This window comes from Chrysoperla carnea, chromosome 3 (assembly GCF_905475395.1).
Source record: "Chrysoperla carnea chromosome 3, inChrCarn1.1, whole genome shotgun sequence".
In the NCBI taxonomy this organism is placed as follows: domain Eukaryota; kingdom Metazoa; phylum Arthropoda; class Insecta; order Neuroptera; family Chrysopidae; genus Chrysoperla; species Chrysoperla carnea.
The window spans coordinates 24,541,593-25,086,660 of record NC_058339.1 but is presented as its reverse complement, the minus strand read 5'-3'; the positions used below and the strand labels follow the sequence as shown (position 1 = coordinate 25,086,660).

The window sequence follows — 545,068 nt, the reverse complement described above, 5'->3', positions numbered from 1 at the left end:
TTCTAAATAAATTATTGAAAAAGTTAACTATTTTTGGAAGCTTTTTTGAAGGTTTTATTTTTTTAGAATTTTATATAGCAGCTAATTGAATCACATAGAGAGTGTGATACTGAAAGACTAAAATAACATGAAATTTGCCAGGTATATTTAGAAACACTCAAATTCATTTAATATTTATTAATTTTGAAGTGTTATTACTTCAAGTTTGGTTACCATTAAACCAAGAATCAGAACTAGACACAAAGATATTAAGAAGTCAGTGTACATAAATAATAAAATATTACAACTTATTTCTTGGCTGAACGTGGTCACACTAATAGAAATTTTTATATTTTAAAAGCACAAAATATATTTTTACTATACCATTTTTAATAAGAACTAACAAAAGAAAAAACTATTTTAATTTGTATATTTAGAAAAATATTAAACCCTATTTTGAAAAAATTTGGTGATAAGTAAACGGATCTGGTCGAAATTTTTTTACCAATATAATTTTCAAAATTATATTAATTTAAAACTTTTTATAAAAGTGAAATATTTAATAAAATTAAATATTTTCAAAATAGGAATATTTATGTAATGGGTGAGTCAGTAAAAAAAAGTACTAAATGCACACACTACATTTAAAAAAAAAAGGCAACGAATCAATACAATTAAATTGGCTCATCGGATTCATATTTTCTTAACTACTTACTTATATTTTAAGTTATTTATATGAATTATATTTGATTTTAAAAAATCATTAAAATTAGAAATAATTTAATTATAATATAAATATTAATTATGTTAATTAATATTTTGTTTATTTTATTATGCAGGTCTATTGTTAGAAAATTTAAAAGTTTTACATATCGTTTTAAAGTCAGATTAAGGATTCTTTTAAATATACTTAAATTCCCTCTTTTATTCGATGTTTAAAAGATAAATATCCATCGAAAATGTTCTTTTTAATGTCGATAATCGATATTAATCATGTTCTTTGTGTGGAAACTATTTGTCTATGTATTGAAAAATACCCATCGCATAAACTTTTGCGACAAGTTAACGATTTTTGCATATTTGACGTTACATATCGCAAGTGGTGACTATTTTCTAGTTCTCAAATTCGTTCTGTTTTTAGATCCCGGCGGAGAAGTTGAGGGCTTTCTGCGTGGTGGCCACGACAGAATCCTATATCTTCATATGAATAAAATAGCATATTACTCGGGCACACCTCGCTTTTTTCACAGGTTCTTCTCAAGGAGGACACAGAGAACTCCTTGGTCTAGGTGCTAAGGATCCATTTGCGGTATCCGTCCTATACATTATTAGATTAGATTTCATTACAAAAGTTATTTTTGTTCAATAACTAAATTAGTACGAACTTTGGAATTGGATGAAATTGCCCAAGAAGAATCTATATCATCTAAAAATAATTCACCGATGAAATTTTCCAGTATTATATGGGAGTTGGACAAACATTTTTTCCGTCAGAAAATTAAAAAAGGCCAGTTTGTTGACTATTTTTATATAAAAAAATGCGCTAAAGACGATGGTGACAAAAAAAAATTGTAAAACCATATCTAAAAGAAACCATTAATGGATAAGCTTAAACTGTTTCGATTTAAAACGATGTAAATAGATAACTAACAATTGACCTAATAAAATTTTATTTAAAAGAAAACTAATATAATATGGAAATTATGTTTTTATTTAACGGTCTATTAGTTACAAATAATTATATTTTAAATGAGCCATAATAAAAGTATATAAAACAATTTTAACATGAATTTATATAAAAAAAAAAAACCAATATATATTATATTATAATCGTTAATCGATATATTTTATTATAATCAATGTTTTACAATATTATTTTGTTATTAAATCATTTTTTGAATAATTTTTTCTATTTTATTTATGCGTATTTTTTTCTATTTTATTATTCAATTTATGCATAGTGAAGGATAACAGGTAGGTATTATTCGGTAAGGAATATTGTTAAACCTGTTTTGAAAAAATTTCAAGGTTTTGTTTTATAGTAATAATAATTCATCAAAATTAAGAATTAATTACCCCGACGAGGGTTATGTCTTTGATCGGTATGTATGTATGTTCATCTGTTCCCTCGTAGCTTCTAAACTATTTTCAACTTATCATAAATTTGTTTAGTGGGGTATCTTTGAAACCGTCTTGATCGTCCGCTGGTTACATGTATGTGACGTCACATTAAATTGAATATAGTGCCCTCTAGAGGGCATAAAGCCATGAACTAAAACAAATGTTAATGAAATGATACCGTGTTACTTACAAGAACAATTTCAGATGAAAATATTTTCTTGTTTTCATATTTTTGGAGCGTGATTTTGTAGTCGCATGGATTTTTAGTTTAGAAATATTGAAAGTTTATATTTTAAAGGTTTTTTTATTTTACCCTATGTTCTTGTTTTTTCCAAACAATAGATACGTACGTATAGGATCCTGTAGCCACAGGAGTTCAACCATATGGAGTGCTAAATTATGATTATAGTTTTCAAGATGTAATTTTTTTTCTGTAATGCAATGCCAAATATTTTCACAGGGGTCAAGGGGGTCAATACAAATAAACACGATTCTGATGTGAAAGTTGAGGAAATTCAAAATAGCGGATCCAATGACAGTATTTTTTAGGAAAAATCGCTTATCTAAACGGAAATAAATAACAATAGTGAACTATAACTATTATATTCGGGAGATATCAAGTTTCCCTAATACTATTCATATATGCAAATTCAAAATCGTGAATCCTTCGAATGGCAATTTAGGTCTGTTTTCGTTTTTTTATTAAAAAATAGTAATTTTTTTTAACCTTTAACAGGCTATATTGATAAAAGCGCATTGATGATTTTTCATAAAATTGAAAGATTAATTGTGATTCTCTTGCTCCCTCTCCTTCCAGCAGCAACGCCTATGTGCATTTTACAAATGTCAATTAAATTTAAAATATTCAATAATACAAATATTTATTTATTTTTATCATACACATAATTAAACATGCAACAATTTACTAATAAACAAATTTATTATGCTTTTGTTATCGCGATATTTATTTAATCACAGACTTATATGTTAATATTTAGTATGTAAACATGTTTTTTTGTTATAAATAAATAAAAATCGTTATATATTTTAGATTTTGTTATATTTTTTAAATTTTCAATCCTACTTTTTCTTTTAGAACAAAATTATCAATTAATTAATTATTTAGAAAAGGTAAGTATTAAATTAATTATTGGATTAGTAATAATTCGGGTGGCTATGTGAGTATAGCACTTGCCTGCGAAACAAAGGTACTCTGGTTCGCACCCTGGTGAGGCTAACATATTTACTTTTAAAGTAAATGAATTTTTTATGATGTTAAAAATTTCCCACTCTTTTTATAGTTTCAATTATCTATATAACCCGCCCTCTTGCTATAAATAACGCCCGTTATACATATGTCATAAATCACTATTCTGTCAGGGGGGTGGGAATTTAAATAATCATAAATACATCTCACTCTTTAAAATCATGTTCTCCTGTTACAAAATATTAAAAATATGTACAAAAATGGCTTGGTTATTATGCTAAAATTTGAAACTTTTTAATAGGAGATCATGTCATATAGTTTATCTCACTCATATTCTCCTATTACAAAATATTAAAATTAGTATAATTATAAATTTTAATCGCTCGTTAAGACTAAAATTTGAAATTTTGTAACAGGAGAACATGTTATATCTATTTTATCCCACTTATTTATAACATATTCGCCTATTACAAAATATTTAAAAAATACTTATTTTGCTTGCTTTTTTGTTGTAGATGCTAAAATTTATTTTTGTTAAATGAAATTTTATAAGATTTTGTAATAGGAGAACATGTTATTTCACCAACAAACAAAAAAAATTTATATTAGTCCCACTTTCCTACTTATGTCATAAATCAATCTTCTGTCGGGGGGTGGGAATTAAAATAGCATAAAATATACCTTGCCTTCTTACTTATTTGTCGACATTATCTCGGTATAAAAACTTTGTTTAAATAAAATTAATCGGGACATGGCTAGGTACGAACCGAGGTACTCTGAAACCGGAGGCAACTGGTCTAACCACTACTCCACCTTTGACTTATCATATTTATCAATAATGTGATATACATACCTTGTACTCACGTCTTTTCAGTAAACTTGTTTTCTTTAACTTAGTATTTATTTGGTAGGTATAATATTGGATAATAATAATTAAACAAAAAAAATTGATAAAAACGATATTTTATTATAATATATATTTGTACATATTTCACCTAAAATAAATATGAATAAATAATGGTTATTTTATACAGTACAAAATCATTTTTCGGAATAACGTTTTCATTTTTTCAACAATTTTATCATTAAATTTTTTTATCAAGTTCTGCTTTTGTTATCACAATATTTATTTAATCACAGACTTATATAATAATGTTTAGTATGTAAACAATGACACCTACTTTTTCCATGTATTATTATTAACTGACAATAACCACGAACAATCACGAAATATAACAAAAAAATCTGTCAAAATGACTGTCAATAAATAATAATAAGTATGTTATGTGTATAAATAATAAATTAATAAATAAGAATATATAAAAATTTTACAAATATATATTAAGTGTCATAAATAATTAATAAAACTTTTTGTCTGTACATAAATGAATAATCATTAGTTAGGTTATGTTAATTGTATAATGTCAATAATAAATAAACGAAGTAAATTAAATAATAGTGATAACAATGTTAGTGATCATAAGATGACAAATAATCGTAGTAATAATAGTATTGTTGTGTATCATGAAAAACAGATTAAAGAATTATGTGCATTACATGCATTAAATAATTTATTTCAACGTGCAAATGCATTTACAAAACAACAATTGGATGAAATATGCCATCAATTATCACCGAATGTATGGATCAATCCACATAAATCATTGTTAGGTTTAGGTAATTATGATATAAATGTTATTATGAAAGCATTGCAACTATATCATAATTATGAGACTATATGGTTCGATAAGCGAAAGTAAGCATATTGGTTTTTTTTTTTAATATTTTAATGTGAATTCAGACGACTTCAGGATTGAATCAGCGACCGACGCTTTACGTACAAAAGCTTGTACGTGCTAAAGAGAAGAAAGGAAGAAAAAATACAACTTAAGAATAGCCTTACCGAATTAATTTTAAAATGCCAGTATACAATTTTAATTACGCTTTACTACCTTGTAATGAAGGTCCCTCTTTTCTGTTGAATGTGTTAGCCAATTATTTGTTGCACTGTTAGCAACAATTACGCAGTTCGAAAATTAGAGGCGTTTGGTTTGAAAACGCTAACTAATTAGAAGCCATGTTAGTTGGCGTCTATGGGGTAACAGTAAGCAAATGCTGGCTTCTGTTTTTATATCGCGAGCTAACACTCGTCAGTAGAGTCTAGCCTTATGGACACAATAATTAAGCAATATCTTGTTCGGAGTCTAGCCTTATGGGTACAATAATTACGCATAGACCAAGTTAAGCAATATCTTGCCCGTTAATTTTAGCCTGAAAAAAAATTTAATTGCATAATTATGTGTCGTCTTTCACTATTTAAAGCCCTACAATAACATGGAAAACTGATTTTTATGAAACAGAATTGAAAAAAACGAATTAAAAAATGTAAAATTTCTGAAATCGCCCATATTTGGTGAATTCATGAAATAAATAGTCTATTTTCTCTTAATGATACTTAATTTCAGTAAAAATTAATATGAAATTTCATGGTTAAAAGTTTTTTAAAGTGTATGCCTTCCTACAATATTCTAAAAAAAAATTGGATTATATAAAACTTTTATGTAAAATTATATCACGAATTCACTAAAAAAAATAATTGATAGTTTTAAAATAATTCAATAATAATGTATGCCTACTGTATTTTACTTTACAGAGATCCGAATTGTTTAAATTTAAATAATATATTTGGTTTTATATTAAATGTACCAACAGATTATCGTTTTGGATTTGTATTGTTACCATTAAAACGTCGACACTGGATTGCAATTAAACAAATAAATGGTTATTATTACAATTTAGATTCGAAATTAGATACGCCAATGTTTATTGGACAGGTGTGTATACACAATATAAAGGGTAGACATAAGGAGAACCATCTTAAATGGGGACTTAAAGTAAAAAGGATCCATTTGAAAACAAAAAATAACAGTTCTAAAATTGACCAGAAAAAGCGCTTGTGTAGCAAAAGATGTTTTATGTGAAGTTCCTTATTCTTCTCTATCACTTTGAGCACTTCTTTTAAAATTTACACTTTTGCTACAGCAGCATCATCCTTATTAGCTATTTTACGATGGACACTTTTTATATATAGAGATGGTTCTCCTTATCTCTACTCTCCATAACACATTGGAAATTTTTATCGTTAATAAAGAATATTGATTACTAACTTCATCCATTAAAATTACTTGTATGGATTGCCTACTTCTATCTGTATACCGATTTGGTATATCACACCCCTCTGCGCTTTTAGATAGAGCGTTTTGTAGACCTACCCGTAGAGTAAACCTAGCAATACGTTTTAGATTAACGCTAGTTACAGTGTACATGTACTTTCAAGATATATTTCATATAAATATTATCGAAGATAATAAATGAGAACTCGAATTAAGGATATTTCGAATTAAATTTCGATTTTTGCTCCAATTTTCTAGATCAGTTTTTTGTATTTTATAAATACGTATTTCGACTACCAAGTAGTCATCAGTAAGAATTAGCTAATCGTGATTACTCTTATTATGAATGTTACTCTTTGCTAATTTGGTGGGGGACTGCACACTGATACTTTCGTGTTCTAACAATTTTGAATTTATACTGTTAACAGTTTGTTTAACGCTACCAGTTAAAATTATAAATACTTATTTGTTGACTATTGTCCTTATTTACATTTATTAACTATTAACGAACGTGTTTATTTATAGAATGCAGAATTGATAACATATTTAAAAGAACAATTGGAATGTCGTGATAAAGAATTGTTTATAGTTGTGACACATGATGTGGAACAATTACAAAATTGGCAATATCAATCAACAAATTCAACAACAGCACAAACACAAGCACATATTGTTAAATTATCAGATACAGAACAATATGATGTTGATGATGAAATGAAATTAAATGATGATAGTGATTATAAAGAATGTGATAATGAGAATGATGAAGAACGATCTTTATGTTGTGTTACAATGAATCCATTGTGTAATGATAATAATTCTATAAATACCAATTCCAATTCCAATACCAGTACCACCAATGATAGTAATAATGATCAACAAAGAACTTTTAAACCATTATGATTAACGTTTTAATTTATAATAATAATTGTAGGTACTAAATAATTATAATTTTTATTCACTGGTTATTTATTTTTTAATCAATTTTATTGTACATTTTTTATTTATTTTTGTTTTTATTCAATACAAATCATATACAGAATATATATTTGTTTAAATTATTTTTTTATTAATAAAATATTTTTTTCATTTAAAATAGTTTCTTAATAAATAAATTAGCAGTTACCCACCCGCTTCGCTCTGCCCCTTTTGTTCACAATTTCGTGGGTTTTTTTTGAAACTTAATTTATTGAAAATAAAATACTATCCGCGTTACTCGCTGATAATTTAGCTTTTACCATAACAACGGTTATCATGAAACAGTTAAACCATAATGGATACCAAAATGAGGGTTTTTCATACAAACTTACATCTCCCTTCTTTCATATCTTTAAAAAATATTCCCCGTTCCCGTGTGAACTTCAGGATAAAAAGTATGTATACAAACTTTTGGTTAAAAATTATTAGAAGAGCATTATTGTGTTGTGTGGCATTGGGGGGACAATTTGAATAAAAACTTTAAAGCTCTTCGAATGTCTTTATGAAAATGTAATAGTTGTGGGTGTAATTTTCAAAATGGCTCAACTTGACGACCCACATTTTTTAAAAAGTCTTATAGATTATACTATTCGTCTAAGGAATCCAAGGGTACATCCACAATCCTGTACCGAACATAATGAATTTCTGCATTCTAAAAATTCCACACATTGTATCGTTTCGCTGCAATATTCACCTAGATCTGTAACAATTTTTGAATGAATTATTTATTCCAGTCCGTAAATGGCATTTAGTATCATAGTAAATATCATTTGAGCTTTTGATCACAGAACGATCTGAATAACATTTTGGAGGCAATTTGAAAGTTTCTCGAAAAGACATTTTCCTATTTAATCTTTTCCTCTTTAGACCTTTCTCCGGGGCTCTTAGAGACAGTTGTCCTATACTCCTAATGGATAATCCGTTACTGATAACAAAAAAATAATTTCTAATAAATAACTCTCATAGCTTTAGCTTTAGCCGAAATTCTCAACTACATAGTAACTTAACGAGGAAGTTAAGAAACTTAAATCGAAAAGTCGATAATCACACGTTGGCTTTGGCCGGAGGTAGTTTGGTAGGAGTTAAAATAGGTCGACCCAAAAAAGTCAATTTAAGTCGAATTCGACTTTACTATTCCTATGTGTTGGTGGATAATTTAAATTTTATTCGGATTTCTTTAAAAAATGTCATTTCAAAGCCGAAATGGTCAATTATTTTTTATCAGATACGTAAAAATAGGTTCACATTTACATTTTTATTAAATCTTAAGTGAAAAAGAAATAACCCAATTAGCTTTAGTTATAAGTAAAATAATTACTCACTAGCAAACGTTTCTGCAACACAAAAATAACAATGAAGAAGAATTAATATGTAAAGGAAATATACTTTAAAATAAACCATTTCTAGAGTCGAGTTAAATGTATAATAAGTTGAAATAGTTAAAAATCAACGATCGACATAAAATATTTTTTAAGTTCGTGCTTTTATTGTAAATATCAGTGTTTAATTTAAAAACACGTCATTATCATTTTTAATTTTGTGGGTAAAGTACTGTAGTTCAGAAAAACACTGAAGAAAGTTACTTTTTACTCATTGTACCACTTATTTGCTGATTTATCAGGCGTCCGGAAAAAGAGCACCATGTATGTATTGAAAAACAAAATACTGAAGTACGGCATATTCGAAGTGATAGCCAAGCTCATCGGTGCAGTATTTTTATCGGACAAAATATTTTATTTTTTAATAATTATTCACATTATCAAGTGGTCATAGTGTACGACAAATTCCCCGCAGCGTTTTTTCAGACCGATAACATAAGTTTGGTAGACTAACCAAAAGGAAGCCACTCACAAAGTTTTAAGTACCTATGGATTTATCATTTAACAAAGCACCCTTTCTGTCAACGATCTATTATCATTTTATCAGCACAATAAAGAACCAGCTTTCTCAATCGACACTAAAGATCCATGGATCCAGTTCAAACAGGTTAAGCTTAAGGATAAACTGTTATAGTTTTGTCCTATGCACCTAAAATCTTAAGTTTTCTATTTTATTGATTATTAGGTTATCTTTCGATTTAATTGTTTTTGTTTGATCACTTAGCTTCTTTGAAATACACTCGAGTGGACAACGCTTATCTCCAAAAATTTTTTTGTTTTCAAAATATTAATTTTCAGATTTTCCGGCCGCTGTAAAAATTTAAGTAAACTATCAGGTATTTAATAATTAAAAAACGTATTTATAACTATTTAAAAAAAAATTTATTGATTGTAATAATTTACACAAAAGAAATACTTGATTTTATAAATCCGGTTGTACGAATTGTAAAAACCTGAAAACTAATAGGAATTTAAATAATAACAGAATAAACAAATTGTGTGGTGATCCTTCATTATTAATTATTATTTGATTCCCATCATCGATTCGATTTATCCCTAATTTTAATGTCTTACATATACTTACCCACTTTTGGAAATATGTTTTCCCTGAAATAAAACCCATCAACGGTCCTCTCCCAACCATATTTTTAAGATTTTAAATAGAGATGTTAATTGATATAGATTTTTATATTTTAAGAAAATTAAAATAAGTAAAAAAAAATACCGCAGCTGTAGATTAATTAATATAACACCTCACCATTAACAAGCGCACCTCAGCATAACGCATAATTTCAAAATAGGGGAACAAATAGAGACAGAACAACTGGACAGTAAATAAACAGCTAACAGGTAAGTGAGGTGAATAATCGCGAACAATCCGTCCATACACAACTGCAACTGTCTGTCAGCTGGCTCAGGGGGCTCTCGTGGCTGTCACCAGCACCCATATTACACCACACTGCCTGTCTGACTCAGCCTCTCTCAGCTCCCCGCCCCGCCTGCCACAGGGAACATAGTTAGCATCGTCAGGGCAACAATTTATATATAAATTTTAATATATACTGACATCTCATTTAAATGTATTCAATTGAAATTTAAATATATAAAACTCCAAACTATTCAAAACTATTTTAAATTAAAGAAAGCAATTAATAATTAGTTCAAAATTGTTTTGAAAAGATGTCGTGTTATATGTGATAATGTCAGCATATAAGTTAGCCCTATTATTATAAATTAATACAGCCTTATTTACAACTAAATATTAAGTAAGCAATAAAAATCCCACAAATCCCATAAAATGGTAAAAGCTTGTTATTATAAATATGGCTGTTATGATAAATATATAAAAAAATTATTGGATATTATGAATAGTACAGTAAAATCATCGAAAAAAAGAGACCAACTTCGCGTTAAACGGAAATCGGAGAAATCTTTAATGATAGCTAAGGGATACCTTCACACAAGTTTACCCCTGCGGATTTCAAAAAGAGTGACCTCTATCTAATATTTTAGAAAGTGATCATTAATCACGGTAAATACAGCTTTGAAAATTATTAAAATTGTTGAGAACCATATTACAACTTTTATTTAAAACTTTTTCCCTTGACTGAATATTTATCAAGTTGCAAAAATGACAACTTTTGGAAAAAAGTTGTTAGAAATATTGTTCTCAACAATTTTTGTATTAATCACCCAAAAAAATAATATTTAATAATTGACTCCTAAAATTAAAAATGGTAATTACCCTTTTTAGAATCCGAGAAGGGAGAAACTTAAGCAAACTATTCTAGGGATATTCCCTTAACTACGATTTAAAATTTCTCCGAACTTCGATTTAACACAAACCTTGATGTATAATTTTACTATACTAGAAAGAAATTGGTAGGAATTTTTATTAAAATTTATGCTCTTGTGTTTTAAAAAAATTAAAAAAAAGTGTGTATCAAGATCAAAATTTTGTTTGTAACCAAAAAAAAAAAAAAAAGAGCAAATTTTATTATTTCATTAAAATATATTAGCGATACTTATTTTAATGTTGCAAAGTACATTTAATAATAAGTAAAATTCCATATTAAATAATACAATTATTACATTTCAGCCATCACAAAATTGTAATAACAACTGACACATAAAAAAGATTTACATGGCAACATTAAAAAATTACACCGTTATACAAACTATCAAATAAATTACGTAAACGATATTAATTTGTTTACCAAGTTCTAAATTTAATACCTAAATTAATTAATTAATGAATAAATGATTAGTTTAAAGTCTAAAAAAAAAAACTGTATAATCAATATTTATAATTGTAAAAGAGCGAATTCAATACGAAATCTTCAAAACGGACATTGTATGCGTGAATCGAACCAAGGACTTTCTTTGTTAATTATTTCCAAGTGATTGCACAAATATTTTGAAATTGTATGACAATATTTTAGGTATGCATTTTCAAATAAAAAATAATTGCTTTCCGTTGTCTGCGATAAAGTCCGCGATGCGTAATAACGTACATATTAACTTTGTATGTAATCGGCTAAAATCAATGTCTTCAATGAAAAATTAATACATTTAAATTTTCAATCGAAATATTATGGCAAATTAAAGAGAAAACTACTTTTAACGTGCATCGAGGACAAAATAATAATCTAACCCGTTGACAAAAGAGTACATTGAAGTGAATTAAAACTCACTTTTAGGAGGAATAAGTAGGTTTAATGTTTAATTTTTCGCGCGCAATTGAAAAGTACCCCCCTAATCAATAACATTGACGTCGATGATGGTAATTTTATCATAATTTTTAAGCAGTGGTGTACGTGACCAGATTGTTTTTCACGAGCAAACACGTTTTTTCTATTAGTCGAAATATAAACATGATGAATTTCTAAATTCATTTTTAAATTTTTTAAATTATACAAAAGAGAGAAAAACATGTCTCATTTGTAATTTCAATAATCCAAGAAATTTTTAGGTAACTCTAGACCTAGTTAGGAGAACAAGACGCTTTTACAAACGTTTAGCGTGAATTTTGTTGAAAATTCATTAAACAAAGAGCTAAAATATCGTATCAGAGTAGTTCCAGGAATCTAAGTTGAATTGTTAAATATAAATTTCTCGACAATTCATCTACTATTTACTTAAACCGCACAGTCAAGGAATAACGTCAAGTTCTTAATCGATTGTAGCTACATGTCTAATTAATTTGTAATCTTGTCCAAATCTTCCTATGCTCCGAAAATTCCGAGAAATTGTAATGTAAGTTAAATAATAATGATAGATAACGGTTGCCAAACCCACTGAACAGCAATTCATGGTATATTCGACAACACATCCTCTAAAATAATGTCATTTAATTTCAAAACAAGTAAATATCAAGTTATGAATAAGAAAAGGATAAAATTCAATTCGATACATTTTTTTTTTCTACAAAAATTGTACTAGATGTTTGTGCAAATGAAAAGAATTTTTGGTGGATCATATCAATAAGAGAAAACCATACATAATACTTGTATGTTTTCTGGAGGGAAAACGTTCTTAAACTATCGTTGTACGGAAATTTATTATAAATAATAAACAGAAAATAATGAAATGATGAGCTGATTCTAAAATGTTGTAAAGTAAATATTTTAATGATAACCGAGAATTTGCAACATACAGTTTTGTCGATAGAGCACTTAAATTTGTGAAAAATTTAAAATTATCTAAGAGGATGATACAAAAATTAAAAAAAAAAAATTACAACAAACTAAATTAAAAAATGTTTGTTAAATAATAAGTGACTAATTTTATAATTAATATAATTAATTACTTAATTTGAGAGAACATATACATTTTGTTTTGGTTTTTTAAAAAGTTGTTTTTTTGTTACTATGATTTTTATATTTTTAAATGTTTTGAGAAGTGCTCTAGTATTTAAATTTTTTGAAATGTGGTGAGTTAAGGGAGAGAGATGGCGGTACCTTTAGCCAACAGCCTACTGCTACACAACAAGTTATCTGCGCGCGCAGGTCGGTCAGGCTACACATTGCACCAAACTGAGACTGAAACCAACCACAAGTATACGGCTCTGGTCTAACTGCTATCTCTAGATGTATTATTATCATTGACCGCCAACTCTCCACCAGAACTAACCCCCAATGACTCTACACCAAAAACACCTCATCAATAGTCTGCTTGATTGTGACAATTGTAGTATGATTTACTGCTTGCAATGTCTTCTTTTGTCACCACATTACACTCTATTGTTGAATTAGAAACTATATTACATCTGAAACACAGAATACATATTATAAATTTTAATGTGTTGTTTTAAAATATATTCATATAAAATGAAAAACGAAATATTTGTCTTTTTGGAGTTTGTCGGGGAAAGTGCGAGACTTCAATGTCATAAGGCGTTCTTCAATTTTATAAGAAACTGCAGTTTGGATATCTTATGAGAGTGGTGGATGCAAATAGCACCTATAATAGACAATTGAGGTAGGCATGGGGGGTCTCGATTTGATTCTTTCAAAATCGATCCAATAAGTTTAAAATATTGATCTTTAGTATCGATTTTATATTAATCGATCCTTCATGCTAAGAATCGATTAGTGACGCCTCTTTATATGAATTAGTGAATCTGCGGTTGCGCGATGTCAAATTCGTTGACGCTCATGAAAGAATGACAGTTTGGAAAATGAAATATTAAACGTTTGATGATTTATAATTTTTACGATTTTTAAGATCGATTCATTGCATTTGATTTTTTTAATTAAATTGATTCTCGATAAGCCGCTTCAAGATCGATCCATGAATAAATTATTTTGAAATAATTGCCTATCCTTTAATTCAGGAACGATATGTAATATTGAAACCCCTCCCCCCTTTTCATTGAAACGAAAACGAACAAGTTTTTTAGATTTCTCTAACATGTGTCAATATAAATGAATTAAATAGGTCAATTTAAACTTGTTTTATTATTTATGAACATTTTTAATAAAGTATGAAATAAGTAAGAACAATTAGCAATTATATTCAAAGATTTAATTTAATAAACTTTCTTAACTTTTTAAAAACAATAAAATAATGCAGGTGCCACGAGCAATGCTTTTTTTCTAAAGTTCTATATTTTTAACCTAATAACTTCAAATTTGTGCAAAAAATGAAATTGAGTTTTTATTGTATTTTAAAAACTTTTTGAAAGTATAGCTTTTAAAAATATTCTTACCTATTTAGATTTGGAACGGGATCTTGATTTGCTTGCTGAACGTGATCGAGACCGTCCACGAGAACTTTTGCTGTCGGAACGAGATCGGCTTCGGCTACGTGAATAACTGCGGCGGCGTGATCGTGAACGAGAGCGACGACGAGAACGTGAACGGCTACGAGATCGAGATTTGTTGTATGATCTGGAAATATTAACAAGATAATTAGTTTGTTTTTTAAAATATTATCTAAAAGACATTTTTTATTTATGAAATAAGCTTTTTGTCATTTCGAAGAATGTTGTTAGCAAGATTTAAAAAAATATTATTTTTCAAGGATTTTATTATCAGTTCTTTATCTGAAAGCAAATTAATTATGCCTTTTAGTAAAATAATATAAATTTTTTAAAAATTGCTCAATAGTTGATAAGTAATTAGATGACTAGAAGTGCAAAATATCACGAGTAGTGATCTAAGATCCGGTATACAGTAATATTTGGGCAGAAAATCTCAATTATTCAGTCATTGAAAAGCTGAAAACGTTTTTTCCCATTCGATTTGTATTGAATGTATTAGTTTTCGAATCCGTCGAATCCGATCCGGCTAAATTATTGGAGTTTTATTTTCCTCTTATAACCAATCTCTACCCCCCCCCCCACTTTCATCTAAAAGTAGTGCAAGTACATTATCTTGCCCATGAAACGAAAAGATATGTTGAACATTTCGATTTGGTTAATGAAATCAATAGCATCCGATAGGGGACATAAATAAATTTTATTTTTCTTAGAAACTGGCTTTCTCAATTGCTCATCCAATAAAATACGTTTTATATTTATTAACTAAGTTGAGTGAATTAGTTTTCCTTTGTTAAGATCTTATTTGTATTTTGTAAATATGATTTATGGTAAATGGTGCATATATATTAAAAAATAACAGATCTTGTGAATTTATAAATAATGTAATTCAATTTAATCTTTTTTAGATTAAAATAAATGACCTACATATTATTCAAGACATACCACTTTCACTTTCTTTAGCGTTCTTAAAATAAAATTTTAAAAAAGCTGGTTTTTGTCGCATTTTTTTTGTAAAGATGAAAGTTAATTTACGAATTTAAGCAAGTATTACACTTAACTTTAGAGGAAGATAGGGAATATGGTTGCTGAAAAAAGTATTCATATGCCAAATTTAAAAAAAAAAAATATATTTTTAGAAAAATTCAGTAAGGTAGAGAATGAAGGTATATGTAATTAACCTCCTAGTTGGAGAAATAAGGCATTTGGCTCTGAAATCGATTCCCCACTATTTGATTTTAATGGGAGCCGGTGGAAAACGTTTGTCATAATGTACTAAACAAAATCATATTCATCGGAACTTGAAGTAAAATACTTCCGGATTCCACATTATCTTTGTTTAACATTTAAAAAAAAAACTATTGGATTTTATATTTTGGGCAATTCTAAGCATTTATTTATCCTTGAAATTTTTTATCTAGCCTTACCGTTTTCGAGACATAAGCATTTAATAAAAAAGACAAAGTTAATTTTCGTCAAAAACTCGTTATTAACGAAAATAAAAATTTTATAGTTACTGCCAAAAATTTAATTTGAAAGCCATTAGATATTATATTTTTTGGAGGATTAAAAGGTTTTATTGACTTCTTGCAATTTTTACTAAACATCACCCTTTTCTTTTTAAGTTTAAGAGCATTAATTTGTGGAAGTTATTAACATTAATTAAACACATTTTAGTTGCTTAAAATTCACTTTATTTAAGATACTTGTCTATCAAAATATTTTGTTTATGCACATTCCGACTTGTTAGTCATCTTCAGAACAATAGTAGATGACTAACAAGTCGGAATGTGCATAAACAAAATATTTTGATAGACAAAAATCTTAAATAAAGTGGATTTTAAGCAACTAAAATGTGTTTAATTAATCACCCTTTTCGATTTATATGCGTTAAAAAAGTACGGGTTTTTGTCAAAAATTCGTTACTGAGCAAAATAAATATTATTTGTTGGTTCTCGTCAAAAATTTGTTTTGAGAACCATATGATATTATATTTTATATTATCCTAAACACTTTTTTACTCTTCAACATTCTTGTATATGTGTTAAAAGTTTGAATTTCCAAAAATGTACTTAGCATTTTAGAAATAACAAGAAATTTAGCAATTAATCTATAATTGGTATAGAAAAATGTAATTTACATTTTATAAAAATAAATTTTTGTAGTTATAAAAAGAGGTAACTTAAAATTATTATCTTCACGATTAAAAATATATTTATGTACAAAAAGGTACTTACCGGCGACGATTTGAGCGTCCGTGTCTACGATGTGGAGATGATGGTCGTCCATACCGAGCCATTTGAACTCTCAACTCCCTTCCATCTAAAATACGTCCATCCATTGCATCTAATGCATCTTCAGCGTCACGTTTATCATAAAATCTAAATATAAAACAAAAATTACGCATCAGAAAAATAACACAAAATAGACGCTGCCGCCATTTTAAAAAAACATTCAATGATCCAAGAAAAAAAATTACCTGACAAATGCAAAGCCACGGCTTTCCCGTGAAAATCGATCACGTGGAATATAAATATCTCCAACTTCTCCACATCGTTCAAAAACACGTCGAAGGTCTTCTGGAGTCGTCCGATAGGTCAAATTATCAACCTTTAGGGATACCATACCATCGATTCGAGGCGGCGGTCTACCGTAACTCATTTTGTTCTTTTTATAATCAATGGTGAAAAATGATTATTAATCGTTTAAATAAAAAAAAAATTAACAATAAATTGTTAATTTAAGACTAAACCGTATTCTTTGATAAATTTACTTCACTCTTAAATGGCGGCTGATACAATATAAGATACAAAGCCGGAAGAAGTAAATAACAATTCAATTACGGAAATTTATTTTGCGCATGACAGTATATTTTAGACATTATGGCGGGATTTTTAAAATACATAAGTTAGTAAATACTGTTTTATTTCAACAAAAAAATACAAATTTTATTTAATAATAGAAAACATTTCCACCTTGTCCATTTCGAATATAACCAGCATTAGTTTGAGGTGAGTGAGGTCCAGAGTTCATCAACTGAATATTATTAGGATTTCTTTTCTCTTTTATTCCACCGATTAGTAATGGATGTCCCTGAAATAATGATTTTAAATAGTATAAATTCGTATTTAATAGTTTTAGGATTAACATGTAATGAAAAAATACCATAGGTATTGGTCGTTTTGGTTCGATATAAATGGTGTTTCTTAACCGACGCCATGTTGGTAATCCCAATGTTTCAGGTTGAATATAAGGATCCATTTTGTCTGGAAAACTTTCCACATTTGGATTATAACTTGATTCTAATACAAAATCTAAAGAATCCACTGGGGCTCTAAAAATTTTTACAAAGTTTTATTAAGTAAATCCAAAATCAAAATTACATTTAACAAAAATAATTTCTTTAATTACTTAGTACAAATAAATCTTGAAAATCGACGAGCCGAAGCTAATGTATGATGAGCGCCTAATCTTTGGAAAACGTCTAGTTTACGATGCCAATTGTCTCTATCATGACAAACATCTGGTACTGGAATAGATTTTATAAAAAATCCTTCGTTAGAAATATCAGGGACACAACCACGAAATCTTATAGCTTTTACCTCCATTTTAACTTTTTTAAGATATAAAAAATGTACATTTTTTAAATTGTTTATTTTGTTGCTAGTAGAAACAATATCAATTTCCTTTCAATATTGAAATGCTATTGATTTCGAAAATTTAATACATACCTACAACCACCTACAACATATAATAGATACTATCTATTATTATATACCCTCTAAGGTAGATACCAATACATGATTAATCCTATGTAATAAACATATAATATTCAACAAAATAAGGTTGTGCGAACACGTTTTACGCATAGACAAATGGATGATAATCATGTAGCAAAAAAACTAAAATCAAAAGTGTTTGTAAATAGAGCACGAGGTCGCTCAAGAAAACCGTGGATAGATTGCGTCGAGGAAGACTTGACCGAGTTGAAAATGGTCAACTACAAACTCAAGCCGACTACAACGTTTGTTTCGAAGTCAAATTATTCAGTTACTAAGTCCAAGGATTACGGTAGCCCTTAAACATGAATAATCGATTTAGGTTAGGTTAGGTTAGAGTGGCTGTCCGGGGGTGGGACACACTCAGACCATAGAGTCCGTTGTGATACCGTAAATGAGTTGGCCCATCCCCGGCCACTACTCCATAAACCATTTGGAGCTGTTTTACTGGGAGGACTTTCCTCATGATAAGTCCATCTCCTCATGACAAGAGCTGGGCAGTGACAGAGAAGATGAGACATTGTCTCCTCCTCGTCACCACTGTGACAGCTCCTGCAGTAGTCGTGATACACTGCCAGGCCTAAGCGTTCAGCATGCTTGCCGGCCAGCCAGTGTCCTGTGATAGCCGCAATAACTTTGCGAACAGAGACCCTTGGAAGTGATATGAGAACTTCGGAACGCCTGCGATTGTACTCAGACCATATCTGTCTTGTAGTACCACAAGTACGTTCTTCCCTCCATCTAAGATTGGCCTTTTTCAGAATATCCTCTTTCAGGAGTAACTTGCAGTTCACAAATGGAACTCCCGGCTATTATAACTTTGATGCTTGTGTCCGGCAGCATTGTGCCATTTCTGGCAAGCTCGGAATAATCGATTTGCTTATGATAAATATTATGCATTTTATTTGTCAACCGATAATCGAAAATTCTACTTTTAGAACATTCTAGATTTTTATGAAAATTATAATTCGTAAAAGACGCATAATAGTAAGAAATCGCTCCTAAAGTATGTACATTAGGCACCCGTGACTTAATTAGTAAAAGCACCGCCTGAGATAAGCAAAAATTGATAGTTTTATCACTGTTGTAATTTTGATATAATTTTATAAATAAAAAATCTTGTTTATTTAAATAATATTTTATTGAATTTTATACAAATATAATAATAAAAAACAGTTAACGTCGTTTCCTTCCCAACGTTCGTTTATTGGGGTTTCTTTTCCCTTTTCCTGCTGCAGGTTTTCCTGCTCCTTTTCCTTTTTTATTACTCTTTTTATTGCCTTTATTTTTAAATTTCTTTCCTTGATTACTTTCAGAGTTCCTAAAAGATGAAAAAAATAATATAGAATTTAACAATGATAAAACAATAGATAGAATTTAACAATGGGAAAATTTTGTAAAATTTCACATACTCAGTCTGTTCTTGAAATATTTGTTTATTTACAGCCTTTTCAATATCAATAGTTGGACGTTTGTTCAATAATGCAGTCACAGTAGCTAAATTCTTTTCTTTTTCTGCTGATGGAGAAAGATGTTGGGCTTTGCGTTTTTTTCCAACGCCAGGAGTTATTTCAGCAATACCTTTGCCACGAACTTCTTTTTCTTTAGGTAATTTGGGCTGGAATTTACCTAGAGACGCTGTAGATGCTTTTGCAATTGTACTTGCTGTTAATAACTGATAAAATAAACATTCGTAAATAAAGAGCTTAGAATAAATAAAAGATTCGATTGCAGTTTCTGAGACGATAAAGTTCGATGATGTATTATTTGAGAATTTTGGAAGATAAAATTAAAATTTATGTAATGAAAAATATAATTATGTATTAAGTATTTTGAGATTTCAAGATGTCTTCAATAATAATACATCGTCAAACTTTGTTGTTTCATAAAACGCAACCTAAGTAAAGGATTTATATTAACCTGATTCGAACTAAGTTTATCACTGCTAGTAATTCCCATACGTGGAACTTTCACACCTTTATGTTTTGCAATATTTCTTAATCGTTGTAGTTCATTTTTGGCAACACGTTCTGTTTTTGCAGTAGTTTTTGTTGAAAACATATCAGTGTTGGGGTCGACATTTTGTGGTACTTCAATAACCCAATCCTTTTCTTTTTCTGCAGCCGCTCGCTTATATCCATAATTTGGAACCCATTTTTGTAATTGTTCATCCCACGACAAATTGGCTTTTTTCTTTTTCTGTATTCCTTTTTCTTTAGCGAATTTTTCCCATTTAGTAGGTGCCCTAGGTTTCGGAATACACTTTGATCTAGGTAATCTGGTTGTTGGTTTAGGTAATTTTGCAACTATTGTTTCTTCAACACGTTCTGTGGGCAATTCCCATATTGCGTTTAATAATATCTGTGTATTATCACGAGTCAAATTTTGTAAATATTTCTGAGGCTTGGTCCTAAAATAAGTTATTCGATAAGTGTAAGTACATTGAAAGAACAAAAAATTTAAGTTCTTACCTCAATTCTTTTTCATTCAAATCATTTATATCAACAGCTAATAATGTACCTAAATCTAATTCTAGATCTAAATGTTTTTCAACTGTAATTGATTTATTTTTTTCTGCTGTTTCTCGCGATGTTTTTTCCAATACTTCCTCAACTATGTTATTCATGTTTCAGGCTTTTAATTTTTCATAACCTTAATAATAAATATTTCAACCACGTGCACGGTTGACAAGTATTTTCTTGGCATTGGTTGAGTTCACCAGTGTTGTCACTTTGTCAGATTAAAAAGGGTACGTTCTGGGAAAATAATGATATAAATTAACAGACGCATTATAGGCTGGTTGCGTTTAATTCTATCATCTAATAGGGAATATTCATGAAATTTAAATTTGATTCAAATATTTTTCTTCCGTAACTTTAATGATTGGACATTTCAACTAAACCATTATTTTTGTAATTAATATCTTTTTAATTACTTAAAATTAATTAATAAAAGTATAAATTCAGTGAGGGCATTTAAAATTTCTAAAACGAAATTCAAATTTTTATATGGACGTGACATCAAAGTACGGACTTGTCAAATTTGTTGACATACTGTATGATATTAATTACTCACATTTTATATGATATTTCATTAAATTATACTATTCTACGGCTTTTTATTAGAAAACCTAATAATAACGAGTGTAAATTCTGTGTTGTAAATTCATTTTTTTAAGTGTAAATTATACAATTGTCACCAATTGACAGATCACGTACTTATACGTCATCAACAGAGAGCGCCAAAAAACTGCGTTTAAATATCTCAAAATTATAATGCATTTTAAATTTTTTTTACACTTAAATACAGCATTTTTAAGCAGTATTTAAATTTTTTACTTTGTTATAACGGTGTAAACAATGTAAAATAAATGGTTGCACCTCTCACTGAGCCGCAACTACTTTTCTGTCTGGGAACAGATATGTTATTGTTAATTATTCACTCACCGCGATTAGAATATTCAATTTTCGAATAGAGTGTAGATAGGTTTAAGATCACTGAAAATTTGCTTAGAGAATTATTGAACTACTGTCTAAATGAACTATAATCTAATAAAAATAAACAATATAATTTAATAAAACGAGTTAAGTAATAAATCATTTATTTTAAAACAAAAAAACTTTATATTATCTGTACAATAAACTGTTTCCTTAGAAATTTTAACACATCTCTATATAAAAATATAAAAAAATAGACTTTTTCACCGATTGAATCTTATTTTGATCAGTTATCAAAACTTATTCAAGTGAAAATTAAATACCTGTGATCATTGTTTTATTAATATTTTATTTTTTCGTTATGATTTTTGTACATGATGTGCACTAGCGTACGATAAAATTGTAACACTTTGATTGTTCATCAGATATCGGAAATTCGCTCAAAATTTGAAATCTATCTATCAAAAGTTGAATCACACAATACTTCAGATTCTATAAGTAGTTCTTGAGGATATTCTTCGGGTACCACATCAGTTACTGTGCATACTAGATAACTAACCAAACTTTCGACTTTAAATATGGCAATGGTATTAAAAAGCCATTCAGTGACAATCGATAAAATACCATATCTTTCGAAGTAATCTGAAAAATAACACAATATATTTAAGTATCTATAGACTAAGAAAATTAATGAAATACAATACCAGCTTTGCACTAAAAGGATTAACAAAAACAAAACTCAGACTCAAATAATAACTTTTCGCTTTTTGATGCCTGGCGTGTTTTGCGACAGTTGAAAAACCCATATTTGTTTATTAACATTATTATCCAACTGTCGCAAACACTCCAGTCTTCATTTCATTTATTTTAAATTAGATATAGTACCTTGAAAAGTAATTGCATCTTGAGTTTCAGGTGTATCGGTTATTATTAAACGGATTTTTCCGTCTTGACACGCTGATGCTAAGTCTTCTACAGTATCATAAATTTTTCCACCATTTTGTAAAATACAATTCTTAAAAAAAATTGTCTAATTAAGTACTCATACATTTTATAGTAGCAGTTATATTGATTAGATTATTACTTACAATTAATTTGTCTTTTGGAAAAGTCGCTGGAGAAGATACAACACATACAGCGAACTTTTCTAGTAGTATTGAAGACCTCTCGCGCAACCTTGACATTCTAGGGCCTAGATTTCCAGTTGTATCTAGTACTTCAAATGGTTCCTAAAAAAATGTAATATAATATATTAGTGTCAAAAGAGTGCCTCATATACTAGTATAGGGATGATGAACCAATTGCATGCGACACAATATTTTGGGAACGCCACCGATCACAAAGTTCCCTATGAAGTATTATATTACGAGACAAGACCGTGCTATACATTTCGAAAAATATTAAAATTTAATTTTTACCTCTGGTAGAATTTTATTACTATCGAGACTATCTTCAATCCATTTGAATGACAATACCCATATTCCACGAGCTACAGCACATACATATTTCAAGGTATAATCTTCAACAAAATTATTCTCATCAACTCGTGTTATTAAATGTGTTGTCGTATCTGTATTATCTGTTGTATATTTTATATTAAATTGTTTACAAAAATCCATAAGTAAATTAATTTGTGATATGGATAATCGTGTCCAAAATATTTCCATACTACGTTGTGTTCTAAACCGATTCAATGCAACAGATTTAATTCCAGGACGTGCTGGAGTTGATGATGCCATTGGTCGCGCAAAAGATTGAGTTGTTGGTGTATCAAATTGACTTTTAAACGAATCGTTCATTCCATCGCTTTTCCTTTGTGACGATGACATATTAACTGGTAACGATGGCGGATTCATTCGTATAGATGTGGATAATTTTTTACCAGTACTTTGTGATTTTATAGAAACTTGTGATTCTGATAGTTTTCTCTGTCTATCTTGACTTGCATTTACTTGTGATTCTGATAACTTTCTTTGTCGTTCTTGACTTCCATTTACGTATGATAAAATACTTAGCTGTTTGGAGCTTGATGGACCGTTATACAATCTTCTTGGAGTATTATCTTTAACTACTTCTAAAGGATTTTCTTCTGGTTCACTATCACTAGTTGATACTTTCCTGGAAATTTGTTTAAAAGCTTTTGTGTTCGATAAATTAATTCTAGATTTAGGGGGATAACATGATAATGGTGTTTGTTCTATAACAGATTCAATAGAAGTAACTGGTCCATTTTCTGGAATTTCTGTTAAAATTGGACCATCTTTTAGTCGTTGAATATTAATATCCGCGACTGGTGTCTTCATATTTTTTAAAATTGTTGCTTCTGGCAAAGCAGAAAAGTTGTTTAAATTATTTCGCTTAGATTTATCTTGATTATCTTCTTCTTCGGTATCCATAAATTCCGTAGGTGGTGGTAAATCCACAAGTACTGGTATAGAATTTGGAGTTTGTGTTTCTATTGGTTCAATTAATGTGACGTCAAGTTTATTTTCTTCGTTATGATCGCTTAACGACCGTTTTTTAAGTTTTAATTGTTTTGTAACTTTTTGTGTATATTCTGTTCCAAGAATAATACTTGGATGTTCAGATACTTCCGATTCTAATTCTATTGTTCTTTTTTGAGATCGTAACTGTTGACTAAAAACTTTTAAAGGTGATAGTGCATCTTTTAAGGATTTAACACGTGATGCTGATTTATTACTTTTGGGTGTACTTTCAATGATGTCTTCATCATCGTTACTTAAAATAATTGGTGAATTTTCTGTAGCTTCTTTATCTTTTAATTTTGTATCAACAGTGATTTCCTTGGAAGGAAGAGTTTGTGTGAATTCCATTTCATCCATATCATAAATTATATCTTGCATAAATTTTGAAATATTTGATGTATTTTTGGGTGTATAAAATTTTAGTGACGCTTCAGAATTTGAATCATTTGCAGCTGCTTTATCAGGATTTTCATTTTCAGTTTCAATAAAAATATCACCACTCATTTGTCGTTTTAATGATGATTGATTACTTTCATGGTTTAATTTATTTTTATTGATTCGTTGCGTACTTTGTGAAGCAATTGTATACGATTGATGGTTTAATTTAGCTTTATTGCTTTGTTGTGTACTTTGTAAAGCATCATTGGTAGGAATTATTTTTTGAGTTAAATCTATCAATTCATTTAAGTTTGCTATATGACATTTTGAACAAATATTCTCGTAAGTTTCAGTATTTATTCCGATTTCTTTTTTGAATAACTTTGGTTGATTAGTTGTTTCAATCTCTGTTAAATCAGAAATTTCACGTAATTTTTTTGAAATATTTACGCATTCTTTAAATATAAAAAAACTACTGAATTGAATATTTTCATTTAAAATATGTGTTGTTAATTGATCAATAAGACCAACAACCGATTTTGAAGTTTTCATAAATGAATTACTCAAGTTTTCAGAAGTGGATAAAAATTTCTTTTTATTTATTTCTGTACTAATTTGTTCATTATGTTTGAATCCTTCGAATTTTTCTAAAACCACTTGTGGATTCATTTTGAATTTATTATCGTTACTTACATCGTCGATACAAATAATATCTGATTGTTTCGATGGTTTTTTGTTTCCACCAGATTTACGATTCGAAGGTTTAACGGTTGAAAGGTCCAATTTTTTAAATTTTGGTGTACGAAATTCTTTTTTCACTCGTGTCCAATTATCTTTAATACTGTTTGATTTTGGGACTGCTAACTGTAAAAGATCATTTAAAACTTCGGATTCTAAATTTCTAGCAATTTCCGTTGTTGATTTTGTACCGATTTCATTTAAAGATTTGTTTTTAGGACGTCCGTTTTTGGATTTTTTAATGGGTGTTAAAGATTTCGACCTTTTTAAAGTATCTGATGGTAAATCTTCCAACCATTGTTCAACTTTTTGCACGCTATCTAGTGCGTCTTCACTATCTATAACGGATGCCGTTAAATTATTAATTGGTTTATATTTTCGTTCATAAGTTCTAATATTTTTCGTATTCATATCTTCAAAAGGATGAATACTTGACGGAGAGTTACTATCTGTATTTTTGTTTGCTTTTTCAAAGTTCCCAGTTTGATTACTTTTTGATATTTCCGATGATTCAACATCACATTCTGTACGACTTGCCTTAGTAGAAACTTTCTTTTTTTTCAATGATGATTCTTCGGAGTCTACATTATTAACTAAATTTTTCTTAGTATCTGATGATAAATCTTTATTTTCAACATTTTCTATTTCACCCTTCTTCCTTTTTGTTATTGAATTCTTTTCTGAGCCTGAAAGAGTTCGTTTACGATTGGCCGATTTAGTTGGTTTTGTGGGTTTTTCATTATGTATTTTTGGATTGCTTAATTGTTTCACATTTTTAGTGGATTTCTTAGTTTTTAAATTGTTTTCTGTCAAAGGTACATCTGTTCTGCAAACATCCGTTACTTAAAAAAAAATTATTATTTTTTTTTTTAAATAGAAATAAATTTTTAATAATTAAGACGGTTCTTCACTCATTTTTCAAGGGCGTAAAATTATTATTTGATTGGCGTGAAACTTTATAATTTTTTTAAGACTCTTCTTAATTATTCATTGGTGTTTTATAGGTACTCATATTCTATCTGCCCTGGTTACTTTTATTTTTCGAAAATCCTGTTAATTTTCACAATTTTCCCTGTTCACTTTTAGGTACTTTTTCGTATTCCACTATTTCTAAATTTGAACAGTGAAAATTGTGAAAATTAACAGGATTTTCGAAAAATAAAAGTGGTAGAAATAGTGGAATACGAAAAAGTACCTACCAATAAATATTTAAGAGGAGTCTTAAAAAAATTTTCACGCCAATCAAATAATGATTTCACGCCCTTGAAAATGAGTGAAGAACCGCCTTAAGTAATACGAATATAATTTAAATTAAAACTATACTCACAAACATCATCGTCGGTTTCTGTATCTAATAACTTATCATTTTTTGCAATTGAAAGTCTTCGTTTACGATTTCCAACTTTAATATTGCGTTTTACGGTTGCTTTACTTTCGATATGATTAAGTGTTTCTGAATTTTTTGATTGTTTAAAATTATTATTTGATTTTTTCGTTTTTTGATTGTTTATTGAATCGATATTTTCATCTTGTTCTTTAATATATCGTTGATGATCGTATTTTGTCAAAGGTATATCTTTAGCGCAAACGTCAGTTACTTAAAACAATTTTTTTTAAATAAATATAAAGCATTAACTTCTAGTTTTTAATTTTAATATAATTTAAAATTTTATTATACTCACGGTCAACACCGGTTTCAGCTTCTAATAACGTAATAAGATCTTGAAACAATTGTCCTTCGATATCCGGCGCAGAATAAGCTGATCGCCTGGTAACAGCTTTTGAACAATTTGGGCAATTGACCAATTTGTTGTTTTTAACGGGACTGCTACACAAATAGTTTTTTAAACAAATGGCACAAAAACTATGATTACACGGCAGGATTTCAGGATTTTTAATACTTTCTTGGCTAAAATGAAAATGACGTAATATATGTAATATATTAAAGAATTTGCTTTGAATATTGTTAACATTTAGAATTTACCAAATTGAACAAATAAATAATGCTGATTTAGCAGTTTCAACAATTTGCCTTATAATAAGCATTCTTAATAGTTAATGTTTACAAATGCTCATGTCAAAATATCGAAATTTAAGATAGAAAGCCCGCGAAAGGCAAAACAGATTTTTTTTGGTATGGGTCCGTTCTTAAATCAAAATAGTGTATTTTCAAAGGGTCCGTTCATTAGTTCTAACCACAAACATTGGAAACATAAAAATAAATTGACAAAGCTGTTATTAAATGACTACAGGACTTTATCATTTAGCAATTTGAACCAATCATATTATGTCTTACGTCCTACGCTTTGACAGTCAAGGAGATAATAATTTATTATAACCTCTAATTGGTTAATTTGCTTATGCCTTCCGCTTACATCTTACATTTTTTTATGTTTGATGAACATACATATTATTAGTATCGGGTATCGGACTTATTTAACGTTTATTATTTATATTATGTAGAAATATAAAATTATTATTTTTTTAAATAGACCGAGCTTCTTATAGCGAATGGCTGAATGCATACTTTACGATAGTCTCCTACAGTAAATGCGACTAAAGGTGCCATTTTTTTTCTACTGTCAAATTTGATCACATGGTACAATTTCGATCAGAATGCCATCTAGATAAAAAGCAACGATAAAGCTGAAATTATTTCATGTAATTTTTCTGTAAATTTTTACCGGTGTAACTTCCATTTACCCAGTGAACAACGTAAATATGACGTCAAAATCAAATTTAATGTCAGTATGACATAATAGTGAGGTCATTCAATATGATATCATATTAAAATCATAAATTGAGTCACCATTATGTCATGTTTACGTAAAATATGACGTATGACCTATGTGTGAGGTCATATTAAGGTCATGTGTTCACTGGGTAACATTAAATCCCTTATGATATTCCTTAACAACTTTTATTCAATTTATTATTTTTGAAAATATAATTTTCTGCTTGATGCGATAAAATGATCTGAATTTCGCGACGTTCCCGCAAAATTTGGGACGGCTGGCAACCCTAGCTACATAATTCTATTTTATTGACAGAGGTAATTAGCGATTACTTACCATCACCTTGATTAAAATAGCTTGTTGAATAGAAAGAAAGAATCTCTGCTATTCCTTTGTTATTTCGTCTACTCCACGAAGACGTAACTTAAGTGTTTCTAAATAAAAGTCTGCACTTCAGGTTATAGTTCAAACATAAGGCAATAATGTACGTATTTGGATCGTAGGCAATAATCAGTGAAACGTCAGTGGAATAATTTTATTTAATTTTTAATTTTAAAGATTCCACAATTTCCGCATGCTGGAATGGACAGTGATAAAGCTACATATCCCTCATTGTTATTCCTACTCAAATTTCTATCAATAAAATTGTTGGATGAAAATTTTTATTTATCTGCACTCTGTTGAGGTTTCTCGTTTGATGGCGCTTTTAAAGCTATTATCAAAATATTCTAATTATTTTTCTTCTCTGGCATTGACTTAACTTTTGAGGACTTAAAACTTGTGACGAATTTTACTCAGAAGAACTCATACTATCTTTTTCTGAAGTTTTGAACAATTTGGTCGTAACTCCTTTGTATTTGACTTACCTACACTTTTATTAGCAACTTTCGAAGAAAAAAAGAATGTATCAGTAGGAACTTTACAAGTTTACATATTGATAATAGAAACAAATTTATGGCATTTAAATAAATTATTTTATTAATATTATAAAAATTTTTATACAAAATACCTATTAAAATAAGTTTACTAAATTTATAAAATTGATATTACATACACTAGCTAGTTCTAGGAATTAATCGTAACCAAATTCCACCACGTGCACGAATTGTTATTCTCCAAGATAATGTTAAATTTTCTTTTCCAGGTGATAAAGTTATCCTATAATGTCTTAATATTGTTGATATAACTGTTTTCATTTCCATTATGGAAAACTTGTAACCTGCAAAGGAAAAGAACCAATAATAAATGAAATGGTCAATGTAAAATTTAACTCAACAAATTAATAAATAGACAACTTGTATGACGTACATGTCATGCAAGTTGCTATTATACGCATATAATAGTTTTTTGATTATTTGATAAATACTCACATATACGATATACAAGTTGCCTATTTATTAATTTTTTAAGTCAAATAGATTTTTAACAAAAAGTTAGCGGTTTATTTCATTTTTCCTTAATCTGTTACATCTTTGACTGTACTATTAATATTAATTACTTAAGAATTTGTTGAACAAACTCAAATTTAATTTTTTTACATCTTATCATCTCTTAAACTGTTTATGACTCGAAAATGATTAATTTTACCAAAAACAGCAAGATTTTTGTTGATAAAATTTTATAATTACCTATACAATTTCGTGGACCTGCACTAAATGGAATAAATGAATATGGATGTCTTTTTAAAATTTCTTCACGGCTAAATCTACTTGGAATAAAGTTGTCTGGGTCTGGATAAATGTCTGGTAAACGTTGTGTGAAATATGGAGAAATAAATACTGTACAATTTTTTGGTATCGTGTATTTGTCTGAAATCAAATTAGGGAGTATGTTAATAATTATTTTGCAAGCCAAGATTTACCAAATACCCAAATATAAAATGTGTTAGGTAATGCTTTTCCGTCATAGCCAGATCTTTGCGTGAATAAACCAACCACACGGAATTGCTTTTTCATTGCAATTCCCCGGAAAATCGGAAAACATCCTTCCCCAATTTCCCAATTTTTCTGTTCTATACATGCTAGAAAGATGGGATTTTCGAGAAGATGGGAAAAAAGAGTTAGATAATACACTAAGATTATTAATATATTAGAAAAAATATTTACCATTTAATTTAATATCTTCGGATATTTTTCTAGCAACTAAAGGTACACTAGGATATAAGCGTAATGTTTCCTTAATACATTGTTCTAAATAACACATTTCATCTAAATCACGTGCATTTGGTGATCGACTTGAATCCTTAAAAATTGTATCTAATTCTTTGATGACGATATCCTTTAAGAAAAATTTAAATTTTAATAAAAAGTTTGTCTTATTAAACTGTTTGTGGACCACGAAGAGCAAAAAAGGTAAACATGCTACAAAGTTGTGATCGCCTAAAAGCGGCTTTGATCGATATTTATTTGATATTGTCCGGAAAAAGATTAAAAGCTGTTTTTTTCTAAATTTATGCTCTTTAAAATTTATTAAATTAATCTCGAGCTGCCTGCAGACGACCATATCATGTAGTTAAGCATAAATTTACCTTTTTTTGAGCTGAGTCTTGATCTATTATTGAAACTTACTTGATGCTCTTGATGTTTCGCTAATGAGTATAAACAGAAAGCTAATGCTGATCCAACTGAATCTTGACCCTAGAAAACAAAGTTTACAATTTATTTTTGAAGGCGATATTGATAAAAAAATGATAAGCAGTCATGAGGACTGCCAACAGAAGCACTTTTAGGAAAATAATTTTAAAAGTTTGATAGAGAAAATTTAAACTATCAACTTGGCCCGAATTTATTACGTTTTCCCAGTTAAAATAATAAAGTTGGTTATTTTATGAAGAATTGCTAAGGTCATCTTGTACAAAACGTTTCGCTGAAGAAATATTCAGCATTTGAGGCAAGAAAAAACTTAGTTCATTGTACTTTAATTTTTATAAACTTACCGCTAACATAAAAGTGCAAATTTCTTGCACAATATCATGTTCAGTAAAATTTGGATGTCTTTCAGCAATTTCTTGAAACATTGCTAATAACGACTTTCGTCCGGAACATTTCGTTTTATCTATATTTTTATTATATTCAATCATCTGAAATGAACAAATATATTTTATTTTATTCTAGAGAATTTACAAAACAGAAATAGGCCGCAGCCAAGACTCCCTACCCTTTATAAGGAGATATATTTTTTAATATAACTCCCATTAAATTAGATGAAATTTGCTGAAGTTTTCATATATGCAGAAAAAAAGGGTGATTTCGGAAAAATCAACGATTTTCCCCTTTTTTTTTCAATTTACTCGAAAATTATGCATTTTAGAAAAAAAATAAATCAGTCCAAAGTTACCGGGCGTAAAATTTTCGATTGATTTTTATATGTAAAATTTTTCATATTTTCTGAAAAATATAGATATGTTAATGTAAAATTTTCCATGTTTTTGGTGGTTTATATAATTTGTCTTAAAAATCTGTGCATTTTAGGGAAAAAATCACTTGAATAAAAGTTGTTGAGGATAAAATTTCCTACCGATATGTATATTTTGATTGTTCCTAATCTTTCTCATTTTCGGAAAAATCGATATTAGGTAAACAGCTAAAAATTGGCATTGCTGCTGTACCCTAAACTTCAGTAAATTATATGAAATTTCATCTAATTTGATGAGAGTAGGTATATTCCATATCCTTAAATAAATATTATAGTTTCGGATGGTATAAAATTCTTTGGCTAGACATTTTTCGGATAGATTTTAAAAAATACATACTTTTTTGGTAAAATTATTTAAATTTTGTTTTTGTTCCAATTCACGTCTTGCAACTTCAGTTAATTCGTAGATCCAATTGAATAGTAGCCATGGACGAACTAATCTATACGGTGCAACAATTTCACCTCTAAAAAACAATAAAAATTAAAATTCATTATCAAAGTTGAAAATAAGATAAAAATAATTTAAACCCTAAATCTACCCTGCTCTCAACCCTTTATATGGATGGCATTGCTTATACGTTTACTTTTTAATTATTTTATTTTAAATTTGATTAGTAAAATCGTCATTACAGTCGGGGAACCTCTTTTCTGTACCGTGGAAAATTTTTTATTCTTAGAGGGCTCCCGACTGTAATGACTTTCTTATCATAACAATTTCAGATGAAAATATTTTCTTCTTTTCATGCGTTAAATAATTGTACCACCTAGTGCCCCAATGAAGTAACATGGTAATGGGCAAGTTAAGCTACATTGGGTTATTTTGAGTTGTACTATATCTGCGTAAGAGATATAGTATAGAACGTTTTAGAGATATTCTCTATTCGCACCGTGCGTGAGTTTTATTGGAGGCATTTCCATGATAACGATATACACTACTTTAATTATAGAATTTTATGGATGCATACATAATTGTATAGATTGCATTTATGACTTAATTAATAACTTAACTAATTATGATAATTTACATTTGAAAAATAATATTTGTGCAATTTGATTTCTTATTTTCACAATTTTTAATGCATTCAGTTTTAATTTGACATTTTTTTTAACATTAATATCTAAAGAAATGAAAATTAATCATAACAGCCTCCTTTATCGCCAAAATTTTTCACTGGAAGCGCTGGCATCGATTTTATTGTCCCAACTGATTTTATTGACTACGCACACAACGATGATCATTATATAAATATTTAATGACTGTGGCGAGAAGTCTAAGTGGATTGTTTAGGAAAAGGGTTTCTGAAATGCCACTTATGTTTTACACAATTTGGAAATTTTCTTTTTTATAAACAATTCGTACACAATTATATTCAAAGACTTTAATATTCCAAACATGATCAATACTTTCTTAAAACTACATAAAACATATTTTCAAGGATAATTTTGACATGGAATAAATAAAAAAAAAATTTATCAATTACGTGGTAACTTTTTAAAAGTAAGAAATAAAGTATTGTTATTAATACATATGAAAAAAATTACCAAATATGAGTCTTACTTTCGAAATGGTGATTCACCAATATCTTCAGCACAATTATTATTGATTGGAACTCCTAATACGGCTTCTAAATTATCAAAATAACATTTTATAGTGCATTCGACTATTCTTAGAAATTAAAACTTACCATTTAAAATGTCTAAGACACAATTATTAATATACGATGTAATATTGATATCTTGACCAGAATGTGCTGATAATTTTGTTAATAAACTTTGAGCACTATCTGAAAATGTATCAATGAAACTTTCCAGAATATTATTTGTAAATATTGGTTGAATTAGTTTTCTATGCTGTTTCCATTTTGCTCCTAAAAATTTAAATAATTTAGTCAAATTTTTGACTGCCCCGAATTGGCTTTCCATTATATTTACCTGTATTCGTAATTAATCCTTCACCTAAAAAATTATGTAATAATCGGTAAATGAACGCTTTTCCTGTATGTTTTGGTGATGCTAAAACTGCTTGAATATTTTCAGGATCAGCTAAAACTATACAAGGTATAATAGTAATCCATCCACGAATAATTCTTCCATATTGTTCGACTGCAGTTCGGCCTATTGTATTTATACCTAAAATATTAAAATAAAAATTAAAAATTTGTTAAATGTGTGTCAAATTTAAATTGGAAAGGCATGGAACTGGAAGCAATTACTTGTACGAAAGCTGAGTGCTTGATGCGAAAGAAAGCTGCTTTTAGGATAGAATTAATTGGAAAACTCGGTCGATAGTTGATTGTGCCGAAAATTAAAGGTAATTTTGATTGATATTGCTTTAATGAGACAGGGCAATATTATTACTTTTTGTTTTTGTTTACTTTTAATCATGTATACGATATTTATATACATCATGGTCTCGCGATTATAATTGATGTTTTTAATATGATACATACATACAGCGTAAACTAGGGCAATATGACTTTTCAATACAACGAAAGCATTGATATATTACATTGAATTAATGTTTTCAGTTTTTTATGAAAAAGAAGAAAACTATTGAATCTTTTTATGATCCAAATTTCGTTCATTGATTAGCAAAAAAATACAAAATATACCGCTAGTAATTCATTACGAAAATTATAAAAATGTTTAACTTACAATTTGAATCAATTGCAATTAAAGCATTGCCAATAATTGGTAATGCTGGTGGTCCTTTTAATCTTAATGCCAAACAAACAGCTCTAAACCAATGGTATAATAACTTAAAAGTATAAATGCATATCCCAATCAAGAAACTTCCTAATAATATTGTGTCCCATGCTAACTGAAACAAAAAAAAAGTAATTAGAACCAATTAAATAGTGCTTAATTATTTAATATTTTCAATAAAAATCGGAGAAAGTTCAAATTTTACTGGCAAAATTAGTGTTCTGTAATAAAAATAAGTATAAGGATGAATTTTTATTGACTTCGAATTGAGACATAGTTATGGAAATAAGTAGTTAAGTACCTGAAAAAAATGTAGTTACATTTCAAAAATGGGATATTATTTAGCCAGATATTTAAATTAAAATACATAATAAAGAATAAGCTAAAAAATGCCTGAAATAAAACTCTTGCACGGTGTCTGAAGAAATCTTCTATTCTCATTATAGTCACTTTGATTAATAAAATTTGAAGTAAAATATTTCCAATATTCGATTTCATAGTTTTTAACGTATGATACCAAGTTCCAAGAAATATCAAAAATACCCTCCAGCAGTATATATTTGTCATAAAATATTTTTTTTTGGGAAATTTTCCTTGTTTATTACAGAAGCTATAAAAATGATTATACAGAAGTCGATAAACAATAAATATAAATCTAAAAATAATAAATATTGCAAAGGATTTCACACAAACTTCTAATTTTTTTGCGTTAAAATTTCGGACTAAAATTCTTACTAAAACTTTTTGGTCCGACTTCGGTTTTCGACTAAAATGTATACTTATGTATGTATACTAAATGTAAAAACAACTCAAGCAACTTCTCGAATAAAAACATTGTATTTTTCATAGTTTCGGCGACTATGATCAATAAATTACGCAACTTCTGGAAATTAAATTATGCAGTTTATTACCCTGAAGCTTCCATAGCTTTTCTCCCAAACTATACGAGAAAGAAAGTTCCCGTTTCGTGTGTATACTAAATGTATACTAAATGTAAAAACAACTCAAGCAACTTCTCGAATAGAAACATTCTATTTTTCATAGTTTCGGCGACTATGATCAATAAATTACGCAACTTCTGGAAATTAAATTATGCAGTTTATTACCCTGAAGCTTCCATAGCTTTTCTCCCAAACTATACGAGAAAGAAAGTTCCCGTTTCGTGGAGAAGCTCCCGTTTTTGGTTTATTGAGCTTAATTTTACATCAACATGATTTGATAACATTAAATGAGTAAAATGGGTGTAAGGTTTTTGAGAAATCAAATTTTACCACTTAATGAATACAAAACTACAGATCAAAAACTGAAAACATCAAACGAATTTTCAACTTTCTATTTCTGATAGTTTCGGAGAAAGGTTCTGAAACTTTTTTGGGTTTTGGAGGACAAAATTTCTTTCCTGCATTCGTAATCTATGTATTTTGAAACGTAAAAACTCAAAATTCGTAAAACGGTTAAACATATTTGTTCCTGCCCCGATTACGATACCTTCTATTTATTTTTTTTTTCAGAATCGGGAACAGAAGTTAAAAATGAGTACTAATCAAATATATTATGTTAGAAATTAATCAAATAAAAAATATGAGTAAAAGCTCAAGGTATTTTTCAAGATGAGTATAAAATTTGACTGACAATGAGTCATTATAATTTCCTACTTATTATCATCTTTTCATGATAATTTTTAAATTAAAATAATTTACTCATTTAATTAATTTTGGATGTTTACAGATAAAATAAACTATTAGACCGTGTGCCAATAATAAAGCATTATCTGCCATTTCAAGGGTTGATAAAGATATAAAACTTGGTAATAAAGAAAAACTTTTTTGAACTGTGGGTCGAGTTTAGAATATATAGAAATCGTTGCGAGCAAATTAAATTAAGCGCAGCAGACAACTTTTTACGATTTTTTAAAGGTAAAAACTCTAAGAATAAAAATATTATTACTTTGAGAAGATGTTTCCATAAATAAATCACATTTACATTTCCCCTAAAAATAATTCGATACTTGATTTCATTTTTTTATTTCCTATCCCGTTTTCGAAAAGAAAGAAAACTTTTTAAAATCACGATGTATAAGATTGTTTAGGGTTTGAGAATTTAAGTGAAGAAGGATCCCGCAATATTAGATAGGGAATGGCTTTCTGTGAAAGTGTTTCTAATGCACCCAAAAATGTTCTTTGGATCATTTTGATCAAAAGATCTCACGGCCACACAAAAAAATTAACAAATTTTAGTATATGACTAGGAAAATGGCTTTCTGCGAAACTTTTTCAAACCACCCCCAAAATGTTCTTCAAATCGTTCTGATCAAAAGCTATCGCGCCCACAAAATTTTTTAACAAGTAGTTTTCGAGCTTCGAGCTATAAAACTATAATGTATGTGTAGATTTGATTGCCCATAACTCGAAAACTACCCGTTAAAAATTTTGTGTACGTGAGAGTTTTTGATCAGAACAATTCGAAGAACATTTTTGGAGAAGTTTGACTTATTTTCACAGAAAGCCGTTTTTCTAGTCGTATAGGTACTATAAAGACAAAATATGAGTAGCTTTGATCGCACGTAGTTCGAAAACTACTCGTTAAAAAGTTTTGTGGCCGTGAAAGGTTTGATTCAGAACAATCTGAAGAACATTTCGGGGGTGGGTTAGAAAAAGTTTGACAAATAGCCATTTTCCTATCTAATATTTCGGGTTCTTTTGCTTTGTTTTAACATTTAACCCGTTTTTATTTTTGCAACTCCATTTTTGATTGTATTTTAATCATAAACAGTGTATAATTTGAAAATGGTCAAATTTACGAAAAAATAATTCAAACGGGAAAATTCTACTATTTAAATATAATATTTTCAACTCGTCTAAAATGCGTGTGGCATAAATGCATATATTTTTAAGTGTGTCTTATGTATATTTTTATTCGCTTTATCTAACTAAAAATTGAATAAATAACAATAATAAAAAAAAATATATAAATAATTAATTCATTGTAAGTGATTCGAATATTAAATAGAAGATGATTTCTTTATTATTTCGTATGTCCAATGTATACGAATACAAACATACATCGCACATGCATATAGTAAGTAACTTACCATACCTACGTTATTATTTTACTCGCATAATAAAGTTACAAATAGTGTATCTAGGTACCTAAATATAAGGTTTATTACCTCATTGTTTTTAAAATTCCATCACGGTCTTCAATATTTATCAATATGAAAAACAAAAATATATTAAACACAACACCTCATGTACAGAGTACTTCTAGCTCAGGGCTGGCGTTTTTTTTTTTTTCTAAAGAAATGCTTAATGAGACCATAGACGTGCACATCAAATAATTTTGACTTCGTGATTATTGTGACTTCCTTATAATGATGTTTCCTACGCAATATCGAGCAAAAACAGTTAAATGTGCCGATTTAGTGAAGTTAGCTTGCTTTCGTCGAGACATAGAGCACAAGAGAAGAATTTAAAAAAAAAATTATTTAGTTTAACGGCTGCATTTTTAACAACTGAGGTCATATGTACAGCCGGTTATATACATATTTACATATTATAAATGATAAGAGCAGAGTTAATGTCAATTTCTTGTTGATTTGTTACTTTTTCGGCCACATTTAAGATTGTTTCTTTTATTGTGTTTCTAGATAGAGGAGTATCTTTAATGCGTTCAATTATCTTATCTTTACTATCGCAATCATCAAAAAGTGTGGATGTGCATGCTAACCAGACTTCCTTCAAAAACTTTCCCTCTTGAAAGGGATTACTATGCCAATGACATTCGCAGCGATTGATTTAGCTGTCATCTCCACCTACTATGCTTCTGCTAATATAAAATTGTAGGATCAAAGAGCTTTAACAAGCATTGCCAGTTAAGGGTGTTAACGTAGGAACGTATATATCGATTTAAATTTGATTTTTGGAAGTGATTTTCAAATCAATTGAACATCACATTCTATTTAATATGAAGTTTAATTAATTGCCTTTAGCTATTAAAGAAAAAACCAAATAATTAAAAATATGTAAAATTGCAATTTATTTATGTAAATTTATTACAATTTATTGCAATTTATTTATACAAATTACTAATTTATTACGAAAATAGAATTAACATTGTCATAAAGTGTCATCATTTTTTACAGTTACTTTTGATTTAATAAAATATTGAATATGACCATGAACCCCTTAAACGTGCTTTTTAGGAACGCTTTTTTAGATTATAGCAAGTCTTAAATGATCTAAGTAATTTTTAATTACAATACGTTTATTCCAACATTTCTATTCCTATAACGCATGTTATGTGATTTTAATGTTTTGTGATGTCTGTGCGTCTGTGGCATCGTATTGCCTAAACGGATGAACCGATTTTAATTTAACGGAGAGTGTTCTTAGCTATGTTTCAAGTGGAAGATTAAGGTTCCCTACCCGAAAAAAACTAAAAAATTGGCGATGATCGTCAAAATCGACTCAGTTTGGACAAGGCATGACATATAATTTTAACATATAAATAATTATTATCTATGGAAATGTATGGTCAAATAAACCTGATTCAAATTCATTTCGAAAATTGAAATGGTAAAATAATTAGGTAATTCAAAACAATAATAATTTAAAAAAACAAACATACTGAAATATTTCAATTTCAATTAAAATATTTCCAAAAATTTGTCCCAAAAATGATAGCTCTCTAAGTATTCTTTTCATCTCATCTGATGTCCTTGACCATCACTTTGATATTGATTTACGAAGAAGTGTGATAAGTTTAAAGCGTTTATCTGTGCGTCTGTGTGTTTCTCAGTGGCATCGTAGCCCTTAAACGGTCGAACCGACTTGATTGAGAACATTTTATTTCTAAGTTTCCAAAAATCGATTTACAAGGAATAAATCGCATTTGTTGGGGGTTTTTTAAATTTTGTAAATTTCACTTGTATTAGGTTTACGATAATATAGTTTTTACACAGAGGTCGTGCGGCGTTCACGTCTGAATTTTAACATGAGATCTACAAAAGTATATAATAATACTGTTAGAAAGTGAAACATTTGACCATGTCTGACATACGATTATTTTAATATTTAAGTCTCGTTTTTTGATATTGATACTTTGTTTTGTATTAATAATATGTCAAGTGATATAATTATTATTGTCTTTATATGATATTGATTTGGAAATTCTGAATTTTACTTTCATTTAAGCAAAATATGCGATTTTGTTCACTACTAAACTTATAAGTAAATCATTTGAAATTTTATCTAATTTGATGAGAATAATAAATATAAAATATAATTATGAATGAATAAAAAAAGCTCTTTACTACAATACACGTTTTATGAGATGATTCAAAATAATTAATTACTTAATCTACAACTAGCTGGCCCGGCGAACTTCGTACCGTCTAGCAGTCGACTCGTTTTTTTTGTTATAAGTCACAAACTCACAAACCTTTTTTTAATTTTATAGAAATTTGTAGCTTTTAGATTTAGTAATATTATAATATCTATATATAGATGCACAGCAAAGAGCCCCTCTACTAACGCTCAGTGCCGGATTAAGCCCATCGGGGGCCCTAGGCCAATAAAATTATGGGGCCCCCTTTTTTGAATAATTGTAAAATTAATCGTTATTTGTGTATTCATAGCATTCGTACAGCCTATTCATATCATTCCAAGGTTATAAACGAAATAAAATGAATGATGAATTAAGAATTTTCGAAATTTGAAAAAAAAAAAACTTGAAATTGAAAATTTTTGTTCAAAAATAATCATATCAGATTTTCGTGGGGGCCCCTGCCCGTCGGGGGCCCTAGGCCATGGCCTAGTCCGGCCTAATGGGTAATCCAGCACTGCTGAACGCTTGAACTTTATGGTAAGGCATTAAAGTTCAAATTGACTTTTAAGTATTATTACAAATCTTCTGTATGGGAATATAGAAAAGTGTTTTTTTACACTTTTTCAGGCAATTTTTAAAATTTTTCTCTCCGTAAGAACCATCCTCGTACTTCAAGGAATATTATAAAAAAGAATTAGCGAAATCGGTTCAGCTTCTCTCGAGATTTGCGCTTAGCAACACATTCAGCGATTCATTTTTATATTATAGATTACCTATATACAATTACTTATATTTTCCTCAAGCTATGCTTTTTTTTTTAAATAAATAATAAATTAGAATATAAACATTATCTATAATTGTATCTAAACATTTAATTTTCAATCATTTAAATGTACATATGCCAATTATAAATTATAATTTATGAAATATATTTATGAATAAAAATATTTTTATGTTATTTATTTTATATTATTCAACTTAACATAACATTATTTATTGAATATTTGAAGGTTTTCAAGGATGTTCAGCATTTGCTCTGATCGAAAACCCTCATGATAACAAAACTTTTTAACGAGTAGGTAATTTTCAAGTTACACATACATTTATAGTACCTACATGACTAGCAAAATGTTCATCGGGTCGTTCTGATCAAAAGCTCTCAAGGCCACAAAACTTTTAAACAGGTAGTTTTCGAGCTACGGCCTAATTAACTATAATGTATGTGTAGCTTTGATCGCCCATAGCTCGAAAACTACCCGTTAAAAAGTTGTGTGGCCTTGAGAGCTTTTGACTGATTAAGAAAAATAATAATGGCGTTTCTATTTATCTTAGACTATTAGAATATAGGTACTTAGTTAAAATTGTAAATTATTCAAAAGCTAACGTGGCTAAATTAAGTTATTAAGTTAATGTATACGATACAGCTAACAAATTTGTAATTAAAACGGTAATTAAAGTTTTTTCCTGAGATAATCTTACATATTATTACACTTACATATTGAAATCTATCTATAAATGGTATATCCATTAAAATATCCTTGATTGTAATTAAAAAAAAGGTTTTTTTTTTACTTCTAATAATTAAAACCTTCAATTATAATAGATATGAGACTATGTAACAAATAAAACTATTTCTAATAATTTATATTTTCTTTGATGCAAATTGTAAACAATATATGTATATGCAATTACGCAAAATATAGCACGATTAATTTGTAAGATGTATAAATAAACATATAGGTACAAGTGATAGATTAATAATTAGTTCTTTACCAACATTTCTTTCTACATATTTTATTTTCATTATTATAAATCGATTATTACTTGCCAATAAATTATCGAAAACGTGAAATAAAATCTATTAACAAAAAAATTTCCGAAAAATACTTGATAAATTTCGAAATTTTCGATAGTGTTTCCTAGAATATTTGTTTGTTTTTCTAGAATGTTTCACATAACCACTAGTAAGAGTTAATCTGAAAATTTTTCACACACTTTTTTTTATAGTTTTGGAGAAAATGGACACCAAAGTTCTTACCTAAGTTGCGTCTTCACGGGTAAACAGTGATGTGTACGAAAGAATTATTAAATAAAGTTGTTAATTTTTATATAAGGAATAACTTTTATATTTAAACTTTTATTCTATCTCTAACGGTTTACAAGATTGATACTTTTTTATTTGATTGAATGAGCAAAAAAATATTTTTTTTAAATTTGCATATCTCGGTCAATTTTGAAGCTAGAAAGTCGAAAAAAAGAAAAGAAAAGTCGAAAGAAAATGTGCACAAATACTTCAGCTACAATTTTTTGTAATCTGTAAAAAATTGATTAAAACCCCCAACTATCTTCCAAAAATTGGAGTATGTATGTATGGCCCTGAGAGATCAACTTTTTTACGAAGTTTTTACTACTTAATAAAAAAATGTGGAAAATTTCAAAGATGCATTCATTTTTCCCTTTTAGATATTTAGTTTAATTGTACTATATAGGTGTAGGTAAGTAATAACAAAAATCAATAATGTTATTACATATGATTTAATTAAATAAAGTATAAACATTTAATTTTAGTAAAAAAGTTAATTATAATAATAAATTATTTTACTATTATATTAATAGTAATAAGGTATATCGTTGGAAAATGTTTTTTGCTAACATTTTATTTAATTATCCAAGGTCAATAATATTAAATCTTAATATTCAGTTTTCTATGATAAATGTTCATTAATTAACCGTTGGGTATTTGACCACTTATAAAAGTAAGAGTGGGATTGAGGTAACGTTTTTCTCACAGATGTGTGTTTTATCAAGCTTTTTGTTCTGGACAATTTTTAAGTTTCAAAGTCAAATCTTTTGGCTTAAAAATAACTACACAAATTTGTTTTCGATAAAGAAGTAGTATTTTCAGAACTTTTACTATAATTTTACTTGAAGTTTTGTCATATTTCTTACCAGATGATAATGTTGCCACTTTTTTAAATTGACAAATTTTTTTAACAGTGTTTCAATAAATATTATAGTGGAGTAAATGTAAGTAAACGAAAGCTAACATTTAAAAAATGGGCCAATTTGACGTAAAAAAATTCATTTTTAGCACGTTTTTATTAGCTTGGTATGTGTATCTATGTAGCGCAATATTTGAACTTGATTTTCACTTCAAAATATCGGATTGAATTGGAACTTCGCGCACTTATCAAGAACCGATGGCAATACAATAATTTAATAAGTTTCTCCGATTATCTTGATAAGAATCTACATTAACGATTAACTAAAATCTCTTTAATGGTGGAAGCGCAGATAATATTTCATAATATTAATAAATACGAGCTTAAAAAACTAAAAAACACCATTTTGTAGTTAACTGAAGTAAAAAGTAAAAATAAACCACGCTTTTGTAACTAGCTTAACTAAAAAGTAGAAAAAAATAATAATGATAATAGTAAATAAGTTAAAAAAATAGAGTGATTAAGAAAAATCATTTAATCGTAAGAAAGCGTGGGGTGCTTTTTAAATGATATTTCCCAAGGACTTTTACCAATATCTATGTCAATAAAATATTTACAATAATTGAAATCTACGACCCCACGTTTCACATCACACACTTTTCTGTTTTAGTTTATTAAACTATTATTTTTAACAGAAAAGAGTGATAAAGAGTTTTTTAAGAGAAAAGAGTGATACAGATTACTTGAATAAATTATTAATTATTTTTAAATTTATCCGCAAATCTTAGAAAAAAATTTAGTTTTAAAACCTGGGTTTACTGCACTATTGTATTTTTCAGACAATAAACAATAATTTCATTAACATAATAATAAAAATAATAATAAAAGTTATATTGCTATCAATAAATAAATCTTTTAATCAAGGCTGTGTAATGGTAATTAATAAACGAAAATCATTAAAATCACTTATCATAGCAACAATTTTCGATTTTTCTTTCCTCTTGTAAAAATAGTAGTTATTGAAATGAAGTTGCTGTTACAAGAATGAAAAGTAGTTCAAAATCGTAGGAAATTTTTAAATCAGATGACAAAACAATATTATGATACACAAATTAACAGAAGGTGGAAGGATTGTAAAAGCAATTATTTTTCTTGAAATCGTTCCCAAAATATTTTGATATAAATACCCTTTTTATTCTTAATACGGTAGTTGCCTGATATCGAATTTACCATATTACGCATAAAAATGTAAAACTAGATTTGATACCATGATAAAATTTGAAAGTGAAATTAAAATTGATTAAAAAGTGAAGATGTTATAATCAATCAAAGATCGTTGCCCATCTTCTTTCAGCAAAACAAAGTTTTATATGGATCTCTATGGTGCTATCGGAAACTGACGTCACTAACCTATACTTTCCTCTCTTAATTAGGAATTATCAGAGACCATATTTTGCGTTCTTCTAAAGATTTTAAAAAACCAACTTCACTTTTCTGCCCGTGCACTAAGAATTCTTCACCTGAAGTGAAAATTTAGTCAACATGGCTTTTTTGAATGGTGAGAACTTAAGAAACATTTTTAAATTGTTGAGAAATTATACAAAATATGTTGAGAAAATTTATTATTTTTACTTTAATTTAAATATTTACAAAAATAATAATTATTAAATTATGATTATTTAAAAAACAATGTTCGTTTTTACACATAAAAAAATCAACTTCTCATGAACTAATACGTTAGACTTTCTCGGGAAAAATAGCACTTGGATTATTATGGCATTAAAAAAATTATGAAAAACTTTGTTTTTTTTTTCATGCCTACATGCCAAAATCTTTATTTTTAGAAAAATGCTACTTGGATTACCATGGTTCTACCCTCGTCTATTGTTTTAACAAATTTTAATTCCCAAACAGAGATTTCAGGAGAGCTCTATCCACAAATTTCTTATTTATGAGGATAAAACTTGGGCATAGACCCATCAAATATAATATTGGTAATTGGAAATCGATTCGCGTCGGTACTATATGATTGATGTTAACTTTTAATATTTAATTGATTTATTTATTTTCAAGTCATTCAATTTCATACTGTAGGTGCTAATTAAACCTACAAAGACAGGAAAAAACTGTTGAAAAATAAAAAAAAAGCAATCAACGAAAATATTAATAAGTAGCGTATTTAGATACAAAGCCGCCCCAGGGCTATTTTGAATTGACCGCCCTATTGGCCTTGGTTATCGAAATTATACTTATGAATATATTAGAGCAGGTGCTAGATAGAGATGAAGGTTCCAAAATAGAGGACCGCATTTAAAAAAAGTAAAACTATGTTCTTTGTGATTTTTTCCCTAAAATTCACCGCTTTTGAGTTATTAACAGGTTAATATTTGGAAAAACTACTCCAACACTCGAATTCAGTGTATAGATACTACTTTTTCTAGTTTTCTTGAAACGAAATTAAGAGGCTCAATTTTTGAACCTCTTTTCTCGATTGTAAGTTAGTTAAAGACATTACAATTTGTGTTTATTACGGCAGTATAAGTTTTTCACTAGAATTTTTAGTCCCTGTATGGTAGCCATTAACATTTGTAGTTTTAAATAATTATTATACTTTGTTTAAGTCCCACATTTATAAATACTTATCCAATGATTTTCTTTTATTCAGAAAATTATTACCCTCAACTTTATCATGTAATATTAAATAACATGTTTTTTTTTACCTTGTTCACTTTGTAAAGCATGTAATTTTTCTAATTTCAAAGTTATGTAAAATAATTGCAATAAAATAAAATTGGTTATTGTTTTTCAATATTAATTAATACTCGCTGCTACGCATTTAATGATATTCCTTTTGTGTTTTTCTGGGGATCCATCATCAAAGATGAAAAAAGGAATCCTTATAATTTCAAATTTTAAAAATCTTAAAGCCCTTGTAACTTTGCCATTTGAACTTCAATTTTTTATTTTTAGTACATCGATTAATCTATCAAAGAAGATTAAAAAAGTCTTAGCTGATTTTCTTCACAGTTGAACTCAACGCCAAATTCAAAAATGAAATAAATATGTGTTCTGTCTCGGCTAAAATAAACTTTTAACTGTAGCTCGAGTGTCGAATTAATAGATACCAACTTTTACGATTTTTGTCTGCCGTTTATGTTAAAAGTTATTGACAAAATAATACGAAGAAACAAGCAAAATAATCAACTTAGTTAAATAACTTTCTAGCCAAATTCTGGAATAAATCCGTAATAAAACTTGCTCTATCATTAAAAACTGATACGGTCATTTTCAATCTATCAACATCTAAATTATACGAATCCTTGTATTTTGCAATAACCTCCCGAACCTGCTTATAACACATAAAAAAAATTTTATTTGTAAATAATAAAATAAGTATTATCATTTTCCTCAATAAACTCAATGGTATGTTGCCAATAAAGTTTTATATATTTATTTGTAAAAAAAATTTAATAACTAGTTAAATGTTAAAAATGATTTGCTTGACGGAACAACTGTACATCGAATTATGATGTTGATATATGCATATACAGTGCGCCCATCGGGCAGGCAGTGGAGCTCGCTGCGCTTGCATATAGCTCTAAAAAGTACCTATTCACAATACCTGAACTATTAAAAATACATAGTACATAGTAAGTTGTAATAATAATGTAATATATGATTTATATGCGCTCCCACCATTTAATAAAATTTAATTTTTTTGGTATGGAATCCTCAAAAAAAAATTGTAGTGGTCCGAATGATAAATCTAAACCATCATCGGATCCACTTGAACACACACAAAAAATTTCATCAACACACTTGAAATATATATTTTAGATTTTTGCATATTTTCAAAATTCACGGCAGGCTGAATCGCTTGAACAAGTTTTCTGTGTCTACTAGATGACCTAGGTAAAAATGGTCGGTTTTGGTGGCGTTTTTTTTTTTGTTAAAACTTTTTTTTGATTAACCTCCCAACCAGCAAATAAATCAGAACGATTTTTGGTGATTTTCATGACACTGTGTATCCTGATAAAGTGTTTTTTGTTTTGTTTTTCTTTCTTCGAGTAAAAAAGATATTTATAAAAAACAACTTTTTATTTCAACTTTTGAAGAAAATTGCAATTTTCTTTTAAGTTTATCAATTGACACACGGTATATGTGTTCTTGAACTTGTATGCAAACATTTTAATGACTAGATTTTCATACAAGTTCTCTTATTGGTGTATATACTATACCTACTTAAACAATGGAAATACATACCCGGAAAAAAGTTGTTTTTCAAAAGAAAAAATGTAATAATTACTAATTAATAGAAAATGAAATTTGTACTTTGAATCTCTATAACGGGTATAGAAAAGTCTTGGAATAGCACTCGTAAAATAACAGTTGTAAATAAAAAAAATTTCCATACGAAAGTTTTAGGGCTTCATGAGTTGTATAAGATATGGCTTTGAGGGAGAATTGAACTTTCAAGGTCACTGAAAAGTGAACTTTAATTTTTGTAAGAGATAAATATGATTTGAAATTCCATTTATTAGGGTATGAAAATTAGTTTTCGCATGGAAGAAGAACTTGATGGACAAAATTTTTAAATTACAAAGTTTGTCTGTATACACACACTTTGTTTTGAAATTGCGACAATTCCCTGCGAAATACCAATTTTTTTTTACAAATTCAGATTCTCCAGTCGAGACCAATCGCATCCTAAGCTAGAATTCGATTGATTGGCATCGTCGGAAAATAGTAATCATGCAAATTATGGATAGAAAAAATTAGTTTTTATTTTTTGTGAATTTTTTGAATTCGGTTCTATTTTTTCGAAAATAATAATTTACATGAATATGTGTTCATCTCAAATTTCATTATATTTGAATACCTACTTATTTTTGGCGATATTGCTTCCGTATGTTTGTAGCCGCAAAACTTCTCTAATCGTTGTTCTTTTACCCTAAATTGTTTATATATACACTTTGTCCCTTGAAATTTATACGAGAATAGAAAATATTTAAAAACAACTAACTGGAAAAAGGGATAAAAGTCTTCATGGCAACCGTTTTCATGGTAAAAGCTACATTATCAGCGGGTAACACGAGAGGGTAACGTGCCAAATTTCCTTACAATTTAATAATTAAAGGTGGTTCATTCCTACCAACTCCGTTTGCTATTCGCGTACATAGAGTAACAGTAGAAAACTTTTTTGAAATTTTTTAAAAGTTTGTGTAATTGTTAACTGGTAAAAGTTTTTAAGTATAGTTTTCGATATTAATTTTGAGAAATCTAAACCATCATCGGATCCACTTGAACACACACAAAAAATTTGATCAACACACTCAAAATATATATATATAACAGAAAATCGAAAACTTTTTTGAAATTCTGTTAAAAGTTTGAATAATTATTATTAGCTGGTAAGAGTTTCAAGTGTAGTTTTCGTTATTAATTTTGAGAAATATCGATGTATATTTTCCATTTAGTCTTATGTTTAACCTTTGCTATTTGTCACTTTTTAAACTTAAAATTCATCGAAATTAATTCAATAATAGTATAGTTTTCTTTCTTAAATCATTCAAAATGAATTAAACTCTTTATATTATCATAATTTTTTTTATTTGTCTATTAACAAGTCTCATATATGTGCGTATTCAAGTGCTCCAATATTATTGAGGTCTAAGGGGCCTAAATTTATAAACACAAAAATGTTTAATATTTATTATATTATTTAAAAAAAAATACTTTTCTTGTTTTAGAATAATATGCACTACTTAATGTAATATTCATAGCAAGTGTCTAAATTAAATGAAAGTTTAATTGATATTCAATCAAAGTAATCCTAAAATGATTTTTTATTGATTTCCATTTTATTAAATTTTTTTACATCATATCGGCTACTACGAATAAATAAGTATATTTAAACAATTTAAGATTAATAATTTAGACATTTTTGTTTATTTTAAGATTTTCAGTAAAAATTTGTATCGAATAATTCATATTAAAATTGAATGTTAAAAATTTTTTCTAAAGTAGTAAGGCAATTTCAGATTTAGGGTTGAAATTATTTGTACCTTATGTTAAACTTTAAAGATGATTTTCGTTATAACTTCATGAATGTAGACGAAAAATAAGAATACAATTTTTTGATATCTGCCTTGGTTTTCGAAATATTGTAAGCTAAATAATTAAACAAAATTTTCAATTTTCGATATTGAAAATTTTGAAAATTACTCCATATATCGAAAAATTTTATTCTTACTTTTCATCTTATATTTTCAAGTTAACACATAATTCACCATCAAAATTGAAAAATATGTTTTTTAAAATTTGTTTCCCTGCTACCGTGCTCATACATCCTTAATTACTCGGGCACAACGAGCTTATTTTGTTTTCAATATAATTTATTAATGTTTTAATTTAAACACTTTTTTTTTCATTTCCACCGACTAGTTTTGGAGAAATCTATGAAAACATATATATCATCCATCAACCGTTTTGCCATAAAATCAATATTAAATATGCCTATTTTTGAAGTAATTTATTAATTTAAATAATCGGGCAAGCCCCCCCCCTCCCTAAAATTTTCAGATTTGATTAAAACTTAGCCCAACTTTATGTAAAAAAAAATCAAGCTTTTTATTTAAAATTGCTTTGTTGTTCGTACACCCTTTAACCTCGGCATTTATTTTAAATTTTAAACAAATTTATTCCTTAAAAATTTTATTGTAAAATAATAAGCAAAAATATTTCACTTTCGAAATAATTCTTCGTTATTTTCTTCGTTAGTCAGCATATTTTGAGCAAAGATTGATTGAGGTAATTTAACGAGAAATGTTGATTTGAATTTCGTTAAAATTTTTACAAATTTTTGCTCTATTGCTGGCATTTATTAAATTATGAATTCCCTCAAAATATAAGTACCCATAAAATTAATCCATTTATTTTATAAAGAATTATAAACTTTTGCATTCCACTTTTTAATTTGTAGATAATCCAAAATATTTTTTGAGCACGTAAAAAACTGTTTTTAAGAAAAAATATTGAAGTTTTCCAAATAAATTAAAAAAAAAAAATATCACTAATAATATAAAAATTATTTATTATTTTTACTCACTGCATTTGTATATTTTGTTAAAAGCACTACCATTATTATAAAAATAAAAATTTCAAAATTAAATTTTATATAAAAAAGTTTGTTTGCACGTGATATACGCGATATTTTATTGTAAAAAATGCACAAGTTATTATTATAGAATCTTCATGAGAGTATTAATTATTATTATATTCAAAGTCATTGCTGTTCGTACAATTTTTAATGCAGACAAGTAGTATTAAATCCTCTTCAATGCACAATAAAAATATAAATGTTTACGATATGTAAATTTTCAATTAATTTATATAACCACTACCTACTCCTACACGAGATAGATACTTTTAACATATCCTACGTTGTGAGTGTGTTTATTAACCTTATCTAAGTATTAAGGATTCAAGTAGCTTTTTATTTTCTTCTTTTTTCTAATTTGTATAGTTATTTTAGAAGGATAATAAGAAAAGGTGCAAATTTTACTCGGTTTATAAATCATTGTATTTATATATTATTTTTTAAAGTTTCTATACACTGTTTATATGAAATATAAATCAAAGTATAATAATATTAGTCCCAAGTTTGTAACGCTTAGAAATATTGACGATACGAACAAAATTTTGGTATTCGTTGTGTGCGTAGTCATGGCAGGGACAATAAAATCGAGGCGATAAAGGAGGCTGTTATGACTATTTTGCAATTTTTTACATGTTAATGTTATAGAAAATGTCAAATTAAAATTATTGAAAAACACTATTTAATTAAACTTAATGCATTAAAAATTGTAAAAATAAGAAATCAAATTGCACAAATATTATTTTTCAAATGTAAATTATCATAATTATTTATTTAAATTTGTGAGACAATAATATTAAATTTTCAATGCAACTCATAATCGCAATCCATACAATTATATATGCATCCATACAATTATATATTTATAATAAAATAAACAACTGTTGCTTAAAACATTTTTCATAAATATCATTGTTTTCCCGTGAGAACGCAAATTTTGGGAAGAATTTGGTGTCGCATTTTTCTAAAACTTAACAGATAGAGAGTTTAAAATTTGTAAGTAACATCACCTAGTAAATCTTTTGATCGATTTTTAAAATATGAAAATATGAGTTTTCTAGGAAATACTTAAATATTTTCAAATTTTTGGTCAACTACAATAAATTCGGCTGGAAGGTCGAATGAAATTTTTCGAACTTTTCTGTTAATCTGACTTTATTTTGAGTCGAATGGTGAAAATCGCATCTCCAAGCATGTAGCTCGCAGAAAATCGTTATTTTTGGGTATGATTTTTTGCGCGCTCTCTTAACAATTAACTATCAAGCACTTTAAATGCAGCTAGGATAAAAATTTCCGCGGGATGTTGTTGAGTAAGCTTTACACTAAATATAAAAATTTTATAGATATTAAAATCTGATTTTTTCAACAGATACAGTTTTTCTTTTTACGAATTTTTAACTCGAAAACTGGAGGGCTAAGAGAAAAATACCTTACAAACATTTCTTGTTAAGTTTGATCCCAATTATATGATAAAATTTTTCCGAAGAGAGTTTAAACAGTATCGTATCGGGATACTCACCGATAATGTGCACCTATACTTTCAGAAGAACTTTTTAAACGGGATCCTGCAAAACTTTTCCATGAGGAAATTATTCATGCTCAATGACGGATTTACCGGGACTAAATAATAAAACTAATATTGATAATATAACATAATAAAATGTATAAACAACAATTTTAGCAATAATATTTACTTAAATTAATAATAGGTTCCGCACGTTAGGAATAAACGTAAATATTTGAAGCTGAATGATTTCATTATTCTAGAATAATACATAAAACTACATAGTTTTAGCTCGTTAGTGCAAAAATAGTAAAGTTTATCCTTTTATCTACTGAACTGATTATATTCTTAAAACTACAGAATAGTGTTTGATAAAATTTTCAAGAAAATCTCAGAATGTACCCTCTAACGTAAGCCCTAGCTTAATAAAAATGTTGAACGGGTAATCCAGGAAGAAAGCACATTGGAATAATTATTAGTTAATAGTTACTTTGATAAAATTAACAAAACCTAATTAAAGAGAAATTCTCTTTAAAATTATTAGACAAGATATTTGTGATTATTTAGTTTACGCTGTATGTATCATATTAAAAACATCAATGATAATCGAGAGACCATGATGTAAATAAATATCATATGCATGATTAAAAGTAAACAAAAACAAAAAGTAATGTTAACAAAACTTAATTGAAGTTGTATAAATTCTACGTAATTGGAAAGGATTATTTACTTTGGATCATAATTACGATTTAAATAATCGCGATCGATTCGACTTTACCGTACGTAGTTAATGAAAAAGTTTACAGATAATGTACGTTTCTTTTCATTTTCTCAAGCATAAATTTAAGAAATGTGTGAACTTAAGTATTTTAATTTAGAAATTATCGAATTTTCCAACGTTTCGATTAATTTGTGGTTCAAGGTATATATAATGTAATTCACAGTCACATATCCGGGTCCAGCGGATTTAGAAAAAAAATTTACTGAAATTAATATATTTCACAATATTTGCAATCAACATTAATTCATCATTTGGTTTGCGGGTTATTTGGAAAATTAATTATTAATAAGTTGCATTAATGGATTAAAATAGGTTTGGAAATAATCTATTTATACCTCAATAATTTTAGAATAATACGACTATCATAGTTTAGAGCCTTGTTTGCAAAAACGGAAATCTGGAAATTTTAAACTTAATTCTTTCGTAAATTAAGTTAGTCCCGTTAGGTCCGGTTTGATCCTTGAGGTTCAAACTTCTTTTTTCTCCCATCCGGGTGGAAAGTGTCAACTTTCATCCCGCTGTACTAAACGAAGTTGCCTCTTCTGCCTCTGTCGAGCATAAAAATTGTATATACGCAAAGGGAGCAAGTAATAAAAGTCCCAGATGTCATGTTCATTGTCACTTGAGGCAAAGCCTAGGGTGACAAACGTTCCTTACTGTTGCTCCTTAGATGTGTAGTATTCGTTATGTGCGTAGTCATGGTAGTGACAATAAAATGGATACCAGCGCTTCCAGTGAAAAATTTTGGTGATAGAGGAGGCTGTTATGACTAATTTGGAATTCTTTACATGTTAATGTTATAGTAAATGTCAAATTTAAATTATTTAAAAACACTAATTAATTAAACTTAATGCATTAAAAATTATGAAAATTAGAAATAAAATTGCATAAATGTAAATTATCATAATTATTTATTTAAATTTATGAGAAAATAATATTGAATTTTCAATGTAAGTCATAAATGCAATCCATACAATTATATATGAATCCATACAATTCTATAATTAAAGTAGTTTATTGTTATCATGGAAATGCCTCCAATAAAACTCAAGCACGCTGCGAATACTATATATTCTTCTTATTTTTTATTTTCACGCAACGGAATAGTGTGAGAGTATCGTTCGGCAGATCTTTATAAATTCAAGATAGTATCTAGTAACTTTGTTTTTCAAGCAATGGTTTCACAAGACACTCGTAAAAAAATTATACCTATTCTGTATGGCTTATAAGAAAGAAGGTTTATAAGAAATTCACGATCAAAATCAGCGTTTTTACTAAACCGTACAGAAAATCGATATGAATGTAAATGTAATTTATTTCTCTAATTTTTGCTAATATTACCGAGGTAGTATTATAAGTAATGAATTAAAATTGCTAGATAAATCCAAATTAATAGTTTTGTACGGGGTTCTCCCTAGTTTATACGCATTTTCATTAAAACACAAAAAAATAACAATAAATAAAAAAGTATAATGAATTATCTCAAAAAAAAAAGAATAGTATGTTAAACAAACCATAAACAATTATTAAACAATTATTACATATTTATTATGATTATGCTTTATGTAAAAATGATTGATACCTTGAATTTGTTTCATGATAATTAGAAGATATAATAAATTAATAAAAAAATATTTGAAAAAAAAAACTCTTTTTTAAATTTATGAATTAATTAAAATCGAAAAAACCATAATAATATTATTAATAAAAGTTTGTTGTAATAACATTCATAAAAATACAACAAAATTGTAATCATTTTATATTTCTTTGAATTCTAAGAAAATAAACTTTGTTGTATTCATAGAAAAGTATATACATAGAGAACGCTATGGCCAAAAACTTGCGATATGATTAATGAGAGAGAAGATTACCAGTGAGTTCCCCTGTGTCCTTGTCTAATCTATATGTCATTGGCTACATATTAACTCTGTACAAAACAAATATAATAGCAGGTACAAAATCTCTATGCATCATATGATTATGACATATGACTATGATAAGGACATAAGGGACCACGCCGACAGTCTTCTCTCTCATTCATCATATCGCAACCACTTACAGGCAAGCAGATCCTCGGGATTTCTATGTATAATATTCTATGGTTGTATTAGGTACTATTGCGATATCATTATTGGGACTAATTACAAAATTTGGAAATAATAGAAAGAATAATTCAAGTTTGTTTAAAACTAAAAAATCCTGTACCAGTTCGATTTTAGCCAATCTAGCCTATTTTATTCAAAAATAACTATGGCGAATGTTTTCTTCGAAGCAAGTAGATAGTCGATCTATTTTTTGAACACATTTTTCTTGCACGTTTTCCTTGGCATAACGACAGATTACTGCCTGGAATAATATGAAAGATACCTTTTATATAGTAAATATACCTTTTAAACAAAAAAGAATGAAGTTTTTTTATTTTACGGAAATTAAATGAGAAATTTCTTATTTTGCGTTTTCTCGTAAAATTGCAAATAAAGCCGTAGCCAACAGTTTTCTGTAATCGATAATAACGCGATAAATTATAAATTAAATTAAGCGTAACTATTTTTTCAGAGTAGGTATACTGCAATGTTAAAGCATTATCCATTTATAAATTGTAGGAAACTGACAATAAGGAAAATAATAATTTTATTTTCTATAAAAAGACAATATTTATCTACTACAATTAATTTTTTATATTATTTTAATTAATAATATGACTACTGATTTAAATATATGGCGTTGTAAAGGTGAACAAATCGAAGCCGTAGTTCCTAATACCTAAATTGAAAAATTCTGTAATGCAGGAGATTCGCAAAACTAGCGAATTACCTTTTCATAAGATCGAATCACTACATATTATAAAATAAAGTCGCTTTTTTTGTCCTTATGTCCCTATGTACGCTTAAATCTTTGAAACTACGCAACGGATTTTGATGCGGTTTTTTTTAATAGATAGAGTGATTCAAGAGGAAGGTTTTTATGTATAATACATCCATATTATAGTAGAGCAAGGGGTTGAAATAGGGGTTGAAAGGGATATGCTTAAAAAAATAAAAAAGTTGTGCATCGATTAAGCTAAAATATTGACACGATATACAACCAGCTTTAAAGATCTATTGTTTTTATCTACTTTTAACCTTCGGAGGGTAGAAAGGTGTAGCGAGAAAGTGGGAAAGAATTATCGAATATTTACAAATATACCTAAGTGGGGTATCAAATAAAAGAGCATGACGTGTACATTACAAAACTGTTATCCCACGCAAGGAAATGTGGAGGGAGGGGTGCAAGTGGGGATGTTGCCCAGCAAAGCGGGTAGTTCACAGCTAGTATTAAATAAATCACATTTCGTAATAAAAAAATATTTATCTCGAAATCTTGTTATCATACTTTATACAGGGTGGATCATATTAATCTATTATAACAAATAGCTCGCTTCGCAACAAAAAATAACTTAAACAAACGTTGTAGAATTTGATGGGGGGTATTATGTACAGGCAACATATCAGATTGGGTTAAGTTCTCCGGGTTACTTTAATAGTCAATTTAGATCCAAAAAGTTTATAGATAGAATATCATTTTAATCTATATATCATTTTTTTATCATGACCCCGTGTTTAAAATTAATATCTTATGGCGTTTTTTTATCACAACTGAAAAATGTATTATCTCTCTTTTTTAACCCTCGAACCAAAAGAACGGGGTGTTATAAGTTTGACCGCTATATGGGTGTGTCTGTCTGTGGCATCGTAGCACCTAAACTGATAAATCGTTTTTAATTTTTTTACTTTCGTTTGGAAGGTAATTTGATGGAGAGTGTTTTAAGATATATTTCAAATGCGAGTTTGGAGTTCCGTACCCGAAAAATTTGCCGGAGGTTTTTAAATTTTGTAAATTTTTGGAAGAAACAACTTTCTTATTTGAAGTTTTCTTCTATTTCCTAGCTGTAACTGATTTACCTTAAAAGAAAGACCTTCTTAATGTGTTGTTAAGGACTTATAGGATATTTATACTTTCTTGACTTCCTAGCGCTTCCACCATTTAATTAAAAAAACCTCAAATTCAAGATATGACTATTGACAAATACAATAATTTTATTATCAAATTAGTTTTGAATAAGAATACCGATAATCTTAGCAATACTTTGAACTATTGTGATTGCTTTTGGCACATTTTTAGCTTTAAGTAAATAACCTTCATTACTCTTATATGAATGCTGAAGGTTAAAAGGCTATTTATAATATCTATACGTTATACGTATCATAAAATTAGCAATGGCTATTTTTTTTTTTTGTGTTTCAATCTTATTTTTATAGTATAAAAACTACATTTAAACGCAGCATCCATCTACCTTGGAATGCTGTCCTTCTGTCCTTCAAGTGCATTGCACGGTGTACGATTCAAAAGATGCCTATAGATTATTTACTGCATAGTAGAGTAATTTGGGGCAACTGTACGCACTTTTCCCTTTCAAATTATACCATTTTTTAAATATTAAAGCAAAAGAAATCAGAACATACTCTTTAGAAAGATCATTTATTTATCTATAAATGAAAACAGAAAATTTATTAAAATAAAAGTATTTCTCGAGAGAAATTCGGGATAAGTAAAACGCATTCCTTTGTAATTTCAGAAACAATTTAATTACAAAACATATTTATTTAATTTTATACACCAAATTTCTTTGTAAAGTTCATACTGTTAATTATTACAAATGAAATTTCATCTCAGAGTTTCATCGTCTATATCGCTTTTTTCTTAAGATAAAAAATTAAGATACTAATAAAAGTCACCATATATGAAAATTTAGCTTTCGAATGAGCTCCGAACCATAGACCTACTTACGAGTCATACTCGCTTAACACCAAGTTACGACACCTTTTGTATGACAATACAATATCAACAGACGTTATCGGTGATCAAACTGTACTAACCTAATGAAAAACTTTGAGTGGCTAACACCCGCGGGTTTGTAATACAAACTCAAATTAATTATATTATTTAGAATAAATTAACAAATGATAAGTAGAGATAAAATAAAAATTTTACTCGGTCGGGTTTCGAACTCGAGACCTTTGTAATACGAGACGGACTCGCTATACACTGTGCCACTTCGCTTCATAAACTACCACTATCGGTGGTAACATTAGAATAACCTAATGAATAAAAAAGTTTAAGTGGTCCCAATAATAAATTCGTATTCAAATAAATTTAATTGATTTTTGCATAAATCATATTAACAAATAAATAGACAAAATTTATTGTTTATACTTAACTGGGATTTGAGTGGGATTCCTTCCAACTACTATTCGAAATCGATACACATTAAGCCATTCGGATACAGGGTACTATTAACTATTTATAGACCTTATTCATTATGAATTTTTGGCTTCTATTATAAAATGTTCTATTACAAATATCAGGTTTTTCCTTGGTTTTATTACATTTTTGTTGTAGTTAATCTCTTATATGAAAAGTTTTCTTACAAATTTCACATAGTTAATATTTTTTTCCACTGTAAATGATTTCTAAAATGATTAGCATTACATGTGATCAGTGTTTTTGTGACTTAGAATGTTCTTATTGTTGCGATTTTAACGAAATCGAGTAGGTATATGTTAATATTATATACACAACAAAACTTTTATAATATTATATTAGGTTATAATATTCAATATTGTTTGTAAGTCGCTTATGACCACGCTGTTTTTGCGACTATAAAAAAACTAAAATAAAAAATAATGAAACAAAATTCTTATTTATAATCATTTATTCGTATATGCAAATTATAAAAAGTAACAAATATACATACAATGTTTTTACTTAAAAATAATAAACAATATATTGTTAACAGATTAAAATAAATGTTTGGTCAATTAAAATTAGACGTTTTACAAAGTTTATCATTTTTTTTAACTTAGTTTTATTATTTAAACAATAAAAATTTATTATTTTAACCCGTCAGCACTCGCGTTATGAGGACTTTGCTCACGCTCGATTTAGAACATTAATAAATTTAGCATATGCTGTTGAAAACTTTTTCTATATTCATATAATTTTATCTATTCTCGAATTATAAATTTTTGAGTTTTTTTTATCGTATCTACAGTTTTAAAAAATATATTTTTTTACCCTTAAAAAATTGTGAGAATTTCTCTCATCACAAGAGTAAAGAAGTAAGCAAAAAAATTTAGCTTCGGAAATTTTCGGGCTTGTTCGTGTACTTTTGTTAGTTTTATATAAGTCGTACTCAGTAAATAAAAAAAACTTATGATAGAGAAATTAGTTAAAATGAATTTAATTATTTAGATATTTCTCTGCTCTAATCAAACTATTTTTAATTATAGCTAGTGCATTAAAAACTTATATAAAAATATGTAGAGATTATGATTTCCGAAGTAAAAGAATATTTAACGCTGTCTCATCACGCGCCTTAAGATCACCGAAAAATGACACGTGTGCTGACGGATTAATGATATTAATTTTAATGATCTATTTATTATTATTAAATATTTTCAAAAGAAACGTAGGTTTGATCTACCAATCAACTCCTTTTTAATTTTTGATTCGTCATTTTTGACAATTTCCAGAGGGCCGCTAAGATTAAATCCGGCCCTAAATATACCCTTATGTATATACTTCATATACGCGGGAATAAAATGCGTGTTAAAAATTAATATACCCTTTTGTATACTTTCTATACGCGGGTATAAAATTATTCCGCAGATTTACAAATCGCTTTATATATGAGAATTCTTCATTTTACTTATATTGAAATTTAAATGATCTATTTTCCTGAAATTTAACTTGGATAATGCTGTTTTATTTAGAAAACAGTTTTTCAATAAAATACGGAATTTTATTTTTCGGGCGTGAGAATTATAACTCGGAATTACACAAATAGGTTGATTAATGAAGGTTTGCAGGGTAGGTAAAAGAAGTGTCACAATTAGTCTAAGATATGGTATAATGTCGTTCTTTACCCATCTGATAACCAAGATGAGACATATTTTTTATGAAATTTTATTGATTTGTAAACACACCTATCAAAGTTTTTCTATCGAAAAGTTTTCAAGACTATTTTTACTTAAATTTATTTGAATAAATCATTTTCCATGAATGGTTTTTTGCAGGTCAGCCTGTGCCATTATTTTCGTAATTAAATTATCTTTCTTCTGGTATCAATTTCGATTGGATAAAAGATCGGTGTAGTTACCTATATTGACCTCTCTGAGCGTATGATACGAACAGATCTACACTGATCAGAAGAAAGATAATTTAATTACGAAAATAATGGTATGGGCATGCCCACAAAAAACCGTTATAAAAAAAATTTATTAAAATTAATTCAGTTAACAATAGCCATGAACGCTTTTCGATAGAAAACTATGATAGACGTATTTATAAATCAATAAAATTTCATAAAAAATATGTCTCATCTGGTTATCAGATGGGTGAAGACCTTATACCGTTTCCTGTACTAAATCTAATTACTTCTTTGGAGAAAAAAGTCCATTTAAAGTTTGCGATTACTGTAAAAAAATTAAAATACGGCTTCTTTAAAAGATCCTACTTTGAACTTTTTTTTTTATTAAAGTCTCTTACTTGCTAAGTATTTTGGCTTTTCTGTCATAATTTTATAAAAATATCTAATTAAATAGATATTACACAGTAAATATTGCACATATTATAAATAAAAATTTCAACAAAAACAAAAAATTATTCTTTCAATTTAGCAACCAAATTTTCAGCAAATGGAATTTCTTTTATGTATTCAGTAGCTGAGTCAAAAAGCATTCGTGTAGATTCAAAATAATTAATTAAAAACCAAATGATTGATCCATAGAAGAATAACGCCACTGAACGATCCAATAGATATAAACTGAAAAAAATTATATATTAGTAATTTTAAACGTAAAAGAGAAAATATAAAGTTTTCACTAAAATTTATGGCAGAGTATAATAAATTTAGAGTATTACTCTCATAGGGTTTTTTAAAGTAATTTTCAACTTTTTTGGAATATATTTAGCAATTTAAAAGCACTATAACTTTTCAAAATATAAGAGTGGAAACTTTTTAAAAAATCACCTGCAGTTTAAGAATGTATTATGGGTTGATATGTATTATTATGTTGTACCTTGATAGATTTTAATATTTCAAAAACCAAGGAAGATATCGAAAATGAAGCTTTAACAAAACTATCACCAAAGTTAAAAAGAGGATAAAAATAATTTAAACCCTAAGTCTACCCTGCTCGTATATCCCTTATATGGACGGTGAAACTTGGTTTTTTTCTTTCCTATGTCATTGCTAATATGTTTACTTTCTATTTAAAAGTTTTTTTTTATGTTCTGCTTTTTTATTCCAAGTGAAAATTATCAAAAACTTTCAAAATATATCGTTTTTTGAGACTTCTTCATAAAAGCAATGCATTAAAACTCAAACTTTAACATTGAATAATTAATTAAAGATCCCGATGATTTACATGTATTTCAACTATATATTTAAAAAAAAAAAATCAAGCCTTAAGGTAGTACTATCGGTAATAAACTTTGCATTCAGAATTTAATGAAACTTGGTATAGTTGTCCATGATTATATCATAATTAACCAGTTAAATTTTTATTGGGCTTCAGAGAACTGAAAATCTGAACGTCCAGTTTTGTGAAATAAAATGAAATCTGTGATTTTCCATAAGGATCAATGTTAAAATATCTTTTTTTTAGATCTCTGAAGGCCCCTAAAAATTTAACTGGTTAATTATGATATAATCATGGACAACTATGCCAAGTTTCATTAAATTCTGAATGCTATTACCGATAGTACTACCTTAATCTATAAGTTGCTGCCCTGTTCCTACATCCTTAAATGAAAAATAAATTATTAATAAAATGACTGAAACTGTTTTGTAACACTAAAAAAGACAAGTTAAAAAGAAAAGAAAAAAGAAATGTATGTATTTCTTTATGATTAAAGTGAAATCAAAATCAATTGAAAACTGTATTAATTATACAATCAAAATATTAAAAAGTTTTTTTTTAATTTATTTTCTATTAATAAATTAAATATTCAAGACATGATTCAATGATTTAATCTGCTTAAAAAAATTTTTTGTTTTACATTTATGCGTTTACACATATTTTACGCTATTATGAATGAATTATGAAATTAATGAGACATAAATGTTCACATATAGTTAACAAATGGTAGAACAAATTTTTTATAAGGATAAAAAGTAGGTTCAAAAACATTTCGACCACGACCTTAAAGTTTTTGAATACGTGTCTATAGATACGGCTTAAAAATAAAAGTATTTTTGAATGCCTACTATGGAAAAGCATTTAAAGCTAACCACGTCTTTACTTGAAATTTGGTCTGTGATCTGCTCCGTCTGGCGTAAATTGAAAATGTTTTCTGAGTCAAAAAAAAGAAGTTATTTTGAGCTCTTGAGGGTAGACTATTAGAAAAGGTTTTTTCGTTGATATTGTCAACAAGTCATCATCTTTCATTTCCGCGGTGATTGAAATGTTAAGAGAAACAGCAAAATGAGAGAATCGAAATTTCTATAGAGAAATTTTCCTCTTTGAAGAGAAGATGAAGATTGTTAAAGAAAGTATTCAGGCTATCCGCAATATTTTACCAAAACATTACTGTTAGCTTGCGCCCTATAACAAACCTAAAAGAGGCTAGAATTTTTGATTTGTTTCTAATTTCCAAGATAAAAATAATAAAAAAATAATTATTATAACAAACCACCCACTTTTTCATGTAAAATGATATCATTCGTTAAGAAATGGTTTTGTAGAAAAGTTAATATGACTTTTTAAAAGTAAATGTGTAAAAAAATTATAGCTCTAATTATATGGTGATAATTATCTAATTATTAATTAAGTTGACAAGAGGAACAAATTTATTATTTTATTTTAATATTAATTACTGCTTGTCAAATTTATGAGATTATTATCATTTAAGAAACAAACCACAGGCGGCAACAATGCGTTAAAAAAAACGAGAAAAATGGTCTGCCCTATACTGTTATTTCTTTGTGAAAAGCCTTAAAAAAGAACTTCAATAGCTCATTTGGAAAATTGTACTTTCTAGCTTTGGAATCTATTACTCAAAAATTTTATCACACCATGTCACTTTGTATATAGGGTTGGAAGGTGGAGAAATATTATTCCTAAATTTTATATAAAGCTTGGAAGCGTACACAAATTTTAAAAATTATTTTATAACAAGTATTCTAAAACCAGTCTAAAGTTTATTTATTTTTCTTGAAAATGAGCTTAACGAAGTTCCTGTACGATCTTTTTGGATCAAGATATTTGATTTCCATGCAAAATAGACACTTCTGAATTTAAAATGCTGTATGTTCTGAAATAATCATAGCACTAAAAATGATCTCATATCGTTCGACTACTTAAATTGCCTTCTTCAAGCTTTGCATATTATTCAGTAGAAAAATTAAATACTCTCCCACTTTCAGTTTTTAAAACATGCCAAAAAACCTTTCGTAGATGTGATTTGTCGCATATTTTTACTCTTAATGCTTTCCTGAAGGCTTAAAAAGCTGCAATTTTTTTTCCCAGGTAAATGTTTCAACTTATAATTATTTTAATACTTACAAGAAATGTTGCACTCGACATTTTCCAATGGTTTTTGGATCCTCTTTCATACAATACTGCCGCGCACCAAGAACAATTCTCTTTAAATACTCATCAGTATTAAGCTGGCTGAAATCAGATGGAAATCGTCGACGATCTTCTGCGTTTACTGTTTTCCAGAGACTTAAGTAATTTTTATCATTAAACTTCCACTGTCTAGTTGTGAAGAATTGTAATAAATCTAATCCCATGGCCACTTTTTTATAAATTCGAACCATGCTATTGACAAAGAAAGGATAAATTAATTAGTATTTTCCTTTCAACTTGTAAATAATCGGGAACTGAAAGGATTCATATTAAACAATACCCAAAAGTCATATTTCTAGTTCCTTTTTCATTGGATCTGATATATTTTTTATCTGAAAGTTGAGATTGATTCAGCACTTGTTGAGCTACAATGAGTGGTTTTTAGAAGGCTATCATTGTATTTTTATGTATGAGTTTTACTCTTGAGTTAATTTAATAGAGAGCAAATTGTACGTTCATTTTATAATTAATTAATTAATTATAATTATAATATAATAATTCACTATGACAGACGTTTCAGATGGCCAATTTAAATAATTAAGTGTTCTTTCAATAAAACGGCTTCCTGTTCGTTATCATAGTTCATTATCGTTTTGTTAAGTATAGTCAACTATTTTTTAGAAAACGTTACGCCGGGCGTTAGTACCTAAATTTTCTTTTCGATAGACAAGAAGAGAGACTTATCATTAAAATTTCAAATATGTCTCTAAACATTTTGATTTTTCTTCGGGATGGAAAATTTCATAATAAATTGTAATAAATTAACAAAGAATGTTGTGCCATTTTTAAGCAAAGATATACGAACACTAGCACAGGCACAGGTTTTTTCTTAACTTAAAAGGGTTATTTCTTAATTACTCTTCTGAACTTTATAAAATATGTTCATAGATTATTTTAGAATTTTGATAAGGTCAAAAATTTAATTTTTATCCTCGTTTTTCTTCTTTGAAAATGAGTTTTTTCAAATATTAAACTGTTAATATCTCGAAAACGGTGAATTTTACGAAAAAAATCAGTAGGTACGGGCGCTTTTTTACATGAACTAGCCCAAAAAGCCTTGAATAGCTTTACAAAAAAATCATATTTACTGTTTCTGTGGAAGGGAAGGGAATACACAAAAATTGGGGCAATGGGGTCTGTCAATTTGCGGAATATGAATCTATAAGCTTTTCGAAACAAAACCAAAGTCAGGATTCTCAGAATTGTAACAATTTTCATTAAAAACTAAATGAAGAGTTTTTTATTCCATATAAACTGGCCAATTAAATTATTTTAAAATTTGTATTAAAATGCTCTGTGATTGGATAAATTTATTGATTTTTTATTAATTTTTTTGTTAAATTAAGTACGCATCAGATTGAAATTAGATAAAAAGCTTTTTTCATTCGTCTTAATAAACTTAATTCATTAGTGTAATGATTATGTATTTTAAAACTTACAAACGTTTTTGTAGAAATATTATCATCAGAAAATCGATAAAGTAAGCTGGCAGAAAATGAAAGAAGAATGCAAAGAAATTGTGCACTGCTCTAGAATTTCGCATATTTCCATCTGGATACCATAAACACATTTCAAATGGATATTTTCTACCAACAACACGACCTTTTACTAGTACTTCACCCCATGTTATTGGTAATGTTGAATGATTTGTTAAATTGTACACTGGTATTTCTCGGGGTCTAAAACAGAAACACAAATGTTAATAAAAAAAACCAGCCATAAAAATTCAAATATTTATTTATAAAAATTGTTGATAGTAATTTTTAGCACCAATTTATAAAAATCAAGTTTTCTTATAATACATTTAAAAAAAATTGGTTTAGCCACGGACATCCATCGGCTACGAGATTTGCAGTTTAGCTCCTAGACGCGGAATATCTCGAAAACGGAACGTTAGTGAGATTTGTGCCCATTGAGACATTCGTTAAGAATGACAAGATGAATATTTTTTCAAATAATGGAGACCCTTGACCCAAAGCCATTCTCCATATAAAGTGGTCCGGAGTCCTTTGCCATTTCGAGAAATTTTTCGGCTGATTATGAGCCATGATCCCCTTACTCATATTCTATCAAAATTGGCGCAAGCTCGAAAACAAAGTAGCTTTGACAATATGGCTGCAATATGTAAACAATTTTAAATTGATGATTTAAACATACTTAGGTGATGCTGTAGCCGTGCGCCATGCTATTGTTATTAAACCATTAATCGCAAAATCAACTGGAATAATATGTGCATTATAATCAGAACGACAATGCATTGAACGGATAACACCTTTCCCAGCTCCAACAAGGATTCCAACGGGACCATTTAAACTATCCACCCATCCTGGAATAGGCTCTTCCCAAGATGGAGTTACTAGAAAGAAATTTTTATTTATTTGTGAATTCGTTTATGGATATTGAAAAATGATTATGTACCTATTGAAGGGCGTACAATTGAAATAGGCAAATCTGGAAAATGCTCGGCAACTAAAACTTCAGCAAGTCTTTTTGAATATGTGTATGTGTTTGGATGTGGTGCAATTAACTTTGGTGTCGCTACTTCTAAAGCATCCATACGCAGCCATTGTGATACTTGAATTACATCTTGTGGGTTATCAGACGTTGCGTACACCTAAAACATGGTTTTAGTAAAAATAATCATAATTTAACAATAATGAAAACTCAAGGGGACACTCCAGTAGCTCTTATGAAAATCATCCCAATTTTCAAAGTTATTTGAAAAATACAGTTAGTACTCCATTCGCCTTATATTCTAATAAAAAATCACTTACTTTAACTCAAAAAGCAAGATACTGTGGTTTAAATTTATGACGAATGTATAAATTCGGCGATATCGATAAAGAACTCGAGGACTCCCAATTTCCAGATCGTTCGTCATCTAAACAGTACCTCTAAGGCCCAAAAGACTTCTACCGTTGAGAATTTTTTTATTTTATTACAATAATTATGACATTAATTGCCCGTTTAAACCGAAAGTGTTTGTTTATAGGTAACCAAAGGGTTTTTGATGGTATTATTAGGTTTGGATAAGTATTTTTTGAGTCTGTGAAAAATGGACCAAAACTTTCGACAGGCGCAATTATCTTTCACGCTAATACGGACAAACATTGAAAAAGTAAATTGCGATTAACATACTATAAATTTTTTAATATATGCTATTGTACAAATATTTATGTATATCCGATTGCCTAAAAATGAATTAAAAAATACCTTCTCTTGCAAATCATGCACATCACAACAACAAAATGCTGTGGACAAGTGTACAAATGCTTCTAATTGTTTCATTTCTTTACATAAATTTAAAACACGCAATGTACCACCAGTATTTTGATCAATTGAATCTTTTAAATTTGCTTCTAGTTTTAATGTTGCTGCACAATGAAATACAACTGATACTTCGGCATGTAAACGAGCTTTCGACGTTACTGTTAAACCTAAATTATCCGAAACAATATCACCATATAATGGTACAATCTTTTTTATTGAATCTGGATACGTTTTACGTAAACGTTGAAACATCTAAAATAGAAATAAATTAATTATTTAATCATAAATATAGGATCGATTATATAGGAATATGAATAAAATACTTTTACTCCACTATAGCTGCAAAAGTACGAAAGATCACGGTATTATAATTGCAACTTACTCATGAGAAATTTGCCACTTTGCCTCAACAACAATACCTTACACGAAAAGTTTCAGCATTGCAAAAATTTCTTTATTACAAGAGAGTTAATTTATTTATTTATAGGCAACTTGTATTTCGTATTTGTAATATTATTACATATGTGTATAAAATACATTCAGAATCAAATGGTCATAAAGATATTTTGTCTGTATGCTAGCTGTTCTAGAAGTTATCCGTCGGTTTCGCTATAGTATTTAAATTTTATAATCAATAATCATCAAATAATTTTCCCTTTTTTGGTTTGAATACTCTTCTTTAAGCTCCTCTGACCTGACCACCTCTTGAACCTCCTTTTACAGTTCCTCCCTTAAGTTTCCTTCACCTCGAACTTCCCTTTGACCCACTCCTTTTAAGCCCCTTTAACTTTACAACTTCTTATGCCCCCTTTACTCGATTTTTCTTGTAATCCGCTTGGTCTGAGACCAACAACACAAATAATAATTCGAATCATAAAAATATCGAATTTTCCAAACAAGTTTCCATAATTTTCTTTCTCTAAAAACCTTATTCGTTCTTATTACTTTCTAAAAAATCTTTTTGTTCAAAAATTTGTTTAACATGTGTAAGTAAAAGTATTTTTTCTTAGGAATTTTTCTTTGCGATTATTCAAATAATGTATATTACAAAATTATACTCACAGGTAATTTCCACATTTCTTCAATGCGCGCTTCAGGTGTTTTACCTTTTTTCGACCTCATTAAAACGTAAATTCGAGCCACCCCAGGACATGCATATAGTAATTTTTCTATAAGTACTTTTCCCATGAATCCTGTTCCACCAGTTATAAATATGGTTCGTCCATCGTACCACGTTGCAACTTCACCAATTTCAGCTACGCTAGTCAGTGACTTCGGAGGCGCTTTATTGTTATTAGTCATCATAATTATCTGAAATTATTATAAAGAATGCTATTTAAAATTTTTCTATAACATTTAATTTATCATTTTCGAAATGAAATTATGGGTAGGAATTGAGACTGTGGCAGATATTGATTGGGTTGGGTCACAATTGAGCAAAAATGATCAAGCGAGATTAATGAAACTTTAAATATTCAGTAACTCGAAAAAATTCGAAAGTCTTCTCAAGAAAGCATGGCTATGTAGATATTATACTATAACATCGCGACAACCGAAAAGAGTTGAAAAAATGATAAAATTATGCTCTCCTGCAGCTATGATATCGATAATCGGAAGAAATACACCCTAGAAAAAATAGACCGAAAATTTTATAGACCCGGAATATTGTAATTTCGAGTTGGTTGGGTTTAGTTTGTCGACTATAGAGGAGTTGGTTGAGTTCTGAGGTTTGGAACGGTTTTCACACTGTTTAGCAATCAGCTTTCAGTTAATTAAAAAGCCTGATGCATTTTTACAGACGTATTTGGACTATCTATTATGACCTTTCTGCATTCTGCAATGTTTGTATTTTAAATAATCAAAGTATTAGTCCAACCTTTATTTATTTACATAAATTCTCACAATTATTAAAATGAAATTATAAAATTTGTGAATATTAATGAAAACAATTTGTTAATTAAATAATTATAAATAAGTAATAATTATTTTTATAATTTGTTATTAGATTTATATTGCATTAAACATAAAATGTATGCCATTCTTATGTTATTTATGATTTATATTTTAATACTTTATAATTATTAAATTTATTACAATATTTTTAGGTCACATTTTAAACACTTATTAGAACTTAGAATAAAAATCGACAATTCGCTTTTAATATTACACCATAATGTCTAAGCCTAAATAAATTTTATAGGCGTTGCTTCTTATTTTAATTGAATTCCAAAATATTGGAGCAACGAATGCTAATGAGCAAAAAATTCTATTGCCTTGCGATATCGATAAAATTCATTATATAAGTTAATTTTGACCCAAAAAATCTAAAAATAAGGTTTATTTAATGATTGGATGCGTGGTTTTTGAGATATTATACAAAATTGGACGCAAAGAGCGATTTTCTCAGAAACTCTGCATCCAATCGATACATAAAGAGCAAAAAATCAAGGCCCAGTTGACCTATGTTGAACTCAACCTAGGTCTTTACGTCTTAAGCACGCTATGAAAATTTCAGCTGTATATCTTTTTTCGTTTTTGAGTTATCGTGTTATCGAGAGACAGACAAACGTTGCAAACTTGTGACTAAACATAGTATACCTTAAAATATTTCATATATAACAATGTATATTATATTAAACTTATTCAAGATTAGTTCAAATATTTTAAATTGTTGTGTACCAGTTATTATAAATATTTTTATTAACATGAATGTCAAAACATTTGAATTTATTATATTATGTATGAGTTGACCATTATCATAGATGTACTTGTTGTTTTGTAAACTTACTTTCTATAAAGAGAAGAAATTTCTTGAAAACATTTCTCTATCAAAAATGAAAATATTATCTTATATGTTCAATTAATATATAAGGTAGGTAGGTATAGGTAATGTTATACATTTATTTTTATTGACTTAATACACGCATTCATAAATAAATAAAAATAAATAAATCCCTTTAAATAATTCTACAAAACCTTTCCCATTCTTATTTTTCATATTTTAAAATAAACCTACCATTTAAGGGTAGCTTATAATTTTAATATGATTTAGTTTAGTTTTATGATTTATTTTAGTTTTATAATAACAGTATAATTTTAATTTGCCAGACGGAAATTTGGACTCTTTACTAACCCGCACGAAGCCAGTCTTAGACGAAATATTTTATACCTAGGTTCCAATGGGGAAAAAATAAGCGAAATTTGACCATCTTACAATAAACTTTTCAAAACGTTATTCGTACAGTGAGTATAAATTCTAAAACTAATAAAAAGTTTCCTCAAAACTTAATCGATACCTTTAAATTTTTGATTTGTGGGCAAAAATGAACATTTCCTTAATTTTATACATTTGCAACTTTCTAAGCAGTTGGCTATTTTTTGCATTCGGAATTGTAAATAAAATAGTAGACATTATCACAAAAATTTGCCACTATGGTGTTCGCCAGGCAGGAATTTTTCAAACTCCTCTCAAATGTATACTTTGAAACTCAAATGCAAACTGTGATAGGGTGTTAAGTTTTTCCTCTGGCTTGATTACAACAGCTTCATTTTCACATTTTTTTCTATAGAAATGTGAATGTGAAGCTAATAAATATTTTATACCTAAAACATATAATTAATTATACCCGCATATTTAAAAAACTCATATCTTATATATGTTATTTTTTTAGCCTGCTTTTCTTGGGTACGCGATATCTTCCTTATTATTTTGTCAAATTTCATGATTTATCCCTCACTTTAAGGCTTTTCGTGGTGGCTAATGACGAAAAATAGGCTTACGAACTGAAAATTAGACACTTATAAAAAACTAAGCTAGAGAAATTATATTTAGATTTAATTTTGTTCATTATGTAATTTGCATATCAAATCTGTGATAAAATTCCCTATAAATAAAAAGAAAATAAATTTTTCTTCTCCTTTCTTCTTCATTCAGAATAAATTGGAAGTAACGCTACCACTTACCAAATTGATAATACTTCAAGTAGAAATAAAAAAAAAAATAAATAAAAAAACATTAAATTAGTTAAAATTTAAAAAAAAAAGTTTAAGGGCAACTAAACTGGAACTGCGAGCACCAATGCCAACAAAAGCTTTGAATTTTTCAAAAGAAACTTTAAATAAAGGAAGTCTAATGGTTCGTTTATCTTACAAAATTATTAGCTTTTTTTTATATGCATATATTTTTATAAACTTAATATAAATTTGCCGCAATTAATCTAATCAAAAATTTTCTTAAGCTTGTGACCATATACGTTCTGCAACATACCTAGGAATTCATCTACTAATTCATCTTTTAAATAGAAAGTGGTGAAACAATTTATTAATTAAAATAATTAGTTAAAATTATTACAAAACATTTAAATAATTAAAATTTCATAATTATTTGAAGAGTTTCCTCTAATAAGGTGAAGAGCATTAATAATTACGTTCCGTTGTTTATTTCATTAAATTTTTCCTAAAGCATTCAATTCAGAAGTACCTTCACACATATATTTACATTTTACACACCTTGAAAACGGAAAATCAACTTCATTAAATAAAAGCCGACCGGCCCGTCCGTCAGTCCGTAAAAACAATTATTCAAAAACGAAAAGAACAAGTTTAAAAAAAAAATAATAATAAAACTGCGATAAACTTAATAGTTTACGGGATATTTTAGAAAAAACTATTTACGAGATATTTTCAGAAAAGCCTATTATACCATACCCAAATAGGCTTTTCATAGGTCATTTCTTACATACAAATAAAGAAAATTCCGGTGAAAAACGTTCTAAACGGAGTTAAAATTATTGTTATTTTTGGAGTCGGTGTCAGCCAAGGAAATAACTCTAACAACAGAACAGTTTGCTACATTATCTTGGCTGACACCGACTCCAAAAATAACAATAATTTTAACTCCATTATATTATCATTATTTGTTTACTTTTTAGTGCATTTTAATTTGTTTTGGAAAAATTTTTTTTTTGAAGTCGGTTTTCTTTTTGTTAAAAGTTTTTTTTTTTACAATTGCTTCTTATAAACAAGCTATGGTGGTTATGACTCTTAAACGTCAGTCCGTAAATTTCTGATTAATAATTTTAATATAGCTGTGCATACAAATAAAAAATTGATATATATTAATAAAAAATAAACGCAAAACTTAAACCACTCTAAGTTTTATTGCTATAACATAAAATAAATAATGATAACAAAACTTCCCCCAGAAACTTCGGTCCCATTCATTGAATTTTCCATGAGTATGTCTTTAGTAATTTGGCAGATATACAATTTTTAATTTCAACTGTTAGGATAAAAACAATAACTTTCTTTCAAATAGTTACTAATATCATTTAATTATAAATTATGCATACACACAGGCCTGGATTTACATATTGGGCGACATGATCGAAAGATCAAAATTATTTTGCGTACATGTGAATTTAATCTTAAACATAACGAAAAATGATGAAAAAATTTTATACTTTTGAATTTCACAAACATATTATCAACCAAAAGTATAATTATACCATGTATATATGAAATATATCAAGGTATGCTAAGTTTTTAGTCCCAAGCTTGTAACGCTTAAAAATATTAATGCTACGAACCAAATTTTGGTATAGGTGTTCATAATCGCCTTATTAGACTATTTTCGGATGTCTGTCTGTCGACACGCTAATTCAAAAACGAAAAAAGATATCAAGGTGAAATTTTTATAGAGTACAAAAAGTGAGGTCGAATTCGTAAATGAGCGACGTAAGTCAACTGGGTGTTGGGTCCGTAGGACATCTTGTGAACCGTTAGAAATAGAACAAAAGTTTAAATATAAAAAATGTTCCTTTAAATAAATAAATATTGTATTAAAAAATAAATATGTATAAATCAGTATTGTATGGGAATATCAGTTCTGCGTGGCTTTTTTCTTTACTTACAGAACGTTAAAAACAAACGATTGCATAATCAACACTGTCTATACATGGTATCTCAACAATTAACTCAGTTCATTGTTTGTTTTCACTTGTTTTTAAATACTGATTCATACACTTTCTGAAGTAATGACGAATTCTTAAGCATAGAGCATCGATAAAATGATTTGCGTGGAGTTTTTCTCTTCAGTTCAAATTGTATATCTATATTTTATTGTATCAGAACTAGCTGAAGAAACAACTTAAGACTGCATTTTTTGCTGCATCCCAAGAATGGCACTGATCCGACCCTGATAGGATTTTTTATCAATAAATTCGAAGGTTGTAATTGATTGATGAGACTATTAGACATTGTTCGAATAATTATTGTCTTTAGTATAGGTACTACGTACTTGGTACTTGCATTTATATTAATAGTTGATACACTCTTATATATATGCTATATTACTAATGGTCAAGGCGAAGCCGCTTATAATCCCAAAGATATTCGCAAGAGAGATTACAAAGGTCTTCGTCATTTTAATATAACCAAATCTTTTTGGTGAAAATATAATGAATTGTTTTTTTTTTAAATAATTATTATTATGCCAATTATTTTATATAACATTAACTAGTTATTTAAACAAAAAAAATCTATTAATAGGTGTATCTATATCTATCTGTGTCTGTTTAGGACCTTGAGCTCATAATGAAGCGAAATAGTCATGGTTCTCTTTATGCTTTTTTGAGGATCGATAAAGGGAAGTTTGGAAAAAAAAAGAAATTAGAAATTTTAATATTGTGTCAAATAACAAATCAAAACAAATCTATGGAAATCATGTCACTGATTTTGTCTAGCGTCAGAGATGGTTAGAGATATCGAAAAAAACTATTAGAAAAAGTTGCTTAGAATTTTTTTGATACCCAAATATCGATTTTCATGTCAAATTCCTATTTATAATTTGGTCTACTTACAAAATTATAACAAGTTTATTGAAATATTTTAATGTAAAAAACACCATTAAATTATCAATTTGTCCAGTTGTTACATTTCATAACATACTATGTAGTTATAAAATTTGAGTAAAAACCAAAATAATGAAAAGGTAAGGATGTATATGGGTATAAAAATATTCTAAGCAACTTTTTCTCATAATTTAAAGTTTATAAGTTTAAAGTTCAGATTTCGGTTAAGTATCTTAAAAAATGGGACCCATCACCCTATAGAACCTGTTTCTAATCGATATTCCTATAAATAACGAAAACATGAGAGTGTCTTCATCTTAAATTCGACACACACAAAATCAACATGTCGCTTATTCCGACCATTCCTCTGGCCGATAGATACAAAAAATAGCCTATTTGAAATAGCCGACTAAAAAAAAACAAAGAAATTTCGCTTGATTATGGGCTCACGATCTATAAGCATTACGTATAAAAATAATCAACAAATATTATTATAATTCGTAAACTTTCTCCCAAAAAGTAAAAGTTGTTTTAGTTGATAATTTAAAAGATATATTCATATTTTTACGCATATAATGTGTGTATGATTCCATATCCTACTTCAAAAGGTTATGATGACGGTATGGAATCTATCTATCTATAGGTTAAATATTTCATTCATAAAAAATGACCAATTATGTATTAATTTTTAAAAAAAAAGTATGATTTATGGAATTCCAAACACGCATAAATAAAAAAATTAATCTATAAATATATAGGAGACTTTCTATAGATATAGATAGATAGATAGATAGTCACTCATCACGATATCTCTGGAACTATAAGACCTAGAGACTTGAAACTTGGGAGGAATATTCCTTTTGCCAAGTAGAGGTCAGCTAAGAACGGATTTTACGAAATTCCACCCACAAGGGGGGTTGCGGGGGTGTTCATGAATAAAAAATTCATATTTTTCAATTATGGCTTTTAATAGTTCAAAACTTGGTCAGAATGTTTTAAATTACATTTAGAAATTTTTTTAACCTTCGGAGGGTAGAAAGGTGTAGCGAGAAAGTGGGAAGGAAATATCGAATATTTACAAATATACCTAAGTGGGGTATCAAATAAAAGAGCATGACGTGTACATTACAAAACTGTTATCCAACGCAAGGAAATGTGGAGGGAGGGGTGCAAGTGAGGATGTTGCCCAGCAAAGCGGGCGGGTAACAGCTAGTATTATATATTAGAAAAATAAATATTGATATTTTAATTAAATGATAAAGATTATTATAGACAAAAATTATCGTGTAGGTACATCTCTTGAAGTTTTTTCTTTCCATGAAATAAATCGATTTATATTATCTCAATTTCTAGATAAAAATACATGTAAAAAAGCTTTTGTCTATCCCGTGAGATGAGAACTACTTTTCTTGTACATTTACCACACTCATTTTTTCATTAACAAAAACAAGTTACTTTATTAAATTAAATTACTTTATTTAACTTAAATTACTATGATACCATTTTTAATGTTCTATTTTTCTCAATAGCTCTCACGGCCAGAAAACTTTTTAACGAGTTATTTTCGAGCCACTGGCGATCAACGCCACACATACATTATAGTTCTATAATTCGTAGCTCGAAAACCACTCGTTTAAAAATTTTTGTGGCTTCACAGAAAGCCATTTTCCTAGTCATATACTTGCTATACCTAAATATATGTGTAGGTTTGATCTCCTATAGCTCGAAAACTACTCGTTAAAAAGTTTTGTGGCCCAGAGAGTTTTATGATCGATCGATTTGAACGATCTGTAGAACATTTACATGTATCAGAAAGCCAGTTTTCTTTGGATACGAAATTAAATGATTTGAGTAATCAATCAATCAATTAACCTGAAATTAGTTTGTAACAGACATTTGGTTTTTGTTTTTTCAAAAATTGTTTGAACCAAAAGTTGTTTTTGATACCAATTAATTTCTATTGTGGTATGCTATATAAACTATACGACCCATCAATAATATTGACATAAAAATACTTTATTATACTATTGTTTTAACATTTATTTGTTAAGGTAGTACCAGCGCCAAGGTACCACAGTTAGACTTGTGGTTGAAATTATTTGTACCTTTTTTTGAAACTTTGATGATGAATTTTGCTATAACTTCATGAATTTAGACGAAAAATAAGGATAAAATTTTCAATTTTCGATATTTTAAAAATTATTCTAGATATCGAAAATTTTATTCTTACTTTTCGTCTTATATTATCAAGTTATAACATAATTCACCATCAAAATTGAAAAAATATATTTCTTTAAATTTGTGTCTCCACTACCGTGCTCATACATCCTTAATTATTCGGGCTCAACGTATTTTTTTTTGTTTTCAATAATTTATTAAGGTTTTAACTTTAATTTAAATAGTTTTTTTTTTTAATTTCCACCGACTCGTTTTGGAGAAATCTATGAAAACATATCATCCATCGACCGTTTTCCCATAAGACCAATGTTAAATATACCTACTTTTGAAGTTTCATTTATTTATTTAAATAATCGGACAACCTCTCCCCCCCCCTAAAATTTTCAGAATTGATTTAGACTAAGTCAAACTTCATATAAAAAAAATCAACCCTTTTATCGAAAAATGCCCTGGCGCTCGTACATCCTTAAATTTTTATGTTCAATTATAATACTTAAATAATAATTTTAAGTTACACAATGACAAAGATTAATAATTATATGTGTATGCAGGCATATAAACAGATTTTTTGTAAATCTTATATATAATTTTATTTTTATTTATAGGTAAGTACATTTATCAAGGTTTTATACGTATTTAATGCATTATTTTATTTCATCAAAGAAATTTTATTTAAAAAAATATAATGCTAATCTGTTACTATACCACCTCTGTGTACAAGTGCACATTGGAAATAATAGAATGTTATCGAATATCGAAAGTGAAATTTACAAAATTAAAAAAACTCTCGACAAAAATGCGATTTATTCCTTTTATACCGGTTTTTGGAAACTTAGCTATATAAAATGTTCTCATTCAAGTCGGTTCGACCGTTTAGGGGCTACAATGCCACTGAGAAACACTTTAAACTTATAAAATTCCTTCTTAAATCAATATCAAAGTGATGGTCAAGGACATTAAATGAGATGAAAAGGATACTTAGAGAGCTATCATTTTTGGGACAAATTTTTGAAAATATTGTAATATTGAAATTGAAATATTTGAGTTGATTTTGTTCTTTTGAATTATTGTTTTGAATTACCTAATTATTTTACCATTTCACTTTTCGAAATGAATTGAACCAGGTTTATTTGACCATTCATTTCCATAGTAATTAATTTTTACTACCTATGTTGTACCTGATATGGTCAAAGATGTTTTTTCAAAATTTATAGCTACCTCGAATTTTTCCGAAGAGAAACTCTCCTTTTATCCCTCTAATAGATAATAACTAAGAATTATTTAAATATTACGATAACATTTAATTTTCTCGCAGTTGATTTTGTTACAAATTAATTTAATCCAATTTACGCGGGTAGACTTGAGTCACTCAACCCATAATAGAAGTTTTTACTTCGAAACACTTAAATTTTATACTCAGCCTGAAATTTATGAATTTTGGCTTTCGATCGTTTTATTTTTTGTTGGATTTTTTCTCAGATATATTCTTTGCGCAATTCTTTTTATGGGTTTCCCAGAATCTACTACATGGTATACTGTATATAGAGGTTATATGTGATAAAAATTTCACGATACACATATTTTCACATCTTATAGCATTAACAAGTTTTTGTAATAAAAGTTTCTTTTTCTCTTTTTAAGTCATCATGTTTAATGTCGTTTAATGACCCAAAAATATGATGTCGCATAATTAATTTATCGAAATGCCTGTCGTACACAGTAAAAAATGCATGGCGGTAAAATAACAACATAATGTATTGAAAGTAACGCCATATTTCCATACCAGTATTGTAATAAACGCCATGCATTTCTTACCAAATATAGGGGCTTACGGCTCTGACTGAGGTTTAATTACGAGGAACCAATTAAATACTAATTGGGGATTTTTGTATTAAACAGTTCAATAAAGCTATTTGGTCTATGGTACTATGAATCTATCTGGTATCTGAGCCCTGTATCTTGAGCTTCTACCTTTGGAAAACACGATTAAGACATTCATAAGGTTGCCATTTCTAAATTCCGAAAGATAAACCGGTAAATCGAAAGATAAACCAGAGATTCATATTTTTTCAAAATATTCCGGAATATCTTTTGGCAACCCGGAATATATTTTTTGAATGGAAGCTTATCACAACAAAGAATTTAATTTATTTATATTCTAACCTTGAACGTTGATTAATTCCTATTAGCTTGCGTGCAAAATTGAACATGGTATGTTCATTTTAAAATCTATCGAAACATTGTTAATAATTAATAAGTATTTTTAAGTTTTCGTTTAACAGATTTTTAGAAGACAAGTCAAGTTTTCAATAAGTCAATCACTCTAAAAATGTTCATCCCACATTAATACTTCACCCGGAAACAAAACGACTATCCATATAGGAAATAACATCCGGGACAATATTAGCTCAAATTTGAGATAATTAGTTATATCTATTCTATACATTTATCCGGGAATAATTGTAATCGTATAAACAAAACAATCATTGGCAAGGAGTTAATGTACAAAGTAGTTAAACAAATTTTTAACAGATCGAATTTATTAAATTCCTATCTAATCTATCGACAACATGTTTCCAATAAAAAGTATTGGCTCCTTGTACAAGGATTTTAGAAACAATTTTCGTATCAAAAAAAGAGTTATTTGCTTGTCTTTGCTTCATCTTTTTGTTCTACCCGGTATGTATCGCCAATAAAATAAATTGTCTATCTTGTTACAAAATGTTTAAGTGCGAATTAATGTGCAATTATTGCTGCACATGATGATACGATTGCACTGCAATAGTAAAAAACCTATATTTTATGCAGTAATTACTTTTATATATACATGAAATTGCACTAAGTACCATGTTTTGCTGCTTTTTTAAATATTTTTATACCGTGTATATATTAAATATATCAAGATATACTAACTTTAGTCCCAAGTTTGTAACGCTTAAGAATATTTATACTATGAACAAAATTTTGTTGTAGGTGTTCATAAAATCACTTCTTTAGACCATTTTCAGTCTGTCTGTCTGTCTGTCTGTCTACCTAAATAAGCAACATAGGTCAATTAGGTCATTGGTCCGTAAGACCCATCTTGTAAACCGTTAGATATAGAACAAAAGTTTGAATATAAAAAATGTTCCTTATAAAAGACTAAACAACCTTTGTAAACATCACTCTTTAAGGTGCAGATTAGGTTAGAAACATTATATAGTACAGGAAATGTATATATTTAGAAATACGTTAAATACAGGGTGAGTTATTTTAATCTATAATGGCTAATAGCTCGTTTTGTAGTTAACAAATCAAACAATAGCTTATACAAAAGTTGCGGAGTTTGATGCAGGACATCAGATTAGAGCTAGTACTTCGGTTTTCTTTAATAACCAATTTAGATCTTTAACGATATCCACTATATCCACTGAGGAAGTGAGAAGTAAGATACTCTTATTGCTTTGTGTATAAGAGTGGCTCTTGTTTTACTTACATGATCTAAAAAAAACAAACGAAAGCGTAATCAATACTGTCTATACATGGTATTTCAACAGTTAACTCAGTAATTTGTTTGTTCGTTTGTTTTCACTTGTTACTTTTATGTCAAAATAATAATTTTTTTATAGATATTTTAATATTTTATAAATTACTTGGTTGATTCCTTTAAACATATATTCATTGGTGCTTAAATAAAAAATATAATAATAATAAAAGATAAATTGATTACCAAAATTATTTGACATCATTTCATAATATAAGAATTAAATTTCACCAAAAATATAAATATAAATACTTTATAATAAATATTATACGCAATTATGCAAAATTTGTAACACTGAATTATATTACATTTCCGGATATCATGTAAAATTTGAATTAAGTAGGTACACTTTATCACACAATATTAAAATTTTAAAATTATATAAATTTAAGTTGTATATAGTATACCAAAATATGGTGGAAGCGATGAAGCCCAATAAAGCTGGTCAAAATTGGTTTTGATTAACTGATTTTTGCTTACATTTACTTCAATTATTTTAACTTCAATTAAAGTTATAAATCATTAAAAAAAACCTATAACACGTATTGTCGTTTTTCGTTATTTACTGTTAATTATTTGAGTCCTTTTAACTTTTTTAAGTAACTTTATTGTATCAGTTATAATACTAATCACAGGTAATACGAAAAATTCAAAATTTGTCGCTGTTATTTTAACTTATTGAAAATAACATGGCACCTTCTAAGCATTAGACAATTATAAAAAAAAATTTCAAGTTTTAAGTTAAAGTGTATAATCCTTGTATTATAGTACATTAGATTTTAATCTTTGAGATATATTAACCTATGAATTTATTATTCATTATTATTATACCTTATTATACCTAGAGAATTTATGTGTAGAAATCATATAATAAATTATGCTTCATGTGATGCATAATTCTGAATAAATCAGAATATATGTTTAAATTATAATTAGGTTTTTTTTTTGTCGAATTGATTTATTTTTCATAGATCATTTCAAATTAAATATTTATACGTATATTTATTAAAAATAAATATATAATATGGAATTCTATATTTTAATGTACTAACTCATATTTATTGAACCATAAAATTATTACACTTTGTAACTATTTTCTTTCTAATTAAAAATGCATTTGCAGTGAAAGTGTGGTTGAAATGGAATTAAAAGAATAATTTACAAGAAGCAAGCTCTCAAGGAATCCAAACAGCTAAACTTTTATAGCTCTTCTGATTTATCATGGAATATTATGACATTTAAAAATAATATTAATATAATTGAAGGGTTGTAAAAGTAAAATTGTGTTTTTCTGAAACTCGGTGGATGGGGTAATTTTGATCCAAATTTATAAAAATCAGGTTAATTTAATGATTGGATGCAGAGTTTCTGAGATATCGCAATATTTTGATCGATTTTAGTTCGTATCTCAAAAACTATCCGACCAGTCAACAATTGCACCCGTTTTTTGTACTTTTTGGGTCAAAATTACCTTATAAACTGAGTTTTATCGATATTGGAGATAGAAAAATTGTTTCGATATTTGCAATTTTTTTAAGGGTACCCCTTTGAAAAAATCGAGAAAAACGTAAAAAAAATTTTGTTTTGGAATTTGATGAAACTCGTTGGATGGGGTTATTTTGATCCAAAAAGTATAAAAATCAGGTTCATCAATTAACCGAAAAAATTTTAGAACTTAAATTTTACATAAAAATTAAAATTACTCAATTATTTTATAGACTTTGTTTCCTGTTGATTGAACAAAAAATTATGTTAAATGGTATACAAAAGGAAAAATAGTAAAAGCAATATAATAAGGAAATAAGAAGCGAAAATAAAGAAAATAAAATTTTAAAGAAACTTTGAAAGAATGAATATCGATATCTCGTGTAACCGCCCAAGAAAAATCCTAAATACGCCACTGACTGAAAGAAAGTTTTTCATTTAATAAAAATAATGAAAAGTAACTGATTTTGTATTTTGTTTCTAAATTGTATATATAAACATTTAAAAAACCAGTTTTTTGTCAAAGACATAATAATTTCTTGACCATATATAATATTTTACTTATTTAATCAAACATAAATTCTTATTCCTAATTAATTATAATTCGCATAATATTAATTTCTCTAAAGATACAAGTGTCTTATTGAAGATACTTAATTAAGACATTTGTATAGGCATGCCTTTATTTTTTGCAAGATGGAAGAACGTCTGTCTGGCTATTTAACTATTTAGTATTCATCTATTTGTCTGTCATGTCAGCACAAACTTGAGTGTAAAAATAAAAAAAACAGTTTCAAGATAAATTCTACTTAAATCACTGCTTTAGTGCCATATTTTAGTTTGAAACATAGTAGTCCCATTTAGTTAGGTGAAATTTCATATGATTTACTGAAGTTTTGAGTACACCTATGCACATTTTTAGCTGGTTACCTGTAGAATAAAAATTTTCATATGCACAAAAAAAAGAAGGTGAGAGGTTATCTACGATTTTCCAGGTATTTCCACAATTTTTCGAAAGTTACTCGGAAACTATGCATTTAAGCGAAAAAATCAATCCAAAGTTATTGGGTGTAAAATTTTTACTAATAGTGAAATGAGATCCAACTTAATTTTTTTACTTTAGTGAAAAATATGACACTTTTGTATGAAACTTTTTTTCATGGGCTCGATTTAATCAAATTAAACTTTTTAGTTATTCAAATTTTTACTGAAATTTAAAAAATCAATAACATAAAATTCAAATTTCTTACACGCTTAGCTTCATACGAATGTAACGAAAACTTTGAACATTATTTTGATCCCTTTCAAAATATATACATTTATTTGCGCTCCCACCATATTTATACTGAATTTTTGATAAATAAAGAATAGTTTTAAAAACTAAAAAACACGCTTTTGTAACTATCTGAATTAAAAAGTCGAAAATAATTTGTTTAAATTCATCTAAAAAAACGTGGGGTGCTTTTTAAGATATTTTATAATGATTTTACTTTTACCAATATATCTGTCTATAAAATATGTACAATAATTGAAAATTGTATCCCACGTTCTTACGATAAAATGATTTTTTTGAATTTATAGAAATAATTTTCAATTTTTTAATTCAGCTAGTTTACAAAAGCTTATTTTTTAGTTCTTTGAAACTATTATTTATTTAATTTATAGAGAAAATTTACAAAGAATTAAATTTAAACCCTCATTTGACCATGAAAGCGTCCACTAATAAAAACTCTGATATCGAAACTTGAATTTAGGTCTCCAAAAAACAAAACTTTAGTCCGAAACGTTTTTTTTATGCACATCTAAGAAGAAAAATTCCCGACTAAATTAAAATAAATCAATTTGTATATTATACGACCTAGCAAAATTTCATTTTGAGTGCAGGAATCCATTTGATATTAAAGTTCATTGACATTGTTATAAACAAATATCAATTTATGTTAGAATAAAAATATTTATGATAAATACTTTTGTAAAAAATATTAAATTTTACATTAAATTACTCTAAATTTCTAATAAATATAGTTTAACTCATCAAAATTAAGTTAAAAAATGTTTTTTTAATGCATCATCGATGTGTAACATCACCTAACTAAAAATGGAAAGTTGCCAAATTATTATAAGTTTACATGGTTATTAAACATAAAAATAAATGTTTTTTACTAAAAAAACTGAAATATTTATAATTTAGAACTTTCATAAACATATTAAATAGGTACTTATTACTTAAGAATATAATTGTTAATGTTATGTTTATAGCTTATATCTTATTTGTCGATAACAATTCTGACAAACATGTCAATGCGAATTCATAATTCATAATTTTTGGAGTAATGCGGCAGAAAAGTAATCTAAATCATTGAAAAATAAAGCAGTGGTAAGATAATTCCAGCATGGTATTTGCAGTTTATATTCTAAAGCTATTGTAGAATTTTCGTTCGACAGAATTTAACGAGAAATTAAATTTAAGAACTTAGTAAGGTTTACTATTAAATACCAAAATTTCAAAAAGTTTAACCGTTTAAAACACGAGGTAATTATGCCTACGTTCCCAATTTACGTCATAATATCTCAAAAACAAAAATTAATATCTAAATTTTTTTTAAAATTTTATTATAAAAACATCCCTTCAAATCTCCTATTTTTTTCAATTCTGTCGAGAAAATCTTTTTAATATAGTAAAAAATAGCTCGGAGGATAGTGAATTTTACATACTTTGAATAGGGAAATCGCGAACTTAGCAACTGATTATCTAGCGATCTAGTCGACCAAAAATTATGCAGCTTCGAAATCTCACAGCTTATATTATTCTGAGCCTGTGAACAAAAAACAGGCCAGATCTGCCGACAAGTATGTACATTCATCTTGAAAATACCTTTAGTATATATATGGCTATCAATCAGAGGTATAGCTTTCTAAGCTTTTATTATCACATCTCGTTTAGTGTGGGGTTTATTGATAATATCATTAGTAGGAAGGTAGGTTGAAGGGTTGGTTCGACAATTCTACCAGGACGCATGTAGCCCACTGTATTATCCCATGTGATTTACCACCTTTTTTGATAATTATTTATTTTCTCCCTTCAATTATTTTGAGAAGCTGAGTATACCTCCTTCTTGCATATACCTTACATTACACCAACTCATCATAAATAACCATTAATTTAATTAATTTATCTTGTGATGGCGCCATACTGAGTACAAAATTGGTTACGCTTTAACTAACTGAACTACTAAGATTGGCAGAAATTATCTAAAACATTAAATTAAATATTTCAAGCAACTTCTCTTCAAATAAATATTCTCAGAGACTTAAGCGGGTTTTACACTGTTTTACTATTTGATGTATATACAACCAAGTAAATCATAGTTAATTCATCCAGAATTAATTATCTTTGTTCTTTTATGAACTACTTACTATAAGATTAACCTTTTCTATTTACAATCAGTGTCATTAAAGTGTACAAAAATTTACAAAAAGAACTATTTTCCACTTACTTCAATTGAAAACCAGTTCTATAAGTAACATGCATGTACCTACTGAACTTTTTAATCCTTGACATTTATATAATTTTGATTGACGAGATTGCTATCTAATGGTTTACATTTTTGTCATAAATATTATTTTATAATTAGTACAAGTAATAAAGTATCTTACCTTACCCAGAGTTTAAAAATTTTTCGAATTTGATGAAAATGTAAGTATACATAATTGATAAAATTTTAAAAAGTGTACTAGTAATAAATGAAGCTTTTTAACGAACATTGGGGCATTGAGTGTAGAATTTTTACACTGAAATCGGAAATTCATTCAACATTTAGGGAGAAGTGCTCTACAACGATCCTTCAGGGTAAAATGATTCCTCGGTGTTTTAAGTGAACCATTAAAGCTATCTAGTATATTTATCGATTGATAGCATCCACGTGATCAAATTAATCGTTCAACAAAGACTTATGGCGATGTATAAGCAAGTTTGTGTTTCATAGTAAAAGTATTAATTTTACTACTTATGATCTATGGTAAAACAAATTTCAACGTAAAATTTCTAATTTTTTCATTAGTTTTCACCGGCTGGCTGTTTTATTCTTGGCTTCTGTTGACTTTTAATAATATTATAACACATTTTGATAAGCGTATAATAAATTTTAAGATCAGTTTTTATGACGATATTCAAATATGTCATTACGGGTAAAATAATCCGCTTTATATACGTTAAAATTAATCCCCCATCATGTGGCCAGTCTTGAATTTGTTGATTTAGATCGTTTTACCAGTGATTTTTGTTCTCATACTAATCGTTGATGCAATCAATGTAAAAGAACATTTAATATTTTATGTGAACTACGATGGAATCATATTACCCACCTATTCTTAAACGGTTAGTAAAACGATCCCTTTAAAGAAATATTGAATACTTTTATTAAGTCACTATTCCTGTTAATATTTTGTATAAATTATTGACAAACTACAGGAAAGGGGTGTAAAAATGTTTCAATTTTACTCAAAATCACTGTATGGGGCTAATGTCTGGTAAGCTTACAAAATTCAAAGTTGCACATATAGTTAGTTATCTTTGTAAGTACATTTACAAAGATATATTTAAGACTTAAATTAGAGATGTATAAAAATAAACAAAGACATATATGACTTAAATTATAAATGTAATAACTGGGAAGTCAACGGATACGCTCACATTAACGGCTGATTAATTTTGAATTAAGTTAATTTGCAAGTAGGTATTTGGAATTAAAGATGTCTATCATATTACCATCGAATTAAAACATCTAAAAAGGAATGAAAAACTTGGATTTATATAAAAAAATATCCCTATTTTGATGGAACTATTTTCAATAACAAAATTTGTTGCTCTGTAGAGAAATATAAACAATCTTTAACCGTCGATTAGATTTTATAATGCATATTTAATCGAATAAAATCGAACAATCGGAAATCATTAAAACTACATATTTTCCTTTTACGCAATAATGATAAATATGACTAAAATACATATAAATATAATTGACCAAATAAGATAATTACTTTTAAAAGATATCCTACCACTATGTTTATGTAATTATGCATTAATAATTAGCAAGTTTATGTCAATCTATTACCTTACGTAGCTGTAATTAACGCATTGCATGTTAACACATTGTAAAACAACAATAAATAAATTGTGTTAAATACCATTATGTCCAGGATAGTGTGCGTATATTATTGTTGTTGTTCTAAAATTTCTGTTTGATTGTTTTTTTTTCACCTCGAAAACCGAAAATATTATACTACGTTAAATTTTTTAATTTTTTAGGATGTTTTTAATGATTTTTACACCTTTAAAATCAAAGTAATCTAGCTCTAAAAATGTACGTGTGTCTAAAGGTTCCTTTTCTATCTATGGTCTTATTTTTATCGCGTGATTTAAGTCGTAATGGTTAGAAAAATAAGGGGATAATAAAATGTAAATATCTAATTATTGCTAGTAAAGTTACAGAAATATTTGGACCTAGCACTTTCCTTTTAAGGAATGGCTTTCAATCAAACCTTGGTCAAGTATAAGTACATGAAGTCATTCTACTTATCAAGAACCATCCAATGCTAGGTTTCAAAAACACAATCCAAATTCAGGACTCTTACAGAATTTATCACTATATCAGTTAATGTATAAATGGAATATTTTTATAGATAAATGTATGCCTTCAATTTCTCACAAATAAAAGTGGCTAGTGTATTATATTTTTTTTTGAGAATTTACCATTTCATTATAGATTCTGCAAATCTATTATTTCTAAGATATTTAGGATATCAATGGTCTTGAAACATCAAACACCAAATAATGAATTTCTCTGTTTCGTTATCATATTTATAAACCATTTTAAATTTTCTGGTGATTTTTATTTTAAAAAGCTTTCACCATGTTTACCTTTTTAAGTTTTAAATTAAAATTTTTTGAAAGAGAAGCTTTTATTTTACTAATAAATAGAAAATAATTATAGAGTTACTCATGTATGACTAATTATAAAAGCTTGAGGCGTTTCGAATCATCCTGGATTTTTAAAATAGAGTGTGCCCAACTTTTACAAATCGTGTATGAGTGACCCATAAGACAAATTTATTTTCTAGCTTTTAGTAGGTACAGTAAAAACTTTTTTTTATTAAAATTTTTTTATAATTTACTTTTTGCCTTTTTAAAAGTTTTATGCCATTTTATAATTTACTTTAGTTACTTTTCATAAGTGGCAAATAAAAAAAATATTAGAAAACAAATTTTACCTACGGGGCAGTTATTTTTTAACCCTTCCCACCCCATTCAACATGCTTTGGTAAATTTTCTGCTACTTTCCTGCAAATATACCGTCATCATTTCTAGATCAAACAAGCTAAGACAAAAATTAAAATGAAATAGACAACAAAATCCACGAATCACTTTTCCTTGAAGCGTGATGTATTTTATGAATATACTTCAATAAATGCATCAATAATTTATGTATTCAAGCAAGTAATTGAGCTGGTCTCTAAAGGACATAATCAGCACAGTTTATTGTTTTTGTTGTTGTGTAATTAAAAACATATAGAACAAGAAGGAAATAGAGAAAGTACTAATACCGGTACTTAATTCAATTTAAATAAAATCAAGTTAAGTTTTATGTTTATTATTATTAATATTAAAGGTACCTGCCAAGAAAACTTACTATCTTTAGGTAAAAAAAAATTAAATAAAACAAGTGAAAATAATCAGTTAACTGAGTTAATTGTTTAAATACTCTGTATAGAATACAGACAATTTTTTGTTATTAAAATCTACATGCTTTGAAACGAATTAAAAAAAAATTTATTATATTAAATTTTAAAATTAATTGACTCATTATTTAATTGAAGCTACCTACAAATTTTCAACTCCCCAGCGTTTATAGTTTCGAGAGAAAACTTCAGTTGTACCTAAATTTGGACCCTCTGAGAAAAATCAAGATATTTACGAAAAAACATTTCAAACAAAAGTTGCTTCGTTCATTCTCTTAAAATTTAAAAGATGATTCCTATGTTTCCTCATTTACGACTTTAAGTATCGAAAATAAAAATTTCAGCTCGATATCTCTTTTCGATTAAATATTAGGATATTGTACTAAATATAAAATGGACTAATAATTATGTGATTTTATGAACACCTACACCAAAATGTTTCTTTGTAACATTAATATTATTTCTAAGCGTTACAAACTTGGTACTAAACATAATATACTCTGATATATTTCGTATATAGAGTATAATAAAAATTTTTATAAATGCGTTAAAAATAAATATATAATAAAATTATTCAACTAGAAATTTTTAAAATACAAATAAATATACTTCATATTAATAAATTAATACTGACTCATATATAGAATTGCTTGATTATAACGCCTTTAACTATATTATGATTATGATTCTGTTCTGAATTAATTATTTATACAGAGAGTTAAGGTAGTATAAAATTCATAAACGTAGTATTCAAATCTTTTTGAAATTTCTAACTAAATTACATCGATGATTAGTTTTAAATAATACGTGTTTTTTTTTCTTGAATTCGTTAAGGGGACTTGCTTTTGGTTAATTTTCAAAAAAAGTACTTTTTTTTAAAATTATTTTCCAAAAAAACTGTAATTATATTTTTTTTAATATTCAATGTGATTTTTTTTGTAAGTTAAAAATACGCCAGATGTAAATCTACATTATAATCGCAAAACACGATGTAAATCTACATTTTTGGTATGTTATTTGGGCCGCTTAGGAGATGTGAAACCACGTTTTGCAAGCTGCTGTTAAATGCAAAAACTATGAGCTTTTGACATTAGTTGCTAGTATTATTTTGAAAGGATATTAAATTTGAAACAATTGAACAACCCACAGTTCCGCATGTCATAATAATTTTCGAGATATGAGGCTTCAAAACCTTACATGGTTTCAAAAGCTTCAAAAGTTTACAAAAGTAGTTTGTTTCAGTAAAAGGAACATTTTATACATTTAAACTTTTGTTCTATCTCTAACGGTTTAACATAAAAAAAAAATTTTAACATTTCTGAAAACATTTAAGCATCATTTCTGAAAGCATCATATCTCAAAGGCATTAGACATACGGAACTGTGGGTTGCCTTCAATGATAGTAGCAACTAATGCTTCCAAAATGATCGTAGCAACTAATGACAAAAGCTCATAGTTTTAAACTGAACAGAAAAACCTAAAAAGTCCGAAAATTTTTCTGTTTTTCACATATAGCGCAGCTTTAGCACAACTATTTTTTGCTTGCAAAACGTAGTTTTACACTCCTCTAAGAGGTCCCAATAACATACAAACAAAGATAAATAATTTTAATGATTGACTGATCATAAATCATTCGTTATGAGAAAATCAACTTTTAGCAACTAAAATTATGCCTGTTACAAGTTCATTTTACTTCAACAATAGTCATGATTGTCTAATAATAAGAATTTTTGGGCAAATATTTTATGAACAATGAACTTTGCAAATATAAAAGGTACCTAATTTTTTCACAGATAAAATATTAAATTTATTGAAAAAATGTAATTAACATTTTAAAATTATTTAACATTTAATTTTAATTAAAAAGATTCAATTTTTAGTACTCATGTGCTCACTATTAAATAAATATAATGAGATTTGTCTAGGAAATTATATAAAATTAAATAATTAAAATTACTTAAATTTATTGATGAAATTTGCATGGACGTAAGCAAAGAGTTTCTTAAGGGAACATTAAGACAAATTTTTCAGGATATAAACATTATTATCTTATACTTAGTTACCAAATATATATAATTAGCATCTTTAGACCCTAAGGCCTAAGGCATAAAATAGTATTTGCATAGAAATAGATTATGTGAACATCTATACCCAAATTATGTTAGTAGCATCAACATTTTCAGTAGGGTTACAAACTTGGGACTAAACTTAGTATACCTTGATATTTTTCATATATACATAGAATAAAATCGCGGTCGAGTTTCAAACATGACAATAAATAATTTAAACACAAGTGAAAACAAACTAATGACTGAGTTAATTGTTGAAATACTTTGTATAGACAGTGTTGATTACACTGTCACATTACACATACATACATGTCACACATTCATAAGTGATATGAATTGTATATAATACATACTATACAATTTGCGCCTAACTTGCGCCCTAACAGGTAAACAGTGATGTTTGCGAAAAAATGTTTCTAACAAAAGTTGTTAATTTTTTTATCATGAACATTTTTTACATTTAAACTTTTGTTCTATCTCTAACGGTTTACAAGATGGGTCCTACGGATCCAAGACCTTAAACTTCCTCATTTACGAACTCGATCTCACTTTTTATGTCCTTAGCACGTTTTTGGGCTTTTTACCTCTTTCCGTTTTTGAGTTATCGTGATGTCAGACAATGTCGGACAGACGGACAGACAATGTGATTTTATGACCACCTATACCAAAATTTTGTTCGTAGCATCAATATTTTTAAGCGTTACAAACTCTGGACTAAACCTAGTATACCTTAATATATATTACATATTCATGATTCATATACATGGTATAAAAATATCTGATTTCATCAATAATTTTCTTTCGAATAATTATGTATTTAGGTTCGTCGGCGCAAATCCTTGCTCAGTGCTTTTGGTCTACACAAGGACCATGGCCACAAAGTTTTTTAGATTCATTATTTTCTATGAATAGTATAGTAAATATGTATAGTATAAACTAAATACATATAACGACTTATATTCACACTTGAAAGATTTGAATAAAAAAAGTTATATAAAAATGGATTCACCTCTTTAAAAAAAAAAATCTTTTTTTAAATAATTAAAATGCAACCATCAAACCATACAATAAATACACAATTAAATTTTGAATCAGCGGTAAAGTGGTATATATTTAACCACATGGTGTTCTGATTTAAAGTTGGAATATTTTTTTTGAACTAGTTCTACATTTTTGCAATTTAGAATGGTTTTAGTCATCTTTATTAATAATAATTGAGATATTTTATAAAAAATTCCGTCCCAAAACCGTTACGCCAATATATATGCTGCATGATGCATTTGTAACAGAAAGATTTTATGGTTCGATAAAATTTATTATGAACACATTTTGGTATTACTCCCAAATTCGTAGAGGAATTAATATAAGAGACAAATTCAGTTTCTTTGAAAAAATCCTACCATAACGATCATGATTAATATCAACCTATCAAAAATCTACTTCTCTTCTTTTTAAGTCCAAGCAGAAAAGTGCGCTCTTAAAAGTATTTTAATAAAACAAGAAAATATTTTAATCTGTAATTGTTATGATAAGTAATCATCATTACAGTTGGGGGGCCTCTTTTTGGTCCTGTGGAAAACTGTTTAATCTTAGAGGTCCCCCGACTGTAATGACGATTTTTCTTAAACCATAACAATTTCAGATTAAAATATTTTCTTGTTTTCAAACTTTTAAGAGCGCGATTCTATAATTTTCGGGGTTTATAGTTTTCGAATTTTAATTTATTTAATCCATTTTGGGGTTATAGCTTTATGTCCTCTAGAGTGTGCCATATTCAATTTAATGTGCAGACACATAGTTTATAACCAGCGGACGATCAAGAGGATTTAAACTATACCTCATTTGTCAAATTATGATTAGTAGTTTAGAAGCTAGGTCCGAACAGATGAATATAAAAAATAGTATTAAATTTTCATAAATTTCAATAATCAATAAATTATCCGATATTTATTATAAATATCGAATTTTGTCTCTATTGACCACCTGACCATCTTTGAGCCCAACTAATTTTTTTTAACAAATAAATAAAATTGACCGAATCTTAGTATCAATAGACCTTTTCATCGATTTACTTTTGTTTCGGACAGTTGTCAAAATACTATTCAACCTAAGAAAGTTAAATATATTTTATCTTTTTCAAGCAGCGCTTTTTGACAAGGATAGAAAATATAAGATATGTCGTTACTTGATTGAAAACAGTCCGAAACAAAAAAGAATCATTTTGTAAATGAAAAGCCCTGTTAATGAAAATTTTCCAAAAAAAAAAAAAATCAAAAAAGCCATTTGAGTAAACATACACCAAAAACAATATAATTAATATACCTAAAATAAAGAAATTACATACCAAGGAAGGAAAAACACTGTTTTAATATTAAAATAACATAAATCGTGTATCTTAAACCATATAAAAACTTTTTATAACATAAAAACGCGCACAATTTTATTTACAATTGTTGACCATTCACTTGATTCTTGCAACAAACAAATAAGATGAACTAACTCAGTCAGCGGTGAGTGAATTCAAGAAAGTAAATCTGCAGAATATTATTTTTCAAAATATAAAAGTACAAACAGTAGTACTGGTTATAGATAGATATAATATAGGTAATTTATTCATATTTATTTGTTTTAAGGGTAAGACGTAGTACCTAAACATAAATTTGCCTATCTCTGTGTCATAAAAAACTCACATTTTAGTATATTTTTTGTACCTTCACTCCTATTTTTATACCATGTATATATGTAATATATATGAAGGTATACTAAGTTTATTACCAAGTTTATAACTTAAAAAATGGATGCTACAAACAAAATTTTGGTATGGGTGTTCATAAAATCGCCTAATTAGTCCATTTTCAGTTGTCCGCCCGTCCGTCCGTCCGTCTCTGAACACGATAACTCAAAAACGAAAAAAGATATCAAGCTGAAATTTGTACAGCGTACTCGGGACGTAAAAAGTGAGGTCGACTTTGTAAATGAGCAACATAGGTCAATTGGGTCTTGGGTCCGTAGTAAAAAATGTTCCTTATAAAAAAATAAACAACTTTTGGAAACATTTTTTTCGTAAACATCACTCTAAACCCGAGACAGCGCAAATTATTCGCAAATTTTATAGCATGTATTAAATGGGAATATCAGTTCTGTATGTGTGACATGTATGTATGTGTAATGTAACTGTCTATACATGGTATTTCAACAATTAACTCAGTCAATTGTTTGTTTTCACTTGTTATACTTAAAATTCAATATTGAGAAGTTTTAAATTCGCAAAGTGATGGACCTTGAATCTGACAACATAATGTAACTTTGCCATGGTAATATTTTACTATTATATTCTTGTTTTTATGCGTTTCTTAGTAAAAGTAATCGACAATCCGAGAGGATGATCTTAGGTACATTAAGGTATGAACCATAGTACAGTACGATGCTTATGAACCATGGTTATAAACAAAGGCAATTTCTTGATTCTTAGGTACTACATCTTCTCCCCTTATTAATACTGCTATTCTAAATTACTATATCACATCACATTTGAATGTAGTAAAAAATATATAATTATAGTAAAATGTGTAGTAAAAATTCAAACTAAATTCATTCAATCAAAATTGCATTTAAATCCGATTAATATGTTATAACCTCATTTGAAACGGATTTATATTCAATTTTAACAAGCTTGACGTGTTTCGTCAAAATCAAATCAAACTCTGATATGAATCGCCAAGCAAGCCTTAGTTTGAAAATTTTTATCCAAATCATGACTTATCTGAAATGACCAAAACCCCTAACATTACAAAAAAGAATCCCGATGACATTCAACGAGCGGCCTGAACGATATTCAGTGATTTAATAATAGGCTTGGATCAATATCATTTAACTATTTGCCTAGCCTTGTCATTAAAATTTATTTTCACTTTCTGCTACCTGGCGGTGAAATCCACACACTGTCAATATGACGTCGGAAAGCAATAATATTCTTGGTGTTTCTCACAGTTTGCTTGCGTTGGCACGAAAAAGTGGTTTTCACCTCCAGAGTAGACGAAAATGTTTTACAGTAATAATAAATCTGTCCGCTATGTTTGAAACGTCCAAAAACCGATTACTCACCGCTTTAAAAAAAAAAATTCATCCCTTTACTAATCATTACTTATGCAACATTCTAATTTGATAGTAAAATCAGAATAAAGCTGGGAAAATGAGAAGAAACCAAAGAACTTGGAAGATAACTATAGAGTTCCCTGATCAAATTTTTGGCAAGTCTTCATTGACAATAAAAATGAATAGTTCCATTTTCACACCTGAACTACCACGTAGTTTGTACATGGAGTTTAAAATAGTTGTGAAATGTTTTAATCATGATTATCCATATGCGTGTTTCATCAATATTATACTTTATTCATATGATTAATCAAAATTTAATTGAACGTAATTATTAAATCACATACTGTTTTAATAATCACCTTTTTTTGTTCCTTATATTTACATTCAAAGATTATTTTTCGATTGTTCTGGAAATACATATTTCATGTAAAAAGAATATTATAGTATTTTGAAATGGAATCAATATATATTTTCAGAAAATATGAAAGATAAAAAAAAATTTATATATATATACAAATCGATCGAAAATTTTACGCCCAATAACTTTAGACTATTTTTACTCGTTAATGCATAGTTTTCGAGTAAATTGCGAAAAATTGTGTAAAAACATGAAAAATTTTGATTTTTCGAAATCATACTTTATAGGTTTTAATATCGCACACAGTGGGTTGTGTAAAAATAAAAATTTGTATCACTCAGTTTAAACATTTAACTGGTTACTACGTTAGTATCTACGTACTACGAAATAGTAATTTTATGCGAATGTGACACGATGATCTTGACCTATTTTCTAGTTATTCTTATAAAAACATCAGTGAAATAGATCTTTAACTGAGTGTGTGTTGTTAAACACTAGTAAATTGAAAATTACTGCATGGCAGACAACAGACATCTCGTTTTGTCGAATGATGAAAAAAATTAAAAGGCAGCACTTTCAAAAAATGAAATAAATGCAAAGAACCACGGAAACCGACGGATTGCAAACGATTTTCTAACTAGTTTGAACCTGAATGGCAATCGTGTGTGTAGGGCGTAATATAAACTAGAGACTGTAATCATGTTTTTAGGCATAAACATTTCTTTTAATAGGCAACTTGTATATCGTCGCTGTATTTTTAATAATAACAGCATTGTTAATCATATATTCATTGTTATACATTGTTATACATAATATCTACATTCTTCAACTAGCCTGCTCCAAGTGTATTCGATAGAGAAGTAGGTGGCGTATAAAGGCACGAATGCCAGCTAGTATTTGTGTCCGAGTACTAAAGTACATATACTATTGTATTAATTACATAAAATTTTTTATATTTCTTTGGTATTGAATGGAATAAACTTTATAAATTTCAATTTTTTGTTATCAATTAGTTTTGACACATTCCTACTTTCAAATTTAAATTTAATTTAATGAGTTATCCCGCACTTTTAAAATTTTTATGACTGGATACAATAGACCTTTTCATTTTAAAAAGTGATTACCTTTTCTTTCGGACAGTTTGTCCAAAAAAGAATGTGATAAAATGAATAACAAATATCTTGTATCTTTGTCCAACTTATTACTGTCTGTCTGATACAATAATGAATCGTAATTGAAATGAAAAGATCTATCATTAGAGGCGTTGTATAAGTAAACCAGGTATAAAATAATATACGAGCTTACTTATACCTGGCTATCATTATTGTAGCAAGATAAATTAAAGTCATGCTCTATTCTGATGCTAGAATATCAGTTTCATCAAAATCCGACCTGTAGTTTTTGCGTGAAAACGTAACAAACATTCATAAATCTTAATAAACTTTCACGATAATAATAGTAGTAGGATAGGATTGTATATATAAACATAATATTACGTTGCATTACGTAATTACGTAATATTATGTTGACAAATATTATGCAATATATTATAGACGATAAAATTTATCGTTTAAAGCCCGCTTTATGATAATGATTGACTTATACACACTCTTGTGTCAAAATTCTGAACTACAAAAATATAAATACGTCACTACGTCATTTTAATTGCATCGTATTGCAAATAAACTGAAAAAACGTGGTTTCAAAAATGTAGTTATTGACCATTATACTAATTTAATGAATTTGTGAATTAAAATCGATTTCGTCCTATATATTTAATAAATTATAATAAACAAATTTGCTAATTTAATTAATTTATACCTTTAAATTTTGAAAAAAATTATACAAATACATAATATTATAATTATAACCTAAAATATAATTTAAAAATATGTCTGTGATATCGGGCAATTTAACAATGTCGTCGATTTTGAAATCGAATAAAACGACCATTAACGAAAGAATGACAAAAACTCCATCGAAAGTGCGTTTTCAATTACCACATACACAAAATATATTTTCAATTTTGGAAAATTATAGTAATCGTTCGAATGTGAAAGCTTATTTTGATTTAGTGAATGTTATTAATGATTCTGATTTATCTGTAAGTACCTATCCTGTCATTTAAAATGAAATTATTTATTTAATAATTATGGTCCTTTGCGTTTGTTTGAATGAAAATAAAGTGTATGCTTTATAGATTTTAACATCAATTACATAGACTCAAGTTAGTCTGTCTGATTATCAGAAAATATCTTTCCCTACTCCTTTATTACAAAATTATAAAATCCTTATACAATGTATGATTCAATGAATGGGCTAGGTTTCAGACTAATATTGCATTCCATCTTTTTGTGCTTTAATTTTGTAAGATTAACGCTTACCCATTCATTATTCGTAAAGGTTCCTAGAAAGTTTTATTTCCAATGCCAGAGGTGACTGATGTTTACTCTGACATTAAAGTAATGTCTTACAAATTTTTACAATATTAGCATAATAATTAATTAATTAATTAATATAATAAACATTTTTGACGTGCAATTATTAAAATAAACTTGTGTAAAATAATGAGGATTTTTTAAATTTTATTATCCGGAATTCGGAAGGTTATTAGATTACTATCCGCCGAAAAACAGGCTGGATACCGGATAGTTACCGCATATCCGTTTCATCTTTAATATAAGCCATAAATTTTCAGTTTAACTTCCCAGGGAGTAGTCCCGAACCGAAAGCTATTTGAATAAGCGATGATTATTCTTCGTTCAATACTAATAAAGGGTTGAAATTAACAGATTTGGTCAAAGATTTTTATTATACAAAGCCAAATTGATTTCTAATTTAATTCGCATTCCTTAAAATTAATTATTTTTATTTTCTACAATATTGATGATCTTTTTTAACTAGTGAATTTAGAGTAAATTTTTTTATATTGATAATGTGAGATGCCTTAAAAAGGCCAAATCGTGTTAACTCAATCCGTTTTATCTCAATTTAACTAAGACGTAGTGGCCTATTTTGTATGGCAATTCGCATTAGAAGCGTATACTCTTTAAACTAAATTGTATACTCTTTAAACTATTGAAAGAAGAGTGACCAACGGCTAATTCGAAAAATATATTTGCTATTATATCTTTTTACTACATAGTGATATAAATATACTTTTTTGGCTATTCATTTCTAATTATATAATGAATTAATCTATTTCTTAATTTGTGTCTAGGATGAAGAATTGCGATCATTACTGTCAGAAACATCACATTGTATATTATTATTAACAGAAGACTTAAAACATTTCGTTGAAGCTATTTTAAAAATAAAATGGGCTCATAGAAGTAAAATGACAGTACGAGCTTATCAAACATTTTTGTTTGAATTATTATCCGCCCATAATTATTATGTTAATGTAGCAATTCGAAATCTTGTAGGAAATTTTTTACCAGGTAAATACACTCATATACTTACATGATGAATGAAATATTTAATTTGAAATTGTCTTTTTCTTTAGATCCCAGTCAAGAAGTATGGGAAAATGGTATTCCCTCCGATGAAGAGTATAAGAAATATGTTAATGTTCATTATGTTATTAATATTTTGTTGAAAATTATTCCAATGTAAGTAAATTTTATATTTATTTTCAAACAATTTTTAAGAAAAAACAATACTATCAACCATTTCAAGTTTCATGTTTTAAAGTTACGAATTAATATACATCTAAATCATTAATCAATATCTTTCAAATAGTTAAAATCTTGAAAAGGATACACGATTCAACCGACATAAATTTTCTCCTTATAGTTGACGATCTATAAATATACAAGCATCTACAAAGGTAAATACTTCACCCATATAGCCTTGTACTCGTAGCTGATCGCGGAATTTTGAAGCAACTATATCCATTTCGTTTTCAGAATTTACCCTTCCACCACCACCACCAAGTAGAGCATATAATAAGGATGGTCCGGATACTCAACCAATTTATTAAATAAAAATATTTAAAACACAAAAATTCGCAATTGCTTATTTTTTTATGTAAAATTTAAAATCTTAAAATCCAAAAAATTTTTAAGTCTTTTGTTTGAAATATTCCTATAAGGGAAATTCTAGAGTGTATTGTGTTTACTTAGTAATTTCTTACCCTTTCAACAACCCTTGCAAAGTGATCTGTTTAAAATTTTGATATTTTGTGTTAAAAATTTCTTTTTATACTTTGGTTGTATATTCATAAATGAAAAGTTTAAAATATTTTAATTTTTTTTTTCAGGAGCGCAGAATTTGTCGTAAAATCATTGATTATAAATTATCCTTATTATAAAAAACCTGCTCATCAACATGAAGTCTATTTACATAATTTATTATGGGTTTTGGATTATCGACCAGAATTTAAAATGGAAATTTTGTCATTAATAATTAAAAAGTAAGAAAGCAATTAAAAAGATATTAATTACTAAAATAATGGTTTAGTTGAAATGTCCAATCATTAAAGTTACGGAAGAAAAATATTGAAACCAAATTTAAATTTCATGAATATTCCCTATTGTTAGTCGATTTCTCCAAAATAGCGATGATTTTGTATTTTTCATTATTTATAAGCATATTTAATTGATTTTTAGGTTAATATTATTAGACACAAATGCACCACGTGACACAATTGAAAACGATGAAGACGAAGAAATGGATGACGATAATGGTGGTGTATTTTCAATGGACACGGATACGATTAATCAAAAAACAATGCAAAATCCAATTGCAAATACACTAGATATATGCTTAGATCGGATGTTCATATATTTAACTACAGAATGTCACGATCCCGATACAGGACAAATAAATTGGGAGAAAACAAGAACCATGTACAATGATATATCAAGCTTATTTGAGGGTATTATTATGGCTACATATGATTCACATCATGTACAATTTATTATGTTCTATTTATGTAGTTTTAAAGTTCAGTTGGCTGAAGGATTTATCAGTTTATTATGGAAAAAAATTTCTAATTTATCATTGGCTGTGGTACATAGACAATCCGCTGTAGCATATTTAGCAAGTTTTCTAGCGCGTGCAGCGTATATTTCTTTAGGGTAAATGTTATAAATTTTATGAATATTTCTTTATATTGATAATCGACGAAATATAACCGAAAGAAAAAGCAGCCTGACCCAAGAATCGACTCCTCGCCAGTAGTTTCATGTCAATTTCGTTGAGTACACTCAAACATTTTTCATTGGCTCCCATAAAAGTTTACTGGCAAGGAGTCGAATCCTGTAAAAAGTTGTATTTTTTCGACTATAACTTCGTAGGTTGGAAGTAAATACCGCACTTTTACATTTACCTTTTACATAAAAATATAATTATATCTACGAATTTTTATTTTTTCAGAACTTTGCAAACTTCAATTAAATTAATTTCGGATTGGTTGCATTCGTATATTGGCAATCAAGACGGCTTAGAAAGTATGCATGCTGATGCTCGAGTCCATACAGTATTTTATAGTGTTTGCCAAGCGTTATTCTATGTAGTAGCTTTTCGTCATAAGGATCTTATTCAATCTAGAAAAAGTAAGTATTTCAAATAATCAGATATGAATAAACAACAAATCATTCAAAAGCTTTCTCATTTTCGAATCAAAAGCTTGCAATTTTTGTCATTACTTATCTTTTTGAGTCAATAGATGTAATAAATTAAAAATATTTTTTTTCAGGTTTAACATTTTTACAAAGTTTAAATTTATCAAAAATAGTAACATGCCGACTGAATCCATTACGTTTTTGTGTACAACCAGTTGTCCAGAATTTTGCAGCTATTACAAGAACATACCAATTAGTTTATTGTTATGCAATAATTGAACATAATGCTAGAAATTCACAAAAAATTATGTACAGAGATCGAAATGGTCAATTGACGAAGATGAATGTTTGTTTACAATCATTTTTCCCGTTCGATCCATATTTATTAGTTAGGTGAGTAACAAGACTTCAAGATTTACATCTTATTTCTTAATAATCTCCACTTTTCGACCATAAACAAAGCTTACTTCTTAGAAACAAATTTTATTTATTTTTAAACAATACGAGTCCATTGTATACACCATTTTTCTCTACAATCTCAAGAGTGAGACGCTTCTTCTAAAATGTAAATCTTAATATTCCATAATTTTGACTTATTTTGCCAATTTCTTCTCGAATTTGACTTTCAATGACAATAAATGCTAAGAATAAAAAAAAAAATGCTGTTTATTATAAAAATTTCGATTCAAAATTATTCGATTAATATGTCTCTATTTCGAGACACCATGTATTCTTAGTTTGTTATTTAAAGCCAATGTTTTAGAAATTTGATTTGATTAATATTTTTTATTTTAAAGGTCGAAACAGAAAATAGAGCCACTTTATGTTGAATATCAAGAATTACCAGATGGCCAATTAAATGTTACTAATGCAGAAAATCATACAAGTTCGAAGGTAATCGATGAAGATGATGATTTCTTAGTAGAAGGAAAAAACGCCAAAACTAATGTTAAGTCTACGAATATTTATGACTTTTCATACAGCACTTCGCCGGGTTTCAAATCACCCATGATGCTATAATAAGTTAATTTTTAATGTTATTGAATGTTACAAAGATATTATTACCTACCTATTTATATTTAATTTTAAAATCCTTATAAATAATAAATTTTCGATATTTAAACGATTAATTATTGCAATTTTTATTTTTTAAACAACCTTTTTAATATCCCTGGGGATTCGAGCTTCTTTTGTACCTTTTTTTGCTCCTTTTCAATTTAATTACATTTCGCCTTGTAATTTTTGAAAAATAATACATCGCATTCGTATGTAAGCACTTTTAGAGGAAAAAAAAACTCAATCAATTGTCCTCCATATATGTTCTTATCTCCGATTTTCTATACATATTCAATTAATTAAAAGATTACTTCATAATTAACATTTGGCCCCGAAGCTTTTTTTAGTGTTAAATGTTTGTTTCGCAATAAATTAAATCATTCAATATTTATTATTTTTGATAAATTGAAGTGTCAAAATTTTTTGTGCACTCTGAAGATGCCTTTATAATTAAAGAATTTTAAAAAAAATTTAGCAACAAATTTGAATATTAATCAATTAATATTATTTGTTTTTCGCAATAAGATATAATTTATCAAAATTCATACACTAATCATTCATTCCTTGAGCATCTAAAACATACGAAATATATTTCTGCGTAAAAGAGTAGGAAAACAGTGTTATAAAGTTAATATCCCCAAAAGGCAGTTTCATTTACACTAATTGAATCTACATACAATTTTTCAACCCGCTAAACAGCCTTATATGAAACAATTTTAATAACATGAAGATTATTTTGTTCCAAACTTGAAAATATCATATAGGAACTGTCTTTTTGTCAACGGAAATGAATCCATCACAATTTTACGTTAAAATATGTATAAGTGTCTAAGGGTAAATTACGTTGAAAGTTCATGAAAATCGACTTCCAAGACATTGAAAAGTTGATTTCAAGAAATCGACTTGAAAAGAGTTTGCATTTGCACTAACTGATAATTTTGAAAAATATCTTGTCAATTTCCACTTATGAAGTCATCTTCCAAAAACACCCAAAAACTTTATAAGTCGTGTTCCAGGGGCTATAAAACAGATTTATAACAGACGTACACCTCTCTCGATTAACTCTCTAGTGCATAAGTCTATATCATCGTAGAAATTATGACTAATTAATTCGATTCGTTCTCATGATTGTCCGTAGTATAACAATTAATTAACAAAAATAAATATTTACTGTAGGTAATAAGTCACTTCCTACAATTTCCCCTGGATAAGTACAATTATAATAATTAAATGAATATTACTAGGTATACACACGTTATTTATTCTTTGTTAATGTAAGTTTGATTTTAATTTATTAAGGTATTGATCGTTTTTAAACAATTTGATAATAATAGCATATAATTACCATAAACATGGAAAGGGTTCAAAATTATAGTTCTGAAAATACATATATCGTGTTGTAACTTACTAAGCAATACGAATTTTTAAAATAATATAAAAGTTCCAATACGTTCTGAAATATGTGAAGAAAGGTCAATACCCTACTTCCATTAAAAAGGATAAAATTTAAAAAAAATTTAGTCGTACGGCCTGACAAACTTGCAAATCTATTATTCAAATTAGGTTTTATTTAAGTAGTTAGACTTCGATTAAATTGTATTCAAGTATAAGTACGTATTTTTGGGAAGTTTTGCATGACGTGCATGATCATTAGTCCAACATTTATATAAATTAAATTAAATCGTGGTGAATATGGCCTTTAGACAGACTTATAAAGTTATAGCACCCTGACTTTGTAAATTGTACTCTTTTGATTATGAAGCGAAAAGGTAAAGGAGAATAATCTCTTATGGCTGTTTGACTCAAAAAGAGTCCAAAAATAGCTGTAAATAAATATAGCAAAAGGTGTTTGATTTGTTCTTCTCTAGCTCTCTCTAACAACTTGCTTATTTTCTCCTTTCTTTGACACTTTTTATATACAGAGATAGTCCTCCTTATCTCTTCTCTCCATTAATGTCAAAGTTTTGTAAGCATCATCAGGTGATAAATTAGAGTAAAATTTATTTTCTATAAGTTTTCATATGTTGAGCTTATAGGTTCAGTCAAATAAATAATAAACAATGCAATGGAACCTATTTTTCTTTTACTTTTTTTAAGAATAGGTATATTAAAACCATAGAGATAATACCATAGAGATAATACCTGTCTCATACGCCTGCAATTTCTGCCTCTTTCTACCTCTCTGACTGCTGTCAAAAATTATATTGTTTATACAACTCTATGGAATTATCTCTATGATTAAAACGTAAAGGATGTTTATATTTGAATTTCAGAGTTAAAATAATGATTTTCTATCAGAAAACTAAATATAAATTTTTTAAGCTGATAACACCCATAATAATAATAAATATGACAATTAAACTAACTTTAATCACGAAATAGCTTGACCTTGACATCAAAGTATAGAAGAATAATCATTATAATTCTAGTTTTATTATTGAAGTAAATACAATTGAATCAAGATGTGTTAAGTGAATAATACAAATTTAATTATTTTATTTGGAAAGTTCATTGGTTGTGAAATTATAATGCAAAAAAAATAAATTATCGATTGCAATGTTTATTATTTATTACATATTATAAAACTATTTTTATATAACAATGGAATGAGTCTGAATAGTTTTCATAACGTTGATAACAATGTAATAGAAAGAAAAGCAGGTTTTAAACAATATAGTATATGGTATAATGCTTTATTAACTATTGAGACGAATAGCTGAATGAACATAAAATAGTTGCGGTTTTATAGGTAAATTTTTATGCATAGGTAAAAGCAGAGCGCAGCGGATTGAATAATTACAGTATGGTGTTTAAAAATGTCAGCGAGCTGAGTTTATCTATTTTAAATGTAAACAAACCATTGATTTAGTTAATTGTTATAATACCATGTATAGATAGTGTTGATTACACAATCGTTTGTTTTTTACGTCATATAAGTAAAGAAAGATAGCCATTCTTACACACAAAGTAATTAAGATTATTTTTCCTCTCACTTTCTCAGTGGATATAGTATATGCTATAAACAAACAAATACATACATAATATATGTAATGTATAAATTTAAAATATATACAATACGTGTTCAAATGGTATATAATATTTCTAACCTAATTTGCGCCTTCATGGGTAAATAGTTTACGAAGATGTTTACGAAGACATGTTTCAAACAAAAGTTGTTAATTTTTTAATAAGAAACATTTTTTACATTTAATCTTTTGTTCTATCTCAAAAGGTTTACAAGATAGGCCCTACGGACCTAAAATATTGTTGGTCATTTACGAACTCGACTACTCTTTATATGTTCTAAGCACTCTTTAAAAATTTTAGCTTGAGTTCTCTTTTCGTTTTTGAGTTGTCATGTTGACAGATAGATGAACACCTATACCAAAATTTTGTCCTATCATCAATATCTTACTTGCTGACAATATAGCATTCTATAGGTGGAAGAATTTTTAAAATCGGTTGAGTAATGTATTCAAAAATGATGAATTTGCATACAATCATTCATCCCCTATTTCATTCTCTTAGGGGTAGAATTTCTAAAAATGTTTTTTTAACGAATGCCTACGTCATACAAAGAACACATCGTCCAAGTTTCAGGATCAACGGTTTAGGCTGTACGTTGATCCCTCAGTCAGTCATTCAGGACAAAGCATCTTATATGTATATATTATTATGGTTATAGCCCGTATAAGAGAGACGAAGACAGTCTTATCTAGCCTCCCTTTCTATTGCGATCAACCGTTTGGACGTCGACTTTGCAGCTTTATGGTATTATCCGTCCATTTTTTACAACTCACCATAAATATGAATGAATTATCACAACTGGTCAGTTTTTGTAGACCACCTGTTTGGTAGTAGCTTTCACAAAAGAAGTTATACACAATAACATTATTATAACATGTGTACGTATTGCCTTTAGATGGCGTATATTTTATGAATTGTAGATCATTGTACCATCAGTTGAATATTTACCTTTAGAGAAGACGTGGTTTAGTTTCAGTTATAACACCTGTGAATGAGAAACAAAAATACATTTTTTTTTTAAATAAAAATTTCATTTCTTTAGTCTTAAGTTGTTTTGGTTATTTGTTTTTATCATAAATTCTATTTTATCAGTAAATGTGTAATATAAAATATTGATTAAAAAGTGTAATAATCTTCTTTTTTTTTTAAATCAAATGTGATTAATGAAATATACAATATGATTTTAAATCAATAAATCTTTTAAATAAATAATTGTATGTTATTATTAAAAAGGAAATTATATTTGTTAAAATAATTGAACGTAAGTAACTATTTTATATATTTTATAATCTACTGAAAATTTGTAATTGGCGGCATTTTTAACAATGGCTACCTATTATTTTTAAAGAGTATACATCAGTTATAATTTTTAATGTAAGTGTTTAACTTTCAACAAAATAAAAAGAGGGGTAAAAGTTGTTAAAAAAGATGCAATTATCTTATATGTATTTTTGTATCTGGCACACATTAATTCCCAAACATATTGAGCGATTTTAAGGCAGTTTTTTTTTTTAAAACTGATTTAGTTGTTTATTAGTAATTATTGATGAAAGTCTGTTAAAATGAACTCTTGTCTAATAAGGGGTAATTAGGGAATCTTTATATGGATGGAAGCGCAGGCCACTATATTAAATATATCTATTTGTAACAAAATTAACTGTTTCAAGCGCCTTCCACCATAAATTATAGTTCATTAATTTCATTTAATCTGAAATTGAATCTGAAAGTCGAAAATGTTTTAAATTTTATTAATTTTACATGAATATTTACAACAATCTAATTAAATAAGAAATTTAATTTGAGTTGAAGAAGATACGAATTTATTTATTTAAAAATACTTTCCTTTCGAATTTGAAATTACAAGTAGTTTGAGAGAAGACAGTCGTCTCCCCCCATGTCTGTGTATTGACCCTTGCACTCTGTGTTTAAACCTTTTGTACTCCAAAATATACAATAAGCGAAAAATTATGTAATTTATAATATGAAACATGCTTTTTCATTTATGTTCATTTTATGTTCTCCATTTTTATACCATGTATATATGAAATATATCAAGGTATACTAAATTTAATCCCAACTTTGTAACGCTTAAAAATATTGATGCTACAAACGGTATTCATAAAATCAACTAATTAATCCATTTTCGGTTTTTCGTCCGCCTGTTTGTAAACACGATAACTCAAAAACAAAAAGAGACATCAAACTGAAATTTTTAAAGCGTTCTCAGGACGTAAAAAGTGAGATTGAGTTCGTAAATGAGCAACATAGGTCAAGTGGATTTTGGGTCCGTAGAACCCAAAGAAAAAGTTTAAATGTAATAAATGTTTCTTATGAAAAAATAAACAACTTTTGTTTAAAATATTTTTTCGTAAACATCACTGTTTACCTGTGAGGGCGCAAATTAGGTTATAACATTATATAGTATGTATTATGTGGGAATATCAGCTGTGTATGTGTGACACCACAGTCGTGTTATATATACACGACTGTGGCTATCTAAGTGTGACTATCTTGCTTTACTTACATGACATAAAAAACAAACAATTGCGTAATCAACACTTTCTATACATGGTATTTCAACAGTTAACTCAGTCAATTGTTTGTTTTCACTTGTTATTGTTGAAGATAAAGATGGAGGTAATTTTTTATTTCAAGATGACACGATGGAATAACTAATATTCTTTAGAAAATACTAACAACAGGGCTGGATTTACACAAATCGCCGCCCTTGGGCAATGGCAAAAAATGCCTCCCTAAGTTTCTTCAACTAGTTTTGATACAATAAAACACATATACTTACAATTTGAACTGAAGAGAAAAATTTCACGCAAATCGATAAAAAATGTTATATTCTTAAGAATTCGCCATTATTTCAGAAAGCGTATGAATCAGGATTTAAAAATTATACAATTGGTTGAGAATATGTTTGTGACATTCCAAAGTATAAAATTTTTTCAATATCTTAAATAGTTTTCGTCATTTTATACGATCAAATTCACATGTGCGCAAAAATATTTTGAACTTTCGATCAATTTGCCACCGCCAAAAATTTACTGCCTAGGGACATGGTCCATGTGACCCAAAATGTAAATCCAGGCCTGACTGAGAATAATATTATTTTATAATAAGATTTCTCAACATCTATTTTTTTTAACGAATGATCGTTATTTATTATGTTAGGTCGTTATTACATTGACCTTTACTGATCAATCAATGTGTGCATATCGGATGAACTTATAAAGAATAATAGATACATGACATTCAGCACAGGTATTATAAATTCGGCATTTAATATACAGGGTGAATCAATTTAATCACCTATGACAAATTGCTTGTTTTATAGTTAATCAATCAAAAAATAACTTAAACAATTTGCAGAGTTTGGTGAGGGACATCATGTTGTGACATCAGATTGAACCTACTTGCCCGGGTGGCTTTAATAGTTAATTTAGATCCTAAAAGGTAAAAGGTAGAATAACACTTGAAATTAGAAAGATCTTCATAAAAAACTATCATTTTGAGTTTAAAACTTTTTTTCGAAAATCGTTTGTAAATATGATGACATATAAAGTTAAAAAATTCGATTTTTTGATAACACCGGCAAATTTGATCCGATCTTATTGGAATTTCTTTTGAAACCCACTAATTTTGGGTCGTTCTTTTTAGCTGTGATGTCAATTTTACACTAGCTATAACTTATCTGCTTAATTCCGAGACCAGGACTCCATGTTCAGGAAACCTATTAGAGCTAGGTCAATTTAGATCACAAATTTGAAAAGTATGACCCAAATTTAGTAGAATTACATACTTGGTTTAACAAAATTGGATAAAATTTGGATGTGATAGAGCAAAATTAAATTTTTTGGATTCTCATGACGTCACAAAGTTAAAAAATTCGATTTTTTGATAACACAGGCAAATTTGATCAGATCTTATAGGAATTTTTTTTGAAACCCACGAATTTTGGGTCATTCTTGTCAGCTGTGATGGCAATTTTACACTAGCTATAACTTATCTGCTTAATTCCGGGACCAGGACTCCACGTTCATGAAACCTATTAGAGCTAAGTCAATTTAAATCACAAATTTGAAAAGTATGACCCAAATTTAGTAGAATTACATACTTGGTTTATCAAAATTGGATAAAATTTGGATGTGATAGAGGAAAAATAAATTTTAATCTTTAAAGAACTTTGAAATATCAAAGACTCCGTTTGCAAAATTAAAGGTTAATTGTATGCAAATTAATAAATAGTTAATGCTACTGCAATTCAATATGTAAATCAATGGAAAAGTGAATGATTAATGATTTGATTTGTTAAGCTTATATTTTTTAATTTAAGATTAATAATTATAGAGTACGTATTGGTTATTTAATAGTTCCCATTTGATTTTAATGAAGAAAAAAATTGTCTGTCATCTATGGAGCCTAAGGTGAAGCCACGTAATACCCAAACAAACCACACCAACTTATAAAATGATTGGTGTAATTAGTGCTATTAGGAAACACTTTGAGATCGATTTTTTTTCGGACAAGAAAAAAATTTAAGTCTGATGGTTTCCCTGAACTGTACGAGCTGTTGAAATTTTTCTCAAAATTGAGGCTATGTATCGGGCTAAAATTTATCACTCTGTTTTTATGATTATAAGTTACAGAATTTCAACTCAATTCCGTCATTTTGCGAAAAGTAATCAGAGAAGTTCAAAATATGAAGTTACAGCGGTATTTTATATTTGGAGGCTATTTTACTATGTTCAGGGTTCGAAAGCAGGCAAAGTCGATGCAGAAATTTTCATAAAAATAAAACAATTCTTTTTTCGCGCAGATCGTTCCGGAACCGGAAAACTCTGTATTTTTTTACAAATTTTTGTAAAACATCGCTTTGAAGTAATAATTTTATAATTATATGTGTATATATTTATACAGAGGCTTTTGTATTTCAACATTACTACTTCACGACACTTCTGTCTAAATAACGTTTGTAATCTTTAAATTCTTCTTTTTTTGTTCATTTTAATTATATTATATTTAATTATGCATAGCTTTTAAAAATGTTTTCTTGGCAAAGTTCAATATTATATTCAATAAAAAAAATATTTATTATTCAAGAAACTAATTGTTTTGTAAAAAACGCAATGCTACCTACACTTACACCTACAACAACCCTACAATAACAATTTAATAAAATAAATGAACTACATAGTTAAGGTAGTACTCTCGGTAATAGACTTTGCATTCAGAATTTAATGAAACTTGGCATAGTTGTCCATTATTATATCATAATTAACCAGTTTTTTAGGGGCCTTCAGAGAAATGAAAATCTGAACGTCCAGTTTTGTGAAATAAAATAAAATCTGTGATTTCGTATAAGGATCAATGTTAAAATATCTTTAAAATATGTTTTTTCCAGTTCTCTGAAGGCCCCTAAAATTTAATTGGTTAATTATGATATAATAATGGACAGCTATGCCAAATTTTATTAAATTCTGAATGCAAAGTCTATTACCGATAATACTACCTTAAGTTAAACAGTCAAGTAGGTAATAAATATTTTCTATTTTTCAAATATGAACAATAGTTTAAAAAGCGTATATCCTTATTACATACACATTACAAGTATTATATGAAAATGCTAAAAAAGTTTGTAAAAAAATACGTAATAATATATAGTTTTCTAAATTGTGAAGAAATGAATCATTGCTTACCGTAATCTGTTATAATATAAAAATATAAAATGAAACTCGTTAAAGAATCTTTTGTATATTTTGACCATCACTGGTGGGTCAGTCTTATTTGATTGGGATGTATATAGGTTGGACCATTTTAATCTATAATGACTAATAGTTCGTTTTGTAGTTAACCAATCAAAAAATAAGCAGAGTTTGATGAGGGACATCATGTTCTGTCATCGGACCTAGTTCTGCAATTCGATCTTTGGAACGGGAGTTATACATTGATCAATCAATAACTGGCATTTGGGTATATTTTCCTATCATTAAAATATCCTCGGACTTCGATTTAATGAAAACCCCGTTGTAAAATTTTCCTTTTTTTTAATCTATTTTAAAACGTTGTGCATCGAATATTTTAGAAATTTATACAATATGGACATGATGATTTATTAATAGCATATTTCCCATATTTATAAAATAAGATTATTGCGAAGGCGTGTATAATAATACCTTTAATATTCCAACTCTATTTTTTATGATAAAAATTTTTATTGACAGTTCGACTATATTTAGATTTAGTTATTTTTATCGAAAATACTAAAATAAAAATAACTTGCAAAATATTTTTAACCTTCAGAAATTATTGTTTCAATACGAAAAACGAATTCAAAAGTTTTATGAAATTTTTTTACGTTTTGTGATGCTTACAATATTAACCTGAGCTTATAACGTGAGACCAAAAAGCGTCTATATTTGTATTTATTTTACCTAACTTTTGAAGAATTTTAACCACAGTCCGAGTTAGATTTTCGTGTTTTTCGTTGATTCTTTGATGGTGGAGTTCTATGTGGAGTCAATCCGATAAAAATTAGACTGTCGCACAGGGGAGTTTTGACTTTTTGAGAGATGGCCAAAAAATTTTACGCTAATTATTTAAACATTTCGTTTTTTCAAACTGTGTTATACCGAAAGTAAATAGATTATTTATTGTTATACCATGTATATATGAAATATACATAGTATATTAAGTTTAGTCCCAAGTTTGTAACGCTTAAAAATAATGATGCTAGGAAAAAATTTTGTCATAGGTGTTCACTAAATCACCTAATTAGTCCATTTCCGGTTGTCCGTCCGTCCGTCCGTCTGTGGACACGTTAACTCAAAAACGAAAAAAGATATCGAGCTGAAATTTTTACAGCGTACTCAGGACGTAAAAAGCGAGGTCAAGTTCGTAAATGAGCATCATAGGTCAATTGGGTCTTGGGTCCGTAGGACCCATCTTGTAAACCGTTAGAGATAGAACAAAAGTTTAAATGTAAAAAATGTTCCTTATCAAAAATTAAACAACTTTTGTTTGAAACATTTTTTCGTAAACATCACTGTCTACCCGTGAGGGCGCCAATTGGGAGGAAATTTTATAATATGTACTATACTTAATTATCAGTTATGTATGTGTCACATGTTTGTATATGTAATGTGATAAAGAAATCAACACTGACTATGCATGGTATTTCAACAATTAACTCAGTCAATTGTTTGTTTTCACTTGTTTTTTCTTTATTTTTCTGGTTTGATATCGAAAAATTATCTAGGGGGCTCATTAATTATTTTCAACATAATAAGTTTAGTAAAAGTATTGATCTTGCGTAAAGAAGTTTTGGTCTTGGCCTTCATCTTAATTCGTATAGATAGGATCTTGGTATTGGTTTTGCCGAAGTGGTACAATATTGATCTAGATGTTGGTCTTGAAAATTTTTCATTGCCAAGACCAAGATTGCTGAAGACTGAGATTAATTTTGCTCATCACTAAATCATGTCCAGATTTAGTAGACAATAATACGCGTATTCGACACACTGTTTAGTTTTTTCGATTGACCTACTTTTCTGTAATATATATGTTAAGTGTACATGGGATATAACCTATATAATAATAAGTAGATAAGGTAGAACATATAGGGTTTGTTGTTTAATAGGTCAATATCAAATACGTTACCTATATTTTCCCAGACTAATGGTCATACTTTCCCCGAAAATATAGACTTATGAAAACTAGATAGTAGTGAAGCTCACCGTGGTGGAGTGATTGGGGTGTATTATAATTCCGTTTCATGGCCGACCGAACACAATTAATGAGTTTTTGACGATGTGTGTTATATAATTTTTACCCGCTACTTTTGGGCATCCCCCCACCGTTTTCCTTTTGTTGATATGAACTAAAATTCGATATAGAGAGATTGTTTACTGAGTGGATTAATGTTATAAAAGGAGGGGGAGCTAATTTCATCAATTTGGGGTGATTCCCAGGGGAAATTCCAGTTTTTATGGCTTTGAACATCTGTCCTGCCTTTCTATTGAGTTAGTTTCAACTTTCCAGGTCCCATTACTGGCTTTTTATGTAAATATAGCTTTTTATTGAAATGGAATTTCAATAAGAAGCATCTTTTAAGAAGAAGTTTATAATGAGGAAAAAATATGACTTAAGTGATGGAATGATGCTGCTCATTAGTTTTTTTTAATGTCGTAATTCTGAGGCTGTGTTACAGTAGAATGTAATCAATATTAGAACGTTAATATTCATGGAGGTGGTACAGTATAATGTTATTCTATACAGATACTTTACGATAAACGAGATAAATTAAGTTACTATTCAGATAGGCAATAATAGCAACAAAGAATGTACGTGTTGAAAATTTTAATTTCGAAGAAATGTCGTTTATTGTATAGTGCGAAAAGTTTATTAACTTTCTGATAAAAGTAATTATTTCACCTCGAAAACGTAAGAAACAATTGTATAAATAATTACGATAACAGGCTTAAAGAAGGATTCACCATGAGTTGAATATGTATATTAAAATAATGTTCAAATGTATGAATGAACCGTTTAATAATAAATTCTACAAATAGTTTTTTTTTATGATTTAAGCCTGCATATGACTGATGATGTTATTAGTAATTTTCCCAATACAAAAGTACCGACTTCCACTTAATATTAAATTTGTAAAATCGAAATATATTATTATATTAAATTTATTTAAAACTGTTCTAGGATTAACCATTAAATCGTTTTTGTAAGTTATCATTTACCGCAATATTCCTTTTTGCAAAGACACATCGATGCAAAGACACAAGTTTGGGAATTTTCCCAGCTATTATCAGTAAAATCGACGATAGTAAAATCGTAGATTTTACTAATTTATCAATGAAAACAATAATTTTCTGTTTCAGAAAGGTATTGGTCTATCTTTAGAAAGCCATACCCCTCGCGACTTCTTAAATATTTTTCTTAAAAAAGTCGTAAAGTTGAATACATTTACTTTATTTACATATTTAATTGTATTTATCCTTTTACATTCGTCTTTTCAATGTTACTAGCTAGGGTGAATTTTAAAGTTATGTTTTTTGTCGGAGATGACTAGCGTTTATTTGAAGAATTGTATCATTCCAACTACCAGAAATGTATTTAGGGCAATTCATATTTTGGCTCGCATTTTGAACTACCGGTTATTGCGTCACTCAGAGTTCTATAGTCGTCTTTAAAGTGACAAAAATTCAGTATTTTATTTCCCGTTGAACAGATTGAATCGGAAAATTAGTCCAATCATCTTGGGATTTCACCTCTAACACAATAAGCTGAATACTTGTACAAACCTTTATTTGGATAGTGCAAATGTTGTCTCAAATGGCACATATGACCACGTGTCAGCGTTCCTAGATGGTCAAAGTCAAAGATTCCGAAAATCAGTTTTTTGAGAATATCTCGTTTTCTTTGTCTTCAATCGTATTTATATTTATTATAAAACTTGTAGAGGCTAAAATTCTCTACAAAGTTTGGCTGAAACCTGTTTTTGTTCGTTATCCTTAAGGTTTTTGAAATACAGGATGCAAACGATGGAGAACGCTCAATTATGCGTATCTTAGTACAGAATCAATCTTGAATTTCAGTTTATTATACTTGTCTGAAGGAAAATAATAAGAAGAATATATGGGGCTATCCGAGAGAACGAAGATGACTGGCGTATCCGAACCAACAGAGAAATCCTTGAAATCCTACAGGGAGAAGACATTGTGAAGTTCATTAAATCACAAAGACTCAGGTGGTTTGGACACGTTCAGAGAATGGAAAACACACGAATGCCAAAGAAAATACTTGAAGCAAAGATATATGCCACTAGAAGAAGAGGAAGACCTCGACTCAGATGGTTGGACCAGGTGCTGGGTGACTTGAAGGTGATGAGAGTCACTGGATGGGGATCTGCAGTCAAGGACCGCTTTGCTTGGAGGCGTATTGTAGAGGAGGCCAAGGCCCACCCCGGGCTGTAGCGCCATTTGCTATGCTATGCTATACTTGTCTGACGTTTTGGGCTTGGTATTTTGTACCAAACCGCGTGGTATTTTGCTCCAGCAGCAATCAAGTCATGCACGTAAGATACCCTATCAAGTAATCCCAAAATATCGTTTTGTTCTTCTGATTTTTGCGACCTTTGACCTTGAATATCTAAGGACGCTAACTCGTGACGACGTGTGACTTTTGATACAATATTTGTACTATGAAAATAAAGGTTTGAAATGTTCAATGTTTACCCTTCATCAATCAAAAAAATTTTAGGCAAATTTTAATGAACCTCTAGTTTTCATCGCATCGTATTCTTGGGTGATTACTTTTGCGCTACATTGTAGAACTATTAAATTGATTGATATTGATTAATGGATCTGTCATTCATTAATGAATCATCTGACACATATTTAATTAATTAATATGTAATTAAAAAAATAAGTTCAAATATTCCGTGACATTCTTCACTAAATATAAACAAAATATTTTGTTATTGATAATTAAAAAAATTAAAATTTTTAATAGAATTGCAAATTTTTAGAACAGCGAATGTATTACCTATTTTTTTTTGTTTTTTTTTACATAATGAGAATCCAGTTTTTTAAAATTTAAATTAAATAGCAAAAAATTCCAACGTTGTAGTATAAGAGTGTGTCGTGTGTACTTAGAGAAATGACTTGAATGTTAGTATGAGTCATATATTATTAGAGAAAGTTTCAAGTAAATTTTTTTTTATATATTTTAATTGAAATTTTATACCTATCTCTAAATACACTAATATGTGTAAATCACAGTCGCGTTTCTTCTAGTGGGAAGAAAGCAGATTTATCTGTTTTTAGTGTTGTTCATTTAAGGAGATATGCATGGGTTGAATAATACTAGGGATTTCAATAAAACTGTATAAATACATTTTTTGATTAACAAAGTTTCCAAAAATCATAAAAAATTCCTAGGTCACTGGGTTTGTATTATTAATTTATTGTTCTAAGTTGGCTGAAAAATGAATCATATAGGTTATCCTTTTCAATTGGGAATATTAATGTATTTTTTTTATATTTTTAATTCATTGTTTACACCGTTATAACAAAGTAAAAAATATAAATACTGCTTAAAAATGCTGTATTTAAGTGTAAAAAAATATTTAAAATACATTATAATTTTGAGATATTTAAACGCAGTTTTTTGGCGCTCTCAGTTGATGACGTATAAGTACGTGATCTGTTAATTGGTGACAGTTCAATGTATAATTTATATTTAAAAAAAATGAATTTATATCACAGAATTTACACTCGTTATTATTAAGTTTTCTAATAAAAAGCCGTAGAATAGTATAATTTAATGAAATACCATATAAAATGTAAGTAATTAATGTCATACAGTATATCAACAAATTTGACAAGCCAGTACTATGATGTCACGTCCGTATAAAAATTTGAATTTCCGTTTTAGAAATTTTTAAATGCCCTCACTGAATTTTTACTTTTATTAATTAATTTTAAGTAATTAAAAAGATATTAATTACTAAAATAATGGTTTAGTTGAAATGTCCAGTCAATAAAGTTACGGAAAAAAAATATTTGAACCAAATTTAAATTTCATGAATATTCCCTATTGCTGTTAAAACCATCAAATGTAGTCTATGAAAAAATTACTCAATAATATTTACTATTGACGCCTCTGTGTAAATGAAATGTATTTTAATATTAATAATTCCATTTATTTATTGAAAATAAACTTTTTGGTTTATTATTATTGAAATCATTTGATGCAATAATATATAAATTCAAGGCTTTTAGGTATTTTGTACACAATTTATTATTTATTAATAATGTAATAATAATAATATTTTCAATTGATATTTGATATAATTATTTCCATATGTGTCTATATGTAGGCTACTACGTTCATATGAATTTTATAAATATAATTTTTTTTTTTTTTTTTATATAAAAAGTGAAATTTTTAATATGATGATCGATTGAACACTTTTACTTTTTATGTAGCCGAAAAAAACCCACATATCAATGACTAAATATAGGATGTGTGGCTTAGAATTACGAATATCCGTGATATTTTTAAATTTCTTGATTTTGGATTCGATACCCCTTCCTTTATGTCCCCTTTACTGAACCACCTCATAAGCCTGCTTTAACTGACTTCTCCCTTAAATTCTTTTGACCAGATTGACCTATAGATCGAATTTTGACTAGTCTTATTGAGTTCAAATAAAGATCTTTTAGTTTTTATCGAATTTTCCAATTTCCCGGGCATTTTTTCTGATTTTTCCCCGCAATTTTTTGCCGATATCACTCTGTAAGATGGTTTCGATGGACCGACTCTGACTGGGTGATTATCACTCTAACTGGGTGATTATCCACAATACTTCTGGTGAATAGTACTATTTAACACAGTAATGTCACTGATGCCATTCATAGCATAACCAGCAATATTTATTAAAATGACAAAATAGGTTAAGAATAATAGAGTGACGAGCAGAGTGACTACAAACATAGCGTTTACACCTATACTGAATAGGATCATAGTTCAATAACGCTTATTGATAAAAGCGCCAAAAATTATAGCGGAAAAAACAAATAGCAATGCGACATCTGCAATGTGGTTTAGGACTTGGTCCAAAAACCTCGCACGGAAATTTTGTATACGTCATTTTGAAGAAAAATAAACAATCTTTCGAGTGGCCTTGACAAATTTCGGTACGCTTCTAAACTTCATATAATATTTGGAGATAACATTTCTCATACTTTCAATTCTCCGTGCAAAGCGGAAAGGGGTCATTAAATTTTTGCGCAATAGATTCCAAAATTAATAAATACAAGTTTTCAATGGAGCTATTGCGTTTCGAAATTCGATGATTTTTCGCAGAGATATATGTATAGTTTAGTTGATTTCAAAAGCAAAATCACTGGCAATAAAACTAAAGTTTGCTAGGTAAAAGTTTCTGGTTTGATGAATGATAATCCTAGAGTAGTAAATTAAAATAAAACCACACGCTATGGGATCTATTGTTTAAGCAGTAAGCATTCTTCAAATATATGATCATATTATATTAATTGTTTGTAGTAAGTTCATTTTAAAAAATATGAGAGTACCAAAAAATTTAATAAGTAATAATTACCAACCACGAAAACAAAATTTTTAAAAGTTATTGAAGGCTGAAGGACATACAAAAATTTGATATAATGATAGATTTTGATACTATTTAACTTGTCATCCGGATGTTAAAATAATATGATATTTTAATTGCATGTAGGTAAATGTTACCTTGATAGCAATCAAGATCAGGCGATAAGAATTATTACAATATAAAATTCAATAAAAGTATTATCAACGTAATACAATGAGCCTAACCAGTTCAATTAGAAACTAGCTTGATACCCGTATGCTTCGCTGAAAGGAATCCAAAGCTTGTAATTCGAAGATTCTACTACAACGGTACGGCCCTGGTTTTTAATCTTGATATTAGTGGATAAGAAAATAATATAAATTCATCATAATTTTATCAATTTGTTATATGTTTGCCTTGATTGTTGATACTTGTATTATTTTTATATTGATTGATTATTATTTTGTACTTAATTTTTCTTTCTAACCAAAAGTTAATGAATTTTTTATATTGATAGATCCATTAATCTTAATTTCTTTCTTTAATAAAAACACTGTAGAAAAATCTCGTTCAATAATGCTTAGAGAAAAGGATGTTTTTCTTCCGAAAAGAATAAGAATTTGTTACAAAAAGTATCTATATAGTTCCATTTAAAAAATAGATTTCACTTATCCCGTATAAAAAACGCCCGTGAAAATGGGCGAATATGTGTTTTAGAGTTTTTTTTATTTTCCATTCAGTTTTCGGAATACTGGTGGTCCGTGCTTCACAGGGAGGACAATGCATTAACACTTTTTTGGCGTTAATTTTTCGTTCAAGATTTCTCGTTAATGAAACGTAATAAAGATCTTGGATTTTCGTCAATCGTTACGTAATAGCATTAAGACGTGTTGTACTGGAAATTTTATCATTAGTAAAGTTGATAGAAAAACAATAAAACAATAAATTATCTTCTAATCATTTTTTTTCTGGAAAATTAATTATTTATTGATATTGAATCTTATGAATTTATAAAATTTAAAAAGTCCCGGATGTTGATATTAAGACTTTTTGCATACAATCACTGACCTGTATAAAACACTTAATAGTAAGTTGAGTTTGTAAATCATCAACATATGTCAATTGAGTATTCAAGTCTAAATCAATTCTGAAAATTTTAATAGGGGCGGGGGCGAAGTTTTCCGATTATTTAAATAAATAAATGACTTCAAAAGTAGGCATATTTAACATTGGTCTTATGGGAAAACGATCGATGGATGATAAGTTTTCATAGATTTCTCCAAAACTAGTCGGTGGAAATTAGAAAAAACTATTTAAATTTAAGTTAAAACCTTAATATATTATTAACAAAAAAAAAAAAACCCGTTGTGTCTGACTAATTAGGAATGTATCAGCACAGCAGTGGGTAAAATTTTTCGATATCTGGAGTAATAATATCGAAAATTCTTTTTAATTATTTAGCTTTCAATATTTGGAAAAGCAAGGCGGATATCGAAAAATTTTATTCTTATTTTTCATCTACATTCATAAAGTTATAACAAAATTCATCATCAAAGTTGAAAATAAAGTACAAATAATTTCAACCATAAGTCTTAAGTTGCCTTAGCGCTGGTACTACTTTAAGCCTCTAAGCTAAGCTATACATCGTTGTTAAAATAAAATAGGTAGTTAATGTTACAGCAGTGTTCAAGGTAAGTATGGAAGCTTATTTTCTATCATCTGTGAAGTTGATGATGGGGATCATAAGGGTCGAACTCACATGAACAGCTAATTATACCATGTACATGAAATATACATAGTATATTAAGTTTAGTCCCAAGTTTGTAAAACTTAAAAATATTGATGTTACGAACAAAATTTTGATATAGGTGTTTATAAAATCATCTAATTAGTTCATTTTCGGTTATCTGTCCGTCTGTCTGTCAACACGATAACTCAAAAACGAAAAATAATCTCAAGCTGAAATTTTTATAGCGTGCTCAGGACATAAAAAGTGAGGTCGACTTCGTAAATGGTCAATTGGGTCTTGGGTCCGTAGGACCTATCTTGTAAACCGTTAGAGATAAAACGTTTTAATGTAAAAAATGTTCCTTATCAAAAAATAAACAACTTTCGCTTGAAACATTTTTTCGTAAACATCACTGTTTATCCGTGAGGGCGCAAATTATACAGTATGTATTATATGGGAATATCAATTATGTATGTGTGACATGTTGTATATGTGTAATGCGACAGTTTAATCAACACAGTCTATACATGGTATTTCAACAATTAACTCAATCAATTATTTGTTTTCACTTTTTTTTTATTATGGTTGTTAAAACGATTTTTCTTGATGAATATTTAAATAAATAACTAGGTTGTTAGGTCGGCTATATTATAAATCAATACGAACGATTATGTACATACATGTTACTTTATATTTACACATATTCATAAGTGTAAAAATAAAATCAGACACGCTAATTGTTTAAACATTATAAACAATAATTATTAACTATCATAATATAGTTATAACTTTTTAAATCACAGTCCAAGGATACACAAACAACAACAACAACAACACACATATAATACAGGTTGCTAAAAAATAAGATACACAGACGTCATCATTTTATTTCTTCAAAAAAAATCAGGAGGCAGAGAGTTTAAATGAATTGATAATCTTATCTTATATAATCTAGTATATTCGCACCGTAGGTGAGTTTTATTGTAGGCGTTTCCATGATAAGAACATTACTTTAATTATAGAAATGTATGGATGCATATATAATTGTATGGATTGCATTTATGACTTACACTGAAAATTTAATATTATTGTCTCACAAATTTAAATAAATAATTATGATAATTGACATTTGAAAAATAATATTTGTGCAATTTAATTTCTTATTTTCATAATTTTTAATGCATTAAGTTTAATTAATTAGTGTTTTTCAATAATTTTAATTTGACATTTTCTATAACATTAACATGTAACGAATTGCAAATTAGCCATAACAGCCTCCTTTATCGTCAAAATTTTTCACTGGAAGCGCTGGCATCGATTTTATTGTCCCTACCATGACTACGCACACAACGAATATATAAAATGCTAATGTTACTACGTGAAGACAGGGTTTTCTGTATGACCACCAACTCCAATCAACTTCCCGTTGGGGTGGTAAAAACCCCTTGGTCTTCTGGTGAAAGTAAGGGAGTTTGGTTACGATGGGTAGAAGTGGGTGGTAAAAATGTGAAAAATATATATCTGCTTTTTCTTACTCATGTGAACTTTTGGAAATTTTCAGAACTAATTTCTGGGATGATCTAGGAAGTTAGAAAATGTGTGTAACCGTCAAAATCGAATCGAAATTTTACTAGAAAGTTCTAGAAATGATCTAGAAAGTTTGTTTAAACCGACAACTATAATCAGGATCAACTTAAAATTGACCGCCGAGAGCTGTTAACGCCATCTCTCGACGACCAGTAGAACTATCAAGCCAGAACCGGACACAAACTTTCTGGACGTTCTTTCGAAATTTAAATCTTTTAATTTCAACCAAATTTAGTGTTTTTTCAAGGGTTTTATTGTTAAAGTAACTTATTTATATTAAAATATTCTTGGATATAAATTTAACGATTTTCTAACAAGAAAAAGGACAATAGAAGCTTATAGAATAGAATAAAACCCTTCTCTCGAACATTGTTTTAACCAGAAGCCTCAAGACCAACCTCAGGGTATAAAAGGATAATTATTTTAATTCTTTAATTAGTTAATTAATTTGATATACTCTATATACACCGTATATTTAATTAATCGAATAGGTTTCTCAATATCTAAGATAGAAATCTATAATATTTACGTTAAAAAATCGATCCTTTAATATTATTTATACGATTAAACATGCGATATATTTTAACCCGAGCAACGCCAGGTTGGGCTGGTAGTTTTTATAATATTAATAATATTTTAGATTATAATTAAACGCATTTTTATGAGTATACGTATTGTCATTTCTTTAAACTGTGATAAAAATTTAGACCATCTTGTACACATTTTTATTGTACGATACATGTTTTTTAACGATATTTTTATGCGGGAATTTATAAATATTCTTCTTTTAATAAAAAATAATCTTATAATTGACATGTATAATTCATTTATTATATGTATACTAAACAATGGATTTAAGAAAAGTATTTAAACTATCTGAAAAGTTAATTAATTAATTATTTATTTAAAAAGCGAAAAAACTTAAAAGTGGTAACTACGTTATTGTAAAATTGAAAGTTTAATGAATCTATATTTTGACATCATTTTTATACCATGTATTATACATGTATGATATATTAAGGTATACTTAGTTTAGTCCCAAGTTTGTAACAATCAATAATATTGATGCTACCAACAAAATTTTGGTATAGGTGTTCATAAAATCACCTAAAGAGTCCATTTCCGGTTGTATGTCTGTCTGCCCGTTTGTCAACTTTCATTGCTTGCTGCTTTTTTTTTTACTTCTGCATTAAGCTATCTTAATCTATCCTTATCTTGGTCTTAAAATGAAAGGCGCACGTTCGCGCAAAATTTTTTTAATAAAGATAGGATAGAATACTTAAACTTTACCTTGGTACAAAAAATGTAGCCTGACAAAACCTGACACATAAACAATAAGCTTTGACTATGATAAATTTAATGAAAAACTACTAGTAAATAAAGCACAAACCTTCGTCTTCAATATCCAATATTGAAATCTTTACTTAATTGTACTTACAAACCCAGTAAACATAAATTGAATGACACGGTAAATCAAGAGCAGCAGCAATAATAACATGCATCCTTAAGAGCAGGTAGATTGAGGCTTACAAAACAGGTGGGGACGAGGTTGATGTAGCTCAAGTGGCCTGTTTGTGACGGAGTGGTTATCTAACTAAATCAAAAAATAATTTTCAGTAGAAAACAATATAGTAGAGTTTTCTGACTTTTGACCAAAGATTTGAAATAAATACTCCACTGTGCAATTCTAAATTAATAAACGCATTGGAAAAATTATTACATATCCAATAAAAATAATGGACTAGTAATTAATTACAAAAAATGATTTGATTTGATTTAATTAACTAATATTTCCTTGTTATCTAATAACTATTATTAAATTATAATTATATCCGTGAGATGTCGTTGAATACGTTCATTAAACACCCTGTCTGCTTAACTAATTAGTTATGATTGGTAATTAATTTAAATTTATTAAATTATATATCTTTATGAAAAGTAATTTGCATTTTTTTTGAACTTTTAATTATTAATGTATGGAAAAACTGAAACAAAATTCATTAATAATATAATTAACCATATATGAAATAAGAAAATGCGTCATTATAATTTTATTTAAAAAAAAAAACTTTATTAGAAATAATAAATAAGTATATGAAGGTAGATTTTTAATTGATAAACGTTATTTTCCTTCAATTAAGTACTTCTTTAATTTAATTACGGAGTATATTGTTCTTTTGTGTCATTATTTGTAAAGGTTTTCTTTTTTTTGTATATTTTCTATTGCAATGAACAATTTCTTAATGATTATATATCTACACATCTTCTTATAAAGTTCTAATAAGAAAACTCCATTCGTAAATACATAAAAATTCGTAGGGCAGGAGCTGCGTTAGCTAAGCAAATTCCCTCAAAAATTGAAAAAATAACACATTTTTCTTAAAACCGACTGTTGCATTTTTAATTTTTCTCAAGAATTTTTATTTCGAAAACTAAGCCCCTAGAAAAAAATTATTGATTTTTAATAATTACAAAGGTTTTTTAATCCTTAATCCGCTTCATCAAGCAGATATTCAAAAAAAAAAAAATTATTAAAACAAATTAATTTTTAATGTATATACGCATGCATGCAGTTCTGCAAATTATACTCCTAGACATGAGTATACTTCTTAAAAGACGTCATACTTAATAAAAAACTCTATCGCATTCGCGTGTTTCTAAACTATTGTCCAAGTCTGTTAGATAAGTTGAACATTCCACATTCCAATGGCAAAATTTTCCTGTATCTTTTACATTAAAATTTACAAAATTTAATAAATCCCCGACAAATGAGGTTTTTTGCTTGTACATCTCTCCCGAACCGATTTTGAAGATAACAGATTTTGAAGCCCACTAAGTTTGGGTCATTATTTTCAACTGTGATGCCAGTTTTTCAAGTGCTATCAATGAGATAAATTATGGGAGCAGGATTCCACATTCTGGAAACCTCTTAGAGCTAGGTTAATTTTGATCACCAATTTGAAAATTATGACCCAACTTTAGTAGGATTACACACTTGGTTTATCAAAATTGGATACAATTTGGATGTGATAGAGCAAAATTAAATTTTTTGGATTCTGATGACGTCATGAAGTTAATAAATTCGATTTTTTTGATAATACAGGCAAATTTGATCTGATCTTATTGTAATTTTTTTTTAAACTCACTAATTTTGGTCATTCTTTTCAGCTGTGATACCAGTTTTTCGCTAGCTATCACTTATGTGCTTAATTCCGTGACCAGGACTCCACTTTCTTGAAAGGTATTAGAGCTTGAATAATTTTGATCACAAATTTGAAAAGTATGACCCAAATTTAGTAGGGTTACATACTCTGTTTATCAAAATTGAATAAAATTTGGATGTGATAGAGCATTTACTTTATTTATTATGAACAAAATTTGGTCTTGTAGATTAATCAGTTCCTTGTGCGAAATACTCCAGTATCATTTAAGAGAGTAATGAGCTACTTATAAATGTTTTGCTCGGAAACGTTGAGAGAAATCAATACTTTAATTTGATACTTTATCATTTGAATAAATTTAAAAAGTTTATCAATTAAATATACAGACTTTTTAACACAAAATGACACGATAATGGTGACTCTTCCCCATTTTGCCTTTAGTATCAGTATACGAATTTTCAACAAAATATCGTTAGAGGCAATTCCGATATATATAAGGCGCAACCTAAATACTTGCACCGGCGGTATGTACCTTCGTTACGGCACTGGTCCTGATAATACTCTGAGAGTTAATGCGCAAAAAAATTCGAAGGTGATATTTTTGTCATATAAACGCAAAGTCTTCTGTATCATAATAAGTTAATAATAAACATAAAAATTTTGGTTATTTTTTTGGTGGATACATTATACAACATAATTATTTAAGTACAAAACAAAAATAATCTAAACATATAATTTCAATTACATTTTTTATAGTTTTATAAAAGTTTTTGTAATTGGTTTCCTTGAAAATCTAATGTTTAAATTATATACTTTTTTTATTCAATATACCTACTGTTATAAATATGTTATAAGAAAACTGATGACAAGTCACACTTCATCTCTTGTGAAGGGCGTTGTTACTTTATTAGATGCAAGAAAAAGTGTGAAAACACGTTTTATAATCTGTAGTTGGAATTTTACCAATTCATTAACTTCTCTTATGGAAATTTTACAAAAACATATCAAAACTGTTTATAGGCTAGAATAACTATCCATTCTAATTTCTATCAAAAGTGGTTGCTTTTAGCTGAGGAGAACTCTCAGTTACTCTACTGAGCGGTTTTTCAATTTTGTGACGTCATAAATATCCAATTATTTTGATTATGCTCTACCACAGGCAAATTTTATCCAATTTGAATCAATCAAGTATGCACTTCCATTTAATTTTGAGTCATTCTTTTCAAAAATTTAGTAAAATTTAGAGAATCTTCAATAAATTTCCAAAATGCAATATCGTGGTTTCCACATTTGGCATAATAGCTAATATAAACGAATAGGTTTAAAAAAAATTCATTCAAATACGATAAAATTTGGCCAATATATCCAAAAAATTGATTTTTTTGAACTTTATGACGTCATAAAAATCAAAAGCATGTTATGTCACACGCAAATTTTATCCAATTTCGATCAATTAAGTTTGTAATCCTACTAATTTTGGATCATTTACTTCAAATATTTGGTCAAATTTAATTTATTTTCAATAAATTTCGAAAATGCATGATTAATATTATTGTAGTTTCTGCATTTGGTATAAGATATTACGCTGCACCCTAATATGGATTATCCGATATAAGGGTACAAAGAAATCACTTTGTGTAGCTAAATAATTTCAAATATAATATTTTCATTACAACTCCCCGGAAAATTGAAAAAACACCCCAAAATTATGTTTTCCAGTTCTTTACACCCTAGAAAGGTATGATTTTCACCAACACCAAAAACGTAAAATTTTGTTTGGCAATTAATGAGTATTTAATACGCCTTATAAATTTCAAGTCGATAATTTTGAAGATCATCGCCTATTTTTTATTCGTCCCGGTTACAGAACCCTAAATTCGCACTTGAAAAATATCCCAGACCACTTTCCATTAAATTTCCTTTCCAACTAAACTTAAAAGATCAATTTCAGTTCATCCGTTTAGGCATTACAATGCCACAAAAGACAGGCAGACAGACAGACATATTACTGACACACACACATAGCGATTAAACTTATAACAACCCTTTTTTTGGGTTCGAGGGCTAAAAACAGCCCTTTTTACATGATGGTATATGAAGAAGTCGTAATAAATGTTGGTTTTTTAGTCAAGTGCTTTAAAATATGTTACCATTTACATCAAAAGCTTTTATCAATATTCTTCTTTAGTTTCATAAGCTTTAAAACCATACCAAAATTAAGAACTGTGCATAAAAATGAAAAAATTATTTTGGTTAAAACACTGACTTTAATAGTAAATAATTTCTCCTAAACCATAAAGAGAATCGATCGGAATTTTGCGCAAAAGAAGTATAAATTAAAAGAATTATTAAGTGTTAAATAAAATTTCAAATTTTTGGTATCAGTCTCATTTTTACTTTATCGAAATACCTTAAAGAAATAAAATTTTACTATTTTTAGAGTGGAATATTACACCATTTAACATTTTGTGTGTTATTAAATGAATACCTAATAAGTATATTTGGTATTTGAAAGACCACAAAAAAATATAAAATATTAAAATGACGTCTTTCGAAGAATTTTTTTTTTCTTAAAGTAATAATTATTATTGATGTTTATTGTACACTATTTAAAAAAATGCGACAATCCAAATTATTAACCAAAATAAATAAAAAAATAAATAAAAATGGGAAACCCATCATTTTTAAACAATGTGTCAGTGGCTGTCAAAAATGAAGCATTTTATATAAATAAATTTTATGCCTTAAAAATCTAACTAAATGAACTAACTCATTAATAATTGTAATGGTAAGTTTTATGACGGTCATGTTTTTTTCCACAAAAGTTTATATTTGTGACGAAATAAAAAAAATCCAAAACTAATTTTAGATTTATATTGGAGAGCCCAAGACATTAACATAATTATAAGGAATTGATGGAATATTTTCAGATTATTGACTTTACCCCAAGTAGGTATAGTTTGTCGGTACTTTGTGATTAAATGTTCTATGTTCAGTTCAAAACTTTGGCCCAAATGTTGTGATTAAAACCATCATAGGGTTGTTGTAAGGATAGACTATAAAAAAAAACTTTTAACAAAAAGAAAACCGACTTCAACTTTTCCAAAACTAATATGCACTAACAAGTAAAAAAATAACGATAATATAATGTAGATAAAATTATTGTTATTTTTGGAGTCGATGTCAGCCAAGGAAACAACTCGCGCAGAAAAGATTACTACATGTGCTTGGCTGACACCGACTCCAAAAATAACAATAATTTTAACTACATTATATTATCGTTATTTTTTTTACTTTTTAGTATATATTAATTTGTTTTGGAAAAGTTATTCTTATTTTGAAGTCGGTTTTCTTTTTGTTAAAAGTTGTTTTTTTTTTATTTTGTGATTTTTAGTGAATCTGAAGTACACTAACTAATTTGTCACTAAAAAACAATCATCGAAATCGGTTGGCGTGATATTGAGTTATTCGTCCTCTTGTCGTGCATACTAAATGCAAATTTGAGACTTTTATGGTTTTCTCATGGATGCTGTTGTCAGAACTGGACCAAAATGTAATAGGACCCCACGAGAAGCACCAGCTTACAAATAGATAAAGAATTAAATCAAAATCGGTTCACCCAGTCGAAAGTTCTAAGGTAACACACAAAAATACAGTCGAATTGATAACCCCCCCCCCGTTTTTTGATTTTATAATAATGGTCCGGTATATTAATAATAAAGTAGTATGTCGTTACCAATGAAACGCCTGAAATAAAATTCATGCACGATGCGAATATGTCCTCTATCATTGACAGAATGTAAAAGATTGGTTATTGGTGCCAACTTAATTAGACACACTGTATAACAGCTAAAATCTGCTTATTGCTATCAAAATGTTTAAAGATAAATAAATGGTACCTATTTTAATTATTAAATACACTTAAATATTTTTATTTTTTGGAACATAAAATTAATTAATATTAAAGGTACATATTTGTGATGTGGTCCATGACAAATACATGGTATCAAGGCCTTTACCTTTACCTTTTGTATATTTACAACTTTTTTTTTTTAAATTTAATTACCAAGTAATTTTTTTAGCTTTTGTATTTTATTAATGTAGGTTTTTTACTATTTATACAAATGTTTGAAATGTAGTCATTGCAATATTAATTTAATAAAAAAAAAATTAAAATAAATATTAAAAACATAGAAATTAAAAAAAAAAAAAAGTATTAATAATAATTTATTATTGTTTTTCCTATCTCACAATTCATTTAAGTATCTGTGTGAAGTTGATACCCGGATAATCTGAATTTTCCGTTAAGTTTCATTGCTTTTCTTTGTCAAAGTTTTGTAATGTTAATTTTCTTCGTAAACTTGTTTAACATACAGTGATTTCTGCTCAATCTTAATGGGTTTTAGTACGTAGTATCCATTCTTTATCAATCAGCCCAGAGACTGATAATGAGCCATTTGCAAGCCATTTGCAAATTTTCGACTTGGAAGGTATATTTGGGAGAATAAAATCAGAGTGAATGGTGAAAGAGTGTGTGTGCTGTGTCATGGCATCGAATCGGGGCATCATTTATTAATGGATTGCCAGGGCACAGATGAGAACATGAGGGTAAGCATATTTGATTCTGGGTTGAAGAATCCGGATCAAATACTAAATGTGAGGACACAGGAGGATGTGATAATGGTAGGACGATATATCAATGACATATTAAAAAGAAGAAAAGACCGACTGGTATAAGTGTTTGATATTTTTTTCTATTTATCTTATTACGAATTTTTTTTTCCTCTTTTTTCTTTACCTTTCTGGTTATTATTTAATATTATGTTTATTATTGTTTAGAGTGCTATTTCTTTATTTTGTACATTGTTTTTTTTTGGTTTTCTTTTTATTTTTATTATTATTATTATTATTTTTTTTTTATGTTTAGTTTAGTTATTGTTACACACTGTAATGTAATTTGATTAGCTCTACGAGCATGTCAATAAAGATTCTCATATATATATGAGCCATTTGCGTCAAAGTTGAGTAAATATTTATCATGAGATATTTGATACGTTCTGCTGATTTTGATAAGGGAGATAAAAAATCATACAGAAGAAGTTTAATCTCAGTAACAACATTCTTAGAATAAGGAAGCTAAAATTATGATTTTTGTTTTCATAAATAGGCCGTCAGACGCTTAACGAAAGTGAATTCAAGATTTCACTACTTAACATTCTTTGTATAAAGATGAATTTTTGTTGACTTCGAAATGAGTTTAAATTGATTTTTCATGTAATTTTACAATGAAAAATGGTTTTTCTAAACTATAAATTCAAACGGTAGTGACGACAACACCTCGCTTTCGTAACGCCATCGCACGGAGAAATGATAAAATAACATGAATAATGATAAATAGTTTGTTTCTCAGCTGCTTTTCACTATATTATAACGCAAATTTCCATAGAAACTGATTGGCTTATAGCCTCAACGGAGGTTAATACGTCACTACCGTTTTATTTATTCAAAAATATAACAATTTTTTTAAATAATTAATACAAAAATGGAATTAATAAATTAAAAAAAATTACTTAAATATACTTAGAATGAATTATTCTTTCATTTGGATATGAATTTGTAGTAAAAAAAAATTTACTTGTCAAAAATTAAAAAATAATTTTTGTTGTCAATTTTATTGTTTTTAATATTTTATCAATGTGATAATACTGGGTGGGAGCTAACTTCACAAATTTATTTAAGCTAGGTACATCTTTAAGAAACATTTATTATAATGATGACGCACATTTCTAAGATGTAAATAATAATTTATTACCTTCGTTGATACGGAACTTCAAGACCTGTGTAAATTACTCGGAAATTACATGCAAAAAATAGAAGGCAGTTTTAGTTATCGGCTATTAACGAAAGTTTGTGATTAAATACAAAAACCGTGAATTTGATGCAGTAAAGCCTGTTGTGGATGCGAACTATTTAAGACTACTACTAACTATTAATGGATTTTTTGGTTTGAATTAACGTAAGATCGGGGACTTGCTTACTTTGCATATAAAATATTTCATTGATTACTCTCTTTCTTTCCTGTTTAAGTATCTTCATCCAAGTCTCATACTATTCCAGTTAGATTTCTTACTTAAGTGAATAACTATTTTAACATGTTTTTATGCCTAGTTACCAAATACACTAACCAATTTATGCCTTAGAGCAGGCATGAGCGAGTTATATTAAATCAAAGCCACCATTGTTATAACTTTATTGAGTTCCATAAACTTTATTGTATGTCGTGGCTTAGAGAAGACACTCATACTTCTATATCTAAAATACGAGTAAGACAGTGGCAACCTAACCTGTGACAACCAAAAATACGAGTAAGATAGAGAGACAACATTTTTTTTGTACCTATCTCGTTACTATAAGAGAAACTGAGATAGGTAGACGAGTCGTATACTCGTCTCGCTTCCCCCTCTATGAGCAATGCGCTCTTGGATAAAGGGACATACAATAAAGTTTTTGGCACTCAATAAAGTTATAACAATAGTGGCTTTGACTTTGAAATAACTCGCCCATTTAAAATATTAGAGAACAGAAATTAAACCTTTAAAGGTTATTAGAAAACAATTGTATACTTTTTAATAATTTATCAAACTTATTTCTATTAGTGGAATTTTGATGTATCATCTAATTAATTATTTTGACAAAATAATCAAATAAATTTCCTATTATTCCAAAATAATATGCTTATTATGTGAATTAGGCTGACTATGTAAGACTGTAACTAGTATTTTACATATTTATGAATGGCTAAAATTTAACAATTTATAGCACACGATCGAAGTCATTTATGTGCCAAATCTTTAATTACAAATTTACATTTGTGATTTCATTGACCACGCTAAAAATAATTCTGAAAAAAATTTGAAAAGTGTTTTTTTTGTTTTTTAAATGTAAATTATATTTATTGTGTTTTAAAAATGGTTATCTTTAAAGCATTTCAAGCGAATAATAATTTTAAAATTCTGTATAAACGGAGGAAGTATGACGAATATTGGTACGGAAATATTTAATAAAAATTCATTTATACTATTTGATTATAAATATATATTTACAATTTGTCAAGGGTTAACAAAATTTTTATACCGAGATTCGAAAGGTTATGTTTTACGAATGCTTTGAGCGGCTATGGCGCTTACAATAATATAGCAAATGTAATGTTATTACAATAATCCTAGCCGAATTGCTATATAGTAAATCGCATTTTTGAGGGGAAGCCCGATTTTTTGGTTACGATTACGATGGTCAAAGATAAATCTAAATTTGAAAAGGCGTTATCCTACCTCTTCTTTAAAGGCCACCATATTGGTTTGAAGAGGTGTCGAGTTGGTATTTCTGGTCTCTTATTGGATTAAATTAAATCTCTTGAGAATGAACGAACGTTCGAAAAATTTTGAGATGGTATAATAAAACTTGTAGTCATACACCAATAATAAAATTATTTTTTAATTATTTATTGTATTATAGTATGTGCTACCAAAAACCAAATATAAATTCAATTAATATATATATGTTGCTGTTATGGAATTATTGCAATGTGAGTATCGTAAAATATAAAATTTCAAAATTATTTATTTCAAATTTTGCACTAGCTTTCCAATAGATTGTTTAATATCTGACTTGCGCAAAAAATGCATAGGATCTTTTTTTTAGAGAATTGTATTCTCTATATACCTTAAGGAGGGTGGGGGGAAATGACTGAGTGATAGAATTCTGTTGCTCACGAGTTTTATTATATTATTTAATAAGACATGTAATAATTTTTAAAATAATAAATTTTTATTTATTTACAGAACCGTATTGATGCAATATTTAACGGAAAACAGGTGATACAAACTGACAACAATGCCAGCCTTGCGACTTTTTGGACGCAAATGGTTAGCTGCATCCGATGACCTCGTCTTTCCAGGGTTATTTGAATTTGCCTTTAGGCTTATTTGGTACGTAATGTAATATCTATTTTTTATCAATCATGTATGTAGTAATATAATACTCATAACGATATTTATTATACTCAAGGGAGATTCATTAATTACATAAGCATAATTTTGACGACTTGATTTTGGGACCTGGAACGTCCATACCTAAAAGACATTTTAGAACTTTATGAACCCCATTTCTCGTACTAATGTTTGTCATAACCACTGAGTTTCATCAAATTCTAAAACAACAATTTTTTTCCGATTTTCCCGATTTTTTCAAAGTGGTACCCCTTAAAAAAATTTCAAAAAATCGAAAAATTTTTTTTATCTCCAATTTCGATAAAACTCAGTATATAAGGTAATTTTGACCCAAAAAGTACAAAAATCGGATGCATTTGTTGACTGGTCGAATAGTTTTTGAGATACGAACTAAAATCGATCCAAATATTACGATATCTCAGAAACTCTACATCCAATCATTAAATTAACTGATAAATTTGTATTGTATTTATGCGTAAAGCGCAGAATACTTGACCTCCGCACCAGCAGGATAAACTAATTTCTTCTCGCATCAATGGTGAATAATCTAATAAAAATACTTAGATTTGAATTACATTTCCTTATTTTTCAATAGCTAATCATTCACAGACCTTTACAATTGATATGTATATTTAAGTTTAGTAGTGGATACTACTAAATGAATATATAATTATCATAAATAAAATGTTTTTACTGTAAAAACGTGAGTCGAGTTGTTACCTTGATTATTATAAGATTTTTATTATCTAATTAAACAATTTTTTAAATAGTTTTAATTGTTTTAAAAAAAAATTATTTTTATTTCTCACATCTTTGCAATTTTTCTTATAGCATTTTACACATCCAAAGAATATATACTCCTGATTTAAAACAAAGTTTAATAAATGCCTAAAAAACAATATTTTTCCAAAATTTTTAAGCTATATTATTATTTAATTTAACAATCTTTCAAACAAACAAAATTTAATTAGATCAATTCATTAAATAACAGATTTAAACAAAAAATTTCTTAAAGAATATTTCAACCGACAGTGAAACAGATTTTGTTTCAAAAGAGGTAAAGATGAAGTTAAAATTGTTTAACACCATAGATGAGTTTAAAATTTCTAAATCATAAACAGGTTATTATCGAGTGTCCTACCGATAAATAAGCTTTGTAGACAAGAAATAAGTAAAAGTTGAGTCAAGTAACAAGCTTGGGCAAGGACTGGCGAATCTATCCTTGATTTATTAATCGTGATCTGTGCTTGTGTAATTTATTCATCGTGACAAATCATGTTTATTTGCCTTGGTTTGTTTGAGCTAGGGCTGGCAATTCATGAATCCAACGCTGGAAAAACAACATTAATTTTATAAATATTATCAAAGATCAATATGAACTCCAAGTATCTAACAAATTGTGGCCAATCAGCTTCGGCCAGGTGACTAGTGATTGCCCAATGGGCGTAATCCTTATATAGGCCAATCTACGATCAAAATTTTTTCTGGAATAAGGAAGATAAGGGTAGGACAGAAAAAGACTTGCTAGAGTAAGTAATAAATAGTTATGGAAACATTTAATATACACTTGAATTTGATTATGTTGTGCGGTAAAAATTGTGTAATTATATATTCATAAATGGTATATTTCATGTACAATATTACATGCTATAAGTAGAAATTTTTCTTTTGCCCTAAGGCTTATCACTCGATTTTAATTATTACTATAATTTTTTTACAAGTGAAATCCGGTGAAGTGTAATAAGATTCGCATAATACATGATCTGTATCAAGGTGAGATTTAATTATCAGGTATACTCTTTGGTCTATGCTATAGATAAGATCTTTTTAACAGTCTGCTGTGTGCGCTACACTTTTTTCAATTAGCCTTTTTCCTCTGAAGATTAAAAAGGCTAATTAAAGCATTATATTTTTTAAATAATACTAATAAAAATTTCTAACTAACTACATAAGACAAATTATAAACATTATCATATTATCATTAAATCCGGACATAATTAATAATTCCAGACCTTTTTCCTCTGAAGATTAAAAAAAGATCCGCTAGATGCAACACTAGGGGGGTACAAATATATCCTGCCATCTAGAGGATCTTTTTTTAATCTTCAAAGGAAAAAGGCTAATTAAATTTAACTGGAAGATTCTTAATTAAAAAGATATTTTTAAAATAGTTATTCTTGATCTAAAATATTATATTCACCTTGCTGTTCGATTACTTTTCCTAAAATTATGAAATTCTGTTGTGAAATAAAATTTTTTTAATACAATGTTTAAAAAAATTTTGTTTATAATATTATAGTGATCAATTTATCTAAGCTTTAGCTCGTTGGAGTAAAAATGAATATTGAAAATGCAACAGGATGTCCCAAGGATAACGGATAAAACTCTAAGAGGAAAAGTCGTCTTCCATTTTTTGATCCGATGCACTTACACTCCCCTTTCTACCCATTTACATACTTGCACACGTATGCATACGTACACGCCAGCGTAGTCACAACGTTGAAGCCCTCGTGTCTCACTCACACAGTTTCTTAGTATTTCGCCTCCCCCACTGTCTTGCCGCTGTAACGCGCTTCTTATTGGCAGCCTATTTTAATTGATAGCTTATTATCCGTGCATCGGATCAAAAAATGAAAGAGGACTTTTCATCTTAGAATTTTATTTTCTATCTGATGTATCAAGAGCGTCCGTTACCCTTGGGACAGCCTGTATACTGAATTGTGTCCTACAGGTGTTCACTAAATAAGTGGTACACATACTCATATCACAAACATGAGCAAAAAATGGATCCAAAACAGGGCCAGTTTTAGGGGTAGCGACCGCCGAAGGCCTTACGCTAAGAAAAGCCTCCATCTTGCATAAAAATTTAATAAAATCCATCCATTAATATGATATGTATTTATTTGTAATTATTAGTGTTCCAATGCCCGTATGAATACATCAACGTTCCTTTTAATAAATTTGAGTGTTAAATTTAAGAAAGACAGTTGTTTCAAGGAAGACAACACTTTCCTTCTTCAACCACGAGAATGCTTTCTTCTTTAACCCCGTAGGCCTCTTATTTGTGCTACAATTTCTCCCTCAGTATTCTCAATACATTGTTTTGATGCAAAACGTAGATCTTGTTCTCAGTGCATCTGCTTTTAAATAAACATAATTTTTAAAGTTTTGGTAATTTATTTATTTGAAAATAAAAAACTTATCTTGATAACAGTATTATTAATTTCTTTGTAGCGGTATACGTGTATATTTAAATGCTCAGTTTTAAATATTCATTTGATTTCGTAATGATTAAGAACATTGACTTTTATAATGCAGACGTAATTTTTGTATTTTTTTTATATTCAAATTTTTTGAATGCATTATAGGTAGGTACTTTTATCGTCAAACGCAATACACCATTTCATTTTATTGGATACGAAAGAATAACCTTGAATGTTAATTTTTTTTTTATTAAAAAACAACAATACAAGGTTTTTATAAATATTTTTCATGTACCTTCACAAAATTATATGGTATACAAGAAATAAGCCCGTTATTTTAGAATCTGTATGTTATATGAAGATTTAATTGAATCAAACTTTTATGAATCAAAATATATAATTAACAAGAACAAGTTAATTTTTATAAAAAGGTAGAAAATAGAAATTTGTTTACCGGCTCTATAAGTTCCAGGACCGAAACTGCAATTAGCACACCTAGCGCACCCCCTATAATGATAAAAAAATCAGTCTAGCCTTAGCGCATCTACTTGCTTTTAGTCTCACAAGAACTGAAAAACTTTGAGAGAACCAGTTATAATGACAAAAATGAATGATCCCGGTGGAATCCCTATATAAACACATACATGAATGTATCGGCTATAACGGCATCGGTTATAATGACATATCGTCTATAGCGACCAATGTTTATAGGAATTATAACGACCAACGTATGTAAAAACACACTTTTTTTTACATGTAACTAATTTTTAGTTGAGCAAAACTCCATTGTAATACTATTTTTAACCTTATAACCATCATTTTGGGTCATATCCACTTTGTTTTAGACCCTATTCACGACATATGTATATCGGTTACAGCGACCAATCGTCATTGCAATTAGTTAGCAATAACGACCGACATCTGTACCTACATTTCTCAGTATACCCATACTTTCATTTTAATATAAAAATGTTCATGTCGTTTATAACAACTAAGTATCGGTTATAACGACGAAATTTGTTGGTTACACCATTGGAGATTAATTATTGTTGGCCACAATTAGTCCCCATTTCTAATAGCATCAAAGATAAATTCAAGGTAGGGGGCGAGTCTTAATCCAAGGGGGGTCAAGATTCGAATATCTTGATTTTGTTCATATGCATACACAGTTTTGCAAAAGGCTGGATATTTACTGATGTATTAGCTACAATCACCATTATTATAGGCTATTGAATATGCCATATAGAAAGGAACTAAGGCGTTCACGGGTTTTAATTGCAGGAATTGTTCAATGGGGGTAGAAAAAAAAACAAAAGCACTTTAAAATATTGTAGTAGAGATTGCATTCTGTAAGTAATACTTTTCTTTTCTCTTTTCAGGTTAATCCTAATGGGAATAGTATGTTATGAATATTACACGAACACATGGGCATGTTCACGTGGTGGAGAATATGTTCGTAGTTATTTAATTGGAATGATTGTATTATTAAGTATTATACTAATATTATGCATTGCACTTGTAAATCGAAGCGCACAAGGCAGTATTACAGATGTGCATGCCAGACGACATGTAGCACCATTACTTAAATTGAAAATATTTCTAATTATACCAGAATTTGTATTGAATGTTATTGGTACAATATGGGCATTTAGTGACTTAATTGAGTGTAACAAAGCTTCTGGCAATTTTACTGTAACTGTTATTGAATGTAAGTATTATTAGTTAAATTTAATTACAAATTTTATTGAGGTTTTCTTGTAACAGTCAAATAGAGACTAAAATACTTAAATAAGTTTACACGACCAACTTTTGCTTTGGAGTTATCATATGAAGGGACTTTATGAATCTAGCACACTCATCTTTCTATCAAAGAGAGTGCGACTTGTTTGGAATATATTAAAGTTACTTATGAGAGAGGGAAACGTAGCAGAAATACACGATAATCGAAAAAAAAAGACTGAAAAAGTTCTCTGTGCAGTTTCATCGATCCTGCAATGCCTATGGGCAATAACGGATTAACCATTAAATTATGGGGGTCCGTAGCAGCTTGGGGCCTTGGGGAAGGGGAAGGTCAAAAGAAAAAAAGACAAATATGTGCGAGATGGGCGGCGCAAATTTTTTATGAGAAGGATCGCGCACAAGGAGGTGCCACGCCACGTTAATTTACGAAGACTTAAAAAAGAGAGAAAGGCAAATTTTTACGAGAAGGGTGAGTTATGAAGACTAAAAAAACAGGGCGCCCTCTGATTGTCTAGGGGCCCCAACATTAGTTAATCCGGCGCTGCCTATGGGTATTAGTCTCCTAATCTTGCTTAGCGATAATGGTGGATAATCGGATAATAAATTCCCATAGGCCAGACCATCGTTGCTTTAATTTTGACTGCTTAAACATACGCATTTCAATTCAGCTTACTGTTCAAGCGACATTTTAGCCATCGATTCTTGGCGATAGAGTAATTTTTTCACTTTCCTATTAGTTCTACCTACACACCTTTTTTTTTAACTGACTAACTAAATTCAATAATTGTTTAATAAATTTTCAGATCTTGTTGTATTCGATTGGATATTATTCTTATTAATTATATTTGGATTCATAATGGTATTCGATCCAGTTGGTTCGAAACGATACATTGATTTACAAGAAACACCTGGCGAAAATATACGACATCAGAAAGTAATAAGTGTATGGCAACGTAGATTTCGTTGGATATTTTGTTGGATACGTAGCGATGAACATCGCCGTGAAGCATTTAGCGCTGTGGCTGGTATTTTAAGTTCATTATTTCGTGGTACAGATCTTGTGCCTACAGACATAATGGCTGGTTCAATATTATTGCGTGTTGAACAAAAAAAGAAAACACGTGATATGCGTCGAATACAGTCGTTATATGATACACCATCGAAATATACAACAGGTAACAAAAATGTTTTCTCACCTCCGTGCATAAAGTGTCAACTTTCTGTCTACTATGCAAAACGAACTTGTCGCTTTCCGCCTCCTCCGGGGAGAAAAATAGTATGCACACCACGGGAGCAAGTAAAGAATGTCTAAGATTTCATGTTTGTGAATTTGCAATGAATATCTGAGACATTCTAGATTAGTAATATACTATTGTTCGTTTATTGTTCTAGATTATCCAAATTTCTCTTGAAATAAATTTTTTTTTATAGATATTCATAAACTATTTGCTACCTCACCGAAATGGATGAATTTAGAATATGCATATCATTTTTTAAAACTATCAATGGCTTCATATGGTTGGCCATTTTTGATATATCAACATTGTACCACGGGCTGTTGTAGATTATTACCAAAGTTAAGATGTTGCTCATGTTTCCGTCGAAAAACTGTTGAAGTAACGGACGATAATTGTTGTATGTGTAATTTGGCTGCGTTTAAATATATGTCCAAAGCAAAAGATGATAATATACTTTTTGCATCATTTCGTAATCATATTTTTGAGGTAACTATATTATTTTCGATTATTCTTCTATATATCTTAATTTAATACCTAACGTAACGTAAACATTATTTTATAGTTACCATTTTGTGTAATAGCCGATCACCAAACATCTAGTATCGTAATAGCTATACGTGGATCAATATCACTACGAGATATTTTTACTGATTTTACTGCAGCGTCTGATCCATTTGAAGTAGAAGGTATGCCACCAGATACATCTGCTCATCGAGGAATGATAGCTGGTGCAAATTACGTGGAAAAACGTTTAGAAGAATCAGATGTATTAGCAAAAGCATTTGAACGCTATCCAAAATATTCACTCATAATAACTGGTCATAGTTTGGGAGCCGGTGTCGCTGTATTACTGGGTATTAAATTACGTCCACAGTATGGAAATTTAAAAGTATATGCATTTTCTGTGCCGGGTTAGTATGATTGTGGCACATTAGTGATATTTTATGTTTAGATACCTGGTATCGGAAATTCAGCTACCGATTCAATCTTATACAAAACTCATCCCAAGTAATCCCAACTCAAAACCTTCACTTACCGGGCTTTGCCGTTTTGAGCTACCTTTCCCTATTCACGCGATATTTTATATGCATTTATTTGTATACAGGCATCTAGATATCGAAAAATATAAATATACATTACTGCAGAAAATCAATATTAATTATATCTTTAACAATATTTTTTAGCTGGATTAATAAGCAGAGATGCGGCAAGATTAACTGAAAGTTTTGTATTTACTGTTGGCGTTGGTGACGATCTTGTAATGCGATTAGGTGTTGATAGTATAGAAAATCTTCGAACAAATTTGTTACAAGTACTTAGAGCTAGTAAATTACCAAAGGTATTATTGACTAAACTTACAAATATTAATGGTAAACAATTAATTTATTATCGACTTACAGTATCGAATTTTATTAAATGGCTGTGGGTATGCATTATTTGGAGTACCAAGTGGTGATTTAGAAAGTATATGGAAAGATGAAACAGGTTCATCAGGACAATCACCTTTATTAAATACTCGTCCTGTACAAACTGTGGCTGCGTCTTGTGTAAGATTTGAGGTTTTTAATTTTTTATCGCCTTTAATTAAATAAATATCTTATTGGTTTTATAATTTCAGGAGGCTGCAATGCTATCCAGAGATATTTCTGTAAGAAGGTACTCGAAAACTAGACTATTTACAGCAGGGCGGATATTGCATATTGCGCATAGAAAAAAATCAAAGACTGAAAGGTAATTTAAATTAACAAGTATGTATACTTAAAAATTGCATGTTTCCATATTCCTTTTTCAAGATTGCTAAAATCAAGGACGATCCCAAATTTCATTCCAACCTTAAATTGTATTTTGTACCTTTTTGTAGTCAAAAGAGTTTTGTATCCGATTGCCAATATTTACTAAGGATTTAGATAAACATTCATTGCTATATATTAGAATCAAAAAATGATTAACAAGTGATTTTTTATTGTAATGCATTCAAAAAAATGTATTTTATTACAGAAAAAATGGTACTGGTGGTCCTAGTTTCGAAATGCGTTGGGCAACAGCTGAAGATTTTATTGAATTGCGTGTAATGCCCAGAATGTTATTAGATCATTTACCGGAAAATGTTTGTAAGACATTAGAAACAGTTCTTGAAGAAACTGGTGAACATCATGAAAGATTTACAACGATTGTTGTGTGATATTTTTATTATTATTAATTATTAAATGTTAATAAGTAGCTAATTACGCAGATTGAAAGTGATATATTTTATAATTTTGTACCTGACCTTAAGTGAATTTTTCAATTTAAGACTATTTTTTTAAAATAATTAAAATATATAATTAGAAAAAGAAGACTATGATTCTTGCCGAAAAGTTTCTATTTTCAAATATCGAAAAAAAAAAAAGAAATGTATATTTAAAAACAAAACATTCCTATCAGAACTTATATTTTTAAACCTCGTACGATAAATTTTTAGTCTAATCTATAACAACACGAATGACGTAAGGTGAAATACGTAAGTTATTTAAAGGAGGCGTCCAAATGATCCACTGAAATTCGAAAATATAAGTATCTTTACGTATTATAAAACAAAACGCCCCTCTATCTTTCAAGAAGCTAGCTTTGTGGGAGAAGGTCGCAGGGATACGTGAGAGATCAACAGATCGATAAGGATGTTCAGTTGAGAGAACAGGAAAGGGGTTAAAGTGTTAAATTGAGGATTCTGAAATAGATAAAACGAGTAGTAATACACGAACGGTCCCGATAAATTAATATAATTTTACTCTTGAATGAATCAGACAATTTAAATGGCTGCATTTTCTTCCGTATCGTAAACTATGTAAAATGGAAAGCATGAGATATGATTGCAAGCGCGACCGACTTCGTGTTTCGTCAGACGTGATATTGTAGATAACTCTCTTACTTAATTAAAGTCTTGCCTATTGCTACACATCTAATTTTGATAAATTATTTTAACTTTATTACAATTTATATTTATAAACTATATATATTCAAAGTTTTGAAATTGTTAATTAAATAGTCTACAATTAGATTTTGGGTTGTGTATTTTTATAAAAAATTATAACTACCACATTTTACAACAATGTTTACAATTCAAGTGTGGATCTAGGTGAGGGTAATCGAAATATTTGCCTCCTCTGAAATGTAAAGAAGCCAGCTTTTTAAATAATTAGCAATTAATAACTCGGAAATTGACAAACATGACAAATCAAATTGTAAGAGAATGAAACGTTTAAAATTATTAATTACTAAGAAATCCCTAAACAAAATTTTCTGGATCCACGCTTAATTTTCTAAATTTTGATATAAAAACAGTTCAAAAAGTTTGATATGCATTTTTATTTTTTACTTTTTAATGTATTGCGGGTTGTAAAAATCGTTTTCACTCCTGTATTGTTACATACTGTAAATAAGTTTTTTATATAAAAGAATGATTGCGATTTATTAATTAAATTATTAAAATAAGTTGAGGATGATACTTAACTTTAGCCAATGTTAAATTATTTCCAATTTAGTTAGTTATTATCCTATAAATTCACTAAAACCAAGCCTTTAATGCCAACAAATTTAGGGTGACGGTAACATTCGAAATATGGTATTAGAAAAGTAATTATACGTAGAAGAGTCTATTTTTATGAACCATGAGAATTTGCAATTTACAAAAAGTTTAAAATTTTAAAAAATCACTCATATTAAACAATCCATTAATTGTACATACCTAGAAAAAACCTCTGAATCAGTAACTCCTCCCGAATTTGAATATACAAAAACATGTGGTACAAAAATATTGCTTGTTGAAACAAAAATCAATTTTGCGATTAATCGAATTTAATTTTTTTTTCAATTATATTGTTTTTTAGGTGCTTATGGGGTAAAACAAATGACATAATGAATCGACAACTAATTTTAGCTGTCGATTTTGTCTTATTCGGAGAATCTGATGCCTTTTGTTAATTGTTATTTTTAATAACAATTAAAATGTCGTATGTCTGTCTGCCTTTAAAAGGCATTTGTCGGGGGTTTTTAAAATTTTGTAAATTTAACTTGTTTATAAGAGAAGACAAGTGTCTAAACAAACACTTGTACTTGAATTGAAACATTTATTTTAGAGAAAGACTCATGCCCGTAGAGTAGAGTTTATTGACTTTGAAAATAGTAAAATTTGAAACATTGTATGTAAAATGAATTGTAAATACAAGTGTTGTTACATGTAGGTATATTTACAAAAATAACTATGAAATTTTACATAGTATATTCTTAAAATAGGTTTTAGTCAAATAAAATTAAAACCAATAAGTTTATTTTTATATCATCGTCTTTGTCAATTTTCTGTTCATACTTTATATAAAATTCATGTAAATTTTTGCCGAATATACTTAATTTTGTGTTAATATTTATATATTTTACAGTATTTTACAATATTTTATAATTTGTGAGGTTTATTTTGTAATAAAGATAATAAATTAATTTTTATATTGATTGTTTTATTTTTCAAATCCCAAAAATTATCCAAAACTTAATCCTTAATCCGTATACCTTAGAGCTATTATATGATTAAAATTTTTTATATCAGTGCTGTTAGGTAAATTTCAGTATATAAAATTCGAGACCCGCAATTTTTCTTTACCAAGTGTATAAAAAAAATCCATGTAAGGTGTCGAATTTACCAAATAAAAAAACGGCTTTTTAAATTCACAATGTAAATGTTCATTCATCAATTTTCAGAAAAATATTTCGAATAAAATTATTATTTTAATATTTTAATTTGGGGACCGGGTGTATTTTATCTTTACATTAAAGGATCTCTTTATGATTAATGCATATTATTTACATTGATGTAATTCATATTGCCTATACTATTTAAACCTTTTGGAGGTACAGTTTCGGGTTTACAGGTGGGCAAAAATATTATATTTGGAAATTTTTTAAATAATTATGGGTTTTCCAGAATTCGTTACATTTTCTTCTGACTTTTCAAACCCAACAAAAAATAATATCTGGACTATTATAAAAGCATCACAAAGAAAATGAAAAAAATCACATCTCGATATTTTCAGTAGTTATTTTGGGCGATGCGCAAACGATATCACAATCACGAAATGTGTTACGATTTTATTTATATTTTATAAAGATAAGTTGCCATAAACTTCTTAATTTTCGAGATATCTAAAATAGAAGTAAGAAAGGCATTTGTTTCTTTTGCAATTCATCCAAGAACAGACTTATATTATATCTTATTTTTACAAATTTTTCAATAGCTATAATAATTAGCTATTAGTTTCGTAATAATTGAAAACAATTGTAGTTTATAATTATATTACCTCCTGTGTTTTCAATTTAATTAAAGTTTATTTATTGAAGAATAGCATAGTGTTAATAACTAACCAAGTGTTAATTATTATTATTAATAAATATTCAAAAATAGATATGTATACTTAAAATATAAAATATCTGAGGGGGTCGTTTACATATTCAGAATATCTTAAGTTTGAAAAAATTCAGTTAATGTTGTTAATAATTTTTATTATTATCAGCGTTTTCAATCCAGTTAAGATTTGATAAAGCATTTTATCAATTCCTTATTATTTATTAAGAAAAGATTTCAAGAATTAAGAATTTAAAAATTGAATAGATAAATTTCATTTGAAAAATACTATCTGCATTATCTTTTAGAATAACATAAATTATCCAATATTGTAGGGTTTTGAGAAGAAAATTTATATTGCAGAATTATTTTCGAATAAATATTCGATATATTCAACTTGTGTGAAATAGTCTACATGCGCATATTTTCTGTTAAAGTGTACCAGTGTCGTGTATCATAGGACAATTTTGGTGTAATCAAGTGTAATATTATAATATTATAATATGTAATAACATGGGGGGTATAATTTTTATGAAGTGTTTTAAAGTTTGATTGATTTTGAGAAAAATATTGATAATTATTTAAATCAAATACACATTTCGTTAAATAATATTATGTTGAAGTGCATAAACGTTTAATTTAAGAAATTGTGTGTTTTATATTATCAAAAAATGTTGATTGACAATTGTTAACCTATAGCTGTCAAAATTTATTCGGTGCCCAAAAAATACGTCTGGTTCTAAATAAAAAATTAAACGAAATTATGCAAAATTATTGAAAATGGTTGTTATTCGTACTAATCGACGTAATGTAAGAATTTTATTAGTTGGCGATCGAGGTGTCGGCAAAACCTCGTTAATTTTAACATTGGTTAGCGAAGAATTTCCCGAAGATGTACCACCAAAAGCTGAAGAGATTACAATACCGGCTGATGTTACACCAGAACAAGTGCCCACAAATATTGTGGATTATTCATCTGCTGAACAAAGTGAAGATAATTTAGTTGAAGAAATACAACGAGCTAGTGTAATTTGTGTGGTATATGCTGTGGATGATGATGATAGTATGGATCGTGTTGCCACATATTGGTTGCCATTAATTCGGGAATATTCTCCAGATTCACGTTCACCGGTTGTTTTGGTTGGAAATAAAATGGATTTAATTGATTATTCGACTACTGATGTAAGAATCATTTCGTTATTTTTTTGCCGCCACGATTTCGGTTTACGGGATACTAATATATGACAATAAAATGTTGTCTAAATAGATACAGCGAAAATGTATAATATTTGTTCAATATTTCGATGGTATACGGTATTATATGCTTCATTTGTCGTTATTTCTAATTTGTTACCGTGGGAACCATTACAATATCATGAATATGTACCCACAATTAGGGTAGAGTTTGAGTTGGTTATATCGTACCGCTATTAATATTTATATTGACTAAATAACGCTCAAATTGTGCCTTCAGGTGTTCAATGACATGAATGATTAGAGGCCTTGGGGCCGAAACGACCTCAACCTATTCTCAAACTTTAAATGGGTGAGATCTCTAGCTTGCTTAAAAACATTATTTATTTTATAATAATGTTAAGCTATGAGAATATAAAATTTGTATATATGGATCAGAGTGCCAAGTGGGCCACTTTTGGTAAGCAGAACTCTTGCTGTGGGATTAACCAAACGTGGAGTTAAAGCGCCAAAATTGACGCTTATGGGATACCATGAAAGGTGTTGATTGCTTAAGACAGCAGGACGGTGGCCATGGAAGTCGGAATCCGCTAAGGAGTGTGTAAAAACTCACCTGCCAAAGCAACTAGCCCTGAAAATGGATGGCGCTGAAGCGTCATGCTTATATTCTACCGTTACTTGGTATTTTCGATTAAAAAAATTTTTCGTTTCTTTTATCATGAAACCCTAACGAGTAGGAGGGTCGCGATGGTGTGCGCGGAAGGAAGGAAGTTAACACTGTCGATAAAATAAATTATTTACTTACTTTGTTAAAAATCTAAAATGGTACGATATGGCCAATAGTCCAACGCCCAAATATGATTGAGTAAAAAATATACATTAGTAAAGTTAAAAGTAAAGTACGAGGAAAGAAAATTGCTCGAACTTAATAAAGAACAAAAACTACTTTACTCCCCAAGTCTATACCTTGGAAAATAAAAAAGCTACATTCAGACCAGCTCAATCAAAAATTCATACTGAAACTGCGTTACGTTTTCTACAAATGCATTCATAATTTGAACAAATGAACAAATTTTCACTTTTTAGACTTCAAATTCTTGAAAAAAAAAGTGAAAGCCCAAAAAGTTTTATTCTTAAATTTCGCTTTTATTGATCTGTTTGATAAAATCTCTTCATGAATACAATGCACTCTAAAAATGTGAAAAATATCTTTATCAATATTTAGAAAGTATCTGTTACATTTGTTAATAAATAGGAATAAATTTCTCTATAATTAATTAAAATATAAACAATTAATATATTAATTGATACATAAACAATTAAGTTTTTTTCTCTTAAATGTTTGAATTAGAGAGAATAGTTTAAAAAAAATTTATTTTATTGTAATGAATTATATAAGAATCCACAATAAAATCGTAGTATTGTGGAAATCAAATTCTTCCCTGCTTTGTTTCGTAAAACGTTGATTTCAGTCTATCTTGTTTTTCTTGTTTACTAGGCTGGTTTAAGTTTAATGGAACAATTTCCTGAAATTGAAAGTGTTATTGAATGCTCAGCTAAAACATTAAAAAATATATCAGAGCTATTTTATTATGCTCAAAAGGCAGTTCTTCATCCCACTGGACCGTTATTTGTGATTGATACGGAAGAGGTAACATTTAATTTTGAATTTTCAATATATCTATATATGAAACAGAAGTTCATGAATTCATATGGCAAAAATGTGAAGCCTAGCTTGATTATCATTAAATTCGAAAATTGTTTTTTCCAATTTAAAATTAAAGTTTAAAGTTGCAATTCTGGTCTCTTCAAATTCTGCATGTTTTTAGCTAACAACAGCCTGTAGGAATGCGCTAAGAAGGATATTTAAAATATGTGATATGGATAATGATGGTTTATTGAACGATTTTGAGTTAAATAATTTCCAATGCCGTTGCTTTAATACTCCATTACAACCACAAGTAATTGAAGATGTGAAAGCTGTACTTAGAAAAAATATCGATGATGGTATATCCAGAGATTGTATTACTTTAAAAGGATTTCTATTTTTGCATCGATTATTTGTGCAAAGAGGTCGAAATGAAACTACTTGGGGTGTTTTACGAAAATTTGGTTATAATGATAGCCTTACTTTATCCAAAGAATATTTATATCCAACGTAAGTTTTGAATTTAAAAATTTGTTTGTAAATTAAATTGACCATATTTTTGGGTACTATTTCAGGATAAAAGTTCCAAACGGTGCTACAACCGAGTTATCACATAAAGGACAACAATTTTTAACATTCTTATTTGAACGGCATGATAAAGATAAGGATGGCGCATTATCACCGGCAGAAGAGGAGGATATGTTTAGTGCATGTCCGTGTCCACCATGGGATGCAGATTCTTATTATACAGTTCCTACAAATGAACACGGTTGGGTTACGTTACAAGGGTTCTTATGTTTATGGTCATTGATGACTCTTTACGATTTGCCACGAACTTTAGAATATTTAGCATATCTTGGTTATAATTTTGTTGAAAATGAGCCACAATCTTCAGCAATTCATGGTAAGAATAAGTATTATATTTTTACATTTCAAAATATTTAATTATTTAGTCTTTATCGAATTATGAATCATTAAAAAAATGTAAAATGATGATTAAAAAAAACGGCCGTTGTCTTGACCGTTGCGTATGTTTTGCGCTTTTTTCGGTGTGGATAGTTTTCATATAACTAATTCAACAATGTTTTTTAGTTACAAGAGAAAAGAAAATTGATTTAGCCAAAAAGCAATCAAGCCGCAATGTGTACCAATGTCATGTTATTGGTCCTAGAGGATCTGGTAAGTCGCAGTTGTGCCGTGCACTTCTTGGCAAGAATACAGAAGTAAGTACCTTCTTTTTTAAATAATAATTTTCATTTCTTATCATTTGATTCAACTAACTATGGAATTTTTCGATAGATTCTTGTTAAAGAAATGGAAGGTAATCCACAATGCACAATTAATACTGTTCAAGTATACGGTCAAGAAAAATATTTAATAATGCGAGATATTGATGTGCGAAATGTGACTGATCCATTACTGCCAAATGAAGTTGTTTGTGATGTTGCGTGTCTAGTCTTCGATCAAAATAATCCTAAATCATTTGAATATGTTGCTAGAATTTTTGTTGTACGTATAAATATAATTTTTTCCTAGATATAAATAAGTTGGAGGTAAAATTATTATCCCTCTAAATAGTATTCGTGCTGTTTTTTCGGTTTATTAGTTGTCTCATTCCGATGCAAATATAACATGGCAAGTTTGTGTGAAGTACGACCAGATTTTAAATAAGAATTTTTTTGTTTTATTTTGAATTTAGAAATACTTTGCCGAAAGTAAAATACCTGTTCTAATGGTTCAAAATAAAAGTGATTTGGAGGAAATAAAGCAAGATTATTTATTACAACCATCAGTATTTTGTTCCAAATATAAAATAATGCCACCACATCCGTTTAGTACCAAAGATTCTGGTCGAAAAGATGTTTATATTAAATTAGCAACAATGGCTGCTTTTCCGTAAGTATTCAAAATTTATTTTCTATTTATTTGATAAACATAAATTATCATCCAAAAAGAAAAACAAAAAGTTTTTGATGAAATGTCGTAATTGGCTAAAATTTGCAATTGTAAAATATAACAAAAACTTGTTCTATAGTCGGTTTCAAGCGGCTTGGATATTATTTTACAAGAACAGGTTCGTACAACTTTATAATCGACAGAAAATGTAAGTTTCTTTATATAAAAAAAAAGAAAGAGACGTAAAAATTGAATTTGTATTGATTTTATTCAATTTTGAAAAAGTAGTTTTTTTGTTATTTATTTTAATTCTCTATTTGAAAACCTGAAATTTAAAAATTAAATTCTGAACTCTTATCCTTATTATGTCAATAATGGCAATATCTAGTCCCAAAATCACAACTAACTAAGCAATAAAAAATTCTGTTATCGTTTTGCATGGTAATAAATGGAGAATCAGTAATATTGATCGAAAAAATAACATACTTTTTAAGCCTAAACGAGTACAAGAGAATTTTTAAATAATTGGTAGATAACTTTAATTCATACTGGTCCGTTAAAATTCGTTCACGTTTGGTTTGAGAAATTTTTTTTGCAGACTAATTTTATGTATGATGTCCATCAACATAGCGAAGGCAATAAATTTTTCCTAAACAAGGGGAATCGTTTTACTGTAAAATACGGAAAACTTCGAACGTTCATTCAATTGGGTATTTTACTTTATATGAGAAAAAATCTAAAAATATATTATCGAGACAGCTTAGATTAAATTAAAAGCATTCGGAAAATGTTAGTTTTAGTTCATAACATAACAAAATAAATTTTAACATTCAATTCAAAGTTTTCAGTTTTTAAAAACCATGAAATAGTAACCGCTTTGTTATTATGACGTACGACCTTTGAAAATACACTACTGGAATTGTTAACAGATTGAGAACCACGTCTCAAAGTAGATTGACAAGGATAATAAATGCCGAAGTATGGTCATAATACGCATGTCTTAATATACAACATAATATCTTGGCGCGGTAATGTGATAGAGTAATCAACACTGCCTATGCATGGTGTTTCAACAATTAACTCAGTCAATTGTTTGTTTTCACTTGTTATACCGGATTTTAATCACATTATTAATACTTTTTTCAAAATTGAATATAAATCAATATAGAAACAAAACCCTTTACTTGTCTTTTATTTTCTATTACATCATATATCAATTAAAAATCATTAATTGATGGATCGTTGATTGTCTTTAGAGCACATACATATATTTTTTTGATGTTGGTTGACTTATTACTATTATTATAAATCATTATACATTAAATTTTGATGTCATAACATTTTGTTTGTTTCTGCTTTATTATTATGACTTATAATCTCTGTTGTTGGTGTATTACCTGCCTATCATGTGGTATTTTATTTTCAGTCCAATGCGCCGATTGGTGCACATGTTGTTATTGCGTCCACAACAATCTCAATGGTTCATTTCTTTCTGCAGGTTTATATTATTATAAAATAGTTACTACTTTTACTTTGGAATGTTTTTTTATTTAATTGTTGAATATTTTTGCTCAAAAATATTCTATTAACAAATATTTTGTTATGATTTTGTTGCATGCTTTGATTTAATTTTTCACTTTAATCAGCCATTTTGCTTATATATTTAAAAAGTACTAACTAGGCAAACGAAATATTATTAATATCCAAAGTACAGAATTATTGCAGCACTGTCTAAATTTATTAGCCTGTTGCAGTCCAATAGAAATATGTAGTAATAAAATAAAACGCACTTCAGAGTGATCACTTTATTTATTGATTTAATGTGTTAATAATAAACACCGATTACTTACAAAAATAAGTTTTCGGTTTCGTATAATGCAAGATTTTAGTAATAATCAGATGATATTTCCATTTTAATGCTTTATGGTACACTATAGATATTGTTTCATATCTGGCGTATAAATTTGTGAGTCCGTTGTCCAAGTCCGAACAGGAAATTTTCTTTTAGGCTAATCGTGCTGTATACCTTCGGAATGATCATTAACATCGCTGCGAGTGTTTTGAATTTTTGTTAGCTTTGGGTTACAATACGTATTTTCTTGGGTCAAATAAGTATAATTAAATAATTCAAAAGTATTACTATTTAGTATAACTTGATATATAAACCGTTGTATGGTGGTCTTACCATTGGCTAATACGATGTATCCGCTATCAGATACTCTGGTGTTATCAAATAGTATCACATAGCAAAGAAATTGTTAAAAATGCAATAAAAGGTTGTACTTTACTTTTTAAGTTAATATTTCCCGAGATATCATCTCCTAAACTATTTGATTGGAATTGTAAAATTAAAAATTTGTTAATTTAAATTTTTAAAAAGCCTGAAAAAACTGAATGAATTGCATAACTTCGACCTAAATAACCAATGATCTAAATGATTTATGCAAACATAAAAATAAAAATGTTTTCTAACTCTTGAAAACTTAAGTACAGGACTTTATCTATTTGTGATGTCTATTATAACCGTGATAATAAATAGAAATGCTTACGATTTAATAAAAAAATAGTATTTGCACGCTCCTAGAGTTTATCAAACAAGTAATGCTTAAAACAAAAGAAATGAATTAATTTTATCAATTTTAATTAATTATAAAAACACCTTATTTATGTATTTTTAATTAAGAGATAATTTATATCACTAAAGCCGACAGGAATTTTTAAAATGGCTGATTAAAATGTTTGAAGTACCTGTCGGATTGTTTATTTAGATAATTGTGCTTCTACTCACAAAAATAAATAATAATTTTTTTTAACAATAATATAATATGATTGATGGTAATACCTAATAACTGAAAATTTTAACACAGCATGCTTTTAATATGTTCATGTCTTATGTCTGCTTTATATTCTGTCTGTACCTGGTTAGATTTCATGATGAAATGGACTTTGTAGCAAAGTAGGACGATTACTATATTATTGTTTATGGGGATACAAAAAGTTCTGTAATCTTTCCTAGACAATCCGTGTAGGACAAAGTGATTTATGCATTTATCATTTAAACTATCTTCTTATTGTGTTCTTATTCACCCCTTAATAGGAATTTATCTATTTTAAGCTTGTCGTATAATTAAAACTATTCTGGACCTCTAACACAGAAGCTCTATGCTATAAGAATTTTAATCAAATTGTGAAATTTTATTCAAATCATTAGTTACGTTTGGGTAATACCAGCGCTTGGTAAATAAATTTGTACTAAGACATCTAGCACCTCCTATACCAAAAATTATTTTCGGTCAAAACGGTCACGGTTCAGAGGATAGTCGGTTTACAACCTAGTCGCTCGCAAGTCGCGGGTCAGAGAGCCGTGTTTTTGTGTAAAAAATAATGACAATGCTGTTATTGTTCATCAAAGCTCACTTACACCGTAATCATAACAAAAAGACAGTAACGTGTATGGATTTTTTTGACCGATTGGATAATGATTCCCGTAAAATCAAATATAAGCAGTGCCAAATGATATTCATTTTATTGAAAAATACATACAAACTAAGAAGTCGGATAGTCAGCACGCTATGCTGAATAGTAATCGACTACGAAAGTGGCCGGATAGTCAGCTTTGACAACTTGTCGGAACATCACTTATAAATACATAAAGTTGAAAATTTCTTGATATTTGATCGATCAAATTTGAAATTTCAGTAATATGTAATCAGTTGTTTTAATTGCATAATTATTTACTTAGAATTTCATGCCATTTTGATCCACATCACTAAAATACACGTAGAATTATATTGACTGATTTTTATTTATTGTTTTTTGTACGTACCGTCATGTGAAGCATGATTTGAATTTTCATCCAACATATTTAACAACAAAAACTAATGCAAATGTATGTTTAAATTTATAGGCATATTCGACAATTTGGTCTAATCCCAGGTGATTCAAATGCTTGGTGGAAAGCTGGTTTAGGTTTAGCAGCTGCAACAGCTGTTGGTTTCATTGTTGTAAAAGTGTTACATACGGATAAAATTAGATAATTTTGTACAAGGTCCTCCTCCCGTATCAATGATGAATATTGATATCATTGTTTAAAAAAAATCATTTCTTTAAAGTTGAATTGATTTGTTCATTGTATTTGTTTTGTATTTAGTGAGTCAATAATTTGTAACGGACCAAGTCGTTAAAAGTAGTAATCAAAACTACCTACCATAAAAACATACTAGGAGAACAAATATTACTCTTAAGAACCAGATTATTTAATTTTAGTACCGTATTACACTTGACTGTACTGAAAAGAAAATGAAATTATACATTTTGTAAATACTACCCTGTTCATAAATAATATATGTTTCAAGTCATGAAATTTATTTTTTCTACAATAAAAATTTAATTCGTCGCTTAGTATCATTCGAGCAAACAAATTTTTAGTGTAGATTTAAAAAATAAACTATTTTTTCATTTTGCCTTTTTTATTATATATTTATAAAATACTATTTTGTTGTATTTATAATATGTAAGTTTTAATATTTTTGTTTTCAATTAAAAAAAATGTAAAAGTTACAAAAAAAAAGAGAAAGAATTCAATAAAAATTATTTAATTTAAACGACATAATAGTTAAAACGACGTCGTGCAATCATCAATAAATTATTGATAATTAGTATTTTTGTGTATTATTATAGTTAAAACTTTTTTTAGGGAAGTGATATCTATTTTTTCCATTGAGTCATATGACTATTGGTAAAAGCTTAAGGTGCTCCGAATCATTTTTGATATTTTAAATTGATGAGCGTCTGAAGCTTTAACAAATAGTCATGTATGTGGGTGAGTATTAAAAAGTCTCGTTAAAGTATTTTTTAACCGAAATAAATTTATACAAGTTTTAAAATTTCTATATTTAAAATAATACAAAAAAATTTTTAATAATAAATAATTTACACTTCTAAAAAATAATCTAATTTTAACGAATCAAATGTTATATACAATTTTTTATCACTCATCGCATTTAGATCATCTGTAATTTCAGCAAACGTTGGACGATTATCTGGGTTTTCAGCCCAACACCTCAACATCAAATTATAAATGTCATCACTTAAACTATTCGGTTTTTCTAGACGGTTACCATCACTTAAATATTTAAGTATTTGCATGTAATTGTCCAAAGATGAATATGGAAAATCACCTGCAAAATAAATATATATTTAACTTTATCTTTATTTCAGAAGCAACTTTTCAAAACGCAGTTTATACAAATTTAAAAATTCCGTCAATAAAAACGTGGAAATCGGCTACACTAAATAAAAGATATGTGAGTTTGTTAAGCAGTTAGGCACTTCAAATTTGTAACCATTCGCCATACACTTTAGTTAAAGCTTAAAACTCTGCTTAAAGCTTTTCTGGTGTTCTAGTAATACATATTTGTTTTGGAAATTTTTTATTGTAGATTAACTGCGTATTGAAATTCCGCCTTATTCAAACTATTTCAATTTAATTTACCAAGAGTTCCAATTTCCCAAAGAACAATGCCAAATGACCAAACATCACTCTTATTTGTAAATATTTGATCTTTTAGTGCTTCAATGCTGAGCCATCGATAAGGTAATTTACTTTTTGTACATATGTAAGTACCACTTCGTGATAAACCAAAATCACTTATTTTTAGATTTTTGTTGTCATCGATTAAAATATTACGTGCCGCTAAATCTCTACAATGTTAAATTATGGTATTTACTCTCAATAGGGTACAATAAATTTGAATTGATAAGGTCGACAATCGTGTGTCCATCGTCCCTCAATTTGCCAAAGTTTGAGTTATCCGAGTCAAATTAATAAAGAAGATCACGCTGGAGACACGTTTCAGTACGATTATGTGAAGCATATTTCGAACATGGTATTCACCTTACCTATGAGTAATATTTTTTTCTTCTAAATACGCCATTCCTAGGGCTATTTGCGATGCAAATTTTTGGAGTTCTATTGAATTAACAATATTTTCAATTATGATTGGACTTTCAGTGGCTGAATTTGGAGTTGTCAATAGACTGCCATCACTGCTTAGTAAAATATACTCAGCTTAAAAAAATAAATAAATTGTATTTAATAAATTGGAAAATTAAATAAACTTATTAATCGTATTCGTAACTGCGTGCAGACTTGCAATTCATTCGAAAGCTTGTAGAATTCTTGCAAAATACTTTTTGCGTCTAAATTATAAGATAGTTTTTCTGATGCTTCCTACCCTAGACAAAAAGCGATGGCAGTTGATAAAAAATTTTCAGCTTCGTATTCAAATACCAAAAAGTACAATCTTTCGAATGAATCGTAAATAATTCCGATTAGACCATTTTATCCAGAGTTTGATTTTTTGAGATTTCGCAAATATTTGAATTTTTTTAAAGGTGCAATTTTTTTAATGTTAATTAAAACGTAATATAGTAGGGACAAGTATTTCTGTTTCTATACTTACTTTCAGTTGCTGATGGGCGCCCACTTCGGCTTGTTGCCATACTTGTCGTAATAGTCGAATCAAATGTGAATGTTGAAGAGATAGATCTAGAAAATTAGAAAATATTTATCTTTTGAAAATTAAAACTGCAATTTATTTTTGATGGTTTTGATTCTTTAAAAAAAAAAACGAAATTATACTAAATTTACTTCTTACCCAGTCGAATATTTAGCAATTTTATCAATATCAGTATTGCTAAAATTAAAATGATTGATTTTATTTGTCTGAAATCGTAAAGGAAATTTATTTTGTGCATTACGCCAATTTTCTTTTAATTTTCTTAAATACGTTGCTAAATCTCCATTTGCTAAATATTCCATAATCATACATAATGGTTGTTGCGTTGTACAATATCCGATTAATTTCACAATATTTGGATGATATCCTAAATATTTAAACATTGTTATTTCTTTAATGAAATCATTCATTTCATCTGGAGTTGCATGCTCTGAAAAAATAAAATATATTTCAAACATATGAACCATAAATCGCTTCTTGATAACTTTAGTAGTTTTCTAGTGATGAACGCATTTTGCAAAAACAGGCTTTTATTATTAACAATAATAAAAAGAAAAAAAATATAGGATATAACAATATAACCTTTTAAAGTTTTAACTGCCACAGTTAATCTTTCCTTATTTGATTCGGAGCTATTAAGATACGCACGATGAACTAATCCAAATTCACCTCGTCCAATCTGATTTTGAAACGTAAGTCTGGTAAATGCTATTTCACAACAGTCTTCATTCTTAATGGAAAAAATAAATGTGATTTTAAACAATATTCAATCAATTTTTAACTCGTATTCTCGTTAAATTTACCTTGTGATCAACGTATACCTCACTCTTTTTCAAAGGTATTGTTGAACTATTTAACTTTGTTAGTCGAAAATATCTAGAAAAAGTTAATAAAATTGAGAATTGATTGGAGTTTTCCACTTTCTACTTTAGCATAAATAAGCTAATAAGACTGGTTTAGTATATTCATCAAATGAAATTGAAATTCAAGTGGCGCTACTGTTATAAAATTTAACAATAGTTCTATTTCCCATTCAAAAATAGCGCTCATGTACTAAAATTTAACGATAGTTCTATTTTGAATTCACAGATGGCAATTTATTGCCATTTTACATAATCAATCATAAATATTTATAATTTAAATATAAAGCGGCAGAAGTTTCACTTCTGCCCTAGGTACTACGGCCCATATATTCTTTTTAAAATGTGTATGTATTGCTTACCCTTCATTGGATGTATTAAAATCAGTGGACGATCTTTTATTATTATGAGATTTCTCTATGCAGACATATTTAAGCCATGTTTTAACTTTTTGACGAATTAAAATAATTGTACAGAATATAATTACACTTACAATGAAAATTATTGAAACAGCATAAAACAATGACTAAAGCCAAGAAAAAACGAATTATTAAAATTATCTATTTTCCTCGTGTGATATTTTGCTTTATCATCCCAAGGAATTTAACATATTTCAAAATTTTGAGACAGTTATTTGGTTTATTATAAAATTTTAGCCCTTATGACTATTTCCGGAAAATTCAAAATAGGGACTGTACATGATTCATTGAGATGATATCAGACAAAAATATTTTAAAATTTTGATTATTAAGAAAAAACTTACCGAATGAAGAAAATAGTCATTATTTAAAACTGTAAATATAAAACTAATTAAATACTTTTTTAAATTTTATTCATAGTTGGCAAATTAAATAAATTTTATATACCTAAAATATGTGTGGATGCATTTGATGTCGTACATCCATCATTGTCTCGTAAATGTAAAAATATAGTATAATCCTTTGATTTGGGAACATTTGGTGAAAGTATTGAATAATGTTCGGCATTTATGTCTTTTAATTTTAACGTAACAATTTCATTATGTACGTATTTTTGTTTATGATTTTGGTATAAACTAAAATTTAATATAAAAATACATCAGTTTACGATAGATATATGAGCTATATAATTGTCGTACAGTTTCATTCAAATCCCTTCGGTAGTTTTTGCGTGAAAGCGTAACAAACAAACAAACAAACATTCTTACTTTCATATTTATAATATATAGGGATATCTTACCTCATATATACATGTATTGTATGATACCGTGAATCATTTTTTTCTAGAATTTTGTATGGTGTTGACCAAGAGACATTTACTTTTCCGTTGTGAGTAAAAACAGCTTGAATTTTTGGTTTTGGTAAATTATTCATATGCCCACAATAACATCGGTTGTCGACACAATCTGATTAAAAAAATATATCATTTTAAAAGAAGTATTAAAAATTATTAAGATTATGTTTACTGCCCTGCGCCAACACCATCAACATACATTATTCATTTGAAATAATGCATGTGTTTAGAAGTTTTAAGACGTTAATTAGGACGTGAAGAAAATAGGCTTCTTTATTAGCCTCTACCGTTTTAACTTTCACTTACCAGGTACGTTGTAAATAAATGTAATTGAATTATTTTCTTTTGAACTATTTGGTAAACTTGTTAATACAATATGTATTGTAGAATTTAAAGAAATAAAATCTTTCTCTTCTGATGTGGGTATTGTTATTGATTTTATGTCCTAAAATTAATAAAACTTATAAACTCCTTAACATATAGATAATAGTGCCAGCCAGGTTCGAAATATTTACTTTATGTAATAAATCGGCTTCACTATTGTATCCAGATTTACAGGGTCTTGGATCACAGAAATATGTTAAATTATATCCGTATGATTTCAACATGTCTAAAAATTTCAATTAAGTTATTAGCATTTTGTTTTAATTTAAAAAAGGCGCAAAAATAATTGTAGACGTAATGGTAGGGGAATCATATCGACGCCAGCGCATCCAGTGGATAATTTTAGATATAAAGCAGGCTGTTAAGATTATTTTTCAATTGTTTACATGTATTAAATGGATTAGCAAATGGAAAATTAAAATTATTGAAAAATAACAATTAATTGAAGTAGTACGAGCACAAGTCAATATTAGAATTGGGGTTGAAATTATTGGTACCTTAATTTCAAAATTTAATGATGAATTTTGTTATAACATCGAAATGTAGAAGAAAAATAAGAATAAAAATTTTCGATATCTAAAGCTAAATAAATTGCTTTTCGAAATATCAAAAGCTAAATAATTAAACAAAATTTGCAATTTTCGATATTTTTTTGGATTTCAAATATGTTCTCTCTAAATTTGTTTATTTAAGAAACTTTTATATGCAAATTGTGCTAACGATTTGCGTAAAATTTAAAAATTTTACGAGCAATGTAATTACTTTTGCGCCATTTACTACTTTAGTTATAATAATTACTTTCAGGTGGCAGCCAAGTTAATTTTAACCGAAAAATATTTAAACTATCATCCCAAAAAACGAAGCCTGTTAAGTTTCGAGGTGGACCAATATTTCTTTTAATACGTCTTATTGTAGGATTCTTGGTTTTAACGATTTGATTTAGTAAAATATTTAAATCTGTATGATCTGATAAATTACTGGAGTTTTGAATTTGTGAATTTAATAACTAGAACAGAATAATATTTAATTTATTTAAATAAATTTGAAAAGAAATAGATTTTAAATAAATTTTATAAAGTTTTAAAAATCAACTTACAATTGCTGTGTTATTTGATGCCACAGAATACTTTAAATTAATGGACACTATGCTAAGAAACATAAAATATATCGACTTCCACTGTCCTTTCCATGTTACTTGCATTGTCCTGAAAAAAAGATACTATTTGTAAAATTATTTGTAAGGATAACCGTTGCTGTGTGCACGACCGTAACGAGAGTACATAGGGTCGATGGCAAGTATTTAGGTTGTGCTTTATATATATCGGGATTGGCTCTAACGATTTTGATGAAAATTCTTATACTGATAGTATTAAGTATAAGAATAAAGGATAAATGAAGGAGAGTCGCCATAGTCGTGCCATTTTGCGATTTGCCTTTGGATCAAATTTGAATGTATTATCAAAAAATCGAATTTATTCACTTCATGACGACATCAGAATCCAAATAATTTAATTTTGCTCTATCACATCCAAATTTTATCCAATTTTGATAAACCAAGTTTGTAATCCTACTAAATTTATGTCATACATTTCATATTTGTGATCGAAATTATTCAAGGACTAATAGTTTTCAAGAAAGTGGTGACCTGGTTTTGGAATTAAGCACATAATTAACAGCTAGCGAAAAACTGACAACGCAGCTGAAAAAAATGACCCAAAATTAGTGGGTTTCAAAAAAAATTCCAATAAGATCGGATCAAATTTGCCTGTATTATCAAAAAAAATCGAATTTTTTAACTTCATGACGTCATCAGAATCCAACAAATTTAATTTTGCTCTATCTCATACAAATTTTATCCAATTTTGATAAACCAAGTATGTAATCCTACTAAATTTGGGTCATAATTTTCAAATTTATGCTCAAAATTAACCTAGCTCTAATAAGTTTCCAGAATGTGGAATCCTGGTCCCGGAATTATGCTCATAAGTGATGGCTAGCGAGAAACTGGCATCACAGCTGAAAAGAATGACCCAAAATTAGTGGGTTTCAAAAAAAATTCCAATAAAATCTGTTTAAATTTGTCTGTATTATCAAAAAAATCGAATTTTTTAACTTCATGACGTCATCAGAATCCAAAAAATTGCATTTTGCTCGATCACATCCAAATTTTATCCAATTTTGATAAACCAAGTATGCAATCCTACTAAATTTGGGCCATACTTTTCAAATTTATTATCAAAATTAACCTAGCTCTAATAGATTTCCAAAATGTGGAGACCTGCCCTTGGAATTAAGCACATAAGTGATAGCTAGCAAAAAATTAGTGGGCTTACAATACATGAAATTATCAGTCAAAAATATTATAGTATTTTCCGAACCTAAAGTTAAGATCATTGACTCATAATGTACTGATTTTCAATAGAAATTCCATTGTCTAGTAGTTCACCACTCAATTTTAATCACTCAATATCTGTCTACTTTTTTAATATAAAAAAAACTTTGTATTTTAATTACCTAATAATTATTAATAAGTATATTCAAAAACTCATTAAATATTTTGTGCAATTATTCACGTACCTATGAGACATAAAAACCATTTGTTTAATGGAAAATAAATATTGTATTTATAATAATTATTTATTATTATTTTTACTAAATTTTTGAGTCAAGGGCATGATCATACATGTTATATACGAAGACATATTTGTCATATTTAAAAAGAATCATTCGTTTATTTAATTTAAACGAAACTGAAAACAAGAAGTCGTTAAAAATGTTTTTTGAGATACGGCCACGGGAAAGAATTTTTTGAGATACGAACTAAAACCGATCCAAATATTGCGATATCTCAGGAACTCTGCATCCAATCATTAAACTAACCTGATTGTTATACTTTTTGGATCAAAATTACATCATCCACCAAGTTTCATCAAATTCCAAATTAAAATTTCTTTTTCGTTTTTCTCGAATTTTTCAAAGGGGTACCCCTTAAAAAAATTTCAAAAAATCGAAAAATTTTTTTTATCTCCAATTTCGATAAAACTCAGTATATAAGGTAATTTTGACCCAAAAAGTACAAAAATCGGGTGCATTTGTTGACTGGTCAAATACTTTTAGAGATCCGGACGAAAATCGATCCAAATTTTGCGATATCTCAGAAACTTTGCATCCAATCATTAAATTAACCCGATTTTTATACTTTTTGGATCAAAATTACCCCCTCCACTGAGTTTCATCAAATTCCAAAACAAAAATTTTTTTTCTGATTTTCCCGATTTTTACAAAGGGGTACCCTTTAAAAAAATTGACAAAAAATCGAAAAAAATTTTTATCACCAATTTCGATAAAACTCAGTGTATAAGATAATTTTGACCCAAACAGTAGAAAAATCGGGTGCATTCGTTGACTGGTCGAATAGTTTTTGAGATACGGACTAAAATCGTTCCAAATATTGCGATATCTCAGAAACTCTGCCTCCAATCATTAAATTAACCTGATTTTAATACTTTTTGGATCAAAATTACCCCAATTTCGATAAAACTCAGTATATGAGGAAATTTTGACCCAAAAAGAACAAAAATCGGGTACATTTGTTGACTGGTCGAATAGTTTTTGAGATTCGGACTAAAATCGATCCAAATATTACGATATCTCAGAAATTCTGCATTGTAACTTATTATAGGTGAAATAATTTTTAAAATCGGTTAAGTAGTTAATTCAAAATTCACGAATTTTCATACAATCTATCATCCCTTTTCCACCACCAAAATTACACCCTCAATATTTACTAGTTCTCCTGAAGCACCCTGTGATATACGCTCATATTATAATTTCTCTGGACACAAACCACAATGAACAATACATTACTGTACTAAAAACAATTCTCATTTTTTAATTATAATAATAAACATTTCATGACATTCTTCTTTTGATAAATCAACTCTTAAATCAGCGAGAGCTATTTATTTGAGTTTATTTGGTCTGTATTACTCTTTATTTAATCATTAATTAATGGCTTTGTGATAATTAATCAAAATAAATAAATAACTGTTCGAACTTGAAACAAGATATAACGAAATGTATGAAAATCAATTAAAATTTGTTTGAAAAATTTTCCCTTTTTGTTATATAGAAGATATCCATTAAGTATCATCTCATTTTAGAATTTAGTATAATAGAGCTTGGTTCCCTCGGGAAATAAAATTAGACTTTTATCATTCACCCTGAAAATAAGAAGATCCGTATTTTACCGTTTTTTGATGTTCCAGCCCGTTTTTGTAGAATTATTTGAAAACTTCAACAAAAAAATTACATAAATAAAATATTAAATATTAACTGAGTAAATAAATATCAAGCTCCAATAAAAAATGAATGCTGGAAAGCATATAAAGCCATATAACGATTGTTCCCATTATATCCTCACCATATATTTATTTGCACTTCCACCATATTTATTACACCGATTTGTTCGAGATACGAAAAATGTCCTAAATGTTATATCTATATTCCTGATATTTTTTCAAATTATCAAAATATGTCAGTAATCTGCAGTTTTTCCCTAACCTTTGACCTCAAACAATTCCCGTGTATTTCGTACGCATTTAATTAGCGTATAAAAAGAAAATTGGGATTTCTGTTTAATGCTGCGACCACGCATGAAGGCGAAGACCAAACAATAACGAAAACAGGCTGGTATCAAACAAGAAGAACATACGCAATGTTATACAGGTTGGGCCATTGTAATATATGTATTATGACTAATAGCTCGTTTTGTAGCTAACCAATCAAAAAATTATTTTAAAAAGTTGCATAGTTTGATTAGGGACATCATGTTCTGGAAGTGGGTTCAATCTGATGTCAGATTGAACCTTTTTTGTTTGTCTTCGAGTCTGGTGACAACATGGGTAATACTAAATTGCTCGTACATCCTTAATTGAATCAATATTTGATTTATTGTATGTTTTTATTCAATTTAGAAAAATCGTGGGTGTTTTATTAGAATGTGTAAATAAAATAAAAATTAATTATAATTTTTTCTAATTTTTATTTGATCACATAATAAACATTTTCCTATATAAATGAGTATACAGGATGACCAGTTTTTCATGCTCCACCTTCTTTTTTTCTAAGGATTAGAAATTTTGATCAAATATAGTTTATTTTAACGTAAAAAATTTGCCTAGAATGTGGAGTTCTGGTCCCGGAATTAAGCACATAAGTGATAGCTAGGGAAAAATTGACATCACAGCTGAAAAGAATCACCCAAAATTAGTGGGTTTCAAAAAAAATTTCAGTAAGATCGAATCAAATTTGCCTTTACTATGAAAAAAATCGAATTTTTTAACTTTATGACGTCATCAAAATCCAAAAAATTTATTTTTGCTCTATCACATCCAAATATTTACCAATTTTGATAAACCGAGTATGAAACCCCACTAAATTTGGGACTTACTTTTCAAATTTGTGATCAAAATTAACCTAGCTCTAATAAATTTCAAGAATGTGGAGTCCTGGTCTCGGAATTAAGCACATAAGTGATAGCTATCGAAAAATTGACAACACAGCTGAAAAGAATGACCCAAAATTAGTGGGTTTCAGAAAAAATTCCAATAAGATCGGATCAAATTTGCCTATATTATCAAAAAAATCGAACTTATTAACTTTAGGACGTCATCAAAATCCAAAAAATTTAATTTTGCTCTATCACATCCAAATTTTATCCAATTTTAATAAACCAAGTATGTAATCCTACTAAATTTGGGTCATACTTTTCAAATTTATGCTCAAAATTAACCTAGCACGAATAGGTACCGGTAGGAGGAATTCTGGTCCCGGAATTAAACATATAAGTGATAGCTAGCGAAAAACCGACATCGCAGCTGAAAAGAATGACCCAAAATTAGTGGGTTTCAAAAAAATTCCAATAAAATCGGATCGGATAATAAGTGAAGTAAAAAAAATATTAATGAATATAATTTGAACAAATGAAATTTAAATAAATTTTACATTTTGGAGTGTTTACCTACTTCAAACAGCTTCCCTTCAGATATATTTTTCAAAAATCCATTTGACAGGCTCTCAATTGTGTATGGTCCATGATGTATTTACAAATGTTTTCATCAATGTATCAAAATTTTTACAAGTAGATAAATATTTGTTTAGTTGTAAAAAACATCCCAGCCTAAATAATCGTAACTCCTATGATTTTTATGTATAATCAAGGTAACTTTTAATTAAACACTTAACTAATGATAAGATAAATGATTTTAATTTTTAATTTAATGAATTTTTGTCACATAATTATTGTGTACAACACACAGTACGGCTTAATACGTTTTGTAATGTGGTCTATAAAAATTTCCATTATAACCAAAATGCATATCGCTCTTGAGACTGACCAATAACTTTCTGGCTCTGTAAATTCTATTTATAGGATAAAGTGAAATTTATTTGCTAAATCTCTGCGTGTTACGTATATAAGTTATTTAAGAGACAACGTAAGGTTTTGTGTACCAAATAATAGGGGAATCATCTTTCTTCCCCTTATATATTACCCATTTTCGGTCTTGCTATGGCGCCTATGGTATGTTTTAAATACAGAGTGTTCCGTGACTCGATGTACATTGCGCAAGAACGTATTACTTGGGCAATTTAAAGTCGAAAGTGCCTTGTATACTTTTGTCCTAAACCCAATAGTTAAGGAGTTATGTCATGCACTATTATACCCCCAAAGATAATATTCAAGAGTAAACTTACTTCCTGATCGAAGATTTCCTAAAAAAAGTGTTCTTAAATGTGCATCGTCATTTGGCAGGAAAAGGTACCTAATTTTTCTTAAGGTATTTCCAGCATGGTATTTGCAGTTTCTATGTTAAAGCAATGGTACAATTTTTTTTTCGACAGAATTTAACGAAAAATTAAATTTAAGAATTTAATAATGCTTACTATTAATTCCCAAAGTTTCAGAAATTTTGACCGTTTAAAATGGGAAATAATTATGCCAACGTCCCAATTTCGATCAATTTACGTCAAAATTAATATCTCGAAAGTGAAAATTAATTTCTAAATTTTTTTTTTAGAATTTTATTGTATAAACATTTTTTTCTACTTTTTCTTCAATATATAATAATATCATAAAAAATAGTTGGAGAGACCGGACATTTTACATGCTTTAAATGGGACATGAACCTCAAAATCGCGAACTTTGTCTTTAAATATCTCGCGATCTAAACGGTCAAAAATTATGAAATTTTAGGAATTCATAAATAAAGCTATTATAAACCCGAGAAAAAAAATTCGGCCAAATCTGTCGAAAAGTGATTTCATGCTGGTACTACCTTAAGCTAACGCAGAACGTCTCGTTCAGCAACTTTCCAACTTTCACCTCTAACTTTGAAGCCTCTAAGAAAAATGTATCGGTAGGGAAGAACTCGATAAGAATTTTCAACGAAAATTATTTTGAACATTATACTTTAATTAGAAAAATAAATTTTAAACCAGTTAATTTGAAATCTAAAAAATGTGTCGATACTATCGATATATTTCCCTATCACAATTTTATCCATTTAACGTACGAACAGAAATAATGCAAAAGTATGCTTGTCAACGTCTGTAATCAGACTTGGCGCTTCATCATTATCATCAATGAAACATTCAGACAAAAGTCTGGTCTTATTCAGGAAATGGATCTTCTTCAGGAAATATAATTTGACGCTTTTTTATGAATCATTTTGTATAAAATAATCACAATTAATTATTATTGAACCCATTAAAAAAATACTTATATATCATGTATTGATAAATAAACAAAGGTATATTCTATATTATGTACTATATATACATGATAATTCTAAATTCAATTAGGAACGGAGGTACATTTTTAATATTTTTAATCATAATAATATTTATTTTAAGAATCCATTAACGAAATAATAAACAAAGCAATTAAATTAAAGAATACGAAGAATTGCGTTCAAATACAGGATGACAGTAATGCTTTACCAGGAAGAGTAGGGGAAAGTGTTGAAAAAATCTGACAGGGTAAAATGATCCACAAAAACGACGGCAAACTAAGTGTTTATGAAAAATGATATGATTATCGCCAAAAATACCTCCTAGAACAAAGTTTGGACGACAAATACTTAGTTTGCTGTTTTTGTGTCAAAAAAATGAAATTCTTGGCCAAAAATGGTACGATTTTCGGAATACGAGACATAATTCGTTAATCTGACATCAGGTTCGTACTCTACGACTAAAAATACCCCCCAGATAACAGTTTGGACGATAAATACTTAGTTTTCCGTTTTTATGCCAAAAGTGGAATTTCGTGTAAAAAATGGCACGATTTTTGGAAAACGTGACAGAATTCATCAGATTCCTATTCAGCGACCAAAAATACGTACTAGCTACTAGATGACAATTTTGTTCGTACATAATAGAATAAGTTTAGTGTTTACAGTTAGTGGATTTTAGGGATTCTAATATCTAGGAAAAAGAGTTTTTACCTACACAATCCCATTCATTCACAGAAACTTCGCCCGGAAGAAGTCGAATTACAAGTAAAATTATGCTTCTTTAATTTCCTTTCGAGTGTATAATGGGATTAGTTTTTGAATTTAATTTCTTTTACTTAAAAAATTTCCAATTTTTTAAGTAAAATATAAATTTTTAAGTGACAAGAAGATTCATAAAAATCGATATATAATTTAAAAAAATTTGATAATAACAGGAAACTTGAACCATATAATAATTGGTTGAAATAATTTATTGACCAATACGTAAAAATTAATCACGAAAACTAAAAATAAAAAAAAATTATTTACGTAATACAAAAAAAAAAAATTATCAATATTAATTGCCCAAAACATTTTTCATAGAGGAATCAAGGGCAAAATTATGTATGGGAAAGTGGTCTATAATGACACCTCAGGGTAAAATGATCGTTGTTTTAAGTCAACCGTTAAAGACTTCTAGTATATTCATAGATAGATGGTTTCCGCGCGATCAAATTCATCGTTCAACAAAGACTTATGGTGAGCTATTAGCTAATTCATGTTTCGTAGCAAAAATATTAATTTTACTGCTTATGATTTATGGTAAGACAAATTTCAACATAAAATTTCTTTTTTGTATTAGTTTTTACCGGCTGGCTGTTTTTACTCTTGGCTTTTGTTGACTTTTAATAATATCATAACACATTTTCATAGACGTATAATAAATTTTAAGGTAAGTTTTTATGACGAAATACAAATATGTCGTTACGGATAAAATGATCCCCTTTATATAGGCTAAAATGATCCCTATTTTGTGTGTAAACTTATAATAGATATAATGATCTCCCAACATGCAACAAGTCTTGAATGTGTTGATTTAGATGAATTTACCAGTGATTGTTGTTTTCATACTAATCGTTGATGAAATGTAAAAGGAGTTAATATTTTATGTGAACTGTTTGACAAAAAATGCAATGGGATTATTTTACCCACCATCCTTACAAGGTCGGTCAAAACGATCCCTTTTGAGAAATATTGAATAGTTCTAAAAATTTGAACAGATTAGAAGAAATTTCATACCAATGTTGTAACATTTAAATAAAGAATTCGAAAATATTTCGACATTATTGTACATATGTCGAATAGTTTGACTATAAATTACATTTTTTCTTAGAGGGATCATTTTAGACCACCTTCCCCTATATTCTTAAAACGTCTTAAAAATCGAAAACTATGCCCTTACGAACAAAAATAATTTTAAAAAATAACAGAAAGGAAAAAGCCATTATTAAATTAATACGATTTGATTCAGGTAGCATGATTATATGTGATTCCCTTGATTATCAAATTTATTTTTAAAAAAATATTAAAACAATTGAATTTTTAATAATAACACAATATAAATATTTTATAAAAAATATTTACCTTATAATTTAATAAATATTATCATTTAATAATATTTTGCATCACTTATAACCATTTGAACTAATATTTAATTACCAATAATAAACAATAAAATATTAGTTTTACTATTTTCTATATTTATTTTCATTGAGAAAATAACACGTTTTTATTTAACATTGTATGCCGTCACTAAAACATAATTTTCACACAAATACAGCTCGTAATTAAACTTATACGTATTCATGAATGTACGTTTTAGAAAAAAAAATTTAATTAAAATTTTTACACACAAAATTAAAATTTTATTAAAAAAAGAAGATTAATTCATCGAGTAACAATATCTCATTAATAAAAATAAAATTTGTTCACATATGCCGAAATAATTTTTTTTTATCAAAATCACTTATTTTTTATGATCATTAATTATTGATAGCACTTTTTTTTTTAATATAAATATTATTATTAAAAATTAGAAAAATTTAATGAACAAAACATGTCACCGCATAATGTGATCAATCTATTCTGATAACTATTGATAGCTTTATTTCCCTCCTTAACAATATATTTAATCAAATATTAAGTCATGATTATTAGAAGAGGAGGAGTTTGTTTATTTAAATAGAATATTTCTAAAGTTTGTGTTTTTGAATATATTCTTTAACTTTGACGAGAACTTCAAAGTAAGTTGTGAATATTTCTGGTAAATTTTTTTTTTCTAGAATGTCTTATTAATATATAAAAAAAAAATATTCTTCAATGTAAGCTAAATCATTTCAGTTTTTATAAAATAAGTGGGATGTAAGTATTTGTTTTATAAATTATTGTAGATGAATTCTACAGGTTGATTCTTGAAACATAGATACCTGAACGCAGTTGAAAACTTATTTTTTTAAATCATCTATAGCCCAATAAATATTGACCGAAACGCTCCGAAAAAAATTATATCATATAATAGGGGTCAAAATTAATAAAAATAAGTGAAAACAAACAATTTAATGAGTTAATTGTTGAAATACCATGTATAGACAGTCTTGATTACTCTGTCATATTACACATTTATACATGTCACACATACATAACTGATATACCCATATAATACATACTATACAATTTGCGCTCTCACGGGTAAACAGTAATGTTTGGAAAAAATGTTTCAAACATTTTTTACATTTAAACTTTTGTTCTATCTCTAACGGTTTATAAGATGGGTCCTACGGACCCAAGACCCATTTGACCTATGTTGCTAATTTACGAACTCGACCTCAATTTTTACGTCATCAGCACGCTATAAAAATTTCAGCTTGATATCTCTTTTCGTTTTTGAGTAATCGTGATGACAGACGGGCAAACAGACGACAGACAGACAGACAGACAGACAACCGGAAATGGGCTAATTAGGGGATTCTATGAACACCTATTTCAAAATTTTTTTCGTAGCATCAATATTTTTAAGCATTACAAACTTGGGACTAAAAATATTTCATCTGGTTACCAGATGTATGAATATCGATATTAAACCAACTACTGTACTAAATTTCAGTTTCCCTTAAATGAAATAAATAAAAACAATATGAACGAAACCCTGACTCGTCAGATCTAAAAATATCGAAGGACTATTCCTTTTAGAATTCCATTCTTAATCCACCTTTTTACTGCTATTTTTTGACACCTTGTATAATAGTTGAATCAGAGTCTACCTCGTATATTTCAAGAATGATTCGAGGTAGAAACGTTTTTTATTCGCTTTATTCGCAATATCGTCGAGTCATTGATAATAATGAAAAATACTATCATAGCTAATGGTATGTACATCGGTTCAAAAAGACTAAGAACTTTTCTGTCCAAAAATTTTATTTTCTATATCACAATATTTTCAGTTTCCAATGTGTTATGTAAATCTATAACCGGCAAATAGAAAAAAATTCACGTTTTGGGAAAACATTATAAGATAATTATACCTTTATCAATTGTCTAGTGTATTTTAATTACAATACGAAATATTAAAATATCATTAATATTTCATATTTAATATTAAATAACTGATGATACAATTTAAATGGAAAAATGCTACCCAGGAGATTTTCGAAAAGCTGAATGACTATTGAAAAATGTACTTGATCCTAAAAAAGTGATCATTTATATAAAAATTAAATTAAATTTTCAAATTAATTTGGAAATTACCCCCCTCACCCTTCCGAAGTAGTCGATTTTTCGTTACGAAGTTGTACAACCTACCAAACAATTGTGTCAAACAAAGACACAAATCTTTTTCCCATTTAAACCCACGGCCAAACTATATATTTTTGGAACCAAGGATCGTAAAATCTAAAGCCAGCTGAAAGCTCAACATCGAACTTTCGGGTTGAAAATAAATGCAGGTAAAAAGCATACCCTTGTCTGCTCTGATTTTTAACACCCGACGCAAAAAGAGGGATATTAAAAGTTTGACCGCTATGTGTGCGTGTCTGTTTGTTTGCGTGTTGCATCGTAGCTCCTAAACGGGAGAACCATGTTCATTTTTGTTTGAAAGTTTATTTAATGGAGAGTGTTTTTAGCTATGTTTCAAGAAAATCGGTTCAGTTTGGAGAGAGCTACAAGGAGACAGATTTTTTAAATTTTGTAAATTTTAATTGATCAAAATAAGTTTAGTGATTTTGACGAAAAGACAATAACTAATTTATAAATCACCTCACATAAAATATAAAGTCTGAAAAATGTCTTTCATCATTGAATGTGTATACAAACTAATTTCCCTGTCAATATTCAAATGTTTAGAAAATCTTCGGGCTATACTTTATACGACGTAATATAGTTTGATGTATCTTTTTTTTCAAAATATTTTGCAACGATTTTCTGAAAGCATGACTAAACAACACGTACACAAAATTCTAACAATTTGTCTTGTAAAATTTTGTTTGAAATGAAAAATAACATTAGCAAAGAAACTTTTATAACTAAAAATAAATTGTTTATAATAAGGTATCTTAATAACATGTCAATTAATAGCATGATGTTTATTTTAATCAAAAAATTTATTATAAAATTTAAAATCTTTTTTTTTTTTATACAAAATTCTATGAAAACTTATTGAGACACATAATTTTTTTTATATTTTAAAGCCTTGTTTACAATTAGGATAATGGTCAGAAAATCACTAGTAATTCGTTATGTGTAGAACCGAATTTAACGCCACGTACCAAAATATCTAAAAGTTCTAGACATTTTCATTATATTATTAAGACAAATTTTCACACAATGATTTCATAGTTTATGTTATAATATTGCCTATATTTTCTTTTTAATAATATATAAAAAAAGTTAAGAACTTTTAACTGCCCGCGTGGCGTTAAATTCAGTTCTGCACGTAATTAATAGAGTAAATATGTTTTGATATGAAACTTTTTCCATGGTGGCCACATTACAAAATAAAATTCCCGGACATGTCCAGTTGCATAGTTCAAAAATCCACTGCCAAAATTGTTACTTTTAAATTGCTTTGAAAGAAAGTAGAATGAAAGTTTTACAAATAACGAACAGGGAAAATCGTAATATTATAAATTTTTTTAGAACTTTCTTACGAAACTAATAAAATTCCCTGACTTCTCTCTTACTTTCAGGTATCGCCTGACTTTTCCAATAGAATTTGAATTCACTGACATTTCCAGACTTCCACTTATGTGACCACCATGTTTCCTCTTCATAAATATTTTTTAAGGTACGGTAAACTCATTTCAAAATAAATTCACTCTACATACTTTAATGAAAGTAAATTGAATATTGTAAACGAAGCTTTATACATACAGGTTGATACCAACATCAACAAAGAACTTTAATCTCTTATAGAGAAAATGTAACAAAATACCACGAAATGTAAAATTTTTTTTGTTAAATATATTTTTTATGTATTGTTATGATTTACTAAAATTATCAGTTACTTCATTTACAAAACAATTAATATCACTAAATTTTTAGTGCAAGAATGGGAGAGAGATTTAGGATTCGTCTACTTTTGTCCTCGGCCAATACAATCGTTTCCCTCCGCTCGGTTAATTCATGTTTACCAACTTCGTTTTCAATTTTCTCTTCTGATATCAATTTCGATTGATTAACATATCGGTGTCGTTACTTATATCGACTTACCTGTTCATACAGTATGAACGGATCTATATCGATCTATTAACCAATCGAAATTGGTATTGGAAGAAAGCTTATTACGAAAATAATGATATTTGCTTTTACCTGCAAAAAACCGTTCATGGAAAAAATTGATTGAAATTAATTTTATTAAAAATGACCATGAAAACTTTTCGATAGACAATATATCAAAGGCGTGTTTATCAATCATAATCATTAAAATTTCATAAAAAATATGTCTCATCTGGTTATCAGATAGGTGAAGGCCAATCTTATACCGTCTCCTGTAATTTATTGTAAATAATAAATTAAATTGTAAATAATATTGTCAAAATAACTAAAAACTGTCTGCACTTGATTTAATATAATATATAACGCGACGGACAACGAGGGAAAACGAACTGTAATAAATACCAATGAGTGATGGATACATGAATTCAAAATTAATTCTGCTGGATTTCTTCTGGCAAGTATTAACCACTTTTCCCTTATTTCCTTTTTCTAGTTTTTTCCGGTGCTTTGTAATAAAAAAACTTTTATAATATTCAGATGATATGTGAGTATAAATCACAAACCTCAAGGTAAAATCTGTATCATTTTAAAAATTTGTTACAAATTAGTTACATTTTAAAAGATATTTTTTTACACTTTCTCTAAATCAAATGAATTAATAATTCATGCTACTTAACTTTAGTAATTACTATAATTTTCATTATATTGTTCGTATTGATTATTTCCAAAACTGTTTGGTGGTGGAGGTGGCCCTCTTGGTGGGAAAGGTGTCCGGAATTGAGGTCCACCAGGTGGAGGACCAGGCGGTGGTCTCCATGAAGGTGGTGGGCGTGCTCCGGGTGGCGGTGGTGGGGGGAAATTTCCTTGACCGAACCCACTGGGAGGAGGTGGTCCAGGAGGTGGTGGGGGTCCACCCCAAGGTGGAGGAGGAGGCATCATACGTGGAGGAGGCGGAGGGGCTTGTGGTGACTGTGAAGTAGGTGGTAATGGTGGTGCAGACCCTGGAGGAGGTATACCAGGTGGTAAAGGTGGGTGATTCATTGGAGGTAAAGGTGGTGGTGGAATTGAAGATGGGAACGATGCTGGTGGCGGTACTGGTGGTGGGGGAGGAGGGTGCATTCCACCTGATGTGGGAGGTGGCGGTGGTACCATTCCCATCATAGCCATTGGTGGTGGAGGTGGTGCCAAATGACCAAGCATACCAGCAGGAATCATACCACCCATTGGAGGCGCATCAGCGAACAATTGATGAGGACGATCTGCCTGAGATAATGGATTTTGTGCGGCTAATAACCTTTCAGCGGCGGATCCATGTCGTTCACCTTTTGCATCCTTTTTAAAGGCATACGATACAGAAATGGGTCGGTTACAAAGATACTGACCGTTCATAGCGTCAATAGAAGCATCGGATGCATCAAAACTTGCAAAGTTAATAAATGCAAAACCTTTCGAATTTCCTGTTTCAGGATCTCGCATTATCTATAAATTGTAGTCATTAATTATATTATATAAAAACACAAGTTATTATAAATGTTTACCTTCGGAGTTTGCAAAATGACACCAAAAGCTGAGAATGTATCATACAACAGTTTTTCATCAACTTCCGGATCTAAATTACCAATGAAAATATTCGCGCCAACATCTAAATTCTTTTGATGTGCCGAAGCCTTATTCACTCGTATAGGTTTCCCATATAGTTTTATCATATTCATTATTTTTATGGCATAATCCGCATCTTCTTCCCCCATAAATTCCACAAAACCATAGCCTTGATGCATCATTGTAACACGGTCTTTCGGCATATGTACATTAACTAAAATTTAAAAAAAATTTGAAAGTTTTAAGGGAGTTCAGCCGTTATGGACAAGTCCATAAAAACATGATCTTATATTTGTGCAGGATTTGTGACAACAGTGCACGAATAAACTACTTAATACATTAATTTTTGTGGAATCTAGAGTTAATTGCAACATATCTTTTCATTAAAAAAAATCATCACCAACTCCAAAAATAACAATAATTTTAACTACATTATATTATCATTATTTTTGTATTTTTAGTGCATATTAATTTGTTTTGGAAAAGTTTTTTCTTTTGAAGTCGGTTTTCTTTTTGTTTAAAGTTTTTTTTTATTACGAAATTTTATTGATTTTCCATAGAAAAAGTTGGTGTAAAGTCTACCATTCTCCGATAGCGTATATTTCAGTTTTTGCTCTTTACATTTAACTTCAAACTTAGCATTTTTAAAATTATGCAAACAACTTTTGTTAGAAACACATTTTTATTAAATCTGAATTTTATCTAAATAAAAATTATCTCATATTTATGATATAAAGAATGAAAGCATAAAGTAAATGTAAAACGCGCTAACAGAGCTCATGCCAGACTGAAATTAATAACTATTTATTTAGAATTTATAGTAGTTCAGAAAATGAGCTATGGAAAAACCAGGATCATAAAGTTTCTAGAAATAGGACTTGGAATTTCCATTTATTGATAACGAGTTAAATAAACACATAAAAAAATTATATTTACCAACTGGACCAGCTTGTACAAATAATTCCCACATCAACGATTCTGAAACTTTTTCATCCAATCCTCCAACGTATATCGTAGCATCTTAAAAGATTTAAAAAGAACGTAAGTAAAATATCAAATCAAATTGTTTAATAATATTATAAAGTTAAAATTTTAATATTTATGCCGGGATTTGAGGTTAGGCGATACAACGATATAAGAAATTTTAAAGAATGTACTAATAAATACCTTGATTACGTTCGGCAATTGGACCATTAGCCATTTTATTATAATTTTCTTAACTTCTTAATTCAAATAAATTAATTTTCATTAAATTTACATATTTTGTGGTTAGTTTATAAGTTTTCAACCGGGTTATATGTTGTATGTACTTCGTAAACGTTCGTTGACTTTAGTACCTGTATTCCGAAATATCAAAGTTCAAATGATATTAGAAATCAAAGAAAAAGTGTAATAAAAAAACTTAGAACTAAGTCAAATTCTATAATAAAAATATATATATTTAAAAAATATTAATAATACAATTTCATCATTATTCAAAGTGTATTTTAAATAGTTTATTAAATTTCTAATAATTGATTTTATTGGAAGTAATAGTTAATAGGTCAAAGAATAGATGGCATTCAATTGACTGTATCAGTAAACAGATGAATATCTTAAATGCGCAAGTTTTAGGCGATTTTTATTTCAAACTGACGATGGTAGATGGTGTAACAAGCTAGTAAATTATAAATAAAAGCAAAAAAATTTTAGTTGGTTCATAGGAATATTTCTTTTCTAGATATCAATTTTTAACAATTTTCGTTCTTTTTACTATGTTTACGTTTCGTTTTCAATTATTTTCATTTTATTTTAATCTATATGATTGAAGTTTTTTACGTGGTTTTCTTCTAACTACGAATAATCATTATTTCTTTTCTTTATGTTTCTTGTAATTTAAATATTTTTTATTCACTCTAGAAACAATCTTCAATCAAAATTTTAATTAATGTTGGTTGGTTTCTACGATTTTTTCTTCGACCGCGAAGTATATTCCATAATACGGAAATAAACTATTTAAAAAGAGTCTCTTTCTTGCAATTTATTCTTTTCAGGTTCACCACAAAATAAATTTGAGCAGAGACTGCAAAGACTATATAATTTGAGTTATTTAAAATTGAACACACAAAATAAAAGATAAAAATTTAATATTTATAAAATATATATGAGCTTGTATGAAAATGGTATTCATCCTATTTGCATGACATTAGAAAACTTATAATATTTAATATTATAAGTTTTCTAATTTTAATGCATATAGGATAAATACCATTTTTATGCAAGACAATAAGCTTACTATTCAAGATAAGAATCTTATTATATAAGATAATAATGAGATCTATTTTGACGATTATACTAATTTAGTTTGCGCTGACTCTCAGAGATGGCATTAAATGGCCGGCAATAAAAATTAACATTGACTTTCGCTTCTGTTTTACCGATATATTCTCTGACTATATTGAAAAAAATATCAACTATGTCGGATCTTGCCACTTCTGTCGTTTACGATGATCATTGGGTGTTGTAAATGTCATAAAAGATCATAAAAATTTTTTATTTATAAATTCTTTATTGAAGTGATTTTGTAATTTATGAAGAACTATACCGGTAAGTGTTTTTTTAAAAATATGTGCTCTTTAAGAAATTCTATAGTCTCATAATTAGATCAATATTTTGTACTTCACTGTATTCAGTGCCAATTTATGTAGTAATACAATCATCATATTTTTAACACGTCTCAAATTGTTAAACTATATGAGTAACATTATCAATTTTAAATGGGCGTATTTATTTTGATAATTTTTGAATGAGAATACCATCCTATATTTGATTTAACATCACTTTCAAGTCTGTGTAGTGTTTAGATATTTCGAGGCATTATGCATTTTTTATACAATTTATAATAATAATTTTTTTCTCATTTAACTTTGTTTTAGGTGTGTGATCTTTGATTGGAAAGTTTTTCCAACATGATTGGAGGCTTGTTTGTCTACAATCATAAAGGAGAGGTGTTAATTTCTCGAGTGTATCGAGATGATATTGGAAGAAATGCAGTGGATGCGTTTCGGGTAAATGTAATTCATGCCCGGCAGCAAGTCAGATCGCCGGTTACAAATATTGCTCGAACATCTTTCTTCCACATTAAGGTAAGATTTAAATTATAGTATATAAGGACATTACGATATTCGTGACACAGTTCTCAACTTTATTATTGATTCGGATTAGTATAAAATTTCAATATTTACTACAATCAAAAATAGGTTTCGTCTGATCGAATTACGAAAAGATTTATTCATTTGAGTATTTTTAACACTTGAATCTTGGCGAAATCAACAAAATCAATTCTTGAAAAACAAAGCATAGTCTAGTCAAGTGGTCAATAGTGGCCCACTCACTTTCTTCTCATGGGCTATTACTCAGCTCGATATTAAGTAAGGAAATTGTCATTTGGGATGTAGATAGTGTGATTAATATACTTTAATGATGTTTGGTGATTTTCAAGTAAATGAAGCGGCAACATAAATAAGCCATCACCTTCTACATCATATATCGTAATAGTAAATGCATCAGTAAAAATAATTCTTAACTTTCAACATAAGCACGATTAAAGGCTGCGGCTTATGCAAGATTGCACGGCAAGGGTTTCCACAAACTTAGGCTTACGTGACGCTTCTTAAAATTTATCAATTAATTATTCCTACCTTTCTTAGACTTAACTAATTTTTTTAATTGAATGAAAAGACAAAAGATGCCTACTGCATTTTAAATTTTGATGTGCTGTCCCATATTTGCTCCTCTAGTTGTTTATAATTGGGATAGTTTTTCTAACTTTTTATATAAACTTTGAACTTTTTTTGAAGAACGGCACATTACAACGATACTTAAACGAAATATAGCGACTTAAAATACAAACAATTATTTTAATGTTTTATATAATTCACTAACAAAATTTTTTTTGTCCAAAATTGTGACATTATTCTATCTTAAATATGTTTGGTTTGCAATATACAATATTGTTAACAACATTTCCGTTAAATATTATATATCTATGAGAGCTAACACATAGTTATTTTTTCTATCACTAGAAAAAGACTCTATTCTTAGCATTCAAATCCCATACTGATATTCAAAGTGATTCTAAATCACTGGGTACCTTCTTAATTTGAGCCACTGTGGTTAGCGTAGCCATTTTGAACAACAGAGGAAACACGACAAAAAATAACATCTACTTTACATCTTCCACAAAATTGAAATTTAAATAATTGTGGGAATTGTGAATTAGGATTGCTAACCCTCACCGCTCAAAAAGAGGGATGTTATAATTATGGCTGCTATGTGTGTTTGTCTGTGGCACCGTAGCTCTTAAACGAGTAAATCGATTTGAATGTGGCTTTTTTATTTGAAAGGTAATTTGATAGAGTGTTCTTAGCTATGTTTCAAGAAAATCAAAGGGGGTGGGTGGGTCGGTATACACAGATGGTTTGTTCAAGTAGCTTATTCGATTTATTCAAGTAGTTCGTTCGTAGATTCTGTCAAAAACTAATAATTTTTATGATTTCGTGCCTATTAATAGGTACTTTAATATTTTAAAATATTTATTTAGAGAGCTAATATTTGGCTTGCTGCTGTAACTAAACAAAATGTCAACGCTGCCATGGTCTTTGAATTCCTTCTTAAAATTATTGAAGTGATGCAGTCTTACTTTGGAAAAATATCAGAAGAAAACATCAAAAATAATTTTGTTTTAATCTACGAATTACTTGATGGTAAGCTGAATTATCAAATATATTCCATAATTTTAGTATATTGACAAAATTTCCTTAATTTTTTAAGTTTAATTAATAATTGCATGTCCAATCTTTTAGAAATAAAAGAAAAAAATTTACGAAACATATAATATATAATGTTTAAGGTTTTACTGGATTATTCTAATGGAATATTTTCTTTTTGCTATTTTTCCTGACCTTTAAACACCATGATCCTAATAAAGAAATCCTTGACTTTGGTTATCCACAAAATAGTGATGTAGGAGTCTTGAAAACATTCATTACGCAACAAGGAGTTAAAAGTGCTGGTGGTACTAAAGAAGAACAAGCTCAAATAACATCGCAAGTGACTGGACAAATTGGATGGCGTCGAGAAGGTATTAAGTATCGGCGTAATGAATTATTCTTGGATGTTTTAGAATATGTTAATTTGTTAATGTCACCTCAAGGTAATTATATATTTTATTAATCATGGGATTATATTGATAATTAGCTGACCCTATGAATTTCGTATCGCCTACCGGTCAATGAATGAAATGTTTGCTGGGAAATTCACTTCCCTTGCTCCCACTTGCTCACAATTTCATGGGTTTTAATGTTTTTTGCGGAACCTTAATTTAGAATAGTAAAATCAGTTGATTTTCTAATCAAATTCTTCAAAATTTTTCGGTTTTATTACTTCGATTATATAGATAAATATTTGGGAAGAAGCAAATATTCATATTTATACTACTTTCAAAATTTTAAACTCGAATGCCTTCCCGACTAATCATAGGCTTTACTGGCTACCAAGATTATTTTAATTTTTAATACGTTTCTAATCTCCATGCGTTAAATTGATTTAAAAATGTTTTTTTTCTTGTACATTTAAGGTCAAGTTTTATCGGCACACGTTGCTGGTAAAGTTGTTATGAAATCGTATCTATCGGGTATGCCAGAATGTAAATTTGGAATCAATGACAAAATTGTCATGGAAGCCAAAGGTAAAAGTGTCGGAGGAGGATTAGGAGAAGTTGGTAATAGTTCTTCAGATGCTTCAAGATCAGGAAAACCAGTTGTGGTCATTGATGATTGTCAATTTCATCAATGTGTTAAACTTAGCAAATTTGAAACTGAACATTCAATCAGTTTTATTCCTCCAGATGGTGAATTTGAGTTAATGAGGTACTCAAAACTCTTTTTTTCTATTCACTGAAATATTAAATAATTAAATGTTTAAAAATATTTTTATTTTCTTTAGATATCGTACAACAAAGGATATTTCTTTGCCTTTCCGTGTTATTCCATTGGTTAGAGAAGTAGGCCGAACGAAAATGGAGGTGAAAGTTGTTTTGAAGAGTAATTTTAAATCATCTTTACTAGGACAAAAAATCGAAGTAAAAATTCCTACACCATTAAACACATCCGGCGTTCAACTGATTTGTTTAAAAGGCAAAGCAAAATATAAAGCTTCTGAAAATGCGATTGTATGGAAGTACGTATTTTAAATGTTCTTGATTTTTTTTAAAGTAAAAAATTGTAACTTTCTTTTTATTTATTTATTAGAATTAAGAGAATGGCTGGAATGAAGGAAACTCAATTATCTGCTGAAATTGAATTACTAGAAACGGATACGAAGAAAAAATGGACACGACCTCCAATATCAATGAACTTTGAAGTACCTTTTGCCCCGTCTGGTTTCAAGGTGCGTTATCTAAAGGTGTTCGAACCAAAATTGAACTATTCAGATCATGATGTTATAAAATGGGTGCGTTATATTGGTCGTAGTGGTCTTTACGAAACCAGGTGTTAAAAAAATATCTAATTAACTCTCTGTTGTTAGATATTATTTAAAACAAATAAAAACAAACCTCGAGATAATATTCAGCTCTGCTAAATAAACTTTCAAATTTAGACAAACAAAAATATTTTCATTATATCACATTTTTCTTAATTTACTAATCAGAAATTCTTCATTTTTCTGTTGTTTTTTTTTATGTTTTATTTTACCCGTGTTATATTTTTCTATCGTAAATAAAGTATTATAATATATAGCAAGCGATTCAAGTTAAGAATTTTGCGCCACCAATAATACTTGTTATTTATGTTTGTACAGAAGTGTAAGTCACATCTCATTCATCATCTTAACGACAAATTTGTAATATATCCTTTGAAATTTGTCTGTAAATAGTGAAATGATTCTTCTACTTTATAAATATGATAATATTTGAAAAGTTTTAGGATTACCATAAATATTAATCAATAATTAGATCTATTATTTTGAATGTTATCGTATTGATTAAAATAAAGAAACATTTCTCACTGTTTAAAGACGAATTTCTCTTCAATCAATTAGGGGAAATAGCTTAATCTGCATCACTGTCATCTGTATAAGTATCCATGGTATGACGTCATGAACATTTACGCGCGAACTTAGTTTGAATCGTGAAATATTATTTCTTCAATAATTTATTAATTTATTCTATGCTTTGTTTAGTGATCTTTAGTATGGGTTTTCTTATATCTAATGAAAAATCCTAAACAAAACTTGTTATTTACGATCAAAAATAAATAAATTTTGATTATCGTTAATATGTATATCAAAGGTAACGGACACGCGCGTTAAATTTGTAAAATGAATTTAAAAAAAAAAAGATCAAATTATATATTAAAAAAAATATCACCGATCAAAATTTAAATAATGTAGATTTATTACATTTTAAAAATTAGTTTATTAAGTTTATAAGTAATTTGTTTACGTAAAAAGAAAATTTATCCAAATATAATATTTCAACTAAGTTCGATCAGTATTAATCAATTGTGTATAAAACGATTTGTAGAAAATTTTATTATTAATACCAATATTTCTATTTTGATTGATGCATTCCACCGGAGTGATCTTGAGAAAATGTAAGTTTTTACAATACCATTATTTTATGTGTAGAAATCAATTTTCGATTTGTGTCTTAGGTTTGTAATGTGACTCGAAATTATGTGTAACAATTTATCAATTCAACTATTCATCATAAATTGAACTTATATATTTATAAAATTAAAAGTGTTTTAATTGGATTACCAAAAAAAAAAAAAAAACGGAATATTCGTTTTTGGATGCGTACATTGAATATGAAACGGATATTGTAAATCGGAATAAATGAGCTATTTTTAAAATTTTATTTTCTGCGTGTACATATTTTCGGCCCTCGTTTGATGGGCTGAATGCTCATATTTCCATTTTACAATTTCGTTATGTGTAATAGCGATTTTACACGGATGGTTTGGTTCATGAATTGCATACATGTATCATGTTTACAGAACTAGCACAGGATAATTTTTATCGTATACTTTGCAATTTTTGAACACTTTTAGCGCCATGTAATTTTTTTTTATAGTACCCATACACGGATGTTTGATTTAATTCATGTTGTATTATAAATTAGGCCATCGGAATCGATTTTTTCAAATATTGTGGCAGATAATTTATAAAATTTCGATCAGAGAATTCTGAAATTTTGAAGAACAAAAAGTTATTGTATTTTCGTGTGGGTATGGAATAGTTTTAAAGCCACTGCATGCGTCTCACAATTAAGCCTCACCGTACGAATGGTTATGTCAAATACAATTACGTCATATTGCATGAATCAACATGGCATCAATCAAATACGCATTTTTACAGGTTTCAAATCTCAAAAAAGAGAATTTTTTCAAACTTAAAGAAAGGCTTTCTTTTCAGAGACAATTTTTAGGATCACTTCTAAGAGTATTTCTATTTGCCGTAGTTGGAGAGTTTTAAGGGAAACTTAATTTCACAACACCATTTTAATATATTGTCAATGTTGCAAATGTATTGTTAATTATCAAAACACTGCCTGATTCGAATCAACATACTTAACCTGTAGCGCCACAAGTAGCCTTGTCTAGTTTAATGGCCTATATTAATTTGTTAATTCCAAATCAGACATATTCAACTTAAAACGTAAGTACAGAAAGTGTAGGCATCCCATTCGAATATATCCCTTAATCATTAGATATATGAGTAGTTGTCAATTTGCACGGCTTGCATTTTCAGTAAAACCGACATCTGGGTAAGTAACTAATCAACGACAATGATTTAGCCCAAAATTGGAGCTAAATTAAGAATTATTTTGTATACTAGGATTCATCAGTATTGGTTATTATTGATCGTACTAAATTTTCATGTATAAAAAAATCACCAATGTACCAAAAAAGAAAAAAAAATTAAAAAAAAAAAAAAATTAATGTAAAAAAGTTTTATGTAATTTCTTGAATAAAGCTAGGTTGACATGGGCAGTATTTTACGAACATGTGCTCCACTATTATTGAGTAAACTAGTGAGTCATGGTTTACGGCTCATGATTCTAGAATAAATCTACTGAGGAGATTATGTAACGTATTTGATTTTCACAATAAGTGCACCGTTTTTTTTAATACGTTGTAGATTCATAAAACGCACATTCTAAAATAGCAATCGCGACCGTTTTCTGTAAATTTGGCACTCCCAAACATTAGCTATTTCTTTCAACAGGAAAAAATATGTAATGGGTACTAAGTTAACTTCGCGTGGTTTTTTTTTCTGCTGAACAGACCCACTGAGTAAAGTGACCGTTCACAAATTCCCGACCCATGTCAATCTATCATTTTAAATAACAAAAGAATCTCCTGCTCGTTCACGAATATATATATATATATAATGTATATGTGTACCAATTCTAAAAAAAAATATGCTATAATGGAAAATTTGAAGTGAAGCTTCATTTATTTATAATGGGTAGAGTTTTATGTCTTTTAAAGAATATATTTGTTTGTATATTAAATCGAAAGCTAGTATAAATTTTTGCAGCCACGACAATAAAACAAAACTGGCCATCATTCTAAAAATCAAACATCTTATATAAATTTAAGTACAAACAAATTCGTAGATACATAAAAATTTTGTTTTTTTCGTTAAAAGTTTTTTAGCTCTAACTTAAATATAGGGATATTCCAAAAGAAAAAAAAAGATTAATATAGATATTTAATAATGGAATCATAAAATAAAATATGTTATTTTAATTTTCAAAATGTTTGATTTTTTTTCTTAAATTATGTGATTGTTATCATAATCGTTGTAAAATCGACGTTGAAGTGAACAATTTTGATTCAAGAATTTATTTGATTCAAGAATAGTGCTCATAACTTATAAATTTGCAATTATTTTGAAGTTGAAAATTATTTATTAATATCGTCAGTTTACAATGTTAAACGTCTTCGAATCTATAGTGCCTAGCCTAAGCTTTACCTATAATACATCATCTTATTAAATAAATACATCGAAATATATAATCATTTTTACATCATTTCTTAAATGGAAAAATCTTATATAAAAAACCATTTATATCTAGCAATAATGTTTGTGTCAAGAACATATATAAGAACGTGAAAGTCTAGTGAACAGAGTAGAAAAAAAAAAGACGCCTATCTCGTTGCGTACTTTTTACTGCGCACCAGGCTGTCTTTTTTCTCTCGTTTGAGAGAAAGACAGCATAATGCTCAGTACAAAGCACTCAACGCCAGATAGGCGCCCTAAATTCAGTCAGGGGCGCTTATAGCTTGGCATAGGAGGTTTCATGTCCTTATTATATATGTTCTTGGTTTGTGTATTGATTATATGTATATGTCACCGTAATGTAATTTCCTTCAGATTGTAAACTAACAAATAAAATTGGGCTAACTTGACCCAGATCAATTAAACAACATCCAATGAGTTGATTTTCGTTAAAAGGTGTTGAGTTAGCCCTAGTTGGAGTGTTTTTTTTTTTACGGAAATTACAAAATTATGTTGATATATTAATACAATATCTAAGAATTGTACGCTGCTGTCACAAATAGTACACGAATATAGCAGGATGATTTTATGAATTTGACTATAACAATTGTACTATCTTAAAACTTAAATCTACGAATCTTTACTCTACAAAAAGATCGATTCGGCTACTTTATGTCATAAACTTGTGACATAGCCATAAATATTATATTTTTAATGCACTTTTTATATTGGTAAATACCCCATTCTTCAAAATGTGCCTTTCGTTTATTTTTGTTCGATTTATTTCGTATTAACCATTTTTTTTTGTCCGATATTCAAACAATTTTATATGAAGAGTGAATAAAATTAAGTTTTAATATTAAATAATTTTAACACCTAGATTAGTACAAAAATATGACCAATTTTCTAATGTTTCTTGAGTTAAAATTGTTCAGTTTAACGCTATTGTGAATATCCACCCCAAAAGAATTTTTATTGAGAAAATAAATAGTCTCTATCAAGTCCGAAAATTAATTCTTTGAAAAAATGCATATCTGTGCCTATATTCCAGTTAAGAGATGTATTCTTTTGGGGGAAATCAAAAATATGTTGCAACTTTATTTTATTTTTTTTACTTTAGTCTTTTTTCCATTCCGATAATTGTAGAAATCTAGAATATACCTTAAAAATATTATGTGAGATGAAATTTATGTTCCAAATACTCGATTCATATATGCTTAATATATTATTGTAATTATTATATAAATTTTGAAAAATTTTATTTGCTGATGGAAATAAATTATGTATCTCACAAATTTATTTTGAATTTTGTTTTATTTTTAATATATTTTTGCAAGCTGAAACAAAAAAAAAAGTTGAAAATATATCGGCATATATGATGTTTAATGAAAAATTAGAAAAATAAATTATGAAAAATAAAAAAATGTATTGTGTTCATTTATTTTCTTTGATGCTTTTCGTTTTTCTTTCAGTTTTAAGGTAAGTATGTATTCTTTTTAAAGTTTGGGTATTTAGTAAATGATAAAATATATTATTTGATGTTTTTTGTTGGCTAAATTAGTTTTTTGACATGTCTGAAATTAAAACAATCATAATTGCAATTCAATTTTCAAGGAAGGGGGAGGTATACAGCTATGAATGGTTTTGTTAGTAACTATCCCAGTATTTATCTTGGTGCAAACCTAATAGAAAACCATAGATAGGATATTAATGGCCGGCACCTGATATTAATGATCAAATGCCTCCTGAGTATCACAAAGTGATTCTGTTTAGGATGTGGAATACATATGTCAATCTAAATAATTTTCCAAAGAGTTAAGTTGGTTTTGAAAATCTTCAAAGGTACGAAAAATATGAACGTTTAAAATTCCTAATTAAACGAAGAGGAAGATATACTATAGTGACGTCATTGCCCGATATCACCATAGAGATACATATAAAACTTTGTTTTGCTAAAAAAATGAGCAACAATCTTTGAATGCTTATAACTTCTTCGTTTTTTAGTCAATTTTAATTTCACTTTCAAATTTTGTCTTGGTATCAAATCTAGTCTTACATGTTTATGGGTAATATGGCCAATTTGATATCAAACAAATATCGTATTAAAATTTCAATCTACTATTCATTATCAATTCAACTGAGAAGTCAAATATATAAGGAAAAAATCTTGAATAATGATAAAAATGAAGCATTTTCAATTTTCAATTACTTCTAAATATCGAAACTTCTAATATCGAGGTATCATTCCCATCCCTAGTTGTGAATAAAACATTGTAATCTCTCAAGCATTTTTGGTCTGCACTACAAATCAATATAATGTGAACGCACCTTTAAAAACTTCAGTCAAAACTACTTTTTTATATCGATGATTTGTAATGGATGAAGCAATAAAATGACAACATGAATAGAATTCAAAAATTCAAAATCAACATAGGTATTCTTTATTACAGATGCAAAAGTATATCTGTTTGTCTGCCTGCTTTTCTTTCAAGAATTTCGTAAGGCAAAAAAAAAAAATTAAAAAATAATGAGAAATTAATAAACCGAAAGGAAATTTGAAGATAGCTAAACTGGAAATTTCGGCAACAATGCTAACATCAAGTATGAAAGTCTATTCAAAAGATAACACAATAAAGTACAAAATTTACAAGAAAAACACTTACAAATATCAACTAGGCAGAAGAGCAGTCTTTTTATAATGAAAGGATTAGGATCAGCTATCAAAAGCACGCTTTAAACACAATAATACAAAACGAACCTCGCACAAATTATATGTAATCTGCATTTCGGTCAAACTTTTTCAAATTTTGGGGAATGATAGTTAAAGTCATTCCGAATAAAATTTCCCATGGTCACAGGTCATGAAAATGACAGGATTTCAAGTTATCGCTAAATTAACGTTGGAAAATGTACTCATTTAAAAAAAAATTATTGTAATTTAACTGTCAAAAATCATGTACGTATATATGAAACTGAAAATATTGATCTTTACAATTCATATTATGGATCCACTGAACATTTAACACTGCTTCTTCTTTGAAGTTTGTAACATATTTTTCAAAAAAACAAGAATTTAAAAACAACACCCTTACATTAAAAAACACATGTATGCATGTAGTTATACATATCTGTATATGTATTTGCCTATACACACATAGATATATAGGCATATATTATACAAATAAGTACATTTTCCAATTTTAATTTAGTTATAACATGAAATCCTGTCATTTTCATGACTTGTGATCCTCGAAACTTTTCTTTAGAATGATTTAAACTATCATTTGCCAAAATTTGAAAAAGTTTGATCGAAATGCAGATTACATATTAGCTGGATGATCTGATAAAAGGCGCATTTTTTTTACTACCATTCTTACTAGTAATTTTTTATATTTGATAATTCATGTTTTTGGAGAAATTTGGAATGTCCAGCGTGGCGGGCAGATAACGGCTAGTACGTAATAAATATGTATGGATTAAATAATGTCTATCAGTTATTGAGTCGGTCTGTCGCCCGTCCACGATTGAATTAAAATTTATACTAAAAAGTACACATACATACATACAGCATTTTATAAAATATAGTTGATAGATTATTTGAAAACATACCGTGTACTACATTCTACATACCAAAATATATTCAATGTGCAGCTTTCACCAAGAAGGCAACAATCAACCGGGTCATTCCACATAATATTGTTTAATATTGATATTCATTTGATTTTAATTCATCAGATAGTTTAAACATAATGAGTATAGTTCATCTTGTTCGTATTAATTCGGAAAAATGGTTCTAAATAATTCACCTTGAACCTTCAGGGACTATTTATCAAATTTTGAAAATTCAAGAACTATTTAGACAGTTCCAAAACTTTTTAGAACATTCTGTGATTTTTATAATTGAGAAGTTGAAATAATCAGCGGAAAAGTTGTTAGTTAAAACACATATAGAGTAACACATTGGGCTTGCGTAACCTGTCAACCTACCCTACGCAGATGTTAAACAAAACAGTCGTCAATAAGAACTTGCAGTTCATGGTACACAATCTTAATGTACCATGGATGGATACTAATGTACTAATGTATCTTGAAGATGCTCTTTTTCAACTTATAGTTCTAGTTTACTCTCGAGAACAGCATCAACATATATTGAAATATTGAAAATTGTACAATTTTCCCTTACAGGCATTTTTCTGACATTTTTATTGACTGAGATTCAATGAATTTATTTCTATTTGTACTAACTAACCTGAACATAGTATCCAATAACAAAAAAGAAAATTTATGTAAAATTTAGAGCGAACATATCATATATGAGTATTGATATTCCTGAGAAAAAATTACGTTTCTTCAGGGCTTTTGTCCATTGCAACCGACTAAAGCCCCGAGGAAACGTAGTTTTTTCTCAGGAATATCAATACTTATACATGAATTGTAGCGAAAATAGTAAAATAGTGAGGTCTTTCATAAAGGTGTAATTATTTCATGAGTTCAGTCATAAGATTTGAAATACATTGGTTAGTGTAAAGAAAATGGAAATACATATTTGTCACAAGTCATCACAATTTGTATAGGATAATGCAATAACGAATACACTAATTTACTTTATCAGAAGTTATTAGCAAGTTGCGGGTGTTGTTTTAAGGGTTCATAACTGAAGGTAGTACGAGAACCGAGGCAAATTTAGACTTGTGAGAGAAAAGTTTGTAAAAGTTAATATGCTAAGTTTATTTTTCCTTTAGATCGATAGAAATAGGTATTAAAATTCAGTGGTTAAGTTGAGCTGGCGTGCGCGGCTCCCTGTAGAACCTTGCTTCACGGTAGACCACCCTTAAAGTCGATACCTGTACTCTTTTATTCGTCTAAACTGGTCCCCACTTTTCCATCTGATACTCTTTTATCCATCTTTTTTTGGCGCTGAATGTTGACAAAATTTAGTCAACATGCCTATTGCACGGGCAGAAAAATGAAGTTGGTTTTTGAAAATCTTTAGAAGTATACCATAGAGATACATATAAAACTTTGTTTTGCTAAAAGAAGATGGGCAACAATCTTTGAATGCTTATAACTTGTTTGTTTTTTAATCAATTTTAATTTCACTTTTAAATTTTGACACGGTATCAAGTCTAGTTTTACATTTTTAAGTATATACTGTATTGTTTTAATCAACTTTAAAGTTTAACCAACTTTTTCTTAATTGTTTTAGAGATTGGTGGGAGCGCACGTCAGTGTGTGCAGTATATATCATATCATATTATATATATTAAAGCCTATATATTGATTTTAATCTTGTTCTTCTAATTTTTTGTAAACAGTTTTTTTAGCGCAACTGAGGCATTTAACATTATAACTTACGAAAATGAACCTAATTAAAGTATTATCAAATAAAAAGAACAAGACTTGTAATTAATTAAAATAAATTGAGGTCATAAAATGTTTATCTTAAAATACAGAACAGAATTATAGGTAGGTACTATAAATATTTTACATAAAACACAGGTATTTCGATGAATATCAATTCAAATGAACAGAAACGGTACCAGTTTCTCAAGTAGAGTATGGAATAAAATATAATAACCAGCAGGTTAGTTGTTCTTCAGGCATGTTCCGCTGGTTTAGTTGATTCTTATTAACCAGTGTGTGTAATAACAACCAACTGACAACCTGTATTAATACAAAATTTTAATAATTTTATTTAAATAAAAATATAAAAATAATATAATATTTTTGTGATTCTTGATTCTTCTTCTTCCAAAACCAACCACAACAACTTCTTCATTCTTTATATTTTAATATCATCATCACCAGCGTAATCTTCTGCATATCATTGTATTCGTATGTTATCTGGTGCTGTCATGTCGTTTCAAATAACAACACGTGTTTAAATTGTTCCTTCTTAAAACTTGTATATTAATTTTTTTTGTACCTTTACCGCACAGAGCACTAGACACACAGTTTTAATAAAATATTCACCTGAAACTTTAAAATTGACATTTATATTTTCTCACCTGTGTATATGTTCATTCACAGCAGTCTTTGGTGATATTGTGTCTTCGTATATTGTTGCTTTATTTGTAATTGTTGCGAATATTTTAATTATTATGTTACGTAGTGTGTGTTTTTATTTATAATTTTTGTGTTGTTTTTGTTTAAATTATTGTTTTTTTAAGATGATTGTTGTGAAATTTTAATTTATTTATTTTGTAACCATATATATATCATTGTTAAAAAGTGTGTATGTGGTTTTTTTATTTTTTTTGTTTATATAAACAGTTTTTAAAACTATTGTTTTGATTTTTGTTTAATTGGATTTGCATTTTTTTTCTTTCCAAATAGGGTAATTATTTTGTTTTTTTATTTTTTCTAGTTTTAATTTAAATTTATTTTGTTTTTATTTCGAATATATTTCAATTTTTTAGTATATTTTGTTTCTTAAATGCGAATTTTTCGAAAGTTAATTGAGTTTGTTTTCCCAACCATAGCTTACAAATTACTTATTTTTAACTAACTATTAAGTATGTTTAAGTTTTTTTGAATTCGTAACGAGAACTTTATTTTGGTGGGAGCGCATGTCAGTGTATTTATCATATACACTAGTAACGAAACTAAAGCTTCTTTGCGCCTCCACCAAAATTATACTATATTACAATTAATAATTTTTTTTTAAAGAAAAGGAAATAATTTATTATTTTTTGATGGCACCTTCAAAAGGAACAGAACGGTTTTTAATAAGTTATTTGTTTATATTAACATTTGCGATCACTTTTTGTAAATTGGAAGTTAAGCAATTATTGATAATATTCAAAAATTTTAATATATTTTGAACCGAGTTTTTAATTTAAAAACTGGCTTAACAAGTTTGTCTTCAATTTTCACCAAGATTTGTTTTAACCAAGAATTAACATTTCCAAGAAGTGTATTCATAAATGCAGAACGAAAAATACATATTTTCTACCGAGATTAATATCACGATCCCGATTCTTCGAAATTACCGATTCCGATTGATCAGAGAGACCGTTTTTTTTTAACTACCAATACATTTATATTCAAAAAGTAAATATTTACCAATCATTTAAGATATTAAATATGAACTATTTAGACATATACTTTCCCTGGGCCTCCACCAGTCAAGAGTCTCCACCAATTCAGAAAAAATTAGAATTTTTTTTTGTCGATTCACTTTTTAATCTGACAGAAACAAAATTTTTTAAATGAAAGATTCCATGGCTTGGTCTTTGTCATTGGATTATTAAGTCATCTTGCCAATTTTGCGAAACAGTACGACGGAAAGAAGGATGAATCAAACGACAATTTTCTGTATCGATTAATTTTGCAAAATAATGTCCAATCTACTTTCTGCAATGCAGAAATTTCACTACGCTCCCACTCTCTCACTATTAGTGAGAGATTTTTATCGAAACTGAAGATTTAAAAAAAATAAATTGTGAACATCAATTAATCAAAAACTCTTCTCAAATCTGATACTTCTTAGTTTGAAAAGCGACACACTTCGTGGTATGAATTTTAATAATATTATCAGGACTTTTGCATACAGGAAATTGCGCATAGAATGGCAAAATCGATTGTAAATGATCAAAACGCTTAACCAACACTAAATGAGCAATTATCGAATAAAACATTCAAAAAGTATCATGCATGTTACCCAGCTTGAGCTTATTTATACCTAAAAAGTTTCGGGGCCTGTTTCAAAACAGGGCATCAGAATCCTAAATCTGGCTCTGGTCGGGGCAATGTAGATAAAGCACAAATTTTGAAATACATTAGTTTGTTTTGGCATAACAATTAGTTAAGTGATGGTTATTTGTCTTAGAAATTGATTATAAAAAACTAAGAAATTTACGACGAAAACTCTGATATTTTTAAACGAGCAATTCTTGTATATCAACAACCTCGGAAATGGCTCCAACGATTTTCATGAAATTGAGTATACAGTGGTTTTTTGGGGCGAATAGTTGATCTAGCGAGGTAGTTTTATTTTAAAAAAAAAAGTCGTTTTATCCATGTTTTCAGGAAAAACTGAACCATAAACTGCAAAATATGACTCTTTCTGACATCTATTGGTGTATATCGTAGTTAACGAAATGAAGTACATTACCGGAACATTCATATTGATATTTGTGTGGAGACATTTTAAACGGGTTCTTATTAACGATTTTCATTTTAAACGGTGATAAAATTTGTGTCTTTTTAACTGAAAAATTACTGAGCAAAGCTCGGTCAATATTTGCTTTTTTGCACAAATTATTATTCTCAATAAGTAGCAGTCAGTAGTGAATATAGTCGGTACTGAGTTGATTAATCATTAATTATAATTTGTATAATTGGTCAGTAACTTTTTCCGTCCACATCTCCATGTACATTTTATCTACGTTGTTGATGAATTTCTTTTTAAAATTTCTTAGAAAGAAAATATCTATATTCATGTTAAAGAATATTAATTACTTAAATAGTACCCTAATTATGTACATATCTCACGTGATGATCAATCAATAACTAACTAACTCTACTTATGTAGTGTAGATATGTACCTAATAATAATTTTATCCGATACGCATACAATTTTCAAAAAGAATTATAATTTTTTAAAAACTTTCTAAAATATGTTTGTTACACTTTAACAATAATAAATAAATGTTCAATAGTTTTTAGTGTTATTTTATTTATTTCATTTTTACTTCCTTGTGTATATAAAGTAAAGGAATTATTTCCAATGTAAATATTCATTTCCCGCTGTACTAAACCAAGTTGCCGCTTTCTGCCTTTCTGCCAAGTAAAGAATGTTTCAGATCTCATGTTCATTGTCGTCCGAGTCGAAGCGAGAGTGACAAACATGTAATTCTTTAAATTGCTTCCTAGATGTGTATTTTAATTAGTTTTTGCGTTCCGTATGTACGTTTGTACTTAAAATGTGGTAGATTTAGGTGTTTTGATTTTCTAGGCAGATGAAGACCTTACCGCTCCAGAAACACAAATATGTGCAAAAAAGATTTCTAGATTGTATAAAGTTTTGATTTTTATAGAAAATAAGCAAATTTTTCAAAGTCAGATTTTAAATTATCCATTTTTGGTATTTTTAATTTATTTTTTTAAATTTTTTCTTGTCTTTCTTTTGCTCGTATTATGTAATCAGCACTTACTGCTTTTTTTCTAACAGTAGTAACAAATTAAAACATTTAAACGAAATAAAAAATTTAAACAAAAATAAAAAATTAAAACATTTAAACGAAATCGTACCAGCTTTTCAAATTTATAAAACTATCCCTTATCTTCTTTATTATATACAGGGTGTCTCAGAAGTAACGACCACCCTCCTTGTATCATTAAACACCTATGCTTATCTACTTCCTTGTGCATAATGCTATCGTAAATTTTCAAATTTCAATAGAAATATCTATGTAGACTATTCCAGAATTTATTCTTATTAGTTTATAAGCGTACAAGGTAGTCATGTGGGATCCAGTTTAGATTTTTATTACAATAAAATAAAATTAATAACTCGCCGAAATCGGTTTTTATACAGTACTGTAATAAAAAAACTGTTGGTTTTATTAAATGTTTAAACAATTAAGTATTATAAAAATCACTTTTTTATTTTATTTATGTTTTGTAAATATTTAAGTGTAAATTCAGTAAATAATATTGTAATTTTATTGCCAAACTTATGTGGCCAAAAAGATACATTGACCAATTAAATGAGAGTGCCGCCAATGTATGAAAAATATTGTATTTGTCTTGTTTGCTTAATGCTAATACATAAAGGTAATTTTTCTCACCTTTTTTTTTTGTTAATTTGTTAATTTTTCAATTCTTGCAGCAAAGCACGAAAAACTATTTTTAGGCTAGAGGAAAATACTTACGTTTTGAAAATTTTCTCTTATGATTTGATTTTTTAACTTTACTCTTCAATAAGAGTATAAATACAGGTAATATAGAAGCTCGTTACTTTTGTCCATAAGGCATTAAATTGAGTTATTTTTTTATTAAAATACGTTTAGTATCACGTACTGAATGTAAACGCACAAAATTTTTACAAAAAAAAGTAGGCGGAAGTGCCTCCATTTTAAGAAAAACCGTTTTGGTCTATGTCTCCGTAACCATGCACTTTAAACCAAAAATGGTAATAATCTTTGTTGTAGATAGTTAATTCTTTTTTGAAAGAATTTTTTTTTTGTATCACTAATCGTTTATGACGATTATGTCGATGTACTTATTGACTATTTGACCGATATATTTCTATTATTTGATAATAATGGGGTTTTAACCTCCGTTTCTCTGACATATACGCCTATAACAGAGGCCACCCACATCATTATTTATTAATCTTTATTTATTTGATTACAAACATATTTACAATTACATTTTGATGTGGGTGGAGTCGGTTACTTCGTTCTTATCCAAGCGACGACAATGTGATCAATTATGCACTCCCATTAATTATAAATTGTTCACACTTCCGCTGCCTGGATTCGAACCCGCAACCTAAGTCTAAATGGACAAACAGTCTTTTCTATTATTTGTTATAAAAATCAACTAATTTCCTACAACTTTTACTTTAAACTTTTTTTTCTAAAATTAATGAAGTTATAACGCGTTTAGTGCTGATATCACCGGTTGAAAGATTAATAAAAAAAAAGTATGCATAGTGTAATGATGAAAATTCAATAAATATATTTAAAATTAGCAATTAAAATTTGCCTTCTTGGCTGCGAAAGCAGCGTCTAACGGTGGAAATTTTTATTACGATAAAAAATTTGACAAAAAGATAGGTTTAATTGTCTACAATAAAGGTTATTACTATTTTTGACCTGAAGTTCATGATGATAAGGGCCGAAATAGTTTTTCTCAAAATGGTGGCACTTTCGTCCTCTTTTTTTAGAAGGATTTTGTGCATTTACATTTAGTACGCGATACTGAATCTATTAAAAAAAACTTGTATTTTATAATGCAGGAAAATTTGTCTGTATAGTCTGAATTATATCTTGTATTAGTAAAATCTTAATTTAATTTTTTTTTTCTTAAAGCACTATTAGAGCTATCATAATTGTTTGGCTATTTTGACACATGCTTTTAAAACTATTTAGTTGATTTTAATTAAAAAATTCATGACGATTGCATTTTTTTTCATGCTTATATCATTAATAAAATGAGTTTTTCCTCCGAAACAATTTTCATTGATAAAAACTTTTAACTGAATTTTTATCTGAAAAATTTCGTTTGTACAAGGTATTAAATACATCTCGATAATGAACTAAAACTACAAATAATGACAGTGAATAAAAAATTAAATAAATGAAAATATTTTGTCATTAAATATGAACTTTAATCAAATTAAATCCACTTACAGTTAATGAATAGTTAATTTAATAGCCTTAAAATATAGTTAATGGTTTATAGTTGACATAATTTTACATAATGTATCTGAAATTACGTTGTGCAGATAAAAAATGCTCCAATAAATATTATATACCAAAATGTATTCGAGTAAAACCCTGCAGGTAGGTAATATTTAAAATTATATTCAATTTTTTTTTTAATACGAATACAAAATTTTTATTTCTATAAATTTACAATACAGGATTTTGAGTGAATTCTTACTATTATCAGACAAATTATTTAATTGGTACTACTATATTATTTTAATTAATAATTACAAGCCTCTAGTAAGTTTTTAATTAGCACCATTTTCCTTGAGAAAATGGGGCAGTTAAATTAGAAATAGTACCTATAATTGAAATAGATTTTTTCTTTTTTTTTTAAATATTTTAGGGGTAGGTAATCGCGAACATTGCAGTTTTCACTCGAATCAATAAGGGATAATCACGAACACAAATATTCACTATTTTCATAGAAGTTTTATTATTACTTCGATATTTTGGATATATTATAAAGATAGATAGCTAAATGTAATAAAAATTATCGAATAAAATTGTTCAGCGTTACTGCCTGATAAAAGTCTGTCTGGGTCATTACTCCCATCAAATTTGTGGATTTACCCCGCGTCTGCAAATTTTCGATTTCAAGAGTTATCTAATCATAATTTGATTTCTAATAGCATAAGCATAAGTACAATTTCTAATTTTCCTTAAATGATTGAAAATGCTCCATTCTTCCTTACTTATTAAGTAGCGTTTATGTAACGGAGGTAGCTTTCATTTTAATATACTTGTAAAGCCTGACATCAATATGAAGAAATATTTACATCTGACCAGGAATCGAATTCATATTCGGCCAGAATTTTACTGTTGAGCCATCAAATCTGTGCCAAAAAAATAAGGTGACATTGTATTTATTTTGAAAATTCTTTATTTATTCTTCTAAATCAATTTCACCCCATTCAAAGTAATCCCTTCCCTCACGTATGCCAATGGATTTTCCAATCTCCGAAATACTGGTTGTAGTCACTTTCCGGAATTGCCTTCAGCCCGGGGCGGTCTTTTAAGCTTGCTGAACAGCCAGAAGTCGCACGGCGCCAAATCAGGTGAATACGGTGGTTGCGGAACGATATTGGTTTAGTTTTTGACGAAATGATCACGAATTATGAGTGCAGTATGGGATGGTGCATTATCGTGGTTTAAAAACCATGAATTGCCTATCCAAAATTTCGGCCTTTTAACGTTTCAATAATATTCCTTGTTGACTTACAATCCACGCCGGAAATTAAGTGTCGTCCAGTGTAATAGGTTTGATAAATCACTCGGTACACACTAATACATACTCCATATACATAAAGCAATTGTTCTAAATTCAAATAATTACCGTAACTAATATATTTCATTCTCTCATAATATATTATGAAAAAAATATGGTGCATGTGTATTTACTTTAAATTCTTCTTTTTTTTTTCATTCATTTCATATATTTTTAATTCTATTTAATGTTTGAGAACAATAAGAAAACAAAATTTTAATTATATAGGTTGATTTATTGTTATATATATTTTTTAATAAATATAATAATAATAATTACATAAGGTCATTACTTAATTAATCTAAACAAAAATCGTTCAAGAAAATGTTAATCAAATGTTTAAAATAGTAGAAAAATTCTATAATATGATGAAAAAGTTGCCTAAGTAAGCTTGCTGCATTTTTTTTTTAGTCTTTCTATTATGTACTTATTACGATATTTATTTATATTTTTAACCGACTTCAAACAAAAACGGAGGAGGTTATCAATTCGACTGTATTTTTTTTTTAATGTTTGTTACCTCAGAACTTTCGACTGGGTGAACCGATTTTGATGATTTTTTATCTACTTGAAAGCTCGTGCTTCCCGTGTGGTCCCATTTCATTTTGGTCTAGTTCTGAAAACGGCATCCATGAGAAAACCATAAAAATCTTAAATTTGCATTAAGTATGCACTACCAGAAGACGAATAACTCAATATCACGCCAACCGATTTCGATGATTCTTTTTTTAGTGACAAATTAGTGTACTTCAGATTCACTAAAAATCACTAAATAAAAAAAACTTTTAACAAAAAGAAAACCGACTTCAAAGGAAAAACTTTACCAAAATAAATTAATATGCACTAAAAAGTAAAAAAATAATTTATAATATAATGTAGTTAAAATTATTGTTATTTTAACTACATTATACTATAAATTATTTTTTTACTTTTTAGTGCATATTAATTTATTTTGGAAAAGTTTTTCTTTTGAAGTCGGTTTTCTTTTTGTTAAAAGTTTTTTATACCTATATTTTTCTTACTGGTAATGAACTCTTTTCATGTCATTATACATTTTCGAAAGTCATCGTAATATAAATCTTGTGTAATCAATACAGGTATACAAAAAGTGTACATTTTTTTGACTTGTAACAAACCAAAAATTTGTCTAGGCATAGTCCTTGGATGATCCAAAGACATTGAGCAAGGACGATATTGAGAGGGCTGTCCTATTTTCAATCTATAGTCGGCAATTTATTTCCCCCCGCCAGCTTAAAATTAATGAATACCTACTTACTTTTTGTCGATATTATATTTATATAAAAAAGCCATAATTTTGTGTAGCTATGTCATGCTTTTCAACTGATGATTAATGGCCATATTTTATGAGTACATGTTAAACATATGATGCGAACTAAATAAAATTTTCTGCAAATTTTTCTATAATCCAACAATCTGTTTCATGAAATGCTTTTACTATAAAGACACCTCCTCAGTATATAGAAAATAGAAAGATATACCTAACTTACGTATGGTTCTTGATCAGGTAATTCCAGTTTTATGCATTATTGCCTATTTTATTAATTTATATTGAAATATCATGTATTTATTAATCAGTTACATGTGGAGAACAGGAACTTAATATAATATTACATTAAACATTATTGATTTATATTAATATCGAATTTGATTGCAATTTGTTTAACTGCATAACTGTTTAAATAGTGGCGATAGTTGTATATAATATCCGCACTTTATTAGGGATTATACAAGCACTCTATAGGTATTATAGGAAATTTTGAGTATTTTCGTTGTGCGAGTTGCCATGCGCGCCGGAAGGTGGGTGAAAGGGGGTGCACAGGCACCTTCCTGTCTTGCAGAAAAATACACAGAAAAAGATTAAAAATCCATTGTTCTCCTCTACTCTTTTCCACCATAGAGATTTTTGAAAAACAAATTCTAACCACCGAACCAAAAAAGTTTGACTATCTGTCGGTCTGTGGCATCATAGCGCCTTAACGGATGAACCGATTTTGGATTTTTTTTTGCTTTGTTTGAAAGAAAATTTAATATAGAGTGTTCTTAGTGTTACTAAGAACGTCTTAGTAATACTAGTGAATGTTACACATCTTAGTGAATGTTACAAGTGCGAGTTTACCCGGAACAACTAAAAACTAGGCGATGATCCTCAAAGTCGTTTCAGTTTTAAGAAGGCTCTAAGGAAAAAGGTAATTTAATGGAGAATGTTCTTAGATATGTTTCGAGGTGCGAGTCTGAAACCAAAAAAAAAAAAAAAAATCGGAGTTTCTTTATTGTGGGCTCACTATCTAAAAACAGTGAATGAAAATAATATAGTGGTACAAGTTGGCACGGTGTGTTAGTAGATTTGCGTGCATTTTATAGTTTTGTTTCACTTGTAATTTGTAAAAGTTTACAGATTATTCTTAAATTGATAAACAAACTTGCAAATAATCCTAAACGAATAATAATTATTAATGTGAAATTATTATAAACATTTAGACCAATTTATTACTGTCGGTTTTGCCTTTTTGAAGTAGAACACTAACTGCGGTTGACTACACTAACTGAAGTTGAACATAATCTATATAATGAAGCCGGGTACAGGACAAAACATCGCAATTTGAAAATAGAATATTATTTTTTATGGGACCTAGCTAACAATATTTTTAAATTAAGCACATTATGTTGCAAAAATATGGAGGAATAGAAGTAATGAAAAATGGAACTAGAATTAACGATACGAAATAGAAATTTGAATGGCGGAAGTGATGGGAAAATATACTATGTACATGTGGTTAGCATGAACGGTGGTTTTTAGTCTTAAATTTAAAATATATAGGTTAAATAGATTAAAATATAGGTTAAAGAACTAAGAAAAAACGCCTTATTATTAGCATACGAACTAATAAGTAAATGCTAACAATAATAATAATTTCTTACTTTTTAGTATTCATGCTACTAATAGGCTATTTTCTTCTTTTTTTTTTTAAATGTTTTGTCTATAATTGAGGGAGTTGAGGGTTAAAATGGTTTAAAATAATGGTAGTAGTCGGAAAAACGTACTTTTCTAAACCTACTTTTCTAGATTTCCAGATTATCACTCAATAATCTTAAAACAAAGAACTGAAATAAAATATTTTAATTTTTCAATCGATTTTAATAATCTTGTTTTCACATTTCATAATATTATTTTATTCTGTATTACAAATTATACCAATAAATAATTTTTGGGAACATGCAAGTCTCCCACTTATTCGTTATGTCAATCATTTTACTTTTTGCATTTACCTTGTAAATTAAAAAAAAAATTTCGTAATCTATTTCTTGCACGATCGCAATATTTCCTTTTCATATAAATATAATATTTTTTAGTAGATATAGTGTGTTCAAAAATTCATTCAGTTTTTATATCTAGAATAATCATGTATTAGTAGTCCGGCCGTCATAAGTTCAAAACTGTGCTCATTGTGTCCAAGGGACTTGGAAGTTTTTTTTAAAGGTTCACAACTTTAAATTAAAATAAAGCAAACAAAATTAGAGGTAAACTTTGTATAATAAAATTTATTGAGAAATTGAAAAGACAATACTTTGCGACATTTCAACTCATGAACGGCTTAAATAACCAACTCTATTATATAATTTAAAGCTGTTGACACAGTAGTTTGTATTTTTTATTAATTTTTTTCACATAATTTTGAGACATCTTGTAAATATATAGGAAAGTAAAATTTATTATATAGATATATAATACAATGCTTTGATTTGACTTCTGTGTATGCAGACTACAGCTGAGTAGGTATGTCGAAGTATTTGTTCTACTATAAATTGACAATGTTGATAATGCACGCGTTATAATAAATCATAAAGTACGCATATTTTCCCGAAATCACTACCCTCCCGGCCCGTTAAACGATTATAGATTTTTAAACTTTTAAGCTGATTCAATTATAAAGGTATCCGATATTTGAAAATAAAAAAATTAAAAACAGTGGTTATTCTGGTTTTAAGGCGTTTTTTATGTTGATAAATAACATAGGGAATTTTGTTGTTAGGTATGTTTGAATTTTTGATAATTTATTGCATATAGCGAATCTGGTTATCTGAATATGATGTGATATGGTTTAGTAAGCCCATGAAGTAGGTTTTATCTACTTATTTGAGTGACCGTAAATATTGGAATTTCCAGATAAGAGATACTCTATGTAGCGTTTTTAATAAGAACCCACATCGTCACCCAATAACCTGTTTTTTTATTAACATTTTTTATCAGCTTGGCATGTATCTATGTAACAGAATCTTTGAACGTGATTTTCAGGCGCTTCTAAATGTCGGATTGAATTGAACTTTACACTTATCAAAGTCGATGATAATATATATAATTCTGGTGGAAGTGACTAAAAAAAGTCAATATTAAATTATAAAAGTCAATATAGTGACTACAAAAAGACAGATATTCGTCCCATAATTATGTAAAAAGTTCAACCGATTAAATTTTTTAAAATTGTTTCATAATTTGACTGAAACTAAAAATACAAATCTACTAAATATTTTTACACAAATTAAAAGTTTCTCATTCATGGTCTTTACCCTGTATATAGAGTATTTGTGGCGTTAACATCACAAAATTTATAATTTTATTTATAATAAAAGTCACAAACTTTATTAATTATTATTTGTTAATAAAAAAAATCAAAGTGGATATCACCGTTTTAATAGCAACAAATTAAATTCATTGAACTGAAGAAATTGCAAAATTAACCGTAATAAATTTATTCTTTTAAAGAAATAATAATGTCTTGCATAGTTTCTACACATACATATACATATATATATATAATAACAAAAAAAATGGTGTAATTATGTAAAAAATTCACCATGCCTAATAATTAATTGTAAATAAATACTTGCCGACAATTTATATAATTTTTTTCTCTTTAATAAAAATAATGCAATGCTTAATGAGTAACTATAAATGCGTAGTACAGTAGTAAATTGACCATAGTTTTTTTTTATACTTTCTGTATACCGGAAGGCTCATAAATATGAAAAATTCTAATATCAGCCTAAATAAGGTTCATTTAATTTAGCAATAGTAATTAAATATTATGAGTTTGGAACAAAACAATAAAAGGGATTATCTCGTTAAATCAAAATTATAATGATCTGCGCTCCCACAAATTGACCGGGGGTTAAAAATGAAACAATTTACTTGCAATAAATATCAAGATCAGTTTGTATATTTTTCATAAATCAATAAAATCATTTAAGATTGCTTAGAATTAATAAACAAATAGTGTTTTCCAATGTTCAATATCTCTTTTTTACGGAGGCAGATTAGTCATAGGTTTCATGACCTCACGAGTTTGTGAAAAAATTTACACCTGTTCAACGTATTCGTTGTGTACGTAGTTATGGTAGGGACAATAAAATCGATGGCAGCGCTTCCGGAGAAAAATTTTGGCGACAAAGGACGCTGTTATGACTAATTTAAAATTATTGAAAAACACTTATTAATTAATTAAACTTAATGCATTAAAAAATGTGAAAATAAGAAATCAAATTGCACAAATATTATTTTTCAAATGTAAATTATCATAATTATTTATTTAAATTTGTGAGACTTGCTGTTATTGGATATTGAAGCAGTAATATAAGTAATTTAAAGATATTGGTGATTTCCTATATATATATATATATATATGATTTGTTAATCAAAAACTGATCAATTTCAATCATTTGTGACATTTGTAAGTTATGGTGAACGAACGCGCTATTATAACTTTAGATGTTTATGTGCATAAAACCCACGGATTAAAAAAAAACTAAAAAAAGAATTTTTTTAATGAAATTTTAAACAAAAGTTAACGCCTGTGTGATAAGATACACAGGCGTACCTATGTGGGCTTATTTTTTTAAAATTTGTATATGTTAAAATTAACTTCCTTGTTTCAAATGTTTATATCGACTATAAATTTTTTCAGTAACATATAAGTGTATGTAATGTTAATTTTGTTACTTTATTTATATATATCTGTTAACTTTGAAGGCTAAAACAGCCTACACCCTAATTGTTTGCGAAATTGGAAGAAATTAAGTAGCCTATCTATAGTGAATTATAATAATCATAGGGCTCTTGTGTGCAGCCAAAGGTGTATATGGTATTTTTTTTATAAACAACTAGCTGACCCGGCGAACTTTGTTCCGCCTTAATGGCAATAAATAAGTAGTTTTTTTTTTTTTTTTTTTAAATTGGAAAAAATACAAAAAAAAATTAAATACCTACATTAATCATTCATAATTATTTCTGTATTTTAGTACATAGGTTGCTCTTCAATTAAGTACCTTGTGATACACGACATTTTTTGTTTTATTATCAGGCGCCAAAACAAACAACGCAGATGGTCTTCCGACCCGTGAACATGCCACGTATAATTGACCATGGGAAAAACATTAATGTTCTAAAAAAAAAAAGTATCCTATGTCCTTCTCCTGGCTCTAAACTACCTCCCTGCCAATTGTCAGCTAAATCGGTTCAGCCGTTCTTCAGTTATAAGTGGAGTAACTAACACGACTTTCTTTTATATATATAGATTATTACAGCACATACAAAAGGCAGCAAAACTAGTTTTTATGATTATCAATTTTTTATTATTAATTCCGTGCTATATTGAATGGTCAATAAATATACAAAAATTACGTCCTACCTCTAATTGCCAATATGGTGGTAGATAGTCTTTAACCTCGTATCAATAAGAGATATACCTCGTATCAATAAGAGCGGTACCTATTCACGAGTAATGGTAGTTGTGAAATTGGAAATTTTCCTTTCACATTATGGTGGAAGCGATAGGAAGTGGTGTAATAAAAGCGTTCCAGGTAAAACTGCGAAAAAAAGACTAAAAAATTTCTGCTCGTAATAAGGAATATTCATCTATTTTTTTAATATTTTTAATTCATTGTTTACACCTGAATAAATACTGTTTAAAAATGCTGTAATTAAGTGTAAAAAAATATTTAAAATAGAGAATAACTTTGAGATGTTTAAACGCAGTCGTTTTGGCACTCTCTGTTGATGACGTATTAATATGTGACCTGTCAGTTGTTGACAGTTCAATATACTGCTTACTACAAGTGTAATACTCACGTATATAGTAACTATAGTATATATCCATGGTAATACCATGTAATATAAGTAATTAATTCCATACAGTATGTCCATAAGTCTGACAAGCTACATACTATGACGTGACGCTCGTTTTAAAATTTGGATTTTCGTTTTAGAAATTTGAATTTCTCTCACTAAATTTGTACTTTTATCAATTAATTTTAAGTAATTAAAAAGATATTAATTACTAAAATAATGGTTTAGTTCAAATGCTCAGCCAATAAAGTTACGGAAAAAAATATTTGAACCAAATTTAAATTTCATGAATATTCCCTATTTTCGGTTTATATGGTACTTACTATTGGAACAAAGAAGAAAATCAATTCTATGTACTATTGAGATTTTTATCTCTTGATATAAATGCAGCTGCTTTTTATAAAAAAAATATTAAATATTATTATTAACACGATAAATATTATAATTTCGCGATGTGTTGTGGTATTATTTTATCTTACAAGCAGCTAATAGAGGTATCTTCTCTTTTAGTACTTATATAGTATTCACGGACCCACGTTATTACTGTGATGTGTGTTGGAGGCGAGGCAAGTGTACGCTGACCATGCAGGGTCATTGAATTTGTCGCCGTTTATAGTACGTAAACTCATATAAGCATGACCATAAAACTTGTATTCATTTGTTAATACCAACTTTTAAAAAAATTTTGGTTTTTTTCTTGCTTGTTTGTTTTTGTTGAGAAAGAAATTCACTTATGTGGGTATCGTAACATTGTTACGAATTAATAAGATGATAAAACATATAAGAACGCAGCCACCATATTTGGATTAAGATATTATATTATTTACAATGTTACAAAACATGGATTAATGTAACTTCTGTTCTCCAAAAGTAATTGACATTAAAGATATAAATTACGCTATAACCAAAGATACCGTGTTTTCCATACATACACTCTGTGTCACAAAAAAATGCACGTGTTGTACCATTCTAAGTGTAATAACAATAACATTATATGTGAATCACATGTAATGTTATAGTAATTTAGAATGGTTTAAGTTTGACGTATTTTGACTTAACATGAAATATTTTAAACAGCGTCGAATTGATAATTTCTACATTGTATAAAACAAAGTTGCTGTCCGCTGCCTGTCGCTATGTATGCTTAGATCTTTAAAACTACGCAACGGATTTCGATGCGGTTTTTTCTATATAGATAGAGTGATTCAAGAGGAAGGTTTAAATGTATAATACATGCATAATATCGTAGAGAAAATATTTTTGTATATTAAGACAAACTTAGTATCAGCATTGTACTCGTGCGAAGCCAAGGTGGGTCGCTAGTATGAGATAAAAGAAAGGATTAGAAAAAATGCTCTTTATTTGAAAAGCAGTAGTTATAAATATTGCAAGTGTTTTATCTACGAAATTAAGCAGACTTTTAAAGGGAGATAAAATTTGTTAGTTAAAAATGTTTTTCATCAGATTTTCTGGTTTTGCACAAGTAGAAAACTATCACGGTATCTTTAGATCTTTTTATACTACTTGCACAGAGAGGAACGACAAGTTCTTTAAGGTAATGTGACCAATGATGACCTGATCTTACTCATCTGAGCATGAGTAAAAACTATCACATATAGAAAAGTAACCCCACTTATACACAAATACGCCACCGTTTAACGCTGGGTTTAAGGTTTTGCTTTATAACTTCAAAGTGATTTTATACGTTTGGTTGAGAATATAGAAAAATATTTTGACCTTTCGATCAATTAGCCGCCTAAGGTCATGGCCCATATCGCCCAATATATAAATCCAGGCCTGGTTCAAAACAATAGTTATTTAAACATGCAATTATAACTTTACGGTATGCATCTAAAAAAGTTTGTAATTCACATACAGTAGCAAAACATAATTAAACCATGAGGTTACTAATATAAGGTTTTACTAAATGTTTTTTTTTCAAACATAATTTAACTATTATTTTAGACGACCAGACAAATAAAAGTTTACCTCAAGGCGTCCAATAAAATCTTATTTATCTACCTATAATGATAATAAGTGTGTTTTTACTGTTTAGTACTACTTTGGCGAGTATTAATGAAGATGTATACCAAGTATAATAGATTCTTACATGATAATTTTGGCAATCATATACTTAATCGGCAAAAATTATAGAAATTAGAAAATCAAAACTGCGTTATGCGTGCTACTTTGGTTAGTGATTCACTATTAGTGAATGTATTGTATTAAATTTTGTTTTTGATGAAAGTTCAGTATTTTCGAAATTTTAGTGGTCAATCCTGTCTTTTAAAATGGGAATATTCAATCTTGACCTTTGACGGTAATTCAACTTTAACCTACAAGATCTTTAAATAATGTTATAATAAATAACTGCTAACCGACGTTAACAGAATAAAATTTTATAAAAAAGAATAAGGAAGTTACATGTTTTAATTATTATTATTATTTATAAATTACGAGCAGATACCTACCCGCTTTGCTGGGCAATTTCTCCTTTTTAAAACAAAGACTATCACGTTATAGTCCTATAATTTTTTGGGGCGGATAACATGAACGCTGACAGAGGTTGATAAAGAAAGATTAAGAAGTTTCAAAAGAAAGGTCATCAGAAAGATATATGGAGGCGTCAAAGTAGGGGACGAATGAAGAATCCAATACATCTCAAAAATTGACGACATTACAAAAACAAGACATTGTTTGTTTCATCAAGTCACAAAGATTACAGTGGTTTGGACACATTCAACGCATGGACGACTCCCGGATGCCAAAAAAAAGTATTCAATGCTAAAATGTACAACACGAGACGAGTAGGGAGATCCAAACTCAGATGGATGGACGATGTCACGGATGATCACAAAATCATGAATGTCGTAGGATGGGGTTTAAGTCAAAAGATAGGACGCAATGGAGATCGATTGTTGAGGAGGCCAAGGCCCACACAGGGCTGTAGCGCCGTTTGATCAATATTATCTACTAGTATGCAGAGTAAATAAAAACGAATAAAAACTTTGAAGTACTTTATATCCAATAATTTTAGAATTAAAAAAAAAGCAAATGAAACAGAACTAGTAATAACTCATTTATTAAAATTTTTAAGAAAGTTAAATATTGATATACCTAATATATTAAAAACTGTAATTACTGTTGACCTTATAACTTTCAATCATTTATTAAAAAAACAAATTGATTTTTTTTAAATAAAATTTATATGAATCATTTAAATACCAAAAAAAAAAAATTATTTAGTTAAAATTTAATATGCAAATTAAAAAAAATTTTTTCTCAAAAGATAATAAGACGCAATTGAATGGTTTAAATGTTGAAGTAAAGAAATTTTAATCAGACTTTTATTAAAAATCAGATGATATTAATTTTAAGGCGTGCACGGTTGTTTAAAGGTCTAAAAAGTTACGACCTTTGTTAAATTTAATTAAAATTTTTGGATTTTCCTTATTAAAGTAGAAAGTTATTAAAATAATTTTAATCATTTATATCAAATGGAAATTTTATTTAAAAGAAATTAATTGGGGCTTAATTTTAATTTACAATGTCAATGGTAACAAATCAAAATTTAAAATAAGACAGACATGCAATGGCGATTCGAAAGTTTTCTATTAAATATAATGATTTAAAAAAAATACTAATATAAGAAAATAAAATTAAAAAACTATAAATTTTTTTGTAGTCATCGGAAGGAGTGGCAAAATATTTTATTATTTACTTTATTTCCTCTTCTGATGTTTGTTTAAAAGAAACACCAAAATTGAATTGGATTTGCGCAATCAAAATATCTACAAATATCACTACAAATTAAGCTAAACAAGTGAAAACAAACAATTGACTGGGTAAATTTTTCAAATACCTTGTATAGAAAGTGTTGAAAATCAGTGCTTGCATTACTTTTTTTATAAATTAGAAGATTTTAAAAAACCAATACAATTATGGCGGTCTTTCATCTAACTTTTTGCGAGAATGTTTCACACGACCATTAGTTGCAGCTACCTGCAAATTTTCAACTCTCTATCATTTATAGTTTTGGAGAAAATGGACACCAAAGTTTTGTCCATAATTTGCTTTCTCACAGATAAACAGTGACGTTAACGAAAAAATGCTTCAAACAAAAGTTGTTTAATTTTTTTAAGGAACATTTGTTACATTTAAGCTTTCTTTCTATCTCTAAAGGTTTACAAGGAGGATCTTACAGACCCAAGACCCATTTGGCCTATGTTGCTAATTTACGAACTCGATCTTGATTTTTATTTTTGATATCTTTTTTCATTTTTGAGTTATCGCGTTGTCAGCAGTGGCGGATTAAGTATTTTGCCGCCCTAGGCCCTGTCTGATTAGCCGCCCTTTTTAAAAGATGAAATTTTATTTTTTTGAATCCGTTTATATTATTTATCCGTTTATAATACTTATATCAATTCATATATGAAACACCAGAATCATTGAAAATAAAATAAGAAAACATTGTGCAATTCTAGAAGCGGCTTACATGTAAGATTAATTTTACTAAAGATACAAAAAATCAACAGAGCTTTGAAAATTCTTCAAAAAAAGCTTATCAATATTCAATTATTTCTGTTATAAAACATTTTTTATCAGTATTGCACTCACAAATAAAAAAGTTAATCAGAAAATAAATTCCATTCTATTTCATAGAAATTTATTTGTAAATTTATATAAAAAAAATTCGAATAGATCCTTAAAATGTATTGTCGTTACATTATATCAGATTTAAAATTTTGACATTCTGAAAAATTTGCCGCCCCCCCCAAATTGAGCCGCCCTAGGCCCGGGCCTCACGGGTCTAGGCGGTAATCCATCACTGGTTGTCAGACAGACGTACAGACGGATAGACGGACAACCGGGAATTGACTAATTCGGTGATTTTAGGTACACCTATACCAAACTTTTGTTCGTGGCATCAATATTTTTAGGCGTTACAAACTTTTTTGCCTAAGCAAAAATTAATTTTTTATTAACAAATAGAAACATTTGTACCACTAACTCATGCCTTACTTATGATATTCGACACCTAAGAAACGCATTCCATGAGGTTTTCAGCAGAATGCAAGCGATTTCTTTCATTTTCCTTAGTAGCAAATTTTTGAAACATCTTTTACTGTACTATTAGTAGAATACCGGCATAAAAATCTAACTAATCTAACTAAACTATTGCAGAGATATAAAGTCAATAAAGTGTTAAAACAAACTTTAAAGACAAACAATAATTATGAAATCGTAACAACAAAGTAATTATAAAATTCTTTTAAAAAAAAATCACAAATATTTCAACTAATGTGTTGTGTACCGTTGCTATTAAAACACCATCGCATTGTGTTGTTTGTATTTAAAATAATCAAAAGTGATCGCGTCAATTTCTAGTATACCTAACAGAAGAAAACCTTGTTCGCCCAAGCAGAACACCCACTGAACCACGGGGATGCCGCCAGCTATTTATAATAAACACTATGGTTGCTTATTATAAACTACAGGTTGACATAAAATTGTGAAACTTGAATATCGTAAGGAACCGAAAAGTATATTATGAAGTCGAATCGAAAATCGAAAAACATAAATACAGTAATAGCCCGATTTACGCTGCGTTTAAATGATTTTTTTTGGAACTATGTTCCTTATCGCACGTTATTCTTCTGATTTGTTTGGTTGGGAGGTAAAACCAAAAACCGACTATTTTCATCTAGGCTGCCTAGGAAACTAAAACTTTTTCAATCGATTCCGCATGAAATGAACTTTCAGAAAATTCAAAAATATAAAAGAAAAATGCAAGATTATAACTTTTTCAATCGATTCCGCTTGAAATGAACTTTGAGAAAAAGCAAAAATATAAAAGAAAAATGCAAGAATATATAGAAAATAAAAAATTAGTTGTGATAGTTATCAGAAGTTAAAGATAACAAAGATAATTTAAAGTAAGTACAATGAAATTTTTATGTTATGTCATAATAAAAACCCCAAAACAATCGTAATGTACGCACATATTGGGTTGACTTCTAAATCAGAAGTATGTCTTTTCTAAACTAATATTACAATTAATTGATGCAGTAAAAACTAAAAGTAGCTATAAAATTCAATTATTAAAATCAAACAAGTATTTACCTTTTAAAAATAACTCTATTACAAACGATAAATTTTAAGCAGTTATTTTTTTGTTGCCCGAGATATTCGGAGGCTTTTAAACTTACAATTAATGTTCACTCCGTATATATTGACGACAATAATAAGATATAGGTAGAAACAACAAAATGTGGCGAACCAGTTTTATGTTTTGAAATAAATGCTCTTATTTATGGTTGATTGTGTTACTATAAATATATAATCATACGCTAAGGTTGTTTTTAATGAACATAGATACTCTAAACTGATTTTTTACTCGACTACCAAGGAAGGGTTATGTTTTTCGCGCATATCTTATATGTACACTCATATATAAATGCAAATTTGTTTGTAAATTTCTTCGTTATCTCGTATCTTCCAAAAGGCTGGATGGAAAGTGTTCTTCTTAGATTGGTGGTCAAAACAAGATTTTGGGCGAGAAATGGTAATACGTGAATAAAAAAAATTAACCAAACCATCAAAATAAACTGAGTTAATTGTTGAAATACCATGCATTAACAGTGTTCAGTGTTGATTACTCTATCACAAAATTCTGGGGTCGCGAGAGGTAAAAATACAATTTAACAGAAAATGTTTTTTAACTTGTAAAATTATTGTTATAAAGATAAAATAACAATTATCGTAGATAAATATATCATAAAATCTTCTAGTTCGGAAAGATTGTTTGTACCTGCATTTCTATTAAGGGTATTATAATAACTTGAATAACATTTACTATGAATTATGAAATGTTATTGGAATTAATAAAAAATATAAATTTATTTTTGTCAATCTCTAAAAGCCGAAATAATCCCGAGAAATAATTATCAACAAAATTTCGTTGAAGAGGTCTTACGTCCAGCAGTTTCAAACATTCCACCAAGATTTGATTTGTTATGCAATAAAAAACAGGCACATCCATCTCATTAAATTTTTAACTTATACTTTAATTTAATACTTACCACGCAACTACTTGAATATATTCGAGAGAATTAAGACGGTCAGAATCCACTTTTATTTTTGAAACTATAATAAATACAATTTTATAATTTTTTGTGCAATTTTTATTTTAGATTTTTGTATGTTTCAAAACGAATTCTAAACTTATATATTTTCATATGTATATTGTTACCTAATAAATAAATCATCAAAAAATATTAATTTATTTTTCTTTTATATTTGTATGGGGTCGTCAAGAAACTCGCAATCATAAATGGGGTCGTGAATTACAAAAGTTTAAGAAGCCCTGCTCTATCACATTAAACATACATTGATCCAATTGACCTATGTTGCTCATTTACGAACTTGACCTCACTTTTTATGTCCTGAGTACGCTGTAAAAATTTCAGCTTGATATATTTTTTCGTTTTTGAGTTATCGAGTTGACAGGACAGACAACCGAAAATGGATTAATTAGGTGATTTTATAAACACCTATACCAAAATTTTGTACGTAGCATCAATACTTTTAAGCGTTACAAACTTGGGACTAAACTTAGTATACCGTGCATATTATATATATGCACGGCATAAAAACAAGTCCAGTAGTTTACAGTCGGAACCCATTAAAATCTAGACCGACGCAAATAGTTTGTAAATTTCTTCGTTATCTCGTATCTTCCAAAAGGCTGGATGGAAAGTGTTCTTCTTAGATTGGTGGTCAAAACAAGATTTTGGGCGAGAAATGGTAATACGTGAATAAAAAAAATTAACCAAACCATCAAAATAAACTGAGTTAATTGTTGAAATACCATGCATTAACAGTGTTCAGTGTTGATTACTCTATCACATTAAACATACATTGATCCAATTGACCTATGTTGCTCATTTACGAACTTGACCTCACTTTTTATGTCCTGAGTACGCTGTAAAAATTTCAGCTTGATATATTTTTTCGTTTTTGAGTTATCGAGTTCACAGACGGAAGGACAGACAACCGAAAATGGATTAATTAGGTGATTTTATGAACACCTATACCAAAATTTTGTGCGTAGCATCAATATTTTTAAGCGTTACAAACTTGGGACTAAACTTAGTATACCGTGCATATTACATATATGCACGGTATAAAAACAAGCCCAATAGTTTACAGTCGGGACCCATTAAAATCTAGACCGACTCAAATAGTCCAAATAATGAGCCCCGCTTGTTAAAGTCGCTATGTAAACTACTATACTTGTTTTTTTTCTTTTCAGTTTTTATTTAACGCAGTCGGGTTGTTTTATTTTTTTAAATATTTTTTTTGTGATGTCTTTTTTTGTACCAAAGATAAATAAATAAATAAAATAAATTCTTTATTGTTTTTGTTGCTTCAGATTTTACTATTGAATGCATAAGAACTTATAGAATTTATTATATTTTTACTGTTTTAAAATGTGAATGACCAATGTCGTTTTTTTTACTTATAATTTGTTTAAATTATAACCTTATTAGGATAATAGTCATTTCTTCATGCTTTCAACACAAAAATCGTTTCAGATTGGCTTCTTTGTCTAACTTAAGGTTATCCTACCAAAACTGACAATTAAATTAAAGTTTGTCTTAGTTCTTAGTTAATTATATTTGTATACAAATTTGTATATAAATTCTCAAATTTTCTTTTTTCCTCGTGAAAGATTAAGTAAAAATGCGAAATTTCTTATGAAGTGAAGACATTTGTATATGTAAACTCTGTAATTTTGGTGGTGAAAAGGGGATGATAGTTTGTATGAAAATTCGTCATTTTTGAATTAACTACCGATTTTAAAACTTATTTCAACTATAATAATGTTTGGATCGATTTTAGTCCGTATCTCAAAAACTATTCGACAAGTCAATAAATGCACGAGATTTTTGTATTTTTTCGGTCAAAATTACCTTATATACTGAGTTTTATCGAAATTGAAGATATAAAAAAAATTTCGATTTTTTGTAATTTTTTTAAGGGCCCTTTGAAAAATCGAGAAAATCGGAAAAAAAAATTTGCTTTGGAATTAGCTGAAACTCGGTGGATGGGGTAATTTTGATCCAAAAAGTATACAAATCAGATTAATTTAATGATTGGATGCAGAGTTTCTGAGATATCGCAATATTTGAATCGATTTTAGTTGAATCCGTAGCTGAAAAACTTTTCGACCAGTCTACAAATGCACCCGATTTTTGTACTTTTTGGGTCAAAATTACCTTATATACTGAGTTTTATCGAAATTGGAAATAAAAAGGTTTAACACCCCTTTGAAAAAATTGAGAAAATCGGAAAAAAAAATTTGGTTAATTTTCAATTCATTTTGGATCGATGGTCTGTTAACAAGATGGTTTATTTTCGAAAAATTAACAATTGACTCAGATCTGAAGGCTTTGAAAAACATCTGGGATATTTTTTGTGTACGAAGCCACAGGCAACAAACATTTAAAATTTAAAAAAAAATAATTTTTTACAATTATAATTTATTTAATTATTATTAATAAATTCGTATACAAATTATCATTACAATAATTACATATTTATATTTATGATGCATAATTAATTATTATATTTTAAAAATATTTTATTGAATAAACATAAATTTTTAAAATGTGTATTACACAGTTAGACTACAATAACAAAACCGTTGTAATGTGTAGAAAGTATTTCCAACTTTCTTTTTGACTGTAAAACCGGCTTTAAATCGTTATTATTTATTTATTTTTTTTTTTTTTTTAGTTTAGTATGATTGTAAAAGACGTATGTTGGTTCTTATTTAATTTCCGCATATTAGCGCTTTGTACAGGGTGTTTATTGATCACTTAAGTTGGTTAAGTGACTTTTAGTGTTCTTATATGAATGCGAAAATGAAAATGCGATATTTAGACGTAACACGACGGAAATTATTTCAGAGGTGATTTTTTTCCGAATTTGAAGAATATTATTTATTTAAGACCACCATTAGTGGAAAAAAAATCTATAATGAAAAGCGGTTTTCCAGATGGTTAGGTTAGGTTAGGTTAGAGTGGCTGTCCTTGGGCGGGACACACTTAGATCATAGAGTCCGTTGTGATACCGGAAAGACTTGGCCCATCCCCGGCCACTACTCCTTGCTGTTTAAGAACAGCAGGAGAGCTTTGACGTCGATGGACTCCAGGTCGGAGAGGTCCTCAAAGAGACGCTGGCTCAAGTAAGTCCATCTCCTCATGACAAGAGCTGGGCAAGTTTTCCAGATAAGAATGATTAAATTTATAATTGAAGTTCAAGCACTGCAATTATACCCTTTACTCTATCGATTTGAAAGGATGTGTTATAGATATTCATATTCTACCAGCCCAGGGTAATTTTATTTTTCAAACATCCTGATAATTTTCCTAATTTACATTTTTCACACCCAGGTACATTGGAATAAGAAAAATTTCTATAGTCCTCCCATTAAAATGGTGAAAGAATTGCAAAATTTTCTTTAATTCTAACTTTTAAATACTGATGACGACTACATGATAGTCGAAGTACGTATTTATATAATACAAAATTGATATAGTAAATTGGGGGTAAAAGTTTGGTTATCCTCTTTAGTAGCATTAAAACCTTAAAATTGCAGCATACAATCCAATTTTTAGGGTTTAATGAATTTTTATAAAACTAACTCAATATTATTGTTACTGTGTCCTAAAGGGGATATATTTTAACAAAATACATATCACAGAAATGCTTATATTAACTCAATAATCACTTATCTTGTGTTGTGGTGACAATCTGTACTTTGTATAAAATTATTAGCAATAAAATTTTCCCACAATTTTTTTATTGCTATAAATCAATATCTTTGATATTATTGTTATAAAATGTTCTATTAATAAATAATTCATTTTTTGTTGTTTTTACTTTTTCCAGAGTGATGACGGATTACGAACGAATAAAACGCACCTGTGTGAAAAGAGGGGAACTGTGGGAAGATCCCGAGTTCCCCGCAACTCAAGCCTCGGTTTTCTATCATCAAACACCACCATTCCAATTTGTATGGAAACGACCAAAAGTAAGTAATTTTTTTCGCAAAATGTAACTTAACATAAAGCGGCTGTCTATTTTAAAATCGGCTATCAAACAAAGAGTTTTGCCAACTCAAATGTGTGAACCCCTAAAAAAAGATTTTATAATTTAAGCCCAAAACGGCTTGCATATCATTGCATGAAGATTGTCAGTCTTTCTTTAGATTTATACCATTGGCTTTAATGTTTTTTAAATTGTTTTAAACATATTATTATTATTCAAATATAATTCATAAAAAAAGAATATGTTCTTATAAATAAATAATTTATAATAAATTTATGTACGTACTATAACTTGACATTAAAATTATACCAAATATTATTACGGTTGGTTTGTCTTTATTTTATTTTACAACAAGGTTTACATACATAAATGAATACTTTTTGCATGGATTTGTGGAGTGTTTTCCATCAAGAGTAGTATAACTCGATACTTAAATTATAGATACAACTTATTTGTCTATGGGATATCATAAATAGTATATTACACATTTAGGAAGTAAACGTAAAAAATGTCTCAGATGTCATAAACATTGTCGCCCGAGACGAAGTTGAGATCTGCTTTACTTATTCCCATGGTGAGTATACTGTCTTTCTTCTTGACGGAGGTGAAAAGCGGCAATAAGCGACAACAACAGCGGGACAAAAGTTGAAACTTTCTGCTCGGAGAAGAGAAATAATATATACCACACCTAAGGAGCTTATCCACGGACGACAATGAACGTGATATCTGAGACATTCTTTACTTGCTGCCGTGGTGTGTATACTATTTTTCTCTCTGACAGAGGCGAAAAGCGACAACTTCGGAGGTGAGAAAATATTATTTTCATTTGTAAGCGTACTTTAGGGTAATTTATGTGATTTATTATTTACCAGCCAAATGTTATCCGCAGCTTCGTTAGGAATGGCGATTGAATTCATATTGGGGAAATCACTATGGTCTAAGAGACGGTATAAAGTCGATCTTCACTCATCTGAAAAACCAGATGAGATATACTTTTCATGAAATTTTGTTGATTTTTAAACCCTCCTTTCATAGTTTTTCTATCGAAAAGTGTTTATGGCTATTTTTAATTAAATTAATTTGAATCAATTTTTCCATGAACGGTTTTTTCTGGGGCAAACCTTTACCATTATTTACGTAATTAAATTATCTTTTCGTATAGTTATTAGTTACCCATATTGACTTACCGTTTCATATGGCATCCACCGATTTGTTAACCAGTCGAAATTTATATCAGAAGAAAGATAATTTAATTACGAAAATAATGATTTAGACTTTCCTGAAAAAAAACTTTCATGGAAAAATTGATTAAAACTATTTAAATTATAAATAGCCATGAATGGTTTTTGATAGAAAAACTAGGCGTGTTTATGAAATTAAAACTAGGCGTGTTTAAAAATCAATCAAATTTCATAAAAATTATCATCTCGTAATCAGATGAGTAAAGATCGAACTTATACCATCTATTGTATGGGTGGGCCATCTGTTAGTTATTCTTTTTAGGGGAAATAAAACACATTTCATATGAATAAAATTCGTAGATCTTTATTGAAAATCAAAGTCGTGTCTATGGCAATTAAGTATGAAAAACAATATCGTCCAAGTGACCACCACGACTCCTTTTACAGGTCTTATTACGAAAAAGCCGGTCTATAAAAGTTACATTTAAAAACTAAAAAGTTACATTATATGGCAACAATTGGCCGGCAAGATCATGTGATTTGACACCGCTTGATTATTTTCTTTGGGGTTATTTGAAAGGAAAAGTGTATGCCAATATCCCACGGACGATTCAAGACCTCAAACGCAACATTCGACATGAAGTTCAAGTTATTGATCCACTTTTATTGCAAAAAGTCATTGAAAATTTTGATGTGCGGATACAGACCTGTAAAGGAAGTCGTGGTGGTCACTTGGACGATATTGTTTTTCATACTTAATTGCCATAGACACGACTTTGATTTTCAATAAAGATCTACGAATTTTATTCATATGAAATGTGTTTTATTTCCCCCTAAAAAGAATAACTAACAGATGGCCCACCCTATACTACCATGTATCATTACAAACAATAACGATAGACGCAGGCAAATTATTCCACTGTTTTACCTAAATGCCGATTTTAAATTTTGACTCGGAAAATCATACATAAATTTTTAATTTTATAATTATTCCATTCTTGATGAAAGACCCTTTATTTATATTAATTGTATTTGTATCTTATTCTTATTACTTCTTTAGTACTAGATATTTTAAAGTAGTTGAATGTGTTCTACTTAATCATATCATACAAATAATTATTTAAATAATGATCTACTTGTGTAATAAACATTCTCTTAAATTATAACAATGTTACAAAATTGATACCATTTTTATATTATTCTATTTTTTGTTTGTTTGTTTAGTATTTTATCTAGAAGTTTAGAGGGTAGTAGTGCATAACCTAGGAAAACAGCTGAGATTAATATCTTGTGAAGACCACCTAATAGTCCCAGTAAAATAAAATAAAATATCTATAAGGAACAAAGTGTTGCCTCTTTGAAATTTGGCACGGTTGTTTCTAAGGTATTACCCTTTTTGGTTGTTTAAAAGAACGGTTTTTTGCAAATAACAAAAAACTATCAAAAAAATAAAAAAGTTGTAGCTGATGTAATCAAATCAAATCAAATCAGCTGAAGTTATTGTGTACATTCGACTTTCTAGCTTCAAAATTGATCAAAATGTACCAATTTTGAGCTCTAGCATTTTTTTTGTTCATTCATTCATATATTATTAATTTTTCGGCTATGGAACCCTAAACTCAAATTTGAAACATATCTAAGATCATTCTCTATTACATTACCTTTTTCCTTAATACTCTGTCCATACTGAGCCGATTTGGAAGACCATCGTCAATTTTTAGTTTTTTTCGAATACGGAAGCCTAAATTTGCAATTGAAACATAGCTAAGAACACCTTTCAAACAAAGCCAAATCAAAATCGGTTCATCCTTTTAGGCGCTACGATACCACAGATAGCCAGACACACGCACATAGCGGTCAAACTTATAACACCCCCTTTTTTTAGTTCGGGAGTAAAAAATTAGTATAACTTTTTCATTTTTTAACGAATTGATATCATTTGAAATTTTATATGTGCTGAAAATTACTTCTGGCACATTGTTATAAACATCATTCCGAATCCAACGAGCTATCACACGCCTTTTTAAGACCACTTATTTCTATATTTCATCAATTTGAACTTTGTTGACTAGACTATTTAAAATAAATTAAGAATTTTAATTAAAGTTGTATGTACGTGTGTATAAGTATATAGGTACAATGTCATTAAAACTGACTAAATTTGATTTCAGTTTCAAAATAATTCTAATAAATCATTATTTTAATTAGAATTTTAATGATTTTCAATTTTTATATGTTTTATATTCATAATAATAGTAATGAGAAAAAAAATTATTGATTTATTTGAAATGTTTATGTTTAAAAAAATTTAAGTAAATTAAAATTCTTATTTCATGTATTAACATTTAAAAAAAAGGAGAAAATGAATTTCTCTGAACAAGTAAAAGTTTATTAATAGGTGAATTACGGGAATTTATTTCAGTAATTTTATGGGCATTGTGCTCTTCACGGCGCTTCTACCATAATTTCATAACGTTTTAATTCCTGTATGAATGCAGTGCTGTTGAGGATATGCGTATGCAAGACCTGTAACCTGTGCTTGTTTTGAAAACTTACAGAAATATATATAATTACATCGGATAATTACTAATTGGAACTGGATAGTTCGAACTAGAAGTTCGTAGAAAATGTAAAAACCTGTGAATGTGTGAAAAATCAAACTTCTTATTTTATTAGAACAAGAATATCATATTTGTCTTGTTGGGTAACCGTTACTAGATTTTACATTTTCATAATTACAATTAACATTGATTAAATATTGAATATTCCATCCCCGGTTAATTGCGTGATATCTGCCGTCTCTGCGGGTATTCTAAAATAGCAAAGTTTTTCGATGATTATTAATGTTATTCTAATGTGGTAAAATAAAAATTAGCTGACTTGAAATAATTGCTCATAATGGCTTGTTTTTGCCAATATATTATAAACATCAATCAGAATCGAAAGATTTTGATGTTTAAATGCGTATACAAAATATAGTAAAAAAAAAAATTAATTTCTTGAATCATTTAATTTTTTTTTGATATGCCCTCAACTGCTTAAACATACTTATGACAGTTTCTTATGATTGTTGCATGTTAAAAACTCGAGCGGATGAATTTTAAATTAGTAAATTATAATTTTTATAAATTTATAAAACGGTACTTAAATTACCCACATTTTTCAATCAAAAATATGTAAAAATACGGCAAAAACGATTCGATTGAATTTTATCTAAAGTGACCTGTTTACATCTTATTATTATAATCTTTTTCTTTATCCATACAATGATAAGTTCTCTCTTTTTGAACTGTTTTTGTGTCACAAAAAAAGATAATTGCCAATTGAGTGTAACAAAAAAAACACGGAAATTTTTATTTAATACAATGGCAAATATCTGGTTGCCATTGTACCGATAACCGTAGAAAAAGATATTACTAATCTCGAATTCATAAAAGAATAGCTTGTGACCCTCCTGCAAATTATGTCTTATAAACTTCTACAAAGCACGAAGGGATAAAGTCGAATGAAATCCACTCCCGTATGCAATTCAACAAATATTAATTTCGACAAACTAGTAATTCATTAATCATCGTCTCAATTTTTTTTCTCAAATCTACTAATTTTTTTCCTTTATGTTTCTTAATTTTTTAATAGAATTTCTAGAGATGTATAAATAAAAATTTGGAATTACATAAATATTAAGTAGAACTCCATAATTTGTGTAGACCTGCACGTTAATAAAAGTTTTCCCATCGCCTGCACTATATGAGTACTCATAAGTACAGTTATATATATTTTGTATATGTATCTTTGTAATCATTTATTTCAGTAGGTACTGTTGAAACTACACTGAATTTTTAATTAAATTTGCATATATAATTTTAGGGAATTATAATTCTTGAATTTAATTAATTTACAAATTTAGTTGGCTATTATTTATTATTATTGCGATTTCTTATTTTTATTTTATTTCCATTATTTAGGAGTAATTTTGATGCATAGATACCGTACCAAAATTTAAGATAATAAGTTTGAGTGACTTTTTTTAGCATCTTAATATACAAATAAATATTAATTAAAATAAAATAAATGATATATTTTTATTGTTCCAGAAAAACAATATATTGTTTTCAATATCGTAAAATTAGCGGAAAATTTTTTTAAACCTTCATATGAACTTCCTCCTTTCTGTAGTCAGTAACAGTAAATATTACTATGTCCTCAATGACAAATATTTTTTGTTAAAAGTTAAGTGAGTATTTTCTTTCAAGGTTTTCTCCAAGTTTATTATTTCAAACAAAACAAACAACTGTAATCTAAATTCCAGATCAATTACGACTTTTTCTATTTTTTAAGATAATTAAAACCAGCTTTCAGTTCAATTAAAGCTTTTCTGATATTTAAGTTAATTTAAAACCACCCTCATACTCGTCTGAGAATTTCTTTCTTATCTTTATTTATAAGTTAATATTTTATAGACTGACATGGTAAACTACCAATTAGTATTCGCTTAATTAGTAGAGAGTACCTATAATGGTTTAAACAAAGCCTTTGCAGTTTAATGATTTTTTTGGTTTTAAACTGTCTTCAGTTAAAAACTATTAACTTCTCTAAGATGTAAGTAATTCTTTCGTGAGTTTTTTAGGGTTCCGTATCTACAGAAACAACATCAAAACTTAATATATTTGTTACAAAAGTTTGACTTAATACTGGAAATACAGCAATGTCTGAATAAAACAAAACTTCTACCACTTATGCCCAAAATTGTATTTGTATTATGTAGAAATTCTTGATTCAGCTAATTTCGAGGCAATGAGTTAAGGTGGAAAGAAAAAAACGGGAAACTTGGCAATATTGATCTCCACCAATACTAAATATGTATTAAAGATGGGGATTTTTGTGACAAAAGTTTTCTTCACATATTTCTTAAGTCGTTTTTAGCTAGAAATAACTTTTAGAGTCATGGAAAACATAAAAAAAGGGAATATTCTTATTCCTAGAATAGCTACCCTTTTTAAGGCAGGTAATTTTCTAATATTTTTTAGGGATTTTTTATGTAAATGGATCTTTAAATTAAGATTCGATTTTCGGTTACCAATCAGTAAAGAAAATGGACGTCAAAAATAAATCTTTTTTTGTTGCTGAAATTATTTCATATAATTGAATATTTATTTGTTATTACTTAAACCTTAAACGAACTATATTTTTTTTTGACGGAACGCATAAAGAAAAATTCAATCCATTTTTGCATTTATGTTAATAAGTAATTTTTATTTTGTGGCGCATTCAAATTAAATTGAATAGATATAACATTAACATTTTTTATAGAAGTGAATTTTATACTTCTGCATAAGATTATACTTCTGCACAAAAAATAAACAATTTCTTTGCTCCTTTGTGCTAAAATGTTGTTTTTGTTTGTTTATATGTTAAAAAATCAAGTAGCCTCCATATACAGACAAAAAGTTTGAGAAATACTTTATAGAGATTTGTAAAACATAAAGTAACAAAAATTTGTTGATATTTGGTCAAAATTTTCTTTTAAATTATGTTTTAAGTTTTCGAATCTTGCCACACTCGTATTGGCAGGGATCATAGTAGGTGGAGGGGACAGCTAAATCGATTGCAGCGCTGTTATCTTATAAAATTTGCAACAAATCATGCGTTTTATTTAAAATATGACTAACTTTTAATTGTCAAGCGAAGTGGGCGGGTAACCGCTAGTAAGTCAATATTACCAAACATTTTGGTATTTCCAAAACAGTTACATATCGAAATATTGCACTTTTATCTAATTTCATTGAGTTCTATCAAAATTCATGATCAAAACAAGTGAAAACAAACAATTGACTGAGTTAATTGTTAAAATACCATGTATAGACATTGTTGATTACTCTATCACATTACATATAACTGATATACCTTTATAATACATACTATTCAATTTGCGCATAATTTGCGCTCTCACGGGCAAACAGTGATGCTTTTCGAAAAAATGTTTCAAACAAAAGTTGTTTATTTTTTTATAAGGAGGAACTTTTTTTTACATTTAAACATTTGTTCTATCTCTAACGGTAATCGTGATGACAGACAGACAGACAGACAGACAACCGGAAATGGACTAATTAGGTGATTTTATGAACACCTATACCAAAATTTTGTTCATAGTATTAATATTTTAAAGCGTTACAAACTTGGGACTAAACTTAATATACTATGTATATTTCATATGCATGGTATAATAAGTCGCCTAGAAAAGCGTAACTGTGCCCTTCTTATCTGGTGACGCAAAACCTAGGTAATTTGTATGTTCTATCTATTTCTGAGCTCGAAATATGAGGCTTACAAATGCGATTTGTCAGTTTATCGTTTTAAGACAGACAGGGACTGTTTCCTGACAATGTAACTTCCCAAATCCAAACATGTAAGTTTTTTCATTTACCTTAGCCCGCATATTTAACTGACTACTTGCTAGTTTGTATATAGAAGTCTGAATACAACTTCACAATTGAAAAGTGTACAACTAAGAGGAATACCTAAGAAGTATTATTATCATCAATTCAATTTGAAAAGCGACCACACGATCATTGTTGATCACGATCCACACAAGCCACAACAAACCGGTCATGAAGAAGATGACTGAGCGAATATATACGATATGCATAAATTTAGTATTATTATTTTTGTTTTGTTACATTGTAAGATTGTAACAAAAGTAGAGATGTTGTTTTGTTAAATCTACCAGAACCTATAAATATAATGACCGGTGTGAGATGTTTTTAACTACATTTTAACTACAGGTTGATCAATTTTATTGTATAGTATTTTATTGAAAATCACATTAACGTTATTGGCGTCAGGGCCGTAACGAGGGTACAAAGCGCCGGTGGCAAGTATTTAGGTTGCGCCTTATATATTTCGGGACCGGCTCTAACGATTTTGTTAAATACTAACAGTAAACGAAAATTTGTATACTTATAGTATTTAACATAAGAGTAAAGGCAAAATTGGGGAGTCACCATAATCGTGTCATTTTACCTTAAAGAGTACATTTAATTGATAAACTTTTTTAATTTATTCAAATCATAGAGTATTGAATTCTCGGAATTAAGCACAAAAGTGATAGCTAGCGAAAAATTGAAAAATCACCGCTGAAAAGAATGACCCGAACTTAGTGGGTTTCAAAAAAAAAATTCCAATAAGATCGGATCAAATTTGCCTGTGTTATCAAGAAAATCGAATTTTTTAACTTTATGACGTCATCAGAATCCAAAATAATTAATTTTGCTCTATCACATCTAAATTTTATCCAATTTTGATAAACCAAGTATGTAATCCTACTTAATTTGAGTCGAACTTTTCAAATTTGTGATCAAAATTAATCTAGCACTAATAGGTTTCAAAAATGTGGAGCCCTGGTCCCGGAATGAAGCACAAAAGTGATAGCTAGGGAAAAATTAACATCACAGCTGAAAAGAATGACCCAAAATTAGTTGATTCCAAAAAAAATTCCAATAAGATCGGATCAAATTTGCTTGTGTTAGAAAAAAAATCGAATTTTTTAACTCTATGACGTCATCAGAATCCAAAAAATTTAGTTTGGCTCTATCCGAAAAAATGCAATCGTTTAAAATAGGTTAAAACTAGCCCGTAAAAAATTATCTTTAATTTTTTAAACTATAATTTTATTTTCAACCACATTAACATAAAAGTTATCTCACCTTGTAGTGAATGATAATAATAATAATAATAATATTTTAATAATAATAAATTGAAAATAATAACTTTGTTATTATTATTTTTATGTTATCTTTAATCAAAAATATCCAGTTGTTAAAATATTTAATTCACTTTGCTAACAATAAATATATTACTTTTTGCTTTTTGTTCTATTTATACCTATCATTTATCTACTACTTTAGTACATCAGTCAATGTTTTATTTTATTTTTTTTGAAATATCAATTTGTAAACTAAATTTTGTGGTTTTATAAATAAAAAAAAGAAAGAATTTACTAAATAATAGTTATTGTTCATTTTTGAATATATTATTTATATTGGATACGCATCTTTATAACTATTTTGGTAATTTTAGAATTGATAAAAAATTTGATTAATCTTTTAGTATTTGTTGCGTAGTCATGGTAGGGACAATAAAATCGATACCAACGCTTCCATTGAAAATTTTTTTCGATAAAGGTGGCTGTTATGACTAATTTGTAATTCTTTACATGTTAATGTTATAGAAAATGTCAAATTAAAATTATAGAAAAACACTCATTAATTAAACTTAATGCATTAAAAATTGTGAAAATAAGAAATCAAATTGCACAAATATTATTTTTCAAATGTAAATTATCATAATTATTTATTTAAATTTGTGAGACAATAATATTAAATTTTCAATGTAAGTCATAAATGCTATCCATACAATTATATATGAATTCTATAATTAAAGTAGTGTATCGTTACGAAAAATTCTATACTTAAAGTAGTGTATGTATAATTCCTTAAAAATTTCGAGAAAATTTAAACACATTATATAGTTTTATTTACATTATTTTTAAAGAATTTATTATGAGTTTTAGATATTTCAGATATTTTAATCGGTATTGATTTATACTATCGGAAATAAATCGGGACACGTTTCAAATTCATTAAAAATAATTAAATAATTGTTATCTATAGGTGGGTGAGCCATTATCGCACATGGTGCAGCTGATATCGGAAGAGGTTTCTTGTTAAAGAGATATAAATTATTTTTGTAAAAGTTGCTAATAAAATCTTACGGTTAAAATAATCTAAACTAACTGAAAACTACAAAATAAATTTTTTTTAAATAGAAAAACAAGTTTTTAAGATAGATTTATGCATTTATAAAGTAAATAATATAATCTGTAATTCTTAACGTTCCCATACTTACTCCTCCATATTATTATATAAAAAGATTTTCTAAATTCTTAGTTTAATGATGTTGATTAAATAAAGTTCAGATTTTTGTGAGAATTACGTTTTATTATATAATCCTTTAGCCAGATTAGAATTTTATAGCGGAAGTGATAAAGATGATGATTGTTTACTTGTGAAAATTCAATCGATGGTTATTCTGATATATCAGAATAACACATGAGATATAATTTATGAAAACATTATAAAAAAAAATTTAAAAATTAATTAAATTTGAAATTATCATAAATTATAGATTTCTGTAAAAATAGTCAATATACAATATTTCACGGCCATTTTTTCTGATATACTCAATGAATAATTACGACTATTATACATTTAAAAAAATAGAAAACTATACATATATTTAAACTGTGTAAAACAATCCTCACCATTATTTCGAGTTTTATGGAAAGGGAATAAGCGAGAGCAATCTTTATCAATCTTTACTTTTAAACTCAGCGAAGCGGGTGGATATTTCTCTAGTATAAGATAAATTTATTTCGAATTCGCCGCTAGTGTTAGATTTTATAAATGAATATATGACAAATTTGAAATCTTTTCTTTAAAATAATTTATTCGATGTCGACAATTTGACATCGTATAAGAATATAAGTTCATTTCTAGACTAGTATTTATGCACCATATAATATATTGAAATACAAATATTTATTTGACCTCATAAACTTTCGTTTCATTCTGAAATTAAGTTTTGTATATTTTTTTTTATTACAAAATCATAACATTATTGAACGAGCGACCATTTTGACGTTTGTATTTTACATAATATGCATAGTGGTACAGAATGACACTGCGTTATCTGTAGGTATATTTTTTTAATGTGAATAACTTCGACCCACTTTGCCGTTCCTATCACGAAGGCCATTGATTTTTCACTTAGAATTTTGTAAAACATGCTATGTGTATATTCATAATTCACCTACCTCCCTAATTAAACAGACGTTATGTATTGATTGCATCTCTTGTAAGGTACGTTTTACCTACAATCTGCGCTTTTTGATATATCATTGCAAAAAAAGTTTTTAACGAATTGCGTGCATGAACATAGTTCAATTTTTTTACTCATCTAATTTTAAATTTCCTTAAAGCAACCCACAGACATTCAACTTGGTTGACAACTCTGTTATCAACAATAATTTTTATAAAGATGTTTTAGAGATCAATATATTTCAATTTATAATCAAAAAGAAGTCTGGTCATATTTCTCCGAATTAATCAAAGAAAATGTGTGTTATGGTGTAAGAGACGGTATAAGATCCATCTCCACCCGTCTGATAACCAAATATGACATATTTTTTATGAAATTTTATTAATTTTTAAATACTACTATTATAGTTTTTCTTTCGAAAATTGTTCATGTATATTCACGCTACAATTATACCTACTTCATACCCAATGCTTTCAGATTCCTCGAACTTGTGCACAATGATGAGAATTGTTCGTTCACTAGGGCGATTCATTTGGCCATAATCTTCCAGTAAAAGTCTATTCGCACTGTGCGTGAGTTTTATTGGAGGCGTTTCCATGGTAACGATACACAACTTTAATTATAGAATTAAATGGATGCATATACAATTGTATGGATTGCATTTATGACTTACATTAAAAATTTAATATTATTGTCTCACAAATTTAAATAAATAATTATGATAATTTACATTTGAAAACTAATATTTGTGCAATTTGATTTTTTATTTTCACAATTTTTAATGCATTAAGTTTAATTAATTATTGTTTTTCAATAATTTTAATTTGACATTTTCTATAACATTAACATGTAAAGAATTACAAATTAGTCCTAACAGCCTTCTTTATCGCCAAAATTTTTCACTGGAAGTGCTGGCATCGATTTTATTGTCCCTACTATGACTATGTACACAACGAATGCACAGATGTATCAAAATTGACTTTTCTGTAGAACAAGTGAAGAATTTAATCGTTGAACGTTGATAGGCGTTAGTAGAACGATTCATACCGTATACGGGATATTTCCAACTAACATTTGACGTTTGAAACAAGCTAAAGTATTCACAACATTCTAATTTACAGAGTTGCAAACATAGGAAACTGAAATTGAATCACCTTTATTACAAATTCACATCTATATATTTCAAAATTTTTAGCTTGTTTTGCTAATAACTGTACTATTATCTTTTATTGTACAAGTGTTCTGTTTTAAAATAACGTATCTTTATCAATAAATATGTGTACATGTATGTGATTTGAGCTAGTTTTTTAAACGATTAATATGCAAATTTTACTTTCATAATATGTATTATTATATATAATTAATTAATAGAATTAAAAATAATTCACGGAAATGATGTATAATATTATATAATAGTGGACAGTATCGTATTAAGAAGAGTTTAATTAGCCTTCTCGTTGTATTTACTCTATTTTTATACCATGTATATTTGAATATATATCAAGGTATACTAAGTTTAATCCCAAGTATATAACGCTTAAAAATATTGATGTTACGAACAAGATTTTGGCATAGGTGTTCATAAAATCACCTAATTCATCCATTTTCCTCTGTCCGTTTGTTCGTCTGTCTAACAAAAACATAAGTAGATATCAAGCTGAAATTTGTATAGCTGGCTTAGGACGTAAAAAATGAGGTCAAGTTAGTAAATGAGCAACATAGGTCAATTGGGTCTTTGGTTTGCAGTACCCATCTTGTAAACCGTTAAAGATAGAACAAAAAATTAGGGTAAAAAATGTTCTTTATAAAAAAATATACTTTTACCCGTGAAGGTTTAAATTAGACAAGGACAAATATAGTATATACCTATACATATATATTGTATTGTATCAAATATACATGTTTTGTATACATATATGAATGTGTTTGTTTATTACTGTGTACACTGAGGAAGTGAAAAGAAAGACACTCTTAATACTTTGTGTGGAGGAGTGATTATCTTTCTATACTAACGTGACGTAAAAAAACAAACAATTTCATAATCAACACAGTCTATACTTAGTATTTCAACAATAAACTCAATCAATTATTTGTTTTCACTTGTTTGAGTTTATTTTCCTAGTCTATGTGGCCACAAAAGTGTAATGACTGAATAATACCTTCAACTATTTAAAGGATAGTATTATTTTATTATGTGTGTAATATGTAATTTAACAGTTATACGAAATTTAAATTGAATATAATAATAATTCATTAAATTAAAATATAAATAATATATTATCACACGTACATAGTTCTATAAAACAACAAATACAGTTAAGACACTGACTTCATGACTTGAGTTGACTTCACAGTTCATAGTCAGATCTATTATAAAGTTGGTCGGTCATAATAATGTCGTGAAAATTACATATATTATTATTATATTTATTAAACAAATATATATAATACATACATGCATATATCTACCTACACATTGGGTGTTGTATGACGACTATGTAAGTTCATGTTCAGAATAATTGAATGTAGTGTCACCTACAAGTTGAATTCTTTTGTAATTAGATTGTATTCAAAGAAAATATTCAAATTTAAAACTTTTATTTAAAATTTTTGCTTTGGTTCGAGAAGCGGTTGAAAAACTTTCACAATTTCTGATTTCATTACACCCAAAGCTCGATGTTATGTCTAATAAAAAATAACTTATTATACACTAGGTGTACTCTTATTGAAATTATTCTTATCAAGAACAATGAAAAAGCTCTTTACCAAATTTCGATTTGAGGCCTAATTCGGGAGATGTTGATATGGAAAAAATAGAAGGAATTATGCATTCACAGACTAAACAAAATATTACATATTTATCAAATTATTTCACCAATACAGAGACACTTAGATGTGGGAGGTATCAAACTATATATACAGATGGGATTAAATTGTGTACTAATATTAGTACAATACACTGCAGATAAGTATCCCAAATGTCTTAGGATAACACAACAACTTTAGTAGAGCATTGTGTTATCGTAAGACATTTGTGATACTTACATGAAGCTTAATTTACTGGTATAATTTTCTGCTGTCAATAAGAGAAAACCCTTTATAAATAAATATTACTCTTAAAATATGTCTCAGCCACATCGTTTTTCCATAACACACATTTAAAGTTACCCGTGAGGGAAAATTTATCCAAAACTATAAAAGATAGGGAGTTGAAAATTTGCAAGCAGCTTGAACTGGCGGTCTTGTGATATATTTTTGCTAAATAAAAAAATTCTAGAAAATACTTTCGAAATTTCCGAAAACAAAATAAATGGCGACTGAAAGGCTGCCTTAATTGTGTTGGTTTTTTAAACTTTCCTCATTTATAAGAAATGATGCAAACACTGATATTCAACACTTCGTATATACAGGGTATTTCAAGAATTAACTCAGTCAATTGTTTGTTTTCACTTGTTTAATATGAAAAAGTATTTTCAGAGAATATTAATGGTCTTATAAACTGTTAATTACATCGCAGATAGGTTGAATCTTATTGTAATGTTTGTGTACTTACCATAACCTACACAAAATATCTTTCCATGTTTCTGATAAATAGAATAATAATATATTACGTATGTTTGTATATATATACCATGTGTGTTTGTACCATCTAGGCATATACATATCTGTAGTATGACGGAATACATCCGTTTAGTAATGCATCTAAGCAAGAGGTATTATATACATGTATTGAACATTAGTTGGAAGACGTTTGGAGTGGGAGTTTTATTTGTTAATATTTGTATGCACAAAACTCCCACTCTCTGCATGCATACAACAGAAGATCTGACGTATCTTATCTGTAGTCTTACAATACATGTTGTATAATACCTCTCGCTTAGATGCATTTCTAAACGGATGTATTCTGTCATACTACAGATATGTATATGCCTAGATGGTACAAACACACATGGTATATATATACTGTAAAACTGAGATGGGATTAAATTAAAGGTCACACATACATACTTAATTATTTATTTATGTTACATACCTACATACATACATACATACATACTTCTTACATTACATATGAATGAATTTTGTTTTAGATCAAGCAACCAGAGCAGGTTACACTGTCTTATCTTTGTATTAAATTATAAAATAATATGTCTGTCTGTCTGTCTGTCTATCTCTCCACTTAAAACTTGAGTTTTATGAAATAAATTTGAATATGATTCAGCTTCCTGCTTATAGTATTTATAAAGATTTCAAGCATAATGTTTTCTAGCTTATAGAACAGAAAAATATGATCCGGTATCAGGGATCCATAAAACATGGAATATTGAGAAAATTCCGGCAATTTTTTTTTTTGATTACTTTTTGTATATTAGTACAATGAAAATTTGTTAATTATGAACGTCCCTTGAAATAAAAAAAACTTTTAACAAAAAGAAAACCGACTTCAAAAGAAAATCTTTTCCAAAACAAATTAATATGCACTTAAAAGTAAAAAATAACGATAATATAATGCAGTTAAAATTATTGTTATTTTTGGAGTCGGTGTCAGCCAAGGAAACAGCTCTGACAGAATAGTTTGCTACATTAGCTTGACTGACACCGACTCCAAAAATAACAATAATTTTAACTGCATTATATTATCGTTATTTTTTACTTTTAAGTGCATATTAATTTGTTTTGGAAAAGATTTTCTTTTGAAGTCGGTTTGTTTTTGTTAAATTTTTTATTTATTTCGTGATTTTTAGTGAATCTGAAGTACACCAACTAATTTTCACTAAAAAAGGATCATCGAAATCGGTTGACGTGATATTGAGTTATTCGTCCTCTTGTTGTGCATAATGAATGCAAATTTAAGACTTTTATGGTTTTCTCATGGATGGCGCTGTCAGAACTAGACCAAAATGAAATAGGATCACACGAGAAGCACCAGCTTTTAAACAGATAAAGAATCATCGAAATCGGTTCACCCAGTCAAAAGTTCTGAGGTAACAAACATTAAAAAAATACAGTCGAATTGAGAACCTCCTTTTTTTGGTTTGAAGTCGGTTAAAAATATACATATTGTTTGCACTGCTTAACGCTATCCAAAGAAATCTGTTTGAAAAGGTTTTGCCTAAAAACAGTCATTTCAGTTTTAAATGTTTAATAAAAATGGTGGGAGCGCAAATAAATATATCTTTTTGGTAATGAATACATAGCAGAGATGAGAACTTGAACTTCCAAATCCAAAATAACAATTTAACGGTTTTTTTTTTTTTGGATTCGTAAATTGAATCTTAAACTGAAATAAATTGATAAATGGCGTCTAGATTTTAAAATAATGCAGGCTATTAAACAAAAGTCTTATCTAACACCGTTTTACAAGGCTAGAAGGAATGGTTTTTTTGGAGGAATTCCAACACTTTATGTGAGATTGATAATTAGAAACTCTGTTATTATACCCAACCGTTGTAAAAATACGGTGCAAAACGATATTCGTTGGGAGGTTTTAGTAATTTTTATACCATGTATATGAAATATATCATGGTATACTAAGTTTAATCCCAAGTTTGCAACGCTTAATAATATTGATGCTATGAACAAAATTTTGGTATAGGCGTTTATAAAATCACCTAATTAGTCCATTTCCGGTTGCCTGTCTGTTTGTTGTCTGCCCGTTTCTCATCACAATAACTCCAAAACGAAAAGAGATATCAACCTGAAATTTTTATATCGTGCTTAGGACGTAAAATGTGAGGTCGAGTTCGTAAATGAGCAATGTAGGCCAATTGAATTGGCCATCTTGTAAACCGTCAGAGATAGAACAAAAGTTTAAATGTAAGAAATGTTTCTTATAAAAAAATAAACGACTTTTGTTTGAAACATTTTTTCGAAAATATCACTGTTTACCCGTGAGAACGCAAATTATGCGCAAATTGTATAGTAATGTGATAGAGTAATCAACACTGTCTATACATAGTATTTCCACAATTAACTCAGTCAATTGTTTGTTTTCACTTGTTTTATTTATATTCGTTTGCTTTAAAATGTACTCAAATTGGTACATTAACAATCTAAAAACCTTCTAGCGTAATAAGAAGATCTTGACACTACTTTACATCTATGTAAATGTTAGATGTGTAATCATAGATTTATGCATTATAAATAATACATATTGTCTATGTATGTACCTATAAATATAATTTGTCTGTGTATAATAAAGTAGTACATACGAACCGATGCGTTACTTCCAACAACTTCTAACTAACCATGTATTTATTGTATGTAGGTACTGTGGAATACCTGCATAATATGATATGCTTATATAAAATTATAAAATTATGATTATTGTATGCATAAAGTCATAGTAATTAGTCCATATATACATACATATATAGGGGAGAGTGTAGTATCAGAACGTGAAAATTTACATTAATGTGTTTTACATTCATTTACAATAAATTGTGATCCACGGTTCAAACAAGAATCCCCTACCGAGTACCTGACGGTCTTCACCAATTAATCTTAGCGTATAGACCAAGGGGTCTTCTATGCTGTCTTTGACAATAGCTTGTCATTCAAAAGCCAGACTTCTGCGTGTGAAAGATACTATATTTTAAGCAGATGAAACTATAGGATTCTTTCGAAGGCAGGCACTGCAGCTCACTGATTGTCCGCCAAACTTACACCCAGGATTAATCGTTGCAGAACGTTGTTTGATCCAAGGTACATGGGGGTGCGTCAAACTCTATACCAACAAAATTTTACGTTATAATTAAAATTGAAATATGATTTAATTAAATACTCACCAATTAGCGGTGATTTATATTACAAATCAAATATTTCACTTTATAATTCACTTTGTTTTCTTGCAAGTTAATACATTTGTTTTAACATAGCTCTTGACATAGAAAGGTCCAAACGCTCTGGGGTACAATACATTACCCTTTATGTATAAATATTTTATAGTAATTCGTATTTATTTAAAAATACACTTCGTTTACTATATCTTTAATTCAGCTTTCTGTAAAATGGAATTATATGCTTACATTTTGATTGCGGAACGTTGGCACCCTTCGATGTAACGGTGAACATTTGTTCCACGACTATTTCAACTAAAACAGAAATATATAAAAATGTTATTATTTAAGGTCGTTTCAAATCCAATATCTATTGGTGAAGGAAACAGTGAGGTAAGCGATAAAATGGGATGAAAAGGATTTTTTTTCATTCAGTATCTTTCGCCAAAAAATCTTAAACTGTAGAAACGAGATTGAACAAGTACTTCACATGTCGAAACAATACAAGAAACTAGCAGGACTAGATTAACCAATAGGAAGAGTAAGTACCTTGAGATCTCGCGGGGAAATGTCAAAAGAGAAAAAAACAAATTTGCAAGAGTAGCGCTTCACGTTAATGGAACAAAAACTAAAAAAATTGGGAGGGAAGACAAATTTTTATGAAAAGTATTCCTCAGAAAAGGCAAGGCCCCAAGTTGAATAACGAAGACTAAATAAAAGGACCAGAACGTAAAAATGCTCCAAATTGATTAACGAATTCGAAGCCATCGGTTCGGGCTTGTGACAATCATAAATTCCACCCTCAATTTTCAATGAACTAGACTTTTATATGTAGGTATTGATGTTAAAACTTAACAGTAAATATTTATAAATTAAATTAATTATTACCTATTATTTATGTATTTAGCACATAGGTTAGCTGTTATTCTAGACACATAATAGCCATATAATATTAACAGGTAAACACCGTATGAACTTAATATTAATTAAATAAGAATTGTTATGCAAAATAATATAATTATATTGACTTGTATATAATTCAAGATATATTAAATTAAATTTGTTGGCTTTGTTTTCCATTCATAAGTAACGTATACATAACTATAAAGGTATTCACAATGGTTTATATAATAAAAAAATACTCGTGAGTAGCAGAGCTCTGTCTCTAGGGTCATATTTACTCCCCCCCTCCAACACGCGCTTCTATTAGATTCCTTCTATTGATAAAGGATTTTTGTCTTCCCTGATTCTTAACCCCCGAATTAAAAAAAGGGGAGTTATAAGTTTGACCGCTATGTGTGTGTGTCTGTGGCATTGTAGCGCCTGAACGGATGAACCGATTTTAATTTTTTTGGTTTCATTTGAAAGGTAATGTAACGGAGAATGTTCTTAGCTATGTGAACCTGATTTTCGTTCTCGAAAAAACAAAAAAATTGGCGATGTTCTTCAAAATCGATTCAGTTTCGAAAAAGCATGACGTATAATTTTAACATATAAATAATTACTATGGAAATGAATGGTCAAAGAAATCTGGCTCAATTCATTTTGAAAAATGAAATTGTAAAATAATTAGGTAATTCAAAACAATAATTCAAAAGAACAAAGTCATCTCAAATATTTCAATTTCAATTAAAATATTTCCAAAAAATTGTAGCTCTCTAAATATCCTTTTCATCTCATCTGATGTCCTTGACCATCACTTTGATAATGATTTAAGAAGAATTGTTGTTAAAATGTTTATCTGTGCGTCTTTATGTTTCTTAGTGACATCTTTGCCCCTAAACGGTTGAACCGCCTAGATTGCGAACATTTTATAGCTAAGTTTCCAAAAATCGGTTAGCAAGGAATAGATCTCATTTTTCGGGAGTTTTTTAAATTTTGTAAATTTCACAAATGAAATATTTACTCAAGGGCGTGAAGAGATTTTGGAGCATCGATACTAACAAAAGGCACATCCTTAACATTAATGCTCAGAAAAAAAAAGGAAGAGGCTGTAAAGTTAACAAGGCACATGAAAGTTGACTGAAAAGTGCACATCTTGTACTCTAACTTATCCTACATTCTGATTTTGGGAAACTGAAATCATGTTTCTAAGGTTATAAAACGAATTTATTACACACTTCCTTCCCTCTTCGTTTTCCTTCTTTTCGGGGGAAATATGTCTAATTACATTCATTGAGAACTAAAAATTACACACTCAACTAATTTAATTGTTTTTACTGAATATACTGCTTGTATGAATTTTATGCGATGTTTAATTCTAATTCACCCATTCACTAGGAACTTTAGAATATATCTGCGTTATATTCCACAGCGCTTACTAAGTTTCAGCAGTCAGATTTTTAAGGCCGCCATTAAATCTCATAGGTACATGCTATGAAAATGACGCTTTTAGTGAGGACTAGCCACTATTTTTTATTAAAAAATTAGATTCACAGATTCAGCTAAGAAACGCAGCTAAGAACATTCTCAATTTTTAAAAAACAATCAAAATCGGTTCATACGTTTAGGTGCTACGATCCCACAGAGAGATACACACATACACAAACACGATAAAACAATGAATTTACCTTTAAAATTTGATGAATGATTTATGTGAATATCGTTTACTAAAAGGCCATATTTTTGTTTCAGGAATTGTGTAACAGACCAATTTTTGTACAAGATGTTCCTTCACAATTCGATATTTCATCTGGGAAAATGGGTAAATATTTATTTTTTTATTTGTAGTTTTTCTAACGAATTTTCTGAAAAAAAGCAAGTTATACAAGGCAGCTTTCTGCGTTTTACAATTATTTTAAAAATGTTCTGCCAATCGAAAGTATAAAAGTGGGTACAAGGAGTCTCACAAAGCCTACTGGCATGCTGTGCATGAATGTCTAAGTAAGATTAAAAGAAGAATGAAAAACGCAAAAACGAATTTTCGATATGATATCCATACAGTTCACTTACAAATTTTAATTAAATTTCTTTTATCTGCTCTCCAAACTTTCGATACTGATACTGTCTAATGATTCTTAAGTAAATTAAGGTTAGTTGAAATTAATTACTAAATAATTTACTAAAACCAGACAATTTTTAAACTTTTTAAACCAAGTTTATTCACCCTTACGGCTTCAAATTTAATACACAAAAAATGCTTATACAATTAAGTCTAGTTAAAAAAATTAAATATTTATTTACATTAAAGTATCCATAAATAAATATTTATTAAATGAAAATAAAATGATATATAAAGTTAATTATTTTATAATAATTATAAAATATTTTAAGTGGTAGACAATATTTTTGTAAATTATTAATTACGTGGTTGTGATGTATAAGAAAGTGAGTTAATTAAATTATTTTAAAGTGTAAGTGTAAAATATAAACAAATAATAACGTTTATACGTGGGGGAAAGTCGTCAAGGTTGGCCCGTTGCCTAGGTTTTGTAGCATTATAAATAATTTATGTGGTTATAAACTTCCAAAATGAAGCCAATTTTGAAAACCTCCAGTTTCACAAATTTCCGCTGTTTTAAGCCCGCAATATCCGAATCAAACCTTTTCAATGTGATGTCTGAGTGTGTATGTGAGTGTGTGTGTACGTATGTGCGCATATTTGTATGTGCGTATGTTCGTATGTTCGTTCGGATTCTTTCGCCTCGATTATCTCGCGAACCAGTTATGGCATTAACACGTGACTGGGCTTATTCGACGCATAATCACGAATTTAAGAACTGAAAGGTTTTCAGCAGAATTAGTTGAGCCGTGTTTTAATGGTAATAGAAAAAAATAGAAAAAACTGAATATACAAAATCTGAAAAGTGGATAAAACACATCATTTATCTATGGAGATAATGATCCTTCCAGCATAAGCTGCAGTACATGTTCGAAGAATAATCTATGGAGACTAACAAGACCTTTTTTGTAATGTTTTTTCCCCCTCTGGGAAGTCAGTCGTGTGGACCACAGCGGTCTCACTCACACGACTTCAGTATTACGCCGACTATGTACTGCCAATTTATTTAGTTTTCCTAGTGACAACAAAGGTTAATCTGGACAGAATTTTTGAATTTTTTAAATGCCTGTTATTCTGTATTCTATTATATTCTATTAAGCGAAACATTGCTTTCCCTTAAACTTTTGCAGCAATATCTGCTTGAATTGTTTCTTAAAACGAAAGCTGTATGGGTACAGATGTCAAATGTATAATCAACCTTGGCGACCTTCCCATATATATATTATATTATGTTATTATTTTTTAAATAATATCTTAAAATAATTATTAAAGTTATTATAAATAACTGTTGTGTGTTTATGTAAATAAAAGAAAGTTATCACAAAAAAATGTTGAAAAATTATGAATAATTTTATATGTATTAAATAAAAATTATTGTGTGTAGAAAAGATGGACTATTTGACGCATTTATTATAGATGTGACTTTCACGTAATCATCAAAATATTTTTGTGGATTTAAAAAATAATTATCTACTTTCTTTACATTTTTTTTTTATTTATTTATTTAATTTTATGAAACAAATGGTAGGCATATAATATGTAGGAAACATAGACCTTGAGGCAAATAATTAATCAGCGGATCAGATGTTCCAATGCAAATATTAATTTGAATTACAGGCAAATTTGATCCGATCTTATTGGAATTTTTTTTTGAAACCCACTAATTTTGGGTCATTCTTTTCAGCCGTGATGTCAATTTTTCGCTAGTTATCACTTACGTGCTTAATTCCGGGACTAAGACTCCAAATTTTTGAAACTTATTGAAGCTAGCATAATTTTGATCTCAAATTTGAAAAGTATGACCCAAATTTAGTAGAATTACATACTTGGTTTATCAAAATTGGATAAAATTTGTATGTGATAAAGCAAAATTAAATTTTTGGAGACACAGGTTTTGGAGAGCTGAGTTGTAAATATTTTCATATTTATTATTAATGAAAAAAATTTTTGAAAACTGTTCTAAAATTAATAAATTGAAACGCGTAATCTCCATTGTTAAAGGTATATTCTTGTAAACGTTGGAACTACTGACAAATAGCCAAAAGCATTACTTTTTTTTGATTTTCCATTGATTTTCAAAATACATATAAAAAATTTATAATATTTGAACATTTTTATAAAGATATTTACTTGCAAAAATAAACATTAAAATAATTTACATATTTCAGAAAACCTTAAATAAATTATTTAAATAAAATATTTACAATGGGTGTCATATACTTGAAAAAATAGTAAAGAAAAGAAAAAAAATACTTATTGGAATGTCGTCATGAAGTTGTTTTCTTCATATGTGAAACTTCTGGAATTTATTTATCTAGCAGCTATTTGAATACTAATCAAGTATAGTTTAAATTTGTGCGCTGCGTTGTCTTATTAACCCATTGAAAAAAAATTCTTTTAGTTTTATACAACATTTTTTTCTCCAATAAAAATATTATAAATAAACTATTGTAATTGAGTTTAGATATTTCGATACCAAAAATAATTAAAATGATCCAAAAAGTTTGAAATTTTATTTATCAATTAATCATTTTTTTATATGTCTTTTGTGAAAAATTCATATAGATTCTCTAAACGGCTTAGGAGAAATTCAAAGTTTTTTTGGTACCATAAACAGGACACATTTCTCATAAATCGTCCAGAGAATCGATATGAATTTTTCACAAAAGACATATAAAAAAATGATTAATTGATAAATACTTTAAACTTATAACACTTCTTCTTAAATCAATATCAAAGTGATGATCAAAGTCATCAGATGAGATGAAAAGGATACTATCATTTTTTGGGACAAATTTTTGGAAATATTTTAATTAAAATTGAATTATTTGAGTTGAGTTTGTTCTTTTGAATTACCTAATTATTTCACCATTTCACTTTTTGAAATGAATTGAGCCAGGTTTATTTGACCATCGGTAGATCATCGCCAATTTTTTAGTTATTTCGGGTACGGAAGATAAAGCATAGCTAAGAACACTCTCCGTTAAATTACCTTTCAAATGAAATCAAAAAAATTAAAATCGGTTCATCACACATAACGGTCAAACTTATAACACCCCTTTTTAATATGATAAATAAACTTTTGTGGAATGATATTTAGCAGTTTTTTCTATTTAAAATATTTGTAACAATTTCTTGAAGGTTGTATAATTTATGAGATTTTCAATATATTTTATTGCGTACAATATTTAATTTTTTTTTTTAAATAAATTTTTAATTAGTACCTACTTATTTTCATTTGACCTACTCTTTGAATATTTGTAGTGATTTACTATTAAATTTTTTTCACGCAAAGGATATAATATTAAATATTATAATTACCTATAGGTATATTATTTTTCTTTCTATAATTGCTGGGTTTGACTTGTTCATGTAAGCAAATCAAAATATTTTAAATTAAATTATAGTGCATGTATAATGTGTTTTTAAATTGTCATTAATTTATTATATACAATCTGGCCCCTCAAAAATAATACACATCTTTTTACATAAAAATATATTCCTAAACTACTGAACCAATTTTAAATTTGATTTGCACACCGTGTGCAATTTGATCCAACTTGAAAGGTAGGATAGCTTACATCTCAATTTATAGTCGCAATATTATTTTATTTCAAATTATTTTTTTATTATTTGACAGTCACAATTAGTTGTTAGCTCCAAACGATTCTAACAGATGGGGATATCTATTGACTGGGTTGAGTAAGTATTCAATAGATGGCGCTATGTTAAAAATACAAACGTTTCATATAAGCTACAATTTAATAGCATATCCACCACGTGCTGCTGAAGCTAAGGTATAACCTAAATTTATTTTGTAAAAAACGAAATACAGTGAAATTCGATTGTTCTTACGTTTTCAATTTTTGGTGTTGGCATAGCAGCCCACGTGTTACTTAGACTGAAGTATAAATTAATCTATTAATATCTTCATGATTGATGTTCTCTTACTGTTCCCTATGAATGCTACAATGTAATTTAACAAGAACCTGAGCCACAGCAACGCGTGGGCGGGTCTGCTAGTTTTAATATAAAATATTTTTCAAAAACTTTTTGGAGTAGTTAAATGGAGCCACAACACACTTTTTTCAAGGCTTTTGAGAAAAACTGTCCTCTATTTCTTGGTTCGAACGTTCATTATATGAGTAATACACAGTAATCCATACTGGGGAGAAATATAGTCTTTTTTTTTTAAATCAACCATTTAGTTAGTGAACGATCGACGGAAGTGGTTAGGAGGTTTGCGACGCTATTATGGTGATTAAATTAGAAAATAAAATTTCGTTGACTATGTTTTGTTAACTCAAGCACTCGTATTTCCTAGTCAAAAGATACATAATATCATAAATAATATGGACACTTCTTAAAAAATAAAAGTGTTATTTACTTGTTAAACATATGTTATTCATTTGTTTAATGATTGATTTGATTTGATTGTAAATTCTTGAATATTATTGTTACAACTTTTATTATATAGGGGAGAATGTAATACCAAAGATCAAAATTTAATTGTAATCACCGCCAGTAATTGTACTTGAAAGTGAACTATACTATAATTAATTTTAAAAAAAACTCAGTTATTTCAAAGTTTTAGGTTTTCACTTCCGTCGACAATCCCCATGACTGACTACCTTTTTTTTTGCTGAATATGAGTCAAAATTGGAATTCTGCAGGTCCCAATATTTAAAAAAAACCTTGACAGACCATTGAACTTTAATCAGCCACGGGAACTCCTCTAGTGCCCGCTGTATAGGTTACATTAGGTACGGCACTGGTACTACACATAACCTTATATGGCAATAATAAGTCGTCAATATTATTAACATGATGACTTGTTATATTGTATTTCAATTGGATACATTAGTTATTATAATTAACATAATAGCTGTTACTTTCTTTGAAATATTAATGATATTTTGCAAATGCAATTATTTTTAAAATCTCATTACATACAAGAAAATGTTTATTTAACTATTATTCTCTATATTGCGTTTGTATAGCGTTAAAAAAAGGTTATGTTAAATTTTCATTATTGCTTATTAACTTTTGACCTGGAGAGAAATTATTCGGCGCTAATTTGATGACACCTAACAATGATTACAATTCACTTATTCGACGACTATTTATATTGTAGTCGAAATATATACAGGTTGGGATCATAAAAAACAGGTATTTTTTTTATCGAAAGTACACGGATATTTTATAACAAAGAAGTGTACGATTTGTTGGAATACATTTCTTTACTTAAAGTATTTCTTTTCTAGTTGTCATCAACATGGTTGCTAGAATCACTCATAAGATTGTTTCAGTACATCTCGAATCGAAAAGATTATGTAACGCGGTCGAAACAAAGTCTTACGTCGAGTTAATACTCTTTGAAAGAAAGGCTCAATAATAAAAGGAGGGATTTTTATTCATTGCTAGAGTCAAGTATATTCATCGTACGGTTGATTGTGGCTCAGGCGTGAATCAGATCATTTCGATCTTTTCTTTCAACAAAGCAAACGACTGCTGGCCAATACGCTTAGCCTTTACACCGATTATGCGAATGTGTTTTACCGCGAAATTCAAATTCATATTTTGTGTTAACTCACTCACCGTGTGTGAGTTTTTTTGGAGGCGTTTCCATGGTAACGATACACTACTGCATATATAATTGAATGGATTGCATTTTTGACTTACATTGAAAATTTAATATTATTGTCTCACAAATTTAAATAAATAGTTATGATTATTTACATTTGAAAAATAATATTTGTGCAATTTGATTTTTTATTTTCACAATTATTAATGCATTAAGTTTAATTAATTAGTGCTTTTCAATAATTTTAATTTGACATTTTCAATAACATTAACATGTAAAGAATTGTAAATTAGTCATAACAGCCTCCTTTAACGCAAAAATTTTTTCACTGAAAGCGCTGGCATCGATTTAATTGTCTCTACCATGACTACGCACACAACGAATAGTTAATAATTACTTCTGGGCTTTCGAAAATGAGTAGTTTTTCTGGTAGTTAAAAAGTTATGATTTTAATATATTCCTTTTTTTAATAAGATGGAATAAGTAAATTAAATCTGTATGTTCTGCAGTTAGATTAGTTTCGTAAATTATACGCATTAATAAAATATTCATTATTACTCAAGCAAATGCGATAAAACATATGATTTTATAAATATTTTATATTTTATATTATTTAACTTTGAAGGATTTTAATAAAATTTTCTAATATTAATTATGAGGGAAAATTTTCATATATAAAACTTTTAAATAATTAATTTAATCGACTGATGTTTTATAATAATAAAGTCATGTTATATCGTATTTATGTAAGTATCTAAAATATTATACATAAACTTACACTATACGCTAACGAATTTACAAACTTTGGAAAGAGTTGATAAATCTTTTCGGGAATCGAAACATTGCCATACATTTTTCAACCTCTTGGACATTTTTAAACTTGCTGTTATTTATTTCTGAGAGGTCAGTCAACGATGCGACTGTCTTTATATGAAAACGGTCAACATATATAGTCGAAATACGATTAAAAAGAAACAAAAATATTTTCTACTGGCAGCAAAAACAATAATAATATTTTCACTTTGTTATGGGCTTACGGTCAAATATGTATAGAAATAGTTTGTAAAGTTTTTCGATGTAGGTCATAAGCCAGCATATTGAAGTTTTAATCACTTTATTTTTTTTATACTTATCTGATGGCATAATTAATCGAAGGTTGTTTTAGGCTATGTTTTATGAAAATCTAATATCAGGTCTATATCCTTTGTCCTCGTTTTTTTAGGTAGATCAGAATAATGATAAAAATGTTGAAGCGCTGGAATCCGCAGCCAAAATATATATTATTCAGTTGTGTTTGGTAAATTTTTGTGAAATAAAGCTAAGTTAGGTAAGGCTGAGTTGAGCTATTTTTAGGGATTTAACGAGGTTGATATAATTTGTGGAAATAATTTTTTGGAAAATTTATTGAATTTCCCCAATGCTTCTATAATTACTGTTTCCTATACAGAACAATTCTGTAGATATTATCATCGACTTTATTGAAATTTCGATTGCATTAGAGCAGATAAATCTACCTAGTAGGTATGTTAAATATGAGTTTTTAAGAATATAAAGTTTCTTGATTATAGATTCAATTTCTTTCGACGCTTCAAAGTAACTTGACTCCATAAACTTATAAAATGTTGAAAAATATGTTCATTGTAAATAGGAGACATATAATCTCAATCAATATTTGTTGTATGTAAATTACGTGACTAAATTAATAATTATTATATAATAGAAAACATCCGGTTGAAGCCTTAAATTTATATTTTCTAAATTGATCTGTCTATCTAAGGATGTACAGTTTCCGTTTAAGATATTTTTAATTTAATAATTTTGTGATAACAATTTGACAATTTTAGTATTTTTATTTATTAAAACTATCAATTTTAGAATTCAAAATTTTTTAAACTGAATTTTCCATCTCCAAGCGCAATATCATTAATTAAACAAGAGTAAAAAATAATGTTTCAAAACTTTATGGAATAGCTAATCAACAATAAATAAAGAAATCGCTAATTATAATGTTTAAATATTTTTATAAAGGTATTTTTACACAAATTGATGCCGCTGATTTTTTTGTTTTGTTTAACAAACACATGACATGTGTGCATAATAATTAGTATAGAATACACCTCTAACAGCACATATCCTTATTTGAATGTATTTATTTTATTTATACAAATAAAGTTAGTGTATCCACCTCGAAAATTGAAAGAATACCAAAAGTATGGGATATTTTTGATTTACTTTTCTTACCTTTAAGATGATCTAAAATGTATGCCAGCTTATGTTAGTCAATCCATTAAAAAAAATTCATTTCATCCAAATCTGTCCAGTAGTTTTTTGTTATGTTCGAATCAACACACAGACAGGAGTTACAATATTACTAAAAGAGTTATAATTTATAAGAGGAGTTATAATTTATCAATAAATGTAGTAAGAACATAATGGTTTATTTACCAGTAAATTCAGTCCTGTAAAATCTAAAATGGGAATTCTAAGGGTATTGTCTTGCTACAATAATAGTCAAAAAGTTTTGGATTATTTGCACGTTAAGATTTTATAAGCTTGTAGTGAAATAAGGTACAATTTTTATCTATTATGTACCACTCAACTATTTCTCATACAATATACAATGTACGATGAATTGTTTAAAATTATACTACTATAGTTATATCTCTTCAACCAAAATACTCTTACATATTCTAGAATTAAAAACTTGTTAAAATCCTACGCTATCCATGATTGGAGCTCTAAATTTATCTCGAGCTTGAGACGGTCAATCGACTCTTGATAGCAATTGTACTAAATATTTAATAAGTATAAAGAAATTTTGAATTTTCTAGTATGGCCACAGCTATAAGGCAAAGATGATACAGTTTTTTAAAGAAGTTTAAATTTCTCGCCGAAATTTTATTTTCCATCAAATCACCTTCAGCCTTGCAATGAGTTCTAGTCAAAACTCTTAGCAGTCTTAGCAGCCATCACATTTAAAGTTTAAATAAAGTAATTTATACTGAAATGTGAAAACCTTTAAAAGAGTTTACGCTATTTATCAAATAAAAACGTACTCGCCATATATCTCCATATGTCCTCAATTAAAGCACTGAGTAAATTATTGGTTTAGTCTTTACAAATCAAATCCAACACGTCTTGTTTATATTTTATATTGGATACAACTAAAAATATTTTTTAATACAACTATTTTTAAAATATGCAAAACGCGTTTTCTTTTTACAACTATTTGACCACAAACAGAAATAACTAAATATATGATTATGAATACAATAAAATATATCGACAAGTTTAATGTTATTGTAGGTAAAATAATATACCTAACTTATTATTTTAATTTTATATCACACAAAATTTCTGCTATTTATCCGGAAACGCGTGCTCTGAATTATATAATTTTATTGTTTTAACACTTGTGTGGTTTTTTTTTGCGGGCAAGAATATTTCTACGAAATTATACTATAGTTGTTTACTTCAGAACTGTATCTCACGTTTTAATGACTAGACGAAAAAACTTTAGGGAAAATAACTTGTTTAACCATGTCTTTCATTGCTTAAAATCAGAATTGTCAGATTTGACGTAAGCTCTGATGTATAAAGTTACGCTGATAAAATTTGCAAGGCTTTATCTCGGAAAGTATTGGAGTCCATTTTAGTCTCATTTTGTAGTAAATTTAGTCTACTTTAAAAGCATCCTGAAAAGGTTCTATCAAAAAACTAATCCTTTTTGACAAAAAGTTGTTTTCGGCGCTTGAAGTCACAAACTTGAATTATTCATTAGACCAACATCATAAACAAGTCGAAAAATCAAAACTACCGAATTTGATGCAGACTACCCCGTACTTCCAGACGCAAAAGTTACTGAATTTCCTTATAATGAATTTCTAATAAGAAAGTTTAATTCATTGATAAAATAGACGTTAACGTCATATTTTTCTTTTCTAGGTGATAAATGGCTAATATCGTGTTTGGGTGTATTATATTTAACAAAAGGATTATTTTATCGTGTTGTGCCTGCTGATCAAGGATTTAGTGGTGAACAATATTGTGGTGTATTTCGATTTCGATTATGGTGGTGTGGTGAATGGGTTGAAGTATTGGTTGATGATCGTTTACCAACAGTCAATGGACGATTAGCATTTTTACAATCACAACATTCTGACCAATTTTGGCCAGGTTTATTAGAAAAGGCATATGCAAAGTAAGTATATTTTATCAAAAACTCAACTAATTAAGCAGCTTCTTTGTACTTTTGTTGTTCATTTTTCAATTTATCTGAAAACTTAATCGAGATTCTCGCAGAAAAAATCGGTAGAAAAGAGTGATGAGATTAAAGTTATGTTATGTTGGAATAAAAATAAGACAGTGTAAGAGGTCAATTTTATTTTTTTTTAATTTTAGACATTGGTTTATAATTTTAGACATTCATTGATTTTAAAAGTTAGCTGTTGTCAGAGTCGGCGTTAGCCAACGTGAGGCCATGGGCTGTGCACTTTTAGCGATACTTTTTTAGACATATAAATTAACATTGCGATCTTTTTTGATCAATTTTAATTTTGTGAACGATCTTTCAACACTTGTTTTTGCGGTATTTTTAATACTCTAGATCATTTAATTTACTTAACGGCGGTGGCCCAGGTTTACCGCACCTAAAACTAGCACTGGGTGTGATATTTGGCATGGAAGTGTAAATGAACATGGATATATTAAAATGGAATGTATAAATCAAATTTGATTTATACACTCTTCTTTTGTATATGGATTCAGATCAGAGTCTATAATCATTTGGTTACTCTTCCAAAGAAAAGTTTAACATCTTGTATCGTGGAATTATTTCTCGTATCTATCTAATATAGATAATAACGTTCTCGAAAGTAGCTACCTAACAAAATCAGTCATGAGTAGAATCTAGAACATAGAACTAATCATTATGTCTTAAAACTTTACAAAGAAGACAGACAGTCCCACAAAATTTTTAGACAGTCCTACTAGGCAGGCGGACAATCTGAACGGGCAGGCAGACTTTTTTATTCGTTATTAGATTATTGACTTAACTCTAATAGCTTTCTCCTATAATAACAAAATTAGCTAGATTGTTTGAATTTTATAGCTATAGGTATTTCTTAATTCAATTGTTTATTAAATTATGTAGGTAATACCTGCGAGCTAACGTTTTGTTGTAATCGTATCATTTTTTGTGTGTATTTAGTTATTGACAGATTGATTGGAATTAAAATTCATTAAAGTAAATTTAACAGTTACAAAATCTAAATGTTTATTTAATCTAAATGTTTCCATAAATTATTAGGTGGTCAAATTGTAAATATTTATAATTTTTCGCATTAGGTCAATTGTGTGTAATAAATACACAAAAACAATCATTTGTTAAGTGTGCAGATATCAGACCTAGGTATTTTGATAAATCATGTGATTGAATTATTCTATGATAAAGTTTCCTCCTTTCTTACCGTTCTGTTTTTGGAACTTGGAGGTTGTAGTTTCAAATCCTGGCAGCGGCAATTCCTTCACGAAGTCCATGCATATATGGATAGAGTTCCTTTAGAAGGGTCGATTGCAGACGTACTACTCACCATATCCGAATCTTCACCCATTCTCGTGATGAAAATGATTTCAAACTTGTTACACGGGAGTTTTTGGGGTCGCTGAACACGAATATCGTGATGAAATTGGTCTCAGAGGTATTCACTACACCAGCCCATCACAAATATGACTAAATTAATTTTGGTTGTGATGGCGAGAAGCGAACCCGCTACCCTAGACATACCGCGGAAGGAATTTTTAATTAAAATATGAAAAAAGTGCGTGTACAAACAATCCAGAATAGTTTTTTTAGTTTCTATGTTAAATTTAGAACTGTACTTTAATATTCTATATAGCGATATACTTTAAAAGGGCCCTTGATTATGAGCTACAAATCCCAATAAAATAAAGCTAAACGAATATATGGGTATAATTTTTTATGCAAATTTATAATGTACCGTTATATCTGTTGTGAAAGATTTAAGCAATTAATAAATTATTGAAATTAAAATGTCTACATCTGTTTAATATTTCGAGAAAATTCTGAAAAATAATAATGGTCTATTTATAGTGTTAGTCGCATCAATGAATGAATGTTTTTACTCGGGATTTACATCAATAAAAGTTTTTAGCATTCTTTAGATGAAATAATTTTTAAAATCGGTTAAGTAGTGAACTGAATTTCACTCGGTTCTCATTTTTAATGGTTTCACCTGCAGTATGCAATCGACGATTTCTGTGCAGCGAAATATCCGTCGCAACATTGCCTATTATTTCCCCCCTCTGAAATGTTTCTGATTTTAAATAATATACAAAAATAATCATTTTAAGAAAAAAATGTCTATTTTATGTATTCCTTTATGCGACCATATCCGCCGTTTTAGTTGTCTCTCTTCCAGTATGAAATGAAAATAAAAGTCATTAAACCCGAACGCAAATTGAGACACAGCTTGGGAAGGACGTACTTAACAAATGATATTTTTTTAAACAATATCTGTTTTTTTGCGTGTTATTTAATAAGTTCTTATTAATAAATTATAAAATTTTATAAAAGAAATTACATAAAACAATATATTTATTATAAACAACTTTAAAATACGCACGATATTTTTTAAATAACATATTTAAAAACGCTTTCTTTTTTAATAAAAATTTATAATTCGTATCAGACAAAATATATTCTGCTTTTTTCAATTTTATATTTTATGCATACGGTATTTAATTAATAGTTAATAATTCTGTTTAAAAATTTCACTTTATTAGTTTAATATTAATAATTATAATAATTAAATACTGCTTATTAAAAAATTTTGTTTATTTATTTGGCACGAAAATGAAATCAATCAAATATCTTTGTACATGATCATTGTCCATGATCAATTATTAAAAAATGCAAAAATCAAATTATCTGAAAACCGCAAAAAATTTAGTACAATTACTCTTTGATTATACGGCTACATTAGTCAGTGGGATTGGAATGTAATAACTTTTTATTTTAATATCTTCAAATTGAGTAAATAAGGAAATAAAATAACAACCTCACTGTATTTAATCGGGTGTAAAATTTCGCTGGAAGCGCTTCAAAGATTGATATACATGCAGAGTACCTGTTGGCCGCAACGATGTTATCTTAAATAATTTGTAATAAATAATGTGTTTTATTTAATTTATGACTAATTTTCAATTGTTTACATGTAAATGGAATAATAAATGTCAAATTAAAATTATTGAAAAATAACAATTAATGAACCTTGTATACGAAATTTAGTAAACAAACTCATATGGTAATTTTTGTTACAGATTGCATGGTTCGTACGAAGCTTTGAAATATGGCACATTACTAGATGGACTAGCGGATTTAACTGGTGGTATTACCGAAAGTATTAGTATACGACAAGATCCTACAACATGCGGGCGAATGTTAGGCAAACTTTTAGAAATGACGTCAATTATTACATGTACAGTTCAACCCCCAACACAACAGGTTAGATAATTAAAATAATATACTACTTTCCGCCCTAAAAAACAGCGTCCTTAAATAATACAAATTTTTCTGAATAATGAAATTTTCTAGTTTACGAATTAGAAGCTCCATAATTTTTATCTTGCTCGTTTTTTTTTTTGGGTTAACAAAAATTATATATAGCTAGTTCTATTAACTTCGAAAGTGTCCACATGAAATTTTGGATCTCTCCAATATTATTAAATTCCAGTGATTCAGAGCTTTTTTATACTTTTAAAACTTTTACACGGGAATGAAGCTTTTTGGATTTTTAAAATATATCACCTTTTCAACCCCCTCAGAAGTTTGAAAAATTTGAATTGCTACATTTCTTGGAACATTTTGTTACATGACTCCCATGGTATAAGAGGAGAAAGGATGTTATTGAGTGGGTTGTGCAATAGATACATGAAATGTCTAAAAAAATAATTCAATATAAATAATGCCAATTACCTTTTCAGATTCGTAATCAAAATGAAAAACTAGCAAATGGTATTCAAATTGGAATCAATTACCGACTTTACGCCGTTGAACGTGTAGAAACATTTGGTGGCGAACCAGTACAATTAGTACGACTGCGTAATCCCTTAGCACCGGCTGGAGGTAGTGATTATGTAGGAGCATGGTCTCCAGATGCCTCAGAATGGGAAGAAGTACCATCAGTAGAACGTGATCGATTATCACGTGGTATGACTGATGGAGAATTTTGGTTAGTATCTCAAGTAAAACTATGTAGTCGAAAGATGAATTTCAAATTATCATTTTTTTATTTTTAGGATATCATATTCTGATTTTGTAAAAACATTTACCCATTTAGAAGTTGTACATTTAGATAGTGATACAAGTCGAGATGAACCATCATTACATAGTAAATCAACGTGGCAAATGAGATTATATCAGGGAATGTGGCAAAAAGGTGTATCTGCAGGAGGATGTCGAAATAATCCCGGTATGTATAGTATAATCAAAAGTAACTTTCTTTTTATAATTTTCGAAGCACAAAAAAACGTACAGCACCCTCAAGAAAAGTTTCAAGATTCCTTGAATTGGTGACTTGCGTTTAAATTATTTGACATTTAAGCACACGCCTGAGAAATTTTAACATTTCGACCAAAAAGTCACCAAGAATCACCAAAAAGTGATTGACTGGTCACATCTCCTATCAAAAAAATTGGAATTTCTGAAATTTTATCACGTACTGTAACTCTTTCCGTGGAAACTTGTCTTTAATAGTACCATAGGCTATGGTACTATTAATTAAAGTACTAGGTATGATCCATACCTAGTTCCAACTTTGTCACTACACTGTTCCATTGTATTTTTTTACGTAAACGCAATCAAATTGTGAGATACACCGATATTTCAGTGACAGGTAGTAGATAATGGAACTAAATTTAAATGATTAGGCTAGGCAAGTAGTTAAACTTTATGGATTCATGTCATTTGTCTAGCTGTTTGACCGAAAAGCTGAATATTGTTTAGTCCTATAGTTGAACGACGCCACGGCCGTTTAGTAAAATCGTCTAAGCAGTTAATTAAACGACCAATTAAGCTAGTTAGCCGCGACATATACACCAATTGTTATTTTTAGGTATTGAAGCCTATTGTTTTCCTTCCTAGATTCTATAAAGGGATGCATTTATTATCTTAAAATAGAGATATTTCTGATTTCAACGAATTTTCATAAGAAGATATTTTAAATTAATAGTTTGTTTTTGTTTTTAGAAACATTTCACATAAATCCACAACTACATTTAATATTAAGTGAAATGGAAGAAGTAATTGTATCATTAAATCAACATAGTGTAATGGAACCAAAAGTAATAGGTTTTACAATATATTCATTACCAAAAAACAGTTCAGAAACAATTGGACGAGCATTTTTCAAAAAGAATAAGTCATTAATCAATTCATCATATACAAATACACGACAAGTGAGCCATCGTTGTCAATTAGAGCAAGGCGGTTTTTTAATATTACCAACAACATTTGAACCACGACAAGAATCTAGTTTTACATTACGTGTATTTAGTAGTAAACAATTAAAATTAAAATTATTAGATACGATACCATCACAATTAAAATCAGCAATTATAAAAGCACCACCATTATTAGATGTGAAAAGTTTTAGTCAATATGAAGCTGTTTTCTTACAATTAGCGGATGAACATCGTACAGTGAATGCATTTGAATTACAAGAGTTACTAGACGCATGTTTACCAAATGATTATATTAAAAGTTGTGCCTGCATGGAAGTTTGTCGACAAATTGTTTTTACCTTAGATGTAAGTATTTTAATATTTATATAAACTTGTACTTTTATTTTATTGTTAATTAGTTAGTACCTACTCGTTAAATAGTGCCATTTGTGCGGCGCAAAATACCTCAGTATTAAAAAAAATTTACCTGTCCGATTAATGAAAAATTGATAAATTTAATCTGTTTCAGAGCTCTGGTAGTGGCCGACTGAAATTTTCTGATTTCAAAGATTTAATGTGTAGTTTAAAATATTGGCAAACAGCATTTAAAAATCACACAAAAGAAAAAAGTGGTATATTAAAAGCTGAACGATTACGGGACGCAATACTTGAAGTTGGTTTCCAATTAAGCTCAGATGTTCTGTCATTATTAATATTACGTTACATGAGAAAAGATGGTACACTACGTTTTGGTGATTTCGTATCTTCAATTTTACATCTTAGTGTTGCATTTAGTAAGTAAAACTTTTTTGAATCTTTTCCAGCCTGCTTAACATTAACAAACATTAAAAGACTTTATTAATATACTGGGCGATCTATGCTGCATACCGTGCTGTACTACAACAGTGCAAAATTAATGTTAACACAAAATGGCGCAGAATCACGGTCAATCTAAGTAATCTAGATTTTTTACTGAATTTGACTTATTAAACGATTTTCTCTATAACGTCCTTGGTACTAATTGATTTGAAATTTAAAAATAAATCTAGCAAGCCTGTTCTAACGGGGGAAGGGGGGAGGGTAAATCAGCCTTTCCATTGAGAATCTCTCGACATAAATTTGAACTAATAATAAAGTTCCGTAAATGCAAACATTTATCAAACGCAATCGTTAGCGAAATGAAATCTGCTGTAAATACGGCATGGAATTGCGGAAGCCTAGGCTCACCTCAAAACAAACACAAAGCTCCAAGTCATCAAAATATTTTATCTAATTTTGCTTGTATCTTTCCCAACAAAATAAAATTTTCATAAACTCTTCAATTTGGTAATTCTTTACTTCATCTGGGTCGACAAAGTTACACTTTGGTGAAAATGTATTGTCTGACAGGACGTCAAAAATTCACTCGTAATTTGCAATGAAGATAATGAAGAATGGACGTTTCTTTTCAACTTTGCGTCGTCTCAAAACATACCTTAGATCGATAATGTCTGAAGATTGGCTAAGCGATTTAGCCTCGCTCAATTTACATGGCAGTATACAGAAAAATGATGACATAATAAAATGCTTTTTAACTCGAAAAAAGAGTTATTAGTTTTTGTTAACTTTATGAACTAACATGATGATCACAAGTTTGACGTGGGGTGGGGTTTAAATCATAAAGGAGGGAGGGCCTTTTATGATTCCTGGCATGGGCATGGCGAATTATGAAAGTCTTTTACCATCCCAGTCTACTAATGAAAGTCTTTGATGAAAAGACGACAATTGATCTATCCTAAGAATTTCGAGCCGATAAAAAATATGTTTTGATTCACTATAAGTAATCTAATTTCAACTTTTACTAAATGATTTTTGTCCTTTACGTTTATCTTGCGCTATCCGTAATTTTTGAAACTAGGATATTTTAAAATTTCAAAATGGTATATTTTTTGTTATCTAGGTATTTTTGAAAGTAAAGATCCTCTACAAAATGGTGTTATAAAAATGAGTCTAGCTGAGGTAAGAGACCTACTTGAATTAAAGAATAATTAATATAAATGTAAATAATACCTTGACATTATTTTTTCAGTGGTTAAAATCATCATTAACCTGTTGACAATTGTAATGAAGCTAAGAAAATGAATTTATATATATAAATGATTGGTTTGTACATAATTAATAGTTTGTATTTAAAATTAAATATATTTTATGTAATGTAATTTACGTCATATTATATTTCTGTAAATATTTATAGAATGTGTATACAAAAATGTAATTTTATTTTATAAAAAAAATCTTTGTTAATGATATAACATCTTGGTCTTTTTATTTAAATCTATTTCTAACGAGAAAATTCTTATCTTAATAAATGTTAATTAATTCATAGCAACCAAAACTTTATTTTACAGGAAATAATAAAATATAAAGATTCAGCGCAAAATGCGATATGAAGAGTTTTTCAATATTATGTTCCGTCCTCTAAATTTATTGTTCTTACTTTAAGCCTCTAAGCCTTTAAAAGCCAGCCAAAAGACTAGTCCATATTCTTTAGAATTTCACGAGAAAATTCTCATAAGATTCTGTTAAAAAACATTTACTTTATCTTTAGGATCCGATATTTTTTCCTTTCTAATCTTACAGTTTTACACGGCGAAAAAATCGATGACCTCATTAAAGTCACTTTCAAAGACAGTTTTATATTTTGAACTAGTCGCAGAAACGAAGCATTGAAGATCGAAAATTTGAACAGTACGAGGGAAATCAATACGTAAGACGTCAGTAAATTTTGTGACCTAGATTGATTGTAGCTTTTAATACTTACAACTTTCAGTTGAAATTTTAGCCAAATCCGGCAAATAGTTCGACTAAAAATTCAAATTTAGTGAATTTTTTAAATAGCTGTCATTTCATGGCATGTTATTCTACGGGGTTAATTTTTTTAACTGTAGCATTTTTTATTACCTTTCGATTTTGTACTGGGTGGCATTGACCCGTAAAATGACTCTTTGACCCATGTTTTTGAGGAAAATTTATCATTTTTTGGAAATAATTGTTTGCTGGGTGTATTGACTGGCAGTTTTTTGCTTTGGCTTCAGAAAATTATTCTTAAAAAAGGTCTATATGGTTTAAGACAGAACTTTTTAGTTTGAACCTCCGTGCTTTTGGGGGGAAGGGGTTGTAAGAAATAAATGTCTTTTAAAAGACTTTAAAAAGGTCAAAATAGTATAAAATGCTAAAGTAACCCAAAACTTAAGGTATTTTTATTAATATACTGCTTTTTTGCACCATCCATCCCTTCCCACTGTTTTGGGGGTATGGAATATAAACTTGAATAATAAATGGTAATAATTAAACGTAAGTATGCCTCTGGGAAAGGTGTTGGTCGAAGAATACTGTTACAAACTAAATTTATTACTTATCCCAAAACATAAATCGATACAGAAATTGAAAAAAGAAGTTTCTCCATCCTCTTTAAAATTTACATTAATATAATCACACCAATTATAACTTATTTATAAAAAAAATTAAAGATAAAGCTTATCTATATTTGATGAGGTTCTAAAACACTTTCAATACATTTGCATTGAATTTTTAAAAGGTTATATTTAATTAAAAATTTAAACATGGGAGAATATTCAGCTGTTTTTAATTTAAAAATACTTTTCTGTAAAAAAAATAGTATATAATGAAAAACAAAATAAATAAAATCCATACAAAAATGAAATAAAAACGACATTTATTCAAATTAATTTTTTTTTCCATTACAATCGCAATTTTTTTTTTTTTTTTTTTGTTATATAATAATAATACATATTGGATTCACTTACTTTTAAACACATTATTGTTTTTTTTTTTTATTAATTAATTAATTAATTATTATAGTAATAATTATATAATTAAACATAAAAACTAATTATTAATTATTATTATGATAAACAACGACTGACACTCTAAATATTTGTCAATTTTTTTCTATATTTTATGTTAAAAAATTCGATGAAATATAAAAACATATTTTTTATTGTTTTATTTATTTTATTTTATTTTATTTTATTTTATTCATTTTTTTTTGTTACAATACATGTATATAGTTTTATTAATATGTACCAACAATTACTTTTTAATTAGTTTTTATTATTATTTTTGTTCAAAACTTCTATGAATATGTAATTTAATGATATATTTCTATATACAGGGTGTTCTGTTATTGATCGCAGATCGTTGGCCTACAGAATAAGCTCATAAAAATGAAGGAAAAAGTTATTTACCAATTTTCGATCTGAAGCCTACTTTCCGAGATAATTAACAAAATAAATTAATATAATATTAATAAAAAGTAAATAACTTTATCGAATCACATGGTATTGTATTAAAATATAAACTAAGAAATGATAATAATAATAAGAGAAGGAGAATAAGTAGGATGTGTTACCATTCTCACTACTATATTATATCAATATGCGTACAATAAACTAAACTGGTAGTGACTCAGTCAACTAATTCAGACATGCTTTGTTGATTATTTTATTTTATTTATGTATTTAAACACACATATACAATATTAGGTATTTTTTGTGTGTTTTTAGTTTATGTATGTTAATAGAATGTAGGATAATCACCTACCATCCTTCAATATTTTATCCAACTGTGATTCGATAAAGTTATTTACTTTTTATTAATATTATTTTAATTTATTTTGTTAATTATCTCACAAAGTAGGCCTCAGATCGAAAATTAGTAAATAACTTTTTCCTTCGTCTTTATGAGCTTATACTGTAGGCTAACGATCTGCAGTCAATAACAGAACTCCCTGTATTTATTTTAATGTAAAACACAAATAAATAAATATTCAAAGAGCTTCAGGTATTGTTTTCATTGAAAAAAAAATTCTACAAGCAATTTTATTCCATCGCAACAAATTGGATAAATCAGATGTTTCTTTTCTTTTAGACAAAAATATTGGTGTAAACTTTCTTATTTATTTGCGTTTCAATATTAGTCACACTCTTTAAAACAATGTACCGAATTTTATTTCAGGAACATTATTGCTCATAGATCCTAGGGTCGTTTTCTCGGCATTTTCCGCAAATCAAATTAATTTGTCATATTTGGGTCTTGAAAACTGATATTTTTGGTATCTACTTACCTTTGCGTAATTATATTATAAAACGATTTACGTAAAAATGCCTCCACTATGATCATAGGTTTTATGTGCAATACTGGTTATATATCTTCTCCTGGTGGGGTAGAAATGAATAAGGCCGATACATTTATTGTTAGCATGTGACGGACTATATGATTTCAAAGTTTTATTTTGTTTTTAAGTAATTATATTTGAAATCACCATAATTCCTAAAATTTACTTGCAGTATTTTTTCCCTTTTAGTTAATGAGTCTCTTGAATAATGATACTACTTTTAAAAGAAAAATTTTATCTTATATAAAAAATCATATTTTGGCACAAAAAATTGATATTTTGTTTTAAAATTTACTGACAGAAAATAAAATTAATGTAATTTTAAAATTCGAATTAAATTTACAATGTTTTAACTAAAAAACTAATAAAAAAAAAGGTTATCTGTCAAAATAAATCATGAGGAGGTTATGTTAAGTAAATTTTGAAAGACAGGTTATGAAAAGACAGGTTAAAATTTATAAATAAATAATGATAAATTTTTTTTACTTTTCTGTCAGTAAATTTTATTTCTAAACTATGGGTACAATTATTTTGGAATTTAACAAGATTAAATTTAGATTAAATTGGTAAGAAAATTTTCTATTTCTGATGAATTTTTTACGGTTTGTTTTTGTTTGTTTAAGATTACTATGATACATCCAAATGTTTTATTCTTTAAAAGGACAGTTATTAATATGAAATACTAAACATATTTATCATTATTGATTAAAACACGAGGGCTCATGAAGCTTATAAAACTTCCGCTCATATTTGTTGATTCATATCATAATTATACATATTATGGTCTATTACGACGTCCCCCTGTGAACAAATTAAAAAAAATTATTAGTTATGATTATTTAGACAATGTTGTTTAGCGAGTATAGTTACTAGATAGTCAATTTTTAGATCAATTTAATAAAAGTAGATTAATAGATAAGAATCAGATAGATAACTATTAAATATTTTAAATTCAATTTTGTTATTTTGTAACACAGTCTCACTCGTTAGGATTAACACTTACAAAATCTGTTTGGTGTTTCTAGAAATTAGATTGTTGTACATACTCTCACACGAAAGCGGAAATAAATGATGGGAAATGAAGTGAAGTTTATAACGAAATAGTCTTTATATTTAAAATTGGAATTTCCCAGCGATGCGGGTGGGTAGAGTTTCTGAGATATCGCAATGTTTGGATCGATTTAAGCCCATATCTCAAAAACTATTCGACCAGTCATCAAATGCACCTGATTTTTGTACTTTTTGGGTCAAAATTACCTTATATACTAAATTTTATCGAAATTGGAGATGAAAAAAATTTTTCGATTTTTTGCAATTTTTTTAAGGGGTACGACGTACCCCTTTGAAAAAATCGAGAAAATCGCAAAAAAAAATTTTGTTTTGAAATTTGATGAAACTTGGTAGATGGGGTAATTTTGATCCAAAAAGTATAAAAATCCGGTTAATTTAATGATTGGATGCAGAGTGTCTGAGATATAGCAATATTTGGATCGATTTTAGTCCGTATCTCAAGAACTATTCACAGCTTTAGGAACTAACATTGAATGCCTAGCTGTAAAGGCTTAATACAATCTTTCAACAATGTGAATACTTTCTTATATAAGATCTTCGATGGAATATTTCTGATTCTTCTGCACATACCGTTTTGCCTTAAAGTATGTGTTTTTATGCAAAGCTGACGTAGCCGATTAAAGACCCTTAATTTTTTGTTACAAAATTTAATACAAAATTAAATAAACTCGAATGGGTATTATTTTAAATTCTTCTACCTAATATATTATGTACATAATAATAAAATAATATAAACAAGTGAAAACAAACAATTGACTGACTTAATTGTTGAAATCCCATGCACAGACAGTGTTGATTACTCTATCACATTACACATACATACATGTCACACATACATAATTGATAATCCCATATTAATACATAATATACAATTTACGCCTAATTTGCACCCTCACGGGAAAACAGTTTAGTTGTTTATGAAAAAATGTTTCAAACAAAAGTTGTTCATTTTTTGATAAGGATTACATTCATACTTTTGTTCTATCTCTAACAGTTTACAAAATGGGTCACCCAATTGTCTTGTTGCTCATTTACGAACTCGCCTCACTTTTTACGTGCTAAGGACGCTGTAAAAATTTCAGCTTGATATCTTTTTTCGTTTTTGGAGTTATCGTGTTGACACACAGACGGACAGACAACCGGAAAGGGCTAATTAGGTAATTCTATGAACACCTATACCAAAATTTTGTGCTTAGCATCAATATTTTTAACCGTTACAAACTTAGGACTAAACTTGGTATACCTTGCATATTACATATATGCATAGTATAATAATACTCTATATTATATAAATAAAATATTTAGTATAAATACAAAAAAATTTTAATTTCCTTTTGAATGTAAACACAGGATGTAGAAAAGAAATTGTATACGCGCCCCGTCCAATAACAACAACAAACAACAGCATACCAACTTAGTACCCATTATTTTCTAGTTGTTATTAAATTATATCTAACGTACACCGATATGAAGGAAATATAAAACTTGCTTATATTTTTTTACTACGAATATAATAATGCAAAACACGTCTGTTAAATTACTTTGCACTCAAGGAACGTATTAGGCACTTCTTTTTATAAGATCAATCAATCATAGTGTTTTTATACCATGTATGTAATATATATCAAGGTATATTAAGTTTAGTCCCAAGTTTGTAACGCCTAAAAATAGTAATGCTACGAACAAAGTTTGTAACATTTGTACGCCAAGTTTGTAACGCCTAAAAATAGTGATGCCAAAGTTTTGGTATAAGTGTTCATAAAATCACCTAATTAGTCCATTTCCGGTTGTCTGTCTGTCTGTCGTCCGTCTGTCATCAGGATAACTCAAAAACGAAAAGAAATATCAAGCTGAAATTTTTATAGCGTGCTTAGGACGTAAAGAGTGAAGCTCGAGTTCGTAAATGAGCAACATAGGTCAATGAGGTCTGTAGGACCCACCTTCTAAATCGTTAGAGAAGTTTAAATGTAAAAAATGTTTCTTATAAAAAAATAAACAACTTTTGTTTGAAACATTTTTTTATAAACATAACGTGTTAATATGGGAATATCACTTATGTAGGTGTGACATGTATGTATGTGTAATGTGATAAGAGTGATTAACACTGTCTATACATGGTATTTCAACAATGAACTCAGTCAATTGTTTGTTTTCACTTATTTATTTATTTTGTGTTTGTTTAATCTGATATGTTGGATTGATTGTCATTTAGTTGTTAGGATATCAGCGTCAACTTCAGTACGTTTTCTTTTTAACGTGCATATTTTAAATGAACGTGCCAGTCTTAACTAACTTAAAGGGTAAACTTCACGCCTGCCTGTTTAAAATGCTAATTAATTAAGAGGTTACACTAGTCAGAGTACATATTATCATATAGAATAAGGTTGAGAACATACGATAAGAATTTCTAATACGAATAGAAGAAAATGTTACACACCATCAGTCTTACAAGCAATTCTGATGATGACTATCTAAGCATGTCCCCAAATTGATAGAAGCTTGCAAAGTACAATTAGACAAGGACTGTTCGTGACACGGACGCGTTTTAATACAGTTCGCGCATCTCACCAGCCTACGTCATTTTGGAAAAATCTAACCAATAAATTTGTTGACTAAATTTTCACTTCAGGTGGAGAATTATCACTGCAAGGGCAGAAAATTGAAGTTGGTTTTTGAAAATCTTTAGAAGTACCCAAAATATGAACGTTTAAAATTCCTAATAAAACAAAGAGGAAGATATAGATTAGTGACTTCATTGTCCGATATCACCATAAAGATAAATATAAAACTTTGTTTTGCTAAAAAGAGACGGGCAATCAGTCTTTGAATGCTTAAAACTTCTTCGTTTTTTAATCAACTTTAATTTTACTTTCAAAATTTGTCATGGTATTAAGTCTTGTTTTACATTTTTATGCATAATATGGCAAATTCATCATCAGGAAACTAACAACTTTAACCGATATGGCGAAGGTTGGCATAAAGAATCTACGCAATAACATAACCTTGTCTAATTGTTTCATGGGAGGGAATTATTTTTTAGTAAAATCAAAGCTTGCTCCTTAAAAAGTATTTAAAATAAAATTTTTTTTTTGTGTATCAAAAAATTAAATTTTTATTTATAAGGGAATTAATTTTTGTTCTTATAAAAATACGGCAAAGATATCACAAACTAATAAATATGAAAATAATTGTGAGTAAGTGAGACTATGTTGTTACGTCAATATAAAGTTTACTTATATAATAAAATTTTAATTAAAATAAATTTATAAATATAATTTATTAAATTGATAAAATAAATGAACAATTCATAGTGATTTGATTAGCTTCTAAAATAAGGTGTGGGTAGGTGATTTGCGTAATAAAATTTATTATATTTTTGTATAAACTTCAAACTTAAAATTAGTTTCAAATTAGAAATTATTCGCAACAAAATATTATATAAACTTTAGATTTATTTTTAAAATACAGTACTTAATTTTGGCAGTAATCATTGTGTATTTTAAATCAATAAAAATTAGTATGTGGGTCATATCATAATTTGTTCTACGGTCATAAGAGTCGGTTTTCGAAATATTGCTAAGGAATTACTTGTTGACCTATGATATACCTTAATAATTTAAAAATATACTAAGAAGGTCTTGATGTTAAAATATGACTTCTTCTCAAAGTTATTGTATATTAATACCAGGGAGGTTATCTATAATTAAGTGAAATTCCAAACTTTTTATGAGAGAAATCAATGGTCTCATTAAAGGTTGTTGAAATCAATTCAAAAAAATTGAAAGTTTAGGAATTTGTTTTCTAAAATTTAGGAATATTTTGACGTATGTTTGAAAATTATATTTATACCTAATCTTAATCACTACAAAGGTAAATAAATTATAAGGATACCTTACTTGCTGTAGATAGACATTGGCGCAATCACCATAGAAGAAATAAAAGAAAAAAGTACAAAAAACATTATACATTTAAATATTTGTTTTTGTTTAATGCATTTAATAAATATTCTGTATATGAAATATAGTTTCTTGAGCTCGGGTGAATTTTGACAACTCATTTCTCTACATTTAATAGGGATAAAATTTGAGAAGCTATTTATAAGGTCGCGTCTAAAACTTTCTATACAAATTTGCATAGCTGCTAAACTTTTCTTTCAGGGAAATTGGAAAATTTTGAATTACTTTTTACAAAATTGATAAATATCCAATTAGGACGATATTCAGAAGATACTTAAATAACAAATGTACGAAAGAACGGAATGCCGTTGTCAATATTTGTATTATAAAAATACGTATTTCGACTATCAAGTAGTCATCCTGGACAGACCGCCACCAAATTAGCAACGAATAACATACACAATAATAGTAATTTCGATTAGCTAATTAATACTGATGATGAGTAGGTATTTGGTAGTCGAAGTACGTATTTATATAATCGAAATATTTAGAAATATCCTAGACATGCCATTCATAATTTTAACGATTTTTGCGAGACTTAAACAATTGCCTTACAAATTTTCATTCTTAAGAATAAATTGGCAGTACATTGTCAGTGTGGTACTGAAGTGTGAGTGCGACCCCTGTAGTCCACATGAATTAATTCCCAGGGGGGGGGGGAAACATTAAAAAAAAGGTCTTGTTCATAGATTATAATTCAGATTCTTCGAACATGTACTGCAGCTTATGCTGGAACGATCATTATCTTCATAGATAAATGATGTGTTTTATCTACTTTTCAGATTCTGTTTATTCAATTTCCAGTTTATTTATTACCATTAAAAAACGGCTGAACTAATTCTGCTGAAACACTTTCAGTTCTTAAATACGCGATTACGCGTCGAATAAGCTCAGCCACGTGTTAATGTCATAACTGGTCCGCGAGATAATCGAGACGAAAAATCCGAACGAACATACGAACATACGCACATACGTACACACCTACACACAGACATAGCATTGAAAAGGTTTGATTCGGATATTGCAGCCTTGAAACCGCGGAATTATGTAAAACTGGAGTTTTCAAAATCGGCCCCAGTACATTAAATGTTTCTGGGAAGTAAAAAATGAATTGTCAAAATGTAACCTGGCTCAAGATCTAAAAAACAATGTGAATGTAATGAAATTTAAGCAATCTATTGCGATGCTCTGATTTAATGATTTATTATTTGATATGATGATTGTGCAAATGATGAGAATGTTTAAAGTAAAATGCAAACACAATGCAAATAATAAAAAAATTTGATTTTAATAAATGCAAAGTTTGTTTTGTTTTGTTTTGTTAATATATCGTAATCAAATATGCACATTAGATATCGTTGATGAAATGGAAAATAATGAAAAATAAAAAATAATTTAAAAACAAACGTATGGTAATGATTTGCCGTCTATGTTATTAATATTGTTATGTTATGTTATGATACTTCACTAAAATCAATTCAAACCGAAACGAATTTATTTGTATTTTGTTGAATTCGTTGTATCGTTTTTATGATATTGGTTTTATTATATATTAGCGACTCGGTCCAGATTCGAACGGGTACATAAAAGATCCATTCGCATTCTTAAGTAAGCACCATCAAGTATGCACTCGATTTATTTGGTATAGATAAGTTTTTATTTCTAAAAGTATATATAATTCTAGAATTTGTTATTTAAAAAATCTAAGAAATTATAATTAAGATGTACTATACATAAAAACTTTCTGGGAAGAATTATTTACATGATGGTGAACATCATTTCAAAACCCGTTCCGTAGTTTAGAAGGAGTTAACAGATAAACAGTCAGGCAGACAAGGCTAGCGACTTTCTTTTATACTATATTTAGATGACGAAGCACTGGTTTGAAAACAATAGCTCCCTTAATCTTGAAAGGTAAAATAAATTTAAGTTAAAGTATAGAATAATATTGTATTAAAAAGTAAAAGGGACATGTTATTAAATTTAATAACATTTTTTATTTTTTGCCTAAGTTGGTAATCCTGACCCAAGTTACTTTGCCTTAAACGATGCAACCTGTGAATTTTTTCCCAGTTGCGAAAACGAAGCACTGAAGCTCAAATATTTGTTCAGCAGGACGAATTTGAACGCGTTTTTCTACACTCGATTTGTTAGAGCGTCGAGAAATTTTATGCTCTTAATTGATTTTCGTAAATATACTAAATTCAAATTTTGCCATGGTATCAAGTCTAGTTTTACATTTTTATGGGTAATATGGCCAATTCGACATCAGGGTTATCCCCTATTGTACCAACGTATTTATGAAAAAACTAATCGAAACGAATGTTTATAAGTATAATTTGTACGTTTCTTTCCAAAAAAAGAGCTGGAAGATATAAAAAATGGAAAACGGAAAATCTATGGGTTGAATTGATTTTAGTGAAAATATTTGGAAGGTCATTTTAAAACGTTATGAAAATGAATCGATTTTTTCCAATATTTACGACTTTATTATGACCTTCTTATTTGATTAAATTTCTGAAATTATAATATTTGAATTAGAAGTATAACAATATACCTTTATTTGCCGATTTCGGCGGCTTTCCTCCTTTTTTGGTCTTACATTTTTTGGTGATTTGCCTACTTTGTTCGCAAGATGAATCACTGTTTGGTTTCAGCTTATCAATTCGTGTAATTTCACTTTGACCATTGCATTCACTCCAAGAACCACGCTCATATCGGCAAGCTGCGGGCAAAGATGTAGATCTGCTTGTTGATTGCGTCACTCCAGCATTTGCATTCGTAACATTACTCGCATTCCCAAATTTATTGCTAATTGGTTTCGATTTCTTATCATGCTTTGACCCTACATTCCCATATTACATAATGCAAATATGGCAAACAAACAAAAAGAAAAACAAAATGGAAGCATTCAAAATGAATTATGAAATATGATTAAAAAAATAACAAATTTAATGCAATCAACTATATAATTAATGATTATGATTTTTTGAATGAAAAATGAAGCGGATACTTTAAATTAGGTAGTTTATTTTTTATATTCATAATATTTCACTTATATTGAGTTGTTTTATGTAGGTTCAGTTTTCTTTTTAAGCCCTATATTTCTTGTAAAAAATAAAGCTTTTAGTCTGGGAAATTGAATGTCTTACAAGCGATGAACAAAAGTTTCCACCTAAGTAAAGTAGTTTTACTGAAATTGCACTCATTAATCGCTAAAATGTAAGAATTCATTAGAATTAAAATTTCTGTATCGTGTGACTTGAACCCGTAGAATTGAATTAGTATGAATATAAAAAATAAATTTTAATCAAATAAGCCCTTTAGCATAATCCAGTATACTTGAGGTTTAGGCTACATTTATTTGAAGGAATTAATTATAAGTTTTGACAACTGATTCTGGTTTTTTAAAATCTTTTTTTCACAATCAATTTCTTTCATACAATATTTGAGTAATTTTATAAAAACATCAATTTTGGTAGACGATATTCTCTTGTATTTCAGACCAATTTTGTTTATTTTCGTAATTCTTCGATAAATGTAACCAAACATTAAGTTGGATGAATGTATTTTTTTGGATTAAGCAGGCAGAAATGTACTTAATATACGTTTATTGATAATTTTTTTATTGTAAATTTGTTTGATCTGTACATTGCGTCTAAAACCAGCGTACACTTTTTGGAATTATTTGCAATAAATAAAAAAATTACGTAAATTTGATGAATAAAGGAGATGTTTAGAATATAAAGCAGAATGCACGTTTTTACCATATTTTAAGAGAATAGTAGAGTTACAAAATAAAAACGGATAGTCATCAACAAAAAAATCGTGGCAAATTATAAATACATCGGACCCCGTACTTAAAATGAGCACTTTTCTCAAAAGTGTTCATTACGTTTACACGACTTTGTGTTGATTTCTTACAAATAGTTCCAAAAATATCACAAACAATAATATCACAAAAAATAATGGTAAGTACTTTTTAAGAAACATTGGAAAGGTAAATCATAAAATCTATCTTAATATATATATTTCTTGTGTGTGTGTGTATGTGACTGAACTCCTCCTAGACGGCTGGACCGATTTTGATGAATGATGAAATTTTTTGTGTGAGTTCAAGGGGATTCGAGGATGTTTTAGATTTACAATTTGGTCCAGTACAACTGTTTTTGAGGGCTCCGTACCAAAAAAATGAAATTTCATTAAATGGTGGGAGCGCATATAAATCATATCACATTATGTATACTATGTGTACTATGTATTTTTAATAGTATTCAGGTATTGTCAATAGGCATTTATTAGAGCCATATGCGAGCGCAGCGAGCTCTACTATCAAAGGTCAGGCCAAAGGTCGAAGGTCAGGCCACTCCAATAAATAGGAGTTAAATTGGGGTTTAGCGGACAGGCTAAACGTAGTATAGGTATTCATGAATTGGAGTTACGTTTTTACGGGACAACGTCCGCCGGGGCCGCTAGTTTAGATATAAAAACGCATAAAAGCAGTAAAATCAGTCAATCAAAACGTTTAAAAGATAAACCAGAAAATAGGTGTAATATGATGAAAACAAGATGAAAATAATTAATTAACAATTAAATTCTACTGTAAATTTGTTATCCAATTTTACAGTAGAACTTTTTGATTCAATTATTTTTGTTTGTACAACGAATATATATATATATTCAATAAACATTGAAAATTACTTGAAAAGTAAGTTTTTGACTAAACTTGTAAGTTTATAAAAACATCAAGTATTTAGTTCTGCAATTAGATATTATTTCTCTACTTTTGAAAATTTTAATCAATAGTAACCAATTACCTAAGTTACATATCAATTCTAAGAAAATATCTTTTCATTATAAATGATGATTTATTATTTAATTGAACAATTTTTATTGATAGTTTCTGAATAGTTACGATCAAGTTTCTTCAATATTTTTTAAGTATAATATACCAGCGTACGATTTGTACCCTTTGTTGGTTTTCATTAAAAAGAAGTAGTTATTGCTGCCGGGGAAAGTTTTTAGAAAGGCTCAATAAACGGTTTCCCAAGATGGCTCACCAAAATTGGAAAAAAGGCTCGAAAACATATACTTACATACCAATCAGCAAAATATAACATATTTAAATAAACAGAGATGAATGTAGATAGAATCATTGTGCTATAAATTAATCATAGTTGAAAGAGAAACGATAATATTTTTTAAAGTTGCTTCGTAACTTGACACGTTTTTAGCGAATTTCTGAAGGAAATGGAGATATTGCTTTTGTACTGATGATGAAATTTTGTGTCTATAAACTCGCTAGCAGTCGCAAGAAAGGTTTTGGTATTTGCAAAGTCAAATTCGTTAATGAGAAAAATCGACAGATAAATAAGTAGTTGGAAGGGGGATGCGCAAAGTACAAAATTTGGAAAATTTGCAAAATAAAAAATATTTTTGTATTTTTTGATCAGTTTTAAGAAAGTACTTTTTTAATTTTTTTCTGTAGGCGATATGAAAATTCTTAAAAAATTTAAAATGCAATCAATATTCGATTTTAAGAAAAATATCTTTGAACGAATTCACTTTGCTAACGCAGTTTCTGCGGTACGAATTTATGTGTTGTTAAGGACAGCTTATTTATATGTACACGTAAGGTGAGTAAACGAGTTTATGGAAGCATGAATATATCGATTCATAAGATAACATATTATGAATTTGATTTAACAGTTACTAAGCAACAATACCATTTTCCTTATGTAACATAATTATAATGTCTTTTCATTGGCTGCATTAAGACTACCTCAAAGATGAAAAAGCTAACAAAGCGTTTATTAATTATTAATTAATTAGTTCTGTCATAAAACCAAATACCATGTACTGCGGTATTTTTTGCATACTATTAAATATTTAAACATCATTTGGAGTCATGTTGTCGTCCATTCTGGCAGTTTAAGGGCTTGTTTCAGTTGACCATTGTGTTTTAGTTTAAAATAGAACTGTTCACAGCATTAGACATCGGTTTAACATCCTTTATTTCTTTCTTATTAGCAGGAAAATAGCGCTCTCTTACTTCAGACTACAGAGAATTTTTTTTGCATTAAATTACAGGAGTTATTTTTGTATTGAAAAAAGGGATTGTTACAAAATCCTTAAAAAAATAGGCGGAGGAAGTGCCTCCATTTTAAGGAAAACCGTTTTAGGCAATATCTCCATAACCTTGCACTTCAGACCAAAAATGGTAATGGCCTTTATTGTAGATAATTAAATTACCTACCTTTTTTGTAAACTAATTTTTATTTTATCACTAACCGTTTATAGCTTATACGACTATGATGATTTACTTATTGACTATTTGATCGACATGTCTTTAAATACTTGTTTCAAGAAGAAAATGATAATAACTTTTAAATCTACAAATTTCCTAAAACATTTACTTTAAACTTTTTTTTCTAAAATTAATATTTATGAAGTTATAACGCGTTTAATATTGCATAAAGGTAGGTAAAACAAACTGAGCGATCTTTTGGCAAAAAGAAGCTATTGCATAGAAAATTACTTATTAAAATAAAAGCAACAACGCATTGGTATAGTGGTATAATATGAAACAAAATTAAGATATAATCTTTTTTAAATAATATTCACTTTTAAAGATATTAGAGAGTAGCTTTATATAACGAGGAACAAGATAAGAAATTTGTTCTAAACATAGATTGGTATGAGTATAAAGTTTACGGAAACCATATAACGTTTCGATGTTAATTATAAATATTTAAATACCTATATATAATTTTTTTATACTCATTTGTGTATGAATATAAATCAAAATGTAAAAACAAAGTTTACAAAAGTGGTTTTTTCATAAAGTTTGATATTACATTTGTACATAAAAACAAATTTTACCACTCAATCGATACATAATACATGTATTATAAAAGTGGTTGAGAAACTTCGATGGTAATAATCACTATGTTTGAGAAACTTCGAAGGTAATAATAATTGATATGTATAGACAGTGTTGATTACGCAATCGTTTGCTTTTTTACGTCAAGCCCTCACGCGTAAACAGTGATGTTTTCGAAAAAATGTTTAGACCAAAAGTTGTTTAGAAATTAAGGAACATTTTTTATATTAAAATTTTTGTTCTACCTCTAACGGTTTACTAGACCCAATTGACCTATTTTGCTCATTTACGAACTCGATCTCATTTTTTACGTCCTAAGCACGATATCTCTTTCTTTCAGCTTGATATCTCTTTTTGCGTTTGAGTTATCGTGATCACAGACGGGCAGACAGACGGACAACCGGAAATGGACTAAGTAGGTGATTTTATGAACACCTATACAATATATTTGTAAGCGTTACAAACTTGGGACTAAACTTAGTATATCTTTTGATATATATTTCACATATTTTTCATTCATATATTTTATATATACCTCTGGTATATATTTCATATATACATGGTTTAAAAAGAACTTTATATATTTATTTCTAAAACTTTTCTGTTGCCATATTGATATTTACAAAATTTCTTACGTATTTCGTTAACTTTTGTTTCGATGTAGATTGGTTTTGTTGGATTTCGTTTACTCGATATACTTCACACGCTTATGACTTTTCGGAAAAACAATACAAAAAGACCATTTTTGACGAATATTTAGTCTAATCTAGAAGTGAATTGTACAAGTGGCAACGTTGTTCAATTTACCTGCTTGCTATACTGTGTACATAACAAAACTACAATTTAGAGAACTATATTTTTTCCATTTCTAAGATATCCCGTTCACTATCTTATGGCATTAGAAATATCAGAAGTAAAATTAGACAATTTTTTTCTTATAAATTAATTTTTGATTAGTCAAAAGTTGTAAAATATACATCAATATTTTAAAAACTCCCAGTAAAAAAAAGTAAAAGGAAACAAGATCGAATCATAACATAAAGTAATAGACGTGAATACCGGATATCAGACTAAAGAATTGGAAAACTGTCTTGTAGTTTAAACACACAACATTCATGTGGTGTGGTGAAAATACTTCACTTCTCTTTCAAAAAGTTATATATTCTTACAATCAGTATACATGATTCGTGATCAAGAATTTCTATAAGCTCCAATGTTGTGTTTTATTTTTTCTTTCTAAAGAACTTCGAATATACTAACTATAACATTTACCTATGGATGGATATACCAATACCAGGTACATACCTACCTAACAGACAGTCTATAAAAACATTTTCTTCTTTAAAAACTAAGGTATAACAAATATTGGCAAATAGTAAGTTTGAATATAGAATAGATACATGAATAGAACATATTCGAAAATGATATAGAAATTCTTACTGAAGAGAAAAACTATTATCAAGTTTTCCATTTTATGTTTTTTGTTTGGTTATAAAATTTAATATTGTTTGACATGATGAAAATATTTGAAAGGTATTTTTTGATAATAATGAATAGCTTATTTTTAACTTCCCAGAGGAAGTTCATGTAATCGGGCCGCTTTTGAAAATCTTCAGTTTTACATATTTCCGCGGTTTCAAGGCCGCAATATCCTTTACAATGTGATGTCTGTGTGTGTGTGGGTGTGAACGTATTAGCGTATGTTCGTTCGGATTCTTTCGCCTCGATTATCTCGCGAACCAGCAATGACATTAACACGTGACTGGGATTATTCTACGCGTAATCGCGTATTTAAGAGCTGAAATAAAATTCAGCAGAATAAGTTGAGCTGTTTTTTAATGGTAATAAAAAAAACTGGAAAAAACTGAATGAACAGAATCTGATAAAACACATAATTTATCTATTGAGATAATGATCGTTCCAGCATAAGCTGCAGTACATGTTCGAAGAATAACCTATAAAGGCTTTTTTTAAATGTTTTTCTCCCTCTGGGAAGTAAGCCTTGTGGACTACAGGGGTCGCACTCACATGACTTCAGTACCACACTGAATATGTATTGCCATTTTATTTTATTTATAAGTTCGCCCATTTTTGAACATCTAATCGTGCCCGACTCTCAAAGAAAGAGCATGATTCCATATTTCTTTCATTCTGTCTAATCCTATAGCAAGCGCAGATTTGAGGAAGCATTTGTATGTGAAAATTATTTATATTAATGTATTTTAATTTATCAAAATTAAACGACATATTTCTCCATTAGATTTCAATAAGTATTTGTAATTGAAAGATCTAAACTATGATAATGTTCAGATTATACAGTTAACATAGAATCATAGAAAAAAACCAGAATCTATAGTCTCTATAACTGTAATAATATTCTTATTGAATGTATTTTAAACACACTTACAAGAATTTCTTTCTAAAATACGATAAAATAAGTACTTCATTTTCGAACAATACACATATATTTACGTTTTCGGTGATAGCAATTGACCTATATTATATTATATTACTATATACTTTTTTCTAGTTACTATTTTAGATGGTTTTAACTTGCCCGATGTTACAAAGTCCATCTAAATCGGTAGGTCGTTCGATAGAATTGTTGTTACTCCATTGTTATTATTATTATATTGGTTAAAGTGAAGTTAGAAGAGACGAATGAATAACATGTTAGATATACTCAATTCATTTCAAAAACTCTTTTACACTTCATTGACTAAAAATGGTCGATTTGGTTTTATGTCAGTTGTACGAGATGTAAACGTTTTATTTACTCACTGATGAAATGAGTTATTTTACTTTGAAGAAGAATCAGTCTATTATTTTTTTTTTTGTTTTAACTAAAAGGTTGGTAGCATTGATAGAAATATCTGTAAGTGTGTGTCTACATTCATTCAAAACACCATTATATGTTCGTACGTACATCAATGATGATGTTGTAAATAAGTGATTGGGAAATGTTCTGTCTGATCAAAGAAATGAACAGCTTTTTCTTTTTTGTGCAAATGTAAACCGAAAAGTATTATTTACTTTCTTTTTAAATTGAAATATGATGATTATATGTCTGTGAAATCAATTTATACACTCTAAGTTATATTAAACCGAACTGGTAATAAGTAACTAAGAATGCTGTTTTTATAAAATAATTTGAGATTTTATTGGCTAAAGTTTTTATCAAGAATAGATTTTGAGGAGTAAACCACATATAGAATAGTACTTGGAATTCATATCGATTAACTTTGATATTTTGTTAATGTTTGGAAAGTTATTATTATTTATCATAATGAGTGGAATTCTCATCTGATTCGGTTTTAACTATTTTCAACGTATCCAAATACTGAACACTACAATAATTATAAGGTTCACTCGGACATTATTGCTAGATTCCGCACTATAGCCCTGTAATGAAGCAATTCTTGTCCCAACATCATCTTGGAACTTATAATTAAATGACATAAAAAAGATAACTTCTGTTAATTGATTTACAAAAGTTGTGAATGATATAAAATGGTTATATGTTTATGATTTTTGTTTATTTATCTATATATCACTAGCTGTAAACTATCCGCTTCGCTGGGCAACTTCAATTTTAAAGATTATAGTGTTATAACCTTCACTTCAGATGCCGTCACTCACTTCATTACTTATCCTCCTTTTGTTCATAATTTATTCGGTTTTACTATTTTGAAAACAGTCCATGTTACTTACTCGCTGATAAAGCTTTCTACACGTGAAATAATTTTTAAAATTTGTTAAGTACGTAGTACCTACACCTATATCTTGAAGCCTGCGGCCTAGTTCATATAATATATTGTTTCACCTTTCTAAATGAACAATTTTTCGTTATTGCGTTAATTTCAGTTTCAAATTTTGTTATGACTTCGTAATTCTCTGTACTATTGAAGTCCTAGTCAGTATTTACGTTACTAGTTTTTGTCGTCACTGAGGTATAGGAAAACGTATCTTATCGATAGCGATATGGTTCTGCTTATCGATTTTTCAAGTATTTTTAAGTAAACAAAATATAGATGATAACGAAAAATATTTTATAGACATTTTAATGTTTTGTTTGAGGTAAGTTCATTTTATATTGATCTAGAATGTATTATCAGAATGGAATGGGAAACGGAAATATATATGTATAGTCATTTTTAAGTAATTTTACACCTTTTTTGTTATTAGAAAATCTGTTTTATATCAATTCGTAAAAGATTCGTTTTATGTTCTTTGTTTAAGCTTTTTACAGTTTTGAAAAATCCGATGTGTTACAATTATCATACGACGCAATCAATGCATTTTTGTACATTTCTTTTTTCAAAGTGTTCGTTATCATTTTAAATCCAAATAAATATTTGTCAGCATTTTATACAAAAAAAAAAAAAAAAAAATTTATTTATAGTGATTCGATTAAGGTTTTTGGTGGATGAAAATCAATTTTGACGTATATTCTAACGTTTTTGAAGAACGCCATATTTTATAGCTTTCGCGAACTTCTTTTATCGCTCGTCGATAACCTTGTTTCGTAATTTTTAGTGATATTGAAAAATTTGTATGTTAACATACATTAGAAGGAAAAATACCTTCTAAACCATAATGCTTTAGCGAAAGGAATAAAAAGCAGTCAATATTTATTTTCAGAATTAAAGGTATAAAAATTTTTGTCATATCCGTATCTCCCAAATTAGGCCTCAGATTCAAATTTGGAAAAGAGATTTTTTGTTGCTCTTAATAAGCTTATTTTGGTAAGCTCGATTTCTACAGTCAATAACAGAACACCATGTATAGACAGGAATGTATCCATACATAGGTTAGTTATTAAATTTATTGTTTTTGACCATTTGAAATTATGAATAAAACAATATGTGATATTATGTTCAATAATCAAATTTTGAAACTAATGTATATACATTTAACAATTGTATCAAACAAAATGAAATCCAATTAAATCAGTAAAATATTTCCTGTGTACAGACAAACAAAAACGACATTGATTTCAAATGTAACCAATGCTTAAAACTAACTATAAGTCTGATTGGTCTGTGCAATGACATAAACACATACATATCTCATCAAATCAAATTGAATAGCGTATTTAATTTAAAATTATCATCTATTATATATGTATACAATCGTTTACTGTTCAACGAATGAAATTGTCTAAATAATTAAAATTGCATGATTAAATATTATTTGGAACTTTAAGGAGTTTCGAGACCAAACTTAAAGCTTTATAAAAGTATGTTAAAAACAAAAAGAAAACCGACTAAAAAAGAAAAACTTTTCCAAAACAAATTAATATGCTCTAAAAAGTTAAAAAATAACGATAATATAATGAAGTTAAAATTATTGTTATTTTTGGAGTCGGAGTCAGCCAAGGAAACAACTCTGACAGAACAGTTTGCTTCTCTAGTTTGGCTGACACTCCAAAAATAAAAATAATTTTAACTACATTATATTATCGTTATTTTTAACTTTTTTGTGAATATTAATTTGTTTTAGGAAAGTTTTTCTTTTGAAGTCGGTTTTATTTTTGTTAAAAGTTTTTTTTATTTTGTTATTTTTAGTGAATCTGAAGTACACTAACTAATTTGTCAATAAAAAAAGAATTATCGAAATTGGTTGGCGTGATATTGCGTTATTCGTCCTCTTATCGTGCATAATTAATGCAAATTTAAGACTTTTATAGTTTTCTAATAAATGCCGTTTTCAAAACTGGACCAAAATAAAATGAGACCACACGGAAAGCACCAGCTTTCAAATAGATCAAATAGAAGAATCATTAAAATCGGTTATATCTATGGTTCGGATAGTACGGAACCCTTTGTGGGCGAATACAATTCACACTTGACCAAATTATTTAATTTAGTATTTTAATATTTAAAAGTTAAAAGCCTGTCTAACATACAAACTTTCTCTGATCCCCTAGATAGATAAATAGCCTCGAAATGTCTTAGTGAATCGAAGATCGAATAAAAGGCATATCTTATTTTAACATCCTTCATCATTTCAGTTTTCAATCACTTCCATGTATACCAGGAACTATATAGAGATGCTTTTTAACGATGAAAATATGATTTCCCTTAACGTAACACTCAAAATACAATCTTCAATTTTCTTTATTAACAAATTGAAATTTATTAAATTAATCTTTTAAAAGAGAAATCAAAATAAATATAAAATTTTCCTTGGTTATGAACTCTTTAACATATTAACTTTGGGTTATTAGTCGTTGGGTATCTTGTGTTTTAATAAATAATCAATCGTTACACATCAACTACGATTTATTTAAACGAGATTAAAATAATAATACAGTTATTAATTTTAATGAAACATGACATAATAATAATATTTGAGCTAAAAGTGTTATTATTTTAAGCAAAGTTGTTTTAAAACAGATATAACCAACTGCTAACATACATTTACATTTTAGTTTAATGTTTAGAATCACATACAAAATAAATATTAATACAATCTTGGATAATGGGTTAAGAGTACAGAAATTATATAATAAAAATTAGCAAATTCTACAGATTTGAGAGGGCTCGCGAGGTTTCTTTATACTACCTAGCAATAATTCGCAATTTTAAAGTTGTTTTCTTAATTAATTAAACTCCACGTATAGTTAATTACTCGTTATTTATTTATGCTTGACCAAAAAATGACAAGCGATTTTGTATGTAAACATTGTATCGATATTAGCTCTGTAGTTTTCTAACAAATGGCGTAAGTTATAACAGTCAAGATTGAATATTATACATAGAGAACGCCATAGCCCAAAATTTGCGATATGATGAATAAGAGAAAAGACTGCAAGTTAGTTCCTATATGTCCTTGGCTAATCTATATGTCATTGACTAGATATTGTTTGTATTACATAAAATCTCTATGCATCATATGATTATGACATATGACTATGACAAGGACAAATAGGAACTATCTGGCAGTTTTCTCTCTCATTCATCATATTACATCACCTTACAGGCTAGTGTATCCCTCGCGTTATCTATGTATAATATTCTATGCAGTCTAGTTGACAAAGCATTACACATACCTTATTTTTTCTACACTTTATTCGACAAAGCCAGGAACTAGGTCGTTTTCTTAGGACATTCGTCTGTGTCCATGACTGTGATATACAATTATCGATAAACTTTAAGCATATTTTTTTCCGATTGAATGCAATAATAACATATTTTTAAATCGCATTTCTTCCGAAAGTCATTAAATAAACCGGAAGAACTAGGTCGAATCTGATGTCAGAACATGATGTCCCCCATAAAACTCTGCAACATTTAAGTTACTTTTTGATTGATTAACTACAAAACGAAATATTTAGGCGTATAGACTAAAATGACCCACTTTATATATCCCATGTATGCCATCACGGTTGTATCCTATATATTTGTCTACTGGATATATCAATTGGTTTTTTATCGGTTCGGACTGTATTCTAAGGAACTATAACAGCATAATATGAACTGTAATAAATTTTTTAATAGCATAATGAAATTCAAAAAATTAATAATATTCATTTCTTACATGTAATTTAAGTTAAATTATTTAAATAGAACCACCGGATGTGTTTTTTAAGTGTTTGGTTTACTTATGCTGAAGTTATTTATTTTAAACTAACATAAATTATATTGTTTACATCATATTTAAAATTTAAAATAAATATTTTTTAATAAAACTTTTTATTTATTTTAAATTTTAGAAATATTTAAGAGTAGTTCATGCAAAATAAAATATTCATAATAAAGTTCCGAAGAGTAAAGTTGCAGACCAATTATACTATCTAAATATTTTAGACAGAAAAGTTATTTCTTTAGATAAGTAATTATCCCAGTAAAATACTCTTTACAACTTAATTAATCAAAAAAACTTGTCTTTTTGGAATTTATCGGTGAATGTTTGCACATTCACAGTTTTTTTAGTTTCTCGAGAAATTGATCAAAATCTCCAGCTTTTAAAATTACATATTTTTGTACGAATTTCATCCTAATATGGCAGATTCTATCTTATCATTCTTCTAGCCTGTTTTTCCTGCCCACGAGAGATCTTACTTATTCCTTTATCAAATTGATTTACCCTTTATTTTCAAGCTGGTCGTGCTGGCTTACGACGAAAAATAGACTCACGGTCTAAAAATGTACCACTGAGAAAAAAATAAGTAAGACCAATAATATTCAGATTTAATTTTGTTCAGTATGCATATCTATAATGCAACTGTCTATGTACAATAAAACGAAAGTATTTTGTTGCACTTATACATTATTTTTTTTAACCTACTTTTAGCCACAGGTACCGCAGTACAGAATTCCATACGGGTAGAGGTAGTCCTTTCAAAAGAAATAAAAAGCTTTCGGCGTCGTTTTTGCAAACGTAAATATTGCAATAGTTAGATATACGATCTCAAACTCAAGGCACTAGCACTGGTACTGAAAGACACTTATAATATACTCAAAAATTACATATTTACTACCGAATAAAAAGAATATTTAAAAAAATACGTGAATTTTCATACGAATCTTAATTCATATTTATGTAAAATTTATGTATTTGTTATACATAACATAAGCAAATTTATGTCAAATAATTACACAAAAACATTTTAATTTTAATTGTTTACATAGTTAATTTTATGTTATTACCACCCCTGTATGTAAGTGTATATAGAACACATATACATATAAATACATAAAGATTCCTTAATATTACTTACCCCCTATTTACTCACATAACACCATATTTATCACGACATGTACAAATAAAATGTAATGGGTGTCCTGGAAAATCTACCTGATGATGTTAATGCTTGCAATATACAGAGCTAGATGTTAACGGCCTCAGTATCCGAAATTATGAATACTAGGTGGATCAGAAAAGTATCCGATTTTGAAAAAACAATTGTTAAATGAAATCCTATCAATATTTTCAAATAATACGAGGGCTACCACTATTAGGTACTATTTGGTCTATTTATTGTCGTGATAGTCGAAGTATATCGTGATTTCTGGATTCAATTATAATATTTCTTTCGGTAGTATTACATTTTCTTTTATTTGAAGTTGGACTAAGTCTAAATTAATTCTGAAAATATGAAGGGGAGATGAATGTGATAGATCTAGTTCTAATTGGATTCCGATGACGTTATAAAGTTGAGAAAATTCGATTTTTTTGATAACACAATCAAATTTGATCCGACCTTATTGGAATTTTTTTCGAAACCCACTTTTTTTGGGTCATTTTTTTCAGCGGTAATTTCAGTTTTTCGCTAGCTATCACTTATGTGCTTAATTCCGGGACCCAGACTCTACATTCTTGTAACCAATTAGAGCTAGGTTAATTTTGTTCACAAATTTGAAAAGAATGACCCAAAAGTACAATTACATACTTGGTTTATCAAAATTGGAGACAATTTGGCTGTGATAGTGAAAAATTATATTTTTTGGGTTCCGATGACGTCACAAAGTTGAAAAATTCGATTTTTTTGATAACACAATCAAATTTGATCCAACCTTATTGGAATTTTTTTCGAAACCCACTATTTTTGGGTCATTCTTTTCAGCTGTAATTTCAGTTTTTCGCTAGCTATCACTTATATGCTTAATTCCGGGATCAAGACTCCACATTCTTGAAACCCATTAGAGCTAGGTTAGTTTTGATCACAAATTTGAAAAGAATGACTCAAATTTAGTACAATTACATACTTGGTTTATCAAAATTGGAGACAATTTGGCTGTGATTCTGATGATTTGATTTCACAATCAAATTTGATCCGATCTTATTGGATCCGATCTTGCTCTTATGTTAAATTTTTTTTATACTTTAGTATACGAATTTTCATCAAAATCATTACAGCCCATCTCGATATATATAAGGCATTACCAAAATACTTGCCACTATGTACCCTCGTTACTGCCCTGAATAAAAAAGTGGTAGAAATCATCTTTCTGGACACCTCGTATAGACAGACGTAAATATTAGTGGTAGTTCCTTATTAGGTATTGTAAGACTGTGTAGACATAACACAATCTTCTTAATATTTATGAAAATTTATTGTTGTATTTAAAATAATATCATGTAGCTTGTGAATGTATGTATGTATATATACAAGAACAAAAACAAACCCCACTAGAAACAATATTTAAGATGTTGTTTTGTGTCTGTTAAAGATGTGTTGATTGTTTACACACTTATATAATAACTATATTTTTAAGAGTAAAATTATAATTACATACATGATATTAAGTTCAAACGTTCCAAGCTTTAAATTTCTCGTTTATAACATTACACACATATGGAATTCGGAGCGAGAATTTATTGTTTGAAATTGATTTACAGCGATTTAGCACCGTATCAAGTTTTTCTCATAGAAATTGCTAACAGAAAATGAGCTAATATAGTTTATTAATTAGCAAATACACATATTGTTTTAAATAAATGGCTTATTAGTCCTAATAAATTGAAGAACAGTTATAAAACTGTTAAAACAAATGAACCAGAAAAGCTCGTAAAAAGAACTTTGCTGGTTACTATTTTCGTCAAAGTAAATCAGTAATTTGACCTGAAACTTCTTTATTCAATAACGTAATCTTACAACTCAGTTGTCACTCACTTTTCATTTCGTATCAGTTTTCATTTCACGCGCAACCATAGTTTTTCTATTAAATGCCTTCTGTATGATTTGACAGGATAATTTAAAGAGAAAAACGTAGCGTTCATTATTACATTTTGCTGCCAGTTAGAATGTTTTAGTATTATATTATCGAACATTCTGTATATTTAAAGTGCAGAAGTCTACACTGTGGGCTATACAGTGTGTACCACAAGTCTTTGCCCATCTTTTATTCGGTCTTTCTTCCAATGTTAGCCAGTTATAGAAAAACATTTTTATAATCAGTAAAATTCATTGATAATCACAATTATTATCACTAAAATTATTATATAATTAAGGATGTACGAGCACTATGGCAATATAGCAAGTTTGGTTTTTTTTATATGAAGTTGGACTAAGTCTAAACCAATTCAGAAAATTTTAGGTGTTTTAAAGTTTAGGTTGCCCGATTATTTAAATAAATAAATTACTTCAAAAGTAGGCATATTTAACATTTATATATCCCAATATCCATAAACTAACGAAAGTACACGAACAAGCCTGGAGAGAAATTCTCATAATATCTGAAGGGCTTGATAAATTATATACCACATGTCTAGAGAGCAAAAGTAAAGAATGTCTTAGATCTCATGTTCATTGTCACTCGGGGCGAAGCCGAGTGTGTGGACATGAGATCTGAGACATTCTTTACTTGCTCTCGTGGTGTGAATACTATTTTTATGCTCGGCGTAGGTGGCAATCGGCAACTCCGTTTAGAATAGTGGGACGAAAGTTGGAACTTTCCGCCCGAAGGGAAGAAAAATATATTAAAAAAAAAAAAAAACTGTAGATAGGATTAAAAAATCTGAATAATTTATAATTCGAAAGTAGGTAAAATTGTATTCAGATAGAAAATGTTTCAATACCATATACCATTTGAAAATTAAAAGTTATTAAATGCTCATAACGGGAGTGTTAACAGGTTAAAAGGTGGCCAAGGACTAACGTAACATACTGTAGATCATACATAAATAAGAATGAAAGAAATAATATATCTTATGCAATAAAATTATCAGACAAATTTGTGAGATTCGTTGTTTTAAAACTGAAAAAAGGTTGTGTGAAGACAAACTACTTACTCAGTTTACGACACATAACAACTGTCTTAAATGGTAATTTATATGACATCTAGCACAAAAAAAATGTGGCAATCATAAAAAGAGAATCACGAGCTACCATAATGACAATAAAGTAGGATATAAATGCTACCAGCGCTACCATACGATACGCTCACACGCTCACGCTGGTGTATATAATATGTGTATATATGTATGTCACTTGTTGGAGAAATGTAAACATTTATTTTCCATTTTACATTGTTTAAATTTAATTTATTCTGGAACAATCTGTGTATATATGTGTATATGTTTCTAAGTATTTCTATCTACGTATGTATGTATGTGTGTTTGTATGGTTTTGGATCAGTATATACTGAATGTAATTCATTATTTTATGTTATGTAACCTTCAAAACTGTTATCCTTTGCAGCTCAGTTGGCTAAAGCGTTACCAATTCTGTACTCGGTATGATTGTTATGGGCTGATGTAATGCATAGTATTTGCATGAAAGAAACGTACTCAGTCTCTCAAAATAATTGGGGAGCTGGTAAATGAAATTATCAGAAAAAAAGTGGTAAATTATATATTTGATATCAGCCATATAACCTTACCTAACCTTACCTAATCTTCAACATTAAGTTCACGTATTATTACTGAATTTTATTTAAAATTATTTCGTTTCAATGTCGATAAAGCGTGCTTTATTTTTTCCTCTTTCTTATTACTCTTTGTACATCAACTATCTTTTGTTCTTTCCCTGGGGCCCCGCTTAACAAGTTCATACCCTCGCCATTCAAAAAACAATTTCGTATCTAATAGAAAGTTGTCATATTTGATGGATGAAATCATTCTATTGTGTAGTCATTGACAATTAATAAGTCAGCATAATTTCAGACCATGATAATCCACAAGCCATCGTCGAAGTATCAGTGTAGACCATCGGTAAGGACCGATGAAATCGTTCGTTCATATGTCTTAAAAAATGATTATGGCTACAGTGAACGGTGAACGGTATAGAGGCATGATTAAATTTTTCGTGCCTTAGTTAGAAGGTGTTAGAGGTAGCTCTTACATTTGAATACTGAAATGTGGAGAAGAAATAAGAACAACTTGATTGACGTCTTGAAATCCACTTTGATCAGGCATACGATCAATAAGAAATAAGAATCACCAGATCGCGATCGTTACAAAGGCATTAATGATGCAGACATTTTAACAGGAAGGCGCTATACAACATGCAATACATTTATTTTACTGAAAAAAATAAATTACGAACTTTCTTTCTTAAAATGAATGTCAATTGACCACCTCGTTTGGGAGATAGGACGTCATTAGATTATTTGCTCTGGGGATGTAAAATCACATGTAAACGTCGATAACGTCGGAAAATAATAAACAATTTGAGCACTTGGAAGCCGCAACAGTTGACGTGTTATTACCCAAATTCAACCTGATTTACAGCTAAGATTGTGAGAAAATTTGATGTGCAGGGCATGTACACGCCAGCTGCGGTGGTTTCATGGAAATAAAAAATATTCTTCTGGGTCTATTTCATGTTAAAGTTCTAAAAACCAGCCTTCAGTTCAGTGTGCGACGAAAATTTCAAGTATCTGACTATTTGTATACAAAAAATGTGTTTTTCTAGGATTTTAGGTGACACAATTCATATGTAACATATTTGCTAAACACATAGTTTGTATGCATCATGTATATACAATTTCACACATACAAAATCCAGTAAATTACAGTAGGTATGTGAAAGAAACAATATCATATATGTATTATTCGATCAATAAATTATGTCCCAAGTTAAATCTGGCCTAACGACACAATACTTTATTGTTAACATAGAGAATTTGTTATTACACACATATGGTGTTACTACTACTTTACGATATATATACATATAGATTGTACCAAAGTCAACAGTCTTATGTAATATTGTGGCCATAGCTTAAGTTTATATTAGCAAACAAGAAGTGTTTTTTCTTTAATTTAAGAAAAATGATTTCTTCGTCATTACTCCAATAAACGAGGAGTTAAAAAGAAGAAATTTCAAAATTTTTCATCAAAAGTTATATGGTGGATAACCACCACTCCTTCTAAGGGGTTGAAAATTATATGTCGAAAATGGCAACGGTAATCGATAGAGCCATGATATTCAATCAAATTTAAGTATATTTCGAAAAGTCAATACTTTCTGAGTTATTGGCGAAATTCGGTGTATTTAACGTTAAATAACTGAAAAATTGATTTTTTGCAAAAAGTATTTTACTGATACACTTTTTAAAGTAACAACTTTTCATCTAGAGGTGAACAAAGTTTAAGCGCAAATTTTCCTCGAAATCGGTGCTATATGCAAGGATTTAGAGGTTTTAGCGTCGTTTACTGGAGTACATATACGAGTCTTTAATCAGACAAGAATGCTGGAGAGTATCCAAAAATTTGCTTGTCATTTGATTGAATGTCCTTGATATGTGAGTACCATACAACGTAGAGTTGGCTATATATATCGTAGAGCTACTTAAATGGCAGCACTATTCAGATTTTCCATTAAATAATCTACTTTGCTACATAAATAGTATTAAAAACTGCTCCAATATGATCTTGGTAATTGTCACAACAGTATTTACACCTGAATAAATGTGTCGCAAAATTAGTTTTAAAATAAAATATTGCTCTCAATGAATATTCTTCAATTTAAAGCTTATTTCACAATTAAAAAATTGTCAATCCCCTAAAGGCTTAAAATTATATCTTTGGAATGCCAGTAATATAAAATATAAACTATATCAGTCAATACATCTTTATATGGGGTGATTAAATTGAGATTATACGTTTTTAATTTGAAATAACTAAATAAAACTTTTTGTATGAGATATCAATACGATTTTTACATTTTAGATATTGGATAATTGCATTTTTATTTAAAAATGATTTCATGTAAATGAATGCTATTTTTTTGGTTCAATAAATATTATCCATTTACACTCCCAAACCACACGAAAATGTATATTTTGGAGATGTTGCTCTTACATATGAATGCTGTAGAGAGGAAATGAAAACAGCTTGAATGATGTCTTCATATTTAAACAAACAAATTAACAAAGATTATGGATTTTTATTAAAATATAAATCTGAATTGTATAATATTAATAATATTACATGAGTTCATAAAATTGAATTGAATTGTTAGACATTATTTCTATTAAAGTAACCTAGGTTTTGTTTAATGTTTGTTTGAATAAATTTATTGTGTAAATGATGCCTAGATTTAAATAAATACCATTACATTACCCCGTAATAAATAGCATTAAATTTGATAATATAGATATCGCTCATAATTAAATTAAAATTTTGTTTTTATATCATCGATAACCTTATATTTTTATGGTATTATTATAAACTACAAGATTTTCTAAATAGTTTAGATAGTTTTTTATCACACTCTCTAGATTTTTTGATATAGAAATATCCAACTGAAAAGGATAGCCTATATGACTCATCATTTTTTCAACCAACTTTGAACGATAAAATAATAATAAAAATCATGATGAACTACGAATTTTTTGTGCTTTTTAGAAATTTTGTTTATCAAAAAATGTATTTATAAAGTTTTATTGAAATCCCTAGTATCAAGAGTTAAAAGAATGCATGTTGTTATCTTATACCGTTTTGTTTTTATTCCAATTTATGTTTAACTCCAAAATGTATAACTATTATATGATCACTTTTTATACAGTGTGATCATGTCAAAAGTATCCACTCTTAAAAAATCTTCCCCTGATGTGATTATTGTTTCACCACTTCACCCCTAGCCACCCCTACTTCGAAATTTTAAATAGCAACCCTACCTTGTTATACATCATTTAATAGGGCATAAAATTTTCTATTCACCATCCTAAAGAAAGGAATCCATCGATTGGTTCTCAAAATAAACTACACAGAAGGTATCCACTATTGACCTGATGTAATAATTGTTTTGAATAGAGAATGCCTTCTCAAATGATGAATAACAAGGTAGAGGTCCCATTTGAAATTTCAAAGTTGGGGTGGCTAGGGACGAAGGAGTGAAATTTAAAATTTCCTAGGTAAAATTTTTTAACTTTTTCCTCGATATCTAAATTGAAATGTTTGCACTCTGAACAATAATCACATCAGATCAAGAGTTATTAAGGGTGAATACTTTTGAAATAATCACACTGTACATGCATTAAAAACTTATTTGCACCCATTTCGTCTGTCTTATACCAGTTACCACATAAACTGTTCAAACTTTTTATCATATTGTGTCTGTCCTCACTTCTGGTCCTAGGTAGTTGTAGTTCACATTCTGAAATATATCAAGCCTATACGGTTCATTTAATTTGTTGTGTTGTGTTATTCAATGTATCCAAACCAAAATGTGTTTGTCATCTGTATCAAGCATGAGGCATGAGGCATGAGGCATGAGGCATGAGGCATGAGGTATGATGATATACAAGAAGAGTTAGTTGCATATGTGGTAGAATTTGGAAACTAATGCATATAGCACATCAGCATTAGTAGATTTTAAGTGTACGAGAGGGATTTATAGTCAAAATTGTTTATAGTGACAAGATCAACCATTACGTCTAACTCTAAAGTAACTAGTTTTTAACACTGCACTGGATCCTTTGAATCGTTAGATGCAATTAGAAACTCTAGATGATAGCTTATTTATTATTAAACATAGTAACTGAAAGCCAATTCTACGTTTTCATTTTAATTTCTACAATTAATCAAGCTACCATAAATTTTTACCTCGAAATTATTTCCAAGAAATTCTTTGGTTTTTTTTAATTTTGGGCAAAAATATTTGTAATGGGAGCATTTTATTTCCGATCGAATAACAATTTTGATTTGTATTAATTTTCAATTATCAATTCACAAATTTTTGATAGGTTCGTTATGTTTTTCGTACAGATTTGGGCTATATTTTAGGATATTTGTAATGGACTTGAAATTCAAAGACTTTTGTTTAATAGTCAGTCTCGTTCTAAAATACGTCAAAATCCTGAGGCCATTTAATAAATTTGTTGTTTCAGTGTTTTGTATCTTTTATTAAAAGCTTTTATTTAACTTGCATTCTTGTACTCAAAAATCGAAAATTATTTTTTCTATGAGTCGCTCATACACGACTATTTGTAATAGCTTTGTTCTTGATATTTTAAATTGAGTGTTTCCAGCTTTTACAAATAGTCATGTATGAGAGCGACTCGTGAGTGACTAATTAGTGGAGAGCCGTAAGATTTATACCTGAGAATCCAAGAACAGTCAATAAATCTTTATAAAAACTGTGCGACTGCATTGTTTAAAGCTTACTTAAAGAAATGAGCTTGCCCAGGGGATGGGACACACCCCTTTTTTGAGGTGAAAAAATTTATGCCGAAAATGATAACGGGAATCGATATAGGAATGAATTCTAAGAAAAAAGTGTCATTGAAACATATTTCGAAAAGTCAATACTTCAAAAAATATTATCCAAAACTGCTTGAACTTCATGAGCCTGTTACCGGTACCTAAATAAAGTGAGTTAGAAAGCGGCAAGCATTAATTTCAGTTCTCGTAGTAAAAAAGGTCCGACAAACTTTGTTTTCATCATAACTCAATTTTTCTATTATTTTAAACTGGCTTCCTTAAATTTCTGACGGAAATGAATAATTTTGACTTTAATATGACTAGGCTAATTTAGTCTTGGAACAAAATTTAATGTGAGTGGATAGCCTATTACCATGATCGCTATGTATAATTTTGACTATATTCATAGTAGATATATGTATACATTACGTATAAAGATTTGAAGTGTAGTAGATAGACAGATATATTATATAAGTGGATGCATATGTGTAACAAGAGTTGGAACCACATATATTCAAATGAAATTTTCATGCATAAATGCAATTTACTAGGAAACAATACAATATCTATCTTTATATACATGTATTTGTGATACTATATGTATATAGTAAGTATACTATTATACATACTACTCTAAATTGAAGACTGAATATGACACCTGGTTGTTGAAGGATACTGTCGCATTCTCTTTGGTTAGCTTCAATTATATACACAATGCATCAGAATAATATAATTTTTAAATATATTTAATAAAACTTTTAGTGAAGTGAAATTTACAAAAAAGTTTCTAACCCATCAGCACTAGCTTTATTAGCATGTCGCTCACGCTCGATTTAAAACATAAATAATTTCTATTTTTCAAATGTTATATAGGGTATCTTACTTATTTAAGGTAGTACTATCGGTAATAGACTTTGCATTCAGAATTTAATGAAACTTGGCATAGTTGTTCATTATTATATCATAATTAACCAGTTAAATTTTTAGGGGCCTTCAGAGAACTAAAAAAAAGATATTTTAAAGATATTTTAACATTGATCCTTATGAGAAATCACAGATTTAATTTTATTTCACAATATTGGATGTTCAAAGGCCTATAAAAAATTAACTGGTTAATTATGATATAATAATGGACAAATTTGTCAAGTTTCATTAAATTCTGAATGCAAAGTCTATTACCGATAGTACTACTTTGAAACTCGAAAAATAAACTTTATCGACAAAAAAGCTACAAGCCAAAAATGTCGGATGTATAGACACACATCCTCCACGGACATTAAACTTGACCTAGACTAGCAGGCTTAATGAAAAGCTCACTCTACTTCATAAGTGATAATAGATAGATGAACACTTTAAATTAGAAAAATGTCTTTCAATAACAAGTGAAAACAAACAATTGACTGAGTTAACTGTTGAAATATCATGCTTAGATAATGTTGATTACTCTACCACATTACACATACGTACATGTCACACATACTTAACTGATATCCCCATATAATAATACATACTATACAATTTACGCCTAATTAGCGCCCTCACGGGTAAACAGTGATGTTTACGAAAAAATTTTTTAAGCAAAAGTTGTTTATTTTTTGATAAGGAAGATTTTTTACATTTAAACTTTTGTTCTATCTGTAACGGTTTACAAGATGGATCCTACGGACCCATAGGTCAAGAACCAATTGACTTATGTTGCTCATTTACGAACTTGACCTCAATTTTTACGTCCTGAGTACGCTGTAAAAATTTCAGCTTGATATCTTTTTTCGTTTTTGAGTTGTCGTGCCCACAGACGGACGGATGGACAATCGGAAATGGACTAATTAGGTAATTTTATGAACACCTAAACCAAAATTTTTAAGCGTTACAAACTTGGGACTAAACTTAGTATACCTTGCATATTACATATATTCATGGTATAAAAAGTTGCGCACTCTCGCCAAATAATGTTAACGTGAAAATAGAATATTCCAACTTAAATAATCTTACAGAGGAAGATTAACTACGCTATCTGATTCAGAAAACCGGGCTGGATAGTCAAGAGTTGGGTTCGTCTCATGGTCGAACAAGCCACTCCCCCTCTCTATTGAAGAACCCACACATTATTATTGGAAATTCCGCCCATTGATAAAATGATTCCGCCTTTAGCGCTGATCATAAGTTTCTAATCCATTTTAAAAAAAATATGCATCGTCCGGGAATCGAACCCGGGCAGCCCGCGTGGCAGGCGAGCATTCTACCACTGAACCAACAATGCTCTTATTTGTTGAAATGCAAATGTATCTTGATACCTTTTTTCGTTTTTGAATTATCGTGTTGGCAGACAGACGGACAGACAACCGAAAATGGACTAATTAGGTGATTTTATAAACACCTATACCAAAATTTGGTTCCTAAAATTAATATTTTTAAGCGTTACAAACTTGGGACTAAACTTAGTATACCTTGCATATTACATGCATGGTATAAAAAGGTAAAATTCTTTTCGTAAACTTTTTCCACGACATATCATTTTAACATATAGATAATTACTATGGAAATAAATGGTCAAATAAACCTGGCTCAATTCATTTCGAAAAGTGAAATGGTAAAGTAATTAAGTAATTCAAAACAATAATTCAAAAGAACAAAGACAACTTTAATATTTTAATTTCAATTAAAATATTTCCAATTTCTCCCAAAAAATAATAGCTCTCTAAGTATCTTTTTAATCTCATCTGATGTCCTTGACCATCACTTTGATATTGATTTATTTTGATAAGGAGTGTTATAAGTTTAAAGTATTTATCTGTACATCTCTGTGTTTCTCAGTGACCCTAAAACCTACGGTCTACGGTTAAACCCTAAAACGGTCGAATCGAATTGAGTGACAACATTTTATAGCTAAGTTTCCAAAAATCGTTTTACAAGGAATAAATCGCATTTATAGGGTGTTTTTTTAAATTTTGTAAATTTCACTTGTTTAATTAAAACAACTAATTTTTAGTTAATTATGCAATAAAAGCATGTTGTTTTAATTTGTTTTAAATTAAAGTGTTTATCCTAAAACATTCTGTATGAATTTATTGTTTTAGATGGAAATAATATAAGTATATGTAGTATACATAACATGTTCTTTTCACGTTATTTTGTAAACACAAATTGTTATTGTTTGAATATGTATAATTTTAATTTTAATTAATTAAAATGGCTTATATGATAATATGACTGTTTGCTATTCCTTTAAATTAATTTTGTAAGAAATAATAATAACAACAACGACAATCATAAACATTTTAATAAATTCGAAATTAAAATTCAGCTTAAGGATAATGGGCATGACAACAATGTTTGATTTAAAGGCTCAAAATTTGTTTGTAGGTAGTCTTTTACTCAAAGAATATGGGGTTAAAATTTCAGCTTAGGTAACCGTGCAAATTTTTAAGAAAAAAGTCATTCAAAATCGATATAAAATACATTGGCTCTTATGGAGGAATCTCAAAAAACGACATATTTTGGAAGTTTTTGATAATTTTCATTTGGAATGAATGAAAACAAATTAAAAAAAAACTTTTTAATAGAAAGTAAACATATTAGCAATGAATTAGAAAAGAAAAATACTAAGTGTCACCGTCCATATAAGGGATGTAAGAGCAGGGTAGATTAAGGGTTGAAATTATTTTTATCTTATTTTCAACTTTGATGATGAATTTTGTTATAACTTCATGAATGTAAACGAAAAATAAGAATAAAATTTTTCGATATGTGTCTTGGTTTTCGAAATATTGAAAGCTAAATAATTAAACAAAATTTTCAATTTTCAATATTTTGAAAATTAAGCCAGATATCGAAAAATTTTATTCTTACTTTTCGTCTTATATCGTCAAGTAATAATATAAATTTATCATCAAAATTGAAAATATCTATTTTTAAATTTGTGCCCTCACTACCATGCTCATACATCCTTAAAGAGAAAAACGAGCCAAGTGCGTGTAGAAAAATAAAAATTTGAGGAGAAAAGAAATGTTTGTAAAGATAGCAACGAACACAATTTGTCATTTTAGAACGAGTTTTATTGTTTTTATGAAATCATTTAGATCACTTTAAAAGTAAAAACAGTGGGATACAAAGTTGAATGGTCACATGTGTGTAACCAATTTTACATGAATATATTGATCACATGTGCACAATAGTGTTCAAACGATAACAGAATGTCAGTCTAAATGTATTTTAAAGACCTACAATGTTCAATTGATTCATTTAATTTGAATGTAATAGCCATGGGTCCAATTTACTCATAACAATTGTAAAATTATTAAAAAGGGGTAAAATCGACTACAACGAAATGTTTTGGTAGAAAATACCTATTTTTGGAAAAAAAAAATGTAAGTCAAATATTTGTAATCAATGATTTACTAGCTCAGATCTCTCCAAAATTAAATTTCTTAGATCCAAGACGCCTTAAACAATTGTTTTACACCCAAGCACTGAATATCCTTATCATAGCTTCAGATTTTTTAACTGTTTCTGATCAAATATAAAACTTGCAGTTTTTAAGAAGGGACATTTTGCTATCAGCATCGCCTGCAAACGTAGTTTGTTTATTTTTTTTATCAGCCGGTTAGTCCCCAATATAATCTGGTGATAGACTCGGAGCACCCGGAGCGCTGGAGCACGCCACTTAAATAGGAAAAAAATATCTCCCAAGTTTGATATTTTGTGTGAAGAAGTATGAATGTTTTCGGTATTGGTAATTACTATAGATTTGGTATAATCTACTGCTTATAATATTAAATTTAGTAAAAAATTATATTTTTTCAAAGAATTTAACCAATATTGATAATACAGTCATACTATGTAACTTCGTTGATTGGTTTCTCTAGTTAAAAGTAGGTAATATTAGAATTATGTATTTAAGATATTTTCTAAAGTATCTTAATTTCAAAAAATTAAAAGTATCTCAATGTAAAAAAATTAATCCGTTACTTTTTGATAAAGTATAGTAAAATCTTTTTTGCAACTTTTCATTTGATGAATATATTTCTGTTATACTAATATAGAAGATATAAATATGATTTATTTATAAAATATGAATTATTTTTAAATTTTTAACTCAATCAATTTAAACTTCTTTTCCAAAATTCGCAAATACTTACTACTACATTTTAGAAACCTCAAAACGATATCATAAATTTCTGTTTCGATTTTTGCATTAAAAGTATTTTATCATATCAAAATTATTACCTGGTTTTCATCTGCTGTCCTTTCCTGCTCATACTGAGCGAATAATTTAATGAGTTTAACCAATATACTGGGAATAATTTACTGTTCAATTTCTACGCATGCCCAAATAAATATAAAACTAATATTACCATTTCTCACATATACACAAACTTTTGGTTACTTTAACTTTTTTAATAAAAAAAAAAATATAAATTTCAGTTAAACCAATCGAATTGAATAATAAAAAAGAAACGTAATAAGATCTTGGCCATAAAGGATAAATTTAAACAATATAATATTTTACTCAATAAAGTTTTGTATTCATCCGTTGTAGGTATTCTCCTCTAGGTATATTTTATTGGATATGCAAAATATCTTCTATACTCTGCCTATACATATATTTAACACGCAAAAACATAAATATAGATACCGGATAATATTTTATAGTGTAAGACATTAAAAACTTTTTCGTTTCCTACAATTTTATAAATATATCATTTTAAATAATCCCTTTTTAATCAAGAATATTCAATAAAATAGTAAAAAGATATGATAATGTCACCGAAAATATTGACGCAACATGTTTGTTTGAAAAATTATATTTCGCTAATAACTAGAATATTTGTTATTTTATTATGCAAATTTTTTAGTGTCTAAATGTTTACGATTCTTATTGGAAATAATTGTTACCAATTCTCAAATTATGAATTCTATCATCCCTTGATGAGTTGTTAAAAAGTCTTTACAAACACGAAATACTTAAAAATTCGAGTTTTTCAGATATTGGGGATAAAATTCTAACATAAGCAACCAAAATAAATCCTCACAAAATAAAAATGCTTGTTGAAAGCAATAATAGCTCGAAAAATACCCGGCAAAAAATTTTGTGGCCGTAAGAATTTAGGATCAAAACGATCTGGATAACATTTTGGGGGCGATTTGAAAACGTTTTACAGAAAGCCATTTTCCTAGTCATATACTTAAAATATAATATATTCGTAGCTTTGATTGTCCGTAGAAAACTACTGGTTAAAAATTTTTATGGCTGTGAGATATGTTCCTTTTAGATTTTGATTGAAAACAATGTTTCCAACTTAGATATAATTTGATACATTTATTTATCAAGTAGTCTGGATAAATAAATAATAGGTTGGCTGATAAGTCCCCGGTCTGACACATAAATGGCGTCGCTAGTATTAAATGCATATTATTTTTATATAGTACCAACCTTCAAATGATTCGTGTCAAAATTTGACGTCTGTAAGTCAATTAGTTTGTGAGATAGAGCGTCTTTTGTGAAGCAACTTTTGTTATTGTGAAAAAATGGAAAAAAAGGAATTTCGTGTTTTGATAAAATACTGTTTTCTGAAGGGAAAAAATACAGTGGAAGCAAAAACTTGGCTTGATAATGAGTTTCCGGACTCTGTACTTTTTGCCTTCAGAAAACAGTATTTCATCAAAACACGAAATTCCATTTTTTCCATTTTTTTCACAATAACAAAAGTTGCTTCACAAAAGACGCTCTATCTCACAAACTAATTGACTTACAGACGTCAAATTTTGACACGAATCATTTGAAGGTTGGTACTATATAAAAATAATATGCATTTAATACTAGCGACGCCATCTATGTGTCAGACCGGGGACTTATCATGTTATATGAGAAAAAGGTTTCCTGAAGATCATATTTTTACACTCCCAATGGGGTTAGTTTCACGTGCCAATTTTATAAAATGCATATATCCAATAGCCATAACAAGCTAAGATAATATACTTTGATTTAGACTAAGAGTACGTGGAATTACGATATCTTAAGTGACGGTGGGTGTCTGGATCAAACACATTTAGACCACACGCGGTTTCACTATTTAATGGATATTAACTTTTGGTGCGCAACCCTGATTTTTTTGAAATTAAAATACAGTCTATACCCCACTTAGATTATTTCCCCTTATGGAAGGTTTTCGATTTTCAATAATATACAAAAAGAAACATTTAAAAAAAGGCATCAAAATCGGAGCTGTCCTTGAAGACTTCCAAGTAAAAACATTCATTGATACGACTATTAATGTTTCATTTAAAGAACAAACATAACTAGACAAATACGCAATATATCTACACTCACCAATAAGTTCAATAACGTTTTATTTAACTAGAACTATAGCTCGGAATACCTATACCAATCTAATACATGAATAGTTTGCATAATATATCTTTCAGAATGTTGTCACATATATAAAGTCGTTTAGTTTACGATCAGATGTGTTGTTGTATTATGTGAATAAATGTGTAAACTTTGAACAGAACGTATTACATGAGAATATATACTAATACATTTATAAACAGGATGGTTTACCAACAAAAAAGAACTAAATGGATTATTTAATTGCTTTTGTAATATCCATTTAAACCATTATAAATGCTATAACCATAGTAATGGACTATTTGATAACTCAAGATAAGCATCATAGAAAATTTCTCGGATGAACGTTGCCCGACTGTCAAGAAAGAGTTCTGTTTTTCACGTGTATCTTGTATCTTGTCTTTGTATATATTTCAAATCCATCAAAAGTGGTAGAGGAATTGGTCTCAGGTACGCACATCAATTAAAACATCTCGATTTTCGTATTTTTCATACTAAATTCTCTCAAGAACACAATCTAATATACGTAACTAAGGGAAAAATGTATTTTTTACTATTAAAGTTACATAAAAGTTCAAAGCCCTTTCTTTGGATGTTCATGTCAAGGAAATTATGAAAAAAGATTATCTACCATTTGAATTGAAAATGATATTAATGTTGTACTAAGTTAGACAGGCTTAACAAAGGCTATAAAATAGTTCGATTTTAGTGGAACATCCTGTTTATCAGGAATATAAGCTAATTTACTTCAAGGTATTAGCAGAAATATATTACCTTTGAAATGAAGTGATCTTCTATTTACCTATTTGTATTTGAATCGTCTACCTACTTGTAAATATAATTATAAGAATCTACCACTATAGTGAGAAAAATTGAGGAACAGGAAAAAGTTCTTTTGGGAAGACCAAAACTTAAACAGAAAGGACTTGATGTTACGATCCTTTGTTTATAGATCATAAATACTCTACTACTCTCAGCACCATACTAGGGAAAACTTGGTAATCTTCAAGCGGCTGGTAAACAAATAGGCAAAGATTTTAAATTTATAAATAAAACATAAATAGACTTCCCTCAAATCCATCCATGAATGTAGATATTAAAAATCGAAAGACAATAACCATTGTTTGAAATAATGGTACATTACAAGTTACAAAATATGTTAGTAGTAATAATTGCAGGTAGTCCATTTATCTTCTGGGGAATTAACTAGATAATCAAGAATGACATCATTAATGACTTACGGTACAATCATTTTATTCAAATAACCTTAGAATGTCAGAATAATACGAAATGAACTGTGGTGTGTTTAAAAAAATGTAGATATATATTATATATGATGCGAGCAAGATAACTGTATTAGAAAGAGGTATTGCAGTGGCGTTCGGATAACTGTATTAGAAAGTTGCGTTCGGAGCCGAATTTAGAATCACACACGGATTTAATATAAGTTCTATGTCTTTTCATTATAGCATCAATATAATTTCACACTATAATGTCATCATTTATGCAATAGTATTGCCTATACTTTCAAATATGTAAATAATATTAAATACAAATTTTAAATATTCGTGTATTCAAAATACTGAGCTGACCTCTACTAAAAGTGAACTTCTACTAATAGATTTACGAACTACAGTTATGAATGATAAAATGGATTAAATAAATATCTGTTCTCTTTAACCGCCATTAAAGTCTACAGCTTTTATGTTACTGAAGAAACAAAACCTCTTTACTCTCAGTTGAAAAATTCTAGATTGGGTTCAGTGCCAACTATAGCAAATTTTAATCGCAAATAATATAATGAAAATATAAAGAACTTATTTCCTCGCTCAGGACTAGAATCGGTTCTACACGCAATGAATAGAAAATGATGTAAAATAAAGTTTTGTTTTAGAAATGGGTTAGTCAAGTTGATAACAAAAAACAAGGTACATCATACATAAAATAATAGTAGAACTTTGAAAACCATAATATTTCTTCTTCTGGTAAATATCCTTATTAGATATATTTATTCTTCTAAAACACATAAGTTTTCTATTATTAAATGTGGTTTTACATAAGATACAAAAGGCATAGATAATTATGAGCACAAAAAAACTATAATGTAAGATGATTTAAAAGAGTTTAAACAAAATTAGTTTTAGAGATTGTGTATCTATTATATTGCCATTTAATAAATTTAAGGGTTGACAGCATTATTCAAGTAAATTTGACAAATATAGCCATAATAATTTTAAAAACAATATAAAAATAAATCAGCAAAATTGATGAAGAAAAACGTTTAAAGTTTTGACGAAGAATTCAATTAAGAGAATCCTAAATTATGTCCTTCAGGTCGATATAACATATTTGCTTTGTAAGAGTCACAGTTATACAAAAACATAATTTCATTTAATATTAGTGAGTATAATCACAAAATTGATATTATACTGGATACGTTACACAATGCTGAAAATAATTTTAGCTTTAAATAGAAAAAAATTCCTATCCATCAAGATTTAGCTAATTGTTTTTAAATAACCAGAGTTCAGAGCTTAAAGAAAAACATTCTCTGTACAGTTTACCGTACAACGAGAATCTGTTTTTCGAAAATACTAATCGAATTTGTTAACGAAAGTAGTTCAATTGGGTCGTCAGAAAATTGATCTACTATTCATCTAGTTGTTTAGAAAATATCGAATGTAAGTGATTCAGATTATGCCGACGAAATTGTTATTTTATCTTGTGAATATTTTATCTTAATACTATGACATAATCTTAATTTAAATCAAGATTTCACAACTTTAATATCTCGAGACATGTACACTTTATAAGTCAGCAAGAGTTTATTCAGTCGACAATAACAAACTATGATGTTTGAAGGAAATCATAGACCTACCCATTTCATATGAGCACATTTCATAGACCGATTTCATACTATCAACCAGTGACTCATGATGTCCATAATGTCTTTTTTGTTTTTGTTTTGTTTCAATTGTAGGAACACACTGCAATGGTCTTACCCTTTTGTAAGAAATTTCAAAAGGGTATTTATGCACAGATTAATTTTATGGCTTTAAGTAATTGTTTATTATTGATTATATGAAACAAATGCGCAGTCTACGTGATGTACAAAAAGGTTATAAATGAAAGTTGTAACAACAATATTATTTTAAAAGTAATATTACAAATAGTGATTAGTTTGACATAACATCACAAAAAGGCTAAAATGTATTAAATTTCATTTGACAGTATGTGTATGGTTGACATTCGTCATTACAAGTGACTGAAAACATACATATATATATAGGACTTACATAATAATAATTTATTTCAATATTACATATATTAAATAAAACGGCTGAAATATGTAGACAGACAAACACAGAGCCAGACAAACATAAATATGTGCTCACATTAAAATATTATAAAAGAGATACTTGAGTTCAAAAAAAATTAAATCAATTTAAGTTCATAATAGGGTATTTGACTGGTATTTGGAATCTCAGTTTATTAGATGGTATTTATAGAAACCATAAAAAGTGTTTACTTTTAATTATTTTACCTATTTACTTCAAAGAAAAGCGAATAAAAACACTATGTTTTATATTATATTACAACTCTAGTATGTTATAATATAATGTAAAATATGATTTATATGCGCTCCCACCATTTAATGAAATTTAATTTTTTTGCTACGGAACCGTCAAAAACAGTTGCAGTGGACCAAATGGTAAATCTAGGCCATCAACAGATCCACTTGAACACACACACAAATTTCATCAAAATCGGTGCTTTTGTTTAGGAGGAGTACAGTGACTAACATCTACACACTCTAAATATATAATAGACTTACTATCGAAATCTATTAGTTGATATATTCAATTGTTTATTTCACTACAAACTGAATGAACTTGCCAAAAACTGCTTAAATAATTTTTGTTCAAATTTTAATCTGATACTGGACAATATTAAGCCGAGGTATGTTTTCGAAAGCTAAGCAATTTTACAAGCTTTTATTTAGTTTCACCTGTCCCGTTGCCTGTCTGTAATCAAATATTGTAAGTCAAATTTGATCCACTTCCTGGTTTTCGATTGAGCAAAAATTTTGCATGCACATTTAGTTTAGATGACAATGCATGGTAACGTTGTGGCGTCCTCATTTTCTCATCGAATCCACCATATTTAAAAATTTTAATAAATATATTTTTTATGGGATTATTGTACTAAAAAGTAGAAAATAATAATTTATGAGTCACTCATATCCAACTATTTGTAAAAGTTTGAGGCGTTCAACTTAAAATATCAAAAATGAATCGGAACGCCTCATGTACTCCATATGCCTAATTATTTTTACGATTTTTCATTCTTGAAATTAAGGGCCTCAAGCTTTTACAAATAGTCGGGTATGAGTGACTCATAGATAAAATTATTTTCTACTTTTTAGTACAATAAAGCTTGTCCCTTAAAAAGTATTTGTTTATTAAAATTCTTTATCCAAAGCATTAAATATCAGTTCATTTTTTCCTTAGCAAGTCAATACATAATATTATACGAACCAATATAATATATTATTACATATAAATGTCAATCTTTTGTGTCAATCAAAATATCAATTGTTTAAAAAAAAAAACAACATATAGAAGCGTCGCGTCGTCGTATACATTAGTTTTGAGGGTAGTCAGTCGCACGTACGTGTATGTATGTGGCTTAACTTTTGTTTATACATTGAACATTTTAATGTTGTGTTTGTGTGTGCTCTTTAGTATATTACCCATAATAGTAAAATGCCACTGATATTTGATTTTAAATGACAGATGAGATATGAAAGCTTTTATTATTATTTTCGATACAAAAACAAAACTCGTTGAAAATTATTGATATCCATTCACACAGAACTTTACAACAGAAGAAGTAATACTATCTTAATTGCGTAATTTTCAGAATTATTTGTTCATATATCCTGATTAAAATTACCAATCGACACGACGATCCAAACGTTTTTGGGTTATGAGAGTTGAGGTATCAACAATCTCTCTTGTGATGAAGTGTAAGCTTTATAATTTTTTAACCCCCGAACTAAAAAAAGGGGTTAAGTTTGACCGCTATGTTGTGTGTCTGTGTGTTTGTCTGTCTGTGGCATCGTAGCGCCTGATCTTTTGAAAGATAATTTAACGGAAAGTGTTCTTAACTATGTTTCAAGTGCGAGTTTAGGTTTCTGAATCCGAAAAAACTAAAAACTAGGCGATGATCTTCAAAATCAATTCAGTTTGGAAAAGGCATGATATATAATTTTAATATATAAATAATTACTAAGGAAATGAATGGTCAAATAAACCTGGCTAAATTCATTTCGAAAAGTGAAATGGTAAAATAATTAGGTAATTCAAAACAGTAATTCAAACAAACAAAGTCCACTCAAATATTTCAATTTTAATTAAAATATTTCCAAAAATTGGTCCCAAAAAATGATAGCTCTCTAAGTATCCTTTTCATCTCATCTGATATCCTTGACCATCACTTTGATATTGATTTGAGAAGGAGTGTTTTAAGTTTAAAGTGTTTATATGTGCGTCTATGCGTTTCTCAGTGGCATCGGAGCCCCTAAACGGTCGAACCGACTTGATTGGGGACATTTTATAGCTGAGTTTCAAAAGATCGGTTTACAAGAATTAAATCGCATTTGTCGGGGGGTTTTTTAAATTTTGTAAATTTCGCTTGTTAGCTTTTACAATCATCTTGGAGACATGGTTTTCACTCTGTTGCCATTGCCAGTGGGTATATTTTTTAAGGCCATCCCATAGAACATTTCAGAAAATTATGTTTAACATAGCACGAATAGACATATATATATATATATATATATATATATATATATATATATATATACATATGTACACGTAAGTGTATATTCTATAAATGGTTCATTTATAAACAGGATACGTAACGCCAACTATGTGTCGAAATGTCAAATAGATGGTGTGTGATGGTACTAAAATTTAATAATCGTATTTTTAGGATAGTGATAGATATTTTACATTGAAATGATATTATCAGTGATTTACCAGAAAAAAAACCTTATATTTTAACTTCTCGTTTTTATGTCTGTGAAAAAATCAATCAATCAATGAAAGAGTTATATCTAACTGTAACTGTAACTTACGTTTTCAATACTAGTGTTCTTGCAGAACTGAAACTACAATAGGGCAACCGGGGCAATGCCCATAGATGTCCGGGTTCGGGTGACTCCCTGAGCGAAGGACAAAAACAGAAAAACTTAACGAAAAACTTCTGAACCCTAGCGAGCTCATGGTGACTTATAATGACTACCCGAATATCTCACCCTTCTTTATATAATTCATAAATATCTGGATGAAAAAGACAAATTTTATCACTAAAATAAGAACCGTTTAAAACTCCACATAACTACCAATTTGAATCCCTTGGTACACCAATAGATGTCAGGAACAGTCCTATTTTACATTGTATGTTTCAGTTTTTCATGAAAAGGCGGATAAAACGACATTTCTGATAAATGAAACCTTGTTAGATCGACTTATCGCCCCAAAAAACCCCTACATACTCATTTTCATGAAAATCGTTGGAGCCATTTCCAAGATCGTAAATATATATATACAAGAATTGCTCGTTTAAATATATAAGATTTGGTAATGTAAGGGATGAAACTGCCGTATAATATTATAGCTAAGAATCTACTTTACATGATTGATGATGTTATAATGACTGTTGTTTTAACTTTCAAATTAATATGTAATACAACGTGAAAAATTTGTAAGACAATTCAAATAAATCATTCATAGAAATTTCTATAAATCATTTATAGAAATAAAAATGCCTTGTTTCTTTTTTTTATTGGGAAAGAGATGAGAAACTCAATAGAGAAATAGGACCTGAAACTTAGTTTTGCTCGGTACGCCTTTAACTCTAGTTCCGGTTCTGCTTTCTTGAGACTAATATAATGCAAAACACTAAAAGAAATTCAATAAAAATTTTAAACGTCAACCTGACAAATGAGGTATAAATAATGTTACTTCTCATTTGAATAAAAAAATTCGTTAGCACAACGCGGTTTCAGCTTGGCAAATTTTTCAGATTAAGTGATTTAATAAATAATTAATCTTATTCTAGTGTATCCTCATAATATTTATTGTATAAGTTGTTTTAGAAATTCTACATTTACTATTAAAATCTAGTTTTTCTCATTTATATTTGTCACAGTAAAAATAGTGAAGATTAAAAAGTTTTTCAACGAAGATTAACAACTTAAAACTCTTTTTAACCCATTCTGCTTCACATCTGTTTTGACAATTAAACTAAAAAAATCTACCAATTTATCTTTTATTAGGAATAACTGATGAAGTACAGGCTAATTTTTTTGTAATATTGTAAATACAATATGTAACAAAGCCAAATTTACACTAAATAATAAAAGTTTTATGAAAATGAAATTTCTAAACAAGACAAATAACTTTGGAATATCAATGTCGCCACAAATCCCTTAATATCCTGACATGATCTATTCGTTGTTCGAAGTGTCTATGTACGGGTATTACATTATGTTATTCACTTATGAGATGTTTCTGCTTACGTCGAGGCTATACATAACATCACATGTTTATATAATACACTGGATCATTGATAACAATCTGCATAGCCTATAGGCAGAGTTGCCAGATTCTTTCCTTCTAAATTCGGTAGCTGTGACATTTTTATAGAGAAAATTGCTCCCATGTACGTAGTAACTTTTAATTTAATAACTCTAAATCATATTGAAATATTGAACTAAAAAAAATTTTTTTTATGCATATACCAATGATGCCGTAACTAATTATATCCAAGAGAAAAAGGCAACCAAGATTGAATTAAAATAAATATCAAAAGATAGAGTTTGTTGGAAATTTTTTGTTTACTAAGTGGCGTCACTGGCTTTATTCAGGTGCTTAGATTAATGTATATTCGATTTCATTAAAATCGCACTACTTAAAACATTCTAAGTCTACTCAGCCCAAATTATAAACCAATTCTTAAATCTATTGACATGATAATTTCGCCGAATGATTAATTTTATTTCAATTGGTATTATCGTAAGTATGAATATGAATATATTATTATATACCAGTTTGATTTGAATACGAAAGGTTCAACAAACGAACATACATACATTACATGTTAGTCCAAGAGTCGACCGTAAATTTAGGTCGAGTAGCATGCACGATCTAAGATGGCCTCATAACTGCATCCTTTTTCGGCCTGATTACGACAAGGCAAGGTAGTAAATCTATCAAGTACATTAAAAATTCTATCCAACGCACATATCCAAGTCCGGGTCGCGTATAACTGAAATAGTGTCTCTTTTAACCACACTTCAACGATTTTTCTCGTATTTACGGCCGAGTTTCTGCAAGGCAAGTCAATGGATTTGGTTATTTTTTATATATATTTGCAAGCGGGTCGGTTATACTCACTTAAATTTACGGTCGGCTTTCAATCTATATGAGAAATGTTCATTTTATACACTTGTGTGTACAGAAGTATTAGCAGAAAATGACAGTCTTATAAAACAGAAATAGCGCTTTAGCTTTCTACTTACACTCAATGTTTTACACCAATGCAAAAAGAACAAACATATGATGATGAAGCAAACAACAAGACATAAATGCAATTATTGGTACATATAAATTTATTGTATTCATGTTAAGATGACAGAACTAAGCTACAATAATACAGTACTGAGTACTGTTTTATTTACAGTACATGTTCATTGTACACACGTACCTAACTAATTCTAATAATATGTTGTTTGTTAAATACAATATGATGCTCATTCACTTCTGTTCTATTCTATTCTATTCTATTCTATTCTGTGTGTGAAACAGATATCTTTTGTATTGTTCACCAAAAATTTAGTGATTATTAATGAACGAGTTGAAAGCTCGTTAATAAATTAACAGTAGATAAATGATAAGTATACATATAAACTCGTTGCGCCAGGAAGAGGGTCCCTTGACTCCCATGGCTGGCTTTGGCTTTGGCTTCGTGTCACAGAAAAACCATTACATAAAAAAAACCGCATCTTTCTTGCTTGTAACGAAGCAAAGAGGTAATTTTAGGGGTGTTATTCCCATTGTCAGGGGGTTGTGAAGTGGAGAATGAAGTGTTCAATTAATGTAACTTTATTTTCTAGCATGTCCAAAAATCCATAAGAATACATTAATCAGCCAGTCAGCTTTATCTGGGTCTGTTAAGTATAATATGTAGATAAACACAGAACAGAAAGTTACAGGAATAACACCCTAAATCAGTGAAACGTATGAAAACTATGCGTTAAGGTAGTTCCTCCGCGACCGTCCAGTCAAAAAGTTTTGGACTAATACTATCATTCAGTGCATTAACTGTGCTATGACTATTATACATATACCATATATTATTTTCAAAAGACTGTAGTTCCTCACTACTGTTTCTAGTATACATATAAGCACACACACTATGACATATGCCTTTAACATTAGTCTTCATATCTTTTCCACAAAAATCATCGCTAAAACGAGTTATTTATTTAAGTTTTTTATCGAAACTATATGGTAAATAATTTTTATTTTTATTTATATATTTTCTAAATATAGTATTCTACATTATATTAGTTTTTCATAGAGATGGTGGACGTCATTCATTGGTAAATAAATATAATATTTGTAAATTTGTGTATTTTTATACACTTCTCCCATGTACACGTACAAATTGCGTCACTTTTAATTGCTAATATCTCATGTATGGCATGGTAAATCATCTTCTAATTTTAACAGCAAGTGTATTATGAATTAAATATTTTATATTCTGAGTTTTGAGAAATTCTTGGAATATCACTTTCGTGTAGGTACTACCTTAAATGAGAAAAGTTTCATAATTAAGCTTAGTACATTTTAACATAATATACGAATTACACTTTAGCATACAAGTTTTATAAATAAGTGAAAAAGTGAAGCACTCGAAGTGAAGCACGCAACACCACACTCTAGTCTAACTTTGCAAGTATTTCATTGCTATGGCTGACATTGAAGTGGCAACAGCTGAACAAATTGTATACGAGCCACAAGTAATCACGAGAATATGGAAACAATACCCGCCTGAGACTCGGGTATTAAAAAACCGCGCTTGTTTAGCGAAGACCGACAAGACAAGACGAGGACATCCGAGGCACCACACATATAGCTTCCACATTCTCGTTCTTCATCCTATTTTGTGGGAGTGTGCAGGAGGCTTATGTTACGTTGAATGTTCAGGTAAATGATGTAAGATATGATATATGGTATTTTGTACGTTATCATTTGTTTGTGTCCTATTGACTCCGTGCGTAGTCATGGTAGGGAGAATCACATCGATGTCAGCGCTTCCGGTGGATAATTTTGACCATAAAGAAGGCTGGTTTAACTAACTTTTAATTGATTACTTCCAAATGGTATATCAAATATCAAATTGATTGAAAAATAATAATTAATTAATTAAAATTAGAAATTATGAAAATAAGAGACAAAATTACATAAATCATATTTTTAAAATGTAAATTCTTTTATTTTCAATGTAAGCGTTATGCATATACAATTCATAAATGTATGTGCCCATTCATATAATTATATAAATAAAGTAGTGGTGTGTCGATTCTATGGTAAATGCATGAACAAAACTCATGCACGGAGCGAATAAGAATGTTATTATTATTCTGCATATAATACAAGTACTTGTAGTACACAGAAGATTTGTATTTTGTTTTGTATAACGTTGATGATTATAATTATGTATTTTAATGACAGTATTCATAATTTAATATGTATTGATTACATACATACATACCAACCTACACCATTAAAATTAAGCAGCGTGTTTGCTCAAAAATAGTTTATATATGACATTTCTTTTTTGATTATAGTCGCATCAATGAATGTTTTTACTCGGGTGTCCTCAATAACAGCTCCGATTTCGATGATTTATTTTACAAAATGTTTTCTTTTTGTATATTATTTAAAATCAGAAACATTTCATATGTGGGAAATAATCTGGAGGGGGAATATGCAATGTCGCAGCTGATTTATCGACGCTCAGCCTGAATCGCTAATGATAGAAGTTTGAACTTTAGAGAAGATATTGTTTTTATACTGTAGATGTAACATGAGAAAATATTTTTCGAAATTCATCCCCTTAAAGGGTGAAATAGGGGATGAAAGTTTGTATGAAAATATATTTAAAGCTAAAATTTTGTCATTAAAAATTGATGATTATCGTATGATTGTGATCAACTATTTGATTTCAAAACGATTGAAATTTTGGACTAAGAACTTTTTGTATTTTATAGATTTTCAACTTACCTAACCAATTCCTCGCTTTTTTCGATATTTCAGCACTTTATGCTTTTTTCCAACACTTATATATTGAAAATGATGAGGTAAGGTGAAAAATGACAAGACACAAAAAGTCATATGAACATTTTAAACCAAGTTCCATAAAAATTCATACTGTTCCATAGAATTGCAACCTTAATTGCTTCATTTCCTACAGTAATATAATATACATTATTGCACAAACCTGACATCAGCCAGTGATGCTTTACATAAAAAATATTATGTAATGTATTTTAATCAAGAGAAAAATATTTTAATGTCATTTATGCACAGCTCAATTACAGATATGTAGCTGTAACACATACTTACACGTATACGTGTGTATGGATATTGTATTATTAATAAACCACAAATTCACTCGTTTATCAATGTCACAATCATTATGTACACATTATGTGATCGTTTGAACGCAATGCAAAGTCCTATGATTATCATTTATTCCATTCACCCCCTTACTCTAAATATTGACACTTGTATCGAGGAGTTTGAATCCATCATATGGTTATTAATTACAAGCTGGTGTTAATATTTTTTTAGATATCACTAATGAATGTACGATAGCTTAGCCAGAAATATGAATTATTCATGAGCAAACTATCAAAGATAGTATTTAATAGTATAGCATGTTTGAGCCATGCATTTTTAAAAACTCGGGTAAAAAACAAATATGTTTGTGTTCTATTTCAGGAATGGAAAATAAAACTGTTCAATAATTTTTCAATTTCCTGGTGTATGATTTTTAATTTGTTGATAAAGAATGGCTAGGTATGATTTCTTCATAAAATATAATATAATTTGCTTTATGTACAAGCCATAAAACCTTCCTTGAAATGGTACATAAAAGTATACGACTGGAATATATATAAATGAAATAATGTTTGTGTTTCAGTCAATATACAGATGAAAAAACCGTTAAAATATTAAAGCTCACATTTCTCTGAAATATATCCAATTCTCACCTACAATGAAGAAATGGAACTGACAATGAGTGTGTATCCAGCCGACGACTCTTTACATTTCTGACATATGCTCGAGTTTTGAGACACCAAGAGATGAGGAAATTAACTCATCCGTCAATATTTTGTCGTAGGTCAAAATATTGACGGATCCGTCAATATTTTGACGTAGGTATGATTTGTATTTTTATAAATTTTCACTTATTGAAATTAGAAATTGTGGGGAAAAATCAAGGTATCTTATCCCTATATATTATAAATGGGAAAGTAAGGATGTTTGTTTGTTTGTTTGTCTGTTTTTTACGCTTTCACACATTCGTCAATACTCTAATTGTAGTCGTCTCTGTTCATGAAATGATGGATCTTTGATGAACTCATAATTAAATTAAAATTTTGTTAAAATAAACTATAAGATTGTCTAATTATTTTAGATAGTTTTTTATTACACTTTCTAGATTTTTTGATATAGAAATATCCAATTGAAAAGGATAATCTTTATGATTCATCATTTTTTCAGCCAAGTTTCAGCGACATAATAATAATAATAAGCCCAATGATCTAGGAATTTTTGGTGATGTTTAGAAACTTTGTTAATCAAAAAATATATTTATAAAGTTTTTTTGAAATCCCTAGTATTATTCAATCCTTGCATATCTCCTTAACATATCTTAACATCTCTAATTTTAAAAAACATGCTTTTCTCTTAAAATTTAACTCTTGCAAAACTTAAATTTAGGTTTCAAGTCATATAAGGACGTTGTAAATCGGACAAACAAGTGATTTATATATTTGATATACTGGCTAAATGACTGAAATATATTCCTGCATCACATAATATAACAAATACAAAGTATAATATTTAACAAGGAAATTGATGTCTTCCCTATTAACAGGGTGTAAAATATATATTCACTATACAAATCTTGTTCACAAACTTAACATTATAGTCTAAATATTAATTCTGTATTATACAAATTGGTTGAAATTAATGTACCGTTAAAACAAAAAGGTTCTCACTTTCATATCTATAAACATGAAACATTGTAGTCTTTGACGAACATTTCTTGATAATTTTTTAATTAAGGATGTACGAGCGCCAGGACGAGTTTCACATAAAATACCAAGAAATTGACCGCCCTCTCTTGTTATCCCCGTAACATAAGCGTTAACCTTATGTTCATATTTTAAGAGGGTTCGATGGTCATGTTCTTATTTCAAGGTTCGTGGGTTCTATACTCTATGCAACTTTTTTTATGAAGGAAGGTCCATAAAAAAATTATAATATCTCTCACATTATTAAATGTTTAAACTTCTTCAGGACTTTTATACCATCTCTTAAAAGATGAGCAACATATATTATCAATATTGGACTATTGACCTGTACCGCGAAAAGCTGACGCCATGGTACTTAAACTTACTTTTACTTAAACTAAAATATAGGAGCATTTTTTTCAACATTACTCCAGGTGAGTCATTTCACCCGAAAAATTTAAGCATGGGCTTGTAGTCTATAATACTGGTGAATAAAATATTGAAGAAAATAAAACGATCGTTTTACAGCTCACGGACAATATTATTGAATCAATATCGATGTTGATAAATTTATTGATCACCTGAGAAATATAGTGAAACAAGAATATTGATATATAATAATACTGCAAACTTGTTTTAGACTTTATATCAAGTCAATTTAGCGCTTTAAGCTTAGCCTGACTATAATCAAAGAGAATATGTATTTTCTTTTGTGTTGTTCCACTGAAATATTTCGGTTGCACATTTATTGGATGCATACACTTAAGCTTGGATTATCGATGCGTATTTACCAAGTAAAACATAGATGTCCGTTCTCGATCGCTTAGGGTAAATTCCACAAGCTACTCCGATTTTGTTTCTGTATCAGTCCGTGTAGCCAAAACTAAAAATTATACTTAACAAATTTACAAAATATTGTTTTTGAGCTTTGACAATTTAGATAAAATATCCTGTAGGTACCTTGTATGAGTAGAATAGGATGATATGCAGAAATTTTTTGACAAATAGGAATAAATTGTTTTTCTGTTGACGAAGAATGGCACAATTTTCTTTGTTTAGTTAGAAATAAATTCGTACACATGCCAACTAGTAGGTAGTGTTGTTGTTGTTGTTGTTAACATTTCCCATTATAATGTTTGCTTGATAGATTTCATTACATTGTTTGTTAAAATTTTGTTATATGTTGAAAGAACATTTTTGTTGACTGTTTTATTGTTGAAGGTATGTTTTAAATAAATATCAAACTTATTGTTTTGAAATATGTATTTCGGACGTGGTAGAAGATAGATACTAAAATAGAATTTCACAAAGCTAAAATCTCTGTGTCAACTTTCTATCTTTTTCATATCAGTTCAAATAAAAGGATCCTGCACAATTGGGCATATTATAAGAATTTGTATATCATGTAAATATGAAATATATCAAGGTATGCTAAGTTTAGCCCTATACTAAGTATACTAAGTTTGCAACGATTAAAAATATTGATGCTACGAAGCAAATTTTGGTATAGGAATTTTTAAAATCAACTATTTAAAAACTCAAATTCGGTCAGCAAAGTTTATTGCTAAAAAGCTAAAGTAGACCTGGACAGGACACATTTTACGATCAAAAACCGATTGATGGGCAAACCGAATTATATTCTGGACACCAAGAATGAACAGTAGAAATTGTGGGGGACAACGTAAGAGATGGTCGGATGAGTTTAGAAACTACCGTGGAGAAACGCTTTTGACATTCTGCCCTTATTGTGATTATATTCACATTTGTGAAAGGACAGGCCGCTGCCCATTTATTGGCATGAAGGATTATTATTAGTAATTAGTCCATTTCTGGTCGCCTGTCCGTGTACACGATAACTCAATCGTGCCACTACCCTGAGCATACCGCCGACGGAATTGGTTACGCCTTAGCTAATAGGGCGAAATATGGTGTTAGCTATAAAATAATAACAAATCCGATTTCTATTTTCTTCAGGAGAATAAAAAAAAATAAATAAAACAAGTAAATTGGAATATTTTTATCTTTTTTTGACATTTTCTTTATTTTTTTCACTTAACAATTTTTGTGTGTATTATTTTTCATAGAAAAATATGAAAATAAATATATATTTATTTTCATATTCCTTTTTATTTAATAAAATATGTTTAAAAAATAACAACCGAAAATAAAAAGGCTATATCTAATTTAACATAAAAAATATATTTTTGTGCGTCGACATAAAAATATGAACTTTTATACATATATGTGTTGTGTGTGGGTAGGGGGTGAGAAAAGAAACGAAATTTGTAAGCAGAAAAAAAAAACGAAATGAAAGATAAAAATATTTTTATGTCTATTAAATAAACATAAAATGGAAAAAAATTTTCTTTTTGGAAATTTTTAACCTCTACGTTCGAAATAATAGAGAGATTTCCGTATGAAAAATCGATTTTCTACAGTTTAATCATTGTTTTCCCGGCTTGAAATTGTATCAGCATAATAGTCTGAAGTTATTTATCATTTAATCGGTAAAAGTAAAGTTATTATAAAATATCTTAAAAAGTTCTCAACGATTTTTTACGATAAAATAATTTTTTTTTAAATTTATAGATATTATTTTCTACTTTTTAGTTCAGTTAGTTACAAAAGCGATTTATAATTTTTTTGAATATATTATTTATTTAGTTTTTTAGACTATTATTTATTTATCAAAAATACAGTATAAATATGGTGGGAGCGCAAATAAATGTACCTACATATTTTCAAACTTGAAAGTAGTTATTCCTGAAAATGGTGGCCAGGAAAATCAAATAAACTTTTAAAATTATTGTATAGTTATTTGTCTCTGGTACAAAATTTTTCTATAATACACAAGCCTAATTTTAAACATTTCACCAATTCATGTTTTCGATGTATTTCTTTGAAATCACAATTGTGAAAAAGCTTTTATTACATGAGAGAATTCTATTTCAGCATGTTAATTTAAAAAAAAAAGTTTTATCTAGTTAATTTTCTTTTAATTAAGTGTCCGCTCCTAGAAGATAGAGGTTGTGTGATGTTCATATGGCAATTTTATATTTTCAACACATCATTTCTTGTGTAAACATTCTCACTGTGGATGTTTATCAAATTTTCTGAATGTATACGCTAGTTATAAAAAATTTTCAGTAACTATGAGAACGATGGATATGTTATTGTACAAATGCGATGAATATATTTCAATATAATTTAATAACACACACATTTGTTTAATAGGAAGTTCATTCAAATGTAAATCTTTAATTTTAGAAGCGATAATGTATAAATTTGATTTTTCTTCTCAATATATGTATGTAAGTATACGTGGGGGAAAAACAAGTTATAATAAGGTATTTAGTTATTTAAGAATGTATGAGCACGGTAGTGGGGGCACAAAAAAATATTTTCAATTTGGACGGTGAATAATGTTATAAAAATATAAGACGAAAAGTAACAAGTGAAAACAAACAATTGATTGAGTTAATTGTTGAAATACCATGCATAGTCAGTGTTGATTTCTTGATCACATTACACATACAAACATGTGACACATACATAACTGATAATCAAGTATAGTACATATTATAAAATTTCCACCTAATTGGCGCCCTCACGGGTAAACAGTGATGTTTACGAAAAAATGTTTCAAACAAAAGTTGTTTAATAATTGATAAGAAACATTTCTTACATTTAAACTTTTGTTCTATCTCTAACGGTTTACAAGATAGGTCCTACGGACTCAAGACCCAATTGACCTATGATGCTCATTTACGAACTTGACCTTACTTTTTACGTCCTGAGTACGCTGTAAAAATTTCAGCTTGATATCTTTTTTCGTTTTTGAGCTATCGTGTCCACTAACTGGACTAATTAGGTGATTTTATGAACACCTATGACAAAATTTTTTTCCTAGTATCATTATTTTTAAGCGTTACAAACTTGGGACTAAACTTAATATACTATGTATATTTCATATGCATGGTATAAAAATTGTGTTTAATTATTAATCTTTCGATAGTTCGAAAACCGAGGCAGGCATCGAAAAACAATTTTGAGCCTTTAAATCAAATATTGTTGTCATACTCATGTATTATTCAGCTTTGCACAAAGCTAAAAATTACAATAGGTGAAAATGTCTCATAAATGAATAACGTAAACGTATAATACTGACAAGGAAATACAATTTTCTGTTCTTTAAAAATAGAGAATAAAAATTTTTCCATTTCGATTGCTACTTTCAGCAAGATTGAAAATTTTAATATGAGACAAAATCTTAGAAAATCAAAGTGACTATAATATAAAGTAATTATTGTTTTAAGAAGTTTGAAATAGGTTTTAATCAAGTATTTTCATCAAAAACCATAAATCACTTTTTTAACAGTATAGGTAATTGAAGTGTAATGAGTAAAATTAGCTTATACGTTATTATTCAACATGAATAACAACCCCTAAAAAATAATTAGGTACCTATCAATGTTTTTATGCATGAGCTCGTTACTTGTTTAAGGGCTAAGCACATTTTGTTAATTGATGATATTAATAAAGTTATTTTATAATAATTATATTGTAAGGGGTGACCAAATTATCGATTTCCTATATTTTCAACTCTGTAGAATACAGTGAATACTTTTGTTTGCTTCAAACATTAAATGTTAGTTTTAATCATTCCATTTACGATATGAACTATGCAACTAACACTCAATGCTCAAATTATACACTTGTAAGGAGAATAATTTGAGCGTTGACTGTTACTTCTACAGGAATAAAAATTATGTAAAAACCACTCTTACAGGAAGATTATGATCAACGTGATCGTCCTAGTAAGCGAACAAGTATCAGAACACGTTTGAGCATAAACCTGCAACGATGGAGCACTCAAAAAATAACATTGGTTAGAGCCGAAATAACGCCCCAAAATTTGCGAAAATTCATAGAATATTGCTTCCAATAAACTTCCGCAAAGGGTCCAGATTCGTCCATTTGGCTGACATTATTTTTCATTCTAAATAGAGTATACTTAATATTCGATTAATAAAAATATAAATAAGATAATATTAACTTTTGTGTTTTTTAAAGTAAGAAAACTCAATTTGGATCACGTCTACTTCGCTGGACGATTCCAACCTTCTTCAAACATAATTAATTATTAAATTATGGTTAAAAATATATAATCATTTTTAATGTAGTATATAGAATTTAGATACATGGAATATACTGATTCTGTGTACATTTCACAGTAACGTCTATTCCTTTACTGTTTTCCTCCTCGCAAACACGCTTTCATCTTATTATTCTCCTTATTCTTAAAAAGGCCTTTGCTCTTATAGCTAGCTCACTCTCTTATGGGCAATTTCAATTTAAATTTCAAGAAATTTATTGAGAGTAAATTTTGTTACATCTTACAAATTCGCTCATATGTTGACAACAAAAAATCGTACGGCCGTGAACTACCCAAATTGGAGATGAAAAATTGGAACTGTTGATAGAGTTCTTGCGTCTAAACAAATACTGAACTTTTCTCCCTCCTAAAAATTTAATTTCCGTTTACTAAGAAAATACTTCGAGATAAAGAGTATATTAGAGTAACGCATTTTCAAATTCACTCCTTCATCGTTAAAATGATTCATCAAAAAAAAGGTCCGCGTTTTTTTTTTGTTTAGTGTATTTACAAATGCATCCATCTCAATAAACCAGTTCAAAAAGCAAATAATATAAACTAAAGTGTAGACATATAAAATTATTTATTATTTTATAGATAAAATATCGGAAGATAATATTTCGTAATTCAATTACGATAAAAAAAATACCTTATTATATAAAATGTTATAGGTATGAAAATTAAAATGATATTATTATAGACTAGAGCTTTTACAGTTCGAATAATAACTTAAACATAATAAAGTTCATTGAGTTGAAACAATCATAATGTTTTATCATTAAAATGTTATATTATTTAAACGATAACTAATATTTACAATTCATTATAACCAACCTAACTGTCATTAGCAGTCATCAGATTTTATCTATTGATTAATTTATATTATTTTATCTAATGTGAGCATTCTAGTGTTCAAAAATTATATCTTCGGTGAATTAATATTAAATTTTATTCTACAGAATGGCGCCTAATTGGTTACAGATATGGTTATAAAAAATATTGATACCTACTATGAGCTTTCATGATCATTGGACTCATAAATCATCATTTATAAACAATTTTCTAATTTGGTTTGAGAAATTATTATGATTGATTGGTGTAAGTGTCTTTGGAAAATACCAACACCAAAAATACATTCCTAGCTGTACCCCGCGAATTTTACAAAAGATAAACCCCGATAAAAAAGTTCAGGACTTTTAAATGACTGAACTGATTTTAATGTAACTGTTTTTTAATATGCACATCATGCCCTTTCATTTGGCACCAAACTTGGGTATATTTGAAAATATTCGATCATTCATCCCTATTTTCATCCCTCCCCACCATCCTCTTGCGTCGGAATAAGAGGTTTGTAATGGATATACACACCATGCTCTTTTATTTGAACCCCCCCCCCCCATTTAACGAATTGATAGAACCAGAGAACATTATAAATCAACGAATTATAATAAATATCATAATATTTTCATAACTGTATACCCACTCATGCCCCATTCTGTATTGATTTAATTTTATTCAAATTCAATCATTATTATTTTGCGATGACATCGCATTTATTCCATTTACTTAGGTGCTAATAAATATTAGGTACAGGTGTTTTATTGGTATATTTTACAATTTAGTCAAAGTTTCAGAATCAGCGACCTGAAAAATCTCTTACAGCATTTTTTTCTTTTGTATTTTTTATAACATTTATATAATTTTGAACAGTTATGAGTAACAGATATAAAATCAGCTTTATTGAACTAATTTTATATAATTACAGTTTCTGGTTACCACTGTAAGCGGCAAATTATTAATCTATTTTTTGACAGCCACAATTATCTATCTGTTACCTCCAAACGATTCTAACAGATGGCGATATCTGTTGACCGGATTAAGTAAGTGTTCAATAGATGGCGCTATGTTAAAAATACAAACGTTTCATATAAGATAACCACCACGTTTTGCTGAGGCTAAGGTATAACAAACATATTTTTTAACAGAACAAAATACAGTGAAATTCAATTTTTCTTACTTTTTCGATTTTTTTAGACTGAAGTATATGGATTATAGATTTTTACAAATGGCATTTATGTAAAAAAGAATGGTGTTTTTCATGACTGATGTCCTCCTACTGTTCCCCTTGAATAGTTTACTACAATGTAACATATAACAAGAACCTAAGCCACATCAACACGTGGCCGGGTCTACTAGTAGTATACTAAAACTAAAAGCGTTTAAGTATTGATCTCATAAACTAAAAAATATCTTATAAAAACATTTTGATTGGCTGATTTTTTTGTGGTTGATTTTTAAAATAAATGAAATAGTAAAATAAATGACATTTTTATTATAAAAAAAAAAAGAAATTCTCGTAAAACAAACTTCTTAAACCATTATTTTCTGTAATATTTAAGTAAATAATATTGTGTGTGGTTGTGAAAAACGAACGGAATGTATTTTTATGACATAATAATGAAGAAGCTAAATTTTACAGCTATTTATATTTATCGAAGTACCTTAAACTTAACGTAACATAAAAGCATACTAAAGTAAACAAAATATTATTATTATTTTTCCTCTTTTTGGATAAAAAGAAAAAAAAAAACCTTTAACAATTTTTTTTATGAAACAACTCACGTAGGCATTTGCTCCCGTGTTTACATAGTTTTATGTGAAAAGTTTCAATCTTTGGGCTCATAAAGCACCACACAGAAAACACAGTTGTGAAATGAATAAAAACAAAAAAGGAAACTTTTCCAATAGATTGTTTTTGAACACGAAAACATAATTTTAGATTTTCATAAATTTTTATAATTCCTGAAAATGTTGTTATTTGAAAAAAAAAATTGTTATAAGTTTCACTTACTTTATATAATTTAGATGCATATGGCTTCTAAAAAGCTTTATAAAAAACAATAAATACGAAAAAGCTGACATGACGAAAAATATAGTTAAGCGTATAAATATAAATATAAATATAAATGTAAGGGACAGGACATAAGGGTTTATAAACATATTTAAAATAATTTAAAAAATAATAAAAATTTAATACGAACATTTTTTACCTTTTTTGCATTTCTTTTGTATTGTTTTTGACTTATCACATAATTGTGGGTCACCTTTTTTTAATGTTAATGTCCGTGATCGCATATTTGTACTGAGATCACATTCAGACCATGCTCCTTTTGTATATTTACAGGCCTCTGTAACATAATAAAAAAAAACAAATGATTTTAATTATGTGAATAAGTAAAAAATATTTAATAATAAAAATTATTTTTAAATTCTTAAAATTTTATCAAGGAGTTGAATGGATTTTTGAAATTCCTTTTTTTTTTTAGATAGTACCTTTCGAAATTCCTTTCAATTTACTGTTCTATTGGGGTTTTTACTTAAGATTTCATCGATATTCGCTCCGCATGATTTTTATTTCAAGAAGTTATCAAAATAAAAAAGACACACTACTTTATTATATATATAGTTATATGGACGAACATATAAGTCTATGGGTTGTATCATATGGTTTAAATTGAGAATTTAATACTATATTCTACCCCTTATCCCTTAAAAAATTACAAAAAATCGAAAAAATTTTTCTACCTATAAATTTTGATCAAACTCGGTATATAAGGTAATTTTGACCCCAAAAGTACAAAAATCGGGTGCATTTGTTGACTGGTCGAATAGTTTCTGAGATACGGACCAAAGTCGATCCAAATATTGCTATATCTCAGAAACTCTGAATCCAACCATGAAATTAACCTGATTTTTATACTTTTTGGATCAAAATTACCCCATGAACCAAGTTTAATCAAATTCCAAAACACAATTTTTTTTCCTGATTTTCTCGATTTTTACAAAGGGGTCCCTTAAAAAAAATTTCAAAAAAAAGAAAAAATTTTTCTACCTCCAATTTTGATCAAACTCGGTATATAAGGTAATTTTTACCCAAAAAGTCCAAAAATCAGGTGCATTTGTTGACTGGTAGAATAGTTTTTGAGATACGGACTAAAATCGATCCAAAAATTGCGATATCTCAGAAACTCTGCATCCAATCTTTAAATTAACTTGATTTTTATACTTTTTAGATCAAAATTACCCTGAGTTACACACATTAAGTTTTTTTCAATTTAGCCACACAGCTAATGACGTATATTAATGTGTTTGCGAACAGCATACTGTTTAGCGGCGATGTGGGTTCTTATTAAAAGTGGTAGATAAGGTATCGATAACCAAATAAAGATATGACATTATGATTTTCAACTTTTTGTTTGAGAGGTACAATGCCACTTATCACTTACAACAACTATTTTTGTAAAGGTTTACAAATATAAAAGATTTTTTAAACCATCTTTTATCAAGAGCTTTTATCAAACCAACCCCAAAGACCTATGACTAAACATGCAATATCATTTCTTCAAATAACCGCTGTGTACGGAATTCTAGAATTTATAAAATCGATATAGAAAGCATTGTATCTTGTTATACCATGTATATATGAAATATATCGAAGTATATTAAGTTTAGTCCCTTAAAGATATTGATACTACCAACAAAATTCTGGTATGGGTGTTCATAAAATCACGTAATTAGTCCATTTTTGGTTGTCTGTCCGCCTGTCTGTCTGTCAACACGATAACTCAAAAACGAAAAGAGATATCAAGCTGAAATTTTTATAGCGTGCTTAGGACGTAAAAAGTTAAGTCGAGTTCGTAAATGAGCACCATAGTTCAATTGGGTCTTTGATCCGTAGGACCCATCTTGTAAACCGTTAGAGATATAAGAAAAGTCTAAATGCAAAAAATGTTCCTTATAAAAACCAACTTTTGTTTCAAACATTTTTTCATAAATATCACTGTTTACTCTTGAAGACGCAAATTAGGTACAAATTTTATAATTTGTATTATATGGGACTATCAGGTCTGTGTGGCTATCTACTGTCTATACATAGTATTTCAACAAATAACTCAGTCAATTGTTTGTTTTCACTTGTTTGATTTTATTTTTGATTCATTCTCTCAACAAAACACAAAACATGTTTGAGTGAAATTTAAGACACATTTCATTTACCCTCATCTCATTCTTCTGCAGTCTGTTGTTTCATGTACATAATAACAATAATATACACTTATCTATCTATATAGGCATACCTTCTATCGAATGATGAATACTTTCTATCGAATGACTCTCTGACGAAGAATGAATGGTAATAGTAAATATTCAGACAATGGATGAGTGTAATCGACAGACATGATTGAATCAAGAAACTTTACATCACCTTTCTGTTATATTAAATTGCAATACGTTTCTGATAACGATCCACGCATGACATGATTCGCCGATACCTATTTGATTAGTTCATCGTTATAATTCGAAACAGTGAAAGCCATATATAATGGCATGGTGTTGAATCACTAAATTGTACTGTGGTCGAACGCTTGCCTAGTTAATCTATGAACTTTTTCGCATTTATATTTTTTTGTACTTTTGCTTGAGGTAGTACTACCGGTAATAGACTTTTCATTCAGAATTTCATGAAACTTGGCATAGTTGTCCATTATTATATCATACCAGTTAAATTTTTAGGGGCCTTCAGAGAACTAAAAAAAAAGATGGGAAATCAAAAATTTTATTTTATTTCACAAAACTGGACGTTCAGATTTTCAGTTCTCTGAAAGCCCCTAAAAATTAAAACTGGTTATTATGATATAATAATGGACAACTATGCCAAGTTTCATTAAATTCTGAATGCAAAATCTATTACCGATAGTAATATCTTAAGTTTGTTCTAAAAATCATAAATTTTGCTTAATCACCGAGTCGATATGTTTGAAACAAAAACTAGCGTGTAACAAAAATGGCCGCTAAAAGCAAGTGTTGATTATTGGTAGCAAGTAAATTTTTGGTCCGCAATTGGCAACCGTATTTTTCGTATAATATTCAATTTTTTTTTTTTCATTTCCATTCAGAATTGAGGACGCTGCGAAAATTTGAAAAGTTTGCTAAAGAGCTAAGTTCTTAGGATTTATTTAACAATTAATCATGTACACTGCATATCATTTATGAATCTAACAACTTCTCCAGAAGTCTGTCTATCATTTTGAGTGTTAATGGCTGAATATTACTCGTTTTTAAATGAGATACCTTGTATTTGTTACATTAAAATAACCAAACTTCCTCCCGATTCTCAATTAGTGTACTGAGTCGTACAAATTTAGAATCGACAAGGAGCTGTTAATTAAATGTTAAATGTCATCATATTCGGTTATTACTGTACATTTTATCTTATAATGAACACTAACTATATAACACCAGCAGCATCGTCAGATAATCCCCATACTCCAACAATCCTTAACTATATTGTCGATAAATGAAACTCTTATGTGTGCTATAATGACTCCCTATATCTACTATACCTATATACAGTTCTACACCACATTTTTCTAAATTTATCCACATAATCATGCCTTACAAATTGTCTATTACTCCTATCCTGGGGTTGAGTTCGTTGTTCCAAGGCATACAGGTTGTATTCTACGTTCTTAGGCATCAGTATGGTATTAGTATTACTTATAAGTGTAGTTGAAAAATGTTGTAGGGTAACTGTGGTACAGAAAACATTTTTAACAAAAGCATGTTGGTCTGAGTAGGCGACAATTGTATACAGCTTGAATTTGACTTTGATCTTGAGGATCATCTAAAAATTAACTCAAAGCCGTAACTAATAGGATATTATGCAAGAATTTTCCCTTATTGAATGAGTTAATTGTTGAAATACCTTATATAGACAGTGTTGAATACCAGTGTTTGAATTATATCTATAAAAAATTATAGTTTAAAAAACAAAAAGAATCATGTAGAAGAAAATAGCGGCGTTATTGTCATTATACAGGATAAATGCCCACGATTACGCTACACATACTGTAAAAGTAAAGATAATTCGTATGTCTGATTCTATAAACTCACGTTTATAGAGAATTATCATTACTTTTTGATGATTATAACTCACTGAAAATAACGATTCGTTTTTAGAATCAGAATAATAGTTGTTTCAAAACTTAAAAATTATTCGGAATAAATTTTCTATGGTAACTTTTGGATTCTAATGAAAAGATTTTAATAATATTAAATTAAAAATTTAAAGAGACCCCCGACAAAAAAAAGGTTCCATCGATTCACTCTTTTAAACTTAAATCGATTGACTATTTTAAACACTTATTTTAAAAGAAAATCTGCTTAGCCGTGTGAAGACCATCATTCAATCAATGGCAATCAAGATGAGAATTTTTTCATAATGGATTGAGGTAAAAATGGAAACTTTGATGAGGAGGACCTTAAAGATTAATATTAATATCTCATATTTGGAGATAATTTTTTAGAGGTGCATAGCATCCATTTTTCTGTATTGAAATTAAAAGAAAATAGTCGATTGTTTTGCTGATTCATCCCTCTAAATGTAGTCCTTGTGGCGCCCATGATATCCAGCCATTTAAATTTTACTTATAAGGAGCTTTAGAAATTTTAATACCAGAACATAGTACCAAATAATTCAGGGGAGTCTTTTTTGATATGATTGCCCCACGAAATTTTTTACATAAAACCCAATATCGTCCGCCCATTTTTGATCGGTGGATATTATATTGGATATCGGTTGGATCGGTGGATAAGGTGGATATTACATACTTTTTCCTCCGATGAATTATTTTATTATTTTGATTTTGGGGGTTTTATATTTACATATTGATGGAGATTATGATTATCTTTGACTAGTATTAAAATCACGTCGTAGCTATCTCATACGAACTTTTCCCATACAACTCCCGGACCAATAACATTGTATAACGTTTATTTTCCATGTATTTGTGTGATACCTTAACAGGTACGAAGTATATTGAGTTGTGGTTCATCAAAACAGTAAGTGGAGTAATTAGATTAGTTAATTCATATAGCTACCATGATAGGGATAGATAAAATGAATATTTATAGAATATGTATTGCATAACATACTGTATGCGAGTAGACTACGTCCCTACCCACTTATTCACTGTCGTATATACAGAGTCGGAGCAAGAAATCTACTGCTTCACTTTAACAGAGACCCATAAGGTATAAATATCAAAAAATTTCGGAATCCAGGGCCAGTCAATGAATCTTTATAAAAACTGTTTGACTACATTGTTTAAAGCTTACTTATAGAAGGTAAAAACAAAACTTTGTGCGATCTTGTCCAGGGGGTGAGAGCAACCATTTCTCGAGGGTGGAAAAATTTATGTTGAAAATGATAACAGGAATCGATGAAGGATGAATTCTAAGAAAGTCATTCAAGCATATTTCATATTTCAATACTTTCCGAGTTATTAGCGATTGAAATTCGGAGTATTTAACGTCAAATAACTGATAAATTTGTAGTTTTTTGAAGAAAGTATATCATACACTTTTTAAACTACTTCAAAAAAACCATGAAAATGAAAAAAAATTTCAAGTCATTTGCTCTAAAATTAACGGACCTTTCTTTTTATGTTTTATTCAGTACAAAAACCGATAAATCTACCATGGAAACTAAAATTAATGCTTGCCACTTTCCAATTTACTTTATTGTGGTACTGGCAACATGCTAAAAAAGTTCTGGCAGTTACGGATATCGAAGTAATTACAGAAAATATGCAGTTTGGATAAACCTCCAAAAGTGGAAAATCACAGCGATTACTCAAGGTGCCATAACAAACTGAAGGAGACAATTCAGCATCTCCTGGGCCGTTGTGCAACACCAAGAAAAAGTAGCAGAGATATAGGTTAAAAAGATTAGGCCTTTGTCTACTTCTAATTTTACATGATGCTGTATATGAAGCGAAAGGAATAGAGACAAAGTCTGTAAGCGTAAAAACATTCACTTAATTTTATACTTGCCTAAATTAAGATAAATGATCTTTCTTTCAGCGTACAACGCTGTATAGTGTACGTATCAACTACATTTTAACATTTAACTTTGACATAATGTCATTAGGTATAAATGTATATACAATATATTATAATATATACACATCATTTTATATAGAGTGCAGTGCAGTTAAGTCTGTGAATAAATAATGTTCCAACTAAAATGATTTTATATTCCTAATGGAATATGTTTTGTTTTTATTATTTTATTTTTGAAAGATTCATTTTGTATAATTTGATAATTTTTTTTATTATTACTACAGATACTGACGCTTTTGTGATTTGCATTCTTTTTTAAAGCATCAGACATTCATGTTTTTTTTTAATTACATAATATAATAAGTATGTAAAAGTTTTCAGACCGAAATGTAAATATTTGAATTATTTCACTTTAATAACCACTCATGGTTCTTCGGCCTGTCTGAGTATATTTAAAATGACTTTCTATTTTGGAATAAAAATAAAATAAACAAGTGAAAACAAACAATTGACTGAGTTAATTGTTGAAATATCATGTATAGACCAGTGTTGATTACTCTGCCACATTACACATACATACATGTCACATACTTATAACTGATACACCCATATAATACTACAATTTGCGCATAATATGCGCTCTCACGGGTAAACAGTGATGTTGACGAAAAAATGTTTCAAACAAAAGTTGTTTATTTTTTTGTAAATAACAAAACTTTTGTTATATCTTTAACAGTTTACAATATGTGTCCTACGTACCCAAGACCCAATTGATCTATGTCACTCATTTACGAACTCGAACTCACTTTTTACGTCCTCAGCACGCTTTAAAAAAAGACTAGATATCTCTTTTCGTTTTTGAGTAATCGTGATGACAGACAGACGACAGACGAAAGACAGACAACCAAAATGGACTAATTAGATGATTTTATGAACACATATACCAAAATTTTGTTCATAGCATCAATATTTTTAAGCGTTACAAACTTGAGACTAAATTTAGTATACCTTGGTATATTTCATATATACATGGTATAATAATCTTACTAACGTTATCACGAAATTTAATTTTAATTTATTTCCATTTAACCAGCTTATATTTAAAAAATTTGATCGATTTTTTTTTCATTTCCAGGAGTTGTGATGGTGTGAACTAAAAGAGCCATATGAAAGACTTATAATTTAAAAAAATTAAAATAAAAAGATAATATTGCTAATTTAAAACGTGAGCTTTTTTCTAACCGTAATATATGATCGTGTATATTTGCCGGGGCCTGCTACCACTCTCGTTATATCACCTCTCATTAAGATTATATTCTGATTCTGGACAACCACTCACAGTACAAATTTCCAGAAAATGAATATCTGAGTTACCAACCAATAAAACAATTTTGGTTAAAATAAATTCCATTAATTTATTTTAATAATCAAGTCATGACAGGCAAATTCACATGGGAATAAGACGGTAAAGAACACAGATCATTGTATAAATTTGATTTTTTAGTTATTAAAATTTCAGTTAAATAATTCAATATTTTTTCCCAACGTAACATCAAATTAAATTATATGTATATGTATATATTATAGGACTTACGAATAATTCAATTTTCATATCGGAAAAGGAAAAGGGAGATTATATACATATAATAACTCTCCTGATGTACACCGAAAATGATATTTAATATTAGTATTTAATTTAATTGCAGAAAGAAATTTGTCATGTATATTTTATGTTCTACAGCATGTATTAAGGAGTTGTCATCGTATCGTTTCATAAAATATCAAAAATGTTATTCTATTTAATTGAATGGAATGGTATAAAAGCAGACAAAGTCACGAAAAAATTCATTTTATGAAGAAATTAATTTCGGTTGGATTTGAATATTTCTTTTCTTATTAAAATTAAGGACGTTCATGCGTCAACCTGTTTTGCTATGTGCGTTCATAGGGAAACAGTATGTAAATTTTAAAGAATTTTAAATTAATAGAAAATAGAAAATTTTTTTGAAATTCTATTAAAAGTTTAAATAATTATTAACTGGTAAAAGTTTCAAGTATGGTTATCGATATAATTTTTGAAAAATATCGATTTATATTTTTCATTTAGTCCCATGTTAAAACTTACTTTTAGTCATTTTTTAAACTTTAAAAAAATTTAAATTAATTCGATAACAGGTTATTTTTCCTGTCTTAAATCATAGAAAATCATTTAAATTATCGCATTATCATATTGTTTTTTATTTCTCTACTAATATTGTTGATGCATGAACGTCCTTAAGTACCGTAGAAGTAAGTATATCTGGCCAGATATACATACTTCTGTGCCAGATATATATGTGAAAAAATTTACTATAATGTATTAACCTTAAGTAATCCTTATATATTATAAATGTAAAAGAAAGGATGTTTGTTTGTTTGTCACGCTTTCACGCAAAAACTAATGCATCAGCTAATACATCAGTATCACACATGAGCTATAATTCATAAACAAAAATTAATTAATTAAAAAATTAAATTTAATTTGACATTACCATAAATAACAGATTTCTGTAAAAATAGTCAATATAAAACATTTCATGGCCATCTTTTCTGATATACTCAATGAATTTTGATTATTTTATATTTAAAAAAAATAGAAAACCGTACATATATTTTACCAGTGTAAAACAATCCCTACCATTATTTCGAGTGTTATAGAAAGGAGGTAAGTGAGAGCAAGAGAGGTGGGGGCTATAACACGGTGGTCTTTATCAATCCTTAATTTTAAACCCAGTGACGCGGGTGGGTATCACGCTAGTATATTATAAACTAAATGTAGTAAACATAGTAAGTTTTCCGTTATGAATTTTTCTCTTTTATGCTGTGAGTGTAAACAACTTCTTTAATTCTCCAACACAGGTAGGTATGTAATTAAGGTTTGTCCATTTTAAATAAAACAGTAGCAGATATAAATGAACTTTGTCATCTTGTACATATAAAATTTACATTTGAAAGGTTTAATTATTTCCTGAAAATTATGTAAAATATATCCATTTTATATATTTGTTGTAATATTTGGTTGAACGGGTATACAACTTTAAATCAAAAACGTTAGAGTAATAAGGCGTGTACATGCCATTAAGAAATTTTATGTATATTCAAGGTAAAATATACATAATTTCTAAAAATATGTAGGTGTTTTATCTTTTAATACATAAATGACTTATATATATATATATATCAATTCCTCGTTCATTTTTATACCATGTATATATGAAATATACATAGTATATTAAGTTTAGTCCCAAGTTTGTAACGCTTAAAAATATTGATGCTACGAAAAAAATTTTGATATAGGTGTTCATAGAATCATCTAATTAGTCCATTTTCGGTTGTCCGTCCGCCCGTCCGTTAAGGAATGTGTTAAAATAATAAATAATTTTAGTGTGTTTAATGTTTGGCCTACATTCGATTCATAGAACGTCTTATTTATTAACCTTGCATCTTCACAGGTGTTCTATATGGCCTGTATGTTGTATAGTTCAAATTTTCTTTGTATAAATATGCTGGCAGATTGAGAGCTCAATATGTTGTTGTATTCTGTATTACTAAATTTAATTATTGGTTAGGTTAGGTTAGGTTAGGTTATTTTGGCTGTCGGCAAAGGACACACTTAGGCTATAGAGCCCATTGTGATACCATATATGTGTGTTACCACCTTTTCTGCTGATAATTTCATTTATAAGCTCCCCAATTTCAGAGGCTGAGTTAAATTAGTTTTTGTTGTGACAGCGGGAATCTAACCCGCTAAACTGGGCATACCGCGGACGGAATTGGTTAAGGCTTAACCAACTAAGCTAACAGGTAGACACCTTAAATGTTTTTAAAACCATCTGTCTACAATTTCACATAATTGAAAATGTATATATTTCGTGTATGTGGTAATTATCATATTCACGAAAATAAAGTACTTTAAATTTTTTAGTACCTACCAAACAGATTTTATTAAATTGTTTTATTGGAATAAACACCTACTTGTATAACTGTGCACATAAGTATAATTTATTTTAATCAAATCATGAAAAATAAAATGTTTTTGTAATTTAAGAACCACGGATCATTCGTTTTATCTCTAATTTCGATAATACTCAGTATATAAGGTAATTAAGACCCAAAAAGTACAAAAATCGGGTGCAATTGTTAACTGGTAGAATAATTTTTGAGATTAAGACTAAAATCGATCCAAACATTGCGATATCTCAGAAACTCTACCCACCTGCTTCGCTGGGCAATTGCAATTTTAAATATACCAACTCAAGTATAAAAGATATTTTATAGGAGATTTGAGAATAATTTCATTTATTCAATATTATATTCGCTAGACAGATATACTTTCTATATAGATTCTTTAACTTATTGGAAGAATATATGTTGAAAACATAAAAACATTTGACAGTTTTAATTAAATTTAAACAATTTTATGCTAATACCAATTATGATTTTGTTCACCAATAACTTTAGACATTAGACAAAATGACATCAAGTTATAATCAAATTTAATTTTATTCGCATCAAATATTTATATTTATCTAGAATACAACAAAAATTGTACCAGATGTTGTCATGATTATCTTCATTGTTATTTAATATCATTTAAAACCATTATTCAAATTTTACACCTACAGAGTGTAATATCGAGACTGGAAACTTACCATTCTTTTGCTTGCTTTATAGTAAATGTTTTTCTTAATCGCTCTATTTTTTGTTGTTGAACTTATACAAATTATTTTCTAATTTTTGTTCATATTATTTTCTATTTTTAGTTCATATTATCTGCGCTTCCACCATCAAGGATTTTTTAGTTAATTGTTAGCCCTGAAGAATCTGATCAGCATTATCGGACAAACTTATTAAGTTATTGTTTTGTCATTGGTATTTGATAAGTGGGCTAATCTTCAATTCAATTCGACGTTTTGAAGGGGATGAAAAACACGTTCCAAGATTGCGTTACATAGATACATAGATAGATACTAAGCTAACAAGCCGTGAGTTTAAAAAAAATATAAAAAACCTCGACCGATTCGATCGAATGTTAGGAAATTATTCTCGGATCAAATTGCTGTTAATACGCTTTGATCACATCGGGAATAAAATGACCACGAACGTACGTACGTACACACACACACACACACACACACACACACACACACACACACACACACACACACACACACACTTTTTCTCCAAATTGGTGTTATTGCCTTGTACTGACCATGAAACGTAAAGATATGTTAAGCGTGTTAAAAAGAAATAAAACATTGCCCATTCCTTCTATATTTATTCGGTTTTCGTCACAAAAGAAACTTCTTCACATTAAAACTAGAAAAATAGAAGTATCTTAACGTTTTTTTCAAAATTTGCCGTTTTGTGATTTTTATATTTAAAAATATTTAAAAAAACCTAGGAAGATTGGAAAATCTAGCACCGAGTCTCGAATATTTATCGCTTGTCTCTCTATTATATATCGAGAGAGTCAAACAAATATTGTAATGGTCTCGAAATATAACATCGGGATCCACCAAGACGAGAAGTTGTTTGCCTTTTGCAAAAGAATGGGCAAACAAAATTAAAGGTTTCATATTAAATTTAATTTTCTTTTTTTAATTTGATGTCTCGCGATGACTACTTTTAAGTCATTTTCCAAGAAAGTTTGTCGATTTTGAGATGTTAGAAGATTCCACCGTTTTCGAAAACCATTAATATCCAAATTATGTTTATTACCTTCATAATAACCGCTTTAAAAGCCGAAACACTCCATATTCTTTTAAAACATTAATCGTATCATTCAATACGACACAATAATACCAGTCAAGTATGCGTAACATAAAATTATATATAAATTTCATCATGATATCTTTTTAACAAAAAAACATCCATTTATCTACGCTAAATTGTAAAAGCTCACCTAATTTAATTTAGTCAGTTTGAACAATATGTTTGTTAAAAAAAAGAAAGTATACAAAACGATCCCATTATATTATTTTAGGGAATGATGGACAGACATGAATTTCCAGAAAATATTATTAAATGTGTAAGATATGGTTTGATAGTGATTCGTATAAATTCAATTTAAAGATGAACAAGATGAATATTTCTTCTTTACATCATGGTTCCTTTCAAAATATATTCATTAATATTATTTGTATTTATAAATACAATTTATATTTGCACTAGCTTGATACTCGCCCGCTTCCCTTATACCCGTTCGCTCTTGCTCTCTCTCGTTTTACACAAGTTAAATATATGTACATAATTCAATTTTTTTTAAATGTTATATTACTGGAGTAAATCTAAGCAAAAAAAGGCTGTTATATGGATTAAAAGTTCGAGCAGTGAAACTTTGGGGTTTTTCTTTTCACATCAAAATAAGTATTTTTTGAAATTTTTTACTTTCCCGGAGTGGTGCAACATGTTTAAAAAACAAAATGGCGTCAAAAATGAAATTTTTTTCAGAAATTTTATCATTTTTATTTTATATTCGCAAAAGGAGACATCGGTGCATATCCAAATTTGGTAGGTTTGTAGTCCATGTTAAGAACTACTCCTCATAATTTTTTGGTGGGGTTTCGTCCCTTCTCCTCCCAGTTATATATATATGTATACATACATATGGTAAAACAGTTCATTTGACTATAACTTGAAAAAATATTCGATTGATTTTAATGAAACTAATATCAATAGTAGGTTTTATTACTTACAACTTTCGGTTAAAATTTTAGCGAAATCCGTTAAATAGTTCGGCCAAAATTTCCAATTTAGGGAATTGTTTAAAATGGCTGCCATTTTATGCCGTTTTGTCCTACGAGGTTAAATTTTTTTTTAAATTGTAGCATTTTTTATTATCTTTCGATTTTATAATAAGTGGCTTACCCGTAAAATGACTCCTTGATCCATATTTTTGCGAAAAACGGAAAATTTAACACTTTCTGGAAATAATTGTTTGGGGGGTGTATGGACTGGCTTTGGGGGGTGTTTTTTGCTTTGGCATGAGAAAACTATTTTTAAAAGAGGTCTATATGGTTTAAAGCAAAATTTTTAAGTTTTAACCCCCGCGCTGTAAGGGGGAAGGGGTGTATGAAATAAATGTATCTTAAAAGATTTTAAAAAGAGGTCAAAATAGTTTAAAATGCTAAAGTAACCCAAAATTTTAGATGCTTATATTAATATAGCACTTTTTACAACATCCACCCCTTCCCCTCCCGCTTTCATAATTTTGGAAAATTCAAAATTTTTATGACGTATAAAGGGGTTTTTGGGGTCGCTGATCTCGAATCGTCGTCTGATTTATGAGCTATAGTATTGTTCAGATTTTTTTTTAATTCAAATCCATTCGCTAGTTTTTGCGTGAAAACAAAACAAAGAAGCAAACAAACAAACATACTTTCTTTCAGATTTATAATATATAGGGATTTAGATTCTAAACACTAGGTACGAAATGGTTTTTTACCAAAATTGGGTGAACTTACAGCGAGAAGAAATTGTTTGAGGAAGGAAAATGTAAAATAATCATCAAAGGACGTCAGAATTGACCAATTTGTTATTTAAAACTTTCCAGAATTTTTTGATCTTCCTGTACAATAAATTCTTAATGTTTTATTTTCAAGCATGTAGATACAATGTAAAATTTTTCTCTTGTCTAAAGAAGTTGGTTGCTCCTCAGACCGACCTCCTTCATATATAAATATAATAATAATCATTTATTTTAATTTTTATGTCATTATGGTTAAAATACTAAATGCAATTAAAATATATATAACAAAAGAATAATGATACCGTAACTACAGAATGTTAATACTAAAGTATGGTGGAGAATTACTTATATCATTTCCTTTTTCTACATCCGATTTTGTTTTGTTATTATATTTTATCACATATATTATGTATATTATGATTATTATCATTATATCAAAATAAAAGACAAAATAATTATATAAAGGATGAATTCAGCGGTTTCGTAGAGAGCAGTTAAGAGAGAAAATCAGTTTAAAAAAAAAAAATCGAACTTAGGATTTTACAATAACTTTAGAAAAAATATTTTATGAATAATTTGAACAATTATTAAAACAAGCATCCAGGGGAAAGCCATCAAGGTAAACCAACTGCCTGGGGTGGCTCAATACTTTTTTTTATGTGTTCTTTTAGTTTCTGTGCAACAAGTTTATCCTTCCTAGTAGTAATACACTGTTTTCGTACCATTAAAAGTTTGGAAAATTCGAGCAATATAAGTAGTATTTTGCTAAAATAAAGGAACAAATATCTAAATTCGTGAATTAAACCATTATTAATTCAAATTCAACCTCTTATAGTCAAATTTCATAACGTGTTTAGTTCTAGTAGGAAAGCAATGTGGTTTTTTGTGGAACACCAATATGGAGAAAATACGCTAGAAACTAGGCGAATTTTCATGTTTCTCATTTTAGCTGTACATTTAGAATCAAACTTCGACAGATAAAATCAATAGAAGTATAAACAAAACTCATTTGGATTCTTAAGGTACGGTGAAAGCAGTGTGAAGATCGTTCAATCTTATTGAACTTTGCGGTAATATTAGATGAAGGTTTCGATGAAATATTAGGTATATGGGGATAGTTGTTTACACCTTATCCAATTGAACTTTTGAATCGTGGGAAAGAAAATTTCAACAAATATGGCTTATTTATTACTCATAAAATTTTCAAATATTCTAGGATTTTTTTAGACCATATCCAGCAAAGGGAATGTGAGATGCCATCTTGATAGCTCCTTGTAACACAATTAAAGTGATTAAGTGAAGTTCAAACCTAGCAGCTTATTCCATTCCTAATCGGAAGGTTTAATCTTGAAAATAAAGTAGGAACTTATCATTGGAAAATATTTAAGGCATTTTTATTTTAAATAAATTTTAATAACTTAATTAGCAGATGTCGCATTCTATAATGGAAAGTATTGCCAATTTTGACGACCTTTAAAGCTGAGTTCCTTTTCTGTATGAACAATACAAATAGTATAAACAGAAATTAGTTTCATTAAATTTAATTTATCCTCAAGTCTAAATGTTCCTTGCTAAGAGTTAGTTAGAAAAGACTTCTATGTACCTTTAAAATAGCTTCTAGCACTTATTATTTAATAGATTTATGTGATACTGAAACAATATTGAATATTAATTATATTTGGGTGGTTTACCTTTGTTGATGTTTATATATTAACAAACCGACCGAAAGTACGGTGCCATCATTGATTACTATATTAAGCTAACAATCTTATTGCATGGTTAAAATTATCATAAGTATCTTTTACATTATCATAAATTTTTTCAGGTAGAACTAGCACCGCACTCCTTCCCCTTAAAAGTTTCAGACTAAGTTCAATTTTATAAAAAAAAAAAATCAAGACCTTTATCTAAAATTTTTCTGGCGCTCGTACACCCTTAATGAAGTTCTAATCGCAAAAATAATAAAGGCCTCAATTTGATATTTTCAAAATTTGATTTACCAGGTGTATCAGAATAAATGATTAGTAATCTAAGTAGGTACCGATAAAGTACTCAAATGGAGCATTTCCGCATAAGGAACGTGTGTCCAGAAACGCTTTCTTTCAGAGTTACAGTACTTAAAAATTATGTACGCCTTGTTGAATTTCTACCAAATCCATTTTGGAAAAATTGTTTCAAACTAAAGTTGTAAGTGTTTTCTATGAAAATAATTTCTATGATATTTAAGTTTTTATTAAAAGTGCATTCCACTCTCAAACCGTAGTATTTTCCCCGATATTCTTATATTTTTTTCAAAAGCACCTTAAAAACTAAACCTCTATTTGAATTTGCTTTTTATAACCTATAGACAAAAAAATTATAATTAGATACCATCTTTTTGCTGTTGCTGTGGTCTACCCTAGCTATTTATAAATCATTCTGTTTAAAAAATAATTTTTTTTATCTACAATACTGCGTCATTTTAATTTTAGATATCCACAAAACGAAACATAGCATAAATATATGCATGAAATTTAAAACAAATGTTTTTTATGCAAATTTTTATACTAAATGTATACATATATATTTGTAAATGCATTTAAAACACAACGAAGCTGATTATATTATTGAGGAATTAATAATATAAAAAAATGTACTGAAAATTTCTCGATTTCTCGACCAGCATTACAAGGGTAAATTAATTTATCTTACACCGAAATGAAAAAAATGAATTTTACTTCAATTTATTATCCGACAAATATTAGGGTTGGACGGTAGTAGTAAAAATAAGTTATGCCAAATAAATACTTCGCTTACAGAATGTCGTTGAACAAATAGCTGTTTCACGTTAGTAATTATCATTTACAAACTATAATATTTCAATTATTCATACTACAATTAATTAAAAAAATTTTAAAACAAGTGAAAACAAACAATTGACTGAGTTAATTGTTGAAATACTATGTATAGACAGTGTTGATGAAGCAATCGTTTGTTTTTTGACGTCACGTTAATAAAAAAAGATATCCACTTTTAAATAGCTACACCCACTGATATTCCCATATTAATGTATACTATAAAATTTGCACCTAATAAGCGCCCTAGTGGGTAAACAATGATGTTTACAAAAAAATGTTTTAAACAAAAGTTGTTAATTTTTTTATAAAGAACATTTTTTACATTTAAACTTTTGTTCTATCTCTAACGGTTTACAAGATGGGTCCTACGGACCCAAGACCCAATTGACCCATATTGCTCATTTACGAACTTGACCTCAGTTTTTAGGTCCTGAGTACGCTATAAAAATTTCATCTTGATATCTCTTTTCGTTTTTGAGTTATCGTGTCCACAGACGGACGGACGGACGGACGGACGGACAGCCGGAAATGGACTAATTAGGTGATTCTATGAACACCTATACCAAAATTTTTTTCGTAGCATGAATATTTTTAGGCGTTACAAACTTTGAACTAAACTTAATATACTATGTATATTTCATATATTCATGGTATAAAAACTGTACGTTTTCACTTCTGTCGGCAGCCAAATGCAAGATTAGGGTTCCGTACCCGAAAAATTTGTAAATTTCACTTCTATGCTATGTTCGAAATGCATCTTCTAAGAAAATTTACTAATAGCAGGCGGTTTCTGTACGTCGTATTTCTATCCCTTAAAGTAGAATTTTTTTAAGAAATTCATAATTTTTTAGGAACATAGAACATTAAATATAGCACCTTATTAATTGTACTTAATTAATTGTACTTCACTGCAATTGATTATATTAAACTCCGACAAGATTGTACCCTATATAATTAAATGAATTTTACGATATTGAATTGAATGAAAGCTATCATTTGTTTCACGATATATACACACAAACTTGATAAATAATTAATTATGTGTTCAACCTAAATACCTGTATCAACAATAATAATATCATCCAGTACATAAATGTACACATATATATACACATATCGTGGTTAAACAATAAACGCAGATTGGTATCATGGATGCGTGTGGTGGGACCACAATGGCAGACCAGGGTAATTCCCAATAGTACTGTATTTCTGGAATAACATTCATACTATATGTATATTAGATATATATACCACTTTCCTAGCTACTTACCTTCATAGGTAACTACGTAGAGTGTTTTAATATATACATAACCCCAGTAGGTCACCAATAATTTTCAAGTATCTACCTACATGTAAGGAACCTAGTATATAGGGAGCAAATGTACATAGTGTCTTAAAATAAACGTTTCCTACTTTTAATTAGCACCGAGAATTAAAATTTAAACTTTTACGTTGTTAATTGAAAAAAAGAAAAATGTAAATTTCAATTTTAAATATTTATAGTACAATAAACAAACCAAGAATTTTTTGATTCTTTTGAGGGGTGTATCATCGACTTGATTTTTTGTATTGGCTATCGAAAATTATCATAAAAAAGGCTATATGGTTTAAAGCGGAACTTTTTAGTTTTAAACCTCGCGCCATTGGAGTGAAATGTTTTTAAAGCGTAAAGAAAATCAGATAAAATAACTTTTAAAAGATTTTAAAAAAGGTCAAGTAGCCCAAAATTTCAGATTTATGTCCGTCTTTTTTAGTCCATATTACAAGCGTCTTGAATTGAAAATTACCATTTGTTTTCGCTATTTAATCCTCTATTTTGCTAATTTTTAAAAAGGTTTTTTTGTGTCTTTGATAACAAATTTAGGGACAATACATTTATTTTTAAAAACACCCTTGCATGCCTTAAAAACGCTTAAATTTTCATAGCAATGTTATTTTTTATTTCGGGATCTACTTATGTAAGAGTTTAAAAACCCTCTTACATGCCTTAAAACAACTTAAATTTTCCAAAAAATTGATATTTTTTATTTCGGGAACTACTTATGTGGACTAAAAGAAAGAAAGGTGTACCAAATTAAACATTTGGACTGAAAATTTGAGATCAGCGACTGATACATGCAGTATGTGTATTGTATTACAGTTAGTGGTATAAGTTTATACCTACTTTGGTGTACACTACTGGGGTAATGCATTATATGTTATGATAAAAGTGTGTTTGAAAACCATTAAAAAAAAGTCCAGGTGGATATGACCATTGAATTTCTGACCAGCCATATGTTGTTTAATATGAAAATCTAAAATATAACAAAACGATACTATAAAGATCAAATAATTACTTAAAATCGAAATAAAGAATGTTGGTTGGCTTCCTGACACCGATATTTGTTAATCGATTTTTTATGTTGTAGATATTTTTATACCACGGCATGAAAATTTATAACATTTTATCTACGAATTTATTATAATTTTGCCGAGAATTATAAAATCCACTAGATTTATTTAAGATCCTTTCTTCGTTAACTTTTCTAAATACAAGTAGAAAATATATTTATTTTAAAATTTGTATTAACTTTATATGTTTGTGAAATTGATACACAGAAAATGTATACAGTACGTTAATTTATCGATTTCCTTCCTTCTTGTCCATTTTATTAACATATACAGTGCGTTGATTCCAAAGTATCCACCCTTAATAACTCTTTATCATATGTAATTATTGTTTTGAGCGAAAACACGTCGATTTAGATATCGAGAGGGGAAGTTTAAAAATGGAATCAAGAGAATTTTAAGTTTCATTCCTTCGCATCTAGCCACCTCAACTTTGAAATTTCAAATGGCATCCCCTACGTTGTTATACCTTATTTGAAAGGGAACAAAATTTTTTATTCAACCATGATACAAAAAAGTGAAATAGATTGATTGGTTCTCAAGGTAGACTGTACAGAAGATGACAGTTATTCACCCTTCAAGACTCTTGACCTGATAAGATTATTGTTTTGAGTAAAACACGTAGATTTCCATATCGACGGGCAAGTTCAAAAATGGTTCATAGAGAATTTTAGGTTTCCTCCCTTCAACTCCACCCACTCTGACATTGATATTTCAAATGACACCTCCTACTTTGTGATACCTCATTTGAAACGGGATACAATTTTCTCTTCAACCATGATAAGAAATCGATTGATTGATTCTTAGGATAATATAAACAGAAGATGGAAGGTATGAATTCTGTGCAGTCTATCTTAAGAACCAATCAATCGATTTCATTTTTTTTTTCATGGTTGAAGAGACAGTTGCATACCTTTTCAAATAAGGTATTACAAGGTAGGGAGTGCAGATTGAAATTTCAAAGTTGAAGTGAGTGGGAGGTGAAGGCTTGAAACCTAGAATTTTCTATTTACCATTTTTGAACTTCTCTGTCGATATCTATATCGACGTATTTTCGCTCAAAACAATAATCAGAGTTATTAAGGGTGGATACTTTTGAAATGAACACACTGTATAAGGTAGAAACTACATAAATAATTATAATGACAACCGTGAACATAGAATTTAATGGAAACAGATGGTTTCACATCATAGAAAATCCATTACTTAAATTTTAATATAGAAAATATAATGTGACAAAGGTTTCTATATGCCTTACTTTATATATGTTACATATGTTATATATGTATGTAATTGTTTATAATTTAAGTTTCAAATGTCACCGTCGTCATTTGATATTATTTTGTTTAAATGAAATACATATCAACAATGATCCAACTATACAATCCCCTTTTCGAGTGATTTTATAGAAATCTCTCGAAAATTTAATTAAATACTTTTAAAAAACATTTTTAAATAAACTGCTTTCTTAGATTTTTAAGGAAATTAAAATCATCTATAAAATTCATTGATTTGCCTTACGAGTTATCAAATCTATCTATATGCGAGGGATCTGGAGAAAAATTTTGAATTTTGTTGAAGGATTAAATGGATTTGTTTTTCAGAGGGCTTTTGTTTTTGAACGGTAATACTAACCGGTACTAAAGGGTTAGTATTACCGTTTCCAAAACAAAACTCCATAGAAGACAACTCCATTTAATCCTTAAACAAAATTCAAAAAATTTCAATCGCTTATAGCAAACGTAACGTGCACATTCCGTTATGCATACTCGAACACATATCACTACACAAAATTTTCATTCGTTTTTTTTATCGATTTCAACAAACCAATTTAAAAAATATGTTTTCAGCATTCTTTTTAAAAATGAATTGTTAATTTTGGTAAGGTTTAATCAATGCCAATTTGAAATATTCCCATGATAATTAATTTTAATTTTTTTTAATCGATAAAATCTTAATGAAAAACAAATTTGAAAAAAAAAAAGAAATATTTTAAACATTACTATTTTTGTTATATCAACATATATATTCTTTAGCCAGGGTGTTCTAAAACTATGGATACAATAAAGACATTTGACTAGATAAAAAAGATTCTTAAACTAGAACAAATTCACAATTTTCGAATATATAATAATGTGGGTTTTTTTTTCGCTAAAGGCTCGCTTTCGACTGATCAACTAATAGCGGGCCAGAAAAATGATAAAATTTGATACTTACAATCGTGCTAGCTTCGTTTCTTTTGCATAAAATGTATTTTTATGTGCATACTATTAAAATATAGACTCATACCTTTAAAATGAATACTTTAAAGTACAAATATATTATTTATTGGCCAATCTACGGACATTTAAAAATCAAGCGCTGCGCGCACACCTTATTCAATTTTTGCTTTTATAATTTTAACCATATCTCCGGTTCTATTGGTTGTTTCAAGACAAATAAAAAAAAATTTGTTTTTCATGCAGAATAACTTTCATGGTACAAATTTTCAATAGTTTCACAAATTTTCAATAGGATCCGTATAAACAATTAATTTGTTTATAACAAATCCCCCTCTCCACTCTGAGCGATGAGCAAGTTAAAAATTCTGATTCAGCGGGTCAAAATACGTCGAAATACACTCTTGTTCGGTGGGACCTGTAAATGCATACAAAATCCACTCAGCGCCTACACTAGTGTGAAAATTGAAAACTTTTTATTTCAAATATCGCTACTTTTGACTTTTGAGAAACTCTGTATGTTGTTAGCCTGTGCAAATAAAATCAAATGATAAATCATCAAATGGATATTATTCTAGGAAGTTAGGGTTGCGTTAAATTGTATAAGCCCACTCTAATAACCCCCGGAACGTAAGTAATACATATTTTGGTTGTCGTTTCATTTTGTGAAACGTCATCAAACAATTCACAAACCACCTACAGAGAATTTAGATGACATCAGCTCTTACATAACAATTTAACAGGGGAAACAAAATAAAATGTCCATCTACTACAATTCTACACTATATATGTTGTTGTTAGTAATACTTACTATTGCTATATCTACTCAATGTATAAACGTTAAATGTGACATTAATCTATCATAAAATATAAACAAAATGAAACAGCCGTAAAAAATAATATACCATGAGCCCATAATGAAGCGAAATTTCAATGGCTATATTTTTCTGGTATTTGGAGGCTTGCCCCACTATTTAAATAAATAAATGACTTTCAAAGTAGGCATATTTAACATTCATCTTATAGGAAAACGGTAGATGGATGATGATATGTTTTCATGGATTTCTCTAAAACTAGTCGATGGAAATTAAAAAAAAAAAGAAGCTATTTAAATTAAAGTAAAAATCTTAATAAATTACTGAAAACAAAAAAAAACCTGCTGTGCCCGACTAATTAGGGATGATTGAAAACGGTAGTGGGGACAAAAATTAAAAAAATATATATTTTCAATTTTGCTGATGAGTTATGTTATAACTTGACAATATCAGACGAAAAATTTTTCGATATTTGGAGTAATTTTTAAAATATCGAAAATTGAAAATTGTGTTTTATTGCGACAGACACAAAAGATATCGTAAAAATCGGTTTCCATAAATGCAACAACCGAGCCACGGTTAACTTTATTTTGTCTATAACAGAACTTATAGCATTCAATATGGAAAGAAAAAATAAACATAAAATCACTCCACTATGAGCTTACGATCTATAATGTGAGGTTGATCCTTTTTTATTCTTTTTATGGATTCTGAATACTGGATAATGTATTGCATGTGGATATGTATAGTATCGAAAAAGTTATATTTAATGTTTCTAAAATAATACAGTTTAGAAAAACAAAATATTTATTTAGGAAAAATTAGTACATGATAATTGAGACATAACAAAATTAGCTCGTGAGCATACGATTTGGATATATTAGGTTACGTTATATTGGCTGTCCACGAAGGACACATTATAGAGCCCATTGTGATATATGTGTTTTACCACCTTACCGCTGATAATTTGGATATATTAGTGGAAACAAATTCTTGGTTATATATGCCTATATCGAATGTATTATAATATATGCCTATCTCAACAAGAGTAACCCTGTTTCATTCTACGATGTTACAACTTTGTGTACTACATTCGCGGAGTAATTTTTATGAAATTTAGGGTATATAATCATGTTTTTTAAAACAATGTAATTTCTTTCAATTAACTTTGGTTCCATGCAAATTACACGTACCTAATTCCATTAAAATCTTTTTTTTTTTTTTAAATGGATATCATTTAGTTCTATCAAACATTTGGATTTCTTGCGGAAAGAAACTGATTCTTAAATCATGAATAGTTTTCAAACCTACATGGCATTCGATGTAATCGTAAAGAGCGATTGTCTGTATCCAAACGCATGAAGTATTTGAATCAAGCGATTTATACTTGGTATGAAGAACTTTTTTTACTGTGTATAGTTAGCAGGACACTTTATTTATTGATAATGTTTGCTACTATTAATACGATGCACATAATAACATTGTATATAAATAGTTATTGCTCTTTGATTGGATGGATATGTTATATATTAATTGAAATCATCTATCGATTGATCATTAAATAGATATAAATTCAGTGATGTACACCTAAATTTCAATTAAAGTTAGTAACACTATCGAATGATATAAATTTTATATGATATTACATTATGATTTTATGTATACTAGTATTTATAGGTATAAAGGTGACGTACATTTTTTGAACTTATTTGCACCAGGTCAAAAATTTGTGTGAACATGGGTAGTCTAACCACACTCAACAAGATTCTGAAACAGTTAATTTGATATGGTGGTATAGAAATTAGTTTTTGAGGCTGTGGAATTAGGAAAATTTAATTCGTACTCTGAAATAGCAAGTAGCAGTGTTTTTTAAAATGTCTTGTCAAATTTAACCAAAGGTTAATCAAATAATTGATAATCAGAATCGACCAAAAGAAGACACAACACCATTTAAACTGACTTTTATCAATAATATGAATTGTCTCTGAAACGAAAAATTTATATGGACCTTGAGAAAGGATTTCATAACTGCTTTTTTTGTAAAATGTAAGTGGCGCCAAAGTTTTTGTATCATACAGTATTGTAAATAACGCCATTGTTATGGATCTTATCAGTATTATCAGACATTTTGAGTATCTGTTGAGCATTGTAATAAACTCCATGCATTTCTTACCATGTCCATTGTTGTTAAATTATCTAAAGACTACGTCCTTTGAAATTGCAAAAGTATTAACATCAGGTTAATTTAATGATTGGATGCAGAGTTTCTGAGATATCGCAATATTTGGATCGATTTTAGTCCGTATCTCAAAAACTATTCGATCAATCATCAAATGCCCGTTTTATGTACATTTTGGGTCAAAATTACCTTATATACCGAGTTTTATCGAAATTGTTTGTTTCTTTCATCCCTTAGACAATTTTTCAATTATTGTTAATAAGTTTGAAAATATATGCTGGCTACATATCTATAAGTAATATATATGATCATATGCCATCATCCATTCCTGTGTTCATGTCACTAAACACTACTTTTAGTATCATAAAATAATAATTTCATGGAATTGATAAATGAAACGTCTCCAATAGTAATTATTATTTATAGTAATTATGTGAAAATCTAATGTTATCATAAAATTTTATGAATTGGAAAATTTTAACTAAAACTAACTATTACTCAAATGAGGGAGTACTTTTAGCTTAGTAAATGATTTTATGCGTTTCGTCACCTAAAACGCACACCAAATTAAGCTAACCGAACCATGTTAAATTAAAAGTTTTATAAAATCATATAGAATAAAAGAAGTATAATAATCATTTTTTAACGTTTTGAAAAAATCGACAAATACGCAAACAAAATTTTGTTTTGGAATTTGATGAAACTCAGTGGATGGGGTAATTTTGATCCAAAAAGTATTCATAAATACAAAATTTAAAAATCACGTTTCAGTAAAAGCTGATGAAAATTTTAATAAGGCTCATATTGATTAAAATAAAAAATATGTAGAAATTTTGTTGAAAACAATTATACTTACAAATCGCAAATTTTCGAAATCATTAAACTAATTTCAAAATTTTTGGAAATGATAAACTCACCTGAAACAAAAAAATAACAGTTAATTTTTTAAAAACCTATATTTTTCAATTAAAAAAAGTATTGGTGAGTATATTCAAAAAACTCATTCAAGCAATTATGCGAACAATTCAAGTCAATGATTGTCGATATATGAACGGCTAGCTGGTACTCAGCACGCTGATGCCGCAGAAGATATAAATGTTTCAAACCAATCAACTCGCCATATAGGCAATCCTAAATTTAAGAAAAAATCCACTTCAAGCTACTCATCAACCTACTTTTCCCCTCTTAGCCCGCCCCTAAACATCAAATTTATTTTCATTCCTTAGAAAATCAGTTCACATTTCGCCCTTCTTTGGCTTTCAGCTCTCTTCAGCCTTCCGCAAAGAAGGTCTTTGCGCTCGTAATTTAGTATGCATTTTATTTTACAATGTCTAAGTATAATGATTTAATAATATTAACGTTTTGTAAGAAAATTTGGTTTTGTTGGTTTATCTCCGGCAAAAATTGTCGCAGCAAGATAAATTATAGCTTATATTTCTTTCTGATATACCCGCTATTATACTTTGTCTCTTTGGAGAATTATAGTTATGAGGAAAATTATGCATGAGATTTTAATGAGCTATACAATTTCTACCACGCGAAGGTGAATTCTATTTTCATAAACAATAATATGAGCGCTGAAGTAAGGAACTCACATATGCAGTCGCCTTAATATAATTAACAGTTTTTTAAAGAAATCGACTAATTTTTCCCCTCCGAATGTGAATTTTCCAACTGTATATGTATCGATTGATTTTATTTTCGTAATACAACAAATAAACCATCAAAAAGAAAAAAGGAAATTTCGTTATTAACAAAAAAACATGCTGTATAATAAAATAATAAAAAACAGGCACTTAAATTCATAAGATTTACTCAATTTTAGTGCCTGGTAGTACACAAAAAACAAAAACGCACATTTATATGTGACTATCAGGAATATATTATTTATTATGAGGATAAAAGTACGAATGATGGTCATCACATTATACTATTATACAATGACACACACTTGTCTGTAGAGTAGTATGCTGGATTTTACGTGTGTGTATGAACTATGCCGTCCCTGTCATGTTATACGTCATCATACATAGATATAGACAGTCAGTAGGATGGTGAATAATACAGGATGGTATCACAATTTATTTTATCGATCAAAAAGTTTATTTAATTGAGCAGCAAAGAAAACCTCACATCAATAATTTTGGAAGCAGGGTGCAGTGTCTTTACAGAAGCCATGGTAAGATTGCATAGAAAAAGGCCTATAGTCAAGTTGAGCGTAATCCATTTATGCCAAAACTTCGACGCGTCGTATTAACTTTTGAATGTTTATATTAGCCTCAATTATAAAGGGGTTTTCTTAAACAAAAAATTCCTTCCAACCTTCCTTTTCTAGAATAAAATAAAGTTCAAAAACTAAAACCCCGACGACAACAAAATCCCGCCCTAAAAAGCACGAAATAAGAAATTATTATCATCTGATAATGTTATTATAAGTAATATCAATAATACATCCGAGGGATCTTGATTGAGGTTAAAATCCAATTTATTCTAACCCCAATGAGTTATATGTTCGTTGAATTGGTGAAGCGACGATATTCGATGTGTTTCTATGGGCGACGACATTCGATCAATTGGATGGGGTTTAATTCCCATCTGCGTCGCCTATTTATTATAACCTGAATGAGTTGTATTCGATGAGTTGATGAGGTGACGATAAGCGATCAATTCGATGGGGCGTTTTCCCATTCATGTCATTCCTAAGATTAAAAAAAAGTTTTCCAGAGAACGGTACCCTGATTGGGGTACGATCAACGATCAAGAAGTTTCCAACGATATGTCATTTGTCAAATTATGATAAGTAGTTTAGAAAGGTAGTAAGACGCGCTATCTTCTTTTAAAAACGTCTTTGATTTTTCATCTGTATTTGAATATATGAATGATCGACTACAATTACCAGTTTATTACTAATTGAGAATAGTTTGAGAGTCCATATTAGCTATACGTAATCAAAGCTGTATCTACTGACTATCAGTTCAGAAAATTCGATCTAAGTATAAACATCGTTATAATGGATTAATCGAGGCATATCGAACATCTAATTTTTGGTAAATTGATAACATGTACAAATTTTGTCAAGTATGCATATTTGCAAAACAATGGATATTAATACAACACTAAACATTGTACACTCTGTACAGAGAAAATGATTTTTAAGAGTATGAGTGAAATATTATATTAGTATGTATGAGAGGTTTTCCCAAATGGACTTAACTTTCCACTCAGTCAAATAAACTCAAAATGGAGCTATTTATATTGTTCACTGAACATTATTATATGTTCCGAATCGTCGAAATTGTGTTATATGTATAACTACTGGCATTTGGTAGACTGACATCACTCTGACTATATCATTTTTAGTTAGTAACTGCAGGATATAAACAAAATCCATATATTTATACATATTCCTCTGGTAGTAAAGTTTTATTCGAGATATGAGTAGTGTCTATTCTAGATGTTGTATATGTATTAATTTTCAATCTATGGAAATAAGTCCTCATTTTTATAACTGTAATAAAAATTTGTTAGTATTACATTTGAAATAGATTTAGAAGATTCATTCTAAATCAATTTCTGTCCGTTTTAGAAAATCGATTTTAAAAATTATTTCACTTATAGAAAGAAAGTTACATTATCAGCAAAAACAAAGACGGGTATATTTTGTTAGGATTAAAAGTATTTTGTAAGAAAAAAATTAATATCGCAAAAAAAAAAAATTAAAACCAACGACATTGGGTATGAAAGCGGAATAATTGATGGCAAATGAAGTGAAGTTTATAACGAAATAGTCTTTATATTTAAAATTACAATAGCTCAGCGAAGCGGGTGGGTAGAGTTTCTGAGATATCGCTTTGTTTGGATCGATTTTAGTCCGTATCTCAAAAATTATTCGACCAGTTATCAAATGCTCCCGATTTTTGTACTTTTTGGGTCAAAATTACCTTATATACCGAGTTTTATCGAAATTGGGGATATACAAAAATTTCGATTTTTTGCAATTTTTTTAACCCTTTGAAAAAATCGCGAAAAACGCAAAAAAATTTTGTTTTGGAGTTTGATGAAACTCAGTGGATGGGGTTATTATGATCCAAAAAGTATAAAAATCGGGTTAATTTAATGATTGGAGGCAGTGTTTTTGAGATATCGCAATATTTGGATCGATTTTAGTCCGTATCTCAAAAACTATTCGACCAGTCAAGAAATGCACCCGATTTTTGTACTTTTTGGGTCAAAATTACCTTATATACTGAGTTTTATCGAAATTGGAGATAAAAAAAATTTTTCGATTTTTTGCCAATTTTTTTAAGGGAAAATAAAGGGGTACCCCTTTGAAAAATCGAGAAAAACGCAAAAAAAAAAATTTGTTTTGGAATTTTATGAAACTCGGTGGATGGGATAATTTTGATCCAAAAAGTATTAACATCAGGTTAATTTAATGATTGGATGCAGAGTTTCTGAGATATCGCAATATTTGGATCGATTTTAGTCCGTATCTCAAAAACTATTCGACCAGTCAACAATTACACCCAAATTTTGTATTTTTAGGGTCAAAATTACCTTATATACTGAATTTTATCGAAATTGGAGATAACAAAAGTTTTTCGAGTTTTTGCAATTTTTTATAATAAATATCGAGCAAAGCTCGGTCCTATCTCATAACAAAGTTTTAATGTAAATTAATTTTTTATTTTGCGTATTATCATTTATTTGTGAAAATAACAAAATAATTCAGTTTTTACGAATAAAAAAAAATTTTTACAAAAATAAAATATAATAAAATCGCGTTTGACAAAAAGTTTTGTTCATCTATATAAGTGTCCTATGATACCAGAAATCACGATTTAGAATATTATTAAATTTTTTTTTTTAAATAACAATATTTATGAATGATATTCAATAAATAAAGGTAATTAACAAAAAAAAAAAAAGTTGTATTATGTGGATTTAACATAAAATGTAAAATCTGATTTATAACACATGGAATGTTATTTTAAATTTTATACAACAAATATAGCAGTATAGTATAACAAACAAAAAACAATAATTTATCTAATTAAAAACAGCTGGGTTAGTTGTAATTTAGCATGTATTTTAGTAGCAAGTTTTGAAATTGTACATGTTTTTTAGTTTATTTAATATATAAATGCATGTTTTTATTTTTAATAATGTTAATTGTTTTTTCTATTTTAAAAATACAATTTTAAAAACAACAAAAAACAAAATGCAGTTTTTAATTAGTCTTATTTATTTATTTACATATGCAGTTACTGAGATATAGAAATTCTTACAATTCATTTATTTTAACACGCTTTACATCCACGAATCGATTTTCAAACTTTGTTATATTTTCCATTAATTTTTTAGTATGAAATCTAAAAATTAAGACAACATAGTATTGAAATGTGAAATAAAAATGAAGAAAATCCTACAGAATACTTCAAAATATTCAGCTTTCAAAATTAAAACTCAAATCGGACACTAGACCTTGTGTAATATATTACAAGTGAAATTTACAAAATTTTAAAAACCCCAAACTAATGCGATTCCTTGTAAACTGATTTTTGGAAACTTAGCTATAAAATCAAACCGATTCGACCGCTTAGGGACTACGATGCCACTGAGAAACACACAGACGCACGGATAAACCCTTTAAACTTATAACACTCCTTCTTAAATCAATATCAAAGTGATGGTCAAAGACATCAGATGCGATGAAAAGAATACTTAGAGAGGTATTTTTTGGGAAAAATTTGTGGAAATATTTTAATTGAAATTGAAATACTTGAGTTGACTTTGTTCTTTTGAATTATTGTTTTCAATTACCTTAATATTTTACCATTTCACTTTTCGACATGAATTGAGCCAGGTTGATTTGACCATTCCTTTCCATAGTAATTATTTATGTCTTTTCATTCGACCGAAATCCAAGACAAAAAAATTAGAGAAAATAAAGGAACATTAATCCATAATATAAAATTATTTTCGAAAATAAAATTTCAAAAATTTACGCATATACGTACTGAAAACATTTGATACTGTACATTCATATTCAGTGTAACAAAACTTCATGTAAAGAAAAAAAAACTCAAAAAAGGTTATAAATTTAAGAATAATTAAATTAAAATTATTCACTAAAGAAAACATCTAGAAGAAAAAAAAATTGAAAAGACTGTACGAAACAGAAGAGTATTAAAATACTGTAATAATTTAGCATCAATATGAGCTGATGATTATGATGATGTCGTGTTTGGGGGTATAAAGCTCGAGTTACATACATACAAGATTTTGACTATAAAATCTTGATGGTAAAAATGATTATATTCGCCCTGAAAATAGTTATTTACGATACTGTGGGATAACATCTGTTTAATTAATAATGCTAGCATGTGCTGAGAAAAAGTTTCAACTATATATACCATTTGAACCATAGGTTATGTTAGGTAAGAGGGCTACCCTGGGGTGGGAAACACTCAGACCATAGGGTATGTTGAGATACCGAAAAAGGGTTGGTCCATCCTCAACCACTATTCAATGAACCATTTGAAGCTGATTAAGAAGTGCTTTTACGTCGACGTACTTTAGGTCGGAGAGGTCTTCAAAGAGAGGCTCTGGCTCAGGTAAGTCCATCTTCTCATGACAAAAGCTGGTCAGTGACAGAGAAGATGAGACATTGTCTCCTCCTCCTCACCACTGTGGCAGATCCTGCAGTAGTCGTGATACACTGCCAGACCCAGGCGTTCAGCATGTCTGCCACCCAACCAGTGTCTTGTGATAGTCGCAAGAACTTTGGTAATAGAAACTTTTGGAAGTGATATTAGATCTTCGGAACGCCTACTATTGTATTCAGACCATATATGTTTTGTAGTACCACAAGTACGTTCCTTCCTTCATCTGAGATTGGCTTTTATAAGCTATCCTGTTTGAGAAGCAACTTGCAGTTCGCAAAAGGAACTCCCGGATATTTATTGATGCTTGTGTCCGGCAGCATTGTGCCATTTATAGCAAGCTCGTCAGCTTCACAATTTCCTGGAATGTCTCTGTTTCCCAGTACCCATACCAGGTTTACATTCGTTTGTTTCACCAGCTCATTTAAGGACGCACGGCAGTTCTATGCTATTTGAACCATATATTACCTTAATAAAAATTGTTTACGTTTTAAATCGACCGCTGGTGGGTTAAACTATATTCACTTTTTCAGATTGTAGCAGATCTGGTACCTTAAGGTCATATCTACGATTGGTATATTATATAATGTGTATCTCTAGGGTTTGTCTTTTATAAAATACTATATTATTATACTGTGAATAACAAGTTGCGAAAAAGAAATGATATGTATTTATATGTATCTTTAGAGAATTTTAAAAAGCCTCTGTGTGATGCTGCTGTTTGCTGCCGTTCTTCGGTTCGTTCCTCTTTTACTTCATCTTCTGCACATCTTTTCATTGCTCTACTGACGCTGGTGCTATGCTGTACTGTATTCTGATACATCAAAGTGAATAGAGAAAAGAATACATCTTTATGAGAATGTCAAGTCTTTATACATTTTATAATGTTTTCGTGCATATATTTAAAGCAGACTATGTTGGTACGATGTTAGACAATAAAATTAAACCATATAAAAAGAGTTTATCATTATTTATGAAACGTAACTTTAATAAATATTTAGCAATTTAGTTGGAATTATACTCATGAAGTTTATATGTAGCTAACGATTTATTGTTTTCTAGAAAGTTTTTATAAAATGCATTGTCTTAATATTCATGTTAATGAAAAAGTTTATAGTGATTAAATTTGTAAGAAAAATTATAACTGACCTATATTTATGGCATGGCTTGAATCTAGTAATTTACAGTACCTTGAAAACCGAATTTTGCTCCGTATTTTTTCACACGGGCTTCACAATATACAATACATACGAAATAAACCACGTACAATGTATATACTCGCTAGTAGACGTCAGAAAGAGTCATATTTTGCAGTTTGATTTTCAGTTTTTCCTGAAAACACGGATAAAATGACATTTTCTAATTCAGATCCATTTTTCGCCCTCAAAACCGCTCGTTTAAATAAGTAAGATATCTTTAAATGAATACGTTCCTGTAATAAGCTTCTGCCATCATTACTGAACATTCACTTTTCTTTTTCTAAGTGATACATTCTATTTTGAATAAATTCAAAATTTTGTACTTTATGGACACTCCCCCCCCTTGATTATCGGTCGATTTTTCTCAAGCCCCTCTTAATAAGATTTAATCAATTAATGTTTTGTAAATAGTAGTCGTTAAACTTAAAATAAATAATCAATCAATCAATCAAATATATTAAAATATATTTCTATATTATCATATTAGAAATAATTTATTTGATCAAGAGTGTACTTAGCATACATACAGCATTCATATTCTGTTGGATCTCTCTTATAGTAGTAAGCATAACTCGAATTGAAATTCTTATCATTATTATCTATACCATAAATATGTTCTACCACCTAAAATTATTTAAAGATATTTCTATGAAATTTTTGTATCCTTATATAATGGTGAGACCTATGTTGTATTAAAACGTTCTAAAAATTTAATCTAATATTATAAATATGAGACCAAATTCCCTGAGAGCTGCATGAATATTATTGGAAAAGAAATCTCTACAACAAACGGACCATGTTCTTCTCAAGCCCCCCACGCTCCCCGTGAGAATTTTAGACACAAACCTTTTTTGTATTGGTATGCAAATTACAACATATGCCGAAAAAAATACCAAAATTTATGTTCCGGAAAATGCTGTAATTTAAAAAGGACAAACAATTGAATTCTTAATCTGATAGGTAATACCAACAAAAATTATAAGTCATAAATTCCCACGGGGGGAAGGGTTTCATATTGATGCCGCGTGATCAAAGAGAAGATTAATTTTAACCATTAACTCGTATCGAGTCTATAGCTCGCCTCTTATGTTTAACAAATTTGTAGACATTCCAAGCATAGTTCTAAACAAATAATTTTGACAGCATCATTATCGAAACGGGCCTTTTGAAAGCACATATTTTATGCCGGCCTAGTTATATCCTATAATACTACTTACATCTGAAAAATTAAACATGTTAAGTATAAAAAGTAATTAAGTCAGTCTATATTATTTTATAAACTGACAGTAAAAGTAAGAAAAATTAAATAGTTGTAGAGTCTCAAATATAAGGACAATAATATCATAACATTTCATTTGAAATCATTTATTTGCTAATATGTAATAAAAGATGTATAAAATTTCACTTTAAAATTGAAATAATATATTTTTATTTGTTGAAATAAACGTATTATTTGTATAAATAATATTAAAAAAATGTAGTTAGTGAAACATTGTAAAATGAGGTTGATCCATTTTTTACTGTTTATTGACATCATATCTACTATACATTGACGACTGCTCAAATACTTTGTAAAATGTTTTTTTTTTTTCGGTACTTTTTTTCAAATAAAGAGAACATATAAAAGTTTATTGCCTTTTAGTATGATATGTTAAAAGTTATTAATATAAAAAACGTATTTGAATATCATTTACCATAATTTGTTTTTAATTAATTTTCTGTTGACGTCAGTACATCAACAGTTGAAACGATAATAAAAGAAAATGTAATTACATATGTACACTGTAAAAAATAGTAAAATAATTGCAAAAATCAATAAGGAAATCAAGAGAAGATAATCTGTCTTTTGTCCCTTTTTTAACTTAAAATTCAGGGAAATTAATTCCGTAGCAATATATTTTAAATCATTCAAAATCAATTAAACTTTTATATTATCATAATCTTTTGATTTGTCTTTTAACAATTTATTTGTCTCATGAATGTATTCCCATATTCCTTTTTTTCGGTACCGAAAAAATGAAAATGATTCATATCGATTCTCAAAACGGTTTATGAGAAATTAATTATCAAATTCAGTTTTTTTACCAGAAAAAAGGCATATTTCTCATAAACCGTGTAGAGCATCTGTATTGATCTTTCAGAAAAGTTCTACAGAAAGGTGATTAATTGATAAATAAAATTTAAAATTTTTGATGTCTTTTTCATTTCAACTCTTTCAGGTATTTCAATACCGTAAATTGAAAATGATACCAAAGGTTTGAAATTCTATTTATCATAATATCATCTTTTTATACGTCTTTTGGGAAAAATTCATATCGTTCTCTTGAACGGTTTAGGAGAAATTGTCTATCAAAGTCAGTGTTTTTCTAAACAAAGTTTTTCATTTGTATGCACAGTTCTTTAATTGTGGTATGATTTGAAAGTTTAAAACTTGAGGAATATTACTAAAGGTTTTATATGGATAGTTCCATTTTTAAAAACACTTATTGACTAACAAACCAACATTTATTACGACTACTTTATATACCACCATGTAAACAGGAATGTTTGTGATTAATTTATCGTAAACGGTATAGAGAATCGATTTGAAATTCGTACAGAAGTCGTATTAAACACGCATTCATTGATTCACAAACTTCAGTTTTTTGGTAACACTTGCTTTTTGGTATCGAAACGCCTTAAGCGAACAGCATCTATTTTTCTTTCCTTCTCAACATGAAACTTAATTTTCTGCCAGGAAATTAAGAATTGTAAGTACTTCTACAAATTATACCTTCTACATTTTTGCATCATTGACATAAAAGTAACTACTTGATAATGAAGGGGAGCATTAATTGAATATCAAAATCTACTGTATTTCAAAGTTTTTACTTTATTACTAATAAATTATTAATTATTATCAATTTAATATTATACATAATAAGTTTTCATAAATTTAATACTAAAATTGATGAATAGTTTAACCACATAGCAGATATTCTATTAAATCTTATGACAATGTTTATTAATGGTTCAGTAAGCAAAGTAAAATAATAGTAGGTATATGATACAAGAGCTTCTTTAGTTCACTTCACAAAATAATCTTTCCTTTTATTATTTAAAGGAATAAGTAAAGAGTGGATCCATTGAAAAATGTCATTAAATTTTACAGGGAACGAAAAAAATATACCTGAAGATTCTTATGTATTTCGGAAATAGATTTGAGTTAAGAGTAAGCCTTAGAAGATATTTGCATCGTGATTATTTTGATAATAAGATATAATAATAATTGGGTTTAACCTCCGTACCTTGGACATACCTGCCTGGATTCGAACCCGTAACCTCCCAGTCTAAGTAATTAAACGGTTAAAGACGATTGCGCCTTTAATCTCCCTCGGTCGCATAGCCGACTAATTTTGATCGATTGTACCTCTTTTGCTTTAAAAGTGCTCTAGAAATCCTACACGTTTATAAAATTTATGATACTTGGGGGTGAAACTTCATATATTTCACTTGAAAGAAGATCTGCCCTTCTCAAATGATGGTGTCGTTTGAGAGAGATCCTTTTGCATTCGCACTGAAAGCGAAACCACAGCAGTTGACCTCGTGTACCGAAATTAATATATATTTCAGAAATAAATACAATGTAAATCCAATAATGTTTCCTACAAAATAAGGTCACCTTTTCTTTAGGATTTTAATAAATAGGGTAAAACAAAAATTACATAAATAATAAAAAGAAAACCGTATTTTATATTTAATTATTGAAGATCATCAAAGAAAATATATAATGAAAAACATTATTTTGTGATTTAGTTTTTATTTCGATATTGAGCACCAGTAGGTAATCGTGTTATCATCAACTAAAGCCATTATAGGCCGGAGCATTACAATATTATAACCTAGAGGGAATTATAGAATTCTCTTTGATCTTGGATAATATCACATGGTCAAGGGCTACACCGAATGTGTACAATACAAGTAGTAAATGTGTTTGTCGGAATAAATGAATCTATTGAAAATAACTAAGGTTACCGTTAAAGACAGTTTTTTAGCGTACAGTTCTAAAAAAATTGTCTAGTTCTACTTCTGATTTATGCAATTCTAAATTATTTATTGTTCTGCTCTAAAAATTCCTTGGCAAATATTTTACAACACTGTAATTGTAATAGTGAATATTGCTGTTACTCTCCGGTAAGTGGTAGAAAAAGATATTCTTATAACACTATAATAGAACTATCCTGTTCTACTTGTAAAACTATTTAAATTTTGTATCTTATTTATACACTCGTTCTGCCAGTGAGAGATGAAAAACAAATAATACTTGCTAATACAAATAAGTCGGTCCAATTCACCTTACTTTTACTTTAAATGGCATGAAACTTCCACAAAACGAAGTTAAATATCTGGGTATGCACCTGGATAAACGTTTAACTTGGTGAAAACGTATATGGGCCAAAATAAACCAAATAAACATTCAATTCAATAAATATTTCTGGTTGCTAAATCGTCACTCCAAATTATCTTACGAAAATAAGTTATTAGTGTATTAAAGCATTTTGAAATCTATATGGACATACGGTATTCAATGTGGGGTATTGCAAGTGCTAGAAAGATTGAGATTTTTCAGTTACCATACTAAATGACCTTAAGAGTAAAACTTTTATTTGAATTTCTTGAATAACCGATCATGGTAGGACAGAAAACGATGATATTCAAGTAATTACTTTTCTGTAAGAAAATTCGACTGATTATAATTCAAATTTGAAATTAAAAATTTGATTCTAAGGACTCCTTATTATAGACAGAGTATTTAAAATAGTTCTTAAGAGGTTTTTGTCTAAAATATATAATTTTATTTTTGGTATTACATATAAGAGAATTATACATACAACTTAAAAATAAAAAAATATTATTTATAAATAAAAAATTACGATTTTAACTTAAAAAATGTCTACAAAATCCCCTACGAAGTTTACAAAATAATTTATCATCGTCTAATGTTTTAAAAAAAAATTAGCTTCTTTATTATTTATATATATATATATATATATACCATTAGATTCTGAAATGGTTATTACAAGTTTAAATCGTCATTACAGTCGGGAAACCTCTAAGATTAAAAAGTTTTCTAGGTAATAGTCCCCCGGTCAGTAATATACATGGCAAAAAAGCCAACCTCGAAAAAATTTTTAATCGACTTTTTTTTTCTCTGTTTATAATCGATTTGCATAAAGTGTAAAAATTTTGCTTTCTACCATATCTTCAAATCAATGAATATGGATTTACAGACACTCTGACCTTGAAAATATTCACAAACATAATATGTAGATTAAACTTATTTAAAATTCTCTCTATTTCCACCATTTTTATAGTAAGGAAAGCAAAGATTTTTGTTTTCGATATGTGAAAGAAAAACTGCTTGTTAAATGCTAGTTTTTAATAAGTGTATCATTATTGTAACATTAAAGTGATTTATTCAAAGACAACAAGTCCAGGACACTAAGAAAATTACATTATGTAATCATACAAAGTTCAAAGGCAATTCGAAGACGACTATGTAGTTATAGTACCACCATTCATATAATAATAAAGTATGTAAACTTTATATACAATAAACATTCATCTATATTATACATGTATGCATTATATTAAATACATAAAATAAAAGGGTTTTTCCTACAAAATGATAGAACTTTTAACTTGTATTAAACAACTTTTGTATTGATATAAGAACTTGTTGATTTCAAGAAGGATGAATTTTGAATATTTCTTTTGCTATTGAAATTAGGTAGAGATAGAGTATGTTTGGTACCTGAGAGCGTTTACTATTGCGTATTACCGAAAAAAAGATGGGAAAGTTGCTGAAAATTTAACCAGGCAGTTTTACCGTTTAGCCAGCTGGGAGATTATTTTTATAAATTACAAGTGGAAACAAACAATTGACTGAGTTAATTGTTGAAGTACCATGTATAGACAGTGTTGATTACCCTGTCACCTTACACATACATACATGTCACACACATATAACTGATATTCGCATATAATACATACTATACAATTTGCGCATAATTTGTGCTCTCACGGGTAAACTCTGTGTAAAGTGCTTATAGGACCCCAAGGAATATTCAGCCAACTTAACCTAGTCATAAAAGGGTACGGGGCCCCAATTAGGGGTATATGTAGACCAAATTTTTTTCAAATACTTTTTTTGGTTTAAAATGCGTATGCATTCTGTCACGTATTCCAAAAATCGTGCCATTTTTGACCCGAAATTCCACATTTTGGCACAGAAACGGAAAATTAAGTATTTATTAGCCAAATTGTTATCTAAGAAGTAGTTCTGGTCGCTGATTACGAATTTGATGTCTGCATAACGGATTCTGTCACGTAAAGCGAAAATCGTGCTATTTTGTGCCAAGAATTTGGCAAAATCGGTGCTATTTACCCCCTTTTCCACTTTCTACACTTTTTTGTGGCTTCATTGTATAATAAGTCTGCAGGCTTCATTCATTGTATTATAAATTAGGCTGTAATTTTAATGATTTCATTTCAAAATTAATAAAATATAATTTTGATTTGGCAAGTAGAAATTAGGTTGCTTTACATGGGTTCATCCCGCGTTAGTGAACAAAATCTCCCCAGTGGCAAAGCGAACTTCTTAAACTTTGTGTTATTGCCTTGTTCTGACTATGAAACCCAAAGATGTGTTGAAAATTTCGATTTCGAAAATAGAACCCATTACAATAACTGCCTACACTGAGAAGTTAAAACTAAAACTTCATAATATCTATCTTTTATACACAGATTATCTAATTTAAGTATAAAGTTCAATCATTTTACATGAAAAACCCCAACCTTTTTGCATAAGTATGTATGTATACATAATTTGAATGGCCAGTTAAACGTATTGCACACAAAATGATTTTCTCATTGAAAACAACTGTACACAAGAAGAGTTAAGTTAGGTATAGAGTACTACAACGTTACTTCCGAGTCCTTCCTTCTTGTTCGTTCTTTGCCAAGCAAAAACCAGCAACAGTTTACTTTATTCACTAGTTTATATACGATATTATGTTTTGTTGCTATATTGTTTGTACTGCTTGCTTTCTATGTGTATTTATTGGGTTGTTTGTAAAAGAAGTTTAGAATCTTTTGAAGAACTTTACTTCGTTCTTATGAATTCTATAATAATAATTTATATTAAAAGTTGTTTTTCAATTGAACAATGATATCTAAACATTGACGTGATTGCGTACTATTGGTAAGTTTTTGTTTATGTTTGTAAGTAGATTACAAAGTGGGTAGACTGAATGGTCTGGATGACATCCTTAGTAAAACCGAACTAATGTGGTTTAAAAAAGTACAAGATACCTAAAATAAAGATGAGAATATGACAAAGGCGAGGATTTCAAACTAATGTTGAGTAACATAGTTCTTGTATTACCATTGCAATATTAAAATCTAATACTATCACATACTACCGTTTTTTTGATAGTTGAGAAAATAATACTCTACTACCTACTCCCGTAGGTACCGTAACCCGTAAGACTTGAGGCGATGTATAAGCTATTTTGTGTTTCGTGGCAAAAATATTAATAATTTTACTACTTTTGATCTACGTTAGTATAAATTTCAACGTAACTTGTCTTTTTTTGTGTTAGTTTGCATCAGTGTGTTTTTAACTCTTGGTTTCTGTTGACTATCAATAATATTATAACACGTTTGGGTAGGCACATAATAAATTTTAAGGTCAGTTTTAACATTCAAATAAGTCGTAACGGGTAGCAGGATCCCGTTTATATAGGTTATAATGATCCCTCATTATGTGACGGGTCTCGAATGTGTTGATTTAGATAATTTAACCAATGATTTTTGTGTTCATACTGATCGTTGATGCAATGTAAAAGAACAATTAACTTTTTGTGTGAAGTGTTTGACAAAAGGCGCAATGCGATTACTTTACCTACTCTCCTGACAAAGTCATTTTAACTAAAGAACGAAGGTGCAATTTAATACATTGGATTAAAGGCACTGATTTCTATATAACTGGATAGAGGATCCCACGTATTGAAATTGATCTGAATTTCTGAATTTGAGATATATACTAGCGCCACCAAATAAGTGGCTAGAACTATAAAAATATTTATGTAACATACATATATGTATATAAATATCACACATACGTTGAATGGTTTAATTTGGTTCCCTCTCATTCTGAGGCGCTGGGAATGCTTCAATACAACTATATTTTATTTAAAGCCAGTTGAAAAGTTGCAAAGTTTATGTCAGGTTCCCACCCACAATTATTTGAAAAGAACATGAAGCGGCGAGACTCGTAAGGTTAGCAGTGGGGAAATGGCCATGTTCAAAATTTTAATTAAATTACTAAACAACACAACAGGACATAAAATCGTAAAAAAGGAAGGCATTTGATCGAATTGAAATAAATTGGTCGTAGTTCGAAACGCAAGACCGAAGAACGGCAGAATGAAAGAAGATAACTGAGTCTACATATCCAGAGGAAAAACTGCAGATAGACCACTTGCTGCATCGATGGTTAGAATGACGGTGGGAATTTGCAATGCCAAAGTAATGATGTTTGGTAAATGCTTTAAAATGAAGGTTTAAGAAAGGTTTATGAGTTTGAAACAAGATTTTGACGAAGATCTTCAAATTACCATTTTGTAAATTTCAAAATATAAATTTACCAAGAAAATACATTTATAACCTACTGAAATAACATTTGAACTTTAAAGGGTTAAATTCCATCTTACATAGTTACAATTAAAAAATTTTTTCAGAACTCTCTGTGAGTCGAGAATAAATTTATATACATACAAAAGTCTATAGTTTGTGAGTTTATTAAACAAAATACAAACAGAAACTATTCAACTTCAACGCCAACAACGAACGTTCGTTTTACGATTATACTTATTATATATACTGCTATGCACATTATATTACAGTAGTGAGTAGTGTATAGCGAGCACAATCAAAGAACATTAATATTACAACTATTTTATTTTGTAATTTATGTTAAACAAATGTAAATTTTACTATTTAAATTACTATAAAACTTTTTATTTGTATTGTGTACATGAAGTGTTAGAAACACTTCCGTTACTTGTTAAAAAATTATTTTTATGAAAAATTATTTGTATTTGATGAGATTTTTATTTAATAATAATAATAATAATGGGATTTAACCTCCGTTTCTCTGACATATACGCCTATAACAGAGGCCACCTACATGATTATTTGTTAATCTTTATTTATTAAACTAGAATCATATATACAATTACATTTTTTGATGTGGGTGGACGATTATTGCGTTCTTATCCAAGCGACGACAATGCGATCAATTCTACCGCCCCATTAATTATAATTGCTCACAGTGGCGCTGCCTGGGTTCAAAGCCGCAACCTTAGTCTAAGTAAATCAATCAAGCCATGTGGCACAATGTATAGCATGTCCGACTGATATTACAAAGGTCTTGGGTCCGAAACCCGGCTGAGATTTTATTGAAATGGTAATTATTTACTTTAAAAATTATCCAAGGTGACTTGAAGTGCTTACTTTTCATATTATTCAAATTTAATACTAGGGTTAATATTAGTATCTCATTTGACAGATGTTATCTGCTATAAATAACGTATCTTTCATAAAACTCCAATTTTAATATTTTATTTCAGTTAATCATTTAGAAAAGTTGTGCTTCCTTAGATTTACCTGTAAGAACGTTTTTAAATTTTGTTTGTTAACATTTCTTTTATATTCTACTTTTTATTGCCCAATTTTTATATCCTGTTTGTAATGCCAATATAAACTCAATATGTGCATCTCATCAATGTATAGAATGTAAACTATCTGTATTATGTAACATATCACTCAAATATGTAACCATAGAAATTACATTACCAAGAGTAATGTACCACATAAACTCAAGATACAAATTATATGCATACCATTGTTATATGTTGTGTTCTAATCATACTGCTGTCATCAATAAACTTCACGAGAAAGGAAAACAAGTAAATTTTTGAAAGTTAATTTTAACTCTAAAAACTATCAGGAATTGATTAAAAAATTTATCTTAAGAGTTAACTTTTGTACCGCTACTTTCTTAAGATTTTTATAATATATTTATTTCACAATGTTTCGTTGTCGAATTTTAACTACGCCAAGCTATCCATTTAAAAGATTATTAGGTATATTAATAATTCAATTATCCCTATCCCTATACTTTATAAATGTGAAAGCAAGGATATTTGTTTCTTTGTTTGTTTGTTACGCTTTCACGCAAGAACTGATGCGTGGATTTGAATGAAACTGAACAATAATGTAGCTTATACATCAGAATAACACATGAGGATACAATAAATTAAGGATTTCTGTAAAAATTTAACCTTGTAAATGTCAAACAATTCATGGCCATCTTTTCTGATATACTCAATTATTCTGACTATTTTACACTTTAAAAAATTAAAAACTGTATATATTTTAGCTGTGTTTAACAATCACTTCGAGTGTTATAGAAGGGGGATTAGTGAGATCAAGAGTAAGAGTTAGTAAGCTAAGTAATTAATAAACACATCAATTTTATTTTATTTGTCATCGAACGAAAATCAACAAAAATATTAAATAAATTGACATAAACAAATAATATAAAGCAAATATATATACAAAATGATTTAAAACTTTTATTTTGTCAATTTTATTATGATAAATTTTTGACATTGAATTTTACAATGTTTATGTATGTATGATACCTAAAGTTGAATATAGCTTCCTCTAGATTTTCAAACTGAATCTGTTATGGTGCATGTGTTTGTCTTAGAAGTTGAGTTTATTATAAAAACAAGTGAAAATAAACAATTGACTGAGTTAATTGTTGAAATACCATGCATAGTCAGTGTTGATTTCTTTATCACATTACACATACAAACATGTGACACATACAAAACTGATAATCAAGTATAGTACATATTATAAAATTTCCGCCTAATTGGCGCCCTCACGGGTAAACAGTAATGTTTACGAAAAAATGTTTCAAACAAAAGTTGTTTAATTTTTGATAAGGAACATTTTTTACATTCAAACTTTTGTTCTATCTCTAACGGTTTACAAGATGGGTCCTACGGATCCAAGACCCAATTGACCTATAATGCTCATTTACGAACTTGACCTCACTTTTTACGTCTTGAGTACGCTGTAAAAATTTCAGCTCGATATCTTTTTTCGTTTTTGAGTTATCGTGTCCACAGACGGACGGACAACCGGAAATGGACTAATTAGGTGATTTAATGAACACCTATGACAAAATTTTTTTTCATATAATAATAAATTATTTTTAAGCGTTACAAACTTGGGACTAAACTTAATATACTATGTATATTTCATATATACATGGTATAATTAACCACATTCATACTGCATTCATAAGTAAGGACCCCGTTCAATAAACTCATCAATAATTCCATCAGATATATACAAATTATGTAAATTTACACGTACATAATAATATGATATGACATTTAATCACCATTCAACAAAATATACACATATGCTGGTTGGTTATATTACATTGAATTGTATTGTTTATATTCTATAAATCTAAATTTAATGGTAATATATAACATACTCAAAACCAATAATAATTACTAACAAACACCTTTTACAAACAACAATAATCATAAATAGAACTTTCTTAAATATCCAATGAAAACACACTACTTAGTACCAGTACCAATTCATACAGTTTTACCAACTTTCAATTGTAAAGCCTACTAAATAGACGATAGAAAATTACTAATAAACTACTAGACAGCAGTGTTACTAGAATATTTTTGTATTTTGATCACAAATCATTCAATAATTAGATAAATGAGATTAACATATTGAATTATTTGTTCACATATTAAATTTTTTGGTAGGCACAACAAAAAGAAGAGTAAAACCAATGAGTTGGCAACACTGTATTCATAACGTCAGAACGGGATCACTGACATTAGTGTTTTTGCATTAGGTAACAAAAGTCTTCTTATTTCCAAGGAGAAAATTAATTGATAAATGAAAATACTTAAATATGAGAATGAAGTGTTGAAATATCGTTTTATTATTTATTAACTTTCATATTTAGTCGCCAGAAACGAAGCACTGAAGTTCGAAAATTTGAACATACGAATTTGAATGTTTCATTTCCGCGACTTATTTATTTATATGAATTTTTATTGACTATTTTATGACGAAATTTGAATGAAAATCAGATAATATAAATTTACTATTATTTCATCATATCAAAGATATCTATTGTCCAACAGGTTTTCTATCTAGTGATAATAATATTGTTTAGAAATTGAAATAGTGTCAGTTTATGGTTATACAGAATGTCTATCAGTTATTTGGTTTGCACATTACTTAGATGACAGATGTTGCGAGCTTTAGACATCCATTATCATATAGTAACTAGCGGCCCCGACGGACGTTGTCCCGTAAAAACGTAACTCCAATTCATGAATACCTATACTACGTTTAGCCTGTCCGCTAAACCCATCCCGCTAAACCCCAATTTAACTCCTATTTATTGGAGTGGCCTGACCTTCGACCTTTGGCCTGACCTTTGATAGTAGAGCTCGCTGCGCTCGCATATGGCTCTAATAAATGCCTATTGACAATACCTGAATACTATTAAAAATACATAGTACACATAGTATACATAATGTGATATGATTTAAATGCGCTCCCACCATTTAATGAAATTTCATTTTTTTGGTACGGAGCCCTCAAAAACAGTTGTACTGTACCAAATTGTAAATCTAAACCATTCTCGAATCTCCACGAACACAGACAAAAAATTTCATCAAAATCGGTCCAGCCGTCTAGGAGGAGTTCAATTACATACACACGCACACAAGAAATATATATATTAAGATTAGGCCTGGTTACTCATGAAAGTTGTTTTAAACGGTTGACAAGCAAAACTATATTTGGATCATATTTCATCTAGTTTGCTGTCACGTGACAGCAAACACCAATCAGATGTACTTTGAATGTACTACATCACGCCATATAAAAGGCTATGTAAAATTACAAATATAAAAACATGTAAACTTGCAAATACTTGTAAACTTGCATATACAAATTTGTATGTAACGGATTGATGTCATTTAAGACGCCATGACACTCTACACTGTTTTAGAAGTAAATTTAAATTGATTTTTTTTAAATGCAAAATATATAAGGTAAATATAATTTTTTTTAAATAATAATACTTTCTTGGTGTAAATCAGATATTTATGTAACATATAAACCACCTTTTGAAATTTAGTACAAAAGGTTATTATGCCAGCCTCACTCTAACCATCTTCAGAAAGAGAGAAACCCTGTGCAGGTAAGTTCATAATGTATTTTAAGTTTTGGTATAATGTTTACAGTATGAAATTACCTACATATGTTTGTTCAAATAATATTGGTTAGGTATTATTACTATAATAATAATTTAAACTTAGAATAAACTCGATGGTTGCTGTATGAGATTGAGTTACTAATCAATAATACAGTGAAACCTGATAAGGTGAGACATAAGGGATCTGCAAATTTACAAAAAAAACCTTCCCAACTTGAGTGAAGAATAATTGAAATTCTTTTTTGTAAATATTATAAACCACACGAATTGAGAAAACCTTAGTACCTAACATTGACATTAAAGCAAACATTGGTTCGTATTTGTCCCTAAAATTATTTACATGAGGCTTTCGTATACAAACTATCATTACCTTTTTCATCACCATAGAGTGGGGGCAGGTAATGAAAAATAATTTACCACCTATTCTCATACCTACCGAATGTACAAAAAAAAATGTCATTAAAAGTAGTCAAGTCGTTTCGGAGAATTTAAACAAAAACATCGTGACACGAGATTTTGATATATTAGATTATTGATTTGTGATTGTAACTAGAATGATACATTTAGTCTTGGCTTTGATCTTGGTCTTGCAGCAAGACTCTTGCAATATAGTCTCGAATTTTACTAATTGTAAATCATAAATATTGCCATATGTCCTTACTTTACAGCTACTGTTGCTTTCTATTTCGTTTTTCCATTTGCTTCTACATATTTTAGTAAAATGGAATCAATTCTGAGTAAAGTAGTGGATAATCAATTTTTAATCCACAATTACATTTTGTTATGTCATCAACAACAAGGCATTATGCATGATTTTTGGTGAGATAAATTAATTCCTGATAAATTACATAAAATAAAGAATCTCCTTAGTATTAAGCGGATCAAATGAACGATTTTTGAACATTATTTATTCAAAATTTTATTTCTTTTTTCGCTATAAAAACAGTAACTTTGTATATCAGAAAAGTAATAAACTTTACCTTTTAAAATAGAATAGGAAAGTATATTATACATCTAATTTTATTTGAAAACAATATTTTTTTATAAAGATTAGTTTTTACGTTTTTTAATCAAGTTCTTTATTTGAAATATTGATGATTTAATGCACCATATTTTACTACTTTGGAAATTTATATATTTTATAGAATAATTGATGAATTTAAAAGAAAATGGAGTGTGAAAAATATAAAAAACTTAACTACTTTTTAAATAAAACGTTAAATAATGTAATGCGTTTTTCATTAACGGTGTCTGAAATTTAATCTTAAATTAAACAACTTGTGTATGAGATATTTTTACAAAAAGGTAGCATTTCATGTCATTTGGTTTTACTTACAATACCCCAAATGGTAACCGCGGTTTCTATAAGAAAACCTCTAAAAAGACCTGGTTTTTGTTTAGGAAAACTTCGATCACGAAAACGCTGGTAATTTTAAACATAAATTCTAGAATTTAAATTGTGTTTCTTTCAAATATTATGTATGTACATTATAAATTATTCACGGCGCATTATGCTTTGATATATATAAAATAATCAAAGCTTCCACCACAAAATCTTCATATTGGTTCAATATATTATACAATTCCAATTACTTTTACATAGAAGTGTTCCCAAATATTATTATGTATCAACAATGAAGGAATGCACAACTACAGAATGAGCTAATCGGAAATAAAACTGTCAAGGAGTTTTGATTAAAGCCCTTACAGTACTTTAAAGTGAGTTTATAGTGTTTACTAAGGAACTAAGGAAAATACTGTACTAAAGCTAGAAAGAAACACACATCGAAAAAAGTAGACAATAAACTCAATAGCTGAATCTACAAATCCTACTTCTGGGACAAGTAAAGGAAAATAATTTTTTTCAATACAATGACACATTCAATCTGGAACTTTATGTTCAAAGAGTGATAAAAAACCAAATGATAAATGGAATCATTTCTATTGTTCACGAAAATTTGAAGAAGATTGGACCACGAAATCACGTTCCCCCATACAAACTTTGCCGCCGTTTCTTAGGCAAGACCTAGTCACCCGCCCACTTCAATTATCACTTCTAAGGTGACGTAAAATATACTGGAAAAAGAGTGAACATATTAAATATCACGTTTAAGTTAAAAAGCAGATTTTCACTTTTACCCTCGCAACAGTGATTTTATCCGCCATTAACGAAAAAGGTCCCCCCACACCCCATTTACAGAATGACCACAAATTGGAAGGACTACAGATCACGAGAAAAACTCGTCTCTATCCCTTAGTCTATAATGATCAAATATCATCGTACCTCACTGTTTTCCAGACATTTCTACCTCACATAAAGATGATGTTATACAGTTATAATTTAAACATGCTGTAAGTATATACATGATCATATAAAGTAAAAAACTTTGACAAGGTACAATAATGTAGGAATAATACGTATATAAGTCCAGTCAACCCGTGAATCTTTTGAACCAGAAATATTTTTACATATCATACGTACGATACACATGCTGCTACATATATTTTAATATATCGATAATAATATATACACGAAGTAGCTATTATTTATTTATCTTTTTATGTGCATAGTATTGAAAGTTCTATTTAGTTATTGGAATATGACCACAATATACATTGGCCAATATATAATTTATAGTAGGCAAATGCATAGTTATAATGTCATATAAAATTTAACAAATAGGTAATACAAACTTATGTAACTCTAATAAAACTTTTGGTAGGCGAATAAAGAATAGTATTTTATACAATTTGTAGCAGTAATGATCTTCAACTTACTTATCTTTAAATGTATTATTAAGGTGCTATGCAAGGCTTGGATAATACTAGGGAATTCAATAAAACTTGATAAATACATTTTTTGATTAACAAAGATTCCAAAAAACACAAAAAATTTCTAGGTCATCGGGCTTTTTATTATTATTTTATCGTTCAAAGTTGACTGAAAAAATGATGAATTATATAGGTTATCCTTTTCAATTGGATATTTCTTGGTAGGCAAATAAATAATAGTATTTTTTTGATTAACAAAGTTTCCAAAAAACACAAAAAATTCTAGGTAATCGGGCTTTTTATTATTATTTTATCGTTCAAAGTTGGCTGAAAAAATGATGAATCATATAGGTTATCCTTTTCAATTTGATATTTCTATATCAGAAAATCTAGAGACTGTGATAAAAAACTATCTAAAATATTTAGACAATCTTGTAGTTTATAAGAATACCATCAAAATATAAGGTTGCCGATGATATAAAAACAAAATTTTAATTTAAACATCTTCTGAGCCGTTGTACAATAAGAAGGCTTACAGACGCGATGACGCCATGATGACTACCATTGTTTATGATCCTTATGAGAAACATTTGTAAATAACACAGATGTTTGGATTCTAAAGGGTGAAAAGCTAAAAATTGATAATTGACTATTAGAGTAAGACTGTAGGTATACAAAACAGAGAAGCAGTCTGGATTGCACAAAAGTAAGTTATCATCATCAAATATTAACAATACACTATAAAATAGAATGTTAGTATTAGTAGGAATATTAGTATATATTTTTATTATTTGCATGAATAAAATAAAAGATAATATTTATGATATAATATAAAAATAATTGTACCATAAATAATGATACATAGAAAAATTATTGTAATGATCGTTAAATTTAATGTACCTTTACTTCAATGAACAATATACACAATTTAGTTCATATATATTGATCCATGTAGACATAGATTTTACTAGCTATATACGGGGTGGGATACAGTAGGGTGTGACTTTGAAAACGACGTAAAAGCAAATGTCATCAATTTTTCCTAATTGTCTATTTACTTCCTTATAATCCATAAACATGTTTCTAAAAAAATTAAGCACTAAAGAAAATAAGTGAAATCAAACAATTGACTAAATTAATTGTTGAAATACCATGTATAGACAGTATTGATTACACTGTTATATTACACATACATACATGTCACACATACATAGCTGATATTCCCATATAATAAATACTATGTAATTTGCGTCTAATTTGCGCCATTACGGATAAAAAATGATGTTTACGTAAGAATGTTTCATACAAAAGTTGTTTATTTTATTATAAAGTACATTTTTTACATTTAAACTTTTATTCTAGCTCTAACGGTTTACAAGATAGGTCTCTAAGGACTCAAGTTCCAATCGACCTATGTTGTTCATTTACAAACTCGATTTCAATAGTTATGTCCTGAGCACGCTATAAAAATCGCTGTACAGAGAGACGACAGACAGAAAGACAGACAGACAACCGGAAATGGACTAATTAGGTGGCTTTATGAACACCTATAACAAAGTTTTGTTCGTAGCATAATTGTGTTAATAACCAAATTTTATTGTTTAATTTCTTATGAGTTATTGCTTCAATAAGGCGACACCCTTCTAAACGTTGACAATTTTTCATAAGAGGAAATATTGTCTAATGATTTCCAATACAATTTTCTTAATTAACGATATTGATTTAAAAATACGATACAACTTGCAAAAACATAATTAATTTTTTTAAATACATTTTCATGTATTCTTAGGTAGCAAAAAGAAAAATTGATAGTATGTATTTGTTTTTACAGTGTTTTCAAATTCACACTCGTATTTTTTCCACTTTGCAAAACATACTATAGTCTAAACAACATAATATCGACACTACGAAACTCAATGGGTATAAATATGAATGGATTTTGGTATACGTAACTTACATGAGCCCCACTAAACTAAAAATATTTCTATGGTTTCATATAGATATAAATCAATCTATGTAATAGCACCAATAACAACAATATAATAGCACCAATAACAGCTAGATGCATAGAAACTCTTAGTGGAAGTTGGATTATAACTTCAAATAAAATATCATTATTAAAATTAGTTGTAAATAATTGCTTAAGCAAAAAGCGCTGATAGGATCTACTTGAACAATACTTAGAGTCATTCGGGGCAACTGTTGCCATTTTTCTCTTTTAAAACATACCATGTTTTAAATATTAAAGCTAAAGAAAACAAAACATATTGTTTAGTTAGAGCATTTATTTATCTACAAATGAAAACACAAATTAAATAAATTAACAGTATTTCTTTTTGTAACAAACAATCAAGGGAGAAATTTGCCCAGTATTGCGGTAAGCCGTACACTCCTACGGGGTATGCAAGTAACCTTATTCGTTTTTGAATGTTTTAAATCGAGCGTGAGTGAAGTGTTAACGGGTTATGCTTTTCTATAACTTTTATTGCCTTAAACTTATAAAATCATTTCACAAGTACTTCTACAAGTACCAATTTTTTGTTTCTTAAAATACATTAAAAATTATCTTAAACTTTTAATAACTATTTTGTAATAATAATAATGTAATATAATATGTAATACCATCAAAGAAATGGTATAAAAGTTTTAAGGAATAGAGAACATCGTATTTAAAATAATAAATCACCTTAAAATTTTATTTAACCAACAAGACCTTAATATATGGGACAGTTGTCTAGCTTATCCTTCTTTGTCAGACTACTGCACTTTTTATGTATTTCTATTAGCTTTCAAGGAATTTCGTTGTGCAGACTGTGGTTTACTGAGTTTTTCAAAAAAATTTTGTATGTCATTAAAACAAAACCAGAAAATTGTACCTATTATACCAAATTAGCGTTACATTTGATTAAAATAAGAAAAATCATGTATTGTCTTTTATTAGTCATAAAAGCAGATTCTTATTTAGCAAGAATTAAAAGAACGTATCTTTACGTTTGCTTTAAATACAGAATTTGCTTACACATACAAAACATACCTGTCATGTCTAGTCTATGTGCGGTTGGCTCAACTACATGAAGATTGTTGTAACTAAATTATATAGAGTTTGATCATGAACTTATTAAATCATTTTTATTGTATATAACATATTTTATATAATATAACAACATCCGTAGCCCAGTTGGTACAGTGGTGGACACTTGTATTAATCAATATTAATACATAAGTCGCTGGTTCAAGTTCGACTTGAAGCAATCTATTTTTTTTAAATAAATCTAATAAACCTGCCCATGTGGTTGTACCAATCACATCACTAATTTGTTATAATATTTTTAAGTGGTAGAACCAATCAAAAAAAGGTTGTTTAAAATTTTGTTGAATTTCAAAATAACAATGTTTGAAATTTGTTAGATAGTATATTAACTTTCATTAAAAAAAACTCATGCGTTTGTGTCAACTTCACCACTCAATCCTTTAGCTCCTCCGGTAGTTGTATCACATTCGTGGCCCCATTCGCCATATTTGATCTCGCGATGTGCTTGAGAAAACCTCATATCGGTTCAAATTAAGAATTTTGTTTTCATTGTACTCATATTCAAAGTTTTGTAGATTTCTTAACAGTGCTTACGTGACTCAACTATCTTAAAGTACTAAAAAAAGCTGTCCTTAACAACCTTCCCACAGATAACGAAATAAAATAAATGAACAAATGACAAAGATAACAATATCATTTCTAAAGCTTTCTGGTTGCTTGGTGAATGTATAAACTATGTACTATATATATATACGATAATATAGTTAAAATAATAATATTCATGTAAAGTTGAAGATCTAACCACAGTATTACATGCCCTAACAGGGTAGGTAAGTGGGTAATATTATTTGAATAACTAGTTTGTCATGAATTTATCAACTTATAAAGCTCAAAACTATAAACTCAACTGGAGTATATATAGGTAAAGGTATAATATCATTTCTACATATATAGAGTGCTAATATTTAACCTTTGACTTAATTTTAAAGTATGTATAACTAGCTGTTACCCGACCATAACACCAATCGATTCACATACGATGGTATATTCACGAAATATCGGTCGAAAAATATAGTTTCCAAAATTTGACCATATTTTTTTGGGTAACCAATTACAGGGATACTTGTTAATATTTAACATTTAATTCCTAAGTTCCATTTATGTTATATCTATGGATAGTTTTATTCGTGACGTTAATAAATCAGCACTCGATAATAAATAATAAAGCTTTCTAGTAGTTTATGCTTCTAAACTAAATTGTTAATAGAAGCATTATTATGACAGTGAAACCACATAAGTATATAGCTTTAGTATAAGAAAATCTAGATCATTTACAAACTATACTATTAACGCTTGAGCTTTTTTAGTGTTTGTATGTTTGTTTGTTTGTTTGTTTGTTTGTTTTTCTTTTTTTTGAAGTGAAACTTTTTATGGGACACTAGCGTTTTGTCATGAGAGTTAACTCGTAGAGCTAACAAGCTAACAAACTGTTAAACTCCTTGTCTCTTTCTTATTACCATTTACTCCAGCAGAGTGAGAGAGGCCGTGGGACTTGATAACTGTACATATACCATTTATTTATTAAACAAGGATAGTTCAAACCTACTTACATTTAAATCTTATATGTCGATCTTTATTTATTAAATGTTATTAAAGTACATATACCATTATAAAGTACTGTACATATACCATTTATTTATTAAACAAGGATAGTTCAAACCTACTTACATTTAAATCTTATATGTCGATCTTTATTTATTTATTAAATGTTATCTGTATATATTGTTTTCTGTATATTGTTTTTATTCTCTATTATTTGTTGTTATCTGTATATCTATTATTTGTTGTTATCTGTATATTGTTTTTATTCTCAGTTATTGTCAATGAAGATACAAAAAATGTTTGCGTCAGTCCAAAACTAACAGCGTCAAAAGTGAAACTTTTTATGTAATTCAAAAACTGTCAATGAGTGTACAAAAAAATACATTACAGCAAAGAAAAATTGACTGGAAATTATAATAAAAATGATTTATAATAAAAATCAAGAAAAATCTACAGACTTACTACGGAAGTTTCACTTGTACGTATATGTATATAGTTTTATGTATATGTAAATAATAGTACGTACGAGTGAAACTTCCGTAGTAATTAATTCGGGATAGTCTGTAGATTTTTCTTGACTTTTATTATAAATCATTTTTATTATAATTTCCAGTCAATTTTTCTTTGCTGCAATGTATTTTTTTGTACACTCATTGACAGTTTTTGAATTACATAAAAAGTTTCACTTTTGACGCTGTTAGTTTTGGACTGACGCATACATTTTTTGTATCTTCATTGACAATAACTGAGAATAAAAAAAATATTAAAAAATTTTTAATATGAAATAATTTAATAGACATATACATATATATATATATATTACATATACATAAACATTCTACATTAAGAAATTTTTTTTCACCCATTTTTTTTCCTTTTTTTTTTATACTTAAATAACCAAAAAACCTTCTTTTCTGTTCATTGCCTTAAATATTTATGTTACATGTAAGGCGTAAGCAACTTAAAACCGCTCATATATCTGTCAACGTAAGATTGTCATTTCCGTTAGATTCTAAGAACAGATTTTAAGGGGTTTTTTCTATAAAAAGATCAATTGGAAAAATATTATATTAAATACTCTCCGGGCAAATTCTTATTAGAGAAAACATTATATTGAAAATAAATGAAGCTATTACAAATTTTTTTTTGTATCCAATTAGAACATGTTTTTTTTTTTTTTATATGAAAGCTATTAAAACACATGCAATATTTTTATTAAAAGTATACATGCAATTATTTATGTTACATCCTGTAACATCAATAATAAATAAAAAACTAGATTATTATTTTAAAATAATGTCAATTAATTTGATTAGTATTTAAATATAAATAAAAAACTTTTTGTTGTTTCAAAGAATAATAATTTCTCTTTTTTTTTATTACTGAAATTATTTTAATTGAAAAAGTTGCATGTTTTAATTATTTTTTATTATTATTATGAATTTATAATAAATAATAAGAAATACTTTTGTTGTAAGAATAACAAAGTAACTCATGCAATTTTAATTTTATTTTCTTGTTCATAAATTATTTTATAAATTTTTTTTAAAGGATTTGTGACATTATTTATTTTATAAATATTTTTTAATGTATTAAAAGTTTTGTTTGAATATCAGGTTTAAATTTATCAACTTTAGGATTCATTAAAGGAATCTCTTTATTTTACTATTCTAAAACATTTCTACTGTCCCATTTTCCTACTTAAATAAAACTACTTTTAAATTATTTCTATTAAAATATATTTCTATGTTTTAAGAAATACTATACTTTAATTAAAATATACTCCTAAATAATGTTTACTTAACAAAAAAGTTCCTTCAATATAACAAAATATTTCTTCATTCAAATAATTCGTGTTAAACGAACATTACTCCTGTTAATTTCATATATGTTTTGATTAAATCTTCTTAGAGTGCCATGACAAAATCGAAGATGCTAAAATATTCTGGCCAAAAGCCAAAAGATCAATTTCTATTATTTTAAGCGTATCGAGAAATCTGTGTTCGAAAAGTTAAAGGTGATACTAAAATAATTTCCAAAATACTACATAAAAGGTCAGATTAATACTTTGAAAGCATTTAAAATTTATATCACGATACCATTACTTTGTGAAGTTCGAGAAGGGTTCACCACAATCATGATTAGTGTTGCCAGATTCGGGGATTTTCCCCAATATTTAGTGAATTTTAGACGGCTTGGTAAAAATCTATTTAAGGGGGTTTCCTCAAAGAATTTATAAACTTCTTATATTCTTCTCTGATAATTTTAAACTTTTCGAAGGGATTTTGTTTCAATCTAGGGGATTTTAAATTCTCATCTAGACGATTTAGGGGAAAGTGGATGAATCTACTTAGCAACACTAATCACTCTCATATATAAACATACATTCCGGTTTCAAAGACAAAGAAAATAACTTTTTTTAGAATAGTTTTCATTCCAGATTGTTCTTTTTTTTTTTTTCGTTTTAAGAATGAGTGAAAATACAAACATTATTCTCAATAGTAAGTTTTTACTTCAAGTATCGAATATAATATTTATTATCAAAGTATATAATCAATTACAAGTATACTTATTTCTACTCTTAGTAATAAATCATAGAATATATTATATGATTGATATGTATTTATAGAAAATAATATTTGTTTTTTTATTATCAACTCATACATAACAAAACATGTATAACATGAATGATAAAAATTATTTCTGATGAAAACAAATATGTATTCTATAAATAAATTCTGATTATTATGTGTACTAGTTTTCTATGTAATACATATAGGTACAGAGTGGAACAACATTTTAATCATAAGAAACAAGAAATATTCAAAAAGATTTTTAGACACAGAATACTATTTCAAAATAAAGTTGTTCAGTTCAGAGGAAGACATTAAATTGTAGATAAACATTTAACCGTGACCCTCGGAGTCGTTTTAAACTTAATTCAAGTAAATAACTGAAGAAACAAAAATTGTAGAATATTGAACGATTTAAATTAAAAACTAATTCCTTCAGTAAGATATTCAGTAAAAATTCAATTCAAAAATTGAGTATCGCATTGTCAATGATGAGAAAAAAATTCATCAAATGAAATATGGTACTACACATTCAGTCACTATTTTCTTTCTTGCAACCTTAAATTAAGCGACATTTGTTATCATTTTTATGCCGCCTGGGAGAGCATTGTACAGATTTTTACCATTGTAAAGTGGACCAGTTTCGAGATGGGTTAAATTATGCCTTGGTATTCTTTCGAATATCGCGTGTCTTACGTGTGATGGTAGCTATTTAGGTCTAAAATATTTATATTTAATTTTATGTATACATATTCCAGGTATATTATGTATACATATGTTATACAAAATTACAGGAAGCCGTAAAAATTTTCAATTTTCGAAAATGTTATCGACATAGATAGATAGTGGCGTGAATCATCAAAATTTACATTTATGCGTTTCTTAATATCTTTTTTTTTTGAATATAACATTGGAAATAGTCTTTACTTATGTATTAAATAGCTATCGATAAAAACTGCTGATTTATGAAACATGATGTGTCCATGGTACAATCAGAATGTAATATGAAACACACTCTAACACAATTACCTAGATTAGTTTCCACCGATTGTCTCTCATGGCGTCGTCCTAAGCAATGTCTGTTTTTAAGGGTTTCACCCTGTATAAATATGAATATTGTTTAATAATAAGATATCAGGATGTTTGTTACATATTCAGAAATATTGTATTTAATAATAATAAAGAAAATATATTTCAAAATACATATTAAATATTTTTGTAGAATTGTTTTTATATTGTAACATTGTTTCCCGTAGGTTTGATAGACAATAGAAACACCAATAAGTGAATTTTTGAAAAACTTTGGTATATTTTACTGTTTAAAAAAGGTGCGTATAACTAAGCCTTTTAAAATTAAACATATCTTATATTTTCCTATTTTTTATTCAATTAATCTTGCAAAATAAAGGAAAAATTTATGTTATCTCCAATTTCGATTAAACTCTGACCCAAACTTGTACTGACCCAAAAAGTACAAAAATCGGGTGCATTTGTTGATTGGTCGAATAATTTTTGAGATACGGACTAAAATTGATTGAAATATTGCGATAACTCAAAAACTCTGCATCCAATCTTTAAATTAATCTGATTTTTATACTTTTTGGATAAAAATAACCCCATCCACTGAGTTACATCAAATTCCAAAACAAAACTTGTTTCCCGTTTTTCCCGATTTTTTCCAAGGCGTACCTCTTAAAAAAATTTCAAAAAAACGAAAAATTTCTTCTATCAACAATTTCGATAAAACTCAGTATATAAAGTAATTTTGACCCAAAAAGTACAAAAATCAGGTGCATTTGTTGACTGGTCGAATTGTTTTTGAGATACGGACTAAAATCGATCCAAACATTGCGATATATCAGAAACTCTATCCACCCGCTTCGCTGGAAAATTGCAATTTTAAATATAGAGACTCTTTCGTTTTAAACTTAACTCCATCACTTATTACCACTTTTGTGCACGTTTTTGTTGGTATAACAATTAAAATAATTTTTTCCAGACACTACAACCTACATTTTAGATCCTATATTAATAAAGCGGGCTTTTTAAAACTATATTTTAAATTCAATTGATTTATAAACTATTCCGCATAAACAAACAGAACACAGGATTTACATGTTAAATGTAAATCCATAGTCAAATGGCTGAAAACATTACGAAATATGTACATTTACAATATTGTGTAACATATATATCGTATTTAATTTAGCATGATTGTATCACACATTCATGGATGTAAATCCTTTTAAACCTACAGGATACTCTACCAAACAGTGCACAAATATTCAGAAATCCAATAAATGTAGTATATACAGGGTGGTTCATTTTAATCTATACACCTCTATATTTTTATTTGTAGTAAACCAATCACTGGTTGGGCGGCAGGAATGCTAAACGCCTGGGCCTGCCAGTGTATCACGACTACTGCAGGAGCTGCCACAGTGGTGAGGTGGAGGAGACTATCTTCTCTGTCACTGCCCAGACCTTGCCATGAGAAGATGGACTAACTAGAGCCAGCCTCTCTTTGACAACCTCTTCGACAAAAACGAACTCCTGCTGTTCTTAAACAGCTACAAATGGTTCATGAAGTAGTGGCCGGAGATGGTCGAATTTTTTTCGGTATCACAACGGACCCTATGGTCTAAGTGTGTCCTTCCTCAGGATAGCTACTCTCACCTTACGTAACCTAACCAATCAAAAAATTACTAAAACAAAAGTTGCAGAGTTTGATAGGGAACATCATGTTTTGACCTCACATTCTATCTAGTTCTTCCATCCAAAACGATAAAAAATAGTATAACACTTTAAATTAGAAAGTTGATCCTCATAAAAAAAAAACTAACAATTTTAGTTCCCAACATTTTTTCGACAAACCTTAGCTTCCGGAGGAAATCCGACATAAAAATATGTCATAATAACATTTAATCTAAAGAAAACACCAAAATTTGTCAAGGGCAATAGTGAACGTTCACCTGGGTCCCTGACTTTGACCTACAATTATCGATAAACTTTAGGCGTATTTTCTTTCGATTAAAGGCAATAATGACATATTTTGAAGTCACATTTTTTCAGAAAGCTAACGTTTTTCGAAAAAAATGTTTCAACGAAAATTGTTAGTTTTTTTATGAGAATCAACTTTCTAATTTAAAGTGTTATTCTATCTCTTATCGTCTCGAGTGTAATGGAAGGAGGATAAGTGAGAGCCAAGGAGGGAAGGTTATAAAGCGGTGGTGTTTATTATTGAACCCAGCCAAGCGGGCGGATATCATGCTAGTAGTTTAATATAGACATTTACAGCTTGATCGTTAGAAATGTCAACTATTCGTTAACCAATCATCGATTGTCACAATTAGTTCATCACCAGCATTTCCCAGTCAAACTAGCAAATATTATACATAAAGTATAATATATAACATATATTACATAAACCTTTTATGGGTATTTATAGATCTTGCATGCATGGCGTTGACTTTATTATCATTATGATTATCTGAATTCATTTGGAACATTAAAGCTCGTAAACCAGCATTTAAAATAAAAAATTATTCTAATTAAAGATTAAGTACAATTCACTGCAGATAAGTATCGCATAATTTCTTATGATTACACAATGCTCTAGTTGTGTTATCCTAAGACATTAGTGATACTTATCTGCAGTGTATTGTATTAAATTAATAAACAATTTAGTCTCCTCCGTATGTTGATACCTGCCACATCTAAGTGTCTCTGTATTGGTGAAACAATTTGATAAATATGATAAGTTTTTGTCGTACAACAGATACTTCATAGTCTGCAATACTCTAGCCTTGTGCCATAAGTAGCACAAACAATTCACGTATGGATCATCATTTATTCAAAACATATGGATGGATCATTTTGATAGAACAGAAAAATAACAGACTTTAGTCCACACGTTAAAATATTTCATGTGTACTTTTTGTATTCCATATTGAGTTAATGCTTTGAATATAAACTAATACTTTATTAAATTTATATTGATTGGTGAAGACACAGAATAGGTTAATTTAATATCCATGTACCTATCTATCTATTAATGTGTAGAAGTATAAAATACAAGTCTGGGTATGTAGTATGTATATAATACTAATATTCAATTATCCCATATTAGTATATTCGAAAATATTCACGCATTCATAGAATTAATAATCATTACAAGGTTTAGTAATAAAAAACGAAATAATGATATTTATTAAACTTTTTAAAGCGCTTCTATATATTAATGTATGTCTATGATGTCTAAAATTAAGTTTTCAAGTAGTGTTTCATCGAGGCTACGAGGCAGCCTCGCCTAGCCTCCCTCGTCTTTTTTAACGGTTTATAACTGACCTATCTTGCTCATTCACGAACTCAACCTTACATTTTTCGTCCTCAGAACGTTAGAAAAATTTCAACTTGATAGCTCCTTTCGTATTTTAGACATCGCGTTCACGGACGGACATTTAAATGGACAACCGGAACTGGATTTTATGAACACCTATACCAAAATTTTGTTTGTAGGCATTTATAATTTTAAAAGGTTAATTCGTTCTTCATTCACTTTTTTTGTTCACACTGCCGCTGCCTGGATTCGACTCCCAACCAGTTCAAAGCAAGTAAGGACGTCTTATCTCACTCGACTACTGAGCTTGTTACAGAAAGAAGACCATTCGTCAAGTAACTCTTCCCAAAGGGCCGCCTGGTCTAGCAGATCACCGAAATTGTATCTATAGACGCTGTATACGTTCAACCATACTCTCTCCATTGCAATATCCTCCTCTTCTGTCTATGTTAATGATTTTGGCAAAGAACTTGAAAGTTTAGTAAAATCTTTTGAGGATTTTAACAAACATATTATATGCCTTATATTTCTGTTGCGATAACATCTTCTTAAGGGAACACAAACAGAACACAAGTACATTAGTTGAAACCATCTTCCACCCTATTTACAACTACTTAACATTGCACGCAATCTTTAATGGAAAAGTTTATTCTTTCATAGACTGCTGACAATAACTTGAATAAATCAATTTAATCTGTACATTAATTAAAACCCTATTATAGACAGAAAAAGCTTGTGAATTTCGCATATTTACAAAAAGGGGTGTGAATAGAAGTAAAACAACATGTCTTGTAGAAGAAAAACATTAAATAAAGTATGGTTTCAAAAGGTACCTATTCACTAAATTAATAATTCATAATGAAATAATATTCATTGTTGAAGATATATTATAAATAAAAGATAATTTGATGAATGAAATTTTAAATATAAAACGATTTCCTTACATTAACTATACGCAGCAAACTTATTTTCCCCTCCAAGAGAAATTATAATCGAAGGCATTTTATAAAATGAAACAGTAATCCGTGGTACAAAATGTTCAAACCATTGATCTTTCTTTTACTTTTCACAGTATTATGAATATAAAGAAAATCGTATTTTTAACTTTATGACGTCATCAAAATCCAAAAAATTTAATTTTGCTCTATCACATCCAAATTTTATCTAATTTTGATAAACCAAGTTTATAATCCTACTAAATTTGGGGTATACTTTATATGGGGTATAAATTTGTGGTCAAAATTAACCTAGCTATAATAGGTTTCAAGAATATAGAGTCCTGGTTCCGAAATAAGGCACATCAGTGATATCTAGCGAATAACTGACATCGCAGATGAATAGAATGACCCAAAATTAGTGGATTCCAAAAAAAAATTCCAATAAGATTGGATCAAATTTGCCTGTATTAGCAAAAAAATTGAATTTTTTAACTTTATGACGTCATCGGAATCCAAAAAATTTAATTTTGCTCTACTACCAAATTATGATATTTATAATATTGTAAATTAATGAGCGCCGTTTACATGATTCTTTACTAACTTTTTGTTTTACGTGTTTCAGGAATATTTGGTCTTAGGATTTACCTGGTCACACGATTATTTTTACATTTCAGAAAGACCACATAAATAATAGTCATCAAACAAAAAAAAAAAAAAATGTTCAAAATAAAAAATAAATTTATTTTGTACTGCTCGATTGATTGCTTTCCGATTTTTTTTTTTAAATATTTAGTACATATGGGATACAATTTGATACCACATTTTATTCAATGGAAAACAATGTTCCAAATGTTAATATAAATACCACAAAAAAAGGTATCTCTTTGAAAATGCAAACGAAATATATTGTAAAATATTTTGTTGATTATACCATTAATGAAAACTTGATAGTATGCTTTTATTTTTCACAGGTTTCAATAAAATTTAATGGATGTTTTTAATTGATAATTTATGTAGGCATTTGTCTGTTGAAGATATTCCTCGTCCATTGCGAGTGATGAACTGGAATCTGTTTTATATTATAACTATAATAGATAATATTAATGTTTTATTCATTTTTCAAAATACATAATGGAATTTATGCAATAACCAAGTACCGTAATTACATTAGGTAGTCGTTAGTTTGCTCTCAATTTAAGTAGTGAATTTAAGTCAGCTATTACAATTAAGAAATATTTTCAAAGCGAAGTGTGTCTGAGAATAATTTTTTAATTTAAGTATCAATGAATCTCAGTTAATTTTTTTTGTATAAGTTGATTTTATTTGGATATATGCGCAAAGCGCTTTTAAAGATATCTTTGTAACGTCACCTTATAAAGTTACTTCGAAATAATTATGCTAATGAACAATTGAACTAGCATTATTATTTCTTGATCCACGTAGATACTTATTAACATTGGTTTAAATAACAAAAAGTTTAATTCACTAACTTATATTCAAGAACAAAACGAAGTTTAAAATAACATAACAAGTGATCTCACATTTGAGAATTTCATACAAAAACAACTTTACAAATATGCATATATTCGAACTTTCTAGAATACTAATAATACTTATTTTATTTACTATTTAACATGGATAATACAGTATGTCCGAATACTTACGGAAGCTTTAACAGAGTGAATAATTCAGTCTTCACATGTCAAATATTGCCTTTGAATTTCTGATGTAACGGAAATTAAGTACCTAATTCAAAGTTCAGGAAGTTGGCCTGTTCTGAATTAATATATTAACAAGTTTTCCAGTACCCCGTAAGGAACTTTCACATACATACCCCCCACCTCCAGTTGATAATGTCTCATTAGCTACATTTGCTTTTAAATTTGTTGTAGAACATCAAAAGCTTCAAATAAATTGCTCTCACTATCCCACATTTCAAAGTTACCAGAGCTCAATGATTGTTTATCTTATTTTGGAAGAGAAAATTATTTTATGATTGATGCTTTCAAACTGTCGAAAAATCTGTCCATCGAAAAACTAAATTTCCAACCAATGGCTAACCTGCAATCCCAAACATAATCAAAAGAAAGCGAAAAGTTCAAGTATTATTTTTAACTTTTTACAATTTGCAGCCATGTTAGCAACTGTTTTAAAATTTATAAAATTCTTAATTTATTAATCTCAGCATGATAAATTACGGTTATCATTCCTTTTTTGAAAAATTCCATTACAAAACTCATACTTCTATTACATTCAAAAATGCGTAAATCAAAAGGAGACAGAGGATTATAATTTGCGTTTTTTTCATGCTTAAAGGGCTGATTGCATTCACCATTCAGTCGTGAAAAAGACTGTATATTGTAAAAAATCCTGATTATTTGTCTTGTTGCGGTCTTCTAAGAATCGTGTGAGTCCTCTAAGAAATGAATGCTGATATTTATACATTTAGATAATCAATTAAAATTCTATATAAATTGGAATCAAAGTAATTTTTTCGATAAACTAGCGAACTATAATTTTTAATTCACAGAAAAAGTCTTTTTTTAGTATTTCTTGAGACAGCATCTATTTAAAATATTGAAGAGTAAGATAATTAGGTGAATTATTCATAGCACAGTCCCTTAGAATAAATTTTTGATTATCGATGTTTTAGTGCAAACTAATTAATTACATTTTGATGTAGCATTGCAAAATGAAGATTGTTTAATTCCGCCGTAGAAGAAAACCACAAGACGTAAATAAGAAAACCGTCTACAAATTTTTGATTCCACTGTATTTTGAAGACGATGTTTGCAAATGTTAACTACTTTTACAATTAATAGTAAATATACAAACCGTTGAACATTCTAAACTATTATTTATACTATTCTACATGTTCGATAAGATAAACTAATAAGCGAGTCTGGAAACAAATACATCTGGAAACGAAGTACGATTAGGATATACATTGGTTTTGATATTGAACCATTAAAGTCTATCAATTTTTCTTCTTTCAACGAATATACAGTAAATAAACAAAATATTGAAGTTTGGTGGTGCGTGATTTTCGGTTGCGTGACTTGTAATAATATTTATAGAAAATTTTTGAACAATAGGTCGATTTATGTGATGATACATTTTGACTAATTATTTTACATTCAGACGAATGAATTATTATATCATCCTAAAAAGGTACGAACTTTGTTGTGTTCGAAGATTAATGTGTAATAAATTTTAATGTAGTGTAATGACCTTGCAAAACTTAATAGCTGCAATTTTAAAAGAAAATAAATAACATTAGTTTTCTTTCACTTTTATTTGATTATTTTAAAGCGAAAATTAAATACTTGTTCATGTAAAATTCGATTTGCAAAAGGCTGTATCTGATTCTAAAACTTGTGTTGCTCATTTACGAACTCGACCTCACTTTTTACGTCCTAAGCACGCTATAAAAATTTCAGCTTGATATCTTCTTTCGTTTTTGAGTAATCGTGATGACAGACGGACAGACAGACAATCGGAAATGGACTAATTAGGTGATTTTATGAACACTTGTACCAAAATTTTGTTCATAGTATCAATATTTTTAAGCGTTACGAACTTAGGACTAAACTTATTCAACGGGTAGAATCCCTGCTATAAACCCTATCCTAAACACCCGGTAAATTCTATGATGAATTTTTTAAGTTTATTTAATTTCACTTACGTGGAATATATGTATTACTTTTATACAAAACATTTGTGAATATTTTATAAGCTTTTTGTTGAAAATAGTAGATTGTGAACAACAAGGGTACTGAGAGGGACCCAATTGTGAAAATTGCTTATAAAAGCAGTAACATTTATTACAATATTAATACAAATATACATACAAATAGTCGTTATCGTTAAATGATGGGTGTGTAAACGTACTTCACACAAACAAAACGAAATTTAGTAGATAATATTGATGTTTACAGTAAAATTTCATTTTATCAAGTTCTTAGATCAACAATATGTGAAAAATAAAACATTATATTTACCGAATTTCCGAATTTGAAAATATCGAGAAAAACGTAAAAAAAATTTTGTTTTGGAATTTGATGAAACTCAGTGGATGGGGTCATTTTGATCCAAAAAGTGTAAAAATATGGTTAGTTTAATGATTGGATGCAGAGTTTCTGAGATATCGCAATATTTGGATCGATTTTAGTCCGTATCTCAAAAAATATTCGATCAGTCAACAATTGCACTCGAGTTTTGTACTTTTTGGGTCAAAATTACCTTATATATGAGTTTTATCGATATTGGATATAGAAAATTTTTTTCGATTTTTTGCAATTTTTTTAAGGGGTACCCCTTTGAAAAAATCGAGAAAAACGTAAAAAAAAGTTTTGTTTTGGAATTTGATGAAACTTAGTAGATCGGAAAATTTTGATCCAAAAAGTATAAAAATCAGGTAATTTAATGATTGAAGACCAAGACCAAAACCAAATGCTAGACTATTTCTTATATTTAGTCTTGTAACTCACAATTTAGTCTTGTGAGATTTACATCTTTGCTTTACACATTTGGCTTTGCCTTACACATTTGTCTTGTAACAGCTCTGGTAGGTTTTTCTAACTGTATAAGACAATCATACTTTGGTCTTTACAGCTACACATATAGAGTTTGCAAAGCGAAAGCTAGAGTGAACAAGTTGTTTAAATAAACGCATTGGAGTTTTACAACTATTGGAGATATAAGCGAGAAAATTATCTAATCAAATACCATCTTCCAGTCTGATGATAAAGTGACTGATTATAACAACCTACATGAAATATATTTTAATAATTAGTCGTTTCTTTAAAATCTGTATATCCCCACCATCAAATTTCAAAAGCTTTACCATAAGTACTCTTATCACAATTTTAAATATGTTCTATTAAAAACACTTTACCTTCCTAAATATAATTACCTATTTTAATCTACAGCTAAACTCAACTCTCTTTCAAACTGGATGTCATCATGAATTATTATTGTAAAACGTTTGTACAAAATATGTTCTTGAAATAGGTAGTAAGTACATGGGAAAGTATTTTTACTTTAATTAAAATTTAATTTATATTAGATGTTGTAGATTATATAATTGATTTTAATGCAAGTATTAAATTATTAGTCTAGAAAATTCTAATTATATATTTATATTACTGTATCATATAACATTCTTTACAGACATTCTGTAGCCGCAAGGATTATTGTAGGGCGGTAGAAATTATACTTATGTCTACCGGAACATTAACTTTTAATTTTACAAAAATATTATGGTTTTTGATCTGTATGGGCGAATGAAAGTTGTGAGATTGCTCCCAAAAATATATTCAAGATTATTCAAATCCTACCCATAAGTTAAGCATCATGCAAAACGAAAAGTAGTCTAGAAGTTTAAAAATATCTGTTGTACATATTAAAGTAAAAATACGGTCTAGATTGGACGGATTGAATAAATCCTTTCTACCATCATTATCGTGAATTATAAGGCTGTAAATTACTAAATAAAAGATTAAAACCATATGGGAAGCCTCTTAATACATCGTTGTGTCTGATAAACGGAAGTAACACTCCATTATCATTACTATTATTGAAAAGTTTTTGATAATTGCGCTGTGTATTATTTACCACCCATATTTAAAAAAAAAAAATCGCAGCGCAGGGGCTGCGTTAGCTAAGCGAATTCCCCTAGAGATTGAAAAATTAACACATTTTCCTTAAAATCGAATATTGTATTTTTAATTTTTCAATAGAAGCAATAGCTCCCTTTCTTTGGAAATTTTTTAACAGGCTAACTTTTATGGAAATTTTGTTGGACTGCAGCCATGAGTACATTACCTTGTCGAAGCTTTTAATATAGTTTCTTTATTGCGTAAGCACTGAGTTGATACCTATACAGTTGATATATTTGTATCTACTGGTTTTGTACATAACACCTTCTGTTATAATGTTTATAAAACAGCATATCTCCATTGCCCCTAGTTAGTTATGTATAATTATTTAGCTCACCTCACGCTTCGTACAGGTCCTACTTACATTAATATTTAACTTCTCTCACGCTATATACGTATATATAAACCTGTTACTACTCATTTATAGTCCATTCATTGACTTCAACTTTTAAATCAAAAGCTAACTTTGTAATTTTGAGGGAATTTTTTAACATACCGAATTGGATTGTGGATATTAAGAAGGCGTAAATAGGTTATTAAGCAGTGCATGAGTGTTAATTTCTATGGTATCCAGTGTAGATTTACAATTTTAGGTAGGCGAATGGGAATTTTGAGGTCAGGCAAGAAATTAATTATAGAACAAGTGAAAACAAACAATTTATTGAGTTAATTGTTGAAATACCATGTATAGACAGTGTTGATTACTCTGTCACATTACACATACATACATGTCACACATACATAACTGATATACCCATATAATACTACAATTTGCGCTCTCACGGATAAACAGTGATGTTTACGAAAAAATATTTCAAACTTAAAGTTTATTTTTTAAGGAACCTTTTTGACATTAAAACTTTTGTTCTATCTCTAACGGTTTACAAGATGGGTCTTACGGAACCAACACCCAATTGACCTATGTTGCTCATTTACGAACTCGAACTCACTTTTTACGTCCTCAGCACGCAATAAAAATTTCAGCTTGATATCTTTTTTCCTTTTTAGTAATCGTGATGACAGACGGGCAGACGACAGACAGACAGACAACCGGAATTGGACTAATTAGGTGATTTTATGAACACCTATACCAAAATTTTGTTCATAGCATCAATATTTTTAAGCGTTACAAACTTGAACTAAACTTAGTATATCTTGGTATATTTCATATACATGGTATAATAAACGATTTAAAAAATCGTCGGTCAATTTTTTAAAATAATAATTTTTCGAGATAGTTGCCCAAAAAGTCTTAGTATGTTTTTCATGTCCTCAAAACACAACGGTTCAATTTGGCATTCTCTATTTAAAACAGAACATAAAACTTTTGATTTCACAGTTGAAGTTATCAGACTATATTTGTGGTATATAGTTAACTAGGCTTCTATTTACTCTATAGAATTTGTAGACATTTTATTACAAGGAGATAGATACTGAAGGTATAAGGTGAAAGGTTGTTGTTTACAAATAACACTTTAAAGGTGTTTAAAGTTGATTGTAGTAATTTTAATAACACTGTGTGTATTTTACTCAGTAGGTACTTAGTACATTGATGGTAGGTTTAAGGTAACATATATCCTTTGGTAGCTGTTGTTTATAAAATGAACATTCAAAAATCTAATAATATACAATGTTTAGGTAATATTTGCATTTCGAAGATGAATAAAATATAATAAGTTTGAATAAAAATATGGTATTAAATATTATACACACCATTTTAATAAGGTACTACAGACCGTGAGTTCATAACAAAATGATTATTTATGATCCTTGTTATCTTGCACCTAGAGGACTGACACCTGTTTTCTGATTTTAATTTTGCCTGTTTTTCGATTTTCATTTTTATTTCATATAAATTGGATTATCTGTGATGATTTAATTTTAGTTCATTATTTAAACTGTTTTAGGGTTCCCAATTTAAATTTTGTCTTCTGTTTCCGGGTATAAAGATACATAAACCTTAAGGACATAAATATATGGCTGGGGCATCATTTTCGACAAAAAAAAGGGAGGGAGGCCCTAAACTCGCATTTGTCGAGTGCCATAGACAGACAGACAAAAAGAAAGAGGCACACATAGCCCGACTACTATCATATCAAACCCCTTTTTTGGCATTTATTAGGAAGAAGAGGAGGGTTAATGTCTGCCAACAGTATATAACGTTTGTACGATCATTAGGGAATAAGGGAACTTATTTGGTAAGGGACAGGGATTTTTCTCAATTTTTATTAATTTTATTTCCCTCCTTCCATCTCTTAAATGGCCACTGTGCCATATATATGTGTTGTAGGAAAGAAAGGGCTCCACATCCCCTCAGGAGCTTATTTACCACGCCGTAAACTGTCAGTAAGAATTCATGGATTTTTGACGCACCATATCCTAAAACACATGCAATGTAGAAGAGAATATCAGCCACAAATTTCTTATCGATAATATATTTTAAAGTAAGTTAAACATCGTTTTATTAAACAACAACATTTCTAATATAATTTGTTAACAGTGTAAAAATGCAATTTAGAATACCAATTTATATATCAATATGAGTTTAAAATCAATTTATTTATGTTAGTTCTTATTGAATATTGTACGATATGCTTGCTGTCTGTATGTATGCTATGGAAACATCAATACATAGTAACTATTTCATTGTAAATACTATAAAAGTAAATAAATGTAATGTAATAAATGTAAGATATGTATACAGAATGTTCGAGTTACATCTAAGCATATAAATATCACGAGTATGACAGAGTACATGCGTGAAACAATGCATCGAAGTGAGAGGTATTAAATACATGTGTTGAAGCTTCGATATGCGTTGAGATAGTTGTAAGACGCTTAGAGAGTGGGAGTTTCTTAGTTGAATAGATAAACTACAACAGATAAGCCACGATACAAGTCATTATTGCAATTTCATATAACACCTATACTACCTCTTACTTAGATGCATTGCTTAACGCATGCAATCTGTCATACTCGTGATAGTTATATGCTTAGATGTAAATCAAACATTTTGTATACAGTAGTATATAGAGGTTGATTTTTTTACAAATTTTCAACCCGTTTTATTTAAAAAGTAGAACAGAATATTACAAAAACCCGAACACATGTATTGGCTCTTTCTTAAGGGTAATAAAAGCATTGTATTTAGATCTTTAATACAAGCGTCTCGATGACTAAAGAGGTGCCAACTTTATTTTTTTTTGGAAGTTCAAATTTTTTGTGGGAAATTCTTGTTTTTTTAACGCAAAAGCAGCTTTTATTAAAAATTTTGATTTCTTATTATTTTTTAGCCAGATAATGGTAAAATCAGGTACATAAAATTGAGGTACGGAAAAGAAGACAAAATAATGTAGTTCTATTTTCAGGATGTTATGTACAAATTTTTGATCGGATAAAAACATTCTTTGATTGGCGTGAAACTTTATTAAGCACTGTGATTATAACCATTACTCTATCGATTTGAAATTTGGATATGTTAAAGGTAGGTATTCATATTCTACCTGCTCTGGGTACTTTTATCTATTCATTCGAAAATGCTGTTAAATTCCCAATTTTCAATTTTTCACATTCAGGTACAGTGAATTATAAAAAAAATTTCTATAACCCCAGGGCAGGTAAAAATACCCTCGCATTAAAATGGTGAACGCTGATAATATTGGAACATCCTTTAGATAGCAATCAATAATTGATGCATTGTATCCAAGATACTTCACTTTACCCTACAAAGTATACATAGAGAGGGAAGCTGATAATTTCACTTTGAAGCAAATGGTTTTTTTTATTTATTTATTTGTTTTTGAAATGGTGTACACACTTGTACTTAACAAACACTTGATAGACTGTTTATTACGTGCAGTTACTACTAACTTTTTTATTAAATAATTTTCAAAACAAAATTAATTTAAAATCATTTTATAAATAAAATAAATATAAAGCATAATGTATTATAAACAAGTGAAAACAAACAATTGACTGGGTTAATTGTTTAAATACCATGTATAGACAGTTTTGATGACGCAATCGTTTGTTTTTTGGCGTCACGTAAATAAAGAAAGATTTCCACTCTTAAATAGCCACACACACATAACTGATATTCCCATATTAATACATTTACAGTGTCGTTTCATTTTTATTCTGCTTATCATGGCCAATAATGATTATGTTATTTTTGTTCATTTCCACTTGCATTTTAACAATTGTTCTATTTTGTTCCGCCAGCAAATTTTCTAATTCCTCATTCTTTTCTCTTATATATTTATTTTCATCTTTTATTTCTTTTAGCTGCGACATTATTTTGTTTTCGAATGTTTCCATTTTGCTGATTAGAGCGTCTATTTTACCTTCTAAATTACTCATTTTAATTATTTTATTTAAATCAAAAGTTGTTTAATTATTCTTATAGTTGTTTAATTATCAGAACTTTTATCACGCATTAAAACATGAAAATGTATATATGAGCCATTCTGACTTTTAATTAGTAAATTGTAAAGAATTTATGTTATTTTATTTAATGTTTTTTAAATTTTTGCGTAAATAGATATTTTATAATTTTGTACTATTCTGTAACACAAGCTGTAATTTTGTAATAATTGATTTGCTTTTTGTATATCATTAAAGAATATATATATACATATATACATATACACAGTGATGTTTACAAGAAAATGTTTCAAACAAAAGTTATTTATTTTTTTAAAAGGAACATTTTTTACATTTAAACTTTTGTTCTATCTCTAACGGTTTATAAGATTTTACAAGACCCGATTGACCTATGTTTCTCATTTACGAACTCGACCTCAGCTTGCTATCTCTTTTCGTTTTTGAGTAATCGTGGTGACAGACGGACAGACGACAGACAGACAGACAGACATACGGAAATAGACTAATTAGGTGATTCTATGAACACCTAAACCAAAATTTTTTTCGTAGCATCAATATTTTTAAGCGTTACAAACTTGGGACTAAACTTAATATACTATGTATATTTCATATACATGGTATAAAAAGGGTTAATTTCGCGAATGCGCAAAATCAGATTTAAGATCTCCAAACAACCACCTATTGAATGAATGAATATAAAAATCTAGTGTCAGAAACTTTTGGATCACCCCTCTTCGATTTTCGTAAATAGACTAGACTATAATGGTAATAAAACGATAATCCTTCCAATATATTAATACAATTAATTATTTTATACATGTAAAAATAAATATACATAATATAATATGTACCTATAATGATAATGATATCAATAATTATTCAATAACATATGAGACATATATAATAGTAACCTATGTTCCAAAAGTAATGTTCACGTAAGGCTTTTTTTTCGCTAACCAGTTATTGGAAAACTTTTGCTCCCCTACGTGAGTGATTCATTAGTCATTATTATTTTCGACTATTTATCCCGAAATATTTTTTTTCGCGAAAATAACTTATCTTTTCCTTAGTGCCTAATTATTAAATTGTCAATATTTAGGTGTAATAAAATGATCTTCACAATAATAGGAAATTAAAAAAACAATCGTCACTAATAGACCTACAATCTCTTGTATTGGTAAGCGCTTCACTAGTTGATTACGGTTGCGGTTTACGCGTAATTCATGCACCCATTTCAAACCAGAAACATATTTTTCATCTTTGTGTTAAATGTGAGAATAATAACGTGCTTTCTTTTGATAAATTTGAATACTTACTCAATGAAAACAACTTATCCATATTTTTATCTTATATATTATATCTAAAGCCTGTTATTTCCTGTCCACGCGACATCTTCCTGATTTCTTAATCAAACTTCATGTTATATTCTTTATTTTAAAAATTATTTTCCTGGCTACTGACGAAAAAAAGAATCATGGTCTAAAAATGTACCGCTTGTGCAAAAAACAGGATGGAGAAAAAAATATTAAGATTTGATTTTGTTCATTATGTAATTTCTATATCGTATCTGTAATTAAATTGCCTATAAATAAAAAGAAAGAAAATTATCACTTATTTATTATTTCTCTAGCCTGATTTTAACCACGGATACCGCACTGCGGATTTGCGCACAGGTCGACCTAGTAGTATATATTCTTTTTTTTTGCGTGAAAAATAAAATTGTTGAATCTACATTTTGTGACACCGGATCGATGTGTGTATAAATCGAGAACGATATTAATTATACTCAGTCCCAAATGTAAAAATTATGATCGTAATGTAGAGATTTATACACATATGCAGTTAGCTAATGGTATTGGCGGAACGATATAATTCGACAGTGAAAATCATTAGCAATAATAGTTAATATATATTTATTATGGATAATAAATAATTGATTTATGAAATTAATGACATAGATAACTTAAAATAATTAGTGATTACTTCTGTGTCAATGTGCTGCCTGTGATGATTATATTACCATTACACTATTGATAGGTAAATAATGATGCTCTAGCTATGCACCGAAATTGAGGATATTATTGGGGAAATCATACTGTGATAAACAGTTTCTGCCATAACTATTGTATTTTATAAAAATTAATTTTGTGTTAAATACTGTTAATGTTTTACAATATTTTAATTGGACTTACCTCGATTTTTGGTACCACGTTCACTGCGGATAAGAATTTCATGGTCGTCTTCCTCCCAAACTTCACCTTCAACTGATGCAATTGCAACCAGTAATATGGCCGCGATAAGAATTCCAAACCACCTCATTTTTACAATTCTGAAACAAAGACGAAAATTAATATTTTTTTAAAGAAAAGTGCTCCCTCATTTGGAAATTGTTTTGAAAAAACCATTTCAAAAGTTTTGTCTATATACAGAATGTCCAAAAATAACCGGATCAAACAGAAACTACGTAGTCATTACGAAATTCTTATACGAATTAAAAAAAGAATTCTCGACATTTATTTGGAGCAATTTGCATGGATACCTATGCTGAAATTTTAACCACATAATCTTTGAGTAAAAGTCTGCCTATACAAAAATTTTGAGCCTTTCAATCAAACATTGTTGTCATGCTCATACATCCTTAAACATTTAGAAACAAACAATAAATAAAATGGAACGTTTAACCATTGGAAATAAATTACGCTTCAAAAATTTTAATTTTAATTTATACTATTTACTTTCGTGTGTAATTAGATCAATATTAAGTTTTAATTACGACAAATAAATTATGCACAAATTACCAACATAACATATTTAGACATGTAGGTATATTCATATACTTATTTGGTAAAAACAAATTTTTAATTAAAATACTTATAAAGTATTCATATTTTCTAAATCCAATTCAAAAATGGTGAGTAGTTCAAATACAATATTTTTATTCTTTTCTTTTCCTTAGATTATTTTGAGGTAAGTAGTCTTGAAATGTTAGTTGATGGAAAAATGAAAAGTATCAATTATTTTAAATAAAACACTTTTAAAATTTAAGAAGGTTTTCCGGTGGCATCATATATAGAATGGTTCATAAAAATTGATACGATTTTCTTAAAAAAAAAAATAAAAATCAGCGGGTCCCAAAATAAGCAAAATATTTGAATCTTAGGCCGTTTGCGTGGAAAACTATTGAAAATAAAAAAATTAAAAACAAGATAGCTGGCAAACAATTTCAGGACTTAATATTAATAAAATTTAAGCAACTACAGTTTAAGTGCGATTTTTCGTATAAACTATGGTTGAATGGTGATTTATCAAATGTGAAAAGATAAATTTGATGGATTGATCGCCTAAATCATGAAGTTTAACATTCCATGGAATTTCCTGAAATATCAGGTTTCTGAAAACAAATCTTCGACCATTCACGCCTTGAGGGAGAAATTTCAGTTTTGTATCATCAAAATTCAGCTATGTTTATACAAAATGGTAAAGGATAATTTCGATAAAAAAAACTTATATATACCATCAAGAATTTTACCTGAAATGCTATAAATTTTACCGGATATGCTATTTTATTTAAAACCCTAGTGTGCAAACTTTATTAGTAAAAAGTTTATTAACTTTTAATTAAAAAACTATGTTTATCACCGATAACTTTTCTTTATTATCTCATTCATTCAAGATGGCTTAAGCATTATGTATCCCCATCCTGTTTAGCTCTTTCCGTTCCTGGCCTTCCGTGTTCTGACAGTCCTTCAACAAATGCTTTACACTTTCGTACTTAGCTCTTATTAATTGTGGAATCTCCAAAAGTGATCTGATTTTCATTGAAAAAGCATATAATTTCGGTACTATAGAAATCACTGCGTCTTATATCTTCTATCAGACACATGATATCATATTTTACTAAAATTTTTTGCCGAACGATTATTTTGATGCGTATTACTTTTAGCACCAATCTGTAAGTACAGCAAATTGGTAGGTATATTAAATATGTATAAACTTATATTTGTCTTAAACAAACTATATAGTAAGTATACTATAAACAAGTTTTGGTTATATTATGAAGTTATCTTACTTGAAAACTTTAACTCCAAGTTTTCTAGAAAATAACGTACTTTCCTTTCTCCTATATATATGTATACAACAAATACACAAACAAACTGACTATTTTAAACTAGATATACATTATATATCTGTACCTTTATACAAATAATAATATATGAGATATTTATATTAAAATATATTATGGAGTTACATAAATGGCTTTCTAAATAACCAACCCCATGAGAATGGATTACAAAATAGCAGTACCAAGAAATTTACTACTTTCTTGTGACTTGGAAAAAAAACAAAAAAAAAAAAAATCCCTTCAACTTTCCCATAAATTATATAAGTCAGAGCTCCACATACTTGGTATATTTAATAGCTTTTTCTATCTCAACAAATTATACCTCTTAACAAATTAAGTATTTTCATTTTAACAAATAGAAACGAAATTAATATATAGAAGCCGGGACTTCAATCCGGATCCTCTTCATATCCGGTCTAGGAAGTAGTCAACTCCGACACTCCACTTCAATATGAGTGACGCAATTTATATGGAATCTGTTTGTATCTTACTACATGTCACGCAGCTATGAAAGTGACACAAATTACATATTTTCATTATGAAACCGAATTTTTACATTTTTGTATAAAAACTGAAGAGACAACTTAATAATTTTAATTTTTGTATAATTTTATTTAATTAATTTCAATCATACAAAAATTTGATCCTAAAATAACATTTGCTACGAAAATTAAAATAATTAATTAATGATTATAATTAGTCGATTTAAAACCATATTCCGTGTGTTTGTATGATGTTTGTGAAAGGATGAAAATAAAAAATGACCGGTCGTCGTCGGTGATTTAGTTACAAGTAATAAATATGTGTGTGTGTGTGTGTGTGTGTATGTTTGTTTTTAATGGGGGTTGATATTGATACTTAGAGTTGTTGTCTAGACATACATAAAAGAATCAGTATTTGTATTGGTCAGTTTTATTTTTAGGTAGGTACAGTTAGATAGGTGGATAAAGTACACAGTGTATGGAAATAAAATATTGACGGCAGCGATTCACGGGTTTGGGGTCGGTTTGAAAAAGTTTCACAAAAATCAATTTTCGTTCGAAAGCAATCGAGGCTTTCGGGTTCCTTTATTTGATTTTAGAAATGACTACTTATTTGGTAAGGAATAACTTTCTTAGTAGCATTCTTCTGTCTTTTTTAAGAAGATACAGGATTCTTAGTAGAGGTAGAGACGTATTCTTATTTAAAACATTCATAGTAATCCACAACTAAAAGTCTACAGACGTTGGATTACTCCGAAGGCACACCACTTTTTGTGATTGGATAGCAATATCTATTTAATAATGTGGTCGAAAATTAGATTAAAAATGTCGTTCGGGGCTAAAGGTACAATATTATTTTCAATAAAGCCAATACTATAGGATTTTTAATTCAATTTATTTACCCCTTTAAAATAGAATAAATGAACTGAAGCTTAAAAATCTCACTGTACTTACACCCATGTGTACCTAGGTAAAACCGACACATATAAATCAATAATTCAGTGTGATATATATTCTTTATTTTCTTTATTTAATTTCTATGGGTACTGTTGTTTCCTGTTCATATATGAGTTTGTCGTCAATAAGTCAATAGTGAATACACATTTGTTTTCATCAAACGACAAATTTTTGCACAGATTTAAAGGGGGCGGAAATAAAATACTATTTTGAAAAGATAATAACAAATATTTTAAAATAATTAAATGAATATGTATCTTCCAATGTAATTAATATAAATAAATTTAATTCATGTCTTTGTTTGCATTTAATCTTTTGCCGAAAGTAAAATAAATCGATAAAACCATTCGTTTCTCTCTTTTCTGTTCTCTTCTGGTAAGATTATTTTCTAAAATGACGAGCAAAAGTTATGGATCAAAATAATCTTATAGATATTAAATAAAAGTATTAAAGAATATTAAATATTCTTTATGTGTTTCTGAAGCTTACAATCCAGAAGGAAGTCTATGTTTTCAATATCATAATATAATACCATTAGTCGTTGGTATATAAACTCAATATACGGATTGTTTAATTTACATCTTTGCATAGTACATCTCCCACGAGTATGAGAGAGTACACGGAGAGACATGTCAAGTAAATATTCCTAATGCGATCAGTGGAAATAACTATACTAGCAAAGCAATGGTTAAATTACAGCATAACTGCTGTAACTGTAATGCAACCTGTAATGTAACCATTACTTTGCTAGTATTAGGTGTTACAACTGATCGCATTAGGAATATTTACTTGGCATTTCTCTCTGTGTACATTAAGCAGTGTGTATAAGAAAGAGTTGTTACCGATACAGGCACACATGAGCAATAGAACCATCATACAGCTTTAAGTAAACCGGAGCTTCAACGCAGGCAAGAAAACATACACCTCTTTCTTATATACACTGCTTAATGTATGCATATGTACTCTTTCTCGTACTGGTGGGAGATGTTCTATGCAAAGATGTAAATTAAACAACCGGTATGGACTAACGTTAAGTGTCATCTTTCAAAATATTCAGTTAAGTTTTATGTTATGCATACCACATTAAATGTACATGTTAAAGATGGTAGATTACAAAAGCTATCAACGAAGAACAAACTATACCACAAACTAAAAACCATGCTTCTTCACTCTAACGATATTCAAAAAATAATCCATTACGTATTTATACAGAATGCTGTCAGTCGTATATGGTATTAATAATAATGGCAGCATTCATTTCCCCCTCCTTTCCAACGTTTGATGACATGCCAGCCATTTTGTGATATTTTGAAGTCTAACATTTGCTATACTACCATTCGTATGAGCATGTTTCAAATTTTGTTTGTGTTATTGAAGAATTTTTTAGGATTCTTTAGGTAAAATGTGTGATAATGTTTAATAAATTCGTCATTTTGAACAAAAATCACTTTTTTTGTCTCAGTAGAAGACAACTTAAGCTGCACAACTTAAAATTTCCAACTCACCAAAGTAAGTATTGGCTAATCAAGTAAAATTCCAGGTGACCAGAAGCAACAATTAAAACATTCAATTTTGAAGCGCTGCGACAAAGTGCTTTAAGAGTAAATCATTACTGTCCATTTCTAAAAATCATCCAGCCATCTGTTGAATCCCAATTATGACAGAAGATTTAAGTGTACATCTAAGTGAACATTTTGACAATTTATTTGATCAAATTTAGCAATTCCAGAGGTAGTTTTAGAGGTTTTTCTCCGTTCCCCTCAAAATGCTTTCGCAATTAATGAATGGCTCCTTACTCTCTCTTTCTATTTAATATATCTCGTAATGACTTTAAAGGCTTTGTAAATAAGGATTGACAGTAACTTCTCGCCTCTCGCTGACGTATTTTCAACACTACTGAAAAATTGATTCGCGTAACATGACAAATGCGCCTTCTTTTGTTTCTGATAAAATTAAGTACCAAAATATATAGTGGCCTTCGACCTATTAGATTTTATGATATCTATTGCAATGAATAACATTGTATTATACAGAACGTCTTCCCTGACACAATTTTTATTGTATATCCAACCATTTCCTACGCTACTACCATCAAGTACCCATAGTTTATACATGAAGTGTACACACACATTGTATACACATATAAATATAACTTTTCAAAATGTGAATGTAAAATTTATCATCGTACATCGTACAAGTTTCATGAAACTATTCGATTTTCATGTAACATTTCGTAATTTATGTAGGCATAAACCACAAGTATGTTGTGTGCACCCTTCTTTCTCCGTAAATTATGAATCTGTACAGACATGTATTTATGTATTAGACTTGGAGACACTAGCACAAAATTTCACCACTTGTTACAAATATGCTGATGCCAGGATGAATCACGTAATTATTGAAAGAAAATGATGGTCTCAGCGCAGATCGACGGGGTGGCGTAATCACAGCATGATTAAAACAACATGCATCAGGCTTAATTTTATTTGTTGCAAGCAAATTTTTTTATAAGAAACCATTTTTGGCCATACATTGAGGAGTGATATCTTTGCCGAGATATGGAGATACGACCAGCGCTGTTACAAGCGTTTACCTTTCAATGATCCCGTAGTTCAGCCACTTAAAAGTTGTCATACATGTAGCACTGGATTTGAAATTTTGGGTCTGTATCTCCAAATCTATTTATATGAATGCAAGTATTTTTGTATGCATGCGAGTATTTTAATTACATTGAAATTACACGATTTGAAATTATTTCATAGATATTCATAACATTTATTTATTTATTTATTTTTTACTAGAGGGAATGAATTATTTTTCCCTAGAAAATAAAGATTGACAATTTCTGAGTTTCATAATCCAATAGCAATTATAAGTGACCTCAAGTGCATGAGAGACCCTAGACTTAAAATGGTGAATTTTTTATATTTTTACGGCACTTTATCGGAAAAACTAAGGGTTAACAAATTTTCCCAATGGGCTACAATAGGAGACAAAAAATCTTTCTTTCTTTCAATTTCTGAATAATTTATTTTTAGAGCACATTTCAATTTTTTTGAGCACGTTTAACGTCTTAAAGCACGGGATAACCCAGTAGCAGGTACTTCATTTAATTTTAAATCACCCAGTTTCGAATCTTGCCAAATATTCCATTTCATTCCTAATTGTTAGTCAAATAAAAAATCTATAACATTTTACTTTTTAAAATTATTGGAACTACAAGCTTGGTTTATTTTTTTATTTAGGTAATAAGTTGGTACTTATTATTAATAATTATGCATAAATATATTTAGAATCAAATTTTAATAAAATCAATATATTCAGTTACTAATAACAACCAATTAATTGAAATTACCATAATTAATAAACATAGAAGTGCCATTGAAATGAGTATTATTTTACATTTAATATCGATATTATTAACATAATATTACCACAAACTATAAAACCTTAAAATTTATATGTTACGCAAATTTATTTGTATACCTACTACAGGTATCATGTACAAATTATCCCTCAAACCATGCAGGTGTATTATCTGGTGACCCGTATTTAGAGTTCACATAACCTTTTATATTGCATGGAATCGTTTAAACTGGAAATCGTTTAAAATATTAACTAGATTAGAAATTTTAAGTCCAAGCTTAAAAGGTTCTCTTTTGAACTTTGAACTTTCTTCTGACGACGACTAAAGGACAAGAACAAATCGTAGACATAGATTTTGACACTTAAAATAAAGGTAGACAATTCTTCGAGATTAAGGTATGACGCGCCTGCCTTTAACAAACAAGCTATAATCATGAAACCCAATGAAGTTAAGACCTATACCGAAGTAGTATCCGAATTATACTCCAAGCAATTTAAGAACAAATATGTATTGCTAAAAATCGTCCTATGCCAAATAAAGTGAAACAATAAATATGTAATATGCAAATGAAACACTTCAGACGAAACAAAAATGAAAGTTTCATTTTTGCATAGGTAATTTATTTATAGTATAAAACTCCTGCCGATGATCAAATAATGAATTTCTGGTAGATTACACTAGTAAATATACTAGAAGTATTGTTATACCATGCATATATGTAATATGCAAGGTATACTAAGTTTAGTCCCAAGTTTGTAACGCTTAAAAATATTGATGCTACGCACAAAATTTTGCTATAGGTGTTCATAGAATCACCTAATTAGTCCATTTCCGGTTGTCCATCCGTCTGTCCGTCCGTCTGTGGAGACGATAACTCAAAAACGAAAAAAGATATCGAGCTGAAATTTTTACAGCGTACTCAGGACGAAAAAAGTGAGGTCGAGTTCGTAAATGAGCATCATAGGTCAATTGCGTCTTGGGCCCGTAGGATCCATCTTGTAAACCGTTAGAGATAAAACAAAAGTTTAAGTGTGAAAAATGTTCCTTATCAAAAAACAAACAACTTTTGCTTGAAACATTTTTGCGTAAACATCACTGTTTACCCGTGAGGACGCCAATTAGGCGGACATTTTCTAGTATACTTGAATATCAGTTATCTATGTTTCACATGTACCTATGTATCTGTTATGTCATAAAGAAATCAACACTGACTATGCATGATATTTCAACAATTAACTTGTTTTTTGTTACATTTTATTTAAAGTGTATTACAAAATCGATATTTTTCTTACTGGAAATCCTCTATATCGACACCAATAATATTTATATAAATTTTAAACTTTTTATGGTTTTTCTTTAAAAGAACATATCGACAAAAGTCAAGTTTAGCAAAATTTAAAATGGTGTTTTGAATCCAACTTAGAGACCAACCCTATATAGTTTTAGTATAACATAACTTATTACGCAAAACATAATATTCATCAATAAATGCAAATTAGTAATTCGAACTAGGAAATACACATAACATGATGGACTCACTAAATTTAATTTGTATTCCACATAGGTTTATATATTATTTTTTGTATGTCTTCTATGGAATCTAGACACTATTTGAAAAAAAATTCCAATAATAGTGTTTTGTTTTTTTACAAAGACCGTTTTTCTTCAAATTGATTGAAAAAACACAATATTTTTGGTATCAGTTACTGTCTAAAATCGATGAAGATTCGATGAAATTTTTTTTAAATTCCATTATCAGTATTAAATCAATAGCTTTCATATCCTTTGGAGGAAATTCGCTTAAAATCCAGATCGGTGATTTCACACTGTTACATCTACCCCTCAAATTAAAAAACCACGATTGAACGGAGATATTAATAAAGCTACTTCTAATTTTCTTCTTTGAATATTTCTGCCACCCTAACGTATTTTATAAGTAAAGCTCCACACAAATAGATAGCGGAAAATAAAGTTGATATTTAATATTTGTAAGTTACATAGTTTAATTTAAAATTTGTTTAAACCATCGAATTATATCAAAAAACGAAATAACTTAATAAATAACAAGTGAAAACAAACAATTGACTGAGTTAACTGTAGAAATATCATGTATAACAGTGTTGATTACCCTGTCACATTACACAATCATACAAATATATCATATATAACTACAGTTATAGCAGTTATATATGTCATACATATATAACTCATATAGCCATAACATACTATACAATTTGCGCATAATTTGCGCAAATTGTAAATTGCGAAAAAATGTTTCAAACAAAAGTTGTTTATTTTTTTATAAGGAAAAATTTTTACATTAAATTTTTGTTCTATCCCTACGTGATGACCGACGGACAGACAGACAGACAGGCAAACAGACAAACAGACAACTGGAAATGGACTAATAAGAGAATTTATGAACACCTATACCAAAATTTTGTTCGTAGCATCAATATTTTTAAGCGTTACAAACTTGGGACGAAACTTAGTATACCTTGGTATATTTCTTTTACATGGTATAATAAATGCTACGCACGATTCCATAATAAATTCTAATAAAAATTAAATCTTATTCATTTAAAAGGAATCAAGTAGTTTAAATTTATATTGATTAGAGGGAAAAAAATAAATTTAAAAAACAGCCCTTCGTGATAAATAAATTGAGGGATGAATACTTCATTAATAAGAAAGAAAAATATTACAAATACTAGAGAAAATCCTTTTAGTATATAGGATGTTCTGAATAGTGTGGGCAACTCTCATAAAGATTTCACCTGCAGATAAGATAATTTCGTTAAATTAGACCGCAAACAAAGCAACTTTGAAGTTTACTTGATTTTTTCACGGATGAATTAGTTTTAACAAACGGCATTGGCGATATATACGATTGTATAGATTTAGTACTTTGTTTACTACAAAAAAATGCCAAGTTCGATTTACTGTCATTGCTTAATCGAAACGATATTTGCAATTTGAATCAAAGCAGTCTCAAGAGAACTAACTCCCAAGCGATGTTACATTTGACTAAGACTAGTTTAGATATACTTTGAGTTGTATACGGTACGAGATTTTTTGTGGATTTTACTATTTACTATGTCAGTACCATACTGGAGTATGGGTGTCAGATCCATACTGGTTAGTGATATCACAATACTTCTGGTGGATATCCCTATATTACTTTTGCCAACATAGATACTATGTGTATTTGTCTCTTTACCGTACCAGCATTGTACTAAAAGCCATACATTTCGTACCTAGTACTATTTCTGGTAGATTGTCCACACTATTCAGGACCACCTTATACATGTCTTTTCGTGAGGGGTTTCCACTACATGCAGAAGTAAATAAGTGTAAGAACATCTGCATTGAAGAAGAAAATGACTAAGTTTAGCTTTAAACATTTTTCCCTCCATTCACATGTTCAACGAGTTCTCTAGTATCAACATTTGATAGATAAAATTTATCAATATATGTATATGCAAAGAACGGTTATGTTAGAGGTAAGGGATGTTATATATTCACTTTTGGGTAGAAATATTTTGTTTTCACCTCGAATAAAGAAATTAAAAATTCAAATGTCTTTAGGATTTTAGGGATCTACTATTGATCTTACACGCTGAAACTTTAAGTCGTTTACCTAAATTAAATATCGAAAACTATGTTAGAAGATTTGAGATATTGTTTTAAACTAAAAATATCTCTTATTTAGGAATTAGAAAATAGAAAAGAGATATCATAAGCAGGCCGTTTAATATTTCGTACTTCAAGTGTTTTAAATTTCTTCCATTTGTTAGTGTTTTGCTAAAAAAATAAATTAATGTTATTAAGGAGATCCACGCAGCATCCTAATCGAACAATGTTCATAAAAAAATAATTCTTTCAAATTCATGCGAAACTTTAAAAAAGAATAAATAATTAAAAAATTATTAACACTTTATTGACTAAAATAAAAATACAATGGCATGTTTGACAACACTGCTTACTGCTAGAGTATTCTATGTTTTGTTCATAATCTCAAAATTATATTTGCTGGTAAACATGCCCCAAATAAAGCGGCATAATCGGCCAACAAATTATGGTAAATTTAAAAGACGTCTTATTAAAGCAAGTTTAAAAAGGAGATTCCACGCATTATACTGAAAGCAAAGAAAACGAGATATTCTAAAAAAACTGATTTTTACGACCTTCGACCTTCAATATCTATAGGACGCAACCACCTGATTATATGTGTCTTTGGACGCGATATTTGTACGATTTTAATAAAGGTTTGAACGGGATAAGCAGAGAATTCAACTGATTCCGTTAAATTCCGAGGTTGATCACTATTTTTTACTATGATGATCGGGTTATGACTCAAAAAATAATAATTTCTTTCTGTGTACTTAATTAGAAAGTTATTGATCAAGTCCAAGTGATATCCACCAGAACATAGTTTCAGATATTAGATTGATATAGGTTAGCTGAGAATAGTAGGAACGCAACTCGAATATGTACGTTACTACATATCCCATCATCATATATGTATATATATATAGCTGCTTTAAAACGTTTATGTAACCGTTTATCGATAGTTATAATAGCATTCATAAAATATTCATACTTGAATGCAAAATATATACCCCAAAGGATAAATCTCAACCCTCAAACATTTTACCTACAATGATGAACTGTTTATACACCATGTCTTATGTTTATAGAAAATGAATTGTAATCATTTTTTAAATTCGTTTATATGAAGCAAATTGAGTTGAATACAAATCATAAAAATTTTAATGGATTTTATCACTTTATGTGTTATATATTTTGGTTTATATAATTTAGTGGTTTTGTAAGAAAACATGAGTGGTATGTAATATTTATAGTAACGGTATCACAGTTAGTAACTTCTCAAAAAAGTTGATTTCAAGAAGGCTAAAGTTTAGACATTTCTTTCCTTATTGAAATGTAGACACCTACGAACAGTTGCGTTTACTAAGTTTAAAGATAAAAGAATTACTGATTTTCAAAACATTTTAAGCTAATGTTTACCCGACTGTCAAGGAGTGGCTATGTTTTCTACGCGTATCTTGTATGTATGCATACAAGATGATATGGTGCTGTCTGTGGCATCGTAGCACCTAAACGAATGAACCGATTTTAATTTTTTTGGTTTCATTTGAATGGCAATATAACGAAGAGTTAGCTTTGTTTCATGTGCGAGCTTAGAGTTTTGTACCCGAAAAAACTTAGGAATTGGCGATGATCTTCAAAATCGATTCAGTTTGGAAAAGGCATGGCATGTAATTTTTACATATAAATAATTACTATGGAAATGAATGGTCAAATAAACCTGCCTTAAATCATTTCGAAAAGTGAAATTGCAAAATAATTAGGTAATTCAAAACAATAATTCAAAAGAACAACGTTAAATCAAAAATTTTAATTTCATTAAAATATTTCCAAAAATTTGTCTCAAAAAGTGATAGCTCTCTAAGTATCCTTTTCATCTCATCTGATGTCCTTGACCATCACTTTGATATTGATTTAAGAAGGAGTGTCATAAGTTTAAAGTGTTTATCTTAGCGTCTGTGTGTTTCATAGTGGCATCGTATCCCCGACACGGTCGAACCGAGTTGATTGAGAATATTTTATAGCTAAGTTTCCAAAAATCGGTTTACAAGAATTAAATCGTTTCGAAAAATTTACCTAAAGATGCTGACTTATATTTGTGTACAATTGCATTCAGTCTTTGTTTAAGCTGGAACCCTTAAGCAAGAACTCAATATTAGTTACACAGCGTTTAAAATGCATTACAAAATGCCTACAAAACTCTACTTTCCTGAATATAATTTAAATCAACGTTAAATGCTACGATTTTAAAAATATCGTGTAGCTTCGAGCGATAAAATATGAAGAAAAAATTGTTTATCCAAAGTTTTACGTGATAAACACCATGTATAATATTCATACAGTATCATCTCTACTGTAGTAGCACACATCATAGCCGAAGAGAATCGAACCGCAACCTGCACCTTAACGTTCGTTATATATGAAAAACTATGTTTGGTGTGTGTAAATGTTAACGTTCGTTGCTTTTGTTACGAAACATTCGTATACGGGTAGGAGAAACTTGTCTAGGTCGACCGATGCCATTTTTAACCACCGAAAGGAGTGTTATTTCACCAGGGACATTCCAGGAAACTATGAAGACGGCGAGCTTGCCAGAAATGGCACAATGCTGCTGAACACAAGTATCAATAAGTATCTGGGAGTTCCATTGAATCATTTGCGACTCCTTTTTGGTATCACAACGGACCCTATGGTCAAAGTGTGTCCCACCCCAAGACAGCCACTCTAACCTAGCTTAACCTATAAGTTTGATCGCTATGTGTGTGTGTGTCTGACTGTGTGTGGCATCATAGCGCCTAAATGGATGAACCGATTGTTTTTGTTTTGTTTGAAAGAAAATTTAATGGAGAGTGTTCTTAGCTATGTCTCAAGTGCAAATTTAGAATTCCGTACCCCAAAAAATTGGCCGATGATCGGTCAATGATGATTTTTCCAAACTGAGCCAAATTGGCTCAATTTGGAAAAGGCTTTAAGGAAAAAAGTTGTGGACAAAAATCAACAGGATGGCAAGCCTTAACGACCTTCTCGAATACGTGTACATTATACTGTATGTCGTGTCGTGTAGAAGATATATATATCTCTTCTATTCACATTGTCAACGACAAACTAATAGACAAACTGCAAACATATTACTTTTATACAATAGTTTAAGGGTATTTTTAATTGAGATTTTTATATATCTAACTTTCATTTCTATTCATTCTTGTTGTTGTGGATGTATCATCAGTTCTAGGTTATAGATACGCCTGATTGTTGCAGGTGGCTATTGTCCTCGAATCTAAAAAATATTTTTATAATGTGAAACTTTTAATAATACTTATATTCGACACCTTTACTTTGGTAACGAAAGCATAAATATCTATATAAATAAGAATGGAAGCAGACTGATCAATCAACGCACAGCTGAAACCGCTCGGTCTAGAAGCCTGAAATTCTGTATACACGTTCCTTAGGTAACGTAAGAAAAAATCAAGGAAGTCGGGAAAAAAAATTTTGGTTTTGAGACTTTATGAAACTCAGTGGATAGGGTAATTTTGATCCAAAAAGTATAAAAATTAGGTTAACTTAATGATTGGATGCGGAGTTTCTGAGATATCGCAATATTTGGATCGATTTTAGTCCGTATCTCAAAAACTATTCAACCAGTCAACAAATGCACCCGATTTTTGTACTTTTTGTTTCAAAATTAGCTTATATACTGAGTTTTATCGAAATTGGAGATTTAAAAAATTTTCGATTTTTTGCAATTTTTTTAAATGAAAAAATCGAGAAAATAAAGAAAAAAAAATTTTTGTTTGGAATTTCATGAAACTCAGTGGATGGGATAATTTTGGTCCAAAAAGTATAAAAATCAGGTTAATTTAATAATTGGATGCAGAGTTTCTGAGATATCGCAATATTTGGATCGATTTTCGTCCGTATCCACCTTTGAAAAAATCGAGAAAATAATTTTTTTTTTTGAATTTGATGAAACTCAGTGAATGGGGTAATTTTGACCCAACAAGTATAAAAATCAGGTTAATTTAATGATTTTATCTATAGAAAAGGCAAAACTTAAAAAAAAAGTTAGAATTCCCCATAAAATTGTGAACAAAAGAGAGGATAAGTGAGAGCTATAACGTGAGAGCTATAACGTAATCTTTGTTTTAAAAAGAAGAAATTGTCCAGCAAAGCGGGTGGTTTCTGCTAGTGAATATATAGAGACAAAGGTTACTCTATCGGAAAATTTACGTGCTGTATATATATCATATGCCTAAATATCCACCATTTTCCCATACAACAGTATCATTATTATACCTACATATATCATTATTATTATTATTATCATTATTCTTTAGAATCAACAAACGAATTTTTAACGTCAACTATTATTATTTTTTTACTGTTCTATACCTACATTGTTGTATCTGTATTTTTATTCTTGTATTTTGTGATATTATACATTTCTTCGTCGTCAGTGTCTTTCATTGTTCAGCACAAACAATAATTCTAATTAATTTTTTTTTCGCAGTTAAAATTGTCATTTTATATAATAATGATAATAAAAGAAATAATAGTAATAATAAAAATAATAAAATGGTAACAAAAATGTAATAATTAATAATTTTCATAAATAATTTATGGGTAAGATATAGTACCAAGAGTCAAATGTACCTTTAGTCAGTCTAAAGTTTCTCCGAAAATATTGATATTTACATTGCAACATTTGTGTTGAAATAATCGTACTTTAAAGCGTAACAAATTCTGTTCGCGGTATGACTAGGGTAGCTGGTTCGATTCCCGCCGTTGCAAGAAAATTTTTTTATTTTTATTTTCTCACATTAACTAAAAACAAATTATATAAAAAGTATATTGTCATACTTTACCACAAAACTATAACTCCAAAATAGTTTAAATAAAATAAAATTCGAAAACAAAAACCCGACTCTATAATAAAATCGTGCTCTTAAAAGTATGAAAACAAGAGAATATTTTCATCTGAAATTATGATGATAAGTTAAATCTTCAGTACAGTCGGAGGACCTCTTTTCCGTCCAGTGGAAAACTTTTTAATCCTAAAGGTCCCCCGGCTGCAATGACGATTTTACTTATCATTATAATTTCAGATGAAAATATTTTCTTTTTTTTATACTTTTAAGAGCACGATTTTGTTAGAGAGTCGGGGTTTCAGTTTTCGAACTTTATTTTATTTACTTCTTTGTGCATTTTTATTTACCATTAAGAGCAACTTCCCGATATACCGCTACCTAGTTTACTTATTCTAAACTAATTATTTTTTTCAATTTAAAATTTAATATTTAAATTATTAAGTTTATTGTAAAAAAAAAAAATAAAAACTAAATAAAAAAATAATGATGTTAATAGTAAAACTTTTTGCGAAGTATTATAAAAAAATTATACTGACAAAATAATAACTAAACTATAGAGGTACTACCTATAAGTGTAGTGTACTAAGTGTACTTTATTTTATGCAAAACCTAAGTCTGTAGTACACAGTATACACAATATTTGAATAAAAGTTCTTTAATAGGAAAAGATTATTATTAAGTTGTAAATAGAGTTTTATTTTTTTTTTTTCAATCTAATGTTTTTCTTAAAACTAGCATGATTATATGTAGTTTGGATTATTTTTAAAAAGTTTCCATCTTTATATTTCGACATTAAATGAAAGATTAAAAAACGCCAAAACACTTACCGGCTCGTTTTTAGGGAGAATGAAAGAACAGTAATTAGTTTTTTAATACAGAGACGTTTTCATACCCAAACAGAAATTATGAGCATGGTTCATTACAAAAATGTCCTGTTTCAAGTATTACTATTTTCAAAAAACTCATTCTTAAAGTGGGTGAAAGTTTATATGAAACTAAGAAACTAAGTCATTTTTGAAGTTAGAAATGTAAAACATGATATGAGCTCATGGTTTGAGACAAAAGTTTATTAAATACGCTAAAAAAATTTGTTTTGGAATTTGATGAACCCAGTGGATGGGGTAATTTTGATCCAAAAAATATTAAAATCAGGTTAATTTAATGATTGGATGCAGAGTTTCTGAGATATCGCAATATTTGGATCGATTTTAATCCGTATCTCAAAAACTATTCGACCAGTCAACAAATGCACCCAATTTTTAAACTTTTTGGGTCAAAATTACCTTATAATCTGAGTTTTATCGAAATTGGAGATTAAAAAAAATTTTTTTGACACCTTTGAAAAAATCGAGAAAAACGCAAAAAACAAATTTTGTTTTTGAATTTGATAAAACTCGGTGGATCGGATAATTTTGATCCAAAAAGTATAAAAATCAGGTTAATTTAATGATTGAATGCAGAGTTTCTGAGATATCGCAATATTGGGATCGTTTTTAGCCCGTATCTCAAAAACTATTCGACCAGTCAACAAATGCACCCAATTTTTAAACTTTTTGGGTCAACGTACTGGGAATAAAATGAAAACACACGCTTGTTTTTTTTATTTTCGTTTCCAAAATACAATAGTGGAAATGTTCTTTTAAATCACGCTGTTTAAGAAAACAAGAAAGCTTTTATAAGTGAGGTACACGAAGAAATAAATTTATAAACAATATAATAATTTTGTTATAAATAAACATAAAATTAAAATTCTATGGTAGTTTAAACTTAAAAAACTTATTAATTTCATTTACAAAGTATCTTGTTTTAAAAAAACGAATCTTTTATTTACAAAGCAACTCTTTTTAAAAAAGGGACTTCAGTAAATCCCGAATGGTATTTTTTGGAACTGAAATCTATGAAATCTGAAAGCATGAAAACCAAAACTTGAAGTTAGGTATACATTTTACCATCAAATTTGATGCAATAAGCACGAAGGATACACTTAGGCTATAAAGCCCATTGTGATACCATATATGTGTTTTACCACCTTTTCCGCTGATAATTTCATTTATAAGTCATATAATGCCATACACTACAACAACCTATTACAACTATTAATTAAATTAATTTTTGTTGTGACGGTGCGAACGGAACTGATAACGCCTTAACCAACAAAGCTACTAGGCTTGACATAAATTTTATTAAAAATGAATCTAGATTTTATATTGGAATTGATTTGAATCATTTGAGAACGAAGGCCTCAAAGGTAATCAGCAAGGCAAAAAATAAAACTCAATATAAAAAACTGCTATATTGTTCTCATTCAATGATTAAAATTGTTTTTGACATTTTATATTTTATTTTGTCTTCTGACAAAAATTGATAAAACCCATTCACTCTCTAAAAACATCTAATTGAATTTCATTGAACACTTTTCACAATACGTCTGACATTTTCATTAGTTTATAACTAAAAGAATGACAAGTTATTTAAATATTCTTATTAGTACATGTTAAGAAATATATTTTGACATCATTGTCACTGCCATTAAATTTGCTATATAACTGTGGGAATGTTACCAAGGTCGGCCACATTTTTGACTTATCTGTTTTTGTTCCAAAAATAATTTCTTATTTAATCCAAGCAAATATGACTGATAAGGTTTTCTGCAGTTGGATTGAGATTAACCCGCTGACACGCTTTTATTAGCTTCATACGTATCTTTGCATGTTTGAATGTTAGCATGTAACGGAAACTTTGAACATGATTTTGACTTCCTTCAAAACGTTGAATTAACTCGAAATTAGGAATACTTATCAACGACCGACGGCAATACAATAATTAAATAAGTTTATTTGATTATCCTGATCAGAAGAACTAAAAGACGATCCCAGATCCATACATTGGGCCTTCTTCTACGTTATATGCAATGTCCTACAAAGTTATTTCCGCTAACCGAACTGTTTTGCCTTCTTTTGAGGCAGCAGAAGCTCGCAATATAGAGCGATCAATTCAAATTTCGTAACCAGAAAATCCGTTGTATCTTCTTACCTTTAAAAATATGAAGAAAAAAAAAACAATTTCTTCAAATTTCTAGATCAGAATACTGCCTTAACAACACTTCCCGTGATGATTCGTTGCTTATTCGTTGCCTTTCCCTTCAAAATGTGTTATTAAAAGGAAAAAGTATATTAACCTTAGGAAATCTACATCACATTTCGTAAAGGTGATTGAAATTTGAAAAATTCCGGTAGTTTTACCTAGCTAGCCTCGACATCTCTCTCCTACTAAAAACTATATACAATAAATGTTATGCTATACACCCGTCAGGCTGATAAAGATATTATTTATAATAAATATTCCCAAATTGAGAAAGTTATACACAAAGTGGTAGCACAGAATATACGCCAAAATTTTATAATTGTAGGAAAAGCAAACATACTCAGCTGTGAAAAAAATTGTGGAAAAATATGTATTCATTTTTACCGCAAGTATTTTTCCAACGAAACCGGTTAGTTTTGAAATCCTCCAGGTCGAATCGAATCAATTCTAGAACAGAATTAAATCCAAGAGAAAACTTGTGCACATGAACTAAAGTCCTTTTTCATTTGAATTACATAAGTAATTTTTAATATGAAAAAAGAGTTCTTTTTCATTGAACAAAGGAAGTTCTTTTTTCATCTAAGGATCAGAATGAGCAGAAAAGCATTTCATCCCAAAACATCTCATTAAAGTCTTATTAATTAAAACTAATTTGCATTTATTATTTATGCGAGGCTTTGGCTATTTTAATGCTTTGTGCAACTTAGCTCAGCAAAAACTAATAAAACCTAATAAACTCTGAATACTTAATTCTAATCATTTTATACGTCAACTTTCGCGAAAACTTTGAAAATATCTTGTTATCCTGGAACAAAATAAAGGGAAATTTATGTGTATGTAACTGGAATGTTTTGTATAACCTAAAAATGATATAAAGTATCAAATGTTGAAACTGTATATTTAAGACTATTTCGTTAAGAACTGTTCAGTTGCATTTAGTTTGAATCACTTGTACAATATTTTAAACATATATTCCTTATTAACTTTTCCATAAAAAAATGTGTTGAAATATATTTTACACGAGAGTATGAAGAAATTATGTTGAAACTTATAAAAGAAGAAAATTCCTCGAGCATTTTATTGAATACAATGTTGTTAATACTCGTTGCAAACTGCATGTAACAAAATGAAAATTTATGTAGTACCGAGAGTCATATGTGTGTACCTTGAATCTTTGTACTTTTTTCATAGACATTTCCATTGGCTGGGCAGCATTTCTATCGAAATCAGGGTATTTAATCAAAATGTAGGTTGGCTGAAGACTTATTGTTTATGTGGTTTTGTTTTCGAATAAACTAAAAATAAAATTTTCTTACGAATGAAGAATATAAAACTACAAGCTGGCAATTTCATGTTGTTTTATAAATTACTAGCTGGGAACTACCCGCTTTGCTGGGCAACATCCCCACTTGCACCCCTCCCTCCACATTTCCTTGCGTTGGATAACAGTTTTGTAATGTACACGTCATGCTCTTTTATTTGATACCCCACTTAGGTATATTTGTAAATATTCGATATTTCCTTCCCGCTTTCTCGCTACACCTTTCTACCTTCCGAAGGTTAAAAAAATTTCTAAATGTAATTTAAAACATTCTGACCAAGTTTTGAACTATTAAAAGCCATAATTGAAAAATATGAATTTTTTATTCATGAACACCCCCGCAACCCCCCTTGTTGGTGGAATTTCGTAAAATCCGTTCTTAGCTGACCTCTACTTGGCAAAAGGAATATTCCTCCCAAATTTCAAGTCTCTAGGTCTTATAGTTCCAGAGATATCGTGATGAGTGACTATCTATCTATCTATCTATCTATATCTATAGAAAGTCTCCTATATATTTATAGATAACGTAAATAATTGGTTATTAGTGATTAAGTTAGGTATTATATCGTAGGTCACTTATAAGCCTAACGTAAAATTGTGAGGAGCTAAAGTTTCACATATACAAAAAGTATTGTACCTTGAATCCAACAACATAATGTACCTTAAATACATGCTCATATATGTATGCGATAAATATTACAATTGTCATTTCTGTCTGATGAATTTTCAAGTATAGGTAAGCGTGGAATAAGTGGGAATAAAAGTCCCATTCACTCCGATAACAGTTGAAGCTTCTGAAGCACATTTTTACATAGATTTGATGATGCTGTTCCCTATAGTTAACTGTTACGACTACATGCTGTCGAGAGCGCCTTCAGGTATAATCGGTGAGATTGAGGCACATAATGGTGCTGTCATGATAGCAACGATGCTGTACCATGGTTCACACGTTTTTATAGATATTTTTTATACCCTGTATATATGAAATATATATCGAGGTATATTAAATTTTGTCCCAAGTTTGTAACGCTTAGAAATATTGATGATGCGAATCAAAATTTGGTTTAGGTGTTCATGAAATCACCAAATCAGCTCAATTCCGTTTGTCCGCCCGTCCGTTTCTCTCTGAGTACTACACCTTCCTGGGTACTACACCTTCCCTTGCTCTATTTTTACACCTAGAAATCTTGATTAAACTGTATAAAGTATTTATAATATTTTGGTATATGGTTACGATGCATTTTCACATTTCTTTGAGTGTACGAACCACTTACATCAATGGTAATATAGAGCTTGAGCTAGAAAGATTATTTAATTTTAAAAATGTTATTCAACTTCATGCATTTGTGTACTTTTATTGTGGCATTGTTATTATTTTTTAAGATCGTAGGTATATTAAGCGAATTTTAAAAGGATAAGGTAAGATACTTCCAATATCTTGGAGTCACTTTGGCCTATAACGGTAACTACATAAAAGTTAGTCAATCAAGGTATTCCGATAATATAATGTAGTTACAATTATTGCTATTTTTGGAGTCGGTGTCAGCCAAGTTAATGTAGCAAAATGTCTTGTCACAGTTGTTTCCTTAGCTGACACCGACTCCAAAAATAGCAGTAATTGTAATTACATTATATTATTGTAATAATTTGATTGACTTTTATTAATCTTATTACCTTGGCTGAAAAAAGTGCATGTATATATAGTTTCTAATCTACACATAAAATTAATGTTAATATTCATTATTTGTTCGGGTTCATAATCGAATGAACACCATGTTTGGAAATTTTGTTTTCAGCACTGTACAGATCTAAAAATATTTTCATCTATACAGATACAAGAAATAAATTTATTATAACAAAAACTGCACTATATAACGATAATATTTCTCAGTTACACAAATAACAATAATAAATCGATCATATAATATTATATTAGTTATTAAATCAACCCGTTCTAACGACTTTAAATGTGAACAAATTTGTTCTGTTCAAAATCGATTATATATTTTACAATATTTTCACACTTTTATGATTACTTTCAATAGAATCACGTTTTTATTTCAAACACCTACCCACATCTTATTTTATTGAAGAAGAAATATTATTACATAGAAAATAAAAAATATATATATATATATTATATATATATGTATACCATATTGATTAAAATCAATTTAGACTTACATAAGAAAAGTAAATAGATTTATGTGTGTTAAAAATGGAAAAAAATAAATAAAGATTAGTATCCAATATTAACACTAAACTTTATTGAAAATCCGTGGTTGGTTGCCCTTGCCGTAAGTTGTACTTGGATATGTCTAACTTAACAAGGTTTTATAGGGTTTATATGCAGCTGGTAGGATAAATTTAATTTAAAATTGAAGTGGTCAAAATATTCTATTAGTTAACAATTCATTCCTAAACTGTTATCTTTAGTTCGTTTTTGCACACCGTACCCACGTTCATGTTCCATAATGTTCTTTTACAAAATTGTTTAAATACACTCCTACATATCTATGAGTGATTTCTTCAACCGTTTCGCTTATTATCTGTTCAAAATGGTCTACATTTCTAAACGACCATTGACATTCGAACTTTCTCAATTTGTGAACACCCTAAACATTTGATGTCAAAAGTGAATAGTTTAATGTAAATATTTTTAAAAGGAGAGCTTTTTATAAAGAATAAATCTTTTTCGTAAACCTTCTAATAAAAATGTTTTCCATATGTAGCCAATTTAGCTAAACACCCTGTATATAAATTACAATCACGGAGCAACTAACTTATATAAAACTGCACAATGTCAGGCGAAAATTTAATTTTCCACTTGTTATCATTATCACCAGCATAAAATATTGATTTTTTTAGTGTTGAGCGAGAAAAAGACCAAGATCAAAACCAGACTGTATTTGGACTATCTTGGTTAAACGAATTTCATGTAATGGATTGAGCATTTTTATCTTACTTATTGGTTTTGGTCTTGCAAAACTTGTTTGGTCTTGCATATGCGTAAGAGCAAGATCAAAGTACAACACTAAGTATACTAGACAGAAGCAGTTAGTTACAAAAGGACTAAGGCCAATGTGTAAGACTCAAAGCATAATTCAAGCTTACGTGAAAAGATAGTCAAATTAGCTTTGCTTCGATCTTGGTGCTCATCACTAGTTTTTAAAAGCTCAAATAGCGTAGAAGCACTTGGAAAATAAAACTTGCCAAAAAACAGCAAAATGAAAAATGCCAAAAAATGCTTTGAAGAAAAAAGGTTTTGTATTTTATTTATCAAATTTTCTTAAATACAGTCGCCCTTTTAGCTCAGTTGGTTACGGTGTAACCAATTCCGTCCGCGGTATGCTTACGGTAGCGGGTTCGATTACCGCCGTCGCAATAAAATTAATTTAATTAATAGATGTGATGGGATGGTGTAGTGTATGATATATGCATGAAGTAGGTGCACTCAGCGTCTGAAATTGAGGAGCTGAAAAATGAAATTATCAGCGGAAAGGTGGTAAAACACATATATGGTATCACAATGGGCTCTATACCCTAAGTGTGTCCTTCGTGGACAGCCATTATAACCTATCCTAACCTTCTTAAATACAAAAGAAATTATTGATAAATTTACAATATAATTTGATTATACTATGTTAAACCTTATATTTCGACAATTTTTACATCCACGTGTCAAACCATAATCTTATTTATAAGTGAATACCGACCTTATACATAAACTATACCTACTAGAAGTAACTTCTACCACAAAAATGTAAACAAAAAATAAAAATAAATAAAGAAATATAAAAATAAATAAGAAAATTGGAAAACGGAGAGAGAAAACATGATGTAGAGAGAATTGATGTGTAAGTTGTTAAATGTATATAAAAAATATTTCTGACAGCATGAACAGCAAGGCAGGCCGGCAAGACGGGGTAGGAGGCAAAAGTATAAGAAACAAGACATCTGAATAACAGCAAACAAACAAATAAACAAACAACAACAACAACAACAACAACAACAACAGCAAGAAAGTAAAACAAAAATAGATGAATAAGAATATTTTATTTTAGGAAACAAGGAAAAATTGTTGTAAAGAAGTGAATAAAGTATATACATATTATATTGTGCAGATAAAAATAAATATATATATATATATATATAGAAAATAAAATTAAAACATGACTAGAATCTATAAAAAAAAATTAAATTTTATCCAGTAACTGAGTGTAAATTATAACACGTGTCAATTGTTCGTTATTAAATAATAATTAAATTCAACATGGATGTTCATCGTCAATGCAAGGCCACTTCGAAAAAAGTTATGTTCATGCAAGCTCTATTCACATTTAATGTATACACAGGCACATACCCGATATATTTTGGGCGAAAAACAAAAGAAAATGGAACCATTAAAAAACTTATGTCTTTTTAACAAGAGTTCAACTTCTAAAGGCTTTTTGAATTTTCATATCCCTAAAAATAATAAGTCGTATATTATATTTATAAATCATATAGGACTCCAAATTCCACAATATGCATTTAAAAGCTATAAATAAAAGTTTTTCTTTCAAATTTTTAGGCAAAAACAAATTTGGTTTGAAATATTCCAATATAATAAATGTGAAAGTAAGAATGTTTGTTTATTTGTTACACTTTCACGCAAAAGCTAGCGAATGGATTTTAATGCAGCTGTACAACAATATAGCTTATACACCAGAATAACACATGACCTATAATTTATAAAGATGTATTAAAAAAAATTAAATTTTATCTAAAATTTAACTGCTCCATCTCTGATCATCATTTCTAACCATAAATTAAAGATTTCTGTAAAAATTGAAAATAGCAAATGTCAAACAATCCATCTTTTCTGATATACTCAATGAATTATGACTATTTAAAAAAAATTGAAAACTGTGTATATATTTTAGCTGTGTAAAATAATCCCTTCGAGTGTTATCGAAGGGGTATAAGTGAGATCAAGAGAGGTGGAGGCTCTAAAACGGTGATATTTAGTTTTAAGTCCGGTGAAGCGGGCTAGTATCCTTATAAAGTTAAAATGAAATTATTATGACGAAAATTACTATGGTTATAAACTTACTCTAAGGATCATCTACTCAAACTTAGAAAAGTTACCTTAAAAAATGAACTTGTATGTTTGTAATAACAAACAAATTAATTTCATATACATATTTATTTTTTTCTCTAGTTAAAATGTTAATTTTACAGCCTATTGTCTGTCAGTCAGATCATTTGTCTGTTTTTTCGGTACTAATATTAATTATATTTTCATATTTAGGGTACTTCTCGATATGACAGAAAAATCGAATCGAGAAGCAATGTATTTCTAATAAAATAATTTGGAAGAAACATCATGAAAAATTACTTTGATTTTTTCTTCCCGTCGCTTCCACCATTTGTTGGTATGATATACCTACTAATTTGATCATCACTTCAAACATTTGAACAGAATTATTTTGGTGACTCAGAAAGGGAAAAAATGTTTATTTTTTAGAGCAATAAAATCAGTTTAAGCTTTATTTAGGTGAGTCTTGTACTAAAAGCTTACGTTAAAAAATTATTTTTTTTTTTAAACTAAAATTTTAATTAAAACTAAAAAAAGTTTGTATTTACAAGGGTTTTCTTTTTCCATTTTCTCTAAGGTAAACAGTATTATTGTATATAGTACTTTTTTTTATTTAGAATATTCATCAAACTTCTATCGCAATTTACAGAGTTTTAATGGGAGGATTTGATTACTCCGTTGATCCTCATCACGGCTTTACTTAAATTTTATTGAAATCAACTCTAGCCACTTCATTCTTTGGGGTAATTCCAATAAGGGTTCATAAATAAAAATTTGAAAAAAAAAATTGAATTGACCCTCGGTATATATTTAATACAAGTGGGAAAAAATAATCCCCATACAATTTTTTTTTTTTTTTTTTTTTTGAAATTATAAACTTAATAAAGATATAAACAATTATAATTACAATAAAAATTCATTGAAAAAATTCTTTTTATAAGCAGATTTTTATTAATTTAATGGATATGTTTTGTTTGGTAAAAAAAAACAAACTTCGTAAATAAAGCTTTTATTTTAATTGAAGTAAGTACATTAAAATTTAACAAATTTTAAAACTCTTATGATTATTAAAAAAAAATTATATATTATAAATAAATAAATAAATTACAGGGACGAGTAGGTTTCAACGGGGCTCATTGGTCATGAACACCATACCAATTTTATTTGGATATTCAGAAAAAATATTACAGACCAAAAAGCTCTGTCAGTTTAAGGATTTCCATAAAGAACATATAAAAAAAGAAGTTATCAAGTAATTTTTTCTATGATTTTTTTAAAAATAGCTGATAGCTGAGTAACATGTCTCTTACAGAAGAATTTATTGCACTTTTCTACTGGATTTTTGATAAATTAGGGCATAAAAATTATTAGATTGAAATGTTTCTATTCGAAAAATCTAAACAAAATAATAAATACAAAATAAAATAAATATTTGACGAACAAAATTGACAATAAACAAAACACTCAAATTCATGCAAATCGAAAATATCACACAAATAGATAGGTGCCAAAAAAATTACTATAATCGATTCAAAAATAATAAGAAAATCCATGCGTTTTTCATAAAAAGTGCTGTGTTAAAGAATTTAACCCGACAACGGAAGAGATTATTTTATCAATGATATACCTGTATCACTTCGGAAGCACTATACATCTCTATAAAATTAAAAAATATTTTATATTGTGGTTTTTGTAACCTCGCGCACCTAAGAACTTCTCTAGTTTGCCTTACGGATAATCCGCCTCCAACTAAGACCATAAATGGTAAGAATCTGAAAATGGTAGCTTTTTTCATTTATACTGAACCCGGCACAACGCTGCCTGCTTTTTTTCTACCAGTATACTCCTCTGGCATCTGGTGTTGCCAATCTGGATTCCTTAACGATGCCACCCTAAATTTAGGAGCGCTTTTTCCAAATATTCAGTAGAATTTCGTGTTGTATATCTTTCTTAAGATAGCCACGAGACTTACAAATGGTGATTTAATACAAAATTTGTTTATTAAAACGTAAATATCCAAAACAACTTTGTTATTTAAGGTTGAAAATATAGCTTCTATATGAAATACAGATAATATCATAGGATCAAAGATTTTTGGTGTATTTTAAGCCTGAAACAACTATAGGTGACAAATATAACAGTGTATGACAAAAAGTTCAATAGCATTACCATTTCAATTCAGCTGGAACATCACAATTCACTCATGATGTAAATATCCCCATTCTTCACAAATAGTATATGCTTTGAAATCCTTTATACTTCCGTAGTATGTTATCATTGCTTATTATTAACCAAGATACGGTTAGGCCCATATCTATAATTTGTAAAACATAATAAGAAAAAACTTTGATTTGTTTGATCTAAATTTGAATAGATATCTGAATGGTCTGAAAGTTTTCAAAAGCATTAATAACCAATGTTAATACAACAATAAATCAGTATTCATCCTTCTGAAACCATAGCAGAATTAACGGTGAGCAGTAGTTGTTTCTTGATATTCTCTGGTTATATGAAAGAGGTGTGAATTTGCATCACGCTGTAGCATAGTATTTTATTCGATAAGTACCGATATTACTTGAAAAAAGTTTTAGAAGTTCTAAGTTGTGAAGTTGCATTCATAGCATGATAACGTACATTTCTGACGCGAATCCATAAGATTTTATCCAACCAAAAATCTAAGTCTAACGTCTAAAAAAAGTCTAACGCGCCTATAGCAGTTTTCACTTCAAAAATAATAAACAAATTAAACTACTTTGGTATAGTAACAGATATCCAATAAGCCGATGAAAATCTGGAGACTGGAATATAATTAAAATTTGTTCTTTTTCAATCAAATATTTTTTTAAATAAAATTTAAAAAACATTGTATTTAAAAATATATTTGAAGGTGGAAGTTTAAGTGATTTTTCACCTTTTCCAAAATTTGTATTCCCATTTGTTTACCTTTTTTCGAGTCTAGTTGTACAAAGTCTAGCTTCTATTTTTATTGGTACTGTCATAATATGTCAGTGTTGCCACTTTGTCAACAATTTATTGGTTTAACTATAGAAGTGTACGTGGATGCACGATACTTGTGAATCGTACACGTGTCATTGTGTATGTACCTAGTCTGTACCATGACAACGTTATAAAATGGACATATTGGACATTTTCTATTATTCATATAAACAAAATATGTTTATTTATTTAGAAAATATGTTATTGGCAATATAGTTTAAGAGATAGTCGTGTTTCTATCCACCCCCCTCCCTCCTTCCTTGACTTGAGACTTTGTTTCATGTGGTACACGAACAAGAACGAAGATTAGTAGAGTCAATAGAGAAGATAAGTAAAGTCGATAAAAACATCTATGGTTCAAAAATCTCTTCTATAAAATAAAACTTAGCTATAAAATGTTCTCAATCAAGTCGGTTCGGCCGTTTAGGGTCTACGATGCCACTGAGAAACACACAGACGCACAGATAAACACTTTAAACTTATAACACTTCTTCTTAAATCAATATCAAAGTGATGGTCAAGGACATCAGATGAGATGAAAAGGGTACTTAGAGAGCTTTCATTTTTTGAGACAAAATTTTTGAAATATTTTAATTGAAATTGAAATGTTTGAGCTGACTTTGTTCTTATTTTTGTTTAAAATTACCTAATTATTTTACCATTTCACTTTTCGAAATGTATTGAGCCAGGTTTATTTGACCATTCATTTCCATAGTAATTATTTATATGTTAAAATTGTATGTCGTGCCTTTTCCAAACTGACTCGATTTTGAAGATCATCGCCAATTTGTTAGCTTTTCGGGTACGGAACCCTCAGCACGCACTTCAAATAAATTACCTCTCAAATGAAACCAAAAAAATTAAAATCGATTCATCCGTTTAGGCGCTTTATCCGCCTGTCAAGGTGTGGTTATGATATAGCATGTAGTTTTAAAAATATGTATTGTAGATATGGCATGTAGTTTTAAAAATATTTGAGATTCTACGCATTTTATATATTTTTATTTCCAAAAAGGGAAAAAATAATTTTCAAATACGTAAAATTATATTCGTGGTATTAGAAACCATAATATAGAACCGAAATAAAAAATTTCTCTTACTATCAAATAAAAAAACAAAAACATTCGAATATTTTTAAATAATTAAAACAGCGTTCGGAGTCAACCAACCAACATTGTCTACCTATAAAAATTAAAATAACAAAAAACTTTTTATGCTTAAAAATATATGAAAAAAAAAGTATAAAATAAAAAAAAAAAACTTTAACAAAAAGAAAACCGACTTCAAAAGATATACTTTTCCAAAACAAATTTATACACACTAAGTAAAAAAAAAAAAACGATAATATAATGTAGTTAAAATTATTGTTTTTTTTTTTTTAAAGTCGGTGTCAGCCAAGCTTAAGTAGCAAACTGTTCTGTCAGAGTTGTTTCCTTGGCTGACACCGACTCCAAAAATAACAATAATTTTAACTACATTATAGTATCGTTATTTTTTTACTTTTTAGTGCATATTAATTTATTTTGGAAAAGATTTTCTTTTGAAGTCGGTTTTCATTTTGTTAAAAGTTTTTTTTTATTTTTAGTGAATCTGAAGTACACTAACTAATTTTTCACTAAAAAAAGAATCATTGAAATCGATTGGCGTGATATTGAGTTATTCGTACTCTGATCGTGCATGCTTAAAGCTAATTTAAGACTTTTATGGTTTTCTCATAAATTCCGTTGTCAAAACTAGACCTAAATTAAATGGGACCACACGGGAAGCATCAGCTTTCAAATAGATATAGAATTATCAAAATCGGTTCACAAAGTCGAAAGTACTGAGGTAATAAACATGAAAAAAAAATACAATCGAATTGATAACCTCCTCTTTCTTTGTTTGAAGTCGGTTAAAAAAAGTATTTAAAAAAATACAGAAAATTGTGTAAATTTTATAAAATTAATATAATCCGTTAAGGAAAAACACAAATACACAAAAAAAATATATATATAAAATATTTTTTATTTTATTTAATGTTTACTTTTTAGTATTTTTTAACGCGCGCGTTTGTTATTTAGAAATGTTTAAATAAATTTAAACAAAACAACAGGAGGGAAAAAAATGGGGTGAAAGAAAACAAGACATCATTTCAACAAGCTGTCAGAATTTTAATGATATCCTCTCTTCCCACAACAAAATGCAATGGTTATTTTCATACGAAAAAAAAATTTACATTTAAATACTGTTGTTAAACTTTTTTTATTTATAATTGAATCATTTAAGATAATAATATATTTTTAGGATATTATAGTTTGAAATCTCGCAACCTGAAAATAATTTCGAGGGAAGGTTTTGTTAGGTCCATGTATATGAGTAATAACTAGATCAAATTATTCCTATTCTGAAGTTTCAAGCCAGTGAAATGTCAATATTTTTAAATATATCTTTATAAATTACAGCTCGTGTGTTATTCTGAAATAATTTCGAAGGAAGGTTTGTTAGTTCCATATATATGAGTAATAACTAGATCAAATTGTTCCTATTGTGAAGTTTCAAGGCAATGAAATGTCAATATCATGTATATATGTTATATACAAGGTATACTAAGTTTAGTTCCAAGTTTGTAACGCTTAAAAATATTGATACTACCAACAAAATGTTGTATAAGTGTTCATAAAATCACCTAATAAGTAAGTCCATGTTCGGTTATCCGTCCGACCGTCTGTTAACATGATAACCCAAAAAGGAAAAAATATATCAAGCTGAAATTTTTACAGCGTGCTCAAGACGTAAAAAAGGTGAAGTCGAGTTCGTAAATGAGCAACATAGGTCCATTGGGTCTTGTAAACCGTTAGAGATAGAACAAAAGTTTAATTTAAAAAAATGTTCCCTATAAAAAAATTAACAACTTTTATTTGAAACATTTTTTTGCAAACATCACTGTTTACTCGTGAGGGTGCAAATTAGTGCATGTATGTATGTGTAATGTGATAGAGTCATCAACACTGTCTATACATGGTATTTCAACAATTAACTAAGTCAATTGTTTATTTTCACTTGTTTCAATATATATTTATAAATGCTCATGTGTAATTCTGATGTATGAGCTTTATTATTGTAAAGTTTCATTAAAATCCATTCAGTAATTCTTGTGTGAAAGCGTAAGAAACATACAAACAATCAAAAGTTTTGAAAATTTTAATTTCCCAAATCAGACCCATGACAATCACTTCCTTTACTGGGAAGTTAATCTATATTGGCTGCCCACGAAGGACACACTTAGGCTATAGAGCCCATACATGTGTTCTACCATCTTTTCGTTGCTAGTTTCATTTATCAGCTCCTCTATTATTTTGAGAGACTATTAACTAAATTAATTTTTGTTGTGACGGCCGCGGCGGTAATCGAACTCGCGACCCTCGTTGGAACCAACTGAGCTTCTAGAGTTGCTACTGGGAAGTTAATTATAAAAAACTATAGAAGCTGATGTAAAAAATATCTGATATCTGATGTAAAAAATATCGTTAAATATATGTTTGAGTTTTTAACCTAATTATTTTCAAAAAAATCTAAACATAAAATAAATTTTTTTTAAACATGCACAGAGACTAGTAATTTAAAAAATTTATTAAAAACATGTGCAGTGACTCGTGATGTGATTTTACAGAAAACTATGTACAACTTTTTAATCCAAAAATATCATTTTTCCAAGAGACAAAGTACATAATACTTTGTACTCAAAGCTTAATGTGAGCTTCTCATCGAAACCATCAAAAAAACATATTACAGAGAGAAAATTCTTACCAACATCGTATAACATGAAATAAAATACATAAACCTACAAAAAAATACTCATGCAATTATTTAAAAATTATTCTTTTTACGAAAGTTTTTTGATAGATAATTTAAAAAAATAGAATTAAAAATTTTCCCCGAAAAATTGTAAAATGAATAATTATGTGAAAATAAGAGGGATAAATAATATAACACCATATGTGTGTATATGTATAACAAAGATAAAAAATATATATTCAAATTCATAACGAATTCGTTGGGATAATATTAGGGTATAAATAAATATGTGTGTGGTATAATTTTGTTACTATAATTAATGCCTCCATTAATAGAACATCAGTCCGATGGTTATATTCTACCACAAAGTGCGAGTCAAAAAAGAAAGTCATTACATAAAAATAATATAAAAACATTCATATTTATATCTGCGTAGAATAACGCAGTATGTATTTAGTGTTTCCAAAATCAGTTTTTTTTTATATCTTAAAAGACCAATAAGAATTTTTCATAGTTTAAATTACAAATACAAATGCCGGGATTTATGTCTCTCCTAGCTGTTCCCTTTACGGGTGATCTTGGATGATCTTCTTTCAAGTTTTCTGAGGTTTATAGCTACGCTTATTTGCAAATGTTTATTTTATCTATTTATTTTGGATAGATGACATTTTATACCCCCCTAGAATATGTCTATGATCATTGACAAGCTGTCATCTTAAGGCTTTGGATCCTTCCAGTTTCCTTCGAACCTTCCGATTGACATTTCGTAGCGATTGCATTATATGAAAGTATCAGATTGGGCTCTTAAATACTAGCTTACACCACTTGTCTAGGTTGGTCCAGTTATCGATTTATTGCAAAGAGAATTAAAACTGAGTAGGAACTATCGACCATGAGGAAAGTTTTTACGAAAGGTGTTTCTTTTTTAAATTCGATATTTAGAAAAATTTTCCAAATCTTTTGCTAAAAAAACACTGAAGATTAGTGAACCTATTATTCATAACTTCACCAAACATGAACTTTAAAATCGAAAAAGAAAAAAAGTTATAACCAAGTGTAAAAACGATTATTTTCGCTCATTTTTTCAAGTTTTCTTGTCACCTAGGCATACGAATTGGACTTACCAGGCGTCAATCGAGGTTTTTCTGGGATCTAGAACTTTTACATTGAATTTTTTCGCATTGGACGTTATTTTTTTATCCCAAGAACACCGTTTTTTTATTTTTGCAAATTTTTTAGGTTAACTTAGCAAATGGTTAGCCGTAAACAAAACGCTAAGTTTCTAGGCTTGTTTTCTTCTATAACCTCGTATTTTTTGTTTTCTGATAGCAATTTTGTCAAATTTAACATTGGGTTTTCGAAGATTAATTGGATTATAGTGATAAATTTGAATACTCGTTGACCTTATCTGGTTTATCCAGCAGTACGATGCACACACTCATTTATTGCACAGGAGCTCATAAATGAGCATTACCTCCAGCAACTTTGCTCACCTCGAGACTCATTTACTTACGACACATAACTTTTTTGTAGCTAATTAACACATACATTTAAAATCCAAATTCAAATTTAAAATGTTGAACTCCAGGATTTAATAACACATTCTAAGTAAGAAAGGTAGTTTTAAATGGATATAAAATTCAAAGTTATTAGCCCACTCTATATATAGATATAAATATATTAAATAAATGAGAATTGTAATAAAAAAAGTTTAAAACAGCGAAATTAACGATGATATTTTCAGTAATTAACGATTTAACGAATATATATAGTAGGAGTATTCTTGAACGTAGATAGAAGTTTTTAATTATTATTCGTTTCGTTACTACTAATGATCAAGTTTTCTACTCGTTTATTTCGAAGATATTATTTTATATACAGTTGGAATATGATGAGGCAGGCTTGTCTATGTATACTTCTTTGCTTGTTCGCATGACATTATGATAAATTTTATGTCTCCAATATGAAGATCAACGAACAAAAAATTAATGTTTTTTATTCCAGTGTTCACTTCTATATTAAAAAAAACTTTTTTCTTTGAAGAATATAAAAGACATCATTCGCGTTTTAATTTAGGTAACCATCAATTTGACTTGCTTCGTTTAGCTAATAAAATTATAAATAACTTACAAAAAGTTCTTTTTTAGTGCACTTTCATTTTATTTAAGGCTAGATATTTGAGAGGCTGTTGCCAATGACGAATCTTTAACCATTAAGATAGTTTTAATTTTAAAAAAAGGAAGCAAGCCTTTGAGAACTTCAGCTGATGCCAGGGCTGGATTTAAGGGACGGAAAAAAAGTAATAATAATCACTCCCTCGCAAAGCAAAAAGGGTGGCATATCAAACCGTGCCTGGGTCGACATTAAGCCTAAATCCGCTACTTGCAACTACGTATACACTTTCTACTCGCAGAATAGACACTATCTGTATTATAGGATAAACATGATCTGTTATAAACAAGAATCTATGGTTCTGTCTTTAAAATTACGCTAATCTCGAAAACGAATTATCGAATCACGATTAAGAAATTTAACTCCGTTTTTTTTTCAGTTTGGATTTTGACAAGATTTTGGAGGACTCAAGGACAGCGCTGTCACTAAGTCCTTCAGTTTAATCTAAAATTTCACTCGATAATTTAATGCCACTTTCATGAGAGAGCTTTATATTTATTTCGGTATATTTTAGAATTATTTTTAAGTTTCTAGTAAAGAGGAGGGCTTAGACTACTATAGTGATTATCCTTTGATATTGATTAGAAAGATAATCAGACTACATAAAAAGTAAAAAATTATCTACGGTTTACAATCATCATAATACCGTAAAAATGTATTTTATTGAAGCTTTACACTAGTATGCCTATGATACTTGTTTATAAATATGATAATTAATTGTTTAAGTTTATTGAACTATTATTTAATATTCTTGTTAGTAAAATCAAAACTTCCGCTAGTATATTAAAATACCACCTACTTTTGAATTCATAAATAGTTTGAATACTCGTAAGCATGTAACAAAATAAAATCTAAATAAACATATTTCGTTGTGATTATGACAAAAAAAAGGGACACAAAAATTTGATTTTAAAACAATTAGAATATGAAGGATAGACAAGGTGAAGTACTATATTAGATATTTGTCCTTTCTAAACAGGGGTATCCTAGCAAATTTAAGATGGACTGTATTTCTATTGTGACATAATCTATAATTTGCTATCTGTTATCGTTTAGATACTAGAAAAGTCCATTTTTAATAATAATAAACTCTCAGCGTTTGGTATGATTAACTGTTTTCTAAGAAAAATCAAAATTAGGATACAGTCTTGAAAAACCTTTCTGGTACTAGTTTGTTCTTGTTTCCAATTTGGGCTATACTCCAAATTTGTGATGCAAATTAACCTAGCTATAATAGATGTCAAAAATGTTGAATCCCGTTCCCAGTATTTAGTACATAGGTGAATGGTAACGAAATATATCATGGCAGATGAAAAGTTTGACCCAAAATTAGTGGATTTCAAAAGATATTATGACATAAAAAAAAATTAATTTTGCTTTATCATACTCAATTTTTATCCAATTTTGATAAAACAAGTATGGAATCGTGCTTAATTTCGGTTATAATTTTCAAATTTATGGTCAAAAATAACCCAGCTATCATAGATTTACATCACAGATGAAAACTTTGACCCAAAATTAGTCAGTCTCAAAAAAATTCCATAAAGATCGGAACAAATTTGCTTGTGTTATCAAAATAGTCGATTTTATGAGCTTAGTAACGTCATCAAAATCAAAAAAATTTAATTTCCGGTATCACATTAAAATATTATCCAATTTCGATAAACCAAGTATGTAATCCAACTGAATTTTAACCATACTATTCAAAATTGTGATCGATATTATACCAGGCCTTAATAGGTTTCAAGGATGTGGGATTCTGGCCCCACTATTTAACACATTAGATAATCGGATCGGAGATATCAAAAAATCGATTTTTCTTAAACTTAATGACGCTATCACAAGCCAAAAAATTTAATTTCGCTCTATCGCATCCAAAAATTATCCAATTTTGGTAAAACAAGTATGAAGTCCTACTAAATTTGGATCAAACTTTTCAAATTAAGGATCTCGATATTTAGCACATAGATGAATAGTAGCCAAAAACATCACTGATGACTCAAATTAGTGTTTAGGTTTCTCTGATGAACTGGGTATTCTTAAGCAAGGACAATCAATAAGAAAGAATAATACTTCATATTAGAAACATAACGGTTTATGCTATAAATTAAAAACAATTATGAAAATTTAATTAAAAAAATTTTGGTGGAATGTTATGAAAATATTTTTACAAAATATTTTCATAGTTTTTTTATTATACAAGTTAACATTTGCACATCACAATCTATTTTTTTACTTTTTCAAATATTATATTTGAACGTAAGTTTTATTAAAAATAAAAACATTCTTTTGAAAATAATTAAACATTTGAATTAATTTAATATAAATTTTCAGAAAACTTTTTTAATTATTTCATCGTACTCTTACACAATAATGATGTAGACATGCTAAAAAAAGTAACGGAGGGTTTTCAACGTTAAAAATAAGATCATTGAAAAAATTATTTTAATTAGAATTTGATTTGCTTAAACATAATGAAGTACTTTAAATATGGTTAAATAAATGCCTCGCCTATGTCACAGAATTATACGGGTGGCTGGTTGAAAACGATGATATTTGTAAGGAATATGAACGATATTTACGTCTGATTATGATTATTAGTTTAATGAGGGTGGTTGACTGCCCTCGAAAGATACGACCTACACGACAAATAACACCTGTACGCTGCACTTCAAGGTTCAGTTCTGAACATAAAACTTGCTCATAGCATCGAGAGGTGTCGTGGAGCACCCGGTAGGAACTATATTCCTTTCCCACCTTGTTACATTATGAATGTAGCGTTTACATTTTTTATTTACAAGATATTTTTCTGAAAATTTAGGTATTAATTTTAGAAGTCAAATACTTTTTGATTCTTTAATGAATTTATTATTATAGCTACTTTTAGTTTGACTGTATGAAATAATTGTAGTGTTTAGTTAAAAAAGACATACTTCTGATTTAGTAGTCAACCCTATATGTGAGTACAATACCTTTTTTGGTTTGACTAGGATATTTATTATGACATAACATAATAATTGCATTGTACTTACTTTAAATAATCTCTGTTTTCTTTAACTTCTGATAACTTTACAACTCAATTAAATGATAAAACATAAAGCATGCTAACGTCTATGATATACGCACGATATGTTGTGTAGAAAACTTAATTTACAGAGAAAGGTAGTGTAATAAACTTAGCTAGGCCAAATGGAGTTTTTTTCTAGTGATTTTGCATTTAGGTCACTCCTTCGCACTCTGATAAAATACATTCCCTATTTAAGTAGTGTTTTATTAGATGAATTTTATTTCGATGAATGTATTTTAGTAATTGATTTGGTTAGTTATCTTGTAAATTAGTCCTCAAATCCAGCAATTTCTTCTTTTTTTCTTGTCAGCTTATTCAGCTTAAGTGAAGAGGTCTGCAGTCACTTATAAAACACTCTGTATACGGACAAAGTAGTACGGATAAAATATTAATCTATTGTTGATAGGTACGTTATTGCGACGAGTATCATGAATACGAATTGATTTTATGAATGAGGATGTGGACTTAATTTTATTATTGTTATTGCTTAAAATAATTAAATTTATACAATGCAATGCAATATACTACAAATAGAATGCAATAGGATCTCTACAATTGAGATAGATTTTAACGAAACTTATAAGAGCCGTGATATACTTACCTTAATGCCAAATCAAAAATTTTTTTGTTATGGAATAAAGACTCAAAGAAATTGGACATTTTTTGCAATACGAAATTAATAAGTAAATAACAATCAAAAAAATGCTTTTGTCTGCTACTTTTTAAAACAGATTTGTTGGCCAACATCCTGGATTTAAAATTTTTGGTTTGTTCTTGAAAACAGACACCTCGACGACAGCTTTGTATAAAGTTACTTATCTATTTACGATTTTACCACTTAATATCTTTTTGTTTGAAAAGTTTGCTCAAATAGAATATATTTTTTGCTAAAAAATGAAATGTAGGTATCACTTTTAATCAGACACTACATTTAATGATATCGTTACACTTTTTATATCAAACTGAACATATATATTAAAAAAAAAAGTGAAAACAAATAATTGATTGAGTTAATTGTTGAAATGCCCTTTATAAAAAGTGTTGAATGTCAGTGTTTGCATTTTTCAATCATGGCGACCTTAAGGCCTCCATTTATTTTGATTTTCGACAAATCCAAAAATTTTGGAAAGTTTTTTCTAGAACTTTTTTCCATTTTTTTAGAATTTTCTACAATACCACTAGTTGAACCTACCTGCAAATTTTCCACTCCCTATCTTTTATAACTTTGGAGAAAATGGAAAAGGTTCTTACTATGTTGCTAATTAAGGAAATCAAATTCACTTTTTACGTCCTGAGAACGCTATAAATATAAATTTCAGCTTGATATTTCTTTTCATTTTTAAGTTATCGTGTTGGTGGTCGGATGGACAGACAGACAAATGGAAATCGTCTAACTATAGGTGATTTTATGAGCACTTATACCAAAATTTGTTTCTTGTCATCAATATTTTCAAGCGTTACAAACTTATGACTAAAATTAGTATACCTTGATATATATTTCATATATACAGGGTATAAAAATATGTAATGGAAAAGAAATACGAAACGAATTTTCAATACCTCAAGTTAATTAGCTATTTTTGTGTGATTTGAAGTACAAAAATTTTACATACATATCACAAAGAATTATGTCAAGTATATTTCGTAATTTTTTTTATACAACCCAAAATAATACAGGAAATGGAACAGATATGCTAACAACTTTCAACTCATTCTCTCATCGAAAATAATATAAAGATATGCAAAAATAAACAAAAAAAATAATTTAAATAATTCCAAAAATTCATATACAATGTGTCTTATTGAAAAACTTCTTCCAATAATCGAAAGGCTGTTTGTAAACTATCAGAGACTAGCGAAAATAACTCATCAACTGTGCTGGTGTGGGAAAAAAATTACTCTACCCAAGGTATGGGTTGCAATGTGTTACTAGATAAATTTTTAAAGCATCTTGCAAAAAACTAATCTCATCTACCACTAACTAATGTATAATATATGCCTGTCTTCCCATTTCGGGAAAGATAAATTGTGTCATGTAAATAAAATATCATTAAAATCTGATATACTATTTGGAAATGTTGAGGTTTTTATACCATGTATATGTAATATACCAAGGTACACTAGGTTTAGCCCCAAGTTTGGAATTAATGTATATGAAATATACCACGGTATATTAAGTTTAGTCCCAAGTTTGTAACGCTAAAAAATATTGATACTATGAAACAAAATTTTGGTATAGGTGTTCATAAAATCACCTAATTAGTTCATTTCCGGTTGCCTGTTTGTCTGTCTGTCGTCTGTCTTTTGTCCGTCTGTCTTCTGTCCGTCTGTCTGACCGAATACTCAAAAACGAAAAGAGATGTCAAGCTGAAATTTGTATAGCGTACTTAGGACGTAAAAGGTGAGGTCGACTTCGTAAATTGTTAGAGAAGGAACAAAATGTAGAAAATGTTCCTTATAAAAAAATGAACAACTTTTGTTTGAAACATTTTTTTCGTAAACATCACTGTTTTGTGTGTAAAGTGACAGAGTAAAAAACACGGCTTATACATGGTTTTTCAACAATTAACTCAGTCAATTGTTTGTGTTCACTTGTCTAACATTTAATTTGTATACCTGGCTTCAATTCTCAATTATCTTCTTATAATCTTAACTTCAATTTTGAAATATGGTCGTACTTTTAACTATGGCCGAATTTTAAGAGATCCTGTATATAAATAATATTGAAAAAAATACACATAATATTATCATTTTAACATACATTTACTGAACTTAACCTTGTTTGTTTGGGGAAAATAATAATATATAAACTTATGGTGTGGACAGAACACGACATCCATGCACAAACTACAATGATTTGAATATTTAGTGGTATTCCTGGTATATCAGATCCAGGAACTAAACAAGCAGTATGCTTACAATTTTATCATCTTTACCACTGTACTCTACAAATATGGTAGTGACGATTCATCTTCCTTGGCTAGCTAAGACAGCAGTAATAGACAGATATGGGTAAAATTGAAGTGATTATAATTACCCTCTTGAAAAAATCGAGAAAAACGCAAAAAATAATTTGTTTTGGAATTTGATGAAACTCGGTGGATGGGGTGGATTTTAATCCAAAAAGTATAAAAATCAGGTTAAATAATGATTGATAAAAATCATGAAACTACTACATTAGGGAGCAAAATTCATATACCCAACTCACTTTGAATAGTTTGTACACAGAGGTTAAAATAAATTTTTATATATTATAAATTTACATATACCCGGTGTCTGAAATGTACATACACCCAGAGGAAGTTAATGTAATGGGGTAATTTTTCCGCGGTTTCAAGGCCGCAATATCCGAATCAAACCTTTTCAATGTGATGTCTGTGTGTGTGTGTGTGTACGTATGTTCATTCGGATTATTTCGCCTCAATTATCTCGCGAACCAGTTATGACATTAACACGTGACTGGGCTTATTCGACACGTAATTGCGTATAATAGAACTGAAAGAGTTTTCAGCAGAATTAGTTGAGCCGTTTTTAAATGGTAATAAAAAACTCGAAAAAACTGAATAAACAGAATCTGAAAAAGTACAGGGTCCGAACTGACACGACTTCAGTACCACACCGACTATGTACTGCCAATTTATTTATTTTTTATAATGCGTGGGCGGATATTTTAATTCACTCAGTATATGAAAATTACAGATACCAACCAAGCCAACAGAGCAAAACACACAGAATAAATCTCTTTACTCTTTTTTTTTTTTTAATTCCATGTTATCTTTTGTTAACAATACAATTCCGTATGAGTGTCATTGTTGTTACAACAACAACAACAACACTGGAACATGAAAAAATACAAGTATTCACAAATAAACAAAAATTTGCATATCATATAGAATACATTTATATATTTTATGTGAATAATTCAAACCTTTTCGAGTGTATTATATATACATGAGTTTCATTAAAAAAATGTATCAAAGTTACCATTAACCAAGCATGAATTGCGTACGTATTATCACAAATGATAGGGCATTTACAGGATGTTCAACATGACACGGTGTAAAGAAAATATGAGTTGTAAGTACGAATATGCTCTTGGTTCAGATAAATATGTTCTTAACATGGCAACAAATAAATACAAATAAATATTTTATTTTTCCAAGTATTTAAATTACTTCTTAACACAAGTCAGTAAACTTATTTCAAGAATTTATCGCGTGAACTGTAGATACCAAATTTCATATTTTTAATGAAAAAAAAAACCTTGCTTATCTGTAAAAATGTATTGCTTTTTCGAGGAGCCATCCATTTTTAAAAACGTTAAATTATCAGCTTTAACGTTATCTTTGATTTTTTTTATAGCCATAGACATAGTAATAATAGACTGTGCGATTCATAGACTTTCTGTGTTGAAAAGTTGTGACAACTTTGTGACCTCTGATCTAAAATAGAGCTATCTATAATCTATCTACTATCTATAGTAGTGATAACTGTACCGTAATTTTCCTTGTATCGTCTTCTAATTTTAGAACATGAATTTCATTGAATGAGCACTATATATATGTAATCCCTTTGTTTATAACTAAAACTGTCAACACCGAACAAATGGCGGAGAATTTTAATCCATTAATTTTGTAGCACTTGGAAATATATAATTTTATTCCACTATAATAATGAAATTAAGAATAAAATATATCAAATAATCTTAGGATTTCTTACCGTATATATCTTATTTGAAGAAAATTTCTTACCTATAACAAAATAAAAAATAAATTATAATTATTCGAACTATTATCAGATAAAATTAATATCAGAGTAAATTAAATTAATGACCTTAAATAAAATTTAAAAATTAAATAAAAAAATATAAATATTGCTCAAATGATCGCTCAACCTTAATATATATTTTATATCTTCCCTAGCATATTGGATGGCCGTGCCAATTGAACTTTACGAACTCAAATTCACTCTGTACTGAGCACGCAATAATGAATTCTGCTTGATATATCTTTTCCTTGCTATATATTTATAATTTTACAAAAAAAAAAAAAAAAGAAAAAAAAAGTGGAAAACTTTTCAATTTATGCTATAAAAAACACAATTCTACTTCGACCGTACAAATTCATTCATTATTACGGAAATCCGAGGTCAAAACTCCCAGCCAATGGACTGTACTAATAGTAATATTGTTAAATTTTAAACTTTTAATCGAAATATATTTTTTATAATCTACGGTTTTAATGATATAACTAAAGTAGAGATCTAGCTAAAACTTTTAATAGTTTTCTTGCGTTCGACTTCAATACAAATAGAGCTTACTGTAAATAAATAAACGTTCATGCAATATTTATTAGGTTGTCCGAAACTTAAACTTTTGGGCAGGTGAAAGACAGGATAATCCTTATAAACAAATTCAATCTTTTAGTATTACTACTAGTTACTAGAATAATGTAATATTATGTAGTTTGGAACATGTATAGGGTACAAAATTCATTTATATATTTAAGGTCAAGCATAAGGTAAGGATGAGAAAAAGAATTTAAAGATTACTTTGTTGGAATTTGTTTTCTAAGGCAATTTTTATGGATAACTTCCCAATAGGAAGTTATTGTAAATTTTCCTCTACGATTTTTTTCGAAATTGCTGCTTTTTCAAATGAGCATGATGACATATTTGAGTTATCGGTCTGAGAAAACGCAGCACGTAATTTTTCGAACACTTTAACCACTTGATAACATTCTTTTGCTCATTTGAAAACGCAGCACTATCAAAAAAAAAACTACAGGACATTTTGGTAGACTCACAAGGAATATGGAGTGAACCTACCATAAACCCTGTGCTACTAAAACTCTTCCCAACATATTTATATTTGATTAGAACATACCAATTTTGTTGTATGATGATGAACAAATACTGTAACGCAACCACCAAACAACCAGATTGTAATGTTACAATGTTCCGATCTCTATCAAGTATACGTGTTTTGCATATATTTATCGCTGTCCAGCTTATATGTTCTATTACACAATAGTCTCTAGAAGTGGAATATTGTACTTGCTGCGTTAAAGTTGCTGATGGTGCTCGCGTTCATCACCATTCATTTTGATTGTCATTCATTCATTCATTCACATATTATTATATTTATATTTATTACATGTTCTATAGATATGAGAACAGTTGATAGACATTACAAACTACAGTGATATGTGATAATAGTACGGGAGGTAACGTTGCCAATACAAAAGTCATAGTAAGCCATTCTAAAAAGTTTATAAGTGAATCGACCGTCAGCTGCTCAAGAAGTGGTAGCGTGTGGATGTGAGCGGTTGCGAAAGTGGTACACAAAAGACAAATAAGTAATAGTATAATCGACTGAAACCTACTGATTCGAAAAAAAAAAAACAATCATCAAAACAACTTGAATGGAAGACTTTTCGTCAGCTGCTCGCAAATAAAGTATAAAAATCGTAAAATAAAGTAAGTGATTGCCTACATAAAATAATAATTGGACCAGCTTTCGTTTAAAAATGAAACTTATTATAATAGGTTAGGTTAGGTTATATTGGCTGTCCACGAGAAACACACTTAAGCCAGCCAGCCTTGAAATTGGTTACGCTTTAACCAACTGGGCTGCTAGAGTCGACACTTTTTATAATAATAAAATATAAAATGTAGACAATCATTTAAGCTTCATAAGTTTTTTGTACAGGTTCACGCGAGCAGCTGACGCATAGTCCCTCCTTCAGCTCAGCATTTATGAAAACAGTTTCAACCGACGTACTTACTATTACTTAAATTGTTTTTTATCAATTCTGTAACTGTCCAATTCTACAATCACCGCTATTTGAGCATCTGGGGCTTGATTCACTTATTAGTCATTGGAGATTTATTGAAAAAGATGGCAGTCTATCAGAGTAAAAACACAGCGCTACCTCCCGGACTATGTTATTTGTGAGGAGTAGTAATAACACAAATAATAAATAATAATAATAATTATTATTATCATTATTATTATTATTATTGTAAATTGTACATTTAAATTTTAATGTGACATTGGTTATTATCCTACTCGTATGATTATTAATAATGAACTACTATATTATAGATTATACTAGCTTAATACCCGTCCGCTTCATTGGGCTTAAAAGTAAAAGCCACCGCTGTATAGCCTCCACGTACTTTGATCCCACTTATCCCTTTTCCATAACACTTGAAGCGATTGTTTTACGCAGCTAAAAAAATGCACAGTTTTCAATTTTTTTAATTGTAAAATAATCATAATTCATTGAGTATATCAGAAAAGATGGCCATGAATTTTTTGACAAGCCTATTTGATTTTCAGTTTTAGAGTCTATTTGATTTTCGAAAATATCTTTTTATCAGAAATTCTTTGTTTTTTCGACTATTTTTAAAAGTATTAACGACAGTTTAATGATTTCGCGAGCATCATAATGCATTATTTATACAACCTTCGTGAAAAAGTAGGTACATATGTATAGGATAAAAAATATAAATATTTTTCACGATTTGTCAATATTTCTGCCGGTACTGTTTTACGATATTCAAATCGGTTAAAAAAGTTAAAGCTAATATTCATCATTATCCTGACATTTGAATGATTTCAATAATATTTTTTCTGATTATAATAAACAAGGCATTATGAAAGTTGATTATTATTTTTCTCCAATTTTCTATTTAAATTTTATTTTTGAAGCATAATTTACAAATAACAATTCAATCATATTCATATGGAAAATATAAACAAAAATAAAAAATGTAAACAAATATCAACCCAACAGTGCAAAGAGGAATATTAGTAATATAAAACAACAGAAACAAAAATTCAAACTTATTAATAAAAATTGCCTTTTTTTGTTGCTATTTATCAAAAAATACATGCACAGCACAAATACTCCCAATATAACGTGCACATAAATAAATGATTAAAAAATTGTATATAGTTCGCCAGTTAAAATGTTATGAATGCATGTAACAAATGAACCATATATACCTGGACGGAAATTCAATAGGGGATAGTCCTGAGGTCGAATTGGTCATATTACCCATAAGAATGTAAAACAAGACTTGATACCATGATAAAATTTGAAAATGAAATTAAAATTGAATAAAAACGAAAATGTTATAAGCAACTAGCAGATATCCGACCGCTTTGCTGGGCAATTTCTCGTTTTTAAAACGACTATCACATTATAGCCCTCACTTATCCTCCCTTTTGTTCACCACTTTATGAATTTTAATTTTGCTAACTTTTTTGAAAATGAAGTTTTGCCAATGATACTCGCTGAAATTGTAACTTTCTATTGGTTCAATCATTAAATTAACCTGATTTTTTATGCTTTTTCGATCAAAATTACACCATCCACTGTGTTACATGAAATTCCAAAACAAAATTTTTTTTTCCCGATTTTCTCGATTTTTTCAAGGGCAAAAAAAATGCAAAAAAACGAAAAATTTTGTATCTCTAATTTCGATAAAACTTAGTATATAAGGTAATTTTGACCCAAAAATTACAAAAATTTGGTGCATTTGTTGACTGGTCGAATAGTTTTTGAGATACGAGCTAAAATTGACCCAAATATTGCGGAATCTCAGAAACTCTGCATCCAATCATTAAATGAACGTGATTTTTATACTTTTTGGATCAAAATTACTCCATCAAATTGAGTTTTATCAAATTCCAAAACAAAATTTTTTTCCCGATTTTCAAAAATTCATTAAAAAAATTTAAAAATTTTTATAATCCCCAATTTCGATAAAACTCAGTATACAAGGTAATTTTGACAAAAAATTACAAAAATTGGATGCATTTGTTGACTGGTCGAATATTTTTTGGGATTCTGACTAGAATTTTGCTCAGCATTCAGTTCCGAATACCATGTTCGATGGACCATTGTGGCCACTAAAATAAACACGAAGTTATTTATATTTAAAAAAAGTTATTTCGTTACTTCCAGTCTAAACAAAACGATATATAGAAAAATAAAAAGAAGAAAATACAAATTGTGTCATTATTAATCTGACTTTTACATTTTTGGTCAAAAACAAATTTCCAATATGATCAATTTTATTTAAATGTAACTGTACGTGTACAGTTATTATAACATTCATTTTCCCAAAAATAATATTCACTTGATTTGTTTGGTAAACAACAACACCATAAACAAAAACAACAACAAAGTATATACACCTAGTTAAAATGAGAAACAAAAATAAAATATGTGTAACAAAAACATTGGTGATATATTTCATACCACCTCCTAAAACACATAACACCACTCACACCCAATAACACCCTATAACACCATTCAACCCCTATTTAATTTATTTTTACCTATTACTGTAAAAAAAAAAAGTACATATATATGACCGTATGATTAATGTGAAAATATAAGTTAATGTAGCAAGCAAACTACAGACTAACGAATGCTACAAATGCTACGAATCCTACAAATGTATTTGTGTTGGGTATATGTGAAGATAGTAAGTGGTAGGCTATAGCTTATACAAAATAATAGTAGCATAAGGCATAAGTGCATGAAAAACAAATAGAAATGCGTCTCAACTTACAGTATGTGCTAAAGACAGATATGGTTTGAATACAATCGTAAGTGTTCCGAAGATCTTATATCACATCCAGAGGCATTTATCAGCAAAATTGTTTATTACAGAACACTGGATAGGCTGCAGGCACGCTTAACGCCTGCAGCTGAAAAGATCGACCCAAAGCTAGTGGGTTTCAAAAAAACTCCAAAAAGATCGGATCAAATTTGCCTGTCTTATCAAAAAAATTCAATTTTTAACTTTATGACGTCATCAAAATCCAAAAAATTTAAATTTGCTCTATCACATTCAAATTTTATCCAATTTTGATAAACTTAGTATGTAATCCTACTAAATTTGAGTCATACTTTTCAAATTTGTATTCAAAATTAACCTAGCTCTAATATGTTACAAGAACATGGAGTCCTGGTCTCGGAATTAGGCACATAAGTGATAGCTAGTGAAAAACTGATATCGAAGCTGAAAAGAATGACCCAAAATTAATGAGTTTCAAAAAAAATTCCAATAAGGTCGGACCAAATTTGCCAATGTTATCAAAAAAATCAAATTTTTGTACTTTATGACGTCATCAAACCCAAAAAATTTAATTTTGCTCTATCACATTCAAATTTTATCCAATTTTGATAAACCAAGTATGTAATAATATGGATCATACTTTTCAAATTTGTGGTCAAAATTAACCTTGCTTTAATATGTTTCAAGAATGTGGAGCCTTGGTCCCGGAATGAAGCACATAAGTGATAGCTAGCGAAAAATTGACATCACAGCTGAAAAGAATGACCCAAAATTAGTGAGTTTCAAAAAAAATTCCAATAAGATCGGACCAAATTTGCCAATGTTATACAAAAAATCAAATTTTTTAACTTTATGACGTCATCAAAATCCAAAAAATTTAATTTTGCTCTATCACATTCAAATTTTATCCAATTTTGATAAACCAAGTATGTAATCCTACTAAATTTGGGTCATACTTTTCAGATTTGTGGTCAAAATTAACCTAGCTTTAATATGTTTCAAGAATACGGAGCCTTGGTCCCGGAATGAAGGACATAAGTGATAGCTAGCGAAAAATTGACATCACAGCTGAAAAGAATGACCCAAAATTATTGGGTTTTGAAAAAAAATTCAATAAGATCGGATCAAATTTGCCTGTGTTGTCAAAAAAATCGAATTTTTTAACTTTATGACGTCATCAGAATTCAAAAAATTTAGTTTTGCTCTATCACATTCAAATTTTAGCCGATTTTGATAAACCAAGTATGTAATCCTACTAAATTTGGATCATACTTTTAAAATTTGGGATCAAAATTAACCTAGCTTTAATAGGTTTCAAGAATGTGGAGCTGAAGCTTTAAATAGCGTAGCCCTAAACTGAATATTCAGGCGAGCCAAGGTACAAATCTCAAAAGTGGTACTTTGTAATTTGATATTAATAGGACGGTTAGTTGATTAACCGTCACTACAACTATAGGGTAACGAAGTACCTGTCAATGTTTGTAAATGTTTTCTACACTTTCAAACAAAAGAAAAAAGTACAAATTTATAATAGCCCATTAACTCAGTACTACTCTATTATAAACTCAGACGGGGCATTGCGATTTGAATAGGGTACTTCAAAAAAGCACATGTGGATTTCCTATAACGGCGATCAAACCTCCAAGTAAAGTACGTTATTCTAACATTTCAGAATTTATAATATATAAAAAAACATTTCATATTTTCACCACATATACGAAGCAAAATAAACAATATGAAGTTTTTTATGTTATGATTTTTATAGTACCATTGAGTTAGTTCTCATTTCTCTCACCGCTACCACTACTAGTTTAGTTGTATTATTTGAATGAATTTATGACAATCGTATAGCACATGCAACAACCCAAGCAAGCAAGCATTCATTGTATGTGCGTTATAAACATGATGCTGCTTGCTAGGAAGGAAAACCTGCTGGCTAAGTTAGATGGATGCTGCAAATGGTTGTGGAATTATTATTATTATTTACTGCTACCAATATACGTTAGCATACAACATATATTTAGTTAACGCCCTGATCTCACTTACTATATATACTGCTCTAGCCTCGCTACCTGTTTTGCTCTATTTGCAACATTTGTAAATTGAAAATGATGAAATAAAATACAGTTGAATGAGAAAAAATTTCACTGACGTTTATATTTTTAGAAAAATCGAGAATCATTAACTAAATAGAAAAATATAACTGTATATAAGGTGAGTCAAATTCACCAAAAATAAATCGTTGGTGTGATACAATACAGCCAAATTCACACATTTTGGCTGTATTGCATCACTATAATGCCGGACTTCAAATATTTCGTCAATGTTCTTTTAAAGGTGCACTTAAATCTCCGTTCTATAAGACAGAATAAGATATAAAGACATCTCCACCCACGTACTCTCATCTACCATACTCTCTTATTGCCAATAGGAATTCTTAGTCTAAACAAAAGTCTTTGCATATACGAAAATCTAATTAACTTTTAAAAATACATTTGTGAAGTTATTTTGAGAATTATTATAGTCTCGCCATCTGTGAGTGAATTAAACAAGTTTTCAGGAATCATAGTTTTTATCATAGGATAATTGAACGATTTTATTGTGAGTAGGATCACAAAATTCTCTTAGTTTTTATTTAAAATAAGTTAGTTTTTTGAAAAACGTTCATACATTTTTCTTTATGACAAAACAAAACATAGTTTCGACTGTCAAAATTAATCAATCACGCTATGTAAGATAATTAAGAAGTACAAAACTATAATTTTCACATATTTTCTTTTCATTTTCATTCAGGAACCCTAAACGACCGAAATTTTGATCCTTCGAGATATGTGTTCATTAAATCAAAATATATATCTATTTGATTAATAAAATCTGATACATTAAATATAAAAAGAATACCTGAAAGATGTTTTTAATTATTATACATTATAACAAAAATTATTTATGACATACCATTATATACGTCTTTTAGGTAAAAAAATATATCAACAATCTTCTGTTTATTTAACAATTTAACAGGAGTATTTAGGAAGAAATTGAACATATAGACGTTTTTATTACACGTCCGATTTCCATCTAAGAACTTCTATGTTTTTTGTTTTTAAAAGACCTTTAAACTTAAGAACACGCTATTGAAATTTCTTTGATATACCGTTACGTATTAAGAAGATATCATATCTACGGGTCGACGAAACCCGTTAAATTGATCATTTTATACCTACCCGTACGAAATAATTTTTCCACGATCAATAATTTAAGTCGGGATAAGCTTTGGACACAAAACCTATTGAGTATTACTGATATATGCATAGATAGTTATTACATAGATTCTATCTATCAATGTAATACGACTGCTGTTGCATCTTGTATGTCGAGTATATTGCAGTAAATTGTAATAATTTATACTAATAAAGGAAGTTTGTTTGTTGAAAGGTGAATTCAGAAAATAGTGAATAGATTTTAAATATCTATTCATTTATTTCAAATGCTTATAAAACTTTGTAATTGACATAACATATATACGAGTAAAACCATGCAGATCATGCCTAGAATATATGTTAAAATTAGGTATGTTGTTTTAATAATAGGAAATCAATCATTAAACCGGCTATTGTTTTCAAAAACAGAAACTTATAACTATAATAATTCACTGGGATTGATTCAAGTTTACGAATAGTAAAGACGTGAAAAATGCATGCAACTATTAGCATTCAAAAATCATTTATTTGATATTCTGTGTTGTAGCAAACTGATACCAGTGCGGTTATTAAACATATCACTCTGCAAAGACCAAATCACACAAATAAATTATTGGGAAATTGTCATCACACGAAATAGATCCAGCCGATCAGTAGGTTGTTCACTGGCAGACGTTAAAACATGTACCCAAACAATTTTTTAGAAGGACTAAAATCATTCTGGATACCTACTAATATAAAAATATCATAATCGTAACTAATCCCAGCCTTCTAACGTAAGTCTATTCGAATTTAACGCCAAAATGTCCACGCCACGAGTAAAAAAATGTAAACCATACTTGTTACACTCAGCTGACATTTTCATTGAATGAAAAAGCAAAAGATACCAACTTCAGTTTACATACTCTCAACATATCCACCTTTGTGTTCTATACATGTAATTGTTCTATGCACAAAATTGTTAAAATACATTCCCACATATCTCGGGAGTGATTTCTTGAACCGTTTCCCTTTTCATCTGTTCAAAATGGCCTAAATTTTTAAACGACCATTAACACTCGTACCAAACTTTCTTAATTTGTGGCACAATGTCACATTCGATGTCAAGAGTGAATAGCTGAATGCTAATATTTTCGAAATCAAAAATTTTTATAAAGAATAACTTTTTTTCGTATACCTTATAATAAATATGTAGCCAACTTAAGAAGACACCCTGTATATCCAAAAGTTATAAATAGTTCAGGGAAGAAAATGTAAAAATCGTTCAGTGTTTACTTACTGAAACATTAAGATTACCTAACCAGGCTATTAGAAACCATGTGTTGGACTCTCACTTAGAATGTATATTTCTTTCTATCGAAGATTGATGTTTAAAGTGTAACTTGATTTTTATGAAAATTTGGTTTTAAGAAACAATTAGTCTCTTGTGGTTAAACTGACACAAAATTTCTTTTTGAAAACAATGGAATTTATTTACAAAAAATTTCGGTCCAACATAAATTATAATGTTAATCTGAACATACATTTTGCGAGCCTCTGGTGTATACATGCAGTAACAGGTAGGTAATTCAAAATAAAATATGCTTCATGAAATAATATTTTTGATTTATTGTTAATTAAAAACTATGAATGCATTATAATCAATTTTTATTCAACGAAATATTTTTTTTTGAATACAGTAATAATATGAAATATTCGGAAAGACTTATTTAGCTCATCGTTAAAGTATACTATTTTTGATGCAGATTATTCAGCTTAAAAGTTTTCAAGAAGTACATAAGAGAAACAGAATGGGTAGCCAGCCTTTAAACTTTTTAATAACACCCAATATTGTGTTTTAATAAACCCCCCCTCCAAATTTTCAGAATTGTTTTAGACTTCATATAAACAAAATCAGCCGTTTATCCAAAATTTCCCTGGTGCTCGTACATACTTAAAATTTTGGAAACGAAAAAAAAAAACCATTGATCTTGATTTTTACAATATTTATTGAAAAATGAAAGATGAACATCACCTGTCATATTCAACAGTTGAAGAAAAGAAATCATAATATACAAAATCTTTATCAAACAACAAGAATATGAATATATTTCCTGTTTTTTTTTTTTTTTTTTTTTTTTTTTTTGATAATGTACACCACGCAATAAAAACTAAATTTACAAGAAAATCAGAAGCATAGAAAAAACATACTCAGAATGAGATGAACATTTTTAAAATGAATAACACATTTCCTAACAAATTTCCATATAACGATCAAATGCTTAACACACACACAAATATACGAGAATATATTTTAATACAAAGAAGAAGACAAAGAACAATCGTATTCACGTTAAAAGAATCAACTATAAATAAGTTATAATGAAAGTACCAAAATTTTTTTCAGAGAGTGTATTTTCAAGTTCATACGTATGTTAGTATGTTAGTATATAACGGAAACTTTGAACATGATTTTGACCCTATTCAAAACGTCGGATTAACTCGAAATTTGGCATATTTATCAAGGACCGATGACAATACAACAATTTAATAAGTTTATTTGATTATCATGATAAGGATTTTCCGGAATAACAATTTCAATATCTGAAAATATATACATTTCTTTGCGCTCCCACCATGTTTATACTGAATTTTTGATAAATAAATATTAGTCAAAAAAACTAAAAACACAAAATAAATTATAGTTTAAAAAAAACTAAAAAACACGCTTTTGTAACTAGCTAAACTAAAAGTTAAAAAATAATTGCTTTAAATTCAAAAAAGATCATTTAATCTTAAAAGAGCATGGGATGCTTTTTAAGATATTTTATAATGACTTTATTTTTACCAATATCAGTCAGTTTTTTATTAATATTAATGTACCACAATCACATTGTGAATAAATGAATGAGTTGACGAGTTTTGATTTCCATTCCTATTCTATGATAATATTCTAACCCCAAAAACATAAAGTAAACATTAACCACAGTCATCTATCCAAACATACAAGTACTACGAGAATGTGCTATGTAGTCGTCAGTTAGTCTGTCAGTTCACACACAATGACTAACAAATCTACAATACTCGGAACATATGATATAAAGATATATGTATTGATGGAGGTAACTCGAACTCCGCAATAAATCATACCTCCAAAAATATAGCATGAATATTATAATTCGTGCCATTTTCATATGTCGATATTATTCTGTGAAAATATCTTGAGTGCTTCGACGTAAGATTGTAAGGCTTAAGGTCAAAAAATTTGATTTGCACTCCCGGTTCTAGGCTAAAGAGTAAAGTTATATCAATAAACGAAAAAATTCCTAGCCTCAATTTATCAATAATCTTTGAAAACATTTTTTTGCTGAAACGAATAAATAGATATGATTTTACTGAATTGAATAAGTTGTAGAGCATTGTAAATGCACCCGATTTTTGTACTTTTGGGACAAAATTACCTTATATACTGAGTTTTATCGAAATTAGAGATTTTTAAAAATTTGCGATTTTTTTTCAATTTTCTATGGGAAACGCACCCCTTTGAAAAAATCGAAAATTTGCAAAAAAGAAAATTTTTGTTTTGGAATTTGATGAAGCTCAGTGGATGGGGTAATTTTGACCCAAAAAGTATAAAAATCAGGTTAATTTGATGGTTGGATGCAGAGTTTCGGAGGTATCGCAATATTTTGATCGATTTTAGTCCGTATATCAAAAACTATTCGACCAGTCAACAAAGGCACCCGACTTTTTTATTTTTAGGGTCAAAATTATCTTATATACTAAGTTTTATCGAAATTGGAAATAAAAATAATTTTTGCAATTTATTTAAGTACCCCTGTATAAAAATCGAGAAAAACGAAAAAAAATTTTGTTTTAGAATTTGTTGAAACTCAGTGGATGGGTTAATTTTGATCCAAAAAGTATAAAAATCTGGTTAATTTAATGATTGGGCCTATAGAAAGTTACAATGTCAGCGAGTATCATGGACAAAGCTTTATTTTCAAAAGAGTTCCCACCAAAAAGGAGGATAAGTGAAGGCTATTACGTGATTGTCTTTGTTTTAAAAGGGAGAAATTGCCCAACAAACCGGGCGGGTATCTGCTTGTTATATTATAAAAAATATATTTTAAATAAAATCCCCTTAACTTTAGTTAAAACAATCTGCGAAGTAACATCTATCTGATTGAAATTGGATATAGAGTGCATAGACCTATGGCACAAACTACACTACCAGTTACTACCTACTGATGAAGTACGAAATGTCACAATATGCTCATGTCTATGTTATCCTTAAATTCGTTCATTTTCTGGAATATGGAATATTTTCCATTCTGGAATAATTTTCTGGAATATATATATATATATATATATATATATATATATGTGCATATACTTTTCATACAATATCTTTTGCTTATTCATTTTCATACACTTCCTTATACTGATATACATATACTATTCACGTCGTCAGTCAAGGATAACATATATATATTATATAAGAAGTATAAATCTCTTTCGTTCTTCTAATAAAGTATACTACTAGCATCATTTTTTAAAATGAGTTCATTTTTCTTCACCAGGATATACCTATCATTGTGGAAGACTTTGTTGAATATGTCATAAGTAAAAACTATCCGTATATTAGTAAAAAAATGTTGACACGAAATTTTACTTAACATAATTTGTCTATTTTTATTGGTGGTATAATTAAATATGAGAAATTTTCAGAGAATCATTTTCCTTGATTGTGATTTTTGTATTTTTTGTCCAAATTTCTAGTTTAAGGAGATATCAACGGATTGAATAATACTAGAAAATTAAGTAAAACTTTATAAATACATTTTTTGATTAACAAAGTTTCCAAAAATCACAAAAAATTCCTAGATCATCGGGCTTTTTATTATTATTTTATCGTTCAAAGTTGGCTGAAAAAATGATGAATCATATAGGTTATTCATTTCAATTGGATATTTCTATATCAAAAAATCTAGAGATAAAAAATAATCTAAAATATTTAGACAATCTTGTAGTTTATAATAATTCCATAAAATAAAAGGTTGTCGATCATATAAAAACAAAATTTTAATTTAATTATGAGTTCATTGAAGATTCATCATTTGATGAACAGAGACGACTGTAGTTAGAGTATTGATGATTGAAGAGCGATATCTATATTATCAAATTTATAAACAGCATTTCCACATAATATTTTATATAATTTTATAGTTGCGTGGTATTCTAAAGATAAAAATAACACATTATTTTACTACAAAGCATGTAGTTATTTTATATGTATGTACCGTGCAATAAACTAATAACTTTTTTACAATACTGTAGGGAAACAAACAGCTTAATCATTTAAAAAAATTGAGTTTTTTGAATGAAATTTTTATGTTATATTGCAATTAATATCCTAATCAAATCAAACATAATGTACTAACATATTGGGTTGACTACTTAAGCAGAAGTATGTCTTTTTTAAACTAATACTACAATTATTTCATACCGTAAAAACTAAAAGTTACTATAAAATTAAATTCTTTAAAGAATCAAACAAGTATTTGACATTTTAAATTAATACCTTAAATTTTACATAGAAAAGGTCTATAGAGAGATCGTAAAGCATTTTGCTTGAGTTAGCGCGTGCACAAAATTAATTCATTTTGATTCAATTTATTTTAAAGGTGTCTCCATGATTTAAATTTCTATTAGTAAATAAATAACAATGCTTAAGATACTGAAATTAACAAAAATAAACTATCATTAATTAAATTTTCTAATTAAAACAATGTTATAGAAACATCAAATAATAAACCATACAAAATCGTGAAGATTAATTCAGGAAATGAAATATATTATTACAAATGGAATTAAAATATATTCTCATATAAAGAAGCTAAATTTAAAATAGAATCTTTGACAGAAAATAACACTCGATATACAAAACAAAAATTTCGCCTATACACTGACAGAACGGGTCCTGAATGTAAGATTTCTAAATAGAAAATTAAACATCTTGAATGAATATATTTTAGAACAGAATTATACTAATAGTTTTAAGCTGATATATTTTCTAATATAATGAAAAGAGTCTCTAAGGAAATATGTCTTCTTCATAATGTTAATGTATAATGGTAGTCAAGCAGTTCTTCCTCGATGCAACTTGTTTAAGTAAGTAATATTACTCAACTTTAATATATCTACACAATTACAGTGTGTTTGGTGGATAGCTAAGAATTAGGAATATTCACCAATTCGTAATCTATGGATGGTTCAAAAGCACTATTGCAAATCGAAAAGGACCATTCTTAGCAAAATTATAACATTTTTCTGTTGTTACTATTTCTTTTCAAAAATGGATATTCGCGATTAAAGCAAATCAATTGACGTTTCACGATAAAAAAGATAAGTGATGATGCTTGAAATTTCTTTTGGTCTACATCGAAGAAGAAACAAAATATTCCACTTTAAGGGCATAATCTATAACACTTTAACAAGGCAAGGGATAAATGCGAATAGAGAATATGAAAACAAAAACAAAAGTTAGATTAACTTTTACTCAGGATAAATCGACAGTTATTGCTGATTTCAACTTTTGTATGAATAATTAATGCAACAACTGATATTAATTAATGCAACAAACTATTGGCTCAACTAATGTATCTTAGCTTGTTGTTTAATTAGCAAGAGGAATAAAAGCTCTAATAGATTTCACTTTCACGTTTGTCGCTCCGGTAGCTAAGGTAAAAACCAGCTATTATTGCCTCGTTTCAATCTCGAGTTTTTAAGCCAAGTCCCAAAAAGCTAATATGAAATTTTAGAAGATCAACAATAATTTTCTATGGAGTATACTACAGACTTTTTCGAATCACGTATCTTGAACCGGCGCTCCAATTTTTCGACTATAGTAATACTACGTTAAGTAATGATAACCTACGAATTATTACCTATTCGCTTTCACGGCTACAAAGCTCGTTAAATGCTTATTTGCTGTTGAGAATGATCATAAAGCGGGTTTACAGTCGAACTTATATAATACGCATTCATAAATAACGTAAGCTTTTAAGTTTTTAAATAGTGAACAAGTAAAAATGAAGCAAAGAGAGCTTTTTTCAGCGTTAAATTAAAATTAACTTTTGCAATTTTTTATGTGCTGAAAAATGCTTTGGTACATATTTCTAAACATCATTCCGAATCCAACGAGCTCATCATTCCAAGTCACACGTATTTTTACGACCAGTATTTTTATATTTTACCAATTTGAATTTATTGACTAGACAATAAAGTGTGTAAGCAATCAAAACTAATACAGCTTGAGTTGCTATAAATTTTCGTGTAGAGTATTTAAAAACCCTACACAATCTGTACTGTAACTGAACTAGTTACCCCATATATACTAGATTGCTTTTAACTATACTTGTATTATTTTTAGTGACTTATGGATTATTTAACTTTATTAGAGAAAGAATTTCTTAAAGAATAATACTACACAAAAATGTTTTTAATTAAATTTTAACAAATTGCATTAATAGTTTTTATGCATCACAATTATCATAAATAATAGTCATTAATTAATTTTAAATAAAAGTTATAAATAAAATGTGAGTGAAAATACAAATGCAAAATTAATATTTGCAAAAAAACCATTTTGTATGGCTCAAGTACTGCGTATATATTGTTAGCTGAATGAAAATAATATTGTTTTGTAGCCGCTGGAAAGCTATTTGCGCCACTATTAGTAAGTTCTTAATATAAAAATACCTTAAATACCAGATTGCATTTTTAAAGTCTTAAAAAATATAAGCCTTTTTTTTTTAAATCACCATTATAAAATCTAGTGTAATCAAAAGATTAAATTTCTACACAAATACGGTATACAAAAGTTCTTAAAAAAAAAAGTAGAAATAAACTACGAAAAAACAACTACGAAAACTAATAAAAAAAAGTCACGTAATGTCCTGAGTATTTAACTTAATGCTATATGCAGTACGAGGGAATTAGCATATTCACATAGAGAATAGAAAAAAAAATGAAAAAAACTAAGCTTAGAAAAAAAAAAAAGTTAAAATAATTCATACGTATAGTATATGCATACAAGTTGATTTCATCACAACATTGTGTTCAAAAATTCTACAAAATTATTATTCTAAACTTACGAAAATATGCAAGGATTGAATAATACTAGGGATTTCAATTAAACTTTATAAATACATTTGTTAATTAACAAGTTTCCAAGTCATCGAGATTTTATTTTTATTTTATCGTTCAAAGTTAGCTGAAAAAATGATGAATCATATAGGTTATCCTTTTCAAATGGATATTTCTATATCAAAAATCTAGAGAGTGTGATAAAAAACTATCTAAAATATTTAGACAATCTTGTAGTTTATAATAATACCATAAAAATATAAGGTTGTCGATGATATAAAAACAAAATTTTAATTGAATTCTAAGTTCATCGAAGATTCATCATTTGAGACGACTATAGTTAAAGTATTGATGAGAAAGAATCTATTTTATCAAATTTATAAGCAGCACTTCCACACAATATATTATATATTTTTGTAGTTGAGTGATATTGTAAAGCTTAAATTAACACATTATCTGACTACAAACCATGTATTTGGTTTATATGTATGTACCGTGCAATAAACCAATACTTAGGGAAACAATCGCCTTAAAGTTTAATCCAGTGAATAAAATTATTGGACTTCCAAAGCTTGTTTTTTACAATTATATACCAAGGGAGGCCTTGAACACCTTAATTAGCTACTAATGAATCTACGCTATCAGAAATTTCTAGAAGACCAATGAAATTCGAAATAGTGTAAGTAGGTCAATATTTATCTAACTAAGATGTTTTTATCTCTTACGACGCATAATTTTGTGCTCCAAATGCATCTTATTTGAACTTGTAGGCTAAAGTTTTTACTTTTGGAGACATCTCAATCAAATCGAACACAGTCTTAATGACGTTATAAAAGATTCATAACTCTGTCGACTATTGATGATTGACTTAATTATACCCCTGGAGGGATAATTGACGTTTCTTTTATATAATCTACAAATGAAAATTATTATTGTTTAATTCATAACCGCCCCCTTCCATAGCGCTCCATAATCCGCTATTATATAATTTTAGCTTCGCGCTAAAATATGACGCGGATCTGTCCCCGGCTACATTAGGTGAGCCAGTGAAGAAGATGTGATCCAAGATACACAACGATGTGTTTTCATGGTTCAATTTTTGAATTCTCAAACATGCTATAAGAAAAATAGAGGCCATTTCTATTGTAATTTAAATTTTTTTAAATAAATTTTAAAAAACAACTAAGAAACATGTACAAATAGATTTTTATCCAATGTGCAACAGTCTTTACTCTTAGTATGCTTTTTTAGCCTCTCTTCTTTAAAATGAAATTTATTGGTGGTGTTTTTAAGCGAATTTTAGTTATAGGGAAATTCAATACCTGTAATTCGTAGATCACACCGTACACATATGCATATTTTTCTGTCTTCAATCACAAAAGACTTATACAGCTTATATACGTCACTGTGATTCATTCCATCATATGCAAACAACAAACCCCGTAAATTTCAAATAAATATTAAAAAATTTGTCAAATGTGAAATTAACCACAACGTACATGATTCATTTATAGGTAAATGTTGGGATGTTGTATTAATTGAAGAAGAATACTATAACAAAATGGTGATAACAAGTTTATCTGAACTTAGCCCGCCCCCGCGCTTTCTGCACCTACATTCATTTTTCCTCTTATCTAATTTTGTAACGTCTATAAGTTATAATATTAAAAAAGATCAGTCAGTCATGCGGACTGTCGACGGAAGTAAAAACTTAAAACTTTGGAATAACTGTTTTTTATTCTGCCATCGCTGAGAGTGTTCTACTATATCCAATAGCGGCTATCAATATTCAAATACTACAATTTTAATCGATTTTTTTTCATAAAATGTCTACGGACCTTAAAATAAAAGGTAAAGGCATTGTGTAATGTATTATTATACACATATATTCCCGAAACATACTTTTCGCAACAAAATTCAGTTGATGGTATACACCAAACATATATTTACTGGAACATTTATATTTGTCAACAGAATGGTTTTTAGCTAAATAGATATGTTATATGTACGTAATACATATTACTATACACATTAGACCGGGAGCCCATAATGAAGCAACTACTTTTGTCTTTTTCTACGTTAAAAAATTATTATTTACAATATAATACGTAAAAAATGGAAAGAATTTTGCAACCATCTTAAACGTTTTAAACGTTAAAAAAGCAAACAAAAAAATCGTAAAAAACACAAGTAAAAACGAAAGGTGTCGTGGGACACCCGATAGGAAGTATGTCCCTTTCGTACAAATAACTGTAATAGCTCTTAATTATAAATATTAGTTTTGTGGTACGATATCTTTAAGGTTAATACACTTTTCAGTTTCTGTCTCGATACTTTTTGCATTTCTGTGCGTTGGTAATTTTAGGTTTGATTTTTGTCTTCAATTTTCGTTGCACGAAACTGTTTGCATATCAGTGCATTGGTAATTAATTTAAGAGGTCAAATACTTGCTTTATTGTTTAAAGAATTAAATATTATAGCTTCTTTAACTCTATACTTAATGAAATTAATTGTAATATTATTTTAAAAAGACATACTTCTGACTTAGTAGTCAACCCCACATGTGCGTACATTACCCATTATTTATTTGATCATTATCAAACGTTCTTCCCTCTTACAGTCCTCGAAATGGCAGTCAAAAAGGCTCGTAGAATTTTAATTTCATTCTAGGCTAACGATCTTTACATCGCACATCACAGCATATAATAATCATTGATCATTACAGATTATGCTGATATCTAATACTAGAATACTACATATATACTTTTATTCTGTGAAAATGTGAGCCATTTTGTTTTGTATTTTTTTTTTCAAATATACTATTACTAACTAACACTGAAATAGTACTGACACAACACAACTGAAGTAGATACAGAATAGAGAGATGTTGTGACAGACAGATGAAATAAACAATTGAATGATTAATTATTTGCAATGGTAACAACTGTTTTATCACAAAATAAAATAATAACTGAATAGAAGGGATTTTGAAATAATACCAATAAATAGGTACCTACTCTGCTAAATAAAGTACTTCCGATTCAATTTTCAATAGGCTATCAATTCTAGTGGCTTAGTTACTAAATTCGAAATCGCCTTTTTACTCTTAAAAAAATATCCGCAAGATGGCAGCGTTAGGGGAGGTACATCTATTTTGATTTCCTTATAATATTCAGAGGAAAAAGGCTAATTTCGTACCTGAAAATTGCAAACAGTGGTTCAACAAAAAAAACTTCACAGGTACAAAAGAAGGTGTTCGTTCTGTTCTATAATTTACGGCTTGTAAACACTATTTAATGATAGAGATTATTTATTCCTTTTTCTCAGTGTAATACACTTAGTGTAAGTGAATAAAGATAGTGTTAAACTATAATAGAACAGGCCCATTTTACTTACGATCGAATTTGAAACATACATCAAACTTAACGAGATCATCGAGTCGCCCTATTAGCTCAGTTGTTAAGGTTGCGGGTTCGATTCCCGCCGTCGCAACAAATTTATTTAATTCATAGTTGTGATGAGCTGGTGTAGTGCATGGTATATGCATGAAGGAGGTGCACTCAGCCTCTGAAATTGAGTAGCTGATAAATGAAATTATCAGCGGAAAGGTGGTAAAACACATGGTATCACAATGGGCTCTATAGCTCTAAGTGTGTCCTTCGTGGACAACCAATATAACCTAACTTAACGAGATCAAATATGAAAAGACCTTCAATAATTGTAGGTCTGCTCTAATGTACCAACGAAACAAGTTAACCAATTATAACATAAAATATATTGGAAGTAATACATTATATAATAGCATAAATACGGAATGAAGTGCTAACTAACTACGGAAGATCCCTATGCTTCATGTATTCATTCAACATTGATATCTTGATTTTGACAAACTTGATTAACAGTTTTCACTTGCTGCCTCAAAATTTTTTTCTATCCCTTAATTAAAAACATGCATACCTAACCAACTATGTCAATAAATTATGTTGACATTTTCATTAATTAATATAGGTACGATAATCCATATGTACCTTTATTAATATATAATTTGCATACACTAAAAAACCCCTAGCTTTTTCACCACATGTGATATAAAAATTACCAGACATTAATTAATACTTCTATTGGGTACTATAACTGTCGTATCCAAAAAGGTAAATAAGCTTTAACGATTTGCATAGGCAATAGTTAACACTCAAAATCAGGTATGGAAATAATATCAAAGTTACGATAGCAGAAACTACAACGAGGCGTAATATTAGGACTATGTCTGTATACTTAACGTGGTGGGCTAAGACCAACTTCAAATGGGATTTTTGAGAATATATCACACAGTTATAAGCATTGTATCCGAAAGGATTTGAGCATTCGTATGTTGTTATAAGTGAAGGTAGTTGTCATTTAAAGACACAAAAATGGTTCGTAAATCTTGTTTGCTAAGCAAATCATGAGTGCGGAAAAATGTTTCCTCAAAGCTTGTAGTTTTGTTTGGTCAACTATGGACTGTGTATTCTCGTTGCATTCACAAAATATATACAAAGATCTTTTGATATATATGCTTGTTTTAAATAATGACAGATAATCACTACCTAAGGGCTCTTGCAATATCCGTATTCCTTAAGTATTTAACGAGAATACTCGGTGTCGTTATCGGACTATTAGGTGTCGTTATCAGAGACTTCACTAAGATGGTAATAAATAAACGTATGCGCTGCCATAATATCCAGAATATACAATAAACATCACCGGAATACTAATTTTTAATGAATACAACTAAAATAAATTGCGTTGAAAGGGCTCAAAATCATAATATTTGCATTCACTGTGTCTTAGAGAAATCCCTCATACTTTTGTATCTAAAATACGAGTAAGGCAGTGACAACCTAACTAGTGACAACCAAAAATGCTAGTAAGACAGAGAGAAAACTGAGATAAGTAGAAGAATCGTATACCCGTCTCACTTCCACCTGTATAAGCAACACGGTCTTGGATATAGAGACACACAATAAAGTTATAACAATGGTGACTTCTACTTAAAATAACTCGCCCATGCCTGATTTAAAGCATTCTATGAGCGGAAAATCATGCATCAACAACTTTCTAATTGTTTTCGGTCGGAGTTAGTCAATACTGTAGAAAAAAATTATATTCTAAAATGAGATTGTTTTCACGATATATTTGGAATAAAACTTTGTGCATATAACTCCAATAGTAGTTTTTGTTTAATCATCCTAACTATATGTTATAAAATGTTTCTATTGAACATAAATAATGATTCTACAAAAACTATTTTAATTATGTCGAATTATAAAATTCATTAAATAATATATACCTTCAAAAATGTTTATTAATTATATATTTATACAAATGTAATTAATTATTATATTTATGATTTATACATGATAATCATTTTAAAAATTTTCGTGGTACATAAAATACAGTTCTGATCAATAAAATTGAAGCAAACCTAACTAGAAAAACATAATACGTTGGTATATTTTAGGCAAATTTACACGATAATTTAACATGTACAGGAGGGATGTCCTATTTAATACCTCCAGAACTATTGTTGAAACTGCTTTATATTTTTGTATTCAATTTCTGATAAAGGAAAGGGGTTTCAAAAAAATGTTGCTCAATTTCCTGCTAAATTTATGAAGCTTGATCTAAACAAAAACTTCGCCAATAAGTATGCTATAAGTAGCGCTAGATCAGTTCTTAGCAATGAGTTAAATAAATTTTGTTGTTTCGCCTGGAATCTAGACCGCACCCTAAGATATACTTCATGCAGATAAAGGTAAGCGTTAACCGATTGAACTACTTGGGTTGAAATGTATCTGATATGAAAATTCTTTTTTGTAGCAAAATAAGCAAGATTAGCTCGGTATTTTGGTAACTGGCCAGTATATGCTTTATATAATGGGGTATCATGATTAATTTACATGAATGGTTTAATATGGACATTAATATATTTGAATAAATATAATACTTCATCATTGTCAATTAAAATCATTATTCCGTGTAAGGTGTAGCTTCGCCATATTTAAATTAAATAATCCAATTCAATATTTAAATTTCATATTACCTGTTTTGCATAATTTGTCCTAGCCCAAAATATTAATTTTTTTCATGGGTTGAGGTAATGAAATCTTTGATGAGGAGGACCTAGTTTTCTAGAAGTACAAAGCAATCATTTTTTCGAAATTGAAAGTAAAATAAAATAGTCGATTGTTTTGACCAACCCAAGTGTAGATGCAGATGCATCCCTTTGAATGTAATCCTGGCGACACATTTGAACAAGGAGCTACTGAACAAGGCATTCTTAAATATCCACCGCTGTATTCATTTATCTTATTTGCAAATCAATAAGCTTTAGTCGTGTGAATGGTCATAAAACTGCAGTAGGTACATAGGTAAACAAAATATTGTAATGATAAAGTCAAATCTATGTCATTAAACAACAGAACATTTTAAAAGTCATATTTCGTAAAGTTTATGAAATTCAAAACTATTTTCAATGTAGTAAACATAGTTTCGTAAAGGGAGATTGTAATATATTGAAGGTGCAATTTATTTATTTCAAAAACTTATAATATTTTACGAAAAAATATTGTTTATCTACGAAAAAATTTAAAATATAAATATGATGCTGACAATTTCTTCATTACTCAGATAATTCTATGCGAAAATTTATTGGTCTCGATCCGACATTCTTTGCGTAAACATTAAAATTCGAGGTCTATATAATTATATTACAGACTATTTAAACCATAACTTCATTGAATATTACAATAAAGACTTTTAAAGATGAGAATCATATACATATAACTTTTGAATAGCGTTTTTATCAATTCCTGTGGGAAAAACGAAAACTTGGGAATAACTCCTTTCCTTCTTTAAATATCCTTCCTTTTATTTTGAACATTTCCAGAGGTATATGAAATTATAGAAATACAGTAACTTGATAGTAATTTACAGTTACTCATAGACAATTGTCCTTAAATAACATTTCCAAAATTGGTAAATAACGCCTCCATTTTTACTATTATACAAGCTAAATATTCCAGAAACATTCTGTAGAATTTAATATATTATCAGTTGTTGTTGTTATTCTGTATAACAAGTGAAAAATTTAAATCCCATATGGAATAACTTTGCGTTCATATTTCATCTTCAAAACTTCAAATGTTTGAAAGTCCAAATAAAATAGAAAATAAAAATCTTTACTTTATATTTGAGAAATAAAATAAACGACTACGTATTCTTTCGTAAACTTTCTTTTCTACCAACGTTGAATTTTTTGTTTAACTAGGTAAGAGAAGGTATATCGAAATGCGAAACTTAAAATTATTTTATATCATTGTTGTATCTGGAGAATGGTTAGGTTCAGTTACGTTTCTTCAGCGGTCGTTGTGAACCATACTTAGGCTATAAGTCTTGTTTTAATGTCTGAAGAAAGGGTCGTCCAATAAAACATCACTACTAATCATAGAGAATCATCTTGCGGCTATTCAAGAACAGTAGAAAATATTTAACGTCCACAGATTTGTTTAAGCCCGAGAGGTAGTTAAACTCTAGCTAGCTCTGATGAACCACTCGATGGGTGCTGACAGCGTAGAAGAGTTTTCAACATTTTGCAATATAGCATTCAAATAGTTTTTGATTAAAAAAACTTTTAAGACTACATCGTTCGAAATAATTCAATGTCATCAACGCTGCACAGTGGAGTATTTATTTACAACTCTTTTGTTTTGCATTGAAAGTTGTTTTTTGATTTAGTTAGAAAACCACTCCATCTCAAACAGATAACTTGAGTTACCTCAACTTCGCCCATGACCTGTTTTGTAAGCCGCAATCTACCTGCTCTTACGTATACTTGTTATTATTGTTGTCGCTTGTTTGTCGCTGTGTTTGTTAGTGCAAATAAGTAAGGTTTTTTTTATATTGAAGGCGATTTGTGCCTCATTTGTTAGTATTTCTAAGTTTCTATTAATATAAATATTTGTGATTCATATTTGCTGCTAAAAAAGGTCATTTTTTTCATGAAATTTATCATACTGAAAGCTTTTTAACTGCCTTACAAAAGCTCGGGTTTATAAAATCAATGCTTCTTGAAATAGGTGGATCCACATTCCACAGGGTACTTCTCAAATAAAAAATTTGGAGCCAGTTCTTTCTAGTTCAATTAGATTTAATATTCAAATAAATTTTATTACATATACGAGCTCATAGACATCCCCATAAACCTTTCCAACGTTTAAACATTATTAAAATTGACACTTAAGATGATAAACAGTAAATAAAAAATACAGTAAACACAGTATGAAATAATTTATTTAAGTATTCAATTATTCAATTAAGCACATAAATAATAAATTGAAGTTAAGAAACAAATAGTTTGCCGTCAGCCATAACGATATATAGATAGTAAATTGCATTCTCGAGTACTTGTTCGACAGACACAAAAACTTTATATTTGTAGAATTGTGTTATACACTTATTGCTGCAACATTTTTTTTTTAACATGATTATTTTTGTTTGATTAAATGATTCAAGAAGTTATTTTATTTTTCTGCTGTGCATCTTTTAGAATGTAATGAATGTTTTTATCTGTTCTAGCAAATTACCAGCCATACAAATAAATGAACATGGTAGCAGAAAATAATTTGTTGATAAAATTGTACTTAATGCTTAAGTACTTTCTTTATTGTATAATTATAATTTTGGTTAAGTATATTTTAACATTTATTACGTTTTAAATTTTATTGAATTATAGTTGACCCGCCAAAATTTTACCGTCTAACAGCCAATGAATGTCGGGTACGCTGGACTCTACTTTATCTGCCTTCACTAGTCTCCTCTTAGAAAGTAAAATAAAGCCCATGTTAATTTTAATGCTAACAATGTAGCATATTCTATAGGTGAAAGAATTTTAAAATCGGTTGAGTAGTTGAGTAGACATTCGAAAATAACGAATATTCCGTTAAGGCGGGATGGGGCTACGAGGGTGAAAAATATTTACGACCTATTCTCATACCTGCCTTATATACAAAAAAATATTGCTGTCGTGGGACAGCCCGTTAGGAAGTTCCTAACGAAACTAACTTGTACAAACTTTTTGATTAACCACCGAAATATAGCTATAAACTAATTAGTTACAATAATTTATTTAATAATTAATTTTTATAAATTAATGATCGTTTACATTTACCAACTTTGTCATTTTTGTACTATAATAAATAAAAATAATATAAAGCAGGTTGCAGGAACATATCCTGGTTGTCATGGATATGGCACATGCACACACACACAAAGCATATCTCACACTGTTACGTCATGATTTGTGACAGCTTGCTCACCATGGCAAGCCTCGTTAAGGAACTATGTTCCATAAAAATTTCATTAAAATCGGTCGAGTATATATCAAAATAAAGTTGATGCATACCTACAGTTCATTAAGGCAATAAGTATTATTATACTCTTTTGTGCAAGTTTGAATTTTAAAAATTTTTACATGTTTTTTATAATTCATCGCTTGTTAAAAGGTTTTGATTTCCACAGAAAACAGGAATAATATTTACATTATTAAAATTTATTTAAATAAATTATCTGTAATGGAATAAAATATAATAATAATATTTATATAATTATATAAATTTTAATTATGTATATAATTAATTAAGAAATTGTTAACCGATAAATAATTTGTAATCATTATTATAAATCAGATAATTAACGACGAAATCCAATTGATGATAGTTATAATAATGGAATGTATTATTTCGAATGATAATTGAGTGCCTGTATAATTAGCTAAGAGTACTATAATCCTGTATTAATTTTACACGATTTATGTGATATTGTCATGGGATTGTTGAAAAGCCTATTATTCATACTTATTACTAAGCAAAGATTAAACCGTATTTCTACGAATCCAAATTTAAATTAACATAGGAAATTGCGTAATCTACCTAACTAATTAACCAATTAGATCAATACTAGTAGAGTTTCTAACTTTAAAAGACCATTTCATATAGCTAAAAATTCGAAATATATTCAAACGTAATTAAAAAAAGAAAATATAAAAAAAAATAACAACAACAAAAACAAATAAAATAAGAAATAAATAAATTACACTGAATTTTTACAGAAAGATATCTTATTAGAAAATAATGACAAAATGATAACCTATGATGCCTTCACTAACACATTCACATTACCTTTCCTTTACCTGTTCTACTCCTTAAACAGGGAGGTTGCGAGTTCGAATCCAGGTAGCGACAGTAGGACCAATTATAATTAATGGGGTTTCAATCGTTTGTTTTTTACGCCATGATGGTTGATCATCGAGGGAAAGATGCAGAATTCCTTTCTCAAGGACCTTCGCCGATGTCTCAGTAAAACATCATTGTCGAGTAACTATTACCAGTTGGTTCGCCAACTTTCGAAGGAAATCGGCTTACACACAAAGTAATAAGACTACCTTGCCTCTCACTTCTGCGCCCTCACTGGTAAACAGTTATGTTTACGAAAAAATATTTCAAACAAAAGTTGTTTATTTTTAATGAGGAACATGTTTTTTCATTTAAACTTTTGTTCAATCTCTAACGGTTTACAAGATGGGTCCCACGAATCCAAGATCCAATTGACCTATGTCACTCATTTACGAACTCGATCTCACTTTTTACGTCTTAAGCACACTTAAAAAATTTCAGCTTGATATCTCTTTCCGTTTTTGAATTATCATGTTGACAGACGACAGTCAGACAACCGGAAATGGACTAAATTTTGTTCGTAGCATCAATATTTATAAGCGTTAAAAACTTGGGACTAAACTTAGTATACCTTGAAATATTGCATATATACATGGTATAAAAATGTTATTATTAGAAAATAAAATGTCATGTCGATTTTGAAACTCTTCTCATAAATAAATATTAAAAAAGAACTCTTTTCTTCGAAGTTTTTTAAAGTCAAAACATTAGTGCCACTTATTTCAGAGCATTTTATCTTGCCTGCACAAAATTTATATGAGTTGAATTGTTGGTAAACAGTAAAATAGTACCACTACAACTGATTGTGATGCCTGACACATTGTCACAGACCATAACAATAAAAATTCTCTTTTAACATGTTAATTACTTCTGACTTTGAGTTGCGTTGAATACATATAGCAACTACATAGGAACAAAAGTATGCTTCAACCTTTAAATATTGCATTTAAATTGTAATGGTTTTCGTTGTGTTCTTCTAACATAATATTAATTCTAATTCAAGGGCTGCTTTTCTTTAAGAAAAAAATTAAACCATAATACAGTTTTTATCTCGACGACAGCGAAAATATGCTTTTGTTTTCAAACTTTTAAGAGCTTGAATTTGTAGTCGACGGGGCTTTAGTTTTTGAACTTTATTTTATAACATTACTATCCATAATTTTTAATCTATATATGTATATCTCAACAGATCAAAATTTAAAAATATTGTAGAATTTAATATTGCCAATCAATTTAACCGAGTATTTTTTATACAGGTACGTATAGTATATGTAAAATCGTAAAATACAAATATAAATAATTCAAATCGAAAAAGATATTTTAAAAAAAATATATATTCACAAAACTTAATACATCGTGTATCAGTCAGAAACTAATCAACATTTTCTCCATTATAGCGAACTTTCTTGTGGAAAAAGTAAGTATAAAAAGTCAGACTAAGGTATTAAAATAAAAATCCTCGAAACCGGCAAAAGAGCAACGTGTATTCTCGATCCCTTTTTTAAAGCAAGGTAAAGAAGTGTGCGTAGGAACTATACTCTACAATACCTTAAGAAAACAGACGTACTCAGACGTTCGGAGAAAAACCTCTTCATATCAACCACATGAGCCAGTCAGTGCACAAACGCACAAACAATACGACACTGGGTAAAATCACTGCTCGTCATAGCAGGTGTAGATGTAAATGTATTCACTGCGTACAAGCCCTTTGATAATAGAGCTAATGTAAAAACTTTTAGAAGAACCGCTGGATGGTCTTCAACGTCATCAACATTTGCTCAGTTATTGAACCGCCAAGTTCAAGATTCGGACGATACCTTTGCTCGCTCAATTTTAATAAAAAGGTGAATGTATAGAGCTTACATTTCCTTTTCTGATAAAACAATAAATAAATAAGTAATTATTCAATACTAATACCTTTGCTCGCTCAATTCTAATAAAAACGTGAATGGATAGTTTGTATTCCCTTTGTTATTTCTACCTCTAAACCTCTACAAAAGACCATCATCGAGAACGAGACGCGAGTATAATTCGTCGATTCAAACGATTTTTTGTAAGGATCACGAAGAAACGATTTGTGTAAATAACACATCTAGAATTGCCAGAAGAACCAACACATAATTCCGCATCCAGCTCTTGGTCACGGGTGTACGTGGACTAATATACAATTGTTATCACTTTTAAAATAAATTCTGAGACACTCAATAAAACACACAAAATAATTCAAATGATATATATCAAATATCGTATTTCACATTTTTACAAGAGTGTCGTCGAGTCGCTTAAGGGTTTCTTTCCTATACAGTAGTGGTGCATATACTGTATATAGGGGTAGTACTAGGTAGTACTGAGAATATACCTACATATACACCACCAACTGCAACCAACCATTATGATACAGCAACCAAAACCACTTGAACACAAAAAAAAAATGTATATATTATAATAAATTTACATTATTTATATACCTGGACAAAAAATGTTTAAAAAAAAAAAGAAAAAAAAGTCTATTTATGAATGTACACAACACCTGAAATTGATCTGGCACTGTGAGTATACACAGCACACAAGAACTACCCCCTTAATTCTATTTAATTTATGTGATGGAGCACAACGGAGTGTTAAGTGAATAAAAAATAATAATAATAATTGTATTCATCATCAACAAATAATTTTTTTATTCAATTTTCTCTATTTTTCAGCGATTATAAATTCAATTTACATAAAATAAACACGTATAATAAATACTTCGAAAAGTAGAACAAATGAAGGGGTAATAAAATTAGAATAACTTTAAGGTAGTACGAGCACCAAGGCAAGTTTAGACTTGTGGTTGAAACTATTTGTACCTTATTTTCTTCTTGGTCAAAATAACTGATAATGTAAAAACAAATTACACTAAATAAATTGTGTATTATCAATAATAATAATTGATTAGAAACATATTCTGATGGTTTGAATAAAATTTAATGATGAAAACATTACACCAGTTGGAAAGTGGTTTTCATTACCGCACTTAAATTTTATAAACTCAACTGTTTAAATGTAAATTGTACAAGGCAAATTGGTTAAGAGTTATTTTCGAATAGTTATTCTGACTAGACACATCACATTTAACAGAATGCTTCAAAATAAAACACTTTGAGATATAATTATACCTGAAAAATGGTTGGTTTTCACAAAAAAATTTCACAATGAAGTTCGAGATTAAATATTATTTTAAAACGAACTTTTATTCATTCAATTTGTACAAATTTCGACTAAGCGATTGAGAATTCCATCGCACATCGCATATCGCACTCATATTGTAAATAAGGACATGAACAAAAAATTTTCCAGCAGAGCGTGTTTAAGTTTTAACAGTTTTATTATAATGAATAACAAATGCAATCAATAATACTGATATAACTGAATATTTATTAAAGTTATAAAATTTTTTTATTTCTTTCTTCTGTTTATTCTATAAGCTGTTAAGTTTTTAGCACCATTTGTTTTGTATGATTCTGTTAAAACACTTGCTATTCACAAATTCATTGCATGCTGTGAAATCAAAATTTAGAATTAGAACTATAATGTTGACTTTTTATAATTTAAATATTAATAAGAAATAAAAATCAAAACATTAGTAAGAAAAATTAAAATATGTGGGAGAAAAAATAAAATAAAATATTAATAAGAAAAGTAAAAATATAAAAAATTACTAACAAAAGTAAAAATACAAAATAATAGTAAGAAAAGTAAACATATAAGAAACTAGTAGCACAAGTAAAAATATAAGATATTAATAAGAAAAGTAAAAATATAAGAAATTAGTAACAATAGTAAAAATATAAGATATTAGTAAGAAAAGTAAAAATATAAGAAATTATTAACAAAAGTAAAAATATAAAATATTAGTAAGAAAAGTAAAAATATAAGAAATTAGTAACAATAGTAAAAATATAAGATATTAGTAAGAAAAGTAAAAATATAAGAAATTAGTAACAATAGTAAAAATATAAGATATTAGTAAGAAAAGTAAAAATATAATATATCAGTAAAAAAAATAAAAATATATATAAGAAATTACTTCTGACAACTGACAACTTTCTGACAACTCTCGAGATTCTCAAGAAATTGAATAAAAACCAAAAGATTGATTAAAATAGATGAATTTAGTAGTGCTTTATTAGTCTACAATCAATTCATTATTCTAAGTTGCCAAACTTATTTCGCAACCACCAATGTGGTAATTTGAATAATCAAAAATTATCTATATATTTATACCACAGCAGGTATTACTTTTATTCATAGACTCCTCCGATAATATCACCATATTTTTAGACTGGGTCCAGGTATCGAAGTAATGATATAAGACTATATTACTTTTTTACTTTCAGCAAACATTTCAAATAAATTCAAAATTCAAAGGAATTCTATAAAACCTTTGAAGTATCAATTTTAAGATTATTTCGAAATTATCCATGAATAATTGAAAAAGAGTCCCAAATACCTGAAATACTCTTTCCTGAAAACTACTAACAATATAATTCATTAATGTAAATAAGTTCCACGAACTAATATGTCTACTTGTATGATTAAACGATTACGGTCTTAATCACCATAATAGCCACAATTAGATGGAGTCAATACAGAAAGTAATTAAGTTATCAGTAAAAATACAAAACTTAACAAAAGACATAAGGGATTCGAATACCCGACGTCACGTTATCGCAGAGAACGTGTTAACCAACCAATATATTTCAAACCAATAGCAAATCAACCCCGCACATAAGTTCGAATTTTGTATTCACTTTTAGATTGTCTTGTTTAACTAAGGCATATACGTCCTTCACCCAAAATTGCTATGATTTGTGATTTATAAGTTGAAATATCCTTAACTTGAGAAGCTGATGTTATTCACAAAATTACATAGAAAATTTACAATTCATATTTATGAAGAAACTTTAATCTTCACACCAACACGGTAACTAAATTTAAGATCAGATAAGCAAATCCATCAAATAGAAACCTAAGTGAACCTTCCTAGTAAAGCCCATCCATTTTTATCATACAGTTATTTCAGGTGGGTAACTACTACATACCTAATATTTTATCTAAACACAATATTATACGGTAATGTAAATTTAAATTTTAGCATACTTTCGGTATACTTAGAAAAAACTTTTTTAATTATTATCTATGTTCGATGTTAGAAACTTCGCTTTAATTAAAATTACACAACCTTTAAATAATTACGTCACCATATTCGGGTATGTTTTTTTTTTGGTATTATTTAAAGTACATATTTTAACTTAATTCTATTTAAAAAAAAGTTTTTGATATGAATTATTTATAACAACTTTATTTTTAAAAAATAATCACAGAATTTAATTTTATTATCATTCTGGTCATGACTGTAATAAAAGTTCAATAAACTAAAATAAAAATAACAAAACATTTCTGCGAATTTTATTATCATTTATAATAATAAATCGCCAATTTATTTTTGTATATAAATATATAATTGTTGTGAAAAAGTAATGTATAAACAATGCCTACCTTTGTGTAAATTTGAAACGTTGCTTATCGTATATTTATGTAAAAAAAACGGAAAACCGATCACTTTAAATCACCAAAAAAAAATACTTCAAACTCACAACAATAATCAAAATTTTAGAACCGTTTATTATAAATGTCTCTATATGTCAGCCGTTGTTATTTTAGAATTGAATATAAAGTTTACTTATCGTGTGAACATGGGGACGTTATGTTACACACTGGAAAGATGTCTATTGATCACTGGGAACAAAACATATACTACACCATACAGAGCATAGGGTTCTCTGTAGTTTGGTATGGCATCAAATGTTTGGAGTCTATACTTAATGTACGCAAAACTAAACTGGTATAACAGGATAAACCATCCTCCAACTGTAGATGTTAGCATGAGATAGGTATAGGAATATTTTATGTAGCGTATTGTGTATATTAAACAAAGATAGATTTATTTTTATCATTAAATATAAGTTAGACTACGTATGGTGTATAATATAAGTAGTGTATTTGAAAATTTTTATTATTAAAGTGTTTTAGCTACAGGTATTATTCTCTTTATCTTTTTTGTTCGAGATTTCGTTATGTTTATTTCACTTACATGAATTGATATTTTCAATGATCGTGGAAGACACCTTACTGAAACGTCAACCCCGAAATTGGTATACATTGAAAACGACATATATTTTTCTTTTTACTTTGAATCCGATAGGTCTATGTAAACTCAATGCTAGTTAAGTTAGTTAAAACATATCGAGCGATATACTGCCTGATGATGAGGTGATGTACAGAAATAGTGTACCTCGAGAAAAATATCGAATAGAAAGCTTAAAATAAATGATGATGAAAACATAGGACTTGAATGTGTGTCCTACATTCCCGACTATGTATCCCATGTGGTCCACAAGTAGAATGAATTATATACAACTTCTTTGGGAAAGAAAATCTATTTAAAAAGATAGCTGGTTAAAAGAAGCAAATTATATTCGATTGAGTTACCTTGCGATAATGAAAAGATTAAACGAATCATCTTTGCGTTGAAGCCTTTCAAATAACCTGGATTATATGGCAACATACATCATTTATCAGGCCTGCATAGACCTGATCATCCGTGTTATCAGAAAATGAAGGAACGTTCAGGGAGTGTTTATAACTAAAGAATTATAAATCTCACAAAATTCTTTCAAAGACTTCGCATCTATAGGTCTCTCGTTGTTTCTACTAATAAAACACGTCTGGCGCTTCTAGATGCGTATAGTTGAAGCATTATGAATAGAAGGAGAGTATTTGCTAGTAAATATGCATATTCGAAGGTCATTTCTTTCGAAATAGACCTATACTCACTTGCGCACACTGTAAAGAAATGATAAATAATGGCATACAAAGAATATGGTGGTCTTTCATAAAAATGAAAGGGGAGTACACAAGATCAGTTCTGGAACTATAATATGGAGAGGAATACATTGTTCTCAAATTGAATCTAATCTCTCCTTGGACAAAGACGCTTTTTACTTACGTTCTGCAATAGAATCATACCTTCAAGGACTATTAATTACACATTTTCTAAGTTTGGGAGCAAGTTCTCAGTAAGTGTATCTTTTATTAAAGGATGGAATGATAACTTGGTCTGGCCAAAAGTATTTTATGCTGTCGGATTAAAGTTTAATGGTATAAAATAGACTGTATCTATGGCAGCTTAGTCTAAGGACGACTAAGCGACAACCGGATCACTTTAGGGTGGATTAAGCGAAACTGTTAGTAATGTAGGAATGTTCTGAATGGTTAACATTAAACTATTCAACGTTGAAAAATGTTGCCATTATTGAACAATGGTGATATTTATTTTCTAAAGTAGCACAGGACTGTTAATGCTGTTTAGACGAGTTTTTTGTAAGATATAATGTATACTTGATCGATGTTCCAGACCATAGAGAACGTTCAAAGTTGTTACAAAGTCTGTGAGCTTGCTAACAAAGGAACAAGATTATTGGATATCGAAAACTGTAACTATTTGGTTTCCATTATCGTATCAAAAGCTAGTCCGATTTCGTATTCGGTATGCTATTCCTGCATTGCCCATATAAGGCGTATTTAAACGAATGCATTTTATACGGAAATTATATATGTATTATGGATAGTCAGTCGTATTTAATAATAATTATGTAATAATTATCTGAATAAATGTAACCGTTGGAAATAATATTATTTTGAAGGCAGAAAATTCTCTAAGTTATTTCGATATATTAATTTATGTTTTTAAATAAATAATTTATAAAATATGATTGAAAAAAGCTGTAACAGAATTTAATTTTAAATTTAATTTTATAAACACATATTTTATGCCAATCCAAAAAATAATGTTTATTAGATATTTAAAATTTGTTTAATGTTACACCAGTCAGTGTGAGGCATAATGAATGTTTGTGGTAATGTAAACATCAAATATTTTGTAAATGTATAGTTTATAATCTTCGAGCTCCTTCATTTTTCTACATTTGCTTAAAGTCTTTTTTAACTATTAAAAAAGTGAGTACAAGAAGTATACTCACTCAAGAAAAAAGAAAATTTGGTCTGTATTTATCAGTTCTTCAATAAGGATGCGAATACGTTCAAAAATTTTGAACGTCCAAATTAAGATTTTTTAGAAAAGACTAAAGACGCTTGATCCTTACGAGAATTGGAACATCCAATTTACAGAGCTACCATTTTAGAATGACAATATTAATAATTTATGGCATTGGTGTCCGAGCTTGTGAAATCGGAAAGCATATAACTATTGGTTGTTAAGCAGAGGATAGAAATTTTGATGATTTCTGTTAAAGAAACGAACATCTTTTGTTTAAATTTTAATTTTGATTAAAAAGTCGATTGAGATATGGTTAAATCCCCAAGACAAGTGATTATCTATGCTTGTAACTTTATATTTTCTACTCCCCTTGGTACAGAACATGGAAACCTACACATTATCATCACTGCTATGTTTGCCTGCGGAATCTGCTGATAACGATAACCACAATAGACAACCAATTATAAATATTTATTATCTATGATAACCATACTCCTAAAAATTGGTAAACGATCGAGAGAAATCGAAAAAATATCCAAATTAAGATAAATCTAGAACACTGCTAAGGATATTTTATGTTTTAAGGATTGCGGTGATTTCATTTGACCTCTCATTTTCAAATTTATTATATCTAAGTTTGAGGAAAAATGTACTCACGGTCTAAAAATGTTCCGCTAAGAAAAAAGCACGCTAGACAAATAATTTGAACGAAAACATATCATACTTTTACAGATGCTCTCCTAATACTCTAGACTTACGGTTACTATTTTTAAAACATGTTCTTCTAATATTAATTTAAGAACAATTTGATTTTTTTACCACTTTTCTACGAAATTTGTTATTTTTTGTATTCAGCCATGGGTACAGGATAGCCACAGGTTGCGGCAACTATTTTAATTGAATGAGGAATGTAAATTCAAAGAAGGGAATAAGGATGACATAAGTATGATGGCATTAGAGCTTTATTGCCAACTTTGGAGGTTCTTTAGACGAACTAATACAGATAGCTAACAATAAATGAATAAAATGTGTAATAATTTTAATATAAAATGTCAGAAAATTAAATGTAATATTTAAATTCTATAATCATGATTATGTATATATTTAAAATTGTTTTTATTTTTTTAAATAAAATATGTATTCATTCTACACAATCAAACATCATATTCTTTAAGAAAATTGTAATACAATGTATTAAAGCTTTTTTTCTTTTTTTTTTTCAATAATAAAAAATCAGCATAATATTTAGAGAATAAGAAGGAAAATCAAAAGCATTTGCTCATTAAAATGTAAAATAACTGTTCAGTTTCCATTAAACATTTGTCGTAATAATACTACATGTACAAAATATACAATATTTATTCTGAATATTCTCCTAAAAAATAAAACAAGTTACAAAATCTGATTTGTATATATTTAAATTTTATTTGTGAAAACAAAAAACAAATGGTAAATAACAAAAAAACAATGGAATAAATTTAAAAGCAAATAAAGAGAAAAAAAATTATATATATAACCTGTATTTAGAAAGAAAACATATTCGTCTCGATTCATTATTCAAAATGGCCATACAAACGAATAAACCACGTTAAAAAGAGTTTCTGGAATATTGAAGGTGAATGGAGAATTCACAAAACAACCTACCAAAAAGTGCTAATACACAATTAATTTTTAGTACCAAGCAATTAGTTTAAAATTTGCATAGATCTTTTCCAACCGTTAAACTGCTATGTAAACTACTGGACAAGATTCTTTCTTTTCAGATTTTGTCAAGGATTCAGATTATGTAACCTGGTTTTTATTTTTTTTTAATTATTTATTAACTTCCCAGAGGAAGTTTATGTAATGGGATTTTGAGAATCTCCAGTTTTACATATTTCCGCGGTTTCAAGGCCGCAATATCCGAATCAAACCTTTTCAATGTGATGTCTGTGTGTGTGTGTGTGTGTGTGTGTGTGTGTGTGTGTGTGTGTGTGTGTAAGTGTACGTATGTGCGTATGTTCGTTCGGATTCTTTCACTTCGATTATCTGGCGAACCAGTTATGATATTAACACATGATTAGGCTTAATCGACGCGTAATCGCGTATTTTAGAACTTTTCAACAGAATTACTTGAGCCGTTTTTTAATGGTTATAAAAAAAAACTGGACAAAACTTAATAAACAGAATCTGAAAAGTGGATAAAACACATCATTTATCTATGTAGATAATGATCGTTACAGCTGAAGTACATGTTCGTAGAATAATCTATGAAGGTCTTATTAACCTTTTTTTTTAATGTTTTTCCCCCTCTGATAAGTAAGTCGTGTGGACTACAGGAGTCGAACTCACATGACTGCAGTACCACACCGACTATGTACTGCCAATTTATTTATTTTTATATTTGTTTGTAATTTTATAAGAAATAATTCTTTTCTTATTAAAATTTTCCATTATTTTTTAATTGAATTGAGCATAGCAGCATGGGTGGCAAGTCGACTCTGGTGCCATTCATCATATTTTATCAATACACGTAGTTACGCACACATTAGTTTATACGATAATCGGACGTGTTATTAGCAGCGAGTCTATTAGATTTAAATTTCATCTTTTAAGATTAGCGAATAGTGAATATTAAATTGGACTGAATTTCACCTTCAATATTGAAAAAGCTTTCCGTACTTTTTTTTCATTTTTTGTGTGCTATTTTTTGTATTTCTATATAATATGTTATCTACAATGACAATTACATTAGTGAAATAACTTAGTAGCTACTTTATATTGAAAACGAATTTGTTTTAACTTATACATTACGGAACAACATACTGAATATTAAATGTAACATTAAATTGGGAAATCATTATTAATTAATAGTGGTTATTAACCGGTTTTTGTGAACAATGATATCAAGTATATGTTAGTTTTTTTACTTACAAACCAAAAGTTTTCTATAATTGGCGTATTTACTACTTATGCTTCGAAAATACATTTGAAACTCGGTGTAAGGGGTAATTTTGATCCAAAAAGTATAAAAATCAGGGTAATTTAATGATTGGATGCAGAGTTTTTGAGATATCTCAATATTTGGATTGATTTTAGTACGTATCTCAAAAACTATTCGACCAGTCAACAAATGCACCTGATTTGTGTACCATTTGGGTCAAAATTACCTTATATACTGAGTTTTATCGAAATTAGCGATAAAAAAAATTTTTCGATTTTTTGCAATTGTTTTTTAAGGTGTACCCCTTTAAAAAAGCTAAGATGTACCCCTTTAAAAGAGAAAGTCGCTGAAAAAAAAATTTTTTGGAGTTTGATCAGTAGATGGGATAATTTTTATCCAAAAAGTATAAAAATTAGATTAATTTAATGATTGGACATATAGAAAGTTACCAGTCAGCGAAAGTATCATGGGCAAAACTCCATTTTCAAAAAAGTTAGAGTTTCCCGAAAATGGTGAACAAAAGGAAGGATAAATGAGGGCTATAACGATATAGTCTTTGTTTTAAGAAGAAAAAATTTCCCAGCATAGCGTTTTGTTGTACCTGGTAAACAAGTTTATTTTCGGTATATCGTGTATGAAATTTAAAATGTTCAATATCACAGCCAATCAAAACTTTATATAAGCAATTTTCAGAATATACGTATGTAAATTTTCAAATAAAATAATAATATAATAATATACAAAAACTCATATCACATCTAAATATTGATATGTATTTATATATGTATATAATAAGTAAAATTTATGTATTCAAAATTATAAACGAAAACATTTCACAAAACCAATATGGCGAATTCTATATATAATTAATTTGTTTATTAGTAAAAGCATACTTACTGAACCAATTTATCAGAAAACTATTAAATGTTTAAATCATCTACTTTAGACATATACATGGATGTAGGAGAAAGTGCTTTATTGACCTCTCGTTGTTTTAAGTGAACTATTAAAGCGATAAAGTATACTTATCGATAGATTAGTCTACATGATCAAATTAAGTTCAACAAAGATTTTTGGCGATGTATAAGCTATTTTGAGTTTCGTATCAAAAATATTAATTGCACTGCTTATGATCTATGATAAAACAAATTTCAACGTAAAATTTCTTTTTTTGTGTTAGTTTTCACCGGCTGCTTGTCTTACTCTTGGCTTGTGTTGACTTTTAATAATATTATAATACATTTTGATAGGCGTATAATAAATTTTAAGATCAGTTTTTATGACGATATTCAAATAACCCGTTACGGGTAAAATGATCCCCTTTATATACGTTAAAATGATCCCTCTTTTGTGTGTAATTTGTTTTCATACTAATTGTTGATGCAATGTAAAAGAACAATTAATATTTTAAGTAAACTGTTTGGTAAAAAATACAACGAGATCATTTTAGCCATTTATTCATACAAGGTCTATAAAACGATAAGTTTTGAGAAATATTAAATAAGTAGTTCTAAAAATTGGAACAAATCAAAAGAAATTAGCTTGCCAATATTGCAACACTTGAATAAATAAATCAAAAATATTTCGACGTTATACATATCTCGAATAGTTTGGCTATAAATTACATTTTTTCTTAGGGGTATCATTATATGACACTTTCCCCTACATTAAGTTTTGTCCTTTGTTTTGGACTTGGACTTGGGGTCCTGCGAGACCACGATTAATCTAAGTATGATATAGATTTTGCGAGACGAAGGTCAAGGCTGATTTTATTCATTAATATTTAAAATGATTAAGCTGCTTCTTTCGATATATTAATATATTTGACAGTTATATTTTTAAAATTTGAGGATGGATTCTGTTAAAATTTAAAATTTTAGAAAAGAGTAAAATTTGTAAAATAAAAAGAGTAATATAGTTTTTGAAAAATTGATGAATAAATATTTCAAGAAAATCACTTATAGAAAAAATAACACACAAATGCCATTCATTTCATCAAATATACTTTATGGAAAAACGAGTGTTGCTTGTTATATTTTTCTTTATAGAAAATATTTGTCATGCTTTTGACTATTGATTATTAGTTTTCCAAATTCATCTAAAAAAAATTAGCCTTGTTACATAATAAAACGCACCTTTAAAAACACTTCAATAGGATTTACATGTTAAAACGCAAACTTTCACAGCTCAAATCTATAAATTTAACACCGTAAGGGGTATTAAAAAATGTGCCTCCTTATAAAGGGCATTAATGAGAATATACACGATTTAAAGATGATGCTAAGAAAACGAAGGATTTTGGGAAAGCCGTTAAATAATAAAATACAAAAAGTGACTGTTCTGATACTTGAAAATGCATTTAATTCTGAGTTTCTGTATTTCAATCGAAATCGGTAATATTCAAGAAAACTTGACAACATGTTACTTGTATTCAATTTGTATTGAGTTTCGCCTATGAACGAGCAAGTAGTTCGATGTTTCAAGCCATTTAGCTCTACAGCTTGTTATTATATTTAGCGTTATATTGCATTAACATAACAAAATATGTTAATAGAATTAGACAGTATTGTTATGCATTATGAAGACATTAAATATTGATGTAGAAAAAAAAACTGTTTTAAATATATATAAGCAATCTATAATGCTATAAAAATGTTATAAAAAACTACAACGTTATACCATTATTATGTTACTTTACATGTAATTTAAGAAAAGCTTTTTAATACAACCTGTCAAATATGTTAAAATAATGCCATTATTTAATATTAATTTTTTATTCTTAATTCTATGTAAGTAAAATGCTATTAATTAATAGCAATATTAAAGCTTGATAATAATTTCAAAAAGAGAATAATAAATTTAAATTGGCAAAAACGATAGGTCTTTAGGCCAACGCAGCTTCAGACAATTTAAGAAAAAGCAAAATCAGATAATTTAATGCCCGAAACGCATGTACCGTGACACCTATGATAACAGACCAAGAAATATCAGCCAAATGTTAGTCTCAAATATATGAAAAGCAATAAGAACAAAAAAGTTAAATATATATACATGACTATCAAGAAACTTTCTAGATACACTTTTCCTTCGAGTCAAACTATAATAGTTTAGTTACATGTTGTTAAAGTACTAATATTGGGTTCTGTTTTATAATATACGTATTATACGTTACGTTAAATTGTGACACCACATATGGGACACAACATGTGCAAATATATCATTTATATTATATCGTTTACGAATCCATTTTATCGAATAGCTTTTTCTAGTGTGTATATTATATTATTATACTCGTATTCTTAAAACAAACTGTTGTATTATCTTGGTTCATTGATTCATTTTATATTTGTATCAATAATATAAAGATTAGGAAGAAATTACACGGAAATTTGAACCATGGAAATTCATATGCCGAGAACAAAAGAGTAAATTTAAAAAAAAAAATAGCAGTAATAGGGACTCCGATAGAAGTGAAAACTTAGAACTTTTAGTATACAAATTTAAAGTTTCTTAATATTTGAATTAAAATTATCAACATCAATCTGGTTTTCACATCTATGGACATTCCTAGCAACAATTGTATGCATGTTTATATGGTTTTTTATTATTTAAATATATTACTTTCTGTACAAGATTGTGACAAAATATAAATATAATTCAATTGAAGTAACAATTAATATACAATCATATGATTTGTGGATAGTATTTGTTTCAATGTAGTTGATATGTACGCAGCACTAATGTTACACAATACGTCAGCTGTATAGCTACAGATATACTGCTATAAGCATGTCGGTTACGCAAACCCATAACATTTTCCCCTACCAAAAAGTGCCCAACGTCGCTAAAGAAGTTTTCACTTTAATAATAATTGTGAAAAGTATTCATTTAAGCATTTTGTCTAGGTTTAATGACACTCATTCGATTTTACCCTATAATTCTGCTTTAAGGAAGAATGAGGAAGGGTCGGAAAAATGACCATTTTCCTAAACATCACAATTAAATACGGTAAAAACAATGTTCACTAATAATTCCGCTACTCGCATTCACCGCAGGTCAATTCTCTTGACACTGCTTGCTCTTTACTCTCCCTATGCTTATTTGAACCTCAAATCTCATATGTTTGACTGCTACTTGTATTCTTGACAAACTATATAGTCTGTGCAGTGGCGGATCCACCCGTATAGGCATGATGGACATACCCATCACCTAAATAGGCTTATGATTGTTGTCAAATTGGCACATCTAGTTTTGAATGCTGAAACTTGTTTCGTCACTCATCTACAAGTCTCAATGTCGTTTAACAACCAAAAATTAAAGGTGTTTGAAAATCTATATCGTTCACATCAAGAAAATTGACATCTGCTGAGCTTCAAAAGTCAAGTATCCGACCGATACTTAGGTAGTTAATTTGTGTGTTACTTCAAAGAATACTAAATCATACGCGATAATATATAAGATGTCTTTAATAACTTAAAAATCCTCCACGGAATAAAATTGTATTTCTTAGCAGACAAGAATCATACATAGATATTAGAAATGTTATAAATGTAAAAGATAATACTCCTAGATTACCTTCTCAGTCAGCCTTAAAATATTTAGCATGAAGAATGTTAGTGTTACTTTATTGTGGTAAAATACTCTAAAATAAGATATATTCATTGTACTAAAACTAATAACAGTATTATAATCAAGTGTAGTGAAACTTCTTTAATGAAACTTCATTTCCAAACACATAAACTTCATCAGTCCAGCGTACAAAACTATACCTTGAATGTTATCTCAATATATTGCAAGCAAATATTTACACAGTCAGAAGCTTTGTATAATCAGATGCAAAAATAATTGAACCAGTTCATAGCAGAAGAAATCTTAGTAATCTATTTAGAATTAATTACATAAATTAGAAAACACTAGGATTTTATTAAACAATTTTAAAATTTGATTTTCAGCATACTTTAAAGAATTGTTTTTGAGAGGTCTTAGTGCATTAGGCTGATGCTTGGTACTAGTGGCTAAGCATGCTAGATGATAGATTTTTTGAAATGAAAACTTCTATAAAACGATTAACGTAAAATCTCAGCATCGTCAGCAACATGCTATGAATAAAGCTACAGATAAGACAGCGCAATCTAGGAAACTAAAACTTTTATAAATCAAAAATACGACATATATGTAATAATAAATGAAGCTGTACAATTAGCGTTGCTTGATCAAAATTCGATAAATTTTAGTACACATTTCTGTTTCACAGATTTAAAAAGCTGTTATCTATGCATCTACTCAAAGTTCAACCTTCTCTCATTCAAATTAATTAAGTGATAGTGGAAGCGCAAATAAATACTTATCACATAATAAGAATTGATATCCTTTATAACTTTATTGCGCTTCCACCATTTGTTATACCATGCATATATGTAATATGCAAGGTATACTAAGTTTAGTCACAAGTTTGTAACGCTTACAAATATTGATGCTACGAACAAAATTTTGGTATAGGTGTTTATAAAATCACCTAATTAGTCCATTTCTGGTTGTCCGTCCGTCTGTGGGCACGATAACTCAAAAACGAAAAATGATATACAGCGTACTTAGGACGAAAATAGTGAGGTCGAGTTCGTAAATTAGCCACATAAGTCAATTGGGTCTCGACCTATGGATCCGTAGGACCCATCTTGTAAACCGTTAGAGATAGAACAAAAATTAAAGTGTTAAAAAATGTTAGTTATCAAAAAATAAGCAACTTTTGTTTGAAACATTTTTTTGTAAACATCACTGTTTACACGTGACGTCGCAAATTATGCGTAAATTGTATATTATGTATTATATAAATTGTATATGTATGTATGTGCAATGTGATGTGATGAGTAATCAACACTATGGATGGTATTTCAATAATTAACTCAGTCAATTGTTTGTTTTCACTTGTACATACACAAAATTAGATTTTTTTTTAAATCTCCAGGCTGGCTATCTCCAGGCGTATCATCATAGCGTCCACGCCAGACCGATGATTGAATTTTACCTCTTCATTTTACGTATGGTATATTACGAGCAACAATTCACATGAACCGTTCTTTAATTACTGATTTGAGACACTACCGATACCTGAAAATACTGATATACCTATTGAAGTATTTATTTGTAAATTTTAGATTACGCCTAGGAAATGACTCCATGTATATAATTGTATATATTATATATATATATATATATATATATATATATATATATATATATATATATATATATATATATATATATATATATATATATATATATATAATAATACATTTTAGCTTATTGCGCAATTTAATTGCAATTAAAATATTTCCAAAAATTTGTTCCAAAAAATGATAGCTCTCTAAGTATCCTTTTCACCTCCTCTGATGTCCTTGACCATCACTTTGATATTGATTTAAGAAGGAGTGTTATAAGTTTAAAGTGTTTATCTGTGCGTCGATGTGTTTCTCAGTGGCATCGTAGCACCTAAACGGTCGAACCGACTTGAATGAGAACATTTTATAGCTATATATAGCTATAAGTTTCCAAAAATCGGTTTACATGGAATAAATCGCATTTGTCGGGGGTTTTTTTAATTTTGTAAATTTCACTTGTTTACAAGCTTTTATTTTATTTCACCTGTCCCGTTGCCTCAAAGCCGTTGAGGTCAAATTTGATCCATCCGGATTTCCGATTGATCTGAAATTTTGCATGCACATTTAGTTTGGATGATAATGCATGGTAAGGTTGTAGCGTCCTGATTTTCCCATCGCTTCCACCATATTTAGTCGTAATTTATAAAATTTTTAGTTAGAACAGTGTTAGTTTCTCGAGTAAAACGAGACACTCTGTATGTAAACTCACATACTAAACGTGTAACATTTTAATAAATATCAGTTTTAATAAATAAATCAGAACATAATATTATTGTTATATTTATACATACACAAAGTTAATGTTGCTGTTCAAAATGTTGGCTGTAGAAAATTTTGCTGTTCTAAAGACAAAAACAATTTCCTATTTACTAACTTCACCAACAATGTAACACGAAAGAACGAGACAACATGAACAGAAGAATATCGTAGCATTTTCTACATATAGCCATCTCCCATATGAAAATATTCCTCTATATATAGCATGATTTTCTTAAAAGTTTCCAGCTAATTTTTTCAAAAATCGATTGAATTATCAAAAAACGGAAAACACAGCCTGTTTGTAGCAGATTCTTAGTCCGCGGGACAGCACCCTTTTTGTTAAATGATCAATACATACTTCGTGAGTAGCTTCCATCTGGTGAATCTACCAAAATTTCTGTCTACGACTTTTTTCGAAAGTACTGCGTTTCCAAATGATCACGATAACGGCATATTTAAGCATCGATATGGCAAAACGTAGCAGTGAATTTTGGACACTTTGACTACTTTTGATAACATTAATAATTATTAAACAATTCAGCAAAAGTGAACTATGTATGTATTGTGAACAAGTTCATCGGTGCAGTATTTTTTTTGGACATAACATTCTCGGTAAAAAATAAGAACATAAGTACAATCAATTATTATTTCAAATTTACATGATGAAGACTTTTTAACTTGAAAGTACCTGAAATCGGGTACCAAAAATTGATGTAAAAAGTAAAACTTTTTAACACAAAAGATGCTTCGTTTGCAGAATAGAATCTGCTACAAAAATAATATAGCTCCATTGAAAAAAAAGAGACGAAGTTGAACCTTGTTTGAACAGGAATCTTGTATAAAAATATATTATATATTTTCATTCCCCTTTAAAATGAGCCGATAAAGTTGGAAACTTTTTAAAAAGCACCCTGTATGTATATACCTAATAATACGCAATCTACTCAACGGTTGTGTATTCAATTAGTTGGCATAATACAATTCCTAATGGCAAAAAAGGTGCAAAATACATTCAATGATTCAATACTAACTGCACTGAAACAATCAGTCCGAAAATTCATGAAGAATATACCTGTAGTTACTTTAAATCACACTTGCACTTTATCTTCTCTTCTCTATAAAATCCACGGCCAAGGTCTAGCCATAGAACTCACAAACTGTATTTATTATACACGGAACAAATGTCTACATCTGGTGGCAATTAATGGAATGATGCTGAAGAAAGTACAAGAAACAGCTTGTGAAAACGAGGCTAAAGATAAGTAATTCTATTGCTGAGAGGCATACATGGAGAATATAGATACTTTTTATAGTCATACATAGATAAAACATACAAAAAAGTGTTCTATGAAATATTTCCTCTTTAATTCTTAGAAGTATATTACTTTCTATTTTATTAACTTCCCAGTATAGGGAATGGGTACAGGACATATCTTTATGTTTAATCATGTGTGTTCTTATGTTCTTAGATAATTTTTTAAAACTATTTCTCATGTTAACGTTAGGTGATAACTATCTCAAATTTGCGCCAATTATTGCAATAAAACTTCAAAATATGCTTAAAAGATTGGCAAAAAGGGCGAGCACAAATTGGAGCGTTAGGATGTTGGGTGAAGAAAAAAAATATAATTGTTTCTTGACAAAATTTAACACTGGAAATTTTATTCATTAATCAAGTCGAAAAAAATCAATTAAACAATAATATTAATATTTCCTAATCACTTTTCTGTAAAACTAATATTTACAGAAATAATTACGATAATTGGTATGTTACCAGGTATTGATCCATAAGTTGGTGATAGAGCAAACATTAAATTTTTTAGATTCTGATGACGTCATAAAGATAAAAAATTCGATTTTCTTGATAACAAAGGCAAATTTGATCCGATCTTATTGGAATTTTTTTTGAAACCCACTAATTTTGAGTCAATCTTTTCAGCTTTTATGTCAATTTTTCGCTAGCTATTACTAATGTGCCTAATTCCGGGACCAGATCTCCAAATTCTTGAAACTTATTATAGCTAGGCTAATTTTGACCCCAAATTTGAAAAGACTGGGTCAAATTTAGTAGGATTACATACTTGGTTTATCAATATTGGATAAAATTTGAATGTGATAGAGCAACATTAAATTTTTTATTTCTGATGACGTCATAAAGATGAACAATTCGATTTTCTTGATAACAAAAGCAAATTTGATCCGATCTTATTAGAATTTTTTTGAAACCCCCACTAATTTTGGGTCATTCTTTTCAGGTGCTATTTGGTTTTTCACTAGGTGCCACTTATGTGCCTAATTCCGGGACCAGGACTCTTCAGGATTCATATTCAGGATTCATATTCTTAAAACCAATTATAGCTAGGTTTCAAGAATTATAAATTGGTTTATCAAATGATCATTTTGTATGATTGTCAAAAGGATCCATGTATCACATGAACACGCCAAGGATAGGTCTCGAGTGCCAATGCAGATCTTACTCGATTATGAATGAATGCTGAATACGTTCTTCCAAAGTATTGACTGGGAGCTTAATTGCGTACATCAACCAAAAATTAGCCTTAGGTCACTCACACAGAGAAAATGATTCAAGTTTTGTTACAAATTAATTGACTTCTTCGACCGTTGATGCACTATAATAATAAATAATAATAATTAATTGATTTTAGAAACATTAAAAAGCACTTTAATAATTCAATAAACAATTAATAATTATCATTTACTCTCACTTCGTTCTAAAATTATTATTAATGCAATACTAAAAAATAATAATAAGACTGCAATAAAAATTATAAAATAAAAAAATGTTTTTAAAAGAAATCTCAAATCATTATGAAATAATTAAAAATTTGATTTCATTTTGTAAATTATGCGGTGGTTTTCTACCTTTTGATGTAATTCGAACACCAGATAATTATTATTTTAAATTAAATACTTTTAAAGTATGGCTTTATATATTATTTTACTCAATAATTATCACAATTTCTAGTGCGTTGTTTATAATTCATGTAAATCAAATAGATTATCAATTTGAAATGTTCCATTTAGTTGGATCTTTAGAATACTTATTTCCATCATTTAATTTAATGTTAAATTTAATTGTATTTTTATTAAATTTTAATGCAATTTTAAACGTACACAATGCTATTATTGAAATTGATAAAATTTTATATCAATTTAAGTTAAACATAAACAAAACAAAATTAAAAAATTATTTAAATGTCATTTTAATACTTAGTTATTTGTTGAAATATACGGGATATATCAATTTTTTGTATATACCTCAAAAGAAATTATATATTACAATGTTGTTTTTGCATTTAAATGAAGTATTATTAGCCACAATTAATGTATTTGGATTTCAAATGCTTATAATTTGCATATATTTTCGTATAAGAATGTTAAATGAACATTTAGAACATTCTTTGAAATTGGTTAAAATTAATAGAAAGCAATTGGAAGATATATGTCAAACAATTAATAAATTACGTACTTATTTATTCAAAGTTAATAATTATTATAAAATTATAATTCTTATGGCATTTACAACAAATGTATTAAATGTTCTTAATGTATCCCAAATAAAACATTCTGTAGCCACAGGAAATATGAAAAGCTTTTGTTACTTCTCATTTCAAATAATTATTCGTATATTTTATTTATTAATTATTATATTTAATTGTGAATCAGCTAAATATGAATCAGATAAAATCATTTCAATTTTGGCGGATGCATTAATCAATTATCCACAGTCAGACATTGAGCTAGGAAAAAAGGTATGTATTAACATTTAAGAAAAAAGAAGTGTTTTTCTCACTCAGTATACGTAGGAAAAATAATTCATTAAAGCGCCCTAGTGTGTTAATGAATTCATTCCCGCAATAGGGCGGTAATGAGTTCAGTTACCATGGTAACTTTTTTTATTTTATATTTTCTCAATAAGTCATGACAAATTTTAAATAATAAGTTATCCCACCAGTATTGTAAATATTGCGAAAATAATTGTAAAGGCTTGCCTGTAAAAAGCCGTTATGAAAAACAAAAAATCATTGATTAAAATTAATTTCATTAAAAATAGCCATGAACACTTTTCGATAGAGAAACTATCATCATCAAGAGTGTTTATAAATCAATTAAATTTCGTTAAAAATATGACTTTTCTGGTTGTCAGATGTGTGAAGGTCAACCTTAAACCGCATCCTGTACTATCAGATACGAATATTAATGAAGTCGTTATTTTCCACTTATGAGTGAATTGTTCAGTTTTGCTTAAAAATATTAATTTTTGAAAATAATTTGATTTTTTAACTTTTATTTTCTTATTTTTATTAAAAATAGTTTCACTTGTGATGAAACCTTGTATTCTTAACAATTTTTATAATATTTCTGATAATATTTGGCATAAAAAAATGCCGATATCTGAAGTTGAAAAGGATTCGATCCTTGTTTCTAATCAAAAGTGCTCATAGGCCCCAGTGAAATGGGGTACCGTGAAACATTACATGTAGAATGGTAATACGAGAGAAGTGTAAACTCCATAGTTAAAGTAAGGTAACTATTAAGCGAAGCAAATAATTTTTAGTAGCAGAATTTTCGTACTTGTTATTTTGTAAGTAAAATAAATTGGGTAAAAAGTAACAAAAGCATGATATCATAGAATTGACAATTTTTTTAAAGTTTCCTATTGCGAATAATTAAAGAAAATACTATGTTTTAATATATGTTTTTAATAATACTATGTTTTTAAAACTCCATAACCCAATCTTCCCCTATACCAGGTATGTTTTAATCTATTTAATGTGTTTTTAATTTTTTAATAATTAATTGATTTCTGTGTATACGACTAAAATAATTAATTCTTTTTATTAATTTCCACTAACGTAAAAAAAAATTAATTATATTAAAGTATAAATATACTATTGTTAAAATTCGTTTAAAATTTATAACATTTAATAATGTTTTTAAAAAGAATACCAAATCATCATGAAATAATAAGAAATATACTTTTAATTTGCAAATTGTGTGGTGATTTTTCGCCATTCGATGTAATTCGAACTGAAGAGAATTTTCATTATAAATTAAATACTTTCAAAGTATGGTTTTATACATTATTTTACTCAACAATTGCCATAATTTCTTGTACGTTGTTTGTAATACATCTTAACGAAACAGATTATAAATTTGAAATATTCCATATAATTGGATCTTTTGAATATTTATTTCCATCATTTAATTTAATGTTAAATTTAATTGTATTTTTATTTAATTTTAATGAAATTTTAAACGTACACAATGCTATTATTGAAATTGATAAAATTTTACATCAATTTGAGCTAAAAATAAACAAAACAAAATTACGAAACTATTTAAATATCATTTTAATACTTTGTTATTTTTTTAAATATTTGGAATATTACGGTTTGCAATTTAGTGCTGACAAATTATTGTATATGGTAATGCATATATTTCATCTAAATGAAATATTTTTAACAACAATTAATTTATTTGGATTTCAAATGCTTATAATTTGCATATATTTTCGTATAAAAATGTTAAATGAACATTTAGAGCATTCTTTGAAATTGGTTAAAATTAATAGGAAGCAATTGGAAGATATATGTCTAACAATTAATAAATTACGTACTTATTTATTCAAAATTAATGATTATTATAAAATTATAATTCTTATAACATTTACAACAAATGTTGTAAGTCTACTTCATATATCACAACTTACGCGTGTTGCAGTAAAGCTCGACAGCATGAAATGCTTTATTTTTTATTTTGCTGAAAGAATTCATCGTTCATTTTATTTATTTTTAATTATATTCAATTGTGAATCAGCTAAACATGAATCGGATAAAACTGTTTGCATATTTGGGGATGCATTAATCAATTATCTACAGGCAGACATTGAGCTAGGAAAAAAGGTATGTATTAACATTTAAGAATTTTTATTAAAATCCACGCCTGTGAGGAAAGAAGTATTTTTCTCACTCAGTATACGTGAAAGCTTGATAAAAAATACAGTCAAACCTGGGTAATTGAGAACTGGAGAAGTGAGAAAACTCTATAAGTGAGAGTAATAGCCAGGATCCGTCATTTTAAGCTCCCAAAACCTCTGTTAACGAGAAACAGAAACCTCTGTAAGAGAGAATCGTTTTTCCTTCATGGACCTCCGTTAGTGAGACTGCTATTTATCTATCCCTCTAAAAGCGACAGTCGAGCTTTATTTATTTATATTATTTAGGAGGAACTATATTTTATCATATTGCATATTTACTACATTCGTACTTGCTGTGACTTGTTATTGCTGCGTACCTCTATAAGAGAGAAACGCTACCCATGTACCTTCATTAGCGAGAAACTCGGGTTGATAAGAAACCTCTATAAGCGAGACTGAGATTGTGCTCCCTTGAACTCTCGCTTATCCAGGTTTGGCTGTAATTGATTAAAACTATTTTACTTAAAAATAACCATGAACACATTTCGATAGAAAAATGTCAAGAGTGTTTATGAATCAATAAAATTTCGTAAAAAATATGACTTTTCTGGCTATCAGATGTGTGAAGGTAAACCTTATACCGCATCCTGTACTATCAGATACGAATATTAATGCGAGCGTTATTTTTCCACTTATGAGTGAATTGTTCAGTTTTGCTTAAAAATATTGATTTTTGAATATAATTTTTAAAGATTTTTACTTTTATTTTTTCTTTTTTATTAAAAATAGTTCCACTTGTGATGAAAGCTTATTTTCCTAACAATTTTTATAATATTTCTGTTAATGTTTGGCATAAAAAAATGTCACTATCTATCAACTACTATAATCAAAACTGCTCATGGGGTACCGTGAGAGATGTGTAAACTCCATAGTTAAAGTAGGAAAACTATTGAGCGATTCAAATAAGGTAAAATGTAACAAAAACATTATATCAGGGAATTGCCTTTTTTTCAATTTTTTAAGTTTCATATTGGGATTAATTAAAGAAAATACTAAGTTCTAATATTTTACCATAACCCAATCTTCCCCTATACCAGGTATGTTTTAATCTATTTAATCTATTTAATGTATTTTTAATTTTTTAATATTTCATTGATTTCTGTTTATACAACTAAAATAATTAATTATTTTTATTAATTTCCATTAAATAAAAAAATTTAATTATGTACTTATTAAAGTATAAATACTTTAGTGTAAAAATTGGTTAAAAATCATGTTTTTAAAAAGAATACCAAATCATCATGAAATAATAAGAAATATACTTTTAATTTGCAAATTTTGTGGTGATTTTTTACCATTCGATGTAATTCGAACACAAGAGAATTTTTATTTTAAATTAAATACTTTTAAAGTATGGTTTTATACATTAGTTTACTCAACTATTATCATAATTTCTTTTACGTTGTATATAATTCATTTAAAGGATACAGATTATAAATTTGAAATATTCCATATAATTGGAACTTTAGAATACTTATTTCCATCATTTAATTTAATGTTAAATTTAATTGTATTTTTATTTAATTTTAATGAAATTTTAAACGTACACAATGCTATTATTGAAATTGATAAAATTTTACATCAATTTGAGCTAAAAATAAACAAAACAAAATTACAAAACTATTTAAATATCATTTTAATACTTTGTTATTTTTTTAAATATATGGAATATTACATTTTGCATTTTTATTGGGAAAAACGATTAGAAATTGCAATGAGTATTTTATATACAAATGAAGTATTATTAGCCACAATTAATGTATTTGGATTTCAATTGCTTCTAATTTGCATATATTTTCGTATAAGAATGTTAAATGAACATTTAGAACATTCTTTGAAATTGATGAAAATTAATAGGAAGCAATTGGATGATATATGTCAAACAATTAATAAATTACGAACTTGTTTATTCAAAATTAATAATTATTATAAAGTTATAATTCTTATAACATTTACAAGAAATGTTTTAAGTCTACTTCACATAGCACATATTACGCGTATTGCAAATCCCTACAGAATTGAAGGCATTATTTTTTATTTTGCTGAAAAACTTAATCTTTTATTTTATTTATTTTTATTTATATTCAATTGTGAATCAGCTAAAAATGAATCGGATAAAACGGTTTGCATATTGGGGGATGCGCTAATAAACTCCCCACAGTCAGACGTTGACATGGAAAATAGGGTATGTATATGGGTATTACTGTGTTAAGGCTGTTGTCTTGCTACAATATTGTTAAAAAGTTTTGGAATGTATTTGCGATAAGAGGTTTTGCTATATATAAGCTTGTAGTGAAATATTAAAGTATAATTTTTAACTATATTGTACTACTCAATACAATAAATATACTGTGTGCGATAGTTTGTTTCAAATTCTGCTACTATAATTATTTCTCTTACAACCACAATACTCTATGGTTGGTTTAAACTAAAAAAAAAACAATACTTCATGAATTTGGCTCCATTTTTATTTGTTTTTGAGCTTTTGATAATAAAACATTGTTGGTATGGAATACGTAACTTAATATTTATTGTTTTTTTTTTTCAAGGTTAAATTCTATTTTGAAATTTTGGATAAAAATCGAGTGGAATTTTCAGTATGCGGATTTTTTAAGTTAAATTACAGTACATTTCTTACGGTAAGATCTATAAATGTTTATATTTCTATTTAATGAAGGAAGTTGCCAGGGGTAGACAGAGGGCAGAATGATAGGCATATAAAAACAGCATCTTTCTGCCCCCTCCCCCTAGCAATGACTTTGTTTTGGATTAACTGTCATTTAAGTTTTTTTTTTAGATGTTAACTACCATAATTGGCTATTGGACTCTTTTATTGCAATTTAATTTAGCATAAACAACCATCGGGGGTGGATTTGGTTTTATTTTTTATATTACAAAATTCGACATTTTTTACATTTAAACTTTTGCTTTTTCTCTAACGGTTTGCAAGATGGATCCTACGGAGTTCCATTTGACCTATGTTGCTCATTCGACCATTCAGCTTGATATTTCTTTTCGTTTTTGAGTTATCGTGTTTACAGGCAGACAGACGGACAGACAATCGGAAATGGGCTAATTAAGTAATTTTATGAACACCTATGGGAAAATTTTGTTTGTATGATCAATATTATTAAGCGACTAAACTTAGTATACCTTGATATATTTCACATATACATGGTATAAATATAGAGTGATGAAAAAAATCAATCATTTTGTCGTAAAAAAGCGTGGAGTGCTTTTCAAGATAATTTATAATGATTTTACTTTTTTACCAATATCTGTCAAAAAAAACTTATAGAAATTATTTTCGACTATTTAGTTCAGCTTGTTACAAAAGCATATTTTTTAAAAACTATTATGTATTTTTGTTACGTTCCTCTGCTTATTTAAAGGGAAAAAATAAAGAATTAATTAAAGCATTTTTCAATCGTATATTATTATCGAAAGAGTATAATTAATGTTTTATATGATATAAATCAAAAGTATATGTAATAAATTCATAAAAATCTGTACCACAAAATTATTTATTATATAATAGTAATTAATTTTATTACGACACACAACACAACATATTTACGACACATATATTGACGGTCTATACTCTATACCTATAATATAGTATACTAGCCTGATACCCGCCCGTTTCACTGGGCTTAAAATTAAAAAACATCGCTTTATTGCCTTCACCTCTCTTGATGTACCCTAGTTTCAATTTTGTTAAATGTAAAATAGTTATAATTCATTAAGTATATCAGAAACGTTGGCCATGAATGGTTTGACATTTACTGTTTAAAATTTTTACAGAATACTTTAATTTATAGTTCAAAATGATGATCCATCTATAATCATCATTTTGAACCATAAATGTCACAATTCTGTAAAAATTTAAAATAGTAAATATCAAATTAAATTTTATTATTTTTAATATATCTTTATAAATTATAGCTTATGTGTTATTCTGAAATATGAGCTATATTGCTGTACAGTTTCATTAAAATCCATTAGCTAGTTTTAGCGCGAAAGCGTAACAAACAAACAAACAAATATCTTTACTTTCGCATTTATAATATATAGGGAAGAGAATAGATGGGCCACGAACGAACTTTATATAATCACATAGGTATTATTTTATAGTGTTTGTTATTTATTCTTTAACGGTTTAATACTTTGATGTTTGTTTGTTTTGTTTTGATGAAAAATTTGCTTTATCATCCTAATAACAAAAAATATTGTGTGAAATCTCTACATCCGTAAAAACGCGCATGCGCCCTTACACTTACCAAATCTTATTTTAATTCAGACATATTAAGAAAAAAACGATACTGACCAAACAAAAATTTCCAAATTTAAAGCCAAAATATTTTTTTTCGGTGGATTTCGACAGGTAAGGTATCGTCATATTCACCTTAATTACCCAAATGCCCTTAACCTATCTACCCTATCAAGTAGGGTATCATAGTAATGGAAATTAAAAGGGGATTACAAAAATAAAAAATAAATAATTAACGGAATTAAAAATCCGATTTCGGTAAAAATAATTCGAAAGGAATTGTTCTAATGGTCGTATCAAGACGAATAAAAAAAGAGAAATCTTTACTTTTTTCTTGTAAAATAAAATCGTACAAATTGTTTATCAAAATTTTCAATAATTTAGAAGCAATGCCACTCTGAGTGATGAACAATTTGGAAATTCGGATTCAGTAGATCAAAATACGTCAAAATACACTCCTTGTTCGATAGGACCTGTAAATGTATACGAAATCCACTCAGCGCCTACACTACAAAGTATAAATAAGAAAATGTATACAGGTTGTTGAAAAAAATCAATAAATATACAATAAGAATTCTATATTTCACAAGACTACTTTAATATTGGATTTATTAAAAAATCGACTATAATGAAACATTTTAATTGCAAACAACTCTGAAAAGATATCCACTCTCTGGTTGTTATATCCTTATAATTTGTCCATATTATAAATAACAGGTATTAAATCATTCATTAAAAGTTGTAAATAATTTGTGGAGTTTATTAAACGTTTGTTAATTTCCTTTCGAGTATTGTGAACGCCAATGTAAAATACTTTTAATACCAGGGCTGTATAATAATGGAGAAAAATTAAACATAGCGCTATTTCCCAGTTAACGGGTATCCATCGAGGTTTAAAGCATCTGATAAATGTACGAACCCGCGGAAAGCACTTAAAAATAGTAATTTATTGAATTTTAATGTATAAAAGAGATGAGAAAAAGTAAAATTAAAACTAAAATCCGAGAAGAAATACGGATGATTTGACGTTATAAGCTACTAGCTTGATACCCGCCCGCTTCACTAGGCTTATTAGAAAAAACCAGGTAGCCATGAATTGGTTGACATTTACTATTTTAAAGATTTCAGTAGAAATTTAAAATAGTAAATGTAGATTAAATTTTTTTTATTTATTTATTTATTTTTTTAATATATCTTTAAAAATTATACCTCATGTGTTATTCTGATGTTTGAGGTATATTGTTGAACAGATTCATTAAAAACTATTCGCTGGTTATTGCGTGAAAACGTAACAAACAAACAAACATCCTTACTTTCACATTAATAATATATAGGAATATTTGTCATAAGAGATCCCAGCTAAAATCTGATTTGCTTTTCTGTTATACTTTATTTGATAACTAATATTCAAAACCTCGTATAAAGAAGTCAAAATGTCAATGGATAATTTTTTTCATCTATGAAAGACTAATAACTAGCTATTAGCGAGTATAAAAAGTAATATTCACAACCCTATGACACAGCCTAATCAAGTGATAGTAATTCATGTTTGAATAGCAACTAACTATTCTGTTCGGTGTTTCTGACGCCCATCAATAATTACAGAGGACTCCCTCAATACATTTATTTGGGTCAATTAATAATATCTAATATTTTATTACCCTAACATATAATAGTTGTACGTATTAGTATTACATTTTATTCTTGTGGTACTAAAATACTAAATAGCACGAATTTTATTTTTACCTTGCTCTTTGAATATAAAATATACGTTTTTCTTAACAGAACAGATGTTGGCACAACTCATTTTAATTGTTGCAATTCCTGCAAAATTAACCTAGCTCTCTAATAGGTTTCAAGAATATGGAGCCCAGGTCCCGGAATTGGGCACATCAGTGATAGCTAGCAACAAACTGACATCGCAGCTGAAAAGAATGGCCCAATATTAGTGGGTTTCCAAAATATTCCAATAAGATAGGATCAAATTTGCCTGTGTTATCAAAAAAAACGAATTTTTAAACTTTATGACGTCATCAGAATCCAAAAAATTTAACTTTGCTCTATCACATCCAAATTTTATCCAATTTTGATAAACCAAGTATGTAATCCTACTAAATTTGAGCCATACTTTTCAAATTTGTGGTTAAAATTAACCTAGCTATAATAGGTTTTAAGAATATGGAGCCCTGGTCCCAGAATTGGGCACATCAGTGATAGCTAGCGAAAAACTGACATCGCAGCTGAAAAGAATGGCCCAAAATTAGTGGGTTTCAAAAAAAATTCTAATAAGATAGGATCAAATTTGCTTGTGTCATCAAGAAAAACGAATTTTTTAACTTTATGACGTCATCAGAATCCAAAAAATTAAATTTTGCTTTATCACATCCAAATTTTAACCAATTTTGATAAGCCAAGTATGTAATCCTTCGCAGCTGAAAAGAATGACACAAAATTAGTGGGTTTCAAAAAAGAATTCAAAAAGAGTAAGAAAAATTTCAAAAGAAGTTGAAAAATAAAAAGTAAACTTCTCAAAGCTGATTTATAGAGGTTTCAAGTTACAACATTGCGTAAGTTTTTAAATCCAGATCTTAAAAAAATGTATCTAATATAATAATAACATCTGTGTTATTTAATTGAGTAAGGTTGACGTATACTGATATTGACAGATTTTTTTCTTATATATATTTTTTATATAAACTCAGGTATATAGCATATAATGTACATTATCAAATAAATCAATAAATAAAAATATTTGAAAGCACAAATTATCCCAATGTCAATATGAAATAAGATTGATTGCGAAAATATTGAGACTAAAATAGGGAAAAAATATAAAATTCATATTTTTACCTTAACCTTTTTAAAATGGATAAAGAAAACAAACAATTGACTGAGTTAACTGTTGAAATATCATGTATAGATAGTATTCATTACGCATTCGTTTGTTTTCTTAAGTCATGTAAGTAAAGAAAGACAATCACTCTTATAGATAATCAAAATAACACGACTGTGGTGTCACAAACACATAACTGATATTCCCATATAATCCCATATAATTTCCGCCCTCACGGGTAAAATTTTTTTAAACAAAAATTGTTACTTTTTTATAAGGAACGGTTTCCAATATGGGTCGTACGGATCGAAAACCCATTTGCCCTATGTTGCTCATTTGAGAACTCAACCTCGTTTTGTACGTCCTGAGCACGCTATAAAAAACATCTGCTTGATATGTCTTTTCGTTTTTGAGTTATCTAGCTTACGAACAGACGGACAACCGGATATGGACTAATTAGGTGATTTTATGAACACCGATAGCATCAATATATTTAAGCGTTACAAACTTGGGATTAAACTTAGTATACCTTGATATATTTCATATATACATGGTATAAAAAGTAAGAAAACGCGAAGAAGAAAAATTAATGAAGATATAGCAGCATAGACATGATGCTTTTAAAGTAAAATTGAATTTTTATATTCTTGTCATGTCCATTTTTTTTCTTTAATGTAGTAAGTTTTTTTTATTGAACGAATATTGAAGATGTCTTTTCATATTTTTTTCTTTAATAAAAAAATTAGTTAAATGAGATTATTTATTTTATATGAGAATATATGAAATAATGAGTTTTTGCTCTGATCTTATCTCTGAAATAAGAAATTAAATGTTTAAAGAAAAACTATTATTTTAGAAAAACGTGCGGATTTTGAATATATACATACCATTTAAATAAAGATTCGATTTTTAAGAATTTTTATAAAGGATGTTTCAAGAAAAACGATATCATTTAGTCATTCTTAAATTCGTTTAATTCGACAATTTTTTTTATTTATTTATTATTCCAACTAGCTGCATGGAAATAAATGAGAAGAATCTAGTAAATTTTATGAAATTGGATAAAATTTTAAGATTTCAAAAGTTTTAAAAAGCTTACAGTTTTTTGATTTACACATCTTTGGCCTTTTATTTGATACCAGATTTGAAAATATACGATCGTACATTTAAACTTTAACAATTTTGAAAATGTGTACAGCTTAATATTACCTCTCTTATTGTATGGTCAGTGCCGGATTAAGCACTAGGCAGAGAAGGGATTAAGCACTAGGGGCCCCAGGTCAATAGAGAAATCAACAAATTTGTTGGAGAGGGGTGACACAAGAGGGCGAGAAGTTGATTTATGAAGAGTGTAGAAAACGGGGCAAAAGACAAAAAAATACAAAGGAAAGACAAATTTTAATGGGGGTTTTTAGTCACTGAACAAATACCGCATTCCAGTACGAAATATTGTAATTATAAAAAGTAAGTTTTTTAGTCAAAAATTACACGAATCCTATACGGTAGTGTGGTATTGTTAAATTCAAATCCCGGATTCATGATTAGCGACAAACGAAATTCCCCGAGTGAAATTCTCGGATCAAAATGTTTATATTTCAATTTTTACCCAAAAAGTAACCTCCACATTCGTGATCAGTGGTCAAAAAGATCACCTGTATTTTTGAAACAACCCCTTTTTCTACTGTGGTTGAAACTTCTCCAATTTCAAATAAATACAGAGGGTAGTGCTGATGAATGTTCTTAAAGGTTTAAGAAACACTTAGAAAAAAAGGTTCTTCGAAAGTGAATACAGTTATACCTTATTTTTATTTAAATAAGAATGTAGGACAATTGGCTCTTTTGAAAAAAAATGGATAGCTTAACACCTACAAAACCATTTTGGAATTCAGAAATATTACATCCTTTTTTTATTTCACTCTTGTACTGAGATTACAAAAAGGTTGTGATAGGAAAAAGGTATAATATTTCTTAACACCCAAGGGTCCAATTGGTGTCCTTCTTGTTTATTGAAAACAGCCATTTGACCTATATTCTCTTCGAAATAAAACTAGGGTATAATTACTTCATAAAAGTGAAGGTAAGAATGATCATTATAGTTGTTTACAATACAATGATCTCAAAATAATAAACATCAAAATTTTCTTTTAACGATAATAACAAAATATATTAAAAATGACAAAAAGGAATAATTCAAAATTTTCCATTTATATACAGAAAAGAAATCCATTTGGAAGTTTTATCATAAGAGGTAAGTTTATATCTATCTATGTGTATGTATGTTCTTTTAAATGACTGAACATTGAACAGTTTTAGTGTAGGTAGTACCTACTGTATAGGTAATATACCTTACCTACTTGTGAAGTGCATTGCATATAACTGCATCATTGAATCAAGCAACTATTATTATCTTTTATGTTCATAACACATTGTACTATGCTGCTCAATGCTGTACTGTACTGTAAAGTTTTGTTCAAAAGCGTTATTTTCTTCTCACATCCTTGGTCCGTTCGTTTTCATCTTAGTAACAACGATAGCTTTAAAGAAGTAAAGTAGGTATATATGTACATAAATATGATATGTGTTGTTATACAGTATTTCCCAGAAATTCTTAGCCACGCTTTAATGAGATCTCTTTCTATTAAATCAAGTCAGACACAGAAAAATGTTTCCATCAAAAATAGTATCAAGAGGAGACAGACATCTCATAAGCATTTTGAGCTGGACCTTCAAGGTCAATTTAAATTCAATTCTTTTTCGTTACTGATAAGAGGTAGAAAATTAAATAAAAAATTAAATGTTGTTCTACAGGGTGAAACATTTTAAACTATAATGGCTAATAGCTCATTTTGAACATTTTTTTAAATTAGAAAGTTAATCCTCAAACTAAAAAACTAATATTTTCCATCTAAACTATTTTTTCGAAAACCATCAGCTTTCGGAGGAAATGCGTCTTAAAAGTATGTCATTTTTGCATTTAAGAAAACACACTAACTACGGAAAAATGCTTTAGACAATAGCTATCAATTTCTAACTCCTAGGTTGCCTAAATGGCAAATGGGACACTGCGAGTACTATTGGTTCACTCCGTACACACATATACGAAGCTTACTTATTCAATTCAAAATGTTTGAGGTGTGTATATCTTTATAAAATGATATTACATAGTATATAGTTGTTGTTACACAAAGGTCTTTGAACTTAACGACAATCAACAAACTTAACTATATCGTTAGGATACTTAAAGAGAGTTCACCAAATATTTGAAAAATATTTTGAAGAACAATGCAGGCCTCGTTAGAACTAATTCGTTTTTATTTTACCAAGTCCTGGTGCTACGAATCGTTCCTCTTCTACACTTGGATAAAAATAAAATAAGAAGTTAGTTCCAGATTTCTGTCTACGACAAAAATCAATCATTCGATAATCTGAAATTGAAGATTGTTTTACTAATGATATTTAAAAACCCTCTGTATATAACAATAGTATACCTACCTCACCCGTTAAAGTGTCAGTGATTCGAATCATTTCGAAACAAGAGAAACCATGCTCCAACATTTACAGTAACAAACTGTGGCTATTTAGATACCTACAATCGTTATAACTATGCTCTTTTTATTGTGTGAATTTTGTTTTTGTGAAATTATTGTTTAAAAATGAATTATATGCCTTCACGTAATTAAAATAATACATTTACAATTACTTTGTTTTTATTGTAATATGAGTTGTTATATTCTTACATCCTTTTTAATTGTGTTTACCCCGTAAAGAGGACAATATTATTTTACAAACGAAGTACAAAGTTAATGTTTGTTACTTTTAGTACTGTTAAATTCATATATAATAGGTTTGGTACAATTACAAGTTATTCATAATGTCTAGACATAAATATGTATGTTACAAAATAGTAGTAATAATAATGCTCAACTCACTATTGTGAAAACAAAATAGCATTTTATTTCTATTTAGATAATTATACTCATATTATAGTTTCGTAGGTGTACGAACTAGTCGTATAAATATCAATATAATTAGAGTTCTTTATAGAGTTATTGCAAATATAGTTGGTCCTTGACGCAAGATATGGCGGAAAAGTGAAACTGAGAGGGATTTTTTTAATTTAATATCCAATAATAATTAATGCATTATCCATAAGACAATCATAATCTGTAAAATAAAAATATTTTACGAAAAGGATGTACACTGACTTTTATTTCATTTATAGAAAAAATAGACCAGGCATGGGCAAACGTGGCTTAGAAAAGTCACTCATACATATCTATCTAAAATACGAGTAAGACAGTGACAACCTAACCAGTGAAACTGATAAACTATAAGAGAAACTGAGATAGGTAAAATAGTCGTATACCCGTCTCGCATCCACCTCTATGAGCAATGCGAACTTGGATAAAGAGGCACACAATAAAGTTTATGGCACACAATAAAGTTATAACAATTGTGATTTCGACTTAAAATAACTCGCCCATGCCTGAAATAGGCAATCATTTTATTATGTTTAGGAAAAGGATAAAATATTCATGATTAGCTTAAAATATTTATGATTAGTTTTGCATAAACCTACGACAATCCAGTGACCAAAAAACATATTGTAAGTGTATTGGAAATAACCAAACCAACATAAATAAGACATGATTATCTTAAGGATGTTCCAGCATGGTATTTGCAGTTTCTATGTTAAAGCAATGGTACAATTTTTTTTTCGACAGAATTTAACGAAAAATTAAATTTAAGAATTTAATAATGCTTACTATTAATTCCCAAAGTTTCAGAAATTTTGACCGTTTAAAATGGGAAATAATTATGCCAACGTCCCAATTTCGATCAATTTACGTCAAAATTAATATCTCGAAAGTGAAAATTAATTTCTAAATTTTTTTTTTAGAATTGTATTGTATAAACATTTTTTTCTACTTTTTCTTCAATATATAATAATATCATAAAAAATAGTTGGAGAGACCGGACATTTTACATGCTTTAAATGGGACATGACCCTCAAAATCGCGAACTTTGTCTTTAAATATCTCGCGATCTAAACGGTCAAAAATTATGAAATTTTAGGAATTCATAAATAAAGCTATTATAAACCCGAGAAAAAAAATTCGGCCAAATCTGTCGAAAAGTGATTTCATGCTGGTACTACCTTAAGTAAAATGATGGCTCTAGAGTCTAGATGTTTACTTTGAATTTAATAGAATTGTATTTATTTTGAATTTAATAGAATTGTCAAATTTAAATAACACTATTCCAGAACTTAAAAACTTTCAGCGAAACGAGCGGTTGCCACAACTACTAAAAAATCATTTTTAGTTCTAGGAATTTTAATCAATTTTTGTTTATGATGTGAGATGTACGGAGAGTAAAAGGCTGAATTGTTCCATTAACTATTTATGAAATATCTTAACAAGTAATTTCAACTATATACAAAGATTACATTTATATTGTTTATAGAATAGTAAGTAAATGAGCAAACTATACTCGTACATACAAGGTTTGGAAGAGAAGTGTGCAATTTTGAAAAAGCTGTAAAAAGAAAAATCTTTGACCACTCACAAAAAAAATCATTTAAGTAAAACAAGTAGGTACTGAAGAAAAATTAATTGTTGTTGGATAATTGTGTTTCTTTGTTCTACCACGTTTGTCCTGCATTAATACAAGCACATAAAATGTTGTCAAAGGATTTAGTCAAAACAATATTGAGGTTCTGTCTCACTGGCAATGCTGGCAACCTGGACGGACGTCATCTTATTTATTCAATTAATTAAAAATACGATACAAATTGCTTAAAATCAATTAATTTTCTTAAATGCTTTTTTTATATAATTGAAAGTGATAAAGAGATAATTTAGCAAAATTGAAGGGATTTATTTGTACAGCGTTTTCAAAATGGAACACTTCCTTACCCTACCCTGTGTATTTGTGCATGGTAGTTTAAAGATAAATTGAGAACTACATAATACTAACTGCACCGATTACTGATAATTATTATGAAGCTACAGAAATGTTCAAATACGTGTATAACGTGGACGATTGTGTATGTATGTATTTGGGTCGATAACAAATTAGAAGTTCGTTAAATCTTGCATTGTCTAATTATGTACATGTTAGCAGAAATCAAGTGGTGTTTGTTTCTACTCACCTTATTTACATACCAAAATACTAACCTGCCAAGTTTTCGTCATGTTCCGGTTTTATTGCAATATTCGGTATATACTAATCCTATATATATATAAATTTAAATCGGTAAATGAGCTTTACGAATTATGACTTCTTTTTCTTTTAAAAAGTTAAATCGCTTCAGCAGCTTCTACCGTCTTTAAAAAATTAATGGTTTTATTATTTTTTAATAGCAGTCAGATCCCCACAAAACTTGAAAAGAACACTAAAAAACTATTTCAAAAATTACTATTTAAAAAAAATGTGAGCAATGACATTTGGAAACATACAAGGTTCTTGAAACGAAAAGATAATGTAATTTGAATCGGTGATATCAATCTTTCTAGTCAATTTATGAATTGACGGATTTTATGGTCAGCATCAGGTACATTTGCCAGAAGAACATACAAAACTTGAAAGGCAATGTTTATATGTATTTTGTACATAATATGTATTATATGAATGTAATTACTTCTGTGATTATGTAAGTATTCCACTATTATGAAACTGAAACTTCCAGTGTAGCAAGTTTGCTACTTGCTGTTGCTACTATAAATATTTGTTGTTTAAGGATGATGTAGGTATCTGCACATAAATTACATTTTGTGGTATCCAATGTACTTAGTAAGTAAAAAATAGTATACAAACTAATTTAATAAAGAAAGGATTCGAATAAAGTCAAAGGAGGGATCTGATTCGGGAGAAGTTAATGTTAAATGATTGCGTTAAACTTTTAATGCCAGTCAAAAGATTAGTCGTACCTACCGTTTTCATAATCCGGACTTGATCTTTTTCAAACTGTGTAAGGATTTAATCTAATAATAATGGGGAAGCGCTGGGAAGAGTAAAAGATTTCGTAAAAACACAATTCGAATGAAATTTTATTGAATTAGATTCTTATTTAGTAAGCTTTTTTTAAAAGTTTGCTGATTAAGACCAATGTGTGCAAAGAATCCAGTTTCACACGGAAAGAAAACAAAAAACAATTTTCATATGACAAGAAATTGCGTCGATGAAAGCTTTTCTCAATTAAACGCGTTTAATTGAGAAACAGAATTTAATTAACAGCAGAATATGCACAATTTAGAAAATTTTCTTAAGCAAAATCTGTTTAAATTTCATCTTGATCCATCAAAGGAGAAGCTATATATATTTGAATTACTCAGTTGTTGTTATTTATGAAAAAAATACAATATTTCAAGAAAATTGTATGAGTTCTTTTTATAATTAATTATTTCGACATTTATCTTAATCGAAAGGAACTAGCTACACAAATTCTAGTGTTAAAATTACATACCATGCACTGTATAAGATTCATAAACGGATCCGAACATTGAGAATAAAGTTAGTAATCAATGCTAGGCAAGGCTCATTACACAAATATTAAACAAGTTGTATAAAAAAAAGAAAGTAGATATCATACAGCTATATGCATTGCGATAGTCACATTTAAATTTTTCGTAAATTATATTTTAATTTTTACTAAACAATTTTTCATACTGAAATATTTATACATGGAATCTGGATGATAAACAATTAGTTTACTTTCACTTGACAAGTAAAGCGTTTTTTGCTAGTTAATATGATCCTGTACTAAATTTTTGTCATTTTTTTACACCTTGATTCTGGTATTTAACATTGATATCCATCCCAAGTAAAATACAAAAATATACTTATAAATAAATTATGAATCTTTGTAGTCCTAATCCCTATTTAGATATATTTTATTAAAATGATTATGGTTGGTTTTTTATTAACTCCCGCATGCATGCAGGTGATAAAGTAACCTATTATGCATACCAAACTATAATACCTCCATGATACCAAATATTAAGTAATAACAATAACCTGTATGCGCATACATCAATGAAATTATATTAAATATGACTGAATACAAATGAAATTCTTTTTCAGAAATTGCAATTAATATTTACAAAAAATATCTGAACATTTAAGAAATAACTACTTTCTGTCTAATAATTTGGATGATTAATTTCGTCCACAAATACATCATCACTGCTATTAATTAACAGGTGGCACGCCTCGATGACGTCATCTCATATAGTTGAACATTTTTTTGAATACAAAATATAAAAGTTGTTTACGTGATGAAGTTTAAATTATAAGTGATAAAATCATTTGAAAAAAGTATTTTAGTTGTGAAAATTTAAAGTTTATGTAAGTTTTATACTACAAAAAATTGATTTGTGAAACTTATTCATGTACTCATTTTAAGCTAAATTTAAAAAAAAATCAATTAAACATAGATTTCGATACCACACCCAACCTAATTATAAACGTTAAAATTTTAGGTTCTTTAAATTTTACTGAAATGTCGTCTGGTGGACAATCAATATTGGATGAACGTGGTGAATATTTAAAAAATCCTTTTTTTGAGGGTCATCTTTTTGGTGAATTTTCACCATTTTATATTACAATAACAATTTGTACATTCTTTGCTTTATTTTTATTTGTATTGAATTTCGTGTTTGGATGTTGTTCAATCCATAAATATTATTGGCAAGACAGACATACGGGTTAGTATTATTAAATATTTATGAATAGGTAGTATAAAAAATGTATGTATCTATCACAGGCATAGGGCTGCCCTTCCAAAAATTTATTTATACTCTATTTTCAGTTACTTTGCCCCAAACAATCCAATTGACCATTCAGTTTTTATGAATTATTTTAAATAGCATTTTTGCTGTTCTAAATTATTCACTAAGCGTTGTTGGTGAACATAATAATTCACTTTTAACGATAAAATCAGAATACTACCTTCGTTCATCCATAAATTCTTTCAATTACAAAGTTGATTAGTTAATGTAGATAATTATTTTATTAATTATAATGTATAAACATCTCGGATAGTATAGTTGATTATGTTTTCTTCCAAACTCCGTAAAAGGTAACATTTAGTTTATGGCAGCCCTATGTCCAAATCAGTTAAAACGATTCTATTTATGAAGGATTTCCAGAAAACAATCTTCAAATTATTAGTTAAATTCTCTGGTAATAACATGGATGAATAACACAAATATCTTTTTGTTTTAGGTAATCGCTGGCTAGTTTCTTTGTGGACAACAACAGCATTTAAACAACCACCATTAGATTTATCAGACGTTGAAGCAGCATTCCAACCGGATATACAATCAGCGTACAACTTTTCAAATCCTCCCGAATACTTAGAACTTCAAAAACGCGACGATAAACGTGAAAGTGAAATTTAAGCACAAAAATGTTTCACATATATTGGCCTGCATGTGCTGCCTTAACAATGTGTGTTTTGTTTGTAATTTTCGGTATTTTACGTTATGGCCCAAAATTATGTAAGACAAGACATACAACATTACCAACATATCATAACGAAGGGCGTTCGGCTGCGTATGAACAGCAAATTTCATACAATTAAAGTACACAGATCGATATGTTGTTTAGTCGATTGTTCTCTCTGATTATGACGGACATATAATCAACAGGAATAGTGAATTCACCAGAATTATTAGCGACGAACAATGAGTGACAGATTTTCTAATGAACTGTATGAAATAATGATTAAACCATATCATCAAGGACCTGTATGTATGATTACATATAGTTCATTAGACAGTTCTGTCACTAATCGCTCGTCGCCCCAATGAGAATTCACTATAACTATACTTAGAGCAAAAACCTTCTTACTCGGAAGACAGTCTACTAACCAAACCAATGATATTCTTCTGTTACTCTTCCAGACCTGATCTGAATTATTTTGCAAATGAATCTCTCACGTAACAGAGATTAGTTCTTTTATACTAGTATTTTTTTAGAAACAATATACTCTCATTTTTACTTTATTTACATACTTTTTATACAAATTATATGATAGTTTATTAAGTACAAAAAATATGTTAAGAATCGCCTTACGAAACAACGGTGTTTTAGCACATACGAGTTGAATTTTAAAATTCATATTATTACTAAATACAGTAATATGTCAAGAAAAAAAATACAAATTCCACACAAAGATTAAATGTGAAATTTGAAAACATACACTCCAAATTTTTATCTTTAAAATTCGGCTATCTTTCCTTTAATAAATGCTTTAATCACTAAAAATAATGTATCAGTAAGAAACAGAATGCGGGTTATGGTCACACCGGTGCAAAACTGATAATATCCCTCTTTAGCGTCAGAGATTAAACATACATACAGGTTAATTTCCAATGACAGTGTGTTATTATAACGCTAACTAATCTCTCATGACTACAAATATACAAATTCGTATAAAATGGGAATTTCGTTTTACTATACCACTACGATACCTTTAACTGCTCTCTTGAAGCCATAAGCTAATTTTCGGTATCTTAGCTCATTGTCAGTTTGATATTTTTTCGGTTAAAACCATAATTTTCTTGACAAAAAAAACTCTTAAATCATTTGAAATGATTATTACTGTATTATGTAATAAAACTCACAAGTTTTCCACTGAAATTTAAAATAATATATTTATATTTAATTTTCTTTAAAAAAAAATAAATCCATTTAAAAAATGGAATATTATTTATATTACTGCCATTCCCAGTTGGTAGAGAATTCCTGGGTAACGCCTTAATTGATTTTCTTAAAAAAAAATTCCGTCCATTTTTTTTGAAAAGAATTTATCTTCTAAATATATTTTATAAAGACTATAGTAAAATGAAAAATAAAAATTCAAAATATTATTTTTTTTTTTGTAAAATTATGTAACTTAACATTATATTCACTTTTTTACAAATTATAATAAAATTTCCAAAAAAATACAAAATTAAAGTGTCTTGTAATTTCATTTAAATAATAAAAAAAAAATTAATATAAAAATAAAGAATGGGAAATTCAAAGAGGTTAATTGTTTTGGATGTAGAATACAAAAATTATAATAACATTAATTATTTTTTATACGAATATACTCTGATCTTTATTTTTGTATAAACGATATCTTGAGATGACAATCAAATTGAATATATATATATCACAAAACACGGATTCTACACAACACAGTAGCAATCGTACGATTAAAATTGCTTCTATTACTTTTATTTTTTACATAATTCCCCATTTTAATTGTAGTTGATAGTAATGTTGTTGCAGCGTGCAATATCGGAATATTGGCGTTGTCGCCTAACTCTATATTCTACGTTAAAGCTTCAGATGATGTTCCACCATTTGCTGTTGCCACTATTTCATCAAAGGATTGCTCCAGACAATGTTTTAATTCAGCATAACTTACAACCAAAATGCTTTGCTCATCTCGGGACATAAGGCAAACCTATTTACATGAAAATAATAAAATTAAGCCACGAAAAATTAATAAATCAATCACTTTCTCCAAGCATTTAACAATTTGTTTTTAACTTTAGGCATAGATTATCGATAATAAGGAGGGAATGTTCTTACACAATAAATGTCAGATAGTTATAAATATTTATAATTACTGAATATTCCCACATACAAGTAAGCAAATGCGAAAATAACTATTGGTATTTAGCAAGCGATCTGGTGAAAGAAAGATAAACAACAAACCTTTTCTGGGACACCAGCATCAAGTTTATTGAGGCACTGAACAACATGAGACATATCCAGCCACGGTCGACCATCTTCTGTAACCTGGTGAAATACATAGTCTCTGAACAGTTTTAACATATATCGATCTCCAGTTTCTGCCCATGTTCCATCTAAATTAAGTCTAAATAGTACAAAAAGAGAATTTCCGTCATTTTAACACTTCTATAATATAAAAATATTATTTTAACTGTCAAAACACACTGAGGTTATTTGATAACATTGATCGATCGCAATTGTCCGATACAATGGCGATAAAATCGTCTATTGTTATCAGCAAACTACAATCATTACAATAACTTTTCTACACAGTATTTTAAAAAGGCATACAAATGAATGGAATTTTGCAAAGCCCTCACAAATTGCAAAAGTACATAATTGTAAATTGAAAAATATCGGTTTTTAACTGGTATTATTGATTCGCAAGAAAACTAAAAAGCCGATTGCAATTTAGTTGATGTAATTTTATAGATCTGTTCTATTCTTGAAAGTATTTTCGATGTATAGAAGAACTTATGACCATTTTTTTTAAATCACAATTAGCTTAAAAATTAAAATTATGGTTATTCAGTGTAAAATTAACAGTTAAAAATATTTTAATTATATTAAAAAAATATCGATCATACTCTGGCCGCTCGTTTATTGTTCCTAATTTTACTAATAATCGAAATAGTCGTCCGTTTTCCATTTCCTTTGATATTTCATTCTCCATCAAGTCTGTACGTAATTGCAATGCATCTAATTGTGTATAAAACCTTGCACCAATCATTGGCATTAAATCAGTTACTGTTCTTCGCTGTTGGGTCGACAGCAAATACCTTAAATAAATTATAAATTTCAGAAATATTGAATTTTTAGAATTAACTTGTAAAAAATAGATCGATCAATGGGCACGTTCAACAGATAATAAGGCAGTTTGCTAGGTATTCGCTTTTATGCGATTACTAACAGGCGTAAAATAATGGTTGCTTTCAGCGAATGTAAGCGTTCAGTAGTGTCCAATAGATCCACTTAACAAAATGGTAATCCGCTCAGAGCAAGTGCTAAGTATCATTTTATTATTTTCTGCCAGGACACAAACAACAACCGAACGCTCAGGGAATAACATACCCTATATAGCGCGTTTGTTGATAACAACAACCAGATTTAGTGGGAAAATAGCGGACTATATAAGCGCTGTCCAATTTAAACTGAAAAAAGTTAGTAGTTTAAGCATAATTAACACTCGCGAGAATTTCAAGAGAATATCGCTTCGAAAAATAAATTATTACTTATAAATACTTACATAATCAAATTTCGCAAATCAGAGGTATATATTCTTGAAACTAATTCCAAAGATGATGAAATATTTTCACGTTGAATCGCCATTAAAGATTTACAAGCTAAGGCAAGCACCAATTTACCAAGTGCATTCAAATCTTCTTGTTGATAATGTGGTATTAATGCAAGAGGATTTGCTGCATTTGAATCAAATGTTAAGACATCTGTTATTGCTAAACAACTCAATCGTAATCTCGATCGACCGGTCAATATTATTTTCGTTGGATCTAATGTTCTACATGCTAGACCCGCAGCATGTATCACTCGTAGCGCAGAAGTTAATTGTATCACATAATTCCATATTATAGGTTCCGGAAGTTTATTATTTTGTTGGTGACGGAGTATTGTATTTTTTGCGTGACTGTATGGACGTGGAGCATTTGTATCAGATGAAAATGGATCTGAATAACCATTTAAATTTTCTGTTGCTAAAAAATGCTTAGATAGTAATGTTTCTGAGCCCGGATGATAATCGTAAACAAAAACCATGGCTAAAAAATATGTTAAAAGTCATTTAAATTATTGTCAAATTAAAGAAAAAACATTTTGAGGATTATTTTTAAATAATAATTACACTAAAATTGTTGAGAAAGAATTTTTAGGAGGTTTAATAGATCAAAGGTAAAATTCTTCTAAAATTTAAATTCGATCTTTTTTCGAGAAAGTTTATGGGACTAAATGCTTCTGTTTTCAAGGACTATTTACGTAACTCGTAATTGAAAAACTCGATCGTGAAACTAAAAAATGTCACTCTTTAAAGTCTTGGATTTACAAGAAAATAAGATATTTAAATTTGAAAAAATTAAAAACAGGCTGAAAGTTTAAGAATATTTAGTGCAAATGAATGAGTGTGGGTACTCTCTCAGTTACATTTTTACACCAGTTTACAGAATTTTGATTTGATATCAAATAAGTTACAAATAACTAGAAATTAATTAAATTTATGAAGGCTGGAAGACTAGGTTAAAAAAACTATTGAAAATTTAACTTTTAAATTTAAATTATTTAAACACAACCGAAAAGCTTTCCATAAGAAATAATTCATTTTTAATAACTTATTTTAAAGTTTTATTTAAGTTTCATTTTGCATTCTTGCAAATTTTCTTAACTTCAAGCTTGAAGTTTTTGTAAAGCATACGAAAAACAGGTAATAAATGAACAGCATGTTATCTAAAGGTGTGAAAATTATGGAACCAATATGTAATAGCTATTCGATTATTGAACTTGATTTACTTTAATTAACGTTTACAATCTTTATTGACAATATTTAGATCATATATTGCATAGAATATTCTTGACCAAACATTCCTCGAAAAATTTTTGAATGCAATTGTTATGTCAAGAAGACGATATGGAAAAAAAACCTAGAGCTTACACATTTTAACTTTGTAACTAAACAGAACGACAATGGACCGTTTAATGGGAGTTGAGCTTTAAGATGGTGATTTTTACAACCTTCACCTCTCATCGTTTCCAAGAAATTTGGTAAACGAAGGGATAAATATCACATGTTATATATATTGAATATTAACGTTCATGTTATACAGGATGGACCATTTTAATTTATTATGGCTATTAATTCGTTTTGCAGTTAACGTATTAAATAACTAAAGCAAAAGTTGCAGAGTTTGATGGAAAATATCATGGTCTGACATCAAATTAGATCCTAGGACTCCGGATAGATTTAATAGTCAATTTATATTCTAAAAGGAAAGGGATAGAATAACATTGTAAATAAGAAAGTTGATCTTCATTAAGAAATTAACATTTATTTATTTATTGCATTTAATCGAAAGAATTACACGCTAGCTTCAGATAAATGCTATATCCCAAAGTTGTCAAGGGCAATAGGGGACATTTATCTGTGTCCTTGAAATTGACCTGAAATTCTACTTTCAAAGTCATTGGACCTTTGTTGTCCTTCATAACTTTTGTCTAAAAAATTTTTCTTAAGCTAACGAATTTTCTTTCGATTCAATGCAATAATGACATGTTCTTTAAGTCACATTTCTTGTTACCAGCCATAATAGATTAAAATGATCCACCCTGTATATCGAATGATTATTTGAATATTAATGTTCCTGATATATAATTACATACACTATCTGATTATATCTTTACTGCTAAAATTCTTCATTAAATATGTTAAATAAATAATAGAAAAATATTCCTTACAATTATCTCCAAATGCTTTCGTAGTAAACACTTCTCTCAGTTGCACTACATTGGAATGATAAAGTCTCTTCCACATGTCAACAAACACCATACATTTTGTATTTTGTAATCGAAAACCATGTATTCGCCGTAAACAGTATCGTACACCTGTTTTAATATTTGTTGCTTTGTACGTTGATGTAGGATATCCCAAAAGTTGTGCTTTGTGCATTGGACCGGAAGGAATTGATTCCAAAGGGCATAAATCATGATAATTATCGACTTCATTCGGCAAATCTAAATTCATAATTTAATGTTTTTATTTAAAACTATATTTTATTCGATCATTGGACAAAATAAATTTGTCAATTTAAATTTAAACTTCCGAATTCCAATTTGAAAATTTAATTATTCACACAACAACTACTAATATCGTATTAAATATATTTTTTTTAATTAATTAAATTATTTTCAAAATTAAGTGCATGTCAAAGCAAAACTGTCAAGTTTAGAAATGAAAAATTAAGTGACCGTAAATGAAATTATGTAATTTTGATTCGCGAGATATTACAATGTGGCATAAATTAAAAATTAAAAAAGCATTTTAATTATTCAGCCACAAATTATAATCTCAAAACTTACCCATTTGAGTTTATCATTCAATTTTTAGGATAATAAAATTTTTAAATGCACAACGGAAAACGGTGGATACAAAAAAAAAAATGTTTAGAAAATATAACGAGCACTAAATTCTTAAAAAATATAAAAAGTGATAATAACGGTAACCTGGAAATTGTTCAGGGTCTGATTGGGTTAATGTTAATGCATTTTTATTGAGTATTTCGTTTCGTATGTCCTCGGACACAAAGAATGGTGAGGATGTATTTTTTGATTTAAGAGTGCTCAGATGACTGGGTGTTCCTGGATATACTTGATAAGTAGTAGTTCCTGCAATTCCTGTCGTTCCTGCAGTCATGTTGCCGGTCGTGCTCAATGATAAATTATCACCACTTGATGTCGAATAAAAGTACGTTGTGCCGCCGACGTTTTCCTAAAGGAAGTAAAATGTGTAACGTTTGTAATAATTTTAGATGTTCGCCATTTTTTAAATGGAAAAAATTTGACGTATAACAACTAATTTTGAAAAAAATTAATCAGATAATTGCTAGTAATTTGAAATACATACAAGCATTTAGACAACTGTCTAGTTTGCAAGCAGTAATATTTAGAAACAAAAACGAAACAATTGAGAAAATAATAGAAATGTCAAAAATAATATGAAATTTCAACCTGATAAGTTGTTGTTGCTGAATTATTCTTTTCGAACGTAGGTGAACTGTTATTAAGTGCATTGGGCGGAGGCGATGATTGTGGTGTAAGACGAGGTGAGCATGTAACACTTTGTGGACTTTCTACACAATTACGTGTATAACCACCTGGACCAACAACAGATCCACCTAATGCAGAAAATGTATTAAAAACATTGGGCGATGAAGAAATATTCGAATTTCGATTTGAAGGTACAAATTCTGGAGATGCAGGTACTCCTTTTTTGACAGCTATCGGTGATCCCAAACTAATTTTTTGAAAATTTTGATTTAAATTGTTAACAACACCAACTGGAGTGCTTGTACTTTGCCGATTTTGCTGAAACAAAAAACATTCAAGTTTTTATATCTGACAAGACTTTTGAATTTATTAACTATAATTCTGGGCCTCAATTTGTGAAATTTTAATTTCACTTTATACAGGTAACTTGTGACTGGTTATACATAGAAAATTTTCAATTCAATTAAGCGGGGGTAATATTTATAGATCTGTTTTTCTTGGACGTCATCTGACAGAAGAACTTGGAATTTTATAATGTTGTAAGATATAATATTTTTGGGAAACTCGATAATATTATTTCAAAAATTGGTTTAAACATATTGAGGTCATGAACCAGATTTGAAGCACGAAGGTCAACAATTTTTTTGTTGTTGTTTTTTTGTTTCATAATTTTTTGCTAAATAGCTTTGATTGAACTTAGAAGCTTTAAATATTAAAAACTGCAAAAATTATAGCATTTTTAATGTCGCTGTAAGCTTCAATAAATATTTTAAGAAAGCTTAATTGTATTTTACACATTGGCCAATAAAAAGCACATAAAATCCCAACAAGTGATATTGGAAAACATTCCAACAAAAGATATATGAAGTCATTTCAACAAGTGATGTCAGAAGTTTCTAGATTTGTTTTCTGTTTTGTTCTTCTTAATAAATTGATCGAACTAGGTAAAAACAAAGTTTCTTAAAGAAAAATACAAAACAAAAACTTAATAAACTAAGATAACAAGTTGTAAATTGTAAACAACATGAAACAAACAACTTAATTGAACTAAATCAATCGTGTTTTTATGTTTTGAAAAATTTTTGGGGTTAAAAAACAAAAAATTATTCAGATGTATTATACACTGAATCATACCATGTAAGTAGCTAATTTGGATTCTTGAGGAACCCCATTTGAAGGTGAATATGGTAGAAACATTGGATCCATGATTACTGGTTGCTTTAATACTTTCTGTAAATGAAATAATACATTTGAAAAAGACTTATTGCAAGAAATAATATATTACGAGAAAAGACTGTTTACATAAGCACAAAAGCACAGCGTTTTTCGAAATGTAGAGTAGAAAAGTCTATGAAGCTACTAAACTTGAAACTACTGTTAAAACTAAACCGTTACATTTAATAAATTAGGTATTTGTTTAACCCCTCACCGTTAAAAAAAAGTACTTAACACTTAGACTAAAAATAAAAAAATGGATAAAACTATAAATACATTTCGATATTTTCTGTATTCCATGCAAAGATTATTGCTAAGATAAATGAAAAACATACGTCGCATATAATCGACTGTGTTAAATAGAGTACATAGAAGAAATAGTCTAAAATTGATGCATATTTGTGATGTTAATATGCGCTTAATACATGCATCCATGCCTGTTGAATGGAATGTATTGAAAATATTTTAATAAAAGTTTATATTATTTTATACACCATATGAAAAATATTTCTATGAAAATTGATATTTATTGCAAAACACCATTGCATGCGATCTCCCAATTATAAAATACCAGTTGCAGGAATCAATTTAGTTGTTGATATGTATTTTCCGTAACTGTAACATTCTGTATGCACGAAATTTTTGACATTAATTGTCAACTTGAACACCTAAATGTATTTCCAAAACAAAAGCTTTGCGTGAATTATGACTGCTGTTGATCTGTATGTATGCGTAGACTTAACAGCTGGTTGATTAATCAACATACAAACAGCTACGAATAAAGAAACAGTCTACATACACTAATACCAACTTATGTACAACCATCTTTAAAGAAAACAATTACAATTGACTGAGTTAACTGTTGAAATACCATGTATAGACAGTTTTGATGACGTTATCGTTTGTTTTTGACGTCACGTTAATAAAGAAAGATTTCCACTCTTAAATAGCCACACACACACACATAACTGATTTTCCCATATTAATACATACTACAAAATTTTCACCTAATTAGCGCCCTCGTGGGTAAACAGTGATGTTTACAATAAAAAGTTTCAAACAAAAGTTGTTTATTTTTTTATAAGGAACATTTTTTATATTTAAACATTTGTTCTATCTCTAACGGTTTACAAGATGGGTCCTACGTACCCAAGACCCAATTGACCTATGTTGCTCATTTACGAACAAGACCTCACTTTTTACGTCTCAAACACACTATAAAAATTTCATCTTGATATCTCTTTTCGTTTTTGAGTAATCGTGATGACAGACGGACAGGCGACAGACAGGCAGACATATGGAAATGGACTAATTAGGTGATTCTATGAAAACCTAAACCTAAATTTTTTCGTGGTATCAATATTTTTAAGCGTTAACATGGAGGTTAGAGAGAAGGAGAACGATCGCAACGCGCTAAAGCGTTAGTGCGTCTGTGCCTGAAAATTTGTAGAATTTATAGTTCATTTTTTAGCCACCAGCCACACTGTCGTCAATAAGTAGTATCTGCGAAGTTAGCTGTTTATGAGTACAAGTAGATGAAGTTAGTACCATTCAAATTTATAAAGTAGTATAGATAAATTTATAAAGTTGAATAGATAATTTATAATTTATAATAATAATTTCATTTTTTGTTTTTTTTTCCTTTGAATGATATTATTTACACGTATATTAAACGTTGATAGATCATTTGAAATTAGCACACAACAGCCCGCTTTTAATGAGACAACTTAGCGATCCTAGCGCCTCTCTTATTTTGTCCATGTTTTAGGGACAATATTTTCTATAGCGATCGTTCTCCTTCTTTATAGCCTCCATGAGGGTTACAAACTTGGGACTAAACTTACTATACTATGTACATTTCATATACATGGTATACAAAATATTAAAAAAATAAAATTTATTTCAAACACAAGCAAAGCAAATACCTTGACATTATTCTTGATTATTATATTAAAAAAAAAAAAATTATTTTATTTATAATCACAACTTTTCATTTTACCTATTTGAAAATATTTTTTTTTCACAACAGACAAATATTATTTCGCGTAAACAATTTTTATTTGTATAAACATTTTATTTACTTAGAATAATAATATTGTAAGAACATATTTATATAGTATTTGCAAAAACGTAATAAACAACCATTTTCTTATTTACAAAATTTTCTTTTTAATTGCAAATAACTTAATTATGACCTTGAACAGTTAAAGATAACTGATAAACTCAATATTTCTTTAATTTCATTTTAAAATAGGTACAATAAATTAAAACCAATCGTATAAAATATTTTAATTATTATTTATTTTATCTTTAAAAAACTTAATTACATCTGGGTTTTGTAATAAGAGTACTTTTTTTGCATTTAATATTTCTGTTAAAATAGAATGGTCAAACATTGTTTTTTCATCTGAAATATTATTTACAGGTGGTTCAAATTGACTGTTGTTAAATGAAACAGTAGTTGTTGCGGGGGGAGTGACTTCATTATTGTCATAATTATTTATTTTATTTGAAGTTTCTGTAGTTGTCATCGACGTACCACTTATGTTTTCTTCATTAATTTTTTTATTTTTTTTCTTTAATTTTTTATTACATTTTAATTTATCGACTGAACTCAAATCTTCAGAGTCTTGTAATCTTTTTTTCACATGATTATTTAAACGTTCTTTTACTGCTTGGTTTGTTATCACATGATTTTTTTCAGTATTCATATGATCTTGCATAATTTGAAAAATAGAAACTCAGCATTCTGTGTTCGTCATCCGAGGGAAGCCATTTCAGCTTAAAGTATTACCAACTTAAATATTTTGAAAGTTTTTATTCACAAAGAACAAATGAATAAAAAAAATGAAAAATCGAAAGAACGAATAAAAAAAAGAAAGTTTATCAATAGCAACTAAAAACCATTTTCCTTAGTCCCTTTTCAATGAATCGTTGCAAGAAAAAATAGTTGGTGTATTTTTTCTTAAACATCTTTTTGAGGTTCTATTGGTTGTTGTTGTGCGCATACTCATAAACATTTTATTCTGACATTTACACCATTTTCAAAAAACAAGCATTAGTAATTTGTGCTATAGAATTTTTCTATTTAATCTTATAAATTTTATCCAAAGATCATTGTTTGATTTAATTATTTTGTAAAAACTTGTATTAAACCATAGGTTAGACATTTTTACAACATTGACAAAGTTCTTATTATATTACTCATGCTTTCAATTTTTTTAGGTTAAGATGATTATTCCAATTCGTTGTTTCACTTGTGGAAAAGTTATTGGAAATAAATGGGAAGCATATTTAGGTTTATTACAAGCAGAATACACAGAAGGTGATGCTCTTGATGCTTTAGGATTGAAGAGATATTGTTGCCGTAGAATGTTATTAGGACATGTTGATTTAATCGAAAAACTTTTGAATTATGCACCACTTGAAAAGTAATGTAGTATTATTATTTAGTTATAGTTTGTAATTATTTGTCTTTTAGTTTAATAATAAAATGTTTATATTTTTAAAATATTTCAAGTTTTTTTTGAATTGTATCGACATATTTTTGTCTATGAATATGCTAAGCACACGGAAACGGGGAAATTAAAATTTATGAGGCAAATCTAGTAAGTTGAGCTACATTTCAGATTCGAAAATCACAACGTAAGTTGTGATAGCTGTTGAAATCATTACCATTAATAGCAGAAGGTCCATTTTATTTACCCAACATTAGATAATCATAAGGAATATCTTTTTCAAAAGAATTGTAGCTGGAAAAGCTTTCTTAATTTTATACAACTTTGTTTTAATGTCCGATACGGATCATTTTATTTAAAAAAACTTCTAATACGTTAGCAGTTGGAATTTCTAAATGGATTTCTTTATTTTGACCTCCCCTTCAGCGAACAACCCTTGTTTTATACTATGGCACAAATAAAAACTTACGAGTACGTGTTTTAATGGTATTTTTAGAAAAATTTAGCAAAACTTGCTCAAGAATAGGCTTTTAATTTTGTATTTAACAATATATTTTTGCGGGCAAGATCTTTTCTATCTAAAAAATGCATTTAGAAGCTTCGAGTATCCAATATTCTAAATTTTTCTAACGAACCTATTTTTGTTCTGCATAATTTCACTATTTTCGAAAGTGGCATTGAGAGATTATTGCATAAATAAGTTTTGATCATACAAATTTACACTTATCTTTGTTTTTTTTTTCGGAATGCGGAAGATCCGTTGCACAGATTAAAATTTGTAATTTATATAATAAACTTGTGATGAATTTGCGAAGAGGTAAATACGTAAGGCGGTAAGGGAAAGAGAATTATCTAATATCAGATATATCTACAAAGGTATTCGAATAAGGGAATAAAACTCGTATTTTTTATAAAATAAAACTTTTATATATTTTAAATATATACAAAATAACAATATATTTATTTATTTATTTATAATTTTATTACTGATATGGTGATTATTATTTCAAATGATTGCCAAAGAAGAATATGCGTACTAGTTAATTATGCGCCAATTAACTTTTTCACTGTGTACCCAGGTACGGAGTAAAAGAATAATAATACGATGGTTATTATTATTAATACTATAAATATTTTTAATATTTTCCATTTGTAATTGTGCCAAATTATGTATCGTATTGATTTTAATGGATTTAAGAACCACATAAAAGATGCATCCGGTCGACTGAAACAGAATTATATAAATGAAATTTTAATTAAAAAATTATATAAAACATTAAATTGAATGATTAAAACTTTGACTCGAAGTCTAAAAGAGTAAGGGACCATCCATTAATTACGCCAACCCATAAAAAACAAGTTTTTATGATCCTTATGTAAATTAGCCTTTTTCCTGGGAAGATTAAAAATAAATCCTCTAGATGGCAGGATATATTGTCGCCCTAGTGTCGCCATCTAGCGGTTCTTTTTTTTAATCTTCAGAGGAAAAAGTCCTGGAATTATTAATTATTGTATGTCCGGATTTAATGATAATATGATAATGTTTATAATTTGTCTTATGTAGTTAGTTAAAAAATTTTATTAGTATCATTTAAAAAATACAATGCTTTAATTAGCCTTTTTCCTGGGAAGGTTAAAAAAGATCCGCTAGATGGCAACACTAGCGGGGGGGGAGGGGGTGGTACAAATATATCCTGCCATTTAGAGGATCTTTTTTTAATCTTCCAAGGAAAAAGGCTAATTATGACTTGATCTTGATTTTATTAAATTTTTTGATTAAGAATTTATGATTTATAAAATATGTGACGTCACACCAAGGGGAGGGGCTTCAAAAATGTGACTACCTTTAACATGGGGGGAGGCGGGGCTGTTTTAAAAAAACGTAAAATTGGTCGATATAAAATCCATATAACATACTTTGGTTTATCAAGTGGATCCGGTTCATTTCTTCCAAAACCTGCTGGATTTTTTTCAGCATCTTCTTTTGTTAATAAATGTATTTCAGCTTCCACTTTTCCCGTTAATTCAATATCTTCATTTTCTTTTTTCACATAAAAAGGCCACCATCCTTTAACACGTTTTTGTTTAAATATATTTACCATGGGTACAGATCCATCGGTCTTAAGCATGTTTAAAGTGCATAATTTAGATGATTTAGCACCTCGAGGAAATCGGTTTAAATCTAAAGTTATTGCTCCTAAAATTGATATAATTTTTATTCTAGCTAGAATATTTTGTCTTGAATTTTTGTTATACCTAGAAAATCGTCAGCGGAAAAATGGTCTGCATCCCATACTTGTAATTCTAATCTAGCTGGTATCTTACATTCTGTTTCATCCCACGAAAATAGTGACTCTTTTTTTGAAATTACTATTTTTTCTTCTGCCACCATGTAATCAAATGGAAAAACAAATCTCCAATTAAAATTACCCTCTCCAGTTAATGATCTATAGTGAATGTCTGTGCATTGGCAATCTTGTGGTCCCTTTAACCACCTAAAATGTTTTATGTTGCTTATTATTTAAAATTAGAAATATTAAATTTTACTGGAAAAAAGTTTTTACTTAAACTGAAACAATGGCCATGATTTTGGGTTCATTTTCATTATTTATTGATTTTCTAAAACTCTTACCCCTTAACGTAAATATCAGACATTTTTTCACCCGTAAAGAATGCATCATCTTCTAAAATAACATCATCTGTATTCCAAATAATAATTCTTAATTCATAAGATTTTGGTTTTCGCGGCGATATATCAATTGGTGGACCCGGTAATGGCATATCCATTGGAAACATATCTACCCACATTTCTAATTTTCCTTGTTCGATGCCTGGTTTTTCTGGATTATATAATGCTCTGGTTTCTACATGTTCAGGTACTAAATGACAACCAATTCGTGGAAATTCATGCCATTTTTTTAGAATATATAGTGCCATATGTTCTTCTAAGGCTTTTGTATTCAGTGTTAAATCTAATTCATCCATTTGAATGGGAAATTGATGTTTGCCAATTTTAACTTGATTGCACATGTATATTGGTGGATCGATTTTACCTTCTTTACACAATTTTGCTAATATTTGGGTTGGTTTCATTGGATCTCTCCATTGATTGTAACCTCCTCTATAAAAATTATAAATTACATGTTACCAAAAAAGTTCGAAATAAAAAAAAATGTTACTTACACTTCGTATTTGGTACCAAATCCACACGTTGCTCGATGACGACTATAAAAACGATTTTCTAAATCAATTCTAGTTTCACCAATCATATCATCCGATCCCACTAAATCCCAATCTAAGATTTGTACTGTTAACATAGAGTCCTGTGGAAATGTAGCTTCTATTTCAAAGCATTTTCCAAATATTGGATTTAATTGTTTTGATATGTAATGTTCTTTATCACTAATTCGTTTGGAACCTAATTGAAGAACTACGTATGGATCAGCTTTTCCATTTAAATCCATTGGATGAAGATCATTAGCTTTAACTATGTACACTCGAACTAAGACGTGAATCGGATCGTTTGATGGAATTCCTTGGAAGAAACCATATTGTGGATCAAAGCCCATTATTGTATGATCTTCTACATCCTTTGCTAGTGGCCAGCGATAGACCTTTATAGCCCCCTATAATCATTATTACAATATTAAGTACAAGCATTCTGTAAAAAATATTTCAAACCTGGACCAAGTTGTTAAATAAAATTTACAAACAAAAACATACATATTTTGGTACTAAAAAATTTGGAAAATACTTCCAAGTTTGACGTTAGATAGCAATTCAAGAAAATTGCTTGCGTTCAGAAAATATAATCGATGATTAGACGTGTTTTAAGAGTGGACATCATTTTCTATACGATTTTTTAACTCCCGAACTAAAAAAAGGGATGTCAATATAAGTTTGAGCGCTATGTATGTGTGTGTGTGTGTCTCTGCCTGTCTTTGGCATCGTAGCGCCTAAACGGATGAACCGATTTTGATTTTTTTGGTTTTATTTGAAAGGTAATTTAATGGAGAGTGTTTAATGTTAATGGAGATATGTTTCAAATGCGATTTTAGGGTTCCGTACTCGAAAAATTTGTAGGGGGTTTTTTAAATTTTGTGATAAATTAATATTTAAACAATTACTTATGCTTTTTGAACGAAAATTACGGTACCTTAAAAGCTCCAACAATGCGACTGGCGTCCTCAGAATCATCGCCTGTTTTCTTACCACGATAAAGTTCAAACGTATGAAGCCATTCTTTGAAGTAATTAAACTCGGGTTGTGCTTCTAATTCATTTGGATATATTTTACATAATGCAACTTTCTTTTCATTCTGAAGTTTCATACTTTTAGGACTAAGTTTGGCTATTTTTGATGCGCTATTAGTACTTCGAATACCTAAACGTTTCTTTTCATTTTTGTCGTTGTCTTTGACATCGTCTTCAATAACATTTAAAGTTTTTTTACTTTGTTCCTTATTTTCTTCAATCATTGCTTCCACGGATGCAAAATATTTGGTCCACCAATCTTTGCTCTCTTCATCATTCTCAATCTGCGTGTCTATACTTTCTTTACGACGTTTATTTGATTCAGTTTTCGCTTCTTTTTTATTTACATTGCTGCTTGTTCCACCATAACTAAGAGCCAAATTGGTGTCTTTTGGTAAAAGAGGACTTTTTTCACGATCGCTATCTAATATTATTAAACTGTTTGAAGAATATTGACTACTATTTTGGTCTGATAATTGTACTTGTTGTACTGAACGTTTTCGTTCCTCAGCTTCACGTTCCCGTTTCGTTAATGGTGTGTACATATATTTGTGTATAGAATTAATCATATGAGTTCCAACTAAGGTAAAACGCCCAAAACTTCTACAATCAACAGCACGTATGGTCAGTGGAGGCCTATACAATTCTTGTTCTGGTAATTCCAATTCAAGAAATTTTATTGGTGTATTAAAATTGGGATTCTTTTTCGCATTTTGTATGATTGATGAGTATAATATATGTCCTGCGCACTCGATATCCACTCTTGGCTTATCTACTGTTAATAAATGTATCCGTTTTAAATCACGTAAACCCCAAAATAATACCTCTATCCGATATTTAGCTAAGGTGGGTCGTATTCCTCTTGGTATTGGTAAAATAGGACCAATATCCGATTCGTTTTGTGAACTTAATTTTACCATTTTTGCTTCGGGTAAATTTGGTAGTGATTTTGAATCATTATCACGAGATAGTTCTAGCATTTCGAATGCCGCCAACAATTCACCAGCTCTATCGGTGCCCCTCGTAATTTCATACCATTCTAATGATGGTGGAAAACGTGGCTTTGTATATGGATCATCAAATAATTTTACATGTGGTTTTGCTAAAGCTCTTCCGATAAATTCCGATTTGCCAACTTTATCTTGATCAAATATTTCTATTATAATGGATGGTGGATCAGCTTCAATGTCATCTTTTGTTCCATATATAAGGATTTCTTCAAATACCAAAAGCTCATCCCATGTAGGACTAAGAGTTTCGTCTATCACTTGAGTTGTTTTACTAAATTCACCAGCAATAACTCTCGCAAATGGATCAGAAAGGCCTGAAGCGTCCGATCCAATTAATGAACGTGCTTGATATATATGTGCTCTTAATTGGAATATCTAAAAAATAAAAACATAAATAATATCAGAATTTGAACTCGACTACGATAGCTGGGAAAGCCTTTTCAATTGATAGCACAAAAAAAGTGTTGCATCTTTGAAATTTGGCACAGTTGTTTGTTAGGTTGTAACAACTTCGTATCAAACTCAGTGGGAGGGGGCTTTTATTTTGACCGGAATGCAAGATATCGAAACAGCTATAAAATTTTTCCAAAAATGTAAAATATTTAGTGAACTTACATGTTTTTCAACGTAATGTATTGTAGATGGTGGTAAAGCTCTTGGTCTTTCCGCATTTCTAATCTCATGAGACATTTCATATCCTTTTGGTAATCCTACATAAAAGTTTTTCTTATGCTTCAACATGCCTAGCCACATATAAATCTGTAGTTTTGATTGAATTGTCCAACCGCTAGGTCCGATTCCCTTTTTCCCCGGTAACTAAAATTAAAATCAAAGATGATGCTTTGGAAATTATTTTGATCTATAATATCTTACCTTTAGAAATAGTGTTTGGACTTTCGCACATTCTCGACCACATTCTTCATCAATTATAGAGTAAATTATGTTTCGAGAAGGAATTCGTTGATATGCGACACGTTTCCCACCACTTATAACCCATAAAAATATATCTGGTAACGACTCTTGAGGCTGGAAATATTACAAAATGCTACTAAATTTAATTAATTTCAAAATTATTTTTGTATGATTAAACGCTCAAACTTAGTGGTTCTTCATTTATTCAGATCAGAGAGTGGCAATATGAACTGTTTTTGAAGAACTTTTTGGTGTTTATTTAGTTGACTACTGACGCTAGGTCTTCGATTTATTTGACCCCTTAAAAAAATTGCAAAAAATCGAAACATTTTTTTAATCTCCAATTTCGATAAAACTCAGTATATAAGGTAATTTTGACCCAAAAAGTGAAAAAATCGGATGCATTTGTTGACTGGTCGAATAGTTTTTGAGATACGGACTAAAATCGATTCAAATATTGCGATATCTCAGAAACTCTGCATCCAATCGTTAAATTAACCTGATTTTTATACTTTTTGGATCGAAATTACCCCATCAACCGACTTTCATCAAATTCCGAACCAAAAATTTTTTCCGATTTTCTCGATTTTTTCAAACCCTTAAAAAAATTGCAAAAAATGGAAAAATTTTTGTTATCTCCAATTTCGATAAAACTCAGTATATAAGGTAATTTTGACCCAAAAAGTACAAAAATCGGGTGCATTTGTTGACTGGTCGAATAGTTTTTGAGATACGGACTAAAATCGATCCAAATATTGCGATATCTCAGAAACTCTGCATCCAATCGTTAAATTAACCTAATTTTTATACTTTTTGGGTCGAAATTACCTCATCAACCGACTTTCATCAAATTCCGAACCAAAAATTTTTTTCCGATTTTCTCGATTTTTTCAAACCCTTAAAAAAATTGCAAAAAATGGAAAAATTTTTGTTATCTCCAATTTCGATAAAACTCAGTATATAAGGTAATTTTGACCCAAAAAGTACAAAAATCGGGTGCATTTGTTGACTGGTCGAATAGTTTTTGAGATACGGACTAAAATAGATCTAAACATTGCTCCCAGAAACTCCACTCATTCGCTTCGCTGGGCAATTGCAATTTCAAATATAAAGACTAATTCGTTATAACGATATATATAAACTTCACTTCATTTTCATCACTTTTTTCAGATTTCGTGAACAATTTCGTTGGTTTAAATTTTTGGTACGATATCCTAATTTTTTTTAAACAAAAATTTCAGGCTTCTAGACCCAGCAGTTTTAGCTGTGCGTTCAGTTAACTTCCATTCTTGTATATATAGATTAAATGCTGATAATTTTACAATTTTACTTTTTGCGCAAATTTCAGTATAAAAAGATAAACAGTATGATATACTTACATCTTCAACTAAAAATTTGAGCTTTTTTTGATAACTTTGAGCAGTTTTATAACGTTCTTTTAATGAATTTTTCGTCACTAATGCTTTTAATGTCCGTGACATCGTTGCCATACTTTCCTACAATACAAAAAAAATAAAAATAAATTCAAGCTAAAACCTAGCTATATTTATTCCTTACTATTTCTCGTATACATAATTTCAATCTTTCTTTATCCAGTTTTGTTTTACCGGAACCTGGTGCATTTGCATTTGCCTTTGATATAGATACATATTTTCCACATGATAACGATAGCTCTTCGAGTATTGATTTTAATTTTGCTTCGGCATTTGTATCTTCCGCTTCTATTAAAGCACTAACTTCCATTAATCCTTCATCCAATTTATCAATAATTTTTGATATTATATTTGAATTATACATTCTCCGTCTATAATCGGGCCAAACAGATCGGATATGCATACATGGTTTATTATCCCAATATGGTAAGTAATAATGCATTTTGTCATGTGTCATTGGTTTTGTTGCTGGAGTTGTACTTTGCCATGATCCACTGTCTGCAGTTACCATTTCTGTTTAAATTGGAGGGAAAAAATAAAAATTAGTCTTTATTTATTAATTTCTAAGAATAAAATTCAAAAATAATATTTAATATCAATAGAAAATGTCACATGACTTTTAGGACTTTTTGGTCCAAATTCGATCGTTATACCAAATTGGTCAAGGTTTTCACAATTTTTATGGACATTTCTTTACAATTTTATGGATTATGGATACAAGAATTAGCAGTTCACATATATGAAAAGAAGAATTGAAGGCTTATGAAACGAAGTATAATTCTTACCTAATTCATCATTTTCCGAATCATAATGTGAGCTTGACGATTCGTTGTGTCCATCAAGAGCATTTCCAGCATTTCCAATACTTATTTCAAACACAATTGGTTTATCAGCCATTTTCTTTTCAATCATCGAGGCATCTAATACTGTTGCAAATAAGAAAAATTCTTCACTTTTACCATATGATGTTTCGGAAATAGGCATTGCTGGTTCTAATTCAACTTCTGACGGTGTGAAATCAATGACGTCGGTGATTTCTGTGCGTATGGCTATTAATAAACGAGCACGATACGAAACACCTTCACCAAGACCCGTATTTAAATTTGAATGTTCATCAATTAAACTATAATCACGTGTTGAGCCGTATAAGTGAATAAATGAAGGACCAAATGTTGGTAGAAAACCTACAAACAAAATGCAGATTTATTTTAAAAGAGCATTGAATTTAGGCAGTAACTTCGCTATAGTGAGTGATGTCACCTTTATAAATTTTAATGCAAATTAGTTGATAGAAACTGAACCCTAACTTTCTGCCGCGTAGTAAATAAGCTCCTGAGTCGATGTGGAGCATTTTCTTTCATTAGACATATATATGGCAGATCGGCTATTTGAAGATAGATGGGGTTGTAGAAATCTGGGGAAAAAGTGGACCCTAAACGTCTGGAAGTAACGGTAAGTTAAAGCATCAATTTTTTATAAACCGCGAAAAATAGTGTCAGGCCAAACTTTATGGCGGTTTCGGAGGGGGTGGGGTTGAGGTAATCCGGAAAAATAAAAAAAAGTGGATTCTAGCCGGATAAACTCAAGGGCGATTTTCTTGTGACAACATGTACTTTTATGGAAATATAGTGGCAGACACCGCAGACTGGCAGTATGACGCTAATTTGAAATCAAGCGTAGGATAAGTCCGGAAGCTGCTGTAAAACAAAGTAAGTAAAACCTGAAAAAAATTTGTGCCGCTTGCCTAATAACTTCCATAACGACCGCACAACAGAAAACTGGCAGTCATCAGTCAGTTTACAATTTAAACCTATTCATATTCATTTAAAATTTTGAATTAGAATGAATAAGAAATTTAATAGGAAATTTATTGCAGATTTTTGCTAGGGCATTGTATTTGAAGCGAATTTTTATATTTTTGTCACTATTTTTTATGATGTACATTTTAACTATTTCTTTTTTCGTTTTTGTGTTTTATCATTAAAAATACCTGAGTTAGCTCACCCTTCTCTCCGTCATTTGAGATTGTTTTCAAATCAATAAAATGAGTTCCAATAACTGTTGGTTTTACAGCATCATGATCACGTAATTGAATTTTAATTCGTTGACATAATGGTGGAAACATTTCCGTAAAAACAAGTTGTTCATTCCAAACAGGAGCATACGAATTTTTCTTAACTGATGTTTTTCCCTAAATAAAGTAAATAAACTTGAAACTATTTTTTTTTAAATTTATATTTATGGTAAATACGAACCATTAATCCAGCAAATGAGACTTGTACATATGGGTCAACAAGATCTTTAACTTCACCAGTTATTGCTTTTTTTACATTTGCCATTAATGAAGAATTCATTTTTGGAAGACCATCTGCACGATATATACGTATTAAGAACCGTGCTCTTTGTCTTTCGATTGGAACACCATCGGGTAATAAAAGATTCCTGTTCAAAATACAAAAAGGTAAAGTATAAATTTTATATAAAGTATAAAATTTCAAATTGGGTACAAATTGTGAATCGCTATTACATAATTGTACTGATATTTGCTGCTAATTATTTATACATACGCAAGGCTAAGGATGGTAAAAGACAATCAATATCGATAAATCGATATGCGCTTTATCGAAATAGGAATATCGATTTGTAAATAATATCGTTTGGTAAAATTCGATATCGTATAAATTATATATTTTGTCGAATATTTTGAATAATGATAAGAATTTAGAATTTTTGGTAGACTACGAATGCTGTTTATTTATTTATGTGGGGTCTATCGTCACAGTTTTTATCGCCCACCGTTATTTTTCAATCTTCGAACATGGTTTCTTTTTGTCAATTATTGAGCAATGCATTTTTGCCATTATTAGCCTTAATTAAAATAAATATTTCTTAAAAAATATCGATGTGTATAAATCAAGATAATATGAGCAATTTTGCTCTAGTTTGTTAAAGAAAAATTTAAATTATAAACTGATTAAATAAATTATTCGTTAGTATTTTAATTATAATCATTAGGTATGTGGTAATTAAACATTGGCAAACAATTCTGAAATGTATAATAAATTTGCTCAAATTTGAGGATCCTGCTAAATTAATTATCAAAAATTTTAATTTAGGTATTATTATCTATGTTATTATTAAAAGGGTAGCCGCAATAAACAAATGGGTTACCAAAAATAAACTATTGGTGCTTATTTTATACATTATATAATGGCGTGTATTGTTGTACACCACGTTCATTTCTCGACTGCCTAAAGGGATTTTTCAAAAGTTACAAAGATGAAAGCACCACTTAATTATCGACTGATTGCCTAGACCCTTGGTGATATATAGCGTTAGATCTTTTATGATCCTTTGGGAGATTGGTAGACCTACGTCAGATCAATACAGAATTTTTCATGACCATTTTAGATATAGATCATATTTGGTATTTTGGTAGATCTCATATAGACTAAAAAGGTTTTCGTAGAATAATGGGAATAGTAATTAGTTGTGAAGGAATTATTTCCAAAATCAATTTTTTTTTGGTGCTTAGCTAACTTGATATAAAGTTAGGAAAGCACGTCTCCATAAAATGACTTTAGGGTTTTCGTAAAAAAGTAACCAAAGCAACCAGAAAAAAAAACGACAAAATCGGTATTTTTACACTAATTCACGACTAATTAACGGCAAATTATTCACCTACTCTCGATTCGATTCGTGAAGGGTGCTAAGCTAACTTGTACATGCTAAATAAATACATTTTTGTTAACTTTTACTTGTTTCTTTTTAACATTTAAATCCCTATCCAGATTATCTTCTTCTAGACCTAGGTAATCTAGAAGTAAACTAAACGTACTGTATATTAATAGAAAAAAGTATGTAGGTACTCTCAAGCATAATAATAGGATTAGGTACCATTGTTTGTAATTGTGATTATATTGTAATTATCTTTTGGTATAAACGTTGTAATTAAAACATAATATAATTGAATAAAATATAAGAGAGAATACATAATTATATGGATGGATACATAAACTATATAGAAAGGACCATGCACATTTAGCATTAGATTTGGCTTTTGGATAAAATTTCTTTAAACTTTCGATACTGTTAAAATGATACTGCCACTATGATAAAAAGTTTAAATGGGTTGAATCTTCAAAAATCTTGGTATAACTTCATGAATATCATTGAATAAAATTTTCGATATCCGCTTTGGTTTTCGAAATATTGAAATCTAAATAATTAAACGAAATTTTCAATTTTCGATATTTTGAAAATTATTCCAAATATCCAAAAATTTTATTGGTTTTTGCCTATTTCAAGTTGAAATTCCGAAATGAATGGTTTTAAATGGATTTTTTCTCCCATTTGGGCTTTTTAATGAGGATGATAATATTGTCTTGTATCTAGACTTTCTATTTTAACTAAAAGCAAAATTCAATGGTAAATGTGCGGAGTCTTTTTATTTTGCATAATAAATGTTTGGTAGGAAAAGTAATTTTAAACTGCAGATACAGCTTAACTTGATTTTAGTATTAATTTGTGGGCAATATCCGTGGTATACCTTCATTCTTACTAATATTAGATGCGAATGTAACTCTATCTGTCTGCTTTAGTCTGCTCAGCAAAGCAAGTGAGTAAAGGCTAGCCTACCATAATACAAGCCAATTCTCTTAAGGAATTAAAAATATTTTTTTCATTGAGAAAAAAATTGTAAATGATGATGGATTGGGCTGCTGGCCTAGAGTGTTCTACTGGAGGACTAAATGAGGCCTTGGCAAAGAGTCTGAATTTTAGCCAAACGATCCGGATTTCCCACCATGATTTGATCAAGGAATGGAGTTGATTCTACTTTGCAGCTTGCAAAGAATTATTCAGCAACGTATTACTACGGGCACTAACGGCATAGTTCCGATTCATCTTCGACGTATGATGGTCTTACAAGTACGTTTAGAATAGTCCGAAATAAAGCAGAGTAGGGGTAGATTAAATATTTTAGCTTGAAGAAATTTGCAAGCCAATGGATAATTTGCTAAAAAATAATTTTGGTCCATACCCTTCAATATCGTCTTCGTCTTTTTCACTTTTCGGCGGTACTTTAACCGAATCTCCTTTACCAATCACACTTATATCACATTTTAAGTATCCTTTTGGTCCACCAGCAATGTCATCTGGATCAGTTAATAATGCCCACTTATGGTAGAACTGATGATCTGTGAAGTAAATTAATTAAAATTTAATTTATTATCTATAAATTCATTTGAAATATTCTTATTCATAGTGCAGTTTTCAAAACTTGAAGGAATTTCACATAGCAAGATTTTGAAAAGAACAAGTCAATAAAAATAACGAACAATACAAAGCGCATCATACAATTGTTTTAGAAAAAAAAAAAACACCTTTAAAATGCATTTTACGAGTGCATTTTCACATAAAAGAGTGTTAATGTATATAACATAAAACCATATATTTTTACAAAATTTTTTAGCAAATGTAAATACCTACTTTATTAAATTACTGCTGAAGAATGAGACTTCACTTTATGGGCATTCGTGAGCAAAGTAAGATAACTCTATAATTTTTCGGAATATCTCGAAAAGAATCGAGAACGCCTTGGTTTAAAAATCTAATATGCCAATAACTGATTTAATATGTTACAGTTGTCGCACTATTGAGACACCATGTTCGTAAGTGTTTCATAAAGTAGTCCAGTGCAGTTACGTAAATCAAAGAGGGGTGACCCAAAAGTTTGTGACACTACATGTTTTTATTCATTCATTCAATAGAGTGTTGTTTGGAGACCTAAAATTTTATTTTGCGTATTCGGAAAATAAATCCTTTTTCGCTGCCATCTTGGAAAATGACTTTTTTCCGTTCTGGTCCATATCTTGCGTTCTATTCATCCAAATTTGATGATTTTGGTGTCGTTGAATTTGCATACGTTTTATCTTCAAACCCATTTATGTCAAAAAATACGCTACAATTGATTGATTGAAAACAAGTTATTCGCGTTCAAACTCAAAAATTTGTTCATGAGTTTCTTTTTGCAAATAGATTTTTAATAGTGTACCGCAGCACTATAGAGATATCAAAGCTGAAATTATAGCGTGCTTAAGACGTAAAAAGAGAGGTCGAGTTCTTAAATGAGCAACATAGGTCAATTCGGTCTCGGATCCGTAGGACCCGTCCTTTAAGCCGTTAGCGATAGAACAAAAGTTTAAATATAAAAAATGTTCCTTAAAATAATAATAAATAACTAAAGTAATAAACAAATAAAGAACTTTATTTTTTCGTAAACATCACTGTTTACCCGTTAGGGCGCAAATTTGGTTAGAAAGACAAACCGTTACAAAAAGCAACTGACCAAAACATTTTTTGACTTTGAACACGAATAACTTTTTTTCTTCAGGTCCAAAGACACAAAATCATCAAATTTGAATGAGTAGAACGCAAGATATGGGCCAAAATGCAAACAAAATCATTTCCCGAATACGGAAAATCGGATTTAAGGTCTCTAAACAACCTCTTATTGAATGAATGAATAAAAAAATCTAGTGTCACAAACGTTTAGGTCAACCCGTAACTGCACTGGAGTAATCGGTTGTTTGATTAACAATAACCAATCATAGGTCTTACGAGAGGTTTAAAAATTTGAATGAATCATTTAAACGATTATGAAATATTTTATGCTTGGAAAATTTCTCGAAAATGTGAAATAATATTCATCAATTTTAGGCCTGTCATTAAAACAAAAAATTTTCCGGCACCTTGAAAAAATTAGAATTTTAAAGATTTCCTCCAAATAAAAATTGATTCAGATTCGAGTCACATTACGAATCGGGTGTTTTCAGAGCACATTTGACATTTTTCAGAGCACCCCTAAAAGCTCAGGGATTATCAATTTTTATTTAAAATGTAATTAAAATAATGATATTTTAATATGCATGAAATTGATGATGTAAGTTCATGCTTGATTGATTTAGTAATAGGGGTCATCGAAACGATATTTATAACAACATGCCATATCATGCATGCATTAAAATTAACGTGCAACTGAATATGGATATAATTATTCAAATGATAATGATATTTTGTTGCTGCACATAGTTCTGAAATGTTTTTCCATGTACCTACACGATTGTTGTAACGTCAAATAATAGTTCCAAAGAAACTAAATTATTTTTGATTTTAAAAGAGCTGAATTAAATTAGTGGCGAGTTAAAGTCCAGCCCCGAATCAACGAGCCTTTTAACCGAGTATAGTGACTTGATGGTAACGTCCACTCTCTCCAGTGTTTGGAATAAATTGTTAAAAAAAGCCACAAATATAATTATGCGTGACATTTTTTTTAAAAAATAAAAATCTTCAAATAAATTAGCACTCTTTATTACGTATTAGCTGAAAATTTTAATTTGTTTAATATAAAATTAAATATTGGAAACATATAATTATCAAGAAAGACAATTGACATTTCCTTAATCTTTAGGATAAAGAATTTTTTCTTCTCTAATTTTGGTATAGTTTAACACGGTGTGATACAGCTTAACACGGAAATAGAGGATTATTGGGTGTACATTTTAAAATTTTTTTCGTAATAAACGGGATGACCGGAAACGCGAATTGTATCAAAGTTGTATTTTTAAATGAAACACTCTGTTTATTATTTCTTTTTCAGGTTCTACGATCAAAATAAAATCGCTTTTCAGAGACTTACTTCACTTTAACTTCACGGTTTTTGAAATATTCTGTATTTTCTGAAGTTATAGTAGCAATTTTAATAATCTCTCTCCCACTAATATTTCTATTTATTAACCGACTTAAAACCAAAAAAAGGAGATTCTCAATTCGACTGTATTTTTTTTTAATGTTTGTTACTTCAGAACTTTTGACTGGGTGAACCGATTTTGATGATACTTTATCTATTTGAAAGCTGGTGCTTCCCGTGTGGCCCCATTTCATTTTGGGCTAGTTCTGACAACGGCATCCATCAGAACACCATAAAAGTCTTAAATTTGCATTAATTACGCACGACAAGAATGAATAACTCAATATCACGCAGCACGTCAGCCAAGGAAACAACTCTGACAGAACAGTTTGCTACATTAACTGGGCTGACACCGACTCCAAAAATAACAATAATTTTAACTGTATTATATTATCGTTATTTTTTTACTTTTTAATGCAAATTAATTTGTTTTGGAAAAGTTTTTCTTTTGAAGTCGGTTTTCTTTTTGTTAAAAGTTTTTTTTTTGTATGGTAATGTACAGAAACGATTAGTTTTTAGAACGTGTTACTGTAAATATAGAAAATATATCGACATGAAATCGTTATGTAATAATATATTGGGTACATACATGGTTATGCAAATAATTCTAGCAGGCTAGATATAATAACATTTATGCAATTTTCATATGCAATAATACACGAGTTTATATTCAACATTTAAGTTCAGAGTTTTCAAGTGAAATAATGTAAAAAATAAACATTGAATGAAGAAATCAAATTTTTCGAAAAATGTATGATATTTACATAACAAATAGAGAAATTGTTGCAAAAATCCATAGTTTGTTATTTTAATATATTTTTATGGTCGAACCTATTAGATATGGGTACTTGATTTCTTGTATTAACTAGATTCCTTGGAGCGTTTCGCGACATAATGCATAATACTGACATATACCTATTTTAGCATTATGTATGTTATATTACAATTAATTGTTTACAGTACAGATGGCTAAGTCAGTAGAGGAATGCCAATATAAATTGTTATTTTAGTGATTACTTAGTTCGAATCCAGCAGCAATCTCAACTTAAAAAAAATTGTGTTTTCATGTAACTCTTGTTGTAATTATCAGTTGATTGGGTTGTGTTTGTTGACTATAGAAAAGTTGGTTGGGTTATGTAGTTTTTAGTAGTCCTTGAGTTCAAAAATGGGACACTATTACAACCATCTTGGAGCTACATTGTCGAAGAAGAACATATTAATGAATCAAATTATGTTTCAAAGGGTAATACAAGTGAAATTTACAAAATTTCAAGAATCCCTGACAAATTTTTTTGGGTACAGAACTCGCACTTGAAACACATCTAAGAATACTCCTCATTAAAGTACCTTTTTCCTTAAAGGCTTTTCCAAACTGAGCCGATTTTCAGGCGTAAGTTATTTCGGGTATGAAACCGTTCTTGAACCATAGTTAAGATAACTCTCCATTAATTATCTTTCAAACGAACCAAAAAAAAATCAAAATCGGTTCATTCGTTTACGCGCTACGGTGTCACAGACAGACAGACAGACATACACACATAACGGTCAAACTTATAACACCTCTATTTTTTTAAATTAGGTACTAATTCCTGAAACTAACTTGTTTAAAAGAAAATCTTTTTTTTCTGGATTGTTTTTGGAGAAACTTTATTATTTATAAAGACTTTTTTTTAAACTTAAAGATCCCTTAATCTATTGTTTAACAACAATTATCTTATAAATTTTTTAAGAAAATTATCAAACTTGATATTCAGATGTATACCTACCTATACATGCAAGAATAAACCTAATATTGTATGCACCAGTTGAGGAAAATTATTCTTATCTAAATTAGGAATATAATTTCATATTTATGTTACCTAGTTTCAATTGTGTACTACATCATTGTATACAGAATATTATATAAGGTGTTTCAGAATTGCACGGCTCTATTTTCAGTATGTGTGCTTTCATATAAAATAAACAAAAACGTTCATAAAAACATATCGTTGAAATCAATTTATTGCGATCCGATTCTCAAGCTGTTTTTGCAGGCCATTAAATCTAAAATAAGCTATGGACTTCATTCAGCAGAACAAAATAACCTCACGACGAGAAATCCCGAAATAATAGTCGCCATTTTACAGGTCCAGGGACAAAAGTTGTATGAATTTTCTTATTTATTTTGTCTTGTCGTATACTTTAAATATAATTCCAGTGCAGTTCTGAAACACAATGTATCAGAAAGTGTATTTAAATTTCAATGGTTTATACCTACGTAATTTACGTAAGTTTGAACATACATTTTCCATTAAGTAACTTAAACTTCTGTTGAAATGTAATTTAGTATAAACTACTGGTATTTATGTATACAGTAGTGTCAAGAAAAGAATTTTTGTACTATATTAATCGAGAAAATAGAGCCGAAAAAACCGTTTGACCCAGGAATCGATTCGGAATGCCATATTGATTTGCGTTTATAAAAATTCGAAAATTCAATATATTATTTCGAAAAAAATATAAAATAGGTCAGTTATATGAAAACAAATGAAGAACTTTTCGTTCCAATTGTCTGAATATCGTTTATATTACGTTATTTTTAACTCCCGAACTCAAAAAGGGGTGTTATAAGTTTGATCACTATGTGTGTGTGTCTGTCTGTGGCATCGTAGCGCTTAAACGGATAAACCGATTTTAATTTTTTTGGTTTTGTTTGAAAGGTAATTAGAGAAAGATTAGGGTTCCGTACCCTAATTAACGACGATCTTCAAAATGCTTTAAGAAAAACGTAATGGAGCAAGTGTTCTTATATATGTTTCAAGTGTGAATTTAGGGTTTTGTACCCGAAAAATTTGTCGGTTTTTTTAAATTTTTTAAATTTCACTTGTATATTTTATGTGTTTAACATAACTTAAATTTATTAAACACAAGTAAACAGTTTTGATTGTTACAAACTTCATTTGCATGTTACACAAATTTCTTGATTGAAACACATATTTAAAGTTTATGAAGTATGTAGATATATTGTTTTCAAAACTCTAAATTATAAGAAAATGTTTTTCATATAAGTTATTTTAAAACTTAAATAACAAAAATAGTTGAGAAAATAATGTTTCAATTTTCAATATAGTAATCATTATGTAACCTACATAATGGCAAAACTTCTAGCAATTAAGTTTCTAAATAATCTTCAATTTTCTACCACATGAGGTTATGATTGAATTAATTAAAGTTTTATATAATAATATTTATTTATATAATAAGAAACTTTGCAGATAACATTTGCAAATTTATTCTTCTAATTTTATAATATTATATTTATTTTACAATACCCTATTGTTTATTTCTTTATTATTAGATGAAAAATGTGAAGGAAATGGAAGGAATTATATTATATATTACTGGACGGTTTAGCGTGAGTTCCGCTGGAGATTGAATATCAATTGAAATAAATTTCGTCCGAGACACAATCCTACGCTGGGCTAACATCATTTTTATTAACTCGCTTTTGTATGTCTGGGTGGAAACTATCTCCTCGTTGAGATAGAAATTTGAAATTTGATCACAGCAGGGGATGACAATGCACGAAAATGTGAAAATAGAAGAAGAAAAACGAAATGTGGAGAAAAAGATGAAGAGAACGCTTTTAAACTAACTTTCCAATGAGCTAGAGACTTGAAATTTGCAGACGTGGATGACAATGCATTTACATCACATCAAAATGCAAAAAAAAAAAAAAATAATAATAATAAAAATTGTTTGATATACGATGTTTTTTTAATGGACTAAAAAGTATAAAATAATAAATAGCTATTAAAATACTTGTAAGATTGAAAACGAAAAACATGGTGCGCATGCAGCAGACTCTTTATTTTTATGTATTGCATGCGCCCCGTTTCCAATCTTACACGTATTTTAATAGCTATTTCAATTTATTATTTTATACTTTTGAGTTCGTTATTTTTTATTTTAATTTTTTTTTCTATTGTTTGATCAAAATTTTATCAAGATAGAACAATATATTAATCAATTAATTATGATCGAAAATAGATAAGTGACAGTCAATGTCAATTAAAGTGATTTATTCGACAATTATTATAAAATTGAGATATTATAAAATGTTTTCACGCAAGTTTGTAGAATAAATAACAAATAATATTTTAATATAAACTTCAATCAATCTAATTGAATAAAAAAAATATAAACTCGTTTATGGTTGTAAACTTGTAGCTCATTGAAAAAGCTGAGAAAATGCGGCTTAAAAATATGTCATTTAATCGCAAGTAAACACGCTAATTGCGGAAAAAAGCTTTAGCCAAAAGTTGTCAAGGGCAATAGAAGACATTCGTTAGTGTGTATGACTTTGATCTTCATATTTATAGGCAATTTCATTACAAATATGATATACTAATTATATAATGAACAAAAATAAATCTAAATATTATTTCTCTAGCCTGTTCTTTTATATGTGGTAAATTGTTTAGACCGTGAGTCAATTTCTTGACATTAATCAGCACGATAAGCTTGAAAAGGAGGAGGAAATTATTGAATTTGATAAAGGAATAAGAAAGATCTTGCATGAACACGAACAAACAGGCTAGAAAGATAATATAGAAACATGATTGTTCACCCATTGAATTTTCACCTGTGAACTGATTCTTATATTGGCTCATCGATTTCTCTAATTCTATTTCTCTGCATTATATACTTGTAATTTACTCATCATTACCATTTCATGTTATTGTGTCTGACTCAAATTTCAAAGTAAGTTTAGGTATACTATAAAATAAACATGAGTATGTTTCGATCATCAAAACTAATTCCATTAATAAAATGATCATTTCTATGTTATCTTGTTATTCCTTGACAATGAATGTTATCACTTGTTTATTTATTATCCTTGTTATCATCATCTGCATAGTCAGTAAATAATAATTCACTTCGATTGGTTCAATAAATAATAGACAATTTATTATATTATTCCCAATATGTTTAATAGTTCCTAAGAGGATCATCCGATAATATTACCGTTGCTATTCATCCAATTACTTTTCGAAAATGAGTTCAAATAGAGGATGCCTATAAACGAAAATGTTACCTGAAGTTATGGGGAATTTGTAGTGACATATCTTGTGTAGAACTATGAAAAGAGGGCGGCTTAATTTGACATTCTTTAAAAGCTATAATAAAAGGTAAGAAGCAAGTAATAGGTGAGGTACTTTTTTAATTTGTGTCTTTATAAGAGAGAGTAATCATAATTGAACTCCTTAATTTTTGAGAGTGGAAGTGATTGGCATTCAATCTGATTTACTTAGAATTTTTAAAGTAAAACTTCTTTTGGCACGTTGGCGCTTTTGGGTGAACAAAAAACATAGAACTCGGATCATGGTTGTTTGTGATTGAACTCCTTTAAAGGAGATGAACCGATATTGATGAAATTTGTGTGTGTGTTAATAATTTGGTCCACTACAAAATGTTTTTGAGGGTTCAAAAATGCACCAAAAATTTTTAACCAATGAAATAAATGGTGGAAACGCATATAAATAATATATTACATAACATGTTACTATTCAAATGCATTTATTTGCGCTCCCACCATATTTATTTGGAGTTGTGAACAGCTGTTTGAATGGTATTACGTACTTCAAACATATTCATAGCCGTTCATAGTACATAGTTTATTTAAAGAAAGATTACTTTCTGCTGAACGGCCCAAAAAATTAAGTACAGTAAAAAACAGAAAGGAACAACAGAGGTTTTGTTCAGATACGATTAGAAAAGTATTCATTATAGCTTCTTGAATTTTGGGGCAACCTATATATAACAATGATCGCTTATATGCATGTGAATATAATCAATTATTACTATATGCTGTCATATTGTGTTTGTGAATACGACTGATGATTTTATGTTATGAGTAAATATTATGTATTATGTACTACATAAACGTTACAGCTGCGAATGTAACAGCAGTAAAATAGCATACATGATGTTTCAGAATAGATTTTTGTCCTAAATTTGAAAAATTGATTGATACGTTACATTAATTTTTCCAACTAGCACGTGGGGTTTCCTAATGTTAGTATAGCTAAAAAAATATACTGCATAATACCCACGATATCTACAAGCTGTGCACGAAGCTTCAGCGAACTGAAAATAATTAAAACCTAACGATGAGTCAGTAACGATTATCTACCCTCACGATCCTTAGTATATAAAACTGCTTTTGAGACGAACTTTAATGATCTGATAGATTCTGTCACAGAGACGAAAGCTCGCCGTGTAAAATTGTACGAAGAAAGGAAGAAGGACCGGGTCTTAAAGATTAAGGAAATTGCCTGATTGTCAGTTGTCTTTCCTGGTTATTTGTTTCTTATATTTAAGTTTATGTCACAAAAATTAAAATTATTAGGAAATTGATAAAGGTTAAATAAAAAAGTTTTTTCTTAAAACAAATTATCTGAAATACTAGAGAAAGAATATATATGCTTAAAATAGTGCCGTGTAATTCTGAAACACCCTATAAATATTTGTTATACACTCCATGAAAATGGCTCTGTGGGTTCTTATATTTACAATTAAAACAACCCAAAATAATAACTATTAATTTAATTTTACCCAAATTTGATTAAAAGTACTTCAATGTCAGCTATTGTTTCTCGTATAATGAATCATATCAAGAATAAATTATACTATTATATTAAGGCGGGAATGTGGATGATAGTATAAATTCTCTTTGAGGACATATAAAAAAGGCATAAATAGCGCTCGACACGAACCCAACCGATTTTTATTTTGACATTTTCATAGTAAATTTTTATAACTAGGTATCTTGACTACTGTTTAGAATAATGTTTAGAAATAATTATTGAGCGGTATTATTCATTCGTTAAAAATAAAGAAGATGGGGTAATTTTTTGTTAAAATTCTGTAATTATCACAAAATAAATAATTAAATTTGAAGGAATCGCACGTATGACAAGCTTAGATGTTGTCCGTATACATACTTGTTAATAAAAATCATAATTTAAAAAGTTTTGGCCCAACTACTGATGGAATAAAAAAAGAAGATGATCGTAAAACAATTCTGAGTACGGTACATCTATAAAAAACCGGGGACATTTCAAAAATCAAAGTTAAAAGAGTGGTTGTTCAATTAATTAGTAAATTCTGAATTCATAAATTTAGTTTATTACAGTTTGACAATTTTGTCAAACAACTCTTTCGGAGACTTTTCTTTACTTTAATGTTCTTACACTTGCTGTAATGTTCTTACACGTCTTAAATAATCATATAACAAAACATGTAGAAACATTCAAGATTAATTACGATGATATCCACTGTAAATTTAAATATATCCAATTTTTTAAAATTGAAAACTGTCGTGTTTATACATAGTTGAAATATGTGTTTTGAATATTAATGTAATACATTTTTTTTGTGAAAACATTGAAAATCATGCAAAGAAAGAGCCATGTGACATTTAATGATTATGTACAGAATAAACAGAGTAAAAAAAGCAATATAAAGTTTTAAGATCAGACGATTTTAAAAGAAAAAATGGAATCGCAGAATACAGATTGACTTTTAGAATACTCAAAATAGGGATATTGCTAAAAGCTCACAAAAAATGATAAATTGATTTAAAATGATTTTAATACCAGTTATTGTCGTATCTATTTTCGGGAATGCACACTAGTGAGTAAACGCAAACGTTTTTGGGTGTCAGGCGGTCTTCCTCACTACCTAATTTTATTTAAAAAAAAATACCTTTAATAATTCAGTCACCTTGAAATCAACTTTTTCGTGACGTTGCTAGCTTTTATACCATAGGTTTCTAAAAAAAATTTGTCGCTATATTTATCTAGTAAATTTCTACTACGCTTCATTAGTTATTTCTTAGCCCTTTGCGTTACATAATGTCTACGAACACTTACAATTTTATTTTCCACATTTTGAACTATCTCTATATTGACTATTCCAAAGTGCAGACTGTATTCTGTCATCTCATTTTTTCTGTTAAAATCGCCCTTTTTTTATTATTTGAAACCACATTTGACTATAAAAGAGTCTACGTTACGGATAAAAATATATTTATTTTGTTCATATTTTCGTGAGGCAAGCCGATTTTTTTTAATTTTAAATATCGATTTACCCTAAACGCTGGCAGACTCCTTGACACTTTTTGATATTTTTTAAGGCTAAAGGACAACCCTTAACCGATAAAAAATACGTTAAGATGTAGATTGCTGAAAGTAAATTATTCAGATGAATCTGCATCGATCGAAACTCGATTCAAAAAACATGGGAAACGAGGTATGTATCGAGTAATTCTTTACTCCAGATATTCGTCGTTGCATGTTGGTAGTTTTGATGATTTTAAATTCATTTGCTTCGTCATCTTCACATGTATACAGGGTCCGTCACCATATGTGGTACATTGAGTATTTTAAGGCGGTATCAATTTAATTTAATTTAATATTTCATTGGATATATATATATATATATATATATATATATATATATATATATATATATATATAGATAGATATGGACACACACACAATATTTTTTATTTTTAAGTAGTGGGAGATTTTGGTACATAACAAAAAATAATAGTTTTTATTTTTTGTTATGTACCAAAATCTCCCACTACTTAAAAATAAAAAATATTGTGTGTGTGTCCATATCTATCTATATATATATATATATCCAATGAAATACTAAATTAAATTAAATTGATACCGCCTTAAAATACTCAATGTACCACATATGGTGACGGACCCTGTATATATGATATGTTGACGACTAGAGCCCACATTTTCAGGGGTAATTTTTTTTAAATCGGAACATTTGCAGAATCTTAAAGGCAGACTAATTTACAGTCATCAAAGTATAACTGCTTATAGTCTTACGCGTTCATCATTTTGCAATGGAGATATTCTTTTTCACTGCTAAACTTAAAATTTTGAGTAAAAAATAAATCTTGCCTCAAGTTTAAGTTAAACACAAACGAATAATAAGCAAATTTCAAAGTGCAAAAAGAATGTTGTGTTGATAAATCAAGGTGTAACTGAACAATAAATATTTGCTTTTTTTATGTAGTCATAAAAAATGTTTTTATGGTTCAAATTATCTTTAAAATGCAGTAAAAATGTTTGCTTAGGTATACTTTATTTGTATAAACCATTTACATCGCTCGTAACGTAAGCCCTTTATAGCGGAATTTTATGATGTTAGAACAATATTGAAAAAATTATAAGAGTGCCAACATTTTCATGTCTTTTATACTTATAAATTATAGAGAAAATACAACAGAAAATCATTTTTTGAGAATAACTCATAAAATTATATTAGTAAGCAATTATATAATTACTAACTATACTTGAATTGTTTTATCGAGGCAAACTTTTTAAACTTTAAAGTGTGTTTTCGAGCCTAATAGTACAATTTAATTGATTCGAATTGGAATTGATTTCGATTGGCCTCGATAAAAATACCCCAGGAATAGCTTGCTTGTAAACAATATTAAAAAAAAAAATGTACTGCTACTGAAGCTGCGGCCTAAGAGCCTTGTTCTGTCTTTTAACAATTTTTATGATTTATTAGAAATAATAAATTATAATAAATAAATTCCGCAATACATGAAAAAATGTGACACTCTTATTAGATATAGGTATAATTAATTTAAAAAGTTTCAAATTAAATTTTTATGAAATATATAAAAAGCTTTTTGTGTGTGTTTATTTATTCTGTATAATTAATTTTGGTGCGATATTTAAATTACAAATATAAAAATGAATTTGAAAAACTGAAATTTTTTTTAAACAAAGCCAGCCAATTGAATAATAAGAAAAAAAGTTAACAATAATATTTATTATTTATTTTTAAGATAAAAAATTAAAATTAAAGAAAAAGTATGTTAGACGTAAAAAAAAAAGAAATAAAAATTAATTAAAATAAATAACAAACATAAAAAAGAAGAATTTTTCAAATAAACAAAATATTAATAAAATTATTTTTTATAATTTTCTTTTCTTTCGAAATGTAACTTTTTAAATCATTGCTTTCAACATAAACTAACAAAATGTACAGTCAAATTTTATATATTAGATAGGGACATCACATTTATTGGGGGTAAATTTTGGGTTTATGTTAATTTCTACAAACATTGACAAATAATTTTAGTTACTTGAGAAAAAAGAGCTTTCTTTTATTGTAAACAAATGATGACTTGGAATTTTTGAAGTGTCGCCATCTAATATATACATTTAATACGTCTATGGTTCTAAATAACAAAACATTTCTGTTTTTACTATTCTATATTATTTACATGACAACTATTTTGTAAATTTTATTAAGTAACAAAAGCTCTTAGTTTAAGAAGGGTTGGTATTATTATAGTATTTTATAACTGGAAGCTATTTATGGCATTTATGTATTTACATATGTTTTTATGTAGTATTATTTTAGGTAAGTTGTTTTTAAGGCCGTAGGTGTTTGTAATAATTTTTTGGTTTCCCTAATAACATACTTTTTCTCAATTGTTTCTTATTGTTCGCAGGGTTAGTATTATTATATTCTTTATACCATAATTTTGTGCTTTTAGTTCTTGAAAGGTATTTTAGGTCTTTTTATGAATGGATTCTAACTACGCTTACAAAAATCCTCTTCAATATTATGTACAGAGTGTCTGGAATCAATTGCACACATTATTACTGGCTATAGGATCATACAACCTTATATTTCGAACATAACTTAGAGATACGGATTGATCATGATTAACAAAAACTGTTTGGGGAACTAAAAAGACTGTTGTTGTTCTCTGAGGTGCAGAATATCATTCAAATCATGAAGAAATTGCTCTTAAACGGGGAACTAATAATTTTGAGAAATGCATTTTTTCCATAATCCCGGACCAACAATCAATATTTTCTTTTTAAAAAGCCCAAAACCATTAGCCCATTTAAGACTAAGCGATTTAGATAGACATGTTGACCATGTATCAAATCTCTTTATTTATAGAAATTTTAAAGTTCGGGGTGATAATAATTGGGAATGCACACCGAATTTACACGGATACCAAACTTTATTAAAGATTTGCGGCAAATTTCATTATTAATATAATAAAATTATATTAAATTTGGGAAGAAAATGATTCTTGTTTACTCCTTATTTGAAAAATTCTTAATGTTACAAACACAGATAATTCCTTGAAGCTTATTTCTTTAAACAACCTACGGCCTGTTATTAACCCTTTGACGATGAGATATCAAATTAAAAGTGTTATTTGTGTTAAAATATCTAATTTGGCTTCGATTCTGCTGATACTTTTGAACAATTTTTACTCGGATTTTACCATCATTCTTTATTTAAAAATTTACTTTATTAAAATTTTGATCCTTGTATCATTTAAAACTCAGTAATAAACTTTCTATGAAGGGAAAAAATGGCTGAGAAAGTTTAGATAAGTTTTACAAGAATTTATCAGAACTTAAGGGGGAGTGTCAAGTGACTGAGCTACTCGATCGCTGTTAATTACAGATTGAAGTTATTGTTATTTATTGTTATTGTTAAATAAAAAAAAATAATACCTAATGTATACAGTTGTTGAATCTGTAACTTTTGATGCCTAGCTCTGTTCTGTACGTAACGAATAAGAAATTGATCCAGTTTTTGCGATAAACGATTCACAGTGACTCACTTTTGTAGAATAAAAAGTTTAAAGTACAAAAAATGACCAAGAGATGAAAATCGAATCCATAATTTATTATTGGCTATAAACAAGTTAAAATTAACAATTGACTGAGTTAATTGTTTAAATACCCTATATAGACAGTGTTAAATATCAGTAATATGATCATAATTAGTGATATTATCAGAATAGTATGATCATAATACATTTTTAGCACAACTGCATTTCAACCAATAATTATTTCATCACATTTTTTAACAGGTAGAGCGAATAAATTAATGTTAATTATATCAAAAATTAATTTGATTACCGTCAAAGGGTTAAAGACGTCATTTATTAAATATGTATTATTTTAACTTTAATAAATTAATTATGATGTTAATATATTGTAATATGAAATTTATTATATACACACAATTTTCATAGAACATACCTGTTATGTTATTGTTATAATAATTTGTACTTATAGGGTGGTTAAATTGGGGTTATACATTTTTAATTTGTAATAAAAACAAAACGGTATGAGATATCAATATATAGTAATGGGGCCTATTTTGAAAATCTCCAGTTTAACATATTTTCGCGGTTTCAATATCCGAATCAAACCATTTCAATGTGATGTCTGTGTGTGTGTACACGTTTGTACGCATGTGCGTATGTTCGTTAGGATTCTTTCGCCTCGATTATCTCGCGAACCAGTATGACATTAACACGTGACTGGGCTTATTCGACGCGTAATCGCGTATTCAAGAACTGAAAGAGTTTTCAGCAAAATTAGTTGAGCCGTTTTTTATTGGTAATAAAAAACTGAATAAACAGAATCTGAAAAGTGGATTAAATACATTATTTATCTATGGAGATAATGATCGTTCCAGCATAAACTGTTTTTTGTGAATCATGATTAATGAGAAGCATTCTTGAGAGCGGAAGCTTTGCTTATATTCACAAACCTATTTAATAAAAAATGAACCTGATGAACTCATAAAAATTGCCGTTTTGGAAAATGAAAAAACCCACTCCTCTTTAGGGTAATTATATATTTTTATGAATCACATTTCTATTCATGTTGAAACGTTTATTTAAGTATGTTTAAATCGTGTTCAAATAAAAACACCCCGATCAAATGCTTAAAATAAAAAAAAGTCATGTTGATTGATATCCTATACCGTTTTGTTTTCAATTTCAATTTAAAAGTGTATAGCTCTTATTTGATCATCTTTTATTAGAAATTGAATTTATTAAATAATAATATTTGATACTATTTTATGTACATTAAATGAATACATATACATTTACAAATTCATTATTAATCATGTGATTATTATTTTATTATTTACCCACCAAAATATATACGCTTGTTTATTTATAATTTTAAAATGAAAAAAAAAAAAAAAAATTATTTCAAATATTTGTTTAAATATTTTTACCCATTCTATATTTTTGAACATCATTTTTAATTAAAAAAAAGTGTTGTCCGTGTTTTAAAAACAGATAACCTGATATATGAACAGAAAATCAACATTTACGAATTTGTTTAGTGAAGTTAGTTTAGAAGAATAGTCCACAATGATAGATATAGAATTTTCGGGGTAAATTTTTCTCTCCATATATTGCAGATACGACAAAAATAACTAATATATTTCAGCAATAAAATTGAATCAAATTTTACCATTTTGAATTTTTATACAATAACTTCAAGGGTTTGTGTAATAATCCATTTTTACTAAAAGTAAAATTGTTGATTAGGGTTTTACAAGATCGAAATGTAGTAATAGTTTGAGTTTGCGCGTAGGAAAAGCTACAAAATGCAAAATAACGTGGGTCATTACAAAAAATTCTCATTAGTTAACTGTTTTTTTAGAAATATACAGTAAAATAATATCCTAACTTAACTGAGGAAAATTGGAGATCGAAATAGCCACATTTCTTACGAATCTCTTGTAGATTTTACAAACTGCTGAACCCAGTTTTTATTACTTCTCATGCATTTACTATTTTATCACCAAATTAGTGACGAATGGCACGTTTCACTAAAGAATAATTAAGATTAGCTTATCGTGCTGAAAAATAGTATCACGATCTAAAAATGTACCGCTTAGGAAAAAATAGGCTAGAGAAATAATATTAAGATTTAATTTAATTCATTCTGTAATTTGTATATCATATCTGTAATAAAATTGCCTATAAATAAAATGAAAGTAAAACAATCACTTATATTTAATTTCGCTAGCCTGTTTTTAGTCACCAGTACTGCACTGCGGAATTTCGCACAGGTGGAGCCAGTAAATTTTTTGAATAAAATAATAATCACATTTAATAAGAAAATAGAATTCTATGAAAATTTGTATGTAAAAGGCAATCTATGCTAAATTGGGTATGAAGTGGGTATATATATGCAACGTTGTTAGTATTATTTTAAAAATCGAATTGGGAATGAACGTGTTAGTGGAGTGAGTGAATCATACCTGGTTGCGACCAAACAGTAGCCACATCTAATTTAAAACTTCCAAGTAATTTGTTTGCTCTGAGAAAGGTCCGCGACTGCATGACCTATATTCGTATGTGTGACGTACAATTCCAAAAACAAAACAGAAAGAAAAAACCAAATCAAAATAGAAATAGATCACAAGTATTGGCTGATCAAATTACGCTTAGACATTTTTTTATTTGAACTAAAAGTGAGATATCAATCAATAAGATTTCTTTTTAATTTTGATTATAGTATCATGGTATTTTTTATATAAAAATGATTTCATGTAAATGTACGCGATTTTCTTTTGCAAAAAATATAATCCATTTAAACTTCCAAACTGTTAATTTTGTGAATATAACATGATTCATAACAGTTTTCTTAACTCCAAAGCGGAAATTTTGCTTAATCACGACACCATTTAACCAAAAATGAGTTAACCAAAAATGGCATTGATTTTTTCATTAAACGATGGGACTTTGATTACAGAAATTTCCGTGTTTGAAGTTAAAAACCCCTGCACTAAGCTTCCTTTCCTCTCTCCGATAAACTAACGTGTTCGTGAATCTGTTAATAAATCCAAAAATTTCCAGTTTGGTGTTTTGGTGTTTGTGGTATATCCCTTTCGTGGGATAGTGGATTTGTAGAAAGTAAGTCGAGATGAGTAGAATTAGTGTTTTCTGAAGATTTTTAAATTGCTGCTAATGAATATGTTCGTCGATTTAACGATATGTAGTGCCAGAAAGTAACTATCGATTGTGGCGACAAAAGTTCTACAACATCAAAAATTCCATTTTTTCATTTCTATTTCTTTTTATTTTTTTTCAGCCAAGAGACAGAGAACTTCAACTTGCCACGTGACGCTCCTCAAATATGGCCTGACGCTAATTACCGGTAATTATCTCCATAATTATTAGAAATAGAGCAAAATTTCATAAGTCATTTTTAAAGAAATTTTGATTTGGTTCAAGTTTTGTTACAGCTTTTATCGCTAAAATTATAGTTTTCGAATTATAGCGATTTAAACAATTGAATTGTTAATAACTTTTGTTTGTCCAGTTTTTGTAAAATTCCGCGTATGGATTATCCCGCGTATGGACTAGTATGGAATTATATTAGAATCATATATATTTAAAAATGAAAATAGCTTTGTTGTATGAAGATCCAAGAAGGTATATTTCAACATGAAATCATTTTTAAATAAAAATTTCATTATCTAATGTCTAAAATAAAAAACTGAATAATCATATTGATTTCAAATACCGTCTTGTTTTTATTCCAATTTAAAAATGTATAAGTCTTATTTGATCACGCTTTTCTAATAATAATTTTATATAAATAAATATTATTATAATCTAATATGGCTTCGTATTTGTTTGTTTGTTTTGTTGTTTATAGCATTGAAAAAAAAATATAATTAAGTGAAGTTGTTTTTGAAAAATTTATAAATTTATAATAAGTTGATATAAATGTGCTGCATCCACATATTTGCAAAAAAGTTTATTAATACTGGGTGTGTTTTTGGAAATTAGGCTAAATAATAATAGACTATATTAAAAATTATATCGGGCTAAAAAATAAAAGACTAAAAACTGATTTATTTGATTGAATTCGTTGAAATTATCACTCTTTTTGTCTACTTTTTTATATAAAATTAAATTTATTAAATTGGATCAGAGCCAACTGTCAGGCTGCATTACAATTTTCGTAAAACCATTAAATCAATAGATACATCATCGAATGTTTTTTTCATGTAATTATAAATTTTCGAAAAAAAAAGTTTGAGAAACCTACTTGGTACTAAACATGCACTACAAAAAGCAAAAAGTGTTTCCAATTTGCCTCTACGAACACAACATTTTAACGACTCCTGGCTTTACAGATATTTGATGGAAAGCATGTATAATAACAGGCCTCTAAAAATACTTCTCTCCACTATCAAAAAAAATTCAGCCAATTGTAGGTAAACATGTAAGGGTTTTTGATTGTAAAGTTATAGAAAATGCTAGAAAAAGGCCATGACCCTGCCTATCCCATACCCCTTATCATCATGAAAGAGATTGGGTTTCAACTTCAGAGTATCTAAGCACTTGACGCGTTAACACGTCCGATTAGGTGACTTGTAACCTGAAGATTCTTTTTGTCGAAATTCACCTTCTTAAGTATTGAAAATTACATTCCGAAAATAAAAAGTATTTTAGAAACGTCTTGATAGGATGATAAATTTCGCAAAACCATTTCTTATTGCACATCTAGACGGGAAGTAAATAAATAATTCAAGGTATAATATTTGTTTTCAAATATCCTTATAACTGCGAAAACAGTTAGTATAGAGTATTTTAGAACACTAATACAGAGAGCACTGAAGCAGTATTTTGAAGAAATATACTCTTTCTACTGAATACATGAACAAAAATTAACATGTGTTAAGCTTTGTTAATATGAGCTTTAATCCCAACCCACTACAGTACGGAGATGTAAATATATGTCACACTTTACTAGCAATTATTTTATTCTTTGTTAAAATGATGTAATATCCTTACAGTTGGCGAATAAATGGTTTGTATGGCATATTATTTTATATAAAAGAGTTTGTTATACAACCAACAAATTATAAATAATAAATGTTTAGATGAATGAATTGCATGAATTCAACCAAATTAACCTTGAAAAACAATAATTAACGAGTTTTAATTATTTCGCTATTAAAATATAATGCCTAATGTTCTGTTACACACACAGTATTTATAGCATGGTGAAAAATGAAAAAAAAAAACTTTGTATATTGAGAAAAGGGTATAGTTTTAGTTTAAAAAAAACATTAAATATTATTGATTTTTAATATGTGTGTACCGGGTGTATCATAAATAGTCTTCAGGTCGATCTTGAATGACCCAACAACTGTTCCTGTACGTAGAATTTTTCTAGAATGTAAAACCTAAAAAAATATGTCTTTACTACAAGTTATATTTTTGCATATTTTTAATTATTATTTTTACAATAATTATTTAATCTAACCACTTTTAATTTTAAAATTTGCTGCCTAATTAGGTACGCTTGATAGGTTATTTTGCTTAAAAGATCAAGAGTAAATATATTCATTTGATAGAGTATCTAATTAAAGTATTGATTTCTCTCTACGTTTCCGAGCGAAACAAGGAACTCATTACTCTCCTAAATGAAATTGGGGTATTTTGCATAAGGAACTGATTAACTTCGAAAATCGAAATTTTGTTGATAATAAATAAAGTAAATAATACAGAGTAGTACAAACAAAATTGGATTAAAATTGTAATTATTATTAATATATTCGTTGTTCATTAAAAGGTATCAAAAAATACCATATTTTCAATTTTAGTAAATCAATTTGTGATCAAAATTAACCTAGCTCTAATAGTTTTCAAGAATGTGGAGTCCTGGTACCGGAATTAAGCACATCAGTGATAGCTAGGAAAAATTGACATCACAGTTGAAAAGAATGAAGCAAAATTAGTGGATTTCAAAAAAAATTCCAATAAAATCGGATAAAATTTGCCTGTGTTTTCAAAAAAATCAAAATTTTCAACTTTATGACGTCATCAGAATCCAAAAAATTATATTTTTGCTCTATCACATCCAAATTTTATCCAATTTTGATAAACCAAGTATGTAATCCTATTAAATTTGGATCATACTTTTCAAATTCGTCATCAAAATTAACCTAACTCTAATAGGTTTAAAAAATGTGGAGTCCTGGTCCCGGAATTAACCACATAAGTTATAGCTATGGAAAAATTGACATCACAGTTGAAAAGAATGACCCAAAATTAGTGGATTTCAAAAAAAATTTCAATAAAATCGGATAAAATTTGCCTGTGTTTTCAAAAAAATCAAAATTTTTAACTTTATGACGTCATCAGAATCCAAAAAATTTATTTTTCCTCTATCACATCCAAATTTTATCCAAACTTGGTTTTGATAAACCAAATATGTAATCCTACTAATTTTGAGTCATTCTTTTCAAATTTGTCATCAAAATTAACCTAGCTTTAATCGGTTTCAAAAATGTGGAATCCTGGTCCCGGAATTAAGCACAGAAGTGATAGCTAGGGAAAAATTGACATCACAGCTGAAAAGAAAGACCCAAAATTAGTGGATGTCAAAAAAAATTCCACATCCATATTTTATCCAATTTTGATAAACTAAGTATGTAATCCTATTTAATTGGGGTCATACTCTTCAAATTTTTGAACAAAATTACCTTAGCTCTAATAGATTTCAAGAATTTTGAGTTAAATCCTGGAATTAAGTACGTAAGTGATAGCTATCAAATTATTGACATCACAGCCTAAAAAAAAATGACCCAAAATTAGTAATTACTTTTTGTAGGTACTATACATACCCTATTTATTAGTTTTTATAGTTCCATGTTATTTAAAAGTACGATAAACTAAATCTATTTTGTAGAAAATAGCGTTAATCCAATTTTATAAGCTAAATGACCTATCTGCTGTAGCGTAACCCATTTTTATATGAATATGATTGTTATGTAAATAGGCAATTTTAATAGGACACTACTGTTTATTTAATATATTCAAAATGTATTTCCATTTATATAGAACAATTTCAGTTTATAGTATGATGAGTGGTAATTTCTGTTGTTAAATTTTTTTTTATGTTCGATATACAGAGTGTTTACTGTATAAATATATAAATAATAGCAGTTATTCTAATTTCATAAAAATAAAATTAATAATTTAAAATAGAATAAATATCATTAATTTAAAAAGGAAACATTATCATATTATTACGGAAAAAAATCGATTATTTTAAACTTACCGATAAAGTGATGATCTTATCAAAAAGCATTAATGGTGGCATGTGGAAATCGAATACAAAATACTGAAAAATAGGACAGAATAAAAATTGATAAGTAGGTTAGACAAAATAGAGGTTAAAGCCATTCTGTCTAACTAATAACACATGTGCCAGTCGCAAATAAATGGCAAAGGACTAGATTAAATTTTTTGACACAAAATTTGGAGCTTTATTAGGATCAATATCGTGTCCGCATATTATTTCTGGCACCTTGAAAATTACTTCTTTGCCACCATAAAACAATAAAAGTATTTGAAATTTTTTTCTTAAACCTTATAAAATCTGAAAAGAAACAAATACAGTAGTTTACATTAGCGACTTTAACAGACCCATTATAATCTAGAAGGACTTAAATCTTCCCAATAAACTACTGGACTTGTTTCTTTCTTTTCAGATTATATTTAACGCAGTCGGGTTTTTATTTTTTAATTATTTATTTTATTATGGTGGTATAGCAATATTGGCATTCATAAATGGAATCCATAACTACAAATGACTAAGAGTATCATATTGTTTTATAAACAACTTTTATGAAAAATAAATTCTATCATCTCTGTCGTATCGAATTCAGATCGATAATTGTAAATATGATTATTTATTTGAAGGTGTCAAAACATAGTGAACCGTGTAATTTATTTTACCAATATGAACAATTTTGTATTATATTTTAATTATTATTATTTAACTATGTATTGTATAATTAAATCCTTTGTTCGAAATTTTCGATATTTTAATTCGCGTATTCTATTTTAAACAATCCAGTTGGAATTTTCTACAACAAAAGGCTATGGGAGAAAATGAGCCAAATAAAAGTTGAAATTATTGAACTTTGACTTTCAGGATCTTTGAATATTCAAGTCAAGTTCGTAAACGGTAAGAGATAAGGTAAATGTTTTCGGTATTTCCAGCATAAAAACACATCGTCGACAGGCTTGGCCTATTTTCCTTTCACAGACTTATATAATTATGTTAGCTGTTAGATCCGGAAGTCTCAGAATTTTTGGTTGTTTAGATCGCGAGATAATCAGTTGCAAAGTTTGCGATTTCGAGGGTCAAAGCATATAAAACTTATTGCAATTTTTTATGATTGCAATTAATTTTGACGAAAATTGTCACTTAGGAACTAACTTAGGAGCAATTGGGAACTTAGGCATTAATTACTCGTGTTTTAAACGGGCAAAATTTCTGAAACTTTGAGATTTTATAGTAAATTCTGTCGAAAAGTGGATTTTACCATAGTTTTAGCATAAGAACTGCAAATACCATGCTGGAAATACCTTAAATTAGAAAGTAATTATTTATAAAATAACGAGTAACTTTTGTTGGAAAAATTTTTTCCTGGGCATAATAAACTCGGTGGAAGTGGGGTAAAAATCTGTCTATATAAAGAGTTTCATTTTATTTTTGATAATAATAAGAGATCAAAACAATCAAGTTTTAATTTGATTTCGTAGCAATTGATTGGAAAAACAGTTACCTCTAGATTTTAGAATTTGATGTCCACCAATGGTAAAGTTGACCAAAAAATGTTTCCAAAAAACGTTGTTTATTATTTTATAAACAACAACTTTGAAAAATGTTACTTTTAAACTATTTTAACGTTAATATAATAATTAACACTCACCTCGTTATAATAAGGGCAATTTGTGCTTTCCTTTACACTGGTATATCTTTTCTGATCTCCAACTTGAATGCAAACAACTGGATCCATATTTAATCCAGCTAGTTGTCGAGCCTCAATTATTGTAATACATATTTGGAAATCTTGTGATTTCAATGCAGCCTGCATTTTATTTACTTCTTGCCGTAATCTTAAATGAAAACAAGAAACTGATTTAAATCACTGTTTTCTTTGTTTAAGCCCATAAAATAAATAAAACATGAAAATGCGAAATAAATTGAATGTTGAAATGGTTTTGGCTCACTTAAAACACTTGAGTCAATGTTTTTTAACTTCCTGGGATTGGGGAGTTATTATAAGGATTTCGAAAATCCAAACCCATCACTTGTTTGCGTGTTCAGCCTTTAAGCTACACATTGCGAAGTTATTTTCATCATCTTCGAAAAGATACATTAACAAATGCGCTCAAATGACCTTCTTATGATACTTATTATTGATTTATTCAATTAATTATTTATATAGCCTGAAGTGAAAAGTTTCAACTTTCGTGTGTCGAAAAACTTAGGATTATAAACAACAAAGAATATTTCCACAAATACAGGTAATTTACCAACCCTAAATTTTCTTTGGCGTATTCTATAAAAATATTTGTTTGATATTAAGAAAAATAGTGTAAATATTTGAGTATAAAATATATTTCTTTTAGAAATATTTGTTTACTTATGTATTACTTTATATGTAGTACAGTCATTGTACTTGTAAACAGCTTTAAATTAAGAAGACATGTAAAGTGGTCGCTGCATAAAATATACCTAAAAATTTCTGGTATTTTCTTTAAAATATCTTCAAAACAAATCACTTTTATTAAATTTTTTTTTTCAAGAGTATCTAGATTCCACAGAAACAATTATAAGAAATTAAAATTTTCAGTCCATTTTTACCTAAACTGTACGGTTTTCGTAAATATGTTTCGAAAAGAAAATGCTACTTTTTTAATGATTAACAACTTTCTAATTTATAGTGTTTATCTCTCTATTACCAGCTTTGGGATAACATGAGCTTTTCAAGTCTGAACACCCTGGTCAAGTTTAATACCTGGGTAAGATGTGCACTTATACACCCAGAATTTTTTTCTTGAAACATTTTTATCGAAAAAACTTATTTTTCGTGTTTCAAGTATAAATCATAAATAAATATCAACTTGTCGACAGTTATTGACAGGTGAAGAGCCAAAATGAGCGTAGTATTAAGTGCTTAGTAGTAGTATTCGAGTGTTATATATGTGTTTGTAGAAAATGATAAGAATTTGAAAGTAAATGTTTAAGAATATATTAGGTTGTCCTTACTTTGATGTTTTCTTTGCTTTGTCGATCAATGATATTGATATTTGACTCTCGTTATCCGATGATAGTGATGTTTGACTACCAGCTCTAGATATTGGACCAGATGAGACATCGGTTGGACAACGATTGTAACCACCTACACCACCACTTTCACCATTTCCATCACGTATTAATGAACGTGTCTCATCTTCTGTGCTACTATCACGAGGTGGTCGTTGTTTACCTAATCGTATTAAACTTCTTACGCTTCGTAATGTAGAGCTTCGTTTTCGATCTGTTGATGAACTTCTAGACTGATGTTGTTGTTGTTTTGTCTCAGTTTTATTTCGTATTGTATTTGCCATTGCTATTGCATCACTCCAACTACCACGACGTCCCTGAATTAAACTTTTTTCTAAATTTGCAATATTTTGTTCGATATCAATGAGCATTTGTTGATCATCTTCGATACTGTCGTAAATTTGACTACCGGAAAATGCACTTGTTGATCCATCTGGTGAGGAGTAAATTACTTCAAATTCTACTGTTGCCTGCAATTAAAAGAAAAAAAATATTAATTGTAATACAAAAACTTAAGTAACCGTCAAGTTTCCCGTGACGGTGAACATTACTTTAAAGTTTAAATCATATTTTGAACCTCATATCCATGTTTTGATCGATATTTATTTTATTTTATTCGCTTGTAAAACATGTATACAATAACAACATAATGTTGCTGTCATGTCAGTGTAAAAATCGTTAAGGAAACATTACTCATGCTATGCAAGTATTTTTATTTTATATTGTGTTTATTGAGGTCGTACGTTTTACAGAATAAAACCAGTTCGATGTTTTATCCAAATAGTTTAAGTAAAATATAATGTCGTTAATATAAACTACATTACTAGTTCGTTTTAAAATCGAAGCTAAATGGAATTTTATTTAGATAAACCTTCAGAAATGTATTAAAAATTTTAAGTCGGGCGTTAAGTTTCTTTCTAGACAGATATTTAAAGTTAAAAGTAAAATAAAACTGAAACAGATTTACTCTTAAATTTTGATTACTATGGGTATTTCGCGCTTAAGGTTATTGTCCAGCTATGGGCATGTCGATAGAATTAAGAATAATTAAGAATATAATAATACATTTAACATAAAAATTTGTCGAAAGTCGATTGACCGTTTCTAACTCGAGATAAATTCAATTAAACTGAACTTGTATTTGTTTCTTGTATTTGTTTTGAGTTTAAAAACAAACCCAAAATTGTTAACCGGTTCATTCTTTAGATATATAATAACTCAAAGTTATTTAAATTTTTTGTATAACAGAAACAAGTATATTTAGAGTATAAGTAGTGTAAGAGAGATGTCCATTATATACAGAATCAGAGATGTTTATTATTATTATTTATCATACAGAATACATACAGTACAGTTCAGTACAGTTAAAATTAAAACTAATATGTAGTATATTTGAATATGTATCTGTGCTAAGCATGTGTATACATACATATTATTGCTGTTAAAGTAGTATACAAAATTTTTACGATATTGTACGGAGACCACAGCCTTAAAATTTTATTGTCGTCAACTCCGGGAGTACGACGATATAAATGACTTTCGCTACATATGGTTAGCAATATGTATGAGATAGAGATTAAGTATAAATGAATTTCGCACTTAAATCGTTCGAACTATAAAAAACATAATGTGTCACCAATATTTATTTTTGGAAATAATCGGATTTACAGGAACGAAGGTTAAGAATAACTTTCATTATAGATTTGAATCAGTAGCTTGTTGAATTGTTTCGTTGTATAAGACAAAACTTTATAGTATAGGACGAAAATGATTGGACGAACATTATTGGAGAGTTAATGAATTATTACTGAAAAAGTTAACATTTTAAAAATAGTTCTACATGAGACAGATGTTTATCACATTGAAAACGCTCCCAGTTTTCGTGAAAGTAAAGGTTGTAGGTTACACTGAAATGAAGTTACTAACTAAGTTTCATAAGAGTGGTATTTACGAAACTATACCCCCTTCTATACTGTAGAATATAAATATGGTTCCAAAAAGTTTTTATAAAAAAATGTGACTAATTCCATGTTGGGGGTGGAGGTCACGTCAAACGGCCCAATATTTAAGTAGGCCACTATTATTCTCTCTTTTTATATTCATTCATCTTGCATTCAAAAATGGTTGTTCATATATTTTTTCTATTAGTCGTTCAATTGACATGTTTTTCATTTTTCACATTGAAAACGCTCAAATCTCCAAAGTTTTCGTGAAAGTAAAGGTTGTAGGTCACACTGAAATGAAGCTACTCACTAAGTTCCGTAAGAGTGTTATTTACGAAATTATACCATTCTATGTACTGAAAACTATAATTATAGTTCCAGTTTTAAAAAAAAAAATTGTGAGTAATGGCATAAGCTTTTGTCACATTTGTATACTAAAATGTTCACTTTTCATTAACTTTAGAAGGAAGTAGATAGTTAGTTAAAAAAAAAAAAACTTTAATGGGTAAAAGTAATGGTTAAATATTCACAATGTCGGAATGTGTGTGCTCTATCTAGAACGATGACTGAATGGCTTATACGAGGCGTTAGCTAATTTGCAATTCAATGGCACTAACATATTCGAGATATACTTATACCTATACTGTTAAAATCTATTAACCTTATTTAGAGCATATCAAAGCAGGATGTTCTTAGATATTCATATTGTGTTTACTTGGAAAAAAATGGAAACATTTAGTACTGAACGAAATTTTAGATTTTATTAGGGATAAAATACTTCAAACTTGATACTCAGCGATAAAAATTTGTTTCAGTTATCAGTGCAAGTGTTTATTTGTCGTATAAATTCTCCTAATTAATCTAAAGTGTCATTTAAATGAATCTTAAACGGAAATACAAATGGAGCTGACATTTTAAGAGCGCGTTTTACACCGAATACTATTTTTTAGTATTTCCGAGTACGAAAGCTCAAATTCGCACTTGAAACATAGCTAAGAACACTCTCCATTAAATTATATTTAAAAAAATAAAATTTCATCTGTGTAGGCGCTACGATGGCACAAACAGACAGACAGATTTATACACCTTTTTTTGGTTTTTTGGTTAAACGAGAAAGATTCATCTTCACTACTCCATCTTATTATTTGTCAAAAAAATTACTCTTTTATTCATATGCCATCGATGTTTTGGTATGTGGAGAGAAGTTTGCACTGAGAAAAGTATCCTGCTTATAATATTCTAAATACATAGCTACTGAACGAAAAAGATTATGAAACGAGATACATAATCCCGAATGAATATAGTTAATTTTATATATAGGTCGTTGGTTGTTCACACCAGATGTAACCTTAATTTAATAACAAAGTGGGGCACTAAAATGATAAAAAAGTGCTGTATTTTATGAATAAATTTTTGTCTAAACAAAAATATTTTAATTTTCACCAAAATTAAGGATGACAACCCAGTCAATATCTTTATTTCGAATGTTCCATTAGTATGTAAAGTGTTTTCGAAATAGCACACTTCGAAAAGAAAAAAAAAGTT

The 545,068-nt window shown here is 28.6% G+C and overlaps 20 protein-coding genes across 34 annotated transcripts; 8 read left to right on the top strand and 12 right to left on the bottom strand.

Annotated features, from left to right (window-relative positions):
* Positions 1–4,736: 4,736 nt before the first annotated feature.
* Positions 4,737–7,420, top strand: LOC123295774 (josephin-1). Its single transcript, XM_044877221.1, has 3 exons — positions 4,737–5,063; positions 5,961–6,141; positions 7,006–7,420. Exons 1-3 carry the CDS (start codon positions 4,792–4,794, stop codon positions 7,381–7,383), a joined length of 831 nt encoding a protein of 276 aa, XP_044733156.1. The 5' UTR covers positions 4,737–4,791; the 3' UTR covers positions 7,384–7,420.
* A 6,048-nt stretch (positions 7,421–13,468) lies between these two features.
* Positions 13,469–17,396, bottom strand: LOC123294958 (serine/arginine-rich splicing factor 2). Its single transcript, XM_044876144.1, has 4 exons — positions 17,078–17,396; positions 16,836–16,979; positions 14,548–14,728; positions 13,469–13,605 (listed from the first exon to the last, which is right to left on the bottom strand). Exons 1-3 carry the CDS (start codon positions 17,257–17,259, stop codon positions 14,548–14,550), a joined length of 507 nt encoding a protein of 168 aa, XP_044732079.1. The 5' UTR covers positions 17,260–17,396; the 3' UTR covers positions 13,469–13,605.
* A 154-nt stretch (positions 17,397–17,550) lies between these two features.
* Positions 17,551–18,271, bottom strand: LOC123295940 (protein C1orf194 homolog). Its single transcript, XM_044877402.1, has 3 exons — positions 18,010–18,271; positions 17,764–17,932; positions 17,551–17,691 (listed from the first exon to the last, which is right to left on the bottom strand). The coding sequence occupies exons 1-3, from the start codon at positions 18,204–18,206 to the stop codon at positions 17,551–17,553; spliced, it is 507 nt and encodes a 168-aa protein (XP_044733337.1). The 5' UTR covers positions 18,207–18,271.
* A 1,264-nt stretch (positions 18,272–19,535) lies between these two features.
* LOC123295117 (ribosome biogenesis regulatory protein homolog) lies at positions 19,536–21,070 on the bottom strand. Its single transcript, XM_044876341.1, has 4 exons — positions 20,849–21,070; positions 20,298–20,787; positions 19,790–20,052; positions 19,536–19,698 (listed from the first exon to the last, which is right to left on the bottom strand). Exons 1-4 carry the CDS (start codon positions 21,001–21,003, stop codon positions 19,554–19,556), a joined length of 1,053 nt encoding a protein of 350 aa, XP_044732276.1. The 5' UTR covers positions 21,004–21,070; the 3' UTR covers positions 19,536–19,553.
* A 1,048-nt stretch (positions 21,071–22,118) lies between these two features.
* LOC123295116 (microcephalin-like) lies at positions 22,119–25,134 on the bottom strand. Its single transcript, XM_044876340.1, has 4 exons — positions 23,233–25,134; positions 22,903–23,043; positions 22,700–22,829; positions 22,119–22,456 (listed from the first exon to the last, which is right to left on the bottom strand). The coding sequence occupies exons 1-4, from the start codon at positions 24,802–24,804 to the stop codon at positions 22,269–22,271; spliced, it is 2,031 nt and encodes a 676-aa protein (XP_044732275.1). The 5' UTR covers positions 24,805–25,134; the 3' UTR covers positions 22,119–22,268.
* A 143-nt stretch (positions 25,135–25,277) lies between these two features.
* LOC123295939 (postreplication repair E3 ubiquitin-protein ligase RAD18-like) lies at positions 25,278–27,462 on the bottom strand. Its single transcript, XM_044877401.1, has 5 exons — positions 27,401–27,462; positions 27,099–27,325; positions 26,744–26,869; positions 25,372–26,258; positions 25,278–25,325 (listed from the first exon to the last, which is right to left on the bottom strand). The coding sequence occupies exons 1-5, from the start codon at positions 27,460–27,462 to the stop codon at positions 25,278–25,280; spliced, it is 1,350 nt and encodes a 449-aa protein (XP_044733336.1).
* Positions 27,463–29,202: 1,740 nt separating this feature from the next.
* Positions 29,203–49,692, bottom strand: LOC123295215 (probable cytochrome P450 4aa1). Its single transcript, XM_044876467.1, has 11 exons — positions 49,647–49,692; positions 34,221–34,386; positions 33,498–33,695; positions 33,251–33,433; positions 33,124–33,190; positions 31,903–32,029; positions 31,087–31,230; positions 30,719–30,787; positions 30,257–30,428; positions 29,780–29,959; positions 29,203–29,370 (listed from the first exon to the last, which is right to left on the bottom strand). The coding sequence occupies exons 1-11, from the start codon at positions 49,677–49,679 to the stop codon at positions 29,207–29,209; spliced, it is 1,503 nt and encodes a 500-aa protein (XP_044732402.1). The 5' UTR covers positions 49,680–49,692; the 3' UTR covers positions 29,203–29,206.
* Positions 49,693–59,399: 9,707 nt separating this feature from the next.
* LOC123295100 (putative fatty acyl-CoA reductase CG5065) lies at positions 59,400–91,158 on the bottom strand. The gene is made up of 8 exons (XM_044876318.1): positions 91,111–91,158; positions 66,985–67,233; positions 65,866–66,174; positions 65,071–65,266; positions 64,810–65,008; positions 64,092–64,331; positions 62,587–62,844; positions 59,400–59,843 (listed from the first exon to the last, which is right to left on the bottom strand). The coding sequence occupies exons 2-8, from the start codon at positions 67,225–67,227 to the stop codon at positions 59,681–59,683; spliced, it is 1,608 nt and encodes a 535-aa protein (XP_044732253.1). The 5' UTR covers positions 67,228–67,233; positions 91,111–91,158; the 3' UTR covers positions 59,400–59,680.
* Positions 91,159–95,087: 3,929 nt separating this feature from the next.
* LOC123295092 (RNA polymerase I-specific transcription initiation factor RRN3) lies at positions 95,088–99,878 on the top strand. The gene is made up of 8 exons (XM_044876308.1): positions 95,088–95,326; positions 96,443–96,662; positions 96,728–96,833; positions 97,484–97,636; positions 97,833–98,303; positions 98,602–98,780; positions 98,924–99,182; positions 99,587–99,878. The coding sequence occupies exons 1-8, from the start codon at positions 95,114–95,116 to the stop codon at positions 99,807–99,809; spliced, it is 1,824 nt and encodes a 607-aa protein (XP_044732243.1). The 5' UTR covers positions 95,088–95,113; the 3' UTR covers positions 99,810–99,878.
* Positions 99,879–122,495: 22,617 nt separating this feature from the next.
* LOC123295052 (diacylglycerol lipase-beta-like) lies at positions 122,496–138,893 on the top strand. The gene is made up of 10 exons (XM_044876261.1): positions 122,496–122,558; positions 130,320–130,466; positions 135,070–135,398; positions 136,234–136,605; positions 136,862–137,154; positions 137,231–137,579; positions 137,853–138,007; positions 138,069–138,215; positions 138,287–138,399; positions 138,667–138,893. Exons 2-10 carry the CDS (start codon positions 130,372–130,374, stop codon positions 138,848–138,850), a joined length of 2,037 nt encoding a protein of 678 aa, XP_044732196.1. The 5' UTR covers positions 122,496–122,558; positions 130,320–130,371; the 3' UTR covers positions 138,851–138,893.
* A 3,695-nt stretch (positions 138,894–142,588) lies between these two features.
* On the top strand, positions 142,589–150,968 carry LOC123297015 (mitochondrial Rho GTPase). 5 transcript variants are annotated; one of them, XM_044878777.1, is made up of 10 exons: positions 142,589–143,221; positions 144,732–144,884; positions 145,063–145,391; positions 145,457–145,785; positions 145,974–146,104; positions 146,181–146,390; positions 146,581–146,777; positions 146,917–146,985; positions 148,204–148,275; positions 150,685–150,968. In XM_044878777.1, the coding sequence occupies exons 1-10, from the start codon at positions 142,820–142,822 to the stop codon at positions 150,812–150,814; spliced, it is 2,022 nt and encodes a 673-aa protein (XP_044734712.1). In that variant the 5' UTR covers positions 142,589–142,819; the 3' UTR covers positions 150,815–150,968. The 5 variants fall into 5 exon arrangements, with proteins under 5 accessions (XP_044734712.1, XP_044734715.1, XP_044734716.1 ...); XM_044878780.1 differs by lacking the exon at positions 148,204–148,275; XM_044878781.1 differs by lacking the exon at positions 148,204–148,275 and having other exon boundaries at positions 142,590–143,221; positions 146,917–146,955.
* Positions 150,969–151,050: 82 nt separating this feature from the next.
* LOC123295938 (receptor-type tyrosine-protein kinase FLT3-like) lies at positions 151,051–165,780 on the bottom strand. Its single transcript, XM_044877400.1, has 15 exons — positions 165,732–165,780; positions 156,911–157,019; positions 156,613–156,820; positions 155,946–156,040; positions 155,737–155,875; positions 155,377–155,542; positions 154,521–154,646; positions 154,102–154,174; positions 153,881–154,028; positions 153,437–153,728; positions 153,242–153,327; positions 152,679–152,847; positions 152,272–152,480; positions 151,716–151,957; positions 151,051–151,065 (listed from the first exon to the last, which is right to left on the bottom strand). Exons 2-15 carry the CDS (start codon positions 157,013–157,015, stop codon positions 151,051–151,053), a joined length of 2,073 nt encoding a protein of 690 aa, XP_044733335.1. The 5' UTR covers positions 157,016–157,019; positions 165,732–165,780.
* Positions 165,781–170,506: 4,726 nt separating this feature from the next.
* On the bottom strand, positions 170,507–172,808 carry LOC123295120 (splicing factor 3B subunit 4-like). 2 transcript variants are annotated; one of them, XM_044876345.1, is made up of 5 exons: positions 172,623–172,808; positions 172,392–172,475; positions 171,395–171,669; positions 171,074–171,335; positions 170,507–170,980 (listed from the first exon to the last, which is right to left on the bottom strand). In XM_044876345.1, the coding sequence occupies exons 1-5, from the start codon at positions 172,654–172,656 to the stop codon at positions 170,535–170,537; spliced, it is 1,101 nt and encodes a 366-aa protein (XP_044732280.1). In that variant the 5' UTR covers positions 172,657–172,808; the 3' UTR covers positions 170,507–170,534. The 2 variants fall into 2 exon arrangements, with proteins under 2 accessions (XP_044732280.1, XP_044732279.1); XM_044876344.1 differs by having other exon boundaries at positions 170,507–171,335; positions 172,623–172,800.
* Positions 172,809–173,904: 1,096 nt separating this feature from the next.
* Positions 173,905–179,255, top strand: LOC123296693 (AP-2 complex subunit mu). Of its 2 annotated transcripts, XR_006535191.1 has the most exons (8): positions 173,905–174,041; positions 174,371–174,580; positions 176,038–176,200; positions 176,425–176,649; positions 177,073–177,364; positions 177,441–177,674; positions 177,746–179,089; positions 179,150–179,255. XR_006535191.1 is itself a non-coding variant. In XM_044878282.1 (7 exons), the coding sequence occupies exons 2-7, from the start codon at positions 174,404–174,406 to the stop codon at positions 177,990–177,992; spliced, it is 1,338 nt and encodes a 445-aa protein (XP_044734217.1). In that variant the 5' UTR covers positions 173,905–174,041; positions 174,371–174,403; the 3' UTR covers positions 177,993–179,255. The 2 variants fall into 2 exon arrangements, 1 of the variants encoding a protein (XP_044734217.1); XM_044878282.1 differs by having other exon boundaries at positions 177,746–179,255.
* Positions 179,256–187,683: 8,428 nt separating this feature from the next.
* LOC123296692 (calpain-C) lies at positions 187,684–250,475 on the top strand. The gene is made up of 11 exons (XM_044878280.1): positions 187,684–187,842; positions 212,314–212,455; positions 232,943–233,012; positions 242,839–243,094; positions 246,235–246,418; positions 246,898–247,145; positions 247,213–247,385; positions 248,162–248,721; positions 248,885–249,149; positions 250,295–250,353; positions 250,424–250,475. Exons 2-11 carry the CDS (start codon positions 212,318–212,320, stop codon positions 250,448–250,450), a joined length of 1,980 nt encoding a protein of 659 aa, XP_044734215.1. The 5' UTR covers positions 187,684–187,842; positions 212,314–212,317; the 3' UTR covers positions 250,451–250,475.
* Positions 250,476–254,087: 3,612 nt separating this feature from the next.
* On the bottom strand, positions 254,088–457,783 carry LOC123294994. Of its 6 annotated transcripts, none has more exons than XM_044876183.1 (6): positions 457,464–457,783; positions 384,013–384,149; positions 311,464–311,610; positions 261,116–261,403; positions 258,494–258,501; positions 254,088–254,332 (listed from the first exon to the last, which is right to left on the bottom strand). In XM_044876183.1, exons 2-6 carry the CDS (start codon positions 384,137–384,139, stop codon positions 254,276–254,278), a joined length of 627 nt encoding a protein of 208 aa, XP_044732118.1. In that variant the 5' UTR covers positions 384,140–384,149; positions 457,464–457,783; the 3' UTR covers positions 254,088–254,275. The 6 variants fall into 6 exon arrangements, with proteins under 6 accessions (XP_044732118.1, XP_044732120.1, XP_044732119.1 ...); XM_044876185.1 differs by having other exon boundaries at positions 258,499–258,501; positions 457,464–457,782; XM_044876184.1 differs by having other exon boundaries at positions 311,473–311,610; positions 457,464–457,782.
* Positions 457,784–491,269: 33,486 nt separating this feature from the next.
* On the top strand, positions 491,270–492,554 carry LOC123294883. Its single transcript, XM_044876068.1, has 3 exons — positions 491,270–491,316; positions 491,451–491,675; positions 492,196–492,554. The coding sequence occupies exons 2-3, from the start codon at positions 491,471–491,473 to the stop codon at positions 492,369–492,371; spliced, it is 381 nt and encodes a 126-aa protein (XP_044732003.1). The 5' UTR covers positions 491,270–491,316; positions 491,451–491,470; the 3' UTR covers positions 492,372–492,554.
* Positions 492,555–494,084: 1,530 nt separating this feature from the next.
* LOC123294829 (PAN2-PAN3 deadenylation complex subunit PAN3) lies at positions 494,085–502,757 on the bottom strand. Of its 4 annotated transcripts, none has more exons than XM_044875999.1 (9): positions 502,739–502,757; positions 500,659–500,754; positions 499,486–499,842; positions 498,982–499,246; positions 498,217–498,492; positions 496,007–496,532; positions 495,348–495,539; positions 494,683–494,845; positions 494,085–494,428 (listed from the first exon to the last, which is right to left on the bottom strand). In XM_044875999.1, the coding sequence occupies exons 2-9, from the start codon at positions 500,728–500,730 to the stop codon at positions 494,294–494,296; spliced, it is 1,986 nt and encodes a 661-aa protein (XP_044731934.1). In that variant the 5' UTR covers positions 500,731–500,754; positions 502,739–502,757; the 3' UTR covers positions 494,085–494,293. The 4 variants fall into 4 exon arrangements, with proteins under 4 accessions (XP_044731934.1, XP_044731931.1, XP_044731932.1 ...); XM_044875996.1 differs by lacking the exon at positions 502,739–502,757 and adding an exon at positions 501,356–501,485; XM_044875997.1 differs by lacking the exon at positions 502,739–502,757 and adding an exon at positions 501,311–501,479.
* A 1,016-nt stretch (positions 502,758–503,773) lies between these two features.
* Positions 503,774–504,210, top strand: LOC123295554 (DNA-directed RNA polymerases I, II, and III subunit RPABC5). Its single transcript, XM_044876943.1, has 2 exons — positions 503,774–503,900; positions 503,965–504,210. Exon 2 carries the CDS (start codon positions 503,971–503,973, stop codon positions 504,172–504,174), a length of 204 nt encoding a protein of 67 aa, XP_044732878.1. The 5' UTR covers positions 503,774–503,900; positions 503,965–503,970; the 3' UTR covers positions 504,175–504,210.
* Positions 504,211–505,221: 1,011 nt separating this feature from the next.
* On the bottom strand, positions 505,222–542,027 carry LOC123295173 (otoferlin). The gene is made up of 19 exons (XM_044876415.1): positions 541,524–542,027; positions 540,181–540,367; positions 538,518–538,580; positions 533,695–533,779; positions 516,847–517,003; positions 514,061–514,247; positions 513,810–513,996; positions 512,591–512,989; positions 511,930–512,318; positions 511,752–511,868; positions 510,334–510,486; positions 510,076–510,276; positions 508,633–509,835; positions 508,354–508,590; positions 507,381–507,823; positions 506,830–507,318; positions 506,454–506,692; positions 506,115–506,394; positions 505,222–505,422 (listed from the first exon to the last, which is right to left on the bottom strand). The coding sequence occupies exons 1-19, from the start codon at positions 541,949–541,951 to the stop codon at positions 505,242–505,244; spliced, it is 5,625 nt and encodes a 1,874-aa protein (XP_044732350.1). The 5' UTR covers positions 541,952–542,027; the 3' UTR covers positions 505,222–505,241.
* Positions 542,028–545,068: the final 3,041 nt, after the last annotated feature.

Coding starts and splice junctions, on each gene's coding strand:
- LOC123295774 (XM_044877221.1), top strand. CDS start 4,792: ATGACAAATAATCGTAGTAATAATAGTATTGTTGTGTATCATGAAAAA. Junction 5,064..5,960: donor ATATGGTTCGATAAGCGAAA/GTAAGCATATTG, acceptor TTTACTTTACAG/AGATCCGAATTGTTTAAATT. Junction 6,142..7,005: donor CGCCAATGTTTATTGGACAG/GTGTGTATACAC, acceptor GTTTATTTATAG/AATGCAGAATTGATAACATA.
- LOC123294958 (XM_044876144.1), bottom strand. CDS start 17,259: ATGAGTTACGGTAGACCGCCGCCTCGAATCGATGGTATGGTATCCCTA. Junction 16,980..17,077: donor CGTGGCTTTGCATTTGTCAG/GTAATTTTTTTT, acceptor TTTTATATTTAG/ATTTTATGATAAACGTGACG. Junction 14,729..16,835: donor GGACGCTCAAATCGTCGCCG/GTAAGTACCTTT, acceptor TAATATTTCCAG/ATCATACAACAAATCTCGAT.
- LOC123295940 (XM_044877402.1), bottom strand. CDS start 18,206: ATGGAGGTAAAAGCTATAAGATTTCGTGGTTGTGTCCCTGATATTTCT. Junction 17,933..18,009: donor TCAAGATTTATTTGTACTAA/GTAATTAAAGAA, acceptor AAAAATTTTTAG/AGCCCCAGTGGATTCTTTAG. Junction 17,692..17,763: donor CAAAACGACCAATACCTATG/GTATTTTTTCAT, acceptor TCATTATTTCAG/GGACATCCATTACTAATCGG.
- LOC123295117 (XM_044876341.1), bottom strand. CDS start 21,003: ATGAATAACATAGTTGAGGAAGTATTGGAAAAAACATCGCGAGAAACA. Junction 20,788..20,848: donor TTGAATGAAAAAGAATTGAG/GTAAGAACTTAA, acceptor AACTTATTTTAG/GACCAAGCCTCAGAAATATT. Junction 19,699..19,789: donor ATATTTCAAGAACAGACTGA/GTATGTGAAATT, acceptor TTCATCTTTTAG/GAACTCTGAAAGTAATCAAG.
- LOC123295116 (XM_044876340.1), bottom strand. CDS start 24,804: ATGAGTGGTGATATTTTTATTGAAACTGAAAATGAAAATCCTGATAAA. Junction 22,830..22,902: donor TTCCAAAAGACAAATTAATT/GTAAGTAATAAT, acceptor ATTTTTTTTAAG/AATTGTATTTTACAAAATGG. Junction 22,457..22,699: donor AGATGCAATTACTTTTCAAG/GTACTATATCTA, acceptor GTTATTTTTCAG/ATTACTTCGAAAGATATGGT.
- LOC123295939 (XM_044877401.1), bottom strand. CDS start 27,462: ATGCTTATTATAAGGCAAATTGTTGAAACTGCTAAATCAGCATTATTT. Junction 26,259..26,743: donor AGAAACCGACGATGATGTTT/GTGAGTATAGTT, acceptor TTTTTTTTTAAG/TAACGGATGTTTGCAGAACA. Junction 25,326..25,371: donor ATATTATTTGTATCGACGAT/GTAAGTAACGAT, acceptor AAGTGGTTTTAG/AAAAATTCGAAGGATTCAAA.
- LOC123295215 (XM_044876467.1), bottom strand. CDS start 49,679: ATGGTAGTGCTTTTAACAAAATATACAAATGCA. Junction 33,696..34,220: donor AATTGCAATTGATTCAAATT/GTAAGTTAAACA, acceptor TTAATATTTTAG/GTATAAATACAATAGGCCGA. Junction 29,371..29,779: donor AGGTCCACGAAATTGTATAG/GTAATTATAAAA, acceptor TTTCCTTTGCAG/GTTACAAGTTTTCCATAATG.
- LOC123295100 (XM_044876318.1), bottom strand. CDS start 67,227: ATGATGACTAATAACAATAAAGCGCCTCCGAAGTCACTGACTAGCGTA. Junction 65,009..65,070: donor AATTGTACGCCCTTCAATAG/GTACATAATCAT, acceptor ATTTCTTTCTAG/TAACTCCATCTTGGGAAGAG. Junction 64,332..64,809: donor ACGGCTACAGCATCACCTAA/GTATGTTTAAAT, acceptor TTTCTGTTTTAG/ACCCCGAGAAATACCAGTGT.
- LOC123295092 (XM_044876308.1), top strand. CDS start 95,114: ATGTCTGTGATATCGGGCAATTTAACAATGTCGTCGATTTTGAAATCG. Junction 98,304..98,601: donor GCAGCGTATATTTCTTTAGG/GTAAATGTTATA, acceptor TTATTTTTTCAG/AACTTTGCAAACTTCAATTA. Junction 98,781..98,923: donor TCTTATTCAATCTAGAAAAA/GTAAGTATTTCA, acceptor ATTTTTTTTCAG/GTTTAACATTTTTACAAAGT.
- LOC123295052 (XM_044876261.1), top strand. CDS start 130,372: ATGCCAGCCTTGCGACTTTTTGGACGCAAATGGTTAGCTGCATCCGAT. Junction 137,155..137,230: donor TTCGTAATCATATTTTTGAG/GTAACTATATTA, acceptor ATTATTTTATAG/TTACCATTTTGTGTAATAGC. Junction 138,216..138,286: donor AAACTGTGGCTGCGTCTTGT/GTAAGATTTGAG, acceptor TTATAATTTCAG/GAGGCTGCAATGCTATCCAG.
- LOC123297015 (XM_044878777.1), top strand. CDS start 142,820: ATGGTTGTTATTCGTACTAATCGACGTAATGTAAGAATTTTATTAGTT. Junction 143,222..144,731: donor TTGATTATTCGACTACTGAT/GTAAGAATCATT, acceptor CTTGTTTACTAG/GCTGGTTTAAGTTTAATGGA. Junction 146,986..148,203: donor CTTTATAATCGACAGAAAAT/GTAAGTTTCTTT, acceptor TTTTATTTTCAG/TCCAATGCGCCGATTGGTGC.
- LOC123295938 (XM_044877400.1), bottom strand. CDS start 157,015: ATGCAAGTAACATGGAAAGGACAGTGGAAGTCGATATATTTTATGTTT. Junction 155,876..155,945: donor AAGCCGATTTATTACATAAA/GTAAATATTTCG, acceptor TATTAATTTTAG/GACATAAAATCAATAACAAT. Junction 154,175..154,520: donor TTTAATACATCCAATGAAGG/GTAAGCAATACA, acceptor AACTTTTTCTAG/ATATTTTCGACTAACAAAGT.
- LOC123295120 (XM_044876344.1), bottom strand. CDS start 172,656: ATGGCTAATGGTCCAATTGCCGAACGTAATCAAG. Junction 172,476..172,622: donor AATTGCCGAACGTAATCAAG/GTATTTATTAGT, acceptor AAATCTTTTAAG/ATGCTACGATATACGTTGGA. Junction 171,670..172,391: donor TGTACAAGCTGGTCCAGTTG/GTAAATATAATT, acceptor TTTAAATTTTAG/TTAATGTACATATGCCGAAA.
- LOC123296693 (XM_044878282.1), top strand. CDS start 174,404: ATGATTGGAGGCTTGTTTGTCTACAATCATAAAGGAGAGGTGTTAATT. Junction 174,581..176,037: donor CATCTTTCTTCCACATTAAG/GTAAGATTTAAA, acceptor ATATTTATTTAG/AGAGCTAATATTTGGCTTGC. Junction 176,650..177,072: donor TTTGTTAATGTCACCTCAAG/GTAATTATATAT, acceptor TGTACATTTAAG/GTCAAGTTTTATCGGCACAC.
- LOC123296692 (XM_044878280.1), top strand. CDS start 212,318: ATGACGGATTACGAACGAATAAAACGCACCTGTGTGAAAAGAGGGGAA. Junction 247,386..248,161: donor AGGATGTCGAAATAATCCCG/GTATGTATAGTA, acceptor TTTTGTTTTTAG/AAACATTTCACATAAATCCA. Junction 249,150..250,294: donor ACATCTTAGTGTTGCATTTA/GTAAGTAAAACT, acceptor TTTGTTATCTAG/GTATTTTTGAAAGTAAAGAT.
- LOC123294994 (XM_044876183.1), bottom strand. CDS start 384,139: ATGAGGTGGTTTGGAATTCTTATCGCGGCCATATTACTGGTTGCAATT. Junction 311,611..384,012: donor ACGTGGTACCAAAAATCGAG/GTAAGTCCAATT, acceptor ATTATGTTACAG/AGGCCTGTAAATATACAAAA. Junction 261,404..311,463: donor ATGCAAAAAAGGTAAAAAAT/GTTCGTATTAAA, acceptor ATGGGAATGTAG/GGTCAAAGCATGATAAGAAA.
- LOC123294883 (XM_044876068.1), top strand. CDS start 491,471: ATGTCGTCTGGTGGACAATCAATATTGGATGAACGTGGTGAATATTTA. Junction 491,676..492,195: donor TTGGCAAGACAGACATACGG/GTTAGTATTATT, acceptor TTTTTGTTTTAG/GTAATCGCTGGCTAGTTTCT.
- LOC123294829 (XM_044875996.1), bottom strand. CDS start 501,388: ATGTCAAAAATTTCGTGCATACAGAATGTTACA. Junction 499,247..499,485: donor CAGCAACAACAACTTATCAG/GTTGAAATTTCA, acceptor TACTTCCTTTAG/GAAAACGTCGGCGGCACAAC. Junction 498,493..498,981: donor AGACCCTGAACAATTTCCAG/GTTACCGTTATT, acceptor TTATGAATTTAG/ATTTGCCGAATGAAGTCGAT.
- LOC123295554 (XM_044876943.1), top strand. CDS start 503,971: ATGATTATTCCAATTCGTTGTTTCACTTGTGGAAAAGTTATTGGAAAT.
- LOC123295173 (XM_044876415.1), bottom strand. CDS start 541,951: ATGCTCATTGATATCGAACAAAATATTGCAAATTTAGAAAAAAGTTTA. Junction 511,869..511,929: donor AATTATGTATACGAGAAATA/GTAAGGAATAAA, acceptor TTTGTATTGTAG/GAAAGTATGGCAACGATGTC. Junction 508,591..508,632: donor AAAGTAAAAAAACTTTAAAT/GTTATTGAAGAC, acceptor AAAAATGAAAAG/AAACGTTTAGGTATTCGAAG.